We start from the raw sequence: 576,716 nt of genomic DNA, 5'->3' as shown, positions 1-576,716 counted from the left end.
ATCTTCCCTGGCATCCCCAGGTTGGGCCAGATGTCCTCCTCCTCATTCCACAGCATCCAGCACTCCCGCCTCCCACTGCAATGGTGGCAATCTCTGGGCAGGAATGAGAACTCTTATGTGTCTGTGTCCCCAGTGCCCACCACAGTGACTGATACGTACCAGGGGCTTCATAAATATCTGTTGAAACAAAATTAATTGTGTCGACCAGCTTTTCCCTTGATAGTCCCCTCTTATGCACGTCAGGGAAGACAGGAAGAGAAGCCAATTAAAAGGCTTTGATGAATAAGCGACCACATAATTTTCTGCCTAGAATCTTTGGGCAGCGTCACATTTTCTAGTCACAACGAACAAGGAGTTTAGAGGGCAGTCTGCGCCTCAATCTGAAATGAGGCAAGTGTCAACTTCTACAGCTGCCAAATCACAAAACTCAGCTCTGGTCTTTCTTTCAAGAAATCTTAATTAGAAGAGAAAAATAAAATTGGTCCATTTCCTTCCTTTACCTATTCTCCTCCCTGCATTTCAGTGACGGTGATCTGCCCATGAAATATTTTTGCCGAGGAACCTAAAGCTATCACTGATCTGTTCAATTTAAAAATATTTTTAGCGTGTTATGGTGCATATACTCTAGGAGCCCCTAACACTGCAAAATGAGAATTAAAAGAGTGCTGGCAATTTGGCAAAAAATAAAATGAAACAAACAAACAAAAACTGCTTTAAAATTAATTTTATCCAAATATACATTAGTACTCTTTGTTCTTATAATTTTTGCTGCCAAAAAGAGGCATTTACTGATGTGCTTTTATGAAATACAGATTTTTTTCAAGCCATACTTTATTTGAACTTAAATCTTATTTTTCCCCTCTCTAGGTTGTGACAATAGGAAGGGAGAGACAGTCCTGATCCATACCTGGCAGGATGTGGCCCATGATGCAGTCATCAGAAGCGTTGGCTCTCTAAATCCTCCTGCAGAAGCATTTGTCTGAGCCACTTTCTCAGGAATACTGAGGCCATATGAGATTTTCAAGTCTTTCTCCCAAGGGCTTTCATACAGACAATGTAAAGGTATCCATGAAAAAATACTTTAACTGTCTTCCATTTCTCCAAGAAGTGGAAGAATCCCTTCCCAAGGCTAACTAATATCCCCAAGACAACTTGCTCAATACTCTGGTTTAGAGAATTCTATCCCAATGGATTAAAAATAAAAGCCCCAAATATGTTTAGCCTCTGCAGCTATTTCTTTCTTTGGTTCAAACATGGCCTTCTCCAAGAAGAGTGGGCAGTGAGGAGGTGGCAGACAGGCCTCTGCCCCACCTTGCCTCGGAGCTACCAGAGCAGCTCCCTGTTATCTGTTTCCTTCCTTTATTCCTTCCTTCCCTCCCTTCCTCCCTCCCTCCAAGCCTCCTTCCTTCCTTCCCTCCCTTCTTTCCTCCCTCCCTTGTTTTCTCCTCCCTCCCTTCCTCTCTTCCTTCCTTCCTTCTCCCCTCCCTCTCTCCCTCCATTCCTCACAAACATGCTAACCACATATTAACTGCCAGGAACTCTTCTAGGTGCAAAAATATATTAGTGAGCCAAACAAAATCCCTGCCCTCAGGGAGCGGACATCATAGTAAGGAAAGTCAGTTAATAACAGATGAATAAATAAAATAAATGTGTCAGAGGGTGACAAGCACATTGAAGAAAATGAAGCAGGACTAGGGGATAGGGAGGTGGCTTCAAGGAAGAAAGTTGTAACGGTAACGTTGCTATTTCAGGAAGCCCGCCTGCCCCATAGAAGGCTGCACATCAGCTCAGACTCCAGGAGCTGAGGGAGGAGGCCAGGAGGCTCTCTGGGGAAGAACATTCCGGGCAGAGGGAAGAGAAGTGAGTGTGGCAGGAGGAGAGTGAGGAGTGAGCAAGGGAACAGTAGGAATTGAGATCAGAGAGATAACCAGTGGCATGTAGGGACAGTGCACTCTCCGTGGGGTTTCATATACTATTTCAGCTACTTACAAAATGTCTGAAAGGCACGGATGTGCCAGGCGTTGCAGTGGATTCTGCAGTGGACCCATGGAGTAAGGCCGCTACCCCCGAGGAGCTCAGCTTCCTTAGAAAAGAAACAGGCAAACACAAGAGCAGCATGATAGAGGAACAGATCTGAACCAAGGTATGCCCAGAATGCAGTGGGGTTCAGGGTAGGAATTCCAGGCCGTGTAAGAAGGTGAGGTGGAATGTGAAAGGGAAAGATAGGAAGGGGTCAGATTATGAAGGCTCTGAGGGCCTTTTTAAGGAGTTGAGACTCCTCCTACTCTTGGCTCTGATTGGGAAGCATGGGAAGAAAATTTGAGATGTGAAGGTCACCTGGGCTCCCAGAGCTTGGCAATTGCCAGGCCTTCAGGAAGCTGCCTGGGTTTGGTTTTGACTAGAATCAGAGGATGGGGCCTTAAAAGCCAAGCAGAGGGGGCTGGTCCTGTGGCTTAGCGGTTAAGTGTGCGTGCTCCGCTACTGGTGGCCCGTTTGGGATCCGGGCGTGCACCGAATCACCTCTTGTCCGGCCATGCTGAGGCGGTGTCCCACATACAGCGACTAGCAGGATGTGCAACTATGACATACAACTATCTACTGGGGCCTTGGGGAGAAAAAGTGGAAAAAAAAAAAGAGGAGGATTGGCATGGATGTTAGCTCAGGGCTGATCTTCCTCACACACACACACACACACAAAAAGCCAACCAGAAAGGCTCTTGTTCCCCTGTGAGGCTGAGAGCTGAGCATACAGTTCCAGTACGTGTAAGACAGAGAGGCAGAAAGAGTGACCACACCCTTCAAGGAGCGTATCAGTAAAGTCATATCTGCTGCTATCACAAAATCCCTAATATTAATGCCCTTACATCGTAGAGGTTTATTTCTTGCTCATATAAATCCCCAAAGAGATATTCCTGATGTGGGAGCTCTCCTCCAACTACGAGTCTGGGATCCGCTTTGCTCTGATCTCACGAGAATCGGGGTCACCAGGGCCATCTGGTTCAGTTAGAGGAAGAGGAAAGATCAGAGCAGACTGTATTGGAGATTTCTGTGTGCAAGGCCTGACTTCACTTTTGCTCAGATTCCACTGGCCATAACTAACTGCAAAGGAGGCTGGGAATGGAGGCCACCTGTGTGTCAAAAAAGGAAAGAGTTTTGATGAAAAACTAGCCAGTCTCTGCTCCTCAAGGTGAGCTATGAAGTGTTTATTACAGTGCCTGGCACGCAGAAAGCAAACAAGGGATTTGTTCCTTACTCTGCTTCTTGCTCCTTATTTGTTTAAATGAAATAAGTGGGATCTTGGCTCTGCGGATAGTGTTGGGAAAGCTTTGTTATCTGCCAAAATGGTTTGTTGTAACTAACTTATTGCAAGAAGCTATAATCTAGAATGGAAAAGTATACAAGAAGGATATAGACGCACCCTTTAGCAGGTCACACAAGGCCCATTCACAGCCTCTGCTCACCCCTGCCTCGCTAGACCTGTCCTGCATCTCTGTTTCTGTCTCTCTGCACGTGTCTACATCTCTGCCACACTGGAAGGCTCGCTGTTCTCCAACACGTCGTGAATTCTCACAGCTGCTCTCCTTTGCTCCATCGCTGCACTCTCTGAAATGCCTTTGTCCCAAGCATCTATGTGCCAGTCTCCAGGCCAGGTACAAGGGATATGAGAAAAAGAAATCAAGAAAGGAGGAAAGAGAGAAAGAAAGACCTGAGACCTAGTTCCTGCCCCCATGGTCTGGGTATCCTGACCAGGGATTGACGTTCTCTGTGAAGTCTGGTGCTACTTCTCCCTACTGCCTTCTCACTCTTCTTTACAAGCAAGTTCCAATAAAAAAGGCTTTTTCTACACTCTGAAAACGTCGCACATACATCTACCCATGGTTCTCAAACTTTTTGGTCTTAAGACACTTCACATCCTTAAAAATTATTTGTGAGAAAATCTTCATGACCTAGGGTGAGGCAAAGAGTTCTTAGACTTGACCCTAAAGGCATGATCTGTAAGAGAAAAAATCAACAAATTGGACTTCATCAAAATTTAACACTTTTGCTCTGCAAAAGAGCTATCAAGAGGATTAAAAAACCACAGAGGGGGAGAAAATATTTGCAAATCATCTATCTGACAAAGGACTTGTATCCAGAATATATAAAGAACTCTTTAGACACAACAGTAAGAAAACAAAAAATCCAATAAGAACATGGACAAAGACTTGAAATTTACCAAAGAAGATCTATGGATAAGTACATAAAAATGTGTTTAATGTCATTAGCTCTTAGGGAAATTCAAACTAAAGCTACAATGAGATACTACTACACGCCTATTAGAATGGCCAAAATAAAAATACTGACAATAAAAAGTACCGGTGAGAGGGGCTGACCCAGTGGTGTAGTGGTTAAGTTTGCATGCTCTGCTTTGGTGGCCAGGGGTTCACAGGTTCAGATCCCAAGTGTGGACCTATGCGCCACTCATCAAGCCATGCTGTGGCGGCATCCCATAGACAAAATAGAGGAAGATGGGCACAGATGTTAGCTCAGGGCTAATCTTCCTCAGCAAAAAGAGGAAGATTGGCAACGGATGTTAGCTCAGGGCCCATCGTCCTCACCAAAATAAAAAGAAAAGTACTGGTGAGGATGTGAAGCAACTGGATCTCTCATATATTACCGATAGAAACGAAAAATAGTGCAGCCACGCTGGAAACATTAGGCGATTTCTTATACAGTTAAACCTATTTTCCATATGACCCACGAAACACAGTCCTGAGTATTTGGCCTGGAGAAATAAAAACTCATGTACACACAACAAATGTTCTTTGCTTGTAGATTTATTTGTAATAGCCAAACACTGAAAACAATGCAAATATCCTTCAACGGCTGAATGAATAAACAAACTGTGGTACATACATTCAATGGAATACTACTTAGCAACAAAACGAACAAACTTTTCATAAACACAACTACTGCGATGGGTGTCAAAAGCATTCTGCTAAGCAAAAAACACCAGTCTCAAGGGGTTACATGCTGTTTGATTCTACTCACATAATGTTCTCCAAGTGACAAAATAACAGTGATAGAGAACAGAACAACGGTTTCCAGGAATTAGGGTTGGGAGGAGGGTATGACTATAAAGAAGGAGTGTGAGGAAGTTTCTTTGTGGTGATGGAACAGTTCTGTATGCTGATCTAGGTTATAGTTACATGAATCTGTATGTGTGATAAAATTTCATAGAACTTTACATACACACACACGAGTACAAGTAAAGACTGGTGAAATACATGTAAGAGCTACAGTTAACTGAACTGTAGAGTACTGACGTGTACCAATGTCAGGTCTCCAGTTTTGACAATGTACTACATTTATATAAGACAATGTACTATATTTATATAAGATGCTGTCATTGGGGGAAGCTGGGCAAAAGGTACATAGGATGTCTCAGTACTATTTTTGCAATTCCTTAACAATCTTACACTATCTCAAAATTATTGAGGCCCCCTAAGATTTTTTGTTTATGTGTGCTATATCTATCTACTATCTAGCATATCTATCTAGTATGCAATATCTGTCTATCTGTTTACAATATTAGAAATTGATTCCAAGAGTTCTTTACATGTTTATTTATTAATTCATTTAAAAATCACGGTAAACCAATTATGACATACTAAATCATTCTTATGAAAAATAACTCTATTTTCCAAAACGAAACAATAGTGAGGAGAGTGGCAGTGTTTTACAATTGGCAAATGTCTTTACTGCTTGGCTTAATAGAAGACAGCTGGGTGGTCCTATCAGCTTCTGCATTGAATCTGTTGTAACTTTACATGTCGTGTGGTCTCTGGAAAACTCCACTGTACACTCATGAGAGATTGAGGGTGAAAAAGGCAAATAGCGTGTTTGTTTTATTACAAAAAGTGTTTGGATCTCGGAGACCCTCTGAACGCGTCTTGGGAAGACCCAGGGGTCCCTCACCATACGTTGAGAACTGCTGATCTAGCTTAAGGCATGTCCCATGATATTCTAGCTATTTGTTTTTGTGTCTTTGTCCCCTGTTTGACTGTGAGCTACAGCAGAGCCAGAACTCTGTCTAATTCACTTCTGTCTCCCTGGAGTGCAGCACTATGACGAGTACTTAGTAGGAACTTAATACATGTGGTGAAGGGAAAAAAGAATGGGCGAAGGAAACCGTTTGCTGTTCTGTTGTTTTTCATTTTGTCTTTAAAGGTCTGTAGGTGACTAGAGTTTTTAAAATTTGAAGAGTCTTGAGAGATGTGCTGTCTGTAGGAAGGAAGTCAGTTGTTCAGGCAGCAGTGGACAGTAGTTCAGAGACCCAGCGAGGCAAAGCCAACTGATCTGCATTCATGCTGTTCAGTTGACTTCTCCCTCCCCTTGTCTCCTGCCTTCTCCGACTTTTATGTTCCTTGTCAGGACACAGGAGTACATACAGGATATATAGCATATGTTGCAAGGTCCAGGAGGGTTTCTTTGCCGGACCAGGCACAGCCAGGATCAATTAAGTAACAAGGAGGGTGGACAACATAGCTGCAGCTGGAACAGATCAGTTAGTCAGGCAGGCGGGTTGCAAACCCATAAAAGGTCAGCAGGCAACTGGCTTGAGTAGCTGTGAGTGAGGCTTTGGCTCCGTGGAGCTGGAAGGAGCCAAGCGATCAAGCATCCTCGCATCCTGATTTCCAGTCGGCCATACTGTGGATGGTGAAGACCTTGCAAATGACGGGCCAGGTTGTGCCCCAGTTACATTTCTCCTCTGGCTTCTTCTCAATTGATTTCTCCCCTGCCCCCAGCCCCCTGTGAGTTATTTCACCACAGTGACAGGTTGGTTTTATGGGTTGGAGGCGGGCCTCAACTACTAAATTTCAATGAGTGAGAGAAGCTGGACCTGTGTATGAATTCGGGGACTTCTTGGGAGGAGGAGCAAAGCAGTAGTGATGCCTAAAATATAAAGCAAAACATCACACTTCATCTTACCACATACGTGTTATAACTACAGATCAAATTTCAGGTTAATTTCCAACAATGGATAACTTCTTGGCAAATTGATTAGCTATCTGCTCTTTGTTAGATGAGCAACAAGGGATCATTATTTCTTAGCCTGATTCAGTTCCCCACCCCAAGTTTTTCTCAAAATAATTATTCCATATACACACATATATTTATATCTTTTTGCTGTTGTTGTTAAGGGCAAAAGTCTAAACAGACGTGTGGGGAGGTTTTTTGGGTATTCTTAACAAAATTAAGCTCACTCTTCCATTTTGATCCGAGTTCAGAATACAATTAGGAAAGGAGACCCCAATTCAAATGAAGGATTTTAACTGAAAATAGAGATGTAAGCATGATTCTAACGACCACACTTGCTAAAAGTTCATTCTTTAATTCAATAAATAACTATCGAACAACTGCACTGTGCTAGACTCAGAGACTAGAGAAATTAATAAGGAACCTACAGGTTAGAAGGAGTCCTTTCGATGCTGCCTGGTGGGAGATAAGATCATACACAGTAGGACCACAAGGAGGAAGTCGTCACATCTATCAGGTGACTTCACAGAAGATAGAGTCTCAGAGGAGGCCAATGGCTTACAATGCACTTTCACACAGAGGGTATAATTTTTAGACTCTTAAATACCCTTGAGTTATCATTATTATCAACCTGATTAGATTCAGAGAGATTATGCCTGTGTTTCAGTTCAATAAAACTAGCAAGAGGTAAAGGTGAGGCTCAGATGCAGATCTTTTGACTGCGGAACATTTTCTAAATTACTGTTGGGGTGAGAATCAACTTTGTAAAGTTATATATAAAGATGATGTATTGTCATTGTCAAAGCATTTTCTGTAAAGTGATCATCATAGTGAGGATTCAAAGAACATAATCCCTTGCCTAAGAGCATTCCTTCCAATTTAGTATTTACTGAATTGGTACTTAGTGTGGCCTGCTTTGTACCTTGGGGGATTTGAAATGGAAGCATAATAAATTATCCCAGTTCATTTGTGTTTGGGAATGAGCACAGCACGCGCGGTTAAAGAGGAGGACTTTGGAACAAATCTCATGAGGAAGCAAGCAAACAAGGAAAGGGAAGAGGTTTCTGGGAGAAGCTGGTTGGTTCCATCTGGGACATGGGGAATTAGAGGTGCTGGGGGAGGCTTTGGAAGGAAAGGCTCAGGACATGGTTACTGAGAGGGCATTGGAGCTGGGGTAGAGAGGCACAACCGGAAGGCAGATGAGGAGGTGTCATCCTCAAAGAGAAAGAGCGATTCTCTGAATTTGGGTTGGTATTGGGTAGTGTGGAAACATGGCTTATTGTGAGGGAGAAATGCAAAAGGTGTTCTGGAAGCACTTGTCTGAACCTGCGGGGCTATGGTGTTTCCTCTCTGAATGTTTTTTTTGCTGGAGAGAAGGATGCATTGTAGGTAGCATGCCACTGAGCCTTACGTCTGTTCCATTTGGGTCTTAAATGTTTGCCAGAGCAACCAGAGGCTGGAACCAAAGCAACAGCAGCTCTGGATTAGAAATGAAGGGCAGCAATGCAAGTGACAGAGAGACAGAAGGTCGAGAAGCAAAGCTGAGATCCTCTTGTTCTGATCGTGGACGGGGAGTTCACAACAGCGAAGAACAATCCTGCTCTTCTCCCCAAAAGGCTTTGATGATAAGAGAGGTTGGAAACATTTAACCCTGGAATAAGGAGGTCCTTTCCATCATATTTTAGTTACTTTGGGGCATACATATGACCCTCCCTGGCAAAGACTCCCACCAGTTTGTAGAGGATACTCTGTGGATTCGTATGTATTAAGCTTGGATAAGGAGCTGAGTTTTACCTTAGGTACCTGAAGTGGAAAAAAAAATAGAACATTTTGTGTGTATGTAAAACTGAGGAGTTAAGCACCAGTAAGAAAGCCTCCATTCTACTCCTCTTGTTTTGTTTTTCAGAGTAGGTTGAAGAGACGAAGAGCCCCAATTAGTTCAGGAATGAAGAGGTGGGCTGCAAAGACAGCGTGAGTCAGTGTTGAGTCACAGTTCTTATAAAATAAAGCTCATGTACGCCAGGAATGAAGGGAAGGGAAGAAAATTTAAAGCCTGCTAAAGAGAAAAACTCTTTCCCTGGACAAAAGTAAGTTGTCAAAAGGCCTGGGTGTGACCTGGGGTGGTCAGTTGCCCAAAGAGACTACTGGAAGCTGTTGATTCGGGAGGTCCAGAGCAGTGGGACCCAAACAGTGGTCACACCACATCACCTGGGAGTGCATTAAAACTCGCTTCCCCCTCAGACCTGCAGAATCCACTCTCCCCAAGGGGATCCAGGAAGCTATCTATTTTAACAAGATCCCCAAGAAGCTTCCTTCTAGCCAGAAATCTGTAATTACCCAGCAGCCCTCAGGAGCAAGGGACTGTCTCAACTCTTCTTTGAAAAATGCCAAATCTTGAGTCTCTTAATATAATTGGTTCTCAATAAGGGTTTGAGTGGATGCATTGATCAGACAAATTAGGGACGGCCACGCAGAATTTAAATGCAGCAAGGATTGTTTTCAACATGAGAAGCATGGCTGGGGCCCTACAGGGTGTCAAGTTGGACAGAGGAATTCTAGAGCTGCTGAGACATAGGAGCAGGTCCCTGGGATGGGGAGGCAAAGGGAGGTGCATGCGAGGCAACCTTCCTCAGCTCTACATTTTTGACAAGAACTGAGGAAGATGCTCTCTGGAGCTGAGAAGTCAGAGCGACGCAGAGGAGAGGCCATGTGGTGCCAGGTACAGCTTCCCCGGATCCCAGCTGTGCCTCGATTGGCTGCCTTGGGTCCTGGTTCTGCCAAGTGGGGCCTGGAGACATTGGGTCAAGTGCCTCAGTTCCAGCTCTGCGTGACAGACACAGGATGGAGAATGGCAGCTCCTGGAGCCCCTCTCGGTTGACTGCAGCAACAGGGTCACAGGACCAGAAGTCCAGAGGAGTTCCGTGGCTCAGTGCAACCACTCTTAGACCAGGAATGAGAAGATATTGGCCGTGTGGGAGGAGGAAGTGGCCGTTGTATCATTTTACTCACAAGCTGTGTGATGTTGAATGAGTGGCGATTGTACCCCATGAGTGTGAATTTTCAACTGACTGGCTCAGGGGTGCCTTGCAAAATGGCTGTTTCAGCCACGGCAGGCTGGGTGGGGAAAGATGGAGAAGCAGAGACGGAATGGCTCTCCCTTGAAGGTCCCGCAGAGTGTGGTCCTGCCCTCGGAGACCTGGTTAATCATCTCTCGATGTTAAATGAAGTCCCTTTTCTCCAATCCTTTCTAGAAAGACAACAGAACATGGTAGCTAAGAGCATTTGGAGCCAACGACTGAACCCCATTGTACCTGAATGTCCTCTGTTCTAAAAGGGGGAGGTCATAGTTCCTACCCGATAGATACAAGGTGAGGGACAACGGATTTAAAATATCAGAAGTGCCTAGAATAGTGCCTGAGACAGAATAAGTGCTTATAAACATTAGCTACTGCTATTACAAACACTATTGAGAAAAGTGACAGACAGAAACTAGAATTAGGTATATGGACTACGTGAGGAGTTCTTTGATGAGGCTATAGAATCCTCCTGTAATTTGTTTCCTTTGTGTGCCTTTACTTCTTGGGTTCCATCAGGTGAGAAGCAGAGCCCCTGGGTGCTCCACTCAAGACTGAGGACTGTCACAAGATAATTCTCAGCTACTGGCTACTCAAGCCCAGCTGGTGTCAGAATTTTCAAACTAGCAAGGATCTTAGCGTAGGCAATTCAACCTCCTCATTTTGCAGGTGAGGCTCCTCAGGTACAGGTCTACCTGGCTCCAAACCATGAGAGCTGGAATTACAAATCCCTGAGCCCATGAGCCGTTTTTGCCCTGTTTTGTCTCAGCCAACAGAACCAGCCATGGAGTGTGCTGTCTAACATTGGCTTTCTGGCTCACTGGCTTTCTAGACTTCAGGGCATATTCACTTTGATACATTGTACAAATTAATTTTGTTTCCAAAATAGGGGTGGTAAATAAGAATGACTAGGGGCATTTCTGCTTTTTATGGGCTCGACATTTATGGAAGTATTTACAGTCAAGAGTGGCAGGGTTTGGGGGAGGTGTTATGAGGCAAGGGAGAATGGATTTGCCATAGCAACAGAAGTGAGCGTGTGACATGCTTCCTTTGTTTCTGAGTTACTGGAGCACTTTATCCAGTGGCCTCTCAGAAGTTGGAGGCGAGTCCTACTTGCAAGTTTGGCTCTTTCCTCTTCTCCACATCCTCCCTCTGTAGTCTGTCAAGCTGCTTCCCTCTTGCCCCCGTCCCTGCACGGAGGGCCCACAAGACCTGTGGAGATCTCTCTCCTCTGCTGATATGTTGGTGAGCCATGGGAGCACGCACAGAACCGGCCTCACGGGGCTGGTGTATTCATGCTCTGGGCTGCTGTAACAAAGTACCACAAACTGAGTTGCCTAGACAACAGAAATTTACTCTCTCACAGTTCTGGAGACCAGAAGTCCAAAATCAAGGTGTCAGCAAGGCCATGCTCCCTCTGAAGGCTCTAGGGGAGGATGCTTTCTCCCCTCTTCTAGCTTCTGCTGGTGCTGGCAGTCCTTGGCATTCCTTGACTTGCAGAAGTTTCCTCCAATCTCTGCCTTCATCAGCACACGGCCTTCTTCGCTGTGTATCTCTGTATGTCTTTTCCTCCTTTTATAAAGACATCAGTCATGTTGCATTAGGACCCACCCTAATCCAGTATGTCCTCGTGTTAACTGAACTAATTACATCTGCAGAGACCCTATTTCCAAATAAGGCCACATTCTGAGGTTCCGTGTGGACATGAATTTTGGGGGGACACTATTCACCCCAGCATAGCTGGGGTTTCAACAACGCTTTGGAGTGGGTTCTACAGGCAGCCATCTGGCCCCGTGTGTCTTGAGTTTGTTCTTGCCCAGGATTAGTGGGGTTTAGCCCCAAATCCTCTCCAGGTTCAGTTCTTATCCTTCACCTTTAAGTTCAGGCTCTTCATTTCTTGCCAACAAAATTGGTTAACTGCACAAAGGACATTTAGAGCCGAGTAACTGGAATCTTCTGTCACTACTTCCCCTCAAATAAGCCCATCTCCAGGATATTTTCTTCCTCCATCTTCCACCTCCACCTCCCCCAGCATCATACAACCTACACTTGAAACAAACTACCCAGCATCCCCCAAAATGTGTTTCCCACACTCACCCCTTAAGGACCTTCTCTGCCTTGAATGCCTCTTTCCCATTTCCGGCATCTCCAACATCACAGCTCAGCTTCTATGGAGCCTTCCCCTCCCCTACTTCCTTGGTGTCCATCAGCATATTGTTCACAGTCGATTACAGCACACAGCACACTGTGTGGAAGTGATCCCTTTAGGAATCTGCTCCTTTATTAGACAGGGCTCTCCATGAGTTTGTTCTCCCAGGCCTGCCCTACAGACCTTATCCCTAGAGACAGCCCACCATGGATGACTGGGTTTTGTGACCCTTTTCCTCCCTCATCTTCCTTCTGCTTCAGGTGACTCTTGGAGGAAGATGGCCTGTAGGTTAAAGGAAGGTCTGAGCTTCTCTTCATCCTCCCCAACTCCTGGCAAGAAAAAATAGTGAGCGTGGAGGATGAGTCAAGTTCTAGGAGGTTAATCAAACCACGGGGGGATACAGTGTTAGCAGGAGAATATAAATAAACCTGGATAAGGGATGGTGCCTCCTCTCTCTCTCTCTCCCATTCTCTCTCTCTCTTCTTCTCCTGTGTTTGAAATAAAATGGTGCCTGGAGCCATCTTCTCCTAGTGAAAATATGCCCTCCACGTCTCCTCTCACTGTTTCATTGCCACCTTAGAAAATCCAGTAGGAACCAGAAGGAGGCCCCAGAGACAGAAATCTACGAAGGCCTGTTTGCCCAGGCTAAGGAATCTTCCTGATTCTGCACCATATAGGTCAGATCACCAAGGACAGAGGGTCCACATGGGATTTGCTCACTGCGGTAGAGACTGCTGGTTGTCTCCTGGCATCTCTTCTCTCCTTCTTTTTTTTTTTTTTTTTGGTGAGGAAGACTATCCCTGAGCTAACATCTGTTGCCAATCCTCTTTTTGCTGAGGAAGAAGATTGGCCCTGGGCTAACATCCATGCTAATCTTCCTCTACTTTGTATGTGGGATGCCTGCCACAGCATGGCTTGATAAGTGGTGCGTAAGTCCCCATCTGGGATCTGAACCTGCGAACCCTGGACCACCAAAGCGGAGCGAGTGAACTTAACCACCACGCCACTGGACCAGCCCCTCTCCTTCTTTCTTAATAAGAGATTTCCCAACTTTGAGCTGGGGTCATTGCTGCCCTGACTAAAGATATTATTTCAAACCTCCCATGCAACCCCCACCCCCACCCCTGCCCCGGGTGGGATCAGATGAGTGAGTTGTGGCAATGGAATATAAGTAGAAGTGATGTGTACCAGTTCTTGGCAATGTCCTCAAAGGAAAGAAGTGTGTCTTCTTCCGCTCCTCCTCCTTAGAGCTACCTGGACTTCAGAAATGATGTCAGAGCTCAAGCAACTATTTTTAGACCATGAGGAGGAAACTAGTACCTGTGGTCATTGTGGAGCTGCCATATCAGGCTTGGACTGCTTACTTCTAGGATTCTTTTGTGAGAGAGGAAAGGCAAGTTCTCTCTTACTGAGGCACTTTTTGGGGGGAGCTCTGACACTCACAGCTGAGCTGGGATGACCAAAGTCTCAGCCAATAACAAGCCTCCTTCTCCAAGGCTGGTCCTCTCTGCGTGTCTCTTTTGGGGGCTCATGGTAAGCGATGACGGCAGGACAGCATCTGAGGATCTGGAACTCCAGGTTCCTGCCATAAATGGAAAACTTATCCTTTTTTTTACAGCTTTAGTGCATGGTTGTGTATCCTAGTTGTTACTTTGGTTCTCTGTATGAGCCGCTGTGACAGTATGACAGCTGACAGACAGGTGGTGTGGTTCCACGACCAGGAAACGAACCCCAGGCCGCAGAGATGAGAGCGCCAAATCTTAACCACTAGACTACCAGGGCCAGCTCACACACTTCTCACCTGCCTTTGAGACACCCCATGCCAGGCCCTGACTGGATCTAACCCAGTACTTCTCAACCTATTTTTCACTATTAACTCTCTAACGACCCTTTGTAGATATTTGTTTCCTAATCAACTCCCCTCATGAAATTTTAATAACACAGATGTGCTGTATATTTTTTTATGTACTGCATATATATTTGTGCTTCATACATAAAAGGTGTAAGATTTTTTGTCCCCCTCCCACCTCCAAGAATCAATTTATTCTCCCATGAGGACAATAATACCCCTGTGGAGAATGCATGGCTTAACTGAAGATATTTTGCTGACCAAGGAACAATGAGACATGTTTTAAACTATCCTGTATAGACCTATTGACTCATTATGTTTGTCTTGGTCTCTCAGGCTGCTATAACAAAATATCATAGATTTGGTGGCTTAAACAACAGAAATTTATTTTTCCCCAGTTCTGGAGACTGGAAAGTCCGAGATCAAGGTGGCAGCGTGGTCAGGTTCTGCTCAGGAACTCTTCCTGGCTTGTAGACAGCAGCCTTCTTGCTGTGTCCCCACATGGCAGAGAGAGGAAGCTCTGGTGTCTCTTCTTTTTTTCTTTTTTTCATTATCATAAACCTTTTATTTTTAAGCTATTAATTTTAGATAATTTCAAACATATACCAAAGTAGAGGGAATGGCACATGTAAACTGCTATATCACCCATCACCCACCTTCGCCAATTATTAGTTCGTGGTGACTTTTTTATTATTATATTAGTTTCAGGTGTACAACACAAAGATTAAATATGTATACACTGCAAAATGATCACCACAATAAATCTAGCTCATGGTGTCTCTTCTTATAAGGGCGTTAATCCCATTTATGAGGGCTCTGCCCTCATGACCTAATCACCTCCCAAAGGCCCCACCTCCTAATACAATCACATTGGTGGTGGGTTTCAACATATGGATTTGGGAGGGTACTAACATTCCGTCTACAGTACCCTTCAAGTTTGTTCCCACCTCCTGGCCTTGCTGTTCCTTCTGCCTGAACATCTTCCTCTAGATCTTCAGGTAGCCTGCTCCTTTTCACCTTTCCGGCCTCAGCACCACTGTCACCTTCTGGAGACTCTCTGTTCATGTTCCAGAAAAAAACAATATCCCTCACTCTTGTATTCTCTGTCATATCACCTCCACTTTATTTTTTTCTTGACGCTGTTTTCTGAGTTTCTCTCCTTTACTTATTTCTTTGCTACCTTGTTGGTTTCCACCCAGTCGCATGTAAAGTTCCATGAAAGGCCTTATCTGTCTCGTTCACTGTTGTATCCCGAGTACCTAAAATAGGACCTGGCACATAGGAGGCCCTTAATATATGTGGGATAAATGAAGACACAGCCCCCTTTACCATCAGACAGTAAGCATACTGAGCGAGCACTGTGTCATTTTCTTACCCCTATCAAGCATGGAAGATCTTAATCTCTCACAAGGGCACAGCACTCTAGAGTTTACAATGGACTTTCATATCCATTTTCTAATTGAAGGCTCTTAGCCTTCCAGGCAGGCAGGTATTATTAGCCCCATTTTGTCGGGAAGAACTTCTCAGAGTCACATATCTGGCTGGTGGAACTGAGGCCTCCTGACCCAAGCCGGCCTCCCTCCATTACACTCCCTCCTTCACTGGGGAAGGGCCCTCCCTGTCCATTACGAGGTCTCCACTTTCTAGCCTTGGGCATGAGGAAATGATTGAACTCCTCAGTCAACTAGGCTCCAGGTCAGATATTGATTCAATTGATGGCCACTAAGCCTTAAGTTGCATTTAGGAGTAACTGGAAAGATCTTATTCCGCTGCTGTCTCTCAGCTTTTCCCCAGTAGGCCCTTGGCCTGGTCCCAGCCTCCTTCCAGGCTGCAGAAGCTCTCTGCTTCCACTGCATTTGAAAGACTGGTCCTGGCAGTGGCTTGGGCCGAGGGAGCTGCTCCCAAAATCTTATAGTAAGAAGGAATTCTGGTGAGAGGCAGTCACGGGACATGGGTGATGGCTTTTGTGCAATTAGCTGTCATCTACACAGTGCTTTTGGAAGAGTCCTTCCTTAGATGATGAAATGGGTCCTCTTCTGGGGATTTCTCATAAGGAAACCATCCAAAATACACAGCAATGCAGAGTTTGTTTGTGAAGAATTAGACAGCCTAAGTGTCCAACATATGGGAATGGTTAAATAAAGAAAAGTACAATAGATCCACAGAATATTACCCAACATGGGATGTTACATAACCATTAAGAATGTTGGGTAGAAATACCTAATAATGATCTGGAAAAACACTAAACACCAACAAAATGTTAAGTGACAAAAACAGCATGCCAAATTTTGTGTATACTCTAATAGCTACAACATAAAGGATAAACAATAGCTAGCGAAAGTCTGCAAAGAAAGCTATCCAGTTGTGTGAGAATGAGAATGATCAATTACACTGACAGGATTAGGAGTGCCCTCTGTTTGTCTGATTTTTCTGTAGTGTAATATTTAAGTTATTTGTCTTTAAAACGTTTTGTTTAAATGTTATTTTTGTAATTCATAATTATTAAACATGTTTTAAAAAATAAATATCAAAAAGGAAAAAGTTAAAAATTTACTTTATTCCCACCACCGGTAATACATTGGAGTACAGCCTCCCTGTTCTTAAATGCACATAAATCTACATTTGTATAAGCAAAAATAAAATCATATACTACCTGCAATTTATAGTATATATTTTGTGAATATCTTAACATGTCAATAGTCTACAATATTATTTTAAATTCTGCTTAGTTTGTGTTGTATACATGTATCACTATCTAATTTATCACCTATTGTATGTTTAGATTACTTCCAATTTTTTGATGTTATGAATTACAATTATGGATACTCTTTCCAACTAACTTGTCTCGTATATTCTTGGTTATTTATTTAAGATAAAGTTTTTAAAGTGGAATTTTTGAGTACTAGAGTCTGCACATTTTAAAATTTATATATAATGTGTGTGTGCACATACATATATCCATATATATGCCAATTTATATTTACGTAAGTTGTATAGGAGAGAGCCTGTTTCTGACACTCTTACCAAATTTCGGTCGTTATTATTGTTACAACTTTGTTCATTTAACAGCCATGAAAATTTACGCTAGTTAGGTGCCTTTCCATTGCAGTTTTTAAAACCCCATCAAATAGCTCAAGAAAAGAAAGCAGGGGATCTGGGAGGGAGAGCTTGATGGCTCAAGTAACTGCAATATGCCAGGAGTAGATTTCACTTTAAGTAAGGTTTGATTTAAGTTCAAGAACATTGCCACGACTCATTTCTGGACTTGGTTTCTTCTGCGTTGGATGCTTTCTCCTCTCTGTGTGGTGTCATCTCAGCATCCATGCCAGAGAAAGGCAGAGTCCAATAAAAATGGTGGCCTAACTAATAAAAACCTGAGAATCGCACCCTGCTGGCCCTGGCTGGACCTACACAGGACATGTGGCCAACAGTGAACCAGCTAGTGGCCCTGGCATGGACCCTGGCACATGCTCCTCTCCAGAGGGGTAGGTTCCTCAAAGCCAAACCAGGAATGGCTGCCAGCAAGAAGAGGGAGTGGTGGGTGGGTGACTAAATGTCAAAGTATACTAGAAAGAGGATTCGCCATTTGAAAAGGAAACATCAAAACCCACATCAGATCAAATATGCGTGCTCTTAAAACACATCTGCAATTTCAAGTTGCTCATGGGATGAAATCTTCAAGAACTATAATTCCCTGAATGGTTGTCTCCCTCCCTCCCCACTCCCCCCAGCTTTTTTTATTCCAGCCTAACTTTAATCTTTGATCTGGGACAAGCCTTAATCTCTCTGAGCCTCAATTCTCTCATCTGAAAAATGGGGTTATTAACCCCTGATTTCATCTAAATGATAGGATAGCAGTAAGTCATACAAAATGAGACCACGCATGACAAAACCTTTAACATCTCATGTTTGAATAGATGTTTCCAAACAACTCCAGGAAGTGGACTCACTGAAAAAGGACGTGGCCATGATTTTGGGGCTATCTCTGAAGAAACTCTCTGTAAGCCCTTGCGAAAGAAACCTAATTATTTAACATCTATTTTCACTCTCTATAAAAAAAATTAAGCTAGGAATTCCTGCCTTCAAATACATAATTTCAATGCAAAGAATAAAGCCCTGTACAAACACAAGGTAGAGGCCATCCAAAAAATGAGGCCCTCCTTTGTTTCAAAGGGCCTCATTTCGTGATATTTTACATACACTTTGCAGTGGCGGCTGTTCCCCAATCCCAGGCCTGAGCCACGAGGGACACTTTATTAAGATTCTCCAAGTGCCGTCCATGGAGAAAAAGCCTGCAAAAGTGTGTCAACTCTCTTATATCTGTGGCTACCAAGGGCTCTATGCTCTCTTATCAGCCTCCACTCATGAACTATTCTAACTGACTTCTTACTGGTGTCCTTCTGTGTCTGCCCTAGGTAAGCATCTGCCCAGGTAAGCATGTCCCCAGGTAAGCAAGTGCTTGTGTCCTGTCTCTCTTTGCGTGGGACTTAGATTTTGGGCTAGTCCATTGCCCTGTGATCTCAGGTCTTTAACTAGAGAATATTCATGAGCTTGCTGCTCCCTTTGTTGTAAGATTACCAACAATGCTCGTTCTAACACCCTATGTGCTTGAGCAGAAACTGGAAGTTCTGCTTTAAGTTTTAACTTGAATCCTTGCACTGACTGTAGGAGGTGGGCACTATTAATACCCTCGTTTTAAAAATGAGAGACTGGCTCAGAGCTTACTTCAAGGTCCCACACAGCTTGGAAAGAGTGGGGCTAGGGCTTGAACCCAAAGCCTTGCAACCACTATGCAAACTTACCTTCCTAAATATGTCTTTCAGGAATGACATGTTCTTTCATGTGGCTGGACTGTAGCTTAAATTGGAGTGAGGCTAAAGAGAAAGGTTAGCGGCAATTCAAAGAAGGCTTAGAATCCCGGGTGAAAAAATGCAACCTTTACACCTTAGTCAGTCAAAGATTCCTGACCAAAGAGTGAGTTAGCACTTAGGAAGAATAGTACTTGTCCTTTGAAAAGAATGATCTGGCATCAGCATGGAAGATGCACCAGAAAGGTCAAGACTGCAAGAACTTGAATGGAGGCAGGGGGGATTAAATTTTTGAACCATTTGAAACAGGGGAATCAATAGAACTTGCTGTGAGAGTGGAGATTGGGTGTTGGAGAATCTCATTTGTGCTTTTGAGAAGAGGAGAGTGACATGAATTTATTCAGAATCAGGAGGAGGACCTGGTTTGGCAGGGAAGGTGGATAATGAGCTTGGTCTTAGACAGACTGAGCAGCAGGTGTCTAATCCACTGAGAGAAGTCTGACAGGTCCCTGGGAATGGCAGTCCAGAATGCTGGAGGCAAGTCACAGTCATGAGCTACACAGGGTGGGTGTCTCTAAGGTATTGTCTCTCTCATCCGTGCACCTACATATCACCAAGTAGGGGTTCCAGCTTTCGGAAAACTCAAGTAAAATCAACAACTCAAATGGGAATTTTCAAGAGTTTTAATGTGGTTTGCATGAAAAACAAGCAGTCCCTTTTCCTCACTCATGCTGGAGCTCATCATGCACTGACAATCTGAAATTTACAACTTAGGCATTTAACATGTTTCAAGGAGAACATTATCATATGAAAACCTTGTAAAGAGAAATGTGTCTGTACTGAGAAGCGACACTATCTTCCTTTTGTAAAGAGACCCTAATCATTTACATTTTCACTTTTGCTTCCCATCTTGTGTTAAATAATTCTGACATTTTCTTCGAATGCAAATTATATTTCTGAAAATTTCTCAAATGTGAGGTTATATTTTTCCAAAAGAGAGAGAGAGAGAAAGAAAGAGAGAGAGCTTTCTTTCATGTGACAACTCTGGCCATCTCCTGGGTCTCTAACTCCCACTCAGTCTAGTTAAAAAAAGGTACTAATTTCATCTGGTTTTTCTGCCTAGCAATGCAACTTCTATCAGAAAATGGCTCCTTGAATCTTAAATGGTTGAGGAACTAGCTGTTCAGATAAACATTCAAAGTATTCAATATTAACATGTAAAACCTTAACCTTGGAGTTTAGAGGCCCTTCAAGGTCACCAGATGATAGATGCTCTTCTCCATCATTGAATTTCCATTAAAACTCTCCACCATTTGGGTATTCAGCCAGAGCTCACATATTTCCAATGGTTGGTGAAAAAGATGTCCTTAAGCTAAGATAATCAAATTAAATTTCAATGACATTTGGAAGCTTCTACCCATTGGTCCTAGTTAGCCACCGTAGTCTTATCCTAGGTAAGAGAGAAGCTATACAGTAGTTGGTCATGCTTGGGCTTTGCAGACAGACACATTTGGATTCAAATTCTTCACCTGATGCATGAATCATATTTTGAGCATCATCTAGGAGTTTGTCAGAAATGCAGAATATTGGGCTCCACCCCAGACCTACTGAATCATAATCTGCATTTTAATAAGATCCCTAGGTGATCCCCATACACATTAAAGTTTGAGAAGCATAGCTGGAAACAACTCCGCTAATTACCTATATGCTCAGTTTCTTGTCTGAAATCGAGATGGTTGGACTTGATAATCTCTAAAAGTTCCTTTCACCTACAAAACACTAAAATCATAACTATAGAGTTTATAAAAATCTATTGGCAGAACATTTTTAATAAGGGAAAACTGGTAACAATCTAGATATAAAACAATAGGGAAATTTTAAAGTAAATTATCATTTAGCCACTCAATTAGACTATTTTTAAAATTACATTCACCAAAATGATAATAAAATAGAAAATTCTGGAGAGGATATCAAGAAAAGAGCAGGATATAAAATTTAATGATTATATGTAATACACAGAAAAAAAAACCTAGAAAAATACCAAAATGTCTATAGTGGCTATACATAGATGGTGTGATTAGAAATCACACCTAATGACACTAGTGACACACAGGTTATTTTCCTGTCATTTAGTCCACCCCACCCCAGCCCCCCATTTCTTAAGTGTATGTAATTTTACTAGTAGGGGAAAAAAAACCAAGCACCTTTACTTTTTGATCAACAAGGATCCAATAGAAGACTTGAAAATTTCAAGTTTTATAGACACCCACAGAATTCATTTTATAATGAATGTATCAAATCTATTCTTCATCCTACAGAATATGTCCTTCAGCTATTGTCTTTCAAGGCCCAACTCAAGTCCCACTTCTGCCAAGCCAACTTCCCTTCTTATATACTCTGAGGTCAGGGGTCTTGTTTGAGTCAACTCTGTATCCTCTTCTGACAAAGAAACAGACTTGAATTAAGTACAAACTAAGTGTGAAATGAAAGGAAGGAAGGAAGTAAATGGGGGAGAGAGGGAGAGAGGAAGGGAGAGAGAGAGAAGAAGGGAGGAAGAACAAAAGAATGAAGCACACAGACAAGCCCAGTGCTGATTGAACTCCAGCCCCTTTGGAGTCCTGTAGAATATTTCTGAGCCAGATCTGGCTATTAATAAATAAATGGCCTTGTATTGTTTGCTATAGTGTCGTGGTCTTGCTTCTCCAATGAGATTTCAAGTACCATAAAAAGAGGAAAACACGCTTTAAAAAAAATGTGTTTGAATCATTCTTTTCTGAAGCAATTTAGTTTGAGACATATTGTTTATTCCTAGTCATGTAGGAACAGACTAAGACCTCAAGATTGTCTACTACATGTGAGGGTGCAACGTGGGGTCACAAGATGCTCTATTTGGCTTTTTAAAGTTACAAACATACCAAATCATCTTGAGCGTACGCACATAACAACAGTGTTTCAAATATATGAGGCAAAAACAGAGAACTGAAAGATGAACTAGACAAATCCACAATTAAAAGAATTCAATGCTCCTCTCTCAATAATTGATAGAACAACTAGACAGAAAATTAACACAGTTGTATAAAAGACTTGAACAAATGGAGAGCCAACTTGACCTAATTGACCATTATAGAACAGTCCACCCAATAATAGCAGAACTAATGCTCTTTTCAAGTGTACATGAAAGATTTACCAAAATAGATTATACTCTGGGCCGTGAAAAAGTCTCAATAATTTGGATTAAGTTTCTATAAAATATTATCTCTGAATATAATGATTTTAGATTAGAAATCAATTAGATTGTCTGAAAAGTCTCTAAATAATTGGACACTCAGTAACACACTGAAGGGTCAGAGAAGAAATCAAAAGGGAAATTAGATAGTATTTTGAACTGAATGAAAATAAAATCACAACATATCAAAATTTATGGGATGCAGCTAAAGTGGTATTTAAATGAACATTTATAGCACTAAACACTTATACTAGAAAAGAAGAAAGTCTCAAATCCCACTGCTTTAAGAAACTAAAAAGAGAAGAGCAAATGACACTCAAAGTAAAAAGAAGGGAAATAGTAAAGATTGGAGTGAAAATTGGAGAAATAGAAAGCACAAAAATAGTTTTAAAATTAATACATGTCAAAGCTTTTTTTTTCTAGCAGAGAGGTGATTGATCAGGAAAAAAAAGAAATAAAGAAAAAAAATTACCAATTACCAATATTAGGAATGAGAAAGATGACATAGCAACAGATTCTACAGATATTAAAATTATAATAAAAGAATATTATGATAATTTTATACCAATTAATCCAATAACTTAGATGAAGTAAAGAAATTCCTTGAAAGACACAAACTACCAAAGCTGAGTCAAGAGAAAAATAGATAACCTGAATAGCTTTTTATTTGTTAATGAAATTGAATTTGTAGTTAAAAACCATCCCACAAAGAAAAGGCCAGGCCCACATGGCTTCACTAGTGAATCCTACCAAAAATTTAAGGGAGAAATAATAACAATTCTACCCAGTATTTTCCAGAAAATTGACAACATAATCAAATATGTAGAAAATCCAAAGAAATCTATAGAAAATGTACCAAAACTAATAAGATGATTTAGCAATGTTGCAGGACACAAGATCAATATACAAAAATCAATTGTATATCTATATACTGGGAATAAACAATTGGAAGTTGAAATAAAGCACATTAGCATCAATAAATATGAAATACTTAGACAGGGCTGAGAGCTACGTGAAACACTCACCTTGGTCCCAGCATTTAAGGGGGCACCAAAAACTCAGTAATCAAGATAAATGATATTATAATCTTTTATAACCTTGTGATCTTTTAAAATATCAAAATTAATGCAAAAAATATGTGACGAGTAAAATATCAAAATTTTAAATAAAGGTGGGATGTTGTTTATTTTGTGACCCTGCATTGTTGTGCAAGAGGATCAGTTGTCTCCGAATCAGCCGGTGGTTGCAAGACCTGTGTACTGAGAATTACAAAACTGGGAGAAATGAAAGAACGTCTAAACAAAGATTGGAGCGCTATATTGTGTTTGTGGATCACAGGACTCTGTATTATTACGATGTCAATTTTTCCCAACTTGATCTATAGATTCAACAATTCTAATAAAAATTCCAGCATAATGTTTGGTGTTTTTTTGTTGTTAGAAATTGATAAGTTGATTCTAAAACCCAAATGGAAATGCAAAAGACATAGATTAGCTAAAAATTCTGAAAAAGAAGAACAAAATTGGAGGACTTTTACTACCTGACTTCAAGACTTATTATAAATCCACAGTAATAAAGACAGTGTGATATTGGCATCAGGATAGACAAATAGATGAAGGAAACAGAGTAGGAAATCCAGAAATTGATTGTAGACCTATGTGTAGACAGATATGTTCAATTAATTTTTCAACAAACTTGCAAAGACAGTTCAATGGAGAAAGGATAGTCTTTTTAACAAATGATTCAGGAACAATTGGATATCCATATTCAAATTAAAAAAAAAAGTTTTTGAGCATTTCTCAATATTTATCAAAATAGATTTGAGTAAAACTTCAAACTACAAAATTCATAGAAGAAAGTCTATGATCTTGGATAAGATAAAGATTTTTTTAAGCATAATATCTAAAGCATGATACATAAAATTAAAATTATAAATGGACTTTCATTAATATTAAAAACTTTTGCTCTATGAAGAATCCTATTAAGAGGATGAAAAGACAAGCTAGAGACTGGGAAAAATGTTAGCAAATGACATATCTAACACAGGGCTTAAATCCAGAATATATAAAGAACACTTAAAACTTGATAATAAGAAAACAAATCCTCCCTTTCCCAAATAGGAAAAATATTTAAAACAGACACTTCACCAAAAGAGATAGAGATAAAAAATAAACACATGAAAAGAGGTTCAATACCATTAGTTATCAGATAAATGCAAATTAAAATCACAAGGAGATACCACTACACGTCTATTAGAATGGCTGAAATTAAAAAGAATGAGCATATTAAATTTTGGCAAGGATATGGAGCAACTGGAATTCTCATACACTGCTGAGGGGGATGTAAAATGGTACAACCACTTTGGAAAACAGTTTAAACATTTCTACAAAAAGCTAAACATACACCTACTTTATGTCCAGTTTTTCTACTCCTAGGAATTTATACAAGAGCAGAGGTTTGGAAATTGTAAAGTAAATGCTTTAGGCTTTGCAAGCCAAGATGCTATGTACTCTGCTGCTGTAATGCAAAAACAGCCACAGACAATAAACCAATGAGTAAATGAGTAAATGCGCAGGGCTGTGTTTGTGGGAAGTACAAAATAAGCCATGGTCTGGGCCGGCCCCATGGCATGGTGGTTAAGTTTAACGCATTCCATTTCAGCGGCCTGGGTTCCTGGGTTTGGAGCCTCGGTGCAGACCTACACCACTCGTCAGCCATGCTGTGGTGGTGACCCACATACAAAATAGAGGAAGATTGGCATGGATGCTAGCTTAGGACTAATCTTCCTCGAGCGAAAAAAGGAAGATTGGCAACAGATTTTAGCTCAGGGCCAATCTTCCTCAGCAAAAAAATAAAAATAAAAACAATAAGCCATAGTCTGCCAATCCCTCCAGAAGTCCATATGAAGACCTAAACATTCACAGCAGCATCATTTGTAATAGCCCCAAACTGGAAACTACCCAATTTCCACCAGTAGATAAACGGATAGACAGTCTGTGGTGTATCCATACAATGGAATAATAATTGGGAGTAAAAAATAATGAGTTATTGATACACACAACAACACGTTGAATCTCCAAATAATTATACTGTATGAAAGAAGCCCGACCTCTTCCCCCCTCCAAAAAAGAGGTACATACTGTATGATTCCATTTAAATATAAGATTCCAGAAAATCTATAGTGTAATCTATAGTGACTGAGAGCAGATCAGTGGTTGCAGGCAGAGGGAGTGAAGGCAGGACTGGAGAAAAGTATTGTAGACGTGCACAAGGAACCTCTTCAGAGTGACGTTATGTTCATCATCTGGATTGTGGTGCTGGTTTCACGGTTGTATACATATGTCAAACCTTATCAAATTGTACACTTTAAATATGTTCTGTTGACTGTGTGTCAACTATACCTCAATAAAAGTGGTAACACAAAACAAACCAAAACACCCACCTGACAGTGGAGGGGCAGGGTGGAACCAGCCTCAGAAAGCACCAAAGCCGAGGCCTTGAATGCCATGAAGACTTTCTCTCATCTTGACTTCTCTACCGATCGGCCTCACTGAGACTAGCCTGTCCACATGGAGGCACGGGGCCTTGCTGGAATAATCCAGAACAAGCCTTGTAGAGAGGCCAAGTGATGTTCTGGAAGGGATATGGGTGTAGGAGACAGACAGACCTGAGTGAACGTAAGATCCACCACTTACTTACTTTGTGATTCTGGGAAAGATCAAAACCTCAGTTTTCTGATCAGGAAAATGAAGGAATTGTTTACTTTGCAAGGCTGTTGTAAGGATTAAAGAGAGAAATAAGAATCATAAGAAATGCTTGGTGCACCCACCAAACGTTACTTCTTTTTCTTGTTTCTTCTTCACACACCGACTATGTTGGTGTTAGTCAGGATTCTCCAGAGAAACAGAACCAATAGAATATAGAGAGATTTATTTTAAGGAATTGGTTCATGTGATTGTGGAAGCTGGCAAGGCTGAAATCGGCAGGGCAGGCCATAGGCTGGAGACCCAGGGAAGAGTTGATGTTGCAGCTTTGAGTCTGAAGGCAGTCTGCAGGCAGAGTTCCTTCTTCCTCAGAGGATCTGAATCTTTTCTCTTAAGGCCTTCAACTGATTAGGTGAGGCCCACCCATAGACTGAAGGTAATCTGCTTTACTCAAAGTCTGATTTAAACATTAATCACATCTAAAAAAAAATACCTGACAGCAACATCTAGATTGATGTTTGGACAAATAACTTGGCACCATCACCTAGCCAAGTTGACACGTAAAATTAACTATCACTCCAACACTTCACCTATTTGAAGAGGAAAATTTTGATGGTCGGCACTCTTCTCTCTTAGACGTAAATGCTTTCAGCTTCTCCTTCTCACTCCATGGACCCATGGTCCTTCTTTTGCTTTCAGTCCTCAGCTCTCTCATGTCTTTCTTTCCACTGAGTTCGAAATGATTCCCCCCAGTGATATTGGATCCAAAGTCCCACATTTATGGACTTCATTTCCTTTGCATCTTGAAGTGGCCTCGCTCTTGCAACTGACTGCCCCATTTAAAGAACTTGAGCTTGTAATGAAGTACCTATACATTTTTAAGACACAAAACTCATTCCTTCCATTAGGGCTCGACAATTTTATGAGACCTCGGAAAACACAGGATGAGCCCTAGGGTTTCAGCTATGTATGGGCCATATGCCATGAGCCAGACTGCATCAGAGCAAAAGAATCTTACTTCCTTCACAATAAGGTTTAGTCTTAGCCTGTAAGACTGTGCCTGGGCTGGAGAGTTTAAATGTCTAAGAGGTAAACAGGTTGCAATTTCGTTGCTTCTAAACACGAAACTGCCTCAGGGGCTTCTGATTTATTTATTTTTTTTAATGGAGTGCGAGGCCATAAACTCTCTGCTGGTAGGCTGGCAGGCCGTGCACGTTTTTAGACGTGCGCCAAGCTGCAGCCAAGAGTGGTATCGGGAAGCTGACTGAGCCCCCGTAATTAAAACCATGCTCAGCAAACGCTCCTGATTTCAGGGGTCACATCTGATTTCATCTAAAACATTCTTTTTGGTCCCCTCTTAACCCAGTCTTGACTTGTGAGCATTCACATCATTATCAGAGCGGAGGATGGGAGGAAGTTGGGGGATGGGGTGGCGAACAGAGGAATGTAAGTCATACGTTGAGGGTTCAGAATTGGGTTTTGTTTGTAATTTGATTCCAATTGGACATTGGAAGTACAGTATTGGTGGGTGGTTATTGTTGAGTTGTTTATGTATATCACTAACAGTTTTTTTCTGGGGACTTTGAAAAGGTTAGACTAAAAATTAGCTGTTTGATATGAGTGGGTACCCCTTATCATTCGACCCTCATATCCAACTTCTATCTTTTTCTAATAGAAAACATACTTTCTTTACTATTCACTTTGGCCAACACACATTCGCAAACGTCAGCAGATGGCTTTTTTAACATGCAGGTATCATATGTTGAAATTGGACTTGGCCTTCACCTAAATATTGGTCTGTACAGAGCATCCGTTTCACTATGGATTAACATTTTGTACAGAACCCGAAACCTCTGTGTAGTGCATGAAATCTTTTACTGTTCAAAATGGGGAGCGTTTGTCCAAAATGGTTTTGTAGGCTCTGGGCCACACTTTGGAGATCTGGAAGGGATCATGTTCAATTTGATTACAAAACAAGGGCACTCAAATCTCCCTGGAGGGGAATATGTTAGCAATTTATTTTCTCTGTAACACCCAGTGTTACGTTTTCTAAGGTTTAGGTACATGTTTCTGCAACTACATTTGAGTTTAGTAGGATTGCATTATCTTTTACACTTTCATATACATTTTATCAACGACTTAGGGAGGAGGAGAAAAGAAATGTGAGTGTCCCTGTTTTAGTTAGTTAATAAATATTTATGGAGCACCTGTGATGTGCTGACAGGGTGCTGGCATACTAAAAAAGACTAAGAATAAACACCCTTCCTCTTTCTGCCTCAGTTTCTTCACTGAAAAATGAGGCCCAGCCAGTGCGGTGCTGGTACACTGGCTCTCCAAAAGGGTGGGAGAACAAACCCTGATTGTGGTGTTTGCCATGTCAATGGTGTAAAGAATTCCATGATGGCCAATTTGAAATTACGATCAAAGTGAGACTGAGCATGGAGCTGGAAAGAGATGTGCACGATCACCTTGCACCAGAGCAGTCATCTCCAGCACACCGGTCCACAGGGTTCAGCTTACATCTGCCTTCTCCCCAGAGCCATCTCTGAGCCTCGCCTACTCTCTACTCTCTTCCCCCAACACACATCAGAGTGTCTGGCACCCCTAGGGCAACTCACATCTTTTTTGTGGAATAAATGAATATTAAGTAGGAAATGCACACCCTGAATTTTGAACATTAGCTAAAGGCTGTGTACAAACACACCCCTATCTATAAACCCAATGGATCTCCTACAAAGAGAGTAGATGTTCCCCTCCCTTTGTGGTTCATGTACTTCGGAAGAAATGGCAGCTCCATAATCATGTTCTCCTCCTGGAGCGCTCCTGGGCAACCCACACGTTGCCATTGTTGGAAGCATGATCTGTGGCTTTAAGCCTTGCCTTGCGGTTTGTTTAACTTGAAACCTTAAACCAAGCTCTTGAAAGAAGCTACATGAAAAGTAATGATCCTCAAAAATGAATGCATTGTAACAGCAAAGAAGAAATTTAATTAGCCACCATAATAGCATCATTTAGGCTTCTTTTTTCTATTCTTCCTTTTAAAAATAAGTGCAGTGATTAGAAATTGTGGGCACCACTGCCTTAGTCCCTTTAACGCAACGACTGGGACAGAGCTGCGAGGGAGACGAGTCTATTCTCTACGTTCTAGTTTTACAAATAGGCTCATCTGATTTTTTTTAAAATGGTAGTAATAGCAATTTTTTTGTTTTGTGCTGAGGAAGATTCACCCTCAGCTGACATTGGTGCCAATCTTCCTCTATTTTGTATGTGGGATGCTGCTACAGCATGGGTGATGAGTAGTGTAGGTCCATGCCCAGGAACCGAACCCAGGCTGCCAAAATGGAGCACACTGAACTTAACCACTATGCCACTGGGCTAGCCCAATAACAGTAATTTTTTTTTTTTTGGGGAGCAAGATTGGCCCTGAGCTAACATCTATACCCATCTTCCTCTATTTTGTATGTGGTACGCCGCCATAGCACGGCTTGGTGAGTGGTGCATAGGTCCGTGCCTGGGATCCGAACCTGCAAAACCTGGGCTGCCAAAGCAGAGCACGTGAACATAACCACTATGCCACTGGGCTTGCCCCAATAGTAATTTTTTAAATGCTCCTTTAGGCAGAGAGGAGAGAGTTGTCAGGACACAGTAAAATAGTGTAGACCTATAGAAGTTTGGGCCTGTCAACCACCTGGGCTACCTACAGCCGGTGTTTTAGTACCTTTAAGTCATAGCTTCCACTCTGCAGAATGGAACTTCCAGAGCCCTGGGGCAAAGGGACAGGGATGAGTCTGGCCAGTGCTGATCGAAAATTCCTATATTGGAGGGACTTAGGAATGGTGACAGGGAGACATGGCCAAGGGTTGTATCTTTTCATTGGAGCCTATGTGATTTAGGGAGGTTTGGGGAAGTGCTGATGGACATGGATGGAAACAACCCAGATCCTCTCCACTCCCAGAAGCTGCCATTTTGATTCTCTCCTTCCACAGACCCCCTCAGACTGCCCTGTTGTGACTTCTTTTCCCTTTGGGGCTGCTCTTTGATATCCGTCTGCAATAGGCAGGGTTGCTGGTATGTAGGAACCCAAGATTACTAGCAGCTGTAACCTTGGGTAAGGTGTTTAACGTGATTGGGACTCAGATTCCTCATCTGTTAAACGGCGGCCATGTTGTCCTGACCTCAGGTTGTTTGGACTATTAAATGAGATGAAGAATGTGAAGTGCTTCGCACAGAGGTGAACTCACGTGGTCTTTCACTGAGAAATAACGAGAAAAACAGTAGGTAAAAGTCTGGAGCAGGACACTGATGATCCTATTTGAAAAGAGTTTACAAGAGCAGGTGTGGAGGAGAGCAGGGGGTATTGGCAAACATATGAGAATGGGGAACATTCGTGGGGGATGCTGTGTCCCCCAAGTCCCCTTCGAGCCTGAACAATGTATGCCCCCAGCTGCAGGAAGGTTGTCACAGCACTCAGCTGGGGAGAGCCACCTCACTCAGTGTAGCCCCTCTTCCCTGGGGCGCTTGTACCCTATGACTGACTGACTCAGGGACGCAAAGGCCTGGCCCTTTACTCCAATTTGGGACAACTCTGAAGGGCTATCCCAGCTTCAGAGCTCCTGTTGGGTTGGCTGAGGCCTTGTTAGACTGCACCTGTGGTATAACAAGAACTATATCTTTGGTATCTGCCCTCCTTCCCCTCTTTCCAGGTACACAGCTCCTAAAACCCTTGGAAGCTCTGACGGGATAACGTCTTTGGTATGCTAATGAGATGACTGGGGGCTGGGGCCTCCTGGATAGTCTTAGGATGGGTGCTGGTGGCCAGGGGAAACAACCATGTGAGTAAAGGTTTAGAACTTTCAGTCCCACCCTGCAACCTCTGGAGCGGGGGGGTAGGAAAGAGGACCAGAGGTTGAATTAATCACCATTGGCCAATGATTTAATCATTCACGCCTATGTAATGAAGCCTCCAGAAAAATCCTAAATGGTGGGGTTTGGAGAGCTTCCCAGTTGGTGAACAAGTGGAGGTGCTAGGAGGGTGGCGTGCCTGAAGAAGGCACGGAAGCCCCACGCCCCTTCCCACATACCTGGCCCTGTGCATCAATTTCATCTGGCTGCTTCTGAGTTGCATCCTTTTAGAATAAACCAGTAATCCAACAATTAATTTGTTTTCCTAAGTTCTGTAATCCGTTCTGGCAAACTATTGAACCGGAGGAGGGGGCTGTGGGAACCTCTGACTTACAGCTGGTTGGTCAGAAGCGCAGTGACAACCTGGACTCGCAGTTGGCATCTGAAATGGGGCAGGAGGGGCAGTCTTGTGGGACTGAGCCCTCAAGCTGTAGGGTCTGTGCTGGCCCCAGCTAGATAGTGTCAGGATTGAATCAAATTGTAGGACCCTCAGCTGGTGTCGGAGAATTGCTTGGTATAAAAATCCTACACATTTGGTGACCAGAAGTGAAGTGGGGAGAGTGGCAGCGTAGAGGAAAAACAGAGTTTTTCCCTTCGAGTGTGGAGAGTACAGAAAGAAATAAGAGTTTTCTCTTTCAGCACCACAGTCCAACCTTCCCCTCTGCCCATGTCTTCGAGAGTTCTCCCTCATGAAATTCCTGCTCACTAATCATCTGTTCAGAGCCTGCTTATCAGGCAACCCAACCTATGAAGGCATTCAAGGCAGAGGGAGAAACAAGAACGTGAAAAGGGAAGGATGAAAAAGCCAGTCAAGGTTTCTTGTGATGATTGATAGTGTTTGGTGTGAGGAAGGACGTTGTAAGAGGTTGGCTGTCACTGCCCCTGAAGTTGGTGCCACTGGGGAAGCTCATGTAAAAAACGAAATGTGCCTGATTCTCCACTGGCCTCCTTCCAGAAGCCTCAGACACAGAATGTCAAGGTTCTTCAACTGCATAAAGAAAGGAGAACTCAAGAAAATGTCTCCTCCTTCAACAGCCCCCAGATTTCTTGCAGAGACAGCTTAACTGCATGAGGTCAACCAAACCTCAGCGCACGTTGTCTACAGACAGTCCTCAGCATCCTCTACATCGTAAACCGAGAACTAGCTGTCTTTTCCTGAATAACAGAGCCTGATGACTCCTGCCCCCCTTCCTGATGGAGGTTCTTCCCGTCCCCTCTCTGCCTGTGCAAACAGTTATTAAACAGATCCCAACCACTCCTTTGTGGAGATATTTCTGCATGAGCAGAACTAATGATCCCATTTTAGAAGTACAATTATTAAAGTAATATAAGCAATTGATGAGACAAGTTCAAATACAAAAGTAAATAAAAAATGAAAATTCTCCCTCTCTTACCCCAGAGCTTCCAAACCCACTCATTCCTCAGAAATAATCACAGTGAACAATTGTGTGTTTCCTTCCAAAAACTTTCTATGCACAGTCAAGCACGTCTCTATAGATGCATTTTTAATTTTTTAACACAAATGGGTAATACATTCTACACCTTCATTTTGTTCCTTGCTTCTTTTTTCACTTAATTTATAGAACATGTTTCATTGCAAGTAACCAAAAACCAAACTCAAACTGTCCTGAGTAATAAACAAGATTTGTTGATTTATATAAATGGAAGTTCAGAGAAAGAGCTTGGTTCAAGACAGATTTGACTCAGTGGCTGAATTATGTTATCAGAGGTCTAGTTTCTCTCTTTCTGCTCTGCCTTTCATGGCGTGATTGCTAGGGCTGGCTTCCCATCGTGGCTGCAATATGACTTGCTAACATCCCCAGGGCTGTATACTTACGTGTCCATATCTAGGCAGAGAGAAGTTATTTCTTGAAGTTCTCTCAGAAGAGCCGGAAAGCTTTAATTTTATTATTTTTTCCCCCTGGAGGTCCAAGCCAACTACTTTTCACATCTCCTTGGCATGAATTAGGTCATGTGCCCCTATCAGAACCGGTCCTCCTAGAAAGGGATGGGGTTACATGAATTAGTTAGGCCTGAGCTAAGAACATACCCCAGGGCCAGGGGTGGAGTTGTCATTTCCAAGTATATGGGCTGTGGGTGGTAGGTATGGATATCCCAGCAAAAATCAAATATTTAGGGGGCCGGCCGGGTGGTGCAAGCAGTTAAGTGCACGCGCTCCACTGCCGCAGCCCGGAGTTCACTGGTTTGGATCCTGGGCACGCACCGACCCACTGCCTGTTAAGCCATGCCGTGGCGGCATCCCATATAAAGTGGAGAAAGATGGGCACGGATGTTAGCCCAGGGCCAGTCTTCCTCAGCAGAAAAGAGGAGGATTGGCATGGGATGTTAGCTCAGGGCCGGTCTTCCTCACAAAACAAACAAACAAACAAAAAATCAAATATTTAGCAACATTACTTAACCATATGTTATGCATTTCTTTCTATAACCATATAGCTAGGTCTATTTCCTTTAAAAAAAATTAAACTTTCAGTGTAAGTTCAGTTGTGTGGATACAACACAATTTATTTAACCACTCCCTGTTAATGAGCAGTTAGGTTATTTCCAGCTCTTTCCTGACATGAAGCTATGCTTTGGTGAATGCTCTGCATGCATTTTTGTACACACCTGAATCATAGGTATATCTATGGCTAAATTTCCAGAAGATGAGTTCAAGAATATAACCTGCCTACATTTAGTTGCAGAACACCAAATTCACTCCAGGAAGTAGAGACTCCAGTTGGAACTTTCAGGAATGATTCTCAAAACTACATTATTGGACTGGCCACCAAAGGAGCTGCTGCCTAATTGAGAAGTTGCCACACAGCTCTCCGTTCCTGGAACCACACCAGTATGGAGCCGTGATCAGAAGCACCAAGATCAGGAGTGAATAAGGATCAGGACAGCACCTCTGCTGCTGCTCCAGAATTATCCTACATCAGTAAATGAGGCTCTCTGCCCTGACTTTTGACACCCATGAAGCTGATGACCACAGATCCAGCAGGAGCAAAGTGTCTGCCTCATTTATGCCTTTAAAATCTCATACAGTAGTTCTGACTGATGGAATCTAATTTACATTTGAAACCCTATCTGCAAGGGAGTCTGGGAAATGTGTCTGGAAATGCCTAGCTTTCTAGCCTCTGCTGTCAGGAAGGCACACTGGAAGGAGAAAGAAACACATGCCAGTCTCTCACATATAAGGGAGCACGCATTTTTAATTATCCTAGATCCAGCCAAAATGCTCAAAAGGAGCAAGTCTCTGTTTGCTGCCTCTGTAAAACTAAGATCTCTATGGGTCTCTGCCCCAACTTCACCATGGCTGTGTAGACCAAAAGCAATCCTCCAGAGCCTGCATGGGTTGTGAGTGATGAGCTATTCTTCAACTGCAGCAAAGATGCCAGGTTGAGAGAAACCTTATCTGCCTGATTAGAAAGCAAAGACAGCATCTCTTCCAAAGGCATAAGAAGACTGAAGACAAGCTCTTGATCTGTTTGCTCATTGTTGGGCATCTCTGTGGGCCAGTCTCAGAACCAGTTAATCCTCACATCTCCCTCATGAAGTGGGTGCCATCATCTCCAGGGTGGATATACAAGTGGTGTACACCTGTACAGCCTCAAAGGGCTGGCTTCTCTTTAATGGTTGGGTGCGTGTACTGACCAGCTGTTAAATATTTTGAATATCACTCTTGATCATCCCTATTTTATAGATAGGAAAACTGAGGTTCTAAAACAGTAGGGCATTTCCTCAAGATCTGAGGGGTCGAAAGCAACCAGGATTTGAGCCTGATGGTGTATGGCTCCAAAGGCTGTTTTATCTACCATGGTCACTGTCTCTCTGCTGAATAAATACTAATACTAAAATGCTTCTATGGTAGGGTGTAGTTTAAGATGGCTCTGCTTTTAAGGTACATTAACACACATTTCTTAGCATCGGTGAACATATTTTCTGGGAAGAAAATTGGGACGCTGCGATGGTTAATTTTATATGTTGACTGGGCCACAAGATGCCCAGAAATTTGGTTAAATGTTATTCTTGGTGTGTCTTTGAGGGTGTTTCTCTATGAGATGGACATTTGAATTTGTAGACATTAAAACAGATTGCCCTCACTAGAAGGACATGCAACTATGACATACAACTATCTACTGGGGCTTTGGGGAGAAAAAAGGAGGAGGATTGGCAATAGATGTTAGCTCAGAACCGGTTTTCCTCAGCAAAAAGAGGAGGATTAGCATGGATGTTAGCTCAGGGCTGATCTTCCTCACAAAAAAAAAAAACCACACTGCCCTCCTTGGTGTGAGTGGGCCTCATCTCATCCTTTTAAGCCCTAAATAGAACAAAAAGGCTGAGAAAAGAGAATTGGCTCTCTCTGCCTACTGTCTTTGAGCTGGGACGTCTTCAGTATTCTCTTGTCTTCAGAATCACACTTGGACTGGAATTGACAGCATTGGCTCTTCTGGTTCTCAGAAATTCGGCCTTGGACTGGAGCTATACCATCAGCTCTCCTGGGTCTCCAGCTTGCTGACTGCTGATTGTGGGACTTCTCAGCCTCCATAAACTTGTAAGCCATTTCCTTATAATAAATCTCTTTAAATATTAATAATATAATATAAATCCTATTGGTTCTGTTTCTCTGGAGAACCCAGAGTAACACAACCACCATTTTATGACACATGGCTTGGCAAAGCTGAACTGGGAATTGACATACAGAGTAAGAGACGCCCTTCATGATCTGATGCCAAGCAACCTCTCCACAGCCTTCTCTCTGCCCCCTAGGCCTGGGCGCCTGTATGCCATGTGCTTACAGCACTGCAGGCTTGGCCCTTGCCCCGACCTCTACATGAATGCCGCTTTTCCTAAAGGACGCCATGCTTTGACGCCGGCTTAAGAAGATGTTTCTCCAGGGCAGCTTTTTCTGACATCCTTATTTATTTCCTCTCACCTTGTAACCGTATCTCTATCATAACTCCCAAATAAAGGTATAATCTTCTGCTTTTCTTGTCCCCCATTAAAGTGTAAATTCTTAAAAATTATATCTTAATCTTTTTTGGCATTCTTGCTGCCTGGCATGCAATACACAAATTTGGATGGTATGTGTGTGTGGTTGCCTTTTTCTCCCCAGAGAAGGCTAAAATGGTAAGGTTCTCTGTGTCTTCCATTTCCTCCACTGTAACCAAACTCTTATATTATGAAAACTGACATATTATCAACTGCTCTAGAATCATAAATAGTTTCTTTTCCTGGAGCAGAGAAAGCGTTAAACAGTAGTGGGAAGGGAACAGGCTTTGGAGAGAGAAATTGCTGGATTTGAATCCTATCTCTGTCACTTGCTACTTTCACAGCTTTGAATGACTTAATCTCCTTCAACTCTCATTTCTTCATTGGTAAAACGGGGATGATAAGGGTGCTTATCTCATAGGCTATTGTGTGGCTTAATGAGATAATGCACAAAAAGCACCTAGCACAGTGCCTGGCATGTAGTGTCGTTGGTAGTGATAGCAGAAATAGAAGAAGAGGAAATTTAGTAGTATCTAAGTTTTGAACATGGCATTTTCACATTTCTTCCCCAGAAAAAGAAAACATTTGGATTGCTTTCAGATTTTCATTTATGTTAAAACACCAGAATTTAAGAATTTTGCTTAATGGGTGCAATGTATTGCTTGCATATTTGGAGTGATCATTAGAAATAACCTTTTCAAGCAGCACCCACCACCATGCATCTGTATTAAAGAGAGCTAAGCTGAGAGACATGGACGAAGATGTTTTTCCTTATCTCCACAGCAGCTCGTTGCTAGGGAGAATCACTCTAGGATGTTAATATCTTGATCCTTGGATTAAATAAAGATATAATTCATATGAAACAGGACCACAAATGGAACCACAGCTGGGTAGGGAGCAAGAAAGGAAACTCAGCAAAGTAGAGAAAATTTGCAAGGTGGAGATTCAGAAGTTTCATGGCACTATGTAGGCTCTGACCCGGGGACCTGGGATAGAGTGCTAGCAATCCACTAACTAGCTGTGTGACTTTGGGGAGGTCATTTTTTTTCCTTCCAAGCCCATTTTCCCCATCTATAGAATGGACATATAAATTCCTATCTCTTCTATCCCATAGGAGTTTACAAAGCACCATTCAGATGCAAGGAATCTGATATCAGCGAGGTTAAGGGAGCATCAACAAACCCCTCCCTGCCCCTCTTTGGCATCTTGACCTTGCCACCATCCTGGAGGCAGAACAAGAAAGATGATATCTCAGCTTCCTGTCCAGGGACAGGAAGTTATTAAAATTGAAAAATAAACTGAAAACTTGTATTTTGTATTTTCTTCAACCTCTATACCTTTACTCTGAAGTTTAAAAAAAACGATTTCTAAAATATAAACATATTCTAAAAGCCTCAAGTTTAAAAATGAGTATATATCATTGTATATATTTTTATTGAAAAGCATATTTTGTTAAATCTCTAATAGTCTTCATTTTCATTCCTTTCTTTTTCTTTTTTTGTATTTTCATCTGTGTGTGTGTGTGTGTGTGTAGGGTGTGCACCACTGCAAATCTTTTATGAAATGAAACAGGATACACTTTCATATACTGAAATATCTCGTTTAATCCTCACCACAAATTTATGAAGGGGGCACAGTAGCCTCTTTTATAGATGAAGTAACCAAGAATCAAAGAATTTAAGTAAGCTGTCTACTTTTCAAAGCCAGGAGCCAGTATTCAAACCCAAATCTGGAGACCCCATAACTCTCAAATTCAGGAGGGTGAAGGGGAGAAAGAACTATTCCTCTATCCTCTAGGTCCTTCTGGCTGCTCCAAGAAATAAATTGACATGAGACAGAATAACAGGAGAAAATCAAACAAAGTTTAGTAACATGTATACATGGAAGAAATCCAGGAAACCTGAGTAACTCACCAAAATGGCTGAAGCCATCACCTTAAGTACCATCTTCAGCTAAAGACAAAGGAGGATGTTGGGAGTAGTGGTTTGGGATTTCAAAGGGGAGGAAGGCAATTCACATGGAGACGGAAAAGAAAATGTTTCATAAACAAATGCTTGCTGGGCCATGTATAGACAATGTGAGGGGAGAGAGAGAGAAATGCACAGAGAGAGAGAGAACTTTGATAAGAACGGGCTTAGACTCTCGAAGGCAGCAGAGGTGGGTGGCACTATGGAGATAAGTAATTCGCACCTCCCCATCCTTCCTCCCACTGCCTAACTTGGAAACACAAGGTACTTCAGGATCTGGAATCAGCCTCCCGAAGTCGCTCTGCTACGGCTTGTGTTTTGCCAACTGCTTCCTGGGGCTGTCTCGTAAGGAGTAGTTGAGTTTTGCCTTTTAACTCGCTATAGGTCACAGCAAGACAGTTGGCCACACACCCAAACAGGGAGAATTTAGAGTCATAATTTTACAGAGCCAGAATAACCTTAAAGATCCTGGAAAGGACCCACCCAGGGTGACATAGCTAGCTTGCTAAACAAGAATTAGAACAGGTCCCCTGAAACAGTGTTTCTCAAACTTGTGAAACCAGAATCAATGGTCAGAAATACATTTTACCTGGTGACCAGTGAGTGTGTCATATATACATATGTGAGGATAAATACATATAGCTTAGCAAGAATCCTCCCAGTCTGTTATACCCAGAGTTATCTATGGTGGTGGCCTGTCCTGGGGACAGGCCTTCTATCTTAAATTCTTTTAGGCAGAGGGAAGGTCCAAGTTTCTTTCAGAGTCTTTTGTTCTTAAAAATAGGCAAGCCAAAGAGACACATTTTGGGGTGGCGAATTCTGACCCCCTACAATGGCAGCCTTTCCCCACAGCCTCACGGTCCCTCAGAGAAGGAAGGTCCCCAAGGCTGAGTGGGGCAGACGGATGAGCCTAACATATTTGCCACTTGATCCTTTTAGTTATGAAAAGAGCGAGTAGAGCTGGATTAGCGATTGGATTCAGGTAACTTGCAACCAGGAAAGAAAGTGATGGGTCAAGGGAAAGAATTCAGGATGCTTGACAAGAAACTCTGGAAGGAGACAGGCCCACTTGCAGGGCAGGCTATCTCTTATCTTTCACTAAGAATCATGGACTTGAACTCCCAAGTGTCTGTTACATCTGAAGAAACAACTGGGACTCCTCAGTCATTTAAGAACACCTGGGCTAGCGGAGGGGCAAATATGCACATCACTTGGAGAGAAGTGTAGAAAACCTTTTTATCCTTGGCTTTAATTCATGGGAGCCAAACTTGCTAATTCCTTCCTTTCCTCCAGAAACATCACCAGGAAGTGAGGACCTATCCCCTGGTGCAGGTGTTAGTGATATTGTGTTCATGGTAAACAAACCCTACCTAAGCTTCTTTGAGATTTGGGCAGTTGTCAACATCACAGATCTTTTCAGAAGGAATCTTGGATTTCTGCATTTCAAGGCTGACCATTGAAATGCAAGCTCTTGTTTTGGAGGACCACTCCCAAGGAGCTTCAAACGTCCTTTTGATCTTTTCATGCCTCTCTCTCAGCCTCCTTCTCAGAATATTCACTTTTCCTAGAAAGTGAGGCTTTTTCATCCAGTTGCCTACAAACTATCTTCCTTCCTGTTTTTCAGTAAGGCTGGGGATTAGTGTTGGGGTGTCAGGGCTTCCTAACAGGATTTGTTGAGCTCTTTTGCGGGGTATTTATGGAGGATTTAGTTAACGTTGCTGTCGGCACTGCCAAGAAGTTTTCAAGTCTTCCCTAGTCACTACACATCGTCTCACTGAGACAGGCTGTACATTTCCTATTTTCTCGAATATAAGAATATGTCATTAAATGAGCCTAAGAAGAAGAAAAACAAGTCCCTAAGGTCACTGTAAATGGCTGCAACCAGAAAGCACACTATTTCATTTAATGATTTAAAATGAAACATACTCATACAACATTTTAAAATATTCTTGATGCCTAATCTGAAAAGGGCAACTGTATTTCTAAATTTTGCTTTCAACCCAGTGAAACCAAAGTATTCTTGGAAGAATAAATTATTTCGCCTCAAACTGGACACAGGTGATCCTTTTTAAGCTAGCTGCCTCCAAACAATACTTGAGGCAGAGAATCTTAATTTGAGTTTTAGAGAGGGCTCTGAAAAGTCATGCAAATATTTGTAGCACTTTACGTGCACTTAGCATTTTCCTAGGGATGAGGTCCATACCTTTCATCCAATTTTTATAAGGGACTCATGGCCCTAAACATTTTACATTAAATTACCTAATGCAGTATTGAAAAGAACTTCCTAGAATGAACTTGGCCTGTGCCTTATTGATTGGACCAGAGGAAGGGCCTCATTTAATGATCTGCCATCAGTTTGATTCAATCAGTCAGTCAACAAACATCTAGCCAGGGCTGCTCAGTGAAATGCGGGAGACTTGATTGTCTCTCTTTTAGGAAGTGCAATCATAAATGCAATTGTTAACCACAAATTGCCCAACCCCTTTCAAGTCTCTGTCTGTAGGATTGAAGCCTAGAGCCTTCCAACTCCCAGGGGAGACTACATGCTGTGTGATGAAGTGTTCATTAGTTGATTTGTGTGAAGTGCTTTGAAGATCTGAAGAACCAAAGTGCTAGGAAGTATCATCAACCTCCTTAAACTTTCTTTGTCTCTTTTTTTCCTAAAGGCAACTTACAGTACGCAAAATAGAGACCTTGCCCCAAATCCTCATTATCAATAAGTAGGCCACCTGAATAAGGCTGTTTCTTTTTTCCTGAAGAGGAGAGAACTTGCCTCTTGTAAGAGGCTAGTTTAGAACAGGTGCTTGCCTCTCTGGAGCACATGGCAGCTTTGTATGGAGACGCTTAAAAGAAGTTAAAGCCTAGAGTGTTGGTGATAAATTAAATCAGGGGGTCTGCAGGCTGGGTGCCCTAGCACATTTGGGGGGCCAGCTACCTGCGGTGTGCTCTACTTGAAGCCCAGGAAGCCTTCACAGGGGATAAAAGGATCACAATTTACAATCCAGTAGGAGCAATGAGATAAAGAAGCACACAGATAACTACGATATCAATCAGGACGTGTTCTGAACCATATGAGAGATTCAAAGAACAGGAAGGGGGTAGATATTGGGACTATCACCCTTCATGGATTGAATCAAGAGAACTTTCAAGAAGAGAGTGGCTTTGGAAAGAGTAACAACACGTTATGAACAACATTCATTGAGTCCTCCCTATGTGCTCATTGAGCTAAATCCTTTCCCCACGCACCGTCTCATTTAATGGACCTTGACTGATAAGCAGGGCTGTGCCCGATGGTCGTGGCTGGGATGGCATTGCTCAAGGGAAAAGCAAGAGCCATATCTTCTACTCAAGCTCCTCTCTACGAGCTTCTTCCTGCTTTTCAGTGCTCTTTTCTTGATTCCTTTCACATGAATGTGAATTTTTTGTTTTGAGTGAGCTTCTGCTTATCCTAATAACACATGCCAAGAGCATCAAAATCATTGTCTCAATGTTAACCCAAATTTCTTGAGTGCAAGGATCGTGTGGGATGTAATAACCAGTCTAGAAAGTCCCAGTGAAAGGACGATGAAGCGCCCATGTGTTTAGAAGGCTGTTGGGGACTTGTCTGAATGAGGCGCTTGCCTAGAACGCACACCATCTATAATTTATTTGAATGTGCCAGGTTAGATCCTGGACCAGAAAAAGGACATTAGTGGGACAACTGGTAAAATTTAAATAAGGTCTGTGAATTTGTGAAGGGGATTGGATCATTGTTAATGCCCTGATTTTGATCATTGTATTTATGTAAGATTTTAATATTTGGAGAAGCTGAGGGAAGAGTATAAGGCAACTCATTGTACTGTTTTTTCTTTTTTCTTTTTGCAACTTTTTTATGTCTGAAAATATTTCAAAGTGAAGAGTTAAAAATAAGAGTAGGGGCCAGCCTGGTGACATAGCAGTTAAGTTCTTGCTCTGCTTCCACAGCCCGGGGTTTGCAGGTTCAGATCCCATGTGTGCACAGATGCACTGCTTCTCAAGCCATGCTGTGGCAGCGTCCCATATAAAGTAGAGGAAGATGGGCACAGATGTTGGTCCTATTCTCAGGGCCAATCTTCTTCAGCAAAAAGAGGAGGATTGGCATCGGATGTTAGCTCAGGGCTGGTCTTCCTCATAGAAAGAAAAAATAAATAAGAATAAATGAAAATATTTGTATGGATTCAGAGTGACTAGGGTGGAAGTGCGTGTTGGGATGGGGAAGGCATTGGGACAAATCCCCGGTTGCTTCTCTTGGCTTTGTTGCTGCTGGAACACCTGTTGAAATCACTGACCCAGGCCCCAGTAGCTTCAGGAAGGGGCCTGAGAATCGATGATCTGTATTTGGATGGGCTTGGCCAAATGATCCTTCTGAAGAGGTGAGTTTGGGAAACAGCATTACCTCACTTGTGCCTCTAATCCCCTGGCAGGTGAGAAGCTCTTTTCCCCATTGTCAGGAGGGGCAAACTGAGGCTCAGGGAGGTTAAAGTGCCTGAAGTCACAGGTCTGGTAAGTGGTAAAGCTGGAATTCTCCTGAGCTCTGTAGTAAAGCTTTTCTCAGGACTCTCATGTAACCTCACCCTCTTGGTATACTTGCCTTTTCCAGAAACTCCTGGCAGGCACTCCATCCCGCTCCTCCCCACCTTCCCAGCACCCACTTCATCCTAACACATAATGGGGCTGCTCTTGCTGTCCTGATTGACCTCAGTTAGCATCCAGTGGGTTTTATCTCATCGACACACAGGACGGCCAATGTGTGTCCCATCTAGGGGATACACATTGAATAACTATTTTTGATTGAGAAAACTCTTCGATTTATAGCCTTCCCATTTTGAGTAAAATTTCTGTTGATTTTCATTTAATTTGAAGTATGTAACAGACACACTTGAGTGGAATTAAGCCATTTCATCTAATGTCAAATATTAAGGAAAAGGTTAGCAGCACAACTCTGATTAAGTGATTTAGAAGCCAGGGGCAGGCTTTTCTTTAAAATTATATCCAATTCCAGAGCTGTTTCTGGGCGTTTTCTCTCTCCTGTTTTGGAAGCCTCGGGATTGGTCTTGCAGGCCACTGGGAAGCAGTGAGGTGCTGTGCCAGCTGTGTTAAACGTTTATACCTGAGGTGACCAAGCAGAATCAAACATGCTGGGCCTTTGCACTCCCAGACACTGCTTTGCCTCTCCCACGCTTGAGATCAGGAATAGGAGAGGAGAGAGAAGCTGTGTGAGACTCAATAGAAGGGAGCAAGAAGAGAAAGAATCCATTTCATCACTTAAAATTGTGTTTTATAATTAACTATCATATTGTTTCTGCCAGAGAGTGCCACGTTATCCTTTCCACGATACTTCAGAATATATTCATAGGCATTATTTTTGTCTTATATTCCAAGAAGATTAAAATGATAAAAGCATGGGGTTTAGAGACAGACAGACCTGAGTTTAGATCTAAGCTCCATCACTTACTGGCTGTAGGATTGGAACAGGTCGCACACCTGTCTCAGTTTCCTCACTGGTAAAGCGGGGCCAATAGCGCTCCCCCCAACCCCCGGTGCTGTGGTCAGGTTTAATCAAGATGATGTGTGTCACAGCACCTGGCACCATGGATGTGAATCTAATGAGGGTGCCCCACAGCCAAAAGGCACAATCAGCAGTAAGGCTCCCCTCCACGTCCCACAGTCCTTCTCTTCCTTTTCAGCATCTTAACTCCAAACACCCAACATGCTCCCCGAGTTGTCTGGCTAATTAGGGATACCAGCAGCCAAGGAGACCCTTGCATATCTCTCACCCCATGTGTCCCCTTCCCTTGGGCACTGCCCTCTGCGCACTCCCAGCTCTAAACAATGAGTCCTGTGCTAAAGTGTTCATGGCAATGATGACTAAGTGGCGCATCCCTCTGTGATTATGAGACTTGCCCACAGTCATGCAGTAACGTAGCAGTAAAACAAGGTCGGGGCTCAGGACTCCTCATTTCTAAAGCCAGCCTGGGTAGTTTCATACTCTCCTTCCCATCCCATCTGGGGCTCCAGAATAGTTTCTTTCAGCCCCTGTATTTTGTCTGGGCTGCAGTGGCCAAACCCCTTGACACTATTTACAACTTCAGATATGCTCTGGGTTAGGGATTCAGCTCAGAGACTTCTGGGACCAATAGTGCACGACATTTGGCAGACTTGTTTGTTTTTTGCCCTTTGTGTTTCTTTTCCTTAAGCCAGTAGAATTCTTTGAAAGGGACAGCATGTCAGCAGTAGCCTGGACCTCATACCTTTATATTTATTTTGCTCTTAGCTGTGCTTTGAGGAGTTGGAGAAAATGCCAATTCCTACACTGCAATGCAACATATTGTGATAGATGCTTCTTCTGAGATCCCATATGCTTCATATTGCCATGGAAAAAGCACTGGCATAGCAAGACTTTTTTCTATAAACTTCCCCAGAGATTGAATTGGATTTCCATTGGTTGCTTTTACAGCAACATTGTCTCAGGAAGGAGAGAGAGAGAGAGAGAGAGAGAGAGAGAGAGAGAGATTGCACATTAACAAATGGAGCGGGTTTTAATGCTTTAAGACAGCCGCTTGGAGGACATGGCCCCAGAATGTTCCTGGTTCTGATTCCATGAGCTAATATTTGAAAGGACTGGTCTTGGAATAATGGAGAAGCAGTGAGTTTAGGAGAAGGAAGCCACAAATCCTCACTCAGTCACTCACCGGCTCTGGATCTAGGGCAAGTGTATCAATTAGGTTTTGCCGAAATGATGAGTGATTCAAACAGATTTTTTTATTTCTCACATTCTGGTCTGGGCTGGCTCTGATAGGACTGGATGGTCCAAGGTAACCTCACTCGTGTGTCGGGTGGTTGGAGTGATGTCAGTTGGGGTGAGAGGGTGACTTTGCCATGCGTCTCCCGTCTTCCAACAGGCGAGCCCCAGCTTTTCCCCATGGTGGTGGTCATGGTATTAGCAAGAAGATTTTCCAAGCCTCTGCTTGCATCGCCTTTGCTAATATGTATCTGATTTGGCCAAAGCAAGCCCACATTCAAGGGGTGGAGGATAGACTCTCCTGTTGATGAGGGGTATTGCAAAGTCACATTGTAAAGGGGTGGCATTAACAATCTACTGCAACAGTTATGCTCTCCAAGTCTGAATGTCCTCAGAGTTAAAATGGGTGACCACTATATACCTGACAGTTCAAACTTACTATGTCAAATACAAACCCTTGACCTAATGCACCACACCACCCTTCCCCATCTCTCTAATCGGCACCATTGTTCATCAATTAGATGAAAGCACACACCTGGGAGCCATCCGTCTTTCCTCCTCTTCCTTATCCCTGCTATCCCTCACATTTAATCCATCCGTGAGAAAGGTCTGTGAACTCTAACTCCGAAAATGATTTTGAACCTGTTCACTTCTCTCTCTGCTTCTGCTCTTGTTCCTTAAGCAACAACAATCTTTCCTCTTGGAACAATTTTCCTGCAGATATTCACGTGGCTCCTTCTGGTCTTGGCTCAAGGTCACATCCTGAGTGAGGCCCTCCTTGACCACCCACTCCTACCTCATATTTCATATCTTCTCTTGCTTTATTTTTCTCCTTTACATGTATCACCATGTCACTTATGTTTTAATTGTCTGTCTGTCCCACCAATATTTCAGAACCATGAGGGTAGTGGGATGTTTTGTTGGTTGGTTCATTACTGAATCTTCAGTGCTTATAAAAGTACCCGGAACATAATTAATATCAATTTCTTGAATAAATAATGAAGGAAGATTTTAAAGAATGTGTTTAACCCTGTTATCTGAATTGGTGTATTGACACCTCACCCCAAATTATAATGGCCTGTTTCCTTGTGCAAAGGCCCTGCTTTTAACTAGTTATAACTAAACTAACCTCCACAAAATGGACAAGCCACTTGGAAAGATTACTGCAAAGAAACCAACTTGTACTGAAGATGATACTGTGAAGGAAAGCAGAAAAGAAGACAGAGAAGGCAGAGCTGATATTTCATCTCCTCTTAAAAACAATGCCAAGCTAATCAGATCAGACAAGAAGACTTTTGGGTGGGAGGATAAAATTGCAATTGTCAAGACAATATGAAAAATAAATTTTCATCGACTATTGTTAACAATTCTGAACAGATTATGCTTAAACTATTAGCAAACCAATGATATGAAACATCACGTTGAAGAAGATACAAAACGTTAATTGAAATTTTTATCGTATTTTGGCTTTTTTTTATTGAGGTATCATTTACAGACAATAAATTGCTCAGATCTTAAGTATTTGATTCAATTAGTTTTGAACACGTTTGTACAATTGTGTAATAACCACCCTAAACAAAATATAGAATATTTTCATCAACCTGGAAAATTTCCTTATGCCCTCCTTTGAGTCAATCCCCTCCACCTTGACTCAACCATTTTCTAACTTCTGTTGCCATAAATTAATTTTGCCTTTTCTTGTACTTTATATAAATATAATCATACATTTATATAAAATCTCTGTGTGTGTGTGTAGCTTTTTTTGCTCAACATAATGTCTACAGAATTCATCTGTTTTTTCTATAAGCCGCTTGTTCTTTTTTATTGCTAAATAATATATCACTATATAAATTTACCATAAATTTTAAATTCATTCTCCTATTGATGGACATTTGAGTTGTTTTAAGTTTCTAGCAATTATGAACATTCCTGTAAAGTTTTAGGGGACATTTGATTTTATTTCTCTTGTCTAAACACCCAGGGAAGGAATTGCTGGATCAATAGATAGGTGAATTTTTAACTTTACAAGTGGGGGTAGCATTTTGTATTGACACCGGGAATGTGTGAGTGTTTATTTGCTCTTCATCCTCACCAACATTTCGTGTTACCAGTCTGTCTCATTTTAGTCATTCTCGTGTAGTGGTATCTCATTATCATTTTCATTTCCGTTTATGTGTTTCCCAGTATCAGTTGAGCATTTTTTCACATGCTTATTGGTCATTCCTATATCTGTTTTTAATGAAGCATTTATTCACCTCTTTTGCCCATTTATATTTTTTAATATTTTTTCATTATTAAGTTCATATATTCTGAAAGGACTCCTTTATCAGATATATGCATGCAAATTTTTTCCCCCATCTGTGTCTTGACTGTATGTTTTCTTTTCTTTTTTTTTTGTGAGGAGATCAGCCCTATGCTAACATCTGCCAATCCTCCTCTTTTTTTTTTGCTGAGGAAGATTGGCCCTGGGCTAACATCCATGTCCATCTTCCTCTACTTTATACGGGATGCTGCCACAGCACGGCTTGCCAAGCAGTGTGTCCATGCGCACCCGGGATTGAACCTGCGAACCCCAGGCGAACCCCAGGCCGCCGCAGTGGAGCACGTGCACTTAACCGTTTGCGCCACTGGGCTGGCCCCTGACTGTATATTTTCTTAATGATATCTTCTGAGAAATAGAAAATTTTAACTTTGATGAAGTGTAATTTATCTTTTTTTCTTTGATTGTTCACGATTTCTGTACCCCTCCAGGAAATCTTTCCTTATTGAAAGTTGTGAAGATTTTTCTCTTATGTTTTCTTCTAGAAGACTTTCTGGCTTTTATGTTTAGATCTATTATCTAGCTCAAATTAATTTTGTGTATAGTATGAGGTAAGAATCTAGGCATTTTTTTTTTCCTATATGGATATCTATTAGTTTCAGTACCATTTGTTGAATAGATTTTTCTTTCTCCATTGAATTCCTTTGCACATTTGATGAAAATCAATTGACTGTATAAAAGGATCTATTTCTGACTGCGTTCTGTTTCATTGATTGATTTGTCTATCCTAATGTAAATATGACACTTTCTTGATGACTATAGAATTACAGTAGATGTTAAATTGCATAGTGTAAGTCCTCTAATTGTATTCTTTTTGAAGATTGATTTGGTTATTCTAGATCCTTAACATTTCCATATAAATTTTAGATATATCTTGCAAATTTCTATTTTAAAAAACTGCCAGGGTTATGATTTGGATTGTATTGAATTAAATTGGGGAGAATTGACATCTTAACAATATTAAGTATTTTAAACTATGAACAAGGCCTATCTTCTCATTTATTTAGGTCTTTTAAAATTTCTCTTTGCAGATTTGTAGTTTTGAGGAGAGAGTTCTTGTGTATCTTTGGTTAAATTTACTCCTAAATTTCTTAAGGATTTATAACACTATTGTAAATGGAATTAATCTTTTGTTTTCCAATTTTTTGCTGATAGTACGTAGAAAAAAATTAATAATTGGATGTTGACCTTGCTTGTTGTATCCTGAGACCTTGCTAAATTCACATATTATTGTTTTTTTGAGAAGGAGAGGGGTTGATTCTTTAAGATTTTCTGTATAAACAATCACTTGTCTCAAAAATAGGGAAGTTTTACTTCTTAATTTCCAATCTTTGTGCATTTTATTTCTTTTTCTTGTCTTATTGAATTAGCTAGGATCTCTAGCACAATGTTGAATAAAAGTGGTGAGAATGGGTAACCTTGCTTTGCTCTTGAACTTATGGTAAAATGGTTTAATGTTACACTATTAAGTATGATGTTAGCTCTAGATTTTTCCATAGTTGCCTTTCATTAGATAGAACAATTTTCCTTCTGATTGTAATTTTCTAAGAGTTATTGTTATGAATGAATGCAGAATTTTATACATTTTATGCATTTATTGAGTTGACTATATAGCTCTTCTTTATTCTGTAAATATAACGAATTACTTTGATTTTCAAATGTTAAATCAACATTGCTTAACTTGAATAAACCCCACTTAGTCATAATGTATTATCTTACTAATATATTGCTATATTTTATTTTCTAATATTTTCTAAGTATATTTGCATCTATATTCATGAGGGATATTGGTGTACATATTTTTTTCTTATAAAGTCTTTGTCAGGTTTTGGTATCAGAATAATGCTGTTATCGTAAAATAAGTAGATGTGTCCCATCCTCTTCTTTTTGCTTGAATGAGTTTGTGTAGAATTGCTATTATTTCTTGAAAAAATAGTACTTTATCTTGTTTGGTAGAATTTACTTGCCTCTGGGTATTTCTGTGTGGAAAGGTTTTTCATAACAAATTCAATTACTTTAATGAATATGAGAGTCTATTCAGATTTTGAAGTTCATCTTTTGTCATATTTCTTAAGTTGTATTTTTTAAGGTACTCATCTATTTTATCTATGTGGCTGCATTTATTGGCATTATGCTGTTCAAAATGTCCTCTTACAATTCTTTTAATGTATATGGGATCTGCAGTGATATCTTCTCTTTCACAACAAATTAATGATTTATATTTCTTCTCTGTTATTGATTAGTGTTTAGGGGAGTTATCGATTTTACTAATCTTTTTAAAAAATTATATTTTTTCATTCTGTTAATTTGTTTATGTTCTCTATTCCTTGTTTGTTTTGCGTTTTATTGATATCTACCATGATCTTTCCATTCTTTTACTTTCTTAGAGTTTAATTTGGTCTTTTTCTAGCTTTTTAAGATTGAAAACTAGATAATTGATTTAAGTTTTCACTTTCTTATAAGAATTTCGGATATAGTTTTGCTGCAAATTGCTTTCCATAATTTTTTATCTGTTATATTCTTAACCTCACTCAGTTCAAAATATTTTCTGATTTCATTTATTCTGCGAATTATAGACCATTTAGAAATACTGATTAATTTCCAAGTATGAGGGGGCTTTTCTCAATGTCTTCTTGGTATTAATTCCTAATTAAATATTATTGTAATCAGAGAACATATTTTGCAGTTATCAATGTTTTGAAATATATGTAACTTGTTTTATGGTGATTTTTAAGAATATTTTGTCTAGGTTTTATAATTGTTATCTGAAGGAAGATTATTCCAATCAAGTTTCTCCACCTGCATTACTTACCTATTGCTGTGTAACAAATTACCACAACTTAGCAGGTTAAAACGACACACATCTATTATCTCACAGTTTCTGTGTGTCAGGAGTCTGGGTAAGGCTTGGCTGGCTCCTCTGCTCAGGATCTCACAAAGTTTCAGTTGAACCATTGGCTGGTCTACATTCCTTTTTGAAACTAAGGATCTTCTTCCAAGCTCACGTATTGCTGGCAGAATTCAGTTCCTTGAAGTTGTAGAACTGAGATCCCCCTTTTTTAGAGAGCACCAGCAGTTTCCTGCCATGTAGATCTCTCCATAGGCAGTTCACGCATGGCAGTTTGCTTCTTTGAAGCCAGCAAGAGGAATCTCTTTCATCTCTCTCATGCACGCTAGGAAAACATATGTGTATGTATGTGTGTGTATATATATGTATATGTACATACATGTGTGTATATATGTATATGTGTATATATACACATACATATATACATATATGTGTCTGCATATCAAATTCCAAGAGTGACATCTCATCACTTTTGCCATACCTTATTGGTTGGAAGCAAGTCACAGCTCTCCTCCATCCAATACTCAAGGATGGGGATTCTGTAGGGTGTTAACACCAGGAGACAGAGATCATGGGGTCCATCTTAGAATTTAACCTAATACCACCTTAACTCTGCTTTCCGCTAGATAGAGAATTTTATGCTGACAGATTTTTTTTTTTTTAACACATAAAAGATATCATTCCATTGTCTTCAAGCTCCCTTGTTTCTGGTGAAAGTTGATTGTAATTCATATCGTGGTAATGTTTTCAATGGGTCTGTTTTCTCTGGCTGCATTTAAGATTCATTCTTATTCTCTTGTTTTCAGCCAAAGAGCTGACTATGATGTGCCTGTGTGGTTGTCTTTGTATTTATCCTGCTTTGAATTCACTCAGTTTTTAGATCTAGAAGTTGAAATCTGGCAATTTTTAAATTAAACTTTTTATTTGAAGATAATAGTAGATGGGCTTGCAGTTCTAAGAAATAATACAGAGAGATCCTGTGCACCCTTTAATCAGCTTTCCCCAACCGTAGACCCTTGTAAAAACTCTAGTACAGTATCACAGCTAGGATTCTGACATTGATACTGTCAAGACACAAATGATTTCTATCACCACAAAGACTCCTCATGTTTCACTTTTTTATAGCCATATCCACTTCCATCCCAACCCACCCTCTCCTTAATCTCTAACAACCATTAATCTCTTCACCATTTGCATAGTTTAGTCATTTCAAGAATGTTATATAAATGGAAGCATAAAGTATGTAACCTTTTGGGATTGGCTTTCTTCACTCCTTGTAATTCTCTGTGTGTATCAACAGTTTTTGCCTTTTTATTGCAGAGTAGTATTTCATCGTATGAGTATACCACACTATGTTTAACCATTCACCAGTTGAAGGTATCTGGATTGTTTCCAGTTTTGGAGTATTACAAATAAAGCTTCTATAAACATTGGTGTACAGGTTTTTGTGTGAACATAAGTTGTCATTTCTCTGGGATAAATGCCCAGGAGTGCTATTGCTGGATTATTTAGTAGTTACACGTTTTTAAGAAATCTCCAGTTTCCATGAGTGACTGTTTAGTTTTACATTCTCACCAGTTATATATCAGTAATCTTGTCTCTCTACATCCTTACCCACATTTGGCATTGTCATTGTTTTCTATTTTAACTTGAGATAACTCATCAGGGTTTTAATTTACATTGCCCTAATAGCTAATGATATTTACATGCTTACTTGCCATCTGCATATCTTCTTAGTAAATATTTCCTTATATATTTTACCCATTTAAAAATTGGATTGTATACCTTTTTACTGTTGAGATTTGAGAGTTCTTTATATGTTATAAATGCCAGTCCTGTTTGGATATGTGGTTTTCAAATATTTTTTCCCATAGGCAGCTAGTTTTTCATCCTTGAAACAGGATATTTCACATAGCAAAAGTTTTTAATTTTGATGAAATCTAATTAATCAATTTTTTCCTTTTATGGATCATGATATTGGAGTCAAGTCTGAGAACTCTTTTTCTATCCCTAGATCCCAGATATTTTCTCCTAAAAGTTTTATGATTTTACATTTAATTCCATAATCAATTTTGAGTTAATTTTTGCATAAGATCTGAGAGTTAGGTTGAGGTTAATTTTCATAGCTATACATGTCCAATTTCTCCAGTACTATTTGCTGAAAAGGCTATCTTTCCTCCATTGATTTGCTTTTGCACTTCTGTCAGAAATCAGTTGAACATTTATATGAGTCTATTTGTGTGTTTTCTATTCTGTTCCATTGATTTATGTGTCTTTTCTCATGTCTATCCTTGTCACACAATCTTGATTATTGTAGCTATAAAATAAGTCTTGAAATCAGATAGACTGATTCCTCCCACTTTATTCTTATTTTTCAAAATTATTCTAGTTCCTTTGCTTTTCCAGGTATATTTTAGAATAATCTATATCTATATCTACAAAATGTCTTGCTGAATTTTTGATAGGAATTGTGTTAAACCTGTATATTGGTTTGGGAAGAATTGACATCTTTCCTATGTTGAGTCTTCCAATGCATGAACATGTTATATCTCTCCATTTATTTATCTCTTCTTTGATTTCTTTCATCACCTTGTATAATTTTTATCATACAAACACTGCTCATGCTTTGTTAGAATTACATTTAAGCATTTCCCTGTTCTTTTATCTATTATAAATGACATTGTATTTCTTATTTTGGTGTCCACATGTTCATTGGTAGTATATAGATACACAATTGGTTTTCGTATGTTTATCTTTTGTTCTGTGACCTGGCTTAACTCATTTATTGACTCTAGAAATTTTTTTGATAGATTCCTTGGGATTTTCTCTGTAGAAAATCACTTCATTTTCAAATAAGAACAGTTTTATTTCTTCCTTTGTAAACTGTATGCCTTTTATTTCATTTTACTTTCTTGTGGCATTGTCTAGAACTTCTAACATTGTGTTGAATAATAGTAGTTAGAGCAGATATCCTTGCCTTGTCCCTGATCGTAAGGGGAAATCATTCAGTCTTTCACTTTTAAGTATAATGTTAGAAGTTTTTTTTTTAAAGATGCTCTTTATCAAGTTGAAGTTCACTTCTATCCTCTATCTATCTATCTCTATATTGTTTTTGCTGAGGAAGATTGGCCCTGGGCTAACATCTGTGCCCATTTTCCTTTACTTTATATATGGGACGCCTGTCACAGAATGGCTTGATAAGTGGTGTGTGTGTCTGCGCCTGGGATCTGAACCTGTGAACCCCAGGCTGCTAAAATGGAGCATGCAAACTTAACCACTACTCTACCAGGCCAGCCCCCACTTCTATTCTGTATTTTTGAGTGTTTTATCACGAATATGTGTTGAACTTTATTCCTTTTTCCACATCAATTGATAAGGTCATGTGATTTTTCTTCTTTACCCTGTTAATATGGTAGGTTACATTGACTGATTTTCAAATATTGAGCCAGACTTATATTGCTGGAATAAACCCCACATGGTCATGGTGTATAATTTTTTTATATATTGCTGAATTCTATTTGCTAATATTTTGTTAAAATTTTTGTGTCTATATTCAAGAGGAATATTGACCTGTGGTTTTCTTTTTTGTACTGTCTTGTCTGGTTTTGGTAGTACTAGCTTTATAAAATGGGAATTATTTCTTCCTCTCCTATGTCTGAAAGAAATTGTGTGGGATTAGTCTTTATTCTTCTTTAAACATTTGAAAGAATTTTACAGTAAAACCATCTGGGCTTGGAGATTTCATTTTTGTTGGTTTTCAACATTAAAATTTAATTTCCTTAATAGTTATAAGGACATTCAAATTATCTATTTCATATTGGGTGAGTGATAGTGATTTGTATTTTCAGGGAATTGGTCCATTTTATCTGTCAAATGTTTATCAGTAGAGTTGTTCATAAATTCTCTTATTGTGCTTTTGATGTCCTCAAAGTCTGTAATATCTCGTTTCACTCCTGATATTGGTAATTTGTTTATTTTTTTTTTCCCATCTCTGTCTTTTTTGTGTGTGTGTCGGGAAGATCAGCCCTGAGCTAACATCCATGCCAATCCTCCTCGTTTTGCTGAGGAAGACTGGCCCTGAGCTAACATCTATTGCCAATCCTCCTCCTTTTCTTTCTTGTTTTTTTCCTTTCCCATTTGCTCCCCACAGCCCTAGTAGATAGTTGTATGTCATAGCTGCACATCTTTCTTAGTTGCTGTATGTGGGATGCCGCCTCAGCATGGCCGGATAAGCAGTGCGTCGGTGCATGCCCAGGATCCGAACCTGTGCCGGCAGCAATGGAGTGCGCGCATCTAACTGCTAAGCCACGGGGCCGGCCCCTGATATTGGTAATTTGTGTCTTCTCTCTTTTACTTAGTCAGTCTTGCTGGAGTTTCATTGATTTTATTGATCTTTTCAGAGAACTAGTTCTTTGTTTCATTGATTTTTTTTATTGTTTTTTCCTTTTTTAATTTCAATGATTTCTACTCTTATCTTTATTATTTCTTTCCTTCTACTTGCTTTGAGGTTATTTTGCCCTTCTTTTACTAATTTCTTGAGGTGGGAGCTTATGTTATTGATTTGAGACTTTTTATCTTCTCTAATGGCTACATTTAGTGCTATAAATTTCCCTCTCAACACTGCCTTAGCTATGTCTCACAAATTTTGATGTGTTGTATTTTCATTTTCATTCAGTTTTATATATTTTTAAAATTTTCATTAAGACTTGGATTGACTCATGAATTATTTAGAAGTGTACTGTTTAGTTTCCAAGTGTTTGGAGCATTTCATGTTTTCTTCTTGTAACTGATTTCTGGTTTGATTACATTGTGGTTTGAGGACATACTCTATGATTTCAGCTCCTTTAAGTTTATTGAGGTTTCTTTTGTTCCCCAGAATATGGTCCATCTTAGTATCTGTTCTCTGGGCACTTGAACAGAATGGGTATTCTGCTATTGTTCTATAAATGTTGATTAGATCTTATTGTTTGATAGTGTTGTTGAGTTCTTCTATATCCTTGCTGATTTTCTGTCTTGTTCCATCAGTTATTGAGAGATGGATGTTGAAATTTCCAACTATAAGTATAATTTGTCTATTTCAAAAAGTCTCTTTTGACTTTCTGTATTGTAGCTATTCATATAACTTCTCTTAACGATTTTATTTCTTTTTAGTACATGTTTTATAATAAAATGATATATTAACATAGTAGTATATAAATAGATATACTTTATGTATAATAGGATATAAATTGGTGAAGATATGCATGTTCAAAATATTTTTCTGGTAAGGATATATGATCAAGCGTTTAGAGAAACCATCTGAATCTAAAAATAGTAGAAGAGACCATACATTAAGGAGCCCTATAAATCATGTTAAAGAGTTTGTATTTTATCCTGATGGCATTGGACCATATTAGAAGACCTTAAATAGGATGCTAAAGTGATTAAATGGATTATTTATACAGATTACTCTTGCTACAGAGTGGAAAACTGGAGTCAATGGGACTATTTAGAGGCTGGCAAAGTTCTGATTTCATCAACTTTTCCTCATAAGTTTGTACTGGTGTAGGCCATATCAGTCTTTATGTATGACATATGAAAGTTATAGATCTCCTAGCAAAGCATTTAATTGCTAAATGATTTCCACCATCTTCTTTTCTACCATTACACTTGTGCCATTTTCAGTGTCTTTAATATCCCCATGGACCATGTTTCTCATAGTCTCTGGGTTTCTCAACCTTCTTAATTCCATGATCTTTTTTCTTCACCCATCTTACTCTCCCACTGTCACGGTCATACTCTAGACTTTGTCACAGCCTTGATTTCAAGCATTTGTCTCCAACCATCTCTTGTCCTTTCAACATACTTACTTCCATACTCTCAATTTAGAAATTGTTTGATTTCATCAAGACTGCAATTCCATTGACTCTGTCATTTTCTTACTATCAATGACTCCTCCTCCTGCTTCTACCCATCTCCCACATGATTCAGGGTGTTCTAAGTCAATCATGACAATCCATTCAGTCCCTCTGTCAGTGATTAGTTGAGAGGTAGGCATGTGACCCAGAGCTGATCCATAAGACATCACAGAAGGTCTGCATGGCATTTCTTCACACTTAAGAAAGAAGTCTTGGGAAGAAAAAATGGTTTCTATTTGTCCCTGTATATGCATATTATATACACATATAATGCCTGGATCTGTGGCAGCCACTTTGAAACCATAAAAGGAGCCATGTTACATGATATCTGACATGTCAAAGATGGAAGAGCTGAATTATGGAAAGAGCTTGGGTCCTAGATGGTATTGTTAAGCCACTGCTGAATCAACCACACTTGATCCCTGTTCTACATTTGAACTTCCTGTGATATAAGAAAATACTTTCTATTTTTTAATCCGAGTTTTTTATCACTCTTTTTTTTTGGTAGCTGAACATATCCAAACTGATACTCTTCTTCTCTTCATGGACCTTGTGAATATGCTCATTTCTTATCTGCCTTTATGTCTTTGTTGGAGCCACTCTCCATCTCTACTCTCTTTGGAATCCCCTCTCTCCTATTCTCTTACCCATCTTCCCAGCCTGCCTTTGGTTGATTGTACTTTCCAAAGATGATTACAACAATATTCATATCCCATATGCTCTTCTGAAATCTAGCTACTCTCCCATCAAGTGTATATCTCTTCGCCTTGAAATCTTTTGACCGATTGATGAATAGAGTATGGCGAAAGTAACACTGTGTGACTTCCAAGACTAGGTCATAAGAGGCAATTCAGCTTCTGCCTTTCTCACTGGAATATTCTCTCCTCAAGCCTCCAACCACCATGGAAAGAGTCCAACTGCCCCGAGACTTCCATGAGGTGAGGAAGCCCAAAGTAGTTTTTCCTAAGATATCACATGGAGAATCCTTGAGACTATATTAAGAAGAGAATCCCTGACCATTTCCTGTTCTTCTAGATCTAGCCAAGCCTAACTACAACTTCACAAGAGACCCTGTGCCAGAATCACCCAGCCAAGCTGTTCTTGAATTCTTGGCCCACAAAAATCACAAGAGATAATACAATTATTATTATTGTTTAAACCTATTATTGCACAACCAATAGATAACCAATAAAATACTCTCATAGGAATTGAGTAACGTTACGTGAAATGTAAATTTTTATTTACTATTTGGCTTGCTTTATAAATGGGTGGAATTAATATTCTGTATTTGAGGACAAAATTTGAGTGGGTAAAGGGGAACAGAAGGATAATTCAGATAGGGCAGCAGTTAAGCAGTTGTCGTCTCTGCTGGAAAGCTCCTCTCTACCCCTTTGCGTGGCTAGCTTCCTTTCACACACAGGTCTCCACTAAATGGTCACCTCCTCAGAGACGCCTTCCCCGAATCTATAAAATGGCCTCTTCGTGCTGTTCTTTATCACTACACTTGGACTGATAGTTGCCCTCGTTGCATTGATCACAGTCTGAAATTCTATCTTTATTGGTTTGCTTATTGCCTTTCTCCTTGCTGTAAATCAAGGAGGGAAGAACAACGCCATTTTTCTTTACCATTGTCTGCCCAACACCTATCCCAACCACACTGTCAGTGCTCGATAAAGGTTTTTCAATCTATAAATAAAAGAATAAATAAAACGTGCTTGGAGTCCTTAAACTGGGATCCATTCACTTGCCCCCACTTCCCTGCCCCAGTGTGGAGAGGTCTGTAGCTTTCACCAGATTCTAAGAAATAATCCATGGAGCCCAAAATATTAAGATCCACTGATTTGGGGGCAGGGTGTGGGAGGGGATCCAAAAAGGGACAGGAAGGAAAATTCTGAGGAAAAGAAGATGTTCTATATCTTGATAGGGATTGTAGTTACATGAGTGTATACATTTATAAAACTCACCAAACTGCACTTAAAATCTGTGCACTTCATTAAATTAACATTTAATTTAAGAATATTGATGGAAAAATCCATTGAACTTGCTTCATTGTATTCTTTTTCAAGCTAAAATGAAGAAAAGGGCTGTGAACAAATTGTACATTAATATTAAACCGCGAATCTGCTCTGGCCTTCAGTGTGAAGCGTTTAGAGCCAGTCTGAGCTCTGAATTCCTTTTAGAGAACTTTCTTGTTCTTTTCTTACACTCTCTTCCCTCAAATCCCTTTAATTTTTTTTCCTGTGCACACATAAAAGAAGCCAGCTTACAACTCTTAAAGTCTTCCTGAACACGCGAAAAAATAAATAGTTTCTGCTGTAAAATTATAATTGATAACAGAAAACAATAAAAGACCAAAAACTGTGGGGAGGAAATGTGGTTTTTAACATCACTAAGGAGTTAGGGCTCCATTCTTGCCTTTCTGTAAAAGGAAAACATGAAGAAACTAATAGATATAGCAGTTCTTATATGCGTAAGACTCTTCTTGGGTAATTTTATGTCACTGAGAGCCCACAAAGACCTGCCCTATGTGGTAAATTGTAAACGCATCTGGAAACTGAAGATTGCAAATCCAAAATGCCGTGTGTACTGGTGCTTTGGAAAGTAGAAGGATTGCACAGTGTGGGAGAGATTTTTCATTGCAGGAATGATAATGACACCTCCATTTTCTGAGTTAGTTAGGTCTGGAGCTTTTGATAACATTCATTCATTCATTCATTTTACAAATATTTGTAAAGACCTTCTTTGTGTAAGGGACAATCTCAGGTCTAGGTTCATGAGTGAACATGGATTGGTGCCCGCCATTGAGGAATTTCTAATCTGGTAAGTGACAGGGACCTTAAAAAGAATAGTAGGACATGGTAAGTGTTGTAATGTCGGTGCATGCCTTGTGTAATGGGAGTGTGCAGGTGGAGGACCACTCGTGACTGGAGAAATCAGGTGAGATTTTACTCTGGTGGTAAAATTTTAGCTAGGTTTTCAGAATCTGATTTGATTGACATTTTATGAGTTACTTCTCTGTTCTAGGCTTTTGTATACATATTCTCTTGGTCAATCTTATAAGTTATTATCTTGGGAAGTAGGTAATATTTTTCTGAAGGAGAAACCTGAAGTTTGGAAAGGTAAGAAAAACATTTTGTTCAAGTAATATACGGGGTAAGTGGCAGAGTCAGGATTTTGAATCTAGGCTTTTGATTGCAAATTCAGCCTCCTTTTAAAATTTCCTCCCTCTCTCCCTCTGTCCCTTCCTTCTTTCTTTCTTTTCTATCACTTTTTCCCTCCCAGTGTCCTTCCCAGCATTTCATATTGGATATTTAAACATTAAAAGAAGAATAGGTATGAGGAAGCTGGAAAAGCTGGCCGAGGGCATCTCAGTTCCTCCTCTCACCCTGAACAAAGGCTATATGGAGGAAAGGCCCAAAGGCATCATAATAGATTCAGGTAACAGCCCAGAAGTGTCAAAAAAATCTCAAGTTCATATCCCATTTTTCACATTTCTCCATTCTCTGTTAGAATGTCCTTCCATTTCAGCTCTACACATTCCAATCATCATGTTGAGCTTCCAGCTCCACAACACATTTTCATACTTAACAAGTATTTTTTGATTCTTGATTTTTGTCAAATTTGTGATCTATGATATGATATCTCACAAATTTGGCAAGAGGGGAAATAAAATTGCCCTCTGAGAGCTCAAAAATGTAATTAACAGGTAAAAAAAAAATCGTAGCGGCAATGTTCAACCTCTTTAAGGAGAAAGAATGAGGGCTAAAGCATAAGCCACATCTGCGATTTGAATGGACAGGTGAATGAGAAAATCCATGCTGAAGCATGGAAGAGTCCCAGAATAAACTGGACAGTGTTCGTCTTAGAATAGTCCAAGGACGCCCACATTTGTGTCTTCAGATCTTGATGGGAAGATGATCCTCATGGTAAAATGTCTTCACAGGAATCAATTAGATAAACACTAATATTTTGACAAACTCATTTTGTTCTAATCCATGCTCACTCAGTGCCTTCCAACTGGGATGTGGCTCCCTGAGCAATGCGACCTGTAGCAAGAGAAGGCCTTGGCCATGCCAAAGAGGGCCCTGTGGCCCAATGAACAACATGCTCAGTGTGAATTAGTACATTGCTGTCTGTATTAGGGAGGACTTGGGGGGAAAAATCCCCTGTGGATCTGAGACCCTACAACGTTACCATGGGATGACTCTTTCTGCTCATAGACAGCAAGCGGGATTAGCAGACTGTGACATTGTTAAAAGAAAGTTGGTATTCCCCTTTCCATGGGAAGATCACATCAAAGATGGAAAAAATATAACCCAGAAAAATCTTTTGTCCAAACCCTCTTTGTTTACAGTTTCTGCTGGCTTGCTTTCTATGCTTCAATTATATGAATACAAGAAACTTGGCCTTCTGTGTCGATAGAAGGAAAGAGAGTTGTAATTGAACGACAACGCAGGCCCATCATCAGTTTCTTCTCCAAAGGAGGATGGCATGAAGGATCAAAAACGTGGAGGATTGCCTACCTCTTCTGAGAAATTTGACTACAACGCATGGATACGCTTTTTCTCCTGTGCCCTCGGATCATTAAGTGATTACCTGCCAGCTCAGGATGTAGAATCATTTGCACAATTAAAGAGTCCCAGTTGGGCGGAGTGCTGGAAGCTGGGCCAGTGACATCTCAATTTGGCATGGCATTGCTTTTGTCAGAGAATAAACAATGTATCTGGATAAGGCACAACCTTTTTTTTTTTTTTATTGATGTCATAATAGTTTATAACATTGTGAGATTCCAGTTGTACATTATTGTCAGTCAGCATGTAAATGCGCCCCTTCACCCCTTGAAGCACAACCTTTTTGTCCCTTTGTTTTGTTCCTTGTTTCCCGCAAATTTCCATCTCTTTGAGATTAAAAAAAAATAAGAGAGAAGAATATTCCATAATTTTAGAGGACTCTAAAGGAGTTTTATGCCTCAATCACATGAACTGGGCTAATAAGAGTCTGCCCTTGAGATATGAAACTCTTCTTTCCACGCTATCAAAATCAGGTTTTTGAACCCGAAGTGCCAACATAAATTCATCAGGAGAAAACCTTCTGGTGAGGTTCCTTGGAAGGGCATCAAAGTACCTTCTCAGTCATCACCTTTATCACACCTCTTTCTTACAGGGAACTGTTAGAAACATTCTGTGCAAGTCACGGTAATGAATGTTCTTGAGGATAAACACATGAATAAGACAAGCCTTCTAAACCTCAAAAGGATCTAGTGGTCAAAACAGATTTGCAAACAACTTGTTTTCACACAAGACAGAATGATATCTATGTCAACTATCTATGTGCTCTGGGAACACCGAATAAGGGGTGATCCTTTTTGTCTAGGGGGCTGGGAATGCTTCTTCCCGGGAAGAGGTGGCATTTGAGCTGTAAAAGTCTGTGACGATTGGTGGGCAATGTCTAAGAGGTAATGCCTGGCATAGAGTGAGTGTCTATGAAATGTTGGCTGACAGCTCCTGCACCTCGCCTGTTCCTTCTTGCCACGCTTATGAGTCAGTATCACTTCCCTTTTTTTGGCTTGCTTATTCTTACCCACTAGACTGTACAGTCCTTAAGTCCACATGTTGTATGTCCTTGTATCCTCGCAGCTGGTGTGCTGCCTGGTACATATCAGGTATTCCAATGATCCTGTTTCTCTCGTTAGGTTATGTAGAGCTTCACGAGCGCGTCTATAATAAGTCTCTTGGGGTATCTTTCAATATTTAATGCAGAGTTGCTTCATACTTTTGGCACATAATAATGCTGCTGACTATGCCACTGCTAAACTGAGAGAAAAAAAAGAATACATCTTTCTTGAGATTCTGAGTCTGTCTCCCTGGACTAAGGTAATTACACAGATAATTAAGGCTAAAAGAAACTTGCTGTTTCCATTTGCACTGAATGACCAGGAGTCTAGGTTTATAGTGAGCAAATTCTCTAGTTGATGATTTAACTCTCTGTCTTCCCCAATTTTGCAGGCAGAGTCAGAGCACTGAGCTATCTTGGAGAGCCAAAAAGAGCTAGAGTTAAAATAATGGACAAGCATCAGCTTTAAGAGGGAGAGAGAAAGAGAATAGAGATGTCATTTTTATCTTTAGAAAATTGATCACCCCACTTATTGCATTTTGGTAAATGACAGGTAGATGCCTATTAAGATAATAATCAAAGAGCTGAATGAAATTGCAGAGAGAGGTCAGAGCAGACTGTGAGAGACAGGCATTTGGTATTGGGTAAGATAAAGGATAGTGCCCACTGCCACCTTCCCCCACTTTCCCCATTTATGTCTTAGGATGAGGTCTTTTCTCGTTGTCCTTTTTAGGTAAACACAGTCTACTAGACACTGGGAGAAAAATCGAAACCTGAGAGGGAAGTGATGATACTAGTGTTTGCCAGGCTCACCAGAAGGAAAGGCCCCCTCAGGTCCACACATGTGTGAGGAACAGAGAATGAGAGACGAGCTGATGATGAGGGTTCCTGGGGTCCAGGCCTGTCCTGTAGCCACAGGTTGGTAAAGATGGGCCACTCTTGTGAAGCATCCTGTCCTCCTCTCCAGGGGCTCCGGGCAGTTGCCCCACACAACCACCAAACAAGGCAGGCACTGACCCACACTTTGCTTTACTTTCCTTTTTTTTAGTCATCAACTAAGGCATTTATTAAATATTTTTATAACATGCCTACACGCGCATAGTTTAAGTGCATGTGTGTATATATAAACACTGTTGTACTAAATTTAAAACTACAATGGACTTTGTCAAGATTGCGTTGGAAAGTGAAACACAACTGCTTTGAAAAATAGTTATATAGTTCTTCCTTAATGCAACAGGTCTTAATATTAATTCTTTCACGTGTTTAAAATAAGAACCACTCCAAAAAATAGCAGAGAAATCTCATCAATTACCATTAAATACTGCTGAACATCATAGGGGTTATGGTTTTAATCATTTTTTTCTTCTCAAATTTACGAGGAATAATTTTTGCACAATAAACTACATGCATTTAAAGTGTACAATCTGATGAGTTTTGACAGCGGCATACGCCCATGGAACCACCACCACAATCCTGATTCAGAACATGTCCCTCATCCCAAAAAGATCCCTCAAGCCCCTTTAGAGTTCATCTCTCCCTCCAGCCCTGGCCCTGGGCAACCATAGAACTGCTTTTTCTCATGACAGATTGGTTTGCATTTATATAAATGGAATCATACACACATCTGGTTTCTTTCACTCTGCATAATGGCTTGGAGGTTCATTCACATTATTGTGTGGATCCATGATACGTGCCTTTTTATTGCTGAGTAGTATTCCATTGCATGGGTTACACCCCAGTTGGCTTAACCACTCACTTATTGACACTTTTTTTTTTCACTATTTTTGGCTATTTTGGCAATTGTGAATGAAGCTACTATAAATATTTACATACAAGTTATTGTGTGGACATATGTTTTCATAATTTTAGGACCTGAATAACTGTATGTCCTTTTGAAAAGTGAAAAACTATGGCTTAGAGAGATAATGTAACTAGCCCAAGGTCACAAGTAAGTGACAGAGCTGAGGTGTGAAAACTCCATACTCAAGCTCTTTTTTTGGAATTGGACACGGGATGATGTAACTGGTTGAAAGTGCAGGCTCTTCAGAAGCCAGGAGAGGATGTAAATCCATGTCAGTGGGTAGCCATCTCAGCCCTCTCAGTTTAGGTAATTTCTAAAAACATGTGTTGGGCTTTCCTGTGCTCGGCCCTGGAGGACCGAGCTGGTGTCCCTGCCTGGAGTGGGGTGTGGCATTATTCTCCAGTGGAGTCAGCACACAAAGCACGTGTTCCAAGTGTTATGAATGAGCAAAGCTCAGGTTCAGGCTGAAAAGGCGTAAGGAGGATACCCAAGCTGTTTAGTGTTGCTCAAAAATGTGAGACAGGAGGTGGAGAGGATGGAGGCTGGGGATAGAGGGAGATTCTATCGGGAGTCACAAACTCAAACACCTCTGGGGCCAGACACAGAGCTCAAATGAGGGATGCAACGGGCCGGGGGAGCGGTGAAGACTGTGGAGCACCCTGCCCCTCCTAGATGGTGCCCTGCTTCTCAGCTCCAGCTGAGGAGGCCTCGGCAGCGCTGGCCGCCATAGCACTAACAATGGCATGTGATGGTCAGCACTGTTTCATATATTTTGTGTTATAACTGAGAAAATAAATTTTACTGAGAAAGAAACTAAGGTATGAAGAGTAACTTTTCTTTTCTCAAGAGAAGCTAGAAATGTGCTCTTCTAAATTGACATATTGGAATTATTAAGGCATATGCGCTGAACAAAATTCATCTCTGAGCTGGATTCTGCAGAGCTGAGTTAGATCTTTCACGGCTGCAGGAGGGAATTGGGACTCTATCCCCAGGCAAAGGGGAGAGGGATGGAGTTTAAGCAGGGGTGGTGATGTAAATTCCGGAAGGATCATTCTGACTGCAGGTGGAGAATGGGTTTAAAGGCCAGAAGCTGTGACAAGGAGGCTGGACTGGGGGAGGCTAGAGAGGCGCCGAGGGCTCAAAACCAAGGAGGCGTTCACTCTCAGGTCGTGCACGTGCCGATAGCATAAGACCTAAACCAGCCAAACGAAAGGACCCAAAAGGCTACAGCAAGACTATCAGATCTCAGGGCAGGACAGGACGGGGGATAATGTTCAGAAACGGGGACGTGCCTGGCCTCAGATCACATAATGACGTCACGTCAGCCTGGGGTTTGGAGTGAGTTTGTCTGCGCTTGACATCTGACACCTGCACTCACTCTCCCAGAGACCCAGCCAGTGCAGGTCTCTTGAACTCGCTGAGCCTCGACTCTCCTGGAAGCAAAGGTGGGAACTTGCTCTGAAGTTGGCATGGGTGGGCATCAAAGGAAAAAGAATCTTGCAATCTAGAGGGAGGGGGTGTTTACAGTGACCTCATTGGGGTAAGGGACTACTCTTGCTAGGAAACTGAGTCTGGAGATTCCCAATCTCTGAGAGACCCAGACCAATCAGGACACTTTGGTCCAGGCCCCACCCCTTCCTGGCTGTGTGGCCTTGGGTAAGTCACTTTATTTCTCTGGGTTTATTTCCTTCTGCAAAATTCAATGATCAGTTTAAATTTCTAAGGTTCTTCCCAACTCTGAAAGAAAAAACAATATATCTATGAGTCCATAAATACAGAGAAAAAACTAGACTGGACTAAAAGACTAAAAATTAAAAAGAACCTCCTAGTCTGAGATGATCACACTGTGTGATACAAGTGGAGTTATCCTTGTCTGCTGTAGATATTTCCTCGTCTTCTCCAATCTTGATTTTGCTCCATTGTAAGAAACTGGGCTGAGTCTAAGGGGCTTAGTGGCGTGATTTTAAGGCCAGCCCCATGGCCTAGTGGTTAAGTTTGGCGGATTCGGCTTCGTCAGCCCAGGATTGCAGGTTTGGTTCCCAGGTGTGGACCTACAGCACTTGTCGACAGCCATGCTATGGTGGTGACCCACATATAAAATAGAGGAAGATTGGCACAGATCTTAGCTCAGGGCAAATGTTCCTCAAGCAAAAAAATAAATAAATAAAAGTTTAAACAAAAACAGGGCACATGGCTGATCACTTGCCCCTTCTACTAAAGACCTCTGCTGAGGTCGCTGCCCTTCATCTTTACTGTCCCTTGTTTCTGGGGAAGGGAGGCTCCCTTGAAAGCCCCTTTTAAAGTGCAAACATCCAGCTGCAATTTTCCCTGAGGGCTGCTCTTGCTGTCACGTCCCCACCCTTGGCACTGCGGCCCCACTTCTCCTTTCCCAGTCCCCGTGCAAGTGCGTGGCAGGCGGCAGTTTGGCTTCTCGGAGAGACGCTGGCTGGGCTTCCAGATTCAGCTAGAGCCTGTGCTTCTCTCCACGTTTCCAGAAAAAGAAGGAGTGATTCAAACCAGATCCCCAAGATTAAGAGGTTTTATCTTTCTTCTGAGAGTTAAAGCTGAAGCCAAGCGTGTGTAACAGAGCAGATACGTTCATACAAAAACAATAGCGGTCATCAGAATGCCTATGGAGCGGGGTTGACAAAAGCAGTATCAACGGCTGGCATTAGAATTTGTCTTACGGGAGACTTGATTTATTCAGGAAAATCCTTTGATTAACCTCTTGGGGATGAAACCCTGAGGGCATGGATTAGCAGAAGAAAACAAGAGAGAAAATGTTCTGCATTCAAAAGTGGAAGGAGAATTTGGGAGGTGGTAACTAGATGGGGGAAGATTAACACGGTGGGACTGTGGGGGCCAAGCTGAGGTAGTTGAGGTACATTCTGAGCAATTAACATAGTGATAGTCAGAGCTAACTCTTTCTGAGGAGCTTGTTAACGGTGGAGTGGTGTGTCCTGTGGAAGTAGAGGTCTTTCCTCCTTCACTTGGCTCCTACTTGAAGACCAGGCTCGGTCGTCACTGCTCTGCGAAGGCCTTTCATGCTCAGCCCAGCAAAGGCAGTTACTTTCCTCTAGATTTTGTGATGCCCACTTTGCTGCTTGCTGGTTCATTCGTTCAGAAAGGCTTCCTTTAGGCCCTGCTATCTGCCCTCTGTTATACCTTCCACTTGGTACTTGTTCCGCCACCTTGCAGCAGAGAGGCCATCGCAGGGAAAGAGTCAGGGAGGACAGTGGGCAGCTAGCACTGCTGCACGTCACACCGCACGGAGCTCCATCCTGCAGGGCCCTGAGATAACATAGATTGTGCTTAAGAGCCCCTTGGCCTGGGTTCAAATCCCATCTCTGACCATCTCCTACAGTGCGACTTGGGCAAGCCACTTAACCTCTCAGTGACTCAGTTTTCCTTTTTGTAAAGTGAGGAAAATTTTAGTGTCTACCTCATAGGGCTGTGGCAAAATTAGAGCAGTGTCAGGCACAGGGTTAATGCAACAGACAGTTAGCTCTTGTTTCATTTGCTTCCCTCCCACCCCCAGGCAGGAAAGCCAGAGGTCATAAAGTCATCCCGTTTTCAGATGTGGTTCTGAGGCTCACAGAGGAAGGTTCTCATCCAAATGCAGAGCTCTGGAGTTGCAGAGATGGAGCAAGAGCCCACATCCTTCTAACAACTTTCAAAGTAGTTCACTCTACACTTGTGACTTAAATACTGATTCAAGTTTGTATACCTTTGATGTAAATGAAGATCTGAAATCAGACTATATAGAATCAAAAATTCCAGCAGGGGTTATTTTTTGGAGGGAGTCTTCTCTTTCAGAAAGATATGCTTTTTTGTAATAACCCACAGGGATAGAGCCTAGGGTAATGATGAAAAAGGATTTAGTTAGACAGATACATGGTAGGTATTATGTAGGAAATTACCTTGATGCAACAGTGGCCTCAAGTACAATAACAGGCAGGTTGTCCCAGAGGTCATGGAACAGGAAACCAATTTGGTCATAAACCAAATTAAGATACTCAAATCCATTTATTTGATCAATTAAAAAAAATTCAGCGAGATGCAATGGAAAAGAGGTAGTATAGGTAAGGACGCTTAGGATAGGGTGCAAGTGGGGCAGAAGGGCCACATCCCAGATTCTGGGTCAGTCAATTTCATATGTCCTCCCTTTCCCCACCCAGCCCCACCCCTTCACCAGCCTTCCCCATTGACGATGTGGCTTTGATGACTAGAATTGAGGCTTAGTGAGGAGCATGGCAGATGGAAGCCCCTTGCTCTACTGGAGAGATTTCAGGAGGAGTGGCCAGTAAGCCTGGACAAGGGATGTAGCTTGCCCATAATATGCTGAGCAGCTGCAAGTTTTATCTGTATTTCTTGGACAGAGCACACAGAGAGCCAGAATAGGACCTAATGGATATTACCAATGGGGGCAGGTATGTGTGTGTGGGGATGACTCAATTTAGGGACATGAACTACTAGCCTACTGCTGGCATGATTGTACCTTATGACTGGATCATTCCATCACTTTCCATCCAGAAACACTCTTGTTTGTTTCATTCATTTTATTTACATTTAATACACATATATAGTACTCTGCTTTCTGTATCTATGCCTAACATGTCTCATGAACTACATGCTTCTATACTTGGTTTCTATTTCCTGAATTGATTTTTTTTTTAATGAATTGAGCAAGCATACTTTACACTAGGTTTTCTGAATCACAGAATCAGTGAGAGGAGCCAATGAGATGGACTAAAAATGTCAATGAAGAGAGAAGTGCTGTACAAATACGGATTTTAGACATGTAACACTGGACGTGGTGTGGGACATCAGACAAGTCACTGAAACTCTTTGAGCCTCGGTTTCACCAGCTGTAAAATGTGAATTTTCATACCTGTCTCACAGATCACAGTGAGGATTAGACCAAATAGTTGTCAGGAGGCTCCTAACTCAATGAGTGGCACAAGGGAGATGAATAGTAAATGTCAGCTTCTGTCCTCTCCTACTCTCCTTTCTTGTCACCTGCAATTAAATCATGAGGTCAAAATTGAACAAAACTATTCCACCTTGTAAAAAGAAGAAAACCATCTCATCTGACCATTGGAAATGAGTTAATATTAATTAACAAACTCACACACATTTATTGAGCTCTTCCTATGTGTCACTTAATAAGCTAGCAGTCTGCCAGGACTACATCGTTTGGTTGCAGGGAAAGAGTGTATATCTATATCCATCTCTATCTATCTATCTATCTATCTATCTATCTATCTATCTATCTATCTATCTATCTATTATCTATCTAATCATCTACATAGGTATATCTCAGTTACAATGCAAACATTATTCATTGATTTATTCAACAAATACAATTTCAGCATTGTATTGGTTTCTTAGGGCTGCCATAACAAAGTACCACAGACTGGGTGGCCTAAACAACAGAAATTTATTTTCTTACAATTCTGGAGGCTTGGAGTCCACGATCAAGGTGTCAGCAGGGCTGATTTTTTCTGAGGCCTCCCACCTTGGCTTGCAGATGGCCATCTTCTCCCTGTGTCCTCACATGGTCATCCCTCTGTGCATGTCTGTGTTCTAATCTCCTCTTCTTATAAGGACGCCAGTCAGATTGTTTTAGGGCCTATCCTAATGAGCTTCTTTTTCCTTAATTACCTCTTTAAAGACCGGATCTCCAAATAGAGTCACCTTCTGAGATGCTGAGGGTTAGGATTTCAACATACGAATTTTGAGGGGGACACAATTCAGCCCATAACAAGCATCTCCTATGTGCCAGACACTGTTCTTGGTGCTAAAGATACAGTGGTGAATGAAAAAAGGGGGGATGGTGGGGCCTATTAATAATAATAAGTTATAGTAAGAGAGAGAGAAGGAGGGTTGCATTCTTGGAAATCTCCTTGGCTGAAAGAAGAGGCTTTGGGCAAGTCTTGCCCCTCTGAGCCATGATAAGTAAGCTCCACCCTGCAGGATGGACTACAGGTCCTCCCTTCTCGGCTTCCTGACAATCCTCTATCTTCGCATCGTCTTCATTGTGTTGTAATTATTCTTTTATACGTCTGACTCCTCTCCAGACTGGGAGCATCCTGAGAACAGAAATGTTGTCTTATTCACCGAGCTGGTCCGGAGCCCAGCGCAGTGCCTGACATGTAGAAGATGCTCAGTAAATGTTTGATGAATAAATGAATAAAACCGGAGCAGGTTCTGCTCTGCAGGCTCTGCAGTCAGGGGCCTGTGGGATCAGGCTAGGGGTGAGACAGAATTTTAATCAACAGCAGAAAATTCAAGAATCCGAGACATCTAAAGCCTGCTTGTCTGACTTCCCTGCCGTCAGCTGGAGGGTTTCTGAAAGGCAAAGACAGATAAAAAATTTTGTGGGCTGGTTAAAACAAAATCTGAAGAGAGAATGTTTTATTTTAGTTTTTAATTGTGAGACTTTCTGCGAGAATCGTGGAAAGATAGCTCTGCTAACCCACAAAGGTAAGCTTGATTTGTGGTTTCTTTAATCTTAAAAGTGCAAGGCAGGAGGGGTGGTGGAGTAGGTAAGATGGGGATATTAGGGACACAATAAAACCACCATTTATTGAGTTCTTACATGCCTGGCAGATTGCTCATCTTGTTACATACATGATCCTATTGCATCCTCACATCAGTAGGCAAGTCTGAACGTTTTCATTTCAAATATGAGAGAACTGCTCAGAGGGTGTGAATAACCAGCTCCAGGACACACAGCGCTCAGGTCTCAGAGCCAGAACTCCCGGCTCCTCCTGACTTCAACGCCCCTGCTCTTTCCCTCTCTCCGTAGGTACTCTTTCTCCTAAGATGCCTCAGTTGCCTTCTCTTCTCCCTCGCATTCTTTCCTCATCCCAATTCTGCTCCTGCACAACTGCACCGAGGTGTGCACTGAGATTTTGCATTTAAGCCAAGCTCTGGGCTCACAGATTTGGAGTCAAAAGAAAACTAACAAACCTGGAAACACAGCAGTAGAGCTAAGAGGTGATTTTCAGCTGTTTGTTTGTTTTCCAAGTTCTAGCTTTGCAGAGCTTGGTCTTCAGTCTTGAAGAAAAAACCAAGGCAATTAATTTTCAAGAAATCACGTTGCCAAATTTTATTCAGTGCAAGGTCAATGTGTGAATCTTCCCCTGAAGATGTGGTCCATGTCCTAGTCAGCTCGGGCTGCTATAACAACATGCCACAGACTGGGGGGCTTATACAGCAGATATTTCTTTCTCACAGCTCTGGAGGCTGGAAGCCCACGATCAAGGTGTCAGCAGATTCGGTTCCTAGTGAGGGCTCTCTTGCAGCTTCACAGAAAGAGAGGCTCTGGTCTCTCTTCCTCTTCTTATGACAACACTAATCTCATCACGGAAGCCCCACCCTCATGACCTCATCTAACCCTAATTACTTCCCAGAGACCCCACCTCCAAAGAACATGACCACGGGGTTAGGGCTTCAACATGTGAATTTCAGGGACACAAACATTCAGTCCATAACTGTCCCCTTGGCTGATTTCAATAACTTAAACTGGATCTTTCCCTACTGCCAAAAGAAATCTGTCCTGATCCACAGAAAGCTCATCAAGGTGAGCAGGAAGCCAGTCCTGGCTGGATCTGTGCCTGAGACTGAAAATCATTTTGATGGATTTGTGATCTGATAGGACAAAATGCCCAAGAGTTTGGTAGCTCAATTTCATTAAAGGTTTCAATGACAAGGTGAATGCCTACCTCTCCTTGAACAGCCTGTCCTATATTGATACTACCTCAAAAGCATCTTTCTTCTATCACGTTCTTTGTGTTGCAAGGGGAAAAAATTAATATTTGAGAGAAGAGACTTATTTACCCAAGTTAGGATGCCTAAAGTGATTTCTCTTCTTGATGTTTTCTGGCTTCCTAGCGAATCTAATCACCTGGAGTGTTTATGAAGGTTAGAACACCTATCTATAAAATGTGCCCAACTCTGTCATCCTATATGTGTATCTTGTCCATCTACAATATTACCAATAAGAGAAAAGCATATTTAAAATATGAACATACAAGAGCAGTTCTGATTTGAAATGCAGGACTATTTTCTGGGCAGAGATGAAAAAAAGTGGTTCATTCATTTGGCAATTATTTTTCATTTGTCTTAAAATTTTGCTTTGTTCACAGGGGTTCTCTCCCTAGTCCCATCCTCCCAAGATTGTACTCCATACTTCTTTGACAAATCCAATATGACTCATGTCATGAGGGATAACCTTAGCAGGGAAATCAAGAGAGGAAGCTTCCTGTAGATGATGGAGCTACGTCCCTTTGTAAGGTTTAAATAGCATCAAATGTTGAGTTAGATACAGGTCACTAATCCCTCAGCCAAGATGCTTGGATCAGATGGTTTGTTCTGGAATTCAGAATTATTGAAATTTTAAAATGGTAACTCAGTTAATATATGGTATATATCACATGATACACACAGCAGAAGCTATGTGGAGGCAGCCAGTATTCTAGCCTTACTATTTCTGCAGGAAAGTAGATTAATAATCACACTAAGTAGGGTAAAGATCATCAGTAACGGTTAGATCTTGCAGCCAAATGAGTTTTGAAGAAAGCTACCAATTTTCAGAGTACTTTGGATTTCAGAATTCGGGAGAAGGGATTGTGAAACTGTAGGATCTAATTAAAAGAAGGTACAAGCTCCATATTCTCAGTTTCAAGTCATCAGCTGCTCTGGAGAAAAAATCCTCTGGAAAGAAATCCTGGGGGAAGTCTCTCCAAGACATCCTCTCTCCATCACAACACTCTTCAATTAAAAGCACTGAGAAATCTGTGCACTTGAGATTCAGTTTCAGAGAAATCTCTCTCCCATTCCATGTTTCCTTCGTCAGTTTGAAATTATAGTGATTCTAGATGGGGAGGGGGAAGAGTGCTTGTTTTGGTTTGGTTTTTAACTTATTGTTCTTTATTCTTCTTTTTACAAAAGTCATATAAATTCATGGAAACATCAGATACAACAACAGCAACAGCAAAAAGGTTTTTAAGCTCCTGCCCACCCGAGCATAATGTCAACAACGTGCTATATATCTTTCCAGGTTTTTATTTTTCTAGGTGTTTAAAATGAATAAATACTACACACAATTCTGTAATGGAGGACACTTAGAAAAAGTAACATTTTACAAATATGGTATCTATTTTCAGCAGGCAGAAATTAAGAACAAAAACATGTGTAATCCTACCATTAATATTTTCGGTTGGGGTGGGGCACTTTTTTTTAATCCTACATTTTGTTTAGGATTTGTGTTAACTTCTTGTACTGGTGATTATATATAGAGAGAATCACTGAGAACCCCACTCAGAACATCGGCATAGAGCTGCTTTCCCCAGAGAATGACAAGGCCTTTGGCTTTGTCTTTAAAATTTGACATGCAAACTAGAGAGACGGAGAATATCCTAAAATATTAGAGCAGGAAGGAAATATAGAAATGAGATTGAATGGTCAATCCTGTTATTTAACAGACACAGACACCAGGACTGGCAGGTGGCCCACTCCAAGTCAGCGACGTTGGGTCCCGATGCCTGGGTTCAAGTCCCAGCTACTCGAGGAGGCAGATAGTTAACTTCTCTGAGCCTCAGTTTCCTGATCCAAAATGGAGTCAGTACTAGCGCCTACTTCATGGGGCATCCTAAGGGTGAAATGAGGTCATACACTGGAGGGCTAAGCATTGTGCACAGCGGCTAGCGAGATCCCAGCAAGTTTAGCTCTGCCTGCTGGTGACAGAGCTGGATGTGGGACTCAGGCCTCTTTACTCCCAGCCCGGGGCTCTTCCCCTGACATCAGCCTCACTGGGGACAGCAACCTGAGAGGGATGCACTTCTGGAATGGTGAGGTGGTGGGAAAGGGGCGAAGACAAATCTAGAGCAACTTGACTATGCTCACCCCTTCTCTTCCTTTATGGTAATCATTGCCAGGGGTGAGCAGCTGTAGGGACAATCTTCCTCTCATAACTGAAGCTTGAACCAGAAGCAGAAGGTCAGGTTCTTTGATGACCTTATCAACAGAGGAAAAGGGAGGGGCGTGGTCTGGGATGCAGGGACGCAGGGGAATGGAATAAAGATGATTCCGGAAGGGAGTCATTGTGGAGGATGTGAGAACATCCATAAGGTAGGCACTTGCCCTGAGAAAACAGCCTTTCTGCCTAAACGTGGCTAAAACCTTTATGAAATTAAGATGAAATGTAAGGTGTAGTCACCATGCTGGACAGTAATGTATGATTTCCTCAGTAGTGCATGAACGCCAGAGTTTAACATCAACTTACTACTTGAAAGATGTAGAAAACACAATAAAATTCATAAATAAATTTAAATTCATAAATAAATAAAATTAAACCTGATTACTGAAGAAATAGACATGGAACATTAACACAAATAAGTCTGGCTGGAGGAAATATTAACTGCCCTTGTATGGCTTAAAACACCCATCAACACACACACATGCACGCACCCACACACAACACACATATGCATGTGCACACACACAAGTGCTTGCACACACACATATGCACATGCATGCATATTCTCCTAAATTTCCTGGTGGCCTGATGAGTTAGAGAATTGGTGGTGGGCTCTTGATGTGTGATTTGCTCACCAGATGATCCCTTTCATTTGCTGAAAATCCTTCAGTTCTAAGATCCATCATCTCATTTCTTTTATCTCTATTGTTTTTTTTAAAGTGAGGCTGCTACAAAAGAAAAGCCGCGTTTGTAACAACCAGCCCTGATTCTAATCATATTTACTATTAGATTTCAGGAAATCTTAAAGGTTCTCTTAATTTGGAGGATTCAAAGCACCTAAGTCTCTTGGAAGACTGTGATATATAACCTTAATTTACTTAAAAGAAAACCCTAATAGGGTCCAATAATTTGTGGCCTGATACTAATTTTTATGCAACGTGGAGATGGCCATTCATCCTTTTCCCCGGTGAAGATCTGGGGGAAGGTGCCATGGCCCTCTAAATCACAAATGGAATTAGTTTGCAGGCTGAAATAGTATTTTTGAAAGAAAAGAAAAATTCCACACCATTTCTCTTCATTGTATTCGTTTTTGTTCAGAGGAGCCTGCTTGGTGATCCCTGGGGAGCAGAGAAAAGAATTTGGGGTTTAAATATAGTTTGGGATCAGTAAAAAGAGGAAAAGGAATCTAAAACTCAACTTCTAAAGGGTGCTGTTTATTAAAGAATTGGGGAGAAGCTGTAAACAGAGGAAAGAAGGGAGAGACTGGGCTGATTTATCTATTTAAAGAAGCGCCATCCACATTTAAACAATGAAACCTATCACAGACCCTTTGCGGGAATTGATCCATTAAGACTTTCAGAAATTCCCTTCTTGAGTGTGTTTTCTTGCCACATTTGGAGTGGGTGCTAGCATAAATGGAGAATTTATGAGAAAACCCAAAAAGGGAAAAATCAAAAAAGCAAAACCATGCAGCATTAACAGTGTTTCAGACTTCCATGAATCAAATCTGAAATGGATTTAGGAAAATATTTCCTTTCCTCTTTGCAAGAATGAACAAGCAGACAAACCCTCTTCCTCCTCTACTGGAAGGGAAGAAAGCCCATTAATACTACATGTCAGGGTCTTTCAAAATGGTGCTGGGGAACCCAGACCAATGCCGTGTGTGCTTCTGTGCTGTTGTTTCAAATGTCCCAATGTGCCTTGATTGCTGGGTTCATGCCTGCCTTTCAGAGACGTGCGCACACATCTAATCTGGCAGTACAAAGCTGCCCGAGCCCTACCCCCAGGAGGCTCCAAGCTCCTGGCAGAATCTCAGCTTCTCTGAATAAGATGGAAATTTATTAGGAGGAAATTATTCTGGTGTCTTCAGAAATACAACATTCCTGATAAAAATCTTGCTCCCGACAGCAGACTAACAAGATACATTTGTTAGTGGTTTCTGTTCCTGGGAATCCACGGTGAATGCTCTGCCCTTTTATTGCACCATTTGAGGCAGATGCATTCAGTGACAGGCGTGATTCAAGTTTTTCATTTCACAAACATTTGAGTTGGTGATTACGTGCCATGCACTCTGCTGAATGCACTCCACATGCCCTGCACTCTGCAGAGAGAGGGAGTGGTGAAGCATGTGCAGCTTGTCAACCTACTAAGTGCCAGGAATCGTATTATTCACAGGGAACACAAGGTGGCCTGGTGCCCAGAACAAGGTATAATTTCCTTAGCAGTTCTGGACAAGGCACTTCTTCATTTCTTGAAGTCAATTTCCATTTCTGTAAAATGAGAAATAGAATAGCTGTCTTGGGTGCTTATGTGTGTGTGTATTAAATGAGTTTCATAGAGCATTTTACACAATGCCTGGCACATAGGCGCACAATAAATATTTACTATTTTAAGTTTTCATGGTTAAGATACAACTCTTGCCTCCAGAGAGCTCGTAGCCTGACAGACGGATGAACAGATCGTTTCAGATATGGGTCATCAGCTCACGGGGCCTTTGCGTGGCCAACACATATATGAGTCTCCAACTCATACAGAAGCACGTCTGTACTTTACTCACAAGACAGCCTCTTAGGAAAATGAGCTCTTGTTTATTTCAGGAACATTGTTACAACCCTAGGTTTCTGATTTCCTGTTTAGTTGTATGTTAGAGGCAGCAGTTAAGCAAGGCTGCAGCTTGCTAAAAGGAGGCCTAGAAGCAGCAATCTAGAGGTATACCAGGCATCTTGAGAGCGAGAAAGGAGACAGAACAATTATGATAATTGGCCAAAGAATTCAGACACCATGGACATTCTGGGAGAATTTGAAATAGAAGTTAACAGCCCTATAGTACATCTCAGTACAGTAAGGACATTTGCGTACCCAGGTCCCACTTTATACAATCACATTTATGACCTTCAGTTACAAACACAATGAAGACTCAAATCTGCTCAGGGTGGTGTATTGAAGAAGACTGGGAATATATGATTCTTTTAAGAAAAACTTAGAGCAAAATGATAAAATGTTGAACTTTTGGCACTTTAAAAGGGAGTTTCAATATTTGGACAATTTACTGATATGCTTTTCCCATTATCCACTCTTCAAGGTAAATAAGATCCCAGTGTATTTGAGACAGAAGTAGATCTCTGTTTTAAGCAGAGTTTAGCACATTGCATGCTTGTAAGGAAGAGAAAGGATGTGTGTTATTTTCTACTAAGTTATATTTTTATTATATTATAATAAATAATATATAATAAATAATAATAATAAATTATATTATTATTAACAGAACCCTCTAAATACTTTTTGTGAATATGCAAACATAGTTATTGAATTTTTTAGGATCATCTATTAGTTTCCTGTTGCTGCTGTAACAAATCAACCCAAACTTAGTGGCTTAAAACAACACAAATTTATTGCCTTACAGTTCTGGAAGTCAGAAGTCTGAAATCAATTTCACTGGGTAAAAGTCAAGGTGTCGGCAGGGCTGGTTCCTTCTGAAGGCACTGAGGGGAGAACCCGTTTCCTCCCCTTTTCCAGCTTATAGTGGTCATCTGCATTCCTTGGCTCATAGCCTCTTCCTTTATCCTTGAAGCCAGCAGCATAGCGTCTTCAAATCTCTCTCCATCTCCCCTGCTGCTTCCATTGTCATATAGTGTTTTCATCTTCTGCATTCAAATGTCTCTCTGCCTCCCTCTTATAAGGACACTTGTGATGACATTAAGGCCCACCTGGATAATCAAGAATAATCTCCCCATCTCAAGATCCTTAACTTAATCACATCTGCAAAGTTCCTTTGCCATATAAGGCAGTATCCATAGGCTCCAGGGCTTAAGACTTGGATATATTTGGGGACCCTTATTCAGCCTACCACAGATCATAAGTAAGTAATCGTTGAGGGGGGGACTTCTTCTCCACCTGACCTTACTTTCTCGTATCACCTTGATCTCACTCTGCCCCTTCACTCTCTATCCTAGCTGAGAGGAGCAGTGACTTAATCTGATTGGTAAGTATGAAAGGAGAAGGAGCCCCTCCATGCAGCAATCCTAGCTTTAAAGACTGCCCCAAGGCTGGGGAGAGCGGAGAGGATGGAACTTCTGATATGAACTCCATTAGTAATGATGATGTCATTTGGGGACCTGTTTTCATTACTGTTTTGTCATATTTCACAACTGGTGTAGGACTCAAGTAGAGAAGAGGGGTGATTTTCCAGGAGAACCCCCATAGTAACACATGCTCATTATTAAAATTAAAATAATACACATTTTGTAAAGAGACTTCATAATATTTCCCCTTAGAGATAACGTCTGTGAATACTTTGAAGTATATAATTAAAATGCTTATGTATATTTAAACAATTACATCTACGCTATCTGTATCCTTCTTTTTTCACTCAATGATATAGCATGGTTATCTCTTCACGTCAATATGTATAGGTCTATTTCATTCTTTTCAATAGAGGCATCCCATTGTGTAAACGTACCTTTTTTTATTAAATGAACCACCTAACTTGTTACGTTGTGCCCAATTTTTGCTATTATCAACAATGGTACAATGAGTTTGCTTTCATAGTCCCTAAGAAAATTTGTTAAATTGCTTAACTTCTCTAAGGAACAGTTTTCTCAACTTTAAAATGGGGACAATAGCAGTATTTGTCTCAAAGTATTTTCTTAGGAAATAAAACAGTTAATGAATGTAAATAGTTATCACAATGACTGGTAAATAGTTCAGTAAATATTAGCTATTGTTTCAGTATTATTTTCACTATTACTACTAAACATCTTTCACACAATTCTTATTGATTCCCTTGGATAACTTCTTAGAAGTGAAATTACTGGATCAAAGATTCAAAATTTTGATACATATTGCCAAATCTCCCTTCAGACTGCGTTTCTGTGCTCATCAATGTTGGGCAATTTTCTTTCTTTATTTTTTTATTGAGATAACTCTGGTTTATAACATTATATAAATTTCAGGTGTACAGCATTATATTTTCGCTTCTGTATAGACTGCATCGTGTTCACCACCAATAGTGTAGTTTCCATCCGTCACCATACACACATGCCCCTTTACCCCTTTCTCCCTCCCCACACCCCCCTTCCCCCAGGTAACCACCACTTTGTTCTCTGTATCTATGTGTTTCTTTGTTTATCTTCCACATGTGAGTGAAATCATACAGTATTTGTCTTTCTCCTTCTGATTTATTTCACTTAGCACAATACCCTCAAGGTCTGTCCATGTTGTCCCAAATGGCAAGATCTCATCTTTTTTAACAGCTAAATAGTATTCTTTCAAGCATTCATTTGCTGATTTATTCAGTTAGCATTTGTTGAGCACCTGTGATGAGCCAGGCTCATGTGTGTAGTATATAGTTGTTCAGTGTAGGGGATTGAGCACTGGGCTTCCCCATCTTTCCAATTGCAATTAGCCACTTTTCCTCTGTTCTCTCATTGTACACCAATTTTTTCCCATATTACGTGATTTTATTGTCTTCTGCCACCCGTAAGAGACACCCTGAGTACATTGTAAACTTCTGGCAGGTGGGTGAATATCCTACTAATCTAAGTAGCTCCACAAGACCTGGGACAGTGATTTGCTCATGCAAAGGGCTCAGTAAAAGCATTTTCACTGGGTGAACTGAAGATTGGGTGTCAGGTTCTTCTGTTAGCTGTGTGACTCTTTGAAAGTCACTTAACTACCCCATGTCTCAGTTTCCTCATCTGTGAAATAAATGGTTCAGTTGGAGGAGAGATGGACCAACGCTGTCATTTGTCCTGTCAAAGCTGACAGATGCATAGTGTTTTGTTGGAGTGGAGGATGTGACTGAGACACGCATTGGCATAGAGAGGAAGAGGCCATTATCGATTACCAGCGTCTGCCGTGGGGAAAGCAGAGGGCAGGAACATGCCGTGGTTTCTCTCCAGTGGGCTAGAGCAACGCTGCGTTTCTTTCCAGCCAGAAAATTCTACATTTCCACGTGATCTGTTTATTAATCACTCTATCCCTTCCCTTTTATTTGAAACTTACTGAGCATAGAACATATTCAAATTTTGAAGTAGCTTTTTTTCCTCCTTACTATTCTGAAACTCAAAGGGATTTACAGCCTGTGGAAACTTGCCCATTTAAAGTCAGTGACACCAGATGGTCACCAACCAAATATATAATTACTTCTGACTTGAGCTAACAAACCAAGCAATGAACTCACAAAAAGGTAATTGTGAGACATTTCTGTTTTCAACAATTTTGAAAATGACTTTTATTTTTTAGCAAATAAATTACTTTGTCATTTTTATCAATAAAATAGGTATCAACTTATAATGTAGGCTCTTTAAAAATGCATGTACTCTAAAAAAAGAATATTAAAAAATACCCATCATTCTACCTCCCCAAGATAAGTGCTATTAAATGTTTGTTCTGCCATTTCAGGCTTTTTTCTATTGTTAAATGTTACGTATAAGTAAATAAATGTATTTTAAACAAAAAGAGAATCACAGCATACATTCTATTTCGTAATCTTTTTTCCTAATAATACATAATGAACATTATTCTATCATTCTATGTCGGTAAACATGTATCTATTAAATTATTTTAAACTTGTAGCATGATGTTCCATGGTTTTATGTTGGGCTGTGAGAACAGCTGTGAAATAGCCATCATTTTTCCTGCTTGAGGTCTGAACTGTCTGAGAAATAAGTATCACCTTCATCCTTGACGGAGCTGCTACTGGACACAGCAGCTAACAGCTGAAGACTGGTGGACTTCCTAGTGCTGAACCCTGGAATTATACAGAATCTCCTATACAGTCCCAGGCAGTGCTCCATCCTGCCCCTATGGAGAAGGATCCCTGCAGACATCTCATTCCCAAGAGATAGGAGGGAGGGAGAGACTGGGTCCACATGCCCAGTTTATTATTCTCAATCTCGTCAGTTAGAAAAGTCACCTCTCTTTTCCTGTGGAAGGGCAAGAAAGGGGAGAGAGGGATAGAAACCATGCTCGCAGAGCTCCCTCCATATCAAAGGAAACATCGGAAATGGGGAAGAAGCTCCCCTGTGTATGAATGTGCCATCATTTATATAACCAGCACTTGTGGGACATTTGGCTTGTTTCTGATCCTTCCATTATATCACAAATTATTTTGTCTGGACCTGATCACTGTCCCCTACAGGCACAGAAAGAGATGCTCAGTGAGGTGCCCCGTGTTATCTGGGATACACAGTTAGTTTTGGACCTGTACTTTGAATTCAAGTTCTCCTGACTCCAAAGTCCAAAATCCCAAATCTGCAAGGCAATTCAGAGGTCTCCCAGGCCAACGCTCCAGGCAGCTACGGGAAAGGCTAGGTGGCAGTGTAAGAGACAGAACAACCAGAAAATCATCCACGGGTCTGTAAAACAAATGTGTGATGGTCTGGTACAGACCAAGTGTGTAAATATGGCCGGTGAATGATCTCAGAAGGATGGCGTTAGGTAGGCAAGATTCAGTAAAGACAGGACATGTTCTGTGTGCTGCCAGCCAGCCTGTAAACACCCATGTCTGTCCTTGAAGCATCTCTCTAAAGGAGTGCCCTGCTTCAGTTCAACTGACAGCGACCATGCCTTATCTTCACTTCCCAGAAGATGACGAGAGAAATTACAGACATGTGTCTTGAGAGTCCAAGTCCCAGTGGCGTTTTATGGGAGACTTTGTCATAGACTATAAAGTAGAGAAAGCAGCGCCCAGGTGTCAGCGATGAGGCTCTGATGGCAGGGGTTGGCAGCCTTCCTTATACACTACTAGTTTGATCTGAAGACGGATGTTTCATTGACAGCAGGCGCTTCTGGTGTGTCACATCCCACACTAACAGATCACTCTCGTTTTCTAGTTTCTGGCCTAATGGTCTGCAGTGTGTAAGTAGTTTTTTTCTCCTCCTCTTCATATCTCAAAGCCCAGCTATTCCCTCTGACTTGAGATATAGTCACAATCTTGCGTTTTGTCAAATGTATGATGTGCTTTATTTAGCTGGGATCTGCTCAGATGCTGTAGATAATTCTTTGCCCAAGTGTTGCTTGGCTGGATTGTTTTGTAGCAAGTCTTGATTCAATGCTAGTGGTTTGATTCAGGGAGAAAAACAAACCCGTCCAACAGAAGATGGAAGCAGATGGATATGAAAAGGCAGGGGGGAGCTCTAGGTAGTAAGAGACCACAGGCAGACACAAAGGAGAAATGCAGCAGGGCCACAGGAGTGGAAATGCCTTAGGACTTCTTTTTCTATCTATTTATTTTCTCTTCCAGCCAGTAGGCAATAGGTGCTTAGCATATGGGAGGCTCTGTATTAAGGACTCCTTTATGTCATGTGGTTGGCTGATACAAAAAGGAACAAAACATATTCCCTGTTCTCAATAGGCTTAAAAATAAGACATGCATGCAACTATAGAGTGAAACAATGTGTGATACGATGTTTGTACCACTGTATCACAGTGGAACAGTGTGTGATGGGACAGTTTCAGGAGATGTTAATCTGTGTCTCGTTTTCACTGCTCCCCCCTCGCCCCAGCGCTGCCTGACCCCACTATCCACTCTCTGGCTCCAGGGAAGGGTTCTGTTGAGGAAGGAGAAGTAGGCTGCAGGCCGTGTATTGGCCAACCCTGCCTTAGACCATACATGTCATAGGGGATGAGATTAAACCTAGTGAACTTGTTAAAGAATCTGATGAATGTTTAGTTTTAACAGTATTTACTGAGCACCGCCTTAAAGCCAGGTATTTCATTTCTGTAACCTCATTATTATGGTAGTAGTTGTCCTTAGTGCTGCCCCCATTTAAGAGACGAGTAAACTGAGGCCTAGAGTTTAAGAAACTTGTCCCAGTTCTCACTGCTAAATTAGTGGCAGAGATGGGATTTAAATGTGTGCTTGTCTCCATTCCAACTGCTTTCCATGAATAAAAGTTTTGGATATTGGGACTACAAGCAGGTTTTTGCATTTTATCAAGAGTCAGTCAAGCTATTGTTCTAACTATGTGGACTCTATAATCTAAGGATTTGAGTAACTCAAGGAGGGCTCAGAATTCAGCAAACGGAAGGCCAGGCTGGTGCAGTGAAAATAAGGTGATCAATTGGTCTTGAGTTTGATCTCAACTCCATTTTCAACTACTCTGTAATTATTTCCCCCTCTGGGTCTTGCTCTTCTCATTTGCAATGAGGACACTGATCTGACACATCTCAGATCTCTGCACAGTGGAAAGAGCACTGAAAGGAGGGTTCAAATCAATTATATAAGAAGAAAGAAGAATTGCAATTCTTGAATGTAGAATTCAGAAGGATGGGTGAGCATAAGACTTCACTGTTGGCAAAGACACATTCCTTTATGGATATATTTGCTGACTTATATATCTGCAGAAGCCTGGTACCTAGAACAGCACACAGTAAGTTCTCAATAAATAGTAATTGACTGAGCACAGTTTACCTTGTAGGAGCTGAAATTTGAGTCACGGTTTTTAAAAATGTTGATATTAAAATTAAATATAGAAATGAGATATTGAGGGAAACTCGGGAATCTCTGAGTCTACTGATTCTCAAAATTAGGCAAATGTGTATCTATTTTGATTACTAAAATGGTTGTGTCCCAAAGTGTATTTTGTGATACACTTATCTTCAGGATCTTAACGTGATGACAGGGTTTTACGATCAAATAAGTTTAGCAAATATTCTTTAATGCCACACCTCTTCTTAGAGATTCAGTACATATGCTAGCATATCAAAGGCAGAGAGAGTCTTGCAATAAGTAAATCCATTTAACTTCCCACCATCACCCCCCTTTTTTCTAAAATATTAATATTTATTTACAAATATAAAATAAACTTTGTGAAGCACTGAATTAAATATAGTTAATCCAGGAAAAAGGAAAATGATTTAAAAATTCCCCAAAGTCCTATTTATTGTTATAATAACATTTAGGTATGATAAATGCAAAGATACCCCTTCTCCTTTAAATATTTAGAGATAAATCTGTTATTTTACTTGATTTTAATGTGGTCAAATTTTTAAAAGCAGTATTTGGAATGCTATTTTTAAAAACTTGTTTAGTGCTCTTTTGCAGTCATTTTTCTGCTTTCATATAACACTTTATAATCTAAGAACATCAAGTTGCTTTCAAAGATATATAGCTCCCCTTCTCTGGAAAAATAATATTTGACAATGCTAAAGACAGAGGATTTACATCCGTATATTCTCATAGTCTTCTACTTTCTAAGGAGAGTGATCTTTTGAGATGATGAAAATGGGTATATACATGGTAAAATTCTATAAATCAAAGTATTACCCAAATATTAAGAAAAGTCACTGTTATATTGAATCTAGAAAGTTGGTGATCCTAGACATATACAAGATGAGCTTCTTTCAGGTATAATTTCTAAGCACTCAGAATACAAAACTTATGATTTCAAATTTTATGCTCTTTCAAATCTACTGAAACATTTCACCTCTACATCGTCTTAAATTTTGCTTCTTAGTGTTTACTGCTGAAGCTCTACCATCTAGAAATCTAATCTCCCCCAATTGTCAAATTCTACCCAGAGAATTGGGTCCTAAAGGGTTTGAGACTAGCCAAAAGTGGCATCTCCAGCAGCACGTCTGAAACTGAACACATCATCTCTCCTTTGAAATTTGTTCTTCTCCCAGGTTCCTTTCTACGTGAGTTGTACCACTACTGACCAGAGATTCGCTATTCACTCACATTTCTCCCAAGTCAGCCTTCTGAACCATAGCTTTGATTCTTTTACACCTTTTGCCATCTGCAATGAATTTATCACCTGGTAATATCTTCCAAATTCATTTATTTGGTTCCGTCTTTTTCTAGATTGAATCTTGTCTCCCCAGAAAGATGTATTCAGGTTCTAAACTCCAATACCTATGATTGTGACCTTATTTAGAAATAGGGTCTTTGCAGATGTAATTAATTAAGAGGAGGTCATACTGGATTAGGGTAGGGCCTAATCCAATGACTGGTGGCCTTATGAAAAGAGAGAAATTTGGACACAGAGACAGAGACACAGGGAGTACGTCGTGTAACCACAGAGGCAGAGACTGGAGTCTACAAGCCAAGGAGCACCAAGGATTGTGGCCAACCATGGAAGCTAGGAAGAGGTAAGGAAGGATCCTCCCCTAGAGCCTTCAGAGAGAGAACGGCTCTGCCAGTTGCTTGAATTCAGACACCTATCCTCCCGCAGAACTATGAAAGAATATATTTCTGTTGTTTTAAGCAACAAGTTTGTGATACTTTGTTATGGCAGCCACAGGACACTAACACACATGCCTGGTGTCATTTTCCTAGTTCAGGTTCCCATCAACTCTTGCCTGGCTGGCTGGCTACAAACACTGCCTATGAGATCTGCCTGCTCCCGTCTTGCCTCTCTGTTTCTCTACCAAATTCCATTTTGCGTGTGGTCACCTGAATGATCTCACTAGGATGCACGCAGATCATGTTCCTTTCTGATTAAGGATTAAAATGTATTGCTCTTAAAATACAGCCTCCACACTTTTTAACATAGCTTCTCAACTCTCTATTCCTTTCCTCTAACTCTCAATTCTCAGTTTACATGACATTTCCACTCCCCTAGCTGAGGGCAGTTATCATCCCTATGGGCTTCCATAAAACTCTTTACTGGCCCAGACATTTCACTAGACATTGGAATTGCCAGTTTGTTTGTTTTCCTTCATTAGGCAAGAAGCTCCATGAAGAGAAGTCCTGGGTCAATCTTCATTACCACTTTTTTCTTAGGTACAGCACTGCACTTGGCACATGGACGTACAAACACTTGTTAAATTAATTAATGAATTATCCCCTGAGTGTAGATGTGGAGACTGAGGCTTCATGTTTGCATGAAATTCTAGATTAAATGCTGTGGAATTGCGAACGTTATAGCTAGCCTATAATAGCCTATATTTATTGCCAGGACTGAATATGTCCACAACAACACTTTGAGGTGGTTTCTTTTACTACCCCCCTTTGCAGATGGAGCAACAAAGGCACAGGGGGCTTAAAGAGACTTGCCTAACATCACACCCCTAGTTAGTAGTGGAGCCAGTGTTTGAACCCAGGCAGTCTGACTTCAGACTTCACAGTTTTAGCATAGCTACATTTTCTTAAGATGCTTTGACTGAAATATTCAGATCTATTTTTGGACCATGTGATTGTTACTGGAACAAGTTTGTTTTGCCCATTGCACAATTATGCCAATCACCAAGATGATGAGTTTGCAGCAGAGAAACGGTTTAATTCACAAGGCAGCCAAACAAGGAGACAGGAGAACCAATCTCAAATCCACCTCCCCCCACAAAATGGAGATTAGGGATATTTACAGGATAAGTGGGCAGGGTGGTCTGAAGTGTGGAGGTAGATGATTGGAGGTAAGAAGAAGTGAGGTAATTGAGGATCTGCACAAGTGTAGTCAAGCTTCATGGCTCTTCAAAGGACACATGTTCACAAAATAGTGGTGTTACCATGATCAGAGGGTGGAGTTTTCAGCTCCTTTACATCAAAGGGTCACCTATCAGGCATCCTCGCAGGCCCAGTTGATGAGTCGGGTGGTCTTAACCAGCCTGAACTGGATAATGAGTTGACTCTCAGTTCCTGAAAAACTGAAGCACCCATTACCATAGTGACCCAAGTATCAGAGATGTTATCTATAAGGTGAGTTTTAGGAATGCATTGTCTAACTACTTTTGCAAACAGACAACTGAATATAGTTATAGCAAGTTGGCCCCTGGTTTCATTATCAGAAGGTCACATTCCTTTATTTTTGTTTTCTGAGTATATAGTCACTATGCAGTGTAAAGAAATAGTTATCATTCAGATACGTTCTGCACAATGCTTTACTGAAGCCTAGATAATGAAGTTCAAGTTCTGACTTTATCTTCATTCAATATCATTTAGTGAATACCTACTATGCACCAGGCTCTATGGTAGATACTGGACATTCAAGATGATGAAAACCAGGCATTGGCCTCAGGAGCTTGCATTCTGAGAGAGGAGACAATCAAGCAAATAAAAATATTGTGGTTCAGTGTGATTAGTACAATCACGGATTCATATCCAAAGGAAAGAGATGGTCCTGGAGGGCTGGACTCATTCAATCTGGGAAAAGGGAAACAGAGGAAAAGCTTTTGGTTGTTGAGTTGTGAAAGATGAAAGAGAGTTTACCAGTGGGGAAGGGCAAAAATTTGCAAAATAGTACAGTGTTTTCTTTTTCTTTTGTTATTTAATTCCAAGCAGTTTAGTAATAACGAAACAGAACAAGATGGGAGAGAACAAGCCAGGGAAAAGACTGGAGCCAGGAAATAATTGGATATCACTATCATTCTATGGAACCTGGATTTTACCATGGCAGTGATATAGTTACTAAAGGATTTATTGAAGAAGAGAGACACAGGACTTTTGCTTTAAAAAGACCAAGTGAGAAACCTCTTTACCTTATAAAAAGTATATTATGTTTATATTACATGTACATATGTGTATTTTTGTATGAATGCATTTTCAAGTGGTTACTTATATGTATACACATATACATATATTTCTACTACTGTTCAGTTAAACTGTATGATATTTCACTGTTATAAGTCAAAAAATGGTCAAATATCACAGTTTCAAACAGTTGGACCTATGATTTATTTTGGTAGAACAGATTGTCAAGTCAAAAAACCTTAGGTTTGAATCTCGTTGTCTTAGTTTGAGTTCCCTAGGACCAGACTCTGACACAAGGACTCAAGATCAGGGATTTTGCTTGGCAGGTGAAGGACATGCTAGGGGAAGTGACACAGAGATGAGAAGGCAGCCAACAAAGGGTATATTATCAAGCCAGCTACAACAGAGGGCAGCAGAAGCTGAATCTCACCAGGCAAACGTGGAAGTCAGTGTAGATGTGCATCTCCAAGGTTTCCCACTCAAGGGCGAGGCGGCTGAGTTTTTATACACCTACTCTCATCAGTAATTGATTGAGGGCTGCTCCTGGGGGTTGTCAATTTGGGTCACCTCTTGCTGAGACGCAGGCAAAGAGACTTCCAAGCTTCAGAGAAAGCCCCCCACAAACAAGGTTCAGGTATTGGCAGTTGGAAGTCAGCCAGGCTGCGTTAAAATGGTGAGGCCCAAGGGACATGATCCTCCCATCTTTACTATTAACCAGCTAAACAGCTTTGATGTAGTCCCTTAATTTTTTGAGGCTCATTTTCCTTACAAGCAAAATGGGGACAATAACTACTTCACCTGGTTTTATAGGGTGAATTGTATCCCCCAAAATTCGTGTGTTGAATTTCTAACCCCCGGTACCTCAGAATGTGACTGAGTTTGGAAATACAGCCTTTAAAGAGGGAATTAAGTTAAAATGAGGTCATATAGGTGGGCTTTAATCCAATGTGGCTAGTGTTCTTTTTAAGAAGAGATTAGGACACAGACACACATAGAAGGAAAACCACATGAAGACACTAGAGGAAGATGACCATCTACAAGCCAAGGAGAGAGGCCTTAGAAATCAACCCTGCTGACACCTTGATCTCGGACTCCCAGCCTCGAGAACTGTAAGAAAATCAATTTCTGTTGTTTAAGCCCCCCAGTCTCTGGTACTTTGTTATGACAGTCCTAGCGAACTAATACACCTGGGGAGGATTAACATATTTTACTGGGCTCTAAACAAATATTATCAATGTAATGTATATCGAGTGCATAAACCCCAAAATGACCATCTCAAAATTTAAGAAGCAATTTCCCTTTCACTTAGCCCTTTTTGATACCGAGTTTTCATGCCTGCTCCCAGAGAAGTCCAACAGGTAAGTTGTGTGAACTGAAAACCTTGAAAACTCCATGGGATAAGCTCTTAGAATCGCGAAGGAACGTATGCCTAACCACGGTGTTCCTTGCAGTCAAATACAGCCCACTTATTGCTAATGATATTTCTGCTTCTTCATCCAAGGAGGATGTCAGTGGCAGGGTCACTTGTGTGGCTTGTAGAGAAAGCTAGCTCTGTTTCCATGGTGTCACGCTAAAAATTCTGGATTGCACTGCAGCAGGAGGAGTTCAGATCTCAGGGCTGGCCGGCTGCTCTGCATCGATGCCTAAGCAAAGGGGAATTGAGATTTCTCAGGGTGACCAGAGAACTGAATCACAGGTTCACACCTGGCAGAACCAGGAAGGTGTGCCCTTCCACCTTAAAATACCCCCCTTGCTAATGTCTGAAATTCCACTGCTAACAACACACTCCTTTGTGTTAGGTATTTTTTTCTCTCTCTTTCTCTAAATTGAAGTGTAATTATGTAGGGTAAAATGCATAGATCTTAAGTGTAGAATTTGATGGGTTTTGACAAATGTTGATGCCTGTGTAACCAATAGCCCACTCAAAATAATAGAACATTTGTGTCACCCAAGAAATCTCCCTCCTACCCTTTCCATTCATCTTCCCCTGACAACCATTGTTTTCATTTCTATACCTATAGATCAATTTTGCCTGATCTTGAAATTCTTAACGAAGTCATACAATATATATTCTTTTGTGTCTGGCTTCTTTCATTCAACATAGCATTTTTAAGATTCCTTTACGTTGTTGCAGGTAACAGTAGTTTGTTCTTTTTTAATGCTGAGTAATATTCCATTGCATAACACGCCACCACTTCTTTATCTGTTTTCCTGTTAGTGGATATTTGGGTCATTTCTTTTATTTTATTTTTCGCTATTATGAATAAAACTGCCATGGACCTTCTTGCACAAGTCCTTTTGTGGACAGATGTTTTCATTTCCTTTGGGAAAATGCCTTAGAATGTTGGTTTACAAAAGATATAAAAATGCCCAATAAACACATATAAAGATGTCCAACCTTATTAGTCACAAAAGAGATACAAATTAAAATTGCTATGAGATACCACTACATCTGACTAGGATGTCTACATTTTGCAAGTATTCTCTTTGGACAGGCAAATGAATCTGGAAAGAGTGTTGTTAAAGTTTTTAATGTTCTTGTTAGGAAAGTTTTGAAATATACAAAAGTAGAAAGAATAGTGTGATGAACTACCATATACCTATCCCACAGATTCAACAATTATCAACATTTTGCCATAATTACCCTGTGTCACTGTTCAATAGCAACCAATTATCCAATTCTCCAACACCAGTTGGGTGTCCTCCAATTCAATTCAATTCTGACACTAACTACCCGGAGTTAGCACAGACCCCACGAGTCCAGGGTTCAGTCCCACAGGACTGTCCCCACTTCAGATGCCAGCTGCAAATGGGATCCCCAGGTTACTTGAACTTCTGCCTAGCTGACTACAGATTCAGAGGTTCCCAGGCTAGCCTCCCTCAGGCTTGATAATTTACTAGAATGACAAACAGAATTCAGAGAAGTGCCTTACTTATGATAACCCTTTTATTATAACAGATACAGCTCAGTAACAGCCAAATGGAAGAGATACATAGGATAAAGTATGGAGGATAGGGGTGACGCAGAGCTTCCATGCCCTCTCCAAGTGCGCCACTCTCCCAACACATTGGTGTGTTCACCAATCCGGAAGCCTCCCTAAACTCCATTGTTTAGAGTTCTTATATGGGATTTCATTACATAGACATGACTGATTACATCATTGGCCATTGGTGATTCAACTCAATTTCCAGCCCTTCTCCCCTCCCCAGAGGTTGGGAGTGGGGCTGAAAGTTCTAACACTCTAATCACGTGGTTGGTTCCTCTGGTGACTAGCCCCCATCCTGAAGCCATCTAGGGGCACCACCAGGAATCACCTCATTAGAATAAACTCAGGTGTGGTTGAAAGGGGCTCTTTATGAATAACAAAAGACAGTCCTATATCATTCAGGAGATTCCAAGAGTTTTAGGAGCTCTGTGCCAGGAACAGGAGAAAAAGACCAAATATATATTTTTTATTATACCACACACCCCAACTATGCCTTATTTGTATGTTTATCAGTTTTTCTATTTATTTATTTTACTGTAGTATTTTAAAGAAAATCCCTTACATCACATTATTTTACCCTTTAATAAAGACATTTCGTACATATCTGAAACACTATTTTTATATCTAATGAACAATAATAACTTATCACCTAATACTTTCTCCATACTCAGATTTCCCTAATCATCTCAAAAATATCTTTATAATAGGTTTGGGCTGGCCCCGTGGCTTAGCGGTTAGGTGCACGCGCTACTCTGCTGGCCGCCCGGGTTCGGATCCTGGGTGCGCACCAACGCACCGCTTCTCTGGCCATGCTGAGGCTGCGTCCCATATATAGCAACTAGAAGGATGTGCAGCTATGGCATACAATTATCTACTGGGGCTTTGGGGGAAAAAATAAATAAATAAATAAAATTTATAATAGGTTTATGTGTTGCATTTGGTTGTAATATGTTTTTAAGTCTTTTTTTATTCTAGAAGAGTCCCTCTCTTACCCCCTCCCTTCCTTCTCATGCCATTGACTTAAAGAAACCAGGTCAGCAGCTCAAAGAATCCATGTTATGATTGTTTCTTGATAGTACCATTTGTTTGTTCCTCTGTCTCTCTTTTTTCAGTGAGGAAGATTGTCCCTGAGCTAACATCTGTATCAATCATCCTCTATTTTTTGTATGTGGGATGCTGCCACAGCATGGCTTGATGAGGGGTGTGTAGGTCTGTGCCCAGGATCTGAACCCATGAACCCCAGGCCGCCGAACCCAACCTCTGTGCCACTGGGTCCTCCCCCCATCTCTTTTCTTTAAGCAAAAAGTTAGGTCTAAAAGGCCCGGGTTCATGTTCAACATTTTTAAAGCAAGAATACTTCATAGGAGATATCATTTATTTTGAAAAGCACTTTTTTTTTTTTTAGCGTCTACCATGTTTTCAGTCTTGGGGGTTGCACAGGTAAATACCATATGTCACAGTCTTGCCATTAAAGATCTTATAGCCTCATGGGGAAGAAAGGCATGTAAACCAATCCACACAACAGTATAAGGGCCATGGAGGATTTGGGTGGGGATATAAATTGTGATACGGACACTAAAGCTGCAGGAGGAAGTGACAAATGAGCTGGCTTTGGAGGGAAAAGTAGGGTTTGCCAGTCAAAGAGAGAGAGTGGAGAAGGACGTACTGAGCCAAGGACCTGCACATCTCAAGGAGGAGACATACAAATGTACCAGAACAAGCTGTGCAGGGCCTTAGATGTCTAGTCAAGGGATTTGGACGTTGTCTTTTGAGCAATTGCAATCCTGGGAAGGATTTTAATCAAGGGAGATTTTCAGCCCTGTGTGTAGTGCTCAGCATCTTCATGTGACAGGGTTCCAGAAATTGCCATACCAGCCTAAAGCAGACTCCACAAGTCCTGTGTTGATTTCCTAGCGTGTGGCCCCAGACATAAGCTTGACATTTGGCGTTTTAGATGCCCCAATGCCATGTTTTCTCTGCTCTTTGCCCCATTAAGTGGGCTTTGTAACCATGGAAACAGTTCAGGTTCTCAATCCAGTAGAACATAAAAACAGAGATAGATTGTTCTGTGGACTATGCAGATACTAGTATCTTCCTTTTCCTGGACAGCTCAGTGATGCTAAGTAAGTTGTAGTGGCCACAGACAATCCCATAGCTGCAACACCTAAGTCCAGCCAATGGTTGACTTCCTCAGGCCTTTTTGCTTATTATTGATTGGAGGAGTAATTGTGGCACACACATGCTCGGAGGAATCGATGGATAAATGGCAGGCCCACAGTTCTGGAAAACTGTAAGAGTGACTCAAAGAAAAAAACTGGTTAGAAGTGCTAGAGCAGAGACAAGACAACCATATGTCACCTCACTGCAAAGCCGTGGCCTGTAATTCACTCTTCTTGGCTGCACAAAGAGGCCTGATGCTAGACTATTATAAAATACTGATTTTCAGCACTTATCCACATACAGGTTTATCAAGGTTTGACTTAGGCACAATTTTTTCAAAATTCCTAGGTTTTAATACAACTGAGTTTGCAAATGTAGGAGAGGGAAAAAAAAGAAACTTTTCCTCTACCATCTTAGGTCCAGTCACTGGGGTCTGTGAATTAAACTGATGAAAGCTTGACAGAAGAAAAAGTTAATTTTACGTGCATGTGGAGGCTTCTCGGAAAAGAAGTGAAAATCCCAAAGAGAAAGAGGGATACCATTTTAACAAAGAGTGATAAAGGGTAGAGAAGAGACCAGCTAAAGGAAAAGGAGGTTGGGGGCTTCTGGAGGGAAGGTAAGTTGTAAGAAGCTGACTAGGAAATTTATGGTAATTAAGAGTTATTTAGTGAGCTTGGTTATGCAGACTTAAGTCCTCTCAGGTGTTAGGAGCTGTCTCCTCAAGCATTTCCCTCTTCTTGGACAGAGAGACAGCTCCACAGATGTAAATTTCCTTCACAAACAGGAATTTTATGGCAGCTGGCCGGGTGGTGCAAGTGGTAAAGTGCGTGTGCTCCACTGCGCTGGCCCAGGGTGCGCTGGTTCTGATCCCGGGCACGCACCAATGCACCACTTGTTAAGCCATGCTGTGGCGGCATCCCATATAAAGTAGAGGAGGATGGGCATGGATGTTAGCCCAGGGCCAGTCTTCCTCAGCAAAAAAGAGGAGGACTGGCATCAGATGTTAGCTCAGGGCTGGTCTTCCTCACACACGCACAAAAAAGAGAATTTTATGCCCTACTTTTAGGCAGAAAGAGCAAAGCCAGAGAGTTCTTCCTGTGTTTGCTCTTTATTGACCTTGAGCTCCTAATAATCCTAATGCCAAAGTGGCACTGGGGTGGCATATTCTGATCCCCTTCACAAACGACTGAGCTAGCCCAAGCAAATGAAAAGTCCACCTAGATAGTCAGGCAGGGAGGGGATGGGCTGAATGCTAAGACCAGGCACTAAACTTCTCAGTAGCCTCATAAGAATTGGGAGAGGAAGCCTCTTTACTTTTGAACAGAGTCCCCTTGCTGGATCATACACAAGTAGAGAGATGCACGTGTTATAACAGTTGAGATCTTACATGGCAAAGGACGCTGAGAAAGAACAAACTTACTACACGGTGTTGGCCAGCATCGGCCAATAGACTAGATTGGGCCCAAAGTGAGCATCCAAGAGCACCTAGCTCCAGAGGGGAGGCATCGAATCCACCTCTCAGCCTTCTGGCATCAACAGTCCTGGTCCCCCTGAGTGGAGAGCTCTGGCCGTACATTCAGAGATTTTTTTGGGAATTTTAGCAGGCAACAAAGAGCATGTGCTCTGCAAGAAAGCAAATGATTAAATGACAAAAAACAACCCAAGCTGCAGCCCACGAGGGTTTAGACACTCAGTGGAGAAACATTGACCAAGCATGAAGTGGGAGTTTGGAGTTCTGTGGGACTCTACCGAAGCAACAGGCATGTTGTTTTGCCAAAAGACTGGGGACCCCACGTGTTAGCATTATGAACTCCAACTTGGGGATGTTTTCCCGGAAACATAAAGTCTTACCAACTCTTTATCCCTCAATGCCTGAAGCTCCAGAGACAGGACTCGAGGAGATGAGGATCCAACCATAACAGGACCTGGATTTCTTCTGCTCCAACTTCCCTCCCACACCCCCCATCTCTTCTTCTAGAACTCCTAGCACACACTTGAGTCCTTGCTTCTTCGCTTATTGATAAACTGAGTGAGTGTCACAGAAACAATTGTTTGTGAAATTATCAGGAGGAGGTATCATATTTACAGAGGCCAGTAAATGTCAAATATAAAAAAATCAATCTGCAAATATTATTACATACCCCTTTTACACTTCTCTGCTCTTTAATTTTTTCCATGACACATTTGACCATCAAACATACTATTTAATTTATTCATTTAACAGCGTGTTGCTTATTGTCTTTCTCCTCTTGCTAGAATATAAGCTCCTTCGTATCTGTGTTTACTGTTTGTCCCAAGTCCTAGCTCAGAGCCTTGCCCATAGTGGGCAGTCAAAACAACTCATTGAGTGATAGCCTGAAGGAAAGGTGAATGAGTGCTGGGTTCCTGGGGGTCAGTTCGCATTAATAAAATGGGCTAGTGCCAAATTGCAATTAATGAATTAAAGCAATCCTCTCTGGATTAGCAGGAAACACCAGAAGTTTGTTGAATAAAAGGCTGTGGGTAGGTCCTTTCCGAGAGCAAATCAACACCAGCAGTCAGCATGGTGAACCAAGAAGAGCACAAAATAGTCCAATCTTCTTCCAAATTCTTTTCATCTAGCTGGGATGCTGCAAACATAGACTTTTTTTTTTCCACTTTGGGGATTTTTCTGTTTAGATTGTTGGAACCTGTTTTACTTCATTTGCAAACCAACTTGGCGAAGGTATTATGATCTGTGACTATAAGGATAACAATTTCAGAATGAGGGAAACAGATGTCCTTTAGACTGTAGACTGTTACCTCCTCAAGAGCAGTGACCCAGTGTTTTGGGGCTAGTACCCAGCAGGCACTTTCATATACATTTCTTAAACAGAACCAAATAACTTGTCCCCAGTTCATAAATGGAAGGGTCAAGATTGGAACTTGGTCCATTCCCTTTCCACCGCCCAGGCAGATGATGACTACGATTACTGAAGTTTTCTGCGTTAGCTATGTGCTAGGCACTCTTCTAAACACTTTATATTTTACATCTCAAGTTTGTGGTGAGAAGAAATTTGAGTCCAGGCTGTCTCCCTCCAGAGCACAGCCTATCTATAGTTAAGTTTGTGTTTTAGTGTCCCTGAGATTGGCTTTTGTGCATAGAAAACACTGTTCAGAAGTTCTATTTTGCCTTAAAAAATTAGTGCTTAGTTTATTAAAATTACAGACTCACAAAACCCAGTTCTTCTTTAGGATTTTCATTTCATCTTAAAATTTATGCTTCATTTATAAATCTAGGAAATTTTAGCAATCCTTTTGTTTATTTTTATAAAGTTTATAACGTTGACTTTTTTATTATTTTATTTTGGAAAATTTCAGACATACACAGAAATAGAATGAATAACATAATAAATCCACGTGTGCTCATCACTCAGTTTCAATGATTATCAAATAATGGCCAATTTATTTCATTTATACTTCCACCCATTTCCCTCTCTCTTATTATTATGAGCTAATTCTCATTATCATATTATTTTATCCATAAGTACATCAATATGTACGTTAAGAACGTAAGACTTCTTTTTAACACATAACCGCATTTCATTACTATACGTAAACAAAATAGCGATAAACTGCCGGTACCAAGTATCCAGTCTTATTCAAGTTTCCAATTGTCACCTTTTAAAAAACATTTTGTTTGAATCAGAGTTCAATAAGGTCCATATATTGCGAAGGTTTGATAGGTGTTTTTTAAGTTTATTTTAATTTATGGGTTGCTTCTCTCTCTGTTTCTCTTTCCTAAAATTTGTTTATATAGAGGAAAATAGGTCATTTGTTTCATAGTCCTTTTTTCATAGGTATGATAAAATTTACATTTCACATAATTCCTCAATTGCGTTATTTCTCAATGCAAATACAACAGTCTCAAAATAATATTTTCATAAACAATACAATTTAAAACATTTACATATATCTGGGGGGGTCAGTTCTTTTTGTCCTTAGGATACATCCCTCTAGGGATAAAAAGTCAAATTACTGTGTTACAATCACTTAGAACTTTTTCTTCTCTTGTAGATTTGACACAAACTGGATACACAGTGAAGTTCATCTGTTTCGTTTTAATTTCTATTATTAGTAATTGATTTTTAAAAATTAAATTTTGTTTTAAATTATGTAAATTATTTGCATAATTTGAAAGTCAAATCTACAAAACCAATCCCCCAAAGGTATCCATTTTCTTTTAATTTTATGGTTTATCTTTCCGTCATTTGCCTTTTACTAATATAAGCAGATATGCACACCTACTCATATTCCCTTTACTTAAAAATAGCACACTACTTACATTTTTCTTACCTTGCTTTTTTCCCATAATATATTCTAGATATCACTTTCTGATAGTATATAAATAAAGCTATTCCTTGGCCCTCTATAGAGCTGTATGTTACTGCATCGTATGAATGTGTCAGGATTTATCCAACAAATCCCTTATTGATGACCATTTGGGTCATTTCCATGTTTTTGCTATTATAATTGATCCTGTAATAAATAACCTTGAAATTATAGGCTTGTCTTTTCTTTCTTCCTTTCTTTATTTTGCCAGTTTATCTTTGGGCTACATTCCTAGAAGTGGGATTGTTAAGTCAAAGTTTAAATGCATATATAATTTTGTTAGTTAATGCCAAATTCCTTTCTATAAGAATTGTACCATTTTGCATTTCCATAAGCAATATATGAAAGTCCCTACTGGTCTATAAAAAGCCTTGTCTACAGGATTTTTGCCAAACTAATAAGAAAGCTTGGATTTGCTACCTAAGAGATGAGAAACGACATCTCAATCTAAGTAGAGTTCTTTTATTATCAGTGAAATTGAGCAAATATTAATATGATTAAAAGTAATTTAAATTTATTTTTCTGTGAACCATTTGTTTATTCTCTAGTCCATTTTCTATAAAATTGTAGGTATTTAAACATTTTTTGAAGCTCTATATATATTACGTATATTTACCGACATAATTTGTTGTTAGATAACATGCTAATATTTTTCCGGGTATCACTTTTTTCCCCTTTGCTTATGGTATCCTTTTCCATGCAAAAGTTTTCTTTTTCTTTTTATAGTTTATTTTTTCTTATAGATCTTTTGGCTTTTGAACAATAGGAAAAATGTTTCTAACCCTAAGTTATAGCTAGGAATTCACTCATGTCTTTATCTAGTACTTGTGTTCTAATTTTTTCACACTTTTATCTCATTCATTTGGAATTTATCCTGGCATATGGTGTAAGAAGTAGATACCTTTTTATATCTCTTTTCATATGACTATTCAGTTATCCCAATGTTATTTATAAAAGTTGATCTTTTCTCCACTGATTTGAGAAGTCGCCTTTATCATATACTAAATTTGCAGTCGTCATTGTGCCTCTTTCTTTGTTGGCTCTTCAGTGTCATTGGTTTGCCTGTCTATTCTGCACCAATACTGCATTTTATTTTATTTTATTTTATTTTATTTTATTTATTTATTTATTTTTTTAAAGATTTTATTTATTTTATTTTTTTCCCCCCAAAGCCCCAGTGGATAGTTGTATGTCGTAGCTGCACATCCTTCTAGTTGCTGTATGCGGGACTCGGCCTCAGGATGAACGGAGAAGTGGTGCCTCGATGCGCACCCGGGATCCGAACCCGGGCCACCAGCATCGCAGCGCGCGCACTTAACCACCAAGCCACAGGGCCGGCCCCAATACTGCATTTTATATGTACAAGGGTTTGGTAGTTATGTTGTAATATCTGATAGGGCTAGCTTCCCTCCTAGTTCCTCTCTTCCAGGATTTTTCTGGTTATTCTTGCTTGTTTCTACTTCCAAATCAATTTTGTAATCTACGTCTCCAGCTTGAGAAAAAAACATCTGGTAGCATTTTTATTCAATTGAATTACGTTTATAAGTTAACTTAAAAAAACTGGCATCTCTATGATGCTGAGTCATTCGACCCAGGAACATGGCATGACTTTCCTTTAAGTCTACTTTCGGGTTTCGCAGGAATTTTCTTTAATGTATTAATATATATTAATTATAGACAATTCTATTATATTAAGGAATATGTTAATCTATTATATTAATATTCTGTTTTATTATATTAATTAATATAAAATTACATATACAATCTGAACAACAAAGCCAGACACTTTTCCACTAAAATCAGGAATAAAAAGAGTGAAATCCATTGTTATGTAACATTTCATTGGAAGTATTAGTCATTGCAAATGCCACATAGCAAGGGATTTCATGAGCATCTTTGATGATGATCATCACTCCCCTTATTACTAATTTTAGTGGAAAAGCCTCTGGCTTTGCTGTTAAGGTTGTATATGTAATTTGTACATATGTCAAGGAAATAGCATCAATTCTTATTTTATTGTTTTCTTTTTCCATAAGTGTGTGAAATCCATAAATGGAATTTGGCAAATGCCTTTTCTGCATCTCTGGAAATAATCAGATGATTTTTCTCTTTAAGTCTATTAATACGATGAATTGTATAAATGCAACTCCTAATATTGAACCACTTCTGCATTCCTCAAAAATGGACACGTGGTTTTAATGCATATATATATATAGTTATTTTTGGTGAAGCAGGTTGGTCCTGAGCGAATATCTATTGCCAATCTTCCTCTTTTTGCTTGAGGAAGATTCTCCCTGAGCTAACATCTGTGCCAATCTTCCTCTCTTTTGTATGTGGGTGCCACAACAACATAGCTTGATAAGCAGTGTGTAGGTGCGCGCCTGGGATCCGAATCTGCAAACCCCAGGCCGCCAAAGCAGAGCACATGAACTTAACCACTATGCCACCGGGCTGGCCCCAATATATGTTTTTAATGAGTGATTTGCTAATACTTTATTGAAGATTTTTGCATAAATATTCATTAGTGTGAGTAGTCTGTAGTTTTGTCTCTTGGTGCGATTTTACCAACTTTTAGTATCAATGTTATATTCACTATATAAAACGTATTTAGGACTTTCCCTAATTTTTTAAATATTTAATCCTTAATGCCACTGAGATTGAAAAATACTTATTCATTGAAAAGCATTTTTACCATTCCAATTAACTAAGGCTGCCTATCCATTAAGGGAGGCAGATAACATCCCAGTTCACTGTATAAGAGGCTTTGGCTGTGACTGAGGCTTGAAGCTGCAGACAGCTCTGTGTCAGACTCTCAGAGCTATTTTTCTCATTTCAGAAGATTGGATAGCACATAGGAAGTGCTCAAAACTGTTAGATATTATGATAAGATGACCAAAGAAGCATGAGCCTGATGAAAATCATGAATTTAAAATCAGAGTCCGTACACGTGGCTTGGCAATAGGATGAAATATTTGAAACTGGGACTCTCCTGGCAACTCCTGGGTGTATAGTTACTGCTTTTATAGGCTCCCTAACGTTTAATGGACTTTAACATTTGCCCGGATAAGAAGAAGAGAAGAAAAAAATAAATGAACTAACATTGAGAGTATTTACTAAGTGTGAAGCTCTGGGCTAAAGAATTTTCTGACTTGATACCATTTAATTCAAACCAAGAACCTAGAAGGGGGTAGTTATTTCTTATTATCACTATTTTCAGGTGAAGGAACTAAAATTTACAGTAGCTGAGTAACTTTTAAAAACTAACTTTCTAATTCATAAGTTTAGGAAGCAACAGAGAAAAAACGGAAAGGAAACTGGATGTTTGATTATGAGACCACTTTTAACTATTACGTAAGTAATTTTTTCATTTCTGAGATTATTGGAGTAGTATATATTAATAGCAGAAAATTTAGAAAACAAAAATAAGAAAAAAGGAAATGAAAATAATCTGAAGTTTCATCATAAAAAACTGTGAATATATCCTTCCAGAACTTTTCTTGTGCAAATTCATTCATATAAATATGCATATGAATATATGCGTGTGTGTGTGTATATATATGCATACATATACAATTTTTTAGCAAAAGGGGGAATATTATACACACAGCATTTTGTTAACTTTTGTTTTTTTAACTTAATACATGGAGAATTTCAAAGTTTTTGATATTCTTCTATTTAAATTTTAATAACAGAATTTTCCTTCTGGCTCAGATGTGACTGTGTGCAAACTTGGACATCTTGTCTGTGGACCTGGATGGCTGGCCTTGATTCCTCCCCCATGGCTTCTTAAAGGGGTTCTACATATTTTATAAGAGCAAAAGGGTTGAGAAAGGATGGCTAAAGCAGTACCTGGCAAATGTAGGTAGTCAATAAATATTTGCTAATTGAATTAAAGAATGCAGGATGAATTACACTTTTTAAAAATTTAAATGCAATCATTATATCCCTTTAGCAAGTTATGAAGGATGCAAGTTCTGAGGATGCGGCCACTGCTGAGAAACAATTGTACTGATATTTTTGTCTCAGAAAAACTGGCTCCACTATTAAAAGTGCAGTGATAAAGGAGGTCCATAATCCTTGTGTGATAGAGTAAATTTTAGCGCCCTCATTGTGTTTCTCCACATCCCCAAATCTTACTCAGCCAACAATCTAATGGTAGAAAAGCAGGCAAAGACCATAAACCGGCAAGTTCAGAATAGAAAAACATAGAGATGAGCAATTAATATGAAAAGTACTTAATCTTGGGGCCGGCCCCGTGGCTTAGTGGTTAAGTGTGCGTGCTCAGCCTCTGGCGGCCCGGGTTTGGATCCCGGGCGATGCACCGCTTCTCCGGCCATGCTGAGGCTGCGTCCCACATACAGCAACTAGAGGGATGTGCAACTATGACGTACAACTATCTACTGGGGCTTTGGGGGAGAAAAGGGGGAAAAAAAAAGGAGGAGGATTGGCGATAGATGTTAGCTTAGGGCCGGTCTTCGTCAGCAAAAAGAGGAGGATTGGCATGGATGTTAGCTCAGGGCTGATCTTCCTCACAAAAGAAAAAAAAAAAGTATTTAATCTTACTCATATTCGAAGAAATGTCAGTTATAAGTACCTAAGTGTGAAATTATTGTATAAGTGCAGCATCAACTTTGGGAGGTGCTGACAAATTGCCTTCCCAAAGTGCAGCGCACATTTCCACTCTTCCTCATGACAGCAGTGGTCGTCTCTCCACATGGAAGATAGCTTTAGATCTTTTTTGGTTCATCCCTCTAATAGGAAAAAAAATTTATGTTGACTTTCATTTTCATGATTACAAGTGAGGTTGAATGTCTTTTCACATTCTCACTGGCAATCCATACCGGTGAATTGTTTGTGATATGTAATGTCCATTTTCTATTGCATTTTCTTTTTCTTATTGATTTCTAAAAAAAAAAAACAAAAACTATAGCTATTAATCCCAGGTTATTTATTTTGCAAATATTTTCACCAAATGTTTTACCTGTCTTCTAGTTTGGTTTACTGTGTCACACAAACATTTAGTGTTTTTTTTTTTTTGTGAGGAAGATCAGCCGTGTGCTAACATCTGCCAATCCTCCTCTTTTTTTTTTGCTGAGGAATACTGGCCCTGGGCTAACATCTGTGCCCATCTTCCTCCACTTTACATGGAATGCTGCCACAGCATGGCTTTGCCAAGCGGTGGGTCCGTGCGCTCCCAGGATCCGAACCGGCATACCCTGGGCCACCGCAGTGGAGCGCGTGCACTTAACTGCTTGTGTCACCGGGCTGGCCCCAACATTTAGTGTTTTTATGGCCAAATTTGTCAGTCCTTTCTCTAGTGGCTTCTGGGTCTTATGCTTAACTTTGGAATATCTTTTCCATTGAGAATGTTTTCCCATTGCAATATTATTGGAATATTCTTTAAAAAATATCATGTCTGTACTTCTTTACACGTAGCTCTTTGCTGTCTGGAATTTATTTTTGCATATGAGGTGAACTCAGGGTCCCCGGCCAATTGTCCACTCAGTGCTGTAATAAGCAGTGGGAAGAGCACTGTAATTGCTTGATTCTATCTGCCATGGCTGTTGGATGGGAGAGTGGCAGAATCGATTCATTCATAAATGCATACTGAGCCCTCCCTGCTGTGTGCCAGGCATTTCTTTAAGCACTAGAAATACAGAGCTGAACTGAACAAGCAGTGTTCTTGCATGGAACTTCCACTTAAGTTGCAAAAGAAGTAAACACAATGATAAACAAGAAAATGTCAAGAAGCAACGAGTACCATGAAGAACTAATAAAATAAGGCAATGTGACGAAGAACAAGGGTTTCTGTAGATTAGGTGGGTAGGGAAAACTTCTCCGAAGAGGTAGTATGTAAGCCGAGACCTGAGTGAGGAGCAGAAGCCAGGCTTAAAGAGTCTGGGAGAAGAGAACTTCTAAGAGAAAAAAGCAAGTACGAAGATGCTAAGGGTTGCACTGGTTTGGAATATTTGAAGTCAGAACGAACGTGGAAGTTTATGAGGAGAAAAGAGAAGGAAGTGGTCAGTCATCCAGGAAAGCAAGGTCCAGACTGTGCTTGGCCTTGTAGAACCTGGTAAAGAGTTGGGTTTTATTCAAAGTGATGGGAGACCCTGGAAGATTGTAAACAAGAGCACCATGTAGTATGATTTACGATTTACATTTGGTGCCTGCCGTCCCTGAAGCTGCCACTGGAGGGAGGCAGGAGGACATGGGGCAGTCACCCCACAAGCTCCCCGGTTCCCATCCTTACCCGTGGGAAATCGCCTTCAGTTAGGACATTACCCGCTTAAGTAAGAGGAAATGTCCAGAAGGGGAACAGACTCTGTCTGAGTAAGGAAAGAGGCCAGGAACTTTGTCTAATAAAAACAAGGTGGATCTTAAATCGATTTTTCTAGATAAATATCTGATTATTTCCAGTAGCAACGGAAGAAAAATGTGTCGTCAGGACTGAGCAGCTGGCTGGCTCCTGGGTGGTCATGTGCACCTCACAGGGTAGCAGGGAGGCTGCTGACTTCTCCAAGAGGCCTGGCCATAGCCCAGCAAGGCTGGTTTTACCAGTGCTCCCAGGGCAGTGGAAGGAGAGAGCTGACCTCAGCCGCCTGGGAAGAGACTGGCATGTAGGCATACGCCAGACGACAGCAAGAACCCCGTCTGACAGGCAGGCATGCCCTGGTTCATCTTGCCCCTAACAGAACAAAACCAGAAGTCAAATCTTTGCCAGCCCCGTGCTTGGTGAGCAGGGTGTAAGTAAAATGGAAGGGAGTGAAGAAAATTGAAAATGTTTGATGGTATCAGGCTCTGATTGTCATAGCTGAGATAGCTGCCAGGTCAACATGAATTTTGGGAGAACTTCTCTGCTGGAAGTTCTTGAATGGCACAGCCAGTGTTTGCCTCAGTGACTCTCTTGGCTGGAGGTGGCACTTAGCGTGAAGCTTAAGAGAGCAAGTGTTGGAATAACACAAGTGAGTTCAAATTGTGGCTGGGTCACCCACTACCTCTATAATCTTGGGCAAGTGACAACTATCTGAGTGTTATATCCCTCCTCTCTAAGAGAGGATGATGGGATCACAGTGCCCACTTCCTAAGGCTGTTTTAGGACTAAATGAGAGAACACATACGATGCCTGACACGGTGCCAGCACATGGCAAACACTGTCAAATTGGAGATTTCATCCTGTGGTTAAAGCCCCTTTTTGATCAACAGAGTCTTTCCTTATATATGCTCAACTAATCTGTTTGATTGTATTTGTTTGCTTGTTTTCATTATTTAATTCTAAATAAGCAATCATATTCCAGAGATGGGGGTGGGTGGGTGACTTCCTGTTTACTACAAACTGACCACACCAGCCTGCAGCGGCTGTGATCCCCTCCCCCTTGAGTCACTACCTTGCTTCCAAAGCAGAAACCCCCAGGCCACAACCACCACCACCCACGAAAACCCCACAACCTGGATCTTGGGTAATTTTTCAATTTCACCATTATCTTAAGCAGAATCCTATAAATAGCAAACATGTATGGTTCAAATCTCCTCACAGAAAACACATTGGAAAGAAAAATGCGCAGTCAAATTAAGTTCCAGTAGATGACAAGCTTATTTTTAAAACTACTGAAACTGATACATCAGAATTCACATATGGTATAATAACTGGGATTATGTCTTAGATTTTACCATAGCAGAAGTTGGAACAAAGGAGATGGTATGAAGACCTTAAAGGCAAAAGAGAAATGTCTTCAATGTTTTAGGCTCAGAAGAATATATTCCTCTCAAGGGAATGTGATCTCAGATCCAGGTCACCGGCCACGATGACTGCTGAAGCTTGACACATTGTGAAATTCTAAGACAACACTATTGCCATTTACACAGTGACTAAAAGGGATGCCAAATTTTTTAATTTGTCTTTGGAAATACCCTGCTGTATTAAATACCCCAAAGGCAAAATTAATGTTACTCAATGACTGGGAGCAAGGTGGTAACCCATACACATTCTGGATATGGAAAAGTAGATGACGACCGCAAGATTTCTTCTTAAATAAAGCAAAGAAATGAGTATATTTCTGTTAACACATCTGGCAATAAGTGTGTATGTAGCCCATATATTTCTGATAGACCAAGAGGAATTTGTATTTAAAGTACTTTAGTCAATATTCCAGCCATTTCCTTGAGTGCTGAAACATATTTTACATTTTCAAGTAGAAGCTTCAGAGTTAATCAATAGAGTATTGTGAGATAATTATAATCAGACTTGAAAATACTCCAACTGTGCTGCCCTCTGGCCTCTTCCCCAAATGACTATGAGGAACAAGAGAAATTACAAGAGAATCCACTTACCTCAGGAACACGTAGGATGACTGTATTAGTCCAGAGAAACAGAACCCATAGGAGATATATAGAGATAGATGTAGATGTAGGTATTGACATAGATCCCATTCGTTCTATTTTTCTGGAGAACCCTGACTAATACATATGTTTATATCCCTGTCAGGCAAGGAGAGTTGATGTTGCAGGTGAAATCCAAAGTCAATCTGCTGGAGAATTCTCTCTTACTTGGGGAAGGTCAGTCTCTTGTTCTATTCAGGCCTTCAACTGATTAGATGAGGCCCACCCACATTGTGCAGGGCAATCTGCTTTACTCAAAGTCCACCAATTTAAGCATTAATCTCATCCAAAAATACCCTTGCAGAAACACTCAGAATAACGTTTGATCAAATATCTGGGTATAATCTCATCCAAAAATACCCTTGCAGAAACACTCAGAATAACGTTTGATCAAATATCTGGGTATCCCATGGCCCATTCAAACTGACACATAACAAGAACCATCACAACAACGTACTTGTAGAGAATGTCCCTGGCTGAGAAGACATCCAGCCCAGTCTTCTCTGCAGACTTCAGCATTGATGCCGAGACACACATTTCAGCTTGGGCAGCACGATGAATTCATCAAAGAGAGATGTGTTTGCATCCACTAAATTTAGGGATGTGGCTAAAGAGCCGAGCAAGAGCAAATGTTCCTTCAGTCTGCAACGGACATGCCTGAGGCCGCTGAGTCAAATTATTTGACATCTTGGAATTTGTTTCTTCAACTGTAAAAGGAATGTAAGAATATAGTACCTGTCCTTCTTCTCTGGGTTTTTGGCAAGATCACTGTGAATCATCATGTATCTGAGAGAGCATTCTAGAAGGATGTTCAGCAACCCATAATGAGAGATAGGTTGGTAACGATAGCATTCAGTTCAACAATTGCAGACATCATTTGCCTTTACACACAGTAGGCCTTCAAATAACTGTGGAGTGAATGTCTGCTGTGAGAATAGCTTAAGCAAAAGTGTAGGAACAGGAAAGCAAAATTTGGAGCAGAAGGGACAGTTTGAGGGCTCTACGGAGCAGGGTCTGTAACAAGGACTTGGAGAGAGATCCCCCGGGCGTGGAAGACAATATTACAAATTCTATTAGTATATTTAAATTTTTTTTTGAAACCTTTTTAGACTTACAGAAAAGTTGCAAAAACAGTAAAGAGAGTTCTCATATGCCCTTTACCCAGCATCACCTACTGTTAACATCTTACCTAATCACACTGTAATGATCCAAAGCAGGAAATTAACACTGATACAATTCCTTCAACTAATCTACAGACCTAATTTGAATTTTGCCAGTTTTCTAACTAATATCCTTTTCTGGTCTTGGGTCCAGTTCAGGATCCCACATTGATTTAGTTGTCGTGTTTCCTAAGTCTCCTCCAATCTGTAATAGCTCCTCAGTCTTTGTTTTTCATATTGGAATACTAGTGGTCAGCTACTTTGTAGAATGTCCCTCATTTTGTCTGATGTTTTCTCATGATGTGACTGAGGTCATGAATTTATCGGCAAGAGCATTGCAGAAGGGGCGCGCCCTTCTCAGAGCATCACATCAGGTGTTACCCAATGTCAACATGTCTTATTACCCGTGATACTAACTTTGATCACTTGGTTAAGCTGGCGCCTGCCAGGTCCACTGTAAAGTTACTACGTTTTCCTCAGCAATTAAAAAGTTTATGATGGGGAGAGATTTTAAAACTATGCTTGTAGGCTGTTTTCATCCTATTTTGCCCGCTAAGTTTAGCATCCACCACTGGCCCTTTCCTGCAATAATAATTGCTGTGGTATTTGCCTAATGGCAATATTCTAATTTTATCAAAAAATAAGAGAGAAGTTTAGGTTGCTAACATTTAATTGGATTTACGCTGTTGACTTCACTGAATCTATAAATCAAGATAGAGGTATAGGGTTTAAAAATGATAAAACTGCTGATCTACTCAACTCCAAATTTGACATTATCAAGAATTCTCTTTAAAATATGAATTTATATATCTGTTGTCAATAGCCATAAATGTCTTCCTACGTACATTTTGCATGATATATGCTTTTCCAAGGTAATTTTTCAGTCCTGACAGCTATGATAATCAAGCATTGAACTAAATTGAACTTAGAACCTGGTTTTCAAAACTATATCCTTGTGTTAAACTATCATTCACCAAAATAGTAAAGAACGGTCCAACACATTGGTATCACTAAACATTTATATATAATAATTTTAGTAGGATTTCTCCAAAATTCTGTCACTAAGAAATAAAAAAAAAAAATAATGTTAATTGTTTCATCTTTATCTGATCCTTTAAAATTCCTATTTTGGGAATAGTTAATGTTTAGGTATAAATTAAAAATAAGCAAATAAAACACATTTTTTGTAGGCACTTATTCAATTTGTTTTCCTAATAAAGATATATAGGCAAAAGATTTTGGAGTTCATTTTTTTTGAATAAGTAAAATTTCAAAAATGTTTCAAAAAGTTGCCAGTTTTTCATTTTTTCTTAAAAAATGCTATTATTTACTGTCACTATCATTTCCTAAACAAAGAACATTTCATTACTAAAAGGATTGCAAGGGCATAATCTTAGAATAAAGTACCATCCTTTAAATGGAACACATTTAGCTGTACTTAAAACTTATATTATTGTCTTTCTTATTTTACTGTTCATTGGGGGAATTTTTTATAGTATCCCAATATTATAGGTTGAATTGTTTCCCCTCAAAAAAGATAAGTTGAAGTCCTAACCCCCAGTACCTCAGAATGTGACCTTGGAAATAGTATCATTGTAGATGTAATTAGCTAAATTAAGATAAGTTTATACTGGAGTAGGGTGGGCCCCTAACTCAATATGATTGGTGTCTTTATAAGTAAATGGGCACATGAAGACAGAGACACACAGGGAGAAGGCCATGTAAAGACAAAGATTAGGGTGATGCACCTACAAGCCAGGGAACACCTGGGCTACAGAAACTAGGAGGAAGGCGGGAACAGATTCTCCCTCAGAGCCCTCAGAGGAGCCAACCTTGTTTACACCTTGATCTTGGGCTTCTAGCCTCCAGAACTGGGAGAAAATAAATTTCCATAGTCTCAAGCCACCCAGTTTCCGGTACTTTGTTATAGCAGCCTGCTTTGTATTCTTTCATGAGCTGGTCAGTCAGGTGTCGCCACAAGAGGAGACAGAGGAGAACCTCAGGGAACAAAGGTCATTATAGTCCAACGTCCTAGAGCCAGGAGCAGGGCACGCCACCCAGGGCCGCCTGGAAAGACACCAAGGTGGTCAGGAGGCCGAAGACACGAGGGGCGTGAGAGCTTAGGTCACGGCCTTTATTGGGATTTCTGAGAGAAAGACAAGACAGGGCAGATAAACAGCTTAGGACTGGCTAGTTTGAATAATTTTGTCTGGCTCTGGGCTAGAGGGGTGGTCTCTAGTTGCCTGGGACCTGGCCTGGGATGATGAGGCAGAGGAATATTGCCTCCTGGGGTGCATGGACCATATAGAGGAGGTTTGGCTCTGGACTGGTTAGTTTACGTATCAAAGACATGCTCCTGGCTGGGCTCTTTGCTGTCTCTAAGAATTGGCTAGCCCAGCAGTGGGGGAGTGGGGGGGGGGTTCTCCCCAGCCAGAAAGGGTTTTTAAGATGTCAAAACATCATAATATAAAAAATACATATATATTATATATAAATAATTAACATAATATAATATTATATATGTAAACACATACACTCACACTACACAGCCCTAGGAAACCAATGCATTCAGTAATTAGCCATGTTTTGGGGAATCTGGGTTAGTACTGTATTGTGGAAATTCCGTATTGAGTTTATAGTTCTTTGACCCTTGAAAGGGTTCTGAGCAGAGAATTGAGCTTTAGTAAAATTATTCTGGCAGTGAAGTGTAGAATAGATTATAAAACGAGGTGCCTAGAAGTGGAGCGAGTGGTCAGGAGGTAGCTGTGAAGATTTTCCGAAGAGGTCCCAGGACCCCACCATGAAGGGGGTCTCTGAGAAGGAACAGATGATCCCAAGATTAGAGAGATTGCGGAGACTTTTTTTTAATTAAAATAAATTTTTTTTTGTAATTATAATTGTTAGAATGTTTATCAAATAGGAAAGGAATTTTTAATATTATGCAAAAGCCTTAAAATTGGTTCTAGCCTTTAGGACTTAGAATGCCATTCGTGGAATCTCCCCCATGGTGGCCACTCTCGGGTCCCTGAAGGCCAGGAGCATAACTGACTGACAGCCCAGCTGCTGCACTCTGCACCCACCGTTGCTGTCCAGCTGAGGCCACTCTTGCCACGGGCTGCTGCAGCCAATGACTGACCTCAGCAGAGAAAGTTAGGAGGATGCTCCTGCGAGGAGATGCAGGACTCCTCTGATGGGCGACTTGGGCTTGAGCACTCCCCATCAGACTTCTGGAATGTTCTTAGAACTGTACTTCAGACTCTGACTCTTCTGCCCAGTCTTCTTCCCTCCTCCCTCCTCCCTCCTCTGCAGGAGTTAGACCCACATCTTGATGTCACAGCTCCTCCAGCTCCCTCCCCTTTTTCCCTTAGGTACTTCCTTTAATAAATCTCTCACATTTCTAATCCTGTCTTGTGTCTGTATCTCAGAGGACCTGGCCTAAGGTATCTCTCAAGGAAATAATAAGAAATAGGGTTGAAGGTTTACAATGAATATTCATCTCTATATTATTCAAAAGAGCAAAAAATTGGAAATTTTCTAAAAATCCAATAACAAGGAAATGGTTAAACCAATCATGGTACCCCCATAATCTAGAAAATTATAGTTATTTAAAATTATGTTTTTAAGGTTAATGATATAAGAAAATGTTCATACACATAATATTTAGTGAAAAAAGTGTAAAATTTTATATATAAATATGTGAATATATTTATCACATATTTATCACATATCCAATATGTGAAACTTATCACAATCATTTATAAAAATAATCTATGTATGCGTAAACAATCCCTAGGAAAATATATGCCAAAATGTTAGCGATTGTTTTTCTGGATGGTAGAATTACTGGTTTTCAATTTCCTCTTTATTATCTTTTAATTTAAAAATTTTTCTACAATGATCATTATTACCCTTATAATTGGAAAACTACTACACAACTTAAAAAACAGATTGCTTCCTTGGTTTTATTTAAATATAAAGTATAAGATATATCTATGGGATTTTTTCTATTTTATCACCCACATTTTCAGGTGATCTCTCACTTGATTCCTTTCTGTACTCTTGGCTAGTGCTTGTGTAGCTCTCTCAGGGGAAAGGGAGCAGGCATTTCAGTAGCAGAAACTGGTCAATAAGAGGGTGGTGTGATGATCCCGATATGAAATTACCCCTAGAATCATGCTCACTGTCATGGAAAGACTGGCTAGTTCCCAGGGGTTGGAATGAATCAGTCTGTACTCCCAGTCCCCTCAGTTTTCATCCTGAGCATTCAGCAGTTCTCACTGTGGAGCACATTGTAGGCACACAGACTACCTTGTAAGCTCCTTGAGGGCATTCATTTTGTATGGCTCAGCTCTAACCATAGCAGGTGTTTGACTACGGCTTAGATCATTGAATTGAATCATCTATCCCCAATAAGGCATCCTAGAATTTTTTTAATCAACAGGACCAAAAAATAGTATAGAATTAAAAATAATATTATTTTTATGCTATTTCTGTTATTTCATACTAAGAAATGTATGTGAATAGTCTTGTCTTCTCTGCCTCCTCCATTTTTTTTGCTTTGCTCATTCTTCAGAAATTTGGAGTTTCTAATCACATAATGCTGATTTATTCTTCTATGACTTTGCACATTCCGTTCTCTCAGACTTGAATATTATACAACTTTCACACTTCCATTTGATGATGGAGTGCTGCTATGCACGCCCCGCTACATGGTGGTGAGTCAGACCACACCCAGTTGATGATTGGCAGCCTTGATTGCATGGAAACTTGGTGGTGCATGATTAAGTGTTCAGTCTCTATTAAGGCCCAATAGCAGGCCAAGAGCTCTTCCTCAAAAGGAGAGCCGTTATTCAAAGGGGATGGCAGGGCTTTGCTCCAACATCCTAAGGGCTTGGGCTGCAATTCACCTATAGAGGGCTGGCAAAGGCACCTAACAACACCCTCATGTGCAACTGACAGTTCAAGCATCATTGGATCTGCTGGATCATATGGTCCAAGTGGCAGAGCAGCTTGCATGGCAGCCTGGACCTGTTGCAGAGACTTCTTTTGTTCTGGGCCCCACTCAAGACTGGCAGCTCTTTGAGTCACTTGGTCAATGCGCCAGAGTAACACACCCAAATGTATATGTTCCCTCCCAAATCCAAAGACCCCACTGGACACTGTGCCTCATTTTGTTTATAGAAGATGCAACAACATATCCTTCACCTTGGAAGGGATGTCTCCACATGCGTTATACCACTGGACCCTTAGAAATCTCACTGACGTCGAAGGCTTCTGAATTTTTGTTGCATTTATTTCCCACCATCTTATATGCAAATGTCCTACCACTAAGTCTAGAGTAGTTGCTATTTCTTGTTCACTAGGACCAATAGCATAATGTCACCAGCGTAATGGACCAGTGTGATATCTTATAGAAGGGAAAGGTGATTAAGATCCCTGTGAACTAAATTATGGCACAGGGCTGGAGAGTTGATATACCCCTAGGCAGGACGGTGAAGGTGTATTGCTGGCCTTCCCAGCTGAAAGTAAACTGCTTCTGGTGGCCTTTATTGACAGGTATAGAGGAAAAAGCATTTGCCAGATCCGTAGTGCATACCAGGTACCAGGGGATATGTTAATTTGCTCAAACAATGAAACTCCATCTGGTACAGCAGCTGCAATTGGAGTGACCACCTGATTAATCTTACAGTAATCCACTGTGATTCTCCAAGATCCGTCTGTCTTCTGCACTGATCACCTGACCTCCATAAGCCCCTACTAAGTGATGGACTCCAGTGATATTTTGGGTTCCCTGAAATTGCTGTCAGTTCAGAGCCAGGGCTCAGTAGTCTCCAAAAGGTCTGATTATTTCCTTTTCCCCAGTACACAGTCACCCTGGTAAAAGGCTGTCAATCCCTTTGGGGAAGGCTGGGAGAAAGATTAACAGTATAAATTTTTGATAATATACTGGGATCCTTCCTCAAAGAGACCCAGCCTCCCCTTCATTCAAGGGGTTCTGGGTCTGTAAGCTGGCTCAAGTCTGGGAATTGATAAAGGGGTCTGTTTTTATGATTCAGGTTATACTTCTGTTCACTTAACCTAGAAATTTACTGCACATACAGATCAAGTAAGAATTTAGTAGGTTTCCTATCTTTCACTTCTAGGAATGTCATGATCCACTAGTCAATGCCATAGATCTGTGTGAGTCAGACTATTCTGATTGCTTCTTTGACTGCCCATTATGGTGACCAGGTCCACCTTGCCCTGGGCAATTGAGTGCCTCCATTGGCTCCTACCATCCTGGGATCCAATTACTCCCGTTGCATTTGTATTTCCCAATTCAGTGACTGCAGTTCCCACTGTAAGATCTTGTCTGCAGAGAACAATCACAGAGCTCCTCAAGGATGCTGGGGTTCCCTTCACAAGTTTATTTCTCATATTCACAGTGAAAGGCGTGTCTTCTGAACCCTCACAGGGTGAGTGGGTAGGTCTTAAATGACAAATCCATTGTAACATTCCAATCTCTCTAAACCTTTGAATCACTTCACCTACATTAAACCAAGGCGGGGCTGGCATTTCCAGCTCCCCCACTGTGGGCCACCTTTTGGCACATGTTTCAGCCAACCAACCCAACTAGCTGTTAGAGCCCTTCCTAACTCCTGGAGCTGCAACATTAAATGCAGAATCTCTGCTTAGCGAGCCCATATCAATGTTTGGCCTGATCCAACTTTGTGTTCCTTCCACCATTATCTATACCCTTAATGTCTGTTCCCACACATGTTCCCCAGATTTATGTCTATTTAAGTTAGGAAACTTAAGTACCTCTTTTGCAGTTTAATGTACCTAGTCACGGGTCACACTTTGTATGTCGCCTCTAGGGGCCTGCTGAGACTTGAGTCTAGTTATAGGTCTAGAAGCAAAGAGGGGTGGTTGGGGTGGGTCCTGAGAAGAATCAGTGTTGTCTTGCACAATAGCTACCACAAAGCAGGCCATTACTGTTTCCTCAGACAATGCAGAGCTAATCCTCAGACAGGTGGAGAGGCAGCTCCCACTGGGAGTGAAGAGACCCCTTTCCCTGGTAAAGAAGGCTCACCAGAATTCAGGGGCTCAATGTCCCCAGCTTCATCAGGATCTTCCCACATGTCCCCATTCCAACTTTCAGGATTCCCTTCCTTCCCAAAAAACATCCTCACTTCCACAGTAAACAACCTACCAGGCTGGGAGCTCACCTCAAGTTGTAATTCAGCCAGTCATGGGATAAAATTCTGGGTTTGGTTTCCAGAAATCTCTGCCTTGCAGCTACAGGAGACAAGGCTCTCCTCCAGAACACCCATAGAAGCTTTCAGGTCATTTATGCACACTTGAAAGGAGAATTCGAATCCCTGAGCTCATCCCTTTCTTTCTCCACTTTGTCCAGTAATACTAGGTGTCACCAGCCAATCTCATTATATTCATTAGTATGACAAAAAATATTTGAAAGTATCATGTACATCGTTACCCAGATCCTTGCTTCTTATAAGTGGCTGATTAGGAGTGTCCAGTGGTGATATTTTGCATGTCTCTATGGCTAGATCATGCCATGGACTATCACTGCTCTCTTAACTACTGGAAATAGAGTCATTAGCATCTTTAAATCTAATCAGATTAGAGAGGGAATTCCAGAAACCACAGAACCAATTTGGAAAACTCATCCTTAAAGCTCTGTTTTTCTAGAACCACTCTCAATAACAAAATCTGTATTAGTTGGGGTTCTTCAGAGAAACAGAACCAATAGGATGTATATCTCTATCTCTATCTCTATCTCTATCTCTATCTCTACCTCTACCTCTACCTCTACCTCTACCTCTATCTCTATCAAGAGATGTATTATAAGGAATTGGCTCACATAATTATGGGGCTGACAAGTCCCAAGATCTTCAGGGTGAGTCAGCAAGCTGGAGTTCCAGAATCGCCGACGTTTTAGTTCCAGAAGACTGGCAGACTTGAGACCTGGAAAGAGCCAATTCAGTTCCAATTTGAAGGCAGGAAAAATTCTCCCTTACCTGTGGGAGGGTCAGCTTTTTTATTATTTTCAGGCCTTCAATTGATTGGATGATGCCCACCCACGTTACCATGGGCAATCTGCTTTATTCAATCTACCAATCCAAATGTTAATCTCATTCAGAAACACCCTCACAAACACACCCAGAATAATATTTGACCAAATATCTGGGCACCCAGTGGCCCAATCATGTTGACACATAAAGCTAACCATCCCAGTCCCCAACACTTGCCTAGTGCCTGATGCATTGTGATGACAACAAATGTTTGTTCAATTGAATTGAGCGTATAGGCCATTGTGTATATAAAATATTGCTTCATTTTGGAATTAGGTGGTAACTGATAACATCTCACAATATGTTGTGTGTTTTGAAATGTTTGCTGCCTATCAATCAGTGCATCCAGACCTCGTTTGTCATGATGTGCAAAGTACATCATTCTGTGTGGGTGTTAGTTTCCATGCAGAGAGCCCAGGGCCACTTAGTCCAGTTAAAGAGTCAAAGAAAAAGTTGAAATATAGATTGAGGAGTCAGGGAAGGCCCCCTGAGAAAGTGACTTTTACATCCAGCCCTGAAGGATGAATACCAGATATTCATTGCCCTGTTTTTTTACGATTATGAAAAACTTGAACAGAGTCAGGGATTTGTCAGCCACAGTATACACACCATGCAGTGGATGCTCTGCCATCAGCTTTCAGGGGAGGACTGACAGCTGGAGGGCTTACACGCACGCTCACAGAGGTGAGCTGCTGGGTCCTCTGCACAGTGTACGCGTGGAGAAAGGTACGTTTCACATTTTCTTCATACTTTGAAGTACTGTGCAAATTTGTTTCACAAGTATGGATCATGTTTCCCAACATAAAAACTAAGCCAAAATTAAAAACTGCTGGGGGGACTATCTCCATCTAACTCATTTACGGGGCAATTTGGCAACATGTAACTAACGATTTACAAAGTACATACCCTTTGCCTTAAAATAATTTCACTTTTAGAATTTTGTTGTGGACAAATGTAGATGTACAAAAAGGTATGGGATCATGACAAAAAATGGTAAAGGTGTGGGGTGATGGATGTGTTAATTAACCAGATTGTGGGAATCATTTCACAACGTATCCATATGTCAAATCATCAAATCGGACATCTTAAATAGATAAATTTTTTGTCAATTATATTTCAATAAAGCTGGAAGAAAGTTATCAGTATATTCAGTCAAGTATTGTTGTATTAGAGAAAAATTGGAAACAATGCAAATATCAACTCTAAGAGACAGATCAGTTAAGGTCCATTCGTAAGGAAATCCTCCACAGCCCTTAAAAACAAGGTGTAGAGGGGCCGGCCCACGGCTTAGCGATTAAGTGCGTGCGCTCCGCAACTGGCGGCCCGGGTTCGGATCCCGGCCGCGCACAGAGGCACCACTTCTCCGGCCATGCTGAGGCCGCGTCCCACATACAGCAACTAGAAGGATGTGCAACTATGACATACAACTATCTACAGGGGCTTTGGGGAAAAAAATAGGAGGAGGCTTGGCAATAGATGTTAGCTCAGAGCCAGTCTTCGTCAGCAAAAAGAGGAGGATTAGCATGGATGTTAGCTCAGGGCTGATCTTCCTCACACACACACACAGAAACAAGGTGTAGAAAACTAGGTAAAGACAATTTACTTGGGAAACAAAGCAGATAGAAGCATCAAGTGGGCTGATATGAACAGAGGGAGATGCTAAGTCTCCAGCAAACAGCAGAGACACTAAGCGGGGTTTTCAGGAACACAGTAGTTTCTCCAAGTTACCTCCCTATTAAATACTTCAAAGGCGATGGCAAAGGACAGGGGGAAACCTGGCCGGTTCTGGAAAAGGTATCACTTGTACAGTTATTTTCCAAAATAAATTGTTTGATCTTGGATTAGGATAGGGCTTTTATGAAAGAGAAATACTCACACACTTCGGATGTCAGTCCCAATAACAGAGGGACTCAGAACTCAATTCCGAGCAGGCTGGGGCACCGGTGCTCCTTTGTTCCTGGATAATTGTCCCGGTCCAAGTAGCGCGGTAGAAGCTTGTCCTCCGCAGGCAGGCTTCGGGAGACCGTGGGGCCACGCTGTCTCTCCTCCATCCTTCAGGGTGCCTGTCGGAGTCCTGGTGTCCCCTGCCAATCTATGGGTCTCCCTGTGAAGCCTGAAGGTAGAGAGAGGGAGGCAGGAGGCACGGGGCTGAAGTCTGGACCGGGAAGGCTAATTCTAGTAGATGGGGGTTCTGGGGGGGGGGGCGTGCTAAAAGTAAGATCTGGTAAAACAACATGAGGAGAAAAATGTGGTATCATGGATTATAATTTTTAGTATGTTAGGAGAAAACTCGGGCAACAGTCGGAGATGTAGCTCACACGGACTGCTACTTATTCTTTTGTGAAATATTTGCTGCCTACTATATTTGGTGCAAACACAGTTTAAAGTGGTGTGCATGCAGGGGTGTGTGTGTGTGTGTGTGTGTATGTGCAAATGTATGTGGGACTTGTGGGGAGGCTGTCTATAAAGATTACTAAAATATAGAACCTGTCCTCAGGGATCTTACCTGTAATTTAAGAAGGGGGGCCGCTTTCTGTGTATATAGTAGCTCCTCGTGCATCCAGGAGAAGATATCTAACTCAGCAGGGGCACTGTGGGAGATATAATTTTATGTAGAGCACCAGACTCTACATTTTCATGGCAATTAGTAGGCAATTAGTAAATGATGCTATTATTGTTATTACTCTTATTAGTACAGGAAGAGACAACACGCAGGGTCTCCTTGTATGCCCTTCCAACTCACGTTGTTTTGAGCTAGGTAGGCATCTTTGTGGTTAGATATCGGAGCCTTGGCATACCAGATCCATTTACCTTCTCTATGAGAGTGCAAGGGCTGCTGTCACCAAGTACCACAAACTGGGTGGCTGAAATAATCAGAAATGTGTTCTCTCACAGTTACAGAGGTTCTCAGTTCGAGATGAAAATGTTGGCAGGGCCATGCTCCCTCTGAAGGCTCTAACAAAGAATCCTTCCTTGCTAGAGCCTTCCCTCTTCTTAGTTTCTGGTAGTTTCTGGCAGTCCTTGACGTTCCTTGGTTTGTAACAGCATCACTCCAGTTTCTGCGTCCCTCTTCACATGGGCATCTGCCCTCTATGTGTGTCTGTGTCTCTGTCTCGTCTCCAGCCATTAGATTTAGGCCCATCCTAATCCAATAAGACCTCGTTTTAACTTGACCTCAACCACAAAGACCCTATTTACAAATAAGGTCACATTCATAGGTACTGGGGGTTAGGACTTGAACATATATTTTTGGGGGACACAGTTCAACCCACTGCATCCACCTTCTGATAAGGACCCTGCCATTTGGTCAGGTCCCTGGATTTAGAAGGACCAACTCTGGCCCAGGCTGGAAAGGTGGACATGTGACCCAGGACTGGCCACTCTCTTGGCCACAGTGATGGGTTTGGATGTGGGCTTATATGTCCAAACCAGTAGATTCAATGCTGATATTTTTATTGGAACTCCTGTACAGGAAACTTCTCTTTCTGCTGGACTAAATTGGGCAGAGATGATCCCAGCCCAGCCCAGTTTCCACCTGGACAAAGCCTGCCTGTGAGTGAGGAAAGACTGCAGGGCTTAATTTGGCCCCTGGATCCTACCATCCCTGAATTCAGATACTTCTGTCTTTTCCAATGACATAAGCCAATAAATTCACTTCTTTTCTTTTTTGCTTATGGAGTAGGTTTTTTTTTTGTTTTTTTTTTACTTGCAAACAAAAGAATTCCAAGAATGATACACTGTATCCTCTCATTTATATTTTTATTTATAACAAAATATGTTGCATGTCTATGCGACCACATACTAGAAAAGCCCTGTTCTCTGCTCTCAAGCAGCTCGCAACCTAGTGTGGGATGGACAGAGACTGTGGACCATGTTGGTTGAAAGCATCAAGAGAGAGGAGCCGGGCCGCCTGGGTTCAGTTCCCACCCCACCAATTACCACCTGGCTAACCCTGGGCGAGTGATTCAGCCTCTTGGCCTGTATGCTTCCTCATCTATAAGACAGGAACAATCATAGTCTTTATCTTCTGGGATTGTTGTAAGGATTAAATACGTTAATATTTATAAGGTCCTTAGAATTATACCTGACATTTTGTAATAGCTATTTAAGGGTTAGTTATTGTTATTTAACAGAAAGTCTTCTTCCTTAATTCCCATAATGGCGCCATGAAATTAATACTACTATTATTTCCATTTTACAAATAAGGAAACTAAAGCTAACTTCAGTGATTCTATAGTTCTATGAAATCCAGTTCACACAATGAAGAGTGACAAAAGTGGATCCAGAGTGCAGTATCTTTGACACTTGGCCACATGGTCTGCCATGGGTCAGAAGTAGATTACAGAAGTCTCAATAGCAGATCTGAGATCTTTTGGATGTTGAACAATTCATGATGACAAAGCACCTTACAGGGAAACTGCTCCTGGAAATGGAGTCTCTCCAGTTTTCAAATTTGCCCATTTTTGTTTGCTCAATACCTAGCATAGTACCCGATTTGTACTAAGTACACAAGAAATGCTTTCTGAATGAATAAATGAGAGAAAGAATGAATGAATAACAGCTTTTATACATCCCTATTATATGGTTAGCCTGGCCTGGAGTTAGGGGATGTAAATTGCTAGGTCAGCTCCTGAGACTCATTCTGATAAGTTTTCATCCATTTATTTTATAAAAATATACTGAGCACCCACATATGCCAGACAGCATGTTAAATTCTGAGTGTACACGGGTGGATAAAACCAACACATCACCAGCATTCATGAATCTACTAACTCATAGTGGACACAGGCAATATATAAACAGATAGCAAATACAGACATGAGTACAAACAGCGATCTGTGTTAGAGACCTAACAAGCAGAAGTCAGTGATAGAAAGTGACGGAGCATGGATAGGTTATTTAGGTAATTTGGTCATGGATGGCCTCTCTGAGGAGGTAACATCTTGGGCTGAGACTGAAGACTGAGGAGGAAATATCCGTGCCAGGGTCAAAGAGAGGAGAGTTCTAGAATCTAGAGGAAAGAGTGTGGTGTGTCCTGGGAATGAAGTGAAAGGAGTGTCATGGGAGGAAAGAGCCGCACAGGTGTGGCTGGAAGGGTAGGAGGGGCCAGATCACACAGATTCTGAGAGAGGAGGGTCCAGCACATGGTGGGCACTCAGTGGACATGTGTGGAGTGATAAATGGATCTTGGATGGTCCATGCTGCGGGGTTGGGTTTTGCCGTTGATACTTGAGAAATGAGCTATTCTCGGTGGCTGTGGCCTTCCTTAGTCATTACAATTACTTATCAGATTTGGTTTAGTCAAGAGGACATTAGAGAATGATAGTGAACACCACGAGAAGGGAAATCCAAGACACCTCCCACACTGCAGAGTGGAGACAGCTTTTCAAGCCCTTTGGGATAGTCAGCAAGGCCCTCCTCAACTGTGGGCTGACTCCAGTTGTGAATTTTAAATGCTTGGACAATGACAACTGGTACTGATGAGAAGATGGCCTTTAAGAATTCCACAAAGTCATCCATCATTTTAATTCTATTTGATAACCAAGAGCAACGAGAGAGCTTTTTCAGCCTCTGTTCTGGGTCTTCTGTTTCATGTGTTCCAGAGAGAAGTTACTGAGCAAATGTATGCTCCGGGTTGATTCCTTTGACTGAAATCAGCTTCCCAAAGCATAGTTCAGTTCTCGAGTCTGTCTCAGTCCAAGCCATCCTCCTCGTATCTGCAAGTCATCTCTCTCAAACAGAGCTCTTATCTTGTCATTTCCTGGCTCCCCAGTGCCCCTGCAATAAACCGCAAATTCCTTAAAATGATACTTATGGCCTTCTAGAATTAGGCTTCAACCTCTTTTTACTGTCGCTACCTTTGCAAAGTTTCTTGATTTTGCTTGATGTCAAATACGTTCATTTCCATGATGCCCTCTCTGCTTGGCATGACCTTTCTCAGACTTTCATCTTCGTCTCTGACAGATCCTTTGAGGATAAACACAAATGCCAACTCCTCTGTGAAGCCTTCCTTGATTTAACCAGTTTGAATAAATCTCTCCTTCCTTGAAAGCTCTTTATAAATTAGCGTTTTATTTGTAAGTTTGAAGATGCCTACCATATTATGCCTTAGCTTTTTTCTGCCCTATCACTACTGCTAATGCCTACTGACTATCCCAGCCTGTTCTCCACACTTCACATTTATTTCTGAGATTGGGTAATACCTGTCACCTCTTCTAAAAATAACAGTAGCAATCATGACACTTACTAAATGCCAAGCACTGTTCTAGTCTTTACATGTATTAACTTATTTAATTCTCATAAGAACCATAAGATTGTTATTAGCTCCATTTTGCAGACGAGAAAACTGAAGCACAGAGAGGTTAAATGCCCAAGGTCAGACAGCTAAATGCAAGATTCAAGATTTAAGCCAAATCAGTGAGGTTCCAAAGAAGATTATTCCAGACTGCTCTCTACTGTAAAGACCCCAGAGTTGGGGGTTAGTTCCGGGTTTACTCTTATCTTATTTCTGGGGCTATATCCCCAGCACCTGGCACAGGTACGCGGTAAGGACTCAATATACGCTTGTGAATGAAGGCAGCGTGTTTTGCATATCTATAAATCATTTGAAAGCAGAGAACGTGCCTTATCTGTCTTTGTTGATCTTTATCCCCCTGCCACATCTTAGATGTATCTTGCACATATATGTTAGTTAGATGCTTATTGAATGAAGAGGCAAAAAGAAAAATATAGGGCACAGAAATAGAACGGGCAGAGGAGGGAACTGAAGAGTGGTGAGAAAACTAGCTTTCTGTAGGAACCAGAGCTTGGTAGAAGGAATTGGAGATGATGCAATTGGATGGATGAAGGAAAGGGGCAATGACTTAAATGCCTAGAGGGACCAGGCGGGTAAATGGAAATTAGGGGCATGGGCTGGTGAAGGCCACAGAGTGTTGGAGACCATGGTGAATCACAACACTGAAAGTCAGGTCCCAATGCAGGCTGCCATGGAGGCAGGCATGGGCCAAGGGTTGCCAGAGCTTACGATTTCTCAAGAGAAGATGACAATTTGGATTTTAAGTGAAATTCTTTACTTTTGTAAACTGTTGGCAAGTATTTCAAATTAAAGGAAAAATAAACATTCTGTGTTAAACCTAAGGTGAATATAGCACGATGAGGTTCCAAGCTTAAAGGCGGGACCAGCTTTTAGGGCACCTTGAATGTCTGTGTGAGGACTTTGGAATGTATTCCATATTTAACATGCAAAATTATATGGAAACTAGCATGGTTCAGTCTTTGGGGGTAAGGCAACTGTGGCTTTGGGGGGTAGGCTCGTTCATCCTTTTATGGTATACAAATATTGCTTATTGAATTTCCCTATGGTTTCCCAAGGGAATTGAGTTGCAGGCTTAAAATGAGCACTTCATTTCTTTCCCTTCTCAGTCTCAGCCCTGGGCCATAATAAGACGAGTCATAGCTGGTCCCTCAAGAAGTGGGGAAGCGGGGCCGACAGACACGTGGCAAACCAACCAGGTAACCTGATGGAGCAAAGGATTAAACACCTAACATGGCAGCTTTGGGAGCTACTGACGGAAGATTTTGGATAAAAGAAAGGTGGGAGTAGTTTGGCAAGTCTTCAAGGAGAATGGTTAGAAGTGGGGGCAGGGGGACAATGGATATCTGAAGCAGGACAAAGAATAACATGCAAGTGATGCGAGTCACTTCATCCGCTTGCCTCTTCTTCCATTTAATTGGGTACATATGGCTTGAGCATCTGCTGTGGGCTCAGCACCACGCTGGCCACCAGAGACCAAGAACAGAGACACCCTAAAGATGAGGATGGACCTGGGCTCCAAGCAGCAACGTGCTCAAGACCCAGGCAGACTGGTGTGCATCTTGTCCCTGTCACTTATTAACTGCGTGACCTTGAAGAAGTTTTTTAGCATCTCGAAACCCCAGTTTCCATATCTGTAAAATGGGGAGAGTAATCAAGTCAATCACATGGGTTTATTGTGAGATTAATGAAGAATATTTTTGTGAAACACTCAGCACAGGGTCTGCCACATAGTAAGTACTTCATAAATGACAGCAATTACTGTGTTTATATGTAAATTATCCAGTAGAAGAATATAGAAGGTACACTGTTAACCCGAAGGAGAAAATTATTTTCCATCTCTTCCTTTTATTTATTTCCTTCATAGCACACACTACAATTTGAAATTATGTTCCGCAAGGCTTATTAGTTCTATGCAGTCCCCCCCACACCTTCACTAGATTGCAAGGGGCAGGAGGGCAAGGAGCCTGTCTGCCATGTCCACCTTGACCTCCTGATGTTCCCCAGCACCTAAGCATACCTTAGGTACCTAAAAATAATAACATTTTTTGAGCATTTATGTATGCAGGTTCTAACACATTCTAGTGTATTATCTCATCTAATCCTTTGCAGCAATCTTATAGATTTTTACTATCATTCTCCCCAATTTAGAAATGAGGTGACTGAGGCGCAGAGAGGTCGAGTCACTTGCTCAAGTTCACAGAGCAACTAAGTGGCGGAATGTGGGTTGAAACATACTCTGGCCAGTGCGATAGCCGTTCCCTTTCCACTGTGAATAGAATGATCTGGGGAATAAGTGAATTAATGAAAGAGCGATGGAAAAAGGTTCAGAGGGGAGGAGATAATTTAATTGGATAGAAGGATGAGGAAGCGTGTACAGGTAAACAAGGGACAAAAGTACAAATGTGCGCATGTGTGGAACGAGACTGTAACTTCAGGAAGATTAAGTATAATAAAAAAACAAATAAATAAATCGTGAATGTTTGTGTAAATTGTGCGTGTGCGTGTGTGTGTTAAATAGAGAGAGACAGAGGGAGGGAGAGAGAGGGAGAGGGAGCAGGTCTCCAGCACTGTGTGCCATGCTAAGGAGTTGGACGTTTTCCTACTGGCAGCAGAGAAACACTGAGGGAAAGCATGGGACATGATCTGTTTTCCTTTCCTGCAGTCAACCTCCTGGTTATAACAAGGACGATCACAAGTCAGAAGAGAAGTGTGGATCTGTGAGCGGGGAGACCAGTTTGGAGACTCTTGAAGTGGGAGGGGTGGGAAACAACATGAACCAAGCATGAGAAAGTTTCAGGTATGTCTGAATTTGGGCTCTTTAGGTATTAACGGGAAGCGATATTTCCAATTATAACTTGGAACTGTTCGCAAGAATTAATGGGAGCAAAACTTAACCTGATTCAGAAAGGGGTTCCCTACACGGGTTTTGAGCTTTTCCTTCTTTGGATCACTGTTGAGCTGCACACGCCTGCTAGGTGTTACTTTGATTCTTGTGCTGAAACAGCCATGTAAACACAAACGCAGGCGGGCACGAAACTCTTGGAACATCTTTAGTTTGAGAATTTAAACACAAGGAACCGTTAGGTTTTTCAGTGGCCGTCATCCCAAAACATAAATCACACCAAATTTGTTTGAAATCCTGTCTTTAGAAGGTTGTGTGTTTTGACAAACCTTGCAGCAAATTTGGTCCAGCTTTTGGATTTGTAATGAAACCTGAAACCAAGCATGCTGGCCTGCCTTGGGGTCTTCTCGAACAAGCACCAAGCAGCCTTAGCGTAATGCCTCCCCTAATCTCATCCTGGCAAAAGACATTACTGTGTTGGGCTGCACTAGAAGTTTGGGGGGGACTCTGCACACATTTCATGCAATTATGGAAAAGGACTGATCAACACAGCAATTTGGGGGCATTTCCATGCCTGAGTATTTTTAAGACCGTAAATTGCAGAATTAGCAATACTTTATCCCCTGTTGGCTAGTGACTTGGAGATACCCCAAACCATGATTGGGGCAGAAAGTTAATTAATCTGCTTATTAAAAAGAAGAAATGTCTCATTTGCATGCATTTACATTCAGGTCTTGCATGCATCATGCTTTTTGGTGGTCTCTGCTTTCTTTCCTTAATACCACTGACCTAGCTAGGTATTATTAGCTCAATACATTTACATTTTCTGTGTCTGGCCTTTGTTTAAGGAGTACGTGTCTGGTTACCATTGGTTCCAGCAGAATTTGATTGTCGTATAGACTATTTAATTCTCTATAGAGCTTCTCTCCCTTCTCATGGGCTGTTTTCTTTTAGTTCTTCCATATACCACAGTTGGGGAAAGAGTTATATACTTGACCAGTCTTGGAAAATAAAAACCTTGTCTCCACCAGAGTTGGACATGTTATTTGGGGATGATCCATTCAATTATCTGCAATTTCCTACTCAACTGAATTTTCCATGGTCATTTTTGTGGGAGTTTTCTTTCTTGTTTTTCCTTTCTTATTGGGAGGTCTGCTTTTGGAGTGTTTTTTTTTCCTCCTAGGAAAAAGACCATGGCTCCATGGATGTATCTTAGGTATTCCACATTCTGAATGATTGTTTTTACCTGAAAATCCCTCTGTAACCTGAATCCAGGCCCCCTGAAACCTACTGGAAGGAAGCCTTGGGAGAAGAGGGAGGGGGCTGGGGAGAGGGGTGATGGGAGGGAGTGGGGGTGAGGAGGGGTTGAAATGCAAAGACTATGACAAGCTCTTGGAACAGCAGCAAGTAAAACCAAAAGTATATGGGGAGATTAGTGCAGATGGAAATCTGCACGGAGTGAATCACCAGCTCAAATACGGGGGCCCACGATGCTCGTGTTTCTGTGTTTTGTAGTAATCATATTTCTGATACATTACAACAGTGTGGCTGTCAGGGGTGAGTTGCTCAGGCAGCAGTTAAACCACCTATATGCTAACAAGCTTAGCAATCAGGTTGTGAAGGGTCCTGGTTGGAGGAAAAAAATTAAAACCAAACCTTAGACCTCTGTCAGACTGTGAGGAGAATTATATTTTCGAACTAGTCTACAGTGTGGACAGGAAATGACCTCTCCACAAACTGCTTCTTTAAAAACAACCAGTGGTGCCTAAAGCTATCCAGCTTCTCTCTCTCCCTCCCTCCCTCTCTTTCTCTCTCTCGCCCTCCCTCCTGCCCTGCCTTCCTCCCTACCAACCTCCCTCCCTCTCTGGAGCTCCTGCTCTCTCCCTCTCCCTCCTCTCCCGTGCTCTCTCCCTCCCTCCTCCCTCCCTCCCTCCTCTCTCCTCTCCCTCTCCTCTCTCGCTATAGAGGGCTCCAACAGCAGTTCCCAGCCAGTGTGTGCAGCCTGCCTGCCTGCCTGCCTCTGTGTGTGTGTGTGTGAGCGTGTGCGTGCGTCTACTTTGTACTGTGAAGAACACAGCCCATGTGCTCTGCATGGACGTTACTGATACTCTATTTAGCTTGATTTTCGACAAGCAGGCAAGATGTCCAGCACACCACATGACCCCTTCTATTCTTCTCCTTTTGGCCCATTTTATAGGAGACATACACCATACATGGTGCAGCCAGAGTACCGAATCTATGAGATGAACAAGAGACTGCAGTCTCGCACAGAGGTAAGTACTTCAACCTTGGGTGTATGTTTGTGTATTTTTTTTTTTTAAACTGTGCATGGGCTTTTTCCTAGGGTTGCTGGCTGAATTCTGTGGGAAGTGTCCCACCAGATACTACCACGTACGTGGAAATGAGCGCCAGGATGAATCCACTAGTTTGAACGCTGGGTTTCCAGGCACGGCAACTCTTGGAGCTGGGGACAGTTTCTGCCGGAATCTTGAAATAGACAACCCAGCACTTGATTCGCATGCCGGGTCTCCAGAAACGCTGCTCTCCCAGAACTCCGGGGGGTGCAGGCTCTGGGTCGGTCCCCTTAGTGTTCCCTGAGATAAAATTCCAAGGGATTTTGTGATCATTTGCATCCGGTAAAATAATTTTTTTAACAAATCCCAGAGGAAGTCTGCTTTGTCCTGCATTTGCTTTTCAAAGTCATCAAAATCGAGATGAAGGAGGCAGAAGAGTAACCCCGCGTACTTTTCAGAACTAGCCCTGGAGGGACATGCTTGTATATTTCTGTCTTAAATTCAGAAACCAGTTGCTTGGGGCAAAGGGGTTCTTGACTTGCTCCTATCGTGGATGGAAGTGTCTCCTAAGGAGCTTTACCTTCCACAGGAGCTGGCTCAGCATTTGAGTCAGCTTGAGTTTTTGCATATTTGTAATCTTGTGGCTGAGAGAGGGATCCTTAGCCTCTGGGCCAGCAACTCTGGGAGCAGAGAGAGCAGAACTTTCAGAACTTTGTAAATGCAAAACTCCAGACCGCCTCCTGCAATTTAAACATTTAATACCTGTTGACTTTTTCTCTATGCTGGCTCAGCTGGCAGGTCTGCTGCTGGGCTGTCCACTTGCCTGTAAGTTGAGGCTTTGTGTTGAAGTGTTCTGGGAAGGAGTTTACTATAGATGCACCAGAGTCACTTTAGGAAGTAGAAATCGCTGGGAATTCAGTCTTCTCTGCAGAGTACAAATACCCGGAGGGTTGATGGTAAAGAGCTTTTAGGGAATAGCTTTGGTGGAATTTTAGATTGAAGATTACCTCTCAACTCTGGAAAGGAACTCAGTTAAGGTTGTATGATAAAATAAAACACGCTTGCTTGAATTGTCAACGGAACCATGGAGAATTCATGACGTTTAATGTATTTAATACAGCTAACAAGATGTGACCTGCTTTCTGATTGGCTAACTGCTGGACAAGGACTGATGTTTTTAAAAAACTGTTTTGTCTTTATCACTGCTATTTTCTTTATGTGTTAATACACCAGAGATATTAAATATAATTGATGATACTGTTGCTCTCCCTAGAAGCCAGTGGTTTTTACAGAGTGTAAACTCTGCTCTGCTTAGGGGTAGTGAGCTGTTGGCAGTAAATGATATCTGTGTGTGTTGTGTGGGTTGTGTGTTACAGTTTGTATATTTCATGCAGCTCTTTGCAACTGTGTGTTGGAATCTTAAATTATTGCATAAATTATTGGTTGTCATAGCCTGCTTTCAGAATTAGGAGGATAGAAAATGTTATAGTTATAGTTCAGGCACACATTAGTTGCAATATAAATTTGGGGTAAAAAAAAATGTCTTAAAATATGATTAGTGTTTAAAAAGAGACCCAGGGCCATTATGGCTCAATTCTTGAACAGCAACAAGATTTAAAAGCAGCTTGTGTCCACCTTACATTTCAGAAAGTTTTGGAGGAGTTGTGGAAAGAGGTTTTTCTCCCATCCTCCTTGGTTCGGAGAGCAGGCAGATTTCTCTAATATCTGTGTTCCCTTGTGCCCTTAATTAGCACTTGGCCAGTTCTGAGCTAGGAGACTTATCTGGGAGACTTCTCCATCCTGCCCCTCATAAAAATCTGCAGGATGCAATAAGTTCCCCATGCTTGTTTCACATTTGAGAGAAAACCTTTGAAAAGTCCCCCATTCATAGCATGTTTCTTAAAAATGGCACATTATCTTTTGTGAGAGCTAAACTCAGGAACTTCTAACTTTTGGCTTGTGGCTTTACTTTTAAAGATTTTCCTCTGAGTAGAAAAAACTGCTTCATAGCTCAAGAACCTGGAGAGGAAAGCTTGCTATGACGAATCTTAAAGATTTTTTTAAACCTCTCTGCCTGTGACAGAAAAGCACTATAAACTGTTTTCTGGTGTGTTCTACAGCCAGCCCCAAACATTTCCCCTCTTAATTAGATCTTTTTTGTAATTATCCAAATAATTGCCCTGAAACAACTTTTTTTCTTTGCCACGCAGTAAATGATGTCATGAACCCAAAGCCGTAAATTTGTTTTCATTTCATATGAATAAAGGAGAGAATCAAACAATTGCTCCTAAGATATTTAAATATTATGATTAAATATTAAATTTTGATCATGGTTTATAATTGGAAAAGAAAATATTTAGAAAAAAATAACTTTTCCTGAAAAAGTTACAGTGTGCCTTCACCAATGATGATTGTTTATGATAAAGTTGTACTGAGCCCTATAAGGGAATGAGTTGGAATAAAATACAGTAATACCCAGCAAGAGTTACCAATTTATTCACACACAGAATCAGATAGATTGTTGAGCAATTGCTTTTCGAATTTAACCAATGCATCCAAGCATTTTTGGGCAAGAGACACTTGCACCCCTTTCTTCTCTCTCTCTCCTGGTTCTTGCTCCTAAATTACGTAGTATTATTTCATTGACTCCTAATACCACACACACACACACACATACACACACACACACACACAATCTGAGTAACACTCTCAGCACTCCATTCCTTCTTGAACGTAGACTTGGCTAGAAAGAAATTGTAGCAAACCAGTAGAAATTTCCTAGAAGCCTCCTTCTTTTTAGAAAGGACAGAAAGTAGTAAAATCCCATGATATTTCCCTACCCTCCTTTCATGGCTGACCCCAGGTCATCTCTCATGGGAATTGATGTATTTCTTCCAATTAAATCTAACCAAAGCCCTCAGAAATTGGGTAGTTTTAGTTTAAAGAGCACTGGGTTGGGAGTTAATCCTGTTTCTAAGTTGTTTCTGTTACTTACTAACTAGTTGGCGTGGATCTTGGTTCCTCATCTGCAAATCACTTGCAATACCTCTTTAATTTAAAAATTCAGATTCTACAAATGTCCTGGGTTTGGTTTTCTTTAGTGTGAGAAAGTATTGTGAACTAGAGTAAAGGGCGCAGACATTACTTCTCTGCTCATGGTATTTAGTTCTAATTTACACACGGTACTGAAAAACTAGGGTAATAGTGAAGAAAACACGAAGACAGAGACCCTGCAGCTTTATTTAAAGCTAGCGCTTAGAGCAAGCGATTCCTGGAATCAAGTAGGGTCTCAATAAATGTCTGTTAACTAGCCCATCAATGAATCAGTAGATGAAAGAGGAGAGAGTTTGAGAACCCTGTCATTGAAACTAGCACCTTTCCTCAGAAACACAATTCTGATGCCTTTGGGGGCCTGGTACCCCCTGAAACTGCTTTGAGCATCTGCTTCCCATTCCCCAAAAGTGCTCATCCCCACATTTATTTTGTCATGAGGTAATTTAGATCTCTAATCTTTGTGGGAAGGGAAAGCAAGTGTCTAAGAAATTATGGGACCTCATATCTTTTAAACGGAATATAAATGCATTATAAAGCAAACAAAAACAACAAAAATATGTTTTAAAAGCTCTTGACTGTTCTGGGAAATAAAATTTCTTTGCAACATCAGAATCTCAGTGGAATTTCATAAAGAAATGTGTGGGTGTTCCTCCCCCTTTTTAAATGAAATTAAGAAAAACTCTTTGAGCTCTGCGTCACTGTTGTTCACTGTAATTCCCAGGCAGTGGGAAGGGGGTTATGCTTCCCGTTGCACATGCTACCATGAACTGACCCCATGTCTTCCCACATTCATGTATTTGAATGGTCCTGCTGTCCCAAATGTGTTTTGGAAGAACACAACTGCACAGTTATATAGTTTAACATTATACACAGAATACAGTCAGATAGGATATAAAAATACTTTCTAAAGACTTCAGAATTTGCTCTGTAAAAAGCTTCAATAATAACAAAAACTATTTTTTTTCATTTCCTGAGGTCTGTGCTGTGAGATGAAAATATAGGGAAAATATGAGACGTGATAGTAACCTTCATTTTTAGTGAAGGGATTTCACTAAAATTGGATTATTATAGAATTTAAGAAAGTTTATCAAGTTATAAAAATCTTTGTTATTGTAGATAACTTTTCTATACCTTGTTTTCTCATTCAGATGACCAAAAATGTCTCCATTCAAATGAACATGTGTTTAAGTACGTATTTTTTCATGTTGGCAGTATGCTAATTTTAATAAAATACCACAAACACCAGGAAAGTGTGGGTTCCATTACGTATTTCATCTGTTTTGAGATGTTTTTTCTTTTAACAGTATTGCACATCCCACACCAAAAGAGAAAACTGATTATAACTGGAAGCTGCACACACAAGGATTTTATTAGAATTACAGTTTTTACTTTTACAGGATTTAATATGAACGTTAAAAATGTTTGAAGACCTTGAAATTTAAATCTGCTGCTATTCACTCCTTCTCAGCTCAACTCTCCAACTCCCCGGAGAGGGGGTGGTGGCCGTGGGGGGGTTCTCAGCCTTTTTTTCCAGCTACATTTTTATATACTTCAGTCACAGGGCTTCACGTTGTAACATCATGTTTATTCATGGAATAGCTGAGTATCATTGATGTTCAGATGGAGTCTAGTTAAAATGAGATTAGGTATTTCGGATAGGTGGAAAAAAATGAAAAATGCTTTGTGATAACTTGGCTTTTTTTTTTCCCCTAGAAATTTAGAAAGAAAAATGTTGCCGTTATTCTGAGGCATATGAATGATTTTCAGTTTTAAACACAGAACTTTCCAAGTTTTTCGAAGGGGGTTGGTGAGGCGTGGGGGGAGGGGAGATTGGAAGTGGTAAGGAAAGCTATTTTGAAAATGTTAAATGAAACCAAAAGTGGAGTTTTAAAAATGAGAACTTCCAAACTCTCTTATTTTTCAAGATGTCTACACGGCCTCAGAAAACAAATTGCAGGGCGCTTGTACCGATTTTATTTTCCTGAGGTCTTTTTTTTTTTTTTCATTTTCTTACTATGGGAACTGTTTTTAATTAAAAATTGCTGCAAACGAACTATTCGTAGGAGGCCAAGAAGAAAAAAAAAAATCTTTCAACTCACAGTCAACACAGATTCTTATCAGCCTAAAATCAATGCACATTTAAATTTCTCCCTTTTTGGTGTGTAAATTATGATATAGGATTGAAAACAGTACGCATTTTTTATGTATTTAGCTTTTTGTTTGGGTTTCAGAAAGAAATTAATTTAAACTGTGTGGAGAACAGGGCTATAAATCTCCTTTTATTACATTTGTCCACATTAACTCATTTTTCACGGGGAACACAGAACACCCCCTTTTAAAAGAAGCAAAAAAACATAAAACAAACAGCCCCAAACATCCAACTTTATACATTGTCAAGAACAAGATTCATAAACTTACTTATTTGGATTTGGTGTGTGGCTCTCAAAATGTAATTGATCTGGGAAAACAATCTCTTTTTGAAAGTGTCAGAAAATAGGGCTTTAAAAAATGTTCGACTGATGTAGATATTACATATAGTTCCTTTGTCATTTTCTGACCAGTATTCTTTCTTTCTTTCTTTCCTCCTCTCAATTTGAGCTTAGATTTTTTAAATTTAAATGCTGGCAGCATGCATCTGGACATAGGCAACTATTAATACTTAAGACAAAATTCAGTCATTCCTTCAAGAATTTCCATACTTCAGGCAATGACGATACCTGAGTCTGGAAATACAGAGATAATGAAGCCATTTTTTGTCCTCTAGAAGCTTACGATTTGGTAATGAAGGGAGACATACAAACCAACTCTTACAATGGGATACCATGATAAATTAATACCTGGTGTGTTAATGGCTGTATGTGTGTATTGAAAGGTAGTCATGATGATAATAACTAGCATCCGTGGAGTGTTCACTATCTGTTGGGCCATGGTGCTAAGGGCTGTCTGTAGGTCAGCTCATCTAACCCTCATAATCACCTCATGAGACAGGTACTACTAACATCTGCATTTTTACTGATGAGGAAACAAAGGGTTAAGTTAATTGTCCAAGGTCACACAATTGGCAGTTTAGCTTTAGATGTATGCTGTTAACTGCTCTGCTATAGCACCTCTCTTGAGATAAGAAATACTAGCTAGGATTCTAGTTTCACCTGTAGAAATTTATTCCGTGAATACATTCATTTTTTCCTAGGACAGGTTGATGTTGGCAGTGGCTGGAAAGTTGACCCCATTCAGCTAACTTGGTTAGACTCTTTGTCTCTTGAATGCCTGACTAATTTCAAAAGGGACCATGGGAAATTCCAAAGGATGGAGCCAGAGATAAAAAATATATCCTGGCTATTGAAAAAAAGAACTGAAATCACACTCCCTATTGAAGAATGAATACCTTCAATATCCATTGAAGTGGCCTTATCTGAAGAGTCACTGGAATTGTTGTGGAATATTATGCATAGTCATCTAAAAGTTTAAGTTTTTTACTTAAGAAATATTTAGATTTCCATCCAGTGCTTGACTCTTCTCAGGCGTGCTCTGTGGAAGATGGTGTTTTGTTTTAAATAGTAGTGCGGTGAGTATAAAAGCTATCTCATTTTTGGCAGTGCCCTCCCTCTCCAAATTTAAGTATTAGGAGATTAAATTAGAATTAGAAATTGGCATGGTGTTGGCTTCCTTTGCAGGTAACCAATTAGGAATCTTAGAGAAAATAAAGGCGTAGAGGGAGAAGAACTCCCAACATGTTTTGGCCTCCTACTACCCTAGTGTGATCCTCTCCTAAGAGGCGGTGTCTCCACATCGTATGTCTCTGCATTTCTTTGCGGGAGGTGATGTTTCCATCTTATCTTTGCAGCCTATTTTAGCTGCCTGTGAGGCCATTGTCTTTACAGTAAATGCCAACCAATTATTGGAGATAAGATGGATCTCCTCATTTGATCCACCCCCAAGCCGGAGAGGCATGCCTCCTGGTTCTCCTTTAACAGATAAGGAGATCAAGGCCTACAGAGGTGAAGACTGAGTCCGCACACAGGCACCCCTAGGGGCTGGGTCTTCTAACTCTCTCATTCCATGTTGTCTCCCGAAGTGTGCTGGTAAGGGCTGCCCACTCTGTTGGAGGCACACATTACCCTCGCATCACTACCACTTTTGACCAGCCTAATTTGAAGTGTTAGTCTTCCGATTAAAAACAGAAAGTTTAGCGTTTAAGATTTGGCAGACTCCTCTGAAGAAGAGGGACCTACCCTGTTCTGGTGACATCACAACCCCCATCCTGATGGCCTCTACTGATGGCCTCCTAACTGTGCTTCCTGCTCCCTCTTCCCACCTCATAATCTATTCCCCACAAGCCAAGGTGATATTTTTGAGGCATAAATCAGATCATGTCATTCTCTAGCTTCCTCTCACACTCAGAATAAACTCCAAACTCCTTGCTCTAACTTTGAGGCTCTATGGATCTGCTCCTTCCCGACGGCCCACTCTCTTCTCCTGTCACGTATTCAGCAGATTCCAGGCACAAAAGTCTTCACTGGATCCATTAACTTGCCCAACTCGTTCACATCTCAACAGCTTTACCCTCAGTGGTAGAATGGATTTATGAATTTCTCCGTAATAACCCGTATAAGTATTAGGAGATCTAATTCGAATTAGAATTTGGCGTGGTGTTGGCTTTATTTGCAGAGAAGCAATTAAATATCTCAAAGAAAATAACAATAATGAAGGATAAGAGTCCTGGCGCTTAGTAGGTCCTCTACTCATGAACTTAAATGTACCCTTCACAGAGATGCATTCCTTGATCATCTCAATTAAAATGACCTCCTCCAACCCCTCTCACTTTTTATCACATGCCCTGATAATTTTCTTCATGAAAATTATAGCAAGCTGATATTTTCCTGCTTCTAGTTTATTTCTTAAGCATCTGCTTATCCTAGACAGAATATAGGCTGCATGAGGGCAGGGACTCATTTGTCTTGTTCCAGTTGTCTCCCCAGTGCCCTGTAGACATAGTTGATAAGCAAAATACATCTGTTGAATAAAGGAAATTAAGTTGTACCAGCACTGTCCAGACTGACACTGGCACTTGCCTTGAATCTTACCAACAATCACCTACAAGTCCAGTTGGAGAGCAATCTGGGAGCCTAATAGCCAGTGGAGCGTGCCCTGAAGGAGTGCTTAGCCAGACCTGCAGAAAAAAGAAACTGAAAGGAGGTTGTCTTCTGTGAAGGAAGCGTTGATCTGAGAATTTTGCCCTCTGGGTGGTGCAAATCTGTTGGGAATCTCCTGACTTCTGATCAAACATATTTATACTTATCCTAGTGTTTTTTCTCATTAGATATTTCCACCACTTCTCTCTCTTCGGATCTACCTGGGGGCCCAGAGCCGTGAATTATGATATGAATCATGACAATACGTTACATTTCCTGGAGCACTTTGCATTTTAGGAAAGTGCTTTCAGTGCCATCAATTAGCTTATTTGAAGTGATCTGCACGACCAAAAATATCGGAAGTTATGTTACTATATGATGTTGTGGTCTCTAATAACTTTGGGTTTGCTAATTGTATGGTGTGTGAGAGAGAGACAGATAGAGATGAAGAGACAGAGAGAGAGATATGCTTGCCCCAATCAGATTATGTTTGTGTTTGTGTGCACCTTCTGGTTAGGAAATATACTCAATTCTTTTCCTACCAGTATTTTTTCCTCTGGAATGAAAAGAGCCACATGCCTGGAATATAAAGATCTGCACCGCAGTATGACTTATAATAAATCAGATTCGGATCCAAATCTTGGCTCTGCCTCTTACTTGCTGTGTGATCTTAGGGGAGTTTCCTAACTTTTCCGAGCCTTCGTTTTCTTAGCCTGAGTTTTAGGTTGGGAGGTGAATAGCTAATGCATGTAAAATGCCTGGCATACAGTAGGTGCTCAATTAATGGGAACTATGATGCTGGCGCTGCTGACTATGCTGCCCTTATTCTCTAGCCTATCAGCAAATTAGGTAGTGTAAGTATTGCAGAGCTTGGCTTGATTTCCTAAAAGTATCTTGAAAAATATTTTTGACGTGGCTTGCACTAGCATATTTCAATTTAGTGAACAAAACTTGCAATGATATGTTGTAGGACTTGTGGTTTTTGGTGTTCCCATAATATGTGATAATGCCATCAGGGCTTTTCCCTGTTATATAGTAGTGATGACACAATAATTGTATACTTTCTTGTGGCCATGATCTCCCCGAAGTCCAGGTTATAATTATGTCTTAAACATACCTATGGTTAAGGATTGAGAATTGACCAGTGTATGAAAACACGTGCATTCCATTCTGTTGGCAAAAAGCCGTGTTTAGGATTTGCTCCCTGTAAGAACTCAATGGAGACAACAAAACATTGAAATGTTCTTCTTCACCAATGCCTTTGGAGGGCCGTCTAGATGGGGGCCCCAGGGAGGCCTGAAGAGCACACACCGCCTGGCCTTGACTGGCCATTTTGTCTAAAGAGGCGCACTTCTCAATATGCAGCCTGGTACAGACTTTTCCAAGGAAGCTGCATCAGCACTGGGCGGAAGCTTGAAGCACCACCTGCGTGTCTGGACTGATAACAGCCCTGCCAATTGATCCACTGTGATACCTTGTGGCTTACTCCTTACCACAGTGAAAATGCACACAGTGGAGCTGGTGATGTGCTGAACGGCACCATGTGGTATCTTTTTGGCCAGAGGGATCAGGTTGATGAGTAGTCCGGCTACCTGCCTCTGCTTTCCTTATCGAGGCAACCGCATGTTACAATCTGCTGATTTGTCCCGCTAAATTCCAGTGGAGGGCCTCCTTGATTTTTCATATTGAATTCTTTAAATTGCGCACACCTTCCTGCACTTCCTTCGTTGACCAGGACACCTGTAATTTTTATTTAGAGTTCCACATTAATAATAATTTTTTATTAACCCTTCTAGAGAAACATCGTACATAGTTCAAACATTAAATTGTTTGCAGACATATATATATGTGTGTGTATATCTATATATTTATTTTTTTAGAGGGGGGTGCTTGTTACATTTTACTTCCCGATATGGGTCATTTCTTAGGTCTCATTAGGATTTTATCTTGATACTGAAAATCAGTGTAGACAAGCAAAAGCTAAACCAATAAACAAAGTTGACTGTTTGGCAGTACGCACAAAATATAACTCTTCTTTCTTATGCCTTATAATTTTAACCATGATTCCCGTGCAGTTGGCAGAAATTTCTTGTTTGAAATTGAAATTAAGCGGTTGGTGCATATTACCTGCCTTTCAAAGATTCTGATGGAGAATATTTGATGGAGGCTACCACTCCCAAATTAGCAGAATCCTAGTTTCAGGGTGGAATAGACACGGGACATCATCTAGCCCAAGCTCCTGATTTTGGAAGTGCAGAAACCAGACACAGGGGCGCTTACCTGGACTATAATGGCCTGCCAATTCAGGAGTGTCTCAGGTTTTCTAAATCATCACACTAGTTGCCCAGGTAATAACCAGGAACTGGCCAAATTAAACACTCTTACTGACTGCTAATTTGTACTTCAACCCTACAAAGACTTTCATGTTTCAGACTCCTCTCTCCTTTCCCAGCTTTTCAATTGCCTTAAAATGGTATCGATTTTTAGCATCATGCTATTGATGTTGAAAAACACATCACTGGCCTTTATTGGTTTAGAATTTATGATTGTTTTCCTTGCCAATTTATTTAAAATAAAGTTGCTTATGCTTTAAAATATGTCTACTTTTTCTGATTTTGAAAACATGGCACGTTATCAATGTAGAGTTTTTTTAAAATACAACAATGTGCAAAGAGGTAAATAAAACTTGTCTTTAATTCTACTATGCAGAAAATTGCTGTTAACACTTTAGTATATAAATCTATTGCACATGCACATATACATTAGCCTTTACATGCTTAGGAACATATAGAGCACACTTTTGAATCCAGCTCTTTTAACTAAAAATGTGGGTATTTCACCACGTCCTTAAATCTTCTTGAAATATAATTTTGAGTTGCCTGAATTCTTCATACATGTGTTTATGTTGTAAAAACTAACATCATATAGACATTAAAAAAATTATCTAGCTCCTTAGTACCATGATTTGAACTCAAAGAATTAGTATTCTTAAAAAATTGGTCTTGTCCTCATGTGAGATGGAGGGATGCTGGTACTAAGCAGTTAGCCATGGTGACTATCATGACTACCATTAGCATTTAATTCTAGTCAGAAACCTTGAAACCAGGGCTCTCCATCTTCTTTTAAGAAAGATTTTCCCTCCCACTTGAGGACAGATCCTTTTTTTCCCCTCTGTTTTTCTTTTTCTGTTATCATTTCTCAGTCAAGAGGCAACTAGCACACAACCTTGTGCAAGGTCTGTAAAGCAACAGATTTTCCACAATTCATACTGGAAAGAGGGAGCTTGAGTTAATGTTAAGAGTTACTGTTGATCTAGAACCAGTAGGCTCGGATATAGCAAGTTAATTTATGACGTTGGTTGAAGGACATATCTTTGATTCAAGGAGAAACGTGATATCTGATAAAGTGGGCTGTGTCATGAGTTGTATGCAATGTAATCGTATTTTCTTCACTGGATCGAAGAGATCCTTGGGGTCAGGTACTATCTTATTCCCACTCATATCCTTCATGACAATTGACATTCTCTGTGGCCAATAACAGTCTTTTTTTAAAGGCACATTTCATAGAGGCAGCCATTTTGTAACTCGATTCTGAGTTATCACTGTTTTAATATGGGTAATGTGCATTTTATAGATGAGCCTCATACATACACTTCTATTACAACATTGTGGTGTGCAATAAGGCTGTGTCCCCTACGACAACATTAGTGTTAAATTATTAACTTCTGAAGTCATGGAGATTTATTTCTCTACGTTCTGTTTTTGTGACGTTAAGTTAATTTACTCCTCTGTGCCTAGGTTGCCCTCATGGGTAATGTGGGGATGATGAGAGAATCTATGACTTTGGGTTATGAGGACTGAGTGAGATAATTCTTATAAAGTGATTAGCATAGTGCCTTTGCACCTTATAAGTGTTAACTATTATTGTTAGGGCTTCTTTGTTTAGTCAATATTGAGCACCTATCTCATGTGGTACTACTGGTCTAGAGACAAAGAGGGCAGCGCCCCTCTCTTGAAAGAGTTTAATGAGAGCACAATATTTGTAGGGAGGGAGGGTCTCAAGGGGTGAGTGGCAATTTGTCAATTTGAGAGGGGTGGTGGGAAGGATGTTTTTGGCAGAAGGAATGGCATGTGCAAAGAAACTGAGTCTTGAAAGGTGATGCTCTGTTTGAGAAAGGGTGAGGATTTTGGCATGCTTGGGGCTTAGGCTCTGGGGTGTATGTCTGAGTGTGTGTGTGTATGTGTAGGGTGTGGCTGGTGAGGGTGGTAGGAGATAAACCCAGAGAGGAAGTGGGGGTCAGATTGTGAGGACTTGGGTGTGCTGAGTGAGGGCCACTGGTATTTGTCCTTTAGAGACTATCTTTTGGACTTTAGCATGGTGAGTCTGAACAGGGCCCTGGCATTATTACTGAATTTCTCCATGCCTCAGTTTCCTCATGTAGAAAATGGTACAACAGTAGTCCTCACCTCATAGGGTTGTTTTAGGAAATTTAATGAGATAAGGCCTTTAAGCCGTTAGACCAGCATCTGGTCTACGCACCTTACTACTGTGTAGTAAGGATTCGATCAACATTAGCTTCTACTGTTGGGCAAAGAGAACTGATAAAGGTAGTTTTTTGCCTGAGGAGTGAGACTATTCGATCTGCCTTTGAGTGAGACACTCTGATCACTTTGTGGAGGGTGGACTGGCCATCTGTCTTGGAGCATATTTGTCCACTGAGAGAAAGGAATCAGTGGATGGGGAGATGCACAAAGGAAAAATTACACACACTTACTGGCTGACTGAGCTATTTTTAGCCTACTGTGTCTGAAGCAAAGGATGGATTTTCACGGCATTTTTTTAAGATGCAAAATTACCGTAAGCCAAGGTTATGTAACTTGCCCAAGGACACTTCATTTGTTCACCAGTGAGGCTCGTGGTGTGGTCCATGAAACTTTCAGCAGCCATTTTAGAGGGTGGGTCCCTGGGGTCTCTAGGCCTGAATGTTCCTCCTGACTTGACAGAATTGGGAAACCGGAAGGGATGTGCTGTGGCTTCTGGGAAAACTCCCTTAGCTGGCAGCCAGTCTGGCACCAGGGCCCCAAAGTGACGTGGCAGTGAGTCAAATGAGAAGGTTGAGTGGGGGAGAGAAGACAGAGAGGGTTGACATCTATCCCATGTGGGCCGTGTAACAAGAGTCTCTGAGACTCAGTTTCCACGGTGGTAGACTGGGAACAGCAATATACACCATCAGAGGACCGTCTTGAACACCAAATGAGACCGTGGAGGTCAATTGCCAAGACCAGGGTGCTATTGAGTAGTGGCTCTGCCCTTCCCTACGGGGTGCCTAATGTCACATCGCGGGCCCACAGACTTCTGTTCATTTCAGTGGGTGTTTCCTGAACTCTTCTTGTACCTTCTTTGCTCCCTACACTTGAGCCTGTGGCCTTGGATAAATCTTTCCCTTTCCTGAGCCTGTTTCCTCTTCTGACGGCTCTGGATTGGAAGAGATATGAACAACAAGACTCTCGTTGGCCCCCGAATCTCTGATTCCCATTAGGTGGACTGTTCGTTTCTGTTTTTAATCTACCACGTCAAAAATGAAATCAAGGTGAATCACGTGTTGTTGACTCCCTCTGCCGAGCCTCTTGCTCTTTTCCTCCCACCTTCTTTGGTGAGGGGATCTCGCTGAGTCATAGCGTCTTGCTTTTCTACACAAACTGGCTGGAGCTGGAGGACCAAACTTCTCCTAGAAACGCTCTGTGCACCATTGTCATAAAACCTACACATGAAAGAAGGCCCAGGGATTGTTTTTTCCGACCATCCTAAAAGAACCTCAAAATGCAAATGCAGGATGTACTAAAATTACAGAGTTCAGTGGGTGCCCGGTACCACCGGTTATTTTTTTTAGAAAGGTTAAAATTCACCTGAACCAAGACTAAAAAATAAGCTTAAGGTGTTAGGGTATTCCGAAAAGACTGTTAATGCCTGTTGGCTAAGTGCATTAAACTGCTTTGAAATGATCACTTGTGTGTATACTATTTTAAAAGCTGCTTGCTGGGATAGTGATTTAAACCTATTTTTTCCCAGACTCAAAACTTTGCATTTGTCTGTTGAGAAAAGTACCGTATTTGAAACAAATAAACATTAAAATATAGTTTATTGTACATCCAGACATTTGTCTGAAATAAAAATATGTCAAGACATTTATAGTTAGAAACTGAAATCTCTGCCTTAACTCAGTCCATTGTATTTTCAAGGAGCCCAACCATATATAATATTACCAGGTCCCTGGAGACCTCCTGGAAGGGATACCAGATACTCTGGGTATAACGGGAGAATGGGGGAGGTGGGGAGAGAACGGATGGGGCATGGTTTCCAGTCCCAATTCTATATTTCCTGTGATTTTTTTTTTTTTTTATGGAGGCAGGGGAAAAGGCGAGAAGAAAGAACTCGGCTGTTACTTTTATTATAGCTTTGATTTGAAAACCGTTTAAGAAGTAGCATTGACTGTGGCACCCCGTGGTGTCTATGATGAGATTGGATTGGCTCATTCATTCCTCAGTAACTTATTGAGTGTTTTTATTATGTGCTCAGTGATGGAAGACTATAAGAAACCCTGCCCTCAGGATGCTCACAACCTAATGGGGAAGACAGCCAGCTAGATATCTACTTATGGTGAAGGGTGACAATTGTCATGATGGGTGAGGCCAGGCTGCTGAGAGAGCCAGGATGGAAGTTATCCAGCAGGCATTGTGGTATTGAGACACACACACACACACACACACACACACACTTGTACTCTAAGTTGCTTATGTTGTGTAGTAAATTGTGACCCAATTATTCATATTTTTAATCTAGGGAGCTGCTAACTTTTTATGATGCTGCACATCTGGTGATCTTTAGAGGAACAAAGCTGCTCAAACATCCAAAAACGGAGAAAGAAAGCCATGTAGCATTAATGCCCCAGTGATGGCCACAACCAGGTCCCTTAATCTATTGTAATCTAGACCTTGGGTGAGGGAGAAAGAAAAAAGGCAACTTCTCTAAGCCTGCTTAAAAGCCTAGATTGGCAAAAACAACCATTTTTTTCCCCTAAGCCATGAGAAATTGTCTGAATATAAGGTAGAAGATTTTATCTTTACCGAGGAGTTGAACATAGTAATTTTTGTGAAACTTCCAGGTTGTTACTGAATCTTAAAAAAAAAAAAAATCCCCGTCCTCCAACTATGATATGTAGCTAGACAATACTGAGAGAAGTTTAGGAAGAAAACAGATCATGCAAAGCCTTGAATGGTTAGGAATCCATAAAGCTGAAGGCAGGGGACTGGATGAGAATGAAGCAGAATCTCAAAAATTCAAGAGCAGGAACAATGATAATGACACTGTACATTTATTGAGTGTTTACTGCATGCCAGTCTGACAGCAATGCATTACATCATTGTCTCAATTAAGCCGCACGCCAGTGCGGTGAGTAGTATCATGACCTCCATTTTTCAGATGAGAGACTGAAGCTGAGAGAGGCTTAGTAATTATGGGTGAGCAAGAGTCACAGTGTGGCTTGAACCTAGGTGTGCCCAAATTCAGAGCTGATCTTCACCCCTCAATTTTACTGACTCTCCAGAGTGTGCCACTTCACAGCTGAAGAAACTGAGGCCTCTGGAAGTTAAAGCAGGCCTCAGGTCATAGCAACAACTGCAGCCTTATCAGTGGTTGACGACTTTGTCTTTGGTTCCTCAGTGGGAACCAGCACGTGTACACTGAGAATCCACTGTGAGTGTCACGTCACTGTGGCCCGCTTGAGGTCAGGGACCATGCCTGGCTCATCTTTGTATCAGCAGCACAGAACACAGGGTCAGGTGCAGAAGAGATCCCTAGACCTTTCTTGACTGAATGAAGAATATGAGAGAAGTAGCAGGCCTGGAAGTTTAAACATAGCTTACCGTAAGCTCCACACAGACAAGTATAGTGTCTGTCTTTCCAGGCATGGCAGCCTATAGGACGTGTTCATGAGAATGGGTAAAAGGTGCTCCCTCTGCGTGAGCCTATGGCCCTTTTGTGCAAAGGAAAGCTTTCTGATCTTCCTGGGAGATACTAGCTCCAAAGGACTTAGCAAAATGTTTGGGTTTCAGCCCCCTCCTCCAATTCCCTTGGCCAGCTGCCATTTTGCAGCGTGGAACGCCCAACTGTACAAGGAGGCCTATTTATTTAATTTAGTCATTCAGAATCTAACACATGACCTAGAATCTGATTGATATTCACTAAATATCAATAGAATACATGAAGAGGTTTTTTTTTTTTTTTTTTTTTTGAGGAAGATCAGCCCTGCGCTAACATCCATGCCAATCCTCATCTTTTTGTTGAGGAAGACCGGCCCTGAGCTAACATCTATTGCCAATGCTCCTCCTTGTTTTTTTCCCTTTTTCTCCCCAAAGCCCCAGTAGATAGTTGTTTGTCATAGTTGCACACCCTTCTAGTTGCTGTATGTGGGACGCCGCCTCAGTATGGTTGGACAAGTGGTGCGTTGGTATGAGCCCAGGATCTGAACCTGGGCCGCCAGTAGCGGAGTGCATGCACTTAACCGCTAAGCCATGGGGCCGGCCCTGAATACATGAAGAGTTTTTTTTTTTTCATAATTTTACTTATTTATTTTTTCCCCCATAGCCCAGTAGATAGTTGTAGGTCATAGCTGCACATCCTTCCAGTCGCTGTACGTGGGATGCGGCCTCAGCGTGGCCGGAGAAGCAGCACATCGGTGCACGCCCGGGATCCGAACCCGGGCGGCCAGCAGCGGAGCGTGCGCACTTAACCATTAAGCCACGGGGCTGGCCCCATGAAGAATTTTAAAGGCCAGTGCTAAATTGTCTTCTGTCATTAGATTACAATGAACACAGTAGAGTGTTTGGTCCATGCATCACGGAGAAGGCTGAAATTGAATTGGTCCTATAAGGGGTTATAGGACATGGATTTCTTGGGGAAGAAGAAGGACTCCCCCGTTGGAGGGAAAAAAGGCCTCAGATGCCACCAAGAAAGCAGGTGTGGGGGATGAATAGGATGTGGTTGGCTGACCTCTGCTCAGGGAAGTCTCCGCAGGTGTGAAGAGAGTTGCCTATGAAGGAGGCACCATTCTCGTTGTGTTCCATGCTCGGGCCCCATGTCCATAGAATACTGTGTTAATGGGACTTCATGGAGTTATTAAATCGGCTTCCTGTTTCTGGGGGAGACACATTCCTTCTCTACCCCCTCCGTATTAGTCAGAGTTCTCCAGAGAAACAGAACCAATAAGATATATATATATACAAGCTGGAGATCCGGGAATATAGGCAGTGTAGTTTGAAGGCCTGAGAGCCAGAGGGCCGATGGTATAGATTCTAGTCCCGATCTGGAGGCCTGAGAACCAGGAACACTGAGGGCAGAACATCAATATCCCAGCTCAAGCAGACAAGCAGAGTTAATTCAATCTTCGTCTGCCTCTTTGTTCTATTCAGGCCCTCAACTGATTGGATGAGGCCCATCACATTGGGGAGGCCACCTGCTTTACTTGGTCCACCTATTCAAATGTTAATCTCTTCTGGAAACATCTCACAGACACACCCAGAAATAATGTTTAAACAGATATCTGGGCATCCCATGGCCCAGTCAAGTTGAATATATAATATTAACACAGTATTAACCATCACACTCTTCCCTGACAAAATTCTGCCTTCTCGGGTATAACAGAGGGTGATGTTGGAGGTCCTTGAATGCTTGGCTAAGGAGGTTAGAAATGACTTTGTAGCAACAGGGAACCATTATATGGCCTTGAGAAGATCCATCAAAATCTTACTTGTTCTCTCATTTGGTGCATCAATATTGAGCAGGGGCCAGGTGTCTAGCATACAGTAGTGCAAAAAAACAGACGTGGGCCTTCTAGGAAACTTACAACCACGTAAGGGAGATACACCGCAATTCAATAATCATACTAATTAGTATATAGTTATAATGGATAATATGTGCACTATATAACACAATGTGACAAATGCACTAGATGAATCAAGCATGTTTCTATGAAAGCATAAAAGAAAGAAACATGGCCTACATTCGTGGAGTAGTGGTCAGGAAAGACTTCTTTGAGGAAGTGAAGTTTTAGGAGAGATTTAAGGGACAAATGAGATTTACCTAGAAAAATGGGACATGGGGTGACAAGATGGCATTCTAAAAGAGGAGCAGCAGGTGCAAAGGCCCTGTGATGGGTGGGCCAGGTTGTCTGGAGTGCAGAGAGCAGGGAGGAGGTGTAAGAAAGAGCAATCTGAGTTTGAAGAGATGTGTTTGAATGTGGATAGGCCATATTGAAGATTTTGGCTTTTTTAAAAAAATCATTTTAAGAGCAATGGGAAGTTTGCTCCTTTGGTGGAGGTTTGAAAGAAGGTACATCACTGGAATAGCATTTTGAAACATCACTCAGGTTGCTGAGCTAAGAATGGTTTGGAAGGATTTAGTAGCAGATGCAAGAAGACAAGTTAGAGAAGGATGTTAGAGTTTTCCAGGCCAAAGACGACAATGAATTGGATCGACCTGGAGCTCATAAGGGGAGACAGATGAGCATGGACGGGGCAGTGCGTGGTGATGGATTGGCTATGGAGGGCGTTGGGCGGGAGGGGTCTAGGGTTACTGGATTAAGAGCAGGGACTCTTCTCAGGCTTCATCTCTGCCCGTTGTTGTCAACAGCGCGTACTGTGTCCTCAAGCCCAAATCAGTGCGGGGTTTAATGATGTCCACTCTACCTGTTTCCCAGAATCCACTTGAACCGCTGTAACAGCATGTCCTCTGTGTCCATCAGTTCTGTCAAACTCCTTCGTAGCCTTCTCCACCTCCCCCAAGCTGTGCATCTCCCCAGCCCCTTCCCCTGACTTTTGATTAACTTCTACTTTCACAACATCTTCATACTTACCAATTTGTTCAACACCCTTTTTATTTTTTTAAAGCAAAGATTGATTAGGAATTCATTCTCTTCCCCACTTTTGAGTCTCATTATTTTCCTGTTTCCTCTTGGTTATTAGTGGTTCTGTTTTCTTTTAAGTGCCTCTTGTCTTTGAAAAGCTCTTGTGATTCACTTAAGCCCATTTGCCATTTTGTGGGCCTGTCTTCCTTTCCCTAGAAGCCTTAAGTATGGCATTATCGTTTTCTTTCATCCCCTCTCCCCTTCAGGTACAACTATAGGCACTTCGCTACTCTAGGATTGCTAAGCCGTGTCTGACACAACATAGAAGCTCAATAAATATTGGTTAAATTTGTGCCTTTTATTGAATGTGCAGACTTTGATGGAACCACTTAAAATGCTTCTTGTACAAGTTATCTTTTATATCTATGTAAGTATGTGTATGGCTATCTGAATCCAGGCTTTCCCTGGGGAGACTCAGAAAAGAATTTATTCCTCTGTGACTTTCCGGCAGTGAGGTGGATTTTCACCATGCCTGTGGGAATGCCTCAAAAGTGTTGGATGCTCATCATAAATGTATGTCAGTTCGATCAGTTCTTAGTGATGCATTTTCTGTCCCAATGAGTTGCTAGATGACTTTTCATGTTTTTGCATAATGATTATGGGTCTCAGTTTTTATATATCTTAAGTAACAATAATCAGGGAATCAAAAAAACTTAGGGACATTTGGAGAGTATGCATTCATTCTACTTATGGAAACCATGCTAGATTCCAAAGATGCAAAGATGAGGAAGACTGGGAATAAGGAGGAAAATAGGATGACTGTCTGCAAAGAGTACGTTGAAGCTCCAGTTCAAAGTCCAAGGATTGTTTGCCCTGGATTGAAGCTAGTCCCTAAAGTGAGGTCATTTCTTTCTTCAAACCATGTCTGTTAATGTTAAAGATAAAAGGAGGTAATAGATGAAAGTGTTTTGAATAAATAAAATGACTTTACACGTTCTACATTGGAAAATTATCATTGAACCAGTGGTTACAAGGATCATACAATGGATGGGGCGTTTGGTTAGTGGAAGGAGATTTTTGAGGATAGATGGAAATAGTTATTTCTGGAAATAGCCTGTTGTTTGCTGATTACTGTTAGTTGGCGTCAGTCTAATGCCTTTTCCCCTAGTGTACCTAGAGATTTGTGATGGAATTATCTATGCAAATTGAATACTTTAAAAAAACCCTCCACAAACCTGTATGTTATATTTATAAACTTTACATTGTACTAAAGTCAGCAAATGTCACAGAATTAAAACCAGTAAATGCAAAAGTGAAGGTTTCCATAGCAACAGTAACTAACCCATATTGCATGTAAAAGGGAATGTACATTAGGATTTACATTTAATCGTCTATTAGTAGAGAAAAATATGATATAGAACAGGTGCAATATGGATACGTTCGGGTGACCCTGGCAGCTCTTTATCTTTTAAACTTCAGGCTTTAGCTGCTGTAACTCTTTGGTGTTACCAAATTTCGACTCCTTTAAGGAAAACGAGGTAGGAAACATTAAAGGCAACGTTAGAGCAGAGGTGTGCACCCCTAGATTTAAATGCAGCAGAACATCATTCTTGCATAAATTATCAATCAACTCGATAGGTGTTTCAGAGAAAGAAATAGATCCAGAATACTAAACGTTTGTGAAATTGTTGCACATAGGGTAGAGTTTCTATCTCCATAGCCAGCTTAGCCAAACCTTCAGTGCCTCTGAAACATGGTAATGCAAGATGATTTTGTGGCTTTGAGTTGGTTGTGTAAAGCCCCAATAAAAGGGTGGCAGGAGTGGAGGCAAAGGCGTGGGTCATAGCCCCAGCCCACCACTTCTGTGCATCTGACCTCCCTTGCTGAACTTCGTTTTCCTCCTATAATGCTTCTCTACCTGTTACCGACAGTTGATTCTTTGGTTCTTGGTGTCTCAAATCAGAGTGGGAGGAGGATGCGGGTACTTTGTAGTACCCCTCTATATGGTCCATGGCATTGCTAGAGTGTGAGCTGCTTTCTTAAGGCAAGCACCAGCCTTTGACTGTCTTCCCTGGAGACAGCCTGTCTTTGGCTGTGGGCTTTCATAACAGGATGTCTCCTTGCTCTGCAGGCCCTCCTGGCCCCTCTGGTAGAGAGCTCTGAGTCATTGCTGATAAACAGTTAGGCCTCCTCCATATCAGTCTAGATCAGGAGATGGCTCTAGATAGAGACTCTGTTATTGGACAAAATTTTCTTTTATAACATTGGAAGAAATGTTGGTACTGACTAAACATGTGATTCACTCTAAAATACAGTTGATTTTTAAAAATAACTTTAAGTAAAATCAATCATAAGTGTTTCCCCCTTAAACTTTAATGGTCTTTAGTATTCCTTGGTTTTAGTCTCAAACTCTGTTACAGTAGGTCTGTGGTAGGGCACAGGATCTGCTTTTTATCAGGTAACCATGGTAATTTCTAAAAACTTATTTTTAAATCGATCAATAATTTTGTATAGCTTAAGGTATTAGAATGAAGTTATCTGGCTATGACCAAGATCAGAATTTTGCCACCAGCCCAGAAGCCCTGACTTGGTCACAACCCCTTTTCTTGTGTAGTATTAATGGACTTGGTTGATATTAACTTTCTGGTGTTTTCTCTATCAGTTTCAGCTGCTATTTTCGAATTGGCCTGCCTCACTTTCCAATGAATACCTGTTGGCTATTTTTGGTTCACTTAGTTTCTGGTCCCTCAGACAAGCCATAGCTTCCTTCTGCTTCTAAAATCCTGCCCAGACTCATAGCATGCATGTCTTGTGGCTGTCGGTGATCTGTCCCACCTGCTGTGTCTTGGAGTTCATGTCACCTTTTCTTATCACATAGAATTTCTATTTTATAGTTTTTGAAAAAGCTCTTTCAGACTTTGAGATTCTTCTAATCCAATATCACTCTTGTGCCTACATAAACAGGAATATAAATGAAATAAATTGGTTAGGTATTCTTAAAACTTTTCATATTCAGGGTCTAACTTTTCAGAATTATTCTTTGACACATAGCTGCCAAGGATTTTCCATGTTGTATAATCTCTGTGCCATCAAAAACGTTAGTGAGACAGCTTTCTTCAGAATAACATATTAAAAAAAAAAGCCATCGGCGCTGGGCTCCGAGCAGGCTTTGCATTGTGTAGGGCTTGCCTAATTTGGAATTCAATTTTTAGGAATATAACTAATCTTGGATGCACAATCTCCCTGACTCTTACCTTCAACCACTTGACTCTGAGCGTTTGAGTGATCCATTTTTGTCTCCCATTTTCTTCCAAGTCATTCACACTCATTCTGCAAATTATAATGCTTCTGTTTTTAATATTTGCACATATGCAATGACAATGATGGCTTGACAGGATGGTAAATTAGAATCTTTTTGTAAAACGTTGGAATGTCACAGCTCAGAGCCATTGATATTGGGAAAAATGTGCATGTTAGAATTAATAAAATTATATATAGGTATAGATATTTGAAATTTTATTGTGCTTATTGTTTTGTAACCTGCTTTCTCACCTTAAAATATATATTAAACATCTTTTCATTAAATGTGATATAAAACTGGTCTTTAAGATCTGCATATTTTCCACACTATGCATTACCATTATATATGTAATCAATGCTTTTTGTTCTTGTCACCTAATTTTGTTGCAAATTTTTTCTATAGGTTTTTGGTTTTGCACAACTCTGGTTTATGTGGGGAGTTGGAGATATTTAGAAATGATGCTGTCATTGTTCGTAACAGTCAAAAAGCAAAAATAACCTAAATATCCGTTAATTGTGAATGGATAAGCAAAATGTGGTATATCCACACAATGGAATACTTTTAAGCCATTAAAAGGAATGAAATTCTAATACATGCCACAGTATGGCTGAACCTTAAAAATATTATGCTAAATAAAAAGTCTATCACAAAAGACGACATATTGTGTGATTATGTGGGTGAGGAGGGTGGGAACAGGAGCTCCTGCAATGAGCACGGGGGAAATGTGCTGAAACTGTGATGATGATTGTACAACTTGGTAAATTTACTAAAAATGAAAACGTGAATTTTATGGCTTGTATATTATACCTCAATAAAATCATTACAAAAAACCTATTCTGCAACCACTGCTGTTTTCCCAGAATATTAAGTTTTAAGACTAAACATTTGCTAAATATTATAAAATATAAAATAATGTTAAAATATTATTTGTTTTAGAAAACTTTAGAATTCAAGTAATTTGCTTTTTGTTTATTTATTTTCTTTAAGTCATAAGGTAGAGTGTAGAAAGCTTAAAGGTGAAGAGCATGTTTTGTTATAAAATCTCCAGATGATGGGCCGGGTCCGTGGCTTAGTGGTTAAGCGCACGCGCTCCGCTGCTGGCGGCCCGGGTTCGGACCCCAGGCGCACACCGACGCGCCGCATCTCCGGCCATGCTGAGGTCGCGTCCCACATACAGCAACTGCAGCTATGACATACAACTATCTACTGGGGCTTTGGGGAAAAAACAAATAAATAAATAAAATTATTAAAAAAAAAAATCTCCCCATGAATAAAGAACATTAACACCACCAGGTTGACCCACAAGCCACATGTCAGATTCTCCTTTCTTTCATCCCTAGTCCATCCATGTCCTCTGCTCTAGCACTTTCAGTGATGGGCAGCCCACAGTGATGGGCAATCCATCCTATTGTCTTAGAGTTCCAAGTGTTGGAAAGAATACAAAAAATTTAACTTAAGTCAGTCTTTCAGTCACTTTCAATCATAGGTCATTCTCTGAGCTTTTACAGAACAAGTTCATTCTCTCTTCTATAAGATAGCCCTCCACTCTCCAAATATTGGCAGCTCATTAGCCCATGTCTTTAGGTCTTCTCATTACTGGGCTAAATATTCGCAGAAGGCTTAGCTGTTTTTCAAGCGCTGTGAAGATGTCTTATGGCATATGTGCCGTCCTCCTTCACATCATTTTTACCAAACTGCCTCTTGACTTGTCTGACTCCCAGTTGGACAGTGAGCAGCTGCCTTCCCTGATTGCTTTCCCTGGCTGTTGGCTTGTCAGTGGGACTCTGAGAATGTGGCCTTAGAATCAGGAAGGTTGCCTCACAGGTGGTCTGGCTGGTCTTGGTTCAAATATGGTGGATCCTTTGCTTTCTCTGCTTTGCTTACAAAAGTCATAAAAAATATAATTGAAGATCTTGTTGCTTTTTGCTGAATAAATACTGAAAGTTAAGTAACAGAGGCTAGTTACACAACACTGGTCAGAACCTGTAAAATCTTTTCTCTGTTTTGTTTTTTTCCTTCTTGTACTGATTTATAGACTACTTGCAAATATTCTTATTGGTTGTAACACTATGAGAGGGGTCTAGAATCCTGCCTACATTTACTTATAACAAAAGATGCCATGAATTTACTTAGGAATCTGAAAAGACTTGTTGCACTCATTCATTTTTTCAAAAATATTTGTTAAATGCCTGCTATGTCCCAGACATCTATTTTCAGTGCAGGGTAGAAAGAAGCAGCGGCCAAAACAAAGATTTTTTTTTTTTTTTTTTGCCATTTTAGGACTTATAATTCAGTGGAGGAACCAGATAACAAACAAGTAAACAGATGAACATAAGATATAGCACTAAGCAGTGACAAAATACTATGAAGACAAACAAAGTGGAGTCAGAAGATAGGGAACCTTGATGGACACCACTAATGTGATCAGAGAGCACTTCCTGAAGAGGTGGTATTTGGGCAGAGACTCAGACAAAGCGCAGGAGAGAGACCACTGGTGTGTGGGTAACTCTTCAACAATTGGTTCTCTAAAAAAATTAACAACAAATAAAGAAACATGTATATACATACATAAGTTGATTACAAATTTTACTGATCAAAAGATATATAGTTCACAGTTTATGAATAATAATAAAATATACAATACTCTTTATTATAAATTCTATTAGCCAATTAATTCTCCCAAAATGCTTTCCTTGATTTTTGCTGAACTCTTATAATCATTGCCAAACTATAATTTTTTTTTCTTGAAGAAGATTAGCACTGAGCTAACATCTGTGCCAATCTTCTTCTATTTTTTTTTTGTGTGTGTGTGTGAGGAAGATCAGCCCTGAGCTAACGTCCATGCCAATCTTCCTCTTTTTGCTGAGGAAGACCGGCCCTAAGCTAACATCTATTGCCAATCCCCCTCCTTTTTTTCCCTTTTCCTCCCCAAAGACCCAGTAGATAGTGGTATGTCACAGTCGCACATCCTCTAGTTGCTGTACGTGGGACGCTGCCACAGCATGGCCGGAGAAGTGGTGCCTCGGTATGCCCCTGGGATCCGAACCCGGGCTGCCAGTAGCGGAGCGTGTGCACTTAACCGCTAAGCCATGGGGCCGGCCCCCAATCTTCTTCTGTTTTGTATGTGACTGCCACAGCATGGCTGACGATTGGTGTAGGTCCATGTCCGGGATCTGAGTCCAGAACCCTGGGTTGCTGAAGCAGAATGCACCTAACTTAACCACTACACCATGGGGCTGGGCCCGCCAAACTATAATTTTACTTGACAAGAGTAGTTCTAACATGAATGTTGGCAGATATTTTTTTTATATTAATGAATAAAAAGAAGGTGACACAAGAGAGATGAATATCTGAATTTCACTCATTCATCAGTGGCGTGAGTTACATCTCTTCTGAATAGGATAATGGCTTTTGAATACTGGAAGAATATTTCCTCAAATTTTGTGCTAGTGTTCACAATGTAGTGGTTACAGACATGACACACTTTTGTGCTTAATCTGGATTATTAGCATTTTTTCCATCACTTTTTAAGTCTGGACGATCAAGAAAACAAAAAATCAGGCCCTAATTTGTAACACTGCCAATTTCTGTGGTGTAAATACTCCCACTATGGCCAGTTTTGGGCCACCAACATGAAGCCATTGAACCGTGGAATTGGGAAGAGCCGCACATAATAGTTCCACCATATAGATACAACAGACATAAAGAACCTCAAGATCACAGATAACGGCAAATGGAGCAAAATAGTTAGGAAGTTTTGAGTATTTATTACTTTTGCTTTCAATATAATTTTTGAACTGTAAATTAACAACTGTCTCACAAAATTCCTGAGAATTTAACAACAGGAGAGCTGATCTGAGCTGGCTCCAGCACGCTGCAGAGTGAGACCTATGCATATTTGAGGGAAGAACATTCCAGGCAGAGGAAGCAGTGTGTGTGAAGGCCCTCAGGCAGAAGCAGGCTTGATATGTTAAAGGAAAGCCAGCAGATCAGGGTTGTGGGTACAGAGTGGACCTGAGCGGGGATGTGAGCAGTAGAGACAGTGGGGCCAGATCAGAAAGGGTCTTTGTGCCTGCTGCAGAGGCCACTTTAAAGGGAGTGAGAGTGACCCACAGAGCTCCATACCCTCCAGGTGAGGCCACACTGCATTCGCACACACCACCCTTAGCAGCTAGGCAGAGCCCCTAATCAGCTACTTTGAAGGAGCCACTTACTCTCCTGGCCATCACTTTCTTACCTAAGATAAGGAAGTTGGACTAATGTGACATTTAAGCTTCCTTCCAATTCTAACAATCTCTGAATCTGGATAAGGCTTCAAATCCTTTTCTTAAAATGAATGCAGTGGGTCCTCCTGCCTACTGACTGTCAATGTAGAGGTTCCTGGGCTTTTGCAGCAGGTCCCCCATGTTGACATGATTATGGTTAGTTTTCCAAACACTGCATCTTCTACATCTCCTACTTGCCCCTGAATTTGGTGGCCTGCTTCTGCAGCTGTCTTGTAAAAAACCCAGTGACTTTCTTTTTCCAGTTAAGCATTTGGGGACAGTGGGGAGCAGCCACATTCATTTGCAATGTTGTCGCCGGCTGGCATTCCAGTTTGGGCACCTACTCACAGTAGCTCATGTCACTGTCACTCTGAATGAACAGGTCCCCAAAGACTGAGATGCTTGGCTGGGAAAAGGCTGCAAGTAGGGAAACAGACTCAAGGAACTTATTGAGTACTGTTCTTGCATCTCCACACTGATTGTCCAGACCACTTCTACATTAGGAGCCAAACGGCTGGGTATTCTTTAGATTAAGATGGAGGATGCTTGAAGATATCACTGGGGAAAGTAAACATCCATGTGTTGATTATGACCAACTCCAAACTCAAGAGATGAAGCACATAAACTATACCCTGTGACTAAGGAACTTCCTGCCTCGATAATGATCATAATTTTTAGAAACTCCCATAAGTGTAGTGGTTAAGATTTTAGGCTGTAGGACCAGACCGCCTACATTTGAATTCCAGTCCAACCACTTCTTGGCTAAGTTATCTAAATGACAGTGAGTCAGTTTTCTCATTTTTCAATGCAAGGTGATAGTAATAGTAACTACCTTGTCGGGATGTTATTAGAATTAGATGTATTAATTAATAACATGGTAGTTTTAGAAGCACCATCATACCTAGGATTTCATTTTCTCTTTAGAACAACCCCTGTTTTAGTCAGTTTGGGCTGTTGTAACAAAAATGCCAAAGACTAGATGGCTTAAACAACAAATATTTATTTCTCAGAGTTCTGGAGGGTGGGAGGTCCAAGATGAAGGCACTGGAAGATCCAGTGTCGAGTAGACCCACTTTCTGGCTTGTCGATAGCTGCCTTCTCACTGTATCTTCACATGACTGAGAGAGCAGGCTCTGGTCTCTTTCTCTTCTGGTAAGGACACTAATTCCACCATGGAGGCCCCACCCTCATGACCTAATCACATCCCAAATTCATCATCTCCAAATTCTATCACATTGGAGGATTAAGGTTTCAACATAAGAATTTTGGGGGGAATTCATAAACATGAATTCTATAACAATATCCCTCTCTGAAGAAAGTTTGCTGATAAGGCCACCTCCATTTCTTAGGGCTCAGCATAGCCTGACCTACTTTTCCCAAAACTTCAGGCATTTGTGAACTATTTTTTAGGATTTTTGCCATTTGTGTACTAGAATTCCACCTCTGGAGCTGGCTTGCCTGAGTTTGATTTCTAATTTGAATTATTTAACTACTCGCATATCTTTGGGGAAGTTACTTAACCTAACCAGGCCTCAGTAACCTCACTTGATGAAAGGGGATAATAATAATAATGATAATTATGCTCACTTCATAGTAAAGTTGAGAGTTAAATTAAGTAATCTTCATGAAGTTCTGAGGCGCTTAGCATGGTGCCTGACAATTGGTAGCACCAATCATCATCACCACCAACATCATCATTACCGACATCATCATCCTCAACATCATCATCCTCATCATCATCAACATCATCATCATCATTATCATCACAACCGTCATCATCCTCCCATGAGAGAAGGAAACAGAACCTCAAAGAAGTTAAGTGACTGGACTAAAGAAAGGCACTGAAGCAAAGGGCTTGGGTAGTTAATGCCCCACGTGGACAAGAAATGCTTCTGTGTTACACTCTGTGTGGTAATGAGTACTTTGGTCTTCATTGTTTGAAAGGAGCAGAGTGGGTGAAAGAGAAGGGACAAATCCATCCATTCACATGACCTGTAGCCTTTTTCATCTGCCTGTATGAATATTGGTTTTGCTTTGCCATAAGATTCTGCCAGCTTGTTTTGTTTCCAGAGCTGGGTCATTGTCTGGGGAGGTGCTAGGTGTTGGGTGGGGCTGGTGGCTCTGTCCTCTCTGATATTAAAAATCCATATATCGGGCCGGCCCCGTGGCTTAGCGGTTAGGTGCGCGCGCTCCGCTACTGGCGGCCTGGGTTCAGATCCCGGACGCGCACTGACGCACCGCTTCTCTGGCCATGCTGAGGCCGCATCCCACATACAGCAACTAGAAGGATGTGCAGCTATGACATACAACTATCTACTGGGGCTTTGGGGGAAAAATAAATAAATAAAATTAAAAAAAAAATCCATATATCTAGTAGTGTTTGCTCTGCATTTTGATCAACAAAATACATCCACTTTGGTAGCTATTAATTTGCATTCTGACATCTGCAAATGTGGCCCCTAGAACTTGAGAATCTGATGTTGAAGTCATTAGAGATTTTTGAGTAATAAATACCTTAGTACTATCAAGAGGCCCTAAATATAGAGGTCTGGTGCCGTTATTGCCCAAACCACGAAAGCTGGGAAACCTTGGGCAAGTCACTTACATTTAGAGTGGCTCAACTGAACAAAAAGTAAAATGAAATACATAATACCTACTTTCTTGAAGAAAATTCTAAATCAAATCATCTGTTAAGGTCCATTCAAATCATTAAGATAAATGATTCTAATGTAATTGGAAGAAATGTGTGGAAAATGAATACTTAACTAGTGTAGGACCTTATGATGACAATCTTTGTGGGCTTTGATAATTTGAGAGGTCTGGACTTCATCAGAGATGGCAAATGGATTTGATTTCATGTGACAACTCCAACAGATGCTAGTGGATTGTTTTTGAAGCTGTTCGGTTAGGGATAGAATGCTGTCATTGATTATTTTTTTTTTTATTTATTTTTTTAAGATTTTATTTATTTATTTTATTTCCCCTCAAAGCCCCAGTACATAGTTGTATGTCATAGCTGCACATCCCTCTAGTTGCTGTATGTGGGACGCGGCCTCAGCATGGCCGGAGAAGTGGTGCGTCGGTGCGCGCCCAGGATCCGAACCCAGGCCGCCAGCAGCGGAGCGCGCGCACTTAACCGCTAAGCCACGGGGCTGGCCCTGTCATTGATTATTAATGTCTGCTATGTGCTTAGGAGGGAGCCGTTTGGATGTGAATGCCCAATATTTTCCATCCATGGCCTACATGATATTGAGGGGATCATCTAGCTGTCTAATTATAGACTACCCCGCCATCACTTAGATCTTAGTACTATTATTGTCTTTTTCCAATCAATTACTGGTGCTTATTTCTCTGTTTCCAAGCAGCCCTCTCTACAGCTTCAAGTTAGTGATTAAGTCTCTAAGTAGCTATAACTCCTGTAGTCTCTCTTTACCTAGAAAACCCAACACTCTTAGGCACCACGAACCCTGTACATTGCTATTTCTCTAGCTTTCCCAGTTTTCTATTGGTATAAAAGAACAGCAACATTTATTTTGCTTACAAATCTGTGATTTGGGCAGGGCTCTGGGGCCAGCTTATCTCTGCCCTACTCGGTGTCACCTGTGGGTGGATCAAAGGCTGGGGGCTGGAGTCAGGTGAAGGCTTGCTCACTCACATCTCTTGGGGTTGATGCTGGCTGTTGGCTGGGCTGTCTGTTGGCCAGAACACCTACACAGCTTCTCCATGGGCCCTGGGCTTCCTCGCAACATGGTGGCTGGGCTCCAAGAGCAAGGATCTGGTAGATAGTTTGCCAGGCGGAGGCCATTTGCCTTTTAGGACCTAGTCTCAGAAAGTGTCATTTCTACCAGCTTCTGTTTGCTAAGGCAGTCACAAAGGTCCATCTAGATTCGGGGAGAAGAAACAGTGTGTACCACCTCTCGATGTGGGAATACCTATGTCATATTGTGTGAAGAACATGTGGGAAGGGAGACATATTAGTCTTACCATCTTTTTTTTTTTTTTTTTTTTGTGAGGGAGATCAGCCCTGAGCTAACATCCGTGCTATTCCTCCTCTTTTTGCTGAGGAAGACCTGCTCTGAGTTAACATCTATTGCCAATCCTTCTCCCTTTTTTTTTTCTTCCCCAAAGCCTCAGTAGATAGTTGTATGTCATAGTTGCACATCCTTCTAGTTGCTGCATGTGGGACGCGGCCTCAGCATGGCTGGAAAAGTGGTGCACCGGTGCGCGCCCGGGATCTGAACCCATGCCGCCAGTAGCAGAGCGTGCGCACTTAACTGCTAAGCCACGGGGCCGGCCCTTACCATCTTTGGAAAGTAAAATCTGTCATGCTAGTCAAGACACACAGAGCCATTTTTGTTCTAAGTGTTTTAGATCTGATGGATATGGGGAATGAAATAATAGTCCTGGTGCTGTTATTAAGACTGAGGAAATTTTGGTATCTTATTTCAATTGACATGTCAGTGGAGTATGGATTATTTCTCCCATCTCCAGCCCGCTTTATGACTCCTTTCTTTGACTGATTATGAAACAAAGTGTAATGAGGAAAGCTCTGGGCCTGGAGTCCAAGTTCTGCTGTTTGGACAGAGAGTTCTGTCTCTTCATTCATTAACCTTGAGTATGACCTTGGGTAATTCACTTCCCTTTGAGGCGCAATTTCTTCATCTGGCAAGTAAGGATGTTAGACCAGATAGCCTCTATAGTCTTCTGGAATGTTACAATCTTCTTCGATTTATTTATTGGGTGTAGTTGATTTATATACTTATGTATTTATTTTATTTATTAAATGCATTCTTAAAGTTAATAAAGTAATATAAAGTAGTGTACAGAATTTTGAAAAGTAAAGAAAACTATTACTTATTATTCCATCACCTAAATCTCGTATTTGTTGATTTTATTCCAGTCCTTTCCAGTATAGTTGTAAGTGTGCTGCTTTGTAACCCACATTTTCATAAAGTTTGTATAGTGTACATTTTCCATATTGATGCCTTTTTGCGTATTGATTTTTTTGTGTGTGTGAGGAAGATCGGCCCTGAGCTAACATCTGCCAATCCTCCTCTTTTTGCTGAGGAAGACTGGCCCTGGGCTAACATCTGTGCCCGTCTTCCTCCACTTTATATGGGACGCCGCCGCAGCATGGCTTGCTAAGCGGTGCATTGGTGCGCGCCGGGGATCCGAACCGGTGAACCCCAGGCCGCCGCAGCGGAGCACGTGCATTTAACTGCCTAGGCCACCGGGCTGGCCCCAACGTATTGATTGTTTTTAAATGGCACTTGGGAAAAAAAATTCTGCACAATCACCTTCCTTTTCTCCAGGTCTTATCACCCAGTCCTCTGTAGATACCTTGTTAAGCTGGAACAACAATTACTATACTTCTATGTGGAGATAAGGCCTTGAAAGGAAAACAAAATGGGACAAGGGTTTGAGAGTGACTGGAACGGGGCAGCTGACTTAGAAAGGGTGATGAGTGATGAGGGGAAGTTTCTCTGAGGGAACAGTGGAGCAGAGGCCACCTGCAGAAATGCAGGCATGAACCACGTGAAGGTCTGGTGGAAGAATGTTCTAGGCAGAGAGAGCAGCAAGGACCAAGGGGGGAATGAGTTTGGAGTGTTTGTGGGGCAGTGAGAAGGCCTGTGTGGCTGGAAGCGTGAGTGGAAGATTCTATCCCTGAGCTCTCTGGTGTGAATGCCCCTTCTCTTCTCTTTTCCAAAGTGAAATTGGATCATTCCCAGAGTGACTGCAGACAGCCACGTGGTGGATGCGGAATCATATATTCTTAGTCAACTGCTCTTCTGGTGTGAGGCTGGGTTGTCTTAAAGAGGAAGAGGGGAGTGGGAGACACTTTCCCCTCCATCTGAAGGGTTGGCTTCTCAGGCAAGGACACACTTAGAGACGGAACGTGGCCCTTCTCTTGGAGGCTGCAGTGTCCTCGCTGTCCCTGGGGCTGGCTTGTGGAGACTCCCTGGACGGGGTTCCAGCAGTGTGTGGAGCTGAGCCTGCTGCCTGACCAGTCCCGGGTTCCTACCCATCAGAAGCATCAGACTCAGCAGAGACTAGTCACAGAGACTGGTCACAGCAAGTTCCTTCCCGTGCAGAGCGCAGAGGCTTCCTGCAATAGGGCTGAGGGCAGCAGTTTCCGAACACTAGTCAGTGGAGCTCAAGGGAGTCTCAGGATGGCCAAGTGAACTCTAGGCACGGACCGTTCTTGTAGAGATGGTTATGGTTCCCTAGTTCCTGTCTTTGTGGCAAGTTCCTTTGTATTCCTGGTGCCCTGAGAGGGGCTTACAATAATCTAGGGATAACTACCTACCCCAATCTTTAGTCTTTACACTTTATCTGAGTCTAACACTTATTGTATTAATTTGGCACCCAGGTGGGTAGAGATAGAAGACATAATCTTGGATGTGCAAAGCAAGTTCGAGAGATCTATAATATTTTAAGGAGTTTTCATTCTCCTATCTGAGGGTAGGATTGGATTCTGATGTGAAGAATCACTTTTTGACTTTCCTTGGTGTTTGTTTACACCAGTTTTGCCCTCAAAACATTTACCCTGGATCTCTAGAAAGAAGAGCTAATAAAATTGTAGAATAAAAGAGAGTAATGAATGTTTGTCAGGTTAGGCTAGTTACTGTGGGAAAAACTCCAGAATCTCAGTGTCTTAAAATAAAATTGAGGGTTTTTTTCCCCTTGTCCCTCTTTGTCACTCATGTGACGGTCCAGTATGGGTTGGAGGAAGTAGGGACGGGACTCTGCTCCACGTCATCATTCAAGGATGGCCTCATGTAGCAGCTAGGCTGCCTCCCATGCCCAGGGCTTCCCCTGGGTCCTCTGCACCCAACCAGCCAACAACCAAAGAGAGTGTGAAGGTGGTGCAGTAGGTCTTTGAGCCAGGCCTGGGAGTGGCGCACATGGCTTCTACCCACCCTGCACAGAACTCGGTCACGTGGCTCCTGCTCCGTGCAAGGGGATAGAAAATGTGCTCTAGGAGCAGCTGTCAAGGAAGAGAGAACACAGATATCAGCTCTGGCATGCTGTGTTTCTCAAAGTGGTTTTCTGCCCACGAGCATGATAATCACTTGGTGTAGGAGGTGATTAGTAAGAATGCAAATTCCCTGGCCCCAACCAAAACCTAATGAAGCAGAATAGCTGAGTGTGGGCCCCAGGGATCTGCATTTTAATATGCCACCCCCTCCTATGCTTTCAGGAAGCTGATGTTTAAGATTCCCTAGCTCAGAAAATGGAGGTGAAGTTGTATTGAAGTAAACACGGTAAACGCTCCTCTCCTCCTGCTGTCTCTACCTTTGGCACCTTTTCAAAGAAGAATTAAATTAATAACTTGTTGATTTGTAACTCTTGCCCTTTAAGCATGTAAGCTCTCGGCATGCTGGATGTCAGAATCATTAGTCAATACATCAATACTCTTAAGGAGTCTGTTCACTTAACTAATAGAGCAAAGCCAAGGTTGTTTTTTCCCTTTGTCGTTGGCTGGCCAAAGCCGGTGCCCTCTGTGACTGGAAACTTGCAGGCTGCCCGGGAAGCACTGGTGATGGATGGCTCCTTGTTCAGCTGGCTGTGACCCTCAGTATCCTCTTCCCTTTCCTCGTCCTCTTCCTTTTCCTGGTGACCAGTCTCTGCGGGGCTTGGCATCCTTATAAGCGTTAGACAAAGAACTTCAAATTTGCCGGACTTCAGGGGCGGAGGACTGTGGCATTGTTCCTGTTTCTCTTATCGTTTGGTTTAATAATTCCAATTTCCTTGTATTCCCGTGGGAAACTGGAAGGCTTTTGAAAACCACTGATGGTTGCAAACAGTGTGAGTTGCAGATAGTGCTGTGTGGAGAGAACTTACCCAGGGCCAGAGCTGCAGGGCTCTTTGATTCACACAGAATAGGGCCGTTTCTATAGTTACATGGGTATCAAACTTGTATTCCCGTCTCCAAATATTTAGGGGAAAAATCCAAAAACCAAAAATGGAAAAAATGGAATATTACTCAGGATTCAAAAGAAAGAGACTGTAAGGTTTTACTTCTATTTCTGTATACCAAACGTGTGAAGATCTTATAGCCCAGAGACTGAGCTCATTCCTGTAAAACAATTTTTATAGATTAGTAAGAACAGCAAGATAAAAGAACTTTTCACTGAGAACTTACTATGTGGCAGCCACTTGATGTTCCTTGATTCTCATAACAACCTTGTGCGGAAGGCATCATTGTGCCCATCTTACAGATGAGGAAACTGAGGTCTAAGGTGGTTGGGTAGATTGACTGAGGTCAGGTGAGCAAGGAGTCAATTCAATTCAATTCAATTCAATTCTAATGGCTCTTGAGCACCTATGGAGTGTTCACAGCAGGTGTGTGGGTTCAGGAGGATAAATTCACACAATCTCTGTCTGGGAGGCTGGAACGGCATTGCAGGTAGAAGGAACAGTCTGTGCAAAGGAGGAGTGGCAATGCAGAGTATGTCTGGGAAACGTCTGCTGCTACCATGTGGTGGAAGTATCAGACCTGGGGCTGAAATCATGTCTGGAGGCCCCACAAAGTTGTGTGATTCTGTAGCCAATGAAGAAAAGGCTTGAGAGCTTTAACGCAGGGGTTCAGCATGATAATAGCCGTGATTAGAAGGAGATCTGGTACTTAGAAGCTAAGGGAGTCATCTGGGGAGAAGCCAGGAGGCTTGAGCTGGACCTCAGTCCTCAGGGGAGCTGAAGACTTATCATCCATCCTATATCCTTTGAACATCTGTAGCACCGGCTTTCACTCGGGGACAATTTTTCCTCTCAGAGAACTCTTGTGAATATCTGGAGACATTTTTGGTTGTCACGACTAGAGGGGAGAGCTACTGACATCCAATGGGTAGAAGACAGGGATGCTGCTAAACATCAGACGATGTACAGGGCAGTCCTCCATGACAAAGAATTATCCAGCCTAAAATATCTACGGGGCCCAGGGTGAGAAACTCTGACCTAGCACGATTCGGGTAAAACTGTCTGGGTTATGACTGAAAATCACAATCCCCGCATTCTTTTTTACCTTTTTTGATCGGCTTATTGAGTCAGTGCTTGAGTTTCCTTATCTGTCAAGTAGATATAAGAAGATAATAGAAATAATCCAGTGATAGGATAAAAAATTTTATGAACTGTTGACTGATTATTTTTAATATATATGTTCTTTATAGACTCGTAGTCAAGCAGGGAAGAAGTCCTCCGTACTTCATGAAGTAAACTGCTTTAGGGGAAGTCCTTTTAGTTTACATGTCTAATACATTTAAGCTATAGAATCCTTATTTCAGGATTAATGCCTGCCTTTTTGGTGAATTATTTTAGATTGATTTTTTTTTTTTTTTTGTAGCTGTAGTTATGCTTTTGGGGTATCCAGTTTTTTCACTGGGCAGATATGGATCCATGGGTAAAGAACCATGGCGTTGCCAAGGTCAATGTATTGTTGGATATGAAATAAATTCACCAACCATGACTTAGTCCACAAATGTGGATGACTGCCAATATTGTTTCAGCATTATAGAGTCTCTCATTGCATAGGCTGGTCATGAAACAAGTGCTCTTCGAATGAGGTCATCTTAGAACACTTTGTCAAGGAACCATAGAGCGTTTGGATGGAATAGACTACTGATTTTGTTCAGTACCCCTGTACGTTTACAGATAAGCAAAATGGGGACTGGAGATGTTGAGTGACTTGTCTGAGGTCACACAGCTCATGAGTGGCAGCTTTTAGGCTCTGTTTATAAGGGCATAGGCACTTAAAAAACAGATCCCTTGCACCATGCTGTCTTCCTGCATTCATAGATGACCAGGCATCGTTTTCCTCCAGTTTGAGTAGAGGTAGATCAGTTAGATAGCGACATTTGGGTCTCTGTTTAACACAGTGATACTCATTGAACTGGGAGGATTCCTTATCTGCTCATACATGAGGACCACTTTGTTTCCTTTGTGATAGTGGGTCTCCTTGTACCTAAAGGATCAAAGCTTTTATGCCACATTTTTTAAAAGTCCCATTAAAGGAAAGTGCCTGTGGGGCTGGCAGATAATATTACTTTTCAGGCTACCAAAACCCACCTGTCTTTCTCAGTGTTTGTCTCAGGGGGAATCCATAGTTAGGAAGACCCTTTTTGGCTCTGTTAAGGCATTGGAGAGTTGCACTCCATGTGTATTTTTTTCCATGTTTGCAGTAAAGCAAATACCACGTTGTCAGATAGGCCTGAGTTTTTGAATCCCATCTCCACTACCGACTTACCCCTCTGAGAGGTTTTCCCATCTGTCAAATGGGGTAATAATGTACTTGTTTCTAAGTTGGAGAGGATTAATTCTTTTCAATTTGCATTAAGCATTTTGCATGGTGCCTGACAAATTTTAAGTGTTCAATACATATTAGCTGTTATTATTATTTTTATTATTGCTATTATTATTGTTATTTCATTATGAAATGTGTCTGGCACATAGCAGGTTTTCAATAAATGTTGCTTCTCTTTTCTTTTTGAGTAACTCCTCTGCCACCAAATAACTGTGTGGCCCAGAAAAAGATGCCCTCCTTTCTGGGCCCCAGCCTCTTATTTTGAATGAAAAGAAGACCGCCCCTCCCAACTCTACACGTTCTCCATAATGAGCCTCTGAGTCTGTGATTCTGGTCACATCTCAGTTAAAGAATCCAAAGTGACTGTGGTAGGAAAAAGCCATGTGAACCTATAGAGGACGCAGAGAACACTGCTCACGACGGTGATTCGGTTGTGAAGGTTCACTCTGTAATCACATAGAAATAATTAGGAGGGAAGAATAGAAATGAGGCATTGTGGCAGCTTCAGAATTGCCATATTGCTTATGGCTTTCAAAATGCAGTTTAATATCTGGTTAACGGGCTTCCATTAAGCGGCTCCTGGATGAATCACCCACCCACACCACCAGGCTTCATAACAAGAATGGGAGCCTTGCTCTGTGTAGCCGTTACTCACAGCACTCCAGTGATGGTGAGTTAAAGTAGAAAAATGTTTCAAGGACAAGTTCTTTCTCTTATCTGTAGCGATATTAGACATCCGCGGTAGGACCTCCAGGGATCAGAGGAGACATATGTGACTTCCTGAGAATGTAATGGTACCACTTTGCTCAGCTCAGTTTCCTCATCTGTAAAATGGGAAATATTAACAGCTGCGGGGTGTGGTAGTACTTTAACAAGATGATGTGTAGTACAGTGCCTGGCACGTAGCAATCTCAAGAAATGTTATTTTGTTGTTATTTGTTTTAAAAAATGTAGTGGTGCAGCAAGGTTCTATCTGAGACCTCTTTTTGTTTAAAAAATTTATGGTTTCAGGTTGGGAGGATTGGTTGGTCACATGGCAATTATCAAAACCTTTTAATGGATTAAAAAAAAATCTAAAAAACCTGGGCAACAATACAGAAAGAATTGTGTATTGACGTAGTTTGTATAGTTCAATAAATATTGTATCAGGTCCAGGATGGAAAAAGGATGTTGCTGAAATAATTGTGATGTGATAGTCTAAAAAAATAAACCCAACAATAGGCCAGTGTGCTGGCCAGCAGGAAGCCCCAACAATACTCCCACCTTTTTCCTGTACCTTACCCGGAGTTCCTTCCAGGAGACACAGATAACCGATGGGTGATAAAGTCGAGGACCGAGTTCGGTGCCAGCTGAAAATAGAAGAATTAGTGTGAAACTGTTATCTGATCAGAAAATGAACTTAGCAAACACCCTTCCCCAGCAGTGTTTAAGAAAGCCCCATGTGGGGAAAAAGTTCTTTTTTCACCTGAACAGTCCCTCTGAGCCATGGTGACGCCCTAAGGTCGTCAACACAGGGCACCTCCGTCTCCAGGGCCATTATCACACGGAGCACAGAGCCCCGGTTGGGAGCATAATGTAAATAGAAATTCCTTACATTTATAGAGAGCTCTGTGCTTTTAGCCTGCTTGCCCGTTCTTTACTCCACTTAGCTCTGGAGGCACCTCTGGGCTTTGACTATCACCTCCAAGACTTACTTCAGGGCTATGAACCTGGGCAAATGACTCATCCCCTCTGAACGCCAGTTTCCTCATCTGTAAAGTGGGAGAGAATGATCATAATCTCATTAGATTTGTTATCAGGGTTACATGAGATCATGCAGGCTAAGTGTTTAGTGTGTGCCTGGCATTACCTGCTATATTTTAATAATGAAATAAATAGTAATTATTAATAATAACAGTCCTGTGTGTGACAATATTATCTCTATTTTAGAAGTAAAGAGACTGAGGCTCATTCCACCAATATATTGACTGAGCAGCCATGTCCCAAGCACTAGTTTAGGTTGGGCTGAGAGCAACCTAAACTGAGCAACACACATATAAATAAAAGATATACTAGATTCTGATAACTGACATGAAGAAGATAAAGCTGAGGAAGAGAAGAGAGAAAAGGAGCTGGATAGGGGTGGTCTGCTTTTTTAGATAAGATAGTCAAGGATAGTCTCCCCGCTGAGGGGACGGTTAGACAGAGACCTTCACAAAGTGGAAGAATGAGCCTTGCCAACATCTTGGGGAACTGCATCCAGGCAGAGGGAACAGCCTGTGCAAAGGCTCTGCAGTAGAGTGTCTTAGTCTGTCATGGGGAGTGGCAAGGACGCCTGGGTGCCCAGAGCTGAGGGAGCCAGGACAGCAGTGAGAGACGAGATGAGGTCAAATGAAGTCAGGCTTTGAAGGCCATAGGGAGGATTTATGATTCTATCCAGTGGGAAGCCATTGGGAGGCTCCTGAGCTGAATTTTCGATCTGAATTAAACTTTGTATAAAGCTCACCCTGGATCTTGTGGAGGGAACGGATTGCAGGTAAGCAAGATGATGGCAGGGACATGGATCTGGAGACTTTTTCAGTTCAGACAAACAATGATGGCGCCTTGGATGGCGATGGTAGCGGTGGAGGTGGTAGAGATGGTGACAGACTGTAAGGAATAAAAAGGGAGCATAAGATCCATTCGTTCTCAATCTTGAAAGAACTGTTGCTCTACCAGGTGATGGAAGACATGTTAAGGAAGGTTAAACTCCACAAACTCCACAGATAATGTTCCATGGAGATTAGGAAGAACAGGCTGGCACGGTCAACAAAAGCTTTAGGGAGAACGTGGGACTTCAAATGTATCTCAAAAACCTTGAATAGGCAAAGAAATGGAGGCAGGAAACTACTCAATTTTCAGAGGTCTACATAAGGAAATACACTCACCAGAACAAACATAATGTTTAAAGTCTCTCAATATTTAGATTATTTCTAGTTTTTTGGTTTACAAAATAATTTTGCAGCAAACATCTGTGTGTTAGTTGTGTGGCCTTAGGTGAGTTGCTTAATCGCTCTGGGCCTCAATTTCTTCATCTATAAAATGGAGAAACTAACAGTAGTTTACCTCACAGGACTGTTGTGAGAATTAAATGGGCTAATATGTGTAAAGTGATTAGAACTGTGTCTAGAACGTATGAAACAATGTATAGGGAGAGCATTTCTTTAGAGCAGGTACTTAAGAGCAGAGTAACTGAAGCACAGAGGATACACATTTTAAATATAAATAAATAAGGCTTTTTTCTCTTCCTCTGATAATCATAGAAAAAGTTTGCCAACCCCTATACTAGACACAGCCTAATTGTCCTTCAAAGCGACTGTACCAATTTATAATCCCTTAAGCAACCAGAGTATGAGAATATTCACTTCCTGTACTCTCACCAAAGCTTGATATTAATTTTGAAAGTTTTAGCCAAGCTGATAACTTGAGGGCATCGAACAGCTCAGAAAAATGCCAAAGAAAGCCAAATATCACATGATTTCATTCATATGTAGATGATAAAAAACAACAACAACAAACAGACACATAGACACAGAGAACAGATTGATGGCTACCAGAGGGGAAGGGGGAAGGGGATGTGTGGAAAGGGGTGACAGGACACATGTGTATGTGATGGATAACGATTAGACCTTGGGTGGTGAATACAATATAGTCTACACAGAAATCAAAATATAATGATGTACACCTGAAATTTATATAATGTTACAAACCAGTGTTACCTCAATAAGAAATTAATAAAAAATAAATAAATTTAACTTGCATTTCCTTGACCAGAGATTCTCAAAGTTTTTGGTCTCAGGACCCCTTTATACTCTTAAAAAATTTTGAAGACCTCTAAGAGCTTTTGTTTCTGTGGGTAATAGCTATCAAGATTCACCATATTGGAAATTAAAGATGAGCAATTTAAAAAAAATAATTACTATTCATTTAAAAATGGCCATATAAACCTATTACATGTTTAACATAAATGACTTTTTAATTAAAAAATTATATTTTCTCAAATAAATTAGAAGTTAAGTGAGAAGATTGGCATTGTTTTGCATGGCTGCAAATCTCTTCAATGTTTGCTTAATAGAAGGTAAATGGATTCTCATATCAGCTTCTGCATTCAATCTGCTGATGCGTTGTTTTGGTTGAAGAAAATATGTAGAAAATCAGCCTCAAGTAGACCTGTGGTTGGAAAAGGGAGGAATGTTCTACAAGCCTTTTAAAATAATTCTTCTTTGTTCCTATACCAAAACTCTACAATTGGTAGTTTCTCAAAGATAAGTTTTAGTGGGGAACCTGAAACCATATCGTTGAACTTTTCATGCTTTGTAATATTAAAATTCATTAGTCTATCTTGCACTTTGAGTGGATCTTTTGCCCACTCATGAATTTGTAATATCATGCATTGGTTATTTGGAAAACATTGGTTCACTGAATTTTGCAAATCTTCCAAATTTGACACTTTTCATTATGCAAAAGCAAAAAATCACATTTGTTAATAACACCATCAGTCTCATCAGAAGAGTCTTTAAGTATTGGGAAGCTGTCAAGCTCACAGTGGCAGATATAAGTTTACCATAATTTAGTTTTTGCTCGAAAGCTCAAAGTTTATCACTGGCAACAAATACTGGCAGTTGTTTCCCTTGAAGTGATCGGCTCACTTTGTTCCTTTTTGAGAAAATGCCTGCCAGATATATGTCTGGATAACTATAGTTTGTCAGTTGTTCTTTCAACTAAAATGCTATTGATCAGTCAATACCATTTTGGTGAATAAGCTACCAGTTGAACTTACAAAAATAACACAGTGCCTTTTCTAGAGATAGAATTCATACTTCTCATTTTGTCATACAGAATAATAAAAGGGCAAGTACTTAATGGTAGAGATATAACACAATTTATAATTTTTACTGCTTCATCAAGAAATCTTTTTTAACTCCAAGTGCATGGTGGTGAAGAATACAATTGCTTCTATTTAGTTTGGTACCACTGCCTTCACCTGTGCTAAGTCTCCCCAGTTTATTCCACCATTGCTGAGCACTCTAATTGCAAATGTCAACACAGAGAAAAAGGCAAATAACGTAAAATTATGATGAAAATAGCTTTGATCGCATGTATCCCTTGAAATGATCTTGGGGACCATTTGAAGACCGTGGCCCTAGGTAATGCTGAGGTTGAGCGCATTTTTGTCTGTGTTTTCTTCTGCAAACTGACTATGCACATCCTTTGTCAATTTTTCTATTGAGTTGTCTTTTTCTCATTGATTTTAAGAAGTGATGTATATACTGAGGATAGTGCTCTTTGATACACGTATGCAAATATTTCTTCACAGATAGGGCAAAGCCTAAATAATTATGTGCATCTGTACATAGTAAAACACTACGTTGCACTGAATGATGTGAAATGTACTAACATAGAAAGGCCTAAAATTGAAAACACCAATTTGCAAAGGTACATGCACCCCTGTGTTCATTGCAGCGTTATTCACAATAGCCAAGACTTGGAAGCAACCTAAGTGCCCATCAAGGGACGAATGGATAAAGAAGATGTGGTATATATACACAATGGAATACTACTCAACCATAAGAAATGATGAAATCCAGGCATTTGTGACAACATGGATGGACATTGAGGATATAATGCAAAGTGAAATAAGCCAGAGGGAGAAGGTCAAATACCGTATGATTTCCTTCATTAAGTAGTAGATAATAACAACAATAAACAAACACATAGGGACAGAGATTGGATTGGTGGTTACCAGAGGGGAAGGGGGGAGGGAGGAGGGTGAAAGGGATAATTCAGTACATGTGTGTGGTGATGGGTTATAATTAGTATTTTGGTGGTGAACATGATGTAGTCCATGCAGAAATAGAAGTACAATGATGTACACCTGAAAATTTTACAATGTTATAAACCAATGTTACTGCAATAAACAAAAAATTAAAAAAAAAAAAAAAAAGAAAGGCCTAAAAGATATTGTTTAGTGCAAAAAAAAAGACAAGTTTCAGAAAATGTAGAACATATTACTTATAAACTTCTCCCTACACAAAAGTTTTTTATATAGATACATATATAAAATAATAACTTATATATAAATAGTTATACATGCACTTATATGTGTAACTGTTATGTATATAAAATATATATATGTGTATGTAAACGTATATATGCACATATGATATGTGTATTTAAATGCACGGGAAAATAAACAACATCTTGAAGGAGGAACACCCAAATTGTAACACAAAGTGATAATAATCATTATTTTAGATGAAGGGAGAGAACCCACAACAGGGAGTTATATTGATTGTGACTTGATTTATTTGGTATTTTAATTTTTTTACAAGGAGAATATATTTATGACTTTATTAACTCAAATTAATAACTTTAAAAAAATTATAGAAACATGGCTTCTTAATCCCTATAGCATAAAAGCACATGAGGAATAGGTTTTCCACATGCAATAGGAATGATAATAGTGCATGCATACTTGAAAAACTAATAGTGTTTTCTGGAAGCCAGAGAGCTTACTTTTGATTGCTCCCTGCTGAGAAGGGATGCCTACCTATCCTGTTATGGAGAAGCGGGCCAAAGTTTTCACTAAACTTAAAGTGACCTTTCCTTTTTCCATTTTCTAAATTCTGGCCAACTAATATAAATAAGCCTAGTTCAATATTTATATGAAATCCAGGGTACAGTAACCACTGTTACTTAAAATATTTGGATCAGTTTGTTTGATTTAAATATTAGTGAGTGACTTTTACACTTTTGTAACTGCCTAACTTTCTTATATTTACCATAGAAAAATAAATGAAGTTAAGTTTTCAGCCCCAAAGGAACCATTTAAGGCATTTAAAACAAATGTTACTCTTGTATTGAGTTCATATAAGAAATGAGATCATAAAGTTCTAAAAACAGCTAATGTCAAATTAGGAAAAATTGGAGCAAGTTAATTTCCTAGGTATTATTTTCTGAAGTTATACATTCTTTATATCTTCCCATGATCCATACCGATGGAACATACCAAACATATCTATGATTGGTAATGATCATAGATATTCATGAAACATCTTTTGTCCAGATGATTCTCCAAATGCTTTATGAATGGATTACCCTACATGTGGCAGTACCTAGCTCAGGCCAAGTGTATAAAACTTTACCACTTCATTGCTCTGTGATATGTGTGAGCGGGGAGGACAGGTCCATCCTGTTTATCCCCTCATGCCCCGGGAGCTGCGTGACTTACTGAACAGAAGGAATATTTCCTTCCTCCCCAATCATGGGTAGAGCACAGTGTATCTTTGTAATTTTAGTTTAAATGCCTTAATGCCCTTGGTAAGTGATGGAGTAAAGACACTAAAATGTACCTAGGGTCTACTCTATGCCAGGTATTCTGATAGCTCCTTTACATGTTTTACATAATTGCATCTTCATAAAAACCCAGTGGGGTGAGGTTATTATTATCTCCATTTTACAGCTGAGGAAATGAGTCTTGCCTGAGATCACAAAGCTAGAACGTGACAGAATCAGCATTGCTCCCAACTGTCTTTGACCTTCGAAATCAAGCTGGATCATCACTATTTCTTTCCTGCTAGAGATGGTAATAACAGAGCAGGCAGAGGAACACATCCCAGAAGTCTCTTTCTTTCTCTAGTAGAAGGTGGCAATCCTTACCATCTGATCTGCTTCTTGTCCTGATGACACGCGAGGCCATTGTCTTCAACCATGTTTTGGCTGTTATGTTCTTCTCCATCTAGTGGCTCATGCCTCTCAGGTTATGCTCAAACTCTACCTCGACCTTGCATCCCACTGTAGACATTGCTTTACTTCTTTCCTGCCCTTCCTAAGCCAGTGTTTGGAAAGGATTGTCTAAACGTGTCTCTACTTCCTTTCCATTTGTTGCCTGCTAAGGCACATGCAGCTTGACTTGCCCTCCCCTCCCTTCAATGAATGTGCCTCTCAGAGGCATCACTCATCTACTTATTGGCAAATCAAATGGTATTTTTTATGTTTACTTACTGGACCTTTCTACTGTGATTGCCATGATCTCTACTGAGAAACTCAAGATCCTTGGTTTTCATGGTACCGTTGTCCTAGTTTTTTCTTCTACTCCGCTGACCATTTTATTATTCTCCTTCCTGCCACGTGTGGTGTGCTGGGGCTGGCTAATGCCTGCTTGTGAAAACCAACTGTTAATTTTTCAGGGACTTTGTGAACCTGTTGATGTCATGTTGGTAGCTTGAAATTGGCTATGATGGTGTATTTACACCATAGAAATTGGCAAATGTTAAAAATAAGCCCCCTTCCAACTCCAAGAGCATTAAACATTCACCAGCACCCTGCTGTTTCTACCCCCCAATAAATATGGGTATTTCCTAGAGTAGCCACTCTTAACAAGTTTTCCCCCCTGCACTTGACACATTATCTCTGGGTGATATCTCCTCTTCCCCTCCCCAACACACACACATACACACACACAAACTTATGGTTTTAACTATCACTTGTACGTTACACCTAAGTATCTATCAGCAGACTGAACTCATTCCAGATTTTCACACCTGTATATCCAAACACTTCCTGAAGATGCTTATTTGGATGTTGAGCAGACACTCTAAGTTCCCCAAGTCTCAAATTGAGCTCACCATCTTGCTCTTTTCTTAAGTCCCTTACTTTAATTCAATTAATGGTTCCACTAACCACCTTCCATCCATTCCAGAAATTTAGTGGCCTCTCTCTCCTCAGCCATGCTGAGCTCAAGACGACATTGTTAAAAGGGGCTGTCATTCTAGGAGCTAGTTCTTGGGGTGATAACATGAGGGAAGTGGTGCTTTTTGGATGATGATGTGGTTTCCTTTTTAATTCTTAGACTGTTCAAATTTATGCAGTATAGGAAACTTGACATCCTCGAGTCTTGTGAAATTTCTGCAGTGAAAACAGCATCCTTCTCTGTGCTCAGGAAAGGGAGGAAACAAGTTCATGTAAATTAAGCATCTTCTAGATGCCAAGACTTTTGGAAGCTTTTCCATACATAAGTTCACTTAATCTTCTGCATATTTCTATGACATAGATATTACCATCATATTTTTGCACGCAAGAGAAATTGAGCCTCAGCTAAAATAACTAGCTTGTCCAAGGAGCACAGCTAGTAGGTGGTAGAGCTGTATTTGGATGGGCCTATTGGACTCCAAAGCTTGTGAGCCTTTCATTACCCCCTGCTGCCTCTGGCTAGGTGTGTTTATGTGCAGGAAACCGGTCACTGGCAGCTTCAATAACAGGCTCACAGAAAGGGCCCCTTACTCTCACCCTATGCAGGAGCTCCAAAGCCTCTCAGTCTTTCTAGTGCTGCCTTCGTGTTCTCCCACATCCAAAACCTTGCTTGCCCTCCCAAGGACCTATGTAGCATAGCATCTATTGAAATACCTGGAGGGATGAATGCAAAGTTTACTGATGTATTTTGGAGTTTTTAGGCTGAAAGAGCTTCACTTCCTTGGAGAACAATGTTAATGGCATGGTTTTCACAATTTCTTTAAGTCACTCACCAGTATGCCAATGCCTACCATGTAAAAAGCTTGTGCACTAGGAGGGGGCAAATGTAAGAGAGACAAGATGGAAGGCTAAGAGCTGGTGCCTGCCCTCCAGGTGCTGACTCTCCAGTAGGGGACAGGACCTCCACCACGAAATGGTCAGAGTGTTGGGGGGAAAAGTGGGAGCAAGTGTTCTTGTGTGCCCATGTGTTCGTGATGGCTGTGTTTTGAGAGCCACACTTCAGAGTGTGTTATTTTTTGATAATAAAGAAATAGTCATGCCATGAAGTGTCACTTGAGACTCCGTTTAGTCGCTGTATTGCCAAATGGCTCGCAAAGAGTTAATATATCAATTGGGCCAGAGAGATTTGAAGGAAGTCACACAACTCTGAGAAGGCCCCCCAGTGAGTCAGCAGGCTCCTCAGACAGTGTCCTTGTGTTTTCCCTGTATGCAACTGGGTCATGATAAAGTGGGTCTAACATTCACGCCATCTGTATTAGTTAAACAATTGCTTTATACCAGGCATGCTGAATGAAGCAATGAACAAGATTGACAAGGTGCCTCTCTCAGAGAGCTTGTATTGAGTGAAATCAATTAAAGAAGAATAAGAAAATATCAAGTAGTCGTCTAAGTAATAGGAAGAAAGAAAAGAGGATGATGGGGGAGACTGTTTGGGCTACTTTAGGTGGGGTGGTCAGAGAAGTCTTCCCTGAGGAGCTGATATTTAAACAAAGACTTAAGTGCAAGAATAAGCCAAGCCTGTGAATATTTTGCGGGAGAACATTCTAGGCAGAAGCCAATGGTAAGCACAGAGGGAGAGGGAGAAAGTGAGAGAGAGAGAGAGAAAAGAGAGAGAGAACCAACAAATATGGCAGGAGTATATAGCCTGAGATTAGATTGAAGAGATAGCAGGGGACCAGATTTTATAGGGCCATGTAGACCAGGGAAAGGAGTTTCAATTTGGGATTTAAAAGTGGTGTTTTGGGAAGCCTTTGGAAGTGGTATAATCTGATTTATACTGTAGATATATTATTCTGGCAGCTGTGCAGAGAGTGCAATTCAGGGAGCAGGGAAAGAGTGTGGATGGTTAGGAGGCTTCTCCTGGGCTCCACTGGAGACAAGATCCTGGCTTGGTCTAGGGTGGTGGCAGTGGGGTTGGGGAGAGGTGGATGGATTTGAAATGTATTTTGCTGATGGACTGGATGTGGGTGGTAAAGGAAAGAGAAGATCAAATTATTTGTCTTCAGCAACTATGTGGGTATTGGTTCCATTTGCTGAGATGGGGATTACTCAGATGGAGGTGGGAGAAAGTTTAGGGAGGAAATAATTTCTCCCACATTCTAGCACATGGCCCTGCAGCCTCTGTTAAAATCCTGTCCAAGTCGAGGAGGGTTAGGCTGCCCACTCCTTTGTTGGATGTCTCTAAAGGTGAAAAATTCTTCCACATACTAATCTAGATGCTGCCTTTTTGCAACTTCCATCCATGTGTACATTCCTGTTTCTCTGGAAACACATGGAATACATCTGCTGTCTACTCAGAAAGTTTTGCCAAATATTTGAATACCAAGATTTTTGACATTGTTTTAACATATTAAAATTTCAAATTAGTTTGGGTAAAAATACCATTAATTAAATCATAGTGTGTATATGTGGGCTTCTCTAAACTGTAATTTTTGTGTGAAACCGTGTTAGATAGCCTTAGTTTCGAATGAAGTGCTAAGCCTTTAATGATAACTTATCACCAAGACCCTTTACATAATTATTTTTGTATTTATATTTTACTTTGTACTTAGTTTCAATGTACTGGATGCTTATTGTTGAGTATAAGAAAAATCGAGCCAGATAGATACATTTGAAAAATAAATGCCATCTAGCATTTCACCACCCAGGACCTTGACAGTTAAATATTTGGCTTATTTTTTTGAGCATTTTTTTCTTTTACTCTTTTCACAAAGGTTGGTGTCTGAACTATATATTTATATTTTGATTTTTTCATTTGCATTATAACCAATGTTTAAAAATATTACTTTTAAACGGTTTCTCAAAGAATATCTCTCACAACACTTGCTGAGTATTTCTTTCTGTCAATCAGATGGCTAGAGTTTTAATGATTATTGTTATTTTAATGCTATTATAGTGAGCAGCTTGGGTTATAAGGATTTTTTCATGATTTGGGTAACATCCTGAAGGCGGTCACAGAATCAGAGAGTGTGGACATTTCTGAAACTCTTCATACCAAATGTCAACACCAAGTTTCCAATGAGGTGATACAGTTGACCGTTCTATCAGTATGGATGTGTGTGGCCATTTGACCACACTCTGGCCTCTGTTAAATGACATTGTTAAAAGAAACATTTGCTGATTTGATAGACAAAACCTGTTTGGTGTTGATATTCTTATTTGTATTCTGTGGCTTACTTGTGAGGACGAATATTTTTCTGTTCGTTAGTCATTAAATTTTCTTGTTTCTGAATTGTCTGTTTTTGCTTTTGCCCGTTTATCAGTTGAATCTCAGTTATTTTTAAGACACATCCCTGCCCTCCACATCATTATTCTCTCCTTTATCTTGTTATGAAAACATTTACAGGAGATTTTTCATGAACTGGAGTCCAACTAACTAGAATATTAACTCTCCAAATTTTGGAGGAGAGGCCGGTTGAAAAGAGAAAGATATGACATATCCTCCAAAAGTAGAGAAATTCAAATAGAGTGCAGTCTTCTTCAGCTCTCGGTATAAAACTCATCAAAGAAAAAACTGTTTTATTTAGACATCTGGGAAACGTACTTTGACAAACATCCGCTTGATGACTGTTCGTGTCATAAAGAGACTTTGATATCAAAAATTCACAGAAACTGCTGAAATAAATTATATATTTTTATGACAAAGTGCTCTTTGCTGACTCATTTGCATTGTCCATGAGATGTGGCTTTAGCATCCTAATACAAAGGAGGGCCCCATTTTCATGTAAATAACACGATAGAATTAATAGAGAGCTCTGAGCAGCATGCGAACGTGGCATCCCTTCTACCTGCTTTGAGCAGTGCTTACACATGGTTGCTTTTCAGTATTTTTAACATATAAGTGTTATCAGAATTTACATATTCAATGCTTTCATAGCTCTAGAAATACTCCCTCAAACTACCACAGAAGGTAACAAAACATCCTTCAAAAGTCTGATTTCTATGCATGTAGGCCATAAAAAATATATAGATAGAATCTTTAGCCCCACTTCCAATAAGTCAAAACGCAACTAGTTCTGTTAGAGAGTTCGATCTTCTGCTTATCAATAACATAAGAGAACATCCTTTGCCTTCTATTTATAAAACCTGCAACCACTGAGCTATTAGTTCTTTGAAATTATTAAAGCTGAGTTAGCCATCTTGGTGGCTTACATGTTACCGGTGAGGCTTCCCATCTGTTAACTCACCACTGCTTGGCAAACCAAGTGCATTAGGCAGTGTGAAGTATGTCAGGGATGGACCCAATTCTTAGAGACAGTGTGGTGTGTAGAAGAAGTATGAGAGCTGACATCAGAAAGCTTTGGCCTTAGGATCCAGCGTGCGCTACTTACCAGCCCATTTCTTCCTGGGCAAACTGTTTGACTTCTCTGGCACCCAGTTTCCTCATAAACAACTTCATAAATTAGGACTAATAATACCTACCTGGCCTGAAAATTGAGGATTGAATGAGATAGTGTATATAGACCACTTCGCAGAGTGCCTGGCCTATAGTAGGTATTCCGTAAGTCGTTATGCTGTTAATATTGGTACGATTATTATTATCTGTAACTGTTGCTGTCATTGAACATTGCTGAAGAAGAAACAGTGGATGTGGGGTAATAGGTAACCTCATATTTTGTCAATAGCCTATATTATAACTAATATTAGCAACCATCACAAACATTTATTGAGCACCTAACATGCATCAGGTCCTGTGCCTGCTAAAGAAAGGCGAGAGAGCAGGGGAGCCCTACCCCTCGTTGTCTGGGTTCCTCTGGTAGAGAAAGCTGTTACTGGGAGGGCTAACACCCACCTGTGCTCCAAGGAAACAGGTGTGGCCATCACGTGACAGAGCTGAGAAGGGGCCTCAGGGGCAGCCGGTACAGTTGTGGATGTGGTCACCAAAGCTGCTCCTTAATATGGAAGCTCAATGTGTGATCTTGGGATCTGATTACATCCTCACACCCCACTTCTCTCCCACAAGGCCCTCTAGATCTTCAGGGACTACAGGACAAAGACCACCGACCTGGTACAACCCTCATCCCTCAGCTTTAGCATGGTGAAATTGACACCCCAAATCTGAGGAAGTCGCCTCTCATCTGCGGTTAGGCTGAAACATCGCTCAGTGGGTCTATCGACTCTTATAGAGCCCAAGTGAACTTCCGCCCGGTCGGCGGTGGATTCCGCTTCATCTGCTCATGGCTGTTTACTCTTGACCTACCATTAGCAGAAACATGACGGGATGTAGTTTTCCCTCTTGTACCCTTTAACCACAGACGACATTCCATTTGCTTTGAACATTTAGTACAGTATCAAGTCTGAAATCAAACAAACGCAGGTGGAAAAAAGCATTAGGCTGTATAGGTCAGGGAAAAGCAATGTTTTCAGGCGTTCTGAAAATTGTGCTAATGTTGTTGTGAAGAAACACGGCAAGAGGATCAGGGAGGCAGCACTTTGAACCACTGTCTTAAGAAATCATTGACAAAAGATCCAAGGTGGGGAAAGGCATGGGGAATATTTTCTTGAATGCAAAGAGTCAATCAATTTGATTTCTCAAAAATTAAAAACTTCTGTCCCTCCAGGACGTATCCCAATTACACCATAAAAAAGCTGAGTTAGAAAAAAAAATACTTACCAGAAAAGTAACAGACAAATTCTTAATATCTTTACTCTATAAAGGGCCATGAGGGAGCCATAAGAGTTCTTGCGAAATAAAGTTTAAAAGTCCCCTTTCCAGATGTGGAACTGCAGAAATGTAAATAAAGCTTGAGTGAAAAGATGTGCTTTTAGTGAAAGGGTGTCATTGGCCAAGGAATTCGAAATGAGGCCCCCAGGGAGATGGAGGGGCTTGAGGGACTTAGTTTTAACCTCTACACCTGTTGTTTGCTGACCTACCATTAATTGCTCCTAATAGAGAAGGCAGACACCTTGGTTTATAAAGAAATAAAAATTTTTTGAAAATGTGGCCCCATTTTTATGCCATTTGATAATGCCTTCAATAATGAATAGAATGAGAGTATGCTCTATTTTTTAGCAGTTGACATTTGCATTTTAATGAACTATATATACACTCACACCCAATATTTAACATATAGGAATCTGTTGAAGTCGTTCATTCATTCATTCATTCATTCACTCACTCACTCACTCATTTGTCAATTATTTCTTGAACCAGACTCTCTGCTAGTCTCTGGGAACTTAACAATAAAGAAGAGAGAGACGGTTCCTGCCCTTAAGAAGCATACATATAAAAATGTATTCTCTGGATATAATCCAGTATGTGGAAAATGCTAAATTCACAAAGACATTTATTACAGCATTATTTTTAACACTAAAATTGAAAACAACTTCACTGTTTAAGAACGAAGGAAATTATTTACAACGAATTGGCTGGATGTAGATATTGAACATGGTGTTTGTGAGAAAAGTGTTTATGCTATATTAAGTAAACATCACAGAGTACAGATTTGTATACACTGAAAGAGTACAAATATGCTAACAAGGAGGAAAGGAAAAAGTACAGCAAAAAAAATTACAATAATAATGGTTGTGTGATGAGAGTATGAAGGACTTTTTCATTGCAATATATATCTATTTTTGGTTGGAGTGTAATGGTAACAGTTTCCCTTTCAGTAAGCTTCTCTGCTGGGCTTTATGATCTTTGCATAAATTCTCTCACTTAATCCCCACAATAGCCCTGTACTACAGGTAAGAAAACTGGGGCACCCAGGGTCATAGAGCTTGGATTGAAACCCGGGAATTCGAGTTTCAGAACCTGACTTCTTCACTCTATGCCCAGTTGTTCCTTCAGAGAGATAAATGGATCTGGCTTTAAATATAGGAGTCCAAGCAATGAGCTTAAGGTTTATGTCTTGTTGATAAGACGGAGATCTTAATACTAGGCACTGCGCAAAGCCTGCTGAGAAAGTATCAAATACGATGATGTTCGTGAACATTATTTGTAAACTTTAAATTTCCATTCGAAAGTCAGTTATGGCATATATTGAAAATATTTTTGAGTGCCTTAATAAATATGTATATTAAGCACGTTTTTGTTGAAGCACGCAAATGTAAATTAGCTAGTTTATATATTTTAAATAACTGTTTAGAACATGAATTTTTTTTAATTGATGAAAAACTATACTGAATAAAGTCTATTTTGAAACTTAGTTTCTTCCCCTGGGTCAGCTTCTCTTTGCTTTTTCCCTCTTTCTCTCTCTGACGTTCTCAGTCCCACCCACTATATGATTTTCTTGACTTTTTCCTTTCATTGAGCAAGCCCCTTCAAGGTCAAGAAACCACTATAATTTGCACTTTGGAGGTATTTGGCAGCCAAAGGTTTAAATTCCCAATCAGCAATTGGGATTCCGGGCTTAGGTTGCTTTATTATGCTTTATATCTGTTGACTACGAGCAAAAAAATAATATATGGAGTAAAATTACAAAGGTGACTCTTAAAAGCACATGGAAGGATTATAACCTTAAAATGTGCTCACCAAAGCCATGAAAATAGATGAGTTCTCCAAGAGGTACCCAGCAAAACAGCTTTATAGACTTCTAGAATGACTATATGAATTCCACGTGGACCTTGATGGCCTCTTGGAGAAAATGGGGAAGAGCTTTGTGTTCTAAGTGTTTCTGATGTTTGGGGTTGCATCATATGCAGCTGACATTTAATTTGAAAGTTGTCTGTGGAAAATGTCATCTGGTTTTCATTTGTAGGGGCCTCCTTGAAAACGGGAGGTTGGACTCTGTGACCTCCTGGTTTCCTCCCAACTCTGAAGTTTTTGTAGTTGTTTGATTCTAAGATAAATGTGAAGTTTATTTTCTAGCACAACAACTGATATTTGTGTAGGGCTTCGGAGTTTACAAACCATTTTTCACACACTCCATCCCGTCTTAAAGCAGGGTAAAGGGGGGAAGTCCCACTAAATCTGGGTTGGAATTGTAATATACAACACGTCTGGTATTTTCTGTGTGTTGTTTGCATTCACGATGGAAAGTAATGTTCTCGTTCAAAGGTAACTATGTGAGAATTAGAATCTTACTCACATGTAACGTCTTCTAAAGGATTATCAAACACCTGTGAAGTAGATGCACACACGATGGCTAATGCCACTGGAAAAGTGATTTTGCCAGGTGGGAAAATTTGAATAAATCATGTCATCATCTAATTTACATATTTGGTTCATCTGCTTCAAATATTTAAGAGAAAATATTTATTTTTCTGGGATATTGTGAATTCACTCACATTTTCTATGTTCCAAAATAAACCTTAGTATACTGGTTGTGTGAGCTATGCTTCCCCTGGAAATTCAGATCTGTTCAGAAATGTCAAGGCTAGCTATGGTTATGCCTGCCCTGAATTTTAAAAAATGTAATAACCGAATCTTTTTCTACAGAGGCTAAGAAAAAAAATGGTATTCTATGATTTTGCTTAGGGACTTGGGTAGATAAGGCTGGGCATATGTGGTGTACCCAATCAAAACACAATTTCACAGGTTATGAGTTTGCACGATATGCAGTCTAGCTGGTGGAACCTGGGTTTGGGTGTGCATGCAGAAATGGGTGGATGCTTCTGCAGCCAAGCAAATACCCTTGGATACTTTTAATCGAGGCTGGATTACTGGAGGCAGTGCCTTCCTTGTAGGGTCTCCCTAGAGTGGAACCAGGGAGCTGTGAGCCGAGGATAGGGTGTCGTCCCAGTTGCTTCAGTTGCTGACAGAGGAGATTGCATTGTCCGTTGTTAGACAAGAAGAAGAGAGGTTCATCATATTAAGAGCTCTTGTTGTCTGAGTACTCTGTGTGTGTTACGCACACTGTGCCAAGTGCTATAATACTTTGATAGTTTTTGTGAGTTGAGCATCTTTGTCTGAGACTGAGAGATGACAAATAAGTCATCCAAGGTGAGAGGGCATGATCTACCATTGCACTGTCCTATCACTCACACAATCCAAAACAGCCTCCGTGCTGTAGATGTGCTACGAAAGCCACATGGTAGACGTGGCCTTCCCTCTTCCACCCTTTCCTCTCCCCAGTGTTGACCTTCTGTGAGTTTTCCTTGCTTATAGCTTCCTAGATAAAAGTCCAGTGGCTTGGAAAGATGAGATAGAAAATATTGGTATGCATTTTTGTATCAATTTGTAATCAGGCTCATTCATAAAGTAATGTGAAGTGTGTATATATATATTTACATGGCTGCAATCATAGTATATATATAAACTTAGATTATACTTCTTCACTTAAGGTTTTTTTTTTTTTTTATGTGAGGAAGATCAGCCCTGAGCTAACATCCATGCTAATCCTCCTCTTTTTGCTGAGGAAGACCTGCTCTGAGCTAACATCTATTGCCAATCCTCCTCCTTTTATTCCGCAAAGCCCCAGTAGATAGTTGTATGTCATAGTTGGACATCCTTCTAGTTGCTGTATGTGGGATGTGGCCATGAGGCCAGAGAAGTGGTGCGTCGGTGCGCTCTCGGGATCCGAACCCGGGTCACCAGTAGCGGAGCACGTGCACTTAACCGCTAAGCCATGGGGCCGGCCCTTCGTCACTTAAAGTCTTATCCCTGTTAAGTCTACCACTGACACTGAGGACCATTGGGTCCTGCCTGACTTTGCCATCATTGACTGATGGGTTTGGAGCAAGTTATTCAACTTCTTAAATCCTTAGGTGCTCATCTGTGAAGTGATTATGCTATTTCCTTCCTGATAGGGTTGTTGGGAGGATAAAAAGAGATGACAACTCTGCAAGTACTTTATAAACTGAAGAAGACTACAGAAATAGAAGGTACTTATTACTAGCACACAAAGATTCAGAAGACCTTTGAGGTCTCTTTCAACCCAAAGACTTAGTGAGCTCCAGGAAACTGTTGGCCACTTTCAAAGGGCCCAGAAAGCATGTGTGTGTGTGTGTGTGTGTGTGTGTGTGTGTGTGTGTGTGTGTGTCTGTCTGTCTCTTATATTTTTTTTTTTTAAAGATTTTATTTATTTATTTATTTTCCCCCCAAAGCCCCAGTAGATAGTTGTATATCATAGCTGCACATCCTTCTAGTTGCTGTATGTGGGATGCTGCCTCAGCATAGCTGGAGAATCGATGCATTGGTGCGCACCTGGGATCCGAACCTGGGCCGCCAGCAGCGGAGTGCGCGCACTTAACCGCCAAGCCACGGGGCTGGCCCTGTCTGTGTCTCTTATTAATGGACCTGTTTGTAAAGAGCTGGATTCAGACAGAGCAGTTTCTTCATCTACACATCAAGGGTAATAATTTCTTCAGAGTTCAAATAGGAAAATGGACGTGAAGCTCATAGCACAGTGCCTGGCGCGAGGGTAACTCTCAATAATAGTATCGTTTTTGGTTTAAAATTTCTTATAAAGAACATAGGCTGGATTCATTTTGAATATCTGTTCTACCGTTATTTAGCTGCCCACCCCATCGCCAATGCATCAGGACAAATTCCTTAACTTGGACAAATTACTTAACTTCAACTTTGACACATTGCTTAACTTGGGAAAATTACTCAACCTTCTTAGCCTCAGTTTCCTCTTATGTATAGTGAAGATGATTCCCAGCACACTGGGTCATGGTTAGGTTTCAATATAGCATGTATAATTAAGAGTCTGGTACATAAGAAGCTCAAAAAACAGTTAGTTCTCCCCTGCTTCCTCCCCCCACCACCAGCCCCGCCACTCTTGCTACAGCACACTTGAGTCCTGCCTGCAAGACACATTTGGGAAGGCTGCTCTGCTCTCTTGTGGGACTTTCTCAGTAACGCAGAGCACAATTCCAACTCCTTACTGATCCCAGCAAGGAGGCTTAAAAACAAAGGCAATTGGAACCTTCTGAGGCGGAGTCACTGATGCTGCTGCTGTGCCTATAGGACGTTTAGAGTAAGTTCTTCCAAAATGCACAGAGCTATGTTTTTACTTAATGCTCCTCACTCATTGCATGGAAGGCTGAATCATTTATTAGCGTTAATGGAAAACAGATTAATGTCCCTACTCTCATACTGGAAGTTGCCTGCTCTGCGAGGCAGAGAAATGGTTGAGCTGAGTTTGTGACCTCAGTGTGTGTCAGGAGCTCTACAGCAGGGTGCTTCCCTCAATGCATTCTCTGAAGGGTGATAGTCCCCTAGGGTGTCCTGTAAATACTCACCAAGAAGAACACTAAAATCCCAGTAGGGCTTCCCACATCATGGCACAGAGCTCTTAGCTGTAGGTTTCACAGACGTGTGTCTTGTGTCTTTAAAGGCCAATAGGGAGCCACAAGCATGCTTGTGAAATCAAGTTTAAAAGTTGCTTTTCCAGATGTGGAGCCGCAGAAACGTCAATACAGCTATGGTGAGAGGTGCCCAGGTGGTCACATGCCGAAGGATTTGAGGTAGGGGGCCTGGGCGGAAGAAAGGCAGGTTAGTTTGATTCTCTGCATCTGTTGCTCACTGATCTCCGTTTTTGATTTCTCCTAATTAGGGAGAAGATCAGCCTCTCCCAGCATAGAATGTGCCTTTCAATGAAAAGTTTAGTTCATATATTTCTATGTCAGAAAAAGTCCATGTTGTGTGAGGTCATTGCTCAAGAAGACGCCTAAAAGTCTTAGTTGTTCATATAAATAGCCCTGTTTATAGGGCATGATTTTCTTTACATGCAAATGGAGTCAAGCTTCCTCTACTGCAAAAAGTCTTATTGTGCACCTTCTGTGTGTCCACGTTATATGAGATGCCATCAAAACATGAGATCTAGTCCTTGCCTTCAGAGATCTCATAGTCGCATGCACAAGTTTTCTGCTTTATAGAATTCACTGAATATGCATCAGATGCCATCCATGTATGAACTAGAGTGCTAAGTGCTGAGAAGTTCAAATATGAAGGACATATTCTTGCCCAACACACCACTGCAAAATTTAGTGGCCTGAAACAATCATCATTTTATTCATTCATAATCCTGTGTATTAACAACTTTGCCTGTACTGAGCTGGGTGGTCCTTCAATTGGTCTCTCCTGGGATCACTCACGTAAGTGCAGTCCTCTGGCAGCTCCTCTGGGGCTGGATGGTGACAGTTGGCCTTGTGCACGTGTCTGACAGTTGGCGTTGGGTGTCTCCAGGAGGCTAGCCCAGACTTTTTCATGGAGAGGCAATATTCCAAGAAAGCAATCCTAGTGTGCAAGTGACTTTCATGTCTTTACTTTCATACCATTTACTAATGTTCCATGGATGAAAGCAAGTTCTGTAGCCAAGCCCAGAGTCAACATGGGAAGAGACTATGTCAAGGCAGGGATATGAGAGGAATCATTCATTGGGGGCCATTACTGTCACAATCAACCACAGGCTCTGACCTAAATAATAACAGTTACGATTTCATTTATTAGCACCTCCTATGTGCCCAGTATGGGACTCGATGCTTCACATATACTATTTTATTAAATCTATATGATGGTTCTTCAAGGTCGATATTATTATTCCAGATTTTCTGGGGTTAGTTAAGTTGCCTAAGGTCATACAGGTAGTAAATGGCAAGAGTTTTGACACTGAACTGAATAATTCTGTGAACCAGGATTGATACAGGCCTGGACTAGCAACTATTTGGACTAGCAACGAAAGATGTGGTGTGGAATTGTGTTGGGCAGGTTATGGTTGTGTAGCAGTTCAGCATGTATAAAAGGTTGATCAACCATAAGGGCTAATAATTCAGAATGTCTTCAGTGACTTCTAGGGATTTTAGTTGGACCTTTTTACAAAATGGGAAACATCTGGGCTTTGGTTATAAAAAAGCTAAGTTCAAAAGCTAAGTTTGGTTATAAAAAGAGCTAAGCTAAGAGCTACTTCTAGTGTGTGATTATTTGAATTTTCTGAGCCTCAGTGATCTCATCTTTAAAATGGGGATACTGTTCTGAGGATTAAATGATTCCATGTGTGTCAAATCCTGAGCACAGTGTTGGTACCTAGATGGAACTCAATAAATAGCAGGCATGAATTATTTGGATGGGAAAACGGCAAAAGAAAGGTGAGGGTATTTTAAGCAAGGAGAGTGCAATGCTGGAAAGAGAGAGGAGATCTGATAGTAAGGATGACCTTGGCCTCTGAGGGGTGAAAGCTGACAGTTTATAGCAGAGATCTATAGAAAGCAGCGATGGTTAGGCAAGAAAAAGCCCAAGTTTGGAGGGCCTTGACATTCAGGCAGAGGGGGTAAATTTGCCAAGTTGGAAAACAGGGACCTGTGAACTGCCTTGGGACCTGGGAGTAACTACAATGTACATATGATTCCAAACTTAGCCAAATCCCCAGTGGATTCCCTGCCATCCAGTTTCATCCTCCCAGCCCAGCTTTTTCATCAGCACTAATAAGTTTTAGATTCAAGTCCTGTAAGTTCAGTAATCTGAGTTTCTTCAAATGTGAGAGTGTGGCCAATAGTGGAATGGAAACCTCACCCTCTTCTTTGTTTATGCCCTTGGTTAACACCATGGGCAGGCTTATTCGTACAGTCATTGTCATTGGACAATGCAGGTTCTTTTCTCTTAATTGAAATCTCACTGTGAAATACCAGACAGTGATATGTTGGAGCAGGCTGGCAAGAGCCCAGCGTGCACATTTCTTCCCAATTCTGTGTTTAATGTTGGTAGCTTAAAATTGTCCTTAGTGGGTGTATTTACACCACAGAAATCAGTAAATACTATAAGTCAGGGCTCTCCAACCCGCCACCCCTGGAATTCCAGTCATTAAACATTTACCAGCACATCACTATGGCACAACTAACTTACGTGTGGAGTTGAGGAGGTCAGCTATCTGGTGGAGCTGGGAGAGAATCCTAGCTTTGAAAAATGAGTGTATCTTTTGAGTTACCTTAAAACAAAACACCACACCTACAGAATGGCTAAAATTATAGAGACTGAAAACATCAAACATTGGTGAGGATGTAGGGTAGTTAGAACTCTCATATATTGGTGTAGGAGAATCAAACGGTACAACTGCTTTGGAAAACTCTTTGGCAGTTCCTTATAAAGTGAAACTTACACCTACCCTTGTGACCCAGCAATTTCATTCTTAGGTATTTAGTCAAGAGAAATGAAAACTTATGTCCACAGAAAGACTTGTACAAGAAAATTGACAAAAGTATTTTAAAAAAATAATGGCCAGAAATCGTGACAGGAAAATGGATGAGCAATTTGGGTTTGTCCATACAGTGGAACACTATCAGCAATAAAAAGGAATGAACCACTGATAGATGCAACAATATGGAAGAACCTCAAAAATGTTAGGTTACACAAAAGAAGCCAGAACAAAACAGTATAGTGATAATTCCATTTATATGAACAGATGAGTGACCAGAACATTGGCTACCTCTCGGAGATGGGGTTAGGATTGACTGGTAAGGAACCTCAGAGAATTTTCTAGGGTGATAGAAATGTTCACATTTTGATAAGGATGGTGGTTACATAGGTCTATACATTTTTTAAAACTCAAATTGTAAACTTGAGATCGATGCATTTCACATACATAAATATGACCTCAATTTAAAAAAGCAGGGCCCATATTCTGGAATGTAGGAGATGCTGAAATTAACTCTTCTTTCATTGCCTTTGTGGCATAGGAACTAAGCAGTTGGAGTTAAGCAGTCTGGGCTTAAATTTAAATTCTATCTGTACTGTGCACCAGCTCTATGACTTTGGGTGAGTTACTTAGCCTCTCTGAATTTCAGCTTCTTCTTCTGTAATATAGAGATAAAATATTCGTTCAACCAATAATCGCATGTCCCGGTTACTGTGTAGATGCTGAAAATAGGATAGTGGATAAGACAGACCCTTCCCTTCCCTTGTGGCTCCTACCTATAAAGCTAGTGCCTATAGGGGTCACATGCCTATAGGGGTTAGAACAATAGTGGGCGGAAGGGATTCTGTCACAAACTGCAGAACGTATGCCATGTGTAAAGGGAACAACCCCTACTCTACTCAAATTAAACAATGTCATGTATGCATGATGGCCCAGTCACGTCAGATGTGATTTTTCAAGAGAATCTGGAAATCCTGGTTGTGAAAGTTTGACATTTCATTCACTTTTTTCTAAAACACATTATGGGCCAAACACTTAGGTTTGTGACCTCTTGCCAAGTTTACTCATTCATACAACAATTATTTATGAACCTCATTCTGAGATTTATCTGATCTGATCTTTTATCTCTGTTTTTTTCACCGTTTCCTTACGAGTAAAACAGGAACATTCAAATCAATCATATGGGAGGTGCTCAGTCGATGCTAAATTTTCCTGAGTCCCTCAATTTACCAGATTATTCCAAATTGTTCAGATGGTCTTGCAATTTTGCTTTCTGGAAATGTGAGAGGTTCTCAAAATTTCACTTCCACCCAATTCCCATGTCATTTATGTCCCCATTTGTCAGCAGTATTGGTGGCACTTCCCTTGAATCTGACAATCTTAATCTGGGCAACACTCCTTCTCAGAGCATTGCAGGTAGATTGTTAAGATGCTGCTCTAACATTCAAAACCAGATTCTGATCTCTATTCTAATCAATTTCAAATCTTGGGGTGTGTAATTCTGGTTCACTACGAATTTTGAAGTTACACTGTAAAAGTAGAGTTAGTGTCAGTGTGCTTAGCAAATAATCAAAATCATAAACATTTTCTTTAAAAAGTATTATCCTTTGATTCAGTTAGGATTAGGTTCAACTGTGAGTGACAGAAGATCCAAAATCATAGTGTTTTTAAAAAGTTGAAAGTTCAGTTATCATTCACATGATATTGGCAATCCAGGGGTAGTATGGATGCATCAGGATCAGTGAGGACAAGGACTTCTTTCCTGAGTGCTGCCAGCCTCAACCCCCAGGTTCCACTCAAGTCCAAGATGGCTGCTCCAGCTCTGGTCATGCCTATGTTATTAGCACGCAGAAAGGAAGAAAAAGGAGAAGATAGTGCCCCTTCCTTCAATGACATCTCCTGGTGGATGCACACACTACTTTAACCGACATCCCATTGGCTAGAACATGGTCACATGGTCACACTTAGTTGGCAGGGAGACTGGAATATATAGACTAATTTTTTTTCTAGGCAGTCATGTGCTCAACTAAAACCCAGGGTGTCCAATTACTGAGACAGAAGGGGACAACTATCACCTTTGCTCTGGCACATTCTTCACCATGTTCTATTATGAAGTTGTCCTCAGCTGCTTGGATTCCTGTGTTATTTCTTCCATCTTAGAACATGTAAGAAGACACCTTGGATATCATGAATTTGACTCTTCTTAGCACCGTCACCATCACTGCCCTTGTCCAAGCCACCGTCTTCTGTCCTAGATTATTGTAGCAGCCACCAATGGGACTTCTGCTTCTGTGCCCACAGTCTTTTCCACACAATAGCCAGAGGAAGCTTTTGAAAATGTAGGTCAGATCATGTCTCTCTCCTCTTCAATATCCTCCAATGGCTTCTTATATTTCTCTGAGGAAAATCTAAAATCTTTGCAATGCTGTATGAGATCTGCATGACCCAGCTCTCTGACTTTATCTCTATTTCAGTCCGCCTCACTCTACTCCAGCCACATCAGCCTCCTCATTGCTCTTCCGATACTCCTAAGGAAACACAGTCTTTTCTTATGCTGTTTCCACTTAAAATAGAAGAACAAGCTCAGAGATACTGAGTAAGTTGCCCAAGGTCATGCAGCTTAGAAGTAATGGAGCCAAGATCCAAAACCAGGTCAGTCTGACTACAAGTTTTGTATCTTTTTATTCAACTCCATTGCATAAATGCTTAATGAATGCTTGATTGCTCAGTAATAGATTCCATGGAGGCAGTCAGTCCATTCTGAGAAAAGGCTGCTCAGCATTTCTATGAGATCCACGAGTCCTTTTGCAGGGGAAAACAGTGTCTTCTAGGTTCTGTCTCTGCCAGACCTGTTAGAAGTCCCTACTCTAAACTCTATAGCTGTTGAACATCATAAGCATCATCAGGCTTGAGGTCGGCACAGGCTAATCGGATCAGCCATTTTCCTTTCGTGGACCAAATAGAACGGCACTCTCTGGGACTTAGGGTTGGACCTCCTCAGGTCTGTGGACTCTTCTGCTCTTAGTTGTGCAGAATCCTTTCTGTTTGGCACAGGCAAAGTTAGATACAGTTCTTCCCCCATTCACTGAGTTGCCTCTTGCTGAACATTGCTGTTGATTTAAAAGAAATGAAAAAGAACATCCCTTGCCCTTAAGGACTTCTTCATTTAGATCAGTTATTTAACCTCAGGGGGTTTTGTTTGGGCTTCAGAGAGTCCGAGATTCCTTTGAAATTACCTGTGAACTCTTGTCTGTATACATATGTGTATTTGTTTTTCTAGTGAGAGGATACCTAGCTTTTATCAAGTTCTCCGATGGGTCTGCCACTCCAAAACACGGTGAGAACTACTGGTAATAAAAATTTCCCTAGATGCTTATCATTTATTCAGCATGGACTATACACACTATGTTACATTGCTCTTTTTAAGCCTCAAAACAACCCCATGAGTTAGTGTATTACTATGGTAATTTCACACATGCAAAAATTCAGGTTAGAGAGATTCAATTCCTTTCTAATGTCACACACAGATTTTAAGCATAGGAATCATATTTCAAACCCAAATCTGTTATACTCCCAAGAATGTACTCTATTTTTATATTGGCTTATATTTCAGCAAAGCAGCATAGAGACACATGGTTTTAAAAATGAAATTTTTTTTAAATTTTCTTCTGTTGCCTGCGTTGTCTCTTTCCTTTGGGTTTTTCCTGCCCATTTATTTGTGTCTTTTTCTCTGTTTCACGTTGGAAACTTTTCTTATATCTGAGGACCCTTGGTTATCCTTTCATATTAAACAAGTGCTGCCCCAAGCTCTGAGTGAATGAGTAAGTCTTTTTGCCTGGTGGGTCGCACCACTTGGGGATTGGGTAGCCAGCTGGTGTTTACACTGGAGTGACACACATGAATTTCTAGAGTTCTTTAAGATCCTTTAAGTTTCTCCAGACAAGAACTTTCCAACTCCCTGCTTAGGGTGTGTGACACCTGCTTTTGTTAGGAGGCACTTAGTTCTAGTTAGGAGGCAGTTGGGAGCTCTAGGAAGGTAGGAGGAGGGTGGGGCAGGGGATCTGAACATATAAGTGTTCTGTAAACCGAGACCCTGTTTCCAATTCCATGCTTCACTCACCTTCTTCAGCCACATATCCAAGTTCTGAGCCTTTCTGGGCTTCTGTAGGATAAACTGGCTCACTTCTCTTTGGTATCCTTTTCAGGCTGCCATGTTCTATGTGTCTCCATTTTTAATAAAGACATTACTACTTCTTCATTCCCTCTTCCAAAAAATCGTTGAAATATCTCGTTTATTTCACCTTTTACATTCCCTTTGACCCCTGGACTTTGCACCTTTTCCATTTCTTCCCTGTCTCTTCAAATGGAATTTTTAAAAAAATGCATGTGGTCCTGCCACGATTCTAAAATGGAAGTTTCTAGGTTTGCTCCTTCCACCATCATTACACTACCTCTCCATATCTATTACACTATCCTATTCTGTTCAAACTATGGGAGAGATACAAGAAAAACTTTCATGAGATTTTGCCTTCAAGAATCTCATAGTCTAGCCCTGAGGAAATCATGCCCATAGATTCTTCCCCTCTAATATGGGCACCATTCACACATCCAAGAGTGAGCGACAGATTAAGGGCTGGAAGGAGAGACACTTCCTACCCAGAGGGATCTAGAAAGATACACTGAAGAAGGTGGAGGAAGTATATCTAAGACTAGAACAGTATGAGCAAAATCTGGGAGGCAGAGAAGTGCAGGGCAGAGAAAGAACAGTGGGTCCCTCACCTTGGCTTGAGGAAAGGAATGCATGGAGGGAAGTATTAACATACAAATCCTGCCAGGCGCCAGGTGGAGGTGGGTCTTGCATGATTTGAAGTTTGGGTATTATTTTGTCCTAAGATGATGGCTTGCCACTGACATCCTATAAATAGATGGTATAAAGAGAGTCTGTGAGAACTGAGGGGGTGCTCCTAGAAGGGAAAGATTGGAGAGCAGAGAGAGAGTGGAAACATCCTGCGAGAGGGGAGGAAATGAAAATTTGGGATGGGAAGGAAAGGAAGTGGTTTGGCCGAAGTAGAGGGTGGGGCAAGAGAAAGATTCTAGGAAGAAGCCAGAAGTATAAAAGTGGCAACAACCAAGAGTCTGAGAGGAGAAAGCCAGCTGCGCCTGTGTGCCTGATGGGAGGGAGGAGTTTGTGTTGGTTAGGAGGTAAGAGGCTGGAAAATCACCAAAGGGCTTTGAGGGTTGGGCCAACCAGGATGTGTCAAGTGAACAGGGTGACATCCTAGATGCTGATAACCCTGGGCTTTCCCATGAATCTTTGTGATTCCTGCTCGGATTTCCCCTCCTCCCTCCAGTTATCAAAGCGCAGACATATGTGCAAAATTTTGGAATAAGAAAAACTGGATAATGTTGATTTTGCAGTCTGGGCAAAACGTGAATATTGAACTGCATGCAGACAAGAGAATTTTCATCTTCTACTCACATTCCAGATTATTTTATTTTTTTTGCCATTTTCAAAAATAAGGACTCTTCAGCACTAATCTGCTTAGCAAATCTTATGAACTAAATCGAAAGCCTTGCAAGCCTATTACCAAGCATATCAGAATTGTCGACTTTTCTTAACCTGTTATCCTTGTTCTCATCCTGTTTTTTTTCCTTCCTTCCCAAGCAGGGTAGGAAAATTCTGAATATGTTTAAGAGCAAAGAATGAATGGCATCTTTTAGATGCATCTTTGCAATTTTTTCTTTCATTTTTCATAACTCCAACTTCCCTCTGAAAATATCGCCCTGCATCCAGCCTCTCCATGTTGCCTCTCACTCCCATGCCATCCGCCTGCTGTCTCTGTCGTGCCGCCCGCAGGGGATCTGCTTCCTCTGTCCCAGGGGCATGGCGGTGCCTTCAAGGAGACATCCAGAGAACACAGCTCCTGATCTGGATTCATGTTTCCCGGTGGTGAGGGGCGCTGTTTTTATTTTATGATGGCTCTGTTAAGTATGGCAGGATGTAAAGATGAATAGCAAATAAGAATTCTCTGAATGCCTTTTCTGTGCAACTGGTTTGTACTTTCTTCAGACTTGAGGTTCTCACGGGGACTCTTCCTCCAGGTTCTCCCTTTGAATCGCGATTATGATTGACCCCTTACACCAATCAAGCCTCATTCAGTGTTGAATCCATCTCCAGTTACCTGCGAGTTGTTGCACTTCCAATGTCAGTCTTGAAGCCTCCCTATGCTCTTACTATTTGCATTGAACATACCTTTCCTGTTCTTTTTTTCTTTCTTTCTTTTCCTTTTTGTCCTGGCCCCTCCCAAAATGTTTAAGCTTGTTGAAAAAAGCAGATTTTCTCAAGCATTTGCAGTCAAATGAATAAGCTAATAAATCATAAATGGGCTTAGAAAGAGGATTTTCCCCTTTCACGGCATACATTAGAGCTCAGGTTTAGCAGTTGTTGGAAACGCTTGTTGAAGAACTCTGTCTGTCTTAGAAAACCTTCTGCGGGAGGAGCCTTGCTCACCAGAGTGAGGCAGAGGGAATTGCAATGCACAGAGAGACGATGTCTTTTGCATAACAATTTCATCCATCCATTTGCTGTTGAACATTCATATTCCGGGGGTAGAAGTTTCAGTATTTACAAATTTGTGGAAGTAGGAAATGTAGAGCAGCAGTGGCAGTAAATGTAATATTTACTTCTTTGTTTTAAATGGCCAGGATCACCGAAACTGTTTCATTTTTGTCCTCAGGCTTTTGTTTACACTCAAATCAAGCCTGGAAGGTTATAGATACTGAACTATTGGGACCAGATGTGCTCTGATGACTTTCATTTTGTGATAAGTGTGTGATTTAAAATCAGTCTGCCCAATTATGATCTGAATACTGTTTTTATCCTAATGTTATAGCTAGCTCTATCTACCTATCCATCCATCCTTCTATCTTCTATCTACATATTTCTCTGTCTAATCTATAACCATAAAGAGATTAGATAGAACATTAGAGCTAAACCAATATGACTGATGTTAATGATTTATATATATATAATGATTATACATGATAATTGATGATATATAGAATGAGTATATATACGTGTGTGTATCATACACACAAACATGCCACATATAAAATTAGTTTTATGGATGATTAATAAATAAACTAAATTTGGAGTACTTTAATTATATTAAGGCTTTCTAGAGAAAATGAAAATTGCTATTTATTAACCTCTATGGGAAAGAATTTGGCAACATATCACATCTCATACATCATTTAATTCTCATAAGAACTCCATGATGCAGATGTGAGGAAACTAAACCACAGAGAATGAAGTCTATTGCCTAAAATTGCTGAGCTGGGCTCAGAGTGTTTTTCTGTTTTACTAGAGAGGCCAATCAGTTTCATCTCACAAGGCCCCTCCTATTGATTGGCTTGGCTGCTGGAAGTGTTGTAACCTTGGGCTCAATAAAAAAAAAAGATCAATTTATTCATGCTACAGATATTTACTGAACACCTACAATGTGCTCAGTGTTCTAGATACTGGGAAAATACTAGTGAAGAAGCAGATAAGTTCCCTACCCTTAAGAACTTACACTCTGGAGAGAGCACTAGATCAAGCAGAGATGTCTTCCATGAGTATGGGAGGGAAGAGTGGCCACCCCACTTACAGAGGATGAACTGTGGTTCCTCCATCTCACTATATGAACAGAATTAGAGGTAAATCATGTCATCCTCATCTCCTTTCGGAAGGAACACTTTTCTTCTTTACCCTTAAGGTCTTGCATTGGTCCTGTTTTGGATATCCTGTGGGCACCCAGAAACCCACATGGATCACGGACTGGATGTGGCCAATAGATGTTCAAGGTACCATGCTTTGCCTTGGGGATTCAAAGTCTCCGGAAAAGGTCACATTTTGGATCACCAATCTGCAAAACCCTAGCTTCTATCTCACAGTTATCATTTTCAATATCTTTTCTTCTTTCTGGTTTATATTTTCACTAGATGAATGGTCTATAGATCTTTGAATCTATGAGCAACATTCAGGATTTGTATCTCAGAAAATTAATTGGAAATGCTTACTCCAAGTCTTTAACAAGTCTTCTTATACAATGAAGCAGGTCTCTTTCCTCTGCCTAGAGTGTCCTTCCCACATTACCTGCCTGATGAAATATTCATCCTTCAAGGGCTCTCTCTACAGCTGCCTCCTCCACAGCTTGCCTCCTCTGAACTTCCTAGACAGAGTCAGTATCTCAGCTCCCACTGCATTGCAAATACTTCTCTATTATCTCACATATATTTGCTCAACACCTACCACATGCCAGGTACCATTAGGTGCCATTAACATGTATTACTCTATAGTGTAATGCTTGCTTTCTTTTAGGTCTCCTTCATGTGGCTCTAAGAAAACTGAGATGCCCAACTGTCTTATTCGCTTTCATATTCCCAGCTCCCAGGCTCATGCCAAGTCATTGTTGGCACTCAACAACCAGGTGTTGAGTTAAGGAAATCCCTCTTCAGTCTTTTTTTGTGTGTGTGAGGAAGATCGGCCCTGAGCTAACATCTGCCAATCTTCTTTTTGCTGAGGAAGACTGGCCCTGGGCTAACATCCATGCTCATCTTCCTCCACTTTATATGGGATGCTGCCACAGCATGGCTTGACAAGCGGTGCGTCAGTGCATGCCCGGGATCCGAACCGGCGAACCCTGGGCCACCGCAGTGGAGCGCGCACTTAACTGCTTGCACCACCGGGCCAGCCCCACCCCTCTTCAGTCTTAAAAGCATAGGTGAACACCCATGCTGTGAGTAAATGCTTCAGAAACTGAATGGATTAAAGACACCAAAACTTTGGCCTGTAAGGGAGTGGGGGCATCAAATAGAGGAGTTAACGGTTAAGAACAAACAGACAAATTTGAAGTCACACAGGTTTTAGGTTCAGATTCCACTTTATCTCTTGGACAAAGGCACTTAATATTCCTCAAGTTTAAAAAAAACGATGATGGTAATACCTACCACATAAGGGTTGTGTATGTGGATGAAATAAAGCAATGTTTGGACTGTTCTTAGCACACAGCACTACTGAATATTTGGCACTCGTTATTGATGGCGCATCTGGTTGTGTGAAGCATTGATGCCCTGACTTTCTCATGTATTATCTCATGGACTCATCCCAACCGCCAAACAACTTGGCCACGGCATGGGGGTGGCGTGTGGCATCATCAGTATTCTAGCTCCAGTCTTCTATGTCCAAAAGTTTAACCTTTGAACCATTCTGGTGTTGAACTTGGACCATTCTGCTTTGTAAGAAAGCACAAGTGCTTGTTAACACGTGCGTGCGCGCGCACACACACACACACTCTCTCTCTCTACCCCAACACTCTCATTAATCTTTCATTTGTGTCTAAAAACCTAAAGATGGTAGTCAGTCCTCCTTCAACTGGATGTCCTAAAGCCGCGAATGATAGCGTTACACTTTTTGCATGTTGAGCAGCCCTTTCTGTCCCGAGTCTGCCCGCCCCCGTGGAACTGAGTACAGCATCACTTCACAGTGCCACTCAGTAACTGGTGTTGTGATGTGGTGTTTAAAAATAGATGTAAATAGTTAACACTCCTTTGAAAAGAAATCAAATCCTCACTTATAGCCTTTATCAACCAGCTGGTTCTTGTAAGCGTCTTCCCGATCTGTGTGCAAACATTACTTTTAAGTGATCAGCCGGCATAATTAGGTAAGATTGTACACTAGAAGCACAATTCAGTTTTCTCTTCATCTCGGCTGGAAGAAGAAACAAACATCAAGGACGATGATACGACCGTAAGTTCGATGTGGGAGATTTTTCCAGCAGCTGCAATACCTTGCTAATCAGCAGAGCTAGTTATTTATTTATTTGTTTTTCTTTTTTAGTTCAAAGGTACAGCTTTGCAGAACCTCAGCCAGAGAGGTAATTCCAAAGCCTGGTCCTGTGGGTGCAGGCACCATTGCTGGCACAGATAGCAGTTCGGCTGGGTCTCGGTTTCTCTGTTCTACTTTCTATCTGGATGTTTTAGTATTTAATGTCTTAAAAAAATATATTTTCTTAAAACTCGTATTGTATTATAGATTTAAATCAGTTCAGGGAAACTGAATTTAAGACGTGGCTGGGGATGGGACTGGGGGCTGTGACTTCAGAGACAAGGTGTTGTCAAATGAGTAGGAAGATGTGGAGCAGGGAAACCAACACAAGTAGAAGCTTGATGAAGTCAATAGAAAGTGGCCACAGAATGAGGAGACCCACATTCTAATATTGGGCAGGTCACTAAACCTCTCTTGACCTCATTCTTTGACCTGTAAAACGAGGTTCTGGAAAAGTCCCCAAATGTACTGAGTGCCTGTTACATATCAAACTCTGATTAGTCTCACCCCATGGAGCTCAGCTGCCCAGGAAGGCAGACACACTAGGTGTAGATCATGTGTGCTAAGGATCCTGAGAGAGAGAGAGCAGGGTACGATGGGTTAGCAGGACCTGCACGAAGTCAGGAGCTAGACTGTCTAGAGTCACAGCCATAATGTGTGATCTTGAAGAAAACGCCAGCACTTATTTAATTGGCCTGTTGTGAAATATTTAGAATATTGCTTGGCGTATAGTCCATGCTCAGTAAATACTAGTTGTTGATATGGAAGCACAAACCAGAGAGAACTAAGATTACATAGAAAGTATGGGAAGACCAGACTTCTGAGAAGAAATATTAAACTGAGGCCTGAAAAAATATACAGTGGGAAGTCTTAAGACATCTTTCACTTAACATGACCCCTTGGTTAGCTGACATGCCTTCTTCCCTCTCTAAAACACAGTGGTTGATGCCCAAACATCATGGCCCATAGGCTATGCTACCTCTGCTTTTACCAGTGTCCTGTTAACCTATCAACTACCAGGCCTTCTTGGACCAGATTAAAGAGCATCTACCATAAAAATAATTGTTAATATTCCTGGGGCAGACCCTAGGCACAGATGGCAGCTCAGCTCTACATGAACAGGTAGACATAGAAGATCTCATTGAACTTTTTTTTACAATCCTAATAAGGGCTCTTTTATGCCCACTTTACAAATGAGTCCCCCAAAGTGATAAGTAAGAGAGCTGAGATTTGAGTCTAGGTCTCTTTAGGGCCTAACCCACCTTATCTGAAAGCTCCTTAGAGGTTTGTCGGGTGAAAAAAGTGAGCCAGAACATTCCAGGGAGAGAGAACAGCATGTCCAAAGCATCAGAGCAGAGACAAGTTCTAGGCTCATCTTCCCTCCTTCCAGCTCTAATATTCCATTATTTAACAATGAAGGCCATGAGTTTCACCGTGGAGAATGAGGCTCAGAAAACTCTGGCAATTTGCCCAGTCACTTTTACTTATAAATTCCTTACCATGTTTTTTTGTTTTTTACATTGGAATGGTTTCCATTCTCAGGTACCAAGGATAAAAATCTTTCAAATATTCCATGTAAAAGGCCAGTGGTTTTAAAGGCTGTGGTCTGTTTTCAGCCTTTTTGAAAAACAAAAGGAAAATCACTCGTGATATGGACACAGCGCCCTGGAACCCTCAGGAGAGATGAAGCGGTGCCTTCCCACGATGTGCCTCCACCAACTGCCTCTCCAACTGCTCCCAGGCCCTCGCGGGCCATGACAGAGGAGAAGGGGGAAGGCGCCAAATGTGTGAAATATTTTGGATAAAATCAACTCCAGCTTTGCACGTTCTCTATTGACAAAAACAGTATTTTTTCTTTTGCAGCTGTAAAGCATTTGGTGATTCGTCCACCCATTTTACAATTATCAAATAATGATTAAGAAGTAAAAAACTGTAAATATTTAGAACGTGACAAGACCACTGCTAATGGAAACTCGGCATTTAGAGAAATCAGGCTCAAGGAAAAGAAAACTTTCCCTATTAATCAAACATTAGTCTGATCTTTGTCCTTAAGTGACTTTAAAAAGATTTAAAAATTATCAGACTGTTTTGAATATATTCTGTGCAGAAAAATTTTACTATATTCTTCCTCCATCCTCTCTTTTTTCTCCCTCAAAATATGGAACACAAAGGGCTTGGGGTTAGCAGGATTAAGAGCGAGATCTTTAAATGCAGCACATTCGCACGGAAAGGAAGTGTTGAGTAGGTGTGATTCTTTATTCTGTGCCTTCCCATTGCTCCTGGAGAACACGCCAGGCGTATTTCCTCTGGAGGATCTTTGCCCCAGCAAGTTCACTGCCAGGAAAACTCTGCCCTCAGGTTTGCACAGGACTGATTCCTTCCTGCCATTCAGAGCTCAGCTCAAATGTCACTTCCTTCGAGGTTCTCTTGACCTGCACATCTGAAGTCATCAGTGATGGTCACAAGCTGTTTTTTTCCCTTTCATCACACTTATCGCAGTCTGCAACGATCTGGTTCCTTTATTTGTTTTCTCTTTCCTTGTTATCTCCGTCTGCTAAGCTGTAAATGCCAGGGGACCTTGTCTGGTTCACCATTGTCAAGGGCCATGCCCGGCACAAAGTAGCCACCCAGTAAATACATTTTAATAAGCAAATGAAAAACAGTGCTTTAAAATAGTAAAATGCCCCATAAATATATTATGTGAACATTGAAATCAGAAAATTAAAAAAAAATCCAAGATGACATTTGTCACGTCGTTTCTAATTTTTTATGAGCAAACAGTATCATACATTTTCCCCAAAGTGCATTTTAACCTTACTCCTCATATACTATTTACTTGAGTGCCAATTTCTAGAAGTTTAGGAAATCAATATTTTCCAAAATAAAATGTCTTTGCATTTAGAGTAAAATATACATCTTGTTTGTTGGCTGAATATATGGGGAAGAGTCTGCATTGTTTCATATTTGAGACAAGGAAAATCACTAGGTCCCACATTCTGGCCCACAGAATCCAGCCGATCAGAGACAAGGTCGTCCACAATTCATGTTGACTCTTAATACTTAGAATATGTGCCTGTCAACATTTGTAAAACTGTTGAATCATGGAATTTCAGTATAAAAGGAAACTCAGGGTTTTCTTCACTTAACCCAGTCTCCAAATCTGACACTTGTATCCCTAAATCACTTCTTTAATTTTGCAGATTGTATCCTCTGAATTAATTTAGCATCGATAGGATATTGCTCACACTTGTGTTTTAAAATATTCTCTTGAGGTTTAATTTCTAGACATCATTACATTTAACAAAAATTGAATTGTGCATGTTACATTCCAAATTGGAAGGATGGTCCTAATGCTTTCAAGGTAGTAAAATTTCATTAAAAAAATACTGCTTGGAATGAATACAGAATGTATGAGCTGGGGCGGGGGAATATTTGCTGTGCAGAGACTTTTGTCCTGAGGGCAGGCCGGTTGGGTGCAGGGAAGGGGTTTTTTTTTTGACCAAAATTTGACATAAAGTAGAGAATGATTTTTGAGTTTGAATAATAATATATGAGCTGATAAATATGTCAAGTATATTTTAACAGAGAGTCATTTTATGCAGGGTCTTGTTCAAAGCAAGTAGATATAGCCTCTGTTTTATACAAAGTTGTAGTTGAAATCATGACCATTCCCAGAATCATATCTTTTTGATCTGGAAGGAATCATAAAAGGTCACCTAACCCACTTGCCTTTCAAACTTTTCTATCATCTATAGTGAAAAATACATTTTTTGGTATGATTCAATGTGCCTGTGTGCGTGTGTGTGTGCACACACATAAACACACATGCAAATAGGCAATCAGAACTGAAACTAAAGACTCACAGTGCTCCCCTCCTCACATAGGACATATTCTATTCTTTATTTTGTACTACTTCATTTAAAAAATGTTGGTTTTGCTTTTATACATGGTTTTAAGGCACGTCAGTTTGGAAAACACTAATCTGGCCCAAACCATTCACTTTACAAGTTGGAAGACAAAGGTGCTGAGAGGGGAAGTTACATCCCCCAGTTCACACCAAATTCAAGTAACCTGTTACTAAATTATGTTTATTTTTCAACATATTGTGTCTTCTCTTTCATTCCAATCACTGATCCTATAAAATTATAAGAAGAAGCTACAGTTTAATAAAGAAAAAAACACACAACATATTTCTTGGGTTGAAGTCCAAGTCCTCAGTGGGCAAGTTCCCTAGCCTCTCTGAGCCTTGGGGGGGACTTGTTTTTATACAGGAACTTAAACCCCCACCACGACAGCCTCAACATAGCCCAGTTAGGGGGGCATGGAGACTTCAGGGGTGAAAATGCCTGATAGAATTCCTGGCTCTTGTTCTTCTCCTTTACTTCCTAAAAAAATAATGTTAATTAAAAAAGAAAGAACAAAAAATAAGGAAGAAAATACACAATATTGTATTTTAGTTCAACTGCCTAAAAGTCAACCTTTTCTCTAACACTTGTAGCAGACTAAGACGGCCACAAATTTGTTGACAGTTGTCCTATGGAGAAGTGGGGTCTATTTCCCCTCTTTTTGAATTCAGGCTGGCCTGTGACTGCATTGACCAGGAATCCCCTGCAGAAGGGATGCGGTGCTGGTTCTAGACCTGGTCTTTAAGCGGACTGACAGTTTTCACCTTGGTACCTCTGAGCGCTGAGCCATCCTGTGGGAAGTGTGACTACCCTGCTAAGGGCCCTTATGGAGACACTCTGGGACTCCATGGGGAAGGAGAGGGGCTCAGTCAAGACCAGCCTTCCAGCTGTCCCCATCAAGGGGCCAGGCAGGTGGTGAAGTCTCAAGGACCCTCCCGACCAGCTGGCCCCAAGCTGAGTACCATGCTGTTTGAACCCATTTGATCCTATGTGGAGCAGGGAATCATACAGCTAAGCCACTGACCCACAAAATCATGAGATTTAATTAAATGGTTGTTGTTTTAAGCCATCAAGTTTTGGGGTAGTTTTTTAACCCAGCAATGGATAACCAGAATACTTGAGTTGCTGCAGATAGATCAAGTAAGCAGTTTTCTAGAGGCATTATAGCATGGCACAAATTCTGGAGCAAGACTGCCTTGATTGAATCCTTGGGTGAGTTATTGAATCCGTTTGTGCCTCAGTTTCTTCATCTGTAAAATAGGGATAAATAATACTTCTCATCTCATGTTTACTTTGAGGATTAAAAGAAGCTAATACCAGTATATATAAAGTTCTTAGAATGGGGCCTTACACACAGAAAGTGCTATGTAAACACGTTATTATTCTAGGGAAAGAAAATATACTTTTGAACATTGATTTAGATTACAACTCAGAGGATCAAGTTTTACTGCTTTTGGATTGTGAACAGACCTATGTTCTGGGTCTTCGGGTCTCTTGAAATCTGAATTGCAAAATTAATTCAAATTGGCCTTAGAAATGAATATCCCCATGGGACCTGAGAGAGATAAAGAACTGTAAACAAGAGGCAGAGACATGACATTTGCTGGAGTGGCATTTAGTAACAGGTCCACTGTTCTTTAACGTTGTTATTAGCGATGTGGGCAAGAGGTTGAGCAGCATATTAATCATCTTCGTGACATCAAATCATGTAGAAGACAGCAGAAAACAGGGATTATGTCTCTATATCAGGAGAGAGTGGGAAGGCAAGCAGGAAGAAAATGAAACAGTAAGATTAAATGCAGTCAAGTTCAAGATTTTGAATTGGATCTGTCGATAACACCAATCCTTTCCAAAAAAAAAACGATTTGAAGCATTTCAGTTGAACAAGTATTTCTGGAAGGTGTGTTACATGCCAGGCATTGTGCTCAAAAATGGGAACTCCTAAGCAAATAAAGCTTGTCCCTCTTACAAGGAGCTCACAGTCTTGTAGGCAATGCAGACTGAAACCAACAAAAATAATACAGGGTGATGGGTGCAAGAATAAATGTACGTGCAGATGTCAGACAGATGAGGGAGTGAATGTTTCTACTTGGGATGATGTGTACAACAGTGGACGTGTAAACAAAGATTTAAAAACTAGAGATAGAAATAGGAAATTGAGACTATGGGTATAAAGACAAAGAAAACAGACGCCTACAAGTGTTCATATATTTCGGAATCAGATTTGGCTGTGCCCTTCTTTCTGTGAAGTACAAGAAAAGAAAACAGGATGAGTTACAGCTGTCATCAGCGAGAAGGAGAGTTAAAAATCAAGATATAATTGAAGAAAAGTGATCCATGAAAAACATTTTTGAATTTGGGAAAAATACATTGAGAAAGGAAATCAGACTTCGTTGATATCCACGTATAGGGCATTTGTATTGTCCTTGGAAGTAATAAGATTTTAAGGCAAATATATTAGAACTCTTATTTGTTCATTTATCCCTTCATTCAGTGAAGCTGACACAATGGAAATAACACATAGTCATTGCTCTTGCAAAGCCTACAGTCCAGCTGGGGAGAATCATTAATCAAATAATTATGCCAGTCTATAATCATAACTCTGTAGTCTTAAGAGGGAAAAGCAAAGTGAGCTAAGAGAGGGGCAACTGGGATCTATTATTGAGGGGCTGCCTAAAGGGGTTCTTCTCTAAAAAGATGGTGGTTGACTTGAGGCTTGAAGAATGGGTTACATAGGGAGGAAGAGTAGGGCAGTTTATGCAGAAACTACAGTCTGTACAAAGGCCCTGTGGTAGGAAGATCTTACAAAACTGGTTTTAGGAAAAATAGAGGATTTGTTGCAAGGGGTACTAGATTTCAATAAATACCATATAACCTTAGATAGAAATGTTTTGGATTTATTCTTTTTAGCCTTAATAAAAATTTGACGGTCCTTAAGACCCCAGTGAAATAAATTGGATAGCATAAACCCTTTTGAATCTAGGAGAAACAGCTGAAGGAGGCTCTTCTCTGCCTCTTCACCCCCAATAATGTCACTAGTGTCAGCCACAGTTTAGAGGCGACTTTTTAACCTGAAGTATTTGGTCTGGTTAGGGTACTGACCAATATAGCATTATTATAGCTTTCAGTCAGAAAACCTGGCTCTAAACCCAGTAAGGATTTTACACTGTCATCCAGTGATAAATCTGATGAATGCAATGAAAAACACAATACTCTGCTTTGGACTTGCAATTAAAAATGTTTATTAAAGTTCATGTTCTCCTGCTCCATGCTAATTTTCATGCTCAATGCGAACAAATGCTAAATAATACATTTGAATGATCTGAATATATAGGATTGTGTTTCCCCAAATACATTTTCTCCATGAATCAGTCATTGCTTCTTAGAAGGAAAATAAGTTTGCTTTTGAATGGAGCACCAATGTTTTCTTTCTTCCTAGTATTAGACTCAGCATATTTGAATAGATTGCATATCCTGCTCATTTTTCAGGACCCAGATGGTGTCTCCCTCTTCAGGAAGCTTTTGTTCTCTCCAGTGAGCTCTGATCTGTCTGTTTGCTGATGCCCATCACAGTGTACTCCTGATCGTGGCATTTCATCATATCTGTTTTTTCTTTTTTTTAATTTATTTAACTCTCTTAAGCGCTTATGCTTTTTAAAATCTGGTTTTATTCCAAACCATGGTTCCTAGCATGGCAGCTGGCACTTGATAAATTCTCAATGTGTCCATTGATGGAACGGACGAGAAAGAAAGGGACAGTAATATTGCATCAGCTTGGGATCTTAAATTGCAGAAAACAGAGTGTGACTCTTGTTAACTTAAGCAAGAAGATAATTTCTTGGAGGATTACAGGGGTTACTGAGAGGATGGGCAGAGAGCGTGAGGAATCAGGCTTGAGAGATTGAGGAACCAGTAGACACCACAGGATGTTCGGAACAGAAATGGCTTCATGCTCTTATCTAGCTCTTATCCATTCTTTCTTCCAACGTTGCCTCCTGATTCAAGATTGAAAGTTAGAGGAGAGGGAATCCGACTGTCTGAATCTAGGTTCCCCTATCGACACTCGGCTGCACTGGGACAGGGAGAGAAAAGATCTAGAAGAGTAGCTTGCAGGACTTCTATAGGTAGTGTGGTTTGCTGTCCAACTAGGCCTGCGCACACTGGGCAAAACCTAATTTTCCAGAAGAAAATCAAAGTGCTATTAGGACCGTCAGTATGGGTAGCCTCCCCCCAAAAAGTGCACAGAGATATCTATCCATTGCTGATGGAAAGAACTCCACAATAATGAAATTGGTTTTGAATTTGTCTTGACTTCTAACTGGCTGCTGACCTTAGGAGTGGCATTTATCTTCTCCAGTCCTTTGCTTTCTCACTTATTAAATGTAATAACCTTGACTTCTCTATCTTACCTGATGGTTGGAAGGGTCATAGAAGATACCATAGCTAAAAGAGCATTGTAAATGAAAAGTGCTATATAAATGCAGAGTACTCATCATATAAGTTTTTGGTGTATTCTGCAGTGCTGTTGCTCAGTAGGTACTTGCTAAATGGAATTGAGAGATTTATTCCTCTCCTGAGTGTTGAAGTTCCAGAAGAAATGTAAAGGTGGCTTTTTTACTTGCCTCATGGATTCTCATAGTCATAATAATGTCCGCTCATATTTACAGAGTGTTCATTGTGTGCTAGGATCTCATCTAAGCCTCTTTCTCTGTCCTAGCTCATTTAATCCCCACAATAACTCTTTGTATTAAATACTATGAATATTCTTACCATATAAATGAGTAAACTGAGGCACCCTGAAGAGTCGGAAGTATCTGTCCATCAACATCTCACTCGACACTCTATATTCCATTGGTAAAGTTTGAATGTTAATTTTTGCTTCATAACCATCTTGCAAGATTATGAAGAAGATTAATGAGGAAATGTTGGCATAATGTTTAGTGTTCCTTGGAAGAAAGCTTCTGGTGAATGCAATTATTGTTGTGCATTTTCATAATAATAAAATATGAAATATTGTAGTATTTTTATGCTGTTGTTCTCCTTAATTAATCTTTCCCATCCTAGCTGACAACCGATTGTTTTCCAATGCCAAAGACTCTGGAATAGTTACTCTTTCTTAAGATATTTTCCCCTAATTTTATATATATCTCTCTATATATATCATTCATTGGTTTCAGTCTCAAGTATTTATCATTTTCGCTCTTGTTTTTGCCTTGAGGGTCAGAACTGTAGGGCTGCAAGAGATTAAACCCTGGGTCAAAGAATAGTTGTGGCTCTCCTGGTGGACTGATGATCAGATTTGGATTTTGGGGAGCAAACCCAGCAATCCTATGTTAAAACTTTAACTGCAACTGCAGAGTTAATGCCCACACTTCTTAGATCATAATAAGGAGCACTTCCCATGTTAAGAGAAAAGGGAAAGGAGAGAGGAAGAGAAAGTGATCTGGAAAGAATTTCCCCTGATATCTTGTCACTCACCCAAATGGCTGGTGATAATTGGACACGGGAGACATTTGTAAGATCAGACAGGATATCACTTCCTTAAGAAGCTACATCTCTGACAATGGAGTGTCAGTCATAGTCTCCAGACACGGAGGCTCTATGCCTTGCTAATGTCAATGTGCTAAACCTCGATTATCAGAAAATACAGTGAGAAATTATAAAAGATGGGGCAGAAGACTTCATCCAGGTCATAGAATTTAAGATTATTTGTGATAATCCCAAATTTTCCCATTAGCAAAATAAAGATGAAGGCATGATGAGTCAAGATTGAGAGCCTAGAAGAAAAATAATTGGAAACATTTCCATAAGCCTACGAATGAGCTCTGAAAATTTTGTTAACTAGAATAATATAATATTCTTTGTGTTTGTATAATCAGTCTTCCAAGTTTAAAAAAGCACCTTCAAATGTCAAATACACATGTCCATGTATTGGCTTCACTCTTGTTACCCACACTTCCTAATTGCATTTTTATAGCACTTTTCCCCAATGGAGAACAAAATGTTTTACAGCAGACCTAGATATAAGTTGATATGTGTGTCTGTTATAATATAAATGAAATGGTTATTCTGTTAAATTCAATTTATATGTTTAAGGGAGAGAAAGTATACATTTAGGGATATATAAGTTGTATTTAAAGTATGATACAGTTCCACTGAAATAACAGATTGGATAATCGTTGTAGAAAATATGGTCTGATAAATGTCCTTTCTCTAAAACATTTATTGCAAAGTTAATGAGTGTATAGTTGAGGCTTATAACATAGTATTAAAAGTTTAACCAAAAACAATATTTGAGTGCTTGATTAAAACTAATGTAGTAGAATGATTTAAAGTTTGTCTTATTGAATGGTAAGGATCCTAATCAATGTATTAAAAGCATTGACTGAGTAGCTATGGTAAGCAAGGAGTTCTGTGTGGTTTGGATGGATCTACCGTGGGATACAGCAGTGGGTCCACATCTGACTCCTGATTAGTGCTCAACAAATATTTATAACATGAAGGAAGAAATGAACTCAGAAATCTTGAATAATACCGATGGTTTTTGGAGTAGATACTACATGTAAAGTACATCCATGGATCAGTCCACTTAATACTTACAACAAACTTGTGCTGTAACTGATTATTCTTGTATTAAGCGTGGGTAGACTGACAGATTAAGAAACTTATTTGAGGTCAGACGTCTGGGAGGTAATGAAACTGGAATTTGAACCTGGGTTTGATTGCATCTGTTTTAGGGGTTCATGAACTCCCTAGACCTTTCCCTGAACCTCTTGAAAAATCTTTTCAAATTTGACTGTAAATCTTTCCAGGGAGACTACTAATAGCTTTCATCATCTTCTCAATGAGATCCATAATGAGATCCTATATCTTCCTCCCAAATTTAAAAAGCTCGTATAAAATTGAAAAAATAAGATTTAGTCATAACACAATAGATAAACTCAACACACATAGATAAAGAGATAAAGTTCAACTTAGATAATGTGTAATTAATTGTCTGGGAATGGTACAGGGTTTGAAGCGGTAGAAACCACATACGTGGTATGATTTTGGAAGGTTTTTCCTAGGAAGAGGCATTTGAGACGGGCCTTGAAGGATATTGCTGTACATGCGTCACGGAACTGGGTTCCAGCCTTGTGCACAGCGGCCAGACTCTCCCTCCCTCCCCTCTCCCTTTATAGCGACATTTGACAGCAAGGAAGAATTAATTACCGCACGTTTCCCTCTGCCTAGAGCCTATTACCTGCAAGGCTGCTCCATGAACATTAGGCTGAGAACAGCTAGGAAAATGCCATTTGGAAATGTTCCACTCAGAGCGGATGTCCAACTGCTCATTTAGATCATGAACTGTTTGTCAATACTGACAATTAGTGGGCTAAAGATTGCATTGACCACATGACAAGAATCAATATGTGCAGTACTTGTTAGTTATTTACCGCCGAGTGTATTAAAGCCCGTAGATTTCTTATAAATCCTTCAAAGCCATCCCGCTATGATCCTCTCCACGACATGCACTGACACATCAATAAATCCTTTTGACAAGGGTGATCTGTGAAAATCAATACCAGTTTATCAGCGATTCCCATGTAGTTCTTTTTTTTTTTGACAGGCCAGCAGAGGTTTAAGATCATTTCCCAAAGCAGGAGAAGCGACATGGTTTAGGTGCAAGGCTTGTAGACACTGTACCTGGAGTGTTGACCTTGATTAAAGTCCTTTGCTCAAAGAATCTTTGTAAATCCTGGACGGACGAGGGAGAGAGACGGACTCACTGATCATGGTGATGACTGCAGCCACCTTCCGAAGTGAAGTGGGGGGTTAAAGGCTCAGTGTGTAGGAATTGCTGTCTGTGCCTGTCCAGTCTTCAACCCCTCCCTATCTCAAAGAAAGCTGGATACCTCCCCAGCAGTTACCCATCCTTATTAGACAGCCATTAGCATCGGCACTCAGAATCTGTTTATTAGACAGGTTTGCTTTACATTTTTTATTATATGAGCTGAATGAAACCTTCGTGCTAAGCAAAGATACCCACAGTTCAAGTTCATAAACAAAAATCGTGTATTTTTTAGATTAAGGATAGCTGCGGTAACAAACAAACCTCAAAATGTCAATATCTACCATGTTAACGGGTGTCAACATAGCTGTTTCTGGACAGTGAGTGATTTTCCTCTACATAATGATTCAGGGACCCAAGCTCCGTGTATCTGTGGCTTTGCCATCCTCCAGTGTCTGAGCGATCTTGGACATCCGGTCTGAGGAAGCAGAAAAAGAGACGAGAGAAAGAGAAACCCACGTTTTAAAATCCTGATCTGGAAAATGCACTTATCTTAGGCTTATATTCCATTGGTAAAAACTTAACACAGGGCCAGAAGATGCATAAAGGGATTTGTCAGTGTAGTCCTAGATGGGCAGCCACCTCCCAGGGATGATCCCACTCTGCAGAGGGAGCACAAATGTTATGCGGAGAGCTGGCTGTAAATGTATACCAGGACCTGCTACATGCTGCGGTATCTGTCTGGGATACAGATATGGAAAATACACTGTTCTGATACTTCGCAAAGTTTGTCAGCAAATGAGGAAGGCAGTCTTTCTGCCCTAAATTAACAGAACTTATGCAGGTTTTCTTTTTGTCGTCGCTAATCTCCATGGTAAAACCCCCTAAATGCTGATGACCTTTATTTCTCTGGACTTCCATGGACCTCCGCTTTGGGCATAAAATTTGCTACATCAAAACTGTCTCTTGGGCCGGCCCTGTGGCTTGGTGGTTAAGTGCGCGCGCTGCGATGCTGGTGGCCCGGGTTCGGATCCCGGGTGCGCATCGAGGCACCACTTCTCCGTTCATCCTGAGGCCGAGTCCCACATACAACAACTGGAAGGATGTGCAGCTATGACATACAACTATCCACTGAGGCTTTGGGAAAAATAAAATAAATAAAATCTTTAAAAAAAAAAAAAAAAAAAAACTGTCTCTTAAGTCTCTCCTTTGAAATTTCTGTTAGCAGCAGCAGTTAAGCGATTTTAAGGGATACTGAAAGATAAAGAGTTCACAATCACCTCATGTTTTCTCTCTCTCTCTTTTTTTTTTTAAATATAACCTCAAAAGAGGCAACTGCACTAAACTTTCAGGCTCCCAGGTTCCACTGGTCATTAATAAATCTGCCTGCAGTTCTATTTGTCTCAGGCTTTCTTGCTCTCTGCCTTGTCTCTGCCTCTTATAAAAGTCTTTGCTGAATAGCCATGTCTGTGTCTTGCTGAAACTAATAAAATTATAACTATCGCTCTCTTGGGGAGCTCTATCCAGAGTTACATTTGAGATCCAAAGACAAAGAGAAGTTTCTGCTGGCATTTTGCTGTAATTAAAGATCCCAGAGTTTTCCAGAGGGGCATTTCTGAAGAAAGAGATGTCCTCTAACTCTAGGATTCTTGAGTTTGTTTCCTTTTCTTCCTTCTTCCCTCCCTTCCTTCCTCTCATTTCTTTTCTTCCTTCCTTCCTTTCCTTTTCCTTCTCCTCCTCTTCCTTCTTCTTCATTTTTCTTTTTAAATAACTATACAAACTACATTGAGTGTTTCAAGTTTTCTGTTCTCCCATACTTTTCTTTTTCTTAGCATAGAAACTGCTTTGCCATATAGAATTGGGAGAAGAAAAAAATGCTTTAGAGAAAGCTTACCTTCACCTTTTGTAGGTGAACTTAAATATTTAAATTCTGCAGGAAGATTCCCCATTGGCAAGAGATACAATTCCTAAGTTAGTCATCAGTTTTTTGCCGTGTTTTGAAGTCTTTGGCCATTTTTCATGTGCTAGGGTTGACAGATACAGGAATATTTGGAAGGACACAGGTAAACCAAGACTGGACGTGAGGGAAGAGGCAGCTGATCTTCGTGTTTCATTTTGTAGCCATCGTAGTTTCTCCAAATACAGTATTTAAAGAGTACACCAGTGGGGGGAGGGTTTGTGTTTTTCTACAGCTCTCTTGGCCATGAGAATCAGAATGAAAGATCTAGTGGGTTTTCTGCAGTGTAGCAAATGAAATAGCTCATTAGCTGTAAGCAGCCAATAATCTTTCGTGATTCACCAATAGCTACTATTCCTTGGGGGAATTCATGCTTGGCAAGGCTGGAATAGTAAGAAAGCAAGAAGAAAGGGGACATGTAAAACAAGGAAGGATAAGTGAAAGCATGCCCCATGTCCCTGCAGAAGACACAATTCTGTTTCTGATGCACTGAGAGATTTTTCATTATATTTCATCTTTGTATATAGGCTATTTTTAGCATCCAGCATTGTTCTTCGTTAGAAGGATGACTTTGGTTATTATCCATGATTAATTAAGGCCATATGGCTCTTGAAATATTCTACCTGTGAATATGCTATTAATAAGACCATAACTGTTTACATTTTTAAGGCGTGATCTTATTTAGTTTTAAACTTGTGAAGTACACAATGCAGGAGTTTACAACCCATTCTACAGAATGGATAATGAAATAACACACGTCTCAGGCTTGTATTTCAGGGCAATAACTTAAAATAGGGCCACAGCCACATGCAAGAGGACTTGTCAGTCCCAGGATGGGACTGATTCAGGCCAAAAAGTAATTTTCTTAACTTCCATCCGTGGCTCTCTCTACCAAGGAGATTTGAAACAGAAAAATACTCAGATGTATATAGGATTTTGTTAAGTGCTTTTCATACCATAACTCATTTAATCTTCAAAGCAATGCTATGAGATAGGTCCTGTTATTAGCACTATTTTATAGGTGAATGTGGTGACAAGGAGAGGTTAAGTTGCTTCCCCTTGGTGACACAACTGGTAAGAGAAGGAGCTGGGAATACAATCCAGGCAGTTCATCAGCAGAGCCCATGTTTTTAACCTCCATGCAGCACCGTCTCTAAACACCAGACAGCTATAAGTTCCCAGATTCATGCAAGATTCTTGAAGGTATCCCTGGCCTTGAAGATCTCGAGTTCAGATTCAGGACGTATCAGTCTTCTCTCCTGAGTTCTAATGAACTCCCGCAGAAAGAGTTTTCAGTTACATGGAAACAAAGTCACCCAGACAGCAGTTCCTCTGCAGTGGTCCCCTCCCTTAAAGGCAGGCGGAGCTTTCCAGATTGCCAGCTTCCAGTTGTCCATCTTGGTGCACAGAACCAGATGAAGAAGACCTGGTCTTCGTTCTCAAGGAGATCACCACCTCAAGGGTAGAGAAAGATATGGAAGCAGGTAATTATTATATGCAGTGAGCACTATAACAGAGGTAGGAGCAATGTTTTCCTTGAGCCCGAGATGGGAGGGACTAATTTGGGCTAAAAAAATAGGGGTCAAGGGAGTAGGGTATGAACTCTCTGCTTAGGAACTGAAATCGGACAGATTTGGGTTCAAGCCTCGGCTAGGTCAATTTGTGCCTGGGAGATGTTAGGAAAGTTACTTTTCTTCATTACAATTCAGTTTCTTATCCTGGTAAATGTAGATAATCCCAACTTCCCTCACAGGGTTATGATAAGGATTATGGAATAGATCTCTATATAAAACCTATCATATAGTAAGAGTTTGGTAAATGGAATAATAATAATAACCATCTCACAAGCTTCACAGAAGTTGTGACACTTCATGATGGCACTGTGGTTGATGTGAAGCAGGTTGTCAGGCAGAGAAGAGAAGGTGCGTGAGCAAAGGGAGGCAAACCCTACACCAGAAATCAGTGTATGCAAAGCCACAGAATAATTTCTTCTCATAGCACAGTCCTAAGAGTACTGTCTGGCAATAGGCTCCACCTGCCTTTTCTCTCTGCAGGCTTTTCCTACTTTAGTTGATTCTACATACAGTCAGAGAAATCATCTTTCATTGCCGTAATTACTATCATAGCATTTTCCCTCCTGAGAACTAGGCAGTGGTTCCCAATTGCCTCTTGAATCAGCTTGAATCAAATTGATCACAGACTTCAAGCCTCCCTTGAACCCAACAGTCTCATCTCATCCCTCACCATACCCTGAATTTTCTCTCCACTCCAATCAAGGAAGCTGATCATGAGTCTCTATATTATTTTCCATCTCTTCCTCCTCAGGAGAGGGTGGACCCCCTGCATAAGCATTTGACAGAATTTCTAAAGTAAGTGTGTGAATGTGTATGTGTGTGTGTGTGTGTGTGTGTGTGTGTTTTGTGATTTTAAAGTGATAAAACATGGTGAAGCATGGTGAGTAGAATGTGTCTGGTCACAAATCAATGCTTTTGAGGCAGATAAGCACTTGCTGATGTAGAGTGAGTTTTGTTGGCCTACGTAGCATTTAAAAATACTTGAATACAGTGTTATGGACTAAATTTTTGTGTCCCGTCCCCCCCAAGTTCATATGTTGAAGCCCTAACCCCCAATGGGATGATATTTAGAGATGGGCCTTTGGGAGGTAATTAAGGTTAGATGCAGTCATGAGGGTGGGGCCCTCGTGTTAGGATTAGTGTCCTTATAAATGAAGAAATACCAGAGAGGTGTCCTCTCCACCATATGAGGACATAGTGAGAAGGCAGCTGTCTGTAAGCTGGGAAGAGAGCTCTCACCAGGACAGGATCATGCTAGCACCCTAACCTTGGACTTCCAGCCTCGGAACTAGGAGAAAATAAATTTCTATTAAGCCACCCAGTCATGGTATTTTGTTATGGTAGCTTGAGAGACTGGTGCGTCCAGTTTTATAGATTCTAAACAAAGAGAAAAAAGAGTAAAGAAAACCAAGTAAACAACAAACAAACAAAACAAAATAAAACAAACGAAAAAACTCAGCAAATACCTCGCTTTCCTCCCACATGGCAACAATAGCCTCTACTCAGCCTGAGTAGAGGCTACCTTCGTCCACTGGAACCTCCAGCTTGCCACAGTCCTCAGTGATTCCTATTGCCTCCCTCTGCTGTACTTGGCAGATCATATCTGTACATTCCCTGCAAGGTAAGTGTAGTCATTTGAGCTTTATATTCCTGCTTTAGTATCACCCTTTATTTGTTGAAAACACCCCTTCATTGAAGACCAACCACTGCTTGTATTTGCATAAATCAAACACAATGAGGTAACCTGCGTGTATTCATAATCAGCCTCAATAAATCTATGTCAACAGTAAGGTGCAGAGGGCAACTTGGGAGATTTAGTTCTTTTTTACTTGTCATTTTGCATCCTGTTCATCCCTGGGCAGGGGACCTTCCAAATGTCTATCTCTCTTTTGCTTTCTTTCTCTGTGTGTGTGTGTGCGTGTGTGTGTGCATGTGTGTGTGTATATATATGTATATCTACACATATACACACATACATATCTATGTGTATATATTTATGGTGTATATTACATACACATACATATATGTGTGTATATATTATATACATAAAATCTAATTGTATGAAAATATGTATCCACCTATTTTCTCAATATACATTTACATGGATCAATTAAAAAATTGCAAACTTTCTCCAAAATGCAATTAATAATTATAATCTAAGGGTACTCAATCAAGTGATGAAATCAATTTAGAGTTTTCAGGAATCTGTTTGATTCCAGCAGTAACCTCAACAATTATTAAAAGTAGAAGACTGTAGATTCTTTATTCTCAACACCTGATTGATTGGGAAAGTATTTCAGACCCATATTACTTAATAGAAAAAACTAAAATAACAACAAGCGTTGTTACTTAAGTGTTACTTAAGCAGTTATGCTGTGCTTGGCGTTGTGCTAAATTAATTGCTCTCTTCATCTCATTTAGGACATGAACAAACCTAAGATGAGTATGATTATTTCCATTTTACAGATGAGGAAATCAAGATGCAGCGAGGTTAGGCAACAATAAGAAATAAGCATAGAGTCATAACCCAGATTTTCTTACTCCAGCCCAATTCTATTCCTTTTGTTCTCTTTCTCCTGATTGTGCGGTTGAAATTTGTTGGTTGTATGTGAAGCTGAGACAGATGCATTTTTTTCCCTCATCAATTGTTAGCAGTTTGGTGAGCTCACATGCCTAACGAAGTGTGTGCTGCTTTGATTTAATTTTAAAATAAGAGCAAACTTGTTCCGAGGTGAAACCCTCCTTTGTGATTTGAACTCTGAACTATTTTTCTTAAATGATATAAATTTATACTTGCTCTCCTCTCATTCCCAAACAAATACTCCTACAAAATGTTTATAACATTGTAGCTTTCTTGGGAAGTCAGCATCCTTCTAAGTTGTTGAGAACAATAATATTTTCCTATCTGATTCCCGAGAAATCGATGAATTCAGTAATTTGAGTAAATGACTTGATATAGGCTGAAAAGGGGATAGGAGATGAGTACACAATGGAAGGGACCAACACACTGGATTAAGTGATTTCTGAATCAAAACTAAGTGATATTTGCCCAGTGCACAAATAACTTGAGCTATCCCCTGGTGTAGTCCAACAGGGAGGGTCCTTATCCGTAGTAGGATATAATTGCTTCAAACCATCTCCCTAGGATGCCAGCCCTATAAAGTCGTTTCTTTAAGCAATGAGATGCAAAATGTAGTCATTCTCATAGCCAGTGGCGAAGGGGACCTCTGAGCTGGATGACCGCCCCCCTGAATGTCCTATGCTCAGCTCAAATCTTGGGGAAGCATACAATGATGGGTCCTATTCCACATTCTTCCAGGCTAGAGGATTTTTCCCTTAAAACCTTGGCCTGAGATCAATGGTCCTGGTGGTCAGGAGCTAAGATTAGCACTTAGAGCCTCTTGTATAAATTCCGAGTTGATGTCCTACCCCCCACACCCAGTATACCCACTTCGGTTCCATTGGCATCTGGCCACAGGCAGAGCTCTCTTCTCTTCAAAGCTGCCCCATCGTTTCCTAGCTGCATGGCCTGGGACAAGTTCCTTATATTCCTTATGCTTTGCGAGGGAATCAAATACTTCAGAGTATTATTGAGAGATAAATGAGATAGCAGAAATAAAAACCCTAGCACCGAATATCCAAACAAATGCATCCTAATTGTTATGATTTTGGGCCCTGACATTTGATTTGTTTTAATTCTATTGCTGCCACCATCTTGTTATAAGACCTTGGGGAGGTTTCATAGCGTCTTCAAGAGTCATTTTCCTCATTTCTCAAATTAGAATGGGAACAATTACTGCCACATCAGCCCAGGGAGGAGCAGATAAGGGAATGCACAGAAAGCCCTTAGCCCAGTGCTTGGCACGTGGTAAGGCCTCAGTATATTTTCGCTCTTGCTCTTTTCTGGAATTCTTTTCATATCTGAGTGTGTCTCTTCAAACAGACATAACTTGTTTCTGGAAAGGTGGGCATTAGAGTCAGCAGTGGGATGCAGCTCTCGGCAAGATGCGCTGATGGGGCAGGCACACAGCTCCATCCTTGGCACCTCCCCACTCGCCTCAGGCCACCCACAGCAGTGCACCATCCCGACTTCTCCCACAGGAAGGATCAAACCCCCATCCTGACTCCAGCCTGGCCTTTGCCTATATGTTTCTGGGATTTATTTTGCCAGCAGGTTTTGTTTATTTATATGAGGGACAGGAAATCACAGCTGTTGAAGGACGTGTGAACAATAGACATTTGGTAGGGGCTGCTGTCCCTCTGAGGCTGGCGAGGCCTTGTCAGAAGAGATGTATAGGTGGGATGGAGCCTGCAGCACTTGGTCTCAGCTCACTTTCTCCAGCAGGAGGAATCAGCTTGTACCCACAGTGGAGATGGCATTTGGTGGTGGGGGCAAGTGGGTGGTAGGTACGCACCATGCTTAATGCTTGCCAAGACTCGGAAGTCTCCAGTAAACACCATCTAGCTAATTCACCTGTGAGCAGCCGTGAAGGAAAAGACTTTGCAAATGGAAACCACAGCATCCAGAGTGAGTGCACTTTGAAAAGAGAGGGCTGGAAATCGGGCTGCCTCCGGGGGATTGTGAGGGGTTATAGAATCCTGGAATTCTATGGGAGCTTTTAATTGGTAATTGAAGGTAGAGGTAGGGCAACACGTTAGAAAGGACTGGGGAGTCTGCCTCTTTCCTGGAAGCACCTTTTCTAAATGGATTGGCTTTACTCCAGAATGTGGGTAGGTGGGCTTCAAAAATATTTTTTTTCTTTCTTCTTTTTAAATAGGGAACTTCTATTTTAGAAAGACTATAAAACACTGAGATTTTAGGTGGACCTGTCCAATTTTATAATTCAATTTCTTATGAAGAGTGATGAAAATTACTAGGCTGTGCTCTTGAATAATATAATAATTAGTTCTGTGTGGTTAGATGGAAGGAAATCTTCGGGTGAGAGTGAATCAGTACCTGGGGAGGCAGGTGGCTGAGTGACTTGTCCCCCAGAGTGTTTTTCTAAGACAACATAGCTGGTATAAGTCGACTTGCTTTCCTTCCTGGCTTTCTTATTTCCTTTGCTTCCCTCTCTTGTGTGTGTAAGGGATCCCTTATGTTTCCAGTTCTGTTTATTCATTCAACACTTTTTTTGGTCTCACTTTGAGCCAATACCCTCTCCTTGGAGTTGGGAATGCACAGGTAAACAAACCAAAGCGAGTTTGGGTCCCTGCCCTCAGCAAGTGCAGTCTAAAGCAGGCTACAGATAATCAGTAATTGCAGCACAGTGAGAAAAGTGCTATGGTTCAGGAAGACCAAAGGGCTCATGGAAGCCCACAGGATGGGCATCCATCTAAACCAGACTGAGAGCGGAAGGGGGAGCTGGAGAGAGCCCCATGAAGCCTGGGTGGAAGAAGGTTCCTGCAATGGGCAAAGGCCTGGGGGGACAAGGACCACTGTCCCCCAGATGGGGACTTTTGACTCATCCTCAGGGCCATGCCTGTGAAGTCTGGGGAGTGACATGATCAGACTTGGCTTTCAGAATGTGTTCTCTTCTTTTCCTCTCCATCCATTCCATTTCATTTCATGACTCTCCAGCACCCCTACAACGACTCAGGCACAACCTCCGTCTTAGACTTCCTTTCAGCTCATGGTTCAGAGAAGAATTACAAATTGCCAAAGGACAATTTTTTACAAAACGTAAAATAATGAACATTATAAATATAAAATAAACACATGTCAAAGATTAATTTAACTTATTAATTAATGAGGAAACTGGTAAGATGTTACAAACAGTTCAAAGGAAAGTTTAAAGAACCACATGTTTATATGCACTAAAGGAATGCTGAAGTAAGCTTATCAGTAGATGTAGAAACTGGTCTGTCTATAGCGCAAAAAACAACCTCACACAATGAATACACATCTACAGACAGGAATCATTTACATTATTACTGGTTTCTGTAATTTGCAGAGCTATAGAATAACTCAAAGACAGTATAAAGTGGAGATAACACAGATGGACGGGAAACTCCTAAATTCTTTTTGCCCATTTCAAAGTTTTTCCCAATTTTTTCTGACAGTAAAGTAAAGGAACATGTGTCTTGGCTTCTGGAAGCCTGTGTTCATTTCTGAGCTCTGCCACTCTAATTTGGACCGAGAAGAGTCCAGTCACTTTTCCTTCTTGGCTTCAGTCTTTTAATTTTAATTTAAATTTGTTCATATACTGGGCATCTGTGTATGATAGCATTTGAACAAAGCAATCTACTGGAAAAATAATTTACACTATATATAGGATTGCCAGTTTTAACAAATAAAAACAGAAGATGCCTAGTTAAATTTGAATTTCAGATAAACATCAAACACTTTTTTAGTAAAAGTATATCTCAAATATTGCATGGGACATACTTATACTAAAAAAGTATTCTCGGTTTGTCTGAAATTCAAATTTAACTGAGCAACCTGTGTTTTGTCTGACAACCCGACCTATATGCCAAGTTTGAGCAAGTAGTGTAGACCATCGTGTTAGGAATCCAGAAGAGGGAGGCTGGTGGCGTAGCGGTTAAGCTCGCGTGCTTTGTTTCGGCAGCCTGGGGCTCTCCGGTTCAGATCCTAGGTGCAGACGTACTCACTGCTCATCAAGCCATGCTGTGGTGGTGTCCCACATAGAGCAACTAGGAGGATGTACAACTATGACATACAACTATCTCCTGGGCTTTGGGGAGAAAAAAGGAAAAAAAGGTTGGCAACAGATGTTAGCTCTGGGCCAATCTTCCTCAAAAAAAAAAAAAAAAAAGAATCCAGAAGAGAAGAAGGTCAATTCAAGAGAACTCAGCAAGGCTGAGTCCATTTCTTAAGTTTTTCTTCTGTTTTGATTCGTGTTTTGTTTAATCATAAATTCTCAGTAGATGTAACGGAAGAGATCAAGTTCAACACAAGCTGGAGCGTAGGCTACAGGTTGGCAGGAACCTAAGTTCCCGAAGGAAAGAGAGAGGGAGGAAAAGGAGGGAGAGCAGCCAGTGGAGGGAATTTTCCATTCTCTTCCTCCCACTTGATGTTCACAGGTGATGGGCTCTGACAAGTATTGACTTGTCATGGAGAGGAAACTGGGCATGAGAGTTATGTCATAGGGGTGTCTCCTCCCTGGCCTTAGAGAAGAGTTACATCCCTAATTAGCACCCTGCTCACCTTAGGACCTTAGGTTACCATGTGTCTTCCTGAGGTCAGCAGGTGCTTCAGGCACCATGTTGAGTATTTGGTGATTTGCGGAACACTGTTAGTTGGGGGACCCATTTCTTGTTCTTCCAGACTTTTATAAGGTTTAATCATTCACATTGGATAGCTTTGCATTTTCCTTTTTTCCTAATTGTGCATTTGGCTGACAGACGAAAAATCCATTTTATGATGAGTAAGCAGAATCTCTGTCACTTGATTTGAAGTGACTGCAAATTACAGAGTCCAGCTTCCCAGGCCAAAGGCAGAGGAAGAAAAGGGTGCAGGAAGTCTTCCATGTTTTAGGGGAGAACCGGACATTCAGGGGCAAATTCTGCCCTTGCAGAGAATGCTGGGCAGAGAAAGCTCCACTAAGCACTGGCCCTTAGGAGATGGGGGGAGAGGGAGAGTGGGTATTTATGGCTTCAGCAGAAGTGGTCTGTCTACCAGGACTTCCTGGGCGATGGCAGTTGATAACCCAGAATGTGTCTGTAAAATTGCAGAGTAGACCAAGATTAGTTTTGATGCTGTGTTTTTAGTTTCTCTCTCTTGTCCCTTGGTACTTCACTCTCCTGGAATCTCAGCACTCAGGAGCCTATTGCTTCTTTCCTAGATCCTATGACTTTTCTTTCGGCCTTTGTCTTCCTCCCTGATGGGCCTGACTCTATTGTTCTCTAGTTGTGAGACCTGGGGCAAGTTGCATAAACTCTTTTCTTCCCCCCTATAAAATGGTCACTACCTCATATGATAATATTTGCTATGTAGAGAGACCACATATGGAAAGCCCTCAAGAAGTCACAATGAGGGTATTGTGTTGAGCAATTTACTATATACTGACCACACATTCATCTTTATAAACAGATTGAATTCTCACAATAACCCTGTGAAAGAGGAATCATTATTAATCCCATTTTACAACTGAGGAAACCAAGGCACAATTAAATTAATTTGCCTAAAGGACGATACAGCTTTTAAGCGCTGATGCTAATATGTGAACAGGCAGTCTGGCTCATGGGACTTATTATATTATTAACCACGATGCTCAGAGCCTCTCTAAAAAATGTTAGTTATTATTATTATTATTGTTCCTAACTATTCTAGAGAACACTAGGGCCCAAGAGAATTAACAGCTATTCAGTTCCTTAGTCGTATTAATCTGGGAAGATTCAGCCAGTTCAAGTATCTGAGAAGTCAGATGGTAAAGATACCATTTAATTTTTTAAAAAAGACTTTTTAAAATTTTAGAATACTTTTAGACATATACAAAAGTTACAAGGAGTCCAGAGAATTGCCATGGACCCTGAGCCCATTTCCCCAGTTGTTAAGCTCTTAACGTCAGTGGTACATTTGTCACAACGAATGAACCAATATGAATGCATTATGATTAGCTCAAGTCCATACTTTGTTCAGATGTCTTCAGTTTTTATGTAATGTACCCAGGCTTCCATCCAAGGCACCGCATTACATTTAGTCATCATGTCTCCATAGGCTCCTCTTGGCTGGGACAGTTTCTCAGACTTCTCTTGCTTTTGATGACCTTGACAGTTCTGAGGAGCACTGCTCAGGTATTTGGCAGAATGCCCCTCTGTGTGGGTATGTCTGTTGTTTTTCTCATGGTTAGACAGAGGCTGTTGGTTTCTGGGAGGAAGACCACAGACATAGAGTGCCATTCTCATCACAGCAAACAAAGGTACATGTTATCAACGCGGTTTGTTAGCGATGCTGTTAAGCTCGCTCAGCTGGCTGAAGTAGTATTTGTCAGGCTTCTCCACTGTCAAGTTACTCTTGCTTTTCCCTATTTCCATGCCATTCTCTTTGGAAAGAAGTCACTATTGCACAAGCCACGCTTAAGAGGTGGGAAGTTATATTCCCCTCCTTGCAAGGAGAGTATCTACATAAATTAGTTATAATTCTTTTGCTTGGGAGATTTGTCTCTTCCCCCCATTTATTTATTCAACTATTTGTTTATATCAGTATGGATTTGTGTGGATATTTGTTTCACACCTTGGGTTATAATCCAATGCTGTGTTATCTCTTTATTCAAATTGTTCCACCATTGACCATTTAAGCTCTTTCAGTCAGCTCCTGCGTTCTGTATCCCCATCAGTGTGTGTGTGTGTGTGGTGTGTGTTTGAGCACTCCCTTACTTTCTGACACTTCAAGCTACTCCAAGCTCATCTTATATATTTGCTACCCTGGCTCTAGAATTAGCCATTTTTTCAAGGAGGCCCAGTTCCTTTTATTGGAGAATCTGGGTGTTGAGTGTGCTCATTGCTACTGAGACATTATTGCCTCTAGGCCCTCTCAGTGGAGAGAGTTTGGAAATATATGTGTGTATACTAACCCCATTTAATGTTTTTAAGCAAATGTTTCCCAAATTTCTTTGAATGCAGGCCTCACTTAAAATGCCCAAAACATTGCTAAACATTTCTTAGAACATTAGTTTTCCGTGGAACCAATTTACCACACAATACTATAGCAATAGCATTTGTGTAGCTGGATTTCAACAATAAGTATTAATAACAATAGTCATAATAATAGTAGCATTTATTGACTACCTATTCTGAACTAGTATGGTGCTCGTCCTGGTGGTTAGGGTGGTAGGATAGACTCCTAGGTCTCTATTCTCAAGGGATTCAGAGTGTAGTGGGAAATAAACAAATAAAGGAACAATTAAAAATTGGTATCATAAGTGGTATGCTAGAAAGAAAGCCAGCCTGTTCTGGGACCCATATGAGGGGTCCTCACTGCCTGAATAACTGCCTCAGCTTTCTGCCCTCCCCTTGCTTCCCTCCAGTCCATCAGCCAAGCTGAGCCAAAGTAAGCCATCTCAAATGATGCTGGGAAGGTGTCTCTCTACTGGAAATCCCTTCAAGGGCTTCCTATTCGCCTCAGGCTAAAGCCCAACAGGGATAGAACTGGAACAAATGGGCAAGGTGTCTAGGGGGCAGATATTAAGGAGGCACATGTTTTCAAGTGTGACCTTGTGCTTGTTTGACCCTGAAAGTGAGTGCCGCCTTAAATTTTGCCCAAACTTCTCTAGGTGACTTACAAGGCCTTATGATTGGGCCTCTGCTGCTTGTGGTCTCTTTAACTGTCCTCTCACTACAGGCACACGCTCTCTCTCTCCCTCCTTCTCTCTCTGTCCCTCCCTCCCTCCCTCTCTCTCTTTCTCTCTGTTGGCAGCCTCACTCAACATCCTTTTCTTCCTCAGGCTCTTTCTCACTCCGGGCCATCACAGAAAGGTCTAGATGTTTTTGGAACAATCTTTCTTCTCCTCTTCATCTGACCAATCCCTACTCATTCTGAAGGTCTTGAGTAAGGGTTACTTGTTCCAAGATTTCCCTGCCCTTAACCCTTGATCTTCCTCAAGATCCTGTTTTCAAGTATGTGTCTTCATAGCGCCCTCTACTTGCCCAGAGAGACATTTATTTACTCCACTGATTGTCAGTACTTGATTGACTGTCTTCTCTGTACTTAATCTCTTTGAGGGAAGGACCACGTGGACCTTGCTTGCTGTAAGTTCCCAGTGCCTGGAGCTTGGCTGTGGTGCCCAATACTCTGCTGTTGAGTACATGTATGCATGAATGTACGAGAGAGTGAACTCAGACTGGGCATCATGGAAGGCTTCCCAGAGCAGGTGATGCTTGAGTTAAATCAAGAGAAGAAAAGATGAGGCTTCAGTCAGGCTGAGAACCTTAATGAGAGTTAGGTTGAATCATAGGAAATATCATTTCTGTAAGTCAAAAATGGTTGAATATTCATAAGGGTCAACCTAGTAATAGCTAACATGATTGACTACTTAGTGTGTGTTTTAAGTTCTTGACATGTACGACTCATTATTGATGTTATTCACCCAATTAGGTAAACACTTCTATTACTTACATTTGACCAACGAAGAAATTGAGCCACAGAGAAGTTAAGTAACAGACCGAAGATCACATAGCCCAATAGCAAAGCCAGGGCGCCAGCCCAGGATGTCTGCTTCAGAACTCTGAACCCTTAGCCAATATTTTGAAAGCAAGGAAAGTGGGGACCAAGGAGGGGCATTAAGGAGGGTGTAAGAAGGTAAGGTGTGCATTTCTCATAGAGATCTGCTGGGCAGACTGAAAGTGAAGTGACAGCTTAGGAGGAGCTACAACCATCCTGAGATGGTCATCCTGAGGCTATCACAGTTTCCCTTAATCACCTCTTCCTTTAGCCAGAGCACCTTCCAGCCCCCACCTTCTGCCAACAAAGGTACCTGCAGGGTGTACAGACCACAGCCTGGCATTTCAGGGGGTTTATAGCCAAACCATCCCAGCTCTGCCCCAGCTGTCAGCCCCACACTGCTTAATCCATAGGGCCACATATTTGTGCTGTTTGCTTTGGGCTTAAGGTCTTTAGTGGGTTCCAAAAGGAGTACTGGAGAAGGTTCTGGAGAAGGGCTCTTTTCTGACGAGAGAGGACTGCTTCTCCATTTTACCAAGGCCCTTCTTCTGGAAGTATGCAAATGTATTTTGGATATGGTAACATTTATTGAAACGGGCAGTGTAGCTTCACGACCTTTAGCTGTTAAATCTAAAATTTTACTAAGAAAGCTGGAAAAGGAAATTTAATTGCTCTAATGACACTGAAAGTGGTTCTATGTAGATTTGAAGACAATTAGCTTCCACATCTGTAAAATGGGAACAGAGCCTGCCTGCTCTCTTCAGTTGTGGCCCCTCTGAGTCTCCAGTCCAGCTGATGATTGTCACCACATCGTAGTTCTGACTGCTGCTCCGCACAGCCGTGCTCCAAAATCCTGATGTATATTCTGCCCCAACAGAGTGACTTACACTGCAAATAGAGGTTACAAATAGGAATCATCTCCAATCCCTTTGTAATAATTTGTGAATTATTTACAGGAAATGCTTAGATCTATTCAGGTGTTTTTATTTCCAGGAATAAAATACTCTGCTTTTTGTATGTATAAATGGCTGCTTACGAGAAAAAAAAATCTCCTTAAGTTGAATAAAAACACGTCTTGGGTAAAGTCCCAAGTGATTAGAAATAAGAAGCTTGAAATGACAACCCCAGGAGCTGGTGGCTTGATGGCTTGGGCTTCAAATGGAATTTCACCTACTGAACCTGTAAGTATAATTAAGCGCAAAACACCACCTGAAGGAACACTGAGGATTTGATGTAAACCCACAGAAGCCAGAACATTCAGAATTAAGGCTCTAAGGTCAGCAGGCTCATCCTGCCCCGGTTAGAGGATGCTTTGATATTGTTCTGTCCCCCCGGGGCAGAAGCTGCAGGTAATCTCCTAAACCATGAGGACCAGGAAAAGGGGCACAAAAGCTCGAATTAAAGGCAACACGAATGCCAATTTTCAGCTGCTCTCCTTTTGTTAGCTGAAGGAAGCCTATAGATTCTATTGAGCACATTTAGAAATGAAGTTTCCTGATTTGGAAAATCAAGTGGTTGAGCTGTACAAAGAGAATAGCCACCTTCCACCTCTACTTGTATAACCCGAAATCCTTACAACACACTTCACGCAAGGGGTGCTGTTCCCTTGGGGCCCAACTCCTTTCCTTTTGGGTGTGAGGAAGGCTTGGGATCATCAACCTCGTCACCCAAGGATAAAATGAAGACTTCCCAAACTGGAGCTTCTCCTCCTGCGCTCGAGGAAACTACTTTCCTACCTTGACAATAGATGAAAAAATATATGTTAGCTCCCTTCAGAGGCAGCAAAATGGGACGGAACGGCTGTCCCAGGTGGGAATCAGCCCAGCCTGGCAAATCCATAAAGTAGGAAAAATATATCCCTCCCAGGACTTTAGGGCGAAGAGGGTCTTTTTTCTTTTTAAACATTTACTTGTTATTTGTTATCTGGCACTTATAGTAGCAGATTTTCTGGAAAGACAAAATAGGTTAATAGACATGGAAGGAGGAGGAAGTGAGGAGGGACTCAATATTCATGAAATGACCACAATGGGCCATTATACTTATATTGTATCACATAATTTAATTTTATCTAATTTTCATAAAAATCTATGAATTAGATTTTTTATAGATAAGGTGATAGCTCAGAGAAATTAAATAACTTGCTCAAAGTCACACAGCATGTATGAGGCAGAGCTGGGATTTGAACCCCCAAACCCATGTTTATTTCTACCGCAGTAGGCAGGAAACGTTTTCAAAGTGCATTCATAGAATGTATCATAACATTCTTTCTCTCCTTCATCCTGTTAAAGCTTCTGGTAAGAGTTTTTATAATTCCTGCCTGCGAGTCACTGAGCAAAGAGAGCTGTTTAATTGCAAAGGTAGCCGGGAGAAGGGAAGGGATAGGAATGTGGCTAACTGGGAGGAATGCCAGGTTTTCACATTTTCTGCCCGGATTGGCAGGGCAAAGTCTATGGGCACAGTACTTTCCCCTTAATCATAACGCACCTTTTGAAAGGAAATGAGAAGTTGCTGAGAAAGAACAATGGGATAATCGGTTCTGGGGAAGGGGACTTACTAGACAAGGAGCAGTTTTCAACTCGATGACACTTTTCATCTGCTTTAGAATGTGAGCTAGGTCTTAAAGAATTATCCTGTGTGATGTGATGAATATTTCTTTCCTATACGGTGGAGAGAAATAGAATCTCATGGCTAAGAGTCAAGTCAGATCAAATTTAAAGAATAAAAAATTAAGGCAGCAAATCAATACCTATCTCACAAGGTTGTTATGAGGATTAAATATTTATAAAGCACGTAGAACAGAGCCTGGCAGACAGTAGGGGTATAAGTATTTGCTACATAACAGTCAATGGGCTGCCCTCTTGTCCTTATTGGAACATGAGTTCTAAGCATAGCTCATATTCCTGTCATGCAGTAAATGCTCAATAGAAGTTTAGTGGATGAAAAACTAAGGCTAACTATAAAGACCTCAAAATACGTGAAATTCTCTAAGTGTATACATGTTAAGGTGCTAGGAGTACAGAATACTGCAAAATCAAGATTGAGATTGTTCAACTTCTCTTCTCCAAAATTGGGAATTCATCTATATAAGTCTTTAAAAAATTAGTAAGTTTAAGAGAGAATTATTGCATATAAAAAACTATTTGGAGCTTCCAGTTTTAACCACTTAAGTGTGTACCATTCTATGTGGATGGCCTAAATGCTCAAGTTGGTTGGTGAAATGAACATACAGACGTTGTCATGTTTCTGGAGATTATAGGTGAGCACTTCATGACACCTGAAGGGTCCATTCATAATCTTCAATAAAGCATTGGTTTATCTGTATGTGGGTCACAACCCCCTTTGCAACAGCGAGAATGAGAGAGGTGCTACAACAAATTACTTGATTAGCTATCCTTCAAAATTAAATTGGTTCTGATCTGGATGTTGTCAAAAAAAAAAAAAAACTAAGGCCTGGGGAAGATTACGGTGTTTATAAATCAAAAACAGCTGCTTCCATTTGTAATGGCATTTTGTTTAAAAAAAAATCCTGATTTGACAATCCCCCTTTCAGGTTTGAGTTCACTACAAATGTGAAAAACAGGCAGGGTATTAAAGCACAAAGAACAGGTTTTATCATGGAAATTCTAAAATGCCCTTAACTGCGGTGGTGTGAGATGTTGGCTTGTCTATCCGTGTAGAGAGCTCACCCAGCAGTTGATAATGACAGGTAGTTATGTAAATAGATTTCCAGAGCCAGGCAGTTGGGCTTCCATAGAAAATAGAAGTCCACTGAGCAGAGAGGATGCTAAGAAAACTCCTAGTGTAAAGGAATATCCAGCTGTCATCTACACTGAATCCTAAGTCCTGCGTTGCCTGTTTCTGTCCCTACTAAGGCTACCACAATTTCACAGGAGGCCCTTCTATAGTTACCACTATAGGCATTTTTCTGTTTCTGGTTCATTCCCCAAAGTCACTTGCAAGATCCTTAAGCTTAGCTCTGGGTGACCTGGAACAACAACTGGACAGCTCAGTGGACCAACGCTTTCTGTGTTACTATCCAGTGAACCTGTGGGCGGTGGTTCCAGGACATTCTAACCTCTGAAACCTTCCTCCTGGTTATTGAGGAAAAATATATTAGTTCCATCAGACTGCTTTGTATTATGATCTGGGGAGGCAACGAGACCGAGGGGTCACACAGACCTGAGTCTGAATCCTGCCCTCACCCCTGAGCAGTTTTAGCATGCTGGTCAGATTAGTCAGGCTCTCCGCGTCTCAGTTTGTAAAACACGACTTCTAAGTGCTGACTAATAAGTGCTGACAGTGAAAACGGGTTGCAAGGACTCTGTGTCTGTTATCAGTGGATGCTTTCATCACTGGTTACTGTTACTGACTATAGGACTTTGAAAAGGATGCAAGGGGCAACATCACACTTGAGGTCATCTGCTGTGTGTCCTCGAGCAGATAACTGAAACTGAACCTTGGTTCCTCATCTGTAACACAAGGATAACTATATCCATCTCACAGGGTTTTTGGAAGATTAAATGAAACGTTTGGTGAGTGTCTGGAACGTCGCAAGCACTGAGTAAATGGATTAACGGTAGTTGTGTTATTTTTGTTATTGCTGGTTGAAACTACTGCTACAAACAAAAATGAAATGATGAGCTTCCCCTAGATAGTCCCCATCACTTTCCTCTGCTACATTGGTTTCATAGCCTCTAAAGTTTGGCTTATCTCTTGGTTTGTTTCTTGTCTCACTCCCCTTCTCGAATATAAGTTCATGAGGCCAAGGAGCCTTTATTTGTCTGCTTCACTGCAGTGTCCTCCACCTCCTACTTCGACGTCTGATTCATCACGGGCACTCAATAAACATTTGTAGCGGGAAGGAATGAATAAATAGAGGCTTTAGGCAAAACACCACTTTCTCCATCGCTTTGGGATCCCTGGACCTCTGTGCAGGAGCTCTCCGGAGTCTGCCTGATGCCTGATTGATTGTTCTGCTGTGGGCATCATCCTCCGAGAAGATGCTCTCCACCTCTTGGCATCTTCTCCGTCCACCTCCTTCCTCTGCCTGTTCCCCCTCCCCCAACCAGTGTGTGCTCAGGGAATGCAAACTAATTTAACCAAAGCCAAACATAATTAGGAGAATAAATCTGCTGCTGCTACTGCTGCTGCTGCTGGAGCAGCAGAAAAAAAATCATTGAGTGCATTCCAAAATGAAATCTGGTCTGGCAGCCTTTTGGACCCCCCACTGTTAGTGTAATGGCTGTGCTGCTGTGGGCTGCCCCCTTCCCCACTAGCCTGGCCCGGGAAGAGTTACTTGCACAGTGGCACCACTTTGTTACCAGTGGTGGAAAGATAATATCCACCCTACAAATTTGCCAGTTCTTAAGACTTCACTGTTAGTGTCATGTGACACAAGGCAGTTCCAAATCTGAACTGGTACTTCCTTTTGTTCCCTTGTTCCTTAGTTTGCTTATTCATCCATCCATCCATCCATCCATCCATCCATCCATCCATCCATCCACCCACCCACCAATGCTTATCCAGCTTCTGCCATTGTGCCAGGCACTATGTTAGAATTACAGCAGAGAGAAGAGCTGGTCCAGAGGGTCTCTGTTGAGGGTGGGATGGTTCGGTGGCCTACGATTTTTGGAAGATTAACTAGGATCTAAGGTGCCCCTTTGTGTCTCCTGGCTTCTGATCAGACATCTGGATGGACCCCACCCCATAGATCTCCCAGGAACAGGAAGGCTCAGCATTTGAAGAATTAGCATAGTAAGCATTTCTTTTTGACTTCAATTTTATGTTTATTTGGGTTGCTTGAAGTGGGGGAACCTGATGTAGATTACACAGAGCACCCTCTCCCATCACCACCCCTGAAGTTCCTCTTTAGCCATCCCTTGGCATCCTGCTTTTGTGGAGATTATAGTCTCTGTTAATAGAATGGTACTCAGCTCCTTGGTCACTCTTGCCACAGGTAAAAGGCTATTGAGGAAGCTCTTGAGACTTTCTTGAAGCCAGACATCACACATCTGTCTGGATCTTGATTGCTAACTCCCCTCCAGTGCCCTCACTTCAACACTACACAGAGAACACCCATCAGACCCAGAGGAAGGAAGTACCTCCGCAGCCGGGAAGAAGGGGAATGAGGAGATACATGCATTCTGAGCTTCATTTCATTCAAACCTAAGTGGTGGGAAGCAAATCCGAATTCGCGTCCTGCCATCCCCCTTTCTAATAGCAACCTTTATGATGTAGGGAGTGACTGAGTAGGCCGTGCACTTTGTTAAGCCCTTTATACGAGGAAGTGCACTGAGCCCTTACAGCAGTCCTGCAAGGCACTAAAAGAGTTCCCACTCTTTGAATAACAAAATCAAGGCTTGACAGTAGGAAGCGACCTGCCAGCGCCATATGCCTTCTAAGTGGCAGCATTGGGGTTTGAGCGAAGATTTGCCCTGATCTTGGTACTACAGCACCCTCTGCTTTGCTTGTAACAAATCTTGCTGCACCCTACTTTTTTTTTTTTTTGTAAGGAGGATCAGCCCTGAGCTAACATCCATGCTAATCCTCCTCTTTTTGCTGAGGAAGACTGGCTCTGAGCTGACATCTATTGCCAATCCTCCTCCTTTTTTCCCCAAAGCCCCAGTAGATAGTTGTATGTCATAGTTGCACATCCTTCTAGTTGCTGTATGTGGGATGCGGCCTCAGCATGGCCGGAGAAGTGGTGTGCTGGTGCGCGCCCGGGATCCAAACCCGGGCTGCCAGTAGCGGAGCACACGCACTTAACTGCTAAGCCACAGGGCCGGCCCGCTGCACCCTATTTTTATTGTCCATTTATTACTGTGTGTTCTCTCTGTTGGCCGTACACTTTTTTGAGGCAGGGCTGTGTCCTTATGGTTCCCTGTATGTCCCCCAACCCTTAGCACAATCCCTGACGTAGCAGAGCTGTTCAATACACATTTATTGAGTAAGAGAGAGAAGAAACAAATAAATGCCTCTTCAGCACCTGGTACTTCTTCCCTTCTTTAGAGCAGCCTTTTTTTTTAAAAAAAAAGATTTCAGCCTATTTCAGAGGGAAGATTTTCATTTCCATTTTGTGACTGACTTTATTTAAATATCAACAGTGGGTACCTTCCCTTCGAGGGCCCATAAGGCAACTCTGCTTCTGAGGCAAGATGGCTGAGAGAAGAAAGCTGTGCTGGGTCATCTCTCTGCCGGGGCCAGGGATGCATTCATGAACGATTCGGGAGGAGAGACTCTGCAGGACTTGGGCTCTGGTTTGGTGTGGGGAGGAGAGGCAGGTGACTCTGGTTTCTGGTGAGGCACATGTGTTTCCCAAGGACAGAGAGGCCCAGCCATTTGAGGAGTTCCCCGTTGTTCTAAGTCTTATATCAACACCACGAAGGAGGTGTTGGTCCCTCCCCCTTTCTTAGCCCTTGACTTCTATGCCACACATTTGGCCCTTACAACATGCCACCATGATTTCTCTGTTTGAATGCGTGTTTATGTGTGCATGTCACCACTCAGCCAGGGAGAGTAAAAATTCATTTATGGTAGGACCTGTTTGCATCCCCAGGATCCAGTTTCTCAGTAGATGAGAGATTTATAGTGTAGGGGAGGAAAAAAATCTTTTCCTCTACCCACCTTAGGTTCTCTGACTGGGGCCATGAAAATTAGACTGACAAAAGATAGATTTACAAGAGAAAAACAAACAGAAGTTTATTAACATTTGCATCACACATACACACGGGAGCACTCAGTGATGAGTAACTCAAAGGGGTGGTTAGAACTTGGGCTTATATAGCATCTTAACATAAGAACAATAAATTTGTAGAGAAGTGACGAGACAAAGAAAAAAAAAAAGAACTTTGCGTTTCTAGGGGCAGTAGGTGTGGGAAGGTAAATATATGGGGGATCTAATGGAAAGATAAGGGCTAGTTAGCAAAGTGTAATATGTAGATTCCTCTGATGCCTCTGGGCTAATAAAGGTCTGGAGTTGTCTCCTGTGATCAACTTCTGTCCTTCCTGGTAGAGAGGGGAGGGGAACACATTTACAACTTTATGTCCTGCTTTTAGTTATATGGGGGAGGGTAGATAGCTTTCTTGTATCTGCTTCTTTTCAATTGCCTTCAGCTCAAAATTATCCTCATGCCAAAGTGGCATATTTTGGGTGGTATATTCTGGTCCCCTTCAATAGTCAGCAAACATGTGTTGAGGACCTCTAAGTGCTGGGCAGTGCAGGCCTACAGCAGTAAGCACAACAGATAAAAACGTCTGCCTTGTTGAGCTCACATTCTAGTTGGGGTGAGACAGACAATAAACGAGTAAACATATAGAAGAGCAGATGCTCAAAACTTTTGTGGTTGATAATGATGCCGACTACAGCATTTGCCAGCTCTGCTAATGAGTCTCCCTGGAAACTTGAGTGGTTGATAAGAGGATTAAGAACCTAGAAAAGTCATACTAGTAGATCGGCCGACTCATGAATTACCGAAGCCCGTGGATCACGATGGATGTAGGATTCTGTCAGTTACATTCTGGCTGATAAGAAATTCAATGAAAATGCATATGTTTAAACTTTCTTCTTAAGGTGTTTGTTCCAGAAGTCAGAGCTCCCTTTTAGTGGTTGCTAATATCAGGAAATGAATATCTGATTACATGTTTCTAAGGCGAGTCCCTTAGCAGCAGGTGGAATCTCATCATATCGTATCTTCTGCATAATTCATTTTGGGGACAGTCCCTTGAGTTTTGCTTTCAAAACTTGAGGAGAAAAACGAAGCTGGTTTGGGGGTCAGAAGAGTTTTTAACCTCTCTGGATAAGCAAAAATACCTAATGTGATTCTAGGAACAGACCCTGAAATGTGGATTTCTTGAGAAACGACAGAGGAGCTAGGTCATTCTCTCATCTGGTGTGGGTGTGCAGGGCGACGGGGAGGGAGCAAGCCTGCAACAGAACATGAGCCTGCAAACCAGCCAGCTAGCACGTTCTCCACGCTGCCCTGTTTATCCATCATGCATTTCTCAGGAACCACTTCCCATGCTTGACTAGAGCTTATTATCCCAGGAATATTACAGAACACTGTTTTCTCTACTTTTGCCTGATGCAGCGTCTGCCCTGCGGTTGAAGCCACACAGGCAATGCTTGCACATTACATTTTGGCCTGTTGCGGAGCCAGAATGGGCACTTGCAGCTGCGTGTTATGGTGATGCATCCGTCCTCACCACAAAGCCCCTCTGTGTCCCAGCAGAGCACGAGGGATTCTCCTGGGAGTTGACCCTGTCCTCTTCTCTTCTGACCTGGCCTGCAGTGGAACTGGGGCCCAGGAAGTGATTGGGAAGAGGTTGGAATTGGATTGTGCTTTCTTCAGTCCCTGCTCTTGCTGAGCACTAGGGTGCTTGTGGCCTAGGGTCTTCAGGACACTAGGATGGAGCCAGGTTTATTGTGCCAACAGACATTTTCTTTGTGCCACCTTTAATTTAACCACCCAGAGAATTTCTTCGAGGCTTTTTAAAACTAAATATATTTTTGCAAAATTTGGGTCATTAAATATACATATACATGTATATGTATAACTTTATATATTGTGCTTATTTCATTCACTATTATATCATAAGCATCTTCCCATGTCATTATTAACAATTGAAAAATAACTTTTTCCTCAATTATAAAGCAACAACCATTGTCTTAGTCCATTTGGACTCCTATAATAAAATACCATAAACTGGACGGCTTAAAAACAACAGAAATTTATTTCTCATGGTTCTGGAGACTGGAAGTCCAAGATGAGGGTGCCAGCATGGTTGTGTCCTGGTGAGAGCTCTCTCCCAGTTGCAGAATGCCATCTTCTCCCTGTAACTCCACATGGCCAAAGGAAGGAAGGGAGCTCTGTGGTGTCTTTTCTAAGAGCACTAATCCCATCTGTGAAGACTCCACCCTCATGATCTAATCACCCCCCAAAGGCCCCTCCTTCTAATATCTTCACATTGGGCATTAGGTCTCAATATATGATTTGGGAGGACACAAGCATTGAGACCATAGCACCTATTTATTATAGAAAACGACTGTAAAATCTGTAGGGAATGGACTGTACTCAAGGTTGGCAGAGCAAAGGGATATTGCAGTCTACACCCAGGGAGCCAGATCTTCAGCACTACTTTAGTGCTACTAAATGGATATTTTCTGTCACTACTTTAAGGAGCATAAAAACAGGTGCAGAAGCACATGGGGTATATAATAGGGTGTGGATGGAGTTGTTGGGAGAAGTCAGAAGGAAGGAGATAGATGGCAGGTACCAAGGCAGGTTGAGATTAGACCCCAGAGAGCCTTGAATGACGTACTGAGGAATTTGAACTTTATTCTCTGGGTAAGGGATTCCATTCAAGACTTCTACCAGAGGAGAGAAGGATCAAGCACGGGCAGGAGGAAATGCACAGCGTTCTTGGTTCACACAGCCTTTGGCCACCTCCGCCTCTGAAGCGATTGCTGGGTCCTGAGCCATTCCTCATGATGGAGGAAGGAAGTGATCTGCTGGCTTGGGACCAGCCTCTGAGACCCTAGAAAGAGATGTGTTTCCTATCTCCCTCTAAAGACTGGAAGTCTGAGATGCTGATGTTATATGCCCCTTAGGAATCACTTTATCTGTTGCATAACTCATTAATTTTTCAGGTTCCAAAACTGAGATCCAGAGAGTAGAGCAAATTAGAGAGGCATAGCAATGGTTGTAAGCGCACGTGTTTGTGGGTGAGTTGCCTGTCTCTCTGAGCCTCAATGTCTTCATCTATAAAATGGAACAAGAACACATACCTCACAGTGACGCTGACTGGGTTAAGTGGAACAAAGCATGTAAAATGTTTAGCGCTGGTGCTTGGCACATGTCAAAAGTCTTCAGGTAAGAGTAACTATCATCTCTATTGCCATCAACATCCTCATCATTATCACTGGGGTAGTGGAGGTCATATAGCATTAGTGGTATTGATAAAATCTGTCCAATGGCTAGTAGGCAGATCTTATATCATCGTTGTACCGGCCCAGGAACAAGACCTTAAGCATATCTCCCTGCCTGATGGTAATCTGCCTAATTTAACGTTTTCAATCAGAAGGTCCTTGAAGACAAATTTTTAAAAAATAATTCAGTTTTGTACCCACTGTAATGAGGGCCACGGGAAGTACTTGATTGGGTTATGAAGAAGTATTTTTTCCTGCTCTGGCCTCTTTGGTATTGTAGTGGATTTAGCCTATTGATTTCTTTCATTCCCAGGTAGAGAAACATAGGATTCTCTTTGTATGTGGCCGTGTTTCAACTAGAATTGGGACATGGGTTTATTTAGAGTCGTCACGTCTAGCCCTGCCTCTGAGCAGATCTATACCTTCTCCTATTCTTCCATCTGCTCACCAGTGTGGGTAATAAAACCCTTCCCACGCAGAGATTGCCTGTAAGCCCAGGCCCCAGTGCCCTGTATGTCCACCTGGCCCTCCCAGATGAGTGCTTTCTGTGTCTGTGATTTACACACACGTGCTCAGGTCCACATCTCTTCCTACTGTTCTGCCTGCATCAGAAGGGATGGAGGTGATGGACACTTGGTCAGAAGAGGAAAGAAAAATAAGATCTAACCCTATCAGAGACATGCTGCACTCTTTATAGATATTCACTCATTGCGAGGCTGGGTGCTCAATGAAGTTAGGGGGGATTTAAGTCACTGAAGGAGTGTTTTCAGGTCTCCATCCACTTGTTTATGAGATGGCCACAAGGCAATGCAGGTCCCAGAGGGGTTGCACTCCCTTCCTCTCTGGGTGGGGTCTGCCCACTTGGTATCTATAGCGCACATAAGGAGGGGACTCTTCTAGCTCACACATGTCTACTGGACAAGTAAAATGGTGTAGGGCCCCTTTATGAAAATCAGGCCAAGAGGGACAATATACAAATGTGTGCCCCAGAGACCTCATATTTTAGTGACTTTGAAGTGTGTTTAGTGTGTTGAGTGACTGGTGAAGCTGTGCTGAGAGAGCGTGAACAGATTTGGGGTACACAGAGAGTAGAATGATCCATGGAGCCAGCCAGGCCTGGATCTGAGTCCTGGATGTGTTTTAATTGTTCTTGGCCTCAGTTTCCTTTTCTGTAAGATGAGACAAGTGATACTTTATCTCAGAATTGTCATGGGGATTAGATACGAGGTGTGCAGAGTGCTGGTACCATATATCAGCTGGACATTCAAGCAGCTGGGAATTATTCAATAAATTGCATTTGTTCTTATTTCTTTTTTGTCTATATAGAGAGAGCTTAAGTTCTACGAGATATGAAGTATTATTATTATTTCCATTTTACAGATGAGGAAATTAAAACCAGAGGCTAAGTAACTTGCCAAAATCATACACTAAGTGAGTGGCAGAACTGATTCAAACCAAGGAATCTGACCCTAGAGCCCAGGAGCTTAATCACTGTGCTCTCCTGCCTTCTTCAGGAGGGCTGCAAGTTCAAAGGCACCACGGTGGCCTAAAATTGGTGTGTTCAAGTTATAATGATGTACGGCTGGAATAGAATGAGGGAATAAGGAGATGAGGGCAGAGATGTGATGGCAGCCATCTGGATTGCTGAGGGCCTGTGTGCTGTTCTCAAGACTGCCTTTTCCTCCACACTGATTGGGAAGCTAGTGGGGGGATTTGAGCAGAGGAGGGATGTGGTCTGTGTTTTGAACCCTGTATTTTAACTGTCTTCTCTTCTTCCTAAGAAAGCTGGCATTTTTTAACTCTTTACTGCATGTGTTATTATGCAAAGCACTTCATGTGCATTTTCTTATTTAATTCTTAAGCCAAATTTGCAAGGTGGGAATTACCAGCCCCAATCTACAGATGAGGAAACTGAGGCATAGACGGGTTTAGTAATTGGTCAAAGGTCCCATAGCTCGTAAACAGTATAATCAAGTTTGGGTTAAAACAAGATCTGTTTGGTTCTGAAACCAGTGCTCTTTTCTTCTCCCATCTCCAAAGAGTACTCTTTTCCTTTTTTGCTGTTGTTTTTCCATCCTGGTCCACAGACTTAGTTCCAAATGGTCCATATCTCATTTAAAAGGAGGGCTCCCAGAGCTGACTTAGTGCTTCGCAGTGGGCTCATCAACACTGAGGATGGGGACTTCTGTTAATGCCGCCATTATCTGTCACCAAGCTCCCTCATGGTACAGGTGAGGAAGGTGGGATGGATGACAACAGCACTCAGGAAAATAAAAAATCTCTAAGCTGGTTCACCTGAATTCTAGTTCTACGTCTGCCAGCAACTAGTTGTGTGATCTTAAGCACCAGCACTTATCCAACTGTAATCAAGGGTGTCTGCGAATTTGTGTTTTAATGTCTATCTTCCCAGAAGCCTTCAGAAGGATAAGGTCAGTGTTTATCTCACTTCTGGCTGTTTCCTCATTACTTGGAGCAGTATTTGACACATAGGAGAAGCCCAATTACTATTTGCTGAATGAAAAATAATAATAGCTAGCTATTATGGAGTGTTTTATCCCTACCAGGTACATTACATGCCTCGTCCCATACAATTTAATCATCACAACTGTTTAAGGGTGGATAATATTATCATCATCTTCATTTTACAGGTTAGGAAATTGAGGCCAGCAAGTGTTGGCAACTCCTTCAAGATCACACAGAAAAATACATAATTAAGGTGGCCTAAATTTCAATGTCCTTGGATGTAAAATCAGAGACTTGAACTAGCCCATGTCTAAGGGTCCTTCCAGTTCTAAAATTAGACCTAAAGAACCTGACTCCCAGGCTAATCCTTTTTCATCCCAATCTCATTGTGTCCCTCTAACTCAGAAGAGGGAAATTTTAGGACAAATGCACGGTTTTCACAAAGCTCACTTTCTTTCTTTCTTGTGTTCCCTTTTTCAGGGAAGCGCGATGGAAAAAATGAGTTAGCCTGGCCGTCTAGCTGTAGGGGGTAGTGAGCTGGAGGGGAGTCTCTTTGCAGAACTTGGCTTAGGTGGCCTAGGGATTTGAACTTGTGCTGCTGCTGGCAGGACTTCTCACTGCTGCTCAGATGAGCAATGGTTATGCAATTTGCTTTCCCTCCCTAAGAACACCACAGGATGCCTGATCTTCTTGAAATCGCCTCGCCTCGTTTAAGAGTCTGTCTTTTTTGAAGCAAATGTGTCATCTGAAACCTTTTATGGCTTTATGGAAATCTAAATGCGCTTTCTAAGCACGATGGCTTTGGGTTTATCTGCCTGTCTTTTTCGCTCGCACTGTTATCCACACAGGAAGGAGACTGGGTGGCAAGTTAAATGTCTCTTTGACTTTATTGCCACCATCTTGAATGATGAGAGGATATCAAACCCTGTTCTTTGAGAAAGAGTTGAAAGACCCAGGGATGATTAGCCTGGAGAAGAGGAAGGACCGTGGGGGCCACAGCTGTGTCCTCAAATATTTGAAGGCCATTTTTTTTTTAAAAAGAGATTAACGTATTGAGCCCTTAGCTGGTGAACCAGCCCTGAGTAGTCAAGGGAAGTGAGTGACCAAGGAAGCTAATTTCCCCTTCACCTCCTCACTGTCCTCTTTTCGGCTCAGTTGACCGAGCACAACAGCCAGGAACGTCCAAGAATTTCAGGCATCAGTTGAATGCTTACCCTAGATGATGTATAAGGTTCCTGTCATTCTTAGCTTGCTATGATAATCCCACTGGTAGAAATTAAATTTGAAATTATTTTGACTGCTTTCATTTTCTTCTCCAAAATGCACAATCCTCTTCTACATTTTTAAACAGTTAAAATGATGAAAATATGGCAGCATCTCCATTTGTTGCAATAGGATTTATTTACTTTCTCGTTCTTTCTTTTGACGAATTTTATTGAGTATATTGCCCTATGCCGGGCACTGGGATTAGAGCAAGATTAACTTGGTCAGTACCCTCAGGCAGCAAAAAGTCTAGAGCAGGAGACAGACAACAAACACACAAGCAAATAAAACAACAACAAAATCATGACATATAAATGGTATGAGGAAAGTGGACTGAAACTAAATAGAGGAAAGATGTCCTCTTTTAGAGAAAGCTGGATCTACAAGGAGATGGCTCCTCCCTGAGGAGATGACATCAAACTTACCTGAAGACCGAGTAGGTACAAGCCATGGAGGAAAAACTGTATTTGTATATCAGTGAAAATATATGGATTTCTTTCCAGACTTCAATCCGGTATATTTTCTTTTCCTCTCACAACTTCATTAGCTCTATATTGGGTATTTCAATTTCCTTAGTGCAATTCAAAAAACACTTCTTGAGCACATTCCATGTGTCTTGAACTGTGCCAAATGTATTCTTATTTTTCAAATTGATGTATATTTTAACCCTATATGGTAGGATTGACATCAATGAGACAATGGCCGCTAAGAAGGTTAAGCAATTGGTCTACAGTGAGATGTCTAATAATGATTAGAGCTCAGATTTGGACTCTGGGCTGCCTGATTCCTATGTCTGTCATCTCTCCAGTGATCCCTACTTTGTGGATCCTCCTGGACATTTTTGGGGTTCAGGGTTGCCTACAAGTGGCTGAGATCCTCTCCATTGAGGGAACCAGTCAGCTGTCTCAATGACTCTGGCCGTCCATTTGGGCTTCAGGGATCTCGATTCCCATCACCAAGAGAAGCTAACACTATGACTTGGAAGGAAGCCAGGGAGAATAGACTGGGAATAGGGACGGAATAGAACAGGAGCCAAGCTAAAGAACAAGAATGGGCAGTGAAGGGGAAAGGTCAGGATTTCAAGGGCCACACAGAAGGAGCTATAATTCGTTGCAATTTTGTTGGCTTCCTTAAGTGCTTCAGAACGAGTCTTCTTACAGAATATCTCCAAGAGGGAGCACCGCACTGGGCTTGTGCCGCTGCCTGGGCTGAACACAGACCAGGTTGTTGAGTTAGACAATAAAGCTAAAGCAGATGAGATGGAGCCCTCAGCTGAGGGAGGCTCAAGGGGAGAAGGCACAGGCAGTGAGTGGAGTCGGCAGCCAGCCACTGACCTACTTTGCTCCTCTTCCCTCTGGTAGACTGACTAGATCTGGGGAGAAGATGTGGGTCACTCCTCACACTTTGGCATACCCATGTGTTCAGTGGAGAGTAAAATTCTGTCATACTAAATCCATCAGACGACTGGTGCTTGTGAAGTAAATATATTTTCCAGAATCAAAGACTTAGGTGTAGCCAACTGTACTGGGCTGAATAGTGTGTCTCCTCCCTAAGAAAAAAATCCTGGAATCTCAGAATATGACTTTATTTGGAAATAGGGTCTTTGAAGATGTAATTAGTTAAGATAAAGTCATACTGGATTAGTGTTGGCTCAAATCCAATGTCCATTGTGCTCATGAGAAGAGCAGAGACACAGAGAGAGACTCACATAGGGAGAGTGCCATGTGAAAACGGAGGAGGAGATTGGAGTGATGCAGCTACAAGCCAAGGGTTGCTGAGGATTGCCAGCAACCACTGGAAGCTAGGAGAGAAGCATGGAACAGATTCTTCCTCACAGCCCTCAGAAAGAACCAACCCTGCTGACACCTTGATTCCACTTCAGACTCCAAAACTGTGAGAGAATAAGTTTCTGTCATTTTAAGCTACCAGTGTGTCACCGTTTGTAACAGCAGCCACAGGAGACTAATACACTCACCTACTTAACAGTGAGGACCTCTGAAATTCATTGCTCAGGCCAGGTCTCATTACCAACTATCAATGCTGGCCACTCCTTTGTACCCAGACATAGTTCTTGACCTCATGTCCTACTGCGGTGGGCTGCTTCCTTCTCTTTCTCTCCATCTCCACTCCGAATCCTTTGTGGGCAGATTTAATTCATTGCTGTATCCTCAGCTCCTGGTACACACTTGATACTCAACAAATGTTGAAAGAATGAGTGAATGAAGTGTATACTTGTCATCTAAAGCAGTCTTTCCAAAGACTCAGAAACCGTAAGCAATCTACCATTTTATGTATTCATTCTACTGATGTTATTTAGGGCCTATTCTGTGCCAGGAACCGTGCTAGGAGTTGGAACACAGTGATAAACAAATAAAAAGTCAACATTTCTGCTTTCTCAGGGTTGGGGAAGGTGACAGGGTAGACCAGCAAACAGATACACAAGTATATTCATAGTATAGGCAGCTTTGGATGGTAACAAGTGCTCAGAAGAAAATCAAACAGAACAATGAGTAGCGTAACTGGAGTTTCCTCAGTCAGATGGTACTAGGAAAGGCCTCTCTCTGGGAGGTGACATTTGAGCTGAGACCTAAATAATGAGGATTCCAGTCTTCGCAGGCGTGGAGGCAAGCCTTGCAGGCAGAGGAAGCAGCAAGTGCCAAGACCTGGAAGCAGAAGTCAACATGCGGTGTTCGGAGAACAGGGAGAAAGGTGGTGAGCAAGGCGCAGGGGCCAAGGGGTAGGGATGATGTCAGGAGACAAATTCGCATTCTTCTTCATGGTCTGAAGCCGGAAGAGTTCCAATTCATAGGAGAGTGACTTAGGCACGTGTTTCTGCGGTAAGGGAAGTTGCTTAAAATCAAAATTACATTCTATGTTTATGGCTGGCAAGGGGGAGCCCCAAGGATGATCAAATCCTGCATAAGGAACGGGGCTGGGTTTTCTCCAAGGCTGGAGAGAGGAGAAGCCAGACCTCGCATTTTATCCTCATGAGATCACAAGTCTAAATGGCCACCCATGGAGGCCGTCCTCACTTGGTGCGGTGTATGCCTGGCCTGGCCTTTGCTTTGTTTAAAGTTTCATTTCCTTTGTGTTCTAGCAAAACGCAAGGCAGATCTGAGTTTTGGGGATCATGCCTCTGGCTGATATTAGCCGTGTGTCACTGGTACCAGCTTTTCAGCCATTCTGTGTCCTGTGGTTTGATGGCAGGGATGTGAGAAGTGGCCTCTTGTTACACGGTTGTTTTGTTTGTCCTTGGCTTCTGCATTTTCATTAAATCATAGATGTCTCTAATTGCTTCCATGTGGCCGAACTGCTCTTTGATTGGAATTCTATGGAAAATAGAGTTTGCTTTATTAAATAGCGTTTCTTAAGGGATTTGAGGGGTCTTTGGTTTCCTCTCCCTCTCCACCCCTCTTTTTTTGAGTTTTTAATTTGTTGCAATGTATAATCGCTTGCTTCTGTGTTGGAATTGCTCTCCAAGCTTCCACAATCATGTATTATAATTCCCTTTATTACTGCAGAATCATTTTTAGCCTTCAGTTAAGATGACTGGACAGGAATCAGATTAAATGGAGTTAGTATCTATTTTGCACAGTGCATTGCTTCCAAAGCCAGCAGTTCCCCTTGCTTGCTAACTTTTTTGTGGTTTTGGAAAGAAGGAAATTAAAAATAATCAATATCTGATCTCATTTAAGTCTCACAGCACTCTGGAGCGCGTAGGTATGAGTAATCCATGTTCTACCTCCGTAGAGAGGTAAAATGACTTGTCCAAGGTCATCCATGCACATCCGTCCATTGTATCTGAGCAAATGCCAACCAAGCTCCTGGAAATCCGGAGCCATCTCTCTGCCCTCTTCTGTAGTAGGATTTTCTGAAATATAAGTGAGCAGGAAACAAAAGCTGCTTCTGAGATGTTGGAATAAAACAATCACATCTAGTGAAGTGTTTCAGTAAGCCTCTTGCTGCATACTATTGATAATTAATGATTCTTCTCTACCTGGAGTAAAAGGAATTCTATTTTTACTTAATACAGAGAATGGAAACATACTAGAGCTTAGGTGTATACCACTGTGTAAGTCAGGATTCTCCAGAAAAACAGAACCAATAGAACATATGTACATATATAAGGAGATTTATTATAAGGAACTGGCTCACACAGTCATGGAGGCTGACAAGTCTCAAGATCTGCAGGGTGAATTGTCAAGCTGGAGACTCAGGACAGCCAATTAGGTAGCTCTAGTCTGAGTCGGATGGCCTGAGAACCAGGAGAGTAGATGTGGAGTCAACATCACCACCAAAGGATGTAAAAGGGAAGCTTTCCCATGCCATCACCTTCCAGGGCCCAAGAATAGTCTCCATAGGGATAGCAAATGTATTTCAACCCAAGTGGCCTCTCTAATGAATTGGTAACTGTTACCCAGGACTCTGAATTCATTCACACATGCAACAAATATTTGTTGAGCACCTACTGTGTGCTAGACACTGTTCTAGGCTCTAATAAGAAAGCACAAACAGAAAGGACTCAAATCCCTTCCTCATAGAGCACATATATGGGTGGATGACAAACAATAAACAAGATAAACAAGTGAAATATACCATTTATTAGAAAGTGACAGGTGCACGGGAGAAAGACAATAAAGCAGGAAATGTGGACCAATATCCCCCAAAAGTGTTCTCCTCAAAGGCAAGAGTGGGGCAGGTGGGCAAGTTCCTTCAGTGAACAATAAATTTCTGAAGAAATGAGTGTTCTGGCAGGATGCCTTTGGAAGTACCCTTCCAATCGTCCTTATATTTGACAGATGGAGAAACCGAGGCCCAAGCACATCCTCTAAGGACATTTTGAATACTTAAAATTCTTTGATTTGGACTTGCTTAAGGTCATCCAGCAAAGAAGTATCAGGATCAGAATTAGCACCCAGTTTTCTGCCTCCCATGCAGATGGAAGGGAGAAAGTGAAAAATCCTGCAGGACCGAATATGGGTGTTGGCAGGCCAGCCACAATTTTCTAAAGCTCTCTTTTGCCTGTGTCTCTAGTTGACACGGAAGCAAACTGAATAGCTAAATGCAGGGCTTTCTGAGATGCTGAGAGGCAAATTGGCCAGAACCTCATGCAACTGTGCAAAACAGAGGCATTGTTTCCGTCGGGCTGCATGGACGGCTCACTTTGGTAGATAGTGCACTCTTGCTCTTTCTCAGGCAGGCACTGCGCAAGGCACGAAGGATACAGTGAAAAATAAAGTACTGATCCCATCCTCGAGGAGCCTGCAGTCTCGTGAGGAAGACAGACAGGGAGGGTGCCTTGTTTGTAATCCACTATAGTGGCAGTCCTGTGACAACTGGCTAATTGGATTATACGTTTTCTGAGACTAGAGAACTCTATTTTAGGTGTCTTGTATGCCATCGAACACTGATGGCCAGAACAATAATGATGGATAAAATTAATCAGTGCTTATTGTGTGTCAGGCACTGTTCTAAGCACTTCATTGTATCGGTTCATTTAATCCTCATAACAGCACTGCGAGATAGCCACCATTATGGTTCCCATTTTCACAGGGAAGGCTACTGAGATCGCGTAATTTACCCAGAGTTCCAGAGCAAAGAAGTGCTGGCAGTGGCATCTAGACCCAGGCCATCTGGTTGTAAACTGTGTGCGCTGTGCCGTAAGATGATTTAACTGATACATATTATTTAATGTCCACAGCAACCCTGGCCTTGGGACTTTCTCCACCACTTAATTAATTAAGGACACTATTGTGTCCTTTAGTGGGGGATTAAATCTAGTTTAATCCCCAGCATGAGGTTCATGGTAATTTAAAAATTAAAAAAAAAAATAGTGTAGCTAAGTCTAGAAAATGGAGAATTTTCTGTAGGTTAGAAGGCCTGGGAGGCTTTGGAATGGAGGCAAGAGTTGGGTGTAGGTCTTAAAGAATGAGCAAAGGATGGTTGGGAAAGAGTGGTATTATTATATCCATTGTACACGTGATGAAACAGGTACAGGGACCTTAAGTAATTTGCCTGGGATCACATAGCTAGTAAGTGTAGAGCCAAGATTCTGGATATTTCATGTAAATGGCATAGTACAATTTGTGGCATTCTGTGTCTGGCTTCTTCCACTCAGTACAATGTTTTTGAGGTACATATTACATACAGCATTTATCAATATTGCGTTCCTCTCATTGCTAATAGAGTAGTATAAATTCCGTTAGATGGAGATACCACATTTTGTTTATCCATTCATCAGTTGATGGACTTTTGGATTATTTCCATTTCTTGCCTATTGTGAATCATGAAGCTGTGAACATTCATGCACAAATCTTACATATAACCTTTCATTACTAATATTTTCCCACAATCCTTTCTCTCTCTTAAAAGTTAAAAAGGATGAGTTCTGGAGCCACATAACATGGGTTGGAACGCTGACTCCGACACGTGCCAGCTGCGTGGCTGAGAAAATCAAGTAAACTTTCTGAACTTTGTTTTTTTCATCTGTAAAATGAAAATAATAATAGTAGGTACCTGGTAACGTTCAAAAGTCTGCAACAGATAACGCAGTGTTTGGTTGATAATGAAACACACAATAAACGTGTGCCAGGTAAGCAACGGGAAGACAAAGAGTAACCCCAAGAAATGATGTCTCCACCATGGAGTTTAGAGTCTAATTGCAGAGACTTGAAAATTTAGTAACTGGACATAATGTAAAATAAAATAAAATAAAAATACAGTACTACAGAAGTAGTCAGCATGAGGTTCATGGTAATTTAAAAATTAAAAAAAAAATAGTGTATCTCAGTCTAGAAAATGGAGACTTTTCTGTAGGTTAGAAGGCCTGAGAGGCTTCGGGATGGAGGCAAGATTGGGTGTAGGTCTTAAAGAATGAGCAAAGGATGGTTGGGAACGAGTGGGAGAATGTGGGGTGAGAAGAATATTGCAAGGGGAGAGATGGAGGGGATAAAGGGAAAAGTTCGTCAGGCTGCGACGACGTCCAGTAAGGGGTAGGTGATGAGCAGACAAGTGTGCTGGGATCTGCCCACTTCGTGCGCTGGGGCTTTCAGACCACGATGAGAAGTGACCACAGTGTATGCGAGCTCCTGTTTCCCCAGCTCTCCAGCAACATGTGGTAGCGTTCAATTTTCTGAATTTTTGACAATCACATGGCTGTACGATGGCTTAAATTTAATTTACCTTTTCTTGACTACAAGTGACATCGAACACTTTTTCATCGCTTTATTGACTGTTTTCTGGGAATGGTACTTTCACATCCTTGCTCTTTTCCATTTTATTGATTTTTGATTTGTAACAGTTGATTATATATTCCGGTTACTAATCCTTTCCCAGCTTGTCATTTGTGTTGTGGCATTGTTTATAATGTCTCTCGTCATATGAAATGTTTCTATTTTGATGGATTTAAATGGATTGCTTGTGTCTCGTATGATTTGTCCTTTTAGCGTTTGTTTACAAAATTTTCCCCCATTCTGCGGTCATACAAAATATTCTATCTTTTCTTTGAATAGTTTGAAATTTTGTTTTTCTTCATTTGTGTGTTTAATGCATCTGGAATTTATGTTTGGTCATGTGAGGTAGAATCGAATTTATTTATTTTTTCTATGTGAAAAGCCATTTGTCCCGACACTACTTATCAAATAGTCCACCCTGTCCCTATTCCCTGGCAAGGCTGTCTCTATCATCTACTCAGTGCCCACGTGTGCTTCTGTCTGTGTTTCTGCCCTCCACTCTGCTTGTCCATCTTGCTCTCTTCATTTTGCGTTATAACATAAGAATGCCTTTGTGTTATTATAAACCATGGGTAAACAATACCTCTAAAGCTTCCTATTTTCTTTCTAGTGGACATATCATGGTTTCTTGAATCAACCCTCTCTTGTAGGGCAGCACATTGTTCCTAGTTTTTTTTATTTTTTGCTATTATGCTTGTTCCTTTGGTGAATATTTTTGTATATAAAACATTTACGTATTTTTGGATTATGTCCTTTGGATGGATTCCCAGAAATAGAATTACTGAGTCAAAGGGCATGAATATTTCTAATGCTTTTAATTCGCGGCATATATTTATTTTAAAAACTAAAGTGAATAAAGATTCTGGTAAGTTCCTGGTACTCTATTGTGTAGTTACAGTCAACTGGGCTGTGACAAGTCTGAATCAGGGATTGGCTGCCCTGGGGAAGTTCAAGAGAGAGATTAATGTGGTCCCCTTGATAGATTTATCTTTTCTTTTTTCTTATTTGCTTAATACATTTTTTGTATATTTATTTATTCAGGCAGAAATTTATTAAGCACCTATTATGTGCCAGGCTCCACAGTAAAGCAGGCAGCAAGATCCTGTGCTCCTGATGAACTTATGTTTTCTAGTAGGTAGGAAGACGATAAACAAATAAAATCAAATAATATGTATTTCCCAGAGGAAAAACATAGACCGTTATGATAGCAAGTTGGCTCCTATGGATTGGATGGTCACAAGTGACATGGAAGCTGAGATTTGAATGACAAGGAAGAGAAAGCCATGCCAAGTAGAGGAAAGGCATCCATGTGCTGGTGGAATAGCTGGTACAAAGGACCCTATGGTGGAGCAGAGTGTGTTCCTGGGGCAGAAGGAAAGTGTCTGTGGCAAGATCCCAGATCTGGGAGCTGTGCTGAGAGTGAAGTGAACTGAAGCCAAACAGGAAGACCAAGTCCTGACCACGCAGGGCAGTGTGCTCCACAGCGATAAGCAGCAACAGGGATCCGCAGGAGGGTAATATGGAATGATCCAATCTAGTGGGTATTGTTCAAAGATCACGCAGGCTTCTCTGCAGAACACAAGTTACAAGGGAACAGAGGTGTGGGCAGAGAGAAGGATTAGGAAGCAGTCACTGTTGTCCAGGCTGGAGTTACTGGAGACCTAGACAAGGGGTGATGGTAGAGGGAGAGAAATGTGAGTGGGTTCCATTATACGTTGGAAGTAGTTGCGTGGAAATTGCTGATGGATTGGAAGTGTGGGCTTAGGAAAAGAGGAGAATCAAGAATATGTCCTAAGAGGTTGGTCTAAGGAACTGGGAAACTGAAATTACATTATTAAGATGGAAAAGAGCGGGGAGAACTGGCTTGGGGTAGGGTGGAATTGAGTGTGGGTCTGGCTTTGGCCAGGTTCAGTCTGAGATGCCTCCTTGATTAACAAGTAGTGAAGTCGGTGAGGCAGCTGGAGCCGCAGTTCTGGAGTCCCAGGGAGAAGCTGGGAGCCGTGACACAGACTCGGGTGTCTTTGGCGTACGAGAGAGAATCCAAGTCCCCTGGTAAACAGATGTGTAATCAGAGAAGAGAATGGAAGCCTTCGACCATCGTCAAGATAAACCTATTCCTTTACTCTGAATTTTGAGAATATGCCGGGATTTTTATATTTATCTTTGTGAACAAAAACCTTTTTTCATTTTTCCCAAGTAGGAAGAAGGAAAAACTAGAATTTTGTTTTCTAGTGGCTCCCTAATGTCTTGGTCCTGGCACAGTGTTCCAACTTTTACTGGTGACTCTAAAAATTATTCCTGTCACTTGATTCAGATGCAATTGGGCAGGTCACGAAAACAAGCTTTTGCATCTTGCAAGCTTTTCCAGAAATGTTCTCTCTTCTACTCTGTTTATGTTGGAACAGAAAATTCATGCCTGATTTTATGGTGAGCTTTTCTCAAGATATACGAGGTGCTGCCTCATCACATTATCCTGCATCTGAAGACCTCTCCCACCTAGATGGTGTGATGTAATAAGAGGGATGGTGCTCACCACCACAGACCTGTCACTGACGAGACCTGTGCTTCTAGAGTAATGCTTCACTACGTCATTTTAAAAGTGGGTTTGCGTAGGGTCCCCCGTATATTATTTTTGATATGTTAGAGTGCGCGTTCCCATGTTGGAGTATAAAATAGGAAATTTAATAAGGAAGAAAATGCTCTTCCTCCTTCACACCAGAATAATGTAGATTAGAATAGACAGTGAAGTTTTGTGGATAAACATTCAGGAATCAAAATATTCAGGAATCAAACTCCACTGTTGCCTCTTAGTCTGTGACCTTCGGTACATTTCTTGATCTCCTGGGGCCTCAGTTTCCCCATTTAAATTGAGCCAATAAAAGTACCAACTTGATAGGAATACTGTGAGGACTACAAAGCAGTTCATTGTAAAACTCTTAGCTCTTTTATGGATTCACTCATTAAATATTTAACATCCCTGGTTAACAGACATGTAAACAGAAAAGAGAGAGGAAGTGTTCAACCATCATGAAAATAAAACTATTGTTTTTCTTCAGGGTTTTGGGAATATGCTGGTTTTAGTTAAACAAATATTTGTTTGTGAAATTAAATAATTTAAATGATCAAATAATTGAGTACTCATTTGTTGCATGCCTGCCAGGTGTTAGGTGCTGTGTATGCAAATACCAAAGGCATGGGTATAGATCCTGTCCTCATGAAGCTGATAGGAATCCAGACTTATTATGTGATTATCGTTGTGATAAATCCAGTGGTGAAAAGCTCAGTTTGGGGCAAATAAACATGTATACATTTTAGTCATTATTTTTAGATTATCATAAATAATATCTCTCTTTTGAATCTTCACAATTAATTAATAACGTAGTAGGTCAAGGATGTAGACTGAAATACATGAATTGCCCAGGTATTTGAGGGAAAAGACACTGATGCATCCTTTGCTGAAGAGCCACATCTGCCGGATGCCAAGTCTTGTCTTTCTGCCTGTTTTAATACACTGCTTTCCCAAGGCAGCATCCTCTTGCACTGGCCAGTGAAATATAGCAACCACTTTCTAAAAGGGGAGACTTGAATTATGAGTGAGACCCTGAGATGTTCTATCAAGACGCAGAATTTACTATCTTGGTAACACGCCGTTTTAGAATTTCTCTGTTAAAATGATAACTAACATTTACTGTTAAATAAAATGCAGTTGAGCCAAGAATGAACAAAATCAGAGCTGAGAACGAGAGAAGAAAAATGCAATCTCTGGGACAGGAGATTTAAAAAAATCCCACAATGATAAATAAAAAGGGGGGATTTAAAATTCTCTCCTTGCGTCCATTAGCTGATGGTGCAATTAGCAGCTGGAAAGAGCAAATGATCCTGCCTTATTGCTTTTATTTCTGTGTCTCCATGTAGAGTTCCATAGATGTGCTGGGAAGCCTTGCTTTGGGCTGTCTGTTCAGGAAGGGGAGCCCCAAACACTCCGTGCACTTAGCAGTAATTGGATGTTGAAACAACTAAGAAGATAGTAGGTGTTTTGAAAAACGTTGTTCTGAATAAAGAAACATCATGGTAGAGTGGTTACAAGAACCGAAACTCCAGAGCCAGAGTCCCTGTGTTTAAACTCTCTTTCTGCAACTTGACAGCTGTGTAGTTTTCACCAAATGTTTAACTTCTCTGTGCCTCAGTGTTCTCATCTGTAAAATGGCGTAAATAATGGGACTTATTCCATATGGTCGTTGTGAGGTTTCAAGTGGTTTATAAAGTTCAATGAGTTCAGAATAGTGGCTGGCACAGAGTAAGTGCTACATAGCTGTTGACCATTATTATTAAATACAGCTAATTCGGAATAAACCTGATTTGATGCAAAACTCCCAGGTTTGGAAAAAGGGTGGCTAGAGATTGAGGAAGCAAAAAGTCCTTTGTAGCTAGGAAAAATAAATGACTTGCACTCCCTGCAGTGTGAGGGGGCCTCTATGACAAGGACAGGCATGTGATTTGGGTTCTTCATTGTCTGCTGTCTCAATATATGGGTGAGACAGGCAAGGAAATTTAGGAAAAGCACATATGGCCAAGAGTGCTTCTGCCTCATTCTTCCTTCAGTGTCTTCTGAGAGAGGTTAGCTGACATGTGTAACATGGGAGTGACCAAAATGGTAAGATACAAATTAATAGAGCGCTGTGTGTGTGTGTACAAGAAGGTAGGGTTATAAGATGAGGTATCATTATTTTCTAGAACTACAAGATGCTGAAGAAAATGGGTGCCCTTCTCATCTTCCTGTTTTCAGACCTCTTCATACATTCTCTCCACTTTGACCTGTTTAAGTTTATTTTAATAATAATAAAAAAACACATTTTTCAAGGAATAGATGCTTTATGTATGGTTCATTCTTTGGAGGGGGTGTATGTGTGCCACGTGACAAGTGGTTGCCATGGTAATTTCTCATTATTGTTGAATTGAAAAATAATTACTCTGGCAAAAATCCCACATAACTTGTCAGTGCTTAAGTTAAAGATGCCGGGGGGCAGCCCTGGCACCAGGATCCTGTTTTTGGTGGAAAGAGACAGAGATGGGATCAGGAGAGAATCTGGGATGGAAGAAAAATGCTTTTGTGGATTTTTAAATATAATTAAGACTCTCTTCTGCTATTTGACCTGAGTGTGTCTCTCATCCTGATATATGATTTGGCTGCCAGTTGTACTTGGGCTCACCTGTGAGATGGGACAAAAGAAGCAAGGATTTTAATCACAGAAATGCATATAGGAGATTAGAGTGAAGAAGCTTCAATGGTATTTTTACCTAATTAAAATATATGAGAATTGTCGGCTCCACTCCCCCTGCTTGTGTTCAGGCTGAGTTAATTTCATCTTTATTTACCTGGGGGCTGGTCTATGCTATTGTTACTTTCCAGCTTTGGGAGAAGAATACACTTTTTACTTATTGATATTCAGTAAACACTAAATATGCACTGTTCAGATCCTAAACAACAGTGAGGATTGGGAGACCTGTCTGTTTGGAAAAGGCATGACTTTGATCAGAAGTCTTGTGGTGGGGTGTAGAGAGAGAGATCCCTCCCCTGGTCCCACAGTTTGGAGCATTTGTTCTCAGTGATTCAGTTTCATGAGTCATTTTGGAGGACTATAAAGAACCCATGCCTTCTTTTTTCTGTCAGTGTCAAGAATAATCCTCCTTTTGGTTAATGAAGCCCCTGAAATACACTTTGTCTTTAAGAGAATGATAAGCAAACTTTTTTTTATTATTATTATTTCATTATTGCATCTTCTTTGGACATTTAGATACTCATCCTTCTCCTGGCAGAGCTGGATTCTGTTTTGTAATTATGTTGATCCTGTTATCAGATCTCACTTGGAAATATATCCTTTAGAAATGCTTTTTGTTTCGTCTCCACCTATGCATCAGTCAGACCACAAGTCTTCAATCTGGAAGCACGGGGAACTCCTAATTGAAGAGCCAAAATATAGTCAAGTACATATCCTATCCCGAGGCCTGGCCACTTTAGATCTATGCCCCAGAGAAATCTTACACATATGCACAAAGGAACACTACAGAAATAACTATTGCAACATTGTTGTGATGGCAAATAATTAGAAACTGTCTAGAGATCATTAGTAGCAAAATGCTTAAATAAAATATATTACATTCATTCACTGCACTACCATGTAGCTTATACAGGGAAAGAAGAGGCCCCAATATAGAAAATGGATAGGTCTCCAAAACACAATGTTGAATGAAAAAAAAGCAGGTTTAAAGAGGGGAACATAACGCATGATATCATTTAAATAAAATATTAAAAACATAAAATAGGACTGTACATGAATGCAGTCATGTATGCATATAAATATAAAAGATGGGCTAGGAAGATTTTCATGAGACAGTTGTTGCTGGGAGTTTGGGGGAGGGGAGAGAAAAATAGAGAGGGGACCTAGGACCTTTATTTTTATTTATAATTCCTTTTAAAAAGGACAATCAGATATCGTTTTAATAATTGTTAATTCTGGATAACGGGCCCATGGGTCTTCATCATGTTATCCTCTGTTCTCTATTTTCAAAAACTGATAAAGTAAAATCTCGCTTATTTAAGTCACAATCAGTAAAGTGTATTCACTTAACCAACTTTTCACTGAAAAGGACAAGAAAAATACCCAAGCGGTGGCTCAATGGAACGGCAGTGTGGGTGTGAGATAATTTTGAAAATTTCTGCCTCAATATGAACTTCTCACATGCATGGGTGGCGCATCTGCTGATGACAAGTGAGGCATCAGTGATGTGACAGAGAGAAGTCTTAGCTTGAGCACTGTCCTTGTCCCCTAGCCACTGAGGTTAGACTCTTAGGATTCCTACAATATTAGAGAAAGAATCTCACTCACTGTGTCAGTACGGCCTCTCCATTTGTTCATTCCATTTCTCTACTCCTTTATTGGGTTATCTGTAAGTGGGAGCTCTGTTGAGGATGGAGGGATGCCCAATGCCCAGTCCCTATCCTTAAATATCTCACAGTCTACTATAGAATTACAAGGTGGTGATTCCATTATAATCTGATCCATGTTCTAATGGGGTTATAGTTGTTAAGCTTTCCTGGCACAGGAGACAGTGAAAAAGGAGTTCAAGGACTGGCCCTTGGCATTTACTGGATATTCCAGGCCAAAAAAACAACATATGCAAAGACGGGGAGGCAGGAATGGTTCACTGGGAACCCTTGGTTCAGAAGGTAAATTGCCGAGGTTCCTTGGCTGCACACAGGCAGACTCCTGACTATGCTGGCCCCTTTTTAGTATAAGAATGGCTTTTCCCTGGATAGAGTGCTTTTACGATATGTATACCGAGTGTTCTATCTATGATATCTGCCGGTAACTGACGTGCATGCTCACCCCACACACCTGGGAATAAGACCTCAGGCACTTAGTTTGTTTTTAAGGTCATTTACCATAACCTTTACTACTTCCCACAAGGTTGATCTTGACCTACTGGTCATTCTCAAGGCACTTCCTAGTTAATCTCCGAGTTAGTCTGCCTTGAGGGGATTGCCTGCATGGGGTGAGAGTGGTCGGCTGCGCCCTACTTCCTCTGCAGACTTTAGGGAAAACCAGGCTTGATGAGCTTCTCTTCGGAATCCTTGCTTCAAAACTGCCTCGGAAATCTTGCTCATGGAGCCTCCTACTGGTCAACTTGCTGAACTTGGCTATGTCGCCTGCTCCGAAGGGAGAACTGGGAATTTCGTGGTTCTTCCATTTCTCCGATGGCGGAGGTGCTAGGTTTACAACCGAGAGGAGATAGATAGAATTGCAGAATCTTAACTGCTCTGTTTTTTTTTATATTTCCTTGGCCCCTTTCTCTTCCTCACATGTGGCCAAGTAGAGCACTTGTAGCTTTTGTCTGCAAGCTCATACCATTCTAGATGCCTACAACTAGGAGTTGAATCATAGAGGGACTGATTTTTTATCGTCGTCCACAACGCGTCAGGTAGATGTGTGGCTAAGAATGCGCTCCTACCAGGCAGGAGTGTTAGATGCGCTGCCGGGAGATTTCTCGTTTGGTTCAGCAGAGGTCTTTGTAGCTGCAGTTCAGCCACTGCCTGGACTCCCAGCCTTGTTGTTATGCAAATTTCTTCCACAAAATTGCTTAACTGATCCCAGGAACTAAGCCAGGAAATAGAAGGAAGAGGTGTTCAAAGAGAAAGTTTATATTCAGGAAAAGCACGTGAAGGTGGGGGAAAGGGCGCAAAATCTGAAAAAGCTGGCGGAGATCTGCTCAGACAGAATTTCCTCCAGCCAATGCCGGCCTCTTCTACTCTTGTGAACCCTTTTCATCTTCAACTTAAGGTGGAAGATCACTTTTTAAGCAGAATTATTTGGAAAAAACCATTCATCAGTTCTAACAATTCATCAGTTCTAACAAACGTACCACGCTGATAGGGGATGTTGGTAATGGGGGACCATGCTATGCGTGTGTGGGGGCAGAGGGTACGTGGGAAATCTCTGTACCTTCCTCTTAATTTTGCTGTAAACCTAAAACTGCTCTAGCAAAATAAAATCTATTTTGAAAATGGACTGGAGTTAGGCAGACTTGCACATGAACTTGAAATTGACCGCTTTCCAGCTGTCTGATCTTTACGGAGTAGTTTAACTTTTTTGAAACTCAGATTCTCTATTTATAAATATTTTGAGGGTCAAATGAGACTAATGAATAATAATAGCTGCCATTTATTGAACAGCTACTATGTGCTAGGCAGTTACTCCTTAGCCCTCACGTGAGCTAATAGATACAAGGAAATTAGGAGACTTAACTAAGGTCATCCAGCTATGAAGAGGCAGAATTCATATGTTGAAGTCAATGTAACACAGAGCTTAAGGATATAAATTCTGTATAAGGCTGCCTGTTCTGCTCCTTGGCAGTAATTAGAGCAGGTGTGAATATAAGGTGGTTCAATTCATGTAAGGCACTTAGAAAATATTGGGTTATGGGAACTACTATTAACCAGCAGCCCCCTAACCGTGTGTTCTTTCCATAATCTGCTTCCTTCACATACAGCCAACACAAGACTGGCCTATGCTTGACAGTTAGCAAGTTTTTCTTAAAGGTCTAGTCCTTTTATTCCCTTTCCTACATAAACATTTGTCCTTTCATAACTAAAAACTAATTCAAAAGCTTTATATACATGTGCTGGGGGGGGGCAGTTGGCAATTATAATTTAAAAATATATCAAAAAACTTTTATGACAGTTTAAAAATATCAGCCAAGAGACAAAGTAGGGTCAACAATCAAAATCTCTTGAAAACTTTGCAGTGACTTTCTTGAGTTGGGTTTGTGTTGGTACACTAAGGAATTTCATTCCTTCATTCATTCTATCAGCCAAAAATACTTTTTTATGTACCTATTACGTGTCTAGCACTGTGAATTACATTTTACAGTTTTATTTTTGTAATGTTCTTCCAAGAGTTGTGATCAAAGCCGACTGGTTTTTTGTATACGTAGTTACCTGATGCGACATTCTCCCACCAAACCTGTCCATACCTTTCCTGAGACAGTGACTCATCTCATGTTCCGTTGCAGTGACTTTGAATAAAGGGCATCTCCCCTTCTGGGATCAGGACGCCTCTCTCAGCCTCTGCCCACGTTCACCTGTCCAGGGCTGCGGCACCTCTGTGGCTGTTCATAGACAGTTCTCACACTTCTTTAGCCTGAGTGCTTTCTTTTCCCCCAGAGACTTCAGCTCAGCCTGGGTTCTCCCCGGGCTTTTTCCTTTCACTGCTCCGTCTTCTGGCAGCAGTGCCAGAAACCAGGAGTTAGATTACAGGAAAATGGAGATGGAGCCCCTGAGCTGGTCACTGGGCCAGTGAACAGTTAACAGGGCAACAGAGCGCTGATCAGTTTCCGTTCAGAGTTTTAAGTGTGTTGTCGCCAAGTGCTGTCGCCAGGTCAATGGGCTACAAACAGTTGAAGTGATACGGAAGTACGCTTGACTGATAGACGGGCTGTTTTATAAACTTCGTTTTTGATGCAGTTCTTTAGAACACGGAATGTCTCCTCCCTTAGAAACGATATTAAAGATTGTAGATAGAGGCAGGAGGAAGGCATTTAATTGATCTTCACTGTGTTCTGGGCACTCTCCTGGGCACTTGATACCCACTAACTTATTTAATCCTCACATCGCCCTTGCAAGATGGTTATTATTATTGTTGTTGTTGAATCTACTATGCAAGATAGTTATTACTGTTATTATTATCTTTAGTTTTCAAGTAAGGAAACAGGCTCAGGGAGGTAATATAAGTTGTCCAAGTTCACACAGCTGGGAAGGGGCGGTGTTGGGTGGAGCCGAGGTCTGAGGGTTGCCCACAGGAGCGACTCCTGCCTTGACATAATACCGCCTGCTGTACTGCGCAGAGCCGGGTGTCCTCCTGGGGGGAGTCCTGGCAGCGGGGCAGTACAGGAAAGCAAGGAGCTGGAAGGAGAAACCAACTGGAGACAAAATATTCCCTTTTGGATCTCCCTCCCTTCTTTCTGAATCCTGACCCCTGCCTTCCCAAAGATTGCCAGAGAAATGAGTCAGGTGGAGGCTGGGGCAGGTCTCAGATGTCCCATGGTCTGAGTTTAAATCCCAGCTCCACCGTTTATTGGCTGAGCGTACTGGGACAAGTTACATTTATCGCCTAAGCTTCCACTTCTGCAGTTGTAAAGTTGGGATAATAATATGAGCAGCTTCCTTCATTCACTGAACAACTTTTACGGAGTAACCCCTGGGCTCGACCGTTCTGGGGCCTGGGAGAAGAACAGTGAGCCCGACAGACCTTCTGCTCGTGAGAAAATTATATTGTACTGGAGAGAAAGAAAAAAAAACCAAGAACCCGGGAGGCAGTGAGGAATAAATGGGAAAATACACATAAAGTACAGCCAGCCCTCCGTATCCGCGGGGGATGGGAGGGTAAGCCCCGAAGATACCAACATCCTTGGATGCTCCAGTCCCTAATATAAAATGGCGTGTTATTTGCATATAACCTACACATGTTTTCCTGTATAGCTCAAATCATCTCTAGATTACTTATAATAACTAATACAGTATAACTGCTCTGTAGTTAGTTGTTATAATGTATTGTTTAGGGAATAGTGACAAGAGAAAAGTCTGTACATGTTCAGTACAGAGGCAACCATTGCAGGCCTTTCCATCCGCAGTTGATGGAGGGCCGACTGTACTTAGAGTAGTGCTCGGCATGTGGTAAACACTCAATAAACGTTAGCTATTATTCTTTTTCCAACTGTGTAGCAATTTGAAGTAAAATGAACCAATATATCCAGGCTCCCAAATACGGTTTCTTTCCCTAGCTGCTTCTTCGCTTCTGAGCCCTCTGATTTTTCTAGAAGCTCTGACAGCTTCCAGGGCACCCAGGCATCGTGTGTGGTCTCAGGTATGGAGTGATGGCGCCTGCTGGTTGCTCACTTGGCTGTCTCCTGCTAACTGGTTTTGAGCCTTTGAGAGTGGGGATGAATCTCTCATCAGCTGTGTGTTCCAAGGACCTGTACATAATAAGTGCTCAACAAATATTTGTTTTTGAAAGAAGGAAAAGGGGGATAGTTTGTATGTTGAGACATGAAGTGGCCTTGGTGGTTATATTTACTGTATTTTACTAAGAAAAGTGTTGGCTTTTGGTGTGGTGATTGGCAAGAGGCCATAGAAAAAGAGACAAAAAAATTCATTTGTCTGAGCTTCTTTTCTGAAAAGGGGATGACATCAATCTTCAGTGGCCCCTTAATTATTCTTGCCAAGACTGAAGGCTTGTTCCTGAGGCCTGCCAGTGACAACAACTTCATGTTGTCATAAGCAGAACAACTTAATGGGAAGAAGAAAGCCTTGTGATATCTCCGGCAGGGACTCAGTGGTGGGGGCCACGGAGTGGGGAGCAGCAGGCCCTTCTGTCCCCCTCCCCCATCTGACAGGCAGCTGTGAAACGTCTTGTACTGAAATCTGGCACTAACCAACAATTCTCCGGAAAAAGACTGTCGCTAAAGAATGTGGGGGTAGATCGGGCAATATACGGAGCATGAGGCCCCGGTCTGATTCCCCCTTTTAAATGCAACACTCTGCATAACCTTCCTAATTCACTGTTAGAGGAGACCCCTCCTCCTGCGCCCTTGAAGATTAGCAATGATTTTAACCTCCTTAAACCAGGCCCATTTCGAAGTGTTTTCTGGATGAGCAAGGGAAACACAACCCAAGACAAACAAATAGAGTTTTTGTGGATGGTTTGCATCCTGCTGAACTGATCTATTTTTAATAATCATCTTAACAACTAGCAGAGATTGCCTATAATCTTAAAACAATCCTTGAGAACAATCCATATGCATGTGATGGTGGCTTGTGCATAAAATCATCTATCTCTATATATCCAAGTAGCAATACCTGTATCCCTTATAGGGATATTTGTATAAAGTAAGGCTATGAGCCACACACACCCCTTTTTGAATAAATTATCTTTTAAAAGTTGTTCTCCCCGTAACCTAGTTGTAATATTGTGGTTGCTGTTTGTAAAATAGGACTTTTAAAAGAGCAAAGAGAAAGAGAGAGAAAAAAATTGAATGTATTTTATATTAAACACAAATCTTTTTGTTAAAAAATGTCACATTGTGTTCCATAGCATGTGTATTAAATCTCCCCAAATGTGGCCTCGAGAATTAATTTTCACTCGGTTTGCATTAACTCGTTTATCGAGTTGGAATTCGGGCCCCATTAGAGGCAATTAATTTGAAGTGACCACACACCCGCCCACCCCCCTTCTAGAACACCCACACACATATACTATGTACCCAGCAAGCGGTGACTGGGTTTTTCTGTCTTGTTCCTTTTCTTTTCCTCTTTGAGATATTTTCCGCTCTCGCCTGTTAAATAAATGATCTGTCTCTTTGCAGGATAGTGACAACCTCTGGTGGGACGCGTTTGCCACCGAGTTTTTTGAAGATGACGCCACGTTAACCCTTTCATTTTGTTTGGAAGATGGACCAAAGCGATACAGTAAGAAAGAAGTTTGTTTTTCTAATATTCCCTCTTTTTGTGCCTCTCAGCAAACCACAGGGGTCTTCAGAGAATAGCACGGTGCTGACAGCCTGACACTAGTACCTCCAGTCCTGCTGATGTTCTTGCTTCCCATCAAGGCCCTGTCACCGGGCAGCAGCCTTAGTCAGCTGTGAGAGATTTCCTTCGAGGCTTAGAATGTTTGGGCACTTGCTTGAGTAGAGAGCAAGGCAAATAGGAACCAAGTCACCCAATGATAAGTGGGAGCTGAATCGTGGGGAGTTTCCATCCATCTCTTCCCTGTAGCCCTCCTTTATCCTTGACAGCTCACACGTCACACCCAATGTTCTGCTTCCGAAGGTTCCTTTAAAAAAAATTCCTCAGTCACTATATCAGCCACATCCTTCTAATTCTCTCTTATCAATTATCTCAGGTATTTATTTGACAAGTGCTATCTTTTCTTGGGGGTGGGGGAGGCCACAGCTGCTTTGAGAGTACAGTTTTGATTCGTGTTGACAGAATTATAGTTCCTTGTCTTTCTGGTGAGTGATAACTGTGTAAAGATCCTCAAATTACAGCCCGTGGCACCTTGGGTAACAGCTGATCTGTCCTGATTAGGTTCAGCCAAGTTGTCAGAGATCAGATTCGCTAGTTGTGCTATAAGACCAAGAGGCATAGATACAATGCACAAAAGCAATCGATGTCCAGTTAGATCAGAGAGAGATGTGTTTTCAGAAAGCAGCATTGCGTGTATGAAAGTGTCTGTCGGGGGGTAAAGCATCCCAAATATCACAAAGACGGAGATGATGATGGAGCGAGCCACAGTATGAACAAGTCAATTCAGAGCTCTGGGCAATTGATAGATAATAGGGCTCTTGATAAACACAATTAAAAGGTCTGATTGTTGCTAAATGTATTTCAAAGCAACTAGGGTACAACAAGCATTTTTTTAAATTTTAGAGGACTTTAGACAACTAGGTAGTTCTTGGATGGATTGCTTGATGAATTGATTAATTATGCTAATATATGCACAGTGATTTTTGACTAGTGGCAAATTGGAGGGAGCAGGGCAATTTGGACTTGCTGCCCGATTGAAACTCATCGCCAGGAGTATCTCTTTAGATTTGTGTATTGTGGGCTTTTAAAGGCACGGGACACTTTTAATAAATATTTTGGGTGAGGGGCAGCTGGTATGTCAATGGGCCATTTTAGAGTGTCTTTATATTCAACACAGTGATTCCTGTTGCAAGCACTGGCAAGCCCACTTCATGGAGGTCCCGATGAGTTAAGTTGCTTTTCTGTGTGTGGGTGCCCCAAAGCAGCCTCATGCCCTAGAGAGGAGAACTGGGCACAGAAGCTGCTGTTTCAGAAGTCCCTGGGAGATAAATGAACTCAGCAATCCAACAATTACTCTCTCCCCAAAAGCCTGCCTGATCAATGGTGAATAATTTCAAACCAAGCAATCATCCATCCTCTGAGCCTTCTTATTTTTTTCTGAGGCATAAGCTCAGATAACTTCAAGTTATCATTGTTTTATGTTCCTGTGCTTCTTTTTGGTTTCTGCATCCATTAGGATCTGCTCAGGGAACTAGACTTACAGTTTTAAAGCCTGTATTAATAAAACAGATTCTCGATCTTCCCTCTTTCCGCCCCCGAGCCCAGCATCATTTGGAGGTGAGGCGTAATCAGTGCCTGTTTAAGATCTTATATCCATGTACAGGAGTAAATGCCTGACTATGAGCCGTTTTGCCCAGGTTTCTTTGTTTTCCGAGCCAAAATATTTCCCGAGCGGGGAAGAGAAACAAAGATGATTGACAGGCTGGAGCCGAGTCTCATCAGCTGCTTTGCTGACAGCCTGGTGGTGTGCACACGCTGCTGATGTGCGGGCGAGTGGCAGTTGATTGACAGCCCAGCACTGGGAGACAGGGAAGATGAAGCATGCTTAGAACGCCTGACGTGCACTGTTTATGCAGCGCTCCAAGCTCGGGCGCTCCACCTTAACCCGTTCGCGGTCCGGGCGTGCTGTGCCCAGCTAGGAAAGCATCTGCTGGCCCTGAGCTGGCCCAGCTCTTCTTTGATAACTCCCAGGGAGCTGAGAGCCTTGTATTTCGGGCTTTTGTCTATGTAAAACATTTCCCGAAATTGCTGTCAGTCTAGGTACCAAGAAATATTCCAGATAAGGTTTATTTAGCCCTGACTAGAAAAAACTTTTTCTTCTTCTTTCCTGTCTCTATGTTTTTGGAGGGTCCCTCTTGCTCTAAGATATCTGATCTCTAAGCTACTATAAATCCTGTAATATGTGTTACTTATTTATTTGTTGTCTGTCACCCCCTATTAGAATGTTATCTCCATGTGGACAGGGGCTTTGTTTTATTTATTGCCAAATTCTCAGATTAATACAGGAACTTGCACATAATAGGTGCTCAATAAATATGTCTTGAATGAATGATTGAATGAGTGAATGAATGCACATCTGGGGAAAAGTTTATATCAGCACACAGAATTTTGGCAAAACAATTCCTTTACTGAGATCTTTGGACTTTTTTAAATAGGAAGAACTTAATCCACAGTGCTCTGCTGGTGTTTTCAAATAATCTCTAGGATGTGGTTGGACCTACTTTAACCTGGGGGTAGCACACCCAGCAGTATCATAATTCAGGAAATAATTATGCTTTGGGAGATATATTACTCTTCCGTTCAGAAAGCTCGTCTGTATTGATTGTGTTGTTCCACCCACTCCAGTCTCCACTCTCCTGATGGGAGTGGGCCCCTCTCTCCAGGTGGGATATGATTGGCACTGCCAGATGGAGACTGCTAATGTCTTCCCAGAAGACTGGGGTGAGGTTGGTGTGGAGAGATGCCAGATGGACAAAGTTACCAGACCATGTTAGAAACTGGGCTGTGCATCCCTAAGGCCACTTGCCTGCCCTGCTTTATGGAGCATCAGGAAGGTGTTTTTATCCAGCAGCTGGAGAAGCTGGCAGTCCTAGGAGGTCGTTTTCTCCTTGGGTTAGGTGGAATCTTAAGTGGGGAAGAGGAGCAGGTGTAGGCGATTCCCTCTTTGTCAGCAGGTTGGTGGTTAAAGACACTTAAACTGAAAAGTATCTTTTCTGAAAATGGAAACTTGGTCCACAGAGCACCAGCTGGTGAATCATCAGGGCTCAGGTCAATTGACTCCAAAGTCAAAGTCAGGGCACCCTCCCTCCCCTCCTCCCACCCTATCCTTACATCCTCCCACAGCTAAGGGGAGAAAATGGATTTGTCAATTGACATATTTCCAGGAACATAAGTCACAAATAATTACTGTGTCTTATTTGACACGGAAAGCAGAGGCAGCACAGGAATGGGATCCTCAAAGCCCTCTGCACACTTACTTTGCAATTCTAAGTCCAGTGTGGTGTGTTATTTCCTTTCCTGTCTTGTACAGAAACGACTCCTTTTAGGTTGATCGCTCTCTGTTAGCTTCAAGAAGTATTGATTTTCCTGTATTCCTTTGGCAGGCAGGTAGCAGAATTGTGCCCCCACACTATTCTCTCTCCTCGTGACCGTCACAAACGCCCTTTGAGTAAAGGTACTGGTCCCCTCCTCAGGAGACTTAGGCCGTGTCCAGGTTCCCGTTGGCCATGTTCTTTGTCTATGGGAAATATGTGGTTGCCAATTCATTCAGGAAATAATTCTCAGCTGGGAGAGATGCATAGAGAAGGTTCTCCTGAGTGCCATGGCAATGGAGAGTCTGGGACACTGCACAGTGTAGGAGAAAGGGCACGAGGGTTCAATGTGAACATTCTTGGGTTTTAATCTGTGCTTGGATTGGTAAACGAAGCCTCCAGTTCCTCATCTGTAAAATGAGCATAATACTACCATCACTGGCTTATGCTGAAAATTAAATGAGATAATACAACCACAGAGCCTTGGACCATTCAAAGAACATAGTAGTCATCATTGACTATTATTATTGAGAACAGTGCACAGCTGTGGCATCACTGTACCTTGTGTGCGCTGGAGAAGCTTACTGTTTGGTGGGTGCTTATTAAGTGCTCTCAGTGTGTAGGGCTTGCTGTGGAGGCTCGCTGGGCAGCAGGGAGCCTATAGGCCCCTCTGATGGGAGGATCCTGCTGAAATGGGGCGTTGAAGAGATTACCTCCTCCCAGGCTTTCAACTGCAGAAACTCACTGTCATAGCTGGTAAGTGAGTGATGTGCAAGAGGAAGGAAGGGCCAGTGAGGATGTGTGGGCTCAGCACTTTGGGGGGCTAAAGACTCCCAACACTGCATTTTGTCTAGGTTGGCATTGCTTTGGAAATCAGGGCGGGAAATGACGTGACTACTAAAATGTCGTCTTGTTTTGGGGCACTTCCTATGGACCTACTTTTTAGCAATAGGTGTGCAGTTCAGGCAGGGGTTCTGGGTCTGATATCTGGGTTCAAACCCACCTTTGTCTTTTACAAAGTCTGTGATTTGGCATAAGCCACTTTCTAAGTGGCCTCATCTGAAAAGCGAGGGTTTACTGAGATGATGCATGTAAAGTTCTTAGCTGAGTTTCCAGCACCTTAAAAATGCTCCATAAATAGCTGTTGTTATTCGATTGAATTCCAATGAGCACACTGCAGCTTTTGGGTTGAGACCCAGGACAATTAAGATACAATTCTCATCAACCCCTTAACTACTGTTTGTAATTTGGGGGTTGGTGGGTCCACGTGATTTTCTATCACACACTTGTTATTTCATCTTGATTCCCACAATCTATCTTGAATAAGGATTTCTGGCATAACCACACATCTTCATGGTCAAATAAGATATTCTATATCCCTCTGTGGCTGCTGGGGGTACATTTCACTCTCTCAAAGAAAAAGTTGTTTTAGGACACCTCATCGCTCTCTGTTCCATTATTTTCTTCTGTTTTCCTCAGTCATCAAGTCGCCTTAAACAGTTTGAAGAACCACAAATCAGCCCCTCTGTGGAGCCATGTCTACACTTACTGCGTCTCTTTCACATTTTCTTTCTCACCTCCCTGTTTTCTGAAAGCTCTAAGAGCATTGCGATATTGACTAAGTTTTCCAGTTTTGTCTTGTAATATGTGTTTTTATGTGTTGTGTATGTGGATGCGTCCCTCTAAGGTGGAGAAATTCTATGAGCCTCAAGCAGCTTTGCTATCTCTAGTTACTATTTTTCTCCTGCTTTTTACTGTTCACCTTGTCCAGCTGTGTTTTTATTGTGCCTGCTACATAGGAATTCTGAAAGCAGTTTTCCCCTCCTTTCTCTTTCTCTCTCTCTAATATCATATTACATGATTAAAAATATATTTCTGGGAAAATCACTCCTTGAATATATGCATCGGTGTTTTGACACCACACTTAATAGCTACAGTGGCATGAATTTGGCCATTTTAAAAAGTTACATGCAAAGAGCATGCAGCACACGGGGAGAAGGGATTTACAAGGCCAGAAGCTGTGCATGTGTCTTTTCTATGAATAACACGGCTATAGAGTCCATTTGAGAACTGGAAAGGTACAGATTTGTGTGGCCAGTACTTAAAGACCCTGAGATTCCTCAAGAGACACTGGTCCTGGGGATCTTCTTACGTAAAGTAACTTTATTCCTCTGAAAATTCCTCATTCTTTTTTTAAATTTATGGAGGTAGAGATCAAAATCATGGACTTTGGATCATTTTGAATCTTTGCCCCACCATCGCTGTGTGACGTAAGGCATGTGACACAATGTTAGATGTGCTGCTTAAATTATCTTAACCTCAGTTTCTTCATATGTAACATCAAGGTGATACTAATGCCAACATCATAAGGTACTTGTGAAGATTAAATAAGATTAAATAACTTGTAACTGTAGCTTAGTGCTGCCCATGAAAAAAAAACAATAAATGCTTACTGTATAAATAAATGAAATGGATGAATGAATGACAAAGAGAATGAGTTAAACCTATGATATGCCAGTCACTTGGAGTGAAAATAGAGGATGGTTTCCATTTTTCATTCTGTCATTTAGCACACAGCAAGAAAAACTCCGGCTTTGGGCAAATCCGATCAGACCTGTTTTCTTTCTATATGGAAACTTTAGAAGTTTAATGACCAACTGGGAGAAAAACTGATATTAATGGAAGATGGTGATTTAAACAAACAAGTCCCAAACTACTACAATTTGTGACGCCTGTCCAACAGAGGGTGAGGTTTCCATCCCCTATTTTGGTCAGAGAGCAAGGAGCTGTTGAACACTTATTGAACACCAGCCACTGTGCTAGGCACCTTTGGGTTCTGTCTTGTTTACCAAGGACCAGATGAAAGGAAGTGAAGTGTGATTGCATTCAAAAATTAATCTTAGAGAAAAGAATGCATCTCCTCAGAGTAGTCCTTGATGGTTAGTTACTGGATGATTGTGGCATTTTTGCTGCATGATGACATAGATGTGTTTGTCTCAAATGACCCTGCAAAATACTTTCCTTTGCATGGAGCTGCACTAAATGGTTTCCGGATGGCTCTAGTCTCTGAAGTTATGATTTTAGTGAGTGACCGTTTTCAACAGCAGTCTTCATTAGGCTGGCAAGATTTGGAGTAAATTAAGTTAGGACTAAAGCAGACTTTCATTTGAAGTTCATTTGTTCCTTCACTTATTTGTTGATGCATTCATTCAGAACTCACTGAGTTCTTGCTATTTGCCAGAAGTCATAGTGGGGCAGACAGCTCTTGAAAGGAAGGCAGTTCATCACAAATTTTTTCATTTACTTTTGATTTCATTTTATTTAAAACTCTTACCTTAAATTAACATAATCAGCTAAGTAGCTCAAAAAGAAAAATTCTTGTGCAAAAATTCTTAATGCAAAATCTGGGACTAGTTATAAGAAAGAAAAGAGAAAGCCCACAACAGATAGATGAACTGACAGACTTCTGAAGGGGGAAAAGGAGACTGCATGTCTTCCCATTTGTGGTTTCAAATTGATGATATCAAGATTTGCAAATTGGCCATAACAATAGATTGAGCAGATATTCCATTCTTTCACCGCTAATAAATACCACACTAATGATCACATGAGATAATGGACAGAAAAGTGCTTTGAATAAATTTAAAGTGCCATACAAGTTGAAGGTATAATTATCATCATATTTATAACTGATCTTTAGGATTTGGTGACTTCTTATTTTCGCTTTATAAGTCAAGCTGGGAAATCTGGGAGGATTGTTGGATCTTTCCTCATGGGGATAAAATTCATGTGAAATGTGTAGGCTTGAGCATGTCATACCTATGACTGCCCTTAAGAGCTGAGTTGGGAGGTCTGAATGAGGTACTAGCCAGGAAATGGACATTTTGTGTTGTTTTTGAGACTGTGTGTGACTATGATATCTATGAGTCCCGGCACATGCACTTCCTGACTCTTGGTTTCATGGAGTACATTCCTACTCCTATTATCCTCCTTATGGTTCTCAAACCAAGATGACACTACCCCATAGTGGGTAACGGGATAAATGTGGCAAACCTTTTCATTATCACAATGCCAGTTGGTGCTACTGGCATTTATTTTCTGGGGATTTGAGAAGATAAATGTTCTGCACAACAAAAAATTGTTGAGAAACATCTCATCCAACCCTCTTTACATCAGTTTATTCATCATCTTGAAGCTAGGGTTGCTAGATAAAATATAAGTATACAAATGCAATACTTGGGACATACCTACACTACTAAATTATCTGTTGTTTATCTAAAATTCAAAGTCAACTAGGCATCCTGTGTTTTTCCTTCTTAAGTCTGGCAGCCCTACTTGGAGGACCCCAGTTCATGCTCAGATATGAAATCTTGACAATTTCAGAGTAGCTAGAATGGGATGTGAGCATGATACAATATATAAAAAAAACTCTAAGAGATTTACCTGGTCCTATTATTCGCAGAAGTCGTACCTCTGTTTACGTTCAGCAGCTGTATTCTTGAGCCCCCCTTAAAGAAGGAAATACTTCCACAGAGGGTAGGAGTAGGGGTACAGGTTGAAGCCTGACTGAATTTAAACTCAAAGTCCATATTGCAGGCTTTCCAGAGTTGGTTATGCCTGCATTTGGGCAGGTGCTAAGCATACACACATAAATATGTAATATTGCCTGCCTTAAAGGAGCTTATAGTTTAACAAGACAGACAGACAAATAATCAATTAACTCTAATGCAATAGCATCAACACTGGAAGAATAGGGCAAGCAAAGTTCTATGGGGCGTTGAGAAGGGAGTGATCACATCTGTTTTCAGTGGAAAAAGACTCAGGCTGGCAAAGACTTCTTTCTAACCTTCTAAAACCCTTAGTTTCCTAAAGCCATGACAGAAAACACCCTACCACAATACCTTTCAAATATAAGGTTTTCAGTAAATATTTGCAGACTGAATGAAGGATGTAGCACTAGTAAATAGTACAAATGTGACTCCAGGGATCTGATTATTTAGCCCACAGGCACCTGGTTGTGCAGATGGTTTTTCCCATGTTTCAATAAGTTTCCACCATTACAATCTCAAGTTGTAGCAACTCATTTTGTATTATAGAGTAACAGTGACAGAACAATTTGGAAATTTGTCCGCAAACAGAACCAGGACTTGAGACTCACATTTTAAATACTAAATTAAAATCACATCTACCCAACCTACAACACTAGGACTGATTTTTTTTTCCTTTAGTGCTTTGGGCCATGGGTTGGTAGGGTATTTCACCACAGAATTAGTCTGTCAACCTCCTGGCAAGTCCCACTGTGTCATCAAATTTCACAGAATAAGTAGTCCTCAGCAATGGTTAACTAGCTACATGAATCTTCTTATTGAATGGATCTTATTGGACATTTCAGTTGAAACACCTATTTATTTATTTAACCTTTCTCAAGGACTTTCCATGTGTCATTTTTCTGTGCCTTGGCAATAAGATAAATGAGCAAAATGTCTTGCCTTGGAGGCGCTAAAGGTCTAGTAAGCTATTGTTTCTAGGACTTGACTATTAACAGATCTTAGCCAGATCTTTTCATATAGATGCCCTCTGCCTCTGTTTGTGAACCTGTTCTTAATAATGCTCACTACCATATTTTTAGACTCTATATCCAAATGTAACATTGGTATCACCTTTAACATAAAACATTTTGAAACATCAGTGTTAAGCTGAGATGTATGCGGTATTTTCTTTGTATAATACTGGTTTATGATCTTGTTTAGTGAGGTGAGCTGATTTGAATCCTCCCCACAAGCCAACGGATAGCTTAATCTTCACTTTTGTGTCATGTTTTCAGGTTGTGACTGCACCTTATTTACGCAAATAGAGTAAAATAAAGCATTTGTCGAAGTCAGGTTAAATTAGCATTCTTCTACAACTATATTAAGCAATGTTCAGGTGGATTTCATTAAGGATGTAGAGGCTTCATGACAAAATCACCCATCAGAGCATGTTTCATTATTTATTGTTTAATCAAAGTAGTCATATTAAAATATTTGAATTTAGGATCTTACAGAACTTGGTGCCTGCCTCTGTTTTGTTTTTATTATTCACTCCAAGAGAATCAGCTTCGCCAATCATTATGGTGTGTTTGTTTATTTTTATAAAATTGGTCCTTTCCCAATTGGTGCTATCTCTAATATACTCTTTGATGAGAACTTCCCTGGTGCAACATGTATCTTTGGCTTTTCAACAAGTCAGGAGGACTTGAAATTGACAGCAATTGACATTAATAATCATTTTGAAGATCTGTAGAAGGAGGAAGTAAGGTCACCTGGGAGCATGGTAATAAAGTCACTCCCTTTTTATGAGACAAGTTCTCCATATTACCTAGAGCAAACAGAGCATTACATTATTTTTATAGACTTTTCTAAAATTACTTGTGTCTTACTTAGTCTAGCCTTTGAATAATCTTATTTGCAATTTGATTGTTTGTCTTTGTTTTACTTTGAAAAATACATCATTTGCTATGCCAGAATGGGTTAGTTACATGGAGAACAATGGAAAAACAAAAGCGTTCTTCCAGAGTCTAATTACGGGGCAAGCCTAGTCAGTAATGCTTGGGGGAGTATTTCCTCACAGACAAACATGGTATCTCCGTGTTACTCTTGTATTTCACATAAAAATCAACCACTTGAGATGGTTCTCAGTAAAAGGGTGACTATTTGTGTGTGTGTTTCAGAGTTAATGCAAGCTTTAAAAATATTCCAAAAGTTGAAGTTAGTTACCTGAGAGATGCATTGGTCCACATAAAATTTCCTCTGGAAATGTTTGTCATGTTGTATATGTGAAGTAGTACTAGCATGTGATAAAGTCAACTACACTTATTCAGTTTTCAGTTGAGGCATTTAGGAAAGTTCAACTTTCAAGCCTTAACAAAAATAAATAATAATCAACTTTTTCAAAGTTGCTTGCATAAAAGAACGTAACACTTCCATGCCTTATTGGCTTCTCTTCAATAGGACCACAAGAGAAATGATAAATGGTATTTGACTGATTAGGTAAATAAACCACTAATTATATCCTTAATAGTTCTCCATACTTCTAGACACTGTACCTAACTGTATTTCCTATAAAATACTTTAGTACCTAGAGCTCTTTTATTTTTGTTAAAAGATAGGCCCAAAATCAGTAATTATAAGAGTTATTATTCAGGTTCACATCAGTGAGGCAGCTATTTTTCATTTGATAATTACCTTGTTAAACTAATATCAGATCAGCACCACGCCTTATTTAAGAAAACGGTCCACCAGCCCCGTGCAAGCAGGCCCAGCTGTGGAAACAGTAAAAGATTTATTAAATCCAGGCTCATCTTCAGCACTGCCTCATTGACATTAGTTACAGTAATTCTAAGAACTCATTAGATGTTTGCAGTATCTTTCTTAAGGTCTCACTGCACCTCCTGACAGTTGGTGTTTCCACTGTGTTCTTCTCATTCTTAGCTCTGTGCTTTGTTGCTAACCAGGGCACTGTTTAGTTGGTGCTTTCTCCATCCAGAGCCTTTAGGAGGAAAAGGGAAGATGACCCATCCCTAGGGAAACAAGGAATGCACCTGATACCGTTTCTCTTCCTACTTCCCCTGGTTTTGAATTAGAATTTTATTTATTACTTCTTTCCTTTTGGAAAAGAAGAAAAAAAAAAAATTCAAGACCCTCCAATATTAGCTGTGGTTTTGTCTAAAAAGAGACACAGCTACAGATTCCAATTTTTAATCCAAAATAAATAATTTTTGCTATGATATTATTATTGGCCAAAAAAACCAAAAAACACAAAAAAACAATGAGTCACATACTTAGTGGATTCTTGTCTTGGTGTTTTTCAAATGTGTCCAACAATAACCTCCTGGATTGGTTGAGGAGTTAAAATGACAACATTCTGATAATGCTTTGCACTTTATAAAATTCTTTCATAAATCAGGACCATCTGTAAGCTCATGAAGGGAGAGGACTGTATCTTATTCTTCTCTCTAGCCTCTGTGCCTGGCCTGTAAGGGACAGAGAGGAGGCCTATGGTTCATATTTGTTGAATGGGACTTGATGGCAGTATCTCCTTCCATCCTCACTACAAACCCAGAAGTAGGTGTCATATTGACCATTTGTGTTGTAGAGATGAAGAAAGGGAGGCCCCCAGAGACTCAGAACTCGACTCTTCTGCCATAGACGCCCATATTGTGGTTGCTTGACCATCTCTCTTCTCAGCAGCCTTTTCAAATATTAGAGAATCTTTAATGTTACTTATTTCGATGAAAAAAAATCTCATCTCTTTCTCTGGATTCTGGAACCTTCCCTCCTTCTCTTCTCACCCGCTCCTCCCTAAAACAGCACAGGTTAAGAATAATTAGTTCTTGCTGGCAAATGTGTACCCCCAGCATATTTTTCTCATCATAGTTAAGTGTGGATTGCTTAAATCCCTCCAACATTGCTGCTACAAAGCTGACATTTATAAATTCTTTTTCAGTGCAGTATGGGATCCTCCATATGTCTTCCATAATAGCTATCTATGTTTTCAGGGAATCTAAAGCTTTATTTCCTTCCAAGTCCTTGTTGCTGGCATTTTCTCCAAGCCTCCAAAACTGCCAAGAGATGAACTTCAATTTAGAGGAACTGTTACATTTGTCATTGTGAATTTGCTCAACTTTGGATAAATTTGAAGATTTATGCTTATTCCCAAATGGGCCCTGAGAATATCTTTGAAGCTCAGAAAGTTCACGCTTGACTTCCTTTCTGGTGTTCTAAGTACATGAGTTCTTAAATCCATGCAGTCTCCCTGCCTGGGCTCTGGGACTCTGTTATTGTCTCAGCCTGGACACATTTGGACTGCCAGGAACTCAGATGTGACTCACTTCTGAGGCGCGGAGAGGAGAGTCTTCTTGCCTTGTGCTATGGAAGTTGCACGCTCCATCTGTATTTCCAGGATGATCTGATTAGAGAGGACCTCACGGTAATCCCTCACTTTAAAGGCAAATAGCTCAGGCCTGAGACCAGACCTTGTCCCATATAACCACGTGACTTGGTTATTACACCCCGTCTCTCTGTGCCTCACTATTTTCATCTCTAAAATGCACATAACGCCTATGTGGCCATGATATAATGGTATTTGCAAATAGCATACATAAGGCCCCTGGTACATGGGAATTTATCAACATATAGTAGCTATTCTGATTATTTATAGATAACATATCAGGAAGTTCACTTGGCTTTGACATGTTCAAGGCAACCCAGCTGGTTAGTGATGGAGTCATGATTCAAATTCACGTCTCTCAATTCTTTATAAAACACAAGACTCTGCTTAATGACTAGCTAAGAGTTCTGCACTTCTTTTTTATTAGATATAGTCCAGAAGTAACACGATTTCTAGGGGCCATGTATTATTTAATTTTGTTCTTTGAATCATCTTCAAAATCTTTCAGAGCCAAATGCAATAGGAAGTGTCACTAAATTCACTAAATTTGATGATGTGCAAAAAATTGGAGACAACCCATTTGATGGGTGTTTAGTTTTCTATTGCAGGTTATCAAATTACCACAATCTTAGCAGTTCAAAACAACACCATTTATTATTTCACATTTTCTATGAGTCAGGAGTCTAGACACTGGTTACCTGCATCCTATGCCCAGGGTCTCCCAGGGATAAATTGAGGTGTCAGCTGAGACTGTAGTCCCATCTGAGGCTCAGGTGTTGGCAGAATTCAGTTTCTTGCAGTTGTAGGGCAGACGTTTCCACTTTCTTGCTTGCTGTTAGCTAGAGACCGTTTTTAGCTCCTAGAGGCCTCCTCCTGTTCTCTGGCATGTGGTACTCTGCACAACATGGCAGCTTGCTCTGTCAAGGCCAGCAGGAGAACTTCTCTCTCTCTTTAAATCTCTCTGACACTAAGGGCTCACCTGATTAGGTCAGGCTCACTCAGGATAATCTCCCTCTTGATGAACTCAAAGTCATCTGCTTAGGGACTTTACTTACATCTGCACAATTCTTCTGTCCATCTAATGTAACACAATTATGGAGTGATATTCCACCATACTCACAGGTCCTACTCACACTCCAGGGGCGGGGATTATGCATGGTGCATACACCACGGGGTGAGAATCTTGGGGGGCCATCTTAGAATTCTGCTTACCAGGGACATGAGACAAAGTACATAGTTATGATACAAGACTTCCTGACAGGTGTAAAGTACCCTGTGACGCCAGAGAAGAGAGGTTATTTTCTGCTTGGGGATTGGGAGACGCGGCAGAGACGATGGGTAGAATCCGAGTAGGCAGAGGTGGACGTGAGCAGGGGCGGTGAGGAAGGAGTAGAGTGGAAGAAACACATTCCCAGGGAGGCAAAGAAGATATTTTGGGAAAATGGTTAATGGTTTGGTTTGGCTGAAACTTCGCTTTAAGGAAATGCTTTGTGGTTTTTAAGATACTATTGGGTTTCGAGGACGTGAAACCTATAGAAAATGTGATGAGGACCATCTCAGAGGCCTCCAATTCCATGAGTGTCCTTTGCAACTAGTCAAGAAGGGAAGTCTGGCCTCGCCACATGTCCTCTGTTTATGGGGCTCTGAATCCTCTCTTAGGGTCACCCTCAGGACCTTGGAAAATTATTTCTCCTCCACCCTTTCTGACAGAGAATTCCAAATCTAGGGAATTCCATGGTATATAAAACTTCTTTCTCTGGAGGCCTCTCCCCTGCATCCAGAAGTAGGGCGAGCAAGTCTGGAAACAGGGGTTCACTACTGTAAGCTACACGTGAAACCAGCTGGAACGTGTTGTATAAGAAATGGTGCACTTACTTACTCATTTGTGTGTTCATTCAGCAAACACACACTGTGCTCTTCTGTGCCCTTCAACCTGCTTTTGTGCTCCAGATGCAATAAACGAGACAGCCATGGTCTCTGCCCTCGTGAGGTTTATCATCTAGACTCTAGATTCTAGGTAATTCCAGATAATTTAGGCTTTAGATTCTTGAGGAATAGAGAGCTAGTAAAATAAAAGATACACTCATTATTAGTTAATTTCAGTTGTGATAATGCTATGAGAAAAATGTATGGGATGCCATGAAGGCAAATCGGGGGCTTACACCAATCTCTACACGGGGGTCGGTGGCGGGGTCAAGCTAAACCTCCTGAGGAAGTTATGAAGGGTGAAAAAACCAAGGAAAATAAATGTACCTGGGAGAAGAGACAAAGTAAAGTGAACACAAGTGTTGTCATGTATCTATCGGGCAGACAGAGTGAAGAAGGTTAAGATTTGGGGCACAATGAATCAGCCTGGGTGGTTTCCTCATCTTTTCCACCAGTTCTCACTCTTCACAGCTCACCTCTCTCCCTACCTCTTTCCGGAGGATTAATTGTTCCCCTCTCTCTGGGCTTGTGACATGTGGCACACATGTCTATATGGCAGAGCTCTCATAGTGCGTGGTTATCTGTTTACACAATGCTCAGCTGGGACCTCATGGGAGATGTCCTCAGACAGTGATTATGGCCTTTTCATCTTCAATGCCTAATACTTCACCTGACACCACAGTTGGTACGGAATAATATTTGTTGGGTGAATAAACTAGAACTAGTTGGAAGTGATGGAAGTAACATGTTGATAGACTGTCATGCTTTAAAAGGAAGATCTTTCAAAAAACCAGTTTTCCGACATGAAATGATCTGCCCCAGAATGAGCAGCAGATCTCACCCTGTCTGGAGGTGACACAAGTCCCATAGTTCTGTGTAAATAAGTCAGAACTAACATAGAACTTGAAAAACTTGTTTGTGACTACTGTCAATTATCAAATTGTGTTTTTGATCCTGATTACTTGAGAAAGTTAATGCATTTTTTAAAGGGCTTAATTTAGGTCCACAATAGCATTTCTGATTGGGAGAGTCTTTCCTGGCCATATATTTCTGAGTTGTGCTGTACATTTTGGTCTCATTACTGAATTTACATTTATGATATGGAGGATAAGATTTTTTTAAACTATAAATAATATACATGGATTACATTAACAAGATATCCCAAGTAATCATTAGGCCTGAAAATTCTGTCAAACTATAAATGAAAATATGCTCTTAGGATGTCAAGATAGACAGCGTAACTCTGTCACTTAGTATAGAAGAGAAATGCATATTCGTGTACATCAATAAAAAGTCATCCAGAACATAGTTGTCCAATGGCAGAGAGAAGCCTAAGGAGTGGGTGTGCGCCAGAAGTCTATGAGTTATAATTAAGTATCACATTACCGTGAGACAAAAATTAAACTGATGCAGAAAGTTCATGAGTTAGTACCTGGCATGCTGATTTTAGCGGCAGGAAGGGCAAAGGATGCGGAGGGACAATCAAAAGACCAGCTCATACTATTGGAGGCCTGGTGGGATTGATCCATGGGCAAAGAACAAAAGATCTGCAGTGTAACTAAGCAACTGCTCCCAGAGAATGCATGGTGATAGACACCTATAAGCCTCCAAGGCTCACAAGTGGCCTGTTTAGGGCAGTGTAAGCCGGGAATACAACCAAATGTGACAAGATAAAAGAAGAATTTAAACAGTTGGGTGTCTGCCAGGAGAAGAAACGATAGAAACTGTCTCTTAGAGAACCAAAACCAAAGCTGATTGTTTTCAAATGCAAGATGTCATAGTTAGTGCTAATAAAACAAAACCAAGAAATATTTACTGAGGTCTTATAATAAAATTTCTGGTGTCTGTTTCCCATCTCCAATTCCAAGTTTAAAATTTTACATTTTTTTTTCCCGTTAATCATATTAGTGGAACCACATTATTGTGTGATTCCTTCATTTCATGTTCAAGGAAACTCCCTAATTTAATCTAATGAACACATGCTTTACAATACATTTTAAGTGTAATTTTTAAAAGTATGAGAATTTGAATTTAGATATAAAATGCAATTTACTTCATTAAAAAATAAGTTGCTTTAGTGTATCTTAAAACTATAATAACTTACCCTTCTTTCTTTTCTGCTTTGTACTTGCTGTCCGGTCCTTCTCCAAAAATTATCAAAAGAAAATTTAAAATATTTATATCATCAAAAGGAGCTTCAGAAACTGACAGGGAGGTCAAGATTCAAGATTCTGAAGGGAGATTATTTTGGTGGTGCTTTATATTGGTTTAATTAAAGTCCAGTTGAAAGTTCCAATTGAAAGAATTGGAGGGCAGTCTCTCTCTTTTAATCTCTCTCCCTTTCTCAGTTTCTCTCTCTCTCGTTTTTGTTTTTATTTTAAATTAGCTTTATATTTCTTCTTCTATCACAAAGATTTTGGGACAGATATTCCCAAATGATAGGGATTTTCCAATTTAGAAGAATTGGGTCCATGGGGCCGGCCCGGTGGCGCAGCTGTTAAGTGCACATGCTCCTCTTCGGCGGCCTGGGGTTCACAGGTTTGGATCCCGGGTGCACACCGACGCACCACTTGTCAAGCCATGCTGTGGCGGCATCCCACATAAAGTGGAGGAAGATGGGCACGGATGTTAGCCCAGGGCCAATCTTCCTCAACAAAAAGAGGAGGATTGGCATCGGATGTTAGCTCAGGGCTGATCTTCCTCACAAAAAAAGAATTGGGTCCAGAATGTTTAACTGCCCCCTTCATCAAAGGACCCCAAATTACTAGAAATATCAACCAGCCTGAATTGAGAAGATTTGCATAAACTATGGGTAAACAATCCATGATAAGAATTTATTCAATATGGGCCTGCAAATGTTATTTCATCTATTCGCATATTCATTCATGCTACACTTAACACTCCTAACATTTGTTCATTAATTTGCCAAATGTTCTCTGTCTCCTTGTACTTAATACATACGAACCAGATTTTCACTTCCCTCTGAGGACATCTCTGGTAGCCTTAAAGTCTTCACAGACAGTGCGAAAACAAAAGTGTGTCTTTCCATTTGACATAAGTAAATCTGGATTTTCTATAGCAAAATATAAATTAATTTTATATACTCTAGGAGTAAACATCACAAGTCAACAAGACTAGTTGATAGCTTCTAGTCTTGGGCAATGCATCACATGAAGGTTGCAGAAAAATGATTTCCAGCGTTCAAAGCTGCTTATATGTTTTAGCATTAAATGTTCCCCCCTCCTCCTTCTCTACCTCCTCCTCCTTCTGGAACTTTTCTTCCTTTTTAAAAATATAGCCATATTGTCATTATTTTGATCTCAGGATAATGAAAGTTGTACCATCTCTTTTGGTGGGGGGGAGGTAGGTGAGGGACAGTGATGTATCCAGTGATAGAGCTGGTGAAATTCCTATACTTTGTTTTCCTGATATTCTACCTGAGTGACATGTCCCCTTTAAAGATCCTCCAAAACTACTGACTGTACCAGTTATTGATACCACTGGTTGGGTATTCTCAATGGAGCCCCTAAATCCTGTGCTTTTGACTCTATATCTCTCATCTAACTATTAAACTAAGTGGAACATGATCTGGAATTAAACTCTTTTAAACAACTATAGGAACTAGCTGTTTATAAATGTTATTAAATCAGCATAAAAGGTAAATCTTTATTCTAAAGTATCTTCCTTGAGAAATATAAATTGTTAAAAAACACAAGCAATGTAGCTCATCGAAGACAATTTTTAAAATACAGAAAAGCAAAAAGAAAAAAGAAAATAGACATAATTGCATAGCTCAGAGATAAATCGCCTAATATTTTAATTTTTATCCTCCAATGTATGTTTTCCATGTTCAAATGTTTTTCTTTACAAAATTGACACATGCCATATGCACTTTTTGTAAGCTGTCCTTATCTGTGCTCAATATACAATCAGCAACCTTGTGTCGTAAAATTTTCTTTTATGATATGCCTTTTAATGCCTGTGCAATATTCTATTTTATATGTGAACTTCATATAGTTAACTGATCTCTTGTCATTGAATAGTTAGTTTTAGTTTTTTTATACTGTTGTTTATTGTGTCTTGATGAACATCCTGTCACTAAACCTTTGTGAACAAATCTAGTTTTTTCCTTAGAATAAATTTACAAAAGAAAACTTGCTGGATAAAAGTAAAGTATATTTTAAAAATATTTTTATATTTAAAGACTTTTATAGATATGGCCAAATTTTAATCCTTAAAATTTGTATCAATTTAAACTCCTATCAGCAAAATATGAGGAAGTTCATTTTCCTGTATTCTTGGCAGTACTGGTAATTATTACAAAAGATACATTTTAAATTTCTATTCTCACTCACTGTATTTACATATATAAAAATATCCATATTGCCAATATTTATATTTAAAAATGACTCCAAGCATAAATTGGTTAACATAAATATTTTTGTTATTCTGATTTTGGGGGATTAAATCAAAATTAAGACCTCAGACAAACACCCGACAATTTTTGTGTTTTCATTATTTTTTTTAATTTGAATATCTGATAGCAAATCTTTTTGCATGGAGGTCTCTATTGACGTGAATTTCTGCCACATTTTATGTTACTTCCTAAAAGCAAAAGGAGGCAAATTCTAGAGGCTTTTTTTTTTTTAATAAACTGAAGAATCAACTGTCCATACTTCAGAATTTGAAGGTATAGTATACATTATATTTCTAAACCTACACAATTTAGTGCTATGCATTCCAGAAGATCCCATGATTTGCCTAGGCTCCCCTACACTAGCTCAATATGTTTCTCCATTGTTTTCTACTGGAGGTATTAGCAGCCCTTTCTGTTCAGGCGCATATTTATGCAACACAAAGTCCTGCAGAAATATTACACTAGACGGGATATTAGAGAAAAGAGTCAAGTCAAGTTCGAGGGTGAAGAAAGCCTTTAAAAAAGGTAGACAAGTAGACAATGTAAAGATGAGACTTTTCGTTTTTGAGGGGACAAACTCAGGAATACTGTGTGGCAGTATTAATTTTTCTATTTGGAAAGATTTTTATTTTATTGGGGTTTTTTTTGGTAGTCCTCTGAAAGGGATGGAAGGTTAGAGGCAAACGCATGGAGGTGAACGAGGCAGGTGAGTTAGAGTCTGTGAAATGTGTGTGCCTGAGAGCCAGAGGGAGCAGGTGGGTAGAGGAGACCATTCTTGCCCAGAGCTGAGGTTGAGGGGCGCAGAGAGTGGAGGTCGGGGGAAGGAGCCGTGGATGAAAAGTAGGAGGCTGGGGCTGTCCTCCATCTGTGGTAGCTGGTGTTGTTGGTCAGGCTGCTCCCCAGAGGCTAGGACACTGTGCCTGCACGCCTACAGGTCCAGCTCCATGGACAATTGCCCCTCTCTTAAAAGAAAATGAAGAGAGATACACAAGAGGGGAGGGGAGGAGAACTCAGCTGGCCCCCAGGGGCGAGAGCAGCTGCTTCACCTGGATTATCAGTTTGAGACTGTCTTCCTACGGTTCCTCCAGGACCCTTCAGATCTCCCCCCGCCCCGTCTCCCACCATGTCAGGGGACCGTGGTCAGAGAGGGGCAAGAGAGGAGGGCGACCTAGAACACAAAATACGGAGACCTCAATGTGAGCAGGCACAAGCAGCAGGCACTCGAGGGGGCACTGGATGTCCCCCTAGATACATGATCAACCCCCAAATTTGAGGAATGATGACTGTTCTCATTCTTTTGTACCCAAGTTACAGCATTTCACTTCACAACCCGAGTCCTTAGAAGATGGGAACCAGCTCTTCCTCATCTTTGGTGCAAAATGATGAGAAGGATGGGGCATCCCCCATGTGGGCAACAGCCAGAGGGAAGGCAGGGAGGGGAGGGGAGACCTGTGATGGCAGAGGGATGGAAAGGGCTTGGTCAGGAGAGGGCTGTATGCAGATGAATATTTCCATGTAGGATGAGGTGAGGGCAAGAGGCCAGGAAACGGTGACCGTCAATGCAATCATGTTCATTTAGAAATTTTTAAAAATGAAGTTTCATTTTATTCACTGCAACAAATTCTGAACACCAGGCACTGTGTTCAGACCAGGGTTCTCTCATTAGTTCACTTACTTACTTAATCAACAGGAATTAAATATATAGTTGTTGGATGAATTACCACAGTGTATGGGTTTTCAAACATCTTGCTCCGAAGATTTGACTCAACTAGCCATTTTTGGTAGCCATCATCATTTAAGGAGATGATCATTTAAGCCATTTAAGGAGAACCTACTGTGTGCCACAAACTAGGTTAGGAATATCACATAAAGCATCTCACTCTCTAATCCATGCAACAGCTCTAAAAACGTTATTATTATTATTCTTATTTATCAGATGAGACAACTAAGGCCAAGTCAAAATTTGAACTCAGATTTTTTTGTTTGTTTCTTTCTCCTGAATCCAAATCCTGTTCTCTTTTCCCTGTGCGAGGCTGCCTTCCTAAAAAAGTATATTGTCTTCTGCAGCTTCATCTCTCCCAAGTATGGAGGTTTTTATTTATTTTATCTGTTACCACTAATAACAATATTTTAAAAAATAAGCCAATATGTGATGATAGCGTGAAAAGTAAACACGGTAATTAGGCAACATCAAAATGAAGTTAATTATTGCCTTGATGACTAGGGTGGTTTGTGTACAATAGTTAAGACAGCGTAAAGCGTCATATCAGAAGGCAATACTTCTACAAGCCTGCCATACCATGAGGCAACATCATCCTATTAGTGGATTATCAGAAAAGGAGCAAACCCTGGATTCACTGGTGCCACACAAATAGTTTTTACCCAGTGCTGCTATTTCCACAGGGCTTTCTCTTCTATTATTTCATTATATCCCAAAGCTTCCCTTTGAGACAGATGCATTAAACCCAGAGTTGTAAATGTTTGGTTTTATAACCCAGAGTCATTTGTCTGCTCTCTCAGCAGCCAGATCCCTGATTCCAAGACCAATTCCTAGACTGCACTTGTGCGCATTATATTTGTCAAGAACTTCCAGAGCTGCTCAAGAATCAGATACCAAGTATTCCCGTACGAGAATTGGATATTTGTTAAAATTCGTCTGAATTGTGCTGCTCACAACATCCTCCCCAAGTTTAAATTTTATGCCACTCCAATTCACCCTGTAATCCTGGGTGACTAGATTAGATCCCCTTTTATTCCCACGTTGCATTATTATTAGAGGTAGGGAAGTATGCTGCATTGAGGCAACAAGCGGCCTCCTTTGATTTGGACCGTCTCTTTTCGCTGTTCTTCCACGTCAACTGAATGCTCCATCTAAGAAGGGGCCTGAGTTTGATGCTTGTCCTAGTTCATGGTTTCATTCTCTTTGTTCTGGTGGTTTATAAAAATATGTGTCCAATTCCAGTCAAGGCTAGTTTCTCCAACTGTGATTTCTGTGACCTTAGCAGCTAACCCAGTGGATTACAAACACCCTCTATGCCTTTTTCCCTGGCCTTAACAAGTCAGCCAGTGCAGAGAAACAATAGCTAGGTAGAAAGTGGATAGATTTGCATAATTTGGTTTTCTAAGTGTGGAGTGTTCATCTGTAACTTACATTGGTTTTGCTTTGTTGCCAAACCCCTTTTCAGGGAAGAATGCATCTCACTTTTTTTTCCCACTCCGTCCTGGTCCCTAACACCTGATACTTCAGATATGTGTATTTGTTTGTCCAAACAGATGAGAAATCATCTCCTTTCTCCTATCAAATTACAACTTTCTGTGTGAGGCAGTTTCTCATGGTTTCCAATTTGACTTCTGTTTAGAACTACAGCTAGAGAAGGGAATGAGTTTGCCATGGCAATTTCCGGTTTCTGTACTATATAAATCCTATTCTATCCATGCATAATAATTAAGCTTATTAATGGGGGCCTGAATTAGTACAAAAACAGTATACTGAGCCACTGTGATTTGCTTGATGTAGGTTAATAATCATATATTGTATAGTATTTGCAGCTTCCTTGGGCTCTGGAATAGAAGCGATGGTGGCAAAGAGTATTGTGATCAAATCCACACTAATGAAGTAACATTTGGAGCTCGGCAGGGGATGAAAAGGAAGGTATTGTTATTGTGAGTGCCACAGTAATGTCCTTTACCATTTTAGGATGTATTGAAATGCATAAGTAATAATTGTATTTGCATTTATAAAAGAAAGCTCCAGCCAAGTCCCAAGCTCCTATGAATAGGTGAAGCTGGGAGGTGAAAATCATAAAACTGGGTGTCTTGAAACAACAGCTCTTTAGGGAGGGAGACTTTTTGTTCTCGTGCAGCAGGTTCAAATCCCTAATAAGCCAGACTGGAATCTGAGCAGCTCGAGACTGAAAGGCTAAATTGTTCGCACAAAATTGCTTTGAAGGAACAGATCTGCTTTTTAAGTTAAGGTCTCTGAATTCCTGTTGGGACATCCTTAGAATCTCACCCACAGCTTGAATGGCCAACTGGGTGGCTTTTGAAAAAGGAGTTGCATTTGCCTCAGATAACTTTTGAGTTGTATTGGTTTGCTTTCCTGAAGTGACTGCTTTACAGTGGAAGCAGGCAGATTCAGATGGGCAAAAAAATTCTCAAAGAATGTTACCAGAAGACAGCCTAGGCCAGACCAAGGGATCTGGAAATTGAAGCAGGCTGAGGACGCCGCCAAACACCTTTTTAGTCAGCTCAGGCTGCCGTAACAAAGTATTATAGATTGGGTGCCCCGAACAAGAGAAATTTATTTTCTCATAGTTCTAGAGGCTGGAAAGTCCAAGATCAAGGTTCTGGCCGATTTGGTTTCTGGTGAGAGCTTTCTTCCCGGCTTGTGGGTGGCTACCATCTTGCTGTGTGCTCACGTGACCTTTTCCTGTGCACGCACAGTAGGAGGGGAGGGACAAGCAGGCTGTCTGGTGCATCTTCTTAAAAGGGCACTAATCCCGTTATGAGGACCCCAACCCCACGACCTCTTCTAATCCTAATTACCTCCCAAAGGCCCCATCTCCAAATATCATTGCCTTGATGATGATCAAGCCCTGGTTAGGGCTTCAACATATGAACTTTGGGGGACTCAATTGAGTCCAAAGCAATGAGTAAATCTATATGCCAGAAATTGGAATAGGCCTGTAACAAGTGCCAAGTTGGCCATGTGTTTTAATTCTATTCCAATCCAATCTGTTCCATTTCATTCTATTTCAACCCATTCTATTCCAATCCAATCCATTTCACTCCACTCTATTCCATTCCACCCTAGTTCAACAAATGCCTCCTTGAGTCTCACCTATGAACCCAGCTTACTGTTTTCTTTGGTTCCCTCCTTTTTCTCCTATGCATATCATTTTCCTCTTCCTGTCTCATTCCTTTTGGTGGCCTAGAGCAATTCTTTATTTGTTTTCTCCATACATTCGCTCCCTCTCTCCAATTCCAATTCCCTTGTGGAAGCATTGAGAAAGCTTTGTCCAACAAACATGAGTTTAAACTAAACTCTGCTTTTTACATTCCAAAAGGCTCGGAGAATTCACTTGAACTCGAAGTCACAGTGTTCTTGACAGTCAACGGAGATAATAATAAGGATAATACTTAACAGAACAGGGTTGTTGTCTGTATTAGGAATGTCTCAGAACAAGGAGCTTAGTACCTGGGATCAGGCATCACAACGACGAATGAGACATGACCGTCTTATCCTGACAATTTCTTGGCGCAGTGAGGGAAGCAGCTATGAGAGAAGATGAGCCTATTGGGTCAGACTTTATGCTCTGAAGCCAGCCTATGTGAGTTTAAACCTTGATTCTATTCCGTGCTTTAACACCTGGGCAAATGACTTAGCCATTCCAAGCCTCCATTACTCATCTGTAAAATAAGATGTACTAGTAAGCTGCCTTCTAGAGTTTGGGGGAAGAATAAATGTGATAGTGTATGTGAAGTGCTTGCTTTGTTGTACATACTCTGTAAATATTATTATTACAAAAAATCTATCATGTGGTAAGCGGTACAATTATTGATCTTGATCATGCCTAGCTCACTGGGCTGGACATGGCGGAGGCAGAGATGAATCACAATCTCACCCTCATGGAATTCACAGTGTCACACATGAGATAGGCGTTAATCGAAGATTAGACAGTATACACTTGTAACTGTGATAACGAATGTGGAGCAGAGATGTCTGGTGGAAAAGGGGCACTGAGATTTGGGCTGGGGACCAGTAAAGCCGACCTACAAAAGAGATGGACTCTGGACATCTCAGGATCCCCCTATTATGCCAGTCATCAGGAAAAAAAAAGCCAGGACAACAAAGCCAAGAAGGATGTGTTTCTTTCTGATGTTGCTGGCCAGAATCTAGAATTCATTATAAACAGCAAAAACGAAAACAAAATGAAACAGAATAGACCTGAAGTAGCTGGATGACGCAAAGCTAGCATTATTTTCAGGATAAGAAGAATACGTTTCTCCAGGAAAAACTGAATCATGAGAGCAAATATTAGGAGGTCTTGGTTATGCCTTGATATTAAACAGTTATGCTATAACCGTTCACTTCCCTCCCAAGGTGTTAAAAATCGATGCTAATGATGAAACACTTTGTCTGTTGGTGATTTCAGAAAATCCCTATTCAAAACAAATGCAAGGGGCGAAGTGTGCTCAGCGCCAGTTTTGTGTGCTCCTTGGAAAGATGATCTACTCCCCGGAGAGAAAAGAAAGAATTAGAAATGATAACCACTTTTTAATACATCAGCTTGCTCATGTGTCGGGTGGTGGTGTATTTTCTCTTTTTATCAGCTTTTCAGCCAAAGCTTCATTTGATTTGTGCAGGGAGGTGTATAATAGGCGAGGCCAGTGAGCTGATTTTTATAGAGTCCGTTTGTAGCTTAAACAAAGATGGGGGATTTGGAGGATAAAGGCGGCCTGAAATATAGCAGATTATGCAGCTTTATTTTTCAGAGATTTGCTAATTCCCCCCCTCCCCTCCTGCTCTCTGGCTGAGCTGATGTGTTTTGTATTTTTTCCTTCAGTTGCCATTCAAAGAGAAAATGGTAAGTTTTAAACTTGAATTTTGGGCTGAATTTCCTGTAACCCAGCTCTGTTACCTTGACTGATCCTCTGTAAGCAAATATGTGTTACAATTAAATGGCATAGCCTTATGATAAATAATAGGATAAATACAGGCTGAACTTATTATAAAGCCTCTTTTAATATGAGAAGCATAATTCGCAGCAGAGCAGAAAGGGCCAGAGGGTTTGTGCTTGTGTTTTTAACGTGAAAGATGAAGTTTGCTTTGAAATCTGGAATAATCTGAAATACAATAATAAGAGGGAAGTGCTTGAATTTTCAGTGAGGCAAAGACTTTTGCCTTTTCTGTGTAATTCAGAGGCTTGTCTTCTAAATTTTCAAGATCTGGCTGATGACAACATGGACCATCTTTCATGCATTAGCGGATCATAGATCTATACCAGGTCCTTCTAATAAAAGAGGCACCTCATTTGATTTTTAAATGTGGCTTTAATTTCTTGATGGGGTTTAGCACTTTATTTGCATGCAAGCTGCTGGGGCAAAGAGTCCTGCAGAGCCTCATTTTGAGCTCTCCTTTGTTAGTGAGACCATTACTTTCTCTCATTTAGTCCTTTAACGGATATTTATTGTGCTCTCATCTCGCACAAAGATTTGCCTGTACCTGTTGGAGGATACAGAGATGCACGTGACGTGGCTCCTGCCCTCAAAAGGAGGCCATTCTAGTGTAATCCACGGAGACTGATGTACAGGGACATTTTCATGTTTCATCAGCTAGAAATTACATCAATATGAAGGATAGAAACATTGTATTAGTTATTGTGCTATGTGATAATGACCCTTAAATTGTAAATATATCATTGACAATTATATAGTCAATGTATATAGTCTATATATAAACTGTTAATTATATATCTCATTAACTGTCATTAAGATGTTCATATAAGCAAAACAAAATGAGAGTTTTTTCTTCTTACTTTGTTAGTTTTTGAGTACTTAAACATCTTTCAAGTTAATATTAATGCTTTTCCTAATACTTGATACTGCACTGTACTGTTTAATTCTCTCTTTCTTTCTCTCATTTACTAAAATGCAAAGTTTCTGGGTAAGCTGACTTCTTTAAGTCTCTTGAGGGCAGCTCCACATCTGACAAGTCTTGTTGCCTGAAGGATTTGCCCGGTCTCAGCCTCCACGTTTTCCCTTGCTTTTCTATTCAAACACATCTGATTGTTTATTCCTTCTTGCCCCATTATTATGCCATGCTTGTTTCCCTCCCCGCCCCATCCCATCTCCTCATTCCTTTAATTAAGACCCGTCATTCTTAAGTGCAGAATTAAACAACACAACATTCAGAAATCCATAGAGCACTCAATTCTCCCGGGAGAAATCTTTGTCCAGCTTTCCAGCAGGTTGTAGGAAGATGAGTACAGTCTGTCAATGGCCAATCCTATGGCCCGGAGAAGTTTAGAAAGTAAACCTTCCTGAGCTTCTATTTATTTATCTATAAAACTTGGGTTAGGGAATAACCAGGGCTCCATTAACATTCTATTGTTACATGTCCATCCATTTAGCTAAATAGGATCTGCCTCCACTTTAAAAAGCAAGACAAAGAAATGAAAAATAAAGACTTAAACTTTGGAAATTAGTGTGTTTAATGTCAGGACAGGAGGAGTGGACTGCTGGATAAAAATTACCTTGAGGGAGAAATAAGAAAATAGACAGTGGGTATTGATAGGACAAAACAAATATTTCATATGCGACTGGAAGTTCTCTCTCTTTAAAAGCAAAATGTTCTCTCTTGTGTTTGAAGAATAATTCAGGATATGGGAGGGGAAAATTTTGGCAAGGAGTGCCTTGGACAGAGGGGTTCTGAGCCACATCTCAGCTGCTTTTCCTGTGCCCTGGTCTTCCCACTTCACGGAGGGTGATGTGGAGTGCCTGCACGCTCCATGGGCAGAGACAACCTCTGGCCTTTCTTTACATCACCCCCGGTACACCAGCTTTTTAGTCTGGAAATTGCCAAGGTGGTTTCTTCCTTTCTGCAAACTAGAACCTCTCTGCTCCTGCCCGGGGGCACTGCCTGGTAACACTGCCCTTTTACTTCCATCTTCTGGTGGCCTGGCATTTTGCATCCACTTTGGGTCAATGAATCAAAAATCTGTGCCCCTGGGAGCACCTACCTTACTTAACCGGTTCTGTTTCTAAGTTACCCCAAGAGGAAATTGAGCCCCCTTGCCCATCATTTAAATGCATTTCAGTTGATTTATTAATTTGTGCAGTTACTTATGAAATAACTTGCCATCAAACCACCTTAATTATGCCATTTTTCTAAACCAACCTGACCCACATTAGTGTGAACATTGTTAAAAAATAATTACACACACACCTATAAAGTACACATGTAATTTCTGTGTTCCAGATTTCTTACTGTTAGGGTCTATTTAAAGCTTTTGAAAGAGACCCAGTCTTTTCTGGAAAATGCGAAAAGATGGATTCTGGACGGTTTTGTCATCTGCTGAATATTTTTCTCTTTCTTCGCTTTAATTCTGACCAATGTTCAAAGACATTCTGAACAGCCATTGAACACACATTATCAGTAATGATTGTTTGGTGGTAAACAGCCAGAGGCTGATTCTCCCTCTCCTTAAAGGCTTCCTTGTAGATAATGTCTTGCCATTTCACTAAGGTGGTTTAAATCGCTTCACCGTCAGCACTTTACTTAATGCGGACGAACATTTCCCGGCTGCTGTATAGTTGACCGATGGTGGACTCCAGATACTCGTTTGGACTTGAACAAACTCAAGGAACTTCATTCTGCTGCTGCAGTATTTTCTCATCCTTCTTGCCACGTGTTATTGTGCATTTGTTAAAATATAAATGTATTTACTGGACACCTGCCTATACCTGGTGCCTTCATAAGTACCGTTGAATTTCACCTTCACCGTAACCGTATTAGTTTGGAATTGTCATCAGCATTCGTCTGGTGAGGACCCATTTCTCAGAGAGGTTAGATCACTTGTCTGAGGCCACAGAGCGGGTGAGAGGTGGAGTTGACTTCAAACATAAGTTGACTTTTTTACTTCTAAACTCAGCGTTTGCCTAACTAAGCTAAACACACTAAGCATTGACAGTAGGTGAAATGTTTTTAGGTGGTAACTGAATGAATAGATTTAATTTAACAGACACTTATTTTAGTGCATATTAGGAAATTACTATTTTTCTGTTTAAGATGGAAGTGTCAAAAGTAATTTTAAAAAGAAGTTTAAATAATTTTTATAAGGAATATATTTAAAGAAAAATATTAAATAAACAATAATTCAGTGGTTATGTGGGGTATGAATATATATACACATACATATATAAATTATATATATACATGTATATCTATATGTATGCAGATAGATACTTTATACACAAACTACATATATACATACACACACACACACACACACGCACACACACAAACTAACACTAACTAACAACCAAATGAGACAAACAAAGGCTGTTTATTCAGAGCCTGCTCCAGTAAGGGAGTCAGCCACCATCACTTGTGTTTGGCAGAGACTCAAAGTCAGGCAGAGGAGGGGGAAAGCTTTATAGTGGAAAACAGGGAAGGCTTCCGGTGTGCCGGGATTGGGGCTGTGGGAGTGGGGAAGCTGGAGGGGGGCTAACTAGAAGTGGGGTAACCTATGTGATTGGTTGAGGTGCATATTTGACATTCTCTTGTTGGTCTTAAGTTGGAGGTGAGGACAAAACTTAGGGAAGTTCAGTTGTTAATCAAGTCCTGGCCAATTTAGGCTGATTGCTACAGAAGTTATTGTTTAGCTTTCCGTATTGTCACTAGAGATAGCACTCCGGCTTCCTGTAAGTCTGACTTAGAGCGGGCTAGCTTCCTGGGCTGTTTATTGTAGATAAAGTGTTGGCTTCCTGGGCTGGTCACTGCAGGTTGTGGGTCAAAGATCTATTTTTATACATGATCTGGCCATTGTCCATTTGTATATTCAGTCAGTCTTTCTCTATATATGTATGTCTATCTATCTACCTACCTACCTATCTATCTATCTATCTATCCATCCATCCATCCATCTAGCTATTGATCTATCGATCTATCTGTCTAGACATTCAGATATTTTATATACTAATGGCTTACCATTACTGATAACTCAAGTGAGTGCCAGTGAATAGAAATCAGTAACCTTGATGTAATTATCCAAGGAGCTATTCTACTTCTCTTACACGTGGACAAGCAGTTGCAAAAGAGAGAACAGGACAAGTGCTTATTAAAATTGGAGTTTCTGATTTCCGAGGTGGAGTAAAGAGACTTCAGACTTCTCCTGCTTCTCCCAATGACATGTGGTGTCACCATCTGCAAATCATTTTATACCCCTGGACTTCCCTTCCTATGCCTCTAAAATAAAAATCCCAATTCTGTCAGTTACCTAAGTGATGGGAACAACTTGTACATGCCTCGGTAGTACCTCCTGAGTGCTCACCCACCTCTTGGGAAAGCTTTTCTATGCATTCTCTAATTGTTCATTTATTTCACATTTTTGAGTCTCAATTAAATGCCAAATTTTGCAGAGGGAATGGACTCAGATTTGCACCCAGTCCCTCCTTATCATAATTTGGGTTTGCTAAATAATGGGATGGGGAGTATCTAAAAAGTATCAACATGGCGCAGAAGGTGCAGATTGTAAACGTGGTTCTGGGAGGAGAGTCTCCCAGGGGACTTGACTTGGCATTATAGCCTTGCCATGGCCCACTCATGGATGCACCCTAGGCATGGGAAACTTGAAGTAGGGCCAGGGAGACTCTGAATTTAGTGCTGGCTTTATTCACTCAACAAACATATGAAGTGCCCCTTCTGCCTGCCAGGCCCCGTCACTGAAGGCTCAGGTAAAGGAGCCAGGATTCATGACCTTGAGGAGGGCACAGAGAGACAAATTTTCAATAACGCAACTACCTAATTGCCAACACAAGGTGATTTCCCCTCCACCCAAGTGTCCACAAATTCCTCTGCACACAACGCACCCACATTACTTGTACCACCTCTTGGTGTTGGAACATATATATACCCAAACATCACAGCAAAGAGATGAACTTCACATCCTATTGGTAGTTTTCTTAACATTCGTTAGGAACATTTATATTTGCAACAAGCCACAGGCCAGAGAACTGACCAGAGATAAACTTTGGGTTATTGAGCTAATGTTTCACATTTAAATTTGTTGCTATCATAAAAAAAACTCTTAAAGAGCATTTTCAATATTTATATGATGAAAATTGTTTAATTCATTCATTTATTTATCTACACAGTCTTTGATTGGCTACAATGTGCTAGGCACCATTCTAGGCATTGAGGGTACGGAAGTAGAAGAATAGATGAAAGATTCTAACTTTATGGTGCTTTCGTTTGAATGGAGGTAAAACAGGCTGTATCAAAATATTTTGTCCTATTTCAGTGGTAGAAAAATGCCACGGACAAGAAGAGGTAGCCAGCGGAGGGAGCTGGGCGTAGGGGTGTCGCTCCTTACTACGGGTGGCCAGTGAAGGACTCTCTGGCTCACTGGTGTTTTAGCAGAGATCTAAAGTAAGTCGTGAGGACCTGAGCGAAGGACTTTTCAGGCAACAGAACAGAAAATTTAAAATCCTGAGAATGGGGCCAAAAGAAGACAGTTTGAAGGTGTAGGATGAGGTAACTTCATGGGTGGCAAAAAAGGGGGCCAGATTCTTATAATAACTTACTCTTAAATATTCTTTTCTCCCAAATTTTGTCACTGTCAGGAAGTGTCTTAACACCCGTGCAGCTTATATGCTATTAAACAAGAACTTATAAATAAATGGAGTATTTACTGTGCACATATTATGTTACAGCTTCTAGGGTCACACAAAGATGAACACGTCATGGTCTTGACCTAGAAGAGTTAGCAACCAAATAGGTAAGAAAGACTAACTAATGATAGTACCATGTGATGTGATGAATGCCAAAGCCAGGATTTAGAGCTGGACTCCTCTCACTGGGGATGTGCTGGTGGATGTGCCTAGGGCATAGAGGAGGTGACATCTGATCTGGATCTTGAAGGATGAATATTTCTTCGAATGGACATTCCTCTGAGGCTAGCCCCTTACAATTTTCTATTTAAGAGATATTTTTGCTATATTGTAGAATTGCAGAATACAAGAGCTAAAGGATCCTGAGAGAACATCTAATTCAACTCTTATGCTTTCTAGTTGAGAGGCAGGATGGCATGGTGGTTCAGAGTGTGGGTTGGAATCTTATTTGACTCCACTATATGACCCTGCCTTGAGCAAGTTACACTCTGTGCCTCACTTTTGTCATCTGCAAAATGGGGTTACTACAAACGGTACCTCGTTTATAAGGTTGTTAGGAGATTCTATGAGATAAAATGCAAAAGTGACCAAGACTTAGTAAGAAAGCTCTCAATAGGTAGTATCTGTCGCGATAGCGAGGAAACTGAGGCCCAGAGAAATTCAGTCGTTTCCCTACCATCTCATAGGTAATTATTGACAGACCTGTATCTAGAACCCAGATCATCTGCTTCCTAGTCCAGGAGTCTCTCCTGGACACAAGATTTCATTCTATCTTGAACTACTTTATGGTGTTTTAATTTTTCATTTAAACAAAACAGAAACGAGTTGAAGCTTTTTCTCACTTTGCTGAGCCGTGGTTCATGGCCCAGGAAATGAAAACAGCTGATTCCTACTTTATCTCTTGTTCCCTAGAATTCTTTGAAGCTACCTGCCAAGGTCGCTGTCTTTTCACTCTCTAGTCTTTTGGCTTAGGCCATCTAGAAACTAACTGGCCTGCTGCCCAACCCTATCAAGAGAGCAAATGCAGAGCTTCCGGGTCAAGATGAGACGAGGAGCCTTCCACCAGGAGTGGGCTTGGTGAGAGCTGCCTTCATGACCTAAAGTACTTTTCATCTATGGCAGAGTAATTAGCTTCACAATTTAGGTTTGCTAATCCACGTACTATGGAAACATTTGTGTACAATAATTTTACCCTTTTCTGCCTCAGTTTTTGGTTGGATGGTCTGAACTTTAGAGAGTCCAGGAGATAATTTAAAAAAAAAATTGATGCTAATTCTTATTAATAGTTTAATTAAGAATTCTAATAAATTTATTCTAAAAATTTATAAAAAGGAGGGAACCAGAATTCTGTCAAGGAAGTGAATATTTCTTTAACCAAAAGTCACCTCTTGATCGTGGAGAAAGTGGAGTGCAGAATTTAAAGGCCAAATGTAAAAATTTTTGGCCCTTATATGCTGTTTTGGATTACCTGTCCATTTACTCCAACTATCAGTGTGCATAATTGAGAATGGACTCTGATTTAACTTGCATTTTTTCAGTGCCTGTTTATGGATCTTTGTAGTCACCCTTGTGGGAGGCCATGAAAGAAAAGATAAGGTTCATTGATTTATTTCTAATTTTGCAAAAAAGTGTAAGCATGCACATAGTCATTTGAGGACAGTTTTATCAGCAGTTTAAAAATGGTATGATGCAGACTAAGTATGTAAATTGCCAGAGAACAGAGTTCTGGAATAAGGAGCTTAGGGTTTGTCATCTTTAGCCACGAGCCAATGCTGAATTCCCTCCCTAAATTCCCTGTCAAGGGACTTGAACTTGGGCTTGCATAGCTTAACGGATGGAGAGCTTTCCATCTCCTGTATCAGCCCCGTCAGTCTTTAGATGGCTCTTATGCATAGGAAATTCTTCCTTGTATTGAGAAGACTCTTACATCTTCATAGCTTATACCCATTAAAAAGATAATGAATTGAAAGATCTTGGACCTTTGGTGGAACATGGTAATTCCTTAGTAAATGTTAATTATTATTAGCAATACTATTATTGTCTTAGAACTAGTAGAAGTAAGGTAGTGTTTCATAAATAAAAGAACATTCACATTGTTTATTCATAGTCTGTATGGTTAAAGCTGCTTAATTAAGTCAATGGGGATCTGATAAAACCAAGATCCATTTGACCTAAATGAGTTGAGTTGTGATGGTTACCACGATGCTAGTAGTTCAGAGCTGAACTCTATTTCTGGACACAGAGATGTGGGCTTGACTCCAGGGGTATTAGTCAGGGTTCAACCACAGAAACAGAACCAGGAGGAGATATATATTAGGAAATTTATTGCAAGGAACTGTGATTGTAGGGGCTGGCTAGGCAAATCCAAAAATTACAGAGCAAGCCCACTGGGAAGGGCAGGCTGGAACTCTCAGGCATGACCTGATGCTGCAGTCCACAGGTAGAATTTCTTCTGCCTCAGGGGAGCATCAGCCCTGCTTTTAAGGCCTTTCAACTAATAGATTCAAGCCCACCCAGACTGTCTAGGATGATCTCCCTTACTTAAAGTCAGTTGATTATGGACTTCACTCACATCTACCAGATACCTTCCCAGGCCGCGTAGATTGGTGTTTGATTGGATGACTGGGGGTTAGAGCCTAGCCAAATTAACACAACAAAATTGACCATCACACCAGGCTCCACCTCTGACTCTATACACCTTGAGTGAGCTATTGAATCCCTCTGTGATTAATTCATCTTTTCTGAGAAAAGAGGATTATAATAGTTGGAATTTAATGAATTACAAAAAGATAGGTATTTAAATTGGCTTTTGATTATGCTTAAAATAATCCCCAGGATCTGTATCTAGTTGGTTTTTGCTTCAAGTTGTTTATTGTTACTGAACTTCAGTTTCCTCATCTGTAAAATGGGGAGAACAATAATATCTATCTAATAGTATTGTTGTGAGGAGTGAAGGAGAGATTGAATTTCAAATTACATGCAAATTATAATAACAGCCAACTCTTAGGGAATATTTACTCCGGGCAGTTGCTGTTATAAATGCAGCAATACCTCTATTATCTCACTTAAGAGCTATAGTAAACATTACTCTTAGTAACATTAATAACTATATATATAAATATGATAATTTAGTGGAGAAAATTTAGCTAAAACCTCCATGGGTGAGAAACAAGAAGGGTGGGGTGGTGGCGTTTTAGGACACTTTTTAGCATTTTCAAAGGGATCTATAGGATGGGTGAGGGAGGAGTATATATACTCTGCACTGCATTGTGACGTTTCAGTCAATGATGGACCGCATATACCACAGCAGTCCCATAAGATTAGTATCACATAGACTAGGTGTGTAGCAGGCTATACCATCTAGGTTTGTATAAGTACACTCTGCGATACCATCTAGGTTTGTGTAAGTACACTCTGCGATGTTTGCACAATGACAAAATCGTCTAATGACTCATTTCTTAGAACGTATCACTGTTAAGAGATATGTGACTGTGCATATATACAAATTTGTAGTATATATTTTAATATTTCTGCATCAGCCTATTTCTTTTTTTTTTTTTTTATAATTTTATTTATTTATTTTTCCCCCAAAGCCCCAGTAGATAGCTGTATGTCAGTTGCACATCCTTCTAGTTGCTGTATGTGGGACACGGCCTCAGCATGGCCGGAGAAGCCGTGCGTCGGTGCGCGCCCAGGATCCGAACCAGGGCCGCCAGTAGCGGAGCACATGCACTTAACCGCTAAGCCACGGGGCTGGCCCTATTTCTCTTTTAAAACCACTATATTGAGGTATGATTGGCATGCAAAAACCTGTCCATAATTAATGTATACTATTTGATGAGTTTGGAGGTAAGTATACATCCATGAAACCATCATCGCAATCTATGCCATAAATATATGCATCGCCTCCAAAATTTCCTCCTATTCTTTTTAATTTGTATTACTATTAGTAATTTTTTGTGATAAAAACACCTAACATAAGATCTACCTTCTTAACAAACTTTTAAGTATACAATCCAGTATTGTTAACTATAGGCTCTACGCTGTACAGTGGATCTCCAGGACTTGTTCGTGTTGTGTAACTGAAACCTAGCTCTATTTTTAAGTGATTTTTGATGCTACAGATGGCCTTATCAAAAAACAAAGAGCTAAAGGGATACTTATTCTCTGTGGAACTAATATAATGGAAATAAAATTATTTTGACTTACTTCATTGATCTTATGAATATATTCCATCAAGCTAATGAATTCCCCATGGCTTTTCATAGGCACTTTCTTTATAACCAAAAGAACGTGATTCCCTTTGGCTGACCATCTCTTCTGCTGAATTATTTCAGCCTTCCCTGAAGGAGTAATCCACAACTTGAAGCTAACAAAGTGATCATGTGTGCATTGATTCAAACAGTTGGATCACGTTTATGTCAAGAAGAAAGAAATAAGGAAAACCAAGCCATTCATAAAGGTCGTTGAATAACTGATTAGCTGCTGTGTGTAAAATCATTTCTTTTTCTTTTGTATTTGGTCATACCCTTTCATATTACAGGTTATTTCCTCTTACATACCTATTTATTTTGAGTTTCAATTTGCACAATTTGCATCAATATATAAACATTAGGCTCTGGAAAGGTGCGCAGCAGGGTTTGGCAGTTTAATCTCTGTAAAGTATCCCTGGGGTCAACAGTACAAGTGGTCTACACATATTCTTTTAAGAGCAATAGATACATGTTTGTTATCTATTACTGCAGCATTTCCAAGAGAATGTTCTGGGGAGCACTAGTTCCTTGGGATGTCAACAGTGCTACACAAAAAATTCCATCCTTGCGAGGCTGGCCCCATGGCCGAGTGGTTAAAGTTCCACACGATCCGCTCTGGTGGTCCAGATTCATGGGTTTGGATCCCAGGCGTGGATCTACTCCTCTTGTCAGCCATGCTGTGGAGGCAACCCACATACAAAATAGAGGAAGATTGGCATAGATGTTAGCTCAGGGCTAATCTTCCGCAAGCAGAAAAAGAGAAAGGTTGGCAATGGATGTTAGCTCAGCACGAATCTTCCTCACTAAAAAAAAAAAAAAAAAAAAAAAAAATTCCATCCATGATCAAGTAAGTTGGAGAAGACTGGTTTTCATAAATTAAACTAGGTTCTTTGACGCAATGCCTCATATAGCTTTTAATATATGAAGATTTGTCATGAATCTCTAAGATGGAGAGAAAGTGTTCAGTGATTCCCAAATTAAGTTGATCATGCTCCCTTCCCCCTACCCCCTGATTTTTTTCTCAAGGGATGGTAGTCTGCAGGATATACTTTGAGAAATGATAGAGCAGCCATTAGGTCAATGACTACACATATACAGATTGGCTGCCTTGAATGTGCAGATCTCATTTTTTGCCCATGTGTCTTATGTCTAAAGATAGAGGCAAGAGTAAAAGTTGTCAGAATAGCATTTGGTTTACAGCCATTTAAAACTCTTAGACTCAATCTTATCTTAAAAATTCTTTTAAGCTACTTTCATTTCCTCCTTTCTTAATATTAGACTCAGCTTATTAAGTGGATCAAAGAATATATACACATATATATATGTTACGTACACAGTATTAAAAATTTTTCCTTCTCGATGGACAATTCCTTGAGGACAGGACCCAAGTCCTATTTCCCGCTATTTCCTCTATTTCCCTGGTAGCTGGTACAATGCTCAGCACCCAGAAGAAGCTGGATAAATAATTATCTAGTGGGTAAATGCACTACTGTCAACACTCCTCTCCCCAATAAAACTCACCTTTATTAGTTTTTTTTTTTTCCCCAGAGGGAAAAATGCTTCTTATTTATTTGCATTTTTAAACTTACATGGGTATCTTTTATTAATCCCCTCCAGGGTTCCACACTTTGAAAGATTTTTGTATAAGGAACTGCATTTATTACGTAACAACGAACTTGTTTCCCCATTGTTTGCTATTGAAAGATAGAGCTTCTGATTGCAGAAGATAAGCACTGTTATTACACTGAGTTTCTAAAATTCCTGCCCAAAGCAAATAAACTTGGTGTTTTAGTTAATCTTGGCAGCCATATTTTGAGCAAAATATGATGTATTTTAGGCGCTCTGAGCCTTGGAGGCCCCCATTACCACTTTCAGGAATACTTAAAGGGGATGAATGTACATGCAGAGTCACCAATGTGATAATTTGGGCAAAATACCAAGAAATATAATCAGTCCATCCAAGGGGGAGAGTTATCAAATAAGACATTTGGATATAACAGAAACATAGTAGTAAATGCATATAAAATGATCATATGGATGCATTGTTCACTGGTAGGGCTGTGGGGTAGCTAAATGCCCATGCGTTGAGAAATACAGAGAGCTTGTTGATATGATTATTAAGATTCTTAAAGTATGAGTTTTAATCATAGTTTGGGATCATTTTTCTTCCTCTGGGAAAACTTCCCTGCCAGTGTAAGCAAGTCAATGAATAATGACTCAATATGTAGCTATTTGCATTACCCACAATTTCTCCAGAATGCATCTAATATGCACAGGAGGGGGTCGAGATACGCTTTGTATTCAATGTAACAATCCGGTTTTCTCCAGCTAACGCCCGATTAACCAGGCCCGCTTTTTCTGGCTTGCAGAATAACCAGAGCTGTTGTTTCTTCTGCTGAGTCATCTCTGCTTCACCTATTTCTAGTCCTAGTAGAAAGGGAACTGAGAAAGAGAAATAAATGTAGTCATCATCAACACCATTATTATCATTATTATTTGCCGCCAGCTTTGGCAAAAGTGAAGAAACTAAAGTTATTAACTATGATTTGGTCTTATCTTTATCCTTCCTTTTCTCCACACTAACCTAACCATCCATTACTCTGAACAATTTGAATAATTGAGAAACATCTAATATATACCTTTAGGCAAATGAGGGAGAGCAGAGAGCTTTACTTGTACCTGCTTCTTCTCAATTGCCTTTAGCTCGAAATAATCCTTATATGTAAGTGACAGATTTTGGGTTGGCATTCTCTGTTACCCTTCAAATTTTATTGCTAAGGAAGCAGAGGGACCCAGCCATTAACTCTGCTTTCAGTGAACAAACAGAGTTGTGATTGGATATCATACCTGCCACTCAGTCTGCCCAGAAGAGATCATAAAAATGTCTAAAATGGCCCCACCCCATTTCCATGCACCCATGTTCCTTGTGGCAGACCCTTACTTGTGGGTTGAAGCTTAGTGATTGTCCTCACCCCACAAAAAAATAAAGTTGAGGTGGTTTTCCCAATATGAGAGAGAGAGAGAGAAAGAGAGGGAGAGAAAAACTTCACAAAAGGCTGAAATCCATGTGGTAATATGTCAAAGTCACATGATGTTTTTGTTTTTGATATCATTTTACTAATACAAGAAGAAATGGATAGCAGAATAACTCCCCATCTGGTTTTACATCTCTGACTCTAGAAGTTTTGAATTTTTGCCTTATTGTTAGTTTTAATTAAACCCCAAGTTAGGCAGAGCTAGAGAAGAGCCATTTCTGATTTTGGTAAGGGCCTACTAGAATCTTGTTGACCTCTGTACCCCGGTGTTCAGTATAGAGTCTGTAGCATTGCAGGCACTTATTCATTCAATAAATATGTATTGAGTGTCGACTGTGGTGTTTGTTAATAAATGAATGAATGAATGAAATGTGATACCACCTATAATCTGCATGAAGTTGGCACTTTGTGTGGATATGCCAATATGAGAGGCAGCAAGGAATCCTTGTGTAGTGTGTACTCTAGAGGCATTCTGCCTGCCTGGCTTAATAGCTGATGTAGCGCCAGGAAACTTTCCCCTTCTTCTCTTCTAGGTTCTTTGGCTGGTCTAATAATTAAATCGACAGAAGACAGATTAACACGAGAAAAACAAATTTAATTTTGTATGTATGGGAGTCTCACAAACACATGAGAGGCTCTCTGGCAGTCAGGTAATTGAGGGTTATATACCATCCTGAGCTAAGAAGAAGGGAATAGGGGTCTAGGGTCTCAAAGGAGAGGAAGACAGATCACAGGAAGATGAGAAGAGCTGATGTTTGTTAAACAAATGTTTGCCATGCCATGCAGATGTCTTTCTGATATTAAAAAGTTATCTTTGGTATTGGCTCTCCTCCTGGTACAGGCCCTCTATTTAAGTTCTTTTAGGCAGTTAAAGGAAAGGTAAGGAAAAGAAAACCAACTCTTCTTGAGTCAGCTAGGCTTTGATTGCCTTCAGCTCAAAACAATCCACACGCCAAAGCGGCACATTTTGCTGTGGTGTATTCTGCTCTCCCTCACTTAGTAACATGAGGTTGGTTAACCTCTTGTAAGGTTAGTTAACCTCTTGGTTTCCTCATTTATAAAATGCATACGATACAAGTTTTTACCACATAGGGTTGTTGTATGGATTAAACACGGTAATAAGCCTGAAGCACTTAGAAACACATCAGGTACACATTAAATCTCACTAAGTGTTAGCTATTTGTTAGCAGGTTGATTGTGTCCCCCAAAAAGACATGTCCAAGTCCTAACCCCCATTACTTCTGCATGTGACCTTATTTGGAAATAAGGTCTCGAGAGAGATGAGATCCTCCTGGATTTAGGGTGGGTCCTAAATCCAATGGCTGGTGTTCCTTTAAGAGAAAGGAGAGGGAGATTTGAGACACAGAGTGAAAGAACATGGGGAAACCACGTGAAAACAGAGCCAGAAATTGGAGTGATGCGTCTACAAGCCAAGGAGCACCAAGGATGCCAGCAACCACCAGAAGCTAGGAGAAAGGCATAGAACAGATTCTCCCTCAGATTTTCCAGTAGAGAGCAACCTTGTCAAAATCATGATTTTGGACTTCTGGTTTCCACAACTGTGGGTGAATAAATTTCTGTTGTTTTAAACCACCTAGTTTGCGGTAACACGTTACAGCAGCCACAGGAAACCGATATGCTATTCTAACTGTGAGGGGAGGAATCATGCTTTACAGTATCATTTTTGCCTTCTCTATAGCACTTAGCAGACTTCCCAGTTAATAGGCTAGGCTGTTACATAGACTAAAGTAGAAGCTTTAAGCTTCTTAAGGTTAGCTTGAAACTCACCCCCTCCGTCTTCTCATTTTCTGCCCAGAGAAGAGACGAGGTTTGCCCAAGGCCACCCAAAGGGTGGCACAGCAGAAAACGTGCCCGAAGTGCAAAGTAGGCCACCAGGGAGTCAGCTGGTCTCTCCTGGACGCTTCTCACACCACGCCGCTCTCCCCAGGAGACGTGTGTCTGCTCAGCATAGCAGCGTCTGGTTGTGCCGGCTTGTTCGCAACAACCTGAGGTGAGCAGGGGTGTAATTTCTTGCACAAGTAAAATTCCTGCTGAAGAAACACAGCAAGCAGGTTCTTATTACTTTCCAATATCATCCTCCAAACAAAATACTACCCTGGTTTGAATAATGGTCAAAGAAAAAACAGTTTCTGAAGGCAAACTTTTTAGCACAAAACAGTTATGAGATGGCTCCTTGGTTTCTGCCCGAAGGGAGTGGGTTGCCACCCCATGACTTTTTCGTGGCTGTTTCTGGCTGCTCATCAGAAGGAAGCTGTTAATTGCCTTTTAAATATCTTCTCCCAAGTGAGTAGCCCTAACTGCTCTTAATGTCTCACTGGCTGTTGTCTTTGACCTACCATTTGGAATTTCTGATGGTCTTGGGTAGAAATAATCAATCCATCAGTGGACGTCCCTGCAGAGGGTGATGGCAAAGCTGGGATGGACTTGCTCTGACCAGAGTCTACAGCTAGAAAAGAAGAGATGCGACTATTCCATCTCCAGGTGGATCAAGACGGGCTGTGAATGTCAGGAAGCAGAGGATTGTCAAGCATTATAATGATCTCCAGGGCAGCCTGCGAAACTGATCCCCTCTCGTCCTACTAGCTCCACAGATGGCTTAGCCTGGTCACTGCTTACTGTGTGAACTTTGGAAAATTTCCTAACCTCTCTGTGCCACAGCAGAGTTTTCTCATATGTAAATCATGGATAATAATAGTCCCAATCCAATAAAGTTTCTATGAAAACCTTGTGATGATTCGTATTAGATACATAATAGTGTCTGGCACATAATAGTTGTTCAGTTAAGATTAGTGATCAGTATCATCCTTGCTTTTAATGGTAGAATTCATTTTGCCACCCACTCTCATATCCTTTTGGTTCCCAAGTTCTGCTGATGCTATTCCTTTATCGTTAGTTCACGTCACTTCTTTCCTTTCCTTACCTGTTCTTTTTTAAACAGCTTTACTCTTCATTTTATGCATACCATAAAATGCACCCATTGAGTGTATAATTCAATAATTTTTTTACTGTATCTTCAGAGTTATATTACCAGCACACAATCCAGTTTTAGAACATTTCCATCACCCCAGTAAAGACCTCTAGTGTCCATTTGTATACTCCCATTCCTACCTCTAGTGCCAGGCAATGACTAATCTCCTTTCTGTCTCTGTAGATTTGCTTTTTTCTGGACATTTTCTATAAATGGAATCATACAATATGTGATCTTTTGTGTCTGGCTTCCTTCACGTAGCATAAGGCTTTTGAGGTTTATCCATGTTGTAGCATGCATCAGTACTTCATTCCTTTCTATTGCCACATAATATTCATTGTATGGATATGCCACAATCTGTTGATTCATTCCCCAGTTATGGACATTTGGGTCAATTCCACTTTTTGGGTATTTAAGTAATACTTTGACTTGTTATATCTGTGTATAGCCTTTCATTTGCCCCAGTTTTAATAAATAGTCTAAACTTTACCTTGGCAATGTTACCCCTGCCTACCCCTCATGCTCATCTCTTCCTACCCTCACTCACACTTCTTTTTTTTTTTTTTTTTAAGAAAAGCTACTTTGAAGAGGTGAGTTTTTTTTTTTTTTTTTTTTTTGCTGGGAAAGATTTGTCCTGAGCTAACACCTGTTGCCAATCTTCCTCTTTTTTTTACCCCCCGCTCTCCAAAGCCCCAGTACATAGTTGTATATTCTAATTGTAGATCCTTCTAGCTCTATGTGAGCTGCCACCACGGCATGGCTACTGACAGACAACTGGTGTAGGTCTGCGCCTGCGAACTGAAGCTGGGCCTCCGAAGTGGAGCGTCCTGAACTTTAACCACTAGGCCCTCAGGGCTGGCTCTTACTCACACGTCTTCTTTCCAGCATGACTAGGCTATGCAAGTTGTTCAGTGGTGACAGATGCTTCAACACCTTCAAGCACCAGAGCCCAGCACACTGGCGTGGAGTCAGCACAGTGCCTGGCACAAAGTAGACATCCATTATAGAAGGAGAACAAACCATGAATACTGTGGTCGTTGCCTGGGCACCATTTTACCTGTCTTTTTAACTGGTTAAGTCCTACCAAAAAGTTTTCCCTAACCAAGTCGTCCTCTGTTGCCATGTACTTTAGGTACCCTGGAAATACTTCTACCATACTCTTTACCATGTTACATCATAATTCCGGGTTCACGTGTTTATCCATCGGCCTGGATTGTAAGAGCTTCAGCATCGATCTTTATGATGCCTGATACTCAATAACATGGTTGAATGAATGAATAGATAAATGTATGTTTCGAAATTTATTTTTTAGAGCTTTTCAGAAAGAGCCTACTTAGCAGAGCATACTTCATAGGATCCGTGGAGTCTGGGTCTGTTGCTGGTGGCAATAAAGTTGTTTCCCAGGCTTAGGCAATACAGACAGAGCCACTTGCTTTTCGGCTCTTTCTTGAGCCCACCACTCCCCACCCTCAGCTTTGCATCTGGCCCTGTTGACTCAACATATTATTGGGAAGTGGTTCTGGGCCAATAAACAGTGGACTAGAAACAAGAAGAATGAAAAATTAAAAAAGAACAACTCTTGGCATAATGGCAAAGCTCAGTCTGAATATTGCTTAAGGACAAACGGCTGAGTCTTATGTCCCAGCGCAAATCAAATGTATATCCTTGGAGACACATATTTTTTCTTATCTCCTTAAATAACGCCCTCAGGAAAACTTTCCTGTCAACTATGAGGGGGTGGCTTTCTAAGGTAGCTTTCCACGTTCGGCGTTCATTTCATCCCATCTCAATAGCTATTATTTGTCTTTTGTGTCACCTTCTAGGGCTCTACCAACAAATAAACAACTCCAGATTTCTCAGGAAGCCTAGATTCTCCGCACGTTCTCAGGAGTTTTCACTTCATTATGTTGCTGACGAGGCTAACCCAGGGAAGAATGATTTGACTGTCAGATGCCAGACTTTAAATGAAACCATTCCACTTTTTAAAGGTGTCAGTTGATCTTTCTGTCAAACAAGGCATTCTTCTAGCACTTTCCAGACTGTATGTATTCATGGTCATCCCTTCTCTTCCTCTCAGGCCAGAAGAGAACATGTGGAGAACAAATTAACTCACTCCACCCTGCTGTTTTCAGCTTGCTTGGCTGATTTGGGTGTAATTTGAGTTTTATTTATAAAGGCAGAAATATTTCTTAAAGTTGTTTTCTTTCCTTTATATAACTCTTAATTTTAAATTCTCCGTTAAAAAATAGGCTAAAGATTTAAACTACTGATTATTAAGAATTCAAGAGAGGCTTAGGACTCCTAATCTTAAATGATCTCTCTTGTTTCTTCCTTAATATGCTTGTATAGATCAGGATCACAAAGCCAAATATCCGCAGGGGTATATGAATCTGAAATTGGCCAGGTAGGGACTCTGGTGAAGAGGAGAGTTCACGTCCCATCGAAACCAGATAGCTCCACAAAGCTCTAGATGAATTCCCACTGGCATTATGCCCACTTATGCTATTTCTAGATCCTTCTATTTCAAAGAAAAGTGGAGGTCAAAAATTTTAAATGTCAGATGTTTTTATATTAAAATTCTTTATGCTGGTAAAAAATTCAAAATTTAGAAAACCAATGTGCAGATCAAACAAAACTCTTCTGCAGGCCACTAGTTGGACTCCTTTACAGAAGATCCTTAACATACAAATGGCTTGTGAGTCAAAAGTTTATTTTAGCTCATTTGTTTAATATATTCAACAAATACTAATTCAGCACCTTTTTGTGCTAAGCTGTGCTCTAAGTAATAGGGCCTCATTGTTGGATAAGATAGACCCCATGGCTCGTGAAACTGGCAGTCTTAGGTGTTTGGGACTTGAGGCCCTTTTGTGAGAGTCAGTTGGTTCATAAATGACAGACTGAGTTACCCATGGGGAAAACTCAAACTTGAAAAACTTGAAAAAGCTCAAACTTGAAAAACTCAAACTTGAAGCAGATTCATGATAGTTTTGAACTTCGTGTTATTATGCATTGCAGAATAGTTTTGTGTGATCACACCTTTCTACTGAAACGTCGTCCTCTGTATTTGAATACATCATGATTCTTAAAACAATTTATTCATTTAACGTGTATTTATTCATTTACCTTATTCAAGAAATATTTACTGGGCACCTATTCTAAACTAGGCACTGGGTAAATAAGTGAGAATTTGGTGCTGGGCAGAATAGGGAGCCACATATCATGGAGATCCTTCCCTACAGGCCCGAATGCTGAGCACATGGTGCAAGGAAGGGCTGACATTGAATCCAAACCCTAACTTGGCAGTGAAGAGGGAGTTGCTCAGCTCTTGCCTCCGAAGTGTTAGAGGCACCAGAGCAAGAGAAGAGGGCTTGCTGAGTGAGGATCTGCAGAGTGAGGAGCACGTTATTGTTGTCACCTTTTCTACTCCAATGAAAGCCAAGGCATTGTCCATCCTACCCTCCTATTGAGGAGAAAAGCAGGTGTGGGGGGTGGGGGTGAAGAGGGGGTAGCTTCCAGAGAGAGAACACAGGAAACTTGATGAGGGAGAAGAGATGCTCCCCTGTTCTTATAGGTCTCTGTACTAGCCCGAATGTGGTATGTATATGACTTGATTGCAGTTATTGTCTTTCCTATTAACTGTAAGCTTTCTGAAGCAGAGACCTTTTCTACCTTGTCCAAGAATGTATCCCCAGCACCGGGGATATTGGTGAGTCTGGCACCTGATAGGTGCACAATAAATGTTGTTGACTGTGGAAGGAGAGTTTCTCTGGGGCCACATTTGCAGAGGAGAAAAGTGTTGGGTGGTTGATGGTAGGTGAATTCCCACAAGAGTGAGGTAGTGCCGAGGAAGGAGGAGAGTCTGTGGGTAGGAAGAGAAAGTGTCTGGGGCAATGTGGTGGGGAGGAGGAGGCGGTGTCCTGGAGGAGTGTAGTCCTGGATGGTGATAAGGTAGATGGGAAGAGGTCTTGGAGTGGGTTGACCTTCTGTAAGAGACTTTCTTTCTAAAGTTGGGTGTAAGTCTACGGGTCGTATGGTGAGCTTCTTAGTGGAAGACGGGTTACCACCAATAAGACAAGGTTAAAAGAATGAAGTTTCTAAATTAAATAAAACTCACTTTGTTAAGCACAAGTGTTACTGGAGCCATCCAAGGTCACTGCATGTCAATTTGAACACTGGAAATCCCTCATTTGAGGCACATGCTTGAACTTTCTCATTCTGTGTTATCTAAGTTTGCATGTGGAGCTCCTTGCTTCCCAGCCGTGAGTCATGTGGGCGTCTGTAAAAGGGCAGTGTATAATGATACAACATCTTGCACGATGACATTTTTCACAATGTATTTTTCTACCCAAGATTTCTGAAAATCAATCACCCAGTTTTTAAGCTTTTTTTTTTTTTTTAAGCTGAGGTTGAGCAGCTGGATGTTGGAATTTGCCATCAAACCACTCATCCATACCTAACCTTTAAATGTTTGGACAGGAAAAGAAAAAAAAGACCGGTGTAAAATAGTTTAGTAACTCACAGAATTCATTTAGCTTAATTTATGCTAATCATGGCGTATTGGTGTATTGGCAGATAAAAATAAAGCTGGTGGAGAAGATTGCATTGAATAAACTGCAACAATTAATCCTGGAAATTATCATGTGAAATGATGTCAGCTTGCTGCTGAAAATAACAGGCCCAACCAATTGTCTTAACTAGTGATGATTCAAAAGCTCATTAAATTCCGGGATTTATTTTACATTACCCCCACGTCCATTTGGTCATTTTGTATAATATTTTAATTATAGGGGTTTTTTCTTCCTCTAAAAGGTTAGAGCACAAAATTAGAATTGTATTTCATTATTACGCTCAGTTATTTGCCAAAATGTATATAACAGAAAGATAGCAGTCGTGTTATATGTCATAAGTGTTGAGGTGAAATTCTCAGTGGTATAAAATGACCCAAAACACTGTCTTTTGAGTTGTGAGATAATTCACAAATTATCACATTTTATCTTGTCGAATTAGTTGCTAGACTTCCGTATGCGGCTTCTGTCCCCCATATTAAGTACAATAGAATTATTATTAATTTTATTATGGAGGTCAAATAGATTGAAATTGTGAATATTTTGTCTAAAAGTATTGCAGACTTTGTCTCATCCTGGATTATTTGCCAAAGTGGAAAATAATCCTTTTCCTAGAGGATTGGGGAATATGGAAAGGACAGAATCATGGTCATTAAGGCAAACAGAACAAACACAGTGCTCAAACAGGAAACCTTGCAAGAATGAGCTACTTCCTAATCGAGCGAGCCTTGTAATGCTATCAGCCATGACGTCTCTGAGAAGAGTTGCTGAAGATGTTTTATTTTATTTTTCTCAATTTTATCATTCACTCATCTATCTCCTGCTCATCATTTGAGATATACATGCTCAACGTGCACAAAGTCTCCCCTGATTTTTCCCGGGTCTGAGTTAGGTACTTCCTCTATGCCCCTGTAGGAAGAACCCTCTTTCTATCTATCCACTAAACACACTAAGCTTCAGATGTCTGTGGAATTGTGTCTCCCACTGTAGCACAAATGACTTAAGAGCAGGAACCATGGGCTTGCTCTCCATCTCAAGGACCTAATACGGGGCTCAGCACAAAGTAGATTCTCTATCAAAAGGCTTGTTGAGTGAATAAAGGAAAACATAAATTCAGAATTATTTTTACTGGTACTGTTGGACCCTCCACCATTCAAAGAAACAGTGAGTGTATTCACCAACAGGTTTTAAAGTGGCATCTGAGCTATTGTCCACAAGGTTTCCTGTTTATTTTTGTTCACTTAAAACAAATTGACTATACAGTTACTAGGAAAAGTGAGAGATAATGTCATATGTATTTTGTGGATATTGCTCTTAAAGTAGGATTGCTTATTGCTCTTAAATTCACATCTGACTGGTGAGAGAAGACTAGACTAATATAAGAAACTCGTGCAATAGACTCATAGACCAGTAAATATTATGCATTATAAATTGTCGTAAAGAGTAGAAGAAACAACAATGGACCAGATAGACCCTGATCCTGAATTTGCAGAGTTTAAAATCATTCAAAGCAGGATACAATGTATGATAAAGTCTAGTATATTGCTCAGCTATCATCGCAGTGTTGCTGCATAACACCAAATTGGAGTGACTTAAAACAAGTGTGTATTTTTTGCTTCTTGGGCCTGTGGTTGCCTGGGGCAGCTCTGTGTCAGGCTGCAGGTCAGCTAGGCTTGTCTCCAGGCCATGGATTGGGTTTAGTGGGCCTCATTCTCCTTGGAATAGCAGCTCCTGGTGATGTTGTTCTCATAGTGAATTGCCAGAGGAGGAGGAGAGAGTGGATACTCGCTATGCCTCCTGAGACCTTGGCTCTAAACAGGCGTGTCTTCACTTTTGTCCACTTTCCATTGACCAAAGGATGTCACATGGTCACAGCCAACCTCTATGGGAGGGAAAATAGACTCTGCTCACTCTAACAGGAGATAGGGCAAAGTCAGAAGCCATAGAGCACAGATGTGTGATTCCAATACGGGGAGGGTGTGAAGAAGTATGGACACTAATTCAACATAGTATGGTGAGGGCGGAAAAGCACAGGATGGCTTTTAGTTTTTACAACAACTTTGTAAATTATACATCATGATATTTATATAAACCATAAACCATGAAAGGAGCATATGTAATTATCTTTGCAACTAATAACAAAAGTCATTTTATTCCTGCTATAGAGGTGGGGAACTTGATTAAGTTAAAGTTGATAGTGTAGGTAGGTAAAATTTCCTCTTAAACCAATGATCCTTATGCACAAAAGAAAAAAAGAAAAATCAATAAAATCATAGTTAGAATCACCAAGTCACAGACCCAGAGGAAACACACAGGAACCCTCCAGGTCCTCAGGGATGTTACTTGTTCATCTTTATTTTCCACCAGCCTCCCATTCATTTGTGAGAGAGCTGTCTGTGGCTTCCACAGGTAGGGGAGATTTGAATCTATGTCCTTGTCCTCCCCACAGAGAGCCTGGCCTAGCAAGCATCATTTTCTACTTATATTTGATCAGAGGTTTTCTTTATGTGACTATGTCATTGACCTTGAGAGTAGACATTAAACCGGCAGCCTAGTCTATCATTTGTAAATTTTTCACTGCTTTGAACTTTAGCCAGGATTTAGTCTTTAACTACAAATCATACAAGCTCTGTGACTAGATATATATAAAGAGCAGATGTGGGCATAAATGTGAAATGAGTAGAGATTTATGTGGCTTGCTTTTGATTTTATTATCTACTCCCAATTTAGGCAGAAATTTGTGGGCAGGTTATACCCCCCATACTATCAAAAAATAATAAATAGTAATAACATTAGTTAAATCTTCCTTTCTAATAGTAATAATAATGATAATGATAATATAGCTATATGGATTGGTTACAGTTTTTGGTTACAAGCAAAAGAAAATAACTCTGGTTAATTTAAGCAAAAGAGAGTGTATTAGGAGGCTTTCAGGAATTCTAGAATTGATAGGAAAAGGAGAACAGGCCTTAAAAGAGACTGGAGGAAACAAATCACAATAATGGTCTTATATAGGAAGAGATTTGCTTAGGCACCATTGCTAGAATGAATGAATGCCATCTTTTTTCAGTCTTTTTTCAGTCTTGTTGACTCTGCTTAAGACTCAGATTCCAGGCAAGGAGTATCTGCTTGGCTCAGCTCGAGTCACTTGGCTGGGGAATTGAAGGGTACCCAATTGGCAGTCCCACCAAATATATCCAATTGGAAGAGGGAAGGGACCGTGCAGGACATGCAGTTTGGATTTTCATTTCATGGATCCTTCTCAAGAAATGTATTGATAATCAAGGAGAGAACTTTCCAAGTTCATGCAAACTGTTGGCACTTGAAGATCGCAAACCAAATGGGAATAAAGTATTTGAAACTCCAAGGACTGGATATTTCGGATCTTTTCTCCTTTTGATCTTTTCCAGCAGCCCTTCATAAGGACTTCTTTCTCTTGAAGGAACTTTGGTCTTTATTTCATTTTCTTTTTTCTCTTCTCCCTTCCAGTTTTCTAGAATTTCAGGAATTACAGACTTTTTGAGCTGTAAATCTTTCCTTTTATGAGACAGACAATGTGCTTAAACAGGAAGGGCGTAAGTAGTAATAGTAATAGCCAGCTTGCGTTAGTCACTCTGGCACAGAGTGAGCGCTTTACACATATTCTAGGCACCTTACATACATTGTCTTCTTTATTGTAACAGAAGCTCTACTATTTTCCCCAATTTACAAGTAAAGCAAATAAGACACAGAAAGGTTAAATAACTTGCACAATATCGCACAGCAAAAAATAAGGACTAGCCCCCAGGCAGCATGAACACCATAACCTGTGCACTTAGCCCACAGGCTACAGCTGCCCCCGCAAGTGAAACAGACCTGATGCACCTCCTGCCTTTGCTTCTTATTAGATGTGTGACTTCTGGAGGGTTACTTTACTCCTCTGCATCTCCATCTCCTCATCTTCAAAGCGAAGGCAACAATGGGAGTTATGATCACAGTGTTCTTGGTGCCATATATGCTAAGTGCCCAGCCTGGTGCCTGACACGTGGGAGGAACTCACTCTAGGCTGGCTGCCATTCTCATTTTATCATTTTCCATTCTGATGAGGAAACCGCTACAATGCTGAGGCCCACGACCTGTTCAAATTCACATGGCTGCCAGGCACACCTCAGACATTCAACCCACCTTACTCTGTTGTCATCCACTTTGCTTCACTTCTGGGAGCATAATGGGTTGTGAGGCTGGTCAAGAGACTAACACCATGTTTGTCAGCTGAAAAGGTATCTACCGAGCGTTTAAGTCTTTGTTGTGGAGGCTGAGGCTGCCCACTAAGGATCCTGGTAGCATCAGAATGTGCCCTCTGGAGAGGCCACTAGACTTGCTCTGCATGGCTATTGAGAAAATTTTATTTTGCCTTTTGTTTGTCAGATAATCTGAAGAGCAAGTGGCATCATAGAAAGGAAACATCACGTTCCCTGCCTTGGTTTGAATTCCATCTTGGTCACTTCCTAGTAGTGTAACCTTGGGTCATTATTTAACTCTTCTCTGATTTAGGCTTCTCATCAGTAACAAATGAGTTAATACATATTAACTCATTTCTGAGCTTCATGTAACAAATGAGTTAATACATATAAAACACACAACGCAAAATGAGAGCTATTCGTATTAGTATTATTCAATATTGGCTGTGATTTGCTCACTCATTTGTCCCTTTACTTTGTAAGTTGATGAGGACATTTATTTTTGTCTATTCAGTAGGGGGCTTTAACTTTCTTTATGAAGTCATTACCTAAACTGTTTTTGTATTCACACTGGTCCAGGAGATGTCAGAAGTGATCGCTTTTACTTAGAATCCAATGAGATTTTGTTTTTACTTTGTTTTCCCACTTTCTACATGTATAAGGGGACAGTGGTAAGAGGATTCCATGGGCTTCTCACTACCCATTCTGGCTTCTGCCCAGCTTAGCTTAGTGTGTCTCACTCCAATTCAAAACCATCTTTGCAGATATGATGTGATTGAATATGAAATGCCACTTAAAAAAATGGAGATTTTTTTAAACCCACCAGAAGTTTCCAGCGAGAAAGCATGTGGTAATTGTTTCTCAGGTCAGAATGTGTTTATGTGTAAGTGAAATATGTAGTTGGAGTTTTTTTCTAAGATATTTGGAAATTTTCAGGACAAGAACGTCTTCTAACACGGCAACCAAGTGTATTTAACACGTAATATAAAGAGCTTGTATGTTTTGGGTTACCTCAAGTGTCCTTTTTATGGAGTTTGGAATTTCCAAAAGGAAAATAAGAAGTGGACCATTCATTTGGTTGGTCAGGTAGAATATAGGGCACCTATGCAATATTTGAGACATATTTACACTAAAAATTATTCATTGTTTATCTGAAATTCAAATTTTACTGGATGTTCTGTATTTTTATTTGTTAAATCTGGCAACCGTATCATCCCTGTTCTAAGTGGAATCACCATCAGCCATCTTGGGAACGGAGTGCGTGATGGGAATTCTAGCCTCTCGGGCACTTTTTTCTATTTGCCTCCCAGAAAGAAGAGAGCAATGAAAGGCTGAAATCTTTCTTTGGAGTAGTGATCATTTTAAGCTATAAATCTATCTTTGGACTTTTCTTCCTTGTTCCTCTCCACCATAATTTTTATTTTTGGAGGTTGGAGTTATTGCTTTATTTCTCTTGCAATTCTTAGAGCAGTTCTTTTATATTTCTAGGTATTCTGTACACTTCTGCCTCTCAAATATTCTCCATAGGAACGTATCTTTATTTGCACAATGGATGTTGATACAAGACCATCGTATACCTAATTACATAATAAAAGTCAGTGGAAAATGGTATTGATATACAGAACTTATTTTACAGGCAAATTCACAGAAGTACATCCTATTCCCATGAACTGGAAAGAAATACTTATTACTTGATAATATCACCGGAGAATGAAATCTGTGCCAGGATTTACTACACAATTAGTTAGTGATGATCCTTATCATGTAGTGTTGGTTTGATTTTTGCAGCATGAATCGAAAAGAATCTTTTATTTCAAATGTGTTCACTTTATTATAAAGTCATGAGAAAACACTAGGAGACAGTTTTTGTTCTGTATCAGGAAGAACTAGCTCACGTTAATGGTGACGAATGTGTGGCCCCTAAAGGTGCCATCATCGCCTGCCCTTGACCTCTGTATGTGCTGCTCCCCTCCTTGGACCGCAGTTCCTCTACTTCTTATTAGAACAAGTGATTAAAAAGTTGTTTAACAATATAAAGGGCTGCCTCTTAAAACAGGAAACTCAATTCCTGTGGAGTCTGAAGAAGAAGCTGGCAGATCTTCCATTAGAGATATCAAGGAAGACATTCTGTCATTGATTGGAAAGTTTTCCTTAGTTTTCTTTAAAAACACTTTTACTGCTGAGACTCTAGGAATTGTCTTCTATAGAACTACTACAGACTGAATGTTTGTGTCCCCCCACATTCTTATGTTGAAAACTAACTCCCAATGTGATGGTATTAGGAGGTAGGGTCCCTGGGAGGTGATTAGGTCGTGAGGCTGGAGCCCTCATGAATGGGATTAGTGTCCTTATGGGAGATAGAAGAGAGCTCCTTTACCCCTTCCACCGTGTGAGGGCACAGTGAGAAGATGGCTATGAACCAGGGAGCAGGCTCTCACCAGACACTGAGTCTGCTGGTACCTTGATCTTGGATTTCTCAGCCTCCAGAACTGTGAGAAATAAATCTCTGTTGTTTATAAGGCACCTAGTCTATAGTATTTTGTGATAGCAGTCCGAATGGACTGAGACAATAACTTTGTTCATGATGAGACCACTAAGCTGCTTGTTAAGTGAAAAATAAACCACTGCCTAGGAACCATAAAAGAAAATAATACAGTTGCATTTATACAAATTAAAAACTTCTCTGTATGACAAATACAAATACACTAATAATTAAATACAAAATAAAAAAATGAAAAGAAAAATGACAAACCAGGAAGAAATATTTGCAATATGAATCATAAAGCAATTTCCTTCATTTACAAAGAACTCACAGAAAAGAATAAGAAAAAAGATGAACAACCCAATAGAAGAAAGGGCAGAGGATATGAAAAGACAGTTCAGAAAGGAATGCAAATAGCCAATAAACATATGAAAAGATGCTCAAGCTTATTCCTAATTAAAGAAATGCAAATCAAATAGAACAAGGAGAAATCTATCAGATTGACAAACTAAAAGTTTGATAAGAGCAGGACCTGTGGGGTGTATGCAAACAGCATTATCATACACTGAGAGGGTGTGGGAATTCAAATGGTAACATCGTTTCTGAGAATAATTTGGCAATATCTATCAAAATTGTATTGCTCATATTCTCTTGACCCCCAAATTTTACCGCTAGGAATTTTCTTCACTAATGTGGTACCCAGTGTGTCAAGATACGTATTCAAGAATGTTCAGTCAAGTGTTGTTTGTAATTACCAAAAAATAAAGAAAAACAAAACTGAAAATGATCTGTCACCAGGAAACTGGTAAATTAAAAAAAAAAAAACTATCTGTGCAATTCAGTTCGATGAAAACAAGAAATAACAGGGTAGCTCTGCATGCACTTATGTGGGAAACTCTCCAAGACATATTATTAACAGAAAAAGTAGAATCAAGACAGCGCATAAATTATGATCCATTTTGTTTAAATATAAAGAAAGACTGTACATACACAAAGGGGAATTCATTGGTCAACTAGTACTTATTCCATGCCCACAATGTTTCAAGTTCTTTTATAGTGGCTGGCACTGCAATGGTGAACAAATTTCTATCACATCATCTTGTTTTAATTTTCTTTACGTTACTTACCACTGCCGAAGTAATCTTACTTACGTATCTCTTTGTTTTCTGTCTCTCTTCTCCTACTAGAGTGTCAAATTGGTGAGAGCAGAGACTGTCTATCTTGCCCACCAATCTGTCCCCAGTGCTGGACTGGGGCTCAAGGAAGCCTCTGCATGGAGGTGCATAGGAACAGGGCTGGGCAGGAACACAGAGCCAACACCCAGGAGCAGAGAGTAGAGGGTTTAGACAGAGGAAGGCAAGCGCTAAATCCCTACGGCGGGAACACAGGAGCAGGGAGCACAGTGAGGGTGGAGGAGGGAAAGGGAAGGAGACACAGGCAGGCTTTAGGCAGCAAGGCAGAGGCCAGATCCCCTGGGGCCTTGGAGGCTATGTGGGGAGTTGGCTTCATCCTTTAAGTTCAATAGGGAGTCATAGGAGGCTTTTAAGTGGGGAAGTGACTTGATCCGATTTATATTTTTCAAAAGTCCTTCTAGCTGCTGTGTGAAGGATGCACTGAAGGAGGCAGGAGAGGCGGCAGAGGGAACCGTCACATGCTCTTGCAGTGGTCCAGGTGAGAGATGCTGGAGGGCCCAAGAGCTTCCCAGAGGAGGCAGTAGTTTAGCTAATTTGGGAGGATGGATAGTGGTTAGTTACTTGCAGGTGGAGGAGGAGGTAATCAGTCTAGGCAGAGGGAGCTGCATGTCTCTAGCCTTGAGGCGCCAAGCGTCCTGGTGATGCAACTTCTGCTTGGCCACCCCAGACCTGTTGAATCACAAGCAATCTGGGTTGAATCACAAGCAATCTGGGCGGGCCTTGGGAATCTGCATTCTTTAAAGTTCGGCAAGTGAGTCTAATTTAGATGCCTGGGACCATGGGGACCCCCTGTTGACGGCACGGTAGCCGCAGTCATTTAGACCCATCCTGGAAAGGGCTTGACAGCCTCTCTAAAAAAACTTTTTTACAACCACAGATTGCACAAAATGATACCCTGATGTGCAGAAGCAGGTAATAGACCTTCTTCCATGACCAATTTACAATAGAAAGAAACGGGGTCTATTGTCCTTCTGGTGGGTTCAAATGTCTCTAGCCCACTCCCACATTCTCAGCTCTTCCTCACCCTGGAATTATAGCCCTGTTTCCTAAAGGGCCCAAACCAGGCTGGGGAGAGACCACCTGTTCTTGGGGCTGACTTTTTTTTTTTTTTTTTAATATGTATTAACTTCTTCAAAAACAAGTTTTTTAATGTAAGTGGCAACTTTGATTATTTTTGTTTAATTTTCTCAGGCAGTAATCATTGGTTCATTACTGAAACATCAGCTTCTTGCAGAGTTTGAGCTGCCCTGGCTTAGAGGACTATGGATAAATCCGCTTCTAGGCTCTGCAGCATCCAGCCACGTGCAAAACCCATTCTTCATCAGAGCCACTCACTGTCCTGCTAGAGGCTGGAGGATAGTGCAAAAAAATTCTTTTACTTTTCTCCCCAAAGCTAAAAAAGTTCAGAGCCACGATTCTAAGGAGCAGGCCACCAAGTGCCCCTTAGTCATGCAGAAGGGCCAAGAAGTCTCTCTGCCCTAAGGCTCCTCCCACTGTCCTTTCCTTCCCCTCTCTGCCCCAGGCTTTGCTGCCCCAGAGTCACCTTATACCTGCCTGAGAGTGATGTCAGGGACCCCATTGCTCTGATACTGCATATTGGTGATTCAGTCCAGAGGTCAGCAAACTACAGCCTGAGGACCAATTCAAGTCCAACCTCTCTTTGTGCGTGGTTTGCAAGCAAAGAAGAGTTTTTATGTTTTATATGCTTGGATAAAAATCAGGAGAAGAATATTTCATAATACATGAAACTTATATAAAACTCAAATTTCAGTGTCCGTAAATAAAGTTTTAATGGCACGCAGCCATGCCCAATCATTTACGTATTGTCGATAGCTGCTTTTCCTCTACAAGGGCAGATTGGAGTAGTCCTCATAGAGACCTTATGACCCACAAACCTAAAATATTTAGTATTTGGCCCTTTATAGAAAAAGGGCCAATCCCTGGTCCAATCCATTCTGATTAGATGGTGCTTAAAGACCATTAAGATACATTTTAAAGCGTTTCAATTTAGGGATATAATTTCTTTTTGCAATGTTTTATAGGGCTTTCCTTTCTTTTAAAGGCTTTGCTAACTTTTTTCTTGCTAAATCTGATTGCCTTTCATGGTGTGTCTCTACTTCTATGACAACCTCTGATCACCACAGAGGTTGGGAAGGGGCACCGTGATGCTGAGGCTGAGAACCACTGTCCCTGGTGCATGCACGCTCCGTGGAATGTGAATGCAGCAGTTCGCAAAAATACATATTTTTTTTTCTTTCTGCTGAAACACATGTCCCCATGCTGATACTAAGCAGGGCAAGGTACAATTACAGTAGTAGGTGACCTGACACCCCAGCCTTTTTTCTCCCTCTTAAGGAAGCAAACTGGGATGCAAATTTGTGGGGAAAACCTTAAGCCCACTTCAATATTTACACAAAAGGAATCATTCAAACTTTGTACAGCGTAAGTTGCCTGTGGTTGCCTCTCTTGGCTGGTCATGTCACACATGCCCCTGAGTCCAGGCAAAAGCTGAAAACCACAGCTCCAGTGGACTGCTCTGAGACTACCAGTGCAATCTGGGGCTGGGTTTATTTTATTCTGCCTCAGAGCTGCAGAGCTTAGCTGAATGCCCACACTGTGAGGAAGCGTCTTCTGCCAGGATTTGGTCCACATGTTTGGGATAACTTACTGGGAGGATTTTAATGGATTCCTGACCCCGATAGTTGCTAGTGAAAACAGCATTTTACAAACACATTGCCATATTTACTTGCGTGTTCACACTTTCCTCCGATTCTGAGAAGAAACTCAGAAGAGGCCTGCTCTATATCCTCTGCCCCCTTCTCTCCACACTTCTTTCTCTTCTGTTTTAAGAACATTGACAGATCATAGCTGGTGGTAGAACCTATGATTGAGAAAATTGTCACTGCACAAAAGAGAAGTATCATTATAGTTCATGTTTATTTTAATAAAGGGTGTTTCTATGAAAAAAGCAAAACACTAAGTTAGGTATCTGAGTTATCCACAGCTGGGGAAGATCCACCATCTTAGTTTATGTACCACCTCCTACAAGGCCTTCTCCTCTCCTAGCCCTCCCAAATCTTAGCAGGGCACACCTGGATTGGAACTTCCCATGGGGTGTGTGTTGCAGTCTCTGGCATGAAGACAAAACCCTGTATGAAAACCTGGTGCATCTTATTCATCATGAAGGTTGTAGCATCACATGGCCTAGATTCATAGCTCTATTCTCTCTATGCCACAGTTTACTTATGTGCTACCTGTGTCAAAGTGCCTACCTTCCAGAGTTGTGTGGATTTAAAGGGCTGATACAGCTAACATGCTTAGGACAATGCCAGGCATATAATCGGCATTTAATGAACACTAGAGAGTCATGATTGTTGTAACTCTTATTTTTACCAATGCAAGAAGTTCATCGCTTTTTGGCACCATTTTGGATGGAGGAACAAAACTGCTTGTGCAAGAATCTCTAGTCCTCTTACTTTTCCTTTTTACCTATCTTTCCCTTCTCCACTCCCCATGATTGTTGTTGTTGTTGTTATTATTATTATTTTGCAAGTTGTGGCTAGTTGTGAGCTTTGATTATTTCATAGATTCCTCTAGCATAGATTCGTAACTTAAAGTCCGAGAACCCCAAGTGGGGGCTCTAGGGGCCTGTCAATGCCCTGAAAACATATACAAATTTTTGAATATGTTTCTGCATTTTTCTAGGGACAGTGTCTGTAGATTTTTATCAGAGTTCTAAAGGGATGCAGGTGACAAAGTGTGTAAGAGTCATTGCTCTAGGGATCAGGTACCCCATAGCATAAGGGCAAAACCCTGCCAGAAGATTCTAGGGCTGCAACAGTTGCCTGATTCTTCTCTCTAAAGATTCTTAGATACCAAAGCTCGTGAGGCTCAAATAAAATCATGATGCATAAACATACAGGTCTTTGATTCACATTTTATTCTCTTTCTCTGGGACTCACTCCCTCACATCTCATGACGTGGTGTCCTCACTGCCAATATCCTACATGAGGCCAAGCCAAGGCCCCTGCATCGCATTTTATTTGCTTGGTTTTTATGAGAATTACAGGGGGCCTGGTCCAGATAATTACCTAATTCTCACTCTAAAAATAAATGGGGCTTGGAGGGGAGGAGAGGAAATTTGGGAAGTAAATACTTTTGTGCTAATTTCTACCCCAAGGAAGACAGGAGTTAATGCAAACGCTCACAGGGAGGAAACAACTACCTTGGGTTTCTATAGCAGACGTCAGTCTCATGCTTTGCCTGTCTACCTATGGGCTGCTATATGTATCCATAAAGAATGTGAAAGTGAATCTGGCATCACCACCAACATAGCACAGGTTGAATCAGCCTCATGGAGTGTTTCTGAAACTCACCAAGACAAATCATTGTCCCTGTACTTCTCCCTGGCTCTGCGTCTCCTGCTGTGCTCGCCTAACTAGACTGATGGGGCAGTGGAAAATTCCAAACTGAAGAGGTTCTTTTTTTTCCTCCCCCTGCAATGCTGAGCTTTACTAAAAAAGAAAAAAAGAAGTATTCTTTCTTTCTACAGCAAAGAAGAAAAAAATTAAAGTTGTGTGACTGTTATAAATATTACATGCTCAGGGCACCAGTACCTGTATATTTCCACGTTCCAAGGCTAGGTTAGAAGTAACCCTTTTTCTGCTGCTGTCGGATTTTAGACTTAATATTTCCCTAAGGACAAGGTTGCACCTAACTTTTTGTTTGTTTGTGTATTTTAGCAAGAGACTTGTTAAGAAGACATCAACTATGATTATTTGGAAGGTCTCAGCAGTTAATTGAAGATCGTTTTCTGCTTTATATCCTCCAGGCACAAGTCAATGTGTTTACATTTAGCTTGCACTTCATCAAATCAGGATGTATAACTACATAAGTTCATATACACCTATATATTTTGATGTTTTGATACTCATATGATGATTCTTTTCATATAGGGTTTCTCTCTCCAAGTACATGTTTTTGTTTACATTCCTTGCTGTTACGCAACAAGACTTAGAAGTTGTTAATGAAAATAATTTGCCTCTCATGATGAAGCAAATGGTGCTACTTTTAAATTATATTTATGTTATTTCAATACTGTGGTTCTCAGGTTGTCACTAATGCCACAATAAAGTCACTGGAATAACAAAGAGGAACACTTCAGGAACTCAACTTTATGTAACCACAAACAGTGTTGGTAATCAGCAGGCAGAGAACGGATGTAAATAAAGCTCAGGACAGGAAGCAGCATCTCGAAGGATCGTTAATCTAAGCAGAGAGGAGGTCTCTGACAGAGGGAATAAAAACCTGTAAGTGTGAGACACCATCTAAGCAGAGAGGAGGTCTCTGACAGAGGGAATAAAAACCTGTAAGTGTGAGACACCTAAACTCCTTTTGATGATCATCATCATCAAGAGAAGAAAATGGGTTAACTTCTCCCTTTCATTTTAGAATGAGAAAATGGTGGAATTGGAGTTTAGAAGATGTTGAACTGCCTCTATTCCCCCAAAAAGCTCTGAAACTAAAGCTGCCGGAGCCAACTGGCCAAATTGAGATTGATCTCAGACGTGCTAGCCAGGGTTCTCTTTCTTGACATGAGATATTGCATTGTTCCTACATGCAAGAAACGATGGCGTTTGTTCTTATATCTCTGATTCCATCCCCGTCTTTCTGTCCTGTGGCTAACAGGTTTCCTCTGCCTAATGGATAGCATCATATAAATGCCTATAAGAGCATACCAGTCCTTATTTACAGAATAGCCTGTTTCCCTTCAGGGCAGTGAACTTGACAGTTACTACGAATAATTTGCATTTGCAAGACCACTCTGTGTCCTGTTTATTCTTATAGTTTCAGAAGCTAGTACAGTTCCACACACACGGTAGGGCTTCATGAACTATTTATCTAATGAATGAATGAATGAATGAATGAATAATATTTTCTCACGTAAGAGATGTAGGACGGTCCAGCTGAAAGAGGAAAGACCTCAGAGCCTTAGAGGCAAGCAGATCTGGATTGGAGTCACATTCCTGTGACCTGGAAGCCATTTGACCTTGCATGACCTACTTAACTTCTCTCATCTCCAAGATTTGGATTATGATGCATTCCTTGCAGTTATGCAACAAGACTTAGAAATTATTAATGAAAATAATTTGCCTGGTATACAATAAATGATTAGTAAATGGTGCGGGGGGGAGGGTGCTTATTGTTAAGAGGAATGAGAGGAAATCTGAGATGGCTCTTTTGCAAACATAGGAGAAACTATCCATCTGGCTCAAGTTTATTTCTTCCTGGTCAATTACAGAGTGGTTTTAAACTATATTTACAACATCACTAGAATCTCATTATTTTAAACGTTAGGAAGTTTACCCCAGTATGACTTAGGTTACTGAAGCATGGCTCTGTCTCTCTCCTCCACAAATTTCTCATGTTTCAACTCTCAAGCTGAAGGTTCTAATCAAACTTAGTTGATAGGATTTACATTTGTTTGCCTTCTTTCCCCTGAGCTTGTAGGCTGTTTCCCATTTAGGATGACCAGACCCAGCTCCCAAGATGATAGTAGCAGGTGTAAAAAACCATAGATCTTCCAAGTACGTGTTGGTACTTGATTGGGAAATCTTGGCGGTAGCTGGTGTGGCGTTGTTTATATCACACATCCTTGTGATAAATTTCCCCATGAATAAGAGAGTGAGGACAGAATGTTCTCTTTTTAAGAGCATCGTGGCCAATGGAGATTAGTCCAACCATCTTTGTTTATTTGATTGGCTAGCTCAAGTTGATTAAGTGCACAGATGGGTTTTACCCAATTTGGGCTGACCCTTTCTGCAGTCTCCTTATGAAGCTGCTTTCCCCTGGGATTTTCTCATTAGAGATGGCGTTAGCAAAGGTAGAGCTCTGCAAATAGATTTTCACATTTACAACTTCAAGGCCTAACGTTCTTAAAACTTTCCAAACAGACACAGTCAATTCCATTAGGCTGTGTAGTATACAGTGAGTGATTTAGTGAGATGAACAAATAGAAGCCATTAGCTCTCCAAATGCATCATAATTCATTTGCAATCCAAGCAAGACTGCATTACAGCAAGAAGCTACTCATTTCTTGAGCTCAGGGGGGCCTAGGTCCTATTTCTTTTAGCCTTCACACTGGACGTAAGTGGATGAGTTTATTTCCTCCATATCTTAGATGAGAAAACTGAGGCAGACTTTGTAATTTAACAAGAGTCAGAGATCTTGTAAGTGGGGGAGCCAGGGTTTGAACCTAGGTCTATCAGACTTGTATCTATTATGTCTAAGGCCTGGGGATACCACCAAGACTCCTCGCTAGTGCTTGTCTTCGGGGAGCTCACATGTGTAACTGTGATGGATGGCCAATATGGTGTCATGAGGAAGTTTATGTAAAAGGGCTGAGGAATCCAAAGGGGAGGGTTCATGAAGGAAGTAGTGTGTGAGCCAGACATTAAGGAATCAGTAGGAATTTTCCCATTTTGTTTGCTCTCTGGGTACCAGGCAAGTCCAGCCAAGGGTAGGCACTGGCAGAAATTTGAGGAGAGAAGGAGGGCAGAAGCTAGTGTAGCCCCTGCCCTCTCTTTTGGGGGTTGTCCCTAGCGGAGGCTGCATCTTATCTATGATCCAGCCTTTGCGGGACAGCCCTTCTCTCCATATCTTAGCTCATGATGGGTTCCAGCTCCCACCAGGTGGTCTTGGAACCTGAGCTTCTGTCTTCCCCTCCAGTTCCAGGGTTCACGGCAGCTTCCTGCTGTGGGTTATTTCTACATTGCTCACTGTCCCCTACTTGTGGTCTCAGCTCCTCCACCATCTGTGAAATCAATTCCCTATATTATATTCCCTCTCCTTGAAGTACCTAAAGTGGTTTTTGTTTATTTAACTGGACCCTGCGTGATGCAGAATCCAAAATTATACAATTGATATGTTGTTTCATATTTTTAAAGACCATATTGAAAAGAGCATACCAAGACCTGGATGTATGTATTAGGAGAGAAGAAGGACTGCCAGGGGCAAGGATAGAAGGCAGAGATTCTGAAGTTAGGCTACAAGATCCTGTTTGTTCTTGACATTGGGCCTGCCAATTTAGTGTGGAGAATTTTACATAGTGTGAATACCTCATTGAAATTCAGCCCATTCTCTGTTTTGAACACAGCTGTATTGAAACAGCCCCAAACTAGGTCTCCTAAGTCACTCAAGATGCTGGGAGAAGCAAAGCTACATAATGTTTTTTTTTAAAATTATTATCAGATCCCATGTTATAATCTAATGCTGTAACAGTAATTATAGCTCTAGAGTGAAATGCCATTCTGTGCTTTTTTAAGAAAACGAAATAAAAGGGAAAGCAAGAACCTATAATTTCATATCTGTCCAGTGCGTGGGCAGTGGCACAGCTCCCGTGGCCTCTGTCACTCTCTGCTGTTGAAGCAGCCTTAAACGCTTATGTGTCCTTGGAGCACAAGAGAGGTCTCCTCAGCTGCACCCGTGTTATGGTGCCTTCTCACCCTCCCTGCAGGTGTGGGGGAGCATCTTTCCACCTCTGCTCAGAAAGGCCTAGAATTTACTTGATTTCCCCTTTTTAATCTACAGAGGAGTTTTCTCCTTTCTTCATAACTTCTTCAGGAGCTACTAGGATGTCATCTTTATGCTGCTTTCCTCCTCTTGTCTGCCTCTCCTCCTCTTCCCCAAAGAAACACCCACACACCAGATTAATCCAGATCCCAGCCCACAGAGTCAATAGTGAGCAACCTGTGCAGTTTGGAAAATGCTCCACGAGGGACTCTGGATTGTACCCCCATCAAACAACCTGGCATGATGTTCATGCTTGCTTTTCCTTGGCATGGTCAACGTGACTGCACTTGTCAGCTGGCCCATCCCAATCCACGCATATCTCCTTATCGATGTCTGAATGGGTTCTTTTAACTCAGGACTTTATAGACACAAAATAGATTAGTAGAGAAGGACTGTGTCATATCTCAGTGCGGTGTGTGTGTATGTATGTGTGTGTATGTGCAGTATGTAGAGAAAACCACAATAATATCCCGCAAAAGGAGTGTGTGCATTAACTACTAATACTTTCTTACAAATTCCTGTGATATCTCTTCTGGTCCTTTCTGGACCCTGGTCCTTCTGTCCTCCGTGGGTTCCATTCTGTATCCTATCCCAGCTCACACCCACAGTGAATCTGCTCACTAAAGTCACACATATCATTTGTGAGCATCTGGGCTGATGTGTGAATTGCATATAGTTATCAGGTTTCAGTATATACAATTATTTTATGAGTGGAGAGATTAAAGATTAAGAGCACAGATTTTAGTATGAGGCAAAGCCAGGCCCAAATCCTAGCTCTGCTAACCAACCAAATTATGGACCTTGAAAAGCAAACTCTCAAGCAACTGTTTCCTCATTTATTAACAATAAATAAATAGGGCCGGCCCTGCGGCTTGGTGGTTAAGTGCGCGCGCTGCGATGCTGGTGGCCCGGGTTCGCATCCCGGGCGCGCATCGAGGCACCACTTCTCCGTCCATCCTGAGGTCGAGTCCCACATACAGCAACTAGAAGGATGTGCAGCTATGACATACAACTATCTACTGGGGCTTTGGGGGGAAAAAATAAAAATAAATAAAATCTTTAAAAAAAAACAATAAATAAATAAATAACAATAATAGTACCTCCTCCAAGGGTTATGCAGGTGAAATGAAATCATGTATGCAAAATGCTTAGCAAACTCACCATGACTGGCCATGGTGGTTATGAAATGAGAGCTACTGCTACTAACACTCAGTGCCTCAAGGAGTGTGCTAATTCTTTCTGCCAGTTTGGTGATTCCTCGATGCTCCATGATCCTATGAGGGCTGCAGAGCTGCAAGACTCCTCAGTGCTGCAGGAAGACTCAGGCAGCTGCTCTCAGGGCCTGGGAGCTGCCTCCTCTGCCTTGCAGGGCTGGGAGGCTGCATAAGCACCTGCCTAAATTTGGTGGGATGCGGGGTCTGTGAATCAATACCCACTGCATTCAAAAGATGTTTGTTTCTCGGGTATTTCCTTTGTCTTCTTACCAAGTTCCTGCATCCAGCTACTGTTGAACTGCTCTTTTCCTGCTGGGTGGAGGCCACTCACGTATGCAGAGCAGGTGCAAAAGCTATAAGGGCTTCAAGGTCCAATGGACCTGAGTTCAAATCCCCATCATACACTTCCATATCTTGTAACCTGGAATCAATCACTTAAGTCTATGCTTCATTTTTTTTTTTTTAATCTGACTCATAAAGTGATTCTGAAGCTAAAATTTAGTATAAAAAATCCAGTCCAGTGCCTGACACGTATTAGGTGCTGGATGGGTGTGATGCTCTCTCCCATGATTTACATAAGTAATGTGTGTTGAATTGGACAAGAGCTCCTTCTCGACCAGTTACTCCCCACATTTTCGTTTATGATGAACAAGGTTAATCCCAGTTCCAGAACATGCGAACTTCTCTGTCCCGAAAACTCATAAGACAGTTCCTAAAATCACATATTCTCACATTTTAACATTGTTCCTGGCCTCCTTTTGGATCTAGACCTAGCACAGCACACTTCGCAGAGGAAATCCTGGGGGAAAAAGAAACTCCTTGACTGAATGAGTGTGCGTTAGTTGGTATGGGAAACACATTCCTCAGTAGGGTCTGGTAGTGGTTGGTTTCTAATGAAATCCAAACTTAGTTTATATATTCCTTAAATCACTCTCTTCCTTATTATTATTATTCCCATGATTGAAAATAGAATTCTCAACAAGATGCATATAGCATTATATTAATGCACTCAAATTAATGCTTTTTTCTTTAGGTTTATAGAGGAGAGTCATATGATCTAAATGTACATAAAAACAAGAAGTTTTCCCCTCTCCCCCTATATTCCACTGGTGAAAAAAGAAAAATAAAAAGTAATTTATTCTCAAGCTTTCTTTCTGAAAGCATTTAGGATGAAGGTGAAGGAGGGTGGAAAGCAGAAACAAAGGAAGAAAAATATGAGGCCAAAAAAAACAGGTCAAGTTTCAAAAGGGTGAAAGCTGGATAAATAAGGACAAAAAGGTGATTTGTAGTAAGAGTAAGGACATGCATTAAAAATAGAAATGAAAAGGGAGTGGCCCCGTGGCACAGTGGTTAAGCGCGTGCACTCTGCTGCTGGCGGCCCGGGTTCGGAACCCCGGCCACGCACCGACACACCACTTGTCAGGCCACGCTGTGGTGGCGTCCCATATAAAATAGAGGAAGGTGGGCACGAATGTTAGCCCAGGGCCAGTCTTCCTCAGCAAAAACGTGGAAGGTAGGCATGGATGTTAGCTCAGAGCCGATTTTCCTCACAAAAACAAAAACCAAAAAACAGAAATGAAAAGATGGGAACAATGGTCATTTTTATCCATAGACCAGTTTGGTACTGACAACCTGAATATGAGCCAGTCCTTCCTTCCTTCCTTCCTTCCTTCCTTCATTCATTCAAAACCATATAGAATTTGCCTGCAATGTGCAAGGCTCTGTTCCAATGTCAAGAACAATCTGCTACTCCTGATGTGGATTCTGATCGTCTCCCTGCCTTATCCATCTTCTGAAGGCCCAGTGGTTGGGGGAGGGGAGCAGTCTCTGATTTTTAGATTCATGGAGAAGTTTGGTTTCAGATTCCCTGCCCCAGTTTGTCACCATGACTGCCCAAAGAGTCTTATCTTCTCTTGAGATTCATGCCTAAAAGCAAGAGCACATCTGTGGAATCAAACAGTCCTCCCTGCGCGTTTTGTCTTTGAGTGCGTTCTTTAAGCCTGTGGGGCCTCAGCCTCCGCCTCAGTGAGAATGAGGATTGTAATGTAACTGCAGAGCAAGGCGGGAACGGCACAGTGAGAAGAGGTGTCCTAACACGCTGGCATGGTGACTGGCCCGTGGAGGTAATAAACTTTCATCTTGTGCATTTTGCAGCCCTTTCTTAGCATGCGGGTTATTGGCGCAGTCTGTGAGAAAAGAACAGCCACAGGAAGGGCAAAGTTGGCCTACAGTTCTGTGAGAGTCTAGTGAAGGGAGGTGGGGGAATCCCCATTCATGGCCACTCTCTGCTTGGAACTCTCTGCCCTGTGGGAACTGGATTTTGGGGACCTTGTGATTAACCTTGATCTGCCACATTTAATGTTGACTTACTTTTGCTTGGTTTTTGATGACCACTTGCTAGAGAATGCTTCCAGATTCTAAGGGGGTAGGGGTAGTTTTGATTGTGATATTAGGATAACAAGAGTGAAGAAGGTTTCCTTAAATTAGTCATGGAATCCACATTTGGATTCAACTCACATTGCAACAGCAAGTCTGCTTCTGGCCCCTGCTGCTTGCTTTCACATACATTGTTTCATTTAATCCTGTCAGCTAAGGGACATTAGGTTCATTGGACAGTTGAGGAAATCCAGGCTTTGAGAGTTTAAGTAACTCACCTGGGGTGACATACTTAACAAGCTGTAGGGCTGTGCCCTCCAAGTCCAAGCCTAAAGGTTTTTCCAGCACAGTTAGCTGTCCAAGTCTAAAAAGAACTTGAGAGACATAAAGAATATTTGAGGTAGTCTCGCCTAACTCCCTGATTTAAGGAAGCAGAAACAAAGACCTACTGAAGTTAAATGAGGCAAGCAAGATCCCGTCCTCCATACCGACAGAACCAGAATTAGAACTTGGTCTCCTCGGTCTCAAACTCTGTTCATTAGAAACTGGTAAATATCCTTCCCCTTCATCACCTTCTTATAATGGAAATGTTATTAATTTTATACAGGAAGTTCCAAACGAACCTGGAAGATCCAGCTCCAAAATGGAAGAGGAAAATTGAGGTCCTCTCCCAAGCATGGGCGAGGAAGTGTTCCATTTTGGGTTTTCTGTCATCTTGTCTCTAGTTTAGGGATCAGCAGACTACAGCCTGTGGGTCAGATCCAGTTTGTTGGCTATTTTTGTAAATAAAGTACTGGAATACAGCCATGCCCATTTGTTGACATATCATCTATGGCTGCTTTCTGCTTTCCTGCTACAAAGGCATAGTTGAGTAGTTGGGACAGAGATTACATGGCTCATAAAACCTACAATGTTTACTGTTTGGGCCTTTACAGGAAAAGTTTCCCAACTCTTGCTGTAGCTGATACTTGTTGTTGGCCTAGAGGTCTGAATTTATATTTTTAGTAAGTTTTTTTCACTCATAGATGAAAATATATGGTGAAGATGTTATCAAATCCAAAATCCGAAGGTCCACATGTTTCTACGGAGGACAGACCTACATTTACTAAATCTAGACTTTTCCTTGCCTTAGGGAGCAAATTTAAGACAAGGCTCAGCTATCTAGACAATAGTATGACACTTTTTCAAAGTGTTTTTTTTCCTCACAATATAAGAAATATAACTCTGTCAGCAGCTCAATAAGCCAAAATATGATGAATGAGCAATCAAGGACTATATACATATTTTGTAGAATATTCTTGATGAGTTGAATTCTACCTGAATCCAGCCATTCTTCATGTGTTTGTTCTTATTACAGTTGGACAGAAATAACTGCTCTCACATTTTCTCCTCTTACAGTCATCTGGCTGGTGTTTCTGCTTGCACACCTTGAAAGCAAAAAGGTACATAGAGCAAAACTCACAGTAGATTTCAGCTGAGTTTAGCTTGATTTTAGTCATAAATGGTGCTGTTTTATTTGGTACACTTGTGTCACATAATTAAAACCAGATAAAGCAGAAATTAGTTGCTAATGTGAACATTGCTACAGAAAATAGACAGTTTATGTCTGTGAGGACCACATCCCATTCACTGAGAAAGATGTGGCTTTTGCTCTCCAAAGATTGATTCGCATTTTCCATAGAGGAAAGGTATCGCTGCTAAGTGCATGCCCAGCCAGGAACTGTAATTCCAGTACCATCTTTCTTGCCCTTTTGTATGTAGGCAAGGTCTTATGACACATTACTGTCAATAGAATGTGAGAGAAGTGATGAGTGTTGCTCTCGAGTTGAGTTGTTGAAGCAGGTGTGCCTTCGTCATACTTTATTTCCACCCTGGATGGAACTGAAGGATTAGAGGCCCTGAAGGTGATGGGGCCACAAGACAGAAGGAGTTGGGGCCCTCAAGTTGCTGCTGAACCTTCCCATCGGAGAGTCTATGAGCAAGAAACCAATGTCTGTTGTGCTAAACCACTGAGATTTGGGGTTTTGATCTGTTACAGCAGCTAACGTTACTTTAATTCATACACTAATAAGTAATTCTACTATTTTCTATCATGGCATCTCCCTAATGTGAACAATTTCTGATGGCAGTGGTTCTCACCCACAGAAGCTAACCTTCTTCTGGATGGACAGTCCCTCACCTTTCTGATTAGTTCCGATCCTGTGTTCTTGGTTCATTGGTCTTTTAGAGCTGGAAGGAATTTAGGAGATTACAGTCTGACCAATTCCTTTCACAGATTAGTTAACTGAAGTTTATAAATGATACCAAGGAACTTGATCAAGGTCCCATTGCTAATCAGTGGCAGCACTAGCTCCAGATCTCAGGGGTCCTAATTCCCAAAAATTTCGGTTTGGGTTTTTTTTTAACATCACCATGGTATACCTTTTTACTCTATGTTAGTTTATACTTGAAATTATGGTAGCTCTTGGGAATGGGGAAAACATAATATTAGTATTAAGGCAGGAAGTTGGCCTATGTGACATCTTCCAGCTGTACAATTATCTCCAAGTGGAATTTTCCAAACAGGAATATATTTTGAGATAAATACACTTGTTGGCTTTGTAATGGATTATTTAAAGTGACATGTTATTATCTTCTGGACCCCATAAGCATTTGTTTAAGTTTACCTCTCATTTATTTCTGAAATAGAGAGCTCCCAGGTTGGGTGAGTTTGTGAGGTGGAAAAACTGCTTAATGTAATTTATCAGAGAGATTTGTAAATAAGAAGGGACATCCACTAAGGGACATGTTCTAGAATCAGAAGGTCTGCTTTTGGTAGCTCAGTCATGTACCTCAAAATAAAACAAAGATGAATTATAGCTTCTTGGGTATCTTGTTGGAACCTCAGAATAGAAATCTAAATAACTAGCACCCCATTTCCCATCTTGGTTCTGAACAAGTAGAAAAATAAAATAGAGCATTAAAGATTAGGCCGAAATATCACTTTTACTATTGAAAGTCCAGATTGGAGGACTTGGTATGAGGTCTGTTTCCCAAGTGGGCCCCTCATTCTGAACCCGGTGTAGGCTAAGCTGGTCTTAGCAAGCCTCCTCCTATGGGAGCTGAGTTGCCCCTGGAAGAACAGCTGACTTCTTGAAGGAGGAAGGGAGGAGCTGAGCTGAGCACACAAGGGTCTTAAATTAATTGAGCTGCTGTCACAGGAAAGAAACCTTAGGAGTGGGGAAGCAGCATTCCCAACTAACCGGTGGGTAGTCTGGAGGGGCAAGAATGAACATTTATTATCCACCAGTACTTGTTATTATTCTAAGTGCTTTATGAAATAGCATTGGTTGTCCTCATAGCCATCTTGTGATGAGGCTCAATGGTCAGTGAGGAGGCAGAGCTTTCAGTTGGTAAATGACAGAGGAGCCAGCTGGCAAAGCCTGGTCCTTCCTTTCTTCTTCCTATAGCCATTATTGTACTTCTTTCTCCATCTCCTACTCTCATCCTCAGAGAGATGAAATAGACTGTTTTTCAGGGCAGGTAGAACCTAAATTGAGATCTTTTTCTCTTGTCTAGTTACTTTTTGACTTGTTTCTGAGGCTTTGCTTTTGTCCTGACAGATTTAAAACATTACAACGTGGGAACATGCACTTTGTACTATTTAAGACTCAAATCCCATCAACTATCTTACATAATTGTCTTCTCTCCGTCTATATAAAATAAACATGTCTATGAGCAATGTTCAAAATGACATTAAAACTTTTTTAAAAGGTATGTATTTGCCTAGAAAATCAGTCAGTTCTGCGTATTACTGTAAATCTTCATTTATAAATAGGTCTCCATCTCCTTGTCTCTGGAGGGTTAAATTTAATGCCACTAAAAGTAGAAAAGATTTCCCTAGCTCTCAAGTTTGCAGAACTGGGATGCATTCATCTTATTAAAATGAGGAATAGAGTGCATTTCAATAATTCACATTATCATAGTGAAATTCTTGTATTAGTTTATTTTGTTGCGTAACAAATTACAACAAACCTAATGGTTTAATATGACTTTCATTTATTATCTCTTGATTTATGTGTCAGACATCCAAATGGGTTCAGCTTAGGGTCTCACAAGGCCCAAGTCAAGGCATCAGCTGGGTTGGGTTCCAAGGGGTTCATTCAGGTTGTTAGAAGAATTCAGCTTCTTGTGGTTGTAGGGCAAAGGTCCCCATTTTCTTGCTGGCTGTTAGCCAGGGACGGGTCTCAGCTTCTGGAGGCCACTTGTATCCCTTCCATCTCAGCAAGGAGAAGCTCCCTGCCTTAAATCACTTTCCCACTTGGAATCTCTCTGACTTCCTCTTCTACGACCAGCCAGAGAAAATTCTCTGCTTTTGCAGGGCTCATGTGATTGGGTCAAACCCACTTAGGTAATCTCCATATCTTAGGCTGATTGATTGGGGACTTCAATTACATCTGCAAAATCTCTTTGCTGCAGCACCTAGATTAGTATTATATTGAATAGCCAGGGGCCAGAATCCTGTGGTGCCATCTTAGAATTCTGCCTACAGTATTCTATTTTCTTGTGAATTTTCATCTCAGTGGTAAATGTCCAAGTTTACTATTTAATTGAATTGTGTGTGGATGTTGTTGGTTTTTTTGGTTGTATAAGAATGAGGGACCATTGATTATAAATAGTAAAATAAAAGAATGCAGATATGTTGGATTATATAAGAGTTCTCAGGGTTTTTTTTGTTTGTTATCACTTGCATTTGTCCTTTCCCCAATTCTGTATCTTCTGTCACTTGTTGAAAATGTGGATAAAGGTTAATTATACAACAATGGATAAGAGAGTGGCTTTGGAGTAGGCTAGACCAGGATTAAATCCATACTTCTATACTTACTTGCTGTATTGCACTGGGCATGCTACTTAGCCTTTCTGAGCCTCAATTTCCTATCTCTAAACTAGAGACAATGCCTTCCCAGGCAATCTTTGCTACCAGTAAATGAGATAAGTCCTCAGCACAATTCCCTGCATATTGTAAGGATCCTGTAAATGGTGATTATTTTAATTGCTCATATAGTAAGTTTTAAGGAGATTAAGTGCTGGTACTCATTCCCAGAGGTGGTCCATACATGCAGTTAGTAAGAGAAAGATAAGACAGGAGAAAATTGTGCTTCCCTTCTTCCATTTCACTAAGTGTAGAGGAAGGTGAAAGTTGAAATTAGCTTTGACTGGGGGAAAGGAACAAGAAACAGAAAGATGTTCCAAACAGAAAAAGGGTAGTCTTTGTCCTCTCTCCCTGCACAGACCCTCTGCTCTGGTCAGGCTGGCTGGCAGGCAGGCATCCGGGGGAAGGTCCTTTGGCTGCCCCACCTCTGGCCCTTTATTCACATCAGCTCCTCCTTCTGGAACCCTCTCCTGGCTCTCTTCCACCCATCTTCTCCCCACTTCCTTCCCAGAGCACCCACTCTCAGTGGCCCCATTTCAGTGGCTGTAGAGTGTAAAGGCTAGGAGCACACCACTGAAGGTGGCGCACAGACATTCACATCCTGCTCCTGCCCCTTACTGGTCGTGTGACTGCAGACAGGTCTCTTAACTTCTGTGTGCCTATTTTTCTCACCTTTGAAATGGACATGAAAACAATAGTATCTACTTTACAGCATTGTTGTGAGGATTAAGTGAGTTCATATAGGTAAAAGATTAGTGCTCTGCTCATAGCAAATGCTGGACAAACATTAGTACTCCTCATTATTATTGTAATTCGACCTAGAGTAATTTCCCTTCCTTCCTCCTTCTTCTCTTCCCTTTCCTTCCCTCCCTCTCTCCCTTTCTCTTTCCTTCTTTCCCTCCCGCCCTCTTTGTTATTCCCTTTCTTTACTATACAATGCCATAACATCAAAAATTAAAAAGATCATTCATCCATAGTCACTCCACTAAAATTGTCTTATTTTTTGCATTATCTTTCAGTTCTTGACCATATGAATGGAAATGATGAAAACTGAAGGTTAATAAAAATCACCTTAGTACCATTTACATTATTACAAGGCACTGAGAAGATGCAATTTTGTATTTCACATCATTTCAATTTTCTTAATTTGTGTATATATATTTTGCCTTCACAACCTGATGTGTTTATATTTCTCAGGTTTCCTACTGTTGAGATTTGGGAAAGCCTAATAAATAGCACCTTTCAGCCCTACACTTGTTTGAAAATAAAAGAGAACTCAAGCAAATGGAAATTGAAAACCGTCTTTATAAAAATAAAGGCTAGGTTGGAAAATGGGGCTTTAGGCCTGTGAATCAAGTGTGCTTTCCTATATGGGACCCCAGAGAAGACATAATTACTCACTCTGTATGGACAGTGGTAACAATCCTTAATCCTTGCATCTCCCTTCCAGGCACTGCCCTAAAACCATATGACACAGAGGAGCAGAGAATGACCCTTCTGTGGGTCTATCCCACAAAAGAGGATGAGGCCAAGCTGAGTTTTCTCAATAACTCCTCCAGAATTTACCAAATAGCTCATTCCACATTTCCTGAGATAGAGTGAAGAAGGGGCCCAAGAGAGGCTCCATGCATTACTGTAGTGAAGCTCATTCCACTTGGAAGCCCAGGGCACAGTGCCCCCCTGGACCCCTGAAACCCCACCAGTGCCCAACATCACACTTTCCACACTGTATGTTTGAGGCACACATAGATTGGACACTTGATGACCAAATTGGAGTAAAATTGGCCCCAAATCAATAACATGTTCAGTTTATTGTATGTCAATTATACTTCAGTACAGCTGTTAAAAAAAAAAAAAACAATTTACCAGCAGGCCTGGCACAAAATAATTGCTCAACAAATGTTAACTCTGGAGTTGACCTTCACCATATTGCCATGGAGAAGGTAAACGCCCCGATTCATCCTTAAATATGCCCCACAGAGCTACGGAATGGAGGAATGGTTCGCTGAGCCCTCAGGTGCTATTGTTTGGCAGGCTTGGGCATCCTGCCTGGAGATTTCTGATTGGGGCTGAGCTCTGAACTCATTGTTTGCTATCTCTTTCCACTGCTGGTCCTAATACAATGGTCCATCTCTCCCACATGGAAGTTGCCAGGACCTCTCCTAATCAGTTTCATATGCTGTAGGGAATGGCTGTCTACAACTTTGAGGCGTTTCCCCAACCTCTCAATCTAAAATTTACAGAGATCCATATTCTAATTCAGACAGTCCCAAATATACCCACCAAATATGTTGAAAATATGTCTAGCCATTTCCCAGTGTTTCTGTGATAGACTTACGAACAGAAATTTAATATTATTTACATGGATTGCATGAAATGCGAGCACGTGTTCTGGTTTGGCTGGACAGTTCCAGTTTATCTCCATTTTCCTGACATCCCATCTGGTTTAGCATTTGTCTGAATGAAAGCCTCCTAGTTTGGATAGTAGACTTTATGAGTACCCTAATTATACGGAAGAAGATATTTGATCTAAAACCAAAACATGGTCTGGAGCTACATGGAATCCTCGAGAACCTCAGATTAGTAAACTACCAGATCCTTTTCTAGGGAGGGGTCTTATCTAACAGGGACCAGCATAGCCATGCTGCTAATTTGAAACTCTGAACTTGGGGGTGTGGATTGTAATCTGCGCTCTCCACAGTGAGTATCACTCAGCTCTGGCCAACTTGCCTGCCTGATCCACTCTTCCCTCGCTCCATTTATCCTTTGCAATTCTTCCCCATATACTTCAATGCTTTTCCTTGTTCTGTTTTCTTGGTTGTGATTAATTTTTTATTTGTTAACAGATTTTATGCGCATATGCTTATTTATTTTGATTTAGTTAGGTTAGCTCAGAAAACCCTTTGCAGCTTGGGAAAGAAGCTCAGTTCTTCTGCCCGGCTTCAGGTCACCCCTGAACTCTGTTCGTCCTTCTGTTAGTCATTCATCCTGTCCCTCTAGTCTCTCTCCCCAACTCCTGCACCCTGATGGCTATCTTCCTCCAGCAGTTATTGAGTATGTTAAGTGCTTCACAGGTCTTAACATATGCAATCGTCACCACCACTCTAGCACATAGGTACTGTTCTATCCCTACTTACAGAGGAAACCGAGTCTCAGCGAGCTTAAGGAACTTTCTCAAACACACTGCTAATAAATGAGAAGCCAAGAAACAAATCTCAGCTTGTCTGACTCAAACACTGAAAGGCAGTGTCTCTGTTCTGGCCACCCCATCTGGCCCCTGGCTCCTCTCACCTTCAACAGTAAATGTACATGCCACCATTTCCAAGAATCCTTTCTTGATTTGACTCTCATGTTCCTCCTTTCCCTTTGGTCTTCTTACAGTGTTTATAGCTTAGACCATATGCTTTTTTTAAATCAAGTATTATGTCATTCTTATATCACCCTTGAAATGCTTCTGACTTCTTACTTCTTATCTAGACTGTATACTTCTCAAAGGTAGAGATGATTTTTAAGAGCTGTTCGTATCTCTGGAACTTAGCGCTGTGTCATATATGTAGTAGGTGATGAATAATGCTTACTGGTTGATAGATTTTCCTCTTCTGTGAAATCCCCCACAGCACCTGCTACTGTGCCTTGCACAAAGCAGAACACGATAACGCGTCCTCTAATCCCGGCTAGGTCACCAGTGTGCACCATGATCCTGGCCTAGAGGCTTTGCCTTCATGCACGTCAGATCCTTCCCAGTTAAATTACAAGTGGATCAGCTCTCCACTCTCTAGCAATAATGGAGATGTAGTAGAGAAAGAGTCAAAATGCTCTGCTGTCCTGTCTTCTTTCCCTACATCAACATCTTCCAGGCTTTTCACGCAGCTCTTGAACACTGGTTGAGAACACACTCCAGGAGAAATGGGCTAGATTTAGCAACAACAACAAAAAAACGCATTTAGATTCAGTTGTAGGTGAGGCGATTTAATAACACACAAACACACACTCCATTAAGCCCTCACACACACACACACACACACACACACACACACTCTGCCCCCATGGGAAATTGAGTGCATCAGGTACATGGACATGATGCTACTCAGTCATAAAACACTTTTCCTCTGACTTCTCCCAACAAAATATCATGTGGGTATGAAATACTGCTCTTCTTATTATTATTTATAAAAGCTTAAAGAGCACCTGTCAATATGCCAAATATTCCCTCTTCATGTGACAAGCATCTTTGTTTAATCAAGCACAGATAGATGTATGTATTTTATGGAATTCTAAATAATCTTATAATAAAGAAATGGGGGAATCTATGCATGAATAAATCAAATCTGGAGCTGATTTATTTTTGTTTCAACATATTGAATTGAATTGTTATAAGGGGAAAAGATACAGAGACACCATATTGATAGATCATTAGAGCTAATATTTTAAAATGTTGAACATATGTTGCATGAGTGCTATTAATATAACAAGACATAGTGTTAAGGGTTTAAGTGACTTTGGGATCAAAGCCAATATAATAACCACCAAAATATATAATTTTATTCATCTTGATTATTTATGCAACTAATTGAAAGGCTTCTTTGATTTTGTACTCACTTGGTTCTATAATTATCTACATTCCTGCCTTCCCCATGACACCACAAGTTCTGTGACAGCAGAAGACCATGTTTTCTTTCTCTTCATGTCTAGTATTTTTCGTCTTATAAAAGTCCCTGGCACAGAGAGTATCTTCAGTGAATCAATTGAACTATTTTATCTACATTAGAAATGTGCCTCATCATTGTTTTGAACTATTTGATTTATACTGAAGTTACACAAAGTACTTCTCATGCCATAAAATAAAGTAAGTGCACATGTGATAAAATCGCATTAAACTAAACACACACGTGTAGGAATGCGTGTAAAAGTGGTGAGATCTGAATAACATGGAGCTTCTGTATCAAAGCCAATGACAATTCCTTGGCTGTCACATTGTACTAGAGTTATGCCAGATGATACCTTTGAGGAAAACTGAGTGAAGAATATTAGAGATCTCTCTCTATTATTTCTTACAACTGCATGTGAACCTACAATTATTTCAAAATAAAAAGTTAAAAATAAATGAGTACATCCGAGGTACAGAGGAAGTGCAGTGACAATATTTAGAATTGTAGACACAAGTTAATAATTTGAATATCCCATTGTTCATAGAGCTTCCAGATATGCAAACATGAGAGCAAATAAGGAATTCATTCTCAGGTTCCTAGTTAATAAATCAGATATTTTGGTATCATAGTGATGAATAAGAACAGAAGCCATGTGTAACTCCTTTACCATTGACAAGGAGTTCACCAAAGAAATGAAGATGTGTGTGTGTGTGCACGTATGTGCACACGCTGTCAATAGATGAGATTTTTATTTTTTCTTTAATTTTCTCCAGGAAAATGACAATAACAGCAAGTACTGATTCAGTGCCTTCTGTCGACCAGGTACCAAGCATTTTCAGATCTCAGCTGATGCAATAGACCATGTGTGCATTGGTCAACAGACAGACCAGGGTTCAAATCCTGGCTCACCAGTTGCTCTTGTGTGCTTGGAGGCATTTGTATAACTTCACAGTTTCCTTATCCACCAAATATAGGTGAGTGACAATCCTTACCTCATAAAAATAGGGCACTCAGAAATGAATTTATAGTATGTAAGCCCTCACCCAAGGCCTGGTCCAGCCCAATACATAAGAACTCAACAAATGGTAGGTGCTCCTGAATTATCACTGGGAAAACTTGCGTGCCCTCTCCTATCATCTCCTCCACAGTGACAGTTCTTATCTTTGGCGTCTCAAAGACGAAGGGCAATCTCTCTCTGTAGTTGTGCATTCAGCGGCAGATGCCGCCAGAAACTGCAACCAGCACTGGGATTCGGAAGCAGCTGCCTGTGATGGATTATTACAATTTCCTATCATGTAATTGCTTTTCTGTTTGACCAAAGGTACTTCGTTTAATCTATTTCTAATTTGTTTTAAACCGTTAATTCTGCAAACGCATAAAATGGGAAATATTCTTAGGGCAATCTTTCCAACTTCCTCCCCCAGCGTAGCTCCAGTTGAGTTAATGTATGGAGAACGCTTGGTAAACAGTACAGCGATATACAAATGTGAGTTGTTACTGTTATTATTATTATTGATCTTTGCTCTAATTTCCCTTTGGGCTCTCTCTGCGCTCTGGCCGCAGATATCCCATGGAATTTAATGGGCCTTGTGAAAGTGGGGAAGAAATGCAAAAGAGGGAGAAATGTTCTCATTTTGATCTTCGATGATTCTCCTCTTTTTCAATAAGAACCTCTTGTCAGAGTAACCCGGTTTCTCAACCTCAGCACTATTGGCATTCTGGGGTGGATAATTTTATGTTGCAGGATAGGGGTAAGGGGTTGCCCTTGCATTATAGGATATTCAGCCGCATCCCTGGTATCTACCCGCTAGATGCCAATTACTATGCCCCACCACTGTGGCAACTAAAAGTGTCTCCAGACGTTGCCAAATATGCCCCTATAATAAGCAACTCACCCTAGGAGTTCCTTATTATAATAACAGCAAAGAGAAAGAGCACATTCAGAAGCATAAGGAACCCCAACCTTCTACAAAAATCTGATGGTTCCAAAAAGCTGTTGGAACAATTTTCAGAGCTAGCTAAAATTTATTCTTAAACAGAGAGCATACATGGCAAGAGGGCATATTGAGAGAAGACTCAAGCCTTTCCCATTGCTGCTTGTTTTAAAAGTGATGCACAATCCCAGCTCCAAGATCAAACTCTGGGCCGGCAGGAATAATCTTGACTTTGGAGCTCTCCTACTTCTAATATTCATTTATTCTCTCAACAATTATTTATTAAGTATCCACAAGAGTTTTCAATACCGTCTCTTAGTGGAATGTGTGCGTGCTGATGCTCTGGGGACCTAGAAACCCCTAAAGATAAGACGTTGGACTGGTGTTATAGGCAAGTCACATCAAATAAAAACTTTGCATTCATAGATTTGAAGCAAAAGTCTCTCCTGTGAAGCAGATTCGTGGCTTTTTCCACGAAGAGGAAAAGTGTGGTAATTACCTCCCTCCTTCAGAATCATAATCCTCTTGGTCACAAACCAGAATCTTCAGTGATGATTGGAAAAGGACAGAAGGAAGGAAGGGAGAAGGAAGGGAAGACAGAGGAAAGGAGGAAGGGAGGAAGAAAGGAAGGAAGGAAGGAAGGCAGGAAGGGAAGGAGGGAGGGAGGGAGGGAGGAAACGGGGAAGGAAGAGAGGGAGAGAGGAAGTGAAGAAGGGAGGGAGGGAAGGAGGGAGGGAGGGAAGGAAGGAGGCAGGCAGGCAGGCAGGAAGGCAGCAGTTCTGTTTTTTCCCTTGAAGGAATCATGGTCTCCCTGTTACTGTAAGGAATGAGAATCGCTACTGCTTCTTATTTTCCAGACCCCGAGAGAGGCAGGATGTTTAATTAGAGATCCTCAGGCCTGTTGACAGGCGGGTGCCAGGCCCCACCTCCATTGATGTCGGCCTGCCTGTAGCTTGGCTCCTTTTTGCCCATAATATATCTATCTGCCTTTGTGCTGTAGCTGCTGCCTAAAGAGATTTTCTGTTTTTAATAAGGAGTAGGAAAGTGTTGTAGTCCTTCCCAATAGTATAGTTGAAAAAAGAAACTAGAACACAAGTAAACAAGGACACAGTTTCCATTCCATTAACTCTTGCCTCTGCCACAATGAGCCTAGGGCTCAGTCTCCTGGCCTCATCATTGGCAGACAATTCCGCTGAACTTTCAGCAGCGCCCCAGGCTTCCCTCCTGTCTGTTCTCCTCCTCCTCTGACTTGGCGAACAAGAGAATGTCAGGATTAGAGAACCTTTATCTAAGAGTTACTAGAGTTAGGGGTCAGGCTTGCAGGCTCTGAATCCAAACTGAATTGGCTTCTTATCAGTTTCTGCCATTCACAAGCTGTGTGACCTCAAGTTAGTTGGTTAACATTCCTGAGCCTTGGTTTTCTCAGCCGTAAAAGTGGGGATGATAATGGTACCTCACTCATGGGAGTTGCTCAGAGTGATGCAGGAAGAAACATCTTTAAGGCACCTAGAAAGCGCTCAGTAAATGGTCACAGCTGCCATTGTTACTAGCAGGCGGGCTCTGTCATTGGAGTCTTGGTCTTCTCCATGCACCGGGCCAGCGAGCCAGGAGGCAGCTCTGGAAATTGCATCCCAGTGGACTCCAGGCAACATTTTTCCTGCTGAGATTGATAAAATGGTGAATCAATAAAGCAATGGCAAGCTGGCTGTAGCCCGCTTTCGTCCTGTGCAGGAAGCAACTATTACTTCTTGAACCTAGCCTGTGTAATTTTATTATAGTCCCAATCACCCAACTGCTTCTGGGGCGGCTCTCTACAGATGGTTTATGGGACGTGGTAGCATCTATGTGCTTTGCTGCATCCCCTGCTCTCGAGTGGTTCTCAGTGGCGTGGACACAGCCTGCAGTGGGGGAGGGGCTGGACTCCATGATTCACCCACCAGGCCCCTTCTGATTCTTAAGAGTCTGGGATTCTGGCTATCCAAGTTCCCAGACAATGTTGGCATGGAATGCTTGTCCATTTGCACACCTGAAGCCCAGGGTTCTAATTGTAGGTTTGTTTCCTTTTCTGGGGGATTGACTGAGCCCCCAGACTGGAATGTGCTTGAACTCTGGCGGCTGAGGAAGCCCAGACCTGACAGGACAATGGCAGTTGAGCTGAGGTTTCTGGTGGTGACAGTAGCCTGAGTGTCCGTCACTGGGGGCTGTATGAAGCCAGTTTTTCATGGAGTGTCTCATTTCTCCCTCACAATAAACCTGGGCGCCTGGCTCTTTACAGATGAACAAACTCATGACGGACTGAAAGGGAAGTGTGATTCTAAGTACCCCAGAATAGAGATTTGCAAGAATTTTCCTTCCAAGATACACTTGACAGATTATGTTCACATGGTTGACGTACTCTCAAGGGTCTATCTATGATTTGAATAAGCCGTCCTCCAAAATTTTAAGAGGAAGTTAAGAAAATTGGGTTTAAGCTCTAAGCTCTTGTTTCTGTGTACGTGCGATTTTAAAAATAATTTTTTCCAAGCATTTGAGTAATGATATCATCCAGTTAAAGATCTATTTCTGAATATGGCACAGATAACACAGGCTGTGGGTTCTGCACAGTTCCCCACACACCAGCTGTAACTAATTCCTTCTTTCTCGTATGGAAGCGTATCATAAATCAGGTGACAGTGGCAGGGTTACAGGTTCAAGATAATCCATGCAAAGCTCTTAGCATACAACCACATATTATAAACACTCAATAAATAACAATAGTTAATCTACGTACAGCCCTTACTGTGTGCCAAGCGTCTCTCTCAGGGTAACATGTATTTTAACTAATTTAATCTCCACAAAAACCTTTTTCACATAAGTCCTATTATTACCCCCATTTTACAGGTGAGGATATTGTGGCAGAGGGTAGTCAGGAAAGCTGCCCAAGGTCATGCAGGGAGAAAGTGGCAGAGCTGAGATTTAAACTAAAGCAGGCTTGATTTCATCCGGGGTCTGCAGTCTTTAGCTGTTCTATCATGCATTCTATCACAGTATACTGTGAACTTGAATTGCCTCTGTTTTTTTACTTAATAGTCAGTTAGCCCTAAACTTCAGGACTTGTTAGCAGCGAGTTAATGGTGGATGCGTCACAGATCACTGTGGGCCACTGTGCTGTGACATCACCCTTGAGAACTGCTCTGGATGGCGCCCAGCAAAGAGCACGGTAGTGGGGACTTAATATCTGTTGTGTGAACAAGCACGGCAGTCAGCCTCTGAAATAAAAGAGATGCGCAGAAATGAGGAAAGAAATGTCTTCAGAAGCCAGAGAAGGCGGCAGACATTTGGAAACGCTGTTCAGCGGCATCTGGCTTCTGTTAGTGGAGAATGCACTATTAAATGGACTAGCAGGGTTGCGTTCACTGGGGGCGCCATTGTGCTTGGGCTGGCTTATATCAGTAAACTGTCTGTCTGGCTCTGAACGGATGCTGACTATAAGCAGTGCTGATCATTGGCTACCTGGCAAAGGTTTCCAGTGGTAGGGGGCAGGGCAGATCTTTGGAGAGGGCCAGTTCAGCTTCTCCATCAATAACTTAGATCACGAGTTGGCAAAAAGGGCCAGATAGTAAAGATTTTAGGCTTTGCAGACCATTAGGTTTCTTTCACAACCACACAACTCTAGCATTATAGCATGAAAGCAGCCATAAAAGAAACTTAAATGAATGTGCATAGCTATGTTCTAATAAAACTTTATTTATAAGAACATGCAATGGGCCAGTCCAGTGAGATGGGCTTTAGGCCTTAGTTTACTGACCTGTGATTCAGATCAAGACACAGAAGGCAGAGTTATTACACTAGTTATGACAAAAACCAGGGAAAGAGGGCTCGCTGAAATGTGGATGAAGAAAATGAAGATTTATAAAGCTCTCAGTGCTCCAGGACGATGGCAGGTATTAAATATTAGAAATTATATGAATAGCTGGATTGGAATTCTGGCTCTGTCATTAATTAGGTCTGTCACTAATTAGATCTGTCTACCTTTGACAAATCACTCAAGTCACTTAACCTTTCTGAATCTCACGTATGTCTTCCGTAAAATAGAGAATAGTAATAACCTTCCTTTGTGGATTTGTGTAAATATCAAATATATCACTATATTTATCAGTATATATAAAAATGCATTATTAATTACAAAAGGATGAAGGTAGACTCCTCTATTTATCTTTTAGAAAATAATCAACCGGAGTATAAGCTGGAAGAACTCGATTAAAAATCAGAGTCCAGATTTTAGTTGACTGAAAGCATAGGATGAACCAGCCGTGTGGCCTGGCTCCTCCCAAGACTGCTGCAACTCTCTCTGCATACTCGAGAGTGGGAGCGTAGGTGAAGGGAACTGGTAGTCCATAGGTCAGACCAACCTGGAACTGGGAGGTCAGTGCAGTCAAAGAAGTATGGTGGAGGGCCAAAAACAAGAACTGGGAATTCTGGGCTGGAGTCCCAGCACTGTCACCTCTTGGCCATGAGACCTTAGTCAAATTTCATAATCTTTCTGGCTTTGAGTTCCACATCCAAGAACAGCATCTTGCGTACAGAATTGTGAGGACCTGGTAGATGGCTTTTGCTTTCGTTTGCTCTACATTCATTCCCCTTTTCTGGTGACAACTCCCTCCCTCTTAGCTTTCCTCTGAGCACCACCCAAATCCAAGCTCAGCCTATGAAGTTCCATGGCACTGACTCCATCTCCCGGTATGGGGATGAGGATGTGACCCAAGCAAGGCCAATGAGAACCACACCCAGGACTTGAGCTGGAGCTCTGGGGAAGAGAAGCTCTTTTCTACTCAAGTTGGGGAGCTTGGATGTAGGTTTCAGCTGCTGGGGGCACCATATGCAAAGAGTCAGCCTGTGCGGGAGGTCAACATAAAACAAAGCAGAGGAGACATGGAACAAAGGAAACAGAGTGATAGTGACTTTATTTGGATCTAACTGCACCTGAATCCCTTGAGTTTTCAGTTATGTGAGCAAATATTTTCTTTGCTTAAGCAGTTTTGATTTGCCTTTGTGTCACTTGCACTAAAGGGTGTAGACTAATAGAACAAGTAAAGCAATTAGTACAGTGGCTGGCATGTAGTAAGGGCTCAAAAATAGTACAGTACTTATGCTTCTTATTTGTGAAAGTACTTTGCAAAAAGATGCTGAAGGGATATTAAAAAACACTAGTGGCCCTGGTGGAACTCAAGCAGGAAAGTGGTGGTCTAGAAATTCCATCAGAGAAAGGGAGGGTGAAAAAAGGGAGGGTGCTTAGCTTGGGAGAGAGAAGGATTTGAAGGGTCTGAAGGACTGTCATGGACTTGCTGGTGCTGTGTGGCCCTGGGGGGTGGACCTCAGGCCAGATAAGGGAAAGAGTTTCCTCAGGGCAGGCCCTTAGGCAGGAGGGGAACAGACACCTTCTGAGGTGTAGTCGTGCTGTCCAGGCTGGGCCTTCCCGGCACCAGCACTCTGCTCAACTGTGTTTTTCAACCATTTTGACCATGACTCACAGGAATAAACGTATTTCACATGTGACCCAGTACTCGAATACATATATAAAAACATACATAAATTTTTATGAAATTATCCTTTTACTATATGAAATGTATTTTGATAACTTTCTGTTTTCCTCTGCTTTATTTTATTTGTTTTATTCCATTTCATTTTTCAAGATGCTGGTCTTGACCCAGTAATTTGATTTCATGAACCTTAATGGATCCCAACCTATGTTTGAAAAAAACACTATTATATAGGATATTCTCATTTGGGATGGGAGATTGTGATGATGATGATGATGATGGTGATGACTATTATAATTATTGTCATTATTACTAACATTACATTGGTAACCCGCTGTGTGCCAGGGTTTGTTCTAAGCTCTTTACACATAAAGAGTATTTTTAAGCTTCTCTAATCCTGTGTTATCTATCATTTCTTTCTTTGTGCAATCTCATAATGGTTTAGCATTTGTAACCACAAGTGAGAATTATCTTAACTAAATCCCTATGTCTTTTGGTCTTAGTCAGTTCAGGCTACTCTAACAAAGTGCCATAGACCGGGTGGCTTATAAAAAACAGAAATTTGTTTCTCACAGTTCTGAAGGCTGGAAGTCTGAGATCAAGGCCCTGGCAGATCTGGTGCCTGGTGAGAGCCCCCTTCCTGGTTGCTAATGGCTACCTTCTCCCTGAGTCCTCACAGGGCAGAAAGAGAGCTTTGGTCTCTTCATCTGCTTATAAAGGCACTAATCTCATTCATGAGGGCTCATTCATGAGGGCTCCACCATCATGATCTAATTACTTCCCCAAAGCCCCACCTCCTACACCATCCCACAGAGTTAGAATTTCAACATATGAATTTTGGGGGGACACAAACATTCAGTCCATAATATCTTTCGTATACAGCTTTTTTTTTTTTTTTTAAGAATCCAGGTTCACAATGGGCATTATCTGACTGTGTCTTTGCAATGATGATCAGGAGAAAAGGAGGGAAAATAGTAGATATGGATGCATAGCTTGGGTCTTATGGACCCCAGAGAACCATGGGGCTTCAGAGAATTTGCCCAGAAGCAAGTCCAGAGGCAGTGAAGAAGGAGCTGGGCTGTGATCTCAGTCTCAGTGCTGGCTCTCACACTGAACTGCCATGCAACATTAAACAAGTCACCTTTTCTGAATCTCAGTGTGTCCTCCTTTATAAATTGAGCGCGTTGGACAAAGCCATCTGCTAAGACCTGTTCCAGTAGGAAGGCCTCGAGCAGAATTTCAGTTACCTGTAGATGCAGAGGCAGAGTCCAGGTCTCCTCCTTCCCAGCAGGTGCTCATTCTACAGTTCTATGTTTCTTTTTCCCTCCGCTTTGCTCTTGGTGTGAGAGGGGAATGATTTAAGCACAGGCTCATTCCTACGTACCTAGTTGCTGATGCCATGGCTCCTGGTACTGATAGCCTCTTCATCTCTGCCTCCTCCCATAAGGAGGTCAATTCCATATAAGTGGGGCTTAGCATGGAAACCGTGAGCTTGAAGGGATGAGAGTTCTAATTCCTATTGTTGGAAAGAATAGTAAAATAATACCATGTACTACATGCCTACTGTATTCTGTGTGCTGTATATAATTCCGCCTTCATCCTTATCCACATTCTGCATTTGAGCAAACTGAGACTCAGGAAGGTGAAGCAACTTGCCAACAGTCACACAGCTAGAACATAGCTGATGCGAGACCTGAACCCAGCTCTAAGCCCCATGTTTCTCTGCTCTATCGACTACTCTCTCATCCACTAATTCTTTTAACCAAACGACATGTTTCAAAACCTGCTGTGTTCCAGACACGTCATATTAAACCAGACCGCCCCACTTTAAAGAGAAAAGTATCTACTTGGGTTCAAGCCTTGAATTCTTTGTGTGACTTGGAGCAGCTTGCTTAATTTCTTTGTTCCTCAATTTTCTCATCTGTAAAGTGAACATGATTTTATACATATATATATTCCTAAACCATAGGCTTATTATAACTATCAAATGGGTTAATATGTGTAAAATACTTGAAATTATATCAGGTTCATAGAAAACACTCAAGGAACATTGATTACTGATAATGTCATTGTTCTTGAATCATAACCAAATGCAGTAAGGATTCAAGTCCAGGTGCTGAGAAAAAGAAAGGATTTCTCCAAGCCCAGTTAGGCAGCATGTGTGGTTTGAGGCAGGGTGTAGCTGGAGCTGGGGTTCAGAACCATCCCTGGACAGAGCGTGGAGGTCCAGGCCAGCTGCCCAAGGGAATGCCCACAGCCTGGACTTGTTTGGTTTCCCAGCCCACTGCCATTTTAAGATCCCCTGCAACTTGGGAGAACAGTACTGCCCCATGCAGTATTTTTCTAATTTGAAGACCACAGATCCCACATAATAACTTTGTGGGCCCTCTGAATCCAGTTTGAGGGACTCTGCATTAAAAGTTAAACACTGTCAATTAGACTCTTCCTTGGAACCATTTGCCATAAACCCTCAACCTCCCTGGACTCTGAAGCCACATCTCAGTATCCTGTTATTCTTAGGTCATCCAGATGACCCAGAAAATGCGTATGTCATGATTTTAGATTATCCTAAACACAACTACACAGCATGTAAAATGCTCTTGAAGAAAACTCAGAAAACCCAAAAACACTTCCATAAATGCCAGCTTAAGAAACAACTGACATGGCTGTTCAGAGCATTAGCTTTGGGGTCAGACGGATGCTGGGTGAAATCCCTCCTATTTCAAGCTTTTATGAAGTGCCTCAGGCCAGGCAAGTGAACTCTCACCCTTTGGCATCTCAGTTTCCTCATCTGTGGAATGGCCATGGGAGAAGCACAGAGCGTCAAAATAAGTGGATCATTCCAATGGGGTCAGCACAGAGATTCAATGAGAGAGCCAGAGGGCTGGGATTGAGTTCCAGCTCTGATGCTGACATAGGAATGTTAATTAACCTCTCTGGACATTACTTGCCTCTACAAAAATCATTCCTGATGAGACAATCTCTAATGTCCCTTCCAGCTCGAACAGTTCTCATACACTGTCCTTTTTTACAGCATCTGGTCTACTTCCTGTCAGTGTCATTGAGCTTAGAGTGCACTTAACCCTGAGAAGCTCAACAAGCTTCCATGGTTTCTGAGAGACAGGCAGTCACATCTTTGTGTGCTGGAGAACCTGGTAAGATCTAGGGGGTGCGGGGGAATGGGACTGGCCCAAAGAGGCAGTCACTGGGCCTGCTGGCCACATGGTGCTCCTCTCCTCCAGAGGGATATCTGCCAACTCTGCCTGGTGCTGAGGCCACTGCCTGTCCCTGCCCTCATCTATCAAGCCACATGGGATGGGTTTCAGTGAGAAGTCAGCTCTGCCTGATCTGAGCAGAAACCGCTGTAGCCTGGACACCCGCCTTTCCTGCTGGGAAGCACTTACCTGGGGAGCTATGGGCCAGCGCAGTGACACAGTGATCAGCTAGCTCTTCTGATTCAAACCATACATCATGGCCGGAGCTGAAGGATGTGTCCAGGCTCTTCCTGAAGCAGATGTTAGAGTTTGCTCATGGATGTTTTGCATTCGTGTAGTTTGTCCCTTGCTTATCATTTTCTTCCATTTGGTATTTTATTCACTGAGAGACAATAGTTCTAATAATAGCTAACATTTATGGAGCACTTACTATATGCCAGGAGTTTTTCTAAGAGCTTTACGTGTATTAACTCATTTAATCTTCATAACAATCCTATAAAGTAGGTACCATTATTATCCCTACTTTGTAGATGCGGAAATTAAGGTCCAAAGAGTGAGTAACTTGCCCAAGGTGGGATGGAGGAGCCAGAATTCAAACCCAGGGTGTCTGGCTCCTGGATCCATGCATGAATCACCACAGTACCGTAGGACCATAGAGTAAAATAATATCTACAAAATATTTAGCATTGAACCTAGCCTATAGTGAGTGCTCTTATTTCTTCAGCTGCCAGATGAGGAGAATGAAATATTGTCCACTGCTTACACTGGTTACACCGGTTATTGGGAGATTAAATGAAAGAGGGACTATTCAGTTTCTAAGGTAGCTCTAGGTTTCTAGTAGAGGCTCGATAAGTAGTAGCTGTTAATCTTCATTGTTCGTTCAACATTCGACAGAGACTGTCGGTCAATCTCTTACTACATTCCAGTCATGGTTCTATTCTGAGAAGAGGCATTTACATTAAACCAGATGGACAAGAAGACATTTTGTAACTCTAGCTTGAATTTGTCCAGGATTTGATTGCTACCAAAAACTTGCAGGTCAAAATATCTCATTTGAATGAGAATGGAAAAATATTATGATTATCACCTTAAAGATGAGAAAACTGAGGCTTACTTTAGCAAAGTAAACCATCCAGTAGAGAGTGAAAAATTAGTAATACCTGTAGCTGTAATTTACTGAAATGCTTACTCTGTTCCAGATGCTAAATATGATTTATCTCATTTAATTAGTTCAAACCTCTCTGAGGTAGGTGTGGTTATCCCCATTTCCCAGGTACTGAAATTAATCTTAAATAAGATAACATCTTGCCAGTCTTATCCCCAAGTCCCAGAACCAGAACCCAGGTTTTCTGCACCCTTTCCATCCCAGCACACAATGAATCTTCTTGGGTTTCAGGATCTCATGTGTACCTTAAATGAGTCAAATCTTCTTTGCCCTGAACATTTTACTCTTCTGCTGATATCCCATGTGAATCTGGCCCTGTAATGACTTTCAGTACCATGTTTTTGCAATTTTCAAAGTGTTATGAAATCGCTCTCTAATGCAGATGCGTTGTTTCTGAACAACACTTTTGAACACCTATTCTATGCTAGGCAATATGAAAGGTTCTTTACATCGTAGTTTTGCTTAATGACCTGCAGAACCTAGCGTGACGTATATTACCGCTCCATTTACAGGTGAGGAAGGCAGGCTCACAGAGGCTACGAGACACGCCCCCTGGGAGCAGAGCTCATACACTAAAAAGGGCAAGATTCAGACTCAAATCTTTCTGAGTACAAAGTTCCTTCTGCTACATCATTTACATAAACCCATATGGAGGAAGCCTAAAATAACCACAAACACAAGACATATCATATGGTAGCATATGATGGATTGGCAGATGCAAAGAATAGGGGAGAACTTTCAGAGGAGAGCGATATTATGATGGCTTTGAATGGTTCCACAAAGGACAAAAACCCTTTAAGGATGGGTAAAAAGGAGAGAAATAGAGAAGTAAAGAAGGGCAAGAAGCCAGAGAATGATGAGATTCAAATGTCCTGGATCTCAGGCGCTTTTAGAAGAGCAAAGGGAGAAAGATGTCCCCTCCTGGGCACTGTGGCTACCACTACATTTGTCTTCCTGAAGGTCTGAGCGGTTGAGCCTCAGGGACAAGCTGAATTTTTCTTTTCCTCTACCACTTTTCTGGACCATCATCCTGCATGAGGGCCAGATGGTACATAAGGCTAGGAAAGGCCTTCGGTGAGAGGAAAGGTGCTTGGCCTCAAAAGTCATGCTGTGACCTGCAATGCGCTTCCCTAATGTAAAAGTACACACAGGATGCAAAGCCTGAGGCCAGTCTGGGGACCGCTGTGTGAGGGGCAGTCACCTCCACTCCCTCAACTAGGCCAGGCAGACACTGCTGATCGATCCCAGCACTCTTTTTCTCCAGACCTGAACATGGCCTCTGAATTCTTCTCAACCCTTCTCTCTACAGTTGCTCCCAAGAAGCAGCCTATTTGCCATCCGTGGGTCAGCCTCACAGAGGAGGGAAAGTGAGGCTCTGTGAGTTGCCCGGGGTCAGAGCCCAGCTCGGTCTGATGCCTAAGCCCTTGTTTATTGTGTTGCTCCTGCCTCCTACCCGTGCTCTGGGGGCAGAAGTGGCAGGCGTAGCGGAAGGAGCACTGAATGAAGAATCAGGAGATCCCAGGTCTGCTGGAAACCAGACAAATTGTCCCTCCTCTCTAGACCTCAGTGTCCTTCGCCCTAAAATGGGATGGTACCTGCATGTGACCTTGTGGGCCTGTCAGGAGGATGGCATGGAATGCCCCAGGTAAAGCAGGTAGCCCAGGGTTCACACAGTGCAAGGGCTCAAGAAACACTAATGTCCTTCCCTTCCCACTGCTGGTTAGCAAAGTCCAGAGACTTCCTGGTGTGGTGGAAATGTCTTCTTAGCACTGTGAGATGCTAGTTCCTGGTCACTCTGAGGATGCTCAGTGGGGCCAGGCCTAAAGATGGAAGAGTTTTGACTGTGACACAAGTCCTCTCCCTGCTCTGTGTGTCATTTGGCAAATCACTCACCCTCTCTGTGCTTCACTTTACTCCTCTACAAGCAAAATTAAAATGGGATTGAGTGATCTTTGACGTTTCCAGATACCCTGGAGGGATGAGCTTAATCTAACAGATAGACATAATGTTCAGAGAATTAACTAACCACCGTCTGCATATGCCCACCCCTCGAGCTGCCCACCCCCATTCAAAAGGAAAGTCCTGGAGCCAACCAATGTGGATGGAATAATGCCCCTTTCTTTGCCTTTTCCCCTCATTTTTAAAAACACAATGAGGCTCTGTCAGAAAACAACTCCTGCCTGTTTGGTCAAAATCGAATCAAGGGGGGAAATTGCAACGCTGTTTTTGGACTGGCACGTGTCCAATTTGTGACTGTTTGAAAACCTCCGAGTCTTTCCATGTTAGATTTTGCAAAATATTGCGGATTTTCTTTCCAAGAGCTCATCTCCATAAAACTGTCACCTAATGGTAGGTAACGGGATGAAGCCACAGGTAGCACGCACCCCAAGCTTTGGCAGACGTCTGCGCAGCAGATCCCTGGTGGAACCTCAGTGCTCTTTCATGTGAAGTGAGACCCAGAGAACCGGCAGGGAAGAACCTCATTCTGATGGCAGGAAGCTGCCTTCATCTGTATTTATTCTACATGCAGCCCCAGCCTGCCTTCTTCCAGAGGCAGGGAAAGGAGCATCAGGGAAGAGTCCCGACCCTGCCATGGGATTTCAGATTGGAGGAGAGCTCCAGCGCGTGAGGCGTCCTGGCCTCCTCAGCGCTGCCCCTTTGCCTTCTGGTGCGGCCTTGGGCAGCACTCTGGGGCCACATCTGGGCTCGGTGCGGCTTCATCCTTGAATTCCTGAACGCCCCGTGTGAGCCAGAGCAGGGAAAGAAAAAACACCTGGATCTTGTGTATGGCCTGAGCTTGTCCTGTGGATTATGACACAACATGGGCTTATTTTGTTTTTCCATCATCTCTTTAAATAATGTTGGGTTGTATTTGTTTCCTGTGGTTGCTATAACAAGTTAACACAAATTTGGTTGCTTGAAACAACAGAAATTTACTCTTCACATTTCTGGAGGCCAGAAGTCTAATCAAGGTGCCTGTAGGGTGGTGAGTTGTTCCATGCCTCCCTGCTAGCTTCTGGGGGCTGCCAGTTCTCCTTGGCGTCCCTTGGCTTATAGACGCATTCCTCCATTTTCTGCCTTTGTCTTCACATGGCTTCTTCCCTGTGTCTCTGTGTCTATTGTCCCTTCTTACCTCTTATAAGGATTTGTCGTTGGATTTAGGGTCCACCCTAATCCAAAGTAATCTCATATTGGGATCCTCAACTGAATTACATCTGCAAACACCCCCCTTTCCCCTTTTTCCATATAAGGACACACTCACAGGTTCCAGGTGGATGTATCTTTTGGGGGGCTATGTTATTCAACCCCCTACAGGGACTTTTCTCCCTCTGTCCTTAGCCACATCTTTTCTGCTCATTCTCAGGTAGGATTCAGCCACTTTAAGTTTTAAACATGGACTCAATTTAGTAACTAGAATATCTAATGCTAAGTATGAACTTGAGTTGGATCTTCTCTCCTCTGCAGCTCAGAGCTGATTCTAACTGGAAGACTGCAGTGGGCAAGAAAAGCACTGTGCTTCTTCCCACTCTCTCCCTCTCACCTCCTCCCTTCCCCCACATACAGCTGCTGGTTCACTCTTTTCCAGGGTCTACAGGGAGTGATTGGGAGTGGTCAGATAGCTCACACTTGGCTGGGTGGCTTGGTGTTATCTGAGTCTAGCAAATATCTAAAGAGGAGACCCTGGATAGGCCTAGCCAATGTTGAAAGCAGAGTTGTTCTCTCCTGTGGTGCCTTGGAGGTTCCTGTGTGGTCCCCATTGGTTCCCTATCTCCTGCAGTTCCCTTGACCCAGGTTGATGCATCTGGTCCTAAGCCCTGGCATTCAGCCAACGCCTGCCAGAGCTTTGTTGGATCTGCACCACTGTCTCTGCACATCTGGCTCACAGGAAGCATGCACGTGGCATTTGCCCCCTCAACCCCTAGAATACAGGCTCAGCACAACCAACCAGTCCTCTCCCGGCTGGCCACCCAGCAGGCATTCGGTCTCCTCTACCCCTTCTCAGGGCTCACACTCCGAGGCCTGATCCTCTCTAACTTTCTCAGGCATGGGTCAGTCTCCAGTCCTCTGTGTCTTCCAACTGCCAGAAATATACTTCAAAAATCTCCATTCCCTGAAGCTTCCCTCTGGAGGTTCAGGGTTGAAAGTTGGCAAACTGCATGCCCTGGGAAAGGGGTGGGGACTTATATGAAAACAGCAGCCCTCTCCAAAGAAATCTCTTCACCAGTTCCCTATGCCCATACTCCTGGTCCCTTTGTGATCTCATTGTTCTGGTTGCTCTGTCAGTCTGCACAGAGTAGCATCCTGCCATCTCCCTCTCACGTTGCTATGTGGTTATTGCATTAGCTCCTTAGTTGCAATGGAAAAAGGAAGAGCCTACTCTAGTTACATGGATTATCATAGGGCATTCTTTTAATGAAGACATTCCTGCTATTTTAACTTGCACTACTGAAATTGGGGGGCACAGCACAGTAGATTGGGGGTCTCTGTGGAGAAGCCGGTCTGAAGTTTCTGGAATCACGCAGGGATCACAAGTGTGTGTGTCTGCTCTGCAGCCATTATTATGCAGGCCCTTGAAAGGCAGGAAGAGATAGAAGAGAATTTAATATCGGCCACTCTTCATGCTTTGTGGGAAGGAATAACACCCCAGGAATGTGAACTCGAATAGTGGGGATTTTTTAAAATCACAGCTGTGAAAATGATGAGGTATTCGGTGGTCTTTCTTGATAAGAAACTCATTGGTAACAGATGAAATGGAAACTCAAGAACTCTTTTCTAGTTCAGATCAGTAAGGAGGGTCTTGGTTCCCACCCAGCTCTTCATTTCCGTGTTCCTGGCTCCTTCAAATGTCACACCGTCCCTGCCATCCTGCCCGTGTCCCAATCTTATGTTCCACATCTTTTCCAATTCTCATTCTCTCCCCTTTTATCAAAACTTAATGTGACTTTGTCCCTCCAACCCTGCCTGTCTGCCAAGAGTGCTGGGAGGAAATTGTTAATAGCTCATATTGTCTGTGTTTGTATGGTGGTCACTGCTTGGACCATCTTTCCCAGGGTGCTAGCTGTCACTCGGAAAATTGTGTGCTCCTTGAGGAAAGATTTTACTCCTTGGAAGTACCTGATAATTCACTCTTATCAACCTGACAGTCTGAAAAGTTTAGATCGTATATCAGGACAAAACAGGGTGAATCAGAACATGTCTGAGTAGGCATTATAATGGGAACTTTTATTCTGACCTGATAAGTTTTATTCTAAAGGATCTTAAGTTATAAATACGCATATATTCCTTAGAAGCAGCTGTTTATTGACTAGCTACACTGTGCTAAACACCAGTGACACAAAGGGCCGCCATCTTGACTTCAAGGAGCTTCATGGAAACATGCACCATGCTTTGAAATAGAATAGCTTCAAAAGCTGTGTTTGTACATGTCGTGAAGGTGGTCCGAAGGAGGTGGGAGTCATCCCCTCTGACATCTATGAGAGTGATGAGGTGCTGGACTGGGAGGTCAGACAGTGGTGTGCTGAGCCAGCTGTCAACAGTTCAAGTCAGCCGATCGTGAGCCTCTCTTCCCAACTCTCTTCTCATTTATGTTCAGTTCATAGCTTGAAATCAGCCACGGTGGGAATATTGACACCACAGAAATTGACGAGCTCCACAAATCAGGGCTTTTTTGTTTCCAGAGAGCCAGTTGTTAAACATTTACCAGCATACCACCCAAGTCAGGATAGTGCTTTCTTCTTTCGTTTTGACTTGTAATTCACTTTAAAGCAGACCATTTAGCATCCTTCTGCCTCAGCAAGAAGAATCACACATGCTTTTAAGGGAAACTGTGAGAACCAAGGAAAGTATACAAAAGGAAGTGCTCTGAGCTCCCTAGAAGAAAAGCTTTATTTTCTTTATTCTTTGACTCTAGGAAACAAATGCTCGGAGTGGTTTGATTTCTCTTCCAGACCCCAGTAAGTCAATAGCAGATCTTGGGGGCCGGGATTCTCTTTTCTGTTTCTTATTGTAATGTTCCAAATCATCCTCTTATTCAAGGAAAATAAAACCATGTAACATAAAGTGTAATTTTAAAATATTCCTCACTATTTGTTATGATTGGATGATATATTTCCACCACATATTAATTTATACAAAGCACTGTGTGGGAGATGGGGGACCTTATGAAAAGCAGGAATGGGAGGACACTGAGTTCAGAAGTTGATGTCCCATTCTTGTTGTTGAGCTGCCATCTGCACTCAGCTTGGCTTATTTTCATCTTCCAACAAATGGTAACTGAACATCTTCTGTGCTGGGTTTGGGGCAAAGATCAACAAAATACTAATTCCCAGGACTAGGTGGGATGTGGTGAAGGGCTAGAGCCCCGTATTTTCTGGATGAATGGGCACAGTGGTGATGTATGGCTTGAGTGGGGGGCAACCAAATGATGCCAGGGTGAAAAGTAAACAGAAAAATACTCACAAAGTGAATTTACACAGAATGAATCCAGAGTTTTCCAGCAGTCAGTTACCTTCTCCCCTTCTACCTGTGTGTTATAGAAAGGAGAAATAAATAATTGAAAGCCTGCAAGGAGACCAAGAGTTCACCTAGGGCTTCCTTTGGCTCAAAGATAGAATCTGTGTGGAAACCTTCTAAGAATGAATGTTACACACCCCATTAATTAAAGTTCTCAGAGAAGAAGTTTCCATGAGCTCTTCTGCCAATGTCCTATAGAGTCAGACTTCTTACTTACATCTTATAGATCCCTCGGTTCTCATTCTCTCATGACTCACTTTCTGCTCTGTGTCTCTTCTGTGGCGTGCGGTCTTCATTTCATTTAATCATTCATTTATCCTTCAACCACTACGGAGTGCCTACTGCATGCTAAGTCAGTGTTTCTCACCCTTGTGGAGCATTTTAAAAAATACTGATGTCTGGGCCCTATTTCTCTGAAGCTGATGGAATGCATTTGGGCTGGTGCCAAGGGCCTCTGTAATGAGAAGGATAATGATGACAATGTCATAGCAGCTACAGCAAACACTTACTAGGTGCCAGGCACTGTTCTGTTTTTCCTAAATTACCTCATTTAATTCTCACAACAACCCTATGAGGTAGTAATTTTATCATCCCCACAAAGATGAGGAAAGCGCAGCATGGAGAGGTGAAGTAACTGGCCCAAGTTCCATATCTAGTAAGTGGAAGCTGGGGTTTAACCCCATTCAGTCCACTTCTGAACCACTGTGCCAGGCAGCCTCCATATTTCCGTAAAGTTTCCCAAAATGTTCTGAAGTTGAAAACCATTGACATGGTGATAGCACCTGGCATATAGTAGGCTGTTTCTCCAACAGTGTTTGCTCCTTTCCTTTTGTTCCTTGATTCACTGTCTAGCAGTGGAGACAGATACATTAAATATAAAAATGCACACACACACATACACACCATGTACAGTGGAATGAGTCATGTTCAGAGCCCTATGATGGGACTGTGTTGGGAGGTGGGGCAGAGTAATTCTTCCTGGGTGTTGAAAGGAAAGTTGGAAAGGACAGGGGGTAATTTGGCTTTAAAATCAGAAGTCTCTTTACAAATCCTCAAGGGAGTTAAATTTGAATCCCTGGGAATCTTGCTTTCACGTGGAAGTATTCTCCATAATCCTGTTTAGGACAATGGCTATCTCCCTGGTGCTTCTGGAAAGGGGTGAGCCTGTGACTGGATCAGATTGGGCCAAACTTGAACTGATTGATGCAATCTGCTTCCTAACCCAGCCCAATGCATGTCTCCAGCCATTCCTAATCTCACTTGTGTCCTCCTCTGATGGTCACCCATTAAGGGATTCTGAAATAACGAGTCCAGAGCTCGTCTATATCGTCTATCCCCAAATTTGTTTCTCTTGTTCTATCCAACAATTATAAGAAGATAATGGAGAGTAGGAATTGATGCAGTAAAGGGTTAAATGTTGATATCTTGATCATATTTATAACCCCAGAACCTAGCAGGACACCTGGCATGTAGCAGGTGCACAGTAAATGTTTGCTGAATAAAAGAATGAAAAAAAGGAATGAATGAAAAAGGACACTATGTTACTTCCATATGGACATTTTTAATTCTCCTGGATGATGGTGGTGGCAGTGACCTCTGTGTACACCCTGATAGGTATTATCTCATTTAATTTTCTCGATATCCTGTGAGATCAGTTGAGCAGCCATCATCATCATCTTCAGCCCCATTTATAAGTAAGGTAGTTGAGTTTCAAGGAGCTTAGGGACCTTGCCTAAGGTTGCTTGGTGGCCTGTGCAGAATTTGGACCTTGAACTCAGCCTTCCAAAATTTCATGCCTTCTCTACAACTGTGGGAGGCATTGCCAATATCCAACTGCAAAATAAGATTTCTGCATCAGAGAAACAGGAGGAATGTGCACATCCTTTTCCCTCTGAGATGAAAGATGCCTGCATATTCTCTTTATTTTCAGGGCATCTCTCCTATCACGCTTTCTCTGTGTATTGTGGTATACATCCACCCACTAGATGCCAGTAGCGACCCCCCCAAGTCATGTCAACTAAAAATGTCTCCAGATATTGCTAATTGTCCCCTGGGGAATAAAATAGTCCCTTATAGAGATCCACTCATCTAATGATTTTGTACGAACAGTAAATTTTCAATTAATTGAGTATTATTTACTTTTTCTTTTTTTAAATGAGAATGATGGGCTACATAATGACTAAAAGTCTGGTAAAGATTACAAAGCAAGAGGTTAGGAGTCAGAAGACAAAGCCAGTCAAATATAATCACCAGAGTCACATGACTCATGATCACAGTAAAATGATTCTACTTTCTTTTTTTATACTGAACTTAGAACTTCTGTCCATTTAGTTTTCTCAGAAGGCTGATTACATTGGAGTTTGATATATTGATATATATATATATATATACACACACACACACATACAATTTTTTCCTTCAGAAATGTTCATAACTCTCTCCCTCCTGCCTATTTAAAATTAGAATTAGCCAAATAAATTAATTAAAAACAAATTAAAGTTAGAAAACTTTGGTCTTTGAGTCATGGGTAACATTTATTTTCTACCTGACAGATGAACATTGAAATTCAGAAAAAGTATGGAATTAAAGCCTAATAAAATGTTATATAAACTCTTAAGTCATGTTGACTTAACTGGTGAGATCATGCCAAGAAAGTTAATGGAGCTGGCTCCAGGGACGCCGATCCAGTGATTTATCCACCTCTGCGCATTTCTAAGCAAAAACACATGTCTGCAAAATGAGCCTTTGCAAACCAAAGACAGAAAGATCAAACTGCCCAGGGTATCTCAGACCTTTTCCATACATACAACTTTCATATTTAAAGGCAGTCTTGGTCCTTACACACTTGAAAGTACAGCAGAACCTTGACATACATAAGAACATATTTTTCTTTGGAGAGCTTTCCCCAGGTGGTGTCCCTGTTCATATTTCAAAGATGACCCATCCTAGAATTCAGGCCCGTTTGGTGGGCCTTTTAGTAAGAGTACTGGTTTTTTCCCCCCCTGTTTAAGAATTGGTCTGGTATCTGTAATTAGAAGGCAGCCCAATATATTGGAAAGATCAATGACTTTGATCTTCAGTCCCTACCACACCAGCTTACTGATTGTATGAACTTGGGTGAACTGCTTAACCCTTCTAAGCCCTATTGTTCTTCTCTGTAAATGGAGCTAATCATACTCACTACTCGGGGAGGTTGGAAGATATAGGGAGATGGAGAATGGAAAGCTCCTACTGCAGTGCACACTATATGGATAGATGCTTAAAAAACGTTTATTCCTGTCTCATTTTCTTAACACCAAAGTCACAATCTGACCATCCAGTGGGCCAAATGTGGCCTGCGTATGTGTTGTCCTGCAAAGTGCTGTCAAACATTCTGAATGAATTGCCAATATTTAAAAATCAGAAAACTCAAGTAAAAATCTAAATTGCAGGCTTTTAGGAAAAAAAAGTGAAGATCTGGCAATACTGGGCCCCTGTAGATTGGGCGCATTCTCCGCAGTCTCCTAGTCTGCATTACTCTCTGATGTCGCACACGGTCTGTTTCCCATATTTATGTCACGTGCCTGATACGTTTAGGACTTAAAATTTCAGCCACAATGCACATAAACAATTACGGAGACTCTGGTACATGGGAGACCTCAAGGATGCAGAGACCTCCTGCCATAGACCCTGCCTTCAAGGAATTCACAGTCTTATTAAGAGCTTATGTAAGTGATGATTTCAATTTAGCAGGAATTTATTGAATTCCTACTGCAGACCTGGCACAGAGGATACAAAACTTAATAAGATACGGCCCCTGCCCAAAAGGAAGCTGCTCTGCTGACCTCTTCCATCCTATTGATTGGATTGGAGTTTCTGGTCTCTGTTTCCAACCCGGGTTGACTCATAACATCATTAACTTTTTATGTTGTGCTTACGACATCAACAAGTAGAGCCCTAGTTTTTGTTGCTTTTTTTTTTCTCAATATACTGATAAAATAAAATCATTGCAATGACTTAGCTGTAGATAAATTTAGTCTTCTAAAATTTAGGAGAACAGAAAACACAAACAGAAGCCATTTTCCCTTTTATTTCCTATATAGAGGTTTTTAAAACATCTGGCTTTCCAACTCCTAGTCTAGTCCCTGGTGGACAGTGGGATCTAAGTAATGTTTGTTTGCTGAAACAATGGATGAATGGATAAAATGTTGAATGGATACATGAAACTCCTATGTCTAATCCAATGCCGCCTCCCCCACATGCATTTATTTGTTTAATCCACAGATATGTACAGAACTGGGGAAAGAGTGTTCCAGACACAGGGCGCAGTGAGTCCAAAGGCCTTGAGATGGAACGAGCTGGATACAGTCCAAGAAACAGAGAAAGGCCAGGGTGGTTGGTGGGGTGGGGGAGAAAAGTGATTAGAAATGACAACGGTGGCTGGTTTATGCAGGACCCGTAGGCTTCACTGCAGGCGTTTCATGTTTTATAAGTATAGTGGGAATAGAAATCTGATTTCCATTTTTAAAAGATCTATTGGTCGCCATGTAGAGAATGGGTTACAAGGAGGCCAGAGTGAAGCCAGGAGACCAGTTAGGTGGTGACTGACTTAGAGCAAGCGAGAGGTGATGGGTAATGCCCATAGGATGACAATAGCAGTGGAAGCAGATTGGGGACAGATGTTGAAGATTGAGCATCTATTGGCACCATGACGACTGTCTAACAGATTTATAATGCCAACTACACTGTAATTTTAAATTTTCTAGTAACTACATTCTAGGAACCACATTTTCTAGTAGCAACATTTTTGGTTTGAATTTGAACGTTGGGGAAAGACTTTCTTTTCAAATTTACTATATATTTAATGAAAATATCTCTTTATATTGTTCGCTTTATTACCTTTAATTTTTTTTTACATAACAAACAGCTTTGTTTTGCTACAGTAAATTGCAATTGACATTCCTCTTAAAAGTTGTGAAAGTCCTTATTCTAAACTTTTCTCTTAACTTTTCTGGTTGTAGAACTGGCTTGTGATTCTTCCCTGGATTTTGCATCAGTACTATCATTTTAGATTTTAAAATTTGTCTATACTTATTTGTTTTAACTTGAAACTAATTTAATAATTTATAATTAGAACAATTATTTTAACTTAATTCCCTATTATGATTTAGATGGGAATCCCTGTAACTTGTGCTGTCTGCATATGATATTCAAATAAACACACTACAATGTTATATAGTGCAAAGAAAAAACCATTCAAGTTGAATCAATCTGTTGATAGGGACTAACACACGTTGCCCAATGTGTTTACGTGTAATAGTAGAAATGATGCGTGTACCCAACACGCTCACTACAAAACGGCAATATTATCTTATGTGATGCAATAGTTAAATGGAAATGTAACCCTACCAGCATCATAAACTTGTGTTTCATGTATTAAAAGTATTTTGTATTTAATAAGATATTAAAATGTATTTAAAGTATTTTGCACTGCTTCAGTCTTTAAATTCAACTTTACATCAAATAAAATTAAATAAAATTTAAAATCGAGTTTCTCAGTTACGTTAGCCACATTTCAAGCGCTCAACAGCCACCTGTGGCTGGTGGCTGCCATATTGGACAGGGTGGCTCCAGTGGACTTCTCAGCCGAGCGGCCCTGCCCTGACTTCTCCTGGCCTGTTCGTCACTAAGCAGAGACGCGTTGGGCGACAGGAGCTCTAAAAGCCACGCGCTCCTGCTTACTCCCTGCTCCTCCATCCTGTGGGACTCAACACTGAAACATCAGGGCGCGCTTCTGACATTCAGTTGACAAACAAGTCAAGGCAATAGGAAACCAAGCCCTTAGGAACCAGATTACATTTTTTAAAGATGTTTTCCTCATAGAACAATGAACATTTCCTTTAAGAGAAAGAAATGATCCATTTGACATTGAAAAATTGACTCATGCACACAAACGTGATTTTTTTTTTGACCTGTTACATTTTAAATATACATGTCCGTAAACCCATCAGCACTGAGTATGCGGGGACTGGCTACCAGCCACTATGGCTGGTGTCCACATTACAGCATTGAGGAGTTGCTTCCACGAGTTGGCTGAATATGTGTATTTTTGTTAAATGCCAAACATGGGGCTGTTTGACAGCTGTCATACTCCATCAAACAAATAATGCCAATGAATGCCATCGTTATTCAGTTGACTGTAACATTTCTGAAATCTGTTGAGCAAATTATACTCATTTTAAAATTTGTGTAGCTGTGGATTGACACTTATTCATGTGTTTGTGGGCTAGGTGGAGTCGTTGCTGGCTGTCACACACACACAGTCCTGTGCTCATCTACATCCATGAGCATTTGTTCTCCAGAAGCACCATCCTGCTTAAACTTTGATCCCGCCATAGCTCCCCTAACGAGTCTCTCGACCTGCCATCAGTGCACCTTGTCTTTGGGTAGTACTTTGAAGCAAGAATAGACCCCTTAATGCCTGTGAGAATCTGGATTTCAAGAAGGATCAACTTTGACTTCCTGCTGCTGATGTAAGACCCTCTCTGCCCCTCTGTCCCCCGTGGCTAGTGTCACAAATATTAATGCCACACTTCCCCATGCTGGGCTCTGAATGGCCCCTTTTAATTAAAATATGGATCTATTTTTTCAAATGCATTTTCAGATTTCTGCATGTGGAGAAGTGCTTCTCCCGCCGAGCGCAATTTCAAGATTGGGCAAAATAGGTGCAGATTTCATTGAATCTCTTTGAAGTTTCAGAACGCTCTTAAACCCTAGGATGATTTTTTGCTGCTTTTATATTCTCAATGGTTTCCTGGACACTAGGGAAGAGCTTTCATGTATTCACATCTTTGGGATTCGGAAACATTATTGGAGAAATATTAAAGAGAACCAAATTGAATCAAAGTTAAAGTGAATCAAATAGGCCCTAAATAAAATTTAAAAAGCAACACTTAAAATATATTGTTATTAACCAAGACTTTGGGGGAAGTTATAGACTAAATGTGATTCTCATACCAATGGATCGAGAATTTCTTATAGGAAAAAAAAACACGTTATGCTTATACATATCAATGTGTCCACATGGAAATAAAGCTCAGAATTTATCTCTTTACACAACTAGGAACAGATACGAGGAAAAGAACTTCCTATGGACTAAATTTCTATAACTTTCAGAATAGAGTATGGCTTCATTTGGGTCCCACAACACATTTTAAGGCCTCATTTTGGCATTTATTTCATACTTTATTGGCATTTATGTTATACTTTGTATTGTTTTTTCATGCATAAGCCTGCCTCTCCCACCAGATTATTAAACTCCATGAGGATGGAGATGATGTTGGGTGTTAATATCTCACAGGGCCTCTCCACTGTCTTTCCAGAATCTTCATCATTTTATCCCTTGTTGCTCTAAATTTATCATGATTCGCACGGGGTAGAGCAGCTTGCAATGACCCGTTCCTCAAGTAAATAGATAGAACAGGGATGTGGAGGGAAGGAATCATGTTGATAATCAACTCTAATCTTCTGGTTTTCACTCATGTACAGTCTCGAGAGAGATTCCTGGGTTTCTGTTCCTTCTAGCGTCCATAATTTTCTCATGTTGGTCAATGTTCTCACACTCAAATGCTTGTCTACATTAAATTTTCATGCAAGTTCTTTGCACTAATATTTGGACCCTGGGAGTATAACTTGATTATAGGCTTTTAGTCTTGCTACCTATGATTAATTTAGAATCATCAACCCATCTGGAATACTATTACCCAGAACAGAGTGGTGAAGGGTTTGTGTGTTTGTCTGGGGCTTTCCAGAGTTTATACTGTGAAGTTCAGAAAAGGGCTCTGAATTTCATCTCTACTTATCAGTTTAGTTATCCTAATAAAATGAACCTTAGGTATAGTCACCTCTGGGCTCATCTATATCAGTGTCCGGATCTGAGAAGGAGCAATCATGGCATGTTTCACAGACTCTTAAATCGTGGCCAGCCAGCTATGTTTCAAAGCTGTCTTGCTCCCACCATGACTCGGCCACTGAAATGAGCCCAAGTCCCTGGAACTCTGTCAGCATTCTCACCTTGACTTATTTTGTTGTTTGGTTCTGTTTGTTCTCCCTATCAAATTTGCACTCTGTTTGCAAAGTCTACAAAGTCTGTTTTCTCTGAATATCTTTCTTTTTCATTCTTCCACTGCTCAGCTGCATTTAGCCATTCCGTTTCCCAATTCTAAGCACTTTGAGAAGGGTAGGGTCCCATTTCTGTGAGGGCGCCAATGCTCCAGGCAGATGAAGACTTTTCACGGCCCCCTCTTGATGTGGAGACATTAACACTCTACTTTTGCCATTTTACATTCTCAGAGCTTTGTTTACAAGAAATAACTCCCACTTTTTGTTTTGTTTCCTTTTATTGTTTAATCACCAAACACCAGTTGTCAGTACAACATCACTGCACGTGAAACTCATCACGGTTCACCTGCTGTCCCCCACCTGTGCGTCCCTGGTCGTGGATGTACCTGGTGGGGCGAGTGGGCACTCGGCAACGATCTGCAGAAACCTAACAGTGGAAGACAGGATGCAAGTCAGGAAGGGTGTAATGGCACCTGATGTGACTGAGTTTTCAGGAGTAGCGGGAAGACGGGGCGCTTTCCCATCAGCTGCAGGGCCCCGGCAACCACTTGCTCAAGCTGTGTTTCACAGCCACTCACAACAGTTAACTTCAAGCACATTTTCACACTGTTTGGCTCAAGCTCCTGGCAGCGTTCCTAAACACTCTGAGGAAATAATTCCACAAAGTGGCATAAATTAATGTGACTAATTAACATGATGTTAATTATTTGTAAATTGTATGTTTGGATACACATTACTTGAGAGGCATATGTTACATTCAATGTTTACTGAAACAAGTGACTGCTAATAGCTCCTCCTGAGTGTTCCCTTCACGACAGTCAGCAAATGGAGGCTCCTCTAAAAATAAAAATCCTGTCCTCGGGGGAGCTGCGTGAACTGCTGAATATAATCAAGTGCCACCAAAGTAGCCTCGTTCCCTGGAAAAGTGGGAGTTCCTGAGGCTTCCACTTCACACCTGGTGTATTTTGAATACAGCTTCGTTAAAGCCGTTTCTTCTTTCCCAAAGCCCACAGACAGGCAGAGGTTTGGGCACGCTCTGGAAGTAGTCCCCGAGGTCTGGCTGGGATGATGCAGCATCTCAGCATCTCCTTCCAAATCCGTGTCTGTGCAGGCCGGCCCCATCCTCAGCCCCCCAGGACAGTAGAAGTCTCTGTTAGGACCAGGGCAGGGTAAAAATCTATCAGCCTGGCCATCGTAGGTTCAGAATTGCTCAAGGCTTCTCACTCAGCAACAAAACACTGTCTTTGGGCTCAAACTTGACATTCTAGTTCTTGGTCGTGGAATAAACCAATCTGGTCAAGTGGCTTTTAAGTTCTAAAGAGGGTATTTTGTTTCTTCAAGGTTCATTAGTTTTAGATGCTTTGGGTGTGTATCGCTAACATGCAAAATAAATTACTCTTTTTACTTGAAAAAAGAAAGCATAGCCTTTATAGCATTCTTTGGATACAGTGGCTAATGAGGAGGTTTCGAGGGGAATGAGCATCCCAATGACACCTTTTGACTACGGCATGCCATCTACTAGCGAAGGAAAACCATGTGTTTCACTGATATTCTTTGGTCAGGATTGAGTGACCAAATCCATCAGGGGAATAATGTGGATCCCACAGCGAAGAGAAAGATAAAAAGGCCGTGGTTAGACCCAGTCACGGGAACGCCCAGGGAAGACCTCATCCTTCTTCTAAATCTCATGATTTGGGGTTAACGTCTTCAGCTTTCATATTTTGTTGTAGGCCTAGATATTAAAAAAAAAAGACAGGATGCAAACAAGCCCAGGCTCCAAGAGCATCAACTGAGGGAGGGAGGCAGCTTCATCTGGGTGTCCCTGTGTTAACTCGGAAACAGATGCAGCTCTTCTCCAGACCATTGTTTGCGGGGGGAACATTGACTGGAATTTCTTTGCTGGAGCAGCATGTGAAAATAGTTATGGAAAGTCTAAAGCATTTTAAGTTATTCATGGACACTAATGACTTCAGTAAGAGCAAAGAATTGAGCTTAAAATAAACACTTGGTTAGCACCAACAGTGGAACTGCAAGGAAGTCCTGATGAAGTTGACAACTGTCTTAGGTGCTGCCCCATCTAACACTAACCTTACCTTACCCACGATGACCATAAGACAAGTGCCTGGCACGTAGTGGACCCTAAAGACGTGTGAGTGAATGAATGACTGATTCCTAAAGGGGACTGAAAAGAAAGTATGCATCTTCCTCCAACCTAGATAACACAGTCATTCTCAAGACTAGGTAACAACACAGATGTAAAAATCCTCCTGAAATCTCCAGACAAAATTTGATTTTATTTCAATCGAGTTAACAAAAATGAATATACGACACTTGGGGGGATATAGGGACATTGGAAGAAAGTGAGAGGAAAGTTGGCAAAAACTGAATTGCCCATGAATGTGATAATCCATAAATACTGGGAAAGAAGAAACTAGGATTCTAGAAGGGCTTTTTCATTTGGGTTTGGGAAGTAGAACCTTGACTTGAGAGGGAAGTGTTGTCTCCTCTAGGAGAAAGGAGAGTGAACATTTATATGACAATATTGTAGGAACATATAAATTAAAATATCAGAAGGAGCAACATCAGAGATGATCTGATAATCTTAGGGGTGTCTGTCAATGTGTCCACTTCCAGAGAAATGTCACAATCTAACACTGCAAGGAAGATACTAACTATTGCTATACACTGACGGTTTGGCATTTTAAAACATAGACACAAATCTGTTTACAGTTATTAAATGTTATAAGTAGAGTTCTAGAACATATTGCTTTTAAACTGCGTAAATGACTGCAGCAAAGAATTGGAAATTTTTTTTTCCTTCTGAACATATATCTTAGAGAAATTGTCCTGAATGTAGATTCTTTGTAACCCTAACACACAGTATGAACCCCAGTGTATAGTTGACACTCAATAAATGTTTACTGGATGCATGAAGAATTACACCAAGCAAACCACAGGACATGGAGAAGTATGTGATAATAGCAAATGTGCTGTTGAGAATTTACTATGTTGAAGGCCCAGTTCAAAGTGCTCTGCGTGTAACAACTCACCAAGCCCTTACGCAGCTTCATCAGTAAGTTCTATCATTATCTCCATTTTACAGATGGGGAAACCTGGCACAGGGAAGTTAATAAACTTGCTCAGGTCACACAGCTTGTAAGTGGTGGTGTCGGGATTGGAAATTAGGCATAGTGGTTCCAGAGACTGTGCTTCTAAGAACGCCTTAGCTTGATTAAACAGCAGAGAAGCTTTCTCTCAAGGGGAGAGTGCTTTTTTCCCTGTTAACAAACAATCTCAGAAAGATCCAGGACACGGAACAACCTTAAGAGCAGAATTGGAGGGCAAAGTAAGACACACACCCCCACCACCAGGGATCTACAGGGTAAAGGCAAAAGATAAATATTCTTTAAAACAGTTTCTCTGTTACAGCCCCAGTTTCATAAATTCTTTAAAATACTGTTCCAAATAGCCCTCACTTCTGAGGTACTTTGATAGCATAGCGTTCATTATTAGTTTAATTTTCAGTATTTTGTGCCAGTCTCTAAGTTCTGATAATAGTAATAATAATAAAAGTTAATATTGATTCAGTGTTTTCATATGCCAAGCACTGTTCTAAGCCATTTACATAGATTTATGCAGTAGACACAAGTATTGGCATCCCCATTTTCCAGATGAGGAAACTGAGGCACAGAGGTTAAGAGCTAGTGAGCGGTAGAGCTGGGACCCAAGCAGTCTGGGTCTACAGCGGCTCCCATAATTCCTGGTAGGTCTCAATGCACACGTAAGACAAAGTAAAAGAAGGCACCCTTTAGACTAACGTACTCTACCCCAATGTAGAAGGTATGTTATTGTTTGGCTGCTCTTTGTATGAGAAATCTGTTAAACACCTAGATTCTTTTTTTTTTTCCTTAATCTATGCCAACATATCTGTGTGTTCAGAAACCTAAGGAAAGTGAAAAGTTTATAACACGTTAGAGCAATTAGACTTGGGCCATATATTTTACAGGGAACATTTTGAGCAAACTTATACCTCATCATGAGAAATGAAGCATTTCATTCCCAGTTTAAACCTAAGTAGACCTGCAATTCTTACTTCAGTTTATCCTGAAGGCCAAGTATTGTAGTCACCACTTGACAGTAGAGGGTTCTGGGTAACATTCCTGCTAGGGTTATGCCAAGAGAAGATATAAAGAAATGAAGTTTGAAGCTGAGATTTGGCTTCTCGCCATCGCCTAGTTAACATAGGATTAATATTTTCCTTTTCTACATAAAAAAGTAGTTTTCTAAGGGATCATTAATTTGTAAACCAGAGACTGTCTGTGATTTCTTATTTTTTTAAAAAATTCAAATTATTGGCTTCAGCTACCATTTTTAAACTCTGCTCTGCTTTGTACTTACTCAGAACATTCAAACTTCAGAGCCCTTCATCTGTGAATTAATCATGTGCAGAGTACATGCAGTTGGAATTTAGCTATAAATATAAATGAAATTGCTCCAGCCATGGCTGGGTTCAAAAAAAACTAGGATGATTTGCAGTTTTCAGTTAGAAAAAAAATAGAAAAATTTTGAGGAAGACAAAAAGGAGTTAACTTGAGAGGAGCAATTAAATATAATATAGTCATTTGCATTAAAATGTTGGGCTTGTGTTGTATATATACTTTATGCCTAAGACTCTGCAAATCAGCTTATAAGCTCTACTGTCAAGGTGAAAAAAATTGAATAGTGTTTACCAGACTCTGGAGTAACTTTCTCACTTGGCCTGCGGACACGTGATAGGAAGCTGTGTGCATTAATCACTGTGAAGGGTGACCACATGATGGGTTATGTAGTTTGTCCTCATACCAGTTGGCAAGGAGGTTCACCAAGCCGGGGAAGTGAGAAAGATGCGACAGGGAGGAACAAAGATGAATGAACAGTGCCTTCTTGCCTGAGGGCACCCGCCTTAGACTAGGTTTTCCTCCCAGAAAAGTCTGTGGCATGAATAGCTGGAAAGCACTTTCATCTACTGTAGAGTTTCTCATCAGATCTAGTTAAAATGTCTTCACTTCTGATGAGGGAGTGCAAAGGAGCTGGAACCTGAGGTTGGAGCTCTGAACTTCAGTCCCGTTCCAGCACTTACTGGCTACGGGGCTCCAGCAAGCTGCCTAACCCTCTTGGAGACTCCACTTCTTCACGTATAAAACAAGAACATCCGCCTTTTAAGGTTGATGTGTCTCCACAATTGAGATCAGCTGCTTTAATCATAGACTTATATTGAATGCCTGCTGTGTGCTGTGATGCTGTATGAAGGGCTAAGGATACAAGAAATAGTCACTTCTCTCAAGGAATTTATCTTCAACTGAGGAAAACAGACTAGCGAGGCATAATCTGAGTACACTGTGAGAAATAAAATAGTAGAAATAGAAATATGTTTAAGATGTAGGGTTAGTGTAGGAGAACGCTGAGTAAGCCTGTAAGGTGTACTAACTCTGGCTGCAAATACACTAAAAATTGGATGTGTTCTCCCTGTCTCAGGGTGAGTCTAAGAGCCAGGGAAGGACTCGCAGAGAGGATCTGAGCACAGTATTGTCTTTGAATAGGAGTGCACTCAGATGGTTGTTGGAATGAAGTGGTGTGACCAAAGATGTGGGGTAATCAGAAAGGAATGTCGGGGGTTGCAGGGCTGAAGTCCGATCAGGGGAAACTTGATGGCCTTTCCAGGAGCCTGGGCTCCATCTGGAAGACCCGGAGCAGGGAAGGTGTAGGGTCAGACTTGATGCGGGCACCGGGGCCATCACAGAGTGGAGCCTGGGCCCCATTGCTCTGCAAAGGTGATCATTTACCAGGGGCTGCACTTCTCGTACTGTGAACACTATTCAGGAATGATTTTTCGTTTTTCTTTTAGTTTTTCTTATATAGTAGCTGCATTGAGATATAATTCATATATCATACAACTCACCTATTTAAAGTACATAATTCAATGGTTTTTACCATATTCATTGAGCTGTGCAACCGTCGCCACAATCCATTTTAGAACATTTTCTTTATTCCCCAAAAGAAACCCCATACCCATTAGCAGTCACTTCCCTTACTTCCTTCCCCCAGCCCCTGGCAACCACTAATCTACTTTCTGTCTCCATAGATCTGCCTATTCTAAACATTTCATAAACGGAATCATATTATATGTGGTCTTTTGTGATTGAGTTCTTTCACTTAGCATAATGTTTTCAAGATTCATCCATGTTATAGTAGGTTATCATTACTTCATTCTTTTTTATGACCAAATATTATTCCATTGTGTGGCTATGCCACATTTTACTTACCCACTCCTCAGTTGATGAATGTTTGGGTTGTTTCTACTTTTTGGCTACTATGAATAACGCTGCTATGAATATTCATGTACAAGTTTGCGTGTGCACATATGTTTTTATTTCTCTTGTGTACATACCTGGGGGTGGAATTGCTGAATCATATGGTAACTCTATGTGTAACCTTGTGAGGGACTGTCTTTCCCAAAGTGGCTGCACCATTTTCCCCTTTTTAATTAATGCCTGATGTATTGTCTATTGTTTGTAACCATGTGAACTGGAGAAGAGAACAGAGAGGAAGGACGCACAGCTCAATTCAGTCTTTTTTTGCTTGATAGTCCAAGGAATGGGTTAGCCATTATTGTGATAACGCCGCATAACAAAGCCAAAATCTCAGAGGCTTACAACAACAAATATTTGCCTCTTGCTCTTAGGTCTACAAATCAGCTGTAACTCTGCTGGCTTTGCCAGGATTGGTAGGGTTTGACTGCAGTCTGTAGGTCAGATTCACTCAGGGGCCAGTGGATACAGGGGCCAAATTCTTATTAGGGCAGATGACAATATACAAGAGGCCATGCCAAACCACTAATACTTCTTTGGCCAAACCAAGTCACATAGCTAAGCCTAAAAGATAATGGAGTGGGGAAGTTTGCTCTACCTATTTTTCTGGAAGGTTCTACAGTATCACATGGCAAAATGTTTGTTTGTTTAATCCTATTATAAGGATGGAGTAAAAGGTTGGGAAGAATGAGGTAATATTCCACAGTTAATATGGAATTTACAGTACTCAAAAACTGAGTTTTTCTAAATCGAGACGGTAAGAAGAGAAATAGACAAAAAGAGAGACAGGGAAGAGAGAATTCCCAGTCATAGCATATTTTTAAAAAATCAAAATGTGAGAAAGTCATAGTAATTTAGAAGCCATTCTTTGGAGATGTGCTTTAATAAAAAGGTGAAGGTATTTGTAATTAGCCTATTGATTTTACATATTCTATTTCAATGCTCAAGGAGTCCCCAAATAATTGATTACTTCATTGAAGAACAAAATTTGAGGACAGAAAGAGCCTGAAGGGACATCTCATTCTATCTGTAGAATCACTAAAAAGTGTTGAAAGAAGGCTTGGCTCCAGACTGGATGCTGTCGGCTCCCTGAAGCAGCTTGGTCTTCTACAAGCCAGCCTGGGTGGTTCTCATAATTACTTACATTCTACTTATCTTCAAGACAGCCCTTGAAGTGGATGCTATTATCAACCCATTGTACAGACAAGGAAACTGAGATTTAGGCAGATCAGGGCCAAAGTCACAGCTACCAAGTAGAGGTCTGAGATTTAAACTTGGAATTCTCTGACTCCAAGTTCACATGATTGGCCACAACCCTGGATGTTTCTGGATAGAAAACATTCCTGCTTCTGTTGATTCTGCATCTGCCTCTCTGACCAGAATTGGCCTCCTTTTATTCGTTCATCCTGGTTTATCTCTGTTTTGTAAAATATTCCCCTTACAGTCTTGCTTGTACTTTGAATCTACCTTACTGATTCTCTTTTATCACAGCTGTTATAAAAGGAAAACTTAACTACCATGTGAATTAGCTTAGGTGCTGACTTGGTAGAGTCTAAATCACTGGGATTTAATCTGTTGCCTAAAAGATTTTGGATGCTATCAATGGGCTCTAGTTGTTCATGCTTCTCTCTTTTGCCGTAGCCTAAATTGAACACCGCTGATATACAGAGCAGAAAGTTGTTTTGTTTTATTTCAACATTACTAAGGATTTTTCTTTTCCCAAATCAAGTGCTTAGACTTATGTCTTCCTATCAGTGGGCCACTGGGGGCAAATGAGATGATCGGAAGGTACCTGGGATGGTAACAGAGTGATGGTGGGGAAGGAAGAAGGAAAAAGCAGGGGTATCTGGAAGGTTAATTGGCCTGAATATCTGATATGGAAGCCGAATGGAAAAGATATAGTCTAACAAGAGAGGATTATCGGGATCTGAAAAGTGGAATTAGGAAAGAGAGAAGTCTTATCAGAAAGTATAAGACAAAAAGCAGTTCATGTGAAATACCTAACAATGAGGTTGGTAGTGAAAAATGGGTACCTTGCTGGAGGTAGGAGCTCAAGGCATTAGATCAACCTTCTTTAAGGAAGCACCTGGAGCCTGGAATGAAATATCAGAGCTCAGACACTATCCATTCGTGTCTTTATACTAGTCGGTTTCCCGTATTCAAAGAAATTCTGTCAAAATCAGAATTTGCCAAAGTGACGGTAATAAATCACCCAGGAACTCTCTTTCTCTTCTTAGGTGTAAATAGAGCTCACTCAAACGGGGCTGCCATATTCTATGGCATCCCAAAAGGAAGAGTTTCTCCATCAGACCGTGGACAGCTGTGCTATGAGAGTGTTCATCAACTGTGTGTGAGCCACTGACGAGTTGACAAAACATTGAAAAAAAAACAATTACTCACGAAGCAGCATTTGGAAAGGTTGTTTGTTGTTTGGGAGATACCACAGAAACAGAGAAAGAACAAGTTAAGGTGCTATTTTTGCCATTTCACCAAAACATTATTTCTCAGGATGCATCTCAAGACTCTATCTGTAAGGGAAAAAGTCAGTAAATGAAATAATACACTATCACACAATAAATTTACTCCTTACACTTTATTTGTGAGATGCACTTAGTTACTGGGAAGCTTTTTTTGTTTTTTAAAGATCGCTAATTACTCTCCATCAATGATCAAAATATAGAAGTTATTTTAAGATGTCTATATGCAAATACTTGGAATAGGCAAAATACTTTGAAGTGCTTAAAATATAAAATGTTTCTTATTAGTTTGAAATAATTACTATATTTTCGGGCATGATCGGCCTACTCTACTTATTTTGAGAATAGTTTGCCTTCTTGGTTTGGAAAATGCAAAGGAATCAGAGTTTTAGCACCATTTAACAACATCAACAACAACAACAATAATGATGATATCAAATAACATTTAGGACTTATTTTGTGCCAATTAATCATGCTAAATGTTTTAGGTGTATTGCCTTAATGACTTCTTGATAGCTCTCTATGAGAAAGGAACTTTTATCAACCTTTTTTATAGATAAAGAATCTCAACCTTGAAGCAATTGTATTCATTTTCCAAGATCCTACAGCTGGTAACCAGTGGAATTAGGATTTGAACATAGGTATGTCTGAATCCATGCCCTGGGCACTGCAGTTAGCACATATGGAGTCTCCATGGGAATTAAGAAAAAGCGCCTCTCCCTTGAGATACTTATATCTCCATCTGTTAGAAAATTCTTGTAATAAACTGATTGTGTAGACCAAGACAGCTTACTGCCATCTACCGGAAAATTGTAATAAATATACAAATCTATGATGTCCAGGATGTGAAAGATATTCCCTTAGAGGTGGCTCTGTCAGCACCGCAAGTGGAGATCCAGACTCTTAACCAATTCTCCTCTTCAGGCAGAAGAAGCTTCTCATTTCCTAGGAAAAGTAAAGAAGAGAAAGTTCTCCTACCTGTCCCCCCGATTTTTTCTTTTTATTCCATCTCAAGCCTGAACGAAACACTGCATTGATCTTGATACTAATGATCTGTCTGTTTACTCAACATTTATTCACTGACCGTCTGCTAAGTTTTTGCACTCACCCGTGGGGATGTCACGAGTAGTAAGAGAGGATGCCTGCTTTCCTGGAGCTCGTGGTCTGGGTGGGGCAATAATTAAACACACAATTACAATATGGAATAAAGGCCCATGGGTTTCCTTGCAAGAACCCCCTAAAAGTGGTTGGTCATGACCACCTGGAGGAGAGTCATTGGCATTGAGGAGGAAACAGACCCTGAATCTGGGTTCATGGGAAAGAAGTCTCAATGGATTATTATTAGCTCAGCAATAATGTTATTTTATCACTTAATGTGTTTTATTAGATTTCTTTTTTAAAAAATTTCAATTTATCTCCTTCTGGTATTTTCTCATCCTGTCTCTGAGCTTTTAGTTTACTGAATTTATGTTCTTATCAAGTTGTTCTATATCATGAAGCTTTTATAAGGTATTTCATGTTTTTTCATTTATTTTTTTTCTCAGAAGTGGGTTTTTATGATGTCTTTTATCTTCTATGTTCTCGTTTCTTTTTTTAAATATTATTTTCCTGTAGTATCTTCTCACAGTTACTATGTAGTTCATTGTCATATTAAGCATGCTCGGAGGTTCAAACTTTCTGATTGGCCTGATGCAGTGGGCATGACCTCTTTGCTCTCTCCTATACCGTGAGACTGCTGATTTTCCCTTTACATAATACGCTTTTCTCAGGCAAGTTGATTTCTGGGAGGTGAGACCAGATTTGGAAGTCAGGCTGTGTTGCAACTCTCCATTCCAGTTCAGAGTTGTCTCTTTCTTTCCTTGGCCACCAGTTCTTAAATTTCATTACACTAAGTCATGCCTCTTCACTTCTTTGGTTGCTCTGAGTAATTGTTTTTGCTACTATGTACTTTTCTTTGTTAGTGTAATTTCATATTAAGGCTTGCCCCCTTTCCCTGGACCCACCCCTCTACTTTCTCTCTCTGTGACTGTGCGTGTCCTTTCTTTTGCTAAACTATCGACTTTCCCAAACCCAGTGAGCCCATGACCCTGGACTCTCACACTATCAACTCTACCTTTTCTTCCTTTCTCATGGAACATGTTTTCTTCTGCACAGGCTCATTTCCTGCTCCTTTCATTGATACTAAAATATACGCCCCTTTATTCAAAAGCTATTGGCTATTCCCGATACCCTTCAGATACCGACTTTCCCACCTGCCATCTCCTGAAATGAAGTCTGCTTCTCTTACAATGCCCTTCCTGTTTCTTTCTCTTAAAATGCTGTCTACTCATTAGAGCAATACCATCTCCCTCTTCTCTACCTCCAACCCCTTGAGTCAAACCTAAATTCAGAATGTTTCCATCTGTTCCTGGTTCCTCAGCATTATTCTTCTCTGTCTTGTAGTTTTCAGCTTCCCACTTCCATTTGGAACTGGTATTCTGTCTGTCCTAAATGCGCATTCCTGGGATAGGAAGTAAGCTCAGTGCATGCACATGTGTACATGTGCATGCGAGCACACACACATATATTTTAAGGCAATAATGTAGGCTATACTCTGTGTTAATTGCCTGATATTGAGCACTAAAGCTGGGCTCTATCCACCAGGAAAATGATGAGACATTAGTTTGCTTCCTTGCATCATAGAGACAAGAACTCTGAGCTTCAAGTGAAAATTGACTCAACTTAAATGAAAACAAAATTGTCATCTAGAAATCATGGTTGAATTTTGGACTAAAAATGGCAATATTTCTTAATAAGGACCAGTTCTAAATATGAAGCTTATATTAGACACAAGATATTAGATAAATAGTTTATTAGAAACCCTGTAGAATAGAATCTGCACTTTTCAGAGAAAAATTTAGAGCAAGACTATCTGAGTTTGAACTTGTGTGTGTTAATCACCAGCTGTCAGATCTGGGCCAAGTTACTTCACCTCTCTATTGGTCAGTTTCCTTGTATGCAGACTGGGATAATAGTAAGACCCACTTCATAAATTCTGTTGTGATGATTAAATTAGTTAACAAATAACAAGTGGTTTTAATCACATCTGGCTGGCAGTAAATGGACAAAAAGTATTAGCTGTTACTATTATTTTCCTTTGTCTCATGGATCTGGGAAACAGTAGGGAGGACAAAGGGATGAGCATACATCTCTAATATCATCCTCATGGCTTATTCCTTCTCCTTAAAGAGTCAGGACCAGCTCTGAAGCCTCTCTAACAGCCCAGCATACTTAGGAGGTCCTTCATATTTCAGTTACCCATTTATAATCCATTAGCCATTTAAGGAGTTTCCGTTATTGCACTTGCCAGGCTATGTTACAGTTCTTTAGTTACCCATCTCTTTCTTCATTAGTCTATTAGTTCATCTATTTGTTCATTCTGCAAAATTTTTATTGCAGACCCACAAGGTAGAATACTTGCCCTCATATTCCTTACGAATCAAGGGGTAATAAGACACTAAACAGGTGATCACACTAGTAAGTAGTATATTCCAACAGAGATAAGTACTATAAAGAAGCAGTCTAGGGTTCTGCAAAAATGGATAAAATGGGATGGCACATAGTAGGTGTTTAACAAATAATTAATGAATGGACGGGAGGATATATGGATGGATGAAAATTTGGGAATTAACCAACTCCAACAACTCGAGAATATGGTAAAATTGTTTGGAAACAGGTGGGTAATGGATGCTGTTAGTTATCTTCATCTTCTATGGGTGTTTTGTAGACCGTGAGCACCTTGAAGACAGAGCTACGACTGCTCCACTCGCTCTGGGTCACCCACTCCTGGCACAGCTAGGTCTCTGGTTACACATTCGTTGAAGGAATGAATTTACTGTGAAATAGGAGCTACATTCAATATTTGAAAAAAAAATTCTTTGGTTCAGCTTCCTCTATATATATTTTTTCCATCATAATTACTTTCCTTTTCTTATTAAAAGATCTGTTTCGCCAGGTTTGTATTTAGAACCTTACACCTATCTTTGGGTTTCGTTTCATAGCTCTCTCTGAAGCCAAGTCATGCCCATGCCAAATTTCTATAGACCCAATTTAGCACAATTAGCTTTTTAACCTTTAAATTATTTCACATGGCAACAGAAATTTGGGAGCCATTTTTTTTTTTGCCAGACAATGTTAGAAACGCTTTGCCTAGAATTAATTCTCCATGTAATTATTCAGAGGGAGAAATGTGAAGTCAAGTAAGGATTATAATTCTTATTTGGTTTATTTTCCTCCTTCTGCAAACTTTATTAATTTTTTTCAAAGCTCTCAAACTCTTCTCTGAAAATTTTATTCCAAAATGGAAGAATCACCAAGCCTGTGTTTACTGCTGTCCTTTTGTGTCGTGGAGGAATAAGGCATTTAAACAGTTATCTTACAAATTCCAAAGTGGAGACTGTCTCTGTACGCCCACAGACCCTGGGCTCACTTCTATCACAGAGCACGTGCTCTTGCCTTATTGCAACAATCTTCCCTTGTTTGTGCTGAGTACCAGATGATAAACTCGCGTGCAGGAAATGTATGGTGCCAATCTTTATGCCCTAATACCCAGCACAGTGCTCGGCAAGTAGAAGTAATTCACTGGATAAATGTTGGCCGAATGCATGAATAAATGAAGAAGATGCAGACTTTAAAAGTGCAGTGTGGAAAGGATGGGCAAAACACAGAAGCAATAAAAGTTAATCTGAAAATAAAGGAAAAGGTTGACACATTGGCTATATTAATGTTATGCCTATCTCCTTTTCATTTAGAAAGTTCTTTAAGTTTTATTTAAAAGCTAATTCCTCCTTTCTCAGGGGCTTCCTGCTCTCTGAGCAAGCCTGAGCTGGCTTTGGCTGAACTGGGCGAGGTGACTTCCTGATATCTCCTTGTGTGTTCATTCAACAAATATTTCTGGCGTGTTTCCTCCGGGCCACCTCGTGCTACTGCACAGAGATCTCTCACTTGGTAATGTGCGTCAGCTACAGCAGTTGAGGAGATTGCTGCGCCCATTACACAGAGGAAGAAAAAGAAGTCAAGAGGTGTGAAATCAAAGAACAGCGCTCTCTTTGCATGGTATAGTGTATTTCTTTCTGCAAAGCCGAGGCCTTTTAAGATACATTTTCTAGCAGAATTCATTGTTCCTTCTTTGCACTCACATAAGGCCTCAGTCATGAAGCCCTTTCTCTCAGTTAGTGGTTTACCTAACTGTCCCTGCCCGCAGGTTGCAAACTCCATAATAACATGTTTGCAAACACAGAGCCCTTCTCGTGTGGCAGGGACAGTTGTAAGCACTATATGTATATTAATTCATTTACTCCTTATGACCCTATAATCTCATGAGGTGGGTGCAGTTAACATTCCCTTTTTAAAAAGAAGAAATGAAGCAGAGAGAGGTGAAGTCACCTGCCCAAGCTGTCCAGCTGGTAACTGGCAGAGCCAGGATTTGAACCCTGGCACCTGGCTCCAGAGTCTGGTAGGCTTGGCTCCCTCTCTTTTGACAGAGGGCGTGGCTTGTTTAACTTTTATCTCAAGCATCTGCCAAGGCGACTACCTCTTGGCTGACTCTCAGTAGAAGAATGGAAGACAAAAGCTCTACAATTAAGATATTAAAGAATAATTCTTCTCTGGCTTTTGTCCCCACTACCTCATTCTCAAAATCCTTTCCATGGCCTGTCCTGACACCCCTCATCTTAATTAAGTCTCCCCATTATACTCTAACAGAGCATCCAGGACTTCCTTTGATAGCCTTTATTATAATTTATTACCATACATTCATTTGTGCAATCATCTGCTTATTATCAAGTAGATTTTAAACTCCACGAGGACAGATGGAGATCATTGGTTGATCGTGTAACCAGCCCCACAGCTGGCTCAGAGTAGGCACTCCATAAATATTTGCGGAATTAATGAATAAGGCATCATTGACTTTATAGAGTAGTTACACTCTATCATTTAAGCAGCCACATAATTGCTTACATAAGGAGCAACTCTCTTTCAATCAAAAGCCGTCCTCTCTATAAGGCAAGGAGATGCTGAAAAAATTATCAGCCCAGGAAAGGACTTCCATAGAGCATACAAACCTTCCTCACAGAGCATTGGGATTCCTTATGTGAGGCTAAGAAAAACAACCCAGGTTATGTGACTACAGCCTCATTCATTTAGACTCCACAAATGCAGAATCTGTGAGTATTTTACCTGGGCTGGACTGGGCCGTAGAAAGTGTTTCAAAGCCAGTGATTTACAACTAGACAGTCAGAGCTTTTGTTTTTCCTGGGGCAAAATGCTTTTGAGGAATCTCAGCACTTAATTGCTTGTGATCAGATGGGGGGTTCCGATTTCAATTAAAGCGGATCCAACCAGACTCCTGTGTGGAAATTCTTCATTACCAGGGAGTGCAAATTGCAGAGTAAACTTTAATGCAACACAGATAGTGCTTCCTAAAGTCTGAGGGCAATTATATCGCTTTTCCTTCTAAATGGCTTCTCAGCCCTCCTTTTTGCAAACTCTATTTGAACTGCTTTGACGTGTAATAGGTTTAATACTCCAAGCTGCTTCGGAACTTTTTGTTCTTCTTGTCTTAGCTGGCAGATAAATTATAAATTTAAAAAACATGTCATCTCTCTAAAATCATTACATGGTTTAGGTTTCTCACCAATTCAAACTGCCATTCTTGTTCCCTCCCCACTACATTCTCCCTTGTCCAAATGTAAGAGGATTTGTTGTAGTAAAATGATTCCTATTATTAACCTGAAAGAAAAAAGATGCAAAGTTGAAAACAAAATACATAAATAGAAGCCATCATACAGCTGGAAGGATCTTCAGGTAAACTGCAGAATCTTATTGTCTAGGGATCAGCTTATCTCCTAACTAACCAGAACCCCATCAGAAACTGCACTCCCATAGATGGCCACCATCTACTCCCTTAGACTGGCATCAAGGTATGTGAAGTTTGATGTCTGAGTGTCTCCAGTTCCACTTTCTTTGGTCTGATGACTGGGAGAAAAGGAGCAAGTGCAGGCTGGCTGGGGCAGCAGAGAATGACACAGGGTGTTCTACACCAGTGTGATTCCCGATTCAGACTGGAATCTCGTCTCTGCCTCTGATATAGTGGTATGGCCCTGAGCAGGCCATTTCAGCTGCCTGGGCCTCAGTGTTCTCATCCGTGAAATGGAGGCAACATAATCATGACTTTCAAGATTTGACCCTCAATGTCACTCAGTTGGGGCTTTAATCATTTGTGATGGTATTTTATGCTGCACATTTCCTTATATAAGGCAGTCCTAAACCCTGCAAAAATTCTAGATGGCTAACCACGTGTATGATCATACTTCTTCTAGTCTTTAGGGACCACTTCTTAGTGAGAGCCTCTCTTGTCTAGAACATGTCTAAGAAACTAGGACATCAAAATGAAGACCAGAGCCTCCAAAATAGGAATGATAAATCCACGCAGCAAAGCTCTTGTATTTCACTCACACCGGAGCCCAGGAGCCCTGATTTAGAACAATATTTACTTTTTATGCATTTCCAAAAGGCCTGGTTACCTGGTTTTCTACCTGGTGGGAGATTAGAAACAGCAAATAAAAGAGAGTGGGGTTGCTACCAACGGCAAACCAACAGAAAAGAGACGGGGGATGATATAACAAAGACGACACAGAAACTATTTCTTTCCCTTCCTTCTCTCCCAACACAAGAATTCAAAAGCATAAACTCTGTGATGGCTTGATAAAGACGTAAACATCCCACACACCTTTCAACAGCCCTTAAGGGCATGTTTGCACTACAGCACAAACCCAGGACAGCAAATACATGGCATGCACCCCATCACTCCCTCCACCTGTGTCCAAAGCAGACCTCAAAAATCAATCTTGATACCTTTCTAATTGATGCTAATACAAGACATCCTTGTATTGGCTCCAGAATCGTTCTCAACACAGTACTTAGGCACTAACTCCCAATCCTTTGAACCGAATCCATGAGACGAAATCCATTGACTATCTCCATGTGAGTGATGACAGTTTGAAAGGACAGAGACGTGGGTAACCACATTTAAGAGAGGTTTTCTCTAATGGTTGGAGGTGGGGGATGTAAAAAAGATTTGACTCATTGAAGGATGAGTAGGATTTTGTCAAGCAAGAATGTTGAGAAGGGCCTTCCCTGAAGTTATTTTTTTGTCCTAACGTCATTAGGAAGATGGAACATGGCAAATCGATCTGAGGCAAACTCATTGACTATAGATTCGGGGTAGAATCAATTACTTCAGGCCAAAGCTTCCATTGAAGCCGAGGGATAGTGAACCACCCCTGGAGGGGTTGGTTCTAAGTCAAATGACACCCTCCCATGTCATGGGGGTCCTATTTGGAGATTTTGGGGCATGATATGGAAGAATGCCATTTTTCAAGAGTTCCCTGGAATTCTCATAATCCTTGCAAAGCAATATTCTGATGAATTGAGTCAGAGGAATGCAACCCGTATGTTTCTGATTCACATAAAGTTTATGAGGGTTTAGAAGTTCAAGGAAGAGGTGCTAGGCGAGGTGTACTATCCAATTTCACTAAATACAAAACATTTGAAACAGAGCCTATTTTTCCTTTTCTCGTGTTTAACCCAAAGCTCAGGGACTTTCTGGCCCATTCACGAACTTTTCTAATCTTCTGTAGGTTTTTACTGCCCACACAGGGATCAGGATATGTTTCTCTAGTGGTGTGTGCACAGTGAAAGGGGCAGAATCCAGCTCGTAAATTGCTGGTGCGTGTTCATTTCACCTCAGTGGCTCCACCCTCTGTGTCTGCAGTGGCTAGGTATTCAGACCATTCCTCAGAAGTCAGTTTCTCCCACCCCTCAATGGAATGTGTAGTAATTCACTAAGAGAGCATCATGCCTCCTTGTGCAGCCACATCTGAGGGGCAAAGCAATCAGTCTTCCTACACGGGGTGCTTTGCTCCCATGCTCTCCCCTCACATTTATTTATTCATTGCAAAACTATTTTTGAGCTCCTAGAGTGTACATTTGGTACACAGAATGCATGCTGCAGGCCCTGCCTTTGGGGCACTCTCAGCTAGGAAGAGAGACATAGGTATGGATAACTATAACACAGCAGTGTGATGCATATTATGTGAGAGGAAACACTTGGTGTTATGGAAGGACACAGGTGGTTCCTCTTATCCATCCTGGGATCCTGGAGTGGAGGCAGGTCACCAGATGTCAGTTAAGATTTCTGAAAGAAATGGTCTGTGAACTGGATTTTGAAGTATGTATAGGAGTTCACCAGAAAGATAATAATTGTGGGAAGGGAAAAAGAGAGATGAGACAGATAGCAGTCCTGGTAGAAGGCACAGCATAGGTAAAGCACTGAGGCCTAAGGAAGCATGGATGCTCGGTGGTATTACTAGGCAGACAGTGTTAGCCGGATCACGCAGGGCTTCCCATGTGCCACGCTGGAGCAACGAAATGGAGACTCTCTGAGTTCCAAGTGGCTAGTGAGGCCTGTTATGCGAAGGACTCCCAAAGGCCCAGAGCTGAGGTGGGACCTGGATGTGGGTCTGGGATGCAGGGTGAGGAACTTAGGGGGATAGAGAGGTGCCCAGACAATGAGTACTTCTCAGTCCTACCTATCCAGCCACTGCCTCTGACATTACTCAGGTCCAGGGATTGGCCTGCCAACTCCCCTTCCCACAGCGCAAATGTACGACCCTACCAGGCTTGCCCTGCACCCCAAGCCAGCATACCCCAGAACCAGCCTCACACATTTCCCTGTACCTAGGATCCTCTCGGCCCCTGAAGGAAACAGGGCACAACCCTCTTTTTAGAACACAGGGTTGCCATGGCACTGGCAGTGGAGGGGAAGCCTCCAGTGGTGAGAAGAGGTAGTGCAGGTGGCTCTGAGTCTCCCCTTTGGGACTGTGATGTTCTCCTTTGGGTCTCTCCCATTGATTCTGACCCACAGCTATTATCAGGCTACTCCAAAGGAATATCACCCATTTCACCCTTTAAAGTTCTGGACCAATTAAAGATTTAAAAACATTGATGGGGCCAAGCCTGGTGGCACAAGTGGTTAAGTGCACGCGCTCCGCTGCGGCGGCCCCTGGTTCACCGGTTTGGATCCCGGGCGCGCACCGACGCACTGCTTGTCAGGCCATGCTGTGGCGGCATCCCATATAAAGTGGAGGAAGATGGGCATGGATGTTAGCCCAGGGCCGGTCTTCCTCAGCAAAAAAAGAGGAGGATTGGCAGATGTTAGCACAGGGCTGATCTCCTCACAAAAAAGCAAAATAAAACAAAACAGAACAAAAAAAAAACATTGAAAGAAAAGTCACCTCTGTCTTGGTTCTGGTTAGCGTCGTTAGCATCATTGAGATTGCCTGGGATTTTTGCAAAAACTTTACCAATTGACAAGGAAGTGCACGTGGAAAATAAACAAAGAGAAACCCAGTTGAGTGACATGGTGCTACCATAATTGAGGCTGTTCCTAGGCTCCACAAGGCCTATCCTAGTCTACATGTTGTTCCTAAAACATAGCAGCAACCACAGCCACTGCCACCCCATGTGTGTGTTAGAAAGGGTCCCCTTTGGGTGCATGTAGCCAATTTCAGCTCACTCTCACCCACTGCAGCCTGGTACCTTTGTGCAGTGGCCAAAATGGACAACTGTATCTGATGCCCTGGCTACAATCCAGCCCCAAAGGGCTGCTACCATACTTACTGGACACACCACTCCTCAGTTTTGGACCTGGGATCCTCCTCCTTAGAGCCCAGCAGTGGTAGAGAGTAGAAAGGTCAATCCTTGGAATTTCCTAACCAACTTCCTTCCACTCTTTCTTCTCTCCTTCCCAGCCCCCAGCCTTGTTGCATCATGCGTCATTGTGGAGCATCATTGGGATGAGGTCAGAAGAGCAAACTTGGGTTGGGTCACCAGAACATTGACTTGCAGCGTAATAAAGCCTAGTGTCCCGAGGTCATTGTGGCGTGTAGAGTCTGGTGCCCAGGCTATGGAGTCAACCAAACTGAGTTGGTGTACTAGTTAAATATGGCTATGTGGCGAATTACCCCAAACTGTAGCAGTTTAAAGAGCAAGCATTTACTATCCCACAGTTTCTGTAGTTTAGGGATCTGGGTGTTTGCTGGGTGCCTCTGGATCAGTGTCTCTCACAAAGCTGTAACCAGGATGTCAGCTGGGGCTGCATTCATCTCAACACCTGACTGGGGGGATCTGCTTCCAAGCTCACTCCTGTGACTGTTAGCAGACCAAAACATCCTTGGTGTCTGCAAACTGAAAGCATCCATTCCATAGTGCAGCTCACAACACGGCAATTGGCTTACCAACAGGGCAGCCATCATGGAAGCCACAGTCTTTTTGTAACCTAATCTTGGAAGTGATGTCCATTCACCTCTGCCACATTCTATTTTATTACTGGAAGGAAGTTACTGAATCCAGCCCATGCTCAAGGAGAGGGGATTACACAAGGACGTGAATACCAAGAGGCAAGGATAATTGGGGGCCATCTTGAAGGCTGCCTACCACACTAGGAATCTCAAATCTTTGTCACTTAGTTTCCGTGTGACCTTGGGCAAATAATCTAATCTTTCTGACCCTTAATTTCTCTCTCCGTAAAATGGAGATAGTCAATGTAAAGGACCTAATACATAATAAATAGAGGCCAAAAATAATTATGATGATGATAATGATGATGACGATGGTGATGATGAGTGTTAGTCTTTCTTTCCTTCTTTCTAGAAGGTAGAGGACAGTCCCTGTGAGCACCTAGCAGAGTAGTCACTTGCACGGAAGGGTGAACTGGGCGGGTGAGTCTAATGCTGTTAACATTCACTACCCATTGTCTACCAAGCTGGAGGAAAGAAAAATCACGTTGCCCCACCCCAGTAGTATGGACCACGCCAATAACTACCACACACATTTCTAGTACTCTCAATGATTATTTACTTTCCAGAAGCTTTAAACACGTAAAGTAGCAAATGGAAAGTGAAATTATGGTGGGGTAGGCATGACACTGAGGGGAATAATCCTTTAGTCACTGGCCTCCAAGTGTGACTCATGGATTGTGTCTCACTGCCAGGAATCCCTGACTGTGAATATGCCACCATCAGGAAAGGAGACGTTGAGGAGAGTGGTCCTTTTTCATATAGCCTCTCCAGGAGAATTTCTTCAAATAGCAGCAGCAGCTTTTAATATAGCTAAGATGCAGCTCTCTGGGCTCAGTCTCCTCACCGTTCTTGGAGAATCCTGTCTATAGTTCAGGTCTCCCTTTATGGCCAACAAAAAGGATCCGTTTTCTGCAGCATTTTAATTCAAGTGTTGGTGTCCCCTCAGAGAAGAGGACAGGAGAGGTCTTCTCCTGAGGCTCATGTATATTAAGTACAAGGTTAGCTGACTTTCACTGAGAGTCACTCTTATGAGGACATTACATATGCTGCCTCATCTAAAACACACAACACTTGAGGTAGGGACTATTATCATTATAGATGAGGAAACTAAGGCACCATGAGGATAAGCAGCTTGCCCAAGGTCACACAGCTAGTAAATGAAAAGATGTTTGTGATGATTTGCAACAAAATGAACCTTTGCCCAGAGAGTTGACCACCGGAAGAAGGTACAAGTCATATTTGTCTGGATTTTCCCTGAGAATCTGGCGAGGTGTCAGGTGTATGGGATGGGAGTATACAGCTAGTAGGATTTAGGAATAAGGTCTTTTCAAACTTGTCAATATATGCTAGTTACACATGACCGATTTCATACTTTAGGCTTTATGATGACATGTCTCCCAAGGCAATTCATTGAGAGTGAGGACAATGACGTCTGTGCTACTGCAAAACAGTGAGAGAAAGAATAAGATTTGGGGAAATGAAAACCCAGGGGCTTAGAGTGGTAATGAAGGTGAAATCTCACATTCTCTAGGTAGTCCAGCAAGTGACGTGTATTCTGATTGGAATGAGGTGGTCTGGAGTAGTGGATGGGGATAGAACACTAGATGCTCTAGCCAGTGTGTGATTTTGGACAGGGTGCCGATCATCTTTAAGCCTCACCTCCCTCATTTGTACAAATGAGTTGATAACAGTTCCTACCTCATAAGGTTGTACTGTCAGTAAATTAAGATGACGCACAAGAGCTTGGTTCAAATATTCAGGGTGCTGCCCACTACCCGGTGGCCTTTCAGGATTTCAGTTCCCTGTCCTATATCAACCTGTATCAGAATGAGAGTGTTGGACAAGATGGTCTCCACAGACCCTTCCTATTGGGGTATTCTGTGATTCTAGGACAGAGCAGAAGGAAACGACTGTTCCACGTAGATGTTGTGGGGAACAGGAGTGACTTGCCTTCCTAAGAAATTTTGAGACATTATTCACAATAGGGGATGCTATCATAGGTGAAACAGCATACCTAGATCAACAAGTGCTTCCTGTTGCTAAGAGAAGCCACGGAAACTAGTAGGCATGGGACTGTGGTTAAGCTTCTGTGAGTTTTCAGGGTGGCTCAAATTGCTTCCCATGTGAAAACCATTCCCAGAATTCAGAAGACTGTACTGCACAAAGACTTTCTTGCTTTTGTTTTTCCCAGTTGATAAGCTGATATATTCATGGAAGATAACTCGATGGGCATCAGAAATCCTGGCTTCTGGATCTAACTCATTCATTCACCAAATATGTATGTCCAGTCCACTCTGTCCCTGGTACTGTGGGGGTACAGCAATGAAACAGACAGTTGTGGTCCCTATCTTCAAAGAGCTTACGATCAGGGCTGGCCTGGTGGTGTAGTGGTTGAGTTCACGCATTCTGCTTCAGTGGCCTGGGGTTCAGAGGTTTAGATCCGAGGCACAGATCTATGCACCGCTCATCAAGCCATGCTATGGCAGGCGTCCCACATATAAAGTAGAGGAAGATGGGCACAGATGTTAGCCCAGGACCAATCTTCCTCAGCAAAAGAAAAGAGGAGGATTGGCAGCAGATGTTAGCTCAGGGCTAATCTTCCTCACCAAAAAAAAAAAGTAATCCAATGACTGGCACATAACAAGAACTTAAATTTAGTTAGCTATCAACACCATTCATAGTAGCAATAATATTGATATCTTTGTGAAGTTAAAACTGGCACGAAGGGTTTGGAGTAACAGCAATGAGAGGCTATTACCATCGCATTACCAGTTGCAATAAAATCTCTTACATTTGGACACCTCAAGTTCAGAAGCGTGGTCATTTGATTCAGTATGAAATTCTTTTCTCTGTGAGACCAAAACCAGTTTGCTTCACAAATGAATAATGAAAAGTCTGGTGATGGTGGAGGAGATTGGGGTGCTAAACTCTTTAATAGATATATGTATATATTTCAAGTATGTTAAGCCACTTTCTGGGTATGTATGCCCTACGATAGTTATAAACGTGACCATATTGATTTATTCAAGTATCTCCAAGTATCTCTTAAATTGGTAGCACTTGACAGTCATTGATTTTAAAGAGCATGTTTTAAAGCATAAAATGGCATTTCTTTGCAGAACATTTTGTCCTTTTTATTTATTTTGGATGTCCTTTTTTTCCCTTGCTTTCCTCCAGTTGCTCTCAATGAGTGTTATTTTGTTAAATTCATAGCAGTCGCCATTTATTTATTTATTCAACAAGTATTTATTGAGTGCCTGCTCAGTGCCAGGAAATAGGCTGGGTGCTGGAGATACAGAAATGAACAAAAAGACAAGGCCCTCCCTCTTGGAACTTACATTCTAGCCATAGGTTTGCCTTTAGAAGGGAACAGTGATCATCTTTGGGAGTTGGTTGAAAGTGTCTAGAGGTAGGTATGAAAAATAAACATGGAGCAATTGGACATTGATAGAGTGATAAATTAATCAGAATTTAGACCATTATACAGGATCACAGACCTCGGGACAATAGCTTTTTTATAACATTGTTTTTGTAGAGGTTTTGATTGAGCCTCTAAAATTATACGAATGACTTTTTGCACATAGCGATTTCAACGTTTTCCCCATTAACACCCTGGTTCACCCTGCACCAGATCCATAAAATTCCTTCTTAGTTCCTCAATGATTTGATATGCATATTAACAGAGAAAACTAAGCACTACTGGTCTGTTATTAAAATAAAAAATCATAGAAATTTAAAGTTGGGAAATATTTAAATCCAGATCTGCTCCTGCCTTGCTCAAACTCTTTAATAACTTCTGTCTGCAGAGTAAAAGCTGAACTCTAAAGCTTTCACTCAAAACTGCTGTATGAAGTTAGGCAATAGCTGTTGTTTTTCTTGATGTCTTGGCTTTAATCCTAAAGGCCTCCTGAAGACTCAAGAGACTTTGGGTGCGGAGAGAAAATTATACTAAACTATTGCCCATAACTTGAACCACTGCCTCATGTCAGTGATTTGTGATTTGTTCCCATCCTGGCTTTCTTCTTTTAAGCATGTGTCTAGTTCATTTATGTCATTCAACCAGTGGTTACTGAAAGACTCCTATATGCCAGACATTCATAGTTTTGGTTTTCTCTCTATTTGTTCCCCTTGAAATACATCATCCAATTTGAGTCTAAAGAAGCATTCACTGTTGGTTCTCCAACTGGTACCTGGCCCACTCATCTAGAAAATCAAAGTAGCTTTCCCCATCAAAAATGAAGTTTCACTGTTCCACTATTTCCTGGCTGTATGAGCAAAATAAAAGACTCATGGAAGGAAGAGGCAGGAGCTTCTCCGTGTAGATTTGTTATCCACTTACCTAGCAGCCATCATCTGTTTTTATTTCAAAGCACCTTTACTTGTACTGTTGAAACACGGTTCTTAATCTAGGAAAAATCCCCACTATAGTATTTTTGAAAACATTTTTCAAAATTTACATAATTTATTTAGAAGCATAATTGTTAGGAGTGCTCAAATTCTCTCTAACTTGCCACTATGATCACTTGAGGTGGATGTGATTTTTATCTTCTCAACACATATCTTCTGATATCCATCCATTGATCTAGCCAACCATTCCATTATGATGCTCTATACTAAGCTTTAATCTAGACACTGGGACCAAGACTAAGACTAAGGCAGAGTTTTTGCCTTCAAGGAGTTCATGTTAAAAGACGCATTTGCGGCTACAGAAGTCCCAGGTTGACTAAAGAGTGTGGATATCTGAACCTGGACACTGGGTAGTTGGCTTTTGTCATTGAATCAGTTCTCATGACATCAGAGACATGCTCCTCTGTCTTGAGTCTAGAAGGTTACATAAGTACCCTGGCCTGAAATCTTGTCTTGGTCACTGCTGTAATCACTCTGAAATGCAACATGGTGCTGTACACTTTCGATGTGTGAAAGTATTTGTGAAACTGAATTGGGTTTAAATTTCTTTGCTACTTGCCAACTATTTATTGGTGAATTGAGATTCCAATAGATGATACATTTTTTAACCCTTAAGTTCTGAATCAATTGAGAAATAAGACAAAGGAGATGGCAGTTGTAAAAGACACCATCTATAATTTTGGTACAAACAGTTATTGGAGATCATGCCTTATATCTACAGACAAATGGCTTTCCTAATATTAAATGCAAGAACAAGTAGACTTACCCACCCAGTCACCAGTGTTGCTTGGTCACCCTATAGAACTGGGTCTACCCTTGGAGACACTGAGCAGTAAGCACATTCCCAGCAGAGCTTAGCTAAGGAAAGGAAGAGGAAGGGGCAGGGCTGCACATGCCCAATTCCTTTTTCTCAACTTTCGACTCTCTGAAAAGATTTCCCACCTCACCACTTCCCTCAGGTGGAGAGAATGAAGAGGCAGAGGGAGGTGAGGAGTATCACCTTAATGGAGATTACTCCGGAGGGAAGACTCCTCAAGAGTCTGGAAAAACATTCCCTGGCAACACCAGCTCTCTGTTGATTTGGAACAGTCTCCTCACCTATTCCCTGCCTGTGTTCTTCCTGTTTGTCAGTCTGCTCCTGGTTTCCCCTTCCGATTCACTAGAGTCTTTTAATTCTAACAACTCAGAACTTCCTTCTTTCTTGTCTGATTTCTCTTGCCTGCAACTTCCTCATAGGCTCATCCTTTTTCCTGGACCATATCTACCTGGTTTGGCTCCTAATCCCAGTCTACCTGGTCAGCCCTATCTTCCACTTGTTAGAGACCCAAAGTGATGAGCAAACACACTCATTAGTTGGCAACTGTGCCAGGCACTGTTTTGGACATTCAAGGTGTAGAGGCAGTCAAGATAGATAAGGTCCCTTCCATTATGGAACTTTTGGACCACCAGGGGCTGGAGAGATGTAGCAGACAATTACATCCCAATCCTGATAATTCTTCAGAAAGAAAGCAGTGCATCTGACATATGTAAGATCCTCCTCTCATTGGCTGTAGATATTAAAATATGAGCTTAAAATCTTTTCAATAGTGTTTAAAGTGCTGATGAAATGGTTATTCATAATATTCTTATCTGCTATCCTGATTTTATTTTCTTTTTAAATTTTCTCTGCTATTAACTTCTCTGGTAAAAGAAGGAAAAAAAAGAATAAAACCTTTTCAAAGTTCTATGCAGCCAGAAAAAAAAAATCGAAGATATCCACCAGCAGCTTGCAAAAACAAGAGGGAGTTCTGGGGGTTATAAAACATATGCTTGACAACAGATATTACCCACCAGCGAGATATTGTTCATATCTCCCCAGCCTAAAATTGCACGAATGATCACCCTGGTTATCAATTCATACATGCTCACAATGGCCTGGTGGCTCCGGGAATTACCTTCTTGGATTGCTGCAAATCCCTCATCTCCAACAAATTCATCATGCAAAGTCCCCATTATAATGAACCTTGGGTAAAACTCAGAGCTCAATTGTATTTTAACTTGTTAAGTGGAGTGTGGGTAGTCTCAGAAATATAACAGTTTTGGAATGTTAGAAAAGAGACTTCACCTTTCAAATCTGTTTCCCACAATTTTATCACTGCGTGGCCCCACCGCAGTCACAGTTGTCTGAAATTGAAGTATTTGTCCTCTCAGCAGAAGTGCCACCAGGAGAGGTTCCCACTTGGTGGTATCGAGTTCCCTTGATCAGGGTCCGCGTCCTGGAGCCATCAGCAGGGTAAGCCTCATGGGGCTTCTGGCAGGATAGGGGCAGCCAGCAGTTACCTAGTTGTGGGTAACAGTAAGTGGAAGTTTTTGCTTTTATTTTTGTTTTCTGAGAATCCCATCCATTCTCTTGGTAACGCATTGTGGAGGAAATCTGTGATAACAGGTGGAGGTTATGAGACACTGCACCCCAGCTCTCCATGCCCTGATCATGCTCATCTCTATTGAACAGAGCAAAGTCCATAACATACCAACCACAATTCCATGTCACCTCACTCAATAACCACATATGTGTTTGTGTACATGTGCACATTACATGTATACATATACAAACATGTATATACACAAATACACACCCACATACATACAGCCATACATATACAAATATATGGGGGATGGCTATTATTGGGTGCTGGGTGCTCTGATAAGTTCTATGGATATAACTGTGAAACAAGACGGATACGGCATCTGTTATTGTAGAACCTACATACTAAGAGGATAGGACAATTCAAATAAAGCAGAGTGTCTCTGAATAGGTCTAGAGATTATCTACGTCCAAAGAACCTGGGATACTTGTTAAAAATTCCAGACCTCGGCCTCATCCTGGTCCTACTGAAACAGATGTTTTTGGGGGTTATGCCTGGGAATCTTTATCTTAACGTGCTCCCCAGGTGTAGTCTGTTTGAGAACCACTGTAATGTGGTAAATACCCTAACAGAGAAGTGTAGGTTGTCAGTGGAATTTGCGGGTGATACACATAATCAGCCTGGCCTATGGAAATTAGAGAAGGCACCCCGGAGGAAGTAGTTCCCAATTTGGGAGCTAAGGAAGAGAAGCAGTTATCCAGAAAAAATAAAAGAAGGAAGAAGGGTCAGAAAGAATGGCCAGCAGAGGAAAGCCAGAGAGTCTATGGGGAGATTTTTCAAAACATCCACCCTGAGTGATGAGGGACGCCAGCAAGTAGAGAACAGTGTGGTGCTCCCTCCATTTGTAATGCTTCCAATTTAATAGAAGACAAGCCTTTCCCTGGCATCTCGATAAGCTGCGTACATAAGTTTCACTTCCTCTTCTTGTGTTTACTTCTTTCCAATAATGACAACACTATAGAAACCTGCATTGGTGTTTGCACATATTGCAAGATCCAGACCTCAGATTTGGAAACTTCCGTGTGGTATACACTTAGGAACACTGAATCCCTGACTTTGTGCCAGGTGCTATGGCTGCCACCAGTGGAATGGATGACTTCATGTTTCCTGTACAGAACTAAGATGGTCCTGAGAGAGTGAAACTTCACAAACCTGCACACTGATGGTCCATCCCTCCACGGGATGCTACCCACTTCTTAATTTTATGTTTGTTCAGGACCCAGCTTACCGAGGTCAATTAAAGTCAGGAGGAGATGTCGGCTTGATTTAGTAAAATTGGATTCTTTGTCTGCCTTGGGTTTATCTCCTTGGGCTGGGTTGTCATTTGAATTTTATGTTTTTGTCCTTATTTCTTCTGACCATTTTTTTCTTCCAGGAAGAGTTTTTCAGTGTTACACTTGCTCTATCTGTTTGCAAGGAAGGTGTTTGTTTCTATAAAGTGCCTGTCCCGTCTGATCTCCATCATCTTTATGGGCGTGCATTCTGTCACTGTGGCTCATGTCTGGCTGTGGTTTGTTATGTTTTGACAGGAGTTTGTTATAAAGCTGGGGATCACGTCTCTGGCTTTGCCTTTCAAACTTTCTTCTTTACGGTAGCCATAAACCCACGCTGCTAAAACGTTCCCTCTGAGGAGAGGGTGGAATTCTCATAACAAAAGCCTTGGGGGAAAGGAAAAAAGAGAGAAAGGGAGGAGGGGAGGCAGGCAGGAAGAATTTTGAAGAGATGTTATTAAAGTTGCAAGGTACATACCGGCAGTCATTCAAATGTAAACTGCAAAAAGAATATGCAGAGTTCCCAGAGATTTGAGAGAATCATGACAGACAGCCAGGAGAAATGGATCTAGATTACCCTGCCCTGCTGTATTTAATCTTCGGAATCTTGGACAAGTTGGGACTGCAGGCTAGTGAATGAAGCTAGTCCCAGGGTTTCTAGAAAGGGAGAAAATGTGTTGTGGGAACATACACTGCTTCCTCTGAATCCTCTACAGCAGCCATCTTGCAAGTTTGTTTATGAAAATGCTTCAAATTATCTTGTTCTTCTGTGTAGACAGTGGAATGTAGACAAGGTCTGGATGATGCTTGATGTGGTGTCTGTATTTCAACCTTTGTTCTTGCCTTCAGTAAGCAGTTATGGAGTACTTGCTGTACGCAAGGCCCTAGCTGTGCATCCTTAGCTGGTTCTGTTGAACACTGTTGTGACCTGGGAGCTTGGCTAGACACTCAATGTAGTTTTTCTATTTCAGTTAATCCTCAAGGTCGTCTGGAAAGAAAGTAATATTATCCCCATGTAACTAGCATATGACCAGCCACTTGGTACATAATACATGCATGTTGCAGATAAAAAGAACAAGTCGAGTGGCAGGGGTGGGATTTAGCCCTGTTTGTCTCATTCCACAACCCGCGTTTCTTACCTTACCCCACGCTGATTCTTCTCTAACCACCTAGTAAGTAAGAGAGAGGAAGAAGACAGCATCAGCTCCCTTTATGGAAAGTCTAGGGATATTTTTTTCTTGAGCAGGCAGCCCAGGTCTGCATCCCTGATTTTGTTGCCCTGGGAAATAGCAAAAGGCACCATCTCTGGTATAGGAGATGCGTCCAGATCCCAAGTGCAGCAGTCATGCATCTCCAACGTGGCACCGAGTCACAACCACCCAACAAGATTTCTCCTGGTGGCCTTGTCTCCCTTACCCACCAGCTCCACTCATGTGTGGGTGCTTGGCCAAGGATTTCTGTGGCCCTGGCCCATCTCCTCCCCCTTCTAGCACTGACTACCCTTTTCCTCACTGCCTCCCCCAACATTGAGATGATTCTCCTCCCAGCACCTCTGTTTGGGAATGCGTCTACTCTTTGCTCCTTCCTTCCATTTGTCCTCCATCTCCCTTCCTTTTCTTCTCTCTTTCTAGCTTTTATTCACTATGTATTGAGCACACACTCAATACCCAGGTATTTTCCATGTTACTTCATCCTTATGGCAAGCTAATAATAATAGTGATAAAATAATAAAATAACTATTATCAATGTCTTATTGTGCAGCAATGCAATGTTCAGCCATTCAATAAATACTTATTAAGTATCTACTACACTTTCCACATTGCTCTCAGTTCTGAAAATATAGCCAGGAGCAAACAGACACAGTTCCTTCCTTCTCAGAGCTTGTATTCTTATGAAGGAGCAGGTAATATACAATATAACATAACAGGAGTAGTAATCAATGTCATGAAGAAAAATTAATTAGGGCGTGGGGATAGAGCTTAGCTGGAGGTGAGAGCATTTCGTGGATGATTTTATGCGCTCTGCACAACATCCCTATGAGGCTGGCACTGTTCTCATCCTCATCTGAGAGATGAGAAACCTGAGGCCAGAGTGATTAAGTAACTTGCCCAAGGTCACACAGCTGCTGTGGGACAGAGGTAGGATTCAAGTCCAGGCAGGGTGCCTCCAGGTGCATGATCTTGACCCCATGGCCCACTCCTGGGGTAGGTCAGGCCTGGTGAGGCCTGGGAGGAGCAAAGCCACAAGGGTCCCTAGATCTTCTTATCAGTTCTTAGTGACAGAGGAGAAAGAGGGGATCCAGAGAGAGGCCAGAGCCAGGCCCGTCTGGACGCAGTGGTCCTGCTCCCAGTTCCTGTGGGCCAGTAGATGTCTGGCTCTCCTCCTCTCCCAATAAGAGGGTCACCTCTCCTCCTGGAGACAATGGAGCACAGACAGAGTCCGGAAGTGTCATTTCATTTTGGGGAATGGAGCCCCAGTGCCCTCATTGGAAGGAGATGAGGCAGCTTCAGGCAAGGGACTCTCAGTTAGTGGTGGAAAGTGAGGGGGCTCTCCATGCTGTTTAACCCACGAGGGACATTAGCAGGTGTGTGCAAGCTCTAGTAACCAGGTACCAAGGCTCACACACACCAGACCCATTCCAGAACCCACAGAAGGCCCAGAGGCTGCCTTCTCTTGCCTAAATCCTCAGGTTTTTCTGAAAATCTGCACATAGCAGGTCAGAGTCCAGCAGCTAGCACCCACGCAGTTTTATCAAACTTGCATGAGTGTCGTTGGGCTGTTAAGTCCTGCTGCCATAAAACCCATGCAACATTTAATTCACTGTCAGGGGCTTTGTTCCTTTCCTTGTCGACACAATCTACAGGTCAGAAGCACAGCCCCTAGTGGACTTCTGTGGAATGTGAAGCTGACCCCCCTTTACTACTTCTCATTTCCAAGGATTTTTACTTCCCTGTAAAGTGCGCCTGGAATGCTGACTTGGCTTGCAAATAGTCTGTCTTTCTTTTTTTTTTTAAAGAAGTGTGCTTTTGTTTGGATGTTTGGAGTTTCGATGTTTATGAATTGTGCACACAGATACAACAAGGGAGAAGCCCCTTCAAACAAGGTGGTCTCAGATGGGATGCTTTTTTCACTTGCAAAACTCAAAATTAACTTTAATCCCAAGATGAATCTTTCAAAATGATTAGTCTCTAATCCTTAATTATTGGTAGATCATTCAGATATGAAACTTTCAGCTATGGTGCCCTAAAACCTTATTTTCTTCTTGTGGTTTTTGTGCCTCAGCTCTGAACTATGAAAGTGGCTTTACCTCTGTGTTAGAAACCCGCACGTATGCGTAACCAGTCGGAGGTTGGCAGACTGTCTGCATAGATGTGCCAAGTCTGCATTCATCCATTTGCCAAACATCTTTTAAGTAGCTATTTACATCATGAATGTGCTGTGATACTGAAATGATCAAGAAATGTTCCCTGCCTTCAGGGAACTACAGTCACTGAAGAAAAGACAATAAAATTGACGATTACAATCTAGTGGGGTAAGTCGCATAGTCCGCATATTTGGAGTGCTATGGGAGTAAGGACATGCACGAAGTGCTTAGGAGAGTCAGGCTCTGTGCCAAGCACTTGACAGGCATGATGTTATTAATACTTGTAACTGCCCACTGAATTAGTGACTGTACCATTTGACAGGTTAAAAAACTGGGGTTTAAAGAGTGTAAGTCATTTGTTCAAGGTCACATCTTAAGTAAATGGCACAGCCAGGATGTGAATTCAGAACTTCCAATGCAGGACATAATTTTACCATCACTTTGAGTACAGAAGAAAGAGGTGGAAAACTCAAAGGCAAAGGATGATGCTAAGCCAGAGGAGATGGTCCTGTAGCTAGAATTGAGGATGTATAAGACTTGGGATGAAACAGAAGAGGTGGCATTAGGACACCCCAGGCAGAGGATGCTGCGTGAGCAAAGGTTTTGAGGAGTGCAGTCCATGGAAACACTAAGGAAGTGGGTGAGATTGAAACAGAGCTGAGAGAAGGGTGGTGGGGACAGCCAGTTTATTACTTTAATTCTACAAACCTTTCCTTTGACTTCAAAATCCACTTTAAAGGGTCATGTTTTATTAGCTTCTATTTTAGTGACCACTTAACACCTTAGAAGGAACGTCTTGTATAATATCCAGCCTTGGGGGATGGCCCACTATTACCCATGGCTGCCTCTCTCCACAGAGAGGAAATCATCTCTCTCACCACTCTTGGCATCGCTAATGCTTGCTGAGTCCTGGTTTTGATTAAGTTTGAAATCACCCACATATGTCTGTTTCTCTGGCAACACTTCTCTAACCCAGTTGAATTGTGCTGATATTAAAACACAAAATTGAACGACTTGTGGTGTCCCCATGGGTTTGAGTTTGAGAAGGCTCAATAAATCATATTGAAATAATTTCATAAGAATTCGTGAAGTTGGCACCTTTGAAAAATCAAGGAATGGAATTTTCTCACTTCTCTAGTCTGGATCAGTTTTTTCCTTTAGCCAAGTGAATGGGTGTTTGGGTGAAATAACTCCAGAAAACTGCAAACCATCTGAAAATGTCAAATGTGAATGATTCACTTGGAGCAATAACCACAAGAGCTGGATGCCTGTAATTAATTACTTAATTTCATCATCTACATTTTTATGTAGATAAAACTTTGAGTACCTGAAGGCTGCCACTTTGTGAGGGACACACTGTGTGATCAAAATGGCAGAAAATGTAAAAGTTGACGATATTCAGTGCTGGTGAAGTTGTGGGTAGACAAGTACTATCAGAGCTGGTGAGGGAGCAAATTGGTCACAGCACTCGGAGGGGTAATTACTGGTACCTAGTTAAATAAGATATATTTTTTCCTTTTTCAGTATCTACCCTGTTGGAAAAATTGAAAAGCAATCTATATATCCCTCAACATGGGAATGTCTAAATAACATGTGAAACAGCAGTACTCTGAAATATGATGCAGTGATTAAAATCAGTGAATTAGCCTTAGAGTCCAAAAATGTATTATTGGGTGAAAAAAGATAAGTTCCATATAGATATATTTAGTATGATACCTTTTACATAAAAACAAAACAAAACAAAAGGCACTCAAAATATGTATTTTCAATGGGGACATATGTGTGAAGATAAATGTATAATTAAAAAATGAAGGCTACATATACTGATAAAAAAGAAGATATGGGGGGGTGAAGGCACTGACATTGGTGGGTACAGGGTGGTCAGAGAAACTTTAGACTTATTAATTTTATTAGTAATAATTTTACTATTACAATGTATTACTGATACTGATGTATTACTTAGTAACTGTATTAGTTAACCCTAGCTGCTTAAACAAATGAACATCTATATTTCAGTGGCTTAACACAATAGAAAGGTATTGTGTGCTGTAAAGTCCAAACGGGTTCTGCCGCTATGTGGCAGCTCTCTTCCTGGTCGTAATTCGGGGACCCAGGTTCCTCCCATCTCCTGGATCCTTCATCCATGGGGGGTCCATGGAGTCTGCTGTTGGGTCTTCAGCATCTGCTGTCAGAGGTAGGGAAGACTGTGCCTATTTCACATAGAATGATTTTACTCATCATGTTTGGAAGTAGAATTTTTCTTCTTGATGTCTACTTGGTTGAAAAAAATGAAAACAATGGAAATGTCCATTGGACGTTGGTTACAGCTCCATCACATAGCAGCACCCAACTGAGAGGGCTTTTAGGAAGTGAGGTCTAGCTTTATGCCTAGGGAAAGAACTCAGATCTAGTCAACATGTAGTGAGTCTCTGTGACAGTAGTGTATTAATTTTTTTCACATGTATTACTTATGTAATTTAAAAATTAATAAAAATTAAATTCAAGCATAGAAATAAATGAACAATGCTTGATTAAAAACAACAAGCATTCTACTTTATCCCACCCTGCCTGCAAGTAGCTATGCAGTTTTACTTCTCTGGCCATCAGGTTTTTCTGCTGTAAAATGAGGGTGTGGAATATAATCATTAATAACCTAACTACATTTATTAAATAATTGTTAGTATTTTGTATTATATTTTTTATACATATATTAAGTGCTATTCATAATCACTAATCAGGAGCTAATCAGTATCACTACGAGTTGAATTCATTCCTACTTGAATAGGAGAAACATGCTAAGCATGTTCTTTTTCTAATGGTATTTTGGAAATACGGAACTAGCAAAGGGTGCATTGTAAGATCTTCAGAAACCCATCGAGATTATAAAGTGCTACTGGGACTCACTGCACTAAACTTGAAGTCTTCTCTGGCTGTAGGATTCTAACTTAAGACATAAGATAGTGCCTCATGTAGAGCACTGCCTTCGTCGATGTTTGTTCAAGGAATGAATGAATTCACAAGTTGAATTTATGCAAAAACTTACACAAAAATGTGTGGGTATGTGTGCACAAGAGAGAGTAAAGTTTATACTAAGACTACAAAAATTATTCCATAATTGAAAGTATATTAATAGATAGCTTTCTAAAAGAAATTAGACAATCAACTCAATAGTAACTGAGAAGGCATTTGATCAAATTAAACATCCACTAGGATTAAAAAGAAAAAAATCATGAAAACAAGGATTAGAAGAATAATTTGTTTTTCTTTTCATAATAAGTAATATGATCTGATTTCAAATCAAGATGCAGTACTTCCCTTAGTCCTAGAGGCATTCCTTAAAAAAATCAAGGGAAAAAAAAGAAAGTCAACTACTGCCTTCATTATTTAATACTTTTTTCTGGAAACTATTATAATAATTGCAATAAGATGAGAAATTAATATATAAATATATTGGAAAGAAAGAAGGGGAAAAAATTTTAATATTTGGGAATGATAGATTTTTTCACTTAGAAAATTCAAAAAATCTGCCCCAAAAAACTATTAAAATGAATAAGAGCATTCAGTTAAATGTCTGTGTTCCTAATAGAAATAATAATGAAAAAAATTACATTAACCATTCAGCATAACTAAAATATTCAAAAATTATCTTAACAAGAAATCTATATATAGAAAACTACAGAATTATTTTGAGGTAGAAATAAAGACAAACAAATGGACAAACATTTCATAGTTCTGAATGAGAAGATTGGGTATTTTAAAGATGTCAACTCCTTCTTAGTAAATTTAGTTTAATTTAAATCAAGCTCCTCCCAATTTTTTTTTTTTTTTTTGGAATTTGACAAAATTATCTTAGGATTCATCTTGAAGAATAAATAGAGTATAGTTATGAAAATGTTGAAATAAAAATAATACAGAAGGCAGAAATAAATCTACCAGATGTAAACTACACGATAAAGTTTCAATAACTAAAAGAATATTGTACTGTCATAAGAAGAGAGGGAGAGAACTCTGTGTAATGACATAGTTCATCCAGACAAGTTCCTCTAAGTTATAAATGTATAAGATCTGGTCAAGGCAGCAGCCCAAACCATGGGAAATGCACCATGTTCCCTAAAACATGCCGTTCTCTTGGCCTGGACCACTCTCTTCCCCCGACTCCCTGGCCTGATTGGTGTCTATTCATCTTTCAGCTTAGGTCTTTCTCTGACACCTTATTCCCTCCATTAGTAACTAGAGCATGGCCTGATTCTGGAAGTCAATAAAGGATTTCAATTTCGTATCTAAAGGGTGTTGATTCATGGTAAGAGGTCCAGCCATGGCTGTGGACCTCTCCTGCACAATGTTATCCTCAATACCCTGGATAAAGGGATAAAGGAATTTTGCCCATCATGAAAGGCACACATCTGAGAGAAATACTCTGTGATATGGCTGACAGAATTAGGATCCAAAATTATCTGAATATGGCAAAGCACCAGTTGAACCAATGAGATGAAATGTGGCAGCCTTACATGTAAGTGCCTATAATTTGGAACCTGTAAATTTATTCATGGATTGCATTGACTCATTCAGCAAATATGTATCGAGTCCTTATTGTGTGTCAGGCAGTGGATAAACAGTGGAGAACATCATTCAGCAAATATGTATCGAGTCCTTATTGTGAGTCAGGCAGTGGATAAACAGTGGAGAACAAGATGGAGCCGTGGCACACATCTCGCCTGTCCTTAATTAATGAGTTAATAGCTCTAAGAATTGCTTGATCAGAAGCTCCCTGAGAGCAGGATGGGGTCTGCCTTGGTCATTGTCGTTTCTGCAACACCTAGTACAATGTGGTGTGGCTGAAGTCTTAGTCAAATTATTAAAAATTTGGTAGGTAAAAAAATGGAAGAAAAAAAATGCCTGTTATATTTCTATCAGAAATTTTTGTGGAGTTGTGGGACCCTGTTGGCAGATGGATAATACATTTAAGAAGAATGAGTAGGTTCATCAGATCACATCATTGGCTCAAACCTTCCAATGCCATCTTATTGCACTAAGAATAAAATGCAGGCCCTTGCCATGGCCTAGAAAGCGCTACATAATCTGGCCCTGACTCCTTCTCTGAGCTCATCTGCCATCTCACTCTCCTTGACTGTACCCCTGCCGCACTGCCTTCTTTCTGATACCGGGACACACAAGCTCATTTAACCCAAATTCATTCCCGCCTTAGGGTTTCTGCCCTTGCTGGTCCTTGGGCCTAGACCTCTCCGCTCCCGGATCTTCACATGGTCCTGTTCAATCAGGAATCATCTCCATCATCACCTCCTCTCTGCAGCCTTCCAGGCTGGCCAGACTAAGCTAGCCTGTCTTCCCTTACCACCAAGTTTGTTCTCTGTTTCTCCACTTGTCTGCTCTTTGTCTCCAGCACCTACAACCATGCCAGGCCCATAGTACCTACTGAGTAAGCATATATTAAATGAATGAATCTTCTTATAGCGAAAGAGGTCATCAGAGAGAAGATATTAAGTCAAACTGCTTTTGTTGAGAAAAGAAGTAAAAGGTATATTAGAATGAAAGTGATGTCAATTTATGAAACTAAAGTTGTTTGACTGCTTACCCTTCATGAAGACAAAGCAATCTGCCTTGAACCCATATCACTTGCATCAAAGTTTGAGCATGTTTTATTTCCATTGTTTTGGCTATTTGTAATGGTTATTTACCATAAATGAAATCACCAGTAGTATTTATTTCACTACTAGGAGCATCTCCATTTACATGTTAGCATAATGCATTCATTGATTTCTGAATACAGTTAAGTCTAAAGTTTAATGAATCTTTGTGTTATTATGTACCTCAGCAGTAGAATTTCCATTTGAATTTCTGGAGGACTGCAGCTTTAGAACAACTATGTAAAACTACATAGATTCAGTTAACCAATTTATCAATTAACATGTTTACAAAAATTTTTAAAAATCAGAATAATCGATTATTTTATTATAATTATCTTCACCTAGTGAAACACACAAATATGTGGTTATGATTTTCTCTTTCCAATGAGAAGAATCATTAGTTACATAATTGCCAAGTGTTAAGTGGTACTAATGCATTGTTAGTTACAAATCTTCTTCTAATTTCACATTTTAATCAGGGTTCTCAACCTCTTTCATTTTTTGAAGTGAATTGTCTTTCAAAGATAGAAATTACAGGTACTTAGAATAGTAAATGATAGTCCCAAATCAAAAGGTTTTAGCATTAGACATTGGTTTTTTAAAGGACTTGCAGAACTTTAGAGCACTTAAGATCTGAACACCAGAATTGCAGTTTGGCGAGGATATTTACCAAGAGCTTAGAATCACACCTAATAAACTACTAGAGAATTAGAGATTCTCAAGATAAAGATTATTTGCTACATTGATTTCCCTAAAAATATTTGAGAATGCCTGTTTCACTACAACCTCACCAAATTTATGTTTTAATCTTTTTATTATTTTAATTTGTACTTTGATTACTAGTTTGAACATTTTCCCATATGATTATTTTCTACTTGCAATTTCTTTCATGTGAATTACCTATAAACATTCTTAAGAGTTTAAGAAAAGCATTTCATCGTTATTAATAAAGATGAAATGCTCTGAAAGACAGATGCACAGTAGTTGATATCTTCTCAATGACTAAAAGTTCCCAACGTGTACCATTTGTTTCTAAGTGGGGAAAAGAATCAGCTAAGATCTAGAAGAATCCTGTGGATATCCTAACATCTACAAGTAACACTTATAAGAAAAGATAGAAGCTAGATCCTGCCTCCCCAGCTCCATCAGCCTACTGACTCGAATAGCAAGAACTTCTGGGGAGTGGGGGTCGGTGGTTGGGAACAAAACAGAACAACAAGAAACTTCCCAAGTGGGGCCGGCCCGGTGGTATAGTGGTTAAGTGCACGCGCTCCGCTGCGGCTGCCCGGGGTGTGCAGGTTCGGATCCCAGGTGTGCACCCATGCACCACTTGTCAAGCCATGCTGTGGCAGAATCCCATATAAAGTGGAGGAAGATGGGCACGGATGTTAGCCGAGGGCCAATCTTCCTCAGCAAAAAAAAAAAAAAAAAAAATTCTAAAAATAAAAAGAAACTTCCCAAGAAACTGGAATTCAGAGCTCAACATCCAAATTCTGAGTAAATTTTTAGCTATTTTTGGACTAATCATGTTTACCTACAAGGTAGACATGATTTATACAATAGACATTTTAGGCTTCTGAATAATTTAATCTGCGATTTCCTTTTCTCATTCACAAATACATAGATAAATAACATATACTATATTCCACACACCTAACATCACAGAAGATCTTCCTGTGCTATCTTCTCACCTTAATTCCCCTTCCCAACTTTTGGAGGCTTGATCTAATTGTGTTAGAAAAATGGAATCTCTTTTACAATCTACTATAGTCTTAATCTCTCTTCAAGAATATTTGAAAGATGTGATCCTTTTCATGGGACCACAATGTAGCTTTAGCTATATCAATATTTAAATTATTTTTAACTCCAAGGATTAAAACAGAAATGTAAAGTGTAAGAGTATCATTTGAATGTGACCATATGAAATTTAAATAGATTCAGAATTGGTGTGGCTGATGAGTAAGGGGACCATTGAATCTAAATCTGAAATGTTCACTGATTTAAAGTCATTTATATTAGGCTGTGCAGTGTGGTTGCACGATTTACTAAATTAAAAAGACATTTTAATCTTCTCGGTGCTTCAAAAATAATAAAATTATACATTGAATTCAGGATTAGAAAAAACTGGCAAAGAGTTCAAAATCACATCCATTTTTTAACTTTGTCGATTATCACATTGTATTACAGGTCTTTAGGTATTTGTTAACTCTCTTGTTAGAAATGAGTTTGAAAGACAGGGACAAAAATCTATCTTTGTGTTTCTAGCACCTTCCAAGGAGCTCTACACCTACTCTGGACTCAGTGAATGTTTATAGAAGACATCAGTGGACTATGAAGTGATTTCCTCAAGCACATGTGATTTTTTTTTCCCAATTATTTGTCCCATTCACTGCACATTGCCCATATATTGCTTAGAGTGTGTGTACGTGTGTGCTATGTTTTTTACTCTACTCTCTTGCGGAACAGAAGCACTTTGGCAAAGATAGTCTCTTTGGTTGGCAGAATAATGGCCCCCCAAAGACGTCCAGTGCTAATCCATGGTATTTGTGAATATGTTACCTTACAGGGCAAGAGGAACTTTGCAGATCTGATTAAGTTAAGGACTTTGAGAGGGAAATTATCGATTATCCTGGATTATTTGGGTGGGTTCAATGCAGTCACCAGGGTCCTTACAAGTGGAAGAGGGAGGCAGAAGAGGAAGTGAGAGTGATGCCGTATGAAGGCTCCCTCTACCATTGCTGGCTTTGAAGATGGAGGAAGGGGCCACAGCCAAAGAATGCAGGCAGCCTCTAGACACTGGAAAAAGCCTGAAAACCAATTCTCCCCTAGAGCCTCTAGAAAAGAACACAGCCCTACTGACGCCTTGGTTTTAGCCCAGCAAGACCCATGTCAGATTGTCAGAACTATAAGAAAATTAATAAATGAATAGAATTTAAGCCACTGCTTGTAGCAATTTGTTACAGCAGCAGTAGAAAACTAATACAGTCTCAGACACATCTTTTTATCCCCCTCAGCTTCTAACACAGGATGTTGCACAGAGAGATTCAGCTGTGTCCTGCAGTTGATCATTCTCTTCACTTCCTCTTTATTTTACGTCAGTGTTTGCTACCCCATTCCCTTATCAGGAACAGGACAGCATTAATCAGGATTCCTCCGTTTGCAAATGACAGAAAGCTAACACAAACCCATTTAAGCAAAAAAAAAAAAAAAAAAGAAGAAGAGGGGCAGGCTCATCTCACTTAAGTGGGACCTCCAAGGACTGGAGGTGGCTTCAGTCCCGGCTGAGAGGAGGGCCCAATCAGTCCCCAAGACTCTCTGTCTCTCTGATCTGCTTTCCTCTGGAGGCGGGCTTCTGTAGTTCGTGATTCACATGCTTTTAATGGCAAAACTGACCTTTTCCTTTCAGGGAAGGATTCTAAGTTGCCCGTCTTTGTAGCCTACGGGGTTGAATGGGTGTTATGATTATTCACTGCTACCTTTAAAAATGCCCCAAAACTTGTTGGCTTAAAATACAAACGTTTCTTTTATTTACCCATGATTCTGCAATTTCGGCAAAGCATATGGGGACAGCTTATCTCTGCTTCATCCGACACCAGCTTAAGGCAGCTCAGTCGGAGCTCAAGGATTCACTTCCAAGATGGCCTAGTCCACACGAGCCGGTGCCGGCTCTTGGCTGGAAGCTCAGCTGAGGTGGTTGGCTGGAAGACGCTGTTCCCCTTCACGTGACTGCTCCATACGGTTAGGTTGGGCGTCTCGCCGCAGTATGGCAGTCTTAGAGTAGTTGGACTTTGTACATAGCAACTGACTTCCCCCAATCACAAAGTGGAAGCTTCTAGGCCTTAAACTTTAGCTCAAAACTGATACAAGGTCATTTGTGCCACATTCTATCAACAAAAGAAGATCACAAAGCTCCGCCCAGATTTGAGGAGAGAAGACTACACACACAAGTGTGTATATATGTATATATACGTGAATACCGTTGTCACGATTCATTGGGTCCACCAGAGTAGCAGTCTACCATAGTGGACAATGGAGCTTTGTGAGTGATGGTTCAAACAGGACCATGGGGAAAATTGTAGGGTCAGTCCCACAAAGGAAACGGGGCTGAAAACAAACCTCAGGTATCCATAACAACCATTTCCTAGAGTGCTAGAAAGTATTCGATGAAACAAAGCTGCATTTCCCTCTAAGTATATTTACTACATAGTATGTACATTTTCTGAGTTGGAGATGTTATTAAAATTTTAGGTTTAAAATTAAGAAATCTCAAACTTTTTTCCCATTCAATTTTTCTTATACTATGAATGAAAATGATGATAATATATAGCAAACACTACCACAAAGGAATTAAATTGTACAGGATTCATGAGGAATAAACCGTAATGTGGCTAATCCAGTGGTGTTTATTTGCAATAAACTTTTTAATGTGACAATTCCTTGGATATTGTAGTGAAATATTTTCACTCTATGTCTACATTTTTATGGTTTGTATTTATTCTCCACAGTACAGATCTCAAAATGTCAAATTAGTAGAGCTGTTTTACAATAGTTTTAAGTTAGAATATTTGAAATGTATTAAATTAACTTTATCTGATTAGCCAAGTACAGTAAGATTTTTTGCATTAACAAAGTTTTCTTTATGATGTAAGTCATGTATATGTTTAAGGATATGGTGGACTCAAATTACTCTTATTTGAATTTTATATTTAGTGAATGAACATGCATTGTTGGGGATTAGGGAGTATTAGGAAATGTATGAATAAGGATTATTTAAGATGGAATTGCCAAAGATCCTGGAATACTTTGAACACACTTGTTGATTGATTTTACTGCCATAAATATGAACCAATAACAACTATATAAATTATTCAGAGACTAGTCATCCATATCGAGATTCTTTAGAGGTCGCTTCAGAAAACAGTTTGGCAGGGTCTTCTTTTTATAGTTATTTTTTTCCAAATCCATGTACAAAAGTGATATAGAGCCATACGGAATGGATTAACACTGATACTTTTAAAATGAAATTAAATATTTTAAAACATTCAAGTGAAGATTGCACGATCTTTCTTACTAAAGCTCTCTTTGGTAATTTATCTTAAACATTATTTTTGTCTGGAGGCATTAAATAGTGAATGTAAGAGATTTATTAAAAACCCTGGATCGCTTGAGAGTGCTTTAGTACTTTGCTTCAAAATCTGCACATAGGCAAAATTCCTGATATTATGAGTTGGGATTTTCACTGTAAGAGGATTTAAAATCTCTGCTAAAGCAAGGCCTTGTTAGCTGTTTCTAAGCGTCATATATCAGAGACCCAGCTACTTACCAATCGCTCCAACTAAAATAGGGCAGGACAGGACACATGGAATGAGAGAGACCAATTTAGATCAAGTGGACGGTATCAAGTTCTCTTAAAATGGGTCTTTTATTCTAGAAAGATATCTTATCCAGCTCCAGAAGCAGATAGAATAATCAGCATTTACATAGTTATGGATATCTTTGTATGTGCAGATACAGATCACTTTTTAAAGACTTCCATTCGTTAAAGCAGTGTGAGCCATAGTGTTGGAAAGAGTGGGTGTTTCAGGGTTTGCAAATTTGAAGTTAGGGACCCCAATTTGACACTCATGAATTATATGACTTTGAAGGATTCCTAATAACCTCTTTTTTCATAATAACCTTTTTGGGTCTCAGTCCCCTACACTCTTGCGGTTGTATAAAAGATCCAATGAGAGAATGCCAAAATACTTCACACACTACAAAGCAACACATTATTAAAATTTATATTATTATGATTACTATTACTACTGATAAAGCATGATTGGATAATTGACCTGTAAACAATCCATTGAAAAATCCAGGTGGGCTGAATGTGTTTTATTTTTTGAAAATAATTCTCATTTAGAGAATATACACGAGGTCCAAAGTAGTCAGTATGTTTGTCTTCATTATTTTTAAAGTACTTTGTTGTTAATTCCATCAAGTCGATTCCAACTCCTAGTGACTCTGTGCACAGCAGAGCGGAACCCTGCCCGGTCTTTTTGCTCCCTTCCTTCACCTTCTGGCACTATAGCATGCAATGCTCTCCTGCTATTCATAGGGTTTTCATGGCCAATTTTTTTCAGAAGTGGGTGGCCAGGTCCTTCTTCCTTGTCTGTCTTAGTCTGGAATCTCCACTGAAATCTGTCCACCATGGGTGACCCTGCTGGTATTTGACATACTGGTGGCGTAGCTTTCAGCATCACAGCAACACGCAGCGGCCACACTGTGACAACCGACAGACGGGTGGTGTGGTTCCCTGACTGGGAAATGAACCCAGGCCTTGGCGGTGAGAGTGCCCAATCTTAACCACTAGACCACCAAGGCTGACTTTTATAGTACTAACCCTTACATTATTGACTGTCAATGAACACAGAATCTGGACAGATGACTGTACAAATTTTTCTTGAATAGTTGGGGATTTTATTTTATTAACTGTAACCTAGAAGAGTCACGGCTGTTTATAAAGAGAAATTTGCCTCCTGGTATGGTTTCCTGAGACGGTTTGTATCCAGTTGGAGGTCTGGTGATGGTGTGGGGCATGTGGAACAAGTCAGATATTTTTATTAATTTTGTGTTTTTCTGTGTTTCTCTCCCAGCTATCGGCAGGACCCTCATCCCTCGTTACTTTAGCACTGTGTTTGAAGGAGGGGTGACCGACCTGTATTACATTCTCAAACACTCGAAAGAGTCATACCACAACTCATCCATCACGGTGGACTGCGACCAGTGTGCCATGGTCACCCAGCACGGGAAGCCCATGTTTACCAAGGTACGGGGTGGGCTCAGAAACATGGCTTGTTCTTCTCTGGGTGTACTGCAGGATAATTATTAAGGTTTTCTTCTGGAACTTTGAGCTGATTTATCTCATGTTAGCCACTTTGAGCTCTGTGAGATGAACTTTTTTGTTTGTGACATGGCTAGACTCTTGGTGAGCATTGTTCTAAGGTGTGTGTACGTGATATGGAGCACAGGGAAATCAAACACGATAGAGCCTTAAAACTAAGAGGAGGAGAGGTTCGGCTGCCTATTAAACTCAGATTGCTACATTAGAATTTTAGTTTTTATAGAAAAGATCTTCTAGAGCTAAAGGAATATTCTCCCATTGCTATGTGGGCAGTATTTGTGTTTTGCTATTAAAATTAAACGCTTTTTAAAGCTAAATTCAAATGTTAACAAACAGGGAAAAAAGCAACTAAAAATCAACACAACTCAACTAGCTAATAATCTTTAAGGAACATAAAAATATAAATGAAATAAGGGAATTCAGAGTTTAAAGGTTGTTTCTCCAATTCTAAGAAGTTCTATGATTGGTTAGTCGGCAAATGAGCACAGTAGAGGCAGAAGTTGGTTATGAAAGAGAAAATGAGAAACGTAGGGGAAGGAAGGATGGGTGGAGGAGTAGGTCATACAATCTTTGAGGCAGGATTCAAGGTCCTATGAAGGATGTGAGATGAAGGAGAGAACAGATAGAGGATCAACTCCATCTTCTGTACATTCTACACCTATGATCCTTCCCATACACAAATAATTAACATAGGGAGCATTCCCTCTGGGCATAGACCTTTCTGGAACGCTACATACAATCCCTTTACATCTTCTCCCAAGTAGGAAAATTAGTAAGAACAGATATTTAATCATAGACTCTGGCAAACTAAGACTCAATGTGAAATTAATTTGTAATATTAATGATAGCAGCTATCTCTTTTAGTTGAAAACATAAACGACAACCCTCTCTTTATAGTTAAGACAAGTAGAATTACTAGTGCCAACTGCAAAAGCCCAAATTATAAAACTGAATATGTTTGTTACTTAAGCACAATTTTGCTGAAAGAATAAAAATAAAATGTTTATTATTTAAAGTATTCTTTGGTCTTTTTAGTGCAGTTTAATCTTTCCGGTGCCCACGATGGTATAGAAAACCAAAGGCAAATGAAATGATTATAAAATGCAAAAGTAAATCATCAAATGCCATTGGTTTTGTGGAATCTTGATTTTGTCAAAGATATTTTAAATGTGGAACAGGAGTTGGGTTTTTCTCTTTCCTCCTTTTTAGCAGTTGAACAGAGAGGAAGGTTGTCATTCAGGGGCAAAGAAGATTCCCAGAGGATGCAGAAGTCCACGCTGGGAAGAGTTTTGCTTTGTGAAAGGGAATGATCACCTGGATTTCGGTTGGATCCTTCCATGCCTCACTTCATTTTGGAGACACAAAACATTTACATAATCTTGTGGATCAGATGGATAATAAAACCCATTTCGAGTGTTACAAAGTCTGAGCACTTCAGAGAAAGCATTTCTCTGCTGCTTCATTCTCATTTTTTTGTCTAGGCTTAGTGTTCCTTTTAGATAATTGAAGAAAAACATATCAATTCCTTATGCTTTAAGGGAAAAAAAATCCATAGTAATTAAATAAAACTTAGCCATAATGAAGGAGCTACTTCCAATGCCTGTAGCCACTGAAAATAAAAATGCATCTTGTAGTAGTTCTTTTACATATTTCCTCGATTTCTTTCTTTCTCAGGCCAAAACGTTTGATAAATGAGTAGAGTCAGTTGCTCTGAAGATATAGTGTTATACATTCAGGACTGGTTTTATATCAAAAAGAATCCCATTCTTCTGATGAATTGATAAAGTACTTTTTTCACTGAAATCAAGACACTAAGGCTTTCCTCTGCAGCATTCTTCCTCATCCCGGAATTCTCCCCTCTCTGATGGCTGAGTGGTTTGTTCAGACATCCAGGGCGCTCACCAGGAGGACCTGAGCCTTCGCCTGAACTCAGCTCTCTCAGCCTCAAGCTTCAATTATTTAGATCACCCATCTGACTCTACTCCCCAGCAATGCATTTGCCAACTCTTGTAATGAATATTTCCATATTGTGATGAAAAATATCACTTTCTGGGAAATGTAACTTAGCTGTGTGGACTTAGTCCAGATGCTAATTATGCACATTTATTTTTAGAAAATTCTAAAGGATTCATTTTTTTTCTCGTTGGTGATTATTATACTACCCAAAGAATCTTTCTGATTTTTCTTTTGTTCTCATATTAATTAAAAATAACTCATCTTCATGGAACAAAATAATATGACTATTTAATATAAAACAGTGGGCTAAAGACCTTTCAGTATCACAAAGAAAAATAGTTTGGAAACCGATGCTTTATTTTTAAAGGGGAGTCTGCTATTAGCCCATGGCATTACTTAGCACATTGTGTGTAGGCAGTATCACATTGCTCTAATTTAGACTATCAATAAACTCTAATTCCCCAAATAGCATTTGACCCAGTGGTTCTGAGTTGCTTTTTTGAAAATTTGGTCAACTGGTGAATCAAAAATCAGCTGCAGTCCTAATCAACAGTAATATTTAATATTCCTCAGGAGTATAGTGCACATTTTGCAATTTCCTGATCCTAGGAACATTATAGATTATGGATAAATATGTAATTAGAATTTTAAAACACACTTTATGAAGCCTTTCTTTTCTGTATTCAATTTCAAATCAAATTGAAAACAAGGCTTAATAATCAGAAGAGCAATCACCAAGGTTTTCAGCATTAAAGACCCTCGAATTATATTTGAGGGGAGTGAATCCTGGCAGATGCTGAGAGGAGCCCTCTCTGGGGTACATGTTGGGTTACTTTGAGGTTTTACAAACTGGAACAATAATTACAGCCATTACTGGACACCTTATCACTTCCATAAACATAGACATATTTTTTCTGGTCTTAATTATTTATTATGAATTATTTACTACTATAGAAAAGTACCGTGGAAGTGCACCCACCAGTTTTCCTATATGAATACTCATTCATGTCCGTGACAGTTAGTTCATTCTTTCCTTGGCCTGTATACACGTTATACTCCAAGATTTATACGTTGCTACTCTTATCCTGACTCTAAATGAATTATTATAATATCAACGATGGTATTGCTCTAATGTAAGTGTGCGTGTATATATATATGCATTTACATGTGAAGTATTTCAAAGTAAAATACAACTAGCTTTACGCAGCTGTTAATTCAAAAGCTTACTATTCCATGCATGCTGTTCCAAGCATAAAGACCAGAAAAATTAAATAAACACTCCCACCTAAAAAGCACATTTTATTTCATAAAAGCTATATAAGAATCATTGTATTATACAACTACATGGTCAATATTGCTTTACAATTAGTCAAAGAAAGAAAAGGGTTAAAAAGCTACCGGTTAGTTTGAGAAATGTTCTTTTTTAGTTCTCTTGTTCCCGGCCTAGTCTCAAGCTAGCACGTGATCCGCTGAATGCCTGCCAGCCTCTTTCTTGTTGATCCTCCGGAGACCATCTGTGCTGGGGGCATTGATTAGAGTGTGTCTGCTGGGATTACATCTTTTCTGTTGCCATGCCAACTAATCAGCTGATTTTGGTTACCACAGAAACAAAATGTCAGAGCTCACAGTACGGTAACATGAATTCAGCACAACAGAAAATGTTTTCTTAATTGGGGACCCTTTTGATTTTGGATTCCAAGTGAAAGGCAGCTTTAAAAAAAAAGGCCAACTTTAGATAAAAGCGACATTAATTGTATTGATTAAGAGGAATGCACAGAATTTTTCTGAAAAGAGAAAACATTAATTCCCCTTTATAAGCTATGCCTGTTTTTTACCATATCCAAACAAAGAATACATATTTTTTTTCTTAAGCACCTCTATTCCATTTGCTGATTGTTACATATAAAATAAATCACAAAGCCTTCAGTGTCCTTTAACTTCCGTGATGGGTGCAGGAGGCAGAGAGTCTGCCTAGAGCTTCTGAGGAGGCTCTGAGTATAATTACTTGGAGAAGACCAGCGGTGACCAAATTCTCCTCCATCCTTTCATTCAAGGAAGTCATTTAATTTTCCTTAAAGAAAACACCCAACACAGTCAACTCGGATTCAATTCTAAGGATTCCTTTCTTGCATATGATATGCCCTGGATAAAGCTGATTCCTTGGTTTTGAGAGAGATAGGAGGAGCCCAAGGCTAGTTGCAATTTTCCCTTTTGTAGGCCTATGACAATTTGACTGCAAGAGGGTCCTCAACTGGTTTACTAGATCATAGTAAACAAAGAATACAATTTAACTTGACCTTACAGATGCTCCAGTTGAGTAATTCATCAGAAGGACTATATCCATGCCTTTCCATTATGAAATTCTATTCCAGTCGAAGTAAACTTGAATCTCCATCTGCCCTGGGTTTGTGGTTCATAAACACAAAACAAATAGCTTAGATAACAAAAAAACATGACATTTAACTGGGCTAATATTTGTTTAAGCATCCAATAATCCCCTTTCTTTAAGGAAAAAAAAAAGGATGATAGCGTCCAAGCATCCCTGTCTTGCATTGTCAAGACCTTTCACTGTCACTGGCTGGCTGTAGTTACCTCCCTTTTGTGAAAGCCTTCACTGCAGGTGGCTTCTGTCATGCTAACACCGCAGAGGGAATTAGGGGGCTTAATCTCCATGCAACTCTTTTGAAAACCTTGGTAAATTAATTCCAAGGCTGACGATGCTCTAGAGGAGTTGTTTGGGGACACTGAAGACTTCCCCCATTTCAATGTGCTCAACTCTTGTGGCTAAGATGCCAGAAACGAGGCTCCGAAGACCACTCAACTGAGGAGTTTTGGAGCAAGGTGCCCAAATACCTGAAATTACCCATGGATTCTGCTAATAGGATTTGAGTAGAGGTCTTCACCCAGATTATCAATAATTATCTTACAGTGCTTCTGAGATCTTTGATAAAATGAAAATGGCACACATTAATAGCATCTTTCTTAAGTAGTGCCATATCAACACATTACTAATTCTCATGTGCTGATATTTGTGGCTTGTTTAAAGAAAATATTACCTTAGAGTGAATAGAAATCATCTAACCCAGTGGCTAGGACATAGTTGGAACTCAATAAATAGTGGCCTTTTGTATTAAATTCCCAAAGAGGAAAATTAATATTTCATAAAGGGTTGATAGAAGTTGCTAATTAACTTCATGGACTATAGTTTTAGAAATGATCATATCCCCTATTGATTTAATTTATGTTATTTATGTTTTCTCAAAAAATTATGTAGTGTCGTGACTTTCAAAGTCTTGCACGTTTGTTTTTAGCATAGGAAATCTTTCTCCAAAAAGGTTTGATCAGAAGCCCAATATATTAAAACAGATAAAACTGAAGATGCTCTGGTTGAATTGAGAAAATGAGTGGGGATCTAGAGTCCAGGTGGAGGCTAAGCTCTTCCCAGCAGAGCCCTAAGACACCCTTCGTGAACCCCTAGGTCTCAGATAGCACAGTATGACAACCACTGGTCTAGGGTTCTGTGTTCTTTGGTTGCATTTTTTTTTTATCATTAGTCCTGTCATTTATTGTCATCCTACTGTGTGCCAGGTGCAATACTAGGCAATCTACGTACACAATTTCATTTAATGTATTTTCCCAGAAACCCTACATAAGGATATTATTATCCTCATTTTACAGATGAGGAAACTGGAACTTAGGTAATTTATTTGATTTTCCTAAAGTTCCAAAGTGAGTAGAGTCAGAATTCAAATCTGGAACTTTCTGATGCCAAAGCCTCCATCCACTATTTTGTACTGCTTCTCTAAGGCAAACGTGGACTGAATGATGAGTTATAATTATTAAACTGGACCAATATACTACCGACACTTCCTTTCTTGTAGTTGAAATAGGCTCAATGGTGTGAAATTGCCCAGCATTTTCCACCATTTCAAAGTCATTAACAGTGAAAGGAAAGGTAAATAAAATAGGAACTACATGCTAAAAATGATCTGAATATCAAAAGAGGATAAAAATGCTACCCTATCACTGATCACTCTATCGAAGAAGAGAGCCTCAGAAATTCTATTATTTTTTATTAATAGATATTTTTCTTAGAAAGATAAATTTGTCCCTACCCACCAAAGGCTGGCCCTTTATGCAAGCGGGATTTGTCATGGCTGATGTGATTCAAGGAATACACTCTAAATGTGCTTCTATTTTCCACATGTTAAATAACTGGTATCTGTGGCCTCAGGTTAAGCGTTGCCCTCTGGAACTTCTCTTTGGAAATGAAAACTTCCTCTGGTTGGGTAACCTTGTAGTAACTCACACTTAAGCATGAATAATGTTAGTAGATACTTTCTCCCAGAGTAGGATTACCAAGATTAAAGTCAGAGCCCAACCTCCTATGGTACAAAGATGATGAAATTGGGGGAAAAAAGAGGTGAGAGAGCGCCATTTTGGGGGTACATACCGTGGGCCAGGAGTTTTTGGCATAATATCACTATAAGATGGCTTTTGGCCTCATATTTATAAACAGAGTTTCGGTAGTAACTAGTCTAGTTACTAACAGCTCATGGCTAGTAAGCAGCTGTGCTGTCTTTTGAACTCATTGATTCTAGAGCTTACACTTGTCAAGACCCTAAGCCGTCCAAGGATAGTCAGGGAGACCACGTTGCTGTGGCTGACGTGTGAGTTACAAAATGCGGCGTTCACAAAGTACATAACAAATGAGTGTGTTGTTTGTCACTTCCAGGTGTGTACAGAAGGCAGACTGATCTTGGAGTTCACCTTTGATGATCTCATGAGAATAAAAACATGGCACTTTACAATTAGACAATACAGAGAGTTAGTCCCAAGAAGCATTCTAGCCATGCATGTAAGTAATTCAATTTCTGTCTCATTTTCTTTCCTGTTATCCTCTCATTTCATTCAAGGAGGAAAAGCTCAGTTCTCTCTCTGTGAAAGAACTCCAGCAGTCTTCACACTGTAGGGAATTAACTCTAAATTTTGAGGTTTTCCCTCAACCGTTTTAATCCACAGGCCTTTTTCCCTCCTTTGTTTCTCAGTTTGGTGCATTGTGAGACTTTTTTTGAGACTTTATTATTTTAAACTCTAAATTGAGGTTACCTCAATAAACAGTTTGTACTTTTCTTAAATTCCATTCAGTCATTATCAAGTACGGCTCTGCCTGGGCTAATAAACCTGTTATGTATAACTGAGGAAAGAAATAAAACAAGAAGTAAGAAAAACAGTTTCCAGTTTTGATTAGAACCATCTGACAAGACGTGGGCTCCTGTGCCTCGGATCAGTGTCGGCGCCCTTCCCGACCACGGTAGGGGAGTGAAGTGGAGCACTGGGAGTTCTCTCAGTTTCATCTGGCCGTAAATCACATCAATTTATTGAGCACCAACTGGGTGCAAGGGGGGATTTGATGCCAATCTAGAGACGTGTTTTAAAGGTAAGACTTGATTAGAACTAGTCAGGGGCAGTCCCTTAAGAAGGAGTCAAAAGGCATTGATTTAAATAAATAGCTCTTCCGTAATGCATGATGCAGCAGTTTCTGTGAAAAAACTTTGGCGCAAAATCAGACTTAACGAGCCTGATTTTTAAGACCCTGCACAATCAAAACAGAATACAATAACAGTAGCTAGCATTTATTGGGTGTTTTCTATGCCAGGATTTGGGCTAATCATTTTGTACACATTATATTTAACCCTCTCAGTGATTCAGAGAGGTAAGTTATCATTATTCCTATGTTAGAAGTGAGGAAACTGAGGCTCAGAGAGGTTCAATAAGTTGCCCAATGTTTTTCAGCTTGAAAGTGGCAAATCAAGATTTCAACTCAGCTGGTTCTGACTCCAGAACCCAGGCTGATAAGCCATCTGTCTCCCAACTATCCACCACCAGGCTGCCTCCCCAGGCTTCTGTCCTCAACCCTCTCTTGGCTGGTTAGTCCCATCCCTACCCTTACCATTGACCTTGTACTTTCTGCTGTGGCACCCCCACTCTCCCGCTCCATTCTTTCTGCCAATCCGTGCTCCAAGTCCTTCTCAATTTTCAAAGCCCAGTTCAAATACTCCACTCTCCTTGAAGCAGTCTGGAGTAGCCACACTTATTATTCTCAAAATAGACAGAGAAGCAGCAAAGGATAGTGGTTGGAGACCTGGGCCTTGGAATGAGACCACATAGGTTTGGATCCCTGCTCCTGTGTGACCTTAGGCAAGTGACATGATATCTCTGGGCTTCCAGTCGTTCCTCTATAAAATGGGTACAGTAATAGAGCCTGCCTCAGAGCATTGGTTTGAGGATTAAGAGTGAATGCATGTAAAAGACATAGAACGTGCCTGGCACACAGTCGGTCCTCTGCAAGTATGGGCAACTGGCTTCTAGCAGCAGCAGCAACAGCAATATCCTTTCATTCATTATTATCCTGTCACTCGACTGAGAAGTAATCTCCTTGAGGCCGGCCACGACTACTTGATGCATAGTTATAGAACCAGCTCTTCCTGGCTCGTGTAAGGGGTTCAATCAGCACTGGCTCCATGTCCACAGGGGACCCCCTTTCCAGAAATTGACATGAAAGTGACATGCTCTGACTCTTTTCGCCTACATTTTGCTTTTTACTTACATACACAAAGCCAATTGGTTGTATCATTGTGAGGAAAATTAAGCACAGAAAAGACTGAATTAAAGTGCTAATGTAACCTGGATCATCTCATGAATGCAGACGTGGAGACAAAGGGATATTTACTTAGGTCTCTCTCTGTTTAGCCTCAATTTCCTTATACCAATTAAGAAAGAAGGAAAGACAAGAGCATCAACCAAGAGACTCTTCTTACAATGGAATCCAGAAAGAATCTTACTTTTTTTCTAGCCCAGCAGAACATTTGGGATGGCCCATAGAACGTTACTTCCCTCTTTTAAATGTGGCTGATATTTTGGAAAATGTGATGCTCACCCTTGTGGTCCTGCAGGATGAAAATTGCTGACAACATCTATTTCTAGCCTCCACTTAATGGGGAAGAGAGCTGGAATTCTTAAATGTATATATATTATATATATATATATATTTCACGGCAATTGCAAAGTTTTCAAATATAGTCCTCGACTCTAAGCTGTGAAAAACAACACTATCACCATAGGAAACAGGCCAGTCCTAATGCACGGCTCTGCCAAATCCAGAGGCCCCGCCTTCTTTGGTGAGTGCCAGGGACCTGGAGGTGTTCTGGCAGGCCTTAAAGACCCTCCTCCTGAAGACACAGGGCCTCTCACAGAGGAAGTAAAGTCGTTTCTCCCAAGGTCTGGAAGCACGTCTGACTCAGTTTGGTTCTCCCTGGCAACAGGTCTTGCACCATTGATCCAAAAATGTCCTTGAGCGTTACATGCAAGTGTCTTCAAAATGTAAATTAAATTATCTCCAACAACCTGCCCCTCTGCGAAAAATCAACAATGTCAAGATTGCATTTGTTAGCAGCTATAGCTAAGACTCTCTTGGGACCATCCTACAAGGATAAAATATATGATTTTTTTTCCTGTTTAGGCACAAGATCCTCAGGTCCTGGATCAGCTGTCCAAAAACATCACCAGGATGGGACTGACAAATTTCACCCTCAACTACCTCAGGGTAAGACCAGTGGGATGATTACATTTCCTGGTGAGTTTGAAAAGTACTTTAGAGGTTTATATGTATCTTGAACCAAGGAGTTAAAATGAGGTAATATAGCACAATGTGTATGTCTTGTACCACTGTGTGTGTGTGTGTGTGTGTGTGTGTGTGTGTGTGTGGTCAGTGGAAGATGGGGTTTAATTAACAAAGCATCAAACCTAGACTTTTTCAGAGTTGAGCTTCCTCTCTACATTTGTATGACTCTTGGAATTAATTATTCACTGGTTAGCGATGTCTGTCTCATAAAATGCTTTGACACTATGTCCCTTTTGGTTGTCTCAAGTTTATAATGTACTATTGTTGAGTTCATGGCCTCTGGGTCTCCACTTAGGGACCGTCACCCCTGAAGAGATTCAGTGTGCCCTCCAGAGTATCCTGAAGAAATTCAACCCACTGCTGTAACACAGACATTTATTTCTAAGACTTCTGGGGGATTCTCTGTGTAACATGTAACCGATTTTATGGTTTGGATGTAAAGTCAGTTTTTATTTAAAAAAAATTAATCATTAGGCAAAATTCTCTGCCTAGATAATAGTTATAGCCTCTGAATTTGGTCTAACAGGGTAGATCACACTGGTTTTTAGTGTGGAATTGCTGTTGTCACGTTGCAGGTAGAGGATATGGTTTCCTTCATAAAGAGAGCATTGTCTTCCAGAATCAACAAGAAGACAGTGGCCATGTTCCACATTCCTTTGCCTCTGAGTTGCTGAGTTCCTTCATTGTCATTGTATAGCATTCACTTCTCCAGGGCCCCTACCCCATCATCAAGTTTATGCTATCATTTCTTTATCCTTAAGTGCTGTGACCGTTTGTGAATTTTGTTTTATTCACAATCCTCTGTACACAATCATTTTTGCATATGTTGAAATGCTGAAATGCTTTGGCTAGACTTTCTCTTCTGTGAATTAAGAATGATTTGGACAAATGCTTCCATGTCATGCACTCATTATGATGTGCCAGGCTCTGGGCCAGACACTAAAGATTCAAAGACAAAAGTCATGGTCTCTGCCATCAAGAAACTCACTCCTATGAGGGTCAGACCCGTAAAGAGAGAACATTATATACAAAATGGTAACTACCATGATAAAAGTTTCCAGATGGAATTATAGGAATACAAAACAGAGACATCTCAGAAGAATCAGTCAGAGAAGGCTTCATGGAGGAGATCATGCCTGAACTGAGTGTGAAAGAATGAATAAAGGAAAACCAGGGGAAGGGGGCAGGAAGGACATTTCCATTAGAGAGAAAAGAAGGAGCATGGATTAGGGGATGGAATTCCAGGCAGTTTGATGATGCTGGGACATGAAGCAAGGAGCCAAGAGAAGCAGGAGTTAGTTAGGAGCCAGGTCTTGGAGCAACCGGCTGGCCCGGCTACTGGGCCAGGAGCCTCTGAAAGGATTAAAGATGAGGATGGTAGGGTCCCTTCTTGGGTAGAGAGACAAGAGTCCTCTCCCAAACCAGCCAAGATACCCCAGAGCCAAATCCATGTGTGGCAAGAGGCAGAGTCAGCTTCGCCCCCACCTCCACCTCACCCCAGCACCCTCACCATTTTGGCAGCCCTGAACCTGATTGTTCTTCACTAAACAGCCCCCTGGTCCCTGCTCAGAGGGAAACCAGAGTCTTCCCAGGAGGGTGGGTCGACTGGCAAGTGCTCCCAGATAGAGTATCTGGGGCAATGTTCTCCCAAACTTCCAGGCTCTGCATTCAAAACTGGCCCCTCTGTGGGGTGGAGGTGGGTAGCAAGACCTGGGGAAGCGAGGGTCTGTGGCATTGTTCTATCAGCAGGAATTCAGAAGGCTGCTCTACACTGCTGGGCATTTCATTTTGTCAGAGACCGTGCGAGGTTTAGTTTAAACCATCTGAAGATGCCTCTCCTCAGGCAGATGAAGAAGTTCCACACTATGTATCCTCAGCCGACCCCGCATAGGAATCTGGGACTTTGGAGTCTATCCTAGACTTGGTCACTAACCCTCTAGTGAGATCTTGGACAGGTTCTTGATTACATCTTTTAGCTGCATTTAACACAGATAAACAAATGCTGAATTTCCTCTCCTCCCACCCCCAGCTCCTCTTATTGTCATCAGTAAAATGACGACCTTCACTCTGGGGTCAATAAGGCCTGCCTGGTCCCCAGGTCCTGCAGTTCTCTGATTTTAGCCCACAAAGACTGAAAAGATCATATCTGCAAAGGGAGAGAATGGTATTAACCCCTCTCCCAACAATGATGTAAGGAAACCATTTACGGGTCTGGACAATATCGAGTAGCATTTCAAAGGCTCCCACTTAAGTGTTGTGCTTGCTGCATGCAGTGCTGTACATGCACGCCCTGACTTAACTAGTCTTCCCAAAGGCCCATGTACACCAGCACCATCCCCATAAGAGAGCCGGGCACAGAGAGTGTGAGGAAGTGAAGTCAGTCTCCCAGTTTTACACCACCAAGTGGCAGAACTGGGACTTGAACTCAGGCAGTCTGCTCTAGAATCCATGTGCTCCAGGGCAAAACTCTGCTGCCTCTCCTGGAAGAATGTACAATGAGGATATTGATAGGAATTGCGTCATGTCGTTCCTGCCTTGACAGAGGAGTCAGCATCCATCGCTGCATGCTTAGTCCACTTTGCCAAAGGTAATGTCAGCTCCTGATAGGGTTTAGCATGAAGATTAAATGAGACAATCCAGATAAGAGGCTTAGCACAGGATGCTTGGGGACAGACAGAACCCAGTTAGTGTTCGTTGTCATAATTTATTGAGCCCTACTACATGCCCGTCATTGTTCTTCATACTGGAACCACTTAGAGCAACATGGCGTCTCTCTCCTCTCACTCTGGGTCCACCTAACGATGCTTAATTTCCCCAGCACATGCATCCTGGTTCAGCAGCTGTTTGATCTTTCCTGCCTCCGTTCCTTCCTTTGTTTACTCCCTTGATCACTTATTCATCTATTGATTGGTTCAGGACACTTTTATTGAGCCCACTATCTTCCTGGCAGTGTGCCCAGTGCTAGGCCTTCATCATGGAGAAGACGTGGCCTCCTTTCTAAGGCAGTGCTCGCGGGTTGGTGGGTGAGGCTGGTGGGGCATAGCCAGCTACAGTTCCAGTGAGGTGTGCTGTCAAGGAGGGATGGGAAAGGCCTGTGAGAGCCCAGGGAAGGATCCTTTGGTCTCAGGAAGGGGGTCAGGATAGAAACCATACTTCCCAGCAACAACTCCTCAGGGCAGCCATGGGCCACTTGGCAGGTCACAGCTGAGCAGAATCTCAAACTCAGTGGCCAAAACCATGGCACATGGGCTTGCATGATGAGATCTGGCCTGGTTAGTGGTCACCAAGAATGATAAACAAATGTTATTTCTTCAGTTTAGAACTGGGAGCTAAGATTTCTCTGGTATTCTTATCATCTAATATTTGTAAGACAGCTGAGCAGTCACAAAATGCATTCATTTGTAAAATTGCTTTAAAACTTGGAGCTCCCCCATCCCTCTGAGGAACCGGGCCTTGGCTCCAGCCTCAGAAGGTCATCTGAAGTATTGTTTAAATAGAGCTATTGAGGAGCTTCAATAACCACATCCCGTATCAGAAAAAGAGGTCAGAGAGGTATGTGGGTAAATAGTAATCCAAGGCCTTCTAAATCAGTACAAGAATTTTAAAAATCAATGCATCCTGCTTTAGAAAAGAGGGATAAAGGTTTTAAATACTCCAGACGTCTGAAATTTCAAAATGTACTTTCATGTAACAAAATTAAGCAGTTCAGAAAGTAAACAATTATAGTCATCTGCCTTCACCAAAACAAATCCATTTATTCCCACGAAATCCCGAATCATTCTCACGGAGGCCTGCAGTGGGGGAGTGCACAGAGCTGACCGAGGCGGCTCTTGTAATTGGAGGAAGGAACAGGCGAAGCTTGGTGGCCCAGCTTTGGAGCTTGTGAATGCAGATGATAGCGCTGCTCACCGACGCTCGCCTGCCAGCACTTTGGAGGGGACTTTGGTGACCCGATGCTTTTGAAGTGACAACAGAACAGCTGTTGTCATTTGATTTGAGTTGTCAAATTGCCTGCCATTGCCTCCCGTGGCCTCCCAGCATAACAAGGCTGGAGGTGCGCTGTTCTACGAGCTGTGACAGTGGCTGGCTTCCTGGTCCCAGTGGAACAGCAGCTAGAGGTTGCCAAGTGGGCATGGCGCGCTGATGAGGTGTGGTCACACTTTCTCTGGAGGCCACCCCCGTGACCTCTGGGAGGCTGCAGGTGCTGGTTGAGTGTTCCTGTGGTAGTTATCCAGGCTGGGGCTGGGAATGGGCCTGCAGAGTGAGGAAGTCATTGCTACGTGGCTGTTAGGCATTCCAGGAAACTGGGTAGTGCATTTCACAAAATGTGTCCACCATCGCCTGGGGAGGGAGGCTGTTTCCTAATGTGGGTTGATGGCACCACTCAGTCAGTGCATTCTGGTGAGGGAACTAGAGACCTAGACTGAGAAGGAGCTAGGAATTCAGAAATGCGTTTTTTGCCACCTTTGCTAGAAAGCAGCAGGTCCTAACATCCCCCTGGCATTTCATAAAAAGATCCAGTCCAGCAACCACAGGAAGGCAGGTGCAGTGTGATGGGCACTGGGGCATCAAGTCAATGGGACCTGGTGGTGGAGCCTTGTCGGTTCCTACCAGATGCGCTTTGCCCCTTTATTCATCGTTCATTCCACAAGCATTTATTAGACACCTTCTTTGTGCCAGATCTCTGCTGCCCCCAAGGAGATCACTGCCTAGTAGGTGAGAATGAAAAACAAATACGTGCTGGGAGACAAATCTGTCCCAGGTCCAGTGAGAAGCATAATTTCTAACATTTATTGAGCACTCACTGTGTACCAGGCACTGCTGCTATGTATTTTGCAGGGAGTTGCTTTTTTAAATACTCACAAAAAAACCTAATGAAGTAGGGACTCTTTTTAGTCCTATTTTGCAGGTGAGGAAACTGAGGCACAGAGAAGTAACTTCCCAAGGTCACAGATCTGGGGAGTGGCAGAGTAAGGATTTGAACCCATGGTCTGACTCCAGGCACAACAGAGGGACAGGTTGTTGCAAGGTCGGGGTGGGAGGCTCAAAGTCTTCAGGAGGAGATGGCCCTTGAATTGATTCTGAAGGATGAGTAGGTGGTCTCAGGCAGACAAGACAGAGGACAGTCTAGACAGAGTGTCCACCATAAGGGACATCAGAGAAGGATGGAGAAAGTTGGTGGGTTTGGGGAACTCTAGGCAGTTTCATATAGCTAAAGTATGAGTTTTAAGTTTGTTTTAGGTATCGAGACAAGGTAGGTGTTATGATCCAAAATGTACAGCCTAGCTGAGTGGTACAGCTCTAGAGAGGGTTTTGTTCCAGCAAGAACACAGCATGGTCAGAGGAAGCACCTCATGCTGGGGCCTGGGCTTGGGGGTAAGGCAGACAAGAATATGTATGTGAGGACAACCACTTGCTAACTATATGACCCTGGATAAGTCACTTGACCACTCTAAGCCTCAGTTTCCTTATCTGGGAAACAAGCTGTAACACCCTCCTCACTGGATTCTGGTGAGATAAATTCATGTGGTGCTCCCATCTCTTTGCCCAGTGTGCTTTCATAAGTGTCTCTGGTCCTCTCTCTTGGGCAGAATTGAGTCATTCATTGGATCCCTTGTATTCAGAGCTTAGGAGAAGAGTTCTCGTGGGTCAACACACCCAGGAGTCTGATCCTTTTTCTTTAATTCTCACCTTTCGTTTAGTCAAAGTGAAAGCCCTTTCTAACTCAGAGTTTGAAATTGCCATCATTTCAAATTTCTTAAGTGCAATTCTTGTATGTGAATGTTTACTGTATGCAGTAACTGTTTTCTTTAAATAGCTTTAAAGAATAAGATTTTAAAATTGAAAAAACAACCCAGTTGACGTCTATTTCATTTCTTATCCCATAAAGAGAATGGAGGTTGGTAATGCAGAAATCATGTCCTTAAGCATTTAAAAGAAACCCCCACAAACTTCCAGGATGGCCATGGTGGAATGTGCCATTTTCATTCATCACCCATTAGCAACAGAGTGGGCAATCCTCGCCTGCTCCACACGCTGCAGGGACAACATTGGTTTATACAGTTGTCAACCTCCTTGAGGATTTGGGGTAGTTTGGTTTTGTTTTTAAATTTTAAGCCAATCATCTAACCGAGAGATATCTTGGTGGCATCTGCTATGTACAAGGCACAAAAGGGATGGGGCAGGGTGTTTACAAGAATGACACATTCCCATTCCCAAGGAGTAAACGATACTGTTATAGATAGGTCTGCTTCCAGTTCACACTGTCCAACCTCCACCGGGGACCTCGGGTCATCCCACAATGTTTCTCCTCTCCTAATATCCTTGAGGATACTCCATCCTCATTGCTCTCAGCAGATGACTCAAATTGGACTGTTTACAGTTTCCAATGCACTAGTTGATTGCTCTGCTTCTTACCTTGGCACTCAAGGCCTTCCTACTGCTTCCCAGCCTTGCCCCACACCACTTTCCCACCACATGCTCCATCTCATAGCCACACAAACCACCTGCATATCCCTGAATTGGTTACCTGCATGCCTTGGCACAGTATGACTCACTGCCAGGAACACTGTTCCTACCCTTCACTTCCCATCCAATTTTCCCAGGCTACCTCCTTCTCATCCTTCAGGACTCATTCCTCCATCACCTCCTCTGAGAATCTCTCTCTGACTCTCACCTGGGGCAGCTGCCTCTCCCCAGTGCCCCTGGAGCTCTGTGCTCATGGTCTCCTGTTTAGCTCTTGGCAGGTCCTGTATAAGAACTGTCACTCCACTCTTCTATCTCCTGCACTAGCCTTAGGGCAACCTGAAGACAGATCAGTTATCTTGTATTTCTAGAGCCTCACAAGGTCTAGATCACAATATGCACCCAGTAAATGTCTCTTGAGTGGATGGTTGGTGGATGGGAGGTTGGTAAATGGATGACTAGATTTTGAATGACACCAAAAAAAAAAAGCAATAGATCTCAGATGAATTCACTTGCCGTACAGCATCTAGAAAAAATAAATGTGTGATTCATTTTCAAAGTCACTACCTAGAACTTCACCATGAAATCTAAAGAGCAGGAGAGTTGAATGCATTGAGGAAATGAAAGGAAATATGGCATGGGACCTCCACATCACTCTAGCATGCAAAATTCCCGCTTAAATTCTCCGAGTTCCCAATGCTCAAGTTTTATTCTAATACCACTACTTCTACTTTCTCTGATCAGTATTTAATCTTTACTCTAAATGCCATTATGCCCTTTTCATTATTTTGGAAATGAGTTCTTTCAAATCTCAAGGACAAATTTCTTAATGGGTGATTATTTTTGTCTGTTTTCTTTGGCCAGATTTTCTTGATGCTGGGATACATAAACTTTTTTTTAAGCATTATGTCTAACATGAGTTTAAAACATATTATTATCCTGTATCCCAGCCAAAAGATATTTTCTTTGTGTTTCCTTTTACTCTTTTTCCAGCCATATGCATAATTTCTGCATAAATGTAATCAGTATACGTAGGGTTTCTCAATGTTATTTGGTAAACACTTTCGCATATTTCTACATTGTCATCATATTAACCATTTATAATAGCTGCAAATATTCCAGTGTGGTGCCATGACAGTGTTTATTTAATCATTTCCCTAAATGTCGAGCATTGAAGTCATGTTCAAGTTGCTGCTGTCATTAATACCATCCCCCGGAACACCTTCACCATGTCCCGCTCCCGGTGGTGTTCTCTGCAAGTTGAGAAGTTCTCAGAAGGCTGAGCTGTGGATGCCATGTGGCAAGAAAAATAAATGTGCTTTGGATTCAGAGAAACGTGGGTTCAAATCCTAACCCCCTAACTACTTATAATGGCCTTGAGCAAGTTGTTTAAGTTCTCCGAACCCCACTGTCCTTATCTGAAAATTGGGGAGAATAACATCTCACAGATTGGCACTAATTACAATTTATAGGATTAGATGGGTTACAATTTATAGGAGCCTGGCACACAGAAGGAGCATAATAAATACTAGTCTCCTCCTTTGCTGTCTGAGAACAGCAGATCAGGCTCAACTTTACTTTTGCCACTTACTTCTTATATGATATTGATCAACCGTCTTAATTTCTTGGAGCCCCCATTTTCTCACATGTGGGTGATCATGTCCATTGTGAATCATAGTAACTGCACCGCAGGTGAGGGGTAAAATGATAATGCATGTGAAGGGCACATTTAACTCTAAATTACTATGCCAGGAAGCCAGGTAAGTCTCATCCCATTTGTCATCTTGTATACATTGGTCATGGCCTTGAATTCTACACTGAGATTCTGAAGCCGTATGATAGATCAGAAAAAAGAGAAGTGATTGATTAATGATATCTGCTGAGGAGGGGAGCAGGAAGGAGTCTGGGACATGTGCCAGATATTTGGCATCCCCTTTCCAATACAAATGTTGTTACAAATATATAATCATCGTCACTGGGTGTTTTCAGTACTATCTATAAGCTTTTTGTTGTTGTTATTGTTAAATAAGTCTAACTCTTCAAATAAGCAGTATCATCAACTGGGCATGAAGGCATTTAGGTTTCATAGTAATGTTTTTTGATCCTGTACCTTTAATTTCCCAAGTGAGTGAAGACTTTTGTTGTTGTTATTGTTATACCTTCAAGTACATTGGTCCCTGCGTGTAGCTTCTACTGATAGCGTAGGAGTATAGTCCAGTGCCTCAAAGAACTCGGCAATTAGCTTTGGAAAATTACCCCCAAAAAGAATGACATGAAGGAGCCTCCGGGAGAATGAGTGTGGCTGGAGTCAGTGTTTGGAATTCTGCCGAGGGGTTTTGTTTTTTATTTTTGTAAGGCTTTGACTGCCAGCCAGGATATTTCCCTTGGTCTTATGACATGAGAAGGGATTACAATCCAACCCCCTTTGCTACCTAAATGCCAAGCCAAGCCTGAGGATGGAACAGGAATCCCTGCACAGATTGAGATGAACTGTAGTTATTGGCAGTCAGAACAGGCTGGGAAGGTCAGACCGTTCGCCGTTCACCCCTTCAGACAGATCGGCAGCAAACCCTTATGAAGCGCTGAAGTTTGGGGGCACAGAAACCATACCAGCAAACCTCCTGTGCCTCTCACAGTGCCTGCACATTACACACCCTCAAAAGGCTCACAGCCAAAAGTGTGCTACTCAAGTGTGGCCCATGGGTCACTGCGGGTTTGCAAACTCTTTGTTACCAGTCTGTGATAAGTTCAGAAAATGAGAATGAGAACTTTAAATAGCAATTTGACATCGCCAGGACATCCAAGTTCATCCAAGCTCATCCAGTGGACTCATCCTGCTGATCGGGGTATAGAGCAGTTCGGGCATTATCAAACTCGCACGGCGAGCGGCCACTAGTCAAGAGCTTGAGGAGCATGTGTCACAGACAGGTAGATGAGCACTGGTACAGAGCACTGTGCCATGAGTCTGTTTCAGAGATGAGCTCCAATTTCCCCAAGGACCATCTAGAATCAGAATTATCATCATAATACCATTAGTTATTGAGGAACTTCTGTATGTTCTCAATAAAACAGTGAGAGAGTTACTATTACCCCCATTTTACAGATAAAAATCAGTCATTGCCTAAGGTCACAAAGCTAGTCTGGGAGAGCAATGCTTTCCTGGGCTCAGGTCTGGCTCATTCCCCAAGTCCGCTACACACTCCACTGTTGGTGAGAACTTCTTCCTTGGCGTGGGCCCGTGCAGGAGAGACCATCTTTTGAAAGTGAGGGATTTGGCATCTGAAACAAAGCTGTCACACTTCATTCTGACTTTTCCACTCCTCCTCCTCCTCCTCCTTGGAGAAAGGCTCCATCTGAGAGGAGGCAGAGAACGCCCTACTGAGCCATGGGAATGCTCCACACACGGAATGATTAAAACTTGGAACACCCGAAGGGCACTTTTAATTGCATTTGGAGATGGAAAAGTAGTACATATGACTACATGATAAGGGAATTAAAGCCGTTAACTCTTTTTTTTAAAATTTTATTTATTTATTTATTTTTCCTCCCAAAGCCCCAATAGATAGTTGTATGTCATAGCTGCACATCCTTCTAGTTGCTGTACGTGGGACGCGGCCTCAGCATGGCCAGAGAAGCGGTGCGTCGGTGCACGCCCGGGATCTGAACCCGGGCCGCCAGCAGCAGAGCGCGCGCACTTAACCGCTAAGCCACGGGGCCGGCCCTAAAGCCGTTAACTCTTAAAGAAGTGAAACAGCCATGACATACAGACATCCCAGGATCTAGAAAACAGTGATTTCTAAAGTCAAGCCAGAGGAAATGGCTATCAGAACACTAAAAGAAAGATATATATAAACAAACAAACAAACAAAAACAGTATTTTAGCAGAGCAGTCCTAACTGAAAACAATTTCAGGGTCATGAAAGCCTCTAAAATTCTTGGCCTTAAAAGTATAAATAAGGCCTGGATTAAAGAAAGTAATTTCCCAGTCTTGGGCACTAGAGAAAGAGAAAGAAATTGTTGTTTAACAAGACACTGAAAATCAAGGAGATGGTAAGGTGGGAAATTGGCAGTCTGGGGGAAAAAACCTGAGGGATTGCAAAGTTAAGTACAAAATGGAGCCCAGAGTTAATCCTCCTGGGAAATAGCCTTCCTAATTGTCTGCAATGAGTAAAAAAGTGTGTCAGGAAAATGTGGGGAAGGGGGCAAGGAGAGAGCTGCTTGAATTTGTTTCAGTTTAAGAGCACAGGCGTGGAAGCAGCCTGAACTATGAAGAGGGCGAGGAGGTTTCACTGCTCAGCTATGAGGCTCCAGACCTGTCTCTGTGTCCAGTCTCTGATTGCTCTCGCTTTGCACAGGCATATCTGACTGCCCACTGAAAACTCAAATTCTTTAAAGATAGCGACTCATATTAGATCATAGGATCTCATCATCTGTCCCTAGCAGAATTTGAGGAACCTCATAGGTAGAAAATAAACAAATGTGTGTAGAGGGGAAGGCAGATGAGGTTCAAGTCTCCAGTCTTGATCTACATAATGAGCTTGGGAACGGCTATAAATGTGTACTATAATTGAGAGAAAACAAGTAAAATTTAAAATGTCTGCTATACACCTGTGAAAGGAGAAAGGAGGGCAGTGAACTGCCATCCTTGAGTGCCAACTGTGGGCAAGACACAAATTTGGTTTTATTTAATCCTCACAACAAGTTTGGGAATTGGGTGTTAATAACCTCATTTTACAAAAGAAGAAACTGAGGCTCGTAAATGTTCTGAGACTCATCTAACATCATTCAGCAGGCAAACTGACAGGCTAAGAATGGATCCCTTTTTGGCCTGACGCCCTCACCACTCTGTCATGCTGCAAAAGTGTCACCTCCTAACAAGAATGGGGTTGAAGACCTGGTTGAGGTCAATCACTCCCACTGAAATGACCAGGCTATTTTGCCAAATTGTCAACAGGCAATTGTCAACAGAGGCAAGGGATGGAGAATACTGAACACTTAAGCATAATGGGGTCAAAGCCCTGGCTGGACTCGTCCCACGACGTCTCACATCCCTGTTTATCTCACACTTCTCCAAAATCCCAGACCACGAGGCTGTCACTCTTCATCCAGACTTTTACCCCTAGTACTACAACCAGACCACTATCCCTAATGCCTGAACATAGATTTTAAATACATAGATCAGGTCATGTCATTCCTCTGAGGTGGACCTTAAAACCACCCACTTAAAACCATCCATTAAAAATCCAGAATCCTTTGCTTGGCCTGCAAGGCTTTATGGGATCTGATCTCCCCAACTTCATCTCCTAGCAGACTCCAATCCCTGGGCCTGATTTTTCCTTTTTCTTCATACAGAGTTCCTCCCCACAGCACGGCCATGTACTTACAGTATCAGGCTACTTGTCTAGCTATAGAACCTTGGGCAATTGTCTACCCTTTCTGTGCCTCACTTTCCTCATCAAGAAACTGGGGATAATAATAGTCCCTTAGCTCAACGAGTTGTTGAGAGGGTTAAATGAAACAGTACTGGTGATGTGCTTCGAATAAAGCCTGGCACACAGTAAGTACTTGTTAAATATTTGCTGTTTCATCATTATCATCATCATCATCACCATCATCATTTGCACGGCTGGCTCACTATTATTCAGGTCTCAGGACACATCACCTCCTCCAAGAGGTTTCTCCTGGTCAGCTTCTCTAAGGTGACCTTGCCACCCCAGATATTTTCTGTCACACTTCATTACTTGTCCTATTTTCCTTGTAGCAGTTTCATCAGTTGAATCACCTTGCATAGTCATCAGTTTACCCTTCTATTGTTTCTCTGCCTCTGGACGCCTGTCACTGGAATGAAAGTGTTTTGAAAGCAGGAATTTTTTCTCTTCTTTCCTGATGCCTAGAACAGGACCCGATACACAGTGAACAGAGAATCACTAATTTTAAGTCTACTCAACTTGAGATGAGCTCCTTGAAAAGTTGGAAGTTTTAAAGAACAAACCATTTATAAAACCCCAGACCCAAGTGTTGCCTTGGAAAACTTGAGTACACTTACGTGAAGGTTGTGAACCATCCTTGACGTCATAGACTGAATGCCTGTAGCACTTTCCTCTAAGATTTGATGTTCTTACTTGCAACTCATAAACAACCCTGTCTGTGAGGGTAGGTGAGGGATGTTGCTAAATTTGTTTGATAGATATTCCTCACCTGTAAAACAAGGGAAATAAGCAGGACTTCTAAGGACTTCTACTTAAGCAGTCTAAAAACAAGGAATAGAAAATAGAAATATTAACAAATAACACAAATAAAATATTAATAAATCCCAGGCTAGAAGCGAGGAAACTGAAACCAAGAGGTTTGAGGCTGACCCAAGTCTACCTGCCTTTTAGTAGAGGATGGTTTCTGGTTTCCTTTTTGTCTCCATACTCCGTTTATAGGACTCATTCATATCCATTCAGTCCACAAACGTTTACTGAGCACCTACTGTACGTCTGGGTCTACTCTGGTCTCTAGCTAGCAGATGCCATATTTGATACTAAATATTTCTAGGCTTTTGAGAATCTCATGCACATTGCCTCTGATATCCTTAAACTCTTTCCTGAGCCAATCATAGCCTAAGACTGGAAGTCTCCCCAAGAAGGTACCTAATTTCTCCCTCTTTTCTTCGTGTCTATTTCCTAAGCTTTGTGAAATAAGGTAGGGATCGAGTGACGCCTTTTCAGTTCAACAGTACCATAGATCATCACGGGAGCTTTTGATGTAAGAGCAGAACTCAACTCCAGAAACCTCACAATGTATATTTTATAGAAAAAGTATCTGTAGCCCTAGAAATTGATCAAAGAAGTTGTTTTTCTTCCCTTTCCCAGCATCCCCCTTGGATTCCCCCTGTGCTTTACCTAAAGAAGGAATTTGTGGCCATATATTATATTCTTGAACAGTTTTACCATGAGTGGGAAACTGAAGTGGAAAAATGAAAGCTTTTGTGATGTTGATTAACAGAATTTACAAACATATGCAAAATGGTAGCGACTCTATCCTTTACGAGTAACTTCTGAGCTTCGAGACTTTTGGTATCTCACTAGCAGGTGACGGGCAGGAAGGACAAGCGCTTGCTGTGGAGAGAATGTGAAATGCGGTCTTACTATTGAACAGTGGCTATGCCCACATAATTGGCTTGTCCATTGTCAATTCCTCCACACCAATTGTGTTGCATCGGTCCGCTCTGTCTTGCAATTAAAAGCAGAAACAGTTCCTCTTCTGTAAAATGGGGTGCAGGGTGGGATAACGCTTACCTCCAGAAGTTAAAGACTTCATGAGGCCACTTATGCTAAAATGCTTTGTAAACTGTAAGCTTCTCCTGCGAAAACAAGTACCCCTCACTCGCTATCCAAACCCTCAATGTCCAAACTCTTGCTATCCAAACTCAGGAATCAATGAGTTTTGATTAAAATTTTAAATAAATCATTTGTTATCCAATTCAAGCTACTCACTATCCAAAACTCAGGAATCAAATAAATTCATATAGTTCAGTATCTCCAAGTCACTCGCTGAATTCTCACTCTCCAAATCTGGAAACTATGTAGGTTTAGATGGCAAGGAATAATTGAACTAATGGGTTCCCTTACTGTCACTATCACCCTGCAGTCTAATTTGCACAGAAGAAAGTAATTTTGGGTTGAATTGTATGAAATGGCTATTTTCCCAGGTCAAATACTGTTAAATATTGGCTAATTCATATGGTTCATCCTAATATTTAAGAGAAAGGGACCCTATATCCAAGATAGACAATCATTTGGCTCCATAATTTTTTGATTTCCCACCTCCATCGCCCAGTTCCTATTCAGCATCATAATAGTAAATATGATAGCCATTTATTGCCTGGTGGCTCTGTGCCAGGCACTACAAGTCACTTAATTAACTCTCATAACCTCATTTAAAAACAATTATTTATTTATTTATTTATGAGGAGGATCGGCCCTGAGCTAACATCTGCCAATCCTCCTCTTTTTGCTGAGGAAGACTGGCCCTGGGCTAACATCCATGCCCATCTTCCTCCACTTTATATGGGACGTCGCCACAGCATGGCTTGACACGCGGGGTGTCAGCGCGCGCCCGGGATCCGAACCAGTGAACCCTGGGCTGCCGCAGTGGAGTGCGCGCACCTAACCACTTGCGCCACCGGGCGTGCCCCCGATTATCTATTTTTGAATAGATAATTTATTCATATAGTGCAAAATTCAAAAAGTGTAAAAATCTTTAAAAGTTCTGTCTTTCATACCTAGCGCCCAACCTCTCAGTTCCCCTCCCTAGAGACAGCCAACATTGCCAGTCTTGTGTTTTCTTCCTGGGATATTCTGTGCCTATACCAGCATATATTGCTTTAAACACACACACATGTTCACGCAAATGGTAATGTACTGTGCATACAGTTCCAAGTGTTGAGCAGCAGCATGCTTTATAAAAGCAGCAGACATATATCCCAAAAAGGTATATCACTCTAGGGATATACCATAATTTATTTTACCAGTGCTTTATTGATGGACATTTAGGTTGTTTTTAATCTTTTTCTACTTTTAACAATGATGTGCAAATATTTTTTCATATTTGATTTTGCACAAGAGCAACTAAAAAACTAAATTTGTAGGAGAAATTCCTGGAAGTAAAATTGCCAGGTCAAAAGACATGTACATTGTAATTCTGGTAGCTACTGTCAAACTGTTCAACATAGAGGCTGCGCCAAGTTTCAGTTTCACCAGCAACATACAAACTGACTATCTTTCACACTTTTCAACAAATAAAGGTTATCAAATTTTTCTCCTATTTTCCAATATTTTAGGTGAAAAACGGTATCTCATTTTCACGGTAATATGCATTTCTCTTATTACAAGAGAGATTTATTATCTTCTCATATGCTTAAGAGCCATTTGCATTTCCTTTCTTGTGAATTATTTGTTCGTATGATTTACCCACTTTTCTATTGGATTGTTGTTTTTTCTTATAGATATGTAGAGGCTTATATTCTAAAGAAGTACATACTTTGTTGTGATATAATTGAAATGACATTATGAGTTTGTGATTTTGTTTTTTTAAACTTTGTATAAGGTTGCTTTATCCTTGAATATTTTTTGTATTTGTGTGTGTGCGTTAAATGAAGCAATATTTCCCCTATGTCTTCTGTTTTATGGTTCGTATTTAGTATTAACCCTCTTTGAGCTAATAATAATAATAGTTATTACTATTATTATAAAAATAAAAATAATTCTTCTATGTTGTCTAGTGTCACTTTTAAAATTTGGGGGGCTTTCTTATGTTTAAGTAATTGATCTACATGGATTTTGCAGGGTATAAAGTGTGAGGAAGCTATTTAATTGCCTGATTGTCCAAACACCATGTGTTGTTAATACATCATTGTTCTTACTGATTTGAAACACAACTTTAGCATATTCTAAATTGCCTTAAGTATTTGAGTTCATTTCTGGACTCCAATTCTTGTTCTGTTAATTTGTCTTTATATTCTATCCAATACCGCACTAAAAATTATTGCTGCTTTATAATATACTTTAGTATCCAGTAGAATTGGTACCATATCATTACAGTAGTCCCCCCTTATCCACAGGGGATATGTTCCAAGACCTTCAGTAGATGCCTGAAACCACGGAGAGTACCGAATCCTATGTATACAATATTTTTTCCTATACATACCTATGATAAAGTTTAATTTATAAATTAGACACAGTAAGAGATTAACAACTAACAATAAAATAGGACAAAAATAAAAATAACAAAACAGCATTATCATAAAAGTTAATGTCATAACATTGTAATAAAAGTTATGGGAATGTGGTCTCTCTCTCTCTCAAAATATCTGATTGTACTATTCTCACCCTTCTTCTTGTGTTGATATAAGATGACACAATGCCTGCTTGATGAGGTAAAGTGAAGTGAATGATGTAGGCATTGTGACCTAGCATGCAGGTAACTGAAACCATGGAAAGTGAAACCTCAGATCAGGGGGGACTACTGTATTCTTCTTTTGAGGATTCTTTAATCTTTGTTTATTTTTTCACCTAAACTTTAAAATTAGATTATCTAATTTAAAAATAAATTTATTGATATCCTATTGGAATTCTGTTAAATTTACAAATTAACATTGGGGGAGTTGCAATCATTATAATGTTTAGTCTTTCTATCCAAAATCTTTGTTAGCTTTTCCAATAATTGAGGTCCCTTCTGGGTCCCTTGGTAATGTTTTGTGGTTCTTCTTTGTATGTGTGTATTGTATGTACATGTGTATGTGCATGTGCATGTGTGGTTTTGTATATAGATATAGATATATTTTCTATTTCTTGATAACCTTGCACCTAGATAATCTATTTTTTGTTTATAATCATTAACATGGTCTTTCTTTCCACTTTATAGTTTAATTGGTTTTGTTTGTATTTAAGAAAGTTATTGATTTCTTTATATTAACTTTATTCCCTGGCACCTTACAGAATCTTCTTAATATTTATAATAGCTTCTTTTTTTAGTTTATCCTCTTGGGTGTTCCAGCTAATTTATATCATTTGCAAATGATGATGATTTTACCAAGTCTTTTCCAATTTTTATATTTTCTTTCTTTCTTTCATCTAATTATATTGGCTAGTACCATCAGAAAAGTGTTAAATAATAGCACAGATAATTAACATCCTTATCTTGTGTCTGACTTTAATGGGAATGTTTCTAGATTTTTTCATTAAGTAGGATGATGGCTAATAATTTGAGTAGACATATTTCTCAAGTTAAGGTAATACTGTATCTACTCTTATTTTATTAAGAGCTATTTAAAGTAAAAAAGTGAAGATTGAATTTCATCCAGTGTATTTCTGGTGTCCAAGGGGATGGTATTATTTTTGTCTTTTTGTTATTATAACTAAACATATTAATAAGAATAATTGATGCTTATTAGGTGCAATTGATGTCCAACAGAGTATTCTAAGTTCTTTACATGTATCAACTCATTTAATTCTTGCCCAACCTAAAATTCAGTATTATTAGTACTCTGTCTCCAAAGTTAAGACAACTCATGTTCACAGAGGTTAAGTAATTTGAACAAGATCAGACAACCAGTAAGTGGCAGAGCTGAGATTGGACCCAGGCCAATTCTTTGTGTATAAACATTTCTTTGTGTATAAACATTACACACAGTTTCGTCTTGATAGATTTCTTGATAATAAATCATCATTTCACTTCTGGAACAAATCCCACTTGTTCATTATATAGCCTCCCTTTATCGGGTCACAGATTCCATTTGCTAATATTTATTTACAATTTCTACGTCAGGGTTCAAAAGAAAAGTTCAGCTAAAATTCTCTTTTTTATGATGTCTTTGTCAGTGTTGAGTCTTATTGGTATCCTGGCCTCGTGAACATTTTGGAAACATTCCTTTTTTGTTCTTTTTCCAGAATAATTTGAGTGACATTGAAGCTATTTGCCTTTTAAGTGTTTTGTAGAATTCTCATATGAAACTACCTTGGTCTAATTCCCCTGTGAAACTATCTGAGCCTGGGGCTTTTTTGTGGAGAGTAGCTTCCTAACAATATTCTTTATTTGTTCTAGGTCTATTTAGATGGCCTGGACTTCAGTATAGTTTAACATATGGAAGTTATACACTTTAAGTGAGTAAATCCTATGACTGTAAAATTACAATCATAGTAAGTTCTAGGAAAGAGAGGCATATGTTGCATGAGAGGAAGTAAAAGTTATGGAGGTTGGAGTTTGAAGGGAGGTGGAAGGGAAACCCTTCCAAAATGAATAAAGGCCCTGTGGGGACAGGGAGCTTTTACATGTTCAAGGAACTAAAGGAAGGTTAATGTGGCTGAACCCAAAGAGCAAGAAAGGGAGCATGGTTCATCCTGAGGCTGGGAACATGACCTGGGCCCATATAATGTTTAAAAGTTTATCCCAAAGCAATGGGAAGCTGTGAAGGGAAGATCACTTAGAAAAGTGAGTGCATTTGAAAGATTTTAGGAAAGAAAAGTGAGTACATTTTGGTGATTAGATTGCATAAGAAGTATGAAAACGATGGAGGTATCAACTATGTCTCCACGTTTCTAGCTTGTGGAACAGGCTGGATCACTGACTAGGGATAGGAAGATTTTTTGTAGGGTGGACGTGGGGTGATTGGGTGCAGGGAGACACTGAATTGGTTTTTTGTGTGTTCGTTTGTTTTTCAGTATGTTGGGTTTGAAGGCATTTGTGACATACAGACTTGTCAAAAAGGTGGTTGGATATAATCTGTGAATCTTCTAAATATCTGGTAACTAAAACCTTGAGGATCATCGAGAAGGATGATGCCTGGGAAGGAAGGAGAAAGAGGGAGAAGAGAGCCTGGGCCCCAGCTGTAGCACTGCAAAAAGAGTGTTAATTTTTGGACAATCCCACCAATTGAGTGTTTGGTCCATTTTGCTACCCATCAGCATTCCTTCTCAGGGCTTCTGTGGATTCTAAGAGGAACAATTTGGAGATCCTCCTGAAGAACAGCCCTGCTTTGGGGACTTCAGGGACTCCATGAGTGTTCCTCTTCAAGGAGATATTTGGTGTCCAGGGTCAGGTCTACAATGATGTGACTACCTTCTAGTCTTTTTGTTATGCTGTTTTAGAATCACTGAATGGATGTTTTTAGTTTTTTTTGTGTGTGTGTGAGGAAGATTAGCCCTGAGTTAACATCCGTTGGCAGACCTCCTCTTTTTGCTGGGGAAGATTAGCCCTAAGCTGATATCTGTGCCCCTTTCTTCTATTTTGTATATGGGATGCCGCCACAGCATGGCTTGATGAGCGGTGTGTAGGGCCACGCCCAGGATCTGAACCTGCGAACCCTGGGCAGTCAAAGCAGAGCTCGTAAACTTAAACACTACCCCGCTGGGCTGGCCCTTAAATATTTTTAATAACGCTGTGGTTTGTAGTTTGGTGCATGCACCCAAAGAGCTTCTTAAAACATAACATAGCATATAGATTTTTAATAAAAGAAAGTTCTAATGTTCTGAAGTACATATAGAAGCCAATGCCTGGAATCCTGAGGGAGATTTGTCTGCTTATGAAAACTCTGCAGATTCTTTATGGAAGGGCAGTGTTTCCACAGTTTGAATATGACTCTCTGGAATAATCTCTGGATATGATAATATTAACACATAGACTCACTTTTAAAAAATCTGTTTAATAAAGGTTAACTTAGGTTTTCTGGAATAGAGTTTTGCCTTTTCCAAAATTTGAGCCTAGTAATATTCTTATGTTATTTCTTCCTTCTTAAAAATGTTTGGTAGACTGACTTGATTAAGTATAACTATAAAGTGGTAAGGAGACTGCCTCGTTTAAATAAAAGTAGTTATAACCACGTTTTCTGTAACTATATTTACAAGGTAATTCAACTTTTAAGTACATATGTCCACTTAGGTTTCTCTTATTAGAGGTCTTTCACCCCTCTGAAAACCACTGTTTCCTTATTAATTTCCCAGTGGCTTTAGGCAGTTTCTAGCCATGGCAATGACTATGTGAATAAACAGTCTTTATTGTCCATGGTTTTGTGATGGAGAAAAATCCTTTTGATATACTTAAAATGCTGATTATTAGATGAAGTCAAAGGAATAGTCGTATAGTATACAAAACAATTTCTTATTGAGCACTCATTATATTCTAAAGCCTGGGGATTATAAAAATAAAGATGTGTTGCTTGCTCTCACCCAGCTTGGCAGTAATAACCAAAATATACTGAGGACTTACTATGTGTTGGGCATTCATTCACTCTTATAACAAATGTTTAAGATGCCTGCTGGGTGCCAGGCATGGTGCTAGGTGCTGGAAATACAAGAAGAGTTGCATTCCTGCTTTCATATGTTTATGGTCGGGTCAAGAGGCATTTACCAAAGAATCGCGCATAAATGTGCTATAATTTTTAACTAAATAAATTCCACCTTGGAAAGGAACATAATTTTATGAATGAATATAATGAAGGAAACTCACTAGTCTAGAAGGGATCTCAGAAGGCTTTCCTGAGAAGGTGATGCTTGGACCAAATTTTAAGGACGAGTTGATTTTAACTAGGGGGGAGCAGGGGAAGAGCATTATCAACTCAGGGATCAATCCTGGCAAAGGCTCTGAGGCAGGAAGAGGAAGGCCAATGGCTGGAGAATGCAGTGAGGTGGAGAGTGATGTGAGATTAGAGTGAGAGGGAGGATGGAGTAAGGGAGTGGTTGTTGGCAGATGGCACAGAGCCTGTAAGCCGTGTTTCAGAAGGACTTGAGGGTGAGGGAGGAAACCATAATCTAACAACCGCTGATGCATCAGCAGTATTGTAGCAAAACTATGTACTGACTGTTCTTTTTTTTTTTTTTTTTTTTTTAAAGATTTTATTTATTTTTTGCCCCCAAAGCCCCAGTAGATAGTTGTATGTCACAGCCGCACACCCTTCCAGTTGTTGCATGTGGGACTCGGCCCCAGGATGGACAGAGAAGTGGTGCCTCGATGCGCACCCGGGATCCGAACCCGGGCCGCCAGCATCGCAGCGCGCGCACTTAACCACCAAGCCACAGGGCCGGCCCTGTACTGACTGTTCTGTGAGAGGAGAGAACCACCCTGTTGGAGGATCAGAGAAAGCTTCCTGGTAGAGAGACATTTAAGTAGGTGTTTGAAAATGAATAGGAGCTAGGCAGTCAAGACAGGAGAGAATGGCCATTCCAGGCAAAGGGAATAAAATGTGCAAAGGCCTGGTGCTGTGGTCTGAATGTCTGCGTCCCGCTCAAACTCCTGTGTTGAAGTCCTAGCCCTCAAAGGTGATGGTATTAGGAGGTGGGGTCTTTGGGAGGTGCTTAAGTCATGAGAGTGGAGCCCTCATGTATGGGATTAGTGCTCTTATAAAAGAGGCTCCAGAGAGCTCCCTAGCCCCTTCGGCCATGTGAGGACAGAGCAAGAAGAATCAGCAGTCTGCAGTCCAGAAGAAGGCCCTCAACAGACCATGCTGGCACCCTGACCTCAGACTTCCAGCCTCCAGAACCATGAGGAATCAATTTCTACCACCCAGTCTGTGGTATTTTGTCATAGCAACCCAAATAGACTAAGATGCCTGGAAACATAAAAGAACATGGTGTATTCAGAAGACATGAAATACTTAGATGTGGTTAGAGTGTATGCAGTGTGTGTATATGAGTGTTTGTGTGTGCACAGGTATGCACGTGTGCACACGTGCAGGGATCTTGGGGTGGAAAGTCTTAAAAGATGCATCTAGAAATTCAGGTTGGGGCATTCGCAAAGCAGCACCATCTGCCATGCTCGGGAATTTGGACTAGCCCACAGTCACGAGGTCTTTTAATAGGTGAGGGACCTCTTATAAACTCAAAGTTGTGGTTTAAAACAATGTTTCTCTTAATTCCACTGAATATTATAATCGCTTGGGGGACTGATAAAACTCCTGATGCTCATCCCACGCCCCAGACCCATTGAATCAGAACCTTTGTGGATGTACCCAGACATCTGTACATTTTAAAGCTTCCCAGGTCATTCCGTGTGTAGCCAAGCTTAGAGCTAGTGGTTTAGAGAGACTCCCTGGCTGCTTAGAAGTGATGAGAGGCCAGGAAGGAGGTCAGGAGGCCTCCATAGTGGGGAAGGTGAGGTCTCAAAGAAGGCAGCACCCAATGGGAACAGAAAGGAGGGGATGGGTTTCAAAGACATCAGGCCATAGAATAACAATAATAACAAGAGACGTCTAATTGGCTGTGATGGGGAAGGTGAGAGAGACACGGAGGACTGACTCCCAGTTTTTAATGGTGGTGTCATAAGCTAGACAGGGCGGTGGCTGAGAGCTTGAGGGTGTAGTTAGGAATCCCTGCTCAGCCAACTTACTAGCTAAGGGGGTGACCTTAGGCGGATCAGTTAATCTCTCAGGCCTCAGTTTGCTCAGGTATAAAATGGGGATAATAGCGGTAGCTAGCTTATCATGAGAACTAAATGAACTAATTTAGTCAAAGAACTTAGAACAGAACCTGGCGCATTGGATGCCCTTTATAAATGCCAGTTCTTTACTGTTAAGAGCAACTGAGGCCAGGGCAGGACAGGGCATTTTTCAGTAAAGAACTTAAACCTAAGACAACCGTTAGGAAAAGAGCCTTTCTTTTTTTTTAATTTTTTGTTTCTTGCAGTAACATTGGTTTATATACATGCTCAGGTTTAGATTGCCGGCTTCACCTGTACCTCTACTGGCTGTGCAGTCACGGTCAAGTTTCAAAAGTAAAAACACCTCTCTGTGCCTCAGTTTCCTCACCTGTAAAATGGAGATCATAAAAATACCTTGTTTTCACGTTCCTGGGAATATTAAATCTGCCAAAGAAAAATCCCTCTTTCCTCCCTAGTGCCTGAGAAGGGCTGTTTCCTGCTCTGACACAGTTCTCCAGAATGCATGGAGATTTGAGCGATGTTTGTCTATATGAGTGTGTGACAGTGATTGACATTCTAGGGGTTGACCACACTTTGGGCCAAGGAAGGAGCCCGCTCTGGCGGGAAGTCAGTGCCGTCTACCTCCTGGACCCTCTTTGGCAGAGCCTGTCTTGTGTCTCAGGCTGTTAAATTGGACAGGTCCCCTCTCAGCCAGGTGGACATCACCTACCTGTAGAGTCCCTGTCCTTGTAAACTATTCATTTTTGTACTTTGGCTTGGTTGTTCTCAGCCATCTAAGTTCAGAGAGTATCAGAAAGAGACGTTTGAAGAAATGTTTGTTGAGCTATGACACAGAGACTTTCCTTGGCTTGGGTATTAAAGCAGTTAGCAGCTGGGAACTTGGTGTTTCCCAAACTGTCATCTCTGGACTAGGAGAAACTGTGATATTTGGGTGAGTGGGGATGGGGCAAAGAGGGGAGAAGAGCAGAAATCACAGTTCTAGAACCATCTCTGAAGCTGACTGTTTTCAGTCCTAGGGATAGCCTTTGTTTCACAGATACGCCAAGGAGCAAATAGGAAAGAGCACTGAAGCCCAAGCAGTTGGAGCTGTTGGATGAGATGAAAGAGAAAACGCTTGACTATTTTCAGTTTGTTAGTTTTTTTTAAGAAAAAAATACTTCTATTAGTAACATTGAGGACATTAGTTAAGAGATGGGAAAATTCTCAATAAGATAAATTCAAAGGAATTGGAATAACCAAGACTAGGATTTTTTAACGCTTTGCACTCACTCCTAATTTAGCACCATGTGAAATACATTGGTTAATTCATTGATATATTCAACTAATATTATGTATCCTGAGCATCCACTACGTATCATCCACAATGATAGTGAAAAGTTCTCCATCACTACCTTCAAGGAACTGAAAGAGATGCAAAAACTACAAGCTAGTGAGAACAAAGACTGAATCAAATAGAAGATCTCTTTTTCAACAATCTACCCCCAGGACCTGGAAGAGGGCTATAAATAGTTGAGGCTCATCAGATACTTGTTGGATGAATGAATGAATGAATGAAAGAATAAACAAACTATACACGTAAGACGTATAAAGCAGGGAAGAAAAGAAAAAGACTCTCGAAAGAATAAAGTAGGTATTTGCAAACCACGTACCTTGTAATAGCGTGTATTATGCCCTTCAAAATTTTTCCATTACAAAAATCTGAGGAAAAAATGAATAGTGGAAATGAATGAACAAATCTATACGGAGGACTTTTTCATGGAGCTGGTCCATTTTGGGACTTGTCCCATGGAGTTAATATACTAAATAAACATATGAAGGCTGTCTCACATAGCTGCCTTGAAAATAATTAGCTGACATGCAATTTCCACAGTTAAGATTAAATTTTTCCTTAACTCTTTTAAAAAATTTAATGAAATGTTTTAAAATGAATATAATGAACAATCATGTATCTACCACACAACTGTTTAAAGTCTTGGAATTCTGGCGTACTTTCCCTGAGTCTTTTATTTGTGAAATAACCACATCACAGTTGCATTAGAAGATCCCTCCCGGACTGCGTTTCCCTCTTCCCATCCCCCACCATCCAAAATTTGATGGTTACCATTACTTGCATGATTTGGTACTTCATTATATGTGTTTGTATCCAGAAATAATACATGGATTTATTTTCTGTTTTTAAACTTAATGTAAATGATATATAATACAGTAATATCTTTTTAAAACTTCTTTTTTTCTCAGCAATATGATTTTGAGATTTATTTATGTAAATCCATGTAGTTCTCATTTATGTATTTTAACTGCTATAAGGAGTTGCATTGTAGGAATACGCCACAATTTATATATTTTTTTTGCTATTGATGAATATCTAGTTTCCAAGTTTATTGCTATTACAAACTGTGCTGCTGTGAACATCCTTGTATAAGCATCCCTGTTTATGTGTGTACAATTTCTCAAGGACGTACGTCCAGGAGCAGAATTGTTGGTAAAATGCTGTATGCATCTGAAGCTTTGTTTTCCAGTAGGGTTTTACCAATTTACTCTCCCACCAAGAGGGTGTGACAGCCCCATGACTCCCATCCTTGTCAACAGTTGGTATTGGGATTTTCACCAATCTTATTAATAGGAAATAATTTCTCATTATTGTTTTCATTCTGTCTTCATACTACAGTGGCTCCTTTTCTTCTGGTACGCTGATATCATTTGCCAATGTAATAAAGGAAAATCTCTTGGAAATACAAAATCATGACTAACTTTCATTCAGGAAATATACACTCCATTTGCTCCTGAGAGCTCATCCACTCATTTATTCAAGAAATCTCCCCAGTTTGGGTACTGGGGATACAAAGATGACTGAGACATACTCCTTGCTACCCAGGAAGTCATGGTCTTGAGGAGAAGGCAGGCATGCAAAACAAATAAGAAGAGATGATAAACACATGGATAATTTATTATGAGTAGAGAAGAAAACTACAAAAGAGAAGATTGATTCTATTAGAGACCTAAGCAGGTTTCCTGCAGAAAGTGATATCCCAGAAGAATTCAAGATAAATAGGATTGAATGAATGTGATCCTCTGAAGTGAACGTTGTTATCCTATCTCACATGTGAGGAAAGCGAGGTCTAGGCAGTTTATCATAACTTACTTGGGCAAGTAAATGGCGAAGGAAGGAATTGATTGAACCTAGATCTTTAGCTTTAATGCCAGTACACACTCAAGGACATCACATTGTTTAAGAAATCCCGAAGTCTCCATGGGTACCAAAGTCCTGTGGATACAGACTGGGAAAGCTCTGAAAAGAGCAAGAAAAGCCTGATGCGCACAAGATGACTCACAGAGATATCTGGTTTGCCTCACACATCATTTGGATTTTCAGTTGGCCTCAGCCCTTCTGCCAGAGCCATTAATTTTGTTCCTGCCTGTCAGCAAAATATTTTGTGATTGTTATAGAGAGGAGCTATTATGTCAGCAAGAGTCTGCCATATTCCTACTTCAGATCTGAGCTTAATGGCACTGAGGCCATGAGGAAGTAACTTTTCTAATCCTTTCCAGGGACAGGTCGTATGGGGCATTGTAGATCACTGAGAGATCTTGGGTTTTACCCTGGGTGATACTGCAGGACTTCAACAGAGGAGTGCCATGACCTGACTTATTTGGAGCAGGAAGATCTGCTGCAGTGTTGAGAAAAGGTGGACGATGGACTAGGGTGGAAATAGGGAGACCTGTCAGGAGTATGTTGCAAAAATCCAGACAAAGGATGACGGGGCTTGAACCAGGATGGCAGCAGTGGAGATGGATCTGTGTTAAAGGATAAAGCAACAGTATTCCCTGATAGACTGCATGTGGGCTCTAAGAGAAAGGGGAGACCCTGCCTGATTTCCTACTGATTCCTCAGAAATTGCCGAAAGAGCCAGTGGAGGTGAATTTGTTAAGAGTAGGCACCTGATACAGTTACAAGTCCTCTCCTATGGGAGACACTTGCGTTGCCTCCATTGTCAATTTGTCATCGACATTAAACCACTGAGATCCCCAAAAAGCTGTGGACTGTGCATTTAGATGGAACTAGAAAAAACTTTGAAAATACACCAACGTTGCAAGATGCTCTTAGAAATTGTTTTCTTATTGGCTCCATGATATCTAGAAAAAGCTCTGAATAGGAGAATGTCATATATCAATTTCCTGCATCAGTTCTAGATCACAACTGAATAAAATTGGTTCCAAGACCCATAAAGGCCTTGATACTCCGATACCTCCTAATCATATAGGATGTCAAGCTTGTATTTTCTTCATCTGCTTCCAGGCACAGATTTTTGGGTCTTTCTCTATGCCCTTAATCTTCTAGAAATCCTATTCCTTGCCCTTAATCTCCCTAGCATCACATCCCTGCCACTGGCACACTCTGCTGTGTTCTTTGTGAAGTACGCTCTGTGTTTAATCAGGCAGTAGACTGCAGAGTGCTGTGCTTTGTAGGAATCTAAGTAGTGAGTGACTATTGTACTCACCAAAAGGCTTTCAGGTAATTGTTAAAATAGAGGACTTGGGGGCTATAATTTGGTAGCCAAGACCTTTTTCAAGCCTACCCTGACATTCACTACCCAGAGGGATGCAAAAGCTGCTAAACAAATGGTTATCCATTCACAAAGATTCCCTGCATCTCCACTATATGCAGGCAGTGTTCCAAGGGTTCGAGGTGCAGATAGGAATAAAACACAATTCCTGCTTTCGAAGAGCTGACAGTCAAATAGAAGAGACAGACTAATAAACAGACCCTTACACCTCAGCCCGTGGGGCCAGTGGAGAGTGTCTGGAAGAGGCGGCATCTAAGCTGAGTCCAGGTTGGGAAGAAAAGCGAAGGGATGGGAAAGAATAGAGGGAAAAAGAAAGAGCATTTCAGGTAAGGGAGATGGATTTAGGGTTAGAAGCCTTGGGCAAATCTTATTGTCTACACACCTGGAGGAAGATGAGCTCAATCAGAACCCAATGGCCAACAAGGAATGCGGGCTTTTTCCACACTGAACAGATGGGGACAGAGAGAGTCTTCAGAGCCATCTGGTCAGTGCCTGTGTTTTCTTCCCCTTATGAGGATGAGGACTTACTGACCCGGAGTTTAGGTCAGGAACCAGGAAGTTTCCAGATGCGTGTAAAATTTTTATTTATTTAAAAATAAACAAATAGTACTTTCTATGTGCTGGCCAGTATTCTAAGCACTTTACAAATAGCAACTAATTTAGTCTTCATAATGCCTATTGGGGGTTAGTACTATTATTATCCTGTATTACAGATGAGAAAACTGAGGTAACAAGACAGAAAATTTGCTCAAGTTGAAACAGTTAGTATCTGAACAAGGATTCAAGCCCAAGCATTCAGGCTCCAGAATCCACGTTCTTAGCTCCTGCATCTTGCTGCTGCCTCTGTAATGAGGGTACAGTTTGGTTGTGTAGGTCATTCTTGAATAATGATGCAAGTGCCAAGTCTCTAGCTTCAGCAGCAGAATCAAAAAGGAGCAGGCAGAAGCCCTACAATGGATGTGCATCTTGAGAGGGAGGTGTCTGTAAGACATCCCAGACAGGTGCCAAGCCTCAGAGGGTCTAGAACTCAGGAGAGAGGTCTGGGCTGGAGCTATGAAACTGAGTCATTAGGTTAAAGGAGGACATTAAGGTCTCACTGGGGTGAATATATTAGTTTCCTAAGGCTGTAAGAAACAAATTACCACAAACTTGAAGGCTTAAACCAACAGAAATTTATTCTCTCAAAGTTCTGGAGGCTGAAAGTTCATAATCAAAAAGTTGGCAAGGCCATGCTCTCTCTGAAGTTTCTAGGGAATAATCCTTCCTTGTCTCTTCCAGCTTCTGGTGGCCCTGGGTGTTCTTTTGCGTGTGACAGCAGAACTCCAACCTCGCCTCTGTCTTTATATGGCCACCTTCCACTTGTGTGTCTCTGTGTCCTCTCCTTTTCTTATAAGAACATTTGTCATTGGATTTGAGATCTACCCTAAATCCAGAGTGATATCCTCTTGAGATCTTGACCTTAATGACATCTGCAAAGACTGTTTTCAAATAGTTTGCATATACGGGTCCTAGGGGTAAGGCCTTAGATATGTCTCTGTGTGGGACATTGTTTAACCCACTACAGTGGGTGAGCTTGTCCTGGGAAGGTCTTGAGCAGGGAGGCAAGTTGACCTAGAGCAGAATAGTGGGGGAGAGCCAACATTTGGGGAGAGACAAATGAAGAACGCTGAGAGGAGACCAAATGGAAGCCATCAGAGATAGAAGGAGGTCATCAGGAAAGACACCTAGAAACCCAAGGATAGCGTATTATACATAAAAAGGATGGCATGGACAACAATGTCAAACACCCCCGAGAAGTATGGAACGTATACAGTGGGTTAGCAGAGAGGAGGGTATCGGCAATTTTGGCAAGAATGGTTTTTGTTTTTGTTTTTTGGTTTGGCAGTACTGATGGGAAAAGGGAGAAGCCTGGAGCGGGAATTCCTGATCACCAGGGCTGTCACATCATTTGCAAGCTGTTAACTGGCATTATACACATTAGCAGCCTAGAAAAACCCAAATGAGGGCGCTTTCAGATTCTTCCACTGCCACATCCTCTTATGCAGACATAAGAGTATGTTTCATGTTAATACTCTCTCACACAGTATATTAAATGCAGATAAATGAATGACTTTGTCTATATAAGGTAATTATTTTAGATGACAATATTTTGACTTTCCATTTCCTTTAAATTAGTTTTACGTAGTAGGGGGCCAATTCACATTTTAGAGTTTGTTCAGAAGCTGTTTAATTGTGCCTTCAAACATAGATACGCGTGCTTCTGAAATGTCAAAATTCTGCTCCATATTTGATAACATTAAGTGACGTTTTTTATATTTTGAATTTCACTAGTATGTATACAATAGTGTTGATTATGAAATAGCAGTGCAAGGAGCTGATTCCAGGTAGAGTTTGGATGCTTAATAAATTACCTTCTTTTGTCTGCTAGTCTAAAATAAGAATGTAACTTTTCTTACAGTTACCAGAGTTCATTTCAATTAAATCTTAATGAGGAAAAATGAGACAAATGGGTCCATGAGCATTACCTCTCAGACCTTTTAATTTTTATAAATTCACTTGCAAAGTTAGACTTACCCTGTTGCAATTATTTCATTTGGCTCTTGGAAATTTCACCCGAATTGCATACGGCGGGTGCCAGAGGCAATCATCTGCTTCAGGGTCTAACTCTTGTGGTCATGTTATCCATCTAAATCTATAATCGGAGAAGGGGCATGTTAGAAAGGTGAAAAGTATCATTTGTCACAGCATTCTTGCGTAAAGATGGCTGGGACTTTGGGAATAAGGCGGTAGGGGCAGTTTTTCTTCTCATTAGCTGCTTTATTTGTAACTGCAGGGGCTGTCAGAAGCATCGACTTAATAACCTTCAAGTTTTTTTGCATTAATATAAAAAAGGTTGCATGAATTTTTGGCAAATCATTGTCCCCAGGAGGGTATCGGAAATACTTTTGCTGGTGAATACAGAATAACCCTTCTTTGGGGAGCTCTCAGCTGAATTAAATATATAATTGAAGTGGATTCATCTAGAATGAGACATTTATGCTGATCGTGTACACATTTTGATGATTCTGAACCTTCACTTGGAGTGCCTTTTCAATTCTCCACGGGTAAAAGTTGGAAAGACAGTACCAGCAGTGCTGTTAATATAGTAACAGAGTGCAAGGGATGCAGTTTGTACTTAGATATGATTATCTCTTTATCTGCTATATCTCTGCATGCACTGGGGGGTATCAGGAGGAAAACCAGAGTCCACAATTCTGTGAAGAGGACCAGAAAGTAACCAGCCTGCAGGATCTCAGACTAACAGGACACGGAAGGAAGGAAGGGAGGAAAGAAGGAAAAGAAGGGGGTGAGGAGGAAGGAAGGAAGAAAATAAATAGAATCCAGTAACCCTTTCCTTTGATACAGCTTGTTTCTTCTTGAAACCTTTTTTTCTCTTGGTTTAGACCCTCTTGGTTTTCCTCCTCCCTCACTGGCTGCCTTTTCTAATCTCTCACCCCAGGAATCAGGGCATAGATCTCTTCTCATCTCTTCTTACACCTATTTCCTAGGAGATCTCATCCAGTCCATGCCTCTCAATACAGCCTCAAGCTGACAACTCCTGAACTTAGATCTCTTGCCCCCACCTCTCCTTTAGACTCCAGCCCCATATATCCTACGGCCTACTTAACACTTTCACTCAGAGGTCTAACAGACACGTCAAATTCCTCTTGTTCATAATTGAACGGATTCCCTCACCCTCTCCCAAACTTGCCTTTCCTGTGCACCCTCAGACCAGTATCATTGGTGCTTTCCCTAACTCCCTCCTTTATCTCACAGCCCCCATTCCCCCTGTTGAAAAATCCTGCTGGTTCATCTTCAGTCTATGTCTTGAATCTGCAGACTCTTCACCTCTCTCACAGCCAAACTAATCCAACTATTCTGCCTGTTTCCACTCAATCTGTTCTCCACCCAGCAGCCAGATTTATTATTTTAAGCTTAAACCGAATAATGTTGCAGCACCTTTCCTCAAAACTTTCAATTATTTCCCATCTCAGAATGAAATCCAATGTCCTTACCTTGGCCTGTGAGGGCCTACATGTTCTGGACTCCAGCTCCCCCCACTACCCTCCCCACCGCTCTCCTCCTCCATCCCTCCAGCCACCTGCTCTTCCCTAGATGCGCCAAGCATGCTCCCTGCCACAGGCCTTTGAACCTGCAGTCCCCACTTCCTTGACTGATTTTCCCTTGGGTGTATGTAGGGTTCTCTCCTTTCTAGTCTTTTTTCTAATTACCCCATTAAAGAAGTCCTCACTGATCCCTTCTCAAAAACAGCCAGCATGTACCTACACACATGTATGGCACTCTCTCCCCTTATGATTTTTTATTTTTCCTTCATAAAACTTAACATTTCCTAACCCATTACATACGTTTGCTTGTTTATTTATATCTCTCCACTAGATTATAAGACTCGTGAGAACAGGAATTTAATTTTTGTGTACAATTATGTCTCCAAAGTGTAGCACAATACCTCGTATAGACTGAGCCCTGAGTCATTATTAGGAGAAAATGAGAGAGAAGGAGGAGAGAAAAATCTTTTTTGAAAATTGCCTAAATTTCAGTAACAACAGTAGACTGATGAAAAGGATGCTCTTTTTAGACTTCAACCCTTTATTGTGATGTCCAAAAGGAACCGTCCAATGGCTTCCCTTTGTGCTCATAGTAAGATCTAGACATCCTTGGGTGGATTATAAGGACCGCCATCATCTGGCCTCTGCCTCTCTCCCCTGTCTCACTCCCCTGCAGTCACTCTTGCCTTCATCGAGTAAACCAAACCCTTTCCTCTCTCCAGCCTGCTTGGAAGGCTCTTCTCCCAAATCATGACATGGTTGGGGCCTTCTCAAATGCCATCTCCAAAAGACCTTCACCAACCCTGCTATCCCCTTCTCTAGCCATTTCCTGTCACATAACTCTGTTTTATTATCTTTATGAAATTTATCTGTATCCAAAATGTCTCATTTATTTCTTTACTCTTCTATCTTCCCCTTTAGATTATGAGCTTTATTTGGGCAAGGCCTTCTCTGTCTGTCTTTCTCACTGCTGTATGCCAAGTGCCTACATCTCTGCCTGGCATACAGTAGGGGTTCTATGACTTAGTGACTGAGTAAATAAGGCAGCCTTCTAGGACATCAGCCTTCCTCGTATTCTCCTGCCCTCCCCTGATATCACAGATGACGAGATTTACAGATTTGCTGCTATGTGCATGGCAGTGACCTGGGTGTTTAGGAAACAGAGGAGACTGCCACAGTTCTTGCCAGAAAGTACTCCAGAAGGGTGAAAAGACTGAGGCATAAAAAAGTTTGGAAAGGAAACACCCACAGCAAATGTGATGAGGTGAATCTTCACTCCTTTCAACAAAATCTTTCAAATAGAGGCTCCCCATACAATTCCTGGAGCAGCAGTTCTCAGCTCCTATGCATCACCGTCAGTTGTGAGTGGTGCCGCATGTGGTAGCCAAATTAGCAAACTGTGGGTGTCATTTACTTTTACATTATAGATCAAATGAGATTTAAGGTCTTCCTGGTAGCATCCTTCTCCTTCATTGGATTCTGATATGCTTTCTTCTGGAGCGGAGGGATGAAGTGATAAGTGGTGTGCTAGGAGTTGTAAATATCACACAGACTTTGTTGCCTGCTGTCCAGCCCTTACTCGGGATGCCCCAGGCAGGATGATACACACCTGACTGTCATCCATCATATCTATCTCAGAAGAGGAAGAAAAGGTTCAGGACCCCCAAACGTGGTGATCAACTGGATTTCACCAGCTCCCTGTTCCACACGTAACTATGCACATACTCAGGTTCTACTGTTTAGTAAGCAAAATCTTAATGTTTAACAGCTCATCGTTATTTTAATCAACCCTTATGTTACTGATTCGGTGAACATCACTATTTTTATTCCTATAGCTTACCTAGCCTCTCAGGTAAAGCATAGAACTCTAACAGAGATAAAGCACTTCTCTGTAAACTTTTGTATTTTCTTAATTTGGGGTAAAGGTATAAAATTTGTCCAAGACTGAGAAACCCAGTCAGAGAATCATCTGACATTAGAGGATATCATTACTAAAATCAGCTAAACTACGTTGGGAGCCTAAAAGCGTCCCAAGCAGAACGGTCCTGTCTCAGATCCTTTTTTCAATGAAATTCAGTCCAATGCACATTTATCTTGTGCCAGGCTCTTCCTGTGAATAAATTCTTTTTCCAAATGATTGCCACAGCTCTGCTCTCGAGGAACTTACAATCAAGTAGGAGAGGAGATTGTCTGTAAATAATTCTTGAAGGACAAACCCAGAGAATCTAAGTGGTCCAGTGAGACTGAAAAGTAAATTGAGGAGGGAGAGCTGGTGGAAAATAAAAGACAAAGACAGGTAGATTATGAAATGTCTTACATGCTGGGCTCAGTGATTCAGACATTGTCTGCTGAAGCAGTGGAGAGTCTTTGAAGAATTTTGAGCAAGAAAGAGAAGTGATCTCAGCTGGTCTTCAGGAATATGAGAATAGCAGTACCACGTTTTCTACAGTGTTTTCTGGAATATTTCTATTTCTTTCTATTCTCCACAAGGCATGTGTTAATTTGAGATAAAGATTGAGAAAAAGTAAGAAAGAAATTCCAACATATTGAAATCAGAATAGGATAGACTATACTGGAGTAAAGAAAGACCCAAAATTGCAGTTGACAACCCGATAAAGACTTATTTCTTGCTTTGAAAGTCCAGCTTGAGTTGGCCACCCTCCTCCATCTTGAAACTGCAGCATCTGGAAAACATGATGTCCAAGCTTGCTGTGTCACGGAAAAACAATTAGGAGAAACCAATTGACTCCTTTAGCCTGAAGTGACACCTCACTTCTGCTCCCAGCCCATTGGCCAGAAGAGTCATGTGACTTTAACTCAACTGCAAGGGAGGCTGGGAGATTCAGGGAAACACGTGGATATTTGGTGGACACTAACTCTGCCAGAGTAATGGCAAGCTTTTAGTGACTATGATTAATTTTTTTTTCTCACTGGATCAGAGAAATAGCAGTGGATTCCTGGACTCCAAATAAAAAAACAACATTGACCACTGCCTTTTGGGGTGGCTGAGTAAATTTGGCACAAATCCATTTAAAAAATTGTAAGTTAAACTATTTTTGTGTAACATGGGGATAAAAATACTGCATGCCTTGCCTTCTTCACAGGATCAAATGATATACTGTAATTTATGTGATTGTGTTTCATAAACTGCTAGGTGTTGTGCAAATCTAATCTACTGTCATCATCACCACTATCATCACCATGGTTACCAAAGCCGAGGAGGGCAGAGACTGCCCTGGTCTGTGTGTGTGACCAAAGCAGTAGAGCCCCTGCTCATCCTTCTAGCTTCGCTCCTCTCCTCTTTCCTCTAACTACCCTGCACTCCTGACAATTTTCCCAGCATGCCTGATCTTTCCTGTGCCTTTGTACACTCTTCTCTCTCTGCTTGGAACGCCTTCCTTCTCCTCCCCTCCCTTCCTTTACCCGGAAAATAGCCATGTGTCCCTCAAGGCTTAACTCAAAGTCCCCCAGTCTGCAAAGGTCTCCTTACCCCCAACCCTAAGACAGCTTGGGGATCCTCTTTATTTCGTATCTCTGTTGTGAAACCTTGTCAACATACCGCTTCATCAGTTACATGTCTGTCCCCCTATGAGGCTGTGAGCATCTTCAGATCAGGGACTGAGTCTTAGGCTTTATTTACCGGGGCAGGTTCAGGACTGAGACGGCATGAAATCAAATCGCAGCTCAACCGCTGACAGGTGGTATGACCTCAGATGAGTTATTTAACCTGTCTGTGCCTCTGTTTCCTCATCTGTAACATGAGGATAACAAAAGGGACGAACTCAGCATTCTCATGATAATTAAATAAAAAGCACACCCGGGGTGCTTAATAATGGTGCTCGGCATGCAGTAGGTGCTCAGTAAACATTTGGTGAATGAAAGAGTAGATGAACGAATGAATGGGTGAGTGATGAGTTGACTCAATCTCATGAGGCAGTAGTTCAGATGCAGAAACTCAGGCTTCAGGGGTTTTCTGCTCAAGGTCACATGGCTGGTTTGAGCTGCCTGATTCTAAAAACTTCTTTAACTGCTAGATGTGGCACATAGCAGGTGCTCAGCAAATGGGGGGAATAAGCATCAGGACCAATCAGAATGGCGGGAAGAGAAAGGGTGTGTTGAATGGAACCTCAGGAGAGCACTCCTCGCCTCCTGCAGAATCTTCGCTATTTTGATATTTTTTGCTTGTACTTTTCTGGTTGCCTTCCAGCGGATATAAAAGAAAAACAGCCCATGCAGCAGGATTGGAAGTCTCTGAGCACAAAGCAGGGATTTTTCATTTCACAGGTCGTACGCAACGCTCAGCAGCCCAGCTCGCAGTCAGTCTTTATCCTTAACGCCTCCTGGATGCCGGGAGAAAGCAGAACAGGGTTTGCTGTTTAGAAATTCGGTCCAGGCCCATCAGAGAGTGATTACACTTTCCTCTTTCGCTGCGCTAAGAGGGGAGATAAGGAATCCCAAGACCCAAGCCAAGCCAGTGCAAGATGTGGGCATGGCTCTCAAAGACAGGAGAGACCCTGGGCATCAGCTCCCTGAGTCGGCCCTCTCAGAGCCGCTCTCACCATCCTGCTCCTCGGTCATCAAAATGCCACATCACCTGGGCCCACGTCCTTTGGCCCTGATGTTTAAAGAGACAAAGTGACATGATATAAATTAAAGGGAGCTTCCACCCTCCACATTTTGGCTCAATTTCTAGCCCTTGGTGGCGACTCCTATAAGTAACAAGTGACTGCCTTGTCCTATACTGCAGGCAACTCAGGGGAATAGGGGCTTCAGAAACCAGTGCAACCAGGGACAGACAGCAGAGGACCCAGATTCCAGTCCCTCTCCAGCATTGATCAGCCGGCAGTGCCGGGGGCACTGCACAGAACATCTGCACCTTGCTTTGAGTGCCTGTAAAAAGAGAAAGGGGGTCCCTCGTTGACCTCATCTCAGGATTGTTGGGAGGACATTAAGAACAATAAGCCACCCTCCATGAAAGCTCTTTGTAAACTGTTGTGGTCCATACCCACATAAAACTCTGAGAGAGGCAAGTGTGGACCTCAGATGCTCTTTATGCCAAGGTCCCAACACCTTACTGTGCTCTTGTTCGGAAACCAAGGTCTTCTCAGTAAGGAAGGGAAGAATCGAAGATGTATCGGGCTGTTATGGATTTAAAACGTGTTTTTGCTTGGAATATGTTTCCCACATAATTGTTTATTCCTAATTATCCCTTCCCAGGAAGCAGTATGTCCATACCTAGATCTTCATGCAGAAGAAAGAAACTGAGGAAATCTACACATTTCGTTCTAAAAGAAGGGAGAACAAGGGAAACTAATTGTTACTTAGTGGAAACTAAGCCACATTTTCCTTATCCCTGTCAAATCTTCCCATAGCTTCTTGGTTTGTCATTCAAAAAAAAACTGGTGTTTCCAAGAGCCTGCATTCTTAAGACAATATTTCCAGATGAGTTAAGGAAGAATCTAAAGAGAAAGAAAGTCCCTGTTTCCAAAACAAAACATGGACGCACAGCCACATGCACATGCATACGACAATCAAAAAGTATAAATTTTTTAAAAACCACTAAAAGGGTAATAATATGAGTACAATTTCAGAAAAAAAAACACTTAAATGAGTAATATTATGATTGATGATGGAGTGCCTGCTATGTGCCAGCACAGTACGGGGCATGGCACTTTACAGACATCATCTTGTTTAATTCAGAGCAGACCTGAGAACGATGCTTTGTGTTGAGCACAGAGAGTGAACAAGTGGCCTAAGGCCACACAGGCCCTAAATGTGGACGTGGGTTTAACGATCAGGCATGTTTGATCTCTAACCTGCGCTTGTCCCTCTAGGCCCTCCTCCCCATCCCCACAAACCCTCAGGAAGGCTCCCAGCAGCCTTGCCACCTCCTTCTCACATCATTCTCCATCACCCGACCCATCTGAGTCACATGATTCCCGAGGATGGCATAACCGGGATTCCCTCCACCCTAGGGCAACTTCCTATTTAGTGAGAACAAATGTCCTTGTTACATATAGGCCAATCTGAGTTAACATAAATGCCTTTCCATCACACCCCCGGCTCCTTCTTCTCACCCAGGAGTCAGGGTTTTTTGTGTCACTTGAGGTGAAAGCATCCTAAAGAGGCACGAGCAAAGGCCACCTGGGCACTTGACCAGCCACCCAGCACGCCTGAGCGCACACCCATGGCAGCATAGGAAGGCAATGTGGCTGCGATGGACCACACGCAGTTTGGGAAGCCATAGTCATCGGACACCCACCCTGAAGCATGAGTGATACATTTCCCCAGTGCAGCAATGTCATTGTGGTCACGTCCAGAGAGGGGAGAAAGGTTGATGCTTGTTATTTCTGCTCCTACATAAACAAAATACATGAGCATCCTTCATATTTCCTGCACTTCTCCTGGTGTCCAGTACAGGAAGCAAAGGTAGTGGCTGGGGAGAGCCAGTCATCCTCTGGTGGCTAATATTTCACCCTTTGTGCCCTGTGCTCCTTCCAACTTCCTTTAAACCCTTAGATCCTTGGGATTGAGTTTTCATGCTGTTCTGGTCCATCTGCCTTTGAAAATGGTGCTTCAATGCCTATTCCCAAGATCGTATTCCCAAGGATCTTTCCCAAGGCTCAGAGATGAGCAGTATAGTGTAGTGGGAGCTCTGATGACTCAGTTTGCTCAAGTTCAATTCCCACCTCTGTACTTCCTTGCTGGGACCATAGACAAAGTATGGAAACTTTCTACATGTCAGTGTCTTTGTCTATACATGGCAAAGGAATAAAACCTACTTCACAGAGATGATAGTCTGTGAAAAGTGCCCAGCATAGGACTTGGCATAACAAAGCACTCAGCCAGGGATACCACTGTTATTTACTATTATTGTCCAATATTTACTAGAATCAACATCTAAACCTCTGGTCCCAGCTCTGATATTTTTTCTCCCAGGAAGCCTTTGTGAACACCACTGCTCCACCCAAGTCTGAGGTTAAGTGTCCTTCCTCAGTTTGTTCCATAGCCCCATAATAGCGTGTGTTACCCAGTCTCGAAGGAAGGAATCATGTCTGCTTTGTTTACTGCCTCTGGTACAGAACCTGTCACACAGAATGGGGACTCAAAACAGAGTTGTTGAATCAATGAATGAATAAATGAATATAAGGAAACCCTGAAGTCTCTCCCGTGTTCAAGAGCCAGACACACTATTAAAGGCACCCAAGCTTCTATTAAAGGAACATGAGAGGACAATGACATAACAGTGATGGCAAGAGGTGACCAGGACCATTACTCTGGTCTGCCTGCTCCTAAATCCCATCCACGCCTTTTCTATTGCATTGTATTATGATAAGTGTCTCTTCTCTTATGAAAGTCTTTGGTTCCCTCTCGTAAATGGCCATCCAAATGATTTTCTTCTTAGAACCAGCCCTCCTTCCGCTCTTCCCTCACTCAATCACAGCATAACCTAAAACACATGGAAAAGCTTGTTGCAATTGATATGGCTAGAAAAATTCTTGCCTTCTTTTAACCTGCCAGAAATGAGTTGTGTGTCACTTTGGGAAGAGTTGAAATTGCCACAAAGCCAACATCAGATTTGTCATAATTACCTCTCATTTTATCACATTTCTTAGTATGCTGTTTGGCTCTGGGCTCTAGGATGGGGGACGGCAGGCTGATGAAGCAAACATTTGGGACCAGTCCATTGACCTAGGGCCTGGGGCTGACTCATCTCTCATTTTTTGCATATTATACCCTCGGGTGTATAAGGGGTGACCTAGAAACATTTCAGCTATCCATAGGTAGGTATTGTCTTGTAGAAAATCCCACCAAATTTTGCCCAATTTTAAAGTTCTTATTAAACAACTATTAGTCTGGAAGCAGAGATGGTAAACAAAGAAAGCATGGCACATATTTCCTCCTCACAGGGTGTTATGTTCTGGTTTGGAAAAACATTTACATTCAAATTTTACAAATTGTTCCCCAAAACAGAAGTCCCTGATCAAGGAGCCTAGTGGTAAAATGTTAGGTTGAACCATAAAAAATTACCATTATTTGACTGTTATTTATCTACAAAAATGGCAATTTTGATTTACAAAAAAATAATCCAACCTAGTAATAAGTTTAAGAAATCTTGTATCTTCCTCTCAGGAATTCAGCTGAAGGCTCTGAGAAGTCCTGCAATAAAGAAAATTTACTTAGTTTGAAAACATTCGATATATTATCCCAAACTTCTTCAGCCTGGAATTTTTGTTATTCTTTTGCCTAACACTTATTAACGCCTGCAAAATACACTATAGGAAATATTGATAATACACATTTTACAGGCCCTGGCCTTCATTTCCTACCAGTCCTCCCCCAGTAAGATCAGACACCCCCCAAATCTACCATACCGCCTTATGCTTCTGTACATCTGCACATGATTTTCCCTCCTTTCTACTTGCCAAATTCCTTTTCACCTTCAAAACCTAGTTCAGTGGACCTCTCTCTTTGGGGTCTCCTTTCTGACCCTCACCCAGAAAAGAGAGTAATTCCCTTCTCTGAGCCAAAGTAACCCTGCCAAGCCAGTCCTGAGTGTTAAGAGGGTGGGCCAGGCCTCACAGGGGTTTCACCCAGTTAGTAAGACCCCAGCCAAGACGCTCCGATTTCTACTAACTCAGATCAGAAAGTGACAATGAGAGCCACTGACATTTGCTTAACATGCTCATGCACTGTAAGGCGGGAGTGGATGGGATAGAATAAGCACTTTATGACTGGTATATATAGACCTTATTTATGTATTTGTTTTTCACATTGAATTATAATTTCGTTTTTACTTGTCTGTCTTCCTCATCAGGCTTTGAGCTCCTCTGGGTTAGGGAACAGGGCTTATTTATTTCAGCATCTCTAGAAGCTAGCCTAATGTCCATCTAATGTCTGGTAGATCCTTGAAAAACACTTTTTTATTGTTTGTTTGAACTTAACGTAAAGAATAAGGAAATAATAAAGCACTAGATTCTGGTGAGGAGCACGTGTGATGGGCGTCCTGAGCCGGGAGATCTCAGGGCCAACGAGAGCATCCGGAAGGTGTTCATGAGGAAGCAGTGTCGTGTGGGGCTAGGTGGATAGCGAGGAGGAACCCGACAGAAGCTTCACCCGAATCTGTCCTAATCCTTTCTGGGTCTAACATCCTCCCTGTTGGGATCTCAGCTGAGCTGTGCTCTGCAGAAATCACTTTGGAAAATGACAATAACAATTCCATATCATTTTTCCTCTATCAAACTTGCAGTTATTTTTTAAATGATAATACATAGTGTTCATGAAGATACACAAAGATGGATGCCCTTGTAAGCTGCTTGAGGAATACAAATTAGGACAACTTTATGTTTCAATACTTTGTTCCTCACTCAGGAGCAGCGTAGGCTTTTAGCAAAACCATAGATGATAAAATTTGCACTTCCCTTATCCCAGGGCTTCCAGTACTAGAGGTAAGAATTCCTGCAAAGCCAGCCCGGAGTGTTCCAGGAAGGGGGATGGAAACTGTTGGGTGAACCCACTGGGGTGAGACTAGGCTTCCAAGACCCTAACTAAGGCCCTTCTCTCATCCACATAAAAGCATCATGATGTCCAGTGGGCTTTAAGGTGCAGTCTGAGATAGAATAAACACTGCTAGGACGTTAATCATATTTTGCCACATACAAAATTTGGGAGACGGCCAAATTCATTCAAGCTTGGACTTTAAAAGGTGTGTCATCCCCAAAGGCGCTGTGGACAGAGCACTCATTGTTATTTAGTGATGGCCAGAGAGATGTGAACGGTGCATGGGCACCATTCCTCGCAAAGCTCCTCCACCCCCCAAGCTTCGGATCATTTACCTCGAAAACTAAAATTAGAGCATGGTGCTCAACACGAAGGCTCTCTTGGCGTAATTAATAATGCAGAGTCCTCACGTGCTCTACGATATGAATTGTGTTGCTAATTATATTGTTATGAATGTGGTTTACAGTATTATTAATGCAGGAAATATCCATACTTAAGAGCTTCGCTGGCAGTGAGGTTTTCGCTTCAGCAGGCATGAGCTGACCCGCAAGCATTAAATACTCTCTTGCTTAGAAACATTAATCTGTACTCTCTTTGAATACATTTAATTAAAAATTTTGACTTCCCTGTAATGGTTGTTTTTATGTAACCCCAAAATGGAATTGTATTGGAGGGCGAGGTCTTTTATATAAGCACCCATCTGTCCAGCCAGGGCAACATCCCTCAAACAAGGCCTCTGGTGATGTTCAGGAGATGGTGGAGGAGGCCAGCCTTCTCTGTCGGAGTCTTGCTCTCCTGGGAAGAGTTTCAGCTTTATGGGCAAGAATAAAACCATGTTCAGAGTCAAAAGGAGGGGAACACCATTGAGGATATGATTTGACTGTGTCATTTGCTGTCACTCTTTTAGAACCCACTTCTGAGAGCCCATTACAAACCCCTTTGGAGCCCACTGACCTGGGCTTTGAAGTTGACTATTTCTTGTACTTGCAGATACTTTCACATGCAGAATTCTGTCTTGTCTCCTCCAATTGGTGAGGTAGCTGTTATTATTTCCATTTTTGCAGACATGAATGGTTTTATAACTTCAGAAATGATGTGTTGGTGAGGGTAGGGGAGGGCACTGTGTTCTATAGCTTAAATCCTTTATCTTATTTAAACCTTATAACAACCTAAGAACTAGGCGTTATTACCCCATTTTGATAACACTGAGGCTTGAGGAGGTTAAAGCCTTGCCAGGGTCACACAGCTGGAGGGGCCCAACTGGGATTTGAACCTGGATCTGATTCCCAAGCCCAGGCCTCTTCCTAGCTTCCTTCACTCCAGTTGGTGACTCTTCTATCTAGAGTAACCAACCATCCCATTTTGAATGAGACAGAGCCGTTTCCTGGGATGTGGGACTTCTGGTTTTAAAATCTAGATCTATCCCAGTGAACAAATTGGTCACCTTAATTCCATCCCATAATTCCTCATATTATGCCATCCTCCCAGATGACTAAGATCATGTTGTGTTTATCCCAGAGAAAAGACTGAAGTCTATTGATGGGCTCTTTCCCTAGGAAGTGGTTGACATCCAAGGAATGTCAACTGACACACGGAGAAAGCAATTTGTCATAGTGAGGGACAGAACTTCCCTGAAACAAACATCACCCACAAAGTCATACTAAATGGTCTATAGGTCAGTGACCACCAGATGCTAATCCGCCTGTCAGAAAAGATTCCCCCTTCATTGGGTTTGGGGAAACATAACGGTTATTGTTCAGTGCAAGGTGTCATGGAGACAAATAAACAGATATGGTCTATTAGGGTGACAGAGAAGAAAGCAGTGTTTATCAAGTGTTCATCTCTCCAAATAATTTGCAGCTGATTTAAGAAGCCCTCCATGAATACACCAAAAAGTACCAGGCTGCGAGACTTTACTAATAAAGTTGAAAATATGCTAATATTAATATAGCTGGAACTAAAGAATAGGAAATAAATGCCTGGAAGTTTGTCAGCTTATTAATCATTCCTTTGTAAGCAGTGTTTTTACTTTCATTGCTGCAACATCTAGCCACAGTTCATTGGCTAAAGGCCAGGCAAGCTTTTGCATTGGCCTATTACCGTGTGCTGTGATTCTGTGCTTCTTGCCCATTTATTAATCCTGCAGACTTCCTACAATTTAGTCTAAAAATAGCAACAGTCCTGTGAAAAACACTGCATTTGTGCTTTAGCCATGATATAGAAGCATGGAAGGGTATGTGTGTGTGTGTGTGTGTGTGTGTAAACCTGGACAAAATATTGTGATGCCTGAAATCCATCATTTATTACATTTCTGAAAACCTTATTTTTTAGCATACTGAAAAGTAAAAGAAAAAAAACTTAAAAGAAAAAGTGGGGAGAGGAGGATAAAGACAGAGTCTTATTTTTTTCCCAGAACCCTGCCTATGTATAATCTGTTTATTTTTAGGGCACAAGATGATCATGCTAAGCTGGAATGAAAACTCAGAAACAGCCTTCTATTAAAGCCTTTATTCCTAAATGAAAACTATGCTGCACTCCTCTTAGGTCCTATTCTGCTTTCTCCCATCAGTTTGAACTGCAGTGTGCATGGAAAAACAACCAGTTGGCATGTTTCTTTATATGATGCCTTGTAAAATTACATCCTTTTGGATGTTTTTGGACAGAACATTCCTAGATAAAAATTATTCCAATAGTAAGGTTTTCTTAAACCATGTGCCTGGTTTGAATGTGTCTGTCTGTCCACTTGGCCATGCCAGCGCTCAAGTATGGATGACACAATGATGATTTCTGTAAACCCATGATTTATTTTGGACCCAGAGGAACTTGACCAAGACAAATAGTGTTCGAGAAGCCATGTGAACCTGAGGGAGCTGCCAAGGACACAGGTGAAGAGTGATAGGGGATGCATTTCATAATTGAAGTGAAGATCAGCAAGAACGATAAGGTCTCATTGCTGCACAAATAGAAAAAATGAACGGTTTGCACAGCAGGCATATCAGGTGTTACGATTTGATGCGGAACTCCTGAATAATGTGTCGTTTGCCTTTTGGAGAAATTAGGAGGAAGGAAATGTCATTTTGCAACTTCACATAAGATAGCGAAGAGAGACCGTAGACTGGGAAATTGTCATTTCCTAGGCTGCTTCCGAAAGATACCATTTGGATCAAAGGGTTACAGGGAGGTAACAGAGGAACCGGACAACCCAAAGCTGGCTTAGGAAAGAGGACTTGGCAGAATGCTCTTTAATCAGCCTTGAGTTCAAAACCATGTGCCAAAGGAAGAGATAACAACTTCGCAACAGTAGAGGGTAGTGGAAAGAATGTGGGCTTTGGAATAACCCATTTGTTCAACAGATGTTTACTGAACACCTGCTATTTGCTGAGCTCCTCTCTGGGTATAGGATCAAAAGGATTTATGCTCAAATCTGGCTCTATTACTTTCTAGCACTGGGTCTGGGGGCAAAGCATTTAGCTTCTCTAAACATCTGGTGGTGGCCTCCACAAATGAGGAGAATCAGTCCTACTCCATAATGTTGTGAAGATAAAACGAGACAATTTATGAATGGTGAGTCACTTCAATGTCTCTAATTTTCAGATTGCTCATCTGTAAAATGAGGATGATAATACTGAGTCATAGATCTGCTATGAAGTTTAGAAGGGGTTAACAGAGCAACTAGTTGTGTGCTAGCCCTCAAAATAGTTGATGGCATTTTTAGAATTCCTTGTATTGGCTCAGGTCAATAATATTCAAGCAAGAGCCAACTTTGAGTGAGTTTCTGTGAGGATAAATGGGAACTGTAATCTTGGTCGGGGGGTGGTTCTCTAGGTTTTCAAAACAAGCTTTGATCATGCAGAAAATTCCAGAAGAGTGGAGGTATATGATGACCTCCGTTTTATCTATGTTCGTACCAAATGAATATGTGTTTTTAAACCAGAATGAACAGGCTTCTCTTCAGGACTTAGGGCATTAGGTCCTGCCTCAGATCATGAGGGACATGGAGATAGACCCCACCTGCAGTGAGCCCTTGGGGAACTTACCTGCTACCAGTGGCCAAACTGAGATGTGCCCAAACATATCAGCATTGCACAACAGACGGCCCTGAATGCCATAGGAGAGTTACAGGTTGCAAGAATGTTCCAAGAACTGAGACTAGACCCAACTGAAAGAAAATGTTCTATTTGGAAAGGGAAACACCTTCGTAAGTGTCACGATGTGGTAGAAAGGACAGACCCTGAGCAAGGAGAGAGAAGATCATACTTCCCAGGCTGACCCCAACTCAGCAGTGTGCGATCAGTCTTTCAAACTCCATGAGCTTCAGTCTCCCTTGCTGTAAAAATGTCCAAGAGTATTCTAGCTTTCAAAATTCTATAATTTTAGGAGTCTTGTGCTATCTGCTTGCTGGTTTATAAATAATTTGAGAATCTGAGACTCCATCCAAATGCAGTAGCCTAGAGTGAACTTGTGGTTGTATTTTCTTGTCTTTCTCTCTGGAAAGCACCCAGGTTAGTTCTGCCAATTGGACCAACCATCTTCAACAAAGACGCTCACCCCAAACTCCTCTTGTTCTCAGAGGGCCTGAGGAATGCATTCTTTCTCACGTCTAGGGATTCAATGCCAGAAGAGGACAAGGTCAGGCAGATGTCAACCATAAAACTCTCTTAAACATACATACACACATACACACACCACAAAAGGGTGGATGCTGAAGCCCTTGGATATTGGATCAATTTAATGGCTAGAAGCAGATTTTCAATCATTGTATACAGATCTTCTGTCAAGGGCCCAGGGCCCAAGGATGCTCTCAAAGCACAGAAATTGAAAGGAAAACAATGAGATAAATACATGGAGGAAGAAAAAGAAGGGAATCTTCCAATATGAGTAACTGTAGAGAAATGAAGGAAAAAACAAAAAGAGAGCAGCAATCCGTGATCCCTCTCAAGACTTTTAATACTCTCCGTGGGAAAATAAGCACAGTGAAATGAGAAGCGATGCATATTCAAGTTTTCATGTAACCCCAGAGAAAAAGTAGGAAAGGAGCAGGATCCTTAGGTCCTAACTTGGTTCTGCTGAGGATGAAGGAGCAAAGGCCCTGCTCCCTCTGTGGCCCGCCCTCGTTCATCTTTTTACACTGAAATGTCTGCAGTTGAGGCTCAGAGAGGACATTTTCCTCATTCCTTCCTTCCTTCATTCATTCATTCAACATTAATTTATTTTTCTGCTTGCCTACTAAGTGCCAGTTTCTGATGTCATAAAGGTGGACAACTCTCCTTGCCACCAGGAGCCCTGTCTCACTAAGGAAGCAGACGTACATTCAGCTCATTATAATGCAGGGTGATAAAGATGTGTTCAGACGCACGGGCATAAAAATTGAGAGGGAGCAACAGACCCAGTCTGGGGGCTAAGTTCAAGGTGGTGAAAGCTAACAAGTCCCTGAATGATGTGTGACCTTGGACCAGTTACCCAGTCTCTCTGGTCTCCCTTTCCTCAGCTGTATACCTGTGTAGTTAATGGTGCTGGGAGAATGAAGTAAGAAAACCCAGGGAAGGCACTAAACACCAAGTGCTCAGCATGATTAGAAGTAGTGAGTGATTCATTAACAAGCTGCTGGAAGAGTTTTATAATCATAATTTTCTTTTCTCTTGCACCTTTTTCAAGGAAACCTTGAAGTGTTTGAAGAGTTCAAATACGGCTTCCTCAGATCTTGGTTTAGACTGCTGCTCTGAATTAACTGGAGTAGACAGTAGATATGACACTCTCTTCCCAGAGTTCTGTAACACTTGAGTTCCAGGGTCCAATTTGCCTTTGTCCATAATGTCTTTGCCTTCCTGAGGTCCCCACGCATCTCTTCTTTCCCCCATCCTTTACAGATCACCTTATGGCCTTCAGACCTCTCCTGATGAACCACTTTTTTCCTCTTAAAATCCTCTTCTCTCCTACCGTGCACCTCCCTATGCCTTTCTGCTTCTGATGGCTGGTGGCACAGCACTGAGTTCTACCAATTAGGAGGACTCCTGTCCTCCCAGCACATGTGTGCTTGAGTAAATACTTCTGTGCTAGGTTCAGCACAATGCAAAAATAGAGTAGGATCTGTCTTCAAGTTGCTTACAGTCAATGTCTCTCTATTCTCAGAGACTGCAAACATTGGCACTCCTCTACCCAAAACCTTCCAGTGTCTTCCCTTCCCACTCAGACCAAAGACCAGCATCTTCCTTATGGCCTTTATGATCTGGTTTCTCACAGCCTCTCTGAACTCATCTTCTCCTACTGTTTTCCTTGTTCTCTCCACTCCAACCAGGCTCCTCTCCTAGATGTTTCTCAAAGCCCCGAGGCCTTTGCCCTTACTGTTCCCTCTGCTCAGAATGCTATTCCTTCTGCTAGGAATGTTTTTCTCTCCAATATCCACTTCTGAAGTTCCTCTGAGATTAGGATTGCCAGATAAAATACAGGATGCCCAGTTAAATTTAAATATCAGATAAATGATGAATAAATTATTATATTTATTAATTACTTGAATAAATTATTATTTGTTATCTGAAATTCAAATATAACCATGTCTTATATTTTTATTTGCTAAATATGGTAACCTTACCAGAGGTCTTTACTCAAATATCACCTTCTGGGTGATTGTATTAGTTTTCTATTGCTGCTGAGACAAATTACCACAAACTTGGTGGCTTAAAACAACACAGATTTGTTATCTGACAGTAGATCAGAAGTCTGACATGAATCTCACTGTGTTAAAATCAAGGTGTTAGCAGGGCTGCATTCCTTCTGGAGGCTCTAAGGGAGCATCTGTTTCCTTGCCTTTTCCTGTTTCTAGAGGCCACTGGCATTCCTTGGCTCCTGGCCCCCTTCCATCTTCAAAGCCAGCAGTGTCAGGCCAAGTGTCTCACATGCTGCCATCTGTCTGACTCTCCTTTCTGATTCCCTCTTCCACTTTTAAATACCCTTGTGGTTATATTGGACCCACCTGGAAAATCCATACTAATCTCTCCTTCTCAAGGTCAGCTGATTAGCAACCTTAATTCCCTTTGCCATGTAACCTGACATCTCACAGATTCAAGGGATTGGGACATGGACAACTCTGCAGAACCATTATTCTTCCTAGCACAGTGACTTCAGCCAAAGTATCCAAATTTTCAACCCTCCTAACTCCAGCATTGCATATCTCCTTTCCCTGCTTCCTTTTTTCTCTTTGGTGCTCATCGCTAACATATATCTTTCACTTTGTAAATGTATCTGTCTCCTTCACTGGAATGTAGTTCCATAAGAGCAGTGATTTTCTTTACTTCTGTTTACGGCATCCCCAGCACCTGGAACAAACATGGGGCATGTAGTATGTACTCAATAAATATATGTTGATTGAGTGAGTGAGTGAATGAATGAATGAACGCCAGCCTCTGCCAACGGCATTTTCATAAAGTGCTGCCATTGCCAACATGAATCCTGCTTTTTTCCTCCAATCTCGCTTCTATGTCTGGGAGGGGAAATGGCTGCTGATACAAGGCTCCACAGGCACACAGTCATCAAAGCCGCCGGGGAGCAATCGAGCAACTGAGCGCTACGTTATTGAGAGATCGCTCCTTCCTTTGTGTCAGCGTGGAGCTGGAGGGCCACTGCATGGCAGAAGCTCCCAAGAAGGCAGGCTCCCAAGAAGGCAGCCACGCTCTGGGTGCCCAGGGCAAAGGGAGAGAAGTCCACATCCCCACACTGATCATAGCCCAGAAATCCTCCCAGACGGCGGCCACAGGGATGCCGTCCCAAACCCCAGAGCGCAATGCTATCTTTAACAGTCCTGTGGGTATTTACAGCAGGGCAGGAGGCAGGCATAACGATGAAGCTAATGTTCAGGAGGGATTATAAATGCACGAACAAGATAGCCATGTTCCTTGAAAACTGTCACTGACAGCTCCCAAGGACCATATCCAAATTCCCTTACTGGCTGTGTTAAGATTATAAGGCCCCATTTGTAAATGCTAGTGTTTAAACATTGCCTTACTGCGTGTACACAGTCTCTTAGTTTCCCCGGGAAAAATAACCAACGCGCTACGAAAGCTCCCTATTTCCAGTGAGGAACAGTGTGGATGAGTGCAAACCTCCCCAGTGCCGCAATCAACAGCACTCAGCTTGTGGGGCGGCCTCCATTGTTGGAGACTCCAAGCAGCCAGTGTTTGCCTTTGGGGCTGTTTGGTGCTTTTGTTTTGCCAAACACATCAAAATGTCAGTGATGCTTTCCTCATGCTCGGGAAACATGGATGAAAGAAAAACAGGGTGATATTTTCCATGTTGCAGTTCAGTGCTCATCTTAATGGCATTTGTGGAGGGCTCATTAGGTTCAGGATGCTTTTGCCTACATCAGTTGCACCTCTTAGCTCTTCTATGGGGCAGAAACTGAGGCTTTTACAAATCTGACCACTGCCTGCCTCTCTAATCTCATGTGGCGGTTCCCAATGCTATGTTCTCTCTTGCATTCACACATGTATTCCCTCTACCTTGGTCCCAGCTGTCTTCTCTTTCACCTGGCTGACTCCTAAGTCATCTTTTTAGGTCTCAACCTAAGTATCAGTTCCTCCTGGAAACCTTTCCTGACATCTCTTGCCCTTCTCCATTATAGTATCCGGTCCTTTTGCAATTCTTGTTTATCCTCTGTCTCCTGTCTAGACAGTAAGCTTCAAGGGGGGAGGCTGTGTCAGTCACCATTGCATCCCTGGTACCCAAGTTACTACAATTACAAAGTAGATGAAGCAGGATCTGACCTATTTTCTGATGTCTTATCACCTATTTGTTTTTGTTTTCCATTCTATTATATTATGTATTCAAGCATGCATTCATTCCACAAACATTAGATGCGTTGCTTGGTGCTGGGTAATATTTAAAAATATAAAATAATAGGACACAGCCCAGCTCTCCAGTTCTTTACATTCTAGTAGGGAGACTATGATAGTTTATGTGTCAACTTAGCTACGCCATTGTCTTAGTCTGCTCAGGCTGCCATAACAAAATACCATAGTCTGGGTGGCTTAAACAACAGAAATCTATTTTCTCACAGATCTGGAAGCTGGAAAGTCCAAGATCAAGGTCTGGCAGAGTTCACTTTCTGGTGAGAGCTCTCTTCCTGGTTTGCAGATGGCCACCTTCTCGTTCTGTCCTTACATGACCTTTCCTCAGCGTGTGCACATGGAGAGAGAGAGATCCCTGGTGTCTCTTTCTCCTCTTACAATGTCACCAACCTATTGGATTATGGTCTCGTATAACCTTAATTATCTCCTAAAGGCCCTATCTCCAAATACAGTCACATTGGGGGTTAGGGCTTCAACATATGAATTCGAAGGGGCCACAATTCAGTTCATGGCAGCTATAGTGCCAGTTATTTAATCAAATGCTAATCTCAGTTTTGCTCTGAAGGTATTTTGTGGATGTGGTTATCATCTATAACCAGTTGACTTGAAGTAAAACAGATTACTCTTGGGTGAGCTTCATTCAATCAAAGGTCTTAAGAGCAAAACTGATGTTTCCTGAAGAAGAGGGAATTCTACCTCAAGACAGAAGCATTAACTCCTGCCTGAGTTTCCAGCCTATGAAAACTCTATGGATTGCAGACTTGCTATCCCCTATTATTATGTGAGCCAATTCCTTAAAATACATAAATTTATACATACCCATCCTATTGATTCCGTTTCTCTAGAGAACACTGGAATACAGTGACAGATAATAAAGAGGCAGTGTCTGTCAGAGGCCACTTAGTTAGAATAATCATGAGCCACTGGTCTTCATTTTCAGAGTTTGACTTATCTGAAGGCACCACATTTGGTCAATAACAATTTTTAAAATTTACCTGAAATTTACTCATAGCCCTCTAGGTGACAGCATTCCTTAAATGTTTGTTAATGATTGTGAGGCATTTCCAGGCAGATGTTTCCTCTTTCCTTTGGAAACCTTCCAGCTACTATGCCCTAGCTTAGAGATAGTGGTAGAACACATGGACAGGGTATTTGAGGCAATGGCCCAGTGGTCAGAACAAGTTATTTATAGGAAAGATATATTGACTAAACATTTTAGACATCCACTGTATCAGCAAAATCTAATTTTTAGGCCCATATATACAGTTGGCAGGAAACATCTATAAAATTTTAACAGGTAGATCCTGACAAGTTTCAAATGTCTTTCATGAAGCCCTTGCCCCCTGGCTTGGTTATACTCCTGTGAGAATAAACACGTATAGAGCACACTCCATATGCCAGGACTCAGGTTTGTACTTTAAGTGGATTTTCTTGTTTCTCCTAACAACCCAATTGGTTAGATATTATTGTTATCCCAACTTTGCTGATGGGGAAACTGAAACACTAAGAGATTGAGTAATTCACCCAAGGCCACTCAGTTGTTGTATAGCTGGAATTTGAACCCAAGACTAATTTGCATGCTTAGCCAATACACATGATGCTTCCCTACAGCCTAAGTCCTTCACCCTTTAGATATTACCTAATTTCTTACAAACTATGAGCGTCAATCAGAGTCTATCCAGGAAAACAAAGCCCACAGCAGGTAATTTAATAAAGGAAATTTAATATGGCAAATTTATTTATAAAGGTGTTGGAGCTGGAAAAACAATCAGAAGATGAGGCAGCCCTAAGATCAGCAACTGCCACTCCAGGGGATAAAGGCAGGAGGTGTTATTGTCAGGCCACCTAGTAGAAGCTGGGACCATAGAGGACCTATGATGGCAGCTGTTGGAGAGGCCACCTGAACCAGAGAAGACAAGAAATACCCTTACTTAATTCTTTACCCATGCAGTAGGTTGAATAGTGTCCCTCAAAAGTTCTTGTTCATTGGGAACCCCAGGATGTGACCTTATTCGGAAATCCAATGACAAGTGTCCTTATAAGAACAGGAGAGGACACAGAGACAGACAGGGGAAAAGGCCATGTGAAGACAGGGGCAGAGATTGGCAGCTACAAGCCAAGGAACACCAAAGATAGGTGGAGCCAACATAAGATGGAAGAGGCAAGGAATGATTTTTCTCTAGAGCCTTCAAAAGGAGCATGACCCTGCCAACACCTTGATTTCGGATGTCTAGCCTCCAAAACTGAAAGAGAACAAATTTATGTTGTTTTAAGCCATCCCCTTTGTGGTACTTTGTTATGGCAGCCCTAGGAAACTAACTCAACTCACTTCCCTCCAGTCTCCCCTGCTGCCTTGAACTGTCCAAACCTCACCCAAAACCAGTTGGCAAAAACAGCTGGGAAGTAGTGTGCAGGGGTCTGTCTCCTGCAACACAGAGCTGGAAGGAAGGGGTGGGCTCTAAGAGCAAATAGGCAAATAACCAGCGCACTGTGGAGGGATGCCTGTACTAAGGACACAGCAGAGAAATGAAGTCCCTGGAGTCGGAAGGAAAGAGAATGTACATCAAGGTGTTGAATTGTCTCTTCATGGGCCTGACTAGTGCGGCAGAAACCATGAGTTTGGCTAGTCTGATGGGGTGTCCGTAGCTCAGGAAAACAGCTCAGGACTTCTCTCCTGGGAGGGTCAGAAAAGCAGCCAGTGGCCTCAGTGGTCATGTATAGGCGTCTTTCCTGGCAACCTGAAAAGTGAGATCAAGGCATAGATACTGAAAGGCGCACGCGTGGTCTGCTCACTCTGGAAGAAGGATGGTCCCTCCAAGACGGGAGTGGCAGCTGCCGCACGCTCCTCTATCTGAGCGTGGAGAGGGCTGCCAGTCTCCAGGGTTGGATGTGATAACTTTCCCAAGTAATCAATTTGCAAAACAATTGAGAAAAGGCCAAGACTCCCCTGGTTGAATCTTCAGATAAAAAAAGAGGATGTTTTGAGTTTGACAACCAATCTACCTTTAATCCTATCAGGAAATAAACCCAAGTCATAATCTGCTGTTTAGAACTGCATGGCTTCTAGGGGAAAGCATTTCCTCTCTCCCTTCTTTTTCATCCTCTAAGGCAGAGTGGGTTTTACTCGTGTGGATGCCTGTTATTCATTCTTATCTGTTTCTAGGTGGGATTATGTGCTTGTTTTGTTTTGTTTTTCTTTTAGATTCCATATGTTATATTTTTGTATTGTTTTAATATAAGATCTCTTTTTGTGATGTGTTTCTTAATTAGGAGAGACTCCCTCACTCTTAGATAAGAGTTTGTTTCTTAATCACCTCCTACCCTCTGATATCTTTCTAATTCAGATGTAGCCAAAGGAGTAAGCTGAGGGGAGGGGGGCACGACTCTGGTTTGTGGATTTGAACATTTTGTATTTATCACTGAATTCCTAAAAATGGATTATTATCAGAAATATTAGCTACTAAAATGTCGTATACTATTGGCCTAATTACCATCCCTTGGAGCATTGTATCTATTGACAACCTAAGCCTCAAGGAGACCAAGTGATTTACTTCCCACAGTGGCTAACCAATCACATCACACGTTGATCTCCTGGTTCAGTGTAGCTGGGCCATTGATGCAATCAGTGTTTGTCATAATACCAATCTCCATCTTTTGAGCATTGACCTTGTTCCACACATTACATTAAGGATTTACATATGGTGTTTCAAACCATCAGAGATAACTATCATTAGCCCCATTTTACAGATGAGGAAACTGAGATTAAGAGAGGTGGAAATTCTTGGTCAAGACACACAGCCAGTAAATGGCAGACTTGGGGGTTTGAACCCAGGTGAATTTGGTTCCAAAGCCTGTACCCCTTGTGTGTCACTCACCTCCCTGTGTCCAGATCAATAGCATGTGCAGGGAGCAATACAATGACAATGAGAGCCTTTGAACTTGGTATCAGCAGCAATTTAGACCACTCATATTCAGAGAGATAGACAGCAGAGAAGTTAGGAGTTAAGAGCACAAGGTTGGAGTCAGGCAAACTTGATTGTGAACCTCTTCTCTGCCCTTCAAATGGCTGTTAACCTTGGATACATTGTAAGAATCACACTGTTAAATATCAGCTCTGGGTAACTTAATTGCTCTGAGTTTGAGCTTTCTCACCTGTTCAAAGTGGGCCAGGAGGTGGTGAGGGTTAATGATATAATATATGTCAGGTACACACTCCAGGGACAGACATAGGTTAGATACTCCACAGCAATTATTAAATTATGATTCAACAAATATTTGAGTATGCCTAATATCGCGTTAAATAAAAGGAAGAGAAAAGTAAAATATGGCTTACTATAGATAAGGAGATGAAACAAGACCACAAGAAAGAAAAATTCCCAATGCAAATATAAACACTGGGATGTACGTAGGTTAGTAATAAGTGCTAAAAAAGCAAGAAGCCCTTACGGGCGGGGATGGTCGGAGAGAGATGTGAGATTTGAGCTCGACCTTGGGGGACCTAAATGGTCAGACTGATGTGACTCAGATGTGGTTTGCAGACCCGTCGCCAGATTGCAAATTCGTAGTGATGCACAACAAGATAAGGAGCTTGCTCCTGAACGCAAATCAACTACATTGCTGGACACATTGTTTAGTTCATCTGACTTTTTTTTTGGTGCAGGACTTTCTCAATGAAGGAAGCAGTGAACTGAATTATACCCTGCCTCAAGCTCCTTATTCCGTCACGGAAACATAACAAATAGTTTGCAGACCACCTCCTTTGAGTAACATTGGTTTAGAACAGGAGTCAGCAACCTTTCTGTGAATGGCCAGATGGTAAATATTTTTGGGTTTGTGAGCCGTATGGATTCTGTTGCAACTATTCAACTCTGTTTGTGTAACACAAAAGCAGCCATTGATGATACATAAGCATGGCATAGTTAGCCCAGAGGCCTTAGCTAGCCAACCCCTGGTTGAGATGACTGGGAAAGAGGGAAGGTTTTCTAGGCAAGAGGAACAACATGAGCAAAGGCCTGAGCAAAGTATTGACATAGTAACCATGGACAAACCTATATACAAAGAGTAGGGGGTTGAAGCTCAGAGGATGTCATCTGGAAAAAACTGAATTAAAATGTTGGCAGTAGACAGGACTTGGGTTTGGGAGTTAGCCAAATGTCAACCCCAGGGCATCAGCTTTTTAGGCCAGAGCCAACTCTGACAAGCACCACCTATTCTTGGGTTCAGGCAAGGAGATGAGCAAGAAGAATGAGTGTGAATGTGTAGCTAAGGAGAATCAAATTTCTCCAGGAGAATTGTCAGATGAAAGCAAAACACCATACTGTCTGTATTTGCTAGGTCCTTTGTTACTATGAAAAGGCAGGAGTCCTGGGACTGAACTAAGATCTTCCTGCCTGGCCAGGACATGTAGTAATTGGGTATATACACGTGTATTTGTGCAAAGCCTTCCGCACAGAGGAGGCAATCAGTTATTTATCAGATGGACAAATTCATCACCTCTAAGCCCCCAGGACAATGCCTGATTTGTCTGCCATTAGAAAATCACTCCTTTTTATAAATCTGGCCAAACAACATATTATCCTTCCATCCATCCATCCATCTATCCATCCATCCATTCATCCATTCACTCACCCAGCAAGTCATTGTTGTGGTTATAAGAGTCCACCAAAATGTCAGTGCTAGAGTCAGAATCCCAGAAAATGAAGTCAGAAATATAGCGGGAGCAAGCCCAGCCTAAAACTCACTAAATCTGCAACAAAGCTCCTTGGAGCTTTGCCAGGATGGGCAATGGCTTTCTTTGGGATCCTAACTGGACTCGGCAGGGACTACACGTCCAGGGGCTTCATATTCCAAGAGAAGTCTCAGGCCTTGCTGGCTCCTGCTCCCTTCCACAGTGCCCTGGGATTCCTCCTGGTATCCTGCAGCCCCACCCCAAGAGGAGACCAAACCACATTGCACCCCTGCTTGCAGGCTGCTGCAGATGTCAGAGGTGTGGCAGGCCTGCTCTCTGTGCCCTTTGTTTTCAGGCAAAGAGATTGGTCTACTGGGTACTTTGTAGCAGGCCCAACTTTGCAGATAAAGTTGTTCTTCAAAATCAAAGCACTCTGTGTTATTTTGCTCAGTTCCATTAATATGCATTTGAATGGTGTGGGGGGGGGGGAAGGTATGTATATTGTAGCCTTGCTCATGCTTTTTACAAACAGGGGACTCTACCTGGTGTCAATGAATGGGAATATAAGAGGGGTCATAAACCTCCACATATTTTGCACAAAATTTGAAAGACAGGCTGTATTGCCTTCACTACATTCTCAAGGGGGTCTGAGACCTCAGGGAGAGCAGGAATCCTAGCTCCAGAAGGATTTGGCTAGCGACTGCGGGAACCCACTCCCCCAACCCGCTTCCTAATCTCATCTCATAACACCCCAGGCCTTTGCTGTTGCCAAGATGTACTGGCTTGCTGCCTGAGAAGGCAGGCTCTTGTCTGAGTTAGTTCTGCCACCTACAGCATGCAGCCCAGCAAAGCCACCGCCGCTCCACAGCAGAAGGTGGAAGGCTCATTTGCATACATGAATAACGGGAGGGCTGCCTCTCCAGCCTGGGAACCCTCCACTGGAAGAAAAATGGCTTTGGGGATTGCCCATTAGTATTCAGAGATGCAAACTTCTTTGGGGTGGGTTACTGTGATGGGAAGATATTTTTACATTAAAGGGGAAGGTATAAATCTTGAGGATTATCACCTGAAAAAAGTGTTGCCCAAAACCCAGAGAGAAAAAGCACCAGAAAAAAAAAGGAGATAATGAGCTCATGGGTTTTCACATTAATGCAACTCTCCCATGTCCTAGCATGTTCAATGCTGATAGCCCTTTCTAGGTCCAAACAGGTCATCTTTGCCATCTAACTTGTCATATAATGAAAATATTTGCTTCAGAAAGACGTGATTTCCTGAGATGCTTGAGGTGTAAACACAGGGCAGTTTTCCTAATATGCTTAAATCATTTTTAAGGGGGCTGAATACTCTTTGAGGGCAGAGATTGTGTTATTCTCATCACTATGTCCCCAGCACCTAAGCAGATTGTCTGATGCAGAAGGAAGCTCAAATGTTTGTTGATTTAAAACTATAGAAATGTGGCTTGTTTCGCAATCCGTGCTGTGCTTGCTGATATATAATCATAATATCTCCTGTTTGTTGAACTCTTAGGTGTCAGACATATTCTCAAATTCTCACAACAGCATAGAAGATTGGTGCTGTTTCACAGGTGAAACTGAAACCCAGCATTATTAAGAGGCTCACCCAAGGATACACACCAAGTGACAGAGTCAAAATCCATACCTAGACCTCTCAGCTTCTAAGTTCATGCTTATTCCACTCCATCCATGTATGTTATATCCATTGTGAGCTGATTTCTCAAGAATGGAGAATGGACCAAAAGGAAAGGGTTTGAAAACCTTTGTAACTTTTTTTTTAATTAAAGAAAATATGCTTTTCCCAGTCCTTAGAATTTCTCTGAAAGCTTTTCTTACCATCTGAGCTTAATAATAGATGCAAACATCATCCGACCCTGTCTGAATGTAGCAGTGGTTCTTCTTTGATGGATAATCCATTCTTATCTCAATTTGTAGAGATGGTTGTGGAATCTTTCACTCTATTTGGTCCAGGGAGCATCAGTGTCTGGGGAAGACTTGAGGTCGTCTGTAGTTTGTGCATACTTTGTTTTCCAGCGAGGGATTCTTAATAGAGGAATACACACATAGAGTCTTCACAGTGTTGGAATACAGAGTTAATTGCACAGTAATCCTCTCTCTTTCACAGATTTTTCCTTATTAACATTTCAGCTTTCAAAAAGGACTTCAAGGTAAGCAAGAAGATACACGAGATTGAAGATGTGTTGTAACTAATCTGGATCTCATTACTTTACAGCCTGATTCGTTGGGGTTGGGTAGCTTTGTCTCTTTGGCTCACATTGTACTTGTGTTGTTCAGGATTGAAAATCTTGTTCTCTTCTTCCAGAGAAAGTGCAAATGGAAGGAGATTACAGTTGGCCCTTAAATGGAGTTATTGGTTTTTGTCAAAGTTTAGATCACTGATAGGTGCAAAGGGCTGAGGAATTTTTCTAGATGAAAGTAATCTTGATTTGAGTATGGTAGTCTAGATCTGAGAAGAAGAGAAGGCATGGGAAAGTGGAGGAAAGTGAGAAGAGAGTGGAATTTGAGCTGGATACTACTGGGGATTTGTGCATGTCTTGTCTATATTTATCTATCCTAAAGCCCCATAAGTAGGGCAGTGGACTTCAAACTTCAGTAGTGTACATCAGAATTAGACGGGAGTATGGTTTTTTTAAAATGCAGATTCAGGGCCCCAGCTTCAGACCCAGTGAAACAGAAAAGACAGAGCCCGGACTTCTGCATTTTCAATAATCAGCTCATTTGGTTCTGATGGAAGTATTCCTTAGAGCACTTTGAGGAACACTGGCATGGCAAGATCCTCCGGTCTTTCTAAGAATCGCTCCTTAAATGCATCCATTCATTTGAGTCAAATCTAGGAACGCAGAGATAAGAGGCACAGTCTCAGCATTCAGAGACTCCAAGGACAAGTGGAAAAGACAGACTTGGAAGCAGATGGTTACAAAGCATGAATGAGTAAGTTCATAGAGCAGAAAGGGCCAGGTGCTATGGGAGAATTGTAGAGAGACACCCAACTCAGCCTGCCTGGGGAGAGGTGCACAGCCTGGGAAGGAAAGCACAACAGAAGAAGTAACTTTGTCTTCAAGGATAAGTGGGCATCATCCAGGAAGAGAGGAGGTTAGAATTCCAGGTAGAAGGAAGCCAGTGGACAAAAAACAGTGTGACCTCTAGGGAAGTACTCAAGGTGAGGAACGGCAGAGGGGAAGGGGGTAGTAAAAAAGCCGGGCCCATGAAGCTGGAGGCTGCATGTCTGCCTTTCATAATCAAATGATGTTTTCCACATGGGAAGGTGCATTGCCGATATTTGTATCGCTGTAATTGCAACAGCAATAGGTGCATCCTTCCCAGTTGGTCCCAGTATGGTCTTTGTCCTCTTAGATACAGTACTCTCAGTGCAGCGGTATTCTGATAAGCTTCCAACTGAGAAGGAATTCAGAAAAGTCCATGGCAATCCCAAATGGATTTACTTTCTTATTTCATTCATTAATCTTTGTCATCAGATGTCTTGAACCAAAGTAAAGCTGAAAAATCGAACCAAAGCGGGGAATGAGGTGACTGTGTACAAAACCACAGAAAAAACTCCCACATTGAACGAATGTCGGCGTATGTTACTGACATTATCATTATGTGTAAAATACAAATGAGTACGTGAACAAAAATAAAATAGTGTTCATCATGGGCTTTTGTAAGAATTAGGATCAGAAAAGTACCTGTAGATGCCACTTTGTTCTCCAAAGTTTAAAAAAGGTCTTTCAGTGCCACATAATCTACATAAACTAGCATTGTAACTCACAGTGTGTGGTTATACAAACAAGAACTACAGCAGAAACCAGTGGAAATCAGAGCGTGCTGTGCTCCATGGAAGAGAGCTTTTTTCTTTAACCAGAGAGAATCATTTGAATTCAGAATAGAGCTACATACATCCACACAGTAGTCTGTACAGAATGTGTCTATGGGTATGTGTGTGTGTGTGTGTCTGTGTGTGTATAAATCATATTCAGTGATAATATAATGTTATAAATGATAGTAAATTAAGTGGGCAAATATCACATGTTAGTAATATGTCTCTTCCCTCAAACTTGCATAGAAAAAAGTCAAAACCAAGGGAAAAAAAAGCAAGGACCCTTAAGCTTTCTAATTGATTCCAGCTGTTAACATTATTTATTGCAAATAATTTTATCAAGTAGCGAAACACCAATGCCTTTGAACTCTTTGCAGTTGTGTGTAATACTGGAGCCAATGCAGGAACTGATGTCAAGACATAAAACCTACAACCTCAGTCCGCGAGACTGCCTGAAGACCTGCTTGTTTCAGAAGTGGCAGCGGATGGTGGCGCCGCCAGGTATGCCCTGGTTCTTCTTTCTCATTCTAAGTGCATTTCTGGGGCACACGTGTACGGTGATGGATGGTAATTAGTCTTTGACTGGTGACCATGATGTAGTCTACACAGAAATCAAAATATAATGATGTACACCTGAAATTTATATAATGTTATAAACCAATGTTACCTCAGTAAAATAAATAAATACTAAATAAATAAATGCATTTCTAGAGGCTTCTTCTGGGGATGAAATGATGTGAAAAGGAAGGAAGTGATCATAAATTTATCAGGATAAGTAGTTTATTAGGGATAGTCTGACCTTAATTTTTGTCTTGGAGACATGGAATTTGTGAAGGGCAAAGATCCTTAGGAATTATCTACAGTCTCCTCACTTGCCAGAGTAGGACCTGAAATCAGAGAAGGAAATTGATTTATTTAATGTTGCTGAGAAGATCATCGGCAAAGCCGAAATCGAGCAAGGTTTCCTGTGTCCCTGGCCAGCGGTTGTTCTGCTGGACAAGGCTGCTGGCTTCTCATGGCCTACTGTTATTTTGGTTTTTGTTTGTTTAAGACTGATGGAAATTATAAAAAGGAAGGGAGAGAGGGGAGGAAGGAGAAAGGAAGGAAGGAAGAAAGGAAGAAGAGAAGGAAAGAAAAAAATAAATTTTACTCTGTTTTTTAAGATATATAATATCAAAGGGTACGCTGATCATGAAGAGAATACATAAAAGATTCCATTGCCCTCACTTCCCTGGAATACAGTTTAGACACTATAGTCTCCTGCTGGGGTTCTGAAATTACTGCTTCAAGTCATCATTAATTGTCTTTCTGTCTAATACATTTCACTCCCAGGCGTGTGTTGAGCCTCATTGATCATAAAAGCAAAACGTATCCATTCGCTAAGAGTTATTTTTATAAAGAGTAATTATTAACATGAGGCACATAGCTTTCTGAGTCACAAAATATAATGGTCACTTTCTCTGGTAATTGGCCAGGGGTTTTATATAAAGTGAATATAGCAGATTTAACCAAGTACATATTTAGAAAGCTGAGAAAATGAGCATTATTTTACATAGAATAGCTGTGTCCCCATCTTAGGGGAATTTTAGACATTTAGAACATTATTTTTCAAATATATTAAGTGTACTTAAATTGGCCTTATTTTCTCTTTCAATATCAATAAGCTGTTATGGAAAAACTACATTATACTCACTAAATGCCTTGAGCACGTATATTTTCCAACATACAAATATATAATTCATATTTTATTCATTAATTCAGTCATTAATTCAGTCATTCATTCAAAAATTGTTTATTGAGCCCCTATAGGTGTGAGGCGCTGTTCTAGCTACTGGGGTACAACACTGAACGAAACAGTCACAGGTCCTGGCCCTCAAGGACCTTCCATTCTTCTTATTAAATCCTCACAGTAACCTTGTGAGGTATTTGTTGTTATTTCCATTTTATATAGTGAGGCCTGAGATTTGAAGTAGTAATTTGCCAAAGTCAGTCTCAAAGCTAACAATGAAGGAAGCCTGTGTCACAGTGGGTTTTTACGTCTCCAAGTTCATGACTACTACCACAGCCCTCTACTACTACTGCCGCCATCGAGTAATTAATTCAGTGCGCAATTTAGGTACATTTCCCCCAGATTTCATGGAGAAAGTACAGATGTTAAAAAAAAGTAGCTCATTTAAATTCTTGAGGTGAAAGGAAGAAGATGCTATTCAGAGGAAGGCTGAGTATTTGCTAGACTTTAGAATGTCCTGCTCAACTCTTCCTCAACTGCATGAGCTGGAACAATTTTATTTCCTGTTTCTCTAGCCTGCAGAATAAGCACCCATAACTCTCTATGGATGAGATGTTAGACCCTTTGATGAAAATGTTTGAGCATAAAGGACAAAATATTTTTACAAGCAAAAATGGTATATAAATAGAACAGAATCCCCTTCTTCTTCATCAAAAGTGAGAGATAACTTGGTGGACTAAGCGGTCTTTCAAAGGAGCCTTAAAGGGGTTCCTCCCACTGCGTATCAGAAGCAGCATGGTGTTTTCAGAAAATACTAGAGGGCCCTGTCACTCAGTTCTCTCCATCAGAGGTGGGTCTAGAATAGGGATGGCAAAATCATGCTCTTACATGCCATTTCCAACTTATTTGGTAACTGCCTGGAAAAGACTTCTGAAGATTTCTCATTTACAAAACAAAGATTATAATAATGGCACCTAATTAATAGAGTTGTTATGAATATAAAATAATTATTACATAGAAAACATTAAGAATATGAGAACATTAAGTAACATTCCTTTTACCACACATTACCATGGATCCCTCTATTTTCATTAAGTCACTGCCTATCCTTCAAGTGCAAAATATTTTTCTCTATTTCTAAACAGACCTTTCTGGAAAAGGTCTAGCTTCCCTTCATTAATGTACCAGTTGTAGCATACTAAGACATTTCTTCCCAGGAATTTTGAAGTTAGTAGCATTCTTTAAACATCAGGGTCCAAACCATGGAACCTGGGAACCATACTGAGCTTGGGAATTCCTAAGTTCCACATTCACAGCTGATGGAACTGACACTTCCTCTTCTTTTTATTTGAGCGCCTTGATGGTGTAGTAGAGCTGGGCTGCAATATGACACTTAGCCAGTAGATGCTGCTGTTACACACTGGCTCACTAATTTGACTATCTAAGTTTATACTTTCTCTCATACCCTGGAGGCCCCCCTTGGGAGCCCAGAGCCCTCATTCTTTTTTTTTTTTCCCTGAGGAAGATTAGCCCTGAGCTAATATCTGTGCCAATCTTCCTCTATTGTGTATGTGGGTTGCTGCCCCAGCATCGCTGATGAGTGGTGTAGGTCCATGCCTAGGATCCAAACCAGTGAACCTGAGCCACTGAAGCAGAATGTGCCTTCAACCACTAGGCCATGGGGCCAGCCCCCTAGAGCCCCCCTTTTGTTATAAAGAAAACGTAGTCCAGAGAAAAATTTTTTCCCAAATTTCATAATGGTAATAATATTTCTAATTCAACCATGAAAGTGGTGTTAGTAGCTCACCCCTAAAATATACTAATAGATTACAGACATATATACAAGATTGCCAAGAACAATTAAACACAAATCCTTTTATCCAGATACAAAAGAAGAGTTGCACACATTTTGTACTAAAAATAAATCAACAGCTTTCTCCTTTTCTTTTTTGTAAAGCTAAAAAAAAATTTGAAAAAATGTAGAGTCTACTCTTTGTGATTTACAGAAACAGCTTCATTGGAGGGATGGTATTCTGATGGTTGCCCTGGCACTGATTCTCCTTCCATTTTCCATATTGCAGCAGAACCCACAAGGCAACCGACAACTAAACGGAGAAAAAGAAAAAACTCCACCAGCAGCACTTCCAACAGCAGCGCTGGGAACAACGCAAACAGTACTGGGAGCAAGAAGAAGACCCCGGCCGCCAACCTGAGTCTGTCCAGTCAGGTACCTGTAAGTCTCGCTTTCCTTTAAGGCCTGAAATCCTGCCTTTGCCTGTCTTCCATTTCCAGGGGCCCCCGTTAAAGTCTCTTTTAGCCGCAAATACATTCTTGGCAGGTGGGGGGTGGGGGAGGGGAAGGCAGGGACAGGGGTGGGATGGGAGGGAGGAACTCTGCCATGGAAACCTTCCCTGAAAACTGGGAAATAGAAAGGAATATTAAGAGTCTGTGTTGCAGTGGGACCTGAATTAAAAAGCCGTCAGAGTCATAGACAGGAGATATGTCACTTAAGGTTTAATTAAAATATCACTTAGCAGTGTGCCTGGTGGAATATAAGGGTCTCTCAGCACCATTACCAGAGACCCTGTGCTCCCCTGGAAACTAGCTCCCGGCGCTCAGGCTCCATACTGTAATTTGACTGGGCCTTCCTGACATGGGCATCCCCTCTTACTTTAAGACTCAGGTAATTAACTCGTGGCCACTAAAAATGCAGCTCGGTGGATTTCACTTTACCCATTTCATTGGCTCAGGGGGAGGGTCAGCCCCTGGTTTGGTCTCGCTCTGTTGACCTCTTGACCCCTTTGTTTCATTTCTGGTTCTTGACAAAGGAAATGAGCCACTTAGAAGGGGGCTTCTTTGAACTCCAAAGCTGACAGCTGAGGGGTGTCCACGAATAGTGTAAACTGTGCAGGAACTTTCTTCATCTCCTCTTATTTCTTCCCAAACTCTGCCCCTTCTGCCTAATTCCTTCCTGACTCAAATTCCTCAGCCCAGTGTTAGACCATTTATGGCTTTTAAATTCTTAAGCTCCTTTAAGCATTTCCTGTCCCTTGTCCCCTCTATCATTACTTGTGGGTTTTCCTTCTCGCCTGCCCTTGTTGCATCACCCTGTCGCCAGGCGTTTGACTGTCGTTTGAATCCTGACACTTTTGTGGTGCTTCGTGGATGTCCTCTAGACATCACGTCTTTGGAAATGTGTCCTATTTCTTGTTACTTCCCTTAACCGATACAATTTTACCTTTTCCCTCTTTGTCTCCACTTTTCCCCTCTTGGTCTGTTGTCCTCACTCTTCTTGTTCTGATCCTGCTCCATCTCTCTCCAGGGGAGACCTTTTTTGCATGGGGATTCTCCACTTATTTCTAAATGTCTTTCTAATCTGTCCTCTACCCATTTTTACTCAGTTTCCATTGGTCAGTCCTCTTTGGCTAAAACCAACCCCATCAGCACCTGAGAATTAGCTGGGCCATTGAAACTCTTCTCCCCTCCTCCATAGACAGAGGATATGGTTTTCATTCCCATTGCATTAGAAAGAAAGGGTCATGAAGAGAGTGGCCAGCCTGTGGGGAAGGTACCATTTTAATTTAAGACCAGTAGGAATTTAGTCATTAAATAACGCCAGACTCTCCTCTGTTTTCTGAACTGGGCTATCACTTCTAAAGAGTCAGGAAAAAATATCAAAGGAGAAATACAAAGTGTTTTTATTAAGGTACCAATAAGTCATGCCCACTCCTGGTTAAATTGGAAAATGCATAGAGAAAATAGCTTGGTGTAAATACATCAACCCAAAAGCGCACACAAGTAGCCCATTTATTCATTTAACTCTGGAGTTTTAGAAACTAACATTTGTTAGTTTCCTCCATCAACTGACAGTGCATTCCAGAGAATTCTGGAGCTGTGACATAGCTACTTAAAGGCACAGTGGCTGCAAGAATTCAGACCAGATCAACAAATGTTTTCTGAGCTCCTACAATGTGTGCCACACTATACCAGGTATTGGCAATAGCCCCAAGATTAAAAAAAAACAAAAAGACCCAGGCCCTGTCAATGAAGAGTGCAATGTCTAATTGTGGGATGGCAGAGAGGTTTCCTCTCTCCTGGCAGCTCAGTCTTCTGCTGTCAGCTCACAGGGTACAATATTGAGAAGATTCTGAGGCCTAGATTGGTTTGGTGGGTTATACATGAGTGGTGTAGAATTGAAGCATATATGTTGTATATTTTGACATACCTAGCCTAGTTGGAATCATTTCAATTTTATTTTAAAGAGCTCCTAGTTTTTTCTACTCCATTGTGCTCCTGTCCTCCAATCCAACAACTGCATCTTAGTGACGATACCTGTGTCAAGAGGGTTTTTAATGAGTTGAAACCCTGTGGACTTTGTGAGAACAAGGCACCATTAGAAAGTGAGAGTAGAATTTCAGCACTATCCCCACAAGATGTAATTAAAGATGTTTTAATTAAATAAAACTTACAGGTGGCCGAGAGAGGCAAGGAAGGCAAGCAGGTTAGGAAAATGTGCAAATTTCTGTGTGTACTCTAGTTTAATAGACCTTAAATGATAAGCATCAGCTGGCTTGTAGTGACCACATCTTTTAACCCTGTCTACTGAACTACCATCACAATTTTACTGTTTAAATAGAAATGCAATCGGCAAGCATGGCCGCCTCAGCCAAAGGCATGTACAGATTTGGTGTGCCACCACGACCATGGCCGTGGTCCACTTAGCTGCCACGGCAGCAACGTGTGTGTCTGGCGAGGACTAGGGTTTAATCCTTGGATTCTGCTTCTCACTCCATGAGCAGGGGCTAGGAGCGATCCCGAACTGCAGCCTCAACCCTGGGAGGGATGGAGACCTGTGTCATTCAACAGCAGTGACCCCTTCTGGCCAATTTAAGGAGAAGCATTGAGGGGCCCTGAAAGGAGTCACTTCCAGTCCTCCTCAGAGGTTGGTGGTCCTTGCACGGGGGATTAGTGAGGAGGTGTGACACGGGCAAGAGCTGGTGGCACCTCCAGGCCTCCAGCGAGGAGCAGAGGTCTGCCTCATGGGGAACCGAGGGCATATGGGTTACTCTCAGATGGACCAATATTGCCTCCTGTGGGACACACAAGATAGCAGAGTTGGGAAGGAAATGTAACTCTCACTACCAATGTTGGATGTTGGGGGGATTTTTAAAGATGTGTGTTGGGGGGAAAATGGTGCCAACATCCCCTAGTTAGAGGCAGCCCAGAATGTGCATTATATCTCCATTCATTTTGTGTGAGGAAAACAAATCAAGACTGCCTGAGCAGAGAACCACTGTCCTAGTCTAGAGGATTAGAAGAACTGGGTAGAGACATGTGCATAATTGTGTAAGTGGCCTCAAGTATGTTTGTGCTTATGAAGTCCCTAGCACACGTCTCTTTTATAGCTTGCCATCTATTAGTCACTCATACACATACATACATGATTATGTATCTGGCTAAGGATATTTTTTATAATCAGTAAGGCAAATGTGGTATCTCTCTAAAATTTAGGATGCTTAAAAATATCCATGCCTGGGCATCTTTTCCAGCTGTTCCTAGAACAAAGATACACCAAACATTTTACAAGTCTATATCAGCCCCATTTGAAGTGATTCAAATCACTATTTTCATGGCACTTTGCTTGAATGACTGTTATTTTCTGATACAATGAAGGCATCTGGAGTGTTGGAAACTTTTTTTCTAATATCACTCTTAGGTTGGCTTCTTCTTATGTTTCTCCTCTTTTTCCAAATTATGCTTACCTCCTCACACTCTCCCAGCCTCTGTCGATGACTTGAACTCACAATACTAACGCTGACCCATGTGGTTGGTTCTAATCCTTCTCCTGCCTTGTGACACCTTATGCATGTGACTTCCAAGCCCTTCAAAGTGTGTTGCACATAAGTCATGAAATGAGATTAACCCTCATGTGGTCCTCTGCCCCATCTTGCCCTGTTCTTTCCACCTTTGTTCTTGATCATAAGCATGGTCTCCTAATTGCCTGTAACCAAGTGGCACTTTTTTTCCTGAACACCCGCAATGGGTGATGTGGCAGCTGCCCCCGCTAACTCGATAACATTCACGCCTCTGTGGAGGCCACACTCCATCTAAAATCCTGTCGGCATTCTTGCCAGGCACAGAGTCTGTGTTGATTTTGCGTTCACCTTAAGAGTCCTCATGAGTCTCCTTACATGTCAGTGTCATGTCTGGCTCTTTGTCGCATAATAAATACATTCTTGGAAGCACACATCTGATTATCCTACCAGTACCTATATTGCTGAGTTTACTCAGTCTATATTTTCAGCATTTACTTCATCTGGGACGTTTCTCTTTAAAATCATTTTATCAAATCACAAGAGTGATTAATCCAAAAACACAGTTTGGAAACCTATTGATTATCTCCGCATAATTCTAGGAGAATCAATCAATCAAACAAACAAAGTTTTCGATTCCAAAATAAACCATTAAGGGATTTGTTCAATTGGCACCTTCAAAATTCTAGAAGGGATCTGGAAGGCCTGCTGGACCTTCTGACACAGGCGGTATTCCACTATACTGTCCAGGAAAGCCTCCCTTGCCGCGGTGAAGAGAATTTTTGCCCAGTTGTCAAGATGTTTCATGCAACTGGCCTCCCTATCAGGAAACACACCCTTACCTCTCCAGAAGCATCTGGCCCAGTCCTTTTTCTGGCCGGCGGAGGCTGAGAGCAGTTGGACACTCTCCTGGAGTCACTGCACTTTTAAGTAGACTATTGCTCAGAGCCTGCCCAGCAGTATCCACCTGACAGGTGTCCTGTCCCATGCCCAGGACACCCATCAACCCCATATGGTCCCCTTTGAACAAAGAGGCCGGAGCTGTGCCCTGGGTATGCATCCTTCTCCCCCGTCCCCATGCCTCTCCAGCAGTGGCCTTCAAGATGCTCCCGGCTACAGTAGGTGGCTTACTCGTTTGCATGGAAGGACAATTTGTACTTACAGGAGTGATTAGATCGATTCTTCTTGCACACTTCCATTTCTGATGACTACCAGCTTCATCAGTGTAATTATAATTAGTGCTCTTCATCTTCCTTACAGCACCAGCTGGACAGACTGGTTCTCTTTACTGCCCAGATTGGTGGCAGGGTTGCTTGTGTGGGGATAGGTGAAAGGCACCATGAAATAACAGATGGTAAATTCAGGGCTTGTTGGCAATCAGCAGGTTTTTGCTAATTACTTAATTAGCTATGCAAATTGTCAAATCAGTGTGAACATTGTTTTTATCGAAAACTTTACCTAAATTAATTACCATAATTAAGTAGCAGAATGTCAAGGATATTGGCTGCATAAAAGGGCCTGGCTGAGTAGAGAAAAGAGAGATTCTGTCTTCAATTAAAACGTATACCATCCTTGGGACAGAGAAAATGCCATTTGGAATGAATTGCGTGAATATTGCAGAATTGCATCCTACCCATGTTCACTGCTAGTTTCCAAAGCCATTCAGAGGCCCTAAATAAAAGCGTTGGATTTTTGGAGGTTTTGAAAAGCACCCAGCGGAAGGTTCCACAGCCCTCTCAAAAAGTCCCCAATGTAGGCAAGTTAAAAGCGTGGATTTTTTTAATTTTGAAAAATCCATTTTTTTATTTCTGCAGATTGCTAGCATTGCTCGTTCTCCGGTGTCAGGCTGCGCACTAAGGACATAAACTCGCGTGGTTGTTACACATCAGGAGGCGATGTTTATTTCCTGTAGAAATCAAATATGCGTCTTGGCCCCCGACATTGAGACTTGACCCTGGTGTACAGTACACAAGTGTGTCTGTCCTAGATCCCCCAGCTCCTCCCACTAGTGTTTTAAGCTGAGCTTCTCTCTCCCAAGGTTTCCCTGTAATAATGTCAGCTGCTGTTCACAGGATGTGATGGTGGTAGGAGAGCCAACTCTGATGGGAGGTGAGTTTGGGGACGAGGACGAAAGGCTAATCACTAGATTAGAAAACACGCAATATGATGCGGCCAACGGCATGGACGACGAGGAAGACTTCAACAATTCACCCGCCCTGGGGAACAGCAGCCCGTGGAACAGTAAACCTCCCGCCACTCAAGAGACCAAATCAGAAAATCCCCCGCCCCAGGCTTCCCAGTAAGATGAGCGGCACCAGAGTCCACTGTCATAGGCCTGTGGGCTACACTCATTATTTCAGATCCTTACTTACAGGAGAGAAAGGAGGAGAAATAAAAACTTTTCCACGCAAATATCTATTTCTAAACCACAATGATCTGAGTTGCTTTCATTCATTTTTTTTTTTTAATTGAGAGGATCATTCCAAATAAACGTCCATGACCCTTCCCTGGAGGCCTTCACAGGTAACACAGATACTGGCACTGATCGAAATGAAAACAAGAGCAAACGCTAGCGCTTCTCCTGGCACGGTGTTAACCACACGTTTGTTAATTTCCTTTCCCCACATCAAATGAAGGCCATATTGTCAATAAACCCTCAGTGCTCAGGATCTCATTAATATGCGAACCTATCTACAGATGACTTTTTAATATTGTAAGATATTTTCTGCTTTTTGACTTGCATCTGCGAGTTTCTTGTTTCAGTAAAAAAAGAAAAGAAAAAAAATCTGCTTTTGGAAAGTAATTTAAATGTACCTTATTTGTTTTTTCTTCACCTTTTCTTTCATTGGGTAACAGCTAAGAGGGCCCAGCAGGATAATTTATGGGCGAGCTAATGTCGATTGGTTCTCCAGCCCGAACTGGTTCAGTCGAGCCCCAGTGCTGAAACAAGAAATGTCTTTTTGTCATCAAAGACACCAAGGCCAATTTTTATGTAAACAAAGACTCTTGGCCCCTTGAGAATTTATGCATTTGTAAAATTGCTGTTGATCCAAATATTTTCAAGCCATGTAATCCATTAATTTTGTGGGCAGTTTAATAAATCTGAAACTTTTTTGTGTTTTTATTGTATCTGAGTTGACTGTTGTTTCTTTTCATAGTATATTTCTTGTATAATATTTTGTAAAGCCCTCACCTGGTTCTTTTATGGGGATTTTTCTTTTGGGGCAATTCCAGTGTATTTATGTGAAACTTTATAAGAGAACTAATTTTTCCATTTGCATATTAATATGTTCATCCACACATGTAAAGACACAGTGGCTCCGTGTGTTATAAAACAGCTGTATTTTATGTATGCTTTACTGATAAGTGTGCCAATAATAAACCGTGTTAACAACCAAAGCAAGTGAGTCTGCCTATATGTGAGCATGAGTGGAGAAGTCTGCCCACAATTATGAGAAATGTTCAGCTTGGATTTATCGCCCAGACTCCAAATGGAGTGGTACCGTGAATGCTGTGCCATCTTTTATGGAGTGTGGTTTCTTTCCATGCTCACAGCAGTTGACTTGGGCACACGCAGGAGCACCCTTTCCGTGCTGGGCACCTTGCTGGCCCAGGACACAAGAATGCAAAAGGAAGGACTGGCTTGTGCTCCTGAAGCTTGCCTCATAGAAGAGCAGCGGCTTCCACTCGCTGAGTGTTTACTCTGCACCAAACAACTCGATTTAAGGTCCACAGACATTACTTCAGCTAATCCTCACAATTCCACAAAGTAGGCATTAATATCCCCATTTTTAAAAATCAATGCCTCTCTTGACTATTTTTCTAAAAGCTTTGCTATATGTAGAGTATGGAAAATTCACTTGATGACTGTTTTGTTTAAAGAACTTTCCTCACGTTTTTCTACTTTGTACCCAGGGGGAAGATGAGAGAGGAAACCTGTTAGCATTTGCTGAGTGTATTTCATGTGCCAGGGAATTTTAATTTATCATCTCAGCAAATTCCGGAAAGTGGGGTTTGAAGAAGAGAAGCAAAGGGAAGGCACGTGTCTTAGGTTGGGATTCCCAGAAGCAGAGCCTGAGACCAAGATTTAAGGGCACAAGAGTTCATTGAGGAAGTGTTCTTCAAGGGAAAAAAAAAAAAAAAAAAACTCTTTAAGGGAGTGGAGGGAGCAGGATAGGGAAGGAGAAAAAGCCTAGAAAAGCTGTGGACTCAGGTAGTCTACTTCCTGGCCCTAGTCCATGGGAGGAGGGCTTGGAGCATAGACCTCACTGCAGAGTTAACCCCTCCAGAGTTATCTGCTAGCCTTTTGTGCACCTGTACCAGTCAGTCATTGGCTGGGGCCATCCCCAGAGTGTATGGGGGTTCTAACTTTCAGAGCAATATGGCTCCCATCAGCCAATGGCGTTTCGGCAGAGAAGAGGCCAACTGGAAGACAACAGTCATAACATCTTGGCATGAGTGTGCTGGTCTCAGAAAGGACATCTGGGCAGGGCTCTGTCTACCCCATTAAGTGACTTGCCCCATCTCATAGCTCATAGATGACACAGCTGGGATTTGAATCTGAGTATCCCTTGACTATAAAGCCTGGGTTCATTGGAGAACATCACATTGCTTCCCTAGAATATTAGCATTTTGAGAAAAATGTGCAGTATAATAGCAACAAAACCAAAGGAAACAGGGAAACAGCTACTTTATTGCTTCCGTACTAGTGTACTGCTAAGAGAACTTCCAGTTTATCCCCCACCCCACCTCACCACTTTAGGTTTTCTTTTTTCAATTCTTTAAAGTCACCAATATGCAATCATTACAGATGATGCCTAGGACAATTTATCTGGCACCTGTTCCAGTTATCTCTTGTGGCATAGCAAATCAACCCAAAACTTAGTGACTCAAGAGAACAATTTAATATTATCAGTTCCGCTTCTGAGAGATCTCTTGTCTCTGCTGGGTGGTTTGCACTTTGGGGCTCAGAAGCCAGCTGGGGCTGGAGTTATCAGGTTTGACTGGGCCAGACATTCAAGATGGCACACTCTCATTGCTGGCTACTGGGTAGCAGTTTAGCCAGAGCTGTTGACTGGAGTGCCTTCGCATAGCCTCTCCATGGGGTTCTTAGAATGATGACTGGGTTCTAAGAGGGAATGTTCTAAGAGCCAGCATCCCAAGAGAGAAGAAGCATAAATTGCCAGTGCCCAGAATTGAGAGAGTGTCACTTCTCCATTCTATCCAACAAAGCAGTCCAGGCTTGGATGCATAGACTACACTCATTAATGGGTAAGAAGCTTGTGCATACAGGGAGTGGAGGAACTGATGATGGTCATGTTTGGAAACAAACATCTACAACATCCAACGCAGGTCACAACCTGACCCTAACCTATCTTACGGTTGTATCTTTAGCCCCTCCCCACTTGTACCTGGTTCACCATCTACCTAGACTTCTCCCAATTTTCTGAATACACCAACTGCTCATGTCACATGTCTTTGCTTGCTTTTCCCTCTTAGAATGTTATCCCTTCACTTTCTTACATAAACAAAGCTATTCATCTTTAAAAGCCCAGCTTGATTCTCATGGCCTCTGAGATGCCTCCCCAGCTCTGGTCAGGGTCTATTTTCCCTCTGGAGTCCAAGAGCACTTGGTTCCTGCTTCTTTCTTAGCACTTTCCTTACAAGTTTTTGTTGTCGAGTACCCCTCCCTGTCCCACCAGACTTTTCTAGGTCTGAACAGTTTAATTATTTCCATTGGAATCCTTAATATCTAATTTCTCTCATACATAGTGGAATGGATATAGTTAAAAACTACCAAACAAAAAATCATGAAACCACCGTTTACCACACATTATCCTATTAAGTTTCAAACAGTCTGTAATTCTATGGCACAACTTAGGGTAACATTTATGCCTGTAGATTTCTAAGAGGGTGAGAATTAGAGATGGGTGTGTTCAAGTTTCTCAGTGGTCAAATCAGCACAAAACAAACATTTTACAAGGCATTGACCTAGGCCTATCTTCCATTATAGAAACTCCATGAAATTCATCAGGCCCAGAATAATTCTAAAAGCAACAGTTTATTAAGTACACACTATGTGCCCATCACTTGCTAGATACTTTACCTTGGTGGTCGCAAACCAGGAACCCAAAGGTGTTGGATGAGTTGGGTTTTGCTTTGTAATAATCTCAAAATCTCAGCAATAACGACAATAAGCATTTACTTTTCTCATTCATGAGACTGTGGGTCATCTGGGACACTTCTGCTTCAGGTCTGCTCCTCAGCTGACTTTCTGGGACAGTGGCTCCCCAGGGCATGCTCTTCTCTTGGCAGATCTGGAAGAAGTGAGAGAAGCCAAGCCACACATGTACATCTGCTCATGCTGCTTCATTCCTCAAAGCAAGTCACAAGGACAAGCCCAACATTGGTAGGGTGGGGAAATACACTCTGCCTCCTGCAAAGGCCCATGGCAAAGGGTAGGTATCCAATCCACCACTGGCGGCCTATACAATGTAGCCTGAAAAATCCCTAATTATTTGCCAGCATTGAAAAACGGATGAATTTCCTATAAAAATTAAAATTCCTTGCTTCTCTTAAAAAATCATATCTCATGATGATAGACTCACATTTCTGAATCCCTGGATGGTAACAGTTACCTGGCGCTGAGTCATGGCTACCCAGCTTAGGTGCTCTCTAGCTTGTCACGCTCAACCCACATCATTCACTCACTTTACCTGCCTGGCTTCCGTCAGCTACTGTATCCATTATACACATGCTCTCTACTCTTCAAAACCACATTTGGAAATAGGCATTATGGGCTCCATTTCACAGACATGAAGACTGGTGCTCAAGCAGGTTAATTGACACAATTCGTCACAAAGCTAATAAGTGGTGAAGCAGGCTTTGAACCTGGTCCTCGGGGCCAAAGCCTGTGCTCATTTCACCAAACCAAGCAAATTTTAATAGGAATCACAATAATGAGTGTGAGTTAGGTTAGGAATGTGACAAGCATGATTGCATTGAATCTTTGTAATATCCCTGTGGGCAAGGTAAGGTTAATAGTCCCTATTTTGCAGATGGGACTTAAGGCAGTTAAACAGTTTGCCCAAGGTCACAAAGCTCATGAATGACAACATCATGTCATCTTGACTGAATCACTTTATTGGACTTACTGTTAGCTGCATAGTCTGCAGGTGGGGTGTTTGGAGGTGTTCTCTGGCCTGGGAGAGGGGTCCTGGCATCCACCTTTCTGCCACTCACTATGTATTTTCAGGGGTTGTCAAAGAGAATGCCAGGGATCAAGACTTGCCACTTACCTGGTAATGGAACAAAGCAGGGAGGCCCTCATTTAGGACCTTGAAATCTCAAGGGCATCTGACAAGGGATTTATAAATAAATGGCCCAGTCCCTGCGGGAAACTCTTTCTCTCTCCATTTCTCTTTAACCTTAAGGTGAACATTTAATGCAATAGGATAACACAACCCACACTGGTTCTACATGGGGTGGAGTGCAACAGGAACAAGGCCAACAAGATCAATTTCCCTAAAGCAGAATTGGCAGCATCCTTGGGAAATTCATTTTATAATGGGATAGCCCCTCCATCTTCCATAAGAAAAAGTTATGAGGCTTTTTGTTTTCTCTGATTATAAAGTATTACATGCTCATTGTAGATAATTTGAACAAACAGGAACAAGAAGAAAATAAAGTAATTCCACTACCCTCCTATAACCATTGCTAATATTCTGATGCCTATCCTTCTAATTCTTTCTTCTTGGCTCATATACGTTACAATGTTGGTAATATACAGACTAGACCATTATGTGTCCCGTCCTGTTCATATAGTATTGTATCATGACCCACCTTGTTAACTACTCTTTAAAAACATGATTTTAATTTCCATACAATGGTTCACTAATGGAATATACCATAATGTGTTAAGCCATTTATTTATGGCTTGTCAGCTCCCTTTTTTTACATCCTGTTAGAATTCATAATCGCTAAAAAGCTAGTCGAAGGTTGATAAGAGTTTATTAAATTGAAATTCACTTATTGAGTATTTGCTCTGTGCTCGGCACTAGGTTGAACATTTAAATGGATTCCTGTACCTGGTCCCACCCTCCAGGTGCTTACAGTTGACGGGGATAGGGGACAAGTGCATGAATGCTATCCAAGCATATAAGGCTGAATATACTCAAAGGTCAACGAAGCATAGAGAAGAAAAGCTCTAAGAACTCACATTCACTGTGTGCTTACTGTGTTGAGCTTTGCTTCACCACAACCTGGAGATGCAGGTTTTTTGCATATGATGCTCAGAGAGGTTGAATAACTTGCCCAAGTTCACATAGGTAGAAAACAGCAAAGTTAAGTTTGAATCAGCACATGACTCCAATGCCTGTTCTTTCTCTAGTAAGCTGCAGGAAATCCCTGGGGAAAGGGCAAATGCTGTGATTGAGTGTTGGCAGAAATGATTTCATGACAGAGAGGTAGAGCGGGGATGAGGCATGGATACATGCACACACATCTGAGGGTCTGGTTGCTTCTCTGAATTTGGTCTCTGGCCTCACCTCCTTTTATCCATCACTGGAGTCAAGATGGTGTCTCTGATCCTTGGGCGTATTGAGGTGTTTGGGTTTAAACAAAACCTAATGCATCAGCACTGCTGGTATTTATATAAAAGTGTTTTCACACTTGAAGCCATTGAACTGGAAAAGGCACAGAAAGGTTATTAAAACTATAACTGTATTGCATATTTGAAAGTTGCTAAGAAAGTAAATCTTAAAAGTTCTCATCCCAAGAAAAATTTCCATAACTATGTGTGGTGACAGATGTTAACTAGATTTACTGTGGCAATCATTTCACAATATATACAAATATCGAATCATTGTGCTGTACACCTGAAACTAATATAATGCATGTCAATTATACCTCAATTAAAAAAAATGTTTTAAATACCAAAAAACAAGCCCTATAAATTAAGAGAACTGGTGACATAATCTCTGTGGCCCCACCCAGTTCCCTTTTTTCTCAGTCCCTATTCCTTCCGGAACGTCGCTATCCTGGACAAAGAAAATATTTCTCATGTTCTAATGGCCTTCAAAGAAATCTCCGGAAAATATTTATTCCTGAATTAAACAAACCTGTTTGGGAGGAGGTCCTTCTTTGTATCTCTTCCAGAGCTGATGTGCTGTATCTTGAGCCCTTGCCAATAATGTCATTCTCTCTCTTTTAATTCTTACTTTGTTAAAAGTAGTTATTCACTTTTTTAGAGATTGCAAACTCTTCTGTCATGTTCTAATGAAATCGTTAATGCTTTAAGAGAGATCTGCAAAAATTCATAAATGAGTGTGAAATTGCCTAGTTGAAGACCATTGTCACAAAAATGAAAACTTTCATATTGTAGAAAGAGGTAATTTTGGAAAATCTAAGCACTATCTAAGGGGTCAAACAAGTTTCACTTCCTCTGCTAATTCTGACCGATGGTGGCAAGTTAGGAGCTTGTCTGTATTGAGCAAGTTTCTGAGGAACAGCTCACTCAGAGGGAAGAAGGGTGAGGACCCTTAGCAACGCTCGCCATGGCAAAGGAACAGAGCAGGGGGCTCAGATTCCTAGCATTTGCCATCTCCACCCTAAATCACAAGCATTTCAGAGGTAGAGGCCTACGGGATTCATTGCACTTGGTTCCCCATAATCGGTGCCTAACCCTGTTTTCCTGAGACTGCCCCAGTTTTAGCACCCAACGTCCCGCATCCCAGGAAACTCCTCAGTGCCAGGCAAACCTGCCCACCTGTAGCAAACAGTCCTATGCAGAATCATAACAGCTATTACTTATCAAACATCTTTTGTGTTCCAGGTCTTTGCATACATTGACTCTAATCCTCACACCCACCCTGGGTTGGGGGGGGGCGTTAATATCATTATTTTACAGGTGAGGAAACTGAGGCAAAGAGACATTAAGGAAGATGCCCAAGGACCTCCAGACAATCAACAACCAAGCTGAGATCAAATCCCAGGTGTGACTGGCTGCACAGTCTGTGCTTTCTCCACTGCAGAAGTTGATGGCTTTCAACTTCTATTCTAGATAAGACCAAGGTAAGTGCAGTATGTCAAGTTGACGAAAGAGGACCAATCGAGCATCAGAGACGGTGAGACCCAAAATAATTCCCGAGGAACCAGAGGCCTGGCTGTGCGGGCGAGGCACACACCTGCCTCTCACACCATCACTCTTTCAGTTACCCGAGAACTCTGCTCCCTCGACCGTGTTAACAATGGAAAAAGCCACCACGCGCTGTTGTGTTTGGTGGATTAGAAAGTATTCAGACAAATGGCACCAGGCACATACCTGGGGTAGCCAAGGGTTATTTCATTTGGCCCGATGAAACCTCCCCTCCCGTTGTAATGGAGGCTAATCCAGCCTGTCTTCATGACTCGACTGTGGTTTTGCTCAAGGCGAGAGAGTAATTAGAAACATCTGTGGCTACTTTGCACTTCAGTCCGGTCACCTCTGCTACTGGGTTTGGGGAGTTTTCTCACAAGTGCACCTTGCGAGATTCTTTACAAATAAAGAGGACAGTTGTCTGGGGTGAGGGGAGGAATCTCCAGGGTGGGCGCTTCTAGAACTCAACCACTAGGTCCACCTTCTACCACTACAAGAGGGTCAGAATGTTCCCACCTCTCACTGCAGAACTCAGATAACAGGTAACATAAGCCCCAGGCTGTATTTATTAACGGAAGGACACAATATTTCTTAAAAGAGAACGAATGGCCTCCATGAGCAAATTTAATCTCACTAGTCACTGAGACCATGGGCATCCTTAATTTCCTTCTTTCTTTCAAACATGTGCACAGAGTTGGCTCCACATGTTAAAGAACCAGATCAATTGTTTCATATTCCTAGGAAAAAGATTGGTGGATAACGTCTGATTTAAAATGGCTCTCAGTTACTACTGCCCTTAAAACTACTACCCTTAAAACAGAGGACAACTGATGTTACTGTCACCAAAAATATTAGAAGGCACAGCCTAGAAAATTTTTGAAAATGAAGGAAATCTGACCCCAAGAGATATCAAAGCAGAGTGTACAATGGTGTGGCATGGAATAGAAGTAGACAACCCAGGGGGAGAGTTCAGAGAAATACCCGCATATTTCTCAATTTTGGGTGTTTTATATCTAGGAGGAAAGGATGAAATTAAATAATATTTAAACAATTGACTATCCATTTCAAAACAATTATCTTACTTCCTTACTTCAACCCACATGTAAAGTTTTCAGGTGAATTAGAGATTTAAACATAAAAAACAAAAGCAGTAGAAGAAAACAGAACAATATTTCTAAAATTAGGAAATAAAAAATGACCTCTCTTCTCTAAACACTAAGACTAGAAACCATGTTTTTAAAAAGTACACATATGTGGAAGGTAATATGGAGTTGGGATGAAGCATCTGAACTCTGGAGAGAGTTAGACGTGGGTCCATACCCTGGCCTTGGCACCTACTGGCTGTGTGATCTTGGGCAAATTACTTAACTCCTCTGATCCTCTGTTGCCTTATCTGTAAAACAAACATGTTAATAGTTCCTACTCAGAAGGTTGTGTTGAGAATTAAATGTGTTATTTTGCATAAAACATTGGCACATAGTAAGAAATTAATTAACATTATGAATTATTTGTATTAATATTTGTATAATAGACACAAAGTAAGTCTCAAGAACATATAAAAATTAGAAAATGCAAGATAATAGAAATAAGGTCAGGGCCGGCCCCATGGCTTAGCAGTTAAGTGCGCTCCCTCCGCTGCCGGCGGCCCGGGTTCGGATCCCGGGCGCACATTGACGCACCGCTTCTCCGGCCATGCTGAGGCCGTGTCCCACATACAGCAACTAGAAGGATGTGCAGCTATGACATACAACTATCTACTGGGGCTTTGGGGAAAAATAAATAAATCAATAAAAATTATAAAAAAAAAAGAAATAAGGTCAGAGTAAGAGCTATGATAATAAGCTGACTGATATAAACTTCCCTGTTAAAAGGCAAAACACAAAAGAGAGAAAGAATCAATATCTAGCAATTAAGAGAACATGCACAAAACAAAAATGATTCAATGATTGCAATTAAAAGGAAGGGAAATTATCAGTTATACATAAATAAAAAGAAATCAAGAATTAAAATATTAATTTTAGACAAGTTAAAATTTGTGGTAAAAAATATTAAATTTTATATTAACCAAAAGTGCCACTATGTTTCAAGCAACATAGCATCAAAATATAAATATAAATATAAAGCAAAAGACTATTAGACTTAATAGTTCTGCTTAAGAATTTGACTAAAACATAATAGTAACTTATTATTTTAGTCTTTCATGGATTAAACAAGAAAAAATGAGAACATAGAAAATTAAATAATGTAATTAGATTGAAATAATAGATACATATTTATTTTTAGACAGACTAAGTAATAAGTATGCCACATTTTGATGTAATATATACAAAAACTTTCCAAATAATAGGTCCCAAAGAAAGTCTAAAAATATTTCACCAATGCAGTAATTGTACAGGTTGCATACTTTGATTACAATATAATAATACAAAAATGTTTAACAGAAATGTAGACAAAATATTCTTAACCACTTAAAAATTTAAAACATTCTCCTAAATAACTATTGGTTCAAAGAAAAAGTAAATTACTACCTACATGCTATTTGGAAACAAGTAAATTGAAACCATGGTTCATGAAACCAATGGAATTTTTTTCCCATTCTATTCTCTGATAATTGCTGTGACTTTTGTCCACCAGTGTCTTAACTGGACAACTTTACTGAATTCTCTCATGAATTCTCATAGTTCTTCATTCCATTCTCTTGTGCTTTGTAAAGTATATAATCAATTTGTCTGTAAATATTGATAATTTTCTGTCGTTCTAATAGATATATCTTTGTTTTTCATTTCTTTGCCTAATGCACTGGCTAAAATTGAAACTGTGTTAAATAGTGGTGGTGATAACAGGCATTTTTATATTACTCTGAGTTTTAATAAAATTGATTCTAGTGTGTTTCTTCATTTAATGTGTTGTCGATTCTATAATAAGTAAAGGAAACAATCTAAGATTTTCTGAAACTTTTTATTTAATCACCGATGGAAGTTAAACTCTAGCAAATGCCATTTTGTCAGCTAAGGAGATGACCAAATGTACTTTTCCCTTTTGTGCTATTAGTGAGACATATTTTGTTGACAATTTCCTAACTTTGCTAAGTTAAACTCTGCTTGGTCATGGTAAATTATTCCCTTGATATGTTGTTACATTATGTTTGCTATTATTTCATTTATGCTGCATAATCTGTGTTCAGAGTAGAACTGGGCTATTGCTTTCCTCCTTTGTTCTATTTTTGTCCTATCTTGCTATCAGAGTTATGCCATCTGCATAGAATGAGCGTGAAAGTGTCCTGTCTTTTCTGGGTTCTGTAGTAGTTTATATAGTTTAGGTATAACCATATGACCCCAAAGAGCTTTTGAAAGCACTATTATGACTTTTCTTCAGAGATGTAAGTTCGTTTCAAATTGATATAAACATTAATTAATTTATGTTGTTATTTTTAGCGTTTTGTGTTTTGTTTTTCTTTATTTAACTGTGCTTTTGGGATTTATTGAGTTGAAGCTCAACTTTTTAATTTTCGTTCTTTATTGCTTGATAATGATACAGTCTGAAACTAAGGCTTTTCTTCTGGTTAGAGTTTTTGAGAATCCCTAAAATTTTTATACGGATTAACACTACCACTCTTCCTCTTCCCTCCATTTTTATTCAACATTTAAAAATTTCTTTATATATTAAAATGAAGATAATTGTTGGGAAATTAAATGAATTAATACAAGTAAAAGAAAATACTTGGAAAGGTATCAGGCACATAATAAGAATACAATAAATTTAGCCATAGTTAATGTTTTGGCTAATTAAACAAGATAGCACCCCAGTCCATTGAAGTGCAGCAGAATCCAGTCCTAAAAAGTATTCATTAAGTGACCAGATCCAGCATTCAAGAAGCATATGTTTTCTTGTGTGATATATGCTATGTCTATGGCCTTTCATAATGAAACAGCAAATAATACATGTACCAATTAAAAAGAATACAGAATTATCATTTTTTTACAACAGCTTTACTGAGATATAATTCACATAGCATACAATTCACCTATTTAAAGTATACAATTCAATGGTTTTTAGTACATTCACAGAATTGTGCAAGCATAACCACAATCAATTTTAGAATATTTTTATCATGCCCCCCCAAAAACCCCATGCCCATTAGCAGTCACACTCCTTCTCCCCAACTACCCCACCACCAGCCCTAGGCAACCACTAATCCATTTTTATCTCTATAGATTTGCCTATTCTGAACATTTCATATAAATGGAATCATATAATATGTGGGTTTTTTTGTGAGTGGCTTCTTTCACTTAGCATAATGTTTTCAAGGTTCATCCATGTTCTAGCATGTACCAGTTATGTCATTCTCATTTATTGCCAAATAATATTCCATTTTATGGATATGCATATTATTAATTTATTCATTATTTGATGAACATTTGGATTGTTTCCACTTTGGGCTATCGTGAATATGTTGCTATAATGATACGTGTGCAAGTTTTTTGTGTAGATGTGTGTTTTAATTACTCTTGGGTATATACTTACAGGTGGAATCAATAGGTCATACAGTAACTTTATGTTTAATCTTTGAAGAACTTTCAGACTGTTTTCCAAAGTGGCTGCACCATTTAACACTCCCGCTAGCAGTGTATGAGAGTTTCAATTTCTCCACATCTTTGTCAACACTTGTTATTATCTATCTTTTTTATTATAGCCATCTTTGTTTGTGTCAAGTGCTATCTCAGTGCAGTTTTGATTTGCATTTCTCTGATGGCTGAGGATATTGAGCTATTCATGTGCTTATTGATCATTCGTAGAAGCCATTATCTAATCCAAGGTCACAAGATTTATGCCTATACTTTCTTCTAAGAGTTTTATAGTTTTAACTCTTACGTTTAGGTCTATGATAATTTTGAGTTAACTTCTGCATATGGTGTAAGATAGTTCAACTTCATTCTTTTGCATGTAGATAACCAGTTGTCCCAGCACCATTTGTTAAAAAGACTATTTTTTCCACATTGAATTATCTTGGCATCCTTGTTGAAAATCAATTGGCCATAAATATGACAGCTTTCTTTTTCCCAGACTGTCAATTCTATTCCATTGATCTATACATCTATCTTTATGCCAGTACCACTGTAGCTTTGTAGTAAGTTTAGAAATCAGGAAACATGAGTTCTCCAACTTTGTCTTCTTTTATACAGTTGTTTTGGCTATTCTAGGTCCTTGCACTTCCATATGAATTTTAGAATCAGCTTGTCAATTTCCGCAAGAAAAAAAGCTGGAATTTTGATGAAGACTGTACGTACTCTATAAATCAATTTGGGGAGAATTGCCACCTTAACAATATTAATATTATCATTTTTTGCTGGTGAAAATCCAGGACAATCAACTGACAGCATGTTTAACATATCACTAAGTTGGCCAGGTACACTACAGATATAAAAATTAGCACCTTTCATATATGTCAAAAATAACATAGAGAAATAGAATGTACAAAGCAACATATAAAATACCCAGGAATAATCTTAATTTTAAAAGTAGAAAATCTAGGGGCCGGCATGGTGGCGCAGCGGTTAAGTGCACGCACTCCCGGGTTTCACAGGCTCCAATCCCGGGTGCACACCGGTGCACCGCTTGTCAAGCCATGCTGTGGCGACGTCCCATATAAAGTAGAGGAAGATGGGCACAGATGTTAGCCCAGGGCCGATCTTACTCAGCAAAAAAAGAGGAGGATTGGCATCGGATGTTAGCTCAGGGCTGATCTTCCTCACACACAAAAAAAGTAGAAAATCTATATGAAAAACACAATAAAACTCTACTAAGGTATAGAAAAAGAACATAGAACAATTGGAAGAGTCTCTCGTACACTAGAGTCAGATCTGAGATTAAGTCCTGACTCTGCCTCTAATCAGTTGCGTGATTTTTAGAAAGATATATAACTACTCTAGGTCTCCTTTGTCAAATGAGTCCCATAATAGTACCTGTCCAATAAGATTATTTTGAGAATTAAATGAGATAATATTTATGTAGCATTTTTGGAACATCAAAAATATTCATTAAACACCAAGTACCATTATGATTATGTTTCTACAAAGATGCAAATTCATTTCAAATTAACATAAATATTTAATCAAAATCCCCAAATAATTTCTGTGACAAATATCATTCTAAATTTAAGAAATACTACCAGGCATAATTGCTAAAAAGTCTTTTGAAAAATAAGAGCTATTGATGAGGAGAGGTTTTTGTCCTATTTAAATACATTATAAAGCATCAATAATTCAAAAAATATTATAGTTAACGATAATTGACAGATTGTAGAACCAGAATAGATTGCTTAGAAACAAACTCTAGTATATTTAAGGATTTTGTTTATGACATAAATGGCATCCCAAATCCAAAGGCGAGGAAAAATTATTTGATAAATGATATTGGTGCAATTAGCTAGCTATGAGAGGAGGATGTGTAAATGCTCAGAACTCACAAGAGAAAAAAATAAATTCCATATGGAACAAGGAACTAAATGTGTAAAACCAAAGCATAAAATAAGGAGAAAATACAGATGCATTATCTGTCTGATCTGAAATTGTAGACTGACTTGTCAATTATAAAAGCAACAGAGAAAATTTCATTAAAAAATTGTTTGATTTTATATTGCAAAAATTTAAAACTTCTTCATAACATCAAAATCAAAAGAAAAAGATTAACTGGGAGAATTAAGTACCACAAATCTCCTAGGCAAATGGTTACCATTGTTATTAAAATAAAAAGCATCAGTTAATTGGAAAAGTGATAAAACCCCAAGGAAAATAGGCAAAGAATATGATAAAATTTACAAAACTATGAATCATCAATAAATATATGACAAATATTCAACCTACTGGTAATCAAAGAAATACAAATTCCGACAACAGTCATCTACTTGTACCTCAAATGTCAGGTGTAGTCACCTAACTAGACTCAAGCTCCCAATTTTACAGCCTGATGAATTCTAGTGCACTCCCACTATTTCTATGAAACCACGCCCTCCCTATCTCATGGCTCGGCGCACTCTTTCTGCATCTCTGTATGCTCTCTGGCTCTCACCTGTAACTGATGTGAATTGTCTTCTAGTCTTGCAGCATCCATTCCTCTGTCTTCTGGTAACAGTGGTCTATTTCCTTTACTTCTTCCTCATTGGGTAAAATATTGGTAGAACTGCAAATCAAGCTGTTCTGCTTTCCTAGAGCCAAGGACGTGGCTGGCGATCCAGACAGATCATTCAAAATCTGCTCCCAGGGAATCTAGTTGGGGGAGAAAGAAGATAAGTAAATAATTTCAGATGGTAATGAGGACCACAAAGAACACAAAGCAGGGGAGCAGGCAAGAATCTACCGGCAGCTGCTCTGGCTAAGGGAGCCCAGGCCACAATAGGACAGGCTTGACCTGGGTCACCACTATCATAAAAATATGGATGGCACCCAGTCCCATTGAAATCCAGCAGGACCCAATCCTAGAAGGTATTCGTTAAGTGACAAAATCCAGTGTTCATGAGAGCTGGTGCTCCCTAGTATGATAAATGCATTGTCTCTGGCCTTCCATGATTTTTGCATTCAGATGCTCAAGAAAATGTTTAGAGGGGTGGCCTCTTCCCTTCCCCCCATTCTGAAACTGGACCTCATAATTTGTTGTAAGAATTCAGATTGTTCCTAAAACAATTTTTATTTTTTGCTGTATTGTTGGGAGAGAGATGAATGATTATCTATTTTGGGTATTAATCTTCAGTTGTTTCCATGGATACTTGATTCACTTAGAACTGAAGCGAGGGGAAATAGGGACTCAGGGGGCAGAGGACCTAGAGTTGGTTCATCGAGGATGAAAAATCTGAGGCTCAGGAAGGTGAAGCTGTAAACCCCATCGCAGTGCGCACAAACGGGTTAAACAATCAGACTCCAGCTGCTGTGTTTGGGAAAGAGGGAAACATGTTTAATCATTTTTACAGCTGATGTAATAGCATCTGAGTTTCTGATCCAAGAAGGAATCCATTTTCAGATCAGACTCCAATCAATGGGTTACTCTTAGTGCCGAGAGGAGTGGAATATAAACACGCTGCCCACCAGACTCGAAAGGAAGAAAGGCAGAAGTCGAACACTCACAGAGATGGAGGTGACAGGGCCATGTGAAAGCACAGGGCACCCATTCCTGGGACAAGACCTTATTAGAAATATTTTTCATTAAGTTCCTATATTTAAAATCTTATTTTTAAGTAATAATATGCAGAAACCAAGATTTTGATCTGCAATCTCACTTTACATCTATCAAGGAAAAGCACACACTCTGGGGACTGACCTAGAACAAAAATTATAGGTGAGAATCAGCAGAAGCTGAGCAACAAATAAAGAGAAATTGGGACCAGAACAAATAAAGACAGTTCTTTCACAACTGGCCAAGTCATCTCATCTGCTCTTTATACAAGAAAAGTAGAAAAGTCATACCAAAATTCTTTGCATTTTATTTACATTTTGCTGTGTATTATTAGACTTAAGTTGACCACCTTACCGTTTGGGGTCTGAATTTCCTGATGGTTAAGGCAAAAGGAGAATTATGAATGGTGATTCTTATATGTCAGAGTGGGAGGGCTCCCAATTAGTAGAAGGAACCACTTTTCTGACCAAGTTTTGAATCAATTTAGAGTTGGATATGGTTAAGCTATATGGATATCAGAAGGTCACTTTATTACAAACAATGCTGATATGGAGAATGTGGCTTATATCTGCAGGCATGCAGCCTTCCTAAACTGAATTAGAGAGACCTAGCCAGCTAGTCAGAGGTGGCCCTGCGGCCCTGAAGGCCTCCCAGAACAGATCAGAGTTTAACTCTCAAAAGCCCAGGTTCTCTGTAAAAGATGTCACGTAGGTCTCCAGAAAAGTTTTGGGGGCAATATGTGTTGAACGCTTTACAACTTCAAATTCTCTGCAACATTCTCTTCATCTGTAGATACCTTCCTAACAAAATACCAGTAAGCATGAAAACTAGTCCTAAGTCAAATCGTCTGTCCAGAAGATGGGGACTGTACCTTAAGTCAAATTCAACTCAACAGTTCATTTCAAAAATTATTTTTGGAATTCCTACTATGTGCAAGGCCTTGAAGAGTGAGTCTTGCCTTCCAGGAGTGCTCAACCCACTCAGGATCTCAGATTCATCCATAAGCCACTCCCACCTATCCCCTAGCAGAAGGCTATATTAGAGAACAGAGAACGTGTGCTACAGAAATACAAGAGAAAGAGGTATTTAGGATAGTAGAAAGCAGAGAACACGTGCTATGGAAATACAGGGGAAAGAAGTATCTATTCTACCTGGGGAAGAGAGGAATTTTGAATTAAGCCTTGATGTAGGGCAAGAATTGAATAGAATTGAGGTTGTGATTCATCTCAACCTAGTGAAGGGCAGAGTTCATTCAGAAAGAAAGCTGTTAAAATTCTGGGGACATGCCACTCTCTTTTCCAGACTCTCAGATCTAATCCTGCCCTGAAGTTCTATGCAGACAAGACAGTAAGAGGCCCAAGCTACACACTGTCTTTTCCTGACTTCTCTACCCTGACTCCCTCTGGATGCTCCATCACACTTTCCAGTTGCGTCCAGCACATAGGCTGGAGGCCGTGTGGGAAGCCTGGATCAGAGTTTCTCTAGGTCAAGAATTTATCTCCTAAAGCCACTAAATTCCAAAGTCTAAACTGCTCAATTAGGGCAAAATTCCTTAGAGACCCAAGGTCATGCACGGGTGACCTTCAGAAAAGGAGGTTTATAGCAAGAAACCCGGAACAGCATAGAAAGTCCAGCCTTCACGTGGCTAACTCATATGCATAGCTCAGTTCTTGGTTTATACCTCACTTCCTCTAGAAGCTTCCTGACACCCCCAGGCCAGGCTTGTTGCCCCTTGTCTGTGCTTCTATATCACCCTGTGCTCACCTCCATCACAGAACTTACATACCTGCTTGAGCTGTCTTTTTACTATCTTCCTCCCCACTGGTCGGGAGCATGTTCTGTGATGGCAAAGACTGTTTTGTGGATGGCCATATACCTAGTGTCTAGCAAAGTGATTGTCCCACATTAGACATTTTAATGAACACATGAGTGAAAGAATGAATCAACCATACAATTGAGTTCCAGCAACTCTGACACTAGAGTATACAGTAGAGGCAACAGAAAATCAAAGAAGAAACTCGTCATTGCTCTAGAAGGAAACCTTGAATGAAGTAACTTCTCTTATTCATCTTGAATTTACGTTTTTACAAAAATAGAAATTGCTTGGTTGATGTTGCCATCACTCAGCATAGAGTACCCTTCTTAGCTGAAGTTCACCCCAAGTCACTCCAGAAGTGGCTGGTCTTCTCACAGCCAACCTTTAGGGTCAGCCACCTTTGGCTCATATGTTAATGCATTGTCCACAACCAGAGCTCAGGCAGTAGACCTGCTTCCACCTCCAAATCACAAGTCTCAGCAGCTTATTCAAAAAAGAAGTATCTAGAGGCACTTTCCTGAGCAGGCTCCAGTGAATGTAGAGTCTTGATGGAGTCCACAATCAGCTTATCCCAACCAGACTCAGAAGTAGCCTCCAACCAGCCGTACAGACACAGGGTGCAAACTGCAACATACACAGACACACAGAAGCTTGACAAGTTCCAAGCCTTTACAGCCTGCAGGGAGTCCTTAAGTTGGAGCCTTCAGCGGGGTCCAATGGAGATGGCTGGATGGAGTGAACATTCAGGAGAGTAGGGCTCCTGCAAGACTCAGGAGGCCAGAGTCGGGAGTGGGTCAATCAGAGAGTGTATCTGCAACAGCTTTTTCCCGTAAACAATGGAATGCACATTGTTTTCCCTGAGAGAAAGGCTTGGCCTGGATGACATTGCAATCCAGGCTTTAATTTTCAGAATTTTAAAATGCTAATAACCATTCTGCATTAGATTTGCATAAACACACTTAAAGGGTCTTCCTTATTAAACTTTTAAGATTAGCATTAGCATTTTAATTTCTGAAAGATTTATTACATGATATTAGTCATCCCTGATCAGTAAACAAACACAAAGAGTTGGAAATGGAAACACTCCTATTTTTGAGATTCACCCCGTATGATATAAACAGCAAGAAAAAACCTCAGCAAAGAGCCTCTGTTCCTGAGCTGTTTCAAGATGCCCCCCACCCACCCTCGTCTGAAAGGGATTACTTGGCTCTGAGGCATTCTGGGAGAAGTTGTCAGTGGGCCTCTTTATTTGGGCCCTGATCAGGAGCTCAGCTTGTGACCCAGGTAAATCCTATCCTCGGATCTAAACAACGCTGGGACCAGTAATTTGCAGTCCCAGGGGGGCAAGCAGATGAAAAAGCTGCAAATGACTGATTAGGGACATTGTATGAGGGTCTGTTCACAAGAAAGATAATCCAAGGCCTCACTCCAGACTTCCCCTCTTCCAAGAAGCCTTCCTGGACTTCAGCCCACAGTGGTCTTTCTCCAGCGAACTTTGATTATCTTTATCACATGAAATTAAATACTCATTGAACCATAGACCACCAGAGTCAGAGGGGATCTCAGGACATCTAGATAGAGTCCCCAGGTCATTGCCCACAGGCAGTGTGAGCTTTGGATGTACTTTGTGTGGGTGCATAATGTTTTGGCAAATATTTAATAGGCCAGCAGCATTTAGAACTAGAAAAATTTCTCATTAAAATAAAAATCTAGAGTTCTTGCTTTTCTTGAAAAATAAGTAGCTCTTATAATACCCAGCATGCAGGTTATTAAATTATAGGCTCTCCACTCCACGTCTTTCATATTCTGGTCAATGATGCTGGCACTAGGACTGCAAACATTTATCTTTGCCAGCTGGTTCCCTGTCAGGCTCTGCCAATAAAAGTTGTTAGGGAGAGAGTCTGGGAAGCTGGAGGAGGAAGATAGTACACATACAGTCATGGATCACTTAAGAACAGGTGTATGTTCTGAGAAAGGGGTGATTTTGTCGTAGTGCAAACATCACAGAGTGTACTTCCACAAACCTAGATGGTATAGCCTACTACACATCTAGGCTGTATGGTACTAATATTATGGGACCACCATCATACATGCGGTCTGTTGTTGACCAAAACATACCTTCCCGGGTCCTTCCTCTTCCTGTCATTGTTACCCCAGCAACAGTTCCTTACTGAGGCAGGGCAAGTGGTTCCACTGTGTGGTTTTTCCACACCCCCAAACCAGCATAGTTGTGCCCCTCACTGAGATTCAAGCACCTGCCAACCCGCATGCCCTTCTCAGAGGTTTGGGTCCCAGATCCATGGGGCCCCTGCTCCAAATTTTTAAGTTAGGGGTGTCCAACAGAAGGATAATGAGAGCTACAAATGTGAGTTACAAACGTAACTAAGTTTTCTGGTAGCCACTCTAAAAAGAATAAAAAGAAACAGGACAAATTAATTTTAGTAGTAAATTTTAGTTATCTCAATTTACCCAAAATATTATTTCAACATGTAATCAATATTAAAAACATCATTAATGAGATAGTTGCATCCTTTTTCACATACTTGGTATTTGAAATCCAGTATATATTTTACACGGAGCATTCATAGTTCAGACTGGCTGCATTTCACGTGCTCCAAAGCCAAATGGAGCTGGCGGCTACCATATTGGATGTCATGGCTCTAGGTTCTAAAAACCTATTCTCCCTTCCCCTTGCTCCCCAGCACTACCAGTGAAGCAGCCTCCTGCAGTCATTAGCACAGCTTGATCTCAGTGTGCTCCTCATGCATTTTCAGGCCTCCCGGCTCTGTTTACTATTCCTTATCATTCTCCACGTTACAATGATGGATGCGTGTTGGTTTTCCTGATAGATCCTGACCAATATGGTACTTGTACTAACAATCACTGAGCCACAGCTGCCCCTCTGGTGGGTCCAGAGCTCACCCTTTTATCTCAGGTCCCAACTCCCCCCAGTTCTGAGCCTGGATAGCAAATGGTTTGTTATTTATCACTCCACTTTTGGCAGAATAATGAGGAAAGTGATACTTCTAGTATTCTCTCTTTCAAAAGTTGGAAAAGCAAAGAAAGAACTGACTTTGTGTATCAAGAAAAATGTGAGTGGCCATATTTTTCTCTTTTCAGGAAGTAAAGACTATCCCTGCAGGTTTAATCTGTAAATAATAACTATGTTTCTTACCTAGCACCGTCATTCAATTACACTATTTCCCTGGCCCTCTGTGGGTGTTTGGGCCTGCAGTCCCAGCTCCAAACTATTCCAAATATGGGCTCTCAGAGGATAGAGTCTGCATCCCAGGGACAGCCGCTAAGTCTTCCTGACTGACAGTCAACCTAGTGGGTCACACTGTGAGAAAGGGCATGTCATAGGTGAAGCTTGCTAACCATGATTATGCTTTAGAGTTTACAAAGTACCTTTGCATACATTATCTTATTAGCCAGATATGTGCAGGTTGCTTTCCTAGGGGAACTGCCCTACAACAATGCTTCGCAAAATAGGCTGCCTCTGTGCAGTGGTTCAGAACGAGGACTGAGAAACCAGAGTGGCTAGAATTCCGGTCTACCACTTGCTAGTTGTAGGTCAAGTTCCTTAACTTCCTCTCTGTGCCTTGGCAGCCACATCTAAAAACCAGGGATGGTAATATTGCTGCCCTCATTGGGTTGGTGTGAAGGTTAAATGTGTTAATGCATGCTCACAACATTACAACTGTGCTTGGCATACAGTAAATGCTCAATAAGCATTTGGTAGTATCATAGTCATCATCAGCATCATTATCATCATCATCATCCCATCACTTTCTGGCCTGATTAGACCAGCAGAAGAAGGTAGATATTAGGAATATGAGTTTGAATTCAAATAAAGCAGTGTTCAAATCTTGGCTCCCCCACTTACCAACCGTGTACCTTAGCAAATTACTTAACCTCTCTCAGTCTCAATTTTCTCATCTATAAAATCACAATATATGCCTCAAAGGGTTTTGTGGAGGATAAAATGAGGTAATACACGAAGTATAGTGTTGAGTATGTGATAAGGGCTAAAAAGAATGCCTATTATTATCATCAACATCTTTTTTTTTAAATAATTTTATTTTATTTATTTTTTCCCCCAAAGCCCCAGTAGATAGTTGTATGTCATAGCTGCACATCCTTCTAGTTGCTGTATGTGGAACGCGGCCTCAGCATGGCCGGAGAAGCAGTGCGCTGGTGCGTGCCCAGGATCCAAACCCGGGCCGCTAGCAGCGGAGCGCGTTCACTTAACCACTAAGCCAGGGTGCCGGCCCCTATCATCAACATCTTTACCACCATCATCATTATCATCATTATCTTTCCTCATGGTAAAATACAAGCACAGAAAAAATTACTTTATCTGTTTAGATTCACTGTATTCAAGGCCAGAGGAATCTACACGAGTTAATGTAGTATTCCCATGAAACCGTGAAGCACTGCCCATGTTATTCAACCTCCCTTCATAAGTAAATTAAGAGTTATGAACTAAAATCCTTCAATATCTTTTTAGCTTTAAAATGTTTTATTCCCTAAGTCTATAAACCTTCCAATGAATTGGGTCATCTGTTAAGTTTCAGATGTTCAGGAAGCCTTTAATGGGACAGAACACAGGAAGAATAAGGAGGTGGTAGAAAAAGAGAGGAGGGAATGGCCAAAATATAGATGGATGGGTGGATGGACGAATGGAAGCAGAAAGAGATAGAGATAGATGATAGATAGATTAGATAGATAGATAGATAGATAGATAGATAGATAGATAGATAGACAGATAGACAGACAGATGATAGATAGATGATAGGTAGACAGACAAACAGATGACTAAATGCAGCAAGTTCAAAGGTTCACCTAGTCAGCAGAATCCTGGGAGGAAGATTCTGTAAATGGAAAGGAAGGGGAACTAAAAATTTATTGGGCACCTACTCCATGGGTCAACTTGAACTTGCTATTTTATTTTATTGTCCACGTCTTACAGTTAAATCCCAGAAAGGAAGTACCCAAAGTCACAGCACTTGTACGTGGTAGAAGCTGGACTTGAACCAAGGGACATTGAACTCCAAAGCGCAAGTTCAATTTCCAAACAGTAGAGTCTGCCAGTTCAGAGTGAAGCTGGCTGGAAGGGCAGCCACAAACCTGAATCCTTAATTGGGAAAGCAAAGGCAGAATAAGAAATGGTGTTCGGTTCATTTCATAGGAAACCCTCTCCCCTTCCAAGTGCGGGCAAAATGGACTAAGATGAAACTGTCTTCTTGGAAATAAAATCCGCTCAGTGCAGCCGGCTTAGTCTATTTGTAATATACTTGTGACTGGTTTTTTGGAAATTGAAGCTGGGTCAGGTGGTGCTGACCTCCTTAACCAATTTTAAATCCAGGAAATATTTAAAACATTTTGCTCTGGGAAAAAAAAAAATATCTTCCTCATAAAGTAATTAAAGAAGCCAAACAAGAAATAAGACGACTTTTCTGGGAATAAAGGATGGAATTGCTTGTCCTGCATTTTCATCACTTGTTTACTCAAGGTTTTTCCCACAACAAACAGAGTTTATGCTGCAGAGAATTCCCCAGCATCCAAGTTAATCAACTGCTGTGCTCCACAGAAACCCTCTCAGCTCAAGCTAATCCTCTCATCAGCTAGATAAATAATATCTTAGACGTCCTAAGAGTGGTCCAATTGGCTTTATTATTGTTATCAGCTTGTTACTTTCATCACCACCATTGTACTCTTTGATACTCAGACCTCACCTAGAGCCCACATGGCTAAGATCAGGGCTTGAAGGTCAGAAAGGCCTAGAGAAGGAAAAGTTTCAACGAAAGTTCAAAGTGTTGACCTAAAACATCCATAACCTCAAAAAGGCAAACAGAGAGGGACCAGTTGAGATTGTTTATTATACCATCATGGAAACTGAGACGAAAGCAAGGAAATGGCTTTCCCAGACACTGGCTAGTGAGTGACAGTGTCTTGACTCATGGCCCAGTGCTCCTCGTCCATCACTTTGCTTCTTCAGCCTGTTGTGTTCTCTCCCATCAATGTAGCAGCACACATGCCTTACGAGTCTTCATCCTCCCACAGCCCCTGGTTTTCCAATCCGTGCCAATGCATGACATGTGATATGAACAACTCTAAGAGATGGGCATCGTCATGGTTGAACTGTGTCCTCTAAAGGATGTTGAAATACTACCCTCCAGTACCTGGGAATGTGATCTTATTTGGAAATAGAGTTTTTGCATATGATCCACTTAAGATGAGGTCAACGGTGGGTTCCAATCCAATACGACTGTGTCCTTACAAAAAGGGGAAATTTAGACACAGAGACAGATACATACAGAAGGAAGAGGATGTGAAGACACAAAGAGAACACCACCTACAAGCCAAGAAATGTCTGGGGCCACCAGAAGCTAGGAGAGAGGCCTGGAACAAGTTCTCTCTTATAGCTGTTAGAAGGAACCAACCCAACTAACATCTTGATCTCAGACTTCTAGCTTCCAGAACTGTGAGACAACAAACTTCTATTGTATAAGCCACGCAGTTTGTGATTCTTCCTTATGGCAGCCCCAGGAAACTAATATAGGCATCTATGGCATTTTACAGTTAAGCAAACTGAAGTCCAGACCTGTTGTGATTTTCCCAGCTCATGGTTAATGTAAGCATGTCTAGGAATAAGATCTTCTGGCTCCTAGATGAGTTCCATGACAGTGGGAGAAGGGCTAAAAATAGTCCACACGTTTAGATTAGGAATCACCCATAAGACTAAGACTAGGCTTCCAAACTGTGCCACTCCCGTGTCTGTGAAATAAAACCTATGCCTGTTTGCCTGCTCGGCAAGGTGCTTCAGGATGTGGCCCTTGTCTGCCTTTGAAGCATCAACTCCTGGCATCCCAGACTTAAACCCTATGCTCTACCCCAGGGTTTCCCAGAACATATGTATCAGTTGGATTGTGTTTGGCTGCATCTAACAGACACTCATGTATAGTGACTTATCCGAAGATAGAGCTGGGTTAGCATAGCTGCTAAAGGGAACAACAGGGACCAGGATCCTTCCAGCTTCCGGCTCTGCAATCCTTAGCATACACCCTTCATCCTCATAGGCTCGTGGTGGCTGTTACACTTCCAGGCACTGAATCTATGCTCCAGAAAAGAAGAAGGAGGAAGGGAATAGGGTAATAAAAAGCAAAAGGGACTTGCCAGCTAAGTCTCTCTTTTTTCATCAGGAAAAAAATTGCTTTCCCCAAAGCACCACCCAGTGGACTTAAGTTTTCTTAACCAGAACTGGGTCTCGTAGGCACCAAGGGAATGTCTGCAAAGGGGTGTGGAGAGATGAGCATTTTTAGTTGGACCCAGTGCTACCTCAAACAAATTGGAGTTCTGTTAGTAATAAAGCAGGGAAGAAGGGATATTTTGGAGGTTGCCAGCAGTGTGAGATACAATACCGGCACACAACATTGGTGGTACATGGAAAACAATTCTTTAACTTTTAATAAGTAAGCATTTCTTTTAATATGTATTAGAAAAAATGACTAGTATATCAGACTTGAGATTTTGCAAATAGTTTTGTTTATAATGATACTAGGGAAGGTAGCAAGGCAAGAAGGTAAATTGATTTAAATAAAAATATTAAGTAAAATTATACAGGTGGTTTACAGATAAACATGTGATACTTAAGTTATTACCATTTGGGAAATGCTGGGGTAAACCCACTGAATCTCCCAGAACATGATTGAGCACTTTGCTTCTCTGTGCCTTTGCATATAGATATTTCATCCTGAAATAAACTTCCCAATGCTTTTTTACCTGGACAAATCCTAAATGCCTCCAAAACTCTTCACAAAGGTCAACTCCTCAGTTTTGCCTTCCCTGGGGTCTCCAGTTCCTTATTCCCTGCTCTGGGCTTCCTCCAACACTTGGTAGATACCTATATCTGTCTTTATCTCCTTGTAGCAGTCAGCTTTGTCTGCAGTAATGCTGCATAACAAACAATCTCCAAATCTCAAAGCCTTACAGACACAGATATTATTTCTTGCTTACGTTGCATTTCAGCAGCGGTGGGTCAACTGCTGTGGCTCTGCCAGGCTGTGATTGAGTCTGGGTCTGATCCACATGTTTTCTCCTTCAAGTACCCTCAGGCTGAGGAACAATCCCCCAATAAAGAATGTTAAGTTCTCACGGTAGAGGGTGAAAACACAAAAGAAATGTTGGAGAAAATTTGTAATACCTCTTAAAACCTCTGCTAGAATATGACAACTCATCATTTCCATCCCCAATTTCATAGACAAAGGCAGAGGCCACTTGGCCAAGTCTAAGGTCAAGCAGGCTTCTCCTATGAGGGAGGAAGAGTGAATATTTGCTGAATAATAACACAAGCTTCCTTGTTCCTGATCTTATAATAATTTATTTGTATCTCCTACATTGACACTAGATTGAGCTCTTGGAAGACAGAGACTAGGTCTACTGGATATTTATCACGGCCTTTGGGGAATCTTACCCCAAGTTAAAATCCAGAAAGTTGCATTACCAGATTCCCTGACAGCTAGAGCAGCTAAGCGTGGGACCTTGGCTCCTCCAATCAGAAGAACTCACGAGAGAACTCAGTTCAGAGGAAAGATCCTGAAGAAGAGGAGAGGACCATGCAGAGCCATTCCAGAAAGATGGACATTTGGCATTTAGCAATGGCTGCAGGCTGAGGAGCCTCTCCCCAGTGGCAGGAGCAGAGGGTCCACTGGAGCGGTTCTGTGGAAGAAACTGGCATTGTGGCTGCCTAAGTTGGCGAATAGCTGGCCTTCCCAGAGAGTCTAAAAGCTACCAAACATCCTTTGATAAATTCCTTTTCTGCCTAAATTAACCAGAATAGATTCTGTTGTTTGTAACTATGATCCTAACTAACATACTATGTCTTACCATAATGCCCAGCACACGGTAGGTGCTGTAGGTTTGAGGGAAGAAAGCAATTAATAAGATCAAGAATAGCTAATTCATTGAGCACTTAACAATATGCCAGGCACCATTCTAAGATATTTTAATTAATTTTCTCATTTAATCTTCATGACAACCCTTTCAAGTGAATACTATCACTGCTCCCATTGTATAGATCAAGACACTGCAGCACAGAGGAGTTAAGAATGAATATCTGGGGCCGGCCCTTTGGCTTAGCGGTTGAGCGCGCGCGCTCCGCTGCTGGCGGCCCAGCTTCGGATCCCGGGCACGCACCAATGCACCGCTTCTCCGGCCATGCTGAGGCCGTGTCCCACATACAGCAACTAGAAGGATGTACAACTATGACATACAACTATCTACTGGGGCTTTGGGGGGAAAAAAGGAGGAGGATTGGCAATAGATGTTAGCTCAGGGCCGGTCTTCCTCAGCAAAAAGAGAAGGATTAAAATGGATGTTAGCTCAGGGCTGATCTTCCTCACAAAAAAAAAAATGAATGAATACCTGTCACATCGTTGAGTGACTGGCTACAGCTTCTCTGGAGATGTTATTTCTCTTGCACTACTTTAATTAAAAAATGTGGTCTCCAAAACTTTGCACTTATCTGATCCAGTCGAGAACCCTCTCTTGAAGGGCTATGTGGAGTTTCCTGGCGCCTCTTTTGACAATGCATTTAGGAGACCCTTAGCAAACACTCGATTTGCTGCAGTCATTTAACACTTCTTATCGTATTCTTCTCCAGTTCTCATTTCATCACATAAAGTTTTATTCTTCTTCTTAAATGATCTCTGGGGGGTTGAAGGACTAAAAAAGCTTTTAAGAACATTGTTTCAGCAGCTCCAACAGCCTCTTTAGGAAAATGGCTCTAAAATAACTCAGGTGTTATTCTTAAAACTTTACTTAGTGAATTAACCCTTCAGCTTTCAGAAATGAGAAGCATTATCAATTCCATTTTGCTAATTTTCTGCTCCAAGATTAAACACCCAGAGTAAAGTTAGAGTGAATTCTGGAAGATTATCACTTAGGGCAGCCTTTTTCGCAGCTTAAAAAAATTTATTTCAACTGATTTATTGATGTGGGGCAGCTTTTGGCAGAAAAGAGAAAATGAGAGATAAAGCAGTTTACGATCTGTGTGATTTGTATTGATAGATCTCTGTGCAGGGCTGTTCCTTCCAAAAAATCATTCAGATAAAGAAAATTGGCTCTTTGGCATGGACTGCCAGCCCCTTTTCTCTCCCATCTGTCCTGCTCCTGGGTCTCCTTCTTGCTATTTTTTGTTCATCAGGAAGGAAGATAACAATGGAAACAGCCAGATGAGTAGGTGCTGAGCAGGAAACATGTAATCGCAATTTTTACTGCCACCGTTATGGAGCCAAATGAAAAGCGATGACGCTGAGGTTCTGAGTAGCTAAACGACTGGCTAACAAGCATCAGATTTGAGATTTGAACTTCTAGTGCAGTGTTCATTGTACTAGACCATGTGGCCATAAACTCAAACACATCAGCCCAGTTGAGGGACATTTACACTTTAAAGCCCAAGGATGAAAATTCTTGAAAGCATGGGGAAGTGAAGCAAGAGGCTGGACCAGAGGCAGGGGGGCCTCTGCCAAGCACGCTGACCTGCAGGTGGGGCTTAGGAAGCCTGCTACTTGGGCCACACAGAAGACCAGCTCTACATGCTTTGTGAATCAACTGCGTGTCAACTTCAGCTGCATGAGCACTTTCCTGTGCTGGGTCGAATGATGGCCTCACGAGATGGGGAATCTTACCTGGTCTTCAAGCTCCTACATAAATGGCATCTCCTGCAAGCCTTCTCCCTAAGAAAGAAAAAAGGGCCTTTGAAAATCGGGGAAGACTGGTACTCAGGGCTTGGTGAATTCATTCTGAATGGGTCCACAGTGCCAGACCGCACAGTGACACAGTGAAATATGTTGATGGCCCCCACACGCAGACCAGCACGGTGTAAAATGAAGGCTAAGGGCTCTGAGCTGGACTGCCGGGGTCTGAATCCTGCCTCTGCCATCTCTGTGTGTTCTTCAAATCTTCAACATCCTTAATGATTTTCTACTTGTTCTATCAATTATTGAAAGAGAGGTAAGGAATTCTCCAACTGTAATTGTAGCCTGTCTTTATCTCTGGCAGTTCTATTGGTTGTTGCTCCATGTATTCGATGTTCTGTTATCAGGGGCATAAAAGTTTTAAATTGCTACGTTCTCTTGATGCATTTAGCCCTTTACCAGTATGCAATGGCCTTCTTCAACCCCGGGAAGATTCTTTGCTCTGGCATCTACTTTTTCTGATGTTAATATAGACACTCCAGCTTTCTTTTGATTAGTGCTAGCCTTTTATGTCTTTCTTCATCATTCTGCTTTTAACCTATTTGTGCCTTTATATTTAAAGTGAGTTTATGTACTCAGAATATTGATGGATCTTACTTTTTTATTCAACTTGACAATCTCTGCTAAAACGGGTCTTAATATTACTAGGTTTAAATCTATCATCTTTCTATTTGTCTTCTATTTGTCTCATCTGTTCTTTGCTCCATTTTTCCTCTATGTTTTTGCCTGCTTTTGGATTAAATATTTTCATGATTCCACTGGCTTATATACCATAGCTCTTTGTTGTGTTATGATAGTGATTGCTTTAGGGTTTACTGCATACATCTTTAACTTACCACAGTCTACCTTCAAGTGATATTAGACAATTTCATGTACATATGAGAAACTTAAAATAGTACACCTCTGTTTCCCCTCTCAGCTGTGTGACATCATTTTTATACATTTTAGTTTTACATGTTATAAATCACACACTACCTTGTTACTATTTTTGTTTAAACAGTAAATTATTTTTTATTAATTAAACTTTTCATTTTGAGATAACTGTGGATTATAAGAAGTAATACAGAGATTCTAAGGACCCCATATCCAGTTTCCTTCAGTGGCACCATCCTGCAAAGCTGTAGAATGATATCACAATTGGGATATAGACATGTATACAAACCACCAATCTCTGTTCAGATTCCTCCAGTTTTCCTTGTACTGGTGTGTGTGTGTGTGTGTGTGTGTGTGTGTGTATTTAGTTCTGCACAATTTTATCACTTGTGTAGGTTCATGTATCTACCACCACAAACAATCATCTTTTAAAGAGATTGTTATGGACTGAATTGTGTCCTCTTCCAAATTCATATGCTGAAGCCCTAATCCCAATGTGATGGTATTTGGAGCTGAGGGTCTTTGGGATATAATCAGGTTTAGATAAAGTCATGAGGGTGGGGCCCCCATGATGAGATTAGTGCCTTATTAAGAAGAGACACCAGAGAGTTTGTGCTCCCTCTCTCTCCCTTCTCTTTGCCACCTGAGGACACAGCTAGAAGGTGGCCACCTACAAGATGTGTTGTGAGCTCAACTGTGTCCCTTCCTCCCTTCCAACCCTCAATCCATATGTTGAAGCCTTAACCTCTGATTCCTCTGAGTGTGACTGTATTTGGAGATAGAGTCTTTAATGAGATAATTGAACTAAAATGAGGTTATTAGGGTGGATGCTAGTCCAATATGACTGTTGTCCTTATAAGAAGAGGAGATTAGGACACAAACAGGCACAGAAGGAAGACTATGTGAAGACACAGGGAGGAGAAGACAAGGAGAGAGGCCTCAGAAGAAACTCATCCTATTGACGTCTTGATCTTATACTTCTAGCCTCCAGATTGTCAGAAAATAAATTTCATTGTTTAAATCACCTAGTCTATGGTGCTTTGTTATGGCAGCCCTGGCAAACTAACACACTCATTGTTGGGAAGGCTAAGATTGAATCCTACCCAAATCGTTGTACGGTTGTTATATTTCTCTTGCATCCAGAAAGCAACCTATGAGATATTTCTTTGGCACTATCCAAATGTCCAGTTCTCCATTAAACATTCATCTAGTAGTTTTAACATCAGTGGAAGATCTTTGCTTCAATTAATATTTCCAAGAGGGTTTGTCAAATGAGATTTTTTAAAAATTCTATCATTTCTTTCCTATTTATTAGCTAATGTTCTCTTATAAAATAGAGATTTCCCTCAGCAACTAGGGCTATTTGGTAACATCAAACATAAGTTCTAGAGGAAAGGTAGGCTAAATGTTTAACTCTGTCCATATAATTACCAATTTTCAGAATAATCAGTTATTTTTAAAAACTGCCTCAAATCATAACAAATGAGGTTTTTCTTTCTCTTTTTTAAACTATTATTACAGACATTTTTATTGATTAACTGTTTCAATCTACTATAATAATTACTGTTTTTTGGTCAAATTCTCATAACATTTTATAACACTTTTTAAGCTGACTCCTGGGTCTTTTTTACATTACAATATTAAACTTTGAAAGTTTTCTTGCTTTTTGGCACAAAATGTTTCTAGCTCATCTTGGCCTCATACCCAGAATTTGCTATTTTTCTGAGAATCTCCAGTTCCTTTTAGTGGGTAATTAAATTAGAGGTCATAGTCTGGATACTAGAGGGTGCTCGCTGCCACCATTTCCATGGATAAAGTTAGGAAAAACTGTGTGTGTGTGTGTGTGTGTGTGTATATGAATGTGTATATATGTGTGTGTGTGTATGTGTATATATATGTAAAGCCGTGTGTTCTTGTTGACATTTCAATTCAATTTTAACATTTTCTTTCACTTTATAATTGTATCTTCCACTGAAAATAATGACTTCTGAGAGCATTAACACAATTATTCATTTACTCTAGCCAACATTACAAAGAAATAATTCTAGAATATCACTGCTGAAATTGCTACAAATGATAAAAATATTTATGGAAGTTTTAAATTTCTTTGTACTTCTTTTTAACTTTAGACTATTTCCCATTAAGGATTACAGTGTTCTGAAGCACCATACAATAACTTTGTTTTCTATGTAACCATGCTGCCAATTTGACATAAGGTTGGGTATTTTCATTTGTTTACTTTCAGTTTGAGTTTTTTTTTTTTAAATGGTAGTATATTTGCATGATTTAAAGGTCAAAACTATACAGAAAGGTCTATCCAGAGAAACCTTGTGTCTACACTTTATCCCTCCATCCTCTCACTTCTATCATAGTTAACCATTTTGTATTAGTTTTTACCTTTTCAGTATAATGTTTGCCAATTTCCATGGTATAAATATTCCTAGCATGGCCAATTTCGAGTTCCCGTGGGGATGTCAATTGGCTGGCAAAATTCCTGAAAATTTAACAATCAGCCTTCACTAACTGCTGCAAGTTGCCTCTAGCACACCTCTACCTGTCTTCTCCAACCCCGACTCCACTTATACAAGAGGCAGTAAGCTGCTCTGAGCCTTGGTGTTGTTTTTCTTTTTTGGTTTTTTTCCACTTAATAACACTTGGTTAGATGCCATGAAGTGGTTGTCATATATGTCATTTGAACTTCTTCCATCCCTATCTCATTTCATGTAATATGACCTACCACTTTTTCCCTAAGTATGGACTAATGGGAGAGTTTGAATTTGGAGCCAAAAAGATTCGGCTGCTAAGCTTGACCCAGACCTTTAATATGTGTGAACTTTGGCTGGTTATCTTACCTCTCTGAGCCTCAATTTCCTGATTTATGAAATGAGAACCATAATAAAAGTTTATGGTTTAATAACATGAAATGAAATATTCAATATAATATTAATGATAATATTAATAGTCAGCACTTATTGAGTGCTCAATTTTTTCCAGACACTGTCCTTAGCACTTAACCCAGATTAATTCACTTAATTCTCACAACACCAAAGATGGTGTGTCCCATTATTATCTCCATTTTACAGATGGAGAAAGTGAGCCACACTGGCTAGGAGGCTTTCCCAAGCTCACAGAGCTAGTAAGTGCTAGAGCCAGGGTTATATCCAGGCCTCTACCTCCAGAGGCTGCCTTCTGTCTAATCACCACCCTCTAACAAGTGCCTGGTGCAGAACAGCCCCTCAGTAGAGTTAGTTTCCTCCCTTCCCTCTAGTTCCTTGGTTTCAACTGCAATCTCCTTTTAATTACTTAAGGAAAGATCTTCCCAATTTGTGGGTCTCTTTGGCTTCTCTCACTGCCTTCCTTTCCTTGTCCCATCCTCCAAATCGCTCCCTACTCCCTCCAAGTTCATGGTCACAGTCCATCTGTGGGGAAACTAGAAAGTGGAGGGGAAAGGCTGACCTGGCAGCATTGCCCTGATCTATCCCCAGAGACCCTCTGAACTGCCTTTCTGGTCAGCCAGCACAGCAGGGGACCTCCATGGGTTGTCCCTACTGATTGGTTCGTGGCTTTGCTGGACCAGATGTTAAATATTTTGAATATTTAACAAAATAGGGTCCATTATACATATCCCCATTGTTTAAACCAGGAAACTGGCTCAGAGAGATTAAATAAGTTGCCTGAATCCTGGGGGAACCAATCCCAGGATTCAAGCCCAGGCCAACGTGACTACCAAACTCATAACCTTTGCAGTAGACTTGGCAGTTTGGGAAGGAAATGAAAACCATCATTTCTAAAAGTCCTTGGGGCAGAGCTGATTTCAGTCACTGAGGGCTTGACTGTTCAATTAGAAAACTTTGGCCTCAATGCTGCCGTAAATCAGAGTTATAATCTCAATCATTGGCATTTGGCTTGAGCTCTGGGTCCTAGGACTGGTGTTTAGATTTAATAGTTTACCACATATTCAGTGCTGATTTAACTGGGAACCTGCTGCTCTAGGAGTGGATGAAATTAGATAATAAGGCCACAAGTCATTCTTAGCATTGTTGCAAGGACTACACGAGATAATGATGCAAAGAGGTTAGCATGATGTCAGGCACATAGTAGGCGCTCAGGAAATGCTATCAGTTTTATTATTACCACAGGAAAAAGTACATGAGAGAAGACTGAGAAACAGACCTGGATTTAAAACTCAGAACTGAAACTTACTCAGTGACCTTAAGCAAGTCCTTTACATCTCTGAGTGTTCTTATCTTTAACTGCTGTGAGGAGTAACTGAGGTAATATACAAAAAGCATCCAGCACACAGTAGGCTCTCAAGATGAGGTAGCAAACTTGACTCTGTATTTGCCTATTAGCAAAAAGTTAATGAAGGGCTTTGACACGTGTGCAGAGAGCAAAAGAGGAGGGCTACAGAGACCCGCATTCTAGGCCTGCCTCTGATTGTATCTGAAAAAAGAGCCAAATTATGACTCCTTTGTGTCCCCTTTTCCTCCTGTATAATGGGTAGTTGGAGTCCATGATGCCTTCCCTGCTCTGATGATCTGCTATTCTTTGGAACATCTGGCTATCTTTCCAACAATGCTGTGAGGTAGTCAACATTGTGCCCATCTTACAAATGAGGAAACTGAGACTCAGAATGCCAGGGACTCAGAATCACAGACTTTCAGGGTCATGAGGATCCTTGGAGAGTGTCTTGTTCAGTGATTCTTGACCTCCTACATCCCTTCATTTACAGCCCCTACTCCCTTTTGGCAGAGAGTGTGTAGGGGTGGTTGGTCCCTCTTTGGTGACATTGAGAAGCTAGCAGAGAAAGCCAGACGGCCAGGTGTCATGGCGGCTGGTGACCCAGAAAATGGGTTCTGCCATCACATATGGATGCAGGTATGATGAGAAACAGGACAGGACAGCAGTAAGGCTTCAGAAGCCCTTGATTTACTTACCCTGGTCACAGCCACACGAGCAGGAGGTACAAGTTCACAGGTTCAGTAAAGCCATCTATCCATCACCGAGTCTTCCTACAGATGAGGTTAATCTCTGTCATCTACCCAATGTACTTCCATATTCCACCCTAGGTTTTCTTGCTATGGTTGTAGGAATATCAAATTTGCATAATCTCATATGTCTAATTCTATTGTCTACATTCTGTTTCAGCTGCAGAATATCTCTATACATACAGGGCTAAATATAAAAATCCCTACTTGGTGTATGTTTCATATAAAAATTTATCTCTAATTTAATACAAAAATTTTTAACCATCTTTTTTGGAGGTCTCACAAACACCCATACATTTGGTGACTTGGCCAAAAGGACTCACAGGTCTCAGAGGCAGTTGTACTCATGTCTACGCTTTATTACAGTGAAAGGATCCACAGCAGAATCAGCATGGGAAAAACACTTCTCAGGGGGAGTCCAGAGGAGTCCAGACATGGGCATCCAATGCTCACTCTCCTGAGGGGATGGTCTCATAGAACATGCTCCTTCCTGCAACAATGAAGGACAGCATCGTGTGCACAGTACTTCTGCCCAATGAAGCACACTTAAGACACATGGGCCGGCCCCGTGGCTTAGCGGTTAAGTGCGCGCGCTCCGCTGCTGGCGGCCTGGGTTCGGATCCCGGGTGCGCACCAACGCACTGCTTGTCCGGCCATGCTGAGGCTGCGTCCCACATACAGCAACTGGAAGGATGTGCAGCTATGACATACAACTATCTACTTGGGCTTTGGGGGAAAAAAAATAAATAAAATTAAAAAAAAAAAAAAGACACAGAATCCAGGGTTTTTATTGGGGGCTGGTCACCCAGGCACCTGGTCACTGCCAGAAGGAAAGCAAATATTCACCACTCATGTTGTTTGCACAGTCTAGGCAAGCTGATACAGCAGGCTTCAGTGCCTTCGGCATACAAAAGAGCCTCATCAGTTAGTAACATAGGAAGACTCCAAAGCCAAGATCCGAGATGCCAGCCAAGAGCCAGCTCAAAAGCACGCCCATCTAACAAGCAACATCAAGCCTGCTATGCAAACTCTTTCTTACACACCATCATTCACACTCCCTTGGCACAAACATAAAAATCCCACATGCTTATTTAATTTTTGGAATTTCACAATGAGTTAAATATTAGAACTATGCTGAGAGCAAGTTTGATGTCTGCTCATGAAGAGTTATACAACACTTCCCTCTTCCATACTGGAGAATCACTGATTTAATCCACTGACCACCCCCCTTCAATCACACACAGACCTTGAACCCAGGCCTTCTAAACTCCCTAGGGAGCTTTAAAAACTACTGAGCCTGGGTCCCAACCCCAGAGATTGAGATTAAATTGATCTAGGGTGTAGTCTGGGATTTGGAATTATTTAAACTCCCCAGGTAATCCCAATGTGCAGCCAAAGTGAAGAATCACTTCCTAAATCCAGTAGTTCTCAAGATGTGGTTCCCAGACTAGCAGCCTCAGCACCCTGGGAACTTGTAAGAAATGCAAATTCTCAGGCCCCACCCCAGGCCTATTGAAACAGAAATTCCAGATGTAAGTTTCAGAAATCTATGTTTTAATAAGCCTTCTAAGTGATGCTGATGCACATTCAAATATTAGAACCATTGCCCTAGACTAAGACTCAAGCCTTCTACCAGCCCCGTAGGCTCTTGGTCAGGCCTGCTGTAAGACACAGTGACGGGAAGCCCAAAGTGCTACACCAGTGTGCTTCCAAGAGTCACTACTTACACTGCTTTGCTTAGCACCTCTTATACTTCCAAATTTCGCAACTCTGGCTTTGGATAGCGGGATGCGGGACTTGTTAAACTCACAGCCAAGTACAGGAAGACGAATATGTGAACAAAATCAGCATACTGTTATGAAGGACAAAGGAGAGAGTGTGAACATTGAATAGTCATGCAACAGTGACTGCTACCACGACAGAGTCAAAAAAGCACCGGATTGGGACCTGGATTCTACTTCCTGCTGTGACTCTCCTCGTATCAAAACATTCTGCACCTCAGTTTTGTCATCTACAAAATGGAAATAATAATTATTCCCCTCCAATCTAATCTCGAAAGCCTCTTTGAGAGTTATACAAAATAACGTATAGAAACATGTAAAAGTCTGACGAAGATAAGCTATTGTTCTCTAGTCTATAGGATTAGACTAGGAGCATGGTGCTGTCTTTCTGCTGGAGAGTCACTGACCTCATCCTTCCTGTAAGATTTACATCCACCAAATACACTAGCCACTGTCTGAAAAGTAAAAATTATGCCCAGTTCTTATATTGGTATCATGTTAATTTACAAAATTATCTTAACCATTTCACTAATTTCAATTTATATTTTTTCTACAATTCAGTGAAATTGCTGATATGCATGCAAGTGTAGCTCTGGCCTGCCTGCATTGGTGCTTTTGGGAGAGTCTTGTGCACAGGAAGGGGAGGAAGGGAAGGAAACTAACACCTTTCTAGTACTTGTTATGTACCATTTGCCTTCCATTTCTTATCATTTAATCCTTCCTATAAACCATAGAAATTTATCATTATCTGTATGTGTTAGGTAAAGAAACAGAAGGTCCGAGAGGTTAAGGAACTTGGCCAGAAACACACAGACAGTTGGAGGCAGAGCCAGCATTGTACCCAGGTCTCCAAAGTTTACATGCTTCCCGTCAGCCCAGTGTCTGTCACTTGCAGATTCACCTGTGACTATGGGGTGAAGTTAGGGGGACCCAGTAATCAGAAAGACTGGGATTCCCACCCACATACGGTTTGTCTGTGACTATGAAGCCCTCCCTGCAGTGTCCCAGCCAAGGGAATGAGAGGTAATGTCACAAAGAGCAGACGTCCCCCTCTCAAGCTCCACACACTGTCCTTTCCAAATCGAAACGTGAAATATCTCATAGGCACTCACGGAAATCAAACGCTTGTATGTGAAGATGAATCAGTGTAAATCCCTTGCAGATGGGAATCACCCTGCCCAGGGAAAGGGACTTTAGAGCACAAACAGTCTTCTTCAGAAAGGCAGTGGATGAATCTATCTCAAAGAAAATGCTCAATCTCCTGAGACAGCTCCGTGTCTGCCTGCACATCCAAGGCAGACCATCGACACGGCTGAAAGGCACCAGGTACTGCTGTGCGATTTCCTCCTTCTGCTCCAAGGCAGCAGGCACACTGGACACTTGTCCCTCTGAGTCATCCCCTCTCTGGGGCTCTGAGTGGTTTCTGCACATCCGCAAACCTGCTTCTACATGTTGGTGGGGAGGAGGCACATCTTTGAGTTTTCACTTTCAGTTGTCAGGATGTCTTAGTGATGGTTTTCATTCTTTTCACGTGGTCTCATTTCAGAGTCCTTCCTGCTCATTTCAACCTTAGAGTTAAAAATAATATGGTGTTGGGCCAGTCCGGTGGCACAGTGATTAAGTTCACCTGCTCTGCTTCAGTGGCCCAGGGTTCACAGGTTAAGATCCTGGGCACGGACCTACACCACTGATCAAGCCATGCTGTGGCGGCATCCCACGAACAAAATAGAGGAAGATTGGCACAGATGTTAGCTCAGGGATAATCTTCCTCACCAAATGATACTAACAGTAATAATAATAATAATAATAATATCATATTATACTTATCCATGGAATGTAACTTACATGGCTGCATTTCAAGAACAATAATGTCCTTTTAAGCTTGCTATGTATGTCACACAGAACTACTTCCTGCCCTGAATATAGAGCGATAGAACATCTGGGCCCAACTTCAGCATACAGAACCTACAGGGGAATCAAACTTTTTTGACTAAATCACTGCAAAGAAGTTTTAGTGGTACAATTTATAGGGGGCCCCATCTGGCTCTGGCCCCTCTCCTTATCATCCCACAACACATTCCACTTCCCTTTGGAGCACCAGCACATTATTTAGTGCTGTTGGTTTACTCACCTGTATACTCTACAACTCTCAGCTTTTTGAGGGCTGGAACAACATGTCTCCATCACCGCTATATTCCCAGCAACTGTTACATATTAAGTACTCATAAAAAAATGTTTGTGGGAAGAACAGATGGGATAAGGAATTGCTTGTGAGTTAAATGTTTATAAATTTAAATGTATTTTAAGTGTATTAATTGAGCACTTTTGAAGTAAACTTAAGGCAAATTTTTTTGAAGTAGTTCCTTCAGGTTATGGGAGAGAGCTGAGAATAGGAGCTGCGTGCTTTATGTGGGGCATGTCAATTACAACTCCATACCCATGAGCTATGCAAGCACAGGCAGAAAAATGACATAGTTAGAAGCATGATTCTTCCCTGAGAAGGAAGGTTTGGGATAGCTCTTAAAGAGAAGAGGTGCAAAGAAGGTAGGACAGATGGGGACAGAGAGTGAGCAAGTGATGGCCTAGGGCATCATGCCTAAGGGCACAGGCCCGAGGCCTTGCGGGATTCTGCCATGGCAGGGAGTGTCTCCAAAATGTTCTAGTTGATCCATGTATCTTTCATGTCACCTCTGAGAGTCCATTTCTAACATGCATCACTCCAGTTAACAGACTAATTTCACTAGTAAAAAGCCATTTCAGACATTCACTAGGTTACTCAGCCAAGCCTAAGCTGTTGATCCAATATGGATAGCAGGCACTTGTGTCTGTCTCCATCAGAGTGTACTCTCCTGATTAGGAGGTGAGTAGCATGTGAGTGATAGCTTAACACACACTCAAACACACACACACACACACACACACACACACATAAAATCACACTTTGTATATTGAAGTATGTTCAAGTACATTCCAGATGTTGTAACTAAGTGGCAAAACCTCAGATTGGCTTGATTGCGTGATTGCCTGAGATCTTGCCCTTATTTCCAGATCTTTGAGTGCTGAGGCAAACAGCTCTGTCACTGAGGGCGCTCGGAAGAAGGAAGCAGATGCTACCACAGAGCTCTACACCCTGTGGTCCTGGGCAAGACCTGGGCATGGTGTCCTCAGCCTGAGAAACTTCTGTAACTACTCATCCAACCCTTGTAACAATCCTAGGAAGGAGTCACTCAAAAGTTGGATTTTTGTCATCCCTCTCTGGGATATGCTGGTTGAGCCAGATTTGATTTGGTTAAGAAAAAAAATTAAAGAAACATTCCTTACACCTTGATTATGACAGAGCAAAAGCACATTCCTTATACATACATTACCTAATTTAATTCCTAAAGCCTAAGTATGGACATGGTGTTAAGTCTCCCATTCTGAAGGAGAGAAAACTGAGATTCTGAGAAGTTAAGAGACTGTGTAAGGCCACACAGCTGGTAAGCCAGGATTTAAACCCAGGCCGGTCTGCCTGGTTCTAATGTGTGTGTGTTTTCTCTACTCCACAGGATAACTTTTACATTAAGTGGCCAAAAGCTGTTTAAATGTGAGGATAGACATGTACTCAAGCCATGAAAAGTTAATAACATACACAAAAGAGTCAAGGGAAAATATTTCCATTTTTATTACCATGTCTGTTCATTTAAAATCTCTTTTCCTTTAGGTTCTAGGCTTTTGACCTCTATCTTCACTAAAGTAATGACTGTAGAATCTTGATTGTTTAATTAGAAAATATAGCGTCGTTATTCAAAGAGTTGTCATTACCTAAGCTGTAATGGTCAGAGAACAGTCTTAATACAAAGAAAAGAATACTTGATACATCTCTCTAATTTAATTATATTTATTTTCACATTTCTAAAAATACCCTCTCTGCAAACAGCTCCTGGGCACAAATTCAAAACTATAAATCGGCCAGGCTGACAGCTCTCTCCTCCTCAGGTTCCTCATTTAGGAAATGCCCAAAAAGTCATTTGTAGTTTCTAGTTTTTTAATACTATACCCTGAATGACATCTCTCTCCTCTCCCATCTAAAATTTCCAGCTGTCGCCTTGAGTGGTCAGTATTGGAGGAGAACCTGCTATGGGCCGCAAGAGGAGGTGGGTCCGGGATTCATGGATGCCTCAGACACAATCCCTGCTCCCGTGAGATGGTGTCCAGGGCTCAGCTTCTCAGACTGGAGACCACCTCAGATCCACCCCACCATCATGGCTCTGATGCTGGTGATCACCTGACCATGCTTTCAGAAACCCTGGTTCACGCAGAGGGAAAGAAAATTTCCAGACCACCTGTCAGAGAGTTGAAATGGTTGCTAAAATAACAGCTAATACTTCTTAAACATGTAAGGTACTGCTCCATGAACTTAACTCATTTATTCCTTAAAACATTTCTAATCATCCCATTTCCGGGGGTGGGGAGGGGTTACAGGCAGAGGCATTGAAAGTATGAGGAGAGAAAGCTGCATGCCAATAAATGTACTGGAAGTCTCTTTTACTAGTCCGGGGTTAGGGGATGAAAGCCCAGACTAGGGCAGGTGCCGTAAAGAAGGAAAGGAGAGACAGAGATAAGGAATACCTAAAAGGAAAAAATGCAGCAGGATTTGATTGATTAGATGCTGATGGATGGGACAGAGAGGATTTGGAATGCCCGCAGTGGGGCTGGAGGGACTTCAGTGCCACTCCGCGAAAGGAGAAATGCAGGAAGAGGGGCAGCAATGGGAGACAGGATGAGGAGTTAGTTGGGGCGTGCTGAGGTGGCCATGCCCCTGGAACATCTTGGAGATGTTCAACAGGCAGCTACCCACATGAGTGGGAAGTTGGTAGAAGGCTAAGCCTGGAGATAAGAGGTTGACAGGTGGCCAGTAGGCAGTGGGAGCTGACATCAGCAGAGCATGCTTCCCGAACTTTAATGGGCACATAAATCACCTGGAGATCTTGCTAGAAACCTAGGTAACAATTCAATGGATCTAGGATGGGACCTGAGATTCAGCATTTCTAACAAGCTCCCAGGTGATGGCAGTGCTGCTGGTCTGTGCATTTTAAGTAGCAAGGTCATAGGATGCTTGAGGCCTCAAGGAAGAATATTGAGAGAAAAAAACAGTGAGTTGACAGTATACACCTGCAGGAACACCACTATTTAAAGGTTGGACATAGGAACCGGTTCATGAAGACATAGAGATGAAATGGGGTCAGAGGGGTAAAAGAAGGACTGGACCTGAATGTTTTATGTCTCAGAAGCCAAGGACATACAGAGTTTGGACAAAAAGCCATGTTCAGCTTTGCCAAAAGGAGCCAAAGGGAGAAGTCAGACTCTCATGTCTAGTGAATTATGCAACATGAGACTCTGGTCTGACTTGCAGCAGGCAGACTCACCAATGGGCTGAGACTGAGACCTCAAGGGCAGTAACTGGGTCTGGTCTACACTATATCCCAAGTGTTAACACAGCACCTGACACATAGTAGGCATAGTGGGCTGAATTGTGCCCCCCTAAATTCATAGGTTGAAGCCTTACCCCCAGCATTTCAGAATGTGACTGTATTTGGAGATAGGGTCTTTAAAGAGGTAATCAAGGTAAAATAAAGTTATTAAGGCGGTCCCTAATCCTGTATGACTTGTGTCCTTATAAGAAGAAATTTACTCACTTGTATGTGGAATCTAAAACAAAAACACTGAGCTCATAGAACAGATTGGTGGTTTCCAGAGACAGAGGAGGTGGGTGGGGGGAGAAATGAGTAAAGAAGGTCAAAAGGTACAAACTTCCAGTCATAAATAAATAAGTCCTGGAGAAGTAATGTACAGCATGGCGACTACAGTCAATAACACTGAATTGCATGTTTGAAAGTTGCTAAGAGAATAGATCTTAAAAAAATCATCACAAGAAAGAAAAATTCATATCCATATGCAGCGATGGATGTTAACTAGGCTTATTGTGGTGATCATTTCCTAATATATACAAATATCGTCATTATGTTGTATACTGAAACTAATATGATGTATCCGTCAACTATACATCAATAAAAATAAATTAATACGGAAAAGAAAAGGAAGAGGAAATTTGAACACAGACGGGTGGACACACAGAAGAAAGACCATGTGAAGACAGAGCAAGAAGGACATCTGCAAGGCAAGGAAAGAGGCCTCAGAATAAACCAATCCCAACACCTTGATCTTGGACTTCTAGCCTCCAGAACTGCGAGCAAATAAAATTCTATTGTTTAAGCCCCCCTGCCTGTGGTATTTTGTTATGGTAGCCTAACTAGTACAACAGGTATTCAGTAATGACTCATTGAAATGGCATGGAATGGTTGTTGTAGACCTGATGTCCTTAACGACTTAGGGTCCCACACTTCACTCCCTTGGCGTCCCCTGGTTCTGGTGTAGCAGAAATGTTTAGGTATCCCCTCCACATGTGGCTACCTTTCCCACGCTTCTGTGACCTCTGCATGAGAGAGCTTTGGCCCCGGCACAGAACCACAAGCCGCCAACAGCAGAGCTGTAGTAGCTGTAAGGAGAGGACTGGGGAAGGCAGTCTGATGGGGCCGTTCTTCAGATGGTATTTCCTCCCTAGGAACCAAGGGTCTGAGAATTCTCAAGGCAGAGAAGACACTGGGCCTTTGCCTTCCTGCCCAAGGTGGCTGGCTTATTTACTCAGGACCAATGTTTCTTTCTACAGTGACTACAGATCTCAGTGACTTATCCATGTGTTGCAGTTAGGTGATGACTGACTAATGTTAAAAAGTTATCTAGGGAAACCAACCAAATCACACACTCCAGATTCACAACTAACAGAATTTAAATCAAATGCTACATAATCCCTGCTCAGCTAATATTTCTAAAGCTGACCTCCAGTGGTTATGTTTCCCCCAGGTGGCTGTACCCCCTACAACCCCCTCAAAAAGCTCAAACACTTTAAACAAAAGGAATTTCTTGATATACTGTTCAAACAAGTCCCATCAGAACACAATTCACAATATCACTTTAAAACAATTTACTTGGGAAAATCAAGTGTTCTGTTAAGGTGATGGTCACATGCAGACAAAACATTACAAAGCTTCCTCTTGATAGTGAAGGATACAGCGGGATTTTCTAGTACTGCTCCAGGACACCTCAGTATTTTCTTCTTCCCCAACATGCCTGGTACCTAGCAGGGTTCCTCTCTCAAAAGGCACATCATTAAACCCTAAAAATAACCATTGAAGTATTTATGTCCAGTTTGTACAGATAAAGATCCTCAGGCACAGAAGGGTTTAAGCAACTGGCTCCCGGAACCACACATCATAAATGAAGAGGCAAAGATTTTATCTCCAGTTTCCCTGACTCCAAGCCTGCAAGCTTTCTACTATGCCAAGCACCTTCTTTTTAATGAGTTCTTTTTCTTTTCAAGGTTACCTGTGATGTTCATTTTTATACCAATTTGCCTGAACACCGTGCAGGCCCCACAGAAGGGTCCGTGCAAGACCTGGAAGTCCAACTGCAGAGGACCGAGCTGGTGACCTCTTGATGCACCTTCCCTGGGGAATAAAGTCACCTTTTGTCATCCATCCAATCCCCTTTGCTATGTTAATCAATAGGCCCCTAAATCCAGTTCAAAGAAGACCATTATCTGGGATCTGAATTGCTCATTCCATAATCGGTTCAAATGATCCCTCTGTTTACCTGCAAATTTCAGGAAGAGCCCAGGCTCTTTTATGAACTGTTGTCTCTGTGATCAAAGCAAATCACTCAGCCTTGTGATCAAAGAGATACTGACTCCCAGCCGGCCTCCTTTCCCAACCTGCACAGCTCCTGCTACCCAAGTCGTAATTAAAAAATGGTTCAGCTCAAGAATTCTGATTACAATATACAAATGACCTTCTCACCAGCAGGCTTTGAACAAAGCTGTGCAGAGGGCCAGTATAAGCTTCAATATTATGAGAAATTATGGTGACAGTAAATATTGTGATTTTGCGGGTCAATATGCCTTGACAGTTTCTAACCTGCTAATTGGCCTTAGAAATCTTGGGGGCACACAGCACAATCCATACAGAAAGGGGAAGGTGGAGGAGGCAAGGTGGAGGGGAACCAAGGGGCTGACAAACGTGCCCCAAGCCTTTGAAATCCTCCCAGCTTCCACTCAACACTGTTTGCCAACAGGAGCTCTGGGAGATTGTAAATTGAAACTTCACTTGGTGACACCCCATGTCTGGGGTGGTTTAGTGAATTATGTCTGCAGCTGACACAATATGCATAACAAACCTCTTGTTTCCCAGGCTGATACAATGTAGCAGCTCAAGAGATCTAAATTACCCAGGGGGGAGGAGGGGAGAGGAGGGGAGAAGAGGGCAGGCCTTCTGAAATGTGACTTATTATAAAGGGTTGGAGCAGAGGGCAAGGAGACAAGACAACTTAGCTAAGCTTCTCCAAAGGTGGGGAGGTCAGAACAATAAGCCATTTTTGCAAAATGAAATAAATCTTCGCAATCACCAGGAAAATAACAGCTGGCCATCCATGGTGATACTGATGGAGCATGTTCAGTGCAGAACTCACTTGTTTAAAGGTGATCAAGGCCAAGGCTTCTGAAACTTAGTTTGTGCAAGGGGACATCAGGACAGCACTGGGGCAAGTGAAGCCATCTGAACATTCTGACTCTTTTCTGCAGGCTACTAAGCATGCTGAAAAAGCCAGGTCAGAGCACCCTTGGAAGTGAGGGCTCAGTGTACGGACCCGACGTTACATTTAACAGAAAGCTGCCATAAGTTTATTCACCCCAACTTCCCTGACCAAGAAATCATCAGATATCCCCAACCTGGCTATCAGGCTTACGCTTCTCCTACAATCTCAATCTGGTCTAGTTCTTACCCAGCAGACTTGACATGAGGGATCAGAGTGGTGGGCAATGGGCAGTGTATGTGCAGATTTGAAGAATAGGAAGGGGAATGGACTCTAATTCCAGAGATCCTGAGTAATATACAAGTTGGGAAAGCGGAGGCCTGGGAAGGGCTAGATGACCAGCAGCTAGCACAGGACTTCTGCCACCCAGCATAGGGCTCAGACCCATTCGTCTTTGTCTCCAGGATGTAATAATAACATCATAATAACATGCATTGAGGGTTGTGTGTGCAGACACTGTTAAGAGTTTTACAGACACTATTTTCATAGGCATCCTCAAATAGGTGCTATTTATGATGCCTATTTTGCAGATGAGGAAACTTGAGGCTTTTCAGGGTTAGGTAACTTGCTCAAGTTCGCAGAGCCAGTAAATAACAGAGCCAGGATTCGAACTCAAGCCTTTCTGGCGGCAGAGACTGAACTTGGAACGTCTACTCCTGCCCAGCCTAGGAACTGCTTAGAAAATATCTATGAATTTACACCAAAGAGATAAAAGAGTGCCGCAGTTCATGAATAAATAAGTGAATAACATCTTCATCTTGAAGTGGCCCCACATTCTTCACCAGATCAACTGTCTGGGGCGTAAAATTCTTTCTTTTACATGAGGTACGGTCTATAAGGCAAAAATAAACAGTTGCCGCTGTTCTATTAGTAATTAATGATAAACCCATTGTTAATAATTAATAAAATGAAATATTAAGCACAATTCAACTGTATTTTTTTAAGTTCACCAGGACCAGAGCTATACAGGATATAATGTAGGACTTCTACAATGGTTTGCAAATAATAAAGCTATTATTATCATATATTACAGCAATAGGTCAAAGGCAACAAAAAATTACATCATTTGAATAAATGGTACAAATGCACTTTATACAATTAGTGACCAATTCCTATTTTAAAAATTCAAGTAGGAATGTAAGAAAAGCTGATTACCGTGAAAAGAAGGTATATTTCACAATAACAGTTGGCAGTCACAAAAGTAAAATGTCAAAATCAAGAACCATGAAAGCAAGCTTCTTATCACTATATTTTACATCGTTTGAGGAATTCTGACCAAAGGGAAAACAAAGATAAATATTAAATGGAAAAAAAAAATTTCTTTATAGATCCTGTACTTATATATCTAGAAAATCCAAAGGAATGTGGTAGAAACTATCAAAATATAATAAAATTTAGGAGTTTGAATCCAAGATAAACAAATAAAGCTTACCAAAAATAATGTATCAAATAATTTTTTTAAATCCTACTTCTAGTAGCAACAAAAATGATAACCTATCATAAATAATTCTGATGAAAAGTGTGTGGCCTATATAAAGAAAGCTACGGGCCTTTAAGGAGAAATATGAAAGAAGCCTTGCATTTAAGGAGAGAGACAGACCACATGGTGATGCTGAGTATGCAAAGGTTTAAATTCTTCTTAAATTAATGTGTGGCTTGCTACAATTTTAATAAAAATCCCAACCTGACTTTGACAAAACGATTCTAAAGGTTCACCTATAAAAATAAACAGGATATTTAAGAGATTTTTAAAGAGGAAATATGCTGTATTTTATAAAGCTATAAAAATTTAAATAATGTGACACTGGTGCAAAAATAGCATCAGGACAATAACCCAGAAAAATGATCCTATTATATATCATATTCTAATATATGATAAAGAATTCATCACAAGGCAATTCCCAGAGAAGCCATGGTTTTTTAATAAATGAGGCAGGACATCAGCTAACAATTTGGAACACAATATGTTTAAATAATTACCTCATTCCACATACCAAAATAAATTTTGGATTAATTAGAGAATGTAACATATATAAATAAAAATTAAAAGAGGATTCAGTTTAATTCTCTTTTTTGGAGGAAGAAGGTTTTCTATTCTCAGGAACAAGAAAATAATTCACAAAGAGGAAGATGGACAGACAGATCCTGGTCCAGTGCACGGACAGTACCCATCCTGATGGATTCGTGCTTGAGTTATACTTGTTTACATTTTGAAAATCACTCTTGTAGACAATTACATATCAATTAAAATTTTTGCAGAGTAAAAACAAAAATATAATGATAACCAGCAGACTAAGAAAAATAATTTAACAAATGTGAGAAACAGATAAGAAAAGCATGAAGACTCCCATAGTTAAGTCAGAGAAGGAAAGAAAGAAAAAATTCACCAAAAGGAAAATGTAATTAGCAAATAAAATATGAGAAAATATTCAACCTCAATGCACATTATGAGATATTTTTTTGCTGATCAGCCATTTTATGTGTGTATGACTTAAAAAAAAAAAAAGAGACTGAAAAAGCCAAATAATGGCAAGAGTGAGGTGAAATAGCCACCATCACATATTACTAATGGCAATTTAAATTGGTAGTTTGGGAAAGGAACATAGCAATTTGTAGAAGAACTTTAAAATGCTCATTTGCATACTTTGACCCAGGAATCTATCCTGAGAAAATAATTCTAGAAGAAAAGACTCTGTGAATGATGTTAAATGTTGTGGTATATATAATAGCGAAAAATTTTAACATTTCTTCCTTCAGAAGAATGGTGTAATGGGTTGAATTATATCTCCCAAAAAGGTATGTTCGAGTTCTAACTACCCCTGTGAATGGTAACTTATTTGAGAATAGGGTCTTCGCAGATGTAATCAAGTTAATATGAGGTCAGATAAAATTAGAGTGGGCTCTAATCCAATATGACTACTGTCCTTATGAGAAGGGGTGAAAAGACATGAGATGCACAGGAAGAAGACCGTGTGAAGATGGAGGAAGAGATTGGAGTGATGCATCTTACAAGCTGAGGAATGCCAAGGATGGCTGGCAGTACCAGAAGCTAGGAAGAGGCGTGGAACAGACTCTCCCCCAGCGCCTTCAGAGAGAACATGGCCCTGCTGACACCTTGATTGCAGACTCAGCCTCCAGAACTGTGGTAATATAAATTTCTGTTGTTTTAAGCCACCCAGTTTGTGGTAATTTATTGCAGCCCTAGGAAATTGATACAAATAATAACGTACTTGCGCTACGCTAGTTGAGAAACAATTTCTTAATGGAATATGCAGCCCCTGAAAATAAATTAAACCTATGTAATTATTTAGAAAAAGAGTTACAATATATTATAACAGGCAGGATACAAAAGTATATAAAATTACGGAATGCTATATGCTAAAACAATCACTGATGCATAGAAAAAAGATTGCAAGAAATCTCAACAAAACATTCAAAGTGGCTGCATTTGTACAGTGAAACATCAGTGTGTTTCTGCTTTTTTAGAGTCCCCTGTTTTCTTTAGTGAAAATACATCCATAATTAATTATCATAGTTGGATGAGATTAATCAAGGCTCACCCCTGGGACTGGGGCATGAGCTGCCCCTTATGCAGTCCTTGGCTCTACAGTGGAAAGGCCTGAACAAAATCGGGCTTCTACCAACAAGAAAGAGGGTAAGATGTTAGGCAGACAACTAAAAATGTCTAGTACCATATCCCTGGTGGTACTCCAAGTTTTGATAGAAGCTGTGAAGAGGGGGATAGTAAAGGTATCATAATTAACAGGGGGAAGGAAGAGTGTTTTTCCTGACGAGTAGATGTTACTACTGAGATGAACATTTAATTCAGAGGTAAAGCTCAACGTTAGTAGGACACAAGCTGATCACCTAAGAGCCAATCTTAGAAGAATGGACAAACTAATTTTCCTATTTTTGGTACACCAAATACTAGAAAATTTCCTATAGTTCTTCCTTTTATGGCGATGTAGGATTTACTCAATCAGTCACAAAAGTTAAGTTCACAAAATCCAGTGGTATATATTTACAATTCAGTTAGGTTTACCCTGATATATCTGTTTATTTAAACATGCGTTCATTCATATTTTTTGAGCATCTACCATATGCTCAATACTGGATTAGGAGCTCACAATACAGCGCTGAACAAAAATGTCACAATTCTTAACCTCAAATATCCTGTAGTCACATTGGAGAAACAGACATTAAACAAACCATAGCACATAATATATAATAATTATGACTGTGATTAAGTGGCACAAAGGAGAGGCAACAGGTGTCATGAGAGTGTGTGATGAGGAAAACTATTCTAGCCTAGGGAGACTGGGGAGTGATATTTAAGCTGACATATTTAAGATGAGGTTAAACTGATTCCTCAAAAGAAGGGAGGAATTTGCCAAGGAAACTGGAGAAGGGGAGTGATGTGAATGTCCTGAATAGAAGGAGCAGCTTGTGCAAAGGTTCCAAGTCTAGAACTATTCTGATTGATTTGAAGAACTAAGAGAGGACCAGTGTAATTGGCATGTAATGAGCAATGTGGAAAGTGGTGAGAGATGAGGCGGGAAGTGCAGACAGGGTCCTGCAGACAATGTTTCAGACATGAGACTTAATCCTCAGTGCAATGGGAAGACACTGAAGCATTTTAAAAAGAAAAGAGAGTGACTTATGCTTTAAATAGATCAGCACAGGCCAGGAGTAGACGAGGGGAGACCAGGGAGCAAGTGAAGGCAGGAGTCCTTGTCGGAGATAATGGTGGCTTACACTAGGAAGTGGAAGTGGAAAGAACAGATTTAAATATTTAGATAGAACTGAGTAAATCTGGTCACACTGGAACACTGACACATGTTAAACACCAGGAAACATCATACTACATGATCTAATAAGCTTCCCTTTTGATCTACTCATTCATGCATTCATTCAACATTCATTTATCACGTGCAAACACTATATTTGAACTTACCAATTCATTATTCAGCTGTATCCATCCTTCAGTTGAGCGCATCTATTGAGTCTTCCATTCCAACAGTTATGTATATATATATTTTTTTGGTGAGGAAGATCGGCCCTGAGCTAACATCTGTTGCCAATCTTCCTCTTTTTGCTTGAGGAAGATTATCCCTGCGCCAGCATCTGTGCCAATCCTCTTCTATCTTTTGTATATGGGATGCTGCCACAGCATGGCTTGACGAGCAGTATATAGGTCCATGGCTGGGATCTGAACCCGTGAACCCCACGGGCTGCCAAAGCGGAGCACGTGAACTTAACCGCTACGCCACTGAGCCGGCCCCCATTCCAACAGTTATGTTTTTTATTTTTAAAATCTCTGATCATATTCATTACCTGCTTTGTCTTTCCTCATAACATCCATTTTTGGATTTATTATTGCATTCTTCTTCTTTATCTCTCAAATAATATTGAATGTACTTTTAAAAGTTTTATTCTGCTTATTCCTGATTATTCACTCTATTTCCTCATATATAGACTCTGATAGTTTTTAGGTTTGTGGTCTGTTTCATAATCTAGGCCTTGCTCGGTTATTTAGTGAGTTTTCTGTTCTCCCTTATGTGAACTGGGCTAGGTGATAACCTTCATTAATAGCTTTGATGTCCTGTAGTATTACATCCATGTTCAGCAAATATTTCCCCTCCCCACATCCAACCTCCATGGAATGAGTACACACCCTTGAACTTTTGATGTTGGGCTTGGCCATGTGACTTTCCCTGGCCAATGAGATGTTAGCAAACCTAATATGAGTAGTGACTTGCTTTCATGGTCAGTCTTGCTTTCTTAAACTTTTGACATCCTCATGTCAAGAACATGCCCTGAATGGCTGTTGGTCCTGGAAGAATAAGAAACCTGGGGAAAAGATCTAAACCAAACCTGAGGCCTAGAGCCAAGGAAAACTGAGCTCGGCTTAGATCAGCTATATGCCAACCAACTCAAATCCCATCACTTGAAAAAATACCACCCAGCTGACCCTCAGACTCGTGAGTGAGAAGTAAGTGTTTATTACTGTATGTCATCAATATTTTTGTGCTGGTTTGTTACACAGTAATAGCTGACTGACACATCTTATCCCTTCGTCTGAGAATTTTTTATGACTTCTGGTCCATGAACGGTTCTCTCATTTTCAAGTACCAGTAGTATTTGTTTGTTTGTTTATTTATTTATTTTTTTAACATATATTTATTATTTTAAAAAATTTTTTTCTATCATTCATAGGTGTTTGATGTGGAAAGGGGCTATATTTCAAGGAATTATCAGGCCACCACCCTGAAATTAGAAATATGAGCATGAAATTGAATCAGTTATAAGATTATTCTAATCGGTTTAATCAGAAAAGTTCTAGGAATTTTGGGGAGGTCCACAGAATAGCACTTGGAGACTACTACAAATCCAGTAATAACTTCCAAATTCTACAAAAGGCTGCCGGTGACACCACTGCTGCCACTTCTGGGCACAGATACCGTGGATGACATCTCTGGTGCTGGATGGCACCTTAGGACCTCTGCCCCTGCCACCTCTGCACACTGGATATTCCTGTCACTGGCCTCCCCAGGATGGATTCTGCCCAGCACCTGCATCTTCACTTCACTAGCTTCCGGATTAGAATCTCACGCAGTTGTATCTGATCCGGAGCTTAAGTCACATTCCAGCAAGGAAAGTTGGGAAGATAAATTTCATCTTGGGGAGAACTGAACCCACAATGTAGGAAAGTCCTCAAACATGGAAAGGCAACTAAAAGGGTTGATGGACCTGCCTTGTCATCACTGCTTGGTTATGTTGGAGATGAAAAAAAAAAAAAAAAACAGAAAAGAATGAAAACAAGTCTAAACACTTAAGAAGATCACAGACTACAGCTCTCAATTACAATTAATTGAGATAATACATGTGTATGCCCTTGGCCAAGTACCCGTCACATAGCAGGAGCTCAACAAATGATAAATCAGTCAATCTATAAATAAAACCACAAACTACTTCTGTAACATGAAGCACGATTACCCCTCTAGTCTAGATTTTTTAGTCTTGTCTTTAATTATCTGGTGAGTCGCCTTGTTTTTCTGTTCAAATCTCCATCTTTTGCTTTCTAGTTAACACCTCTGATCCTTTGGTGGGATGATTTCACTTTACAGTACACACTTGTCAGAGCCTTGCCAGCTGTACCTCCTTATGTTTTAGCATCTCCTAGTCCACTGGCTAACAGTATCTCCTGAAAAAGCTTCCTTCTAAATTGTTAGTCTGGATCAAGAATTTAAAGAGATAGAAGCATCAGTGGATCAGTGATCCACACAATTGTAATTTGAGAGGCATGGATAGGAAGAAAAATGTTCTGGCATGCCCAAATTGATATAACGTGTCTCCCCTCCCTTTCCTGTCTTCTTGAACTATCAAAATTCCACATGTGAAGTGAGACAAAAATTAATGATTTTTGCTGTGAAATGCAAGAAAAAAAGAAAAAAAAATAACTTTCTAACTTTGCCAGTGTAAAAATATACTTTAGACTTCATGGTTTTGGTAGATTGGGCAATGTGGGTTAACTCACACTTTTTTTTTTTTTTTTTTTTGCTGAGGAAGACTGGCCCCAAGATAACATCTGTTGCCAATCTTCCTCTTTTTTTGCTTAAGGAAGATTAGCCCTGAGCTAACATCCATGCCAACCCTCCCCTATTTTGTATTTGGATTGCTGCCACAGCATGGCTGATGCGTGGTGTAGGTCCACGCTGGGGATCCTAACCTGTGAACCCAGGCTGCCAAAGCAGAGCATGCAGAACTTTAACCACTAGGCCATGGGGCTGGACCCTAACCCACACTTCTGAAAATTTTAAAATAAACATTTATTGAACATTGGTCAAGTGCCAGACTGTTGGGCACTGTGGTGCAGAGAGAGCAATGCCAACTTGGTACCTGCCCCAAATCTGCTGCATTTGAACTTGATCTGCCAACCAGATGATTCCAATAAGATCAAAATATTCCTTTACCTAAGAACACAAATCAACATCACTCTGAAGACAAAGGAAAGAATCAAGAAGGAAGGAAGGAAGGAAGGAAGAGCAAGTGGGAGGAAAGACAGAGAAAGTCTTAGCCTGGGTCCTTCTGAAAGCAGAGTCGGAGACAAGGGTTTATGTGCGAGAATTTTATTTGGAAGTTTGAGTTCAGGGGGCAGAAGTGAGGGAAGAACAAGTGAAATAGGAAAGGAAAGATAGCCATCTTCCTTCCTTCCTTCCTTCCTTCCTTCCTTCCTTCCTTCCTTCCTTCCTTCCTTCCTTCCTTCCTCCCTTCCTTCTTTCCTGCCTGCCTTCCATTTTCCATTGGCTCCCATGGGTGACTGGACACTTGATCCCACTGAAAAGCCTTTTGGAATGTGGAGGGACAGAAAAAAGGAAGGTAGGAAGGAAGGAGGGAAGGAAGGAAGGAAGAAAGAAAGGAAGAGAGAGAGGAAGGGAGGGAGGGAGGAAGAGAAGAAGAAACACAAGTTCTTGGCTTTCTGATTTTTGGATCAGAAGCACCTAACAGAAGCACCACTCAAATATTTGAAATTCTCCTATGTTAGATTATTATAGCTTATCCTTACTGATTATTCTATTTGATCTTCCAAACAACCCTGGAAAGTGGATATTATCCCTCATACAGTAGTGTGCTTAAAAGTGTGGACTCTGGAGTCAGACAGCTTGGAATGAAATACTGGCTTCATCACTTATTAGTTATGTGACCATGGGCAAATTACTTATTGTTTTTCTCGTCTATAAAAATGGAGATGATAAACTAACATACCTCAAAGGGCGGTTTGTTGTGAGGATTAATGAGTTAATATTTTTTAAATACTTAGAATGGGTCTGGCATATAGTAAGTTAGCTTTTATAAATGCCTGTTTTGTTCTGATGCTCTTAATTGTGCTAAAGAAAAGATTTCAAATGGCTTTTGATCCATAAAATAGGAGAAGCTCCTGCCTTAGTAGAATTACTTTGAAACTCTTCAAAGTAAAACCTCTAGAAACTATCCTAAACAAGGCTACAGGCAACCAAGTGAGCAGGATCCAGCCAGAAAGATCTGGAACGGAGGGGTGGGGCTCAGCTGGGAAAGCATGTTGTGAGCAAATGTACATTTCACTGATGAGCAGCTTCTTGCGGGGTGTCCTCCCTAAATCATTTCTCTAAAACACAGAACCTTCATTCTGGGCAGGGTGCCAAGTGTTCTCTCCTCTGTACACGATGAGAGAGTGTTCCCTTCTCCCTGGCCATTTGGAGAGGAAGTGAAGCCAAGATCTTGTTTTAGTCCAAATGCTCAACATTTATGGAAATGTGTTTGGATGGTTTACAAAGGATAAGCCTTCTCTTCCACTCCAATGGACAGATTTTAGCAATTCAAGGGATTCTCTTCATTGCTTCCCACCCCAAACCTTCATAAACCGGCAAAGAAGTTTCTTCTCCCTCACTTCTCAGCATGCCATGGATTCAACAATATCTGTGAGGCCATTGACATTTAAACAAAAACTGTCCCTGCGTGAAGCCTCATAGGCCCTACTTAGCACAATCAGGAACAGGGAGTCATTTAGAGAGCAACTACAGATTTTTATAACATGAGAAGCAGTGTCTCAGTGGACTAACGAAGCCTTCAGCCTTGAAGGAGGAGAGGAGCTGGGGACACAGCAAGAGCAGGCGAGATGGTGAGAGAAAATAAGCCATTTTCCCAATTGGAGGGTATATTAAATATTGGCAGAAAGCAATCATTGCAAAATGTGTACGTGTTTATTTATTTATTGGAATGGATGTACCCAGTCATTGCTTCTTCCCTCTGGGGGCAATGGGAAGAATTACAGAAAATGAGACTGACTCCTATCTTGCTTTCACAGCTTAAACCACACATATCAGATCCCATAAACACAAGTTATCTATTATATTCTCACCAGTTCTCACACCCACCCTCGGATCTCAATCCAAATGCCATTTATATTCTCAAGTCCTAAAACCAAAATGGACTCATGTGTTTCCTAGCAGTTGTAGCAAGGACACCAGAGGCTCCCTTTCTGACTCATTCCTGCTTAAAAATTTTGCCCCATCTACTCATAATCTCACAAATACTCACACATACACACACACACACACACACATATACAGGAGTATCCTGTTCACACTGCTCAGTCAAGTAATTTCACTCCTCTTTATTCAAAAACCATTTAAGTTTTCTGAGAACTGTGGAGAATCTTCTCGATAAAGTCCCCAACAAGAAGATCTCTCCCTTTTCCCCCACCCATTCTGGTCTTCCTCTTTCTCTCCACCCACATTAGGACATAGGTTTCTTTATCTATCAAGCTCTAGTTTTTTTTCCTGTTCCTGTCACTTATTTTTACTGATCCCAACAAACTTTTTTTTTTCCCAATGGAACATCTCTGGCTTTTGTGTTCCACTGAATGTTAGAGCTGGGAGGTCATCCTTCAGAGTTCGACCCCTTGTTTTGCAGGCAAGACTTTGAAGCCTAGAGAGAAAAAGTGATTTGTCTGCTCCCCGACTGTTCAAGCAGTTATTGGATCTTGACCTAGTAGGGCACGCCATTAAGGAGGGCAGAAATACATCTTAAATTCAATTTGCGAGTCTCTCCACCCCCTTGGAAGAAAATGGCAGTTGACAACTTTTCAAATGAATGTGTCCAGCACATTTGTGCTGATTGTAGAATATAATTTACTATAAGCGTGTGGGTTAGTGGAATCAGTCATTGGCCTGCAGATAAGCATTCAAAATCCACCTCTGCCTCTTTGTGGCCAAGGGCAATCTACTTATGCTCTGTGAGCCTCCACTGCCTTGGTTTCCTCATCTGTAAGACGGGGATATTGATACAGCACTCATAAAGTTGTTGTAGGATTAAATGAGATCCAGAATTAAAATAATAATTTAAAAAGTTACTATTTATTGAGCCCTGAGGCAATTATTTTAAAATCCATTTTCCAATGGAAAAACACTGAACCTTAGAAAGGTTAAATTGCACAGCCCCGTGCCAAGTCCCCAGGCCATAAAGTACAAGAATCTTGTTGTCTGCTTCTTTGCTGAGTGCCCAAGCAACACATATGTGAGCACCTGCTCTTCAATATGTTTCCTTTACCCATTTATTACCTTGCGAACAAACCCTCTAGATTTTACAAAAGCCACAGAGACATGAAAACTGTCATCACCAGTGATCCTGATTCAAAGGAGTAAGGACATGTCAATACCTGAACATAGGGTGTGGCTTGACGTATCTTTGGAGCAAATTTAACTTGCTCCAGAATAATTAGCGCATTCAACGGTGATCATGCAGCAGTCAGGCAAACCCTAAAGCTAGAACAGCCAAATTTACTTTGGGATTTCCCTCCCTGCTTAGCCAGCAGTTACCAGCTGCCAAGTACTCAGCAAACGTCTTGAACCTGGCTGGGCACAGTCATCTCCTGGGCAGTTCAGTGGCCACATGGCCCTGTCTTGCTGAGTTTGGCACCATCTCTGAACTTCTTTCCTTTTCTTCAATTCCATTTCCATTGTTCTGGGTTGCTATTCTGCACAAAGCTCTGGGTTGAACTTTGTGGAGAGTGCAGAGATTAGCATGAAAAGGATTCGACAAAAACATAATTAGTAGAGTATCTGAAGAGTTGTCCAGATAACGAGATACAGGAGATGAAAGAACAAGGAGAAAGAAAAGATACACTTAGGAAAGACCTCGTGGAGGAGGTAATATTGAGATGGGCTTAAGAGTTCATTTATCCAACTCTTTTTCCCGAAGGCAAGACCTTGGAAAAGGAGAGGTTCTGACATCAGCTATACGCTGGGCCCAGAATCTGTCCACCTGAATAAATCCATTCTGTATTTCTCTCTGTTCTTTACCTAGCACTAAGGACAGACTCCATGGCCAGGCCAAAACAAGCACAATGGTCTGCTGTACATTTTCCACGGTCTAAATAATTCAGTCTTAAATAATACCGTGTTGAGGATACCAAACATGCAGTGTAAATTCACTCCTTAGCAAAAACACTTTCTTTCCTCAAAGGCACAGTTGAGATAAAGACACACCCAATTTACATTCATAAACAGAACACTGAGTACCACAGCTGGCAGGTGATTTATGCTAGCTCAACATTTCTGTTTTTTCTCTACCTTTTGCTACCTCTTCTCTCACATGCAGGGGGCACTGGCCTGCCTGAGATCAGCCCCCATGGGTTTCTCCCCAGACCAGGACATACTCAGTGCAGAGATGCCTGGCCCAGGCCCCCAGCGGGGCTTGATCTAGGGCCGTTGCATGTTCTTCTGTTTCTCTAAGGTAGAAATAGCTCTTCCTCAAATTGGGGTGATAAGATCTGAGTCTCAAATTTGTGCTTTACGCGCGCACGTAGAGGGAGCAGGCTCTTGAGTTCACTTTGAGAACAGCATATCAGGCTGATCAAACCTAAGGAGAGGAGGAGCTATTTGCTCTTCTGACTCTGAGTCTCTCTACTTACACTGCTCTCCTGTGGTTACCTCCTTTCCTCATGGGCAGAGGCTGGTTGTCCATCTATTGAGAATATAGTGGATGCTAGAGACTATTTCAGACCTTCATATAATTGTCTCCCAAATAGTTTATGCTCTTTGTTATATCCACGTACTACCCACCATTATTTTCTTAACATATTTTAGTTGACTGTGAATACATTTACTTTTGAAGCTTTGCATGGTCCTCAGCAGTAATATCTACGTAAATACAGCTTGATGCTCCAATTCTATATTTTAATACTCATTAAAATAAATACATTACTGTTAAAATACAAAAATGATAATTGCCCCTCCAGCACCCACAATCATCTGGCTTACCATCAAGGATGTGCAGACAACATTTTGGGAATTGCCTTCTGATGCTACATTTCTATGATTATCACAGAAGAGGTTTGAATCTGCAAGACGGAAGGGAGACTTGGTGCTAGCTCAATGAGGAAAACACAGCGTAGCAAGACAGATGCAATTAAAAATCGCAAGTGAACAGCAGGAAGCATAAATTCAAAGGTTTTTAAATAGAGATAAAAGAGTTAAGCTGATCCCTGGAGAGGCAAACATGTCCATTCTGGGCTTGTTTCTTCAGAGCTAGTGAGTACGTTTCTGTTTGCATTTGAAGAGGAATATTGGTTTTTCTCTCACTTGAAAAAAAAAAATGAAAGGCTTTTACACATCTCTTCTGTTTCAACTGGATGGAGAAGGCATTCTCCTTTAATTTCTGTCAACATATTTTCGTTTGTAGTTTTGGGTTGTCACTTGAAAGAATTGACGGCGTTTTGTTGTACGTATCAGAATGTGTACAAGTGGTTTAGGTTTTAATGCAACCTGAATCAACCCATAAAGAAAAAGCCATGGAATACTACTAATTTGCTAAATTCCAAACTCAATATTTTGTGTGTGGAGGAACCAGAATCTTAACTGAAGCCTTCAAAATATTCTTAGCATAACCGTTTAACTCATAAATGGTATTTTCTCAAAGTATTCCAGCAGAACACCCACCTTTCCCCAGACGAGCATCTAGGTCATAGGTCTTGATGTCTTCCACACCAAAAAGGAAGCATTAGATCTGGGGAAAATGATAGATGTTGGCAATATTTGTTTTCTGTGATCCAACTCTGCTTCTGAATACCTTTTCCCCTTTTGAAATACTGTCTCCAACCCTCATGATTCATGTCCCACATTCTCAAGATTGTTGGAAAATTTCTCCACCACCTTGAGAAAAATATTCACAGGAGAGGGTCTGACATCACTTACTCCTTAAAGATACTTCGCCAGTGCTCCCCCTCCTGGGCACGTTTGCAGGCTCTGCCCTTGCAGAAAGGATGGAGTGAGTGGACCAGAGCATGGCATCTTGGAAAGAGTGTTATCTTTGGAGTGAAGAGAGGTGAGTTCAAAACCCAGGTCATACACTGAGAGCTGTTTGTCTTAGCGAAAGCTAACTTTCCTCCCCAAAAGAACCAACTTACCTGGCAGTTATTAAAATTCTTTTGTACTTATAAATAATTGCTGCCTCAAGCTTCCTTGGGGCACCTCCCCACTGCCCCAGCCATCCTAACCTTTTCCTGGGGAACTCTAGGACTATGGCCAACATGCTTCTAAATGATCTATGCCCGTGTTTTTCTGGTTGTTAAATATTTTGAATATCCTTCTTGCTCTCAAGCCTCTGTGTCCTAATCTGTACAATGGGGTAATAATACCAACCTCAGGGGTTATTATGGTGATGAAAAGAAAAAACTGAACATGCCCAACATTTAGTAAATGATCAACAAAGGCTAATTGCCTTTGCTCTACATGTCAAAGGGATTCAGGCTCAAATCAGAGAAAACTTTCTTCTCTACCATCTCAAATAAGTGTTTCCAAGCCCAGGACTCAAAAGACACCCCCTACACACACACACACACACACACACAGTAAGATCCTTGTCAAAACTATTCTGTAGCCCAGAGATCAGAAGCTCTTGCTAATGTCCCAGTCCTTGACGTTAGGCAAACATGGTGATATCCTTGAAAATACAGAATTCCATGTTCCCAAAGTCTGAGCCCTCCCTTGGGCTTCCCGCCCTGCCTCCAAACTCCCTTTCATGACTGTCAGATTGATTTTGCAGGCTGTCTGAGTAAGTTGATTAGGGCCTGAGGGAGCAGCCCCGGCTCTGCAGTAGACTAATGAGGAGGGGCGCTGGGCTGCTGAATACTGGGAAAGTCGACTCCTCATTCCTCTTCAAAATATATGCTGAAGAAAAGACTATTTTTGCTCAGTTTTGCAGTTTTTTAATGTCCCCCAGTAATTTGGGCCCGAAAGTATAAATCTAAACATATGCCTGACACGGATTTTTTTCAGCCTATTTTAATTGCATAAGTGTTCTTCTTTGTCTTGAAGGGAAAATATAATGCAGAGCTCGTTGTAAAAGGATGCTGCCTTGATTGACATAATTAAGACTTTCTGTTCTAATGCACCATATAAAGACCAGAAACCAGATAGGGCTTCTCTTCTCAAATTGCTCCAAAAATTAAAGAGCTCTCACCCTAATCTGTATTCTTGTTTTTATTTTTTTATTAAAAAAATTAAACATAAATAGAGGCAAAAAAAAAGAGCCTACTTGTATTGCTCTCCTTAAATATTCGTCCCAAACTCCAAAGTGAGTTTCTGTGTTTTCTGCATGGATCGAAATACCATAGGATCAAGAAAGAGGTTGGGCAGGGTGGGGTGGTGGGGGCCTCCTCTCTTGAGAAGGGACCAGCACTGCCAGGATACTGAAAGTGTATTTTGAGCCCTCTTGTACATCCGACGCTGCCGCTGGGTTATGAGGGGTTTTAACTTGTTTTAAGGAAACATGGTTTAGCTTGTATCCATTAAAAATATTGTTTAGGGGCCGGCCCCATGGCTTAGTGGTTAAGTGCGCACGCTCCACTGCTGGCGGCCTGGGTTCGGATCCCGGGCGCACACCGACACACTGCTTCTCCAGCCATGCTGAGGCCATGTCCCACATACAGAAACTAGAAGGATGTGCAGCTATGACATACAACTATCTACTGGGGCTTTGGGGGAAAAAATAAATAAATAAAATTATAAAAAAATATATATATATATTGTTTAGACCCTATAGCGTTGGATTGGGTCCCCCCAGAAGATACGTTCAAGTCCTAACCGCCAGCACCTATGAATGTGACCTTATTTGGAAATCAGGTCTTTGCAGATATAATCGAGTTGAGATGTGGTCTTATAGATTACAATGAGCCAGAATCCAATGACTGGTGTCCTTACGAGAAAGTCTTACGGGGATACAGAGAAGCAGAGACCAGACACCTGGGGAAGAAGGCCCGTGAAGACAGAGGCACAGATCAGAGCTATGCTGCCGCAAGCCAAGTGATGCCAAGGATTGCCGGCAACCACCAGAAGCTAGAAGAGGCAAGGAAGGGTTCTCCCCTAGAGCCTTCAGACACGTTCATGTGCCCTGTTGACCTCTTGATTTCGGACCCCTGGCCTCCAGAACTGTGAGAGAATGAATTTCTGTTGTTTTCAGTCACCAAGTTTGTGGTGATTTGTTACAATAGCCCTAGGAAACTAATACAGACCCCAATTCCTAGGATTCCACAGGGAGAAAAGAAGATAAGGCTGCCCAACATTTTATGGGAACAAGATAACACAGCCAAGGCCCCCAAACAGGTGGAAGTAAAAGCTGCTTTTGCAAGCCCTTCCTGAGGTAAACTTGTGACTCTGCAATGAAGTCTCCCTGCCCTCCCTTCTCTGTGTCTTGTTCCCCCCGGCGATCTCTCCTGATTTCCCCCAGAGCACTCTAGCTCCTCAGATTCTCTCTACTCTCCTACTCCTTCCAAATTACAGGACTGGAAGGAGCCAAATTTGAAACCTAAGCACAGTCTGCACTCACCCACTGAGAAACTCTGCTTTCATGAGGAAGTCGGGAGATCTCCCTGAGCCTCACTGGCCCATTTGCAAATTGGGGACGGTAACATCAACCGCACCGAGTTTTGAAGAGGTTTACATGAAATGACTGATGTTAAAACCCTGGCATCTACCATTCCTCGATAAAATTTAATTTCTCATTTCTCCTTCCCAAGAGACATACATACCACGAATCAAAGATTACAAGAAGGCAAGCCTTGAGAAGTCAGGCAAAGCAAGGAGAAGATTAGGAATCTCTGAGGACAGAGATTGCCTGGAACCTACGACGGGCCAGGCGTTCTGCTAATTCCTTTACAAGAGCTACCCAGTGAAACCTCACCCACACTCCATGACCCAGACGCTATTGTCACCCCAGTTTTCTAGAAAGAAATAAAGTTGAGAGTAGAGCTTATCCACCTCAGCACTACTGACATTCAGGATCAGATAATTCTTTGTGTAGTGCTGTCCTGTGCATTGTAGGATATTTAGCAGAATCCCTGGCCTCTATCCACTGGACGTCAATAATACCCCCTCCCCCAGTTGGAACAATCAAAAATGTCTCCAGACATTGCCAAATGTCCCCAGGGGGGCAAAATTACCCTAGTTGAGAACCACTGTTTTAGACAAATTTAGTTGCTAGTCCAACATAGTTACTAGTCCAACATCACAAAGCCAGTATGACCTAGGGTTTTAAAACCCCAGTGGGTATTAACCAAGAATGACAGAGAAGATGAGTATTTACCCTAAGACAGAGAAAATGGCTTTTTTCCTGTTACCCCAGTAATGTCTACTTTTGATGAGAGCAGTAAGGGATGCTCTTTATACTCAAAGCACATCACAGGACAGAATGAGGTAAGGTAGAGGGCTTGAATCAGGAAGATTCCTCGCAGGTGTCAGGTTAGGTAGTAGAAAATACACTAATCTCTCCTTTCACAGTAACTGAATTTTTAAATGATCTCACAGTCAACAATAATAAAGACATCCATGCGCAGCCTTCCTTGCAGCTAGATGTGTTCACGTGACTAAGATCTGGCCAATGGGTGTGAATGCGAGTGATACAAGCATCTTCTGGGACATGTGCTTAAAAGGAAGCATCTGCTTTCCCCCTGTCTCTCCTCTATCCCGCTGCTTGGCAGAGGGAGACATGGTGAGGCATCTGAGACCATGAAGACAAGGGCAGTGCCCTGGACGTGGCAGAGCAACAAGACGGAAGCTGCCTGGACCCTGACAACTTTGCAGAGCAGAACCACCTGAGCAGCTTGGACTTGACAAGAGAAAACTAAGCTTCCTCTCTTCAAGCGACTTTCATTTTGGGTCTCTGGCATAGGCAGCTGAGGCAATAGCTATATCTCTCTATACAGATGTAATGCCTTCAAAAGGATACATTAGACCTTCTGACATTTGCATTTAATAAGGACCACATCCCAACCCAAGCAATTACTCAATGGTTGAATCCCAGCCACTGAAGAAAAATAGGAAAGTTTGTGGAAAAGGGGCCTTCCCACTCTCTCTAAATCACAATATATGACCAATAATGGTAGGTGATACTTACTGAATGGTTACTATACGTGGCAAGAATTGTTGTAAGTGCTTCATATACACTAACATTTAATCCACATCAAAACCCCCTGAAATAGCCACAATTATAATCCCCATTTTATAACAAAAGAAACTGAAGCATAAAAAGATCAAGTAACTTGACTAAAGTCAGACCCCATATGAACAGAAGGTAGAAATTTGAATTCAACCAACTCAATGCCAAAGCCTGTGCCTTCAGCCCCTGCCCCACACAGCAGCTCCTCCAGCTCAGATGCCCAGCCCTCGCTGAGCACAGATTTAATGATTTCCATTTTCTCTTCAGTTTTGTAGACCTGTAGCTCCATGGATCTCTCAGCTAGAAGACTGTCTTTAATATGTCTTATATCTTATTATTTGTCGCTACCTCTGTGATTATTAGAAATAGGTGACTCAATAGTCTTAAATATCTGATAGTGTTAACAGAATACCAAGTGGATTAAATGTTTCTCTTTGGGGAAGATGCTCAGGTCCAATAACACAGAATATATTGGCGAAACAAATTTTTAAAGATGTCCTTGGTCAATCACTCTGGATAGCAAAGTTTCTGGATAACTGGAAATTTAGTCCTTTAAGCAACAGAAATTGTAAAAAAACACTCACGAAGGACTTCCACTTCTGGGAAGAGGGAGTAAATGTGCTTTTCCCTATTCCTCCTACTAAGACAACTAAAAAATCTGAATATTATGTATGAAATAAATATAAGGAGACCGTGAAAACTGGAGAGAAAAAGGCAGACAAGCTAGGGAACTCAGGACCCAAGGAACGACATGATGGGGGAAATCCTTGGGTTTTCATTGCCTTATATATCCCAGAGCATGTGCTAAAGAAGCCAGCAATTCATAAAGGCCAACAAATACAAGTAAAACAAAAGCCTGCTCCCACTACCCGAAGGACCAGGAAAGGGTCAAGCTAGCAAGACAGAAAACTTTCAGACAATGACAGCTCTATTCTAGCTTATCCGCTTTCTTAACAGGTTGATTATATTTCAACTTTTTTTGATGACCCAAATCTCCTTACACTGCCTTACTTTTTTTTTTCCGTAGCACTTATCACTTCAAGCATGCTGCATAATTTAATGCTTCGTGTTTATTGTTTACTATCTGCCTTCCCTCAGTAGAAGGAAAGCCCATGAGCACAGGATCTTTACCTGTATTGCTCAGTGTTGCATTCCAAGTGCTGAGAGTGGTAGTTGGCGCATAATAGGTACCCAATACATAGTTGTTGAACAAATAGATGAATTATTATGAAGATCAGTGTATTAGTCAGGGTTCTCCAGAGAAATAGAATCAATAGAATGTGTGTGTATGAGAAAGAGATTTATTTTAAGCAATTGGCTCATGTGACTATGGAGGCTGGCAAGTCCAAAATCTGCAGAGTAAGCTGGCAGTCTGCAGACACAGGGACAAGTTAATGTTGCAACTCAAGTCTGAAAACCATCTGCTGCAGAATTTCCTCTTGCTGTGGGAAGTCAGTCTTTTGTTCTATTAAGGCCTTCAACTGATTGGATCAGGCCCACCCACATTATCGAGGGCAATTGGTTCTACTAAAGGTCTACCAATTTAAATGTTAATCTCATCCAAAAACACCCTTAGGGAAACATCTAGAATGATGTTTGACCACATCCCTGGGCACCATGGCCCAGCAAAGTCATACATAAAAGTAACTATCATAATCAGGCTAAAATATAGTGAGGTCCTCAGAGCCTATACATAGGGTCAATCACCCCTAAACTTAGCTGTCATAAGCCACAGTAGTCCCCCCTTATCCACGATTTTGCTTTCCACGGTTTCAGTTATCCATGGTCAACCATGGTCCGAAAATATTAACTGGAAAATTCCAGAAATAAACAATTCATAAGTTTCATGTAGTGTGCCTTTTTGAACAGCATGATGAAATCTCTTGCTGTCCCACTCTGACCTGCTTGGGAAGTGAATCATCCCTTTGTCCAGCGTATCCACCCTGTATACACTACCCACCCATTAGTCACTTAGTAGACTTCTTGGTTATCAGATCAACTGTCACATTATCGCGGTGCTCGTGTTCAGGTAACCCTTATTTTACTTAATGATGGCCCCAAAGCACAAAAGTAGTGATGCTGGCAATTCAGATATGCCAAAAAGAAGCCCTAAAGTGCTTCCTTTAAGTGAAAAGTTGAAAGTAAAGAAAAGAAAAATAATCATATGCTGAGATTGCTAAGATCTAAGGTAACTTTATTACAGCATATTGTTATAATTTTTCTATTTTATTATTAGCTATTGTTGTTAATCTCTTACTGTGCCTAATTTATAAATTAAACTTTATCATAGGTATGTATGTATAGGAAAAAACATAGTATGTATAGAGTTCGGTACTGTTCGTGGTTTCAGACACCCACTGAGGGTCTTGGAACACATCCCATGTGGATAAGAGGGGACTGCTGTATTGTGCTTTTCATTGTGAGCAATTTACATCTCATTTACCAACAGGCTGGTAACAACTGTGTCTTGCATCAGTGCATATAGCAACCTCTGAATTGTCCGTTAATTTGCTGCTTTTAGTCTATACTTATTTGGGAATGAGTTAGCCAAGTTTTTTATATCAATGCAAAAAAATAAAAATAAACAGGTTTTGAGGAAGGCCTGAATATGCCTACCTGGGAACGAAGTGCAAGAGCCGCAGTGTGTAGATTTGACTTGGAGCTCAGAGGCCATTTTCCTTATATCCTGGATCTCAGCAGTGACCCTGATAACTGAGTGCTCCCTGTAGAAAGACGCTATAGGCAGAAATACAGAGAGGAATTCCAAGTTGCCTGTTCACAGCTAGGCCATGATCTCTGTTACGTCCTGGCTCCAAACCAATTTTAGTTTTGATATCAACAAAAGTAGAACCTGAGACAAGGACTGAGGAACAGGCAGTTTATCTGCGAGATGATCCCGTGAAGCCCAAGGGAGGAAGTGGGGAAACTGAGGCAGGGAAGGGAGAAAAGGCAGGGAAGGGAGAAAAGCCAGTAGGGGGTTCATCAGAGAGTGGATAACCACTTGGGGCAACTGGGGTTCAATCCCATTAGGGACCCTCTGAAGAACAATATAGAATATTCCTCAGTATTATCCCACTGGGAGCAGGGGGTCGGGGGTAATTATCCACTGTCTTCACCCTCCACCGGTTCCCTTACTTCCAGGTTGTGCCTGACTCAGGGAGCAAACTCCTGAGGTACAGAGAAAGTCTTCAGGTAGAGAAGATGAGAGATACGGCTGCTTGAGGTGGGCAATTGTCAGGGCGCTGGCAGGTCTTCTGAGATGGTCAGTTTACTCAGGTGGGGCAAGAAGACGTGGGCAGAGCATCAAGAGGGCCTGCTACTCAGAGACTTCTTGCTGGACGTCATTTAGAACACCAAGACAGGGGCCGGCCCCGTGGCTTAGCGGTTAAGCGCGTGCACTCCGCTGCTGGGAACCCGGGTTCGGATCCCAGGCGCGCACCGACGCACCGCTTCTCCGGCCACGCTGAGGCCACGTCCCACATACAGCAACGAGCAGGATGTGCAACTACGACACACAACTATCTAGTGGGGCTTTGGGGAGAAAAAGGGAAAAAAAGGAGGAAGTTTGGCAATAGATGTTAGCTCAGGGCTGGTCTTCCTCAGCAAATAGAGGAGGGTTGGCATGGATGTTAGCTCAGGGCTGATCTTCCTCACCAAAAAAAAAAAAAAAAAAAAAAGAACACCAAGACAAAGAGACAAAATTAGTCTTCCTATTTTTAAGGAAAGAGATTCTAATTAGATATCTCAATTTGTCCAATGGTTTGTCTTCTGAATTCATCAGGTCCATCATCTTATAGCAAGGTTTCTTACGAAAATTAAAAAGATTATGGAAAAACTTGTGCTTAATTATGTTTTAGCAGAATTAATCAAGACCATTGGCAGCCTTGTGGCTAACAAGCCATTTAGGGCTGTTCGACTCCCTGGGTGCTTCCTGAAACAAGTCTGCAAACACCACCTCCAGCTTTAATACATATGGAGAAGGACTTATGGATTGGGGAATAGTGTTACAAGAGCGAAATTAACATAAACAGAGATGGAAATGTGACACATGAGGCGAAATGCAGAAAATCTTCCTGGCGTGCTTTCCAAGGCACTGGTTCTCCAGTAGAGGCAAGGACGTGAGCATTAACCCAGTGTCTGCTATGTGCAGGCACGGTGCTGGACATTTTACAACGATTATCTCATTTAGTCCTCAGAACAACCCTATGCAGGAAGAACTGTTGCTTCCACTTTACAGATGAGATAACCAAGGCTCAGTGAAATGATGTACCCAAGATCACAGAGAGGGACCAAGTCAGCATTCACAGCCTATCTGTTCCATCTCCAACTTCCATGTGCTTTCGTGGGATTTCTCCCTCCTGCCTGGGCACCAGAATCATTTATATTAAAGTACGTTTCCCAGGCCCTACCCAGATCTACTGAATCAGAGTCTCTGGGAATGGGCCCAGAAATTTCTATTGTAAATGTTCCCCAGGAGATTCTAATCAGTCATATTTGGAAACTTCTGTTCATGGTACCATTTATCTCTGAATATATCTGTAGTCAGAAAAATGAAATTGAAAAAAGACTGTAGAAAGAGTGATTTAAAATCCCTCCCCATTGGAGGAGTACCCCAGTCCTGCAACGAGACAACATGGCCTAATGCAGGGATGGGCAAACATCTGTATAAAGGGCCAGATAATAAATATGTAAGTCCTTGTCACAACTACTCAACTCTGCCATTTGTGGAAGCGGCCAAAGATAATATGTAAAAGAATGAGAGTGGCTGTGTTCTGATAAAACTTTATTTACAAAAACAGGTTATGGGCTGAATCCGGCCCATGGGTCATAGTTTGCTAACCCCTGGTCTAACGGTAGGTGCTTCTTGTCAGTGTTCTGGGCAGTTGGATATATCTGATGATAGAATACCACTCCAAAAAGAAAATTTTCCCCATTCATGTTCATGGCCACAAGATTGAGTTTACATTCGTGCACATAAAAAAATAGACCACTACGTAGATAATCTGGTTTTGTTGGTTGATTTAATATTTGACGTGAATCATGCATAATCAAATAGGTCATAGTACCAACCACAGCAAGAATTGATTGAATAAACTGGCTACAATTGAATAAATTGGAGTGAAAGAATCTTCTCAGCCTCTAGTTTCAGAGGCACCAAAGCTTCATGGTAAAAGATCCACTTATTTCAAAGCATAAGAAACTTCACTATCTGGAGGATTGAAGAGGGAGACAAAAGTCTTTGTTCTTGTCAGATCTGGATGATCATAAACAAACATTTTATCCTTCTATACCTTATGTCATACTTTTCTCATTGGTAAAATGAGGAGTTTGATCAGATTCATTCAGTCCTCTTCTTGTTGGCCCTAATACAGCTGACGCTGAACAGGAAGCTTTAAAAGATTTCCCTACAGATCAGGGAAATCCACACAGTGATATGGATCTAGATCATCTGTTTTCCAGGACATAGTTTACTCACCTTCACTTCCTTCCCATTACAGAATCCTTTCCCTTCATTGTATCCATTCTCCAGAAGAGCCTTCAAAAGCACCTGGATGCCGCAAGACTGGGCTGGGAAAGAAAGGAGAAGAGAATGTCAGAGTGAAGCTACTAAAGTCCCATCCTTAGAGTTCATGTCTCTGACCATGTAGAGCTAATTATCCAGATAATAGGTCGTTCTTGCCCCCAAGGAGTTCCAGAGGGAAAGACTTATAGTATAATAGTGTTTTATACATATATATTACATACATATAAATCAATATAATAAAATTAGTGCTAAGTAAAGCTACTAACTCATTTGAGCCTGGCCAGGCAGTGAGGAAGACTCTAAAGTCTCTTCTGACCCAAAGTCTGTGATTCTGGAGGCCACAGTTGGCTGACACTCTGTATTTCCAACTGTAACGATGGCAATAAGGGCTAATTTGTTGGAATTCCTGGTTTCCTTTTGGTGGTCTAATTTAAAAGATAGGAGCACATCCAGGAAGTTCACTTTTGTGGATCTATCCTAAGAAAGGGTGTTATAAACATCTTAATTTCGTCTCAAAATACTCATCCATAGAACTACTATTTGTTCATTTATCTGAACTCTTCTTGATGCTATCTCTATTTTCACCCCATGTTACTTCATGGAGTAACACTGACCTTCTCAGGTCTTTGAAGATTGCTCTTTTCCAAATTGGGGCTCATAGTATTGTTTATAAAGCATTTGAATCTGAAGGCTGGGTTGGGCTTTACCTTCCTGCCTCCACAGTGCTCCTTGCTTCACTGTATCAGAGCCCTCACCACTGGGCATTGTTATTACTTTTTTTAGTAGGTGTGATTTCCATCATAATACTGAGGTTCATGAAAAATCTCACTGATTTTTTTGCATAGAAAATAAAAATATAACTCAGAACTTTCTCTATACATAGTGTTGAGAAAGTCAATTACAGCCTTCATTTGGATGCCTTGTCCTGCAATCCGCAGGAGATCTTAAACTGTCTAGAATGTTCAAGGAGGTCCTTCTGATATTTTGTCCACAGGCTGTGATATGTTCATTGTCTAAGGCCACAAGATTCCTTTAGGCAGAACCCTGCAGCATCTGCACTAGCCTGAGCTCCAGGTCTTGCAGACGCAAATTTGATAAATTTGCAGAGGAAAATGGATATTGGAGGACAAAGAGCGTCTCCCATAGTGTTCATCAGCTATTTCTTAATTTTCCAGTTTTAGACATTACCTTCCTTCTAGGAATTTAGCTCTCATTGTCCCTACACACACACACACACACACACACACACACACACGCACCTCCCACTCCCTCCGTTTCTCTGGTGTAGCTATATAGTGCCATGTGATCTACTCAGTATTCAGTATTTATCAGACTCATTCAGGTAAATGTTCTTTACAGCTTATTAGGTTTTCCTTCTGAAACTTTTTATTTTCCTTAAAGTTAATAATTGCCTTACATTTAATTTGCTAAATTTTTTGTGTACCCCTCAGAATTCCTTTCCAAACCCTCTGGGAATCCCTATCAACACATCCATCAGTTGTATTTCTGTTGGAAACTCTCTTCCACAGCTCTCTGGGCTCAGCTTCTCCTGGGCTGGGGGCTTCCCAAGGCTGCTGCAAAATAGTCCTCCAGGATGTCTCTTCCCGTCATCCTGTGAATCCCAGTCCTGCTCTGCTGTGGGAGATTTACTTTTTCCAGAATCCCACATCTCCCAGCTTCTAATCACACTTCATTTTTGTTGTGAATCACATCCTTCTGAGAAAAAGATATAGGAAGGAAGATTTTTGAGATCTTGAGTGGCTGAATATGTCTTTATTCTAGCACCCCATTTGAACAATCATTTGTCAGCTACAGAGCCCTGAAGTGGAAGTAATTTTCCCTCCGCATTTAAAGTTGCTTCTTTGTCACCTAGCTTCCAGTGCTGCTATCGAGAAGTCTGGTGTCATTCTGATTCCTAAGACTCTGCAAGAGCACTGGGTTCTCTCTTCAGAAGATTTTAGAAGCCTCTTTTTATCGCCAGTGTTCTAAAATTTCGTTCTAATATAGCTTGATAAAGGTCTTTTTTCATTCTTTATATCCTACACTTTAAAATCTGGGAAACTATAAAATATTATTTCCATAGTTTCCTCCCCTCATTTTTCTCTATTCCCTCTTCCAGAATTTGCCTCTACTTTTTCCACTTCTTTGTCTCTGTTCTACTTTCTGGGAGATTGCTTCAACTTTATCTTCCAGCTATTTTATTGATTTTTTTTATCTTTCTACTATCATATGTTTTATTTTTCAGAAGTTCTTTTTTAGAATTTTCTGAATATTCCTTTAAAATCCTTTCATGCATATAATGTCTTACCTTCCTAAGGAATGAGTATTAATTGTTGTGTCATTGTAAATTTTCCTCTATTTACTATATTGTTTCTGTTTCCTCTGGGTGTCTTTTGTTGCTGACTTGTTTAAGTGCCTATTTTTCATATTAGATGCTTTCTGCAAATGTCAGATGACCCTTGGCTGTCTGTTCTTATTTAGGAGGGAGGCGTTAAAAAGCTGCCTGGGTCCTCTGTGCCTGGGCAAGGCTTAGTCAGTAAGGGACTTCACAGAGTGACAGGACCTCTCCCCACAACTAGCAGTATCTGCAGATTTATTTTTTCCTCATCTTGCTAGTATCTACCCAGAAAATCCCCCAATTTCCTTTCAGGGGCTGTACACTTGTCTGTTAGCATGCTTAGCACAGGTGGAAAAAGGAGCCTGAGAATTTCACCGTTGAATATGCAGACTCTCAATCAACCTACATTTTTCTTATCATTATTATAGTGTTCCTACCTTTTCCTACCTTATGCCTCAGGTCCCAGAGTCTAGAGTCCATCTGGCTTAACCTGTGCTGAGAGTAAACTTCCAGTTTTCTACCAGGTAGGGCAGGATTGTTGCCTAACTGGGGAAAGACCTAGGCTCTTACTGCTTCCATGAAAACTGTGACCACACTTCTTGCGTTCAGCCGCTGGTCTTCCCTGCCTTTGCTGCTATCTGATGCCCAGAGTCCCTGAGCCTTCCAGGGCTCTGCAACATGGGTCAGTTTCCTTCTTGTCTTTAGCCCAGTGGGCACTTACAGTTCAGCTTTCCCACCACGTACCCCGACTACCAACAGTCAGTCTACTTTTCAGCTTTTAAAAATATATCGATCTGTCCCATCTGCTTGTCTCCTCTCTCATTCTCTTGGACATTATGGTTTTATGCTTTTTTTATCCTTTTACTGCCCCTTTAGTGAGATTTGGGGAAGAAATGATGTAAATACACGCATTTGATTTGTCACATTAAAGTTGCATAAACATTATTTTAATGGTTCCATAATATTCATGAATAGATACATTATGTTTCACAACCATTTTCCAGTTGTTGGACTGTTACACTGTTGCCCATTTTTTTCACCACCATTAAAAACAGCACAATAGTGAATCTCTTTGTGCATGAAGTTCTTTCTACCTTTGAGATTACTATTTTTAAGATAGATTTTTGGAAATATAATTAATGACCAAGTTTAAAGGTTTTCACAATTCCTTTGCAAAATAGCTTTATCAGTGAACATACTCATCAGCAGAGCATGAGAGGGTCTCTCTCTCCAAGCTCACTAGCATGAACCTTGCAAATTGTTCCTCTTATTTTAAATCGAGGCCACGTTAGAATAGAGCGGTTTTCTTTGTATCTTTGAAAGCAAAACTTCTCTCTGTGGGAGGAATCAGAGTGGAATCCTGGAGGGGAGCAGCAGGAAGATTTACACGAGCAGCCAGGATGCTATGAAATCAACAATGCCCCGAAGACGAAGGCGGTTTTGTAAAGAAGACTGAGCCATGAGATACTTTTGCTGTGTTTCTTTATGGCTTAATCAAGGGTAAAGGGCTAATTCATAAGAGGCTCTTTAGGAATGTAGATACATGGCTTGGAGATCTATTACAGGGCCTCCTGAATTTTGAAGAGATGTCCAGAGGAACCTAAATAGACTGAACCGTAAGTACCAGGAAGGCACGGGTAGCTGGGCAGAGCAGCAAGATGATGGGCTTGGGAGCCAGAGAGATTTAGCTGTGTGACAACACATTCCACCTCCACCTCCAAGGCCTCATTTTCCTCATCTGTACAATGGGAAAACTGATACTCTCCGCGCAGGATTGTTATGAGACATAAGAGAGAGAAAGCCAGTGAAGGCCTCTTGCTTGGATTTCATTTGTGAGGCTGAAGGAACTCCCAGCCCCTTTCCTTTCTCACCTCAAAGATGCTTAGACTTGCAAAGAAAGAAAGCAGCAAGTCCCATTTGTTGTTTTTTAACATCAGAGCTTAGAAAATAAATATCATTGATTTCTCTGATTTTTAAGAATCAGACTCTAATAAGCTAATATCTTAAAGGGTTTGTTTTCTTTCCCTTTTCCTGCTAAAAGTACCTCCCCAGCACTTCACCTATGAACTGAAAGATTTTTGCCCCTAATTTTAGCGACTCTCCAGTTGTTTATCATGTGTCCGTGAGTTTATTAACAGGCTACCGCAGTTTGCTTTTTGCTTTATTTTGTCTTGATAGGTATAGTGAATAAAGTAACAAGGCATAACACAATGGCCAGCCAGTGTTTCCTCTCAATAGCTCAGAGAGCATCATCGTTGGTGTGCCAAGAGTGTTCTTAAAAGCTAGAACTTCTACGGCTTAAATCAGATGTGCCTTTAAAACCTCCTATTAAATTTCAAGTGAGTTATTTTAAAAGTAAACTATAAATCTACTATAGAAGAGAAGGCAGTATTTTATCAGGAAGTTTCTGGTAGATACCCGGATCACTCAAGCACAGCCAAGAAAGCCTGAAATATATACGGCCAGATTAGATACTAACACATCCATAAAGATAACGGTGCATTTCCAAGACTAGCAACATGTTATGGGTACCCAGGGGTTAACAGAGCTGGATGTGAAGGAAGATATTGATAAAGATAATTTATATGAGCAGTAAAAGACACCAAATAACTCCTGGCAGGAGATATGATAGATGAACTTGTTGGAAGATTTATATGACCAATCCTGAGCTGAAGTATAATATTCAACTGCTTTGCTGGCTATGGTCTACTTAACAGTGAATAAAACTTTTTGGAAAAATAAGATAAAACATATGTACAATTTATATAATGCTAATTTATATGGTGCTAATCTTGTAGACAGGCTTCCTACTCAAAATTGTGTACATAATAGAAAATTCAGGAGAATTTGTCTCATTAAAGCAATGAATAGAGTGAGTGCTCCCTCTCTACTACCTTTCCATACCCCTTCATCCTCTCGGCAGGCAAAACTCCCTGGAAGGGGTTTTTGTAAAATCTTTCTCAACCTACCATAGCTTTACATGTTGATTCCTGTATATAGGATTAAAATGAGAGAAATAGTAATGGAGAGAGGGAGAGAGAGAGAAAGGGAGAGACAGAGACAGAGACAGAAAGATGGGGAGGGATAGAGGAAGGAAGGAAGGAAGGAAGGAAAGAAGGAAAGAAAAATTTATCTAATAACACATAACCAGAAATGTCTGCTGATGTCTCCTGGACCTCTTGAAATGTTGATAAGATTGAAACCTTTATTTTATGACCTATGAATATCCCAAAGGTTCTGCCAATATTTCAAATAAAAATGGGGAACAGTTACATTCTTGTGGACTTCTCTGCCTCTAAGATCTTGCTTCTGCTGAAACAATGCTCTGCAACACCTTAATCCAGAGGTGAAATTCAAACTCTTTCTCAATTTCAACAGCAATGGCAACAACAAAACAGCTCACACAAAAATCCATAAGTACACAAGGATAGTGTGCTTTATTGAATATTTGGAGGGGAGCCATGGAGAAATGAAAATGGGTTTACATCACGGAAAAACAAACAAATTTTAAATTGAATGTACGAACAATCTTGTTTTTAAAATATCCTTTGGCTGTTTCAGCACCGTGGAATTTTCGCTGTTTCCTCCACCCCCTGCCTAGGCTCTCACTGACGTCTCTCTTGTTTTCTTCTCTTCTCACTCTCTTCTTTCCCACGGTTAGATATTTGAGTCCCTCTTTCACTGTTGTGTATGGTAATCCTGCCCTCCTCCATCCCTGACTCCCAGAAGCAACCCCAGACAAGTTTTGCACACCCAAACCCATCATATAGGACACAGTCCTTGCTTCCCTAGAGGCAGCGGCCCCACCAAACATTATACTCATTCCAGCCAAGTGAGAGGTCTGACCTCTAGTCTCAGCTGACATCCAGTCTCAGCAAAACCAGCAAGCCTCACACAGAAGACCCCTCCAACAGAGAAAGCTGATGGCACGCACGCAGCTCACTCTACCTCTTGGCTTCTCTGTCACTCTTGCTTTCTCCTGCCTTTCTCCTCAGACTCGGAGCCCCAGTTCTCCTCCTCTGAGCTCATAGCAATCTTTTTCCTTCTGTAACCTGTACACACACACACCTCATGACTCCAAGCAGTCCAGTCTAGTCTCCGGGTCCACATCAACACATTCCAGCTGCAAAAGGCAACGAGGTTGAATGCCAATCATGCACCTCTTGAAGGACTTTAAAGATGATCATATTTACAGTCTATTTCCATGCTTCTTAAAATTATTTTTCCTTCTTTTTTCTTCTCTCTGTTACCGTCACACCCTACCCTACCTGTATCTATATCTAAAGTCTTCAGCGCCAACTCTCTGTCCAATATTTTCAGAGTCCAAGTCTCCATAGCCCTTTTCTTCACTTTATTTCCCTCCCCCTTCTTATCCTTCTTAAAGGATGGAGAAGAGGAGAAATAGGATGGTTGCCCATTCTTCACTTGAGTTTCTGCTTGCATTCTCTTTATCTCCTAGTCTCAGAGACTTGGCCTCTTCTCTTAGTCTTACATCAATCCTCTATGTCCTTCACAAAATCCCATTAATCTAAGGTTCAAATCATTAGCAGAATAGAATTTGCCTTTTATTTTCTGAATTTAGGGTAGACTGGTCATTTCAAAACACAATGTCCTATCTTATGCAGAAGAAATGAAGAAGGGGATGGAGGAAGAATGTAGGTTGCTCATTTGTATATGTTTCCACTGTTAATGGTCCACACAATTGGTAGGAGGTGGGGACCTCCCCTATGTGCTCTGAATCCTTGGGCAGAGGTTTCCAAACAATTGCAAATTACTCTGTTGGGTGTGTCCTGGCTCCATGGGCAGGCCCAGAATTAGAAGCATTCGATAAAACACTAGCAGTGGGATGATAAAGTCTTCCTAGGGTAGTAAAGGGATGAGCGACAGAAAAAAAGACATCATAAAAGAAGGCACACTTGAGCTGGTTCTTGAAGGATGTGATTATTAGGGGAAAATCTTGGGGCCAGGTTACTGCATGGAAAGGTAATTTTCTTTGGAGGAGTTGCATGGGGACAACAAATCCCACAAGGCAGCTTGCTGGTCCCATGAGTACTACTTGGACAAATGATTGACCTTTGTGAGCTTAATGTTTCCCTGGACATTGGTCTTCTCCCAAAAAGAGAGCCCTTTGGGAAGGCTGCTCAGCACTCTGCCTTCTCTGGTTCCTCATGTTCTATCTATTTCTAGCAAAAACATGCCCATTTGATGAACATATGGAACACTGGGTTGGGAGAAAGTGTGTCAGTGGAATGTGGTTCATCAAATTTGCTTTTGTAAGTCATATTAGAAACAGTAGGGTTGATTTTAGAACTGGAAGGGGACTCAGCATGCATCCGGTCCTACTCCCTGTCCCAATCTGGCTTTAAAAGCGCACAGAACTTGTTTGAAAGCTTACACTGTCACTTCTAGCTATGAGACCTGAGCTTCAGTTTCTTTATCTGTAAAATGAGAACAATAATACTTAATTTACAGAGCGCCATGAAGATTCAATAAGATAAAGAATGTCAATGGCCTAGCACAGTTCCTGGCACAAAGGAAGTGCTCAAAAAAGTCACAAGCATGACCATGATACCTTGGCCTTTTAAAAGACGAGATAGAGGCCGGCCCAGTGGTGTAGTGGTAAAGTTTGCACACTCTGCTTCGGCGACCCAGGGTTTGTGGGTTTAGATCCTATATACTGCTCATCAAGCCATGATGTGGTGGTGTCCCACATAAAAAATAGAGGAAGATTGGCACAGATGTTATCTCAGGGACAATCTTCCTCACTAAAAAAAAAAAAAGAAGATGAGAAAACTGAGTCTCCATGAGATCATTCATCTGCCTCCCATGAATACCTATTTAACCTATTCTTCCCTAAAAAATTCTCCTTAAAAGATGTGTTCTCAGGAAGAGCTGACTCAGTGAAAGTCAACTGTCTGTAATCAGAGGGTTCTTCTGTAATGGGGTTCTCTACTCCGGCAAGCACAAGTGTTGAGGTCTTGGGGCCCAGGGCTCCTCCTCCAACTCCTGTACTGGGCGGTACTGGGGGACTAATGAGACAAGCTGGAACTTTTGTGGATTTCTATTATAGTCTAAAAAGACAACCTGGTCTGCTTGCAAAACCTCTGTTGTTGCTTGCAGATAAGAACAAGGGTAAAGTTAGACCCAAGTCTTCATGAAACTCCACCGAGAAATACAATCCTCTTCTCCAAGAGTTTCTCATGCAGAAAAGCAATATTGTCCCACAAGCAGTGGGAAAGGGGAAGAAGAAGCTGAAGTGGTAACGGGAGCTTGCAGGGAATTTAACTTGATCCTGTGTCTTTCAACATGTCTCCAGGCCCACGAAGGGCTCTCACAACCTTTCAACCCGAGGCTGGTCTGTATTTTATTAAATGAAATGTATCCATCACCCCCCCCCCCCGGCCGGCTGTACACAGCTGTGCGCTGTGTGAGAGACGGAACCCCCTCCTCAGCCTTCTTCCCGGGGAGCTCCTTCATGAGGCAACACCAAAAGTGACAGCACAGAATTGGGTGGGATTTGTGTTTTATTTGGCTTTTTGTACCCTGGCTTGTTTCATAAGGGATTTGAAGCAGTTTTCAGCAAAAATAATAATAATAAGTAAACAAACAAATAAACAAAAGAACACACTACCACAACCAAAGTAGTTTTTACAGTGGTAAGAATTGAAAATTGAAGCCAGCAAAAACCAAAATTAGAAGAAGAATTCAAGATGGAAGATGGCAGGAGTCATCACTGGCCGTAAATACCACCACAGTCGTCCCAGAAGTACCTTCGAAAGTCAGGGTGCATGGTGACCCCTTCCAGTTGGCATCCCCTTTCCTCTCTGACTCTGCCTGCTGCTCTCTCTTACCTTTGGGAGATGCTGCAGATACCGTGGTGTGAAGAATAGCCGTGGATGCTCCGCCATCTTGTAACTCACTGTGTGGCTTGAGGTAAGTTGCTTGCCCTCTCTGGGCATCTGCCTCTTCATCTGTAAAATGAGAGAGAAGATTAAGAATAAAAGAGGCCAAGACATTTGCTCACAGTTTAATAATGCTGTCCCCCTCCCAACAGATACATGAGAGAAAGAATGAAAGAGCCTCCCCCGTTCTCCTCCCCGACCCCGCACAGGAGGCCAGGGCAGCAGGTGCCTGTGTGTGGAGTTCCGGGCTCCCAGGAAAAGACTGGGCAGAGACAAGGGTGGGCTGGTCAAGTTAATCGCCTACTTGTGCTGCAGGCCCTGGCTTTTATTCTTAGAAGGATAGCAGAGGAAACTGGGCAGAGAGCAGTCGATAGAAATACTGCGAGCCATGTAGGAATTTTGACTTTAGAACACTTTGAAGAATTTTTTTAAAAAGTAAAATTAATTTTAATAATGTTTACTTTACTCAATATATCTAAAATATCATTTTATCATGGGACTGATATAAAAATTATTATTGGTATACATTTCTTTGGTACCAAGTCTTCAGGATATGGTGTGTATCGCACACTTAGAGCACGTCGCAGTTTGGACTGGCCGCATTTCAGATGCTCAGTAGTGCAGCCACCTGGGGCTGGTGGCCACCATACTGGACGGAAGCTTTTGTGCTCTGAGGGGAAAGAAGGAGGAAGGCCTTGATACCAGGGAGCTGGAGGCCACACGATGAGTAGAGGATGCCAGGTTTGAGGATTCACCAAGGGTGAAGGCTAGGTTCCACTCTCAGATATCACTCCAGAGACTGAAGGATCTTGGATGGAGTTTGTGCTCAGGGGCTCAAGGGGACAGTCCAGACACTAAGCACAGTGACTTCTGGGGACCCAGTGAGGGTCCCTGAGGTGTGGCACTGATCAGGTTTAGGCATGTCTCTGAAGTCCACTGGGTCCCAACGGACATTGAAGGAACATGGCCAGCATGGACTGATGACTTAAAGCACCACCCCTCTTCATATTATGGTGTGCAGAAGCCCCAGGGAAGCCCTGTCCAATGGCTGCTATTGGGCTTCTCACAGACCTTGGTGAGCAGGGAAAGTGAGCCAGAGTTGATAAATTTAAACAAATTTAAAAGTGTGACATTTTGAACAACTCAAAAGTTATAGAGTAATTTATACCTGTTGTATAGGTCCTAAAGTCTCATCTCACATCTTTTTTTTTTTTTCTTCATCCACAAAACAGGAAGCTGATGTTGAAACAGATCCAGGACTAATACACGCAGAGGCTCACTCCCATCCACACCGACATCTAGTCACACCCTGCCTCCCCTCGGAACCTTCGAACCTTCGGCTCGGCTTTGTCTGAATGCTAAAAGCACGGAGGACACCTACCGCTCAGAAGTCTTCCCTTCAATGGTCCGTATTCTTCCTGCTGCTTTTATCTCACACAAGATGAGGAGAATTGAACCAGCCACAGAGCAACTGGTCTTCAAAGACTTAAAGAGAAACAGCCATAGTCTCAAATCTCCTCCATCAGCCGCCTACTGTGGCCACCATCTATGTAGAGAGAACACCAGGTAAAATCATTGCTCCATGGTAGCTGGAGATCTAGTCCTAAAGCCCTGTAGGGAATTCTCCTCTGGGGGTGAAGAACCTCCAGTGAACGCTGAAATTTTTTCACCTTGACCGCTTGAGCTTAATTAAGGCCTAAATTAGTGGTTTTCAAACTTGGCCACACAGTAGAATCACATGGGTAACTTTGAAAACTGGTCTCTATTCCCACCTCCAGACTTCCTGGTTTAATTGGTCTTTGGGTGATTTTAATGAACAACCAAGCTGAGAAACACTGACCTAAACCAAAAGTGGGGTCTCACAGGACCGGTTCCTTTCGCCTTTTCCTTCTTGCTGCCTTTTCTCAGGAGAGGGGAGAGCAACCTCCCCCGAATGGATGGAGTTCCAGATTCATTGTACATCAGGGACCAAGTGGCCTAAGAATGAGAGCAGGGCTTCTCAAACTTTAATGTTCATACAGGTCACTCGTCCTGTTAAAATGCAGGAGGCCTGGCATGGGCACAAGATTCTGTACTTCTAACGATGTCCTAGTGATGCCGACACTGCTGGGCCACATTTTGAGCAACAAGGCTTTAAGGTACATCCCATGGAATAAAGAATTTGGAACCTCATCTCTCTTCATGGTCAAAGCTCCACTGCTTCACGCCATGACCCAATTGTGCCTTTGGCCTTGAACGTGTCAGAGTGATTCTACTCGGGGTGGGGCTGGAGAAGGTCTAGAAGTTCAGAAATTTTACTGAAGACTTTGGTGGGTCACAGCTGGAAGTCACAGCCACAGAACACTGCACTGGCCCTTCCACTGGGACCACCCACCAGCTTTCTGTGTCATCTCCTTACCCCACTCCCCCCGAATCACAGACACAAATCCTGAGTCATGGCCAAGATCTTCCCTGGTCTCAGCCAAAATAGCTGCACCCATGATCAGCTCTGCTATGATGTGTGCCTTTCTACCCATGAACTTTCCTGAAGTCCTTCCTAAGAGAAGGTCTGGTGGATGATGTATCCTCTACATTGTTGCATGTAAAGCAGAGGAGTCCTTGTGGAAAAAGGAAAAGAGCGCAGAATGTGTGGGTGCACTGAGGCTCCCCCAACCCCAGCGGCTCTGAGTTAACTCTGCAGAGCCCCCTACAGGCGGGGAATGCTTACTACTTACCCTGAATGGTGCCAAGTTCTGGTCTAAATACTTCCTACCAGGGCTGCTTTGTAACTTCCATGAATTCTAGATACTTTGCCTTCATGGGCCCTTTCCTCCATAAAAATAGCAATAACAATATATAAGTTATATTTTATGACTGCATTGGTGTGAAGATAAATTTATTAATATCATATATTAAAATGCTTTCTTCCTGGGCCTGGCCCCGTGGCCAAGTGGTTAAAGTTCTGCATACTCGGCTTTAGCGGCCTGGGTTCGCAGGTTCAGATTATGGATGCGGACCTACGGACCTACTCCACTCATCAGCCATGCTGTGGCAGTGTCCCACATGCAAAAAAATAGAGGAAGATTGGCACAGCTGTTAGCTCAGGGCTAATCTTCCTTAAGCAAAAAAAAAGAGGAGAATTGGCAACAGATGTCAGCTCAGGGCATATCTTCCTTAGCAAAAAAAAAAGTACTTTCTTCCACCTAAAAATTCATTCTTTTTCTTCTGGTTTTATAAAAAATTAAAACATTTTCCTGGGACCCTAAGATTTAGTATTGTAGCCCCCAGGCATATGCCTACAATGTCTAATGGAAAAGCTGGCCCTGCTTCAGACACATTCATCCATTTAACACTCATAACAACCTATTTTACAGATGAAAGTAGAACAGAGAGAGAGATTGTGACCTGACCCAAGTCACACAGCAGGGGATGGAACCGGATTCAAACCCAGACCCTGCACTCTAGTCATAACCACTATACCACACCACCTCTCTCCTTCAAATGTTTGGGGGCAGCTCTTGTGCCCTCACTCCCTCTTCTCCAATAAACTCTCCCAATTCTTTTAAGCACAGGGCAGCATAGTGCAGTGAATCAGAACAGAAATGTGGAGTAAACCTGGGTTTTTGTTCTATTTTTGCCCAAATCAGCCGTTTTACTTCTCCTGAATCACTAACTCACGATAAGGCTTGGTTGCTTTATCTGCCAAATTGGCGCAGAAAAATCTGCCACACCTGATGTTCACAGAGTCACTGCAGGGATCATCATCAATGAAGAATGTTGGTGAATATTCCTAGCTATTTTCATTGTCAATAAGCGTTAGTTAAATTGAATCTGATGATAGTCGCTTTGCAAAGCATATTCATAACAATAAGTATAACAGTGGGAGCTGCCGTTTACCAAGCACCTACTATGAGCCAGACGAGACACTACTCATATGACCGTCCTTCTCTCTTTAAATCCTCACAACGGCCGAATCAGGTGTACATATCACATTTACATCCCCAGCGTCACAGATTAAGAAGCAGAGGTTCAGAGAGGTCAAGGAAAGCTTATTCAAGGACACACAGTCAACAACAGAGCCAAAATTTAAACGAAAGCCTCAGATGTCTTCACAAATGACAACGTACTGTATTAGAACAGTATTGTTATTTCATAAAGCTGTCTTCATACTACTACAAATGCCTAACTTCTATGTAAGGCCTGCCAGGCACATCTCTAGGTGCTTTGCATGAATTAACTCACACCAACCAGGAGCAAAGTCCTGTCGTTATGTCCAAACGATGGACGAGGAAAGTGAAGCACAGACATTAAAGAAACGCGTTGTCTTCCGTCAGGCTCCCCAACAACAGATCCTGCAAGGAGGATTCGTGTGCAAGTGACTGATTAAGGAATTGCTTTGGGAGAGCCAGAACAGGGTAGAGGAAGTAGGACAGGGCAGGAGAGGAAGACAAGCAAAAGGCAAGAAATCAGGCAAAGTCTGAGGGAGCAGTGTCCGCTGACCTGACACCTACACTCTGCAATGTAAGTGATCTCAGAGTTGTGCCAACTCAAGACAAGAGAGTGGGCCATTCACACTCCCATGCTCCTCGGTCATTGGTTCAGGGTCATCCCAGGGGATCCACTGTGCAGAGGTTCAAGGGGATTGGGCCAGAGCGCCGACATTCTCCTTACACTTGGCTGAGACACAGCTCTGAGTGATGGGATTTGAACCCAGAGAGTCTAGCTCCAGCATCTACTATCTTAACCACTGTTAAATTTCTCTTTAAAGAATAAAGATGGATAAAAAAGAACTGACGCTGACAACTCCATACCATGGGCTGTCCTGTCTCAGTGCCCTACACACTAGCACCTGCTTAGCCTGTTGTTCTGAGCTCATTTAAAAAAAAAAAAGTGGAATTAATTGAATCCCACACAACTAAAGAGCTATGAAGGGAAAAGAAGACTGCTAATTTATTTATGCAGATTATATGTTTCTGCATCTGCTAGCGCAGAGCCAGCAGACGTAAGCGTTTATTCAAATAGGCCCACATTTTGGAGTTGTTACAATACCTGCAACTTACTTACAAGATGAGCATAATTATCCTATTTTTACAAACTCTAATATGATTTCAATTGGTGTCAGTAAATTTTGATTGAATTTACTGCTGATTAGAGTTGATCGTCTCTTTGAACAACAAGAAATTATGTCTCATTCAGTTCATTAGCAAGACTTGTGTTCAGTTTATGAGCCACAGCACCAATGGTAATTATCAAGGATAATTGATTTCTAATGTGGACATATTAATTATGTAGATATAGGAAAATTAAAATATTTTACCCTGTCAATTATTATTATGAAAAATAAACAAACCATAGACCATGGACAAGAAAGTGTGGTTTACTCTGCCAACTTACCTTCCCTCTTCCCAGGGAAACTGTACATCCCAGTAACATGGTTATGGCACAGACGTACCACAGAGAGACGTCCTAGCAGGCTCTCTTGGAAGAGAAAACCCCAAGGGAATCTGAAGGTGACCCTCTGCAGAGTAAGGAGAGGAAAGATGGACATGGGAAGAGACAATGTGGAGACGGCACATGGGAGAACTCATTCAATCATGCATTCATTCAACAAATATTTATTGATCACCTACTATGTGTTGGGCATTGGAGCTAAAGTATTGACTCCTGGCTGCCCTCATGAGCTCACACTTTAAAGGAGAAGTTAGGCATTAGCCATGAAAATACCTACTTAAATCTAAGTGCTACAAAAGTAAAGGGCAGGCTTCTCTGAGAGGCCTTAATAGCGAGACCTAATTCAGAGTGAAGGAGGGGATCATGGAAGGCATCTGAAGAAGTGACATTTAACCTGAAACCTGATGAGTTAGGTGAAGAGAAGAGAGGGGAGAAGTGTGAATGATGGTGAAAAAGAGTTGAGTGCATTGAAGAAAATAAAAGATGATCTGAAATATAAGAAGGTGTCCAATGGTGGAGTTATGAGGTAGTCAGGGCTAGACAATGCAGAGCAGCTCTGTCCAATAGAACTTTCTGGGATGATGGCAGTGTTCTGTATCTGCACCGTTCAATACAGATGTGGCTATTCAGCACCTAAAATGAGGCCATTGTACCTGAGGAACTGAACTTTTAATTTTAATTAAACAGTGGCGTGAGGTTAGAGGCCATTGTGTTGGGCAGTGCAGTTCAGGAGACTTATAGGCCCTGATAAGGGACTGCAAATTTTATTTTAAGAGCTATGGGACCCCCCGAAGATTTTGTAAGCACAGGAGTGCCATAGCCCCATATATGTTTTTAAAGATTACTCAGTCCTTGGAGCCAGGAGGCTCACTCACAAGGCCACCCACTCCAGGAAAATAGAAATGGGATTTGTTAGACGCCTCTATCAACCAAGGGCATCATATTATATTGTGTGCTTGTTGATTCAACCTGTCCTTCCTATTCTGTCCATAGTGTGTGTAAGGAGTGAATGTGGCTTAAGCCTACTATAATGATCTCAACTGTAGCGATTCCCACATCTAACGAACTACACAAAGCAAGATGTTTTTATGGTGTCCTCAACCTTGACCCTTAGATGAGAGACAGGAGGCAAGAAGGCCTTTCACTTTATGCACTGATGCATCACTCTGGAGAATGAAGAACCGCTTTTCAATCTAGGGCTGCATTTTTGAGCCCACAACCATGACACATGAAGAACAGAGAGGACACATGACTGTCCGCACAAGTGCAGCCCACACGCCAAGCTTGACCTTAGTCAGAAGGATTGAAAATGCCCTAGAAGAGTGGTTCAGATGACCCAGAATTGAGTCCTCCTGAATTAGAATCCTGCCAGTGTCAGTGGGACCCAGTAGCAGGCAGCTGAGCCCAAGAGACAGGGCTACCCATCTGGGCCACACTTTAAGCACTGCCATTAGGAGAAACAGGCAAGGTCAAGCAGGGACCCAAGGCCCCTACTTCTTTTGGAGAACCACTACCCCCAGCCCTATCCCAGTTCATAGCTAATAAGCTATAACACCTACGTAACACTTACTATGTGTCAGGCACTGTTCTAAGTGGGGATGATGATAGTATGGATGGTGTGACAATGTGACAATGAATGAACATTATATATATATATACATTCGTACATATAGACAGAGATATATAGACATATACACAGGTACATATATATAGAGAGAGGAAATCTTTAGTGTTTACATGTATTATATATACATTCTTTTCACTTCATTTATTCAACATACATTTATATTTAGTTCTCAGGATGTCCGTATTATCCTGATTTTCCTCTCCAATCATCTCCATTATCCCCAATAATACTAATATTGACATTGTGACATTGTGAGAACAAATGAACATTATACACACACACATGCACACACACACACATACACGTACATACACATACAGTATTTAGTCCTTACATGTATATACCACAAAGTCCATATTATTATTATCATCTCCATTTTCAGATAAGTAACAGATTGGGCACAAAGAGTAAATAACTTGTCTAAGGTCATGCAGCTAAAAAACAGTTCCAGGGTCTGTGCGCACCTCCTCATATGGCCTCTCCAACAAGTGATGAAAAAGGAGGTACATGAACCTAGCACACTGGACATAGTAGTTGGTCTGAGGGTGGGTCTCTAACTGAAGCTGGTGCAATAACAGACCTTATCCCCATGGCCACTAATGGGTCCAGAGTGTGTGGATATCACCCAAGTTTGGGCCAATCAGAATATTTCTTAAGGGTTTTTTCTCTCTGGAGGCCAGCCTGAGAAGAAGCAAAGCAAAGAGCTGTGGAAGCCATGATGCCAGTCTTGTAGAGAAAACAGTGGGAGAGAAGGATGACCAAAAGCAGAGAGAAGGAAAAGCGAGGGGAGAATGAGTGAATCTTGGGGGAGCTCAGAGGCCTCTGTCTAGTTCCCGAGGTTCCCAGACTTGTCCTTCCTTCCCAAGGCCCGGATTTCAGCTCTTCCTCTGACTCCAAGAGCATCTTTGGAATCTTAGGCTGGTTTCAGTTGGGTTCACATCCCTTGTAACCAAAGGTTGCTTGTACAGGAAGGTGACTGACTAGAAGAGAACAGCACAGATTTCCACCGCCATCCTGCAGGCCCAGGGCATGATGCAGAGTGCCGAAAGTAATATTAACTAAGTCTAAATGTTTTTGCCCCCTGAGGGACTTTGGCTACAGTGATTAATGTTCCCAGGAATCGTTCACTCGAGAGCTTCAGAACATTTGGGTGTTATCTGAACTCAGTGAATTTCTGCCTTCAGTGTTTAATTTGAGCACCTGCCGTCAACACCACCCAGGGGAAGGTGGAGACCACGGCTCCATGTGCTTTTCATAAGCTGCCCGCCAGTCTGCATTTTCAGTGGCACGCATTGTCCTTTGAAGCTTTATCCACTAGGTACTCACTTAGTTTTAATCATTGATAGTGATATTTCTCTAATTAAGAGGACATGAATCGTCTGGAATAACAAAGGGAAGATTGGCTATGTGGGTAGGGAAGAAAGTGGGGTGAAGTATACATTGATTTTCTGCTTTTGGCCAAAGTGTGGCTTTTTTCTGAAGATTGTCTTCTTTCTAAGTAAATTATATTTTAATGTCATTATAATTCCGTCTTTCAACACATTTTTCCTGAATGCCTACTGTATGTTAGGCCCTGTGCCAAGTGCTGGGGTATAAAGACGAAAGAGGCAGCATCACTGTCTTCAAAGAGATTGTCTGTGGTGGATTCAAGCACAGCACAAGACATGGTTGACGGCTTACTCAGCATCTGTAGCCTCTTTCTCTTTCTTAAAAGAACCCCCGCTCCTGTTCAGTTACCTGCCTCTGCTGCCTATGGGTCCCAGAACAAGCGGGCTCCATTCCTGGCTTGAGGACTGGGCATGGTGGTTCTAATGGAACCTGCTTAGTCTTGCCAGTGATTGATGAGTACAGGAACCCAGGCCTGAGCCAGTCAGCACATCACCTTCCCAGTTATCAAGACTGATTCAGAAGCAGACACATGACCTCAAAGAGGTCAATGAGATAAAGAGGGAAAGTTTGCTGTCTCTCTCTGGCCATTGGATGTAGTAAAACCATCACAGCTATCACGTGTCCAACTCGAAGATGAAGCCAGCACCTAGAGGACGGTAGAGCCTGAAGAATCACAGAGAAACTGAGCAGAAGCCTCTAGATTAGGCCAACCCTGAAGCCCAATCAGCCTCCACCTTCCCAGCAGTAAGGGTCTAGGTATTTCCTCATTATTTAAGCCAGTTTGGGTCGGTCTCATTCATATTGATAGAGACAAATGAACAGAAACAAAGAATGCAGTGATAACTATATGCAGAGAGTATTAAAGAAAAACTGAGGAGGGGCACCAGCATATCCCAGTGGGGACAGGGGTTGCATGGATGGGTCAGGGAGTGCTTCTTGGGGAAGAGACACCCAAGTGGAGCTTAAAGGACGAATAGGAGCCAAACTGATAAGGGTAGGGACCAGGGAAGGAGGGCCTTTCAGATAGAGAGAACAGCCAGATAGGAACACAGAAGGAAGACAGCATGAGGTTCAACACTCCCAAGTCAGGAATTATAATGCAGAAAGTAGAAGGTGAGGCTGGAGCCAGATCATGAAGGATTTGGATACCATGAAAAGGAGCTTGGACGTAATCTGTAGATGATGGAGAATCACTGATGCAAGCAGGGCAGGCCTGCCATACTCAGATTTGCATTTTAGGCAGGTCCTTCTGGTGCCCATGTTGAGGATGGACTGGCAAGAGACGAATACTTTGCGGTCCATACAGTCTCTGTCGCAAGTACTCAACTCTATCTTTGCAGTGCAAAAGCAGCCAGAGACTGTATGTAAGTTAATGTGTGTGGCTGTATTCCAATAAAACTTATTATTTATAAAAATAGGCTGTGGGCTGACTTACGGATTCTTAGCACCTTGTAATCTCATAAAAAGCACAAGTCAAAGAGGATCAGTCCCCTCATCAAAACTGTCCTGTGACCTCTCATCACACTTAGAATAGAACCCAACCTTCCCAAACCCTCCAGGCTCTGAGTAGCCCCTGCCTTCCCCTCCTGCCCTTCCGCCCTTGCTCACTTCACTCTAGCCCCACTGGCCTTCTGCTGTTTCTTGAATTCTCCTCCTTGGTTATTCCTACATTAGGACCTCAGCACTAGCTGCTCCCTTGTGTGGAATGCTCTTTCCCCAGAACTTTGCATGGCTCACTCTTTTATATCATCCATATCTCTGCTCAAATGTTACTCCCCAGAGACACCTTTTCTGACTACTCTGTGTAAAATAGCTCCCAATCCTCTCCCGGCAAGCTCTAACCCCTAACCCTGATAAATATATTTTTTTTTTCACAACACTTATCACTGCCTGACATTACATAATTGATTTGTTTTCCGGTTTCTTATCTGTTTCTCTCACTGGAATGTAGCTCCATTAGAGCAGGTAATTTTGTCGTGCTTGCTGTTACATCCCCAGCACCTAGAATCCTGCCTGGCATATCGTAGACAAAGAATAAGTATTTATGAAATGGTTGAATGAATAAATTTCTCCCTTCTATCCAGAACAACCCATATTATGGGGGCTTTATTAGGAGAGACCAAAAGCCTAATTTGACATTGTGACTCTCATTTCATATTCAGAGATTTTCAGGTTTCCCATTTAGTGATCTCAGCTCTTCTCATGGGCTCTTAGCATCCTATGATAATTCCCATGAAATTGTCCTGGAAATATCTGGGATGCTCCTACATCAGTATGCGTCATTTCCAATATCCAGCAATGCCAAGCATCCAAAATCACCAAACGATACTGTACTTACTTTAAGGTCAAAGGGAGTTCAGGATGTTAATGTGATAGAGGCGTGATGCAGAGGGACAGAGGCAAGAAGGATACAGGTCAAGGTCGGCAGAGTACGGACTTTGAGGGGCAAGTCCAGTGTCGGTTGGCCTAATGAGGTTTAAGAATCCCAACATCATCAGTGACTGTTTGAGATGAAGAGAACCTACTCCAAAGATCATTTACCCCCCTTGCTACTTTAACTCTGGTCCCCGAACCAGCAGCGTTGCCTCACCCGGGAGCTTGTTAGCAACCCAGAATCTCAAGTCTCAGTTTCCATACCTCCTGAATCAGACTCTGCCTGTCAGAAAATCCCCAGGCCATTCATGTGCACATTCTAATGTATCGCTTTAGCCCATTCACCTGGCAGCTCAACACCGCGGTCTTTTGTCTACCAAATTTCATCTTGCTCAGAGTTATTGTAAAATGTAATTTTGTTTCCCACATTAAAAGAAAAAAAACACAGAATATCACAAAGAACTCAGATCCCTAATTTTTTTTGGAAAAAAGTCTGAAATCCTGCAGCCTCAGGTGTGTGCATTTGACATGGCATCAATAGGCAAGAGGTGAGCAGTTACCCCTACTCACCTGGGGCAGGTAAGCTCCAGCTTACCAAACCCTACAGTTCACACCCAGCCTGTTGCAATCATCAATGATACTTGTCTAGACACCGCAGGTGTTCCAGTTTCCACCCCCTCATCTCATCCAACAATCTCGTTTTACAGAAAAGGAGAACAGGCTCAGATGAGTTAAGCATTTTAGCCAAAGATTCACAGCCAATACAATGTTCATTCACTTATATTATCTTGCCTGAGAAATAGGTAACTTTATTGTTACCTTGAAGATGAGAGAATTAAAGTACTTTAAAGAAACTCACTGGCTTTCTTAAAGTAAACAAAGAAATAAATTTTAAAAAATATCCTGATTCTCCAAGGCTACAATGGAGAGAATCTCTTGATGGAGAAGGGAGGGTAGAGGTGGTCCTGCATGCTGTACCTCAAAGCAGGGGCTAATCCTGAGAGGGTCCTTCCCTTGGATAGTTACTCAGGACCACTCCACCACTCCTTAAAGGAAAGGAAATCTTGGGAACCAAAGAAACCTCCTCAGCAAATGGAGTTTACTCCTTCACTGACCACCAGGGAAGATTAGGAGTGAATTGGTGGCCATAGAACAATCAGCAATTGACCCAGGCTCATATGAGTGCCAGAGAAAAAAGCCAAGGATGGAATTCCAAATTCCAAGGCCAGGTTAGGCTGATGTACCCTAGAACCATGGGCTATTTTTATACTTCTGTATTTATCAAGCTCCCAATCCTCCAAATTCTCACTCTCAAAATTAATAGTAGTAATGAAAATAATGGTAACAAAACTAAACCATTTAGAGAAATAAAACAAGCTATACGGATGGGTATAGTGAGTCAGAGTTCACTGAACGTTCACATACATTATCTCCTCTGAACATCACAGTAAGCATGATTACCCACCCATTTCATGGATCAGAAAATAACCCAGTCAAGGTCACAGCATCAGTACATGCTCCAACTGATACTCAAACCCACATCATTTGACTCTTTAAAAGCACTTATTTCTGTAAGCATATGAAAACAAAATAACTGAAAAGAAGGCTATGGTGTCATTCAGATAGTATGGTGAGAATCATCGAGAAGACCATGTGCAATGGCTGTATTTGAAGAACATATAGAGCAGCAATTAAGAGCTCACAGAGTGAAAAGACCAGAGTTCAAGCCCCAACTCTGCCGTTAACCAGCTGCGTGAGCTTTCAGATATTACTTAACCTCTCTGGGCTTCAGTTTCTTCATGGATTAAATAGGGTTAATAACAACACTTGTCTCATTCTGAGAATCAAACAAAATAACATGTGTAAAAATGATTAGCTCACTGCCTAGCACAAGAGTAAACATTCAATAAAGGAGAGCAATTATTATACATCAGCCCGGAAAGAAAAATATCTCAATACAGCACGTAGAAAGACCTTCGAGGTTTGCAAACCAAAAATTTAGGTACAGAGAAGAAATGGAGATAGAGAAATCTTATTCCTCTAATCTAGCAGAAAGAGACTCCAGGGGATGCAGAAATTGTGATGTATAAACAGCTTTGAGATTACAATATAAATTAATCAAGGGAATTATTCTTCCTTTCAGAGGATTTAGACTAAGGAGCAATGGCCTGAAGCTATGGAAGGGGAAATTTGGGTTAGAGACAGCAAGACAAGAATGTTCTCAGCAGAGAAAGTAATTAGGAAATGAAATAGACTCTCTGCGGTTGGGATGGAGAAACCTTCCCTGGCAGTAATCAAGGAGAAATGAGGGGAAGAGGACAAAGGAGGCAAGAATTGCAAAATATCCATCGACTGGGGACAGAAAAGGTGTTTCTACCCCTTTTAAGGGATCCATCAAGCAGTCATTTACGTTTACCTGTTCTTGGTGCCCCATGGGGTCTTAAGAGGGATGCCAAAGAAAGATAGGAAGGATGCTGACTTCAGGAAGCTTGCAATCTAGCAGAGAAAGCAGATTTCCCAGACACAGAGGTGGGGAGGGAGAGAAACCAGCACCATCTAACCTGGTGGGCTACTTCCCCCCGGATAGTGCTCAACTGTTTTCTTTGTTTTTTGTTTTTCTCTCTACAAAAAACTTGACAGCTTTACATTGTCACAGAACGAAATATATGAGTTACATTTAACAATTGATATTATTGATTTTATGTAGACAGTTAACAAGTCCTTTTGTCCTGTGGGTCATGATGACATCACATCATGAGATGTTGCAGTGGGACATGATTTTGCTGGGGGCAGGGTGGTGAGATAACAGTGAAGGGGAGCAGAATACGCCACCCCAAAATATGCCATTTTGGCATATTGATTATTTTAAATTAAAGTTACTTGAGAAACAGCCAGTACAAGAGGGACACTCTGACCCTTCTTTGTCACCCTGTAAGCAGGAGACAAATCTCCCATGTGAAAGGTACCCTCCCTGTACCAGGAGGGTGGAAGGCATCCTTATCACCGGAAATAGGGAATTTAGGGCCAAGAAGGCTATATAAACAAAACTTGTTACTTGTTCACTAACTTATTACACTAAGCCCAAGCTCCTTTGTCTTGTCAATGCTTCACATATTTTCTATTTCTTTGTCTAAAAGGTATAAAAGCTTTCTGCTTTGTTCACTTCTCTGAGTCTCATATTTTTATGGGGCTTCTGTACCTACAAAATTAAATTTGTTTTTGTCCTGTAAATCTGTTTAATGTCAATTTAATTATTAAGTGAGCCAAAGAACATAGAAGGGAAGAAGGGAAAATTTTTCCATCCCTACAGTAATGAACCTCTTATGTACAAGAGAAAAATAGAAAAAGTAGGGAGATGAAGCTAAGATTGATGTCTAATTGTATGGTAAAGAAATTCAACTGAGAGGGAAATCACAGTAGGCTGGAGTAGGCAAAAATATCTCCTTGGGGTGAGGTGAGATTGAAGTTAGACCTTAACCTGAATCATGATGCCTTTAAAACAGTAGACAGGCATCTTTGGCTATCTATTGCCACAATACTGCTGTATAACAAAAATCCACACCAAAACTCAGTGGCTTAAAACAACAACTATATGTTTATTCTCATAATTCTGTGGGACACCTGAGTGGTTCTGTTAACCAGGACCAGGCTTGGCTGATCTTTCCTGGGCTTGCTCACGGTCTTTAGTCAGCTGATGTGTAGGCTGAGAACTGGCTGGTCAAAAATGGCCACAGTGGTGATGACTTCTCTGTGATTCATGCAGTCTTGTCCTCCCACAGGCTTCCTGGCTTGCTCTTGTGACCGTGACAGAGTCCTGAGAAAGCACGGAAACAGCAAGGCCCCTTGAGGCCTAGGCTCGGAACTCAGAACTCCTCCTGACCATCCCAACATCCTCTTGTTGAAGGAGGAAGTCTGGAGAAGTTCACTCCTGGTTGTTCTTTGTGTGGCTTGATCCAGATAATGAGGGGTGGGGGATGATTTTGATTGACTTGATGAAGAGCTGAGTTGAAAGAAGGAAGAGGAAGAGAGAAAACAATGAGCGTCTATTGAGCTCCCATTTAGACAGAGTTGTATGGCGAGTTTAGAGAGAAGCAGAGGTTGAGGGTGGAATATGCCAGCAAAATCTATATGGCAAAGATGGAAAGAGTAGGTTTCAAAACATTTTACAAGGAGTGAGATTGCGATCCTCTTTGGAATTCTTGGAGAGGCTTTGGTGGAGGTTGAACTGCTTTGCACTTATTCTTGGTTTGGGACTGGCATTGTGTTGAATGCACCTCTGTGTATCCCAGCAGTGGTTTGGTGGGGGGACAGGACAGTGGGGCCCACTGGGAGCGGCGCCCCATCAGGCTCATGCTACAGTCTAATAAACATCTCACATACACCTTGGTGCAGGACTGACTGTGTGGCACTTAACCAAGGGAATAAATCAATCCTAACTTTAAATGAAGGCTGGAAATGAAATGGCCTTTTCTAGAAAGAGATGGCCAATTCATCCAACCGCACATAAATTTTGCCTTCATTTGAAATTGGAAGAAATCTTGCAGATCCTTCTTCCTGATTAAGAACATCATAAATTCCAGGGATCAGAGGGATAACCAAACTCTCTCCGGTCCCTGAAGTCTAATGCATTCCAGAACGGCATCAACACCACTCGTAGAAGGCCCCTCATATTTTGTTCCAAGACCTCAGAAAGTTATTGCAAAAAATCTCAACTTGCTAACTCAGAAATGTTTCCCAATTATTTCTGAAAACACATCCTTATCTTGAGACTCTATTTTCTATGTCTTCATTATCTGTAAGTAGGTATTTATAGAGACTCAAGGCACTGTATATTTGTTTTCTAATCACATGAGGAAAATGCTATTCAAGGAGTCTGTTACCCACATCAATGCCTGAAAAATAAGTTAATGAATTAGCAATTGCCCTAATCTTAGCGCAAACCCCTTGAACATCTCTATTCGTGGTGGGAAAGGAATGGACCAAGGACACATTCCTCAGAGGAATGCCCTTTTTGCATGGCAGCCATCATTGAACAGAAAGCAGAGCCTTTTACGTGGGGTCAAAGTTAGAGAATTGGAAACCTGGACTGGTCCTTAAGTCTCAAATTTGGGGGCTGTCCTTACAGGTCAGATCATGTCACACCTCTGATGAAATCCTTCGATGGCTGCCCATGTCCTTAGGAAAAGGTTCTGCTCCCACAGACCAAAAAAGCTGCCCATGCTTAGCTCCCTACTGACCTTCCCCGCATCACTTCTATCCCCTCCAACGCCCTGTCACATGCATGTGAAATCTTAGAACGGTCAGTAAAGGCTGGTGAACAAAAACAGTCCCAAAAGCTATTTGTGGTTCTGTGCATCCTCCAAAACCTCTCCAGCTTATGTGTCTTCGCACATTTTGTTTCTACTGCTTGTGAGGCTCTCTCAGCTGCTCCAGATGGTAAAGGAAAGTCCCTCTCTTCTGAAGCCTTCCATGACCACACTAGGCAGCCATACTCTCCCTCTACCACCTCTCTGGAGCCCTGTGCACTCTTTGTCCATAGCACTTACTTCCTAGTCCTGTCTGTTAAGTGAGAAGGAATTTTCTAGACATCCAACAGGGAGTGTTGATATAAAGATAATCAGTACAGTACAAATTGATTGGAGCATTTATGTTAGCCCCACATACTCAGGTGAGCAGCTTTGCCAAGGACACGCTGATTGACACAGCATCCACCACAGGTAATCTGCAGCTCTTTGCAGGGGAGGCCAGCTTCCTTCATTCATTCATTCATCGATACATATTTGTTGACTGTCACATATCTACCACCATTTCAATTATCTGTTGCTATATAACAAATCACTTCAAAACTTAGTGGATTAAAATTAAAATCTTAGAACTTCAAACAACCATGACCATTGGTTTGATCACTATTCAGCAATTTGGGCTGGACTTGGTTGGGGCCACTTGTGTCTGTTCCATGTGGTGTCAACTGGGACAACTCCACCAGTCCTGCAGTATACAAAACCATTTCACATCCACATCTGGGGCCTCTTCTTAGATGCCCAGAGAGGCCCTGGTCTGACAGGGTCTCTCTCTTGCCTCATGCTCTCTCATCCTCGGGGCTCTGTCTCTTCACGTGGTCCTCTAGCAGGAGAGCCTGGGCATGGTGTCTCAGTGTTCAAGAGGGTGAAGGCAGAAGCTATAAGGCCTCTTAAATCCTAGGCTCTAAAACTTGCACAATGTCACTTCCATAACATTCTGTTGGTCAAAATAAGTCACATAGTCTTATATGTGACAAAATAAGTCCATATTCAAGGAGTGAAGAAGTAGACACCATCTCTTAATGGGAGGTGCAAAGGGGTGGGATGCAGGGAAGCCTGATTCACTGGGGGCCATCATAAAGGCCTAGGACATCCAGGCAGTGCTCCAGGTACTGGGAATACATTGGTGAATAAGACACAGTCCCTGTCCTCAAGACGCTCAAGTGGGGGACACAACGAATGGATTAGAGGAGAATTACTAAACGCTAAATTAGGTGCCACAAGCTTTTGCAGGTTGGTCACCTTTTCACCCTTAGCAGCCAAGATCTTACGAAGCACATTTGTAAAAGAATATTATGATTCTCCTTGCTAATGAAGGGGTGTTGGTGGGGCCAGGCAGGGGGGACATACTTGCTTTGTTTTCCCAGAATATTTGTAGACGCCTCAGAACCTTTAAGATATATACTTTCCATTCCTATTTCTCTCTGTCCGTAGGTTTGTTCCTTTCTCATCTCCCAAAAGGTTTGCTTTCATCTTTCCATAATCAGGCAACATGTGAACACACCCCAGGAGAAATCACTGCCGGTTCTCGTGTCCAGTTGCTGTCACATTTGGCCATCATTGGCCACCTTCAGGAATTCGTATTTTCCCCTGCACATCCCAGCACCAGTCCACCCCACTCGGACTGAATTAATATATTCTACACTTTATCTCAAAGGTCTTTCCTGTCAACTAGCAGTTCTTAGACTTTTGAGAATCTGGTCAAAGCTTTGCATACTCTCTGTAGATAAATGCATATCAGCATACACATGCACTTTGCTTACAATATCAGGGGTCCACAGACCTCTAAAGCCTATCACACTTATTTTGTTTTTTAATCTCTGCTTCTCCATTGCTTTGTACAACGCCTGATACATAAATGAAAGAATGAATCGACCTATCAATCTGTCAATATTTGAGGACGATGTCTAATATTTCTTTCAGTTTTCTCTGGTTAGAGCAGAACGAGGGCCACTTCTCACTGAAACGCACCCTGTCATCTCAATGGTTAATCAGGAACAAGGAAAGGAGGATTCCAGAAGTATTCACAGTCAAATCCTTCAAGCCTGCGGTGAGAGCCAGGGAGTCTGAGCATTTAGAAGAGGCTTTCTCTTTACAGTAAATCACCAATCCTTGTCTCAGGCCGGATCACGGCCTAAGACTGTGTCAAGGATGGAGCTTAGCTGTTGGTCACATGATCCCACCTCCTCTGCCTCTCTGTTTCCGGTCCCACAGAAGATCTCCGTTGGGCACAGTGCAGGGAGAGAATATAAGAGCTGCCAGAAGAAAGGCAAAACTGTCAATCACTTTCCAATTCTTTCCTGCTGCAGGGGGAAGCAGGGGGAAGCTCTGAGCCCCTTTGTAAATAAGTGAACTGATAGCTCAAACGCGACAGGCTGGATTTAGGAATGTTACACTAGCATGGCCGGGCCAGACCATTTATTTTAACTGTATCGTTTCTCTTCTCTTCCCTCCATCTCTCTGTTCCCCAAGGAACAGAGAAGTCTTTGTGGACTTGATTTTGTTAGTCTTCAGAAAATCCTGGGGGATGGACTGGGGGCAAGACTGGGGGCTGAATTCCCTCATGCCTGAGGAGAATGTGTCCAGGGAGAGGGAAAGGCTTGCCAAGGCCACAGGATGCTGAGAGTGGGGCTCTAACCCTAGAA

The 576,716-nt window shown here is 41.2% G+C and overlaps 1 protein-coding gene and 1 long non-coding RNA gene across 8 annotated transcripts; one reads left to right on the top strand and one right to left on the bottom strand.

Annotated features, from left to right (window-relative positions):
• The first annotated feature begins 124,413 nt into the window (after nt 1-124,413).
• On the top strand, nt 124,414-481,404 carry LDB2 (LIM domain binding 2). 7 transcript variants are annotated; one of them, XM_014788892.2, is made up of 9 exons: nt 124,414-124,865; nt 255,620-255,722; nt 401,670-401,842; nt 408,609-408,731; nt 411,396-411,479; nt 470,847-470,970; nt 474,283-474,431; nt 476,998-477,140; nt 480,084-480,207. In XM_014788892.2, the coding sequence occupies exons 1-8, from the start codon at nt 124,734-124,736 to the stop codon at nt 477,100-477,102; spliced, it is 993 nt and encodes a 330-aa protein (XP_014644378.1). In that variant the 5' UTR covers nt 124,414-124,733; the 3' UTR covers nt 477,103-477,140; nt 480,084-480,207. The 7 variants fall into 7 exon arrangements, with proteins under 7 accessions (XP_014644378.1, XP_014644379.1, XP_004432348.1 ...); XM_014788893.2 differs by having other exon boundaries at nt 474,280-474,425; XM_004432291.3 differs by having other exon boundaries at nt 474,280-474,431.
• Nucleotides 481,405-548,664: 67,260 nt separating this feature from the next.
• Nucleotides 548,665-559,520, bottom strand: LOC147916397 (uncharacterized). The gene is made up of 3 exons (XR_015552977.1): nt 559,334-559,520; nt 557,902-558,021; nt 548,665-548,756 (listed from the first exon to the last, which is right to left on the bottom strand). It is a non-coding gene; the product is annotated as an uncharacterized LOC147916397 (long non-coding RNA).
• Nucleotides 559,521-576,716: the final 17,196 nt, after the last annotated feature.

Source organism: Ceratotherium simum, chromosome 8, assembly GCF_057802395.1.
Source record: "Ceratotherium simum simum isolate JZ-2026a chromosome 8, ASM5780239v1, whole genome shotgun sequence".
Classification (NCBI taxonomy): Eukaryota; Metazoa; Chordata; class Mammalia; order Perissodactyla; family Rhinocerotidae; genus Ceratotherium; species Ceratotherium simum.
The sequence above is the reverse complement of the archived record's forward strand: the minus strand, read 5'-3'. Positions and strand labels throughout refer to the sequence as shown.

Excerpts from the sequence above, each read along its gene's own strand:
- LDB2 (XM_004432290.3), top strand. The coding sequence starts at position 124,734 with ATGTCCAGCACACCACATGACCCCTTCTATTCTTCTCCTTTTGGCCCA. Across the intron at positions 411,480-470,846 it reads TCACCCTCAACTACCTCAGG|TTGTGTGTAATACTGGAGCC; the intron begins GTAAGACCAGTG and ends AACTCTTTGCAG. Across the intron at positions 470,971-474,279 it reads GCGGATGGTGGCGCCGCCAG|CAGAACCCACAAGGCAACCG; the intron begins GTATGCCCTGGT and ends TCCATATTGCAG.